This window comes from Artibeus jamaicensis, unplaced genomic scaffold, assembly GCF_021234435.1.
Source record: "Artibeus jamaicensis isolate MK-2021 breed Jamaican fruit bat unplaced genomic scaffold, CSHL_Jam_final contig_467, whole genome shotgun sequence".
Lineage (NCBI taxonomy): Eukaryota > Metazoa > Chordata > Mammalia > Chiroptera > Phyllostomidae > Artibeus > Artibeus jamaicensis.
Window position 1 is genome coordinate 3,487,332 of NW_026521845.1, and position 436,005 is coordinate 3,923,336.

Genomic DNA, 436,005 nt, shown 5'->3' on the forward strand with positions numbered 1-436,005 from the left:
GTAGGCTAAGGGGATGATAAACTACTTAAATGAGAGTCAATAATGCTGCATACATTATCAGTATCTTAGCAACCATAATGATTTCTTTTCAAGAGTGGTGATTGGTCAGGGCTCTGCTGTTTGGGACAGAGCAGCTTCTTGAGTCGGTAGCTGGAAATCTGTCTTTCTTCCACTCTCTCTCTTTCTTTCTTATTTTTCAATTGCAGTTTGCTTTCAATATTATTTTATATCAGTTTCACATGTATAGCAAAGTGGTTAGAAACTCACATACTTTACAGAGTGGTCCCCTGATCCCTCAAGCACCCACCTGGACCCATACAGAGTCGTCACGACATTACTGACCATGTTCCCGCTGCTGCAGTCTACATCTCTGTGACCACTCTGTAGCTACCCATCTGTACTGCTTCATCCCTTCACCCTTGTCACCAGCCCCCCAAAGCCCCTCCCCTCTGTCAACTGTCAGTCTGTTCTCCCTCCGTATCTGTGTATTTCGTTTGTTTTGTTCTTTAGATTCCACATATGAGTGAGATCATATGGTGTTTGTCTTTCTCTGCCTGATTTATTTCACTGAGTGTCATACCCACTAGGTCCAGGCACAGCGGGGCAGCTCCGCTTTGAGTGCAAACCTGTGCGAGCTCAGGGGGCCCGCGAGGCGAGCTCTTCTGACTGCACAGCAGAGGACCAAGAGGGCTTGCTGCATCAAGCAAATACATCTCAAGCCTCTGCTTGCATCGTGCCTGCCGATAGCCCAATAGCCAAAGAGAATCACAAGGCGAAACCCAAGGCCAGCCCAAGGAAGAGAAGCATATTTCTCCCCAAGTGGATAGCAGGGGAAGTAGAATGTTTTGAGCAATATCAAAATCCATTGCACTTTGGTAGAAAGAAACCTGTTCCTGGCCACAGCATAGCAGCTTCTGTGAGACTAAGTCTCTCACTTGGAGTTACTAGAAAACTAGAAAAATATAAAAACAGCTGTGTGGAAATATCTATAAGCAGCTAAGGCAGCCGGGACTGGAGAGGCCAAGTCCCAGAGACAGGAGCAGCACACTGAGCTGAGCACCACGCTGACCTTCACCTTCTGTCCTGGGAGCCCAAAGGAGAGCAGGCTGTGGGCCTGCCTGGCAGCGGTGCCCGGGCAGGACAGACAGTGGTCTCAGATCACTGCCTCCAAGGCCCCCAGTTCTTATGGAATCACGTCTCAGACAGAAGGAAATGGAATTTCAGATACTTGAACTTAAAATTCTGCATGCATTTCTTCCTCAAGTTTTTTGTTGATGCTTAACATGAGCATAGATGTGGAAAGGAACTCCTGGGACCTTCAGGAGCTAAGTGAAGACCTTGGCAGTATTGGGAAGACAGATGTAAGGACTGGGAGTTTGGGGTGTGCCAGGGAGAAGGGGCTTCAGTAAATACTTAAAGTCTTGAGTCCTCTGGTGAAGAAACTAGAAAATCCATAAATATTTGGAAATTAGGCAATGCATTCTAAATGACCCATGGTAGGAATTAGAAGATCAATGAGTAAGAAAATACTTGAAATGAATGGTAATAAAAAATAATATATAACTTGTGAGATGTTGATTAGCAGGGTCTACAGGAAAATATAAATGCTTATATTGAAACAGAAGAAATGTTAAAAGGAATTAATCATTAATTCATCAAATAGGCAAGGATAAGGATAGCAAATCAAACCCAAAGGAAGAATAATTAAATGATAAAGCTAATGGAAAATAGCAGTGAAATAGCAAACATAATTTAAAGAAAATCAATAAAGCCAAAAGTTGGTTCTTTGAATGACCCAATAAGATAAATAAACTACCAGAAAGATTGATATCATCAAATACCCCACAAATTACCAGCATAACCATAGATCCTACAGATATTAAGGAGGATAATAAAAAGATATATAATGAGCAACTTAGGACAAAATTTGGAGTGTTGTGGCTAAATGGACAAAATCCTGCACATAAAAAGAACAATTTACTAAAACCAAAGCAGAAAAAAAACGGAAACTCTAAATTGTGTATTACCTAATAAAAATCGAATTGGTAATTATAAACCTTTCTACATACACACAAAAAAACACAAATGTAAACCAGAAAAACAAATCTAGGCCCAGGTGTCCTCATGGTAAATTCTGCTAATATTTAAGGAAGAAATAATGCTGGCTGTTCAGAAACTTCTCCAGGGGGTAGAAAATGTGGGCACACTTCCGAACTCATTTTCAGAGGTCACCAAGACAGGAAACAAGAAAGGAAGGTGAAAACCAGTCTCTCCCATGAATAGACATGAATATACTGTCACCAAAGTAGTAAGTTGATTCCAATAACATATCAACCGGATAATAGGCCATGAATGAGTTCACTTGATTCTAGGACTAAAAGGTTGTTAAATACTTAGAAAATAATGTAATTCACCTCATTAATAGAATAAAAAGAAAAAGTCATCTCCAAGATTCAATAAAACACTTGGTTAAATTTAACATTTCTAAGCAATTAGGAATACAAATGAATATAAATGAGTCCTCTACATGTAACTGACAGAAATTTTAAAAGGCCAAAGTAAATGTAGGCATGAATCATGTCCATGTCGGGAAACCATATATTGATCCCAAATTTGTTTATAGACTGAATATAATCTCTGCAAGATCCCTGTACTTTTTTTTTTTTGGCATATATGCAAAGTGACAGACTGACTTTAAAGTTCATTCCCAAATTAAAAAAAGGGCAAGGACAGTTAAGTCAGTTTTGAAGGGAAAAACCACAACAGAAGGACGAGATACATGCCAACAGACATCAAGAACTATTTTAAAGCTACAGTAATTAAAATAGTGTGGTATTGGTAGGAACATAGAGGCCCGTGTAATAGTATAGAGAGTCCAGAAACAGATTTACTCATATGCAATTAGCTAATTTGCAAAAAGTGCCATTGCAACGCTGTAGAGAAAAACTAAATAGGTGCTGCTGAATAAATCAGATGTATATTTTATTCCTATCTTACATGATACGAAAGCCAAATCCAGGGGGATTGACCAAAGTTATAAACTTTGGTAAAAGACAAATATTTCTTGATACCAATGACTATAAGAGATTGATAACTAGAGTTTATTAAAATTTAAAACTTCTGTTCATCAACAGATACCATTAAGAAAATGTTAAGATAAGCCACAGTGTGGGGGAAGATATATGTAATGCCTATAAAGGACTCATACTCAGCCTGTACAATAAACTTTTACAAAGAAATAAGAAAACACAGACAATCGAATGGAAAAAAGATTTAAACAGCCACTTCACAAAAGAAGATAGCCACATGGATAATCTTGAAAATATTCTGACATTATTACAGACGAGGGAGAAGCAAATGGAACCAAGAAGTAAGTGAAACCTAGAGGCAATTCCACCACACACCTGTAAGAATGCTAAAATCAAACTCCTGACATCGAGCATCGGCAAGGATATTGGAACAACTGAAAATACCACAGTTGCTGAAGAGAATAGAGAGGTTATAAATGGGTGTGATCACTTTGTATCTACTAAGGCTGGACCTGTGTATATGCTAGGACCCAATCATTTCCCACCTGGGTACAAAAATGTTCACTGTGTCCTTACTTTGAATTGTTCAGAGCTAGAACAAAAACAAGAACCCATAAATTGTGTAACACTCATACAATGGAATACTATACAGCAATGAAGATACCTATGTGCCACTCACAAATGGCCAATTTGTGAATGGCACATATGTATTTGGCCAAACAAGATCACCAAGTTTACAGACAAAATATTAAGTGAAAGAAAAATTCATTTACACAAAGTTTTAAAGGAGATAAAATTGATCTAGGAAGACAGAAATAGAATGTTTACTCTTTTTCGGTAAGAGAGTAATGGCCAACTGACATGGAGGAGGTACCAGGGTTGTCGTTAATATTCTGTCTTGATCTGGGCAGTCATTTCACAAGTGTATTCACTTTTTAAAATTCACTGAGATGCACATGTGAATTGATATTTGTGCACTTTGTGTGTGTTACATTTCTATAATACTTTCATCAAAGTATGAGTGTGATATAATTTTATATATATGAAAAACTATTCTTATAAATAGTAGCCAATGACATTTTTTCTCTTATGCTACCGGTGTGATTTTTATTGCCTGGTTTGACAGCATTTTTAATTAAGAGCCAGTGCCTTAATTAAAAACACAATTCTTCCTTCAAACGTTGCATAATATGATTAATGCCATGCCTTTATAGTAACAAATATTCTCTAGAAATATTTCTTAATTATGGACTGAACATAAAAATTTGATCCTCCATTCCTAGAGGTAACTGAAGTCAGTGATGACTGTGTAATTTGCTCATCCACGTAAATGGTCCTATATACAGATCGACCACGTGTTGGTAAAGCCTGTTGTGTGGAAATAAGCTTTTAGATGGTGCCAGTAACAGTGGAGCTTGGGATGGCACCAGGAAAACAAGTCGTTCATACCTACAGTGTCACTGGAAGACAAAAGAATGACAGGAACTGTTTTTTTTATCATCAAAAAACATCACTCCCCTTTGCAATCAAAGGCATCATTGGTTGATACCTGAAGCGTTCAGTTCATTCACCTTCTTAAAAAAGCAGTCACAGTTTAATTGTCCTTTTGACAAGCCATCGGGGGACACTAAGTTTTGTAAGTGCTGATCACTCTTGCACTTTTGAAATAAGGCAGGGACAAGGAAGCCTCTCACACAAGGGACATCCGAGGCTACAATGACGTCCTTGTCTGACTTTGCAATGAGCCAAAATGGAAAAGCCTCCAGTCTCATGGTGCAGGCCCTTGGACTTCAGACCAAGTGCCTTGCACTTGGACCCTTTATACCTCTCACAATAGACTGAATTTTGACAACCTCAAGTCTATTATAATGTTTAGCTGGCACCAGGAGAAAAGACTGAAAAATGCCTCAGCTGGCTGTCAGAACAGGCACTGGAATTGGCCTGAAGGCCATGCTTTCTCCAATTTCCAGCCAAATAAAAGAAGTTTTTGGTTTTTTAATTTTGCAAGTCATTTCAGGTAACAGCTCTCCAGACCTATGAGGCTCTCCTGTAACCAGCCTTTGTCCTTGGTTTTAACTTGAGCAAGTACCAAGGAAACAGACACAGTTTGTCTGGTTGTAGTTTTCACATGAAATCTGTGCCCCCAATTCACACGTAAATCGCTGTTACGTGAGCTGTGCTGAATCTATTTGTCAATGCACACATGGTAAGCGCTCAGGCCTAGTGTCTATTCTCATGTCAAACAGCCCCGCTTGGCCAGCGTGAAAAAAAGAGATGGTGGTGTTTCTATTCGACTATTATTTAGCTATTTGGGGTAAAAAGCTTGGAGCATTGACACCCTGATGTTAAATTGGTTAAGCAGATCATTTTAGCAAATTTCCCTCTGCTTCCCAGAAACCCAGTATGTCAAGAAGAAGTCTATTAATAACAGAGATGAGGCTTCAACTATTTTATATTTTCAAGGCTTTGGCGGTTGCTATTGAATGCACAGGCTGCAAAGTCAACATCCCTTTTGTTCTGGTGTTTTGACTCATCTACATTTTTTTATCCTCACCTACTTATGGATTATTGATTTTAGAGAGGGGTAAGGGAGGGAGGGAAACTTTGATGGGAGAAACATTGATCGGGTGCCTGTCACACAGGCCCCAACCAGGGATCAAACCTGCAACCTTTCCATTTATGGGACTATGCTCCAACCCACTGAGCTACACCGGCCAGAGCTCTATATTCTGGCTTTAAATAGGGGGCATGTCATAGCAGAAAAACAGAAGAGCTATGCTGAGTAGTAAGGCAGTTACAAGCCAAGAGGTTCTTGAGGCTGTTGCTGCTTTGCATGAAATTTGCAACTAGGAAACCCTGGACCAGTGCCCCAGGCACCACACGTGTTTCCCATTTGCTGAATAAACTTGCGATACCTTTGCCTCTTGTTCACTGACTTCCTGCCTGCGATGTGCATCTCTTCCTTCTTCTCTGAACCACAGTGGTAAATCCTTGTGCTCTTTCCCCTGAGATTAGAATCTTAAAGTGCCTGGAACTTGGCCTCAAAAGCGCTTTTCTCCCCCTCCTGCCTCTGGAATGTGACCAGACACCTAGGCCACTCCCACTGGAAACTATGATTGAGAAAAGAATGTCTTAATGCCTGAGAGATGCTGTTTTGTGACAAGACGGGTGACTGACTGCCTTAGGCAAGAGACAAGAAGAGTGACACCACCACGCAATGCCTCTTAGAGATCCTAATGACTCAAACCAAAGCTACCAATAAGTAGAGATAGAAGAAAAGTGTCCAAATGCTCAAGTGCCAGTTTGCATTGACGAGCATTGGAAATTCCCCCACTTCTTGGTATGCATGTCTTCTCTCATTTTATTTACCTAGTTTTCCTTTAAGGCGAGATAGAAATAAATCATCTATCATTATTACTTCTGTAGGACACAGCTGATCACTGCCTCTCACCAATAACCTTGCCTCGCCCTACCTTCTCAAGGATTTGCAAAACTCATTTTGAAAAAAAAAAGACTCTGGTGTGTGCAGGAGTTATTAACCTGACTGTGCAAGAGGATTATATTGTCGGTGGAACTTTATGGACTGAAATCACAGTCAGGCATAGATGTGTAAGCGTATATTCCTGCGAAGAGGATGCTTTGCCTTCTTCACGTTCTCCCACACGGTCAAGAACCTCCGCAGTTGGAATCGCTTCTGTCTTCAAGCACGCCCAGTCTCCGGGTGTTAAACAAAGTATTGACGTTGCAGGCCTCTGCTTCTTGCCTAAGCCACCACCATTTCTTTTTATTTTCTAAACTATTCAGAGTAAAGGGATCGTGTGGTTTCACATTTTGTGCTTTCTATTTTATTCCTGTTCATGTCTGGGTGACTTTCACAGAAGCAGAAATCCGTGCTGGAGTCTCATCTTGCTATTTTAGGGCTGGAAGAATGGTGACCGCTCGAGCTGGTTGTCACAGGACTTTTATTTCTGTTGTTGTTGTTGTTAACTCTTATCTGTTTCTGGGAAGCTTTTAAACTCGTCGTATGTCCTCCTTTTCTCTCAAATACTATCAGCTTCTTTGGCTCGCCAGAATTCTTCATGTAAGTTGTTTGCTCTCTGGGGATTTTATACTGATAGATTCTAGGAACTTCTTATCTGTCTTCATCTCTCCATTCTCAGATACAATGATTGTTTCAGGCTTATCTTAAGGGTTTTTCTGCTGCCATAATTCACTTCCAAATCTATAGAGGATTTGACGTCCAGCTCCGAGAGGTCAGAAGTAAAACTGCTGTATTCCATTTAGTAGAGAAAGATGTAGGCCCCTTCATCTATCCTGTCTTTGCTTAGATCACTGACCACAACGCCCACGGCCTGGCAATATTTTCCAAGTTCGTGCTTGATTTAGGCAAAGATACCAGCTTAGGGCCACCCATAGCTTCCACCAGATCCCCTGGGGCAAATGATTTGTTAATAGTTGGGCCAGAAGACAATGGCCTGGGATAAAATTCAAAGTTTGAAAATTAGATTCTTCAGAGTGCTTTTAAAACATTTTCAAACACTGTTAGGGAATATCTTTTGTTGACTTGGATTTTTTTTTCTTTTTGGTTATTAGGTTCACATTTTGAAGTGGCAAAATTGATATGAATACCATTTCATCATTAGTATATGCGGGTAGATGAAAGTTGATTATTTAGTTAACACTACCCGCCTTCCTAATTAGTTAACATTTACTTGGAGGAAACCCAGAGACTTAGCCAAATGGCTCATCCAGCTAATGAGGCAGGGCAGGAAAGTGGCTTCGTGGAACGTTCTTTCTCTCTCCCAACTGGTGCCAGGACTTCAAGTAACGACGAACAACTTAACTTTGCTTCACTTAAAAATATCTTTGCGAGTGCTTTTCTCAAAACCCATTTTTCTCTATTGAGGGTTCATTCTCTGAACCCAATATCTGGAAATGCATGGGCTCAGTTTTTGATAAAACGGTTGCCCTTTTTGTGAAAATAGAAAACCAAGGTTGGTTAAGGCTAATTGCATGCAAAGGTCTGCACTGTTAAGTCAGGGACCCAGCTAGAAGCAATCCTGCTCCGTAATGAATTTTTTTTCAATAATCTTGAACTCAAGAAGTTAAAAATGTTGGATCCATTAACCTAATTTCTTACAGGCCTGATTGCATGAAAAAAAATTAACCTAAAATAACCCAAGTTTGAAATATCTGATCACAAAATAGAATGATCAGGGTCAGTACATACCAGTGATTAAAAAAAAATAAGCCAGGCTAGTGTTTGGTTAAATTACGGAAAGATGAAAAAGCAAATTTACCTTCTCGATTTTAGCACACAGAAGAAAGGATACACGTTCTCTAATAAATCGCCCAAGATAAGAGCAACTATCCCATGTCACACACGGTGTTCCTGCTGTTCACTCGAGACCCAGACCTAAACAGGTTCGCAAATGCCGACATCAGTGACAAGGCTCATGACTCACTGGCTTCCACACAGATAAATGGGCCCATTAATGTCCAGGCAGTTCTGTTTGTCTTTCTACAGAATATACGTCTGTATTTGAAATTGCATCATCCAGTTTATCCCTGGGATAAGAGTTGTTTACCTTCACAAATTCCAGGCTTCTGAGCTGAACTAAACAGGGCAAGTTTAAAGGCAGGGGCTCAGAGCAGTTCTTAGCCTTGGACTGCTCTCCCGTGGTCTGCCAAGGCCAAAGTAGTAAAATGCAGGTTTCTCTCTTGGCTCCTCCGGGCTGAGTGCTGGGGGGCCCTCAGGTCTTTGCTACTACCTGCAGCCCTGCTGAACTCTATGCAAAGCTGGTAGTTGGCAAGTTGATGAAATACATTTTCAAGCGTTGTTTGGCTTGGGATTAGCCTTTATAGATGTGGGTCCAAGGAATTGCTCAACAGCTGATGGACGCCAAGGAAGATCTGCCACAACATCCCTGCCGCGCCTTGCTGGGTCAACTCAGGCTTGGGTCCAGTTCGTTCTCTTGTTTCCAGTCGGCTGTGCTCCTGCAAAATGAAGCGTTTCTTTATCATTGAGAAGGGCAGAAAGGTGGAGGTGAACAAGGCCTCTTAAAAAAAAAATCAATGCCTCTGTTCAACCAGGCTTGGCACTGAGCTGCTGACCAAAGTCTGTGGCGTGCAGCAGCTACTTGCTGCCACCTACTGTACTCACTGTTGCTAGCAAGCCCATACCAGGCTCTCGGGGAGGGTGAAGGGATGGAAAAAGGATGGGGGCGGGGCACGGGGTAGGGAGCATCCTGCCCACCCAGGAAATCCCCACAATTTTGTAGCTGTGGGTTCACCTCAAACAAGCTTTTCCATTTACATAAGAAACACAGTGATTTTTCAGGCATTAGAATACACTTTAATTTACACTAAAATGTGGTTATTTCTTCAATATGATAATGATGGAGGGAAAAAGAAAGGGTATGTGCCAGTAAATATAGATTTGGTTCAATAAAATGTAAGGTGTCTTATATATTTAAAAATAGAATCAATGGACCATTATTAAAAGCCCTCCCATGTGAACGTCTCAATAAACGTTGAATTAAAATATGGGTTAAAGAATTACTGCTGAGGAAGATACTGGGCGTAAATCTACAAGGTGCACATCTGAAAATGATCAACACATTTGTTCTTGAAAAGGAGTTGCTTTGTTCTCCCTCCCTTCCAACAGTGCCATTGCTTAACTTTTTCTCTAAACCAGGATCCTTGAATGATTCCATCCATTTCCTGTTGCTGAATTGACTTCCAGATGCTCACTCTAATGTATCTCCTGGTACAACTCCCAAGCGAAACAGATACATTTTATCTGAATTCGCTGATGGTCTTCTTAGTACTTCACAGGAAAAATGCCCTCCTTGGCTTATTCCAAATTCAATTTCCTAAATAAACATAGTCTGCTGCTGGTCTCTGGAAAACTCTGACCTCTCCCTATTTCCTGTGATGGTCTTTTCACCTTTCTTCCCCAGCTGTCTATTAATATTATAAATTCAAAGGGAACACTCAGTTTTGCCTACTCTAACTGTAGGTAATAGGAGTGTATCTGAGCTTGGACTTGAATAGGTTGGTTTTACAACTCTGAACTTATTTTTTCTGTCCATTTATTGCTTCAATAATGATGCTTTGGCTAATTATATATAGAAAATCTCAATATCGCCATCCTCAGCATTGGGTTTCTCACTTCCTAACCTTGTTTCTTTGAGATAAAAAAAAGTCTTGTCCCATGAACGTAATAGCATAAACCATACACATTCTATAAAACATTATAGAATAAATTGAAGAGAATTAGCAGGTACTGGTAACACTTGGCTTTTGCAAAGTAATGATGTATATGATTATATTATCCAGTGATCAGTATACACCTTACTGAAATATCATCACTCTTTAAAGAACGATACCATCTTTACATGTTCAACTGAGAATGAGGAAGTTTTTTTTATTTTTACTCTTGCATAGGATGCCATAAAATATTTCTATAACTGCATGTTGCTAACAGATATATCCTCTGATCATTTATTTGGTAGCTCGTCCATATCAGGCACACTGAGGACAAGACCCCGGTAACTTGATAAGCAATCAGTCCTTTGGCAAATTGCATAGACAGTGTTATAGCAGGGAAATGAGAAAACTCTACTGCCATTGGCAGGCTGCTGTGATGTGTGATCTACAGATAAGAGATTAAGCAAAGGAAAAGAAAAACTCACAGACACAGACAGCAGCCTGGTGATTGCCAGAGGGAAAGCGGGGGTCGGGAGAGGTAGCAGAGGGTCCTGGAGGAATAAATGTTGGTGGAAGGAGATTTGACTTGAGGTGATGAACACACAATACAATATACAGATGACGTATGACAGAACTGCACACCTGAAACCTACATACTTTTATTAACCAATGTGACCCTAACAAATTCAATTTTAAAAAACACACGGGAAAAAGAAAGCTTGGGTATGCGCAATGAACCACATATCTAAATTACCCAGTAATGCATAGGGTGACTACTTATTGGGTTTTTCCCTTATAATCAAAATGCCATTAATGTTCTTACCACAAAAAGAGTGATTATGTGGTACGATGAAAATGTTTGTTAACTATGGTGATAAATCATTTTGCAATATGTAAGTGTATCTGTATACCCGCATAATGTTTAGGTCAATGACATCTCAGTTAGGCTGGGGGGGTGGTGTTAAACACTATGATAAGCACTGATGGAACTAGAATGATAAAATAAGTGCAGCATTTACTTCTCTTGTGAAAGTTACCAGTGCTACCTCAAAATAGTTTCATTCATCATCAGTGGTTAAAGGAGTGGTTGGATTGTATTCCATACAGACTTCTATTGTGGATCTACACACTTGAACTTTTGTTTATATATGTCTCTCACATATTAGACTAATTTTACGGAAGAGAGAAACTGCTTTAACTGCAATAAACTTCCAGGTTCTGTTGCCTTGCACCTAGCAGTTGTTTAATAAATTCATTGATGAAATCGATGACCAGTTTCGTATCTCAAACTAAATGGTGGAAAATGTTTAAGCACATGAATTGCAAAAGAAGAAGGCAAAGACGTGTATCAAATCCTCCTGATTAGAACTGGGAAACAATTACTATTGCAGTTTTATCTTTTTTTCTTAGAGTCCTAGATTCTGTAAGTAAGAAAGAATAATGTAGTCTAATATCTTTATTTTGCAAACAGGAAAAAAAGACCTATAAAAGGTTAAAAGACTTATTTAAGATGAACAGGTGCTTTATCTGTTTAGAATTAGTACTCAAGTCTCCTGCTCTGAAAATTCAACGTATTTTTCATGTTGCTAGGTGTGTGTTTGTAATGGGATATTTATTGGAGCTCTGCCTTGGTTCATCCTTGAAGCGTGCATTTCTGCGATGTGTGAATAGATGTGATCATTCATTAAAAGTTGTAGCTTTTATTAAATCAAATTAAATTAAAAATAGTAATAATTATTACTGTGTCATTCACTGTCATTTATGGAGACCTGAAGTTAATAACAGCAACTTACCTTTCCTGAGGGCTTGCATATTACTATGTTCCATGCACCCATCTAAATGTTATACATATATTAATTTATTAATCCTGTTAACAACCTCTTAGGTATATGAAGGTGAGGGAACAGGAATAGAATCATTGTGTGCAGTGGCCAGTAACACAGTGTAGTCAATGGCAGGAGCATTTGAACCCATCTTGCCCTAGAACCCAAACAATGAACTTGTAGAATATACTCCCTCAGATCAGACAAGGTTCTCACCATCAAATAAAGCATGTAAATTGTGAACCCCAAAGAATCCAAAAGAAGGAATAAATAGCCCTGGCTGCTGTAGCTCAGTGGATTGAGTGGGAGCCTGCGAAACAAACAACCGTGGTTTGATTCCCAGTCAGGGCACATGCCTGGGTTGCAGGCCAGCTCCCAGCAGGGGACACATGAGAGGCAACCATACATTGATGTTTCTCTGCCTCTCTCCTTCCCTTCTCCTCTAAAGATAAATAAATAAAAATCTTTTAAAAAGATTTAAAAGAAGGAATAAATAGATAATACTCATTAAGCTTTTTAATGTGGCCATAAACCAGTGGGGAGCTGCCTACCCTTTGGCATCCGCACACTTCTGCGGTGATAAGAGTTATTACTTGACTCCCTTCTCCTGGGAGCCCACTTTAGCCTCCTCGACTTCCCCTCCCCGTCCACCAGTCTTCATGTTGAGTAACCACATGGCGAGATCCTGAGGCAAACGTCACTCATCGGTGGGCGGTGCCCTTTACTAACTCTGTGTCGTAAAGAATCGTGGTCACCGGTGCAGAGTTCTGGCACTTGGAAACAAGCAAGAGGAAATTTGACCAGTTCCATTTCTTTCTGAATGTCTCCCTTTATGAGTTCCTTCATTCTTTACCCTGCCCTTTTCAAAACTGCCAACATATCCCATGTATTAAGAGGTCTTCTTGGCAAGACATCAATATTTATAGAATTTTGATTTAGAGTTTAGTGAGTTTACCATCAAAACTGATGGAGTCAAACACATATCAGAATTGCTCTGTAATATAGTTGAGGTCCTGGTAACATACTGACCATGAGTTTGCATTGAAATTCATCCCTGAATTTTCCCAATTTCTTATTTAAATTTGCCCAGTGGAAATTATAATTTCCATGGAAACTTGAAATATGTTATTGACACTATTTTGTATAACATTACTTCATCTGTTTACTATTTTTGTATTTATTTATTTTTAGAAAGGGAAAAGGAGGGAGAAAGAGGGAGAGAAACACCAAGGTACGGTTGCCTCTCAGGCACCCCCCACTGGGGACCTGGCCCATAACCCAGGCATGTGTCCAAACTGGGAATCGAATCCAGGTTTGCAGGCCAGCACTCAATCCACTGAGCCACACCAGCCAGGGCATACTTCATCTGTGTTTAAATAGTAAAGCCATAACAGGGAAAAAAGTATACTGTATGTACTTGCTTGTTCTTCTGCTGTTCTCTATTCATCCCTGACAGGAATGATGGCAGTCACAAGGCTGGGATAGAGACAACCTGGCTTGCAGAAGTGCGGTTAAGTGTGCCACAGAGTAAGGAGCTAAATAGTTAAAATGGGTGTAAGAAATCAAGTCATTCCATAGTAGACATGGTTTGCTGATTAGAAAACTCAATGTGGCACTTAACAAAACAATCAGAGGCGTTTAATTTACACCCCGAATTCTGCATTTCCTGTTACAATAGCATCATGATCCAGTGGAATGGCCATTTAAATCTTCCCTTACTTTGCCGCTAAGAAGCAATATGACTGAATACATTACTTAACCTGATTGCACATGATTCCCTCTTCTGTGAACGAAAGGGATGGGTAGTAGATGATTTTTGAAGATCTACTACCTTTAAGATTCTGCAACAAGTGACAGGAAGCATTTAATAAGAATCTTGAGATGTAGATGTATTTTTCAAGACTACAGATGTGGGTCAAACTAACCTGGATTTAAGTCCGACTCAGCCACTACCTTACTCAGTGATCTTGGATAACTTGCTTAAAATTTCTGAGTCACAGATTTTTCATCGATAAGAGAGTGAGCTCCTTACGCAACGCTATTGCTGTATATAATAACAAGGGAATGTGCACAAAGCCAATAACACAGGATCTAACATGTAATGAATTCCAAATCAATGAGGGCTTCTCCTTTCCCACAAATCCTAGGGCAAATCATTCCACTTGAAAAATCTGGGGAATTATAAAGCCAAATGAACCAAGAGTCAATATCATTAAGTTTCATTTCTATTGACTAGAAAACACATTCTCTCAAGGTTTAGTCATCCATGAATTGGGTTAAACAATTAATTCCATGACACGCGAGCCAGGCATAATCAGAAGAGGACTGAAAACTGCTGCTGATAATCAAGTACATCTTGTTAATTAGTTTGATTGAAATTCAATTTTTGATATTATGAAAGATTAAAATAGAAATATTCAAATCACTGTATAATGAATAGTCATACCCACCACCCATACTTTACCTTAAAATTTTTAAGCTATTTACTTTACCTAATTTCTTTCTTTTTTTTTCCTTTCTTGCTTTCTTTCTTCCTCTCCTCTCTCTCTCTCTTTTTTTGAGAGATGGGAAGGGAGGGAAAGAGAGAGAGAGAGTATCAATTCATTGCCTCTCCTGCACGGCCCAACCATGGATGAAACCCACAACCCAGGCATGTGCCCTGCCCAGAAATTGAACCCACAACATTAGGTTTATGAGATGATGCTCCACCAAACTGAGCCACATTGGCTGGGCACCTTTATTTCATTTCTATATATGAATTTCTCTCTCTCTCCACCCGATGGTATCTGTGGCTAAATTAAAGTAAGTTACCTTCAATAAAATCCTGAGGATAAAAATAAGAGCTAAAAAACACTTCTCCTAAAATCAGATCAAAACAAAGAGCAATGTTTCAAAACTCTTAAAAATAATGTTTCATGTTTCATCAAATTGATAGGTTAAGTTTTTTTAGCTCTAGAATGTTCATTTTAATTATTTTAAAAAGTGAGGATATTTAGAATTGTGGAACTGAAATATACAGGGTGGGGCAAAAGTAGGTTTGAAGTTGTTCATATGGAACATAATAAGATAATTAATAAATAGTAACAGGAATAAACTCTGTTTCCACATGCTCACAACTATAAACCTCCTTTGCCCAATCCTGTATTGTAAAATTAGACTTTAGCCATGACAGCAGAAGACACATATGTGCCTTATTTTTCTAATTTGGGAATGAAGCTAATTAATTACATATTCTGTATTCTATAAAAATTACCTCAAAAAAGTATTTTTGCATGCACTGAAAATACCACATTTCAAACGGCATATTTTGACAACTTGCCCCAAAGTATGCCTTTTATATGCAAACTAACGAATCCAGAACAACCCCTCGCCCCCTCCCTGCAATCTGGCCCTTACACTTCAGGCCACCACTCCCCTGCTCCAATCACCCCAGGACCAGGTACCAGACAACCCAGGGCAGTCCCTCCCGCTCAGAGTGTAATGCAGATATTCAAACGTGCCTGTCTGTAGTCAGCTCACGCTACCTAGACTGTTCCTTCCTATGGGAAAGCATAGTAAGAGGTCCCGCCACGTTTTCCTCCCACCTCCCTCTGCTTCCTCACTGACTCTGGGGACACCCGTGTGCCCTCCCTCCCCACCCCCTGCCATGATGTGCTCCTTCCTCTTAGGACCTACGAGTAACAAACTACCTTTTCAACGGAAGTCATAGCCTGAACTGTTGGCCCCACCATCCTTGACTAATAATAAAACCTACATTTCGAAACAACATGGGAACAAAAACAGCCTCTTCTTGGGAAGGTCCCGAGGAAGAAGTGGGGACCCCGGGGTGCAGTAAGGTTTCGGTTGCTGTAAGAAAGTGAAGAGGAGTCTGAGTTCATAGCAGAGTTTGGGGATATTGGGGCGATTCCCAGGGGACAAAGGAAAGCTTTGGGAAACTGGGGATCGTGGAAGATGGGGGCAGGTTAGTGAATGTTACCTACAGATGTATATAGACCGTTGGGGTGTCTATGTAATACTATATAACCTGAGTCTGAGCCTTTTGATTGGACAGAGGAGAGAGGTGGCGAGGGGTGTAATGGAGGCAGGACTGAGCCACTCGGATGCAGACAAGGGAATGACTCTTGCTCGTGGGTTGCATTCTGAGCTTGAATCTCGGTTCTCCCAGAGCTGAGGTGGTTGACTTTGGGAATGACATTTCAACTCAGTTTCCTCATTTATAAACTGTTTAATAATATCCATATTTTTACATGTCCAGGAAGGATGAGATACAATGTATATAAAAGGGGCCAGCGTAGCTTAGGTGCTCCCACCAAATTAACTGTGATTGTGATGATGACGATAATGATGTAGACTAAAACGATGGTAACAATAATGATGACAAATGATGATGGTGTGACTTCAAACATAGTCTAAAAACCTTCAATATTTACTTATTTTCGACCACATTTCTTGCTGTTATGTCCAAGTTTGTGGAACCACACTGAGTTAAGAATCGGAGACGTGGTGGCCTCAGGACACCTTTCAGGGGGAGAAGCATTCAGTGAAGCAGCGGCAGCATAGCAGGAACTCATCAATTGCACGTGAAAAGATGGCTTTTCTAAAAGATAGGGAGCCAAACGAATAGACCTAAGAAAGAACTTAGTCCAGAAGAAGAAGCAGGAACATTATCAAAGAGATAGAAGAAGTGCATGCGCACCAAACATGCAACTTCAGGCACGTTATGCCTGCAGCCCTCACCTGCTGAGATATCAAGAAGGCGGAACCAAAAGTTGTGCAGCACCAAGAGGAAGAGTTACACTCCGAGTCCCAGGGGTCTTTCCTCTCCATTTCCTTTGGCAAACGTTGCAGAGACACAGGCATAGGCCAATGTGGGAAAGGACTCAGCCTTTCGCTCCTTTGATGCTCAACCACATACGTGAGCTTATGTTAGTGTAGTGGATTTTAAGTCAAAAAATAATTTTTTCTTCAGTAAGGTATTGATATTACTTACATAGCATTTTTTTACTTATAGAAAACATTTCCTCATACGTTACCAGAATGACCATTGAGCATAATGCCGATGATGGTATAAGTCATAGTAACAGAGGGAGAAAGATATTTGGACTTCAAGGCAGAATAGCATGATGTGAATTCTGGCTCCGAGACTTGGGACGTTGCTGCTTCTGCTGGAAGTGTGTTTTAACCCATCTGTGCTCTATTTCCTGCAAGGAGCATGACCACCTGCCTCAAAGCCTGTTGCTTTTAGCAGTGGTAATGGATGAGAAGAAATCTATAAATTTCTCAGTACATAATGGGTGTGTGAAAAAGTTGATTGTTTATGCATATATAAGAATAGACCTATAAGTATATATAATATTGAAATATAAATTGATGAATGTGATAATGGACCAGTAGTCATGGGTCACCAAAGTTCAATGATTTCTAAGCAGCCTTAATAAAGGAAAAAGTTGGTATTTTCTCTTCCTGTGGTACAACTATCAGTTTATTTGAAGATATAAAGTAGCATATGGGACTGGGGTAAAAAAATAGAAAAATATTTGTATAGGCCCCCAAAGTAAAAGCCAACAAATGCATTAGTATGAAGGCAATGAAAACGGGAAGTCAAAAGCCCAGGAAATAAGGAAAGAAATAATAAAGAAGAAAATCAGTATTGTTGGAAAATTCATTGAAAAAGCAGAATATTTACGGCAGGCCAAAGGAAGACAATGCCCTCTGCATGAACGCAGACCCCAGAGCAGCCTGGCTGGAGGAGAGGACAAAGCGTGTCTAAGAAAAATGGAGCAAAGCCAGTGAAAAGGAAACTCATGAAAGAAAAACCAGTGGACTAGAATAATTGGAGAGGAGTACGGAAACCAGTGAAAACCGGGTCAGAATAGGAATTATAGATAAAAACAGTTCTTAAACCTTTTGTTGGTAACATAATGAACTGCCTTAGAAGTCAAAATTAAAAGATTAAAAACAAAAACCTCGACTGTGAAATGTTGTCTTCTTTTCAGAAGCTACCCGGAGCCGCTGGGGTACCTGGATGAAGAGTTGGCCCTAGTGTTGTCACCAGTAAACATTGTCACTCTTTGATGTAAGAGTCTTTTGAGGTCAAAGTGTCACCAATCTCTAAATTTTAGTTTGATAATTTTTTTGGATGTCATTAGGGTATTGTGAATTGGTTTGCATGCATGCTCTTATTTAACATAGTTGCCAATGATTTCAAAAGTCCTTGACTGCCAGGAGTTGTTGCTGACTAGCCTTCCCCGGGTTTATCCGTCTTCATAGACATGAAACTGGGAGGAGCCAAGCGTGCCAGCTATTTGCATCCCTTTGTTCTCTCTGTGCAATATTTACTCCACAGACTTAGTTAAACCATGAGATGAACTTGTTGCAGCCAAGATGCCCAGATGGATGGATGCTCCAAAGGACCAGTCTCTATAACTGTTTCTTATGTAATGTCAGACAGCACTTCGACTAATGGTAGATTTCTAGGAGGATATTTATTCTGAACACTTTATAGGGGCTAGCTCTTTACTTAATTCCCACTCTTCTTTCCAGTCAAGATTTAAATACCGCTTTATCCAACAAGGTTTTCTGATGCCCCTCAGCTAAGGTAGGATCACCTGATTTATGCCTTCTTACCACCCCGATTCCTCAGTAATGCACATCATTCTTACAGTGACTTATTCAGTGTACAACTTCCCAGCCCAATTATAAGATCTTGTGACTTATTCAGTGCTGAAATCCCAGCATCAAACACATCAGCCTGGAAGATGGTCATCCCTTAATAAGTATTAATGTGTGATTTAGTAAATAAAAAATGGGTAAATCCAGGAATAAAACCTAAAGTAAAATTTGATAGTCTATGAGACACGTGGAAAAATTTTCATATTCAAAAAGAATCATTGGATCTGCCTAGCAGTGCTTTGAGGCTGAGGTAGGCGATCGTATACATAAGGACATGGTTAAATTACCCCAGTTTTATGTGATCACAGACTTCGTACTTTTGAGACAAGGAAAATGTGCATCTCACAGAATTCATGTCAGGCTATTTGGACATGTTATGACTGTGAAGCTACATGTGTGCATTTTTATTTGACTTCCAACCTAAGCAAATTTCCTATCAGCTCCTCATATTTGGTTTATCACTTTCTAAATTTAGTTTGAGGTTCAGTCTGGTATGTTGTTCTCCTACCAGACCACTGAAAAATAGAAGGGCAAAGTTCCAGCCATCCCGAAGCACTTTCACAGTGGTACAAAGGGCCGAGCTGTGGCAGACCTGGACAGAACCAGAGGTCATTCAATCAAGCTTCTTTGAACACAAATGGCAAGAAAATAGATGGGATTGAGAAGAGGTGCTGTTGCTTCCCTAACTAAGCAGCCAGTTGTATGTATTGCCTATAAATCTTGGCAGATTCTGAAATTTTCAGTCACAAAATGTATCTAAAAGCTTGTGGAAATCATCTAATAGCTCCCTCATTGCCAGTAGTTCTTGGCAGAGAATACAAGATACTTCCCAGTCTCCCTAGAACTAACTTCTCTATTCTCACAACTTGCCCATCTCCTTCAAGTACTGTGTTCTGCACTCCAATCACATCAGGTCAAGATAATGTGCCTTTCTCCATTCTGGGTCTCTGCAAGAGCTCATTGTTCTCTCTCCCTAGAAGTTTCTTCTTGCAACGCTCTGCTGTTACTAGTTTGCTCAGGCTGCTGTAAAGAATAATCACAGACTGGGTGACTTAAAAAATAGAAATCTATTTTCCTACAGATCTAAAGACTAGAAGTCTGAGATCGAGGTACTGTTGAGATTGATTTCTGTTGAACTCTCGTCTTATCTTGCAGTAGGCATGTCTTCTTTCTGTGCACATGTGAAGAAAGCACGATATCTCGAATCCCACCCCTTCTCGTAAAAACTCCATTCCTGTAGAATTACCTTTGACCTTATTTAACTTCCTTAGGGACTCTATGTCAAAATAAGATCACATTGAGGGTTAGGGCTTCAAAATTTGAATTTTGAGAGGAACACAATACAGTTCATAACAACTCTTTTCCAGAGAAACTCTTTTTCATCCTGAAAGATAAACACTGAATATTCAGGTGCTCAGGAAATGATCATTTTAGGATTATTAGAGGGGAAATTCTTTAAATGGTTTATGACGTCATGAAATAAGAATCAGCAAGTATTACAAAAGAAAAGGAGAGAGATGGTGGCAGAGGGGTAGCAGTTGAGTGACGGGTCAGTGCAAAAGCATTTTGGCTTAGTGACCAGACTTCTCAACTGACAAAATGAAAGAGACTGAACCCATCAGGGAATAACATGCCCTAAATATAGATCTTTCTTGGCCTTCTGAACATTGGTTATTAAACATCTTGAGAAACCCGAGACAGCAATACAGCCTCTGGACTTTTTTTGAAAAAATTCCTGACCTTATGCCCCAGAAAGTCATTGCAACTTTCTAAGGTGGAGACAATTACTAATCATAATGAACCACCAAGTACATACACATTTGCAGATTGAAATTTAAAGATGCTAGATGACCCCTTAGAAATCCATTACAAGTTCCAAGAATAGATATCGTTCCCTCTCCTTGGCCTATTACACACACACAAAAATCCTATCTCATTCCCTCTGTGGGTTCAGGAGTCCCATTCAAGGTCAATTCTATGGGTTGAAAGTCATTGGTGAAGGCTTGACCGAGACAAGTTGACATCTGGCATGAACTGCTAACTGTCATCGCCTATACAAGCAGATTCTCTATCTCCAAGGCTAAAATGAATTACGTTCTGAAGATTAGAGAATGCCCCGAGTAAATGGTAAAGCGATTTCCAGAAGGAAGATGTTATCCAGCAGAAGGTATTTCTTCTTTTTTTGGAAGTTTCTCTACCCCTAGAACAGACATTCAAGAAAAGCTCCACTTGATGGTGTCATGAATAAAATGAACACAAAGCAGAGATGATTTTCACAAGACCAAATTTCCAGTCCATTTCTTTCCAGACAGGCTTTTACTAAAAACATTGATCACAAAGGCACCAGCCTTAGTTTTCTAAACTTCAGAATTTAAAATAAACAACGATCAGTCTCTTGTCTCTCTTTTTACCCTTCCTACTGTGGAAACTTAAATAGCACATTCTTTCCCACTAAACCAGAAGCAACATAACACAGAGATTTTACTGACAGTTTTAAAATGAATTACTGGGTAAGAAAATAACAAAAATAGTCCCACAGCTTAGTCAACCGGTCAAATGCTTTGCACGTATAAAATATGGGCGCAGCCAAATCCCAGATTTAAAAGAAATTATATTTAGATGCTATTAGAATTTCCATTTCGTAAAGTAAATCCACTGTAGTGGCTGTTATCTTCAGCAACTAAGGGTTTTCTCTCCAGCTGTTACTACCTATCTGGGCAAGGTCAGGCTCATCAATTTCATGCTTAAATTGTTGCCTTTTTATCCCATTCTGAAGTCTTGCTTCCAACCTTTCTTCACCTTCATTCTTAATCAGGTTAATCAATAGTGAACAATGACTTCCTGCTTTGAATGGCATGAACTTGGGAGGTAAAGATTCTTCATAGTCTACTCCATGCTCGTGAGCAACTTCTCTCCTTCCACCCAAGTCCCCAGACCGCGTCTCCTACACATCCCAGACACACCCTCCCACACACCGTGGTTGATGCCTTTCTCTGAACGTCCCAGGCTGTAAATAGTGCTCAGCACCGCTCTGCCTTGGCCCAGAGCCCTTCCTGAGTTGGTTCTTGTGAACCTTTTCTTTTCTCTTCTTTTATTTAGCAGTTGTTATTTAGCTTTTTCTCTTATATTTTACTCAGTGCCACTACTGTTTCCTCTCTTCCAGTCATTTTATGCTTACATGTTTTGTCATCCTAGTTAGATTTGAAGAGCCCTGTTGATTTCAAAGTAGTTCTTTCCCCTTCAGTACTACACAAACAGGGTGGGGCAAAAGCAGGTTTACAGCTACAGTATGCGAAACACAGAGTTTATTCTTGTATTATTTATTAATTATTGTATTGTTTCTATATGAACAACTGTAAACCTACTTTTGCCCCACCCTGCATAGTGTACTTTCCAAATTAAGTCAGGTTCAGCCAAGAGCTTCAAAGCCCTTGTTTTCCACTGTTCTTAAACCTCACTGAGCAGATAATAGACACTGCTTTTTTTGCACCTCTTTATCTCTAGCATTCTCCAAAAAAGTTTAATAAGACAAATCAGTTGAATAAAGAGCACAACAAGAATATTGAGGAGGAGATGAACTCTCCTGTCCCAGCAGAAATTAAACCATGAGTTCTGAGATGTAGTGAGAGCTTAGCCTTTGAATCATTTTCCATGTTGTTATCTCTTGGAGTAGAGATTCCACCTCCAATAGCTTGGAGGTGGTTTTACGATTATACATCCTCATTCCACTTTCTCTCCCTGTCATGTTCCTCATTTGCTTGGTTTCTATGACACGAGACTACGTTCATTTTTTTTGTACACTGTAGCATGCCCAGTAAATCACTGTGGACTGGCTGATGGGTACATGGTCGTCTGGTGGAGCAGAAAAGGAGGTGACCTAGTCGGAATGATGAAACACTTTATTAAAGCAAAGCCGCAACAGACGGTATCTCCTCTCTCATAATAGGTCTCCCAGAATGGAGAAGGCTTCTTCCCGGAGAAAAAGAAAAATCCTTTTAAGTCACGTAGGTCTGTGCGTGTCCTCAAGGCAAGTTGTTTCTCTGTGACTCCGAGTGGCTGACAGAGCCCTGAGCCCTCCCGTTCTGCTCTCCTCCAGGCCTTGGGCACAGGCTGGAGGAAGAGGAACAGGGCAATAGGCCTGGATCCCGCAGGGGCCGGCCACCCTCGGAGCCCGGAGCCCCCGCGGTCCCAAGTTAACAAAGCCATAGCTTCCCCCAGAACCTTTCTGTAACAGAGTTATTTACGCCTTTTTTTTACCTTTCAATATGTCTTTCTTCTCCCTGCCTCTGCCCTCCCCCACCGCCCTATTCACAGCTTTCTCCAAAGTTGGCCATAAAAGACTTTGCCTCTTGGTTTAGGGTTGGAGTCACATCAATTGCAAACACAGCAGGCAGGCTCCAAGCCTGTCTATTTCCAAGGGGAGGCTGTCAGAAGCGAGGCTGCCTCTGTGCACAGGAGACCTCCGCACGAGGGGAAGCCGCATATTTCAGGCGTGGAGGGGGAAGAGACTGGCTCCGCTGTGGCGGATGACGAGATTCCAAAGGCTGCTAAACAACGCGGAGCTGGTGAGGCCGGCACCCTGCTGCTTGGGGAAGCGGTGCTCTGCACGCTTTGACTGGACTTTGCTTCTCCCCTGCTGCAGACACTGAAGCCAGTGATTAATGGTGGGACCAGGGGATCTGCAAGTTATGCAAATGTTCTGTGGTCTCCAGGGAAACGGGTGCCGATTCCATGAAAGACCTTTCGTGAGATGAGGCGTCTATTAGAAACTTGCAACTGAGCTAGGTATTTGGGGGGAGAGAAGGCAAAAGAGGGAAATGATGTCATCTCTAATTTCCCGGATTGCAGTGCGGGTCAGAGATAGTATTTTTAAATTTCCCGACAGCAGTCACATTGTCAAAAAGAGCTTTGAGAATCTGAAAAGCATGTGTAAGTCAACTAGGCTGGGTAGAAATATCACCACGTGCCTTACAAAGTGTGTAGGTAGAAAAAAGGATAAAAGGGTAGAAAGTAAGTGTTGCTTCCAACGCATGGAGTGTGTGATCATGCATACCTTAAAGAAACACTTATTCCAGATAACCCAATGGGTAGCTGACAGGTGTATTGGGGAGGAAGTGTGACAGGCTTCCTCGCAGCCAGGTGGAATAGCTGGGATTGCCAGCTTGGGAATTAAACTGAACTTGCTTCCAGATGTGTCTGAACCACATCACTTCTTCCGGCTTAGTTTCCCAGTCTGTGAAAGGAGAAATAACTACCTCCTAGTGCGGTGGCAAGAATGTAAATGAGACAAAGGCGGCCAGGGTAGCACGTTGCAATTATCCCGGCAGCAGCCCTCCCCCACCCGGGGGGGCGTGCCGGGGGTGGGGACCCTAAGGAGAGAATAAGGCCAGTTGAAGATGTAATAAGTACCGAAATATCGAGACCTATATTCAGCAGCTCGGCAGGCCACCCGTTCACTGGGTGATTTTCGACAACTGATGTCACCTCTCTGGTGTCACTGCCTCCTGAAAATACAGGGTCAGAGCACATGGAAGCATACAGGGTTAGTGTTCCTATGTTCGTTCAGCTCCAGTGTTCTGGGAGCCTTTACATTCATGTTATGTTCCCTAGAATTCTCTCCTCTGCAAGCAGGTGTTGGAGGTACTGGAAAAATAAGTGGAAAGGTTCAAACTTTCACTCGCTCCCTGACACTAACGAGGGTTTAATTCTGTCTTCCTGAGGTGAAAAGGGGGCTAGAATCTTTCCTAATGTCACTTCTGCTGTGGACCAGGCAAGTATTGTTATTGTTCTTTGCTGTCTCTGTAGATTATTAGACAGCCGCCAAATTCAGCTTGGCATTTCGAAACCGGGATTTCAGAAACGCAGACTGCCTTTGGGAGGTGAGATTTTTATGCAAATAGAATACATTAATACATTTCAAAACGTCCAGCGCTTTGGTTTCCAGGAGAGACATCTTATTTTTGGTGCTCAGTTCAGGATTTTATACTAAGTATTTAATAGCTATGAAGCATATTCTTTAACCCCCAATAACCCCTTCCTTCCTGGGGAACAGAGAGAGATACCAGTTCTGCAATAGTCTTCTTGACACTGAGCCTTTCTACTACCTAATTGTGAGGAGTGAGTGGGCTTGCATGTCAAATGGCCTCAGGGCAGAAGTAATTAAGGACTGTGGAAGAAGAGGCCCCTAAGATCTGTGGGACTACCTGTTACCATGGCAACTCTATAGCGTCTTCTTTGCTGCTTCTTCCCCATCAACTCCATGGAAGGGTCTTTTGATTTATGTCACCCAACTAACTCCCAGGGATGTTTTTTTTTTTAAATTTATTTTTTAAAATTGATTATGCTGTTACAGTTGTTCTATTCCCCCCTTCATTCCCCTCCACCCTGCCCCCCACCATTACCCCCCTTTAGTTTATGTCCATGTGTTCCAAGTCCTTTAGGTTCTATATTTCCCATGCTATTCTTGCCCCCCCCATCTATTTTCTATCTACTGTCTATGCTACTTATTTTCTGTACCTCCTCCCCCCATCTCCTCCTCCCACTCCCCTGTTGCTAACCCTCCTTGAGATCTTCATTTCTATGTTTCCACTCCTGATCTAGCTGTTCTTTTAGTTTGCTTTCGTTTTAGGTGTGGTTGTTAATAACTGTGAGCTTGTTGTTCTTTCACTGTTCATGTTTCTTTAACTTCTTTTTCTTAGATAAGTCCCTTTAACATTTCATATAATAAGGGCTTGGTGATGATGAACTCCTTGAATTTGATCTTATCTGAGAAGCACTTTATCTGTCCTTCCATTCTAAATGAAAGTTTTGCTGGATAGAGCAATCTTGGTTGTAGGTCTTTAGATTTCATGACTTGGAATATTTCTTTCCAGCCCCTTCTTGCCTGTAAGGTCTCTTTTGAGAAATCTGCTGACAGTCTGATGGGGACTCCTTTGTAGTTGATTGTCCCCTTAGCTCTTGCTGCTTCTAGGATTCTCTCCTTCATTTTAATTTTGGCTAATGTAATTATGATATGCCTTGGTGTGTTTCTTCCTGAGTCCAACTTTTTTGGTACTCTCTGAGCTTCTTGGATTTCTTGGAAGTCTATTTCCTTTGCCAGATTGGGGAAATTTTCTTTTATTATTTGTTCAAATAATTTTTCCACTGGTGGTTGTGTCTTTCCCCCTTCTGGTACCCCTATAATTTGGATATTGGAGCGTTTAAAGATGTCCTGGAGGTTCCTAAGACTCTCCTCATTTCTTTGAATTCTTGCTCCTTGACTCTTTTCTGTTTGGCCATTATTTGCTTTCTTCTGGGCCACTTCATTGATTTGAGTTTCCTTTTCATCTCTATGGGTTTTCTGTGGAATTCCATTCATTTCCCTTAGTTTAGCCTTCATATGTTTCTCTAATTTGTGGCTATAATCAACCAGATCTGTGAGGAAGCTGATGACCAGTGTTTTAAACTGTGCGTCTGAGAGTTTTGCTATTTCTTCGTCGCTTAGATTTATCTCTGGGGCTCTGAGGTCTTTCTGCGACATTTTTGGTCTGTTCTGGCCCTTTAAATGTGAGAAGCGGCACCTTGGACTCCCAGGTCGCTGGGTTGTGACGCTGTATGTGGGGGCGTGGTCAGAGCGGGGATATGGCGGCGCCCTCTACTGCCGCAAGCCACAGGGACCGCCGGGCCCGGTCCAAGCGCCCACTCCCTCGCCTGTCCGCTCGCCCACAGACAGGCAACCGCAGTCAACACGCAGCCCCGCTTCCCCACTGTCTCCTCTGCAGTCGCTCACCCGGCGGGTTGCTCGGTCGCTCACTAGGTCCAATCCTGGGTTTGGAACCCGTGGGTCTGGATTCGCGCGTCTGGATTCCGCGCCTGGGTCCGTCCGACCGGAGTCCTGTGCAACCCCTCACGAGACGCCGGTTTCGCCCCTTACCGGTCGGGCTGAAGAATTTGTTGTTACCGGACTTCCAAAAAGTTCAATTTTCCGTGTTCTGGTTGTGTTTTCTGATGCTCATATTTAGTTGTCCCTAAACTTGGTTGTGTGAGAAGGTACGGCACATCCATCTATACCTCCATCTTGGCGGAAGTCCCAATCTTCAGGTTCTTGACATCAGTTGTCAGAGTACATTCAGTCCAGGCATTGAAAAGTGTCTTTATCCCGATGTCCCAGGGAGCCGAAACTCGTTTGCATCACTGTTCAAGTCTCTTTCATCAGTTTTCGGACACCACCTCCGGGTCTCAGCCGCAAAGCACCCAAGGGATGTTGCTGCCCTTTGCTTTCCCAAAGGTGAGTGTGTATAGTCCTCCAAATTGAGGAAAACCAATTTGTTTCTGGAGGTGAAAAGAGAAATGGACCAAAAATTAAATTAACAACAACAAAAAACCCACACACGGGTAATTTCTTGTGCCTTTGAGACCCCCCCACCCCCCACCCAAAGATCGATGCTCTTCACTTGCACATGGAGCTGGGCCCCGAGTATGTGTGTTGGGGGGGTAGGTTAGGGACCAGGCTTGGGTTGCAGGTCAGAGAATATGGGTTTGGATCACAACTAAGTCCAAATAAAAACGTACCTTGCAAGAAGTGGCAATCAGGAATGAGTGTTCACATGTAACATGGATGATTTATTTCTAAGTAACACCTATTCATATATTTAACTGCTTTCAAAATAATGTACACAAATTATAAAAAGTTTGGATAATATAGAGAAGAAAAAAGAAAAGGACACTGTAATCTCAACATCTTGAAATAACATTTTATGTTGATAGGTTTTTGATAGAATGTATACATATATTTCAGAATATAGTTAAATAACAGTTAAATAGAATGCTTATATTAATGTATATTAAAATTTACATGAGGCTTTTTTCTATTTTATATTCTGCTTTAAATTTAATAATAAATTATAACATTTCTCTGACCACCGAATATTCTACCATAACATAGCAGCAAACACTTTTATTTTTATTGTATTGATTCGACAGGGAGAGAGAGTGAGAGAGAGAGATTGAATTGTGGTTCCACTTATTTATACATTCATTGGTTGATTCTTGTATGTGCCCTGACTGGGGATCGAACCCACAACCTTGATACACCAGGCCGATGCTCCAGCCAACTGAGCTACCTGGCCATGGCAGCAAACCTTTTCTGAAGGGCACACACAGTGAATATTTCTGACTTTTTGGGCCACAAATTCTCTGCCACAAGTAGTTGGCTTGGCTGTTGTTGAGAGAAAACAGCCACAGACCATATGTAAATGAGTGATCTTGGCTGTCTTCCAATAAAACTTTATTTACAAGAAAAGGCAGCAGGCCAGGTTTAAACCCTGCTATTAGAACATGATTGTAAGCGACAACATAATTTATTCCATGAATGGGCTCAAATGAAAAGAAAATACATAATCTCCTATCTGCGCACGAGACTTTTTCAGCACAGCAGCAATGTGTATTTTTGTAAATAAATCTTTTTGTGGGTCTATAAGATTCTTTCCTTAGAAAGGGAGACTTTGGGGGCAAGAACTATGTAAAAAGTTGTGATACACACTGAAAGAGCACCGTTCAGGAAGATTCTGACAATTCCTCTTGGAAGAGAAAATAAGCTGAGTAGAGTCCTACTAGTGACAGAGGGTAAAGGCTTTTCAAGATGAAAGAGATTCACTATGACTAGATCATGCAGTTTGCAGCCAGAAGTGGCAATGAAATTCACCAACTGTCATTATTGCTGCAAATATTTATGTATGGTGTTTCTTTTTTTCTGTATGGGAAGCTTGAAACATTTCTTTATCAATTCATCAATCTATTCCTTCATTGATTCCCGTGAAGAAAGTTTTCCAGCCTCCAATATTAAAAAGAAATTCTCTTATAGCTCCAAAAATGCTCTTTAGTTTTCATTTTCATGTTGAATGCATTTGTAATTTACTTCGTGGTTGGGTATTAAAGTCAAACTGTTTCTGTCTTCTTTCTTTTTCTCTCTTCTTTTTCTCTATGCTTCTTTTTCTCTCCTTCCTTCCTTCCTTCTGGTAGTTAACCAGTAATTGCACATACTGAATAGTCTAGTTTTTTTTTTACTGATTAGAAATGCCATTTAACAATTTAAATATGCATGGGTTTGTTTCTGAGCTATCCAATATTGAGTTTTTTATAATCATGGCTTTCATATGTCTTCTAATACCAATGTTCCTCTCCAAAGTTGTCTTCATTGCCTTCAGTAATTTATTCTTTAAGAGCTCTGGGAAAATTAAATTTAAAAAGCCAATCAGAATTTTATAGTAATTGTATTACTTTATAAATTGATTACTGAAAAATCCACACATTTCCAGTATCAACTTATCCCATCTAGTACACAGTATGTTTCTTAATTTAATAAACTCACCTCTTTTGGTAATGTTTTACTTCTAAAAGTTTCACATATTTTTATTAAATTGATTCAAAAGTATTTTGACACTTTTGTACTGTCGTGAATTGTATAGTTTTCTTCGATGTATTCTATTTTTAAAGTTGTAGCAGATATAAAGAAAGCATTGAGATTTTGTATATTTTTGTAATTAGCCAGCTTACTGAACTAATATTTGTTATAATATTTTCAACTAATTTTCTTCTTTCATCTCCTAACATGTCATCTCCTTTTATATATGAATGTTTTCATTTTTCTCAGAGTATATTGTAGAGAGCTTTCAAAAAATGTTAAATTAGTAATAGTAAAAATTATATTTTTTCTCACACATTTAGATTGACTATTGTTTTTGACATTTAAGATGAGGTTGCCTATTTTTACACATATATACTTTATCATGTTAAAAAAATATCCTCTGTTCCTGGCTTTCAAAGAGATATTTTAAAATTATAAATTGATGTTAAATGCTATCAAAAGAACTTTTGCTATCTTTCAAAGTGAGTATATAGCTTGTCTGTTTTGATCTATTGATAAATATATGAATATATTTAATTTTAAACTATCAATATCATAACCATCATTGCATTTTTATTAAATACTTTCACTATTCTTTTATTATAGTATTTAATTTAGGTATTTGTATCTATGTTCATAGTAATGTATAATCCTTGAAAATTAAAATAAGTTAAAATGTCTTTTGCTTCTACTTATTAAAGGAAAAAATGCAAGTTATAGAATTATATATAATTACCTTATTTTCATTTTCAAATAGCCCTATACATGAATATATTTGCATAAATATAACATAAATATATTTAACATATATTTTAAATATAACATATAACAGAAAAGCATAGAAGGATGCATTTCGAACCACTATTTTGCTTCCATGAGGGGTAAGAGAGAAGAATTAGAAAAGAGAGTCTCTTAGGTATATTTTGTGTACTTCTACGTGGCTGGATTTGAAATTAATATGTGACATTGTGTATTACTTATGTAGTAAAAGAGCATGATATATTTCTTTAAAAAAATGAAGTTAAATAAAATACTCATGACAACTTCATTTCTCCCCAGTAAAGCCCTCGGAGGTAGTTGTAAATTGGCTCTTCTTGCCCAGTAAACATCTGCGTTATAACTTCTTCCTTTTCATCTAAACCTCAGAGATACGAGGCATTAATCTCATTTTACAGGTGAAAAAATGAGCTGTGCCCTGTGTTTCCCAAATAGATGTTCTTGTAGGGTCTTTCCATTCCAAATCCATTCTCTGCCACCCCACACCCCTCAGCAGACCTGCTGGGATTCTCTGCAATGTGTGAGCCAGAGTATTACTCCAACTTCCTACATCTCCTTTGGGTCCCACTATTCTATGATTCTTTACACTGTGGTCTAGTAGTTTTCAATCAAACGGGCATGTCAATTAAGCACTATTTTATGAATTGGGGACAGAAAATCAGTCATCTTGCTTTCAGAGCACATATAAAAGGATAGGCACCCACATAATAACGACTACATTATAAAGGTGTTTTTTGTTGTTGTTGTTTTTTAATTCCTTCTTCTTTACCTATTCCTCTTCTGAGACAGGAAGGCTAAATCTTGAATTATGTGTGATTCACGTTCTTTCCCCCCAAACACTGCTCATGGTCTCCCTCCCCTGCAACTCCCAAACCTTTCACGGTGACCCTCATTAATTGTCCTGACCCCCCAGCAGCCCTCATTTGTTCCCCAGAGTACCCCCTTCGATCTGTAAATCACTTTGATTACTTCCACATCTGGGATTTGTCACACGCTCGTGTTAACCACGGCCATGTGCAGAATTACCCAGCAGGATTTAGGAGACACTCAGTCAGAAAAAACGTCCCTACTAAGAACAACATCTGGAGAGAATTAAGAGAAGCCCTCTCCCATTGAGAATCCCTTGGAAATGCATTATGCCGTAGAGACCGTCAGACACTCGCACACAAGCAGGGTCATGTGCTGCTCTTTCTCTCCTGAGTGCTAAGGAAGAGTGCTCTTTCTTCAGAAGATTCTCGAATTAATAATGCAAATGGCTGGCAGGGCACAAATAAACAAGGGATTTTCTCACAAAGTCTTGTTTAAAATCAAGAGTTGTCTCCATCAGAAATGTCTCCACCAGCTTTTCTGATACCATGTGTGTGAACAAATAAAGATTTTATGACAGCGAGAGAGGCAGCGGGCCACATTTCCCTGAGCTGGATCACTGAACATCTCCAACGATTTTTTTCCCCCAAAGCTTTGGGGTTGGCAAAAGCCGAAATTTCCTTTGCCAAGCATTTTTCTCTTAATTTTTAAATCCATGTGCATTAAAGGAAATTTAATCCATATGTTTCTGATTCATTTACAGTTAACTCATCAAAATAGTGTTTTGTAAGAGTCGTTTTGGCCCTCGACAGGACTTAAGAGCCTCTCAGCAAAACACAAGCAGGCACTCACCGCACGTGGGTGAGACTAGCCAGACACCCAGCCTCCATGGCCTGCCCTGGAGAGTCACTGTGTCTCCCTGAACCCATATCCAAATGGCTTTCTTCTGGGAAATCATGTGCATTTATTATATTTCAGGGGGCAGACAGATGTACTCTTTGCTCTTCTGAGAGTATTTGGAATGAATTGTTTCAGGAGTATCAACTTCAGGTGTTCATCGGGCTCTCAGTGAGTGGCTTAATGTAGGGCAGGGTCTGGGTGAAGGGGTCGAAGAGGGGGTGGAAATGGGACACATCCATAATAGTCGACAATAAAAACAAGGAAGAAATCAGGACACCTTGTGTATGTGCTGCTGCCACCTCGGAGCTTGTCCTTGACACCAATTCAGGAGGTGGCGTAAGTGTTGGGGGCTGGGATAAGCCTGAAACAGGCTGATACAATCAGACCTGAGAGATACACCTGAATAACAGGATGTTGCAGTCAGGAGCCATAGAACTCCCCCTCCTGGACATGCGGGTGGCACACCAATCAGTGCCTTGATCACGCGCCGCAATGCACCCCCCGGCCAATCACAGGCTAGAGCACGCTTTGAAGCCACCTATCCACTGCACTTCCTCCACTGCCCTCCTCTATATAACTCCCTCCATTTTGAAATAAAATTTGCAGCTTGATCAGAATCCTTTGTCTTGCTGCCATTCTTCGCGCCTCCTGTCCCATCCCCCTTCATCCGTTACAGGTATATCGGCGGACCCCGTTGACTGCCTCGCGGGCCGAGGCACGTAAGTAAAAAAAAAAATTAAAAAATACTACTTTTTAATTGAAAACCAAAAGAGCTAATGGTCAGGAGCTTGGACTTTCCTATGTTTCTTTAGTGCAAATGACAATAAAAATTGTGTTAATTTTTTAAAAAGTGGATCACAGTGAGTTCAGAGGAGATCAATGCTGGTGATGAAGATTTAGGGAAAATGGATGTGAGTACCTCCATGGAGACTGGGGAGGAGGAAAGCCAAGAAATGTACATGAAGGTGTAGAATTTGGGGGGAATGTGCAAAGGTCTCGTTTTTTTTTCCCTCAATGCCTCAGCCTAAAGAAATGATTTACCTGCAGCCCTTGTTCATGACAAGCATTAGAGAAGCGTTGTTGATGTTAAGAGTTGGAAACTAACCCTCGCTGGTGTGGCTCAGTGGATTGAGTACTGGCTTGTAAACCAAAGGGTCGCCGATTCAATTCCCAGTCAGGGCACATGCCTGGGTTGCGGACCAGGTCCCCAGTAGGGGGCGCGTGAGAGGCAACCACACACTGATGTTTCTTCTAGTTCTCCCTCCCTTCCCCTCTCTCTTTAAGTAAACAAAATAAATAAACAAATTGAGTTGGAAGCTATTAGAAAGCTGTTTTACCAAAAATAATGCAATATGTGAGGCCACCTAACTACATCTCGATGCATTGCAATGAGCTCCAGGAGTCTGCAAGCTGCATCTGATAAATTTTTACTAAGCCCATTCACCTGGGGGCAGGTGGGAATTTGGGGCAGTAGTTAAGAAGGCAGAAGAGGGCTCAGCTGGTCTGCTGGATTGGAGAATGACTTCCCTGCCTTTTCCCGAGACACCCTCGAGAGATTTGGTGAGCACAGTTGCATGTTTTGCAAACCCACCCTACAAGAAACAGGTTATTTGCAAAAACACGTCTGTGACTGGCGACGGCATCCTTTACAAAGGGATCTGTCTTTTCTGTTAGTAACATGAAATCATTTGTTTTTCCCTTACTTCTTCACAACTGCTGTTTTTCTCTTCTCAGGGAAATGACTATTGTTTAATTGTATTTTTCTAGTTTGACAGTCTGTAGTCTTTCTTCTTGGACCTGGCATTTTACTATGGACAATTTTGTAAGGCTCAAACAGATTTTACTTTTTTTGATGTTTTGTAAGATTTTCTAAATATTTATTTCCAAATGAAATTATCCTTGTTTAATTTTTCTTAGGATTAAATATTATTTATATTGCTCTTCCAAAGCTATGAAACAGAGTATCACATAATGGTCTTTGTAAAGGAAATACATTTAATAGCCAATTAGATTAACTATCAAGTCTGTTTCAGGGGAAAAAAAAAAGAATCTGGCAATGGTTTGATTTTACCAAACTGCATTGTATATTTTTATTTTTAAAAAAAATAAAATCTTATTTCCTGAAGCTTAAATTCTTCAAGTTTGTTTCCCTCATTTAATTGAAACCACTATTTCCAAGGGAAATCGAATTAAAAAAAGATGACATTTTCTCACTCAGTAGAAACTTGTGTTATGTGAATAACACATTCTCTACTGACGTAATTTTACCTTTTTTATTTTGTGAATTAAAAATAAAAAACTATAGCAGTCCAGAAATCCTTCTTTTCTTGAAGCAAAGATAATAAAAAATTCTGAACATTCAAGTTTCTTTCTCCCTGACCTCCCATTTTTAGCCCCAAACCTGGGCCATTTTATTCCCTGTGTTGTATACTTTGATGCTTTCAAGCTGTGTGGCTGGGAACCCTTAGAGCTTTAATGCCTTCTGCTCCTTTTCCACCAGGAAATCTCTGCTTAGCCCACGAAAGCTGGTTCAAAGGCCATACAAGGTGTTCTTTTCTCACCTTGCAGAACAATTCACTTGTCTTCTGATCCTCAACAAGTAGAACATCGGCCACCATGAGTGCTCAGCACTGGCCGCATTTACTGCAGGGAAGGTTACTGTTCACCCTCCCATGGGCAAGCGTTTCGTGTTTGTTGAGTAAATGCAACACAGAATCATATGAGAGCGGGACTTCCTGAGATCAGGGATGGGCATGCTATGATGGTATGCCCACATGGTAACTGAGTTACATACAGTAACTGAGTTACATACGAATACAAACATTATAGCCATGAAGCTTTGAGATATTATCTTTTTGAAGTGGGATGATTCAGTCAAGGTCAGGACAGAGCAATTCCATGTCACATATCTAAGGGATAAACATTGAGTCTATTGTTGTTTCATTAAAGAATTTATTCTCATTGTTCACGGCTCAGTCATTTACTTAGTACCTACTAGCTGAGCACCTACCAGACCCTGTTGAAGGTCCTGGAGATACATAGTAGCAGAAAAATTCTTCAGCCTCCTGGACCATATGTTTCATTTGAAAGAGTCAGGCAGTAGTAATGAATAACAAATAAATTCTATACCAGATCCTGTGGAGGAAATAAGATAGTGCAAAAGCAATGCAAATGCAGGGAGTGGGTGGAGGTCAGGGGCTTGCTGTAGAGGGAAGGAAGAAGTCCCCACCTTAAGGGGATATTTAAGCAGAAGCACAAAGAGAGTATGGGTGCCGGCAGCGCCCATACCTGGGCGTTAGTGTTCCAGGCACACAACTGAGGAACAGGAAGCAGGGAAGAGGAGGTGCGGGGAGGAGGGCAGAGGTGGAAGGGGACAGTGAGGGGGTCGGGCTGTGGTGGGAGTTGAGCTCAGAGAGGATGGAGGCTGGTCGTGGAGAGATTTTAGGTGATGAGATGGGAAGCTGGGGGCTCTGACTTATCACTGAAAAGAAACCTCCTGGAATCTGTGCAGAGAAAAGGGTGAAGAGGACCAAGAAGAGAGCATGGAGACCTCATAGGAGGCTAGAGCAGGAATCCTGGTGAGAGAAGCTCGCTGGCTATATTGCAGATGATGAGACATGGTCAGATTCTGGGTATATTTTGCAATCTGAGTCAATAGGATCTAGGATATCAGCTCTCTGAGAGCAAGGGAGGAACCAAAAATGCCTCCAAGCTTTCGGGCTTGGGAAACTTGAATGCTGGTGTTGCAATTTATTGTGGTGGGGAAGATTGTGGAGGAAGGAAACGGACGGGTGGGGTGGGAATTGTCAATGTAACACACGCAAGATAAGCCAAGGCCAAGGCCTGGATTTGACGGACTCTACTGGTGAAAAGTTAGATTTCCACATAGTTACATAGATAGTGAAAGAGCAAGTCAAAGGTGCCAGTTCCTCATCCCACACACCACAGCGATGACCTGGAACAAAAAGGGGCTGCAGGATGGCGATGTGGGGGTGGGAGGGCTCTGTGCCGAGAGGCCAAATCTTTACTGTAGCAAAGCGCTTTTAGAGCCTGCAGCTCTGTTCTCAAGGAGACTGGGCAAAATGTTGCAGGTCTCCGCAGGACCTGGGAGTCAGTGAGAAACTGTCTCATCAGCCTCCCAGGGGCAATGGGGCAGCAGATAGGGAGGCCTCTCATCATCGTGTGTTCGGGGGGAATCGCGGGGCATTCTGCCAAGACCTAATCAGCTGTGGTTCAAGCCTTTGCCTACATGGCTTATTTGGCTATGTACAACGTCACCAGGGCGTCCTGACACAGCCCTTAGTCCATGGGAATCAAGAGTTTGGGCTTTGAATGTGTTTGACGTCCACATGGATGTTTGAGACTGAAGTTCAGATGGGGGACGCAGGGCCGGGGTGCTGCCATTTGGTCAAGAGAGTATACATTTGGGAGTATTGACAAATATACATTAAATGAAAGCCAGGCATCTCGGTGAGATCACCTAGCAATAAAATGAAGGCAAGAGAGGAGGTGAATTCTAAATTCAGTATAAGCTTATGCACTAACTTACATTTATCCAATGACATGGTTAGTAGGGGATGGTCACTAAGTTCACTGTAACCTTACTCGTTAATTTGCATTTACTCAGTTATATATTAACTTTTCATACTAAAGCATATAAACACAGAACTTAGATTCAGGCTACTTCGCTTCTTTTTTTTTATTATTTTTTTAAATTTATTTATTTTTTAAATTGATTATGCTGTTACAGTTGTTCTATTCCCCCCTTCATTCCCCTCCACCCTGCCCCCCATCCCCACCATTACCCCCCTTTAGTTTATGTCCATGTGTCTCAAGTCCTTTAGGTTCTATATTTCCCATGCTATTCTTGCCCCCCCATCTATTTTCTATCTACTGTCTATGCTACTTATTTTCTGTACCTTCTCCCCCCTTCTCCTCCTCCCACTCCCCTGTTGCTAACCCTCCTTGAGATCTTCATTTCTATATTTCCACTCCTGATCTAGTTGTTCTTTTAGTTTGCTTTCGTTTTAGGTGTGGTTGTTAATAACTGTGAGCTTGTTGTTCTTTCACTGTTCATGTTTCTTTAACTTCTTTTTCTTAGATAAGTCCCTTTAACATTTCATATAATAAGGGCTTGGTGATGATGAAATCCTTGAATTTGGTCTTATCTGAGAAGCACCTTATCTGTCCTTCCATTCTAAATGAAAGTTTTGCTGGATAGAGCAATCTTGGTTGTAGGTCTTTAGATTTCATGACTTGGAATACTTCTTTCCAGCCCCTTCTTGCCTGTAAGGTCTCTTTTGAGAAATCTGCTGACAGTCTGATGGGGACTCCTTTGTAGGTGATTGTCCCCTTAGCTCTTGCTGCTTCTAGGACTCTCTCCTTCATTTTAATTTTGGCTAATGTAATTATGATATGCCTTGGTGTGTTTCTTCTTGAGTCCAACTTTTTTGTACTCTCTGGGCTTCTTGGATTTCTTGGAAGTCTATTTCCTTTGCCAGATTGGGGAAATTTTCTTTTATTATTTGTTCAAATAATTTTTCCACTGGTGGTTGTGTCTTTCCCCCTTCTGGTGCCCCTATAATTTGGATATTGGAGCGTTTAGAGATGTCCTGGAGGTTCCTAAGACTCTCCTCATTTCTTTGAATTCTTGCTCCTTGACTCTTTTCTGTTTGGCCATTATTTGCTTTCTTCTGGGCCACTCCATTGATTTGAGTCCCAGTTTCCTTTTCATCTCTATGGGTTTCCTGTGGAATTCCATTCATTTCCCTTAATTTAGCCTTCATATGTTTCTCTAATTTGTGGCTATAATCAACCAGATCTGTGAGGAAGCTGATGACCAGTGTTTTAAACTGTGCATCTGAGAGTTTTGCTATTTCTTCGTCGCTTAGATTTATCTGTGGGGCTTTGAGGTCTTCCTGCGACATTTTTGGTCTGTTCTGGCCCTTTAAGTGGGAGAAGCGGCGCCTTGGAGTCCCAGGTCGCTTGGTTGTGACGCTGTATGTGGGGGGCGTGGTCAGAGCGGGGAAATGGCGGCGCCCTCTATTCCCCCGTCTATCGCCGCCGTGGCCAGTCCAACCGCCCACTCCCTCGTGTCACTCGCGCGCAAATAGGCAACCGCAGTCAACACGCTGCACCGCCTCCCCACTGTCTCCTCTGCAGTCGCTCACCCGGTGGGTTGCTCGGTCGCTCACTAGGTCCAATCCTGTGTTTGGAACCCGTGCGTCTGGATTCACGCGTCTGGATTCCGCGCCCGGTCCGACCGAGCCCTCCTTTGCAACTCCTCACCAGACGCCGGTTTCGCCCCTTACCGGTCGGGCTGAAGAATTTGTTGTTAGCGGACTTCCAAAAAGTTCAGTTTTCCGTGTTCTGGTTGTGTTTTCTGATGCTAATATTTAGTTGTCCCTAAACTTTGTTGTGTGAGAAGGCAAGGCACATCCACCTAAACCTCCATCTTGGCGGAAGTGGGCTACTTCGCTTCTAATTTAAATAATAGTTAGCAAAAATAGGGAACTGAAGGGACTTGGAAGCAGTCAAAGGAGCCTCAAAGAACCAAATCTGAAGTAAGTAACAAATGGTAAGTAAGACCCGCTGTAGGACAGAGGAGAACCAGGGGGGCGGGGCCAGAGGACACCAACGAGCCTCAGCAAAGCTGCAGGCATTCAAAGCGCAAGGTCGTTGCAAATTTAAAAAATATTGATTACACCGCAGAGGCATTTTCCATCTATCTTACCTTCTTCAAAGTCTCTTTTTTCAATAGTTATTTGAGGCACAGGCCAGGGTCAGAGGCGCGTACTTCAAGAAAGAAGGTACATCCCTGGCGCTTTGAAAGAATGAAAACCATTTTTTAAAAACACCAAGGAAGACAAGCACTTTTAGAGAAATCTATTTGATTTTTTACCCTCCCTCCTCATAAACTTTTATGAGCATGAAAGCCTTCAGGCTGTGGGGTTACCTTCCTGCTACCCCCACAGTGGGGGGGGGGGTAGATGGAATTAGAATTGAAGGCACCCGTCCCAGTGACCTGTGGCTCTGCTGCGTGAGCGCATGAACACAGAAACCTGACAGGTGGTCTGTCCTCAGACTAAGTGGTGACTTTCAATGGGCGGAAAATGGGATTACAACCCTGCCTCCCGGGCCTCAGGCATAACAGGAAGTCGCATCGACTCCTAGACTCCAATCCAAAGTGTCTGAGCTGCTCTGCTGCTGCTGCACCAATGCCTTTCTCTGTCGGAAGAGCCCCACCTTGCTGTGCTCATCTGCAAAAGCCCCGGGGACATTTCTCAGCCCAAGGGGTCAGTCGTAGATATTAGCCACTTCACCCGGCGATGCTGGTGTTTTTACTGCTGTGGCTGTTGAAAGCAGCTCCGACAGCCCAGTGCAGTCACTGGCCCCTGGGTTAGCCTGCAGGTGACCTATGATGCCGATGACATGTGTCACCCAGTGGTCCGACCGCAGCTGAAGGAATGGCCCTGGACCACGACTGTGGGGCAGCAGTCGTTTCTCAGCAGGGAGGGGGAGCAAGAAGCCCCTCTCTCTTAGCATTAAACTTAGACACCACGGCATGCTGAGCACAAGCCTGGGCTTCCAGCCCCAGAGCTTTCAGTCACGCCGCTCCGTGTGCAGAAAGGCTTCACGGTCATGTCCTAGAGGCACCGTCCCGAACTCAGGCTGCTGGCCCGTGCTCGCGGAGCCCCTCGCATGAAGCAACAGCCTGGCCTGAGACAAAAGAGAAAGCTTCTCCCTGTCCGGATCCCAGGCCTGCTAATTTCCTGTCCTGGCTAGCTTTCCAGGGCAGGCAGCCCGTTCCTAAACAACCAATGGCCGCTGTTAGCAGTGCCCGGGCAAGGGCCTAATGAGCTCCTGGCCCCCACCCCTGGGCTCTCCCGCACCCCCTGCCCCCCCCTGGGCCTCTGGCCGGTCACCACCCACTCCTCCCTTGTTATCACACTTAGGAACACGCTTGGGGCACCCAGGCAGTGTCTTTTTGGGTCCCGTTGCCCCTGGAAGCCTCTCTCGAGCTAATTTGGACTCTGACTCAGAGGAGGGATCTAGAAGGGCCCTCTGGGGCGTTCTTAGACATCATGGAGATTTAGTTCTTCCAGAAATTATAAGCTACAAACTGACCAGGGTCATAGGTCTTTTTAGAGTGACTCTAAACAGCCTGCAAAGCAGTTCGGGTCCAGCGTGCTTGTGGCCTGGGGCCCGGAATCTTTTTTTATTTTTTCTTGTTTATTTTATTTCATTTATTTTTTATTGACTGTATTGGTGTGACATTGGTTTATAAAATCATATAGGTTTTAGGTGTGCAATTCTGTAACACATTATACGTACGCTGCTGTGTGCTCACCACCCCAAGTCAAGTCTCCTTCCACCCCATTTATCTTCCCTTCACCCTCTTCTACCGCCTCCACCCCCCTTGCTCTCCGGGAATCACCACGCTGTTGTCTGTGAGTTGTTTTTTGTTGGTTTTTGCTCAATCCCATCACCTTTTCTGCCCAGTTCCCCAAGCCCCATCCCCTCCGACAGCTGTCAGTCTGTTCTCTGTGGATCTGTTTCTATTTTGTTTCCTAGTTTATTAACTTAAAAATCTTAGAGTATGTCTCCGAGCTTCTCCGGGGCTGGACGTAGAGGAGAAGAAGGCCTAGGGCCCTGTCGTAGTTAGCGAACCTGCAGCGTGGAAGGAGCTGCCCAAAGGCTTCACGAGAGCGAAGGGTCACTGTGACTTCGTGTGACAAGTAGTCTGTATCTTGAAATTTGCCTTCTGATCAGAAAGATTGGAATATGGAGGGAGTAAGGGTGTCTTTGCTTGTCCTATCTATTCTAATACGTCTCCAGATAGGAATTACAATGTCCTCTAGGAGCAAAACCCAGCAGGATCCAAGAGAGATTCACGTATAATTCTTAATGGGTGCTAACTAAACTTACTGAAGCAATATATTAAAATATTATGTTGTACAGCTAAAACTAACCCAGTGCTATATGTCAATTACAGTGCAATAAAATGCAAATAAATTAAAACATTAAAAAATAATAGACACCCACTGGCCAAACAAACAGCAAATAAAATCAAGAGGTTCTTATAGTTGCCTTCTTTACCTTATAGATAATTACTTTTAATAATATTAGTTAACAATATTATTTATAATAAATAATATAATTGTCATTTATTATTACCCCATAATTCTGCCATAATTAGAGAGGAAAAATTGCTGTTACCCCCTCCCTCTGCCTGTTAAGGTTTGCCGGGCTACCATCGCCTAAGTACTAATTAAAGGATTCAGACTCTGGCTGGTGTGGCTCAGTGGATTGAGTGCCAGCCTGTGAGCCAAAGGGTCTGCAGTTCAATTTCCATTTAGGGCACATGCCTGGGTTTTAGGCTGAGTCCCTGGTAGGGGGCGCTCAAGAGGCAACCACACATTGATGCTTCTCTCCTTTAAAAAAAAAAAAGTAAAGGATTTACATGAGCAATTTGGATCTACTAACATTTGTTGTAAGAATTTGGGCAACTCGGTAAGTCACGAAGTGTCTCAGTTTCATCAGCTTTAAGTATACTTATTTTTCAGGGTTGCGGAGGAGACTGATGCTTGAAGCCCACGGAAACTAGTTATCATTGAGATTATCATTGGAAACATGCATATTCTCCTTTCTCAGTCCCCCTTTACCTTGTGTAATTTTTAAAAAGATTTTAGTTATTTATTTTTAGAGAGAGGGGAAGAGAAGAAGAGAAACCTCACTGTGTGGGATTATGTCAATTGGTTGCCTCTCGCACACCCCCAACTGGGGGCCTGGTCTGCAACCCAGGCATGTGCCCGGACTGGCAATTGAACCAGCAACTTTTTGGTTCACAGGTGAGCGTGCAACTCACTGAGCCACATCAGTCAGGGTTGGGCTTTCCACGCCCTCACCTTTCCAACAAACACAGTTAAACCTGAACAAATCTACTTTAGCTACCTTAGAAACTACCAATTGACCACTAGATGTCAGACTTGTTAAATAGTTAAAAATATGCTCCTTTTTTTTTTTCCCACCCCTAGGATTTGGAAACCATATTTATCTTTTTCTCCTTTTTAAGACATCTTCTGTGACTTTGACAACTCTTTCACGAGGGTTACGTTTCTACCAGTTCAGAATGTTTCAATATTCAGAGCAGAGGCTGCCTCTAAAAGCAAAGATCAATACGATTAAAAATAACCAAACTGTGTGTTTTAGACATGAAGGCTCTTGGACTGACGGGTCTCTTGTTTTCATGCAGTTGCACTGGGACCCTGGAGCTGGGCCGTGAGCATGGCAGTGTGGGGTGACCAAGGGGCTGGTCAGAGAGCCCGCTCAGAGGAGAGCCCAGGCAGGAGACCTAGTTAGCAACCTCGCTGTCTAGTCTGAAATGTCACCTATACCTTGTCCGAACACAGTGATGGAAATAAGCCCTAACAGGATCGAGTAAAGAGGAACAGAAGGGGAATGAAGGACCGAAGAGAGACCTCTGGGATGAGAATAAACTTGCCAAGGCACACGAGTGGGAGAACATTATGGTTTTTTAAAAAATTATGTAAATACTTCTATTTGAACTAATACATTGCTACCAGATTCCATCAATTTTCAGTTACCGTTACATTGTGATCTTGAAAACGACAGCAAACAGCTTGACAGAGCAAGAGAACCTAGGTCTACACATAGATTTTTATTTTTTAGTGACCACATCTGCTTGTCTCAGGTATAAAATTAAAAGATCTGTTTTACACTTAGCACACTTGGCCTACCGTATCCTACCTGCGTTCTGGGCGCATTCGCCCTCAAAAGCATCATTTTTTAAAAAAGGTTTTTATTTATTTATCTTTAGAGAGGAAAGGAAGAAGAGAAGGAGAGAAACATCAATGTGTGGTTGCCTCTCATGAGTCCCCTGCCAGGAACTGGCCTGCAACCCAGGCATGTGCCCTGACTGGGAATCAAACCGCAATCGTGTGGTTCGCAGACCCGCACTCAATCCACTGAGCTATGCCAGCCAGGGCTCAAAAGCATCATTTTTAACAGCATTTTGATGTTTTATAAATCATGTAAATTCCTAGGGTCTAAAAGTGCATATATCAAAGTCTTTAATATGCATGCTGAAATTGACCTTTAGTTGGAAGTAGGAAAGAAAGGGCCAAGGTAAACGGAAACTTTTGGTAATTCAGGCTTTTTATTTCGGGTAGGACGTAAACAAGGTTTAAATCTGAAAAAATTTATAAAACTATTTGAAACCAATAAATATTAGTAATTATGTACTGTCAATCTGAGCAACTTCACTTTTACAGGAAATAGGGAAGAGAGAATATGTACATGCTGAGGGTGGACAAGAAAACTCTGCATTTCTACCTGTTGGAATTAGCCAGTGTTCACTTTCAGGCGTATTAGCTCTTGGTCTGTTTTCCTAGGTACAAAAGCTTTACCCCTTGGGAGTCATTTGAGACGAAGATGCTGACAGGATGCTCATCACCCCCAAATATTTCAGTGCATATTTCCTATAAACAGGAACATTCTACATGTGGACAACCCTACCACCAGCATTAGGAAACTGTCACTGATTTATTAGGAAGGTCTATTTCACGAAGCCAGTCCAAGCATTACCAATGGCCCACAAAGGGGCTTGAGAGCAGAAGGACCCGGACCAGAACCATGCATTGCATTTAGTTGAGTTGCTTTAGTTACCTTCAATCTGGAAGTTCCCTGGTCTTCCCTTGAGTTTTTGGACAACTTCATTGTAAGTCAGTAATTCATGTCAGTTCTTCAGTCTGAGTTTGATGTTCCCACATGATTCAATTCAGGTTGTGAGGAACGATCACTGAAGTGATACTGTAATCTCATCGCGTGCTAGAGAGTGGGGACCTGTGTACCTTGTTTCGGTGTCACCCCGCAGAACCGATTTAAACTCCGTGGTCTGTAGGCAACTATCCCAGGTACACTTTCCATCTGTGTACTACACAGCCTTACATTCCTTCAGTCTGTCTAGTACAACGTCACCTCCCAATGCCCAGCTACTACTTGAGTGACACCACTGTATGGGATGGCTCACCTGGAAAATACCCCAGCTGTTGTATCATGGAATCAGGTTACAGAGCTCCCAAGACAAACCATTCATCTTCCTACTCCATCCTCCCTCCCTGTGTCTTTCCTGGAGCCCTCTGGAAATTAGTGTGTTGGGGGAAGGAGAAGTTCCTATACTCGTGCTTTGGGGCTGAAGACACCTCCGGATGCCCTGAACTGGAAAAAACGTGTGATTTCACCCCTACTGTATTTTCTCCCTTTATCTATACTCTCTCTTTACCTATAGTTCATATTGGGTGGATTCCTGCAGGTAGTTCTGTTCTATGCACAGGTGAAGCCACAAGTGCTATTTAAAAAGCCCCATTTAGCTCTGGCTGGTGTGGCTCAGTGTATTGAGCACCAGCCTGCGAACCAAAGGGTCGCCGGTTTGATTCCCAATCAGGGCACATGCCTGGATTGTGGGCCAGGTTCCCAGTTGGGGGCACTCAAGAGGCAACCACACATTGATGTTTCTCTCCCTCTTTCTCTCCTCCCACCCCCTCTGTCTAAGAATAAATAAAATCTTTTAAAAAATGAGGAGCCCCATTTATATACTCTAGAGCTTCAGTTTTCAGAATCCACTTGTTCAGGACACCATCTGCCCGACTTACCAGTTTCACTTTTCTTTCAGCCTTTGGTCTGGATTCTCTATGGACTGTATCTGGTTGGTCCCCAACCCACCGTCAAACCTGACTGCTCTGCACGTAGATCCTTCCCCTGGGCTTTGGGATCCTGGCTGATCACTAGGCTGTGGCGGACTGAACTTCACCTCTGATTCCTGCTTGGCTGGGACGGGTATTCCGGCCTGTCTTTAATCTATTTACAAAGGTGACCTTTTGGAGGAAGAGACAGGGGAAAGGGAGAAGGTAAACATTCTTTCCTAACTGCTAATTGTGTACCAAATCCATGCTCCCTGATTCAGTACATTATCTTAATCATTTCAACCGATCCTGGAGTTAGACGTTATTAACCTTTAAAAAGACATGAAACACACTCCGATTAATTTGATTTCTGAACAAGCGTTAAATAATGAAGGCCCTATAACCTAATAAATCAAGATTAATCAATTTATTAATCCAGAGGTACTTATGTCTACCCAGGAACCAATAAGCTATTTGAAAAGAAAGTTACAAATGCTATGTGTTTCAGCTCCAGGAAAACCTCCCCAGGATACAACAGTTTGTTTTAATATTATTTAAAAATACGGTTATCTTATGTTTGCTACATCATTTGATGCCCTGTTAAAGGTTAATTTGGGTAACAAAGTTCTTACCAAGTACACGGTTGTACAACAAAATATATGAGATACCCGAGTGTGATACATGAGTTTAGTTCTCTCTCCCTCTTGTCTATTCATCAAATTCTTAACTACATCTTGCAATGACTTAGAAGATGGGTTGGTACCTTCGTTTCTCTCGTGCTAATATTGTAGAGGGTTTTACGGTATGCAAAGGGATGGTCCTAGTAAAATGCGTGGATGTTTCGATGTGCTCTCTCAGGTGGGTATTTAAGGACACAATCCCACGTGGACAGATAATTAGTGCATGGACACTGGACTAAACTTATGAAAGTAGTCAAGACTTACCTTCCTTCATACCCCAACACTATTCAAGACCCATCATAGGTATTGAAGAAGTGAGCACTCAACCAGGAGAATGGGATATGAATCTGCCAGTGTTGAGTAGCAAGACAGACGCACACATTTGCCATGAAGCGGGGAGGACTCTGCCCTCATGTGTTTCCCTGGTGTACGACAGGAGACAGCCTGGGCAAGGCCGCCATGTTTCTAGCACTGACTCAAGCGTAATATCCTCTGTAGGAAACGTAACTGTGGCATCATGAAGGGAAGCAGTGGGTGGGCTAATGCCACTTAGAGGATGAACTAAATGGTTTCACAGTGTAAGTGTGGGAAGTCCAGGCTGCTACTTTGGTGAATGACTGTTTAAATTGCTTTAAGTCTTCTTAACCAGTTGAATCATCAGAAACGTGGGAGATTTTTACCTGTGCTTTAGAGATCAAACTGTCCTGAGATGGGGTGAGAGAGAGTGGCCATGCTGGGATTAATTGCCAAAAAAGTTTAACTCCTTAACTTTTCAATGTGCTTCTCCTGAACTACTACCATTTCACAGCTGAGTTTTTGAACCATGAAACGAACTCACATCCGTCCTAGAAGCTCCTGAGTCGGGGATACTTGCCTCATAGTTTCTTTGTCCTCTGTTGCCTTCATTTCTGTATAAATCCATGATTTGAAATAGTCTGTAAGAATGGGCTTTTAAAGACTGACGATTTGTGAAAGTTGCCTCCAAACCAATCATATTTGTGCAAGGGTCATTGTTTATGAATCATATTCTTTGAGTAGGTTTTCTTCTAAGTAAAGTTTCTATCAGCTAGGATTTCAATCTCACTTCAGTGCCAGCCCAAAGCCGTCCTGAATTAGGTGTTCTTAAGAAAGGGCATGTATAAACTTTATTTGCATTTTATGTATTCCTTTTAAAAAGACCTATGGGCATACAATGAAGTCTTTCTGAAACTATTCACAGTGTTCAAATGATAGCCTATGGACAAACTTTTCCTACCAAGTTTTCCCTATTTTTCTGGCAGTTTTATAAACTAGCTAACAGACTCCACTACTGATATCCCACCAATATTGGTACACTTTTTATGAATTTAAATTTACCTGGTCATTGAGAGACATTAATCACAGACCTCTTGAAAAAAACTAATAATCAGAGTCTGCAATGCCTTGTGGCTACAAAAGCTAACCGATAAGATCCATACCCCGGAGCGGGGGGAACCTCTGGTGTCACTGATTCAACCTTGAAGGTAATCAGGTCGTCTCTCTGGGGCCCATGGATGAGTTTCAGAGGGTGCTCCTCGAAATGCCCTCAAATTCAGTGCAAATATTTCCAGTGTAACGGTGTACACGGATTTTCACCTAACTAACCAAAAGAAGTTGTGTGGTAGAAGCGGATGGGTGTCGTACGGTGGGCTCTGGGATCAGAGTGCTTGGAATTGTACCCCAACCCCCCTCCCCCCTTGGCTGGGTGAAGGTAAGAACCCCGTACCTTCTCTCCGCCTCAATATTTTCAAAATGACAGAAATGCTCCTACAGGGGTGGCTGTGAGGATTAGATGTAAGGATTCGATGGGCACTTGAAGACCCTAATACAGTGGCAGGCCCTTGGGAAGTAATCACTAAACGGCAGTCAGTACCATCGAGTTCTCAAAGGGATTTGTTACCATCAAAGAGTTAATAGCCGCCGGCCTAAGGGACTTTTAATTATACTTTAAAAAATCTGCTCTTGAGTTGGGAAATCACACTAAAACCTAATTCTAATAGAATATTCACTAGCAAAACATAGAGATGCATATTCATAATAAGACTGAAGAATCTGTAGATTGTTCTGAAAATGTGGAAGGCCGATTCATGGTGGTTTTTTTTATCCCCCTAAGAGAAAAAGGATGCACCGGGGCCTGGGTGAGCCCGAAAATGGGACACTTTCGATCTGTTCCTGGTTGTTGTACCAGCCAAGTTTGTCTTGAAACCCTGAACTAAACCTCCAGGGTGAGAGTTGTTGTTTTTCTTTAATTTAATTTAATTTTTATTGTTCGAATACCGTTGTCTCCATTTCCCCGCACCCCACCCACACCCACCTCCCACCCTCCATCCTCCCCAGCCCAGGACAGTAGTTCAAACTGCAACTCTACATTTGTTGATGCTCTCTGACCCTTTTCTTTTTCAGTCATGACAAAAGTCAAAAGTTCCAAGAGCAACGAGATTTGGCATCTTTTAATGAAAGGTAAAACAACAATATAAACATACACAAATTTACAGAGAGGGAATCAACTTTAATCCATTTGGAGTAAAAGGTGTTTCTTATTTAAATACGGTATAAAAATAAATGCAAGAAATATTAACTGAGAAAGTACAGACAGCGGACAAAGATATGAGCTTGTTTATGACTGTGAATACACCGGTGAAGTCAAACTTCCTGTGCTAATTGACTGATTGGCAAATGTGAAGCCATATGTATATATATGCTTTTTTTTTTTCCTTTCACAATTCTTCCAGTTTGTCACTGACTGAATTTTCAGTGAGCTGTGTATTTAGCAGAAGCTTTAAGAGAAAGAGAGAGAAAGTGAGGGGGCGGGAAAGTAAAAGGTTTACTTCACTTGAACTTGATAAAAAGGAAAAAACACAGATCCAGCTTAGTACCAGGAGGAAGTAAGCAGACCACATTTGGAAATGGAGGCATTGAGATGGCAGAGTCCCTTGCAGATGGTGATGCCTTACGGCACACAGAGGAAGAACAATTCAGGTCCTTTGCTCATGCGACATCTTGTTCTAAGGTCCTCTGTTCCAGGTGACAACACAGAGCTACAAAGTTATGCAACGACTCAGTCTGCTTCCATGCTACGGGACGATCCTTTTAGTAAGACTGAACAAGACTTGTTAATCTCTTTGACGTGAGGGATTTCCCCTGAGGAAAAATATAAACAAGAGTAAAAACCAGGATGATGACTGAAAAACCTACTTGTAAGTAATATCTACTTAGTACAGCTTATTTTTGTGCAAGGGTGAACATGAAACCCTTTCGGTACATCTTAGTTCAAACGTCATGACCAACTTCCCTCCCACCAACATGTCAAACAAAATGATCCTCCCTCTTCCCCCCCCCAACTGCCTCCCCCTGTAAACAGACTGATGGGTTCACAGCACAGAGTAGCAACTCATAAAACAAGTCCATAAACATTCCATTGAGGCTGAGCAATAATACAACACTTGGGCTAGCTGCTGCTAATAAACATGTTACAACAAAACTAGTAGGCTGCTCTGAAGGATAGCCATGGGAATGCGTTCTTGTTCAATTGCTGGAATTAGTGATGCTTTTATAAATATTTAGATATGCCTAGGGTGTGATTTAGTTAAATGAAATGCATTTTTGACGGTGTGATTGGTGGAAACTCAAGACTGATATTGATTCTGTCCCTTATCCTGTAGAGTCATGGAGATAAAGGCACCAATTATACATCTAAAGATAAAAATCGCTTAGCTCCTTCCTTAACACTTGAGGCATCTCCCTGGGCTTTTCCTACTTGATTTCCTCCAACCCCAAGCCCAGAAATATCCCATGAATTGTGATTCCACATATTGTGTTAATACCTAGAATGCATGTTCATTTGGGAGGGGGATCTCGGCAGCTAAAGCTGTCTCTGTTAAGTACTCTAGCGAGGTAAGACGTATACAAATTCTGATCAGAAAGCAGGCTGTCCATTTGTGTTTGTTTCATCTCTTATTGTGTATGTGCTAATACAAAATCGATAGTCCACGGACTGAATGGAATTTGTACCTCTCAGAGGTTAAAATGCTAAGAGAAAATCAGGAGATTTTTAAAAGAAATATAATATTTTAGTAATAAATTAGTCAAAGCAATAGTGCTGATTCATGACCTGATGGGGCTCTGAGTTTAATGAAGGGGTGAGGTGGTGTTGGGAGAAAAATCATCAAATTATCACACATGACCACATTTTGGAAAAAGAACAATATGTTTAAGAAATGATTAAAAATGAAAAGAATCAAACTTTCTCTGTACGGCGGAAACTCACAAGGGCCCTTTTGCTAATTTCACTAGTGAGTGTGCTTAGTTTTCAGCAAGTGAGAGCAGAAGATGCAAACTCACAGTTATTAACAACCACACCTAAAACAAAAGCAAACTAAGAGGACAGCTAGGTCAGGAGCAGAACCATAGAAATGAAGATCACATGGAGGGTTAGCAACAGGGGAGTGGGAGAGGGAGAGGGAGAAGGAGAAGGGGGGAGAAGGTACAGAAAATAAGTAGCATAGATGGTAGGTAGAAAATAGATAGGGGGGAGGGCAAGAATAGTATGGGAAATATAGAATCTAAAGAACTTGAGACACTTGGTCATAAACTAAGGGGGGGGAATGTTGGGGGAGGGGTGTGCAGGGTGGAGGGGAATGAAGGGGGAATGGGACAACTGTAATGGCATACTTAAGAAAATATATTTAAAAATAAAAAAAGAAGATGCTTATTGATTTCAGGGAAGGTTTGGGAGAGAAAGAGGTGGGGGGAGAGAGGGAGAGAGAGGGGGAGGGAGAGAGATATCAATGTGAAAGAGAAACATCAATTGGTTGCCTAATGCCTGGGCCTCTACTGGGGACTGAACTTGCAACCCAGGGATATGCCCTGACTGGGACTCGAACCTGTGACCTTTTGGTTCATGGGATTATGCTCCAAGCAACTGGGCTACAGTGGCCAGGGCTCTGACTCTACCTTTATTCTTTCTCTCCTTCAGGGCAGGTCTCTTACTTAGGTCTTAACTCTTTTCTTGCTTACTCTGATGCTTTAAGAAACACCTTTATGATTTACACGAGATAGTAATGTTCATGAGAAGAATGAACTAACGTCGGTGTGCATGCCAGTGACATCCCCAAATTAGTTATTTCTGTTCATATCTATCCTCTCATAAACTGTAAGCTTCCTAAGAGTAGTGGCTGTATCTCATGATCTACGTATTCTCAGTAAGGAGCAAAGTGCCTGACCCAGAGTAGATGCTCAACAACTGTTTTTGTTTTGCTGGACCAAAGAATCCAGTAGTTCTTGGACACAGGGGAACTCTTCAGTTATAAACTTGTTACACAGAGCCCCCAGGATGGATTCCAGCTACACACAGGAAGCTAGGGTCTCATAGCCAATGGCAGAAACCCAAGGCCTTGGGTTGGCAGAACCAGTAGTTTGGGAAATGCTATTGAAACTTCCGCCTCTGGCATAGTAGCAGTGAAGGGGAAGTTTCCCACTGGGAGATGTCTCATCAGCAATCTCCAAACATTCCTTAAAACCCCCTGGGTTGTACTGGATGCTCTCTGACCAAAAACCACTACTCAATCTGTAGCTTGTAGAACTTGAATGGCAATTTAAGACCTAAGGATGGTGCTAGGGGAAAATGAAGATATATTGTCTAAACTAAATAGGCCACATCGTCTGATACACTTCATAACAACCAATTCACAGCACACTGCAGGGACCATAAAATTGCTTTCTCAGGCAAGTTATCACCACAAGCGGCTTCAGTTTCAGTAAAACAAGATGGGTACCCATATACGTCAACAACAAAATGATAAATGAGATGAGTTACAGGTCCATGAGAGAAGGAAGAGGAGAAAGCAGTTCATCCTTGTCCAGACTCACTTTCTGTGTTTTCTGGCAATATCTGTGGTAAGGAAACCCAATGACAAGTCTACAAATTATATAGTTTACCTATATGAATATACCTGTAATCTCAAGTAATAAAATCTGCAGCTCTCAACCAGAAAAGAATATGCACAGAGTCCTCCCTAAATTGTGCAGACACAAAATCAAAACCTTCCTTTTCCCCGTTCCTGACCTGCTTGCAGATGATGATGGATGCTTATGTGAAGCAATGATTTGCTTCATTAGGAGTGATGTGTATGTAAATCAAGGATCTCACTAATTCCATGGAGGTCTGACTATACTGCAGCTGGTATAAATACAATCTAGAAAATGACCTTTTGGATTACTCTAAGGTTTGTCTCTATTTCATTGTGGAAGAAAATGATATCAAGGGACAAGAGAGCAAAGGCAGGCTGGGTAAGACTGCATAAGGACACAGTGACAGCGACTGCCATTCTCCACAGAATGAAGACCAATGGGTAAAGGAAGCCTGTTATTAATCTGTAACATTAATAAAGTGATTTTGGAAATCAGAAACACAAAGTCTGATTTCTTCTGATTTCTGATTCCTTCTACAAGAAGTTATTTTTCCCCTCTGTTGGGTTAGAGAAAAAAGTAAAGAGAGAAAAACAGGTAGATGCCTTTTATAACTTTGCATTCCATGTAAACAAGCAATTCAAGGGTTTATAAATATAAGAAAAGGTCAATATTTAGAACTATCATGGCAATAAATAAATAAGTAAATATCCACCAACAGAGGATTGAAGAAATGTATTCCAGGTGTATCCATTCAGAGGAATTTTATGGAGTCAATGTTAAAGTGACGTAGAAGAATATGACATGGTATGGAAGATAGTTACAATGTAACTTAAGTAAATAAAGCATATTTCCAAAGCATAATTACAGTACAACCTCCTTCCTTCAATATTGACATACATTTGTGCAAAGTGCTAACAGGAGCTATTTCTGGGTAGAGGGACTGCAGATGAAGGAACCAGGGTCAGCAGATTAACTGATTTTTAAAAAATTTATATGGGGAAAAAGCATGGAGCTAGGTTTCCATCCTAAATATTAACCCTTTGAGCTTGCAGGCCTGCACTCTTTTTCCCACATTTTGCTGATTCTATGAAATCTGTATAAACTGTACTAGTCAGCAACTCTGTAATGAGCTTAAAGAATTGAAGAGTTAACCAAAAAAAAAGAAATTCTAAAAGAACTTAGCATTGTTTCCTTTTCACTTTTAACGCTCCAAAGTTAAAAAGATTTATATTTCCATGTGCTCTAAACAATATGTATACTGATGAGGGACAGTTTAAAGTACAGATCTGTCCCCGGAAGATCCACTGATTTCAGAACCGGCCCAGGCCTTTCGTTGAAATTCTTTTGCAAAGCTTCCATAGCTTCTCTGGGGAACTCGCTGCAGTCTCCAGAGCTTACCTTACAGGCCCACGCGCCAGCGTAAGGATGCCAGCACAGAGGTGGCCTGCAGACCCTTTGGAAGGCTCTGTAGAGAGTTGTCTTTGCTGAGATTGGGTACATTTTTCCCCCCAAAAGAGGTTCAGTTAGGTGAGTTCCTGTGAGTTCAACATGATCACTCTTGAATTCTCATTTCCACTGTTCTAGCCCAGAGCCAGGCTGATTCAGTTTTTACTTCCCACCAGCTAAGAAGAGGGGGTAAGAGACTTGGTGCTCAATTTATGGATTTTGATTGAAGGTGTGATTGATACACCCTCAGGCCTGTTTTTATGCTTATTTCATATCTGTTCTCTCTTAAGGTTTATGTGGGCAGACAGATGCTATTATAATTTAATGGCTAGAAAATTGATGTCAGATTTGATGATGGTGATGGAGCAAGAAAACAACTATTTTAATCAGTAAAGCGTATGAACTTTGTCAAGAGAGAATGAAATCAAGTAAAGAAGAATAACATGTGAAGGCATGAGAGGACAGAGCCACCCTGGAAAGATCTTTAGAGACTTCTCTGACGACAAGGAAAGTTTTAAAAACAGTAAATCACAGGAAGAGAGATTTCTTGAGATAACAAGCCAAGGTGAAGGTGTAACAAAAATGTGTTATTCTCATCCCTCCAGTGTTGGGCATAATGAAAAGAAAATGAGTCACCTACAGAGAAATGGATTTAAAATGAGAAAAAAACTGCTTCCCATCTCAGTTCTAACACTGTGATGTCGGTGAAGTGACCTTATCTCATTATTCATGTATTTGCCCCTGGGTAAGGGGTGGTGGTGCTGAGCCAAACACCTGCCAGGGCTGCTGAGTATGTAAATGACACAAAAACACCAAAACAAACAAAAAGGAACGAGTGTCCTTGGAACACTGTAAAACGATATGCAACTGTTAGCCGTTCATTATAACTATTTCCTAAAGTAACCAAGGGTTCATTACTATCAGCAACTAACAGAAGTTCCAAGGGGACTTTCGACCAAGATGGAGGCATAAGTAGACACACTCTACCTTCTCACACAACCAAAAGGACAACAGCAATTTAAAAACAAAAAACAACCAGAACCGACAGAAAATCAAACTGTATGGAAGTCCAACAACCAAGGAGTTAAAGAAGACACAATTCATCCAAACCTGTGGGAGGGGCAGAGACGGGCAGAGAGGACTTGCAGCAAGGCAGCAGTGTGTAGACCAGGAGAGGAATGCAGACTGGGTGGTCCCACATTCACACGCAAATAAACGGGGAGCAACAAGTGGAGAGTGGGACAGACCGCTCAACTCAGGGCCCCAGCACAGGGACATAAAACCTCAAACCACTGACTGAAAACACCTGTGGGGGTTGAGGCAGTGGCAGAAACTCCCAGCCTCACCGGAGAGTTCGTTGAAGAGACCCACAGGGTCCTAGAAAGTACACACGCCCACCCACCTGGGAATCAGCACCAGAAGGGCCTAGTTTGCTTGTGAGAAGTGGGGAAAGTGACTGAAATCTGGCAGAGAACAGAGCAAGCGCCATTGCTCCCTCTCTGACCCCGCCCCCACATACAGTGTTACAACCCAGCGACTGGGTTGCCCTGCCCTGGTGAGCACCTAAGGCTCCACCCCTCATATGTAACAGGCGCATCAAGATAAAAAAAAAATGGCCCAAATGAAAGAACAGATCAAAGCTTCAGAAAAAATACAACTAACTGACGAAGTGGTAGCCCACCTATCAGATGCACAGTTCAAAACACTGGTAATCAGGATGCTCACAGAACTGGTTAAATTTGGTCACAAATTAGATGAAAAAATGAAGGATATGCTAAGTGAAATAAAGGAAAGTACACAGGGAACCAATCAATAGTGATGGGAAGAAAACTGAGACTCAAATCAGCCATTTGGAGCAGAAGGAAGAGACATCCAACCAGAAAAGAATGAAGAAACAAGAATTCAAAAAAAAATGAGGAGAGGCTTAAGAACATCCAGGACATCTTTAAACAGTCCAACATCTGAATTATAGGGGTACAAAACGGAGAAGAGGAAGAGCAACAAGTGGAAAACTTACTTGAGCAAATAATGAAGGAGAACTTCGCCAAGCTGGCAAAGAAAATAGAGTTCCAGGAAGTCCAGGAAGCTCAGAGAGTCCCCAAAAAGTTGGACCCAAGGAGGAACACACTGAGGCACATCATAATTACATTACCCAAGAATAAAGATAAGAAGAGAATCTTAAAAGCAGCAAGACAAAATGAGATAGTTACCTACAAAGGAGTGCCCATAAGACTGTCAGCTGATTTCTCAAAAGAGACCTTACAGGCAAGAAAATGCTGGAAAGAAGTATTCCAAGTCATGAAAGGCAAGGACCTACATCTAAGAATGCTCCATCCTGCAAAGCTTTCATTTAGAATGGAAGGGCAGATAAAGTGCTTTTCAGATAAGGTCGAGTTAAAGGAGTTCATCATCACCAAGTCCTTATTCTATGAAATGTTAAAGGGATTTATCTAAGAAGAGAAAATTAAAAATATGAACGGTAAAATGACAGCAAACTCACAATTATTAACAACCATACCTAAAATGAAAAGAAAAGCAAACAACTAGAACAGGAACAGAATCACAGAAATAGAGATCACATGGAGGGTTACCAACAGGGGAGTGGGAGAAGGAGAAGGGGTGGGGAGAAGGTACAGAGAATAAGTAGCATAGACGGTAGGTAGAAAATAGACAGGGGGACTTCCGCCAAGATGGAGGTTTAGGTGGATGTGCCGTGCCTCCTCACACAACCAAGTTTAGGGACAACTAAATACTAGCATCAGAAAACACAACCAGAACACGGAAAACTGAACTTTTTGGAAGTCCGCTAACAACAAATTCTTCAGCCCGACCGGTAAGGGGCGAAACCGGCGTCTGGTGAGGAGTTACAAAGGAGGGCTCGGTCGGACCGGGCGCGGAATCCAGACTCGCGAATCCAGACGCACGGGTTCCAAACCCAGGATTGGACCTAGTGAGCGACCGAGCAACCTACCGGGTGAGCGACTGCAGAGGAGACAGTGGGGAGGCGGTGCAGCGTGTTGACTGCAGTTGCCTAATTGCGCGCGAGCGAGGGAGTGGGCGGTTGGACCGGCCCCGGCGGCGATAGACGGCGGCCAAGGCGATAGAGGGCGCCGCCATTTCCCCGCTCTGACCACGCCCCCACATACAGCGTCACAACCCAGCGACCTGGGAATCCAAGGCGCCGCTTCTCCCACTTAAAGGGCCAGAACAGACCAAAAATGTTGCAGGAAGACCTCAAAGCCCCACAGATAAATCTAAGCGACGAAGAAATAGCAAAACTCTCAGATGCACAGTTTAAAACACTGGTCATCAGCTTCCTCACAGATCTGGTTGATTATAGCCACAAATTAGAGAAACATATGAAGGCTAAATTAAGGGAAATGAATGGAATTCCACAGGAAACCCATAGAGATGAAAAGGAAACTGGGACTCAAATCAATGCAGTGGACCAGAAGAAACCAAATAATGGCCAAACAGAAAAGAGTCAAGGAGCAAGAATTCAGAGAAATGAGGAGAGTCTTAGGAACCTCCAGGACATCTTTAAACGCTCCAATATCCGAATTATAGGGGAAAGACACAACCACCAGTGGAAAAACTATTTGAACAAATAATAAAAGAAAATTTCCCTAATCTGGCAAAGGAAATAGACTTCCAAGAAATCCAAGAAGCCCAGAGAGTACCAAAAAAGTTGGACTCAAGAAGAAACACACCAAGGCATATCATAATTACATTAGCCAAAATTAAAATGAAGGAGAGAATCCTAGAAGCAGCAAGAGCTAAGGGGACAGTCACCTACAAAGGAGTCCCCATCAGACTGTCAGCAGATTTCTCAAAAGAGACCTTACAGGCAAGAGGGGCTGGAAAGAAATATTCCAAGTCATGAAATCTAAAGACCTACAACCAAGATTGCTCTATCCAGCAAAACTTTCATTTAGAATGGAAGGACAGATAAGGTGCTTCTCAGATAAGACCAAATTCAAGGATTTCATCATCACCAAGCCCTTATTATATGAAATGTTAAAGGGACTTATCTAAGAAAAAGAAGTTAAAGAAACATGAACAGTGAAAGGACAACAAACTCACAGTTATTAACAACCACACCTAAAACAAAAGCAAACTAAAAGGACAGCTAGATCAGGAGTGGAAACATAGAAATGAAGATCTCAAGGAGGGTTAGCAACAGGGGAGTGGGAGGAGGAGATGGGGGGAGAAGGTACAGAAAACAAGTAGCATAGACAGTAGATAGAAAATAGATGGGGGGGGGCAAGAATAGCATGGGAAATATAGAACCTAAAGGACTTGAGACACATGTACATAAACTAAAGGGGGGTAATGGTGGGGTTGGGGGGGCAGGGTGGAGGGGAATGAAGGGGGGAATAGAACAACTGTAACAGCATAATCAATTTTAAAAAAATAAATAAATTAAAAAAAAAAGAAAATAGACAGGGGGAGAGTAAGAATAGTATGGGAAATGTAGAAGCCAAAGAACTTATATGTACGACTCATGGACATGAACTAAAGGGGGGAAATGTGGATGGGAGGGGTGTGCAGGGTGGAGGGGAATGAAGAGGGGGAAATGGGACAACTGTAATAGCATAATCAATAAAATATATTTAAAAACATTTAAGTAAACACTAAAAAAAAAGAAGTTTGAAGGGTATTGAGAAGATCTGTCCAGCAAAGCAAGTAACTCCTGTGTGAAACTCTTGTGATGCTATTTTTAGGCTGGAGCAGGTAAACAAACTTCTGCAAATAGACAGTAATAAAAAGCAGACCAAGTAGGAGTAGTTTATCATTCTATTGTACAGCATAGCAATTTGTTTATATTATCAGGTGCCCCAGCAATTAAGGTCTACACCTCTACATGTTCCCAAGACAAAGCACACATTGGGAATATAGTTGGCACTTGTACAAATTTTGATTGAAGATGTAGATGTGAGAGGGGAGGGGAAGGAGAAAGAGTGGGAGAGAAACATCAATGTGTGGTTGCCTCTCGTGTGTCCCCTACTGGGGACCTGGCCTGCAACCCAGGCATGTGCCCTGACTGGGAATCGAACCAGCGACCCTTTCCTTCACAGGCCCATGCTCAATCCACTGAGCTATACCAGCCAGGGCTCTTCCCCTTATTTCTTATTCATCTTTTCTTAAACTCTGCAGTATGTGACAGTGTGGTACTATTTTTTAAAAAGTATAGTTGCCATGAAATAGTATAATGTTTTAGGCACACAACTTAGTCATTCTGCATTTATACACCTTACAATACAATAACCACAAGGATCGAGTAACCATCTGTCACTATACAAAGTTATTATGGTCTCATGGGCTATATTCCCTGTGCTGTAAATTATGTCCCAGCAACCTACTTATTTTATAACTATAAGTTTGTACCTCTTATTCCCCCTCTTCTTTTCCACCCATCCCCCATGCACCAAAAATGAAAACACTAATTTGAAAACATATTTGCACCCCTATGCTTGTTGCAGCAATATTCACAATAGCCAAGACATGGCAGCAGTCTAGGTCCATTGGTAGATGAATAGATAAAGAAGTGGAGGATATATATATATATATATATATACACACACAATATATAGTATTTACATTATATAATACAATTTATAATAAAATATTATTCAGCAATAAAAATAATGAAACCTTGTCGTTTACATGGTTGAACCTAGGAAGTATTATGCTAAATAAAGTTGAACAGAGATGCACAAATACCACATGATTTTACTTATATGTGGAATCTTAAAGAAGTCAAACCAAATAAACCAACATAGTGCTATTTTAAGAACCGGGGAAGTTGGTCAGAATCAGGGATGGCATTGGAGGAAAAGCAACCATTTTGCTTCCCCTTTCCATCATCCTTAAATTGCATTATTGTTTTTAATTACACCACAGAAACTTCCATTGTAGTATCAAGAACAACATTCTGTCAGCATTACATTAGAAAAAGATGAATTTGGAACAATTCTGAAACAATACACCAAGCACTGTGTGACTTTCTCCACCAAAATCTTGAAGCATTTCTTTCACATCCTCTTCCCGTGGTGACTCACAAGGTATCTTTAGGAAAATTTTACATCACAGGTCATAGATTCCCATAGAGCCAGCCGAACTTTTGTCAAGTTTAGCACACAATTAATTCCCAGAGTCCTTCAATTTCCAGCCCTTTAATTTGCAATGTAATCACAGAGAATGTTCAAAGTACATACTGCTTTTTCGTCACTCAAATACTCTGTTAATGGCCGCAACGGGCAGTTCATGAATAGAACTGATTAGCATTCCCCACCACAAAAACCCTTGAAGGAAACTGAAAACAAAAACCGCATCTTTGTTGAATCCAATGGGCTTACATGCCAATACACACAACTCCACTTAACTAGCCATCAGAGCAAAAGCCACGACACACACACACACGTACACACAGCAGCGGCATGGAGCTAAACCACATGACTCAATAGACGATGCAGACAAACTGGAGTAGAAACCAAGATTGTTCTACCTCTTTTCATAACAGGTTAGTGCTGGCCCTCATTGTTGGTGTACAGTTTTTATGGCATGGGAAAATAGGGATGTTTCTGCCCTATAAAAATAAATGTGTTGAAGGCTTTAGTTTGCGTTTACACAATGGCAGAAAGTTCCAAAGGCACTGGTACAATACAAAGAAAATAAAATCAGAAAGAATCCCACACACAAATATATCACCGAAACACATGGCAAGATACTCAGAAAACAGTGGTATAAAAACTACTAATCTCCTGAGTGATTTAGGCAATGATTTTCAACAGTTTCCTGAAAAATAAAGAATAAGAGGCACATGGTAGTGGGTCTTTGGCAAATCTCATCACCGACCACCATTCATACCAAATCTTTGGCTTTAAACTGCTAACTGGGTCATTTGGTCCCTGAAGAAGTAGGAAGCAGACACCCTTGACTATTCTCCATCTTTTAAGCTTTAGGAAGAGCCGAGGGCAAGAAAAGCATGCACTATCTTTAATAAAGAAAGGGCTAGAGTGAGTACAAATAAACGGATAAAAAGTAATTATTTCTTCATTTTCTATATATAAACTTCTTTCCAAACCTTAGCTTCATACATGTAGTATTCCATGTATGACATCTCTATCTACTCTAGAAAGGGCTGAGCCAGTAGGCTCAGTAGGAACGTTCTGAATTTGAATAAAGGCAATACGTTGGGTGCTATCTCAAAGGACTCAAGGTGGGCAGTGGGGTTAGAAAGTGGGGGAACTTCTTAACTGGATGTAAGGATTTGTAATTCCTCCAAAAAGAAGACTTACCACATTCTGTGCAAATTTCTCAAAAGATGTTCTGCGATCCATTGAGCGTTCCGACTTACGTGTGGGGGGTGGGGAGGGGCAAAGGGAAATAGGGGTATAAACACACACAAAAAGAAAGCAAGGAAAACGGAGCAGAAAAAGACAGGAAGATGAAATGATGCAACGCCAATTCACGCCCTAAATCAGAGGGCCCGAGGAGATAGGAGTAGGAGAGCTGCCAAGGAAGGTCTCTTTTTCCTAAGGATTTTATTTCAAACCCCCAAATTCTTCTTCTTGCAAACACGATGGTGTGATTTCACGCAAAATTAAACTACATCAAAATGCAGTCGATATGGGAAGTTTTTACGCTGACATTTGCAAAGTCTAAATATTTGGAAATCTGGTGGCATCCCTAATAATTTTCTATCGGGACCAGACTGCTATTGATGACAGTGTTCCCTTTATAAAGCATCGCTATCCAGCAGCAATTTCTGAGAGAATGGAAATTTCATGTATGCTGTCCAATACTTCAGCAGCCTTTAGCTGTTATCACTGAGCACTTAATATTTGGCTAGAATTCTATGTAATCTTAATCGACTTTAATTTTAATTTGAACAACCCCATGCGGCTAGTGTTGGCTGTCCGGGACAGCCTGAATATGGAATATATCTCTCCAGTTGTAAAGGCTCTGGACTTTGAAAAAGTCCATTAGTCTAAATGGTGATCATGAATCACACAGAACTGCAATTTCATTTCAGAATTTCAAGAAGCTATGAACTCTTTTAATATTAAAAATAACGATGGTAGGAATCCTTTCACATTGTGTACATATATGAAATCATCACGTTGTACACTTGAAATAATGTTAATTTTATTTGTCTGTTATACCTTAATAAAGCTGGCATTTTCACCATCTCAAGTATTTACCTATTTAAATATAACCACACAAGTTCTACTCTCTTAGCAAAACTCAGTTATACAACAGAGAATATCATCAACCACAGTCCTCACGTCATCCACCAGGTCCTCAGACCTGTCTGTATCATAGACCGGAGAGTGGGCGCCTCTTTTCAGCCTCTCTGTCCGTGTTCCCCACCCCACGGCCCTGGCAACCACTTTTCTACTCTGGTTCTGTGCTCAGCTTTGTTTTTTTTAGATTCTACATAGAAGTGGTTCCATTCAGTGTTTCTCTCTGTCTGTCTGGCTTGTTTCCCTTAGCATAAGGCCCTCGAAGTTCATCTGTGTCCTTGCAGATGGCAGAATTTTCTTCTGCCCTTTCTCAGCTGAATAAGATTCCCACGTATTCATGTGTGTGTGTAAATATTCCTTAGCTGTTCATCCGTCAGTGCTCACTCGGGTGTCTGTACCTTGGGTATTGTGATAATAATGCAATAGACATTGGAGTACAGATTAAAAAAAAGAAGTGAGTGATGTCGATGCTTTTTCCCAGATTTCCCACACTCCGTTCTGTGGATGATGTAGGGTGCTAGGGACATAGGAACTTTGATTATAGACATTGACTGAACGCTGAGGCCGCTGCAACTCTTCCAAAAACGTGTGTGACTACCAAATTAGGTGTGTAAAATTCACTGTGGGGATGTCAAGTGATTCAGCTTAAATACCACATGGAAGATACTTAGAAGCAAACATTACTGTATTTGGACAGCTGTCATCAAAAAAATGACATTTTTAGTTATAGAGTATGTGGTGAAAATACATATTCTACTTCACTGAACAAAAAGACCCTGTTCAAGTTTATTACCAATGCCATTTGTCCTTTTCCTGTATTGTGATTTTTGATTTCCTACAACTAGGCATACATTAGACTAACGTGAAACACAGAAACTGCTTCTAGAAAACATTATAAAGCAAGAACATCTACAGAAACAAACAAAACAGAAAATAAGCAAACAGAGACAAAAATAACTTAAATGGCTCTTAAAAATGCAAAGGTCTGGGGGAGGGTTTTGGGGTGCGTTCACTTACCACTTGTCCAACACCCTGGGCCCAGTGGAGGTAATTACTCCAAATAATTACAACTGAGGACCAGAGTTGAAAAGGTCACAAAGAACCAGTACCTTTTTCTTTGCCTGTAGAAGCTCCTGATAGGCACTGGATCTTATAAAACGTGGGTATGAATCGCTTTTCATCAATTTGTATATGTGCTCCTAAAAAGAAATAATAGTTAAGGTACTTGTTCATTTGATTTTTTCCCAGGAAAAATCATACACGGTGATAAGAATACAACACTTGGTTCCAAAGCAAATCTGGAGGCAGCTAGAAATAATAATAAAAATGCTGTGGAGAAACCCTTATGTTCAGAGAACTTGCAGATTCTCAAATTCGTTATTTTACTCATGAGTCAGTTTTAAAACTGGTGGAGGAACTACAAAGAATGTTAATCACATCCAGTCCTTTAAAAAAATGGAATTTAGTTAATGGAATGTCATAAAGTAGGTCCAAATCAAGTTGCTGATTTATAGAGATTATTACAGAATATACCAGTAAATCAATTTCTCCCTCAAAATGACTCCAGGCCCAGAGTGAATGATGTGAAGCCAGCCTAGAAACCTATGGCATCAGATGTATTTAGAGAGTGGACTGTTCGGATGAATCATTTCTTAGTGCAAATAATATGGAAAATTGTCACCCACATCCACATTGGGCCAGAGCACAAGGAAAAGAATAAATACTGTAATACTTGTTGGCTCTATTTCCCCATTCGTATGCTCTTTTTACTCATTCAGTGCTGAGTTCAATAAATATTTAATAATTTAATTCTAATCAGCTTATAACATTCTGCTTTAACGATGAGTAATGGCAGAGAAGTGGATAAAAAATGTATCGACCCAATTCAGTGTTACTGCTCCATTTTGGGAGACTGTGCTGTGGCCTATTGCAGCTCAAGACAGTGTAGAGACTCCCTGGTCTTTCCAGTCTAGTGAAACGGCGGTTACACGCAGAGTTCCGAACCCTTTGAGTGTATCTGGATGTCCCCGTCTCTTGTGACTTGGAAAGAATATGTGGTTTTAGAAATGAATTGGTTTCCCTAGTCTCAAACACACCAGGAAAAACTTGTAATTATTCAGAATCCACTTCAAAGCACTCAGGATTAAGCCTCAACTAATTAGTCTAAGGCTCCTCTCCAGGAGTAGGGCACATTTCAAACTGTATCAGTTTGTTTTTTTATTTATTTTTTTAAATTGTTGTTCAAGTATCATAAGAGTGAAATTACGTCCTTTTGGAGTTGAGCATTTTAGAATTCAGATACTATCTTGCTCAAGGTCTAGCAGTTACGAAGTGCAAATGTAACCAGTTTATTCATATCTCTCTCAGCCTTACTTTTCTAAGGTATAATACAAAGTTGTAGGACTGAAAGAAATGACAAGTGTTTATCAGAGTATGGGGCTGTGCCTGAATATACCCTCCTAAATGCTTGCTGATGCTAATTAATGTAATCCTCACACAGCCTCAATGAGGTTGGTGGCCATTATCAAATCCACTTTAAGGTCTGGCTGGTGTGGCTCAGTGGATTGAGCTCGGGCCTGCGACCCAAACAATCACGGTTTGATTCTCAGTCAAGGCACGTGCCTGGGTTGCAGGACAGTTCTCAGCAGGGGACGCAGGAGAGGCAACCACACACTGATACTTCTCTCCCTCTCTCCTTCCCTTCCTCTCTAAAGATAAAGAAATAAAATCTTTTTAAAAATCTACTTTAAGGATGAAGAAGCAGGCATGGGGAAGTGGAGTACTGAGGAAGAGTCCAGACTAGAACCCAGGCATCTGGTTCTGGAACCTGCTTTCTTAACCATTACATTGTGCCTCTTCTCAAACAAGGACAAAGAATTCCTATTACCCTTTTGAAGATGGGGTTTAAAAACCCACAGAAAAACTGGAGTTAAACATCTGTGCTTAATTCAAGGAGAAGTCTAGTGTTTGCTGCTAATGCGTCCTGTAGAGAACCATGCCTTTCCACACTGAAGACCCATTAAGCAAAATATCTTTAAATGACACAGATAAATAAATGTTCCTTTTCAGACTTCAGGAAGGTCATCTCAAACATTTTACACATTGTTGGTTCTAGAAAAATGTTCGGAATTTTATCTTGAACTGAAATAAAAACTAATGAACAGAGAAAGATGCAAGGCCAGAATTTTTATTCTGCTCTTGGTTGCGTGTCTCTGTAGACGTCACTTTAATTACTTAGACTTTAATTATTTCCACTTAGAAGACCACAGCACAGACAGGGAGGATGGGTGTTTGGGTAGCTGTTTTAATCTGGGTCCCTTTTATACAGAGCGGCTCATTTCCTTAAACCGAAGCCAAGTAGAAATGTATTTTCTTTTCTTTTTTTTTTAGATTTTATTTATTTTTACAGAGGGAAAGGGAGAAAGAGAGGGAGAGAAATATCAATGTGTGGTTGCCTCTTGCACGCACCCTACAGGGGACCTGGCTTGCAATCCAGGCATGTGCCTTGACTGGGAATTGAACCTGCAACCCTTTGGTTCTCAGACTGGCACTCAGTCTACTGAGCCACACCAGCCAGGACCAAGGAGAAATGTAGTTTCTACTGAGAGTAAAATTAAGGAAGGACATTTGTGCATCTCATTCTTCATCTTCTGTATTTTATTTCAGTAACACTGTTATTTAAAATAGAATGTACTTTCTAGAGTTAATATCCTTTTCCAAAAATGGTTTAAGAAATTATAAAGTAGGCATGTTCTGATTAAAAGCCAGTTTCAACACATTATTAGGAAATGATGTTCAAATTGTTCTTAAGGAGACATTTATGTCCAGTATGATTTAAAAAAAAACACTAAACACTGGTCTTCAGAAGTTATTGTCTTAATATCAATTTCCTTTTATTTCTTTTTGCAGACCCCAAAATGAACTTGAAAAAGTAGTAAGTGCCTGAATCTAGTATGCCATTTTTATCATTAGTGGCAACACTGGTTTGAGTTTGACATAACATTAAGCTAATTCAGTTTAGCTCTGACTGTTTTAATCATGAATAACTAAGGGATGTCAGAATCCTGGTATCTTCACACTGATGACACCTTAAAGATGTCAACTAGAGGTTCCCGAGGTTGGGCCACTTGGGACAAATGCTTGCTCACACATTGGGTGACAAAGAAAAGAGAAAAGGAAGTAAAAGTTTTCAAAGATTTCCAATACTCCCTTTCAGAAACTGTGCATATAAAACCATACACATGTCCAAGACATCACCAGGCTTTTAAAAACAGGCCACTCTAAAGCATCTCTGTTCCCTTCTAGATCGATGAAGAGTTATTTTACATACAGTGACCTAATCTGGGCTATTCGGCATCACGGCCAATTATAATAAAATGAAACAAAAGTATCTCAACCGCCAACTTCTCGGGAGCACATCTGCGACATAAACTGAGGTGCCCCCACCCCTGCACCAACCTGAGCATCTTCGAACGTGTACCGTCCAGGCTCCTTCACGTTCTGGGTGGTTTTGTCGTAGCTCTTAGAGTCCAAGTTAATGGCACTGGGGGCTCCTGGAGCCAGGAACTCTTGCCATATCTCCTGAACGCGGGAGGGGACTTCTCGAATAGGCCTTTTCTTCAGGTCCTCCACGGCCAGCCAGAACCTGCACAGGATGTGACACCAAAAGTTGACTCCGCTACCTCATCATCTGAAAAGCCTTGTGAAACTGAGTGACCTTACAATTCACAACGATGCATAATAATGAGCTCACTTTCTGGAGGGCTTCCAATACCAGTCCTTGACTGATTTTTTTTTTAATTAGTTGCATTCAAAGGTATACAATTTTTGGAAGGAAATACAGAAAGCAATGTCTTTTATGAGCTTGCTGTTAAAAGCGGATCTGCCAGCGCCCTGATTCTGTGCAAACGTCACTTTACTAAAGCAAAGTAGCAGGGCTATGGAACCACTTATGAGAGAGGAAGAGGAGCTGGGAGGATATCAAGGGTGCAGGACACACCGCAAGCGACTGGGGGAGAAGGTCACGTGTTACTCTGTATCCCTGGGTCTTCCGTCCATTTGAGCGATGAGAGTCTGTAGGGAGAGGACTTTCTGCCCTACCTGGCAAAGGGATTACAGCAAAGCTTGGCTGGAGTTAAGGGAAGTCTGGGCCCAGATCAAAACAGGCCCTCGCTGGAGAAATCAGGGCAAGTAACTAATTTTAGGCGACTGAATTCAGAGAGTTATGGAATGACAGAAGCGGAAAGCTTTCCCATGCAGTGCTTTGAAAGGCTTTCATCTGCAGGGACATTCTCTCACTCAAGAAGCTCTGAAAAAAATAAATGCACGTTGACTTCTAGATAAATAAATGTATTTTCTCTGCTCTTTTACAGAGTGTGTGTGCTGGGAGGAAAGGACACCAGGACACGTTTTGGTTGATAAGAGGAAATAGAAAAGTCTAATAATAAGGGGGCGCATGGTATTAATGGACTCCATGTCTTTAAAGGCCGCTCCGGGTTACACAGAGCTCCACTGTATGAGGTCGCTCCATTGTCTGTAAAGCCTCCCTCAGCGCTTTTGATTTGACCTAGAAATAATGTTAAAAAGTTGAATAATTGGTTAATATAAAATACACCTGAAAGAGGAACTACTAGGTCTGTGTTATCCTCGACAGGCACTGGTGTGGCTCCGATGGTAGGTGTGACCATGAAGTGGACAAGGTGTCCGCATGGACAGAGGCCACCTCGAGTTACAGTCCTGAGAGACATACCATGCGATCAGTGGTACCTTCATAACTAAGTTTTCACTGGGGCATTAAAGAGAGGTCAGAGATAAGCTCCAGAATTAGATTATCAAGTACCACTCTCTCCAGTGCTGTTTCAGTTTCTAGACAATACTTTCCTGTAGCTATATGTAACAGTAGATCATTCAATTCAGTCAATGCTGTCAATGTGAAACTACCACTATGGCTTTGAGAAGGGACACCTCCAGGCTATTTTCCTCCTAAAACACAGATGTCAACACTGCGACCTAACAGGAATACCACATGCATGTGAGGGACAGTGTTATAGTTAACGCTCGTTCAAGTTCATTCCAGCACACTTTGACACCTAAGTTAAACGAATCTGTCCTCAAAGAAGAAATAGAGAAAAGAATAACAATTCATGTGGCCACAGCACCAGGAAGCCCACGAGAGACTCTCAAGGAGCCGCACACACTGGACAGTCTGGGAACCCAGAGCGGAGAGGCCCTTCTGCTAGGGCGAGTGCTGGGCTGGAAAAGAACGCTCTGGAAAGCTGTTATGGATGCAGTGGGACCTTACCTGGACCTGGTCGTAAGGATGAATTATCAAAAAGTTGAGAAGATAACAATAATAACACCTGCTCTAATATGTGGGTGCAGGCACCATGCTAAGGGATTAGCTATATGAACTCAGTACTTCCCCCCACTTCAGGGAATAGGAGACTGAGGATACAAAGACAGGGTCACCCGTTTAAGGCTGTCCTTTGTGAGTGTCCTACGTGGGGTTTGCCCCGGCTAATGTGCAACAGATGACATGCTCATACCCACTGCCTATGATGCCTCTTTCAGAGCTTCACTGCCCTTTTTATCCTTGGCATATTATTGTCATCGCTGTATTAATAACTTAGGACAATGCAGAGGGCACTGGTTAAAATCCCACTCTCCCCTATTACACGGCAGCTGGAATATGAGCAGGTATCTTAATGTCTTTGAGCCTCTGTTTCTTCATCGGTGAAATGGGATGGTAATGCCTACCTCCCCAGGTTTCCATTAGATTAAATGACATAAATTATGCAAAGGGCACTTTGGAACTGCTTGACACATTTTTACGTACTCAAAAATAAAAGCCATATTATGAGGTAGTTAGTACTGACTCTATGCTAAGTATTTACTTGACGTGCTTCGCCTGGAAAAGGGATGAGCAAACTAGAGACCCACGGAGAGCACAGGTCGCAGCTGAAGAATAAGTAGTTGTTGATAATCAGGATTTCTTGACTCTTCTGTCCTGATGCTTGAGGAAAATACTCATACGAGTGCCATGCTTGCATAGACGGCAGGTGCTTAGAGGTGTGTGGCTTAGGGGCACTGAGACTTATTTAAGCGCTAATGGATCATTTTGCCTCCCTCTCCTGTGGCCCCAGATACCGATGCACAAGCTGTGCGGCTCTGATGTGGGGGGCACTGGAGAGTATGGGTTTAGAGCAAGCCTAGGCTGCAATTATTAGTGATCTGACTTGGACAATACGCTTGACCTTCCTCAAACACATTTTGCTTACCTGTGACAATGGGATGAGAATATTTACATTTTATTTTTGTTGTGATGATTAGGTGTATGATAATAAAGCATGGAATACTTATAAAGGTAGTGGGCAGGAAGCATATTATGGCACAGAATAGGTGTTCAAGATTTATATCTCTATATCTATTTATCTACCTACCTACCTACCTACCTACCTGTCATCTATATGTTTAGCAGGGAAACATATAATAGGTATAAGGTATACTCTAGATATACTCATATATTTCTTCAGTATATACAGACACATATATGACATATGCAATATTTTGTATGTAATTACTTATCAGGAAAACTAGTGTGGCACAGAATTATTGAGATAAGAAATGGTTAAAGTTTGAGTTAAGGAATCAGCAGTGATTCAATTAATTCATGAAAACAAAGCTTTCACATGCCTTCCCTTTGCCCAGAAGCTTCTTCCCTATTCCTTTTCTGCCTGGTTACATCCTCAGCAGCCAGACCTCAGCCCAGAAGCCATTTGCCCAAGGTTGCCTTTGCTGACCCCCAACTCTGGGTTAACTGCCTTTTCATACTCCTCTGATCTAAACACCCATCTTTGTGTGCCGTGGTCTGTCTTCTCTGTATCTATCAGCAGGCTGCAATGTCAATGAGATGAAGAACCATGTATATTTGCTGAGGTGATTCTGGCGAGGCTCATTACCTGTTTACTTCCTCATCATGATTTTCATAATGTCAGCGTTTCTTCAAAAACTTAAGAGACTTGGAGGAAACTTCACTTTCCCATCCATTGTCATGCTAAGACTATTCTTTATTTCTGCTTTATGTTCATACACTTTTGCACTCAATAATTGATGACTTGATCTTATATAGAACATGTTATTTTGCAGGCTCAATGAATGTCCTTAGGGACTGCATATCTCATAAACTTGAGAAGGTTCTCAGAAGGTTGCAAGAAAGCAGAAGGCTGCCACCCAGCGATGCATGCCAGGCACACATCTGTGTGACTACATTCCTCTAGGGTGTATCTGCGGTCATCTTGCTTAATCCATGGGACATCTGTCAAAGTCCTACATATTTCTGACCATTTTTTTATTGTTAAATCCTCTGAAAAGAATGTGACAATTCCTGGCACTACTTAGGTCCTATGAAAAAAATATGGCTACTGAGATTTAGTAAATAAATGTCACAGAACCCCATATGTCATGGGTAAGGACTAGGGGATCGAAAGAATAATGAATAAAAGAGCTCATGGAAAACCAGTTTCATGGAGTGGAAAGTTATCACTTACTTCAATGATGTTAAACAGAGCCATTAAAGTCTATTCCAGTGTCTCACATTTAAAAATTATTTTCCAGGTGTCTTTCCAGTTAGAAAGGTTTCAAAAATCTGTAAGGATGAGGTTTACAAAAGATGGGCAGAAGCTGTAGCCCTCTCTCGCTAACAGCTTACCATGGTGCTGTCCTCACCTGCCCTGAGACTGTATTTAGTGTGCAAAAAAAAAATGAGTTGCCCCATAGTTTTGTGTCAAATTATTTGATATAAGTACACAACCTCTTTTTCTAGACCTTACTTGAGAAGCAATAGGTACAGAAGATCAATGAAGATGAATAGTTGATATTTCAACTCAATGCATAAATATTATTGGCCATTTTCTACTCTGCCCAAGATTAAGTATTACACGCTTTATGGCATCCATTTCAAATGTACTGAATTTATATAGGAAAAAGATCAAGAGACAGTGTGAAAATAAACCAATCAGAGGAACTGATAATGCGGAACAGGCTTTGCCTTGGTTACCTTTTCCTCCCCTCCATGAAGCAGCAGAAATTCGATGGGTTCCTTTCACCAACACGATGTTGGCTGGGAGAGTAACTGATCTGTTGTGTGACGTCCTAAACCACCAGACACATCACAGGTGGGTATCTCTGGCTTGTAGGGTAAGATCTAAAGAGGACATGTCTTACCTTAAGTTTTCCGAGCTGAATTCTGACTCTAGGAATTTAAGGAACTGCTCTCTCCCAACCGGGTCTTTCAGGGCTTCGTCCATGCCAAAGCCCCACCGCTTCACCCTCTGCTGGCTTGGTTCTTTGCTATGGGGGATAAAGCAAAACCAGGTACATTCCTTTCATTACGAGCCCTATTTCCTGCTGTTACATTTCCTCTCAGACTCATATATGTCTTGTCCTTCCCATCTGTAACTCTACTTTCGGGAAACAGAAAACCTCAGGTTGATGACTCTGCGTGAAATTGTCTCGAGGTGTAAGTGAGGAATTAATAATGAAGTCTAAGGTTCATTGAGCATCAAGTGCTAAGTGCGCTAGATGAATTCTTTTAGTTTTTTTATTATAATTCTCATTTTATAGATAATGAAATCGCAGCACAAAGAGAGTTATGACTTGCCAGTGTCGGCCGGGTAATAAGGGGGTAAACTGCAGACATATGACCCTGCAGCCCAGTTTCCTAGCCTATACCCAATGCAGTCTCATGGTAGTATGTTGTCTTGGGAGAAAATGCATTGGGAATCAAAAGGCCTAAGAACTAGTTTAGAGCTCCACTGTCAACTAAACGTGTGATCTAACCTTGGCAGAGTAACACATTCTGGGGTCCTAGCTTCCTCATCTATAAAATCTAGAATCTATGGATGAAGAGGTCTGTATTTCTCAAGCACTTCAGACCAACCGGATGAATATAAAAGAAAGAAAAAGTCCATAAATCCAATCTAGAGAAGTGCAGCAGAAGAGTAAATATAAAGTGATAGGCAAAGGTCTTTTTATCATTCTGTCAAAATCAATACTATAATTCTTCTCTAGCTCATGAAAGAAATCAGGGAGTCCAAAATTGTGCTTTGGTTTTCTTAAGAAGTCAGTGTCTTTTCAGCTGTTCTTACAGCATTTATGTCAAGGTCATTGGGTTTAAAAATTGAATGTATAAAGGCATACTTACAATGGGCTTAATAAGCGTAGATTTAGCATGTGTATTACTTGACTACATAGGCCTTTGTGACTATGTGGATTTTTAAGGAAGCTAAAACAATGAGCTAAGTTTAAAGAACTGGAGATCCCCACTCTGACTGGTCTATTTTAAAACCTGAATTCCTCTATTTTGTGCTGGTCTTCTAGAAATGCATACACAAATCCAAATCCCCAATTCTAAGGTTCAAAAACCATTACCTTTGTAATGAGAACTTCACGTCATGGGCTAATATAGACACAGCGTAAAATGACCTTTGCGATAGTTAGCTAGAGGGCTCTTCCTATTTCACGCAAACTCTGAAGTGAGTGAAATATTTCGAGGGAAGAGAAAGCGTCACTTACCTCGCTTCAAGTTCCCAGAAAGTGGTGTCATCGGACAGCCATGGATTGGAAGGGTCAGGTGGCACAAAAAACGGGTCATACTCTAAATACTGCTCCGTGTAACTTAGCAGACTAGAGAGAAGAAACACGTTCATCTTCCTTAGCTGTCGGGCTGAGGTTCCGTGCAGCCCAAAGTAAGGGGCAATATAAAACTGTCTGCTAAGGAATCCTTGCTCGTCTATAGAATGCATACAGTTTTCACATTCAATAACTTACATGCATCAACTTATTGTGCTTCTTGGAAGGCAAATGTGGCTAAGGATTCCACCTCTGCCTGGGCCTAAGCCATGTGGGTCACATCCCTCCATTACAATGAAGCAGAAGGCGAGAGGTCAGTGTGTGAAGGGCAGTGCTAAGGGTCTGGTCCAGTTCTGGGTCGACCAGTTCACCTGCCCCTGAACTGATGCTAGCCAACGTGGGAAAGAGGTTAAAAGGGAATTTTTGTGTACAGTATTTATAGGAATTAGGTAAAAGGGAAATCACTGACCAAACTGTTTTTAATCTGTATATAAAAATTTTTAAAAAAGAGAGGAGAGGAAGAAAGTTGAAGAGGTAGGGTTTGATAATGCACCAAAGTGAACAACAGAAATGCCATTAAGAACAGATGTAAATGAAGAAGTGGAAAATAGTTAAAATTTGAATTTAATTCAAATTCTGAAGTCATGTAATGACTGAGTGTAAATGTTAATATAAATTTTCAGAAAGGCCAAAGGCAACTTCACAAGTTCAAAGAGTCACTGCTCCCAGCAGGAAGGAAACATGCAGCACTTTGGGATTATCTTTGGTATCTGAGTCTGGCTGTCCAAGGGTTAGGCCTCTAGAGATTTTGGACAATCATTTAAAGAGTTCAGTAACTTAAACTGCAACAAAACAGTTCCCTGGAAGTTTTCTATGTTAAAAAAGGAAAAACAAAATAACATGTATTCCATGTCTCCAACTACTTATCTCGGCTCCCTTTCCGATAGTTTTTTAACCCTTTTGACCAGATTTCCATTGTCATATAAAAATTTTAAAGGCGCATGGACATCTCAGGATACTTACCTATCAGCAACTTTGGACATTTTTAACCGGTGTCTATCTAACTGTATCTGCCAATAGTTTATCTGAAAAGAGAGTTAAGGGCCAGTTATAGAAGTGGTGATGCTCTCATCATTTCTAGCTCTAATTTCTGGTGAACAGGGCAATTCTGAACAAGAATATGTTCCAAATGAGTAAAATTCCAAAACCTGTTAAAAAAAATCAAACAACAGAGCTCTGAAAGAGTTAAAAAATCAAAATTCTGTTTGCATGTAAATATAACCAATATTGCTTGAGAGCAGCAATGAATCTGAACACTCTGCCCACTTTTAAAAAATGCAACTTTCTTTTAAAAGTGTTACAGACATTTAAAATATTTATTCGTGGTGAATAGCCAAATCAGAAGCACGTGAACTCCCTAACTATTGAGTTTAGAATATAAATGCATTTGTTATTTGTTATTATAATTTCAATATGTACCCTGCTTCCTAATACTACCCCAACAAAACATCAATAACAGGTATTTTGAGAACAATTTTATCAACAGTGTAGACGAACACTCACATGGACATAATAATCACACATGGAAAACCTTAATTTAAAATTCTCTGGATTACTTTCCCTTTGCAATGATTATAAATATACTGAAAATATATTATATTATTGATAAATCATGTTATCATAAATTGTAAGAAAAAAATTCAAAAAGGAAAAAAAGCCTCAGGATGAAACCAACCAGGAGATTAATTATTATTTGACATGAAACACTGGTGTTTGCTTTGCAATATTACTTGAAGACCAAACTATTGGTCGGTTGGTAAAACAAAGAGCGATGTACACCATGACTGAGCACCAGTGTAGCTATGGGTAAACATCAACAGGCGTCTAGATACAGAGATCAGAACTGTAGAAACAAGAATGAGCACTCAAATTCTGTACAGATCACATCACATGACTGGATATGGGAAATGCAGGACCATGGAGCCAACCTCTTGCCTTCTCGTTCTATAAGATAGAGTCATGAAGTGCAAAATATCTATTGATGATGGATGCACCTGTAAATCAGTGTCCATGACTATAAAAAACTGGGTAGAGTAAAAAGGACTTGGGGAGTTAAATATTGGAGTTTTGACTATATATCTTAAAATTAGCCAATTTTGTTACTTTTTAACTGAACATCTTCTATGTGAAACAGCCGACTGTACAAGTAACCTTTCAAAATGCCTGCTATTAACATTCGCCATCTGGTTTTCATAGCTACTACTCCGTGAACCAGGAACAGGCTGTTTCATAGGTAGACCCACCTGCTGTTGTAACTCGTCTTCTGTTGGAGGTTTAGTTTCTGGCGTGGGTGTGTGGGTAGGACTGTGACTTCTGATGTCATTTTGTAAACCATAGACAGACTATATTAAATTAAAAAAGAAATATGTTAGGACAAAACATGCGTAGTCATAGATTTTTCTAAAAGGCAATTTTGTGTTATATATTTAGTAAGGTAACTTTGATACAGATTTGATTAAGCTTCTTATCAAAATTCAAATGACACTGCTACCATAAATATTGTATGAAGTGTAAAAGGGACGCACAGATCTGTAACCAAAAGTGGTTAAATTGTTAACTTTGACAGAATAACTGACTATAGGGAGAGAACATGGGAAGTGATGATCAACTCTGGGGGTGGCCTGAGGGAACTTTGTCTTTGATGCGGAGGAAGGGTGAGGACATACAAAAACTGTGTGAGGCCCGCCCACAAAATGAAAGGTACCCGGTGGGCTTAGAGCAGAGACTTATTCAATCTGCAGATTGAATGGAGCGTTCCAGCTCTGAGCCAAACAGGAGCTGAAGTAGCAGTGGTGATCATTCTCACCAGTGTCACCTCCATTACATTCAATAAAAAGGACAAAAAATGACAAACCAGCTTGTGGCTTTGAGTAAAATAACACTGTGAAGGTTCTAGCAAATTCAACACTTCCGACTGGGAGAAGCTATAAGTGTCGAGAGGTGAGAACATCGTCTTCTCCAGCTGTTAAAAATGATGGCATGCACACGACAGCTGCGGCATCCTTGGGAACACCTGTCTTGCTCTGGTCCTTCCAGCACCAAGCAGCTCCGCAGGCAGGCCCTGTAGTTCTGGCCTTACGGAGTCACAGGAAATTAGCTGCGACACAGGCAAACACTGCTCAACGATGCCCTGTTTGCGTATTTTACCTTGGATGCCTCATGTTTCCCCATCAGTTAAATGAGGGCTTGATGGAACGTACAGAGCAACACCGTCAGCTATTGCTTTTCAAACTTTCAAAGTCATAGGGATGTGAAGGACAGAGTATAGAATATAGTCAATAATATCGTAATAATATGTACAGTGTCGGGTGGGTCCAGGAAATATGGGGGGGTACTTTGTAAAGTATATGACTGTCTAAGCACAAGGCTGTATACCTGAAACTAAAGCAAAATAATATTGAATGCAAACTATCACTGAAAGATAAAATGAAAAAGAATGATGCTATGTGATGCTTTGGTAAAGTGTCAGTATTGATTATTGTGTTAAAAAGCAGTGTACGTGATGACATGATTACCTTTAAGTTCTTTCTCATTAACCCGCCCCTTTCCTCTTCCAAATTAGGGCATATCTCAGTTGGAGAACCTAACACAAAGTTAGATATGACAAAGGCCAGCCCTTCGGAATTCAGAAAGGACCGAGATGCACTTTGGGTGGCTTTGTGCACTTTGGGAGAGCAGGTTGCACTTTGAATCTTGTTTCATGAGTCCCTGGTGCACTCAAAATGGACAGTGAGCGGAGGATGAAAGGACCTGCGTGGGGCCCGTCAACCGGGGGAGTGGACCCACAGGCCTGCTTGGGTCCGGCGCTGCCTCCATCCCTCAGAGAGCCCCGGGGACAAGAGCTTTTGAGCGCTGCATCTGAATAGTTTTTGTGGCAACTCTCCCGTGGCTTCTATATCCTCGCATCAAGGCCAAATGCCTTATAGGAAAGAAAAGGTACTTGAACCGCATCGGGGCCCTTGTATCCGATGCATGTGTTTCCAGGGATGGAAGAAAAAGACAACAAAAAATAAGACTTCCCAAAAAATGTCGTGTGTCTACTTCAGGGACACAGGCCCTGGAAACCGCTGTGGCTACATAAGGAAAAAAGCACTGAGAAGGCCTTGAACTTTGTGGAGTTGCCTTAATGTAGGGCACCACCCTTGGACACTGTCTTCAGGGGGAGTGTTCCAGGCCAGAAGTGCTTATGTGCGTCAAACTTTTTCTTCTTTAACGGAATGAGTAAAAATGCCTTCTGTGTGTTACTTTAAAAAATGTAGGTATTACTACTATGTGTTTTCAAAAGATTATTTAAAATGTTAAACTCTGGCGAGTTTTTTTTTTTTTTTTTGTATGTATCCTGTTACAAAGAGACACCACACAGTCATCGTCTTAGGTCGTCTCAAAATTCTGATGTTAGATGGAGGTCCTCAAACAGTATCTGTAGTTCCGAATCTTTATAATGTCCCTTTGTCCCTCAGACTTTTTTCTAAAAGCGCCCCTCTCCCGTCAGCCCCACTTTTTCTCGGATGGTCCCCTGGCCTCTGAAAGAGGTGCTTGCCCTTGCTGAGGACTCTTCCGGCTGAGGGACAGAAGGGTCCCCAGCACCCTTGTCCCCATTCTGGCACAGACACCTGCATGCTTTGGGGAGAAACTCTTTCCTTGGGGTGAGGGACTGGCAGAGACCCAGGCGGGGATGCCAAGAATTTCTTCTAGCCAAGCAACGAGGAAGAGCAGCGGAGGCACCCGCAGGTTCCCTGTGAGGTGGGAGTGGAGACTTGCACGGTGGGTGTCCTCGAAGCTCATTACTACAATCAGCACAAAGATCGGCGATCTTACCTTCCGTGTCTTGTGTGGGTTTCTCATTCGGGATGACTTCTTGATGTCCACTTCAGTGGTATTTACACATCCAGGCTGGAAATGGGAAAAAAAGGAGAGACAAAGCAATCTGTGACTGAAGTTTTTGATCAGTGCGTCTGTGCCTGGCCCTCTGGAACCCGAGGGAAGGCTGTGACAAGTCATTGGCAGGTCTGCCCACGTGGCCACAGCCACTTGCACCCCCAGTAGCCGGTAATGAAATATGTTGCCCTCATTTACTCCTTGCGTGACCTTCAGATGCCATTCTCAATGAACCACCCCCCAACCCCAAGAAAGAGGACAGAGAAATGCATGGGCTTTGCATGTGTAAGTGTGTTGATATCAGCTGCAAACCTTCCAGACTTCCTGGTGACACAGGCATGGTGACAACCGTACCACACCACTGTAAGGAAGGAAGGGGTGCACGAGAAGTTGTTCTCCATTTGTTTCCTACTAAATTGCATGTGAAATATATATGCCACACACACACACAAACACACACACACTGTGCACTAAAACACGAAATGCATTAGGAATAGAAGTATCAATAATCAGTACAGCACAACAGTGTGCTTGGCAGTGGGGGAGGAAGGAAGAGCTCCCACCCGAGTGGGACGTATTTGCTGATCGACACTGAGCAATTTACTTAAACTCTCCCAGCATCAGATTGATCAATATCCCATGTTCTGATCTCACTTTTCTGTGGGGGCCTAGCATCAGTATTTTGTAAAAGACCTCCAGTGATTTTAATAACCAGCCAGGATTCACAACCACTGATCGCGATGGAACAGAGATAATGGTTTGAAAATATGAAAGCAACGTGTTTTCATTTCCTATTCAATTTCCATTCCCTTGCAGCCTTTCCCCTACGTCTGAGTCCATTAGCAAGCGGAGGTCTTGGCATTCTCTAAGCTCTTATCAATATATCAAGAGCCAAGCATGGGAAGGTAGATTGCGGAGCTTTTGTTCTCTATGCTGAGGGGTGGGAATAATGAGGACATAAAGTACAGAAAAGGGAAGGCGTGCCCCCTCATGACCTGGAGAAAAGGAGAAATACAAGTAAGATGTAGAGCAGCAGGTGTCCCATTGTTCTCCTGGGAGGAAAAAACCCTGAGGGGAGTGGAGGAGCGACAGAAAGGCTCACAGAGCAAGAGGGAGGCTGTGAATGAGGCCGTGGAGCAGCCGGTCCCATTCACCTGGAGGAAGGCCCACACGCCATCATACCCAACACAGGTTGTTTCATTCGGGCAGGTGTTGGCGAGAAAGATGAGCCTGAGATCATTCAAGACTCACGTGCAGCAGGTGAGGAGGCAGAATTTGCCGCATGCCTCTGTCATTAGGGACACAGAGTTTCTGATAGGAGTAGTGGGTGGAGGGGAGCCGAGCGTGGGTCAAAGGCTGCGGTGTGCAAGGATTTTGTTATTCTGGGAGCAGATGTCTGAACACACACACACACGCCAGCAGTTAAGTGCCAGAGGATGGGACAACTTCCCTGCCCCCCACACCGGGGCAGCAGTCCTGGGGACAGGCTGTACCATGTCATCCAGAGCAGAAATCAGCAAGGAGCCAGAAGCAGCCCGGTGGATGCTTAGCTCTTTGCGCCCACTGCACAAGACATGAAAACGAAAGGTTTACACCCGAACTCCTATCCCAAAACAATCTTCCAGAGCAGTAGGGAAGGTGGGAAGTGACTCAATTCTCCGACAGACGATTTATACAATTGCATCATGTGGAGCACACACCCGGAAACCCATGGGCATCTGAGGAATACAGACTAATGATAAAAATGCAGAATGGAGTGTTCTTTATACATCTGAGGACTATGAACTCATTGAACTTGAAAGCTCCTTCCATAATAAGCTGTAATTCTAAATCAATCTTCCTTCAGACCAGGTGGGCTCCAGAAATTATGTCAGCCACTTAAAGCATGAAATGGAAAGAAATTTTTTTCCACTCTTCTATACACATACCTAATTTCCCCAGAGAAAATTAGAATTTTCAACCTCAAAGTTCAAGGTTATGGCTATTTCATACACGAGATTAGCAGAGACCTAACATTGTATTTAAACCATGTATTAGCATCCTTAGCAAGCCAATTAATAAGCAAGCATTGATTCTAAAAGTAAACACTACTAGAGACTGAAACCTGAGATGATACTCTGTATCTGTTTCCACCCCAGGCAAATAAAACCTGGCAGTTCAAAATTTGCTGCTAATGGCTAAGCCGTTTAAATAATACGCTGGACCTGGGAGGCCTGTCTCGGTGGCCCATCCGCTTTCTTACACTTTTAAGAGCCCTTCACGACAGCTCATGGTTAAACAGACCCCTGATCTGTAACTCAAATAGGGGATTCCTGAAGACTGAAAAGCTGAGATGCCCAAGGCTGTCTGCCTTACACTTCTGAACAATTAAGGGCACGATCTAGTTTTCATAACCCGTGAAATAGCTGCTTTCAGAAACCAGGCATGGTAGTGAATGAAATATCACAGTCCTTTTTTGAAATTTTTATGTATTCAAGAAATATTGATGTCTGATTAAAATGTCAGATTTTGCGAAAGAGAGACGGAAACGAAGCCATGACCCATACCTCGGTAACCTCCGATCGTGAAGGAGAATGCACGTGAATCTGCACATTCACTTGGGGAGCGAGGGGGTGGGTCAGGAGTTGGGGCGGGGCAGGGGCGGGGCAGGGGGCGGGGCAAGGCCGCTTCAGCCTCTGTTCTCAAGCACATTCTTCTGGTTCTCCACGGCAGGGCAGGCAAATATTTTGACAATAATTTCTTTTCAAGCACTTTTGATCTCAATAAGATCACATCATTATTGAAAAAGGCAGTTGTCTTTGTGAAGCGTATGTGTTAAGTGCCACTAGCTGGTACCAGACCCACATGGAATGTTCTGCATAAATTGCTTTTCTGCACTGATAAATGTATCTTTCCAATAAGATGTAAATAACATTCCCATAGCCGAATAGGCACTTAACAAAATGCTGAAATATGTACTATTTGCCAGATGCAGGTACAGAGTATTGGATTTAAGGGATAATAAAGTGGCATTTTTTAGGCCAAATAACATTGGCCTAAAAAAGAATCATGTTATTTCTAGTGATTGAACAGTGAATTTATTTTCAACAGCATTAAGCTGCATCGTAGTATTGCTATAATATTATTTACTAAAAAGGAGAATTCAGTGACTTGGAACCATTCCTGAAGGAGCAGAAAGGTGCATATTATTGATAAATATCACTGCCACAGTGTTCATGCAAGGTGCCTTAATGAGTTGCGAACAAATGCGGAAGTTTTTGATTTTTATTATTGGTACTTTATATAAAGGGATTTAAATGCCATTTATTTCCTCTGGTGAACTAGTAGTACATTTGTATTGGTTGTCGCGGGAGGCCCGCGTGCTCAGGGTGAAGTGGGATAATGGGGGCTCTTCAGGGAAAAGCGGCGCCGAGAGTCCGTCCTGGAGTTAGTCACCCTCTTTAAAATCAACACCGTCGCTGATGTGCGACGGAGCAAAACAATGTTCTAAATGACGACCAAATGCAGATTTGAGGATGGGGTGGCAAACAGAGCTGGCAGTAAGACACATGCGTGTTCCAGCAAATATTTTTAGAAAGACATGATTCTGGGAAAATTAAGGTTTTGTGCAAACATAATTATTGGTTCCATACAATTCAGTTACCGAGGAAGATTTTTCCTTTTTGTAATACAGTTCATGTTTTCAAAATTCACCTTGCAGTGAATTCTACCTCAGTGGAAAAGATTCCTTACCTTCATATAAAGTGATTATAGATTTTAAAGTGTTCAACCTCGGGATTTTTTAAAGATCCAATTCGAGCTCTCTGTTCGTGAGCGCTTGCCAATTGATTTAGCCTCTGAGCCTTAGGAGCCCTGCTGACCCACCACCCACGGACTAAACACCACACACACACACACACTCACTCACACTCTCTCTCTCTCTCTCTCTGAAGGAGGTCGTTCCAGGCAACTGCCCTGAAATTCCCTCCATCTTCCCTCCTCTATACTATTGAGTCATTTGATTCCTACTCAGTCCTCTTTGCGGGCTACCTGTACTTGATTACGTAATCCCTCTCTAATGTAGGCTATGAATGAGCTGCAAATCTCAAGAGGCGGAGGGAAGGCTCAGGTGGTGGAGGGGAGGGAAATGCACCATAACAGCCCGGAGCTGTGGGAAGGGATTAGGTAGAAATTGTAAACCACGGTCAGGACTCCGGTTTCATTTGAAACATGAGTGAAAAATCATTGGAGGGAAGTGACTTGTATATTAAAAATACACGTGCTGTGTATTTTTAAAAACTCAGTATGCCCTTCACAAAATAACAAAATGGATCATAGAATTAAATATAAAATGCTATAATAGAAAAGTCTTAGAGGATAACATAACAGAAAATCTAGGTGATGTTTCGGTTTGGTGATGACTTTTTAGATACCACACCAAAGGCACAATCCATAAAAGACAACAGTCAGCGACAGCTTCTAGCTGCTGTCAAGTGGGTTTGCCAGCAACCCCTGGTCATTGGCATACACATAGTTTGGGGATTCCTGGTCCATGGGTTTGTTTACCACCCCATGCCTTCAAATGTTTGGCTTTAACTCTTCAGGTATTTGCTGAACGTGGGAAAAAAGGAATGGAATCTAGATCAACTCTCTGATGGCAATGAAGATGTCCCCAGTGTAAAAATTTAGGGCCAAAAGGAGGAAAATCAATCAGTGACTGAATTAGTGAAATGAGGGAGCCTGAGAGAGAAATAAACGTAAACAAAGACAGGGACAGATGTCAATATTTCCCGAATTCTCCAACTGCAGTGCAGCTCTTTCTGCAGCCTCGAGCGAGACTGACGACTCAGCAAATTTCCAACATCAACACTTGTACAACCGTCTGTCCCTGGCCCATGCTTCTGCATCATCATCGGTAATGTGACACATGCCACCGAACATGCGACATTAAGATCTGGTGGTCCGCTACCGGAAGCCTGGAAGTGCAGCCTCCTGCTCCTGGGAGTCTCCGCTCCACTTCCCTAAATCCTCCTTCTGCTCTGGCTGGAATCACATCACTTCTGTTCAACATCTGGAAACTGTCTGCTCACCCTGCCGTGACACGGTATTCCCTTTTAACCGGCAGGCTGTTGTCACCCAGGTACAAGTACAAAGACACTGTCCCAGTTTTCCACAAGCTACCAAGAAGACACTTTAACAAGCAAGTTGGCCCATAGCTCCTTTGTGCTCTCTGACATCGCTCATGTTTCATGCTCACCTTTAACATGCTTACAATCATCCCAGCTAGAATTACTTTGTATTAAAGATAATCACTTGGTCAAGGCTAGGCTGTCATGCTTTTCTTGAATAAAATATGAGATCCTTGAGGAAGGGACACGGCCCGGAGGCAGGTGCTTCTTTTCTATGCTCCCCGGCCTGCCATTCACAGGCGTGAACGATCTCCTTCCCTTTCTCTGATCTGTTTTCCTTGGGAAATGCTGGTTGTAACTCGAGGACACGCAAAGGGTTCTCACTGGGAGATGAAAAGACCCTTCTTGGGTTTCACGCACACACTCCGATTCGCCCTGCCCTGGGAGGTCCCGGATCTCAGCCAGCACCCTGGACATTTTCACAGCCCTCAGTGGATTGGCATTTGATTCACATCGCCTTGTTGTTCCTCCACAATCTCAATGGTGGGGGGGCTGAGGAGCAACACGGAATTGGGGTTTCCTGGCCCCCAGGCTCAATCACCATCAAATGCCTTACATTTTTTGACTTTAACTCTTAGGCGTTTGTTGAATACGGGAATGAAGGAATGAAAGCTGGGCCAGCTCTCTGATTGCAATGAAGATTTCCTCAGTGTACGAGTTGAGAGCCAAAGCATAGTCAACGATCAGCTACTGAACTGGTGAAAACAATTTTCAATTTTGTAGACATTACTATTGTTTTAGCACTGGTAATTCAATGGTATGTCGGAAGGGTAAACAGAACCAAATACAATTCCTAATAGTATAAATAACTCACAGTATGTGAAAAATAATTGTTATAATAGATAGCAATGGGACAGCTAAATAGGACTAGTAAGTTCATGGAAAACATTAATCTATTGGAATTACTTTTGAGTGACAGTAGCAGCCCTGAATTCGATTGCCTGGAGTTACAAAGTACACAGGAGGCTTCTAAGTCAGATGTTCTCAAATGGAAAACAGGTTTCCTTCCCTTTACATACCAGACGCACAGGGAAAGGCTGCCTGTAACACACACCTCAGCTTAGCAGGACCTCTCCAAAGAAAATGCAATTCAAAGACACACTCTGTTGCATGAAGCTTGATTTCCAAAAGCAGAAAAGGACAAGTACAGTACTTATCTAGTGATGTCAGAAAAGAGGGTTCACATAAAGTTATTTTCTAGATTACATATTTATCATTAACAGCCAAAACTTTATAGCCATCATTTGGAAAAATATCCCTGAATTCTTACAAAATTATTTCCATGACAATACAAACTTTTCTTGTTGATTCAAGGTTGTTATTGGGCACTACACATATTTTTGCCTCTCTTAAGACTGAAAGCAATGTCCTAACTAGATGGTCCTAGCTCTTAATGTTTTTCTGAGTTTTTGATGTTATTTTATGTCATTTTTAGCCTGCTCGTGCCTTCTTCCGGTCAGCTGTCACTTTTGCCACTCTCAGTGTCCCTGCCCCTAGCACTGCCCCATCATCCTCTGTCATTTGAGTTCGGCCAGCCGTCAGGAAAACAGACTAATAGTACCTAACACAGTGTCTCCCATTTTAGCAAATGGCCCGACCAAAGCACAGGAGTTGGCGTGTGGGAGTTTTGACTTTGCTGTAGACTTCTGGAGTTTATTTCTTGGCTGAGTTTTCAACAGAATGAGATTTTTGGATACAGGAGGCAGGACGAATAAAAACTGTGATAAAGGACATGTAGGCAAGTTCTCTTTATATCTTTTGGAAAACTTACCAGGACATAAATATTGTCCTAGTTAATTAAGTGGAACAGAGTAGATGACATCACACACTTGTGTGAAGTTCTAGTTTAAACAGGGATGGCATACGAAATGGGAACTGGAAATGCATTCTGTGTTCTGAGGGGTGGGAAGAAAGCTAACCAAAGGGAGTGACGGGCTGCATTCCAAGGCTGTATCCCCCCACAATGAGAAAAATGGACCCCTTTCATAGGAAGTGCCGTCACCCCCATCCGGATGGTCAAGCATGGCCTGGGCGTCATCATTGACTCCTCTCTTTCCCTCACTTCCTACCTCAGCAAATCTGATGAACTTGACCTCCTAACACGTCCCAACTTTATCTGCGTCTCTCCCTCCCTGCTGCAACCACCCTGGCCCCAGCTGCTACTGTCCTTGGGATGTGTCTCCATCACCCCTTTCTTGCTTTGCCCATATTGTCTCCAAGTTATTCTCTGCCCAGCAGCGGCCAGAGTGCTCTTTTAGAACGACAGCCACATCCTCACTCTCCAAACTTCAATACACTTGTCACCCCACTCAGGACAAAGGCAAGCCCTTTGCCGTGTTCTACAAGGTGGTATGTAAACAGCCTCGTCCACCTTTCCATCCCCACTTGGTACCTCTTTGCCTTTGCCCATGTCGCCGTGACCTCACTGGCCTCCTTTCTGCTTCTCATCTGTACCAGGCTCTTCCCTGTGCACCAGGAGCGTCCCTTCCCTCAGGTGTGTACGGTTAGTCCCTTGCCTTCGGGGCTACAGAGAGCCCCTATTTGACAACTTGGCCTAAAACAGTTCCCAGTCCCTCCCAACCCAATCACCTTGTTGGTGTTTTTTATCATGGAACGTACCTCCACCTGGAATGTTCTTATATATCTGTTTACAGATTCTGCCTTTCACCACCAAAAGGTAAGCTCCGTACATATAGGAACCTTGACTAGCTTTTTAAGTATTTGTGCCTGAAACTAAAATTTCCTGATACCCAGTAGGCATTTAATGAATGTGTACTAAGTGAATAAATAAAGGAGAGAAATGATAGATTTTATGTAACAGTTCTTCCTGAACCCTCATAAAAAATACAAAATGGTTTTAACACAAAATACTGTTCCTGGTGTGTGTGGTGTGCATGTACACTTGAGAACACTGGTGCGTGTAACAGCCTCCTGGCCAACTGGGCATCACCTACCACTAATATTACACATTCATTTGACACCAAACAAATGATCTAGTTCCTCAGTTAGGCTTAAAGGAAACATTTGTGGCATATAAAAATTTCACTCAAATACTTTTTACTTTGGAATATAATTAGTCCATTGGTTGATGAGTCTAAATGGCTGACAGCAAACTGCTGTCCGATTTTATGGGGATTAAAAGCAGCAGAACACCAATAAGCCCCAGAGATCTGATCCCATGTTGAGTATTTTACCACAATAAAAATTAAATGAAAGGAAAACCGAAGTAGGTGAGTTGTAGACATAGAATAAAAAAAAACAACTTAATTTCCAAAGGACTCATTGTGTTCTGCATTGCTCTGTATTATGGAATTAAAGATTTTAGAAAACCTATAAAAATCTGCATTCAAGATGTAAAGCAATAAAAATTATATAAAGATAATAGCAACAGCTTGCAAATTCTGGACTACTTGGTTGTTTTCCAACCATAGCCATTACATAATTTTTCATAAGCATTTTCTTAACTACACAGGTCAGCCAGTGTGCAGCAAACTTTTACTGGAGCATAACATCAAAGATTTCCACACTGGCAGACAGTATAAGCGCTGGGTCAAATTCAGCATCGAATTCATGATTTCTTCTGAAATTTCTATGGGATGCATCATTCAAGCTAAGCTTCTTTTCTAAAATAACTCCTGAGGCACTTCTGGAATGTAAAAAAAATCTTTGAATAATTACCTATGTACAGGATTACATCACTGTTTAACATATGCTTCGCATATAAAAAGAACAAAAACAACACAACCACAATACAGTGAAGGTCATGGACTGCATTTTCTTGAAAGAGTGAGGCACCCCATCTAGCCCTCCCCCGGCCCAGTGGAGGTAACAGTAGTGGTACCAGACTCACTGTTCTACGAAATGACGTGTGTGATGGTTAGTATTGCTTCAGACACGGAGAGTACATGGGGTGCATGTTAGCTGCTATCATTAGCAGCAATATAAGCTGACGCAAGAACAGCAATCACATGGCAAGGGACTGGGTCTTTCTTCCCATCTTTTCAGGTTTTAGTTTATCCGGATTTGAGGAAGTTGATAACTAAAAACAAGCAAGTTAAATGACACCGAATGAAAAAAAACAACAAATAAACAAACTGTAGGAACTTAAGGCCAGAGGTCATATTTAATAAATATAAGTAGCTTTTGGGGACGAATTATATGGTGGAGATGAAGGCAAGGTGCAGAACTGGGTTCAGTTTAAAATTCTTCAGATCCATCAAATCAGGCTCTCACCTAATATATTCTCGTTTCCAGTTTTCACTTCTCAAAGGGTTAACCGCTAACTTTTGAAAATATGTAATGACAAACGTCTTTACGTTGGAGTTTCCAGTAATGAAATGTAAACTGTTTAGGAAAAGCCAGTTTTTGACGGTGTGGAGGCACATAAGTGGTTGTTGAGAGGGCACGAGCTGAGTGGGGGAAATTTTTTTCCAGGACTTTCTGGGTTTGAGAGATTTATTTTGTTCTTATTAATTTAGATGGTTTGAAGTTTTAATTGAATTATTTTCTCAAGAAAGAGAAAGTTCATTTGAGGCAGATAAGCAAACACAGCATTGCTTTTCTTTTTAAAAATACAATTGGTGTATCTGGGGAAAAGCAAATGAGCAGGAAAAAAATCCCACATCATAAGTGCTCCTGATGCAATCTCGCTGGCCCTGAAAGAATACTGGCAGAATGAACCCGTTTTTCTCTGCTCGGTCATCTCCGCGTGTGTGTGTGCACATTCTTACTTTTTGACTCTGATATGATTACAAACCCATAGAAAAAAATTGCAAGGATGGTTCCACAGACTTGTGTTCCAGATTCTTCAACTGGAAACATTTTCCGTCATCTACTCTTTCTCTATATTTAAAAGATTATCTATGGACCCTGTATATGGGCAAATAGAATTTTACTTCTATTTGGAGAAGTCTCTAGCTGGAGACTGCGCTTCCCTCCTGACACCGCCCCAGCACCTGAGATTAACATTCTTCTCGGCCCACGACCCTGAGACTTGGCTGTTGGCCTTCAGGGGCCTCCTCATTCGAGCACCCCCCAGCCACTATCCACATTTTCACTATATCAGAAAAAACAGGGAAGACAGCTGGGTGCATCATTGTAAAAAGTTGCAAATCCATAAGCTATAGAAGCACCCACTTAATAACAGGGAAAGCGGTTTTATTCTCAGTCTTCCCCTGGCTCACATAAATAGCATTGGATATTACATAATAATAGGACACTATCTCCAAATGTATTCAAGGATGAAAAGAATGGGCGGCAGATGAAAGATGTAGCCTGGGAACGAGAACAATTTCACTCATTGAGGCTCATGAGTGCCACGTTATCAAAATATTTTCAATACAAAAGAACAGATCAGAATGACAGACAGGAATGCTACTCGTTTTTTTCCATAACACAAAAGGAAGATTTAAATTTGGGTGAAGACAGTTTGGATTTTCTAGAACAGCCGAAGAGATAAGTAGCAAGATCATGGACTGTCCACAGAGAAGGCGGTGCCTTCTCTGCACAGGCTGATGGTCGGTTAAAGACACAAACCAGCATCATTCTGATGACCTTCAACATGGTTTCCATGACCTTCTCATGGACGCCACAAAACCGACAATTCCAGAATGTACAATAGGAGTATTACCCAGATCTTTCAAGGAATGTATTAGAAAATATATTAATATTAAAGTCCTGCTACTATTTAAATGGATATGGATAACTGAGACTTTAATCTGGACATGATGATTTGGGAGGGTGTCTGGGAACAGCCAGGGCTCATGGGAGGAATTCTGGAACAGCCCGCAGGAAAGATTCTGTGTCTACCACCAAGCTCTGGGGTTGTAACAGCCCCTCCCCCTAACTTCCTCTTCCCCTCTGTAAGTCCCTGTCCTCTATTTTCCTCTGGTTCTGTGTGTGTACATTCTCACAGGTGGATTGAAATCCTTCCCTTTTCCTGAATAAATCCTTTTTGGTGATGGAATACCTAGTCAATTCTGTTTCTCTGGTCAACAAGCGCCACATGAGCACATAAAATCACACATGCAAATTGTACCTTCAGTATAAAATTCAAGGCACCCCGCCTTCCATCTATAGAAAACTATACCCAGTGATGCAACCAGAATCAGACCTGGGGGTTTCTAGATTCTACACCTGTGGCACTTACACAGCATCATGTTCCCTACGGGGACTCTTTCCCAGCAGCCTAGCAAGGCGGATAATAGTCAGCTCTCTGAGGTGCTGTGACAGTGGACATCTACTGCCTTTTGCTCGCCTTAGGGATCAAGCAGACGTGCAAAGCACTGCAGAGCACCTAACAGGTGAGTAGTTCGATTTACTGAGGGGGAGCAGAATACGCTGCCCCTGGAACATACAACTTTGGCAGGTGGCTTATTTAGATCTGACGGCAGAGTCCAGCAGGCTCAGCAAAGGCCTCTTCCCTCCCCCTGAACTTCCAAAAAAACTTGGATCAGGAATCTGTACCAGGAAGAAATTTATTACCCCAAATAACTTTTTATATGCAAAAGACATATGCATGGCATATTACATATCTGCCCATCAAACTTGTGCCCTTCTCGGCTCCCTGCAAATTCCCCAGATTCCTTCTTCCCTTCTCCTTGGCTCAGAATGGTATGCAAGCCCCAGTGAGCTGACTGCCCAAGAGTCTCACATTTTTATGGGACTCCTGTACGTACAGAATTTGTTTTTTTCCTCTTAACCTCCTTATGTCAATTTAATGATCAGACCAGCCAAACACCCTTAGAGGGGAAGAAGGGAAATATTTTCCACTCTAGAAAATCAATTCACTAATTCAAAATTGAAAAAAAAAATGGTGTGCACACATCTGGCCCCAATGCACTGAAATACCCTGATGTGCATTATAAATGGACACAGAAGGACTGCGTGCTGTTTAGTAGAGAGAATGAAGGGGTGGAGTCAATGGCAGGTTTTCACTCAAAGTCAGAATTTCACTTTTATCTGTATGATGGGCAACAAAACTCAACTCTTCAGAGCCTGGCTTCCTCCTGTTTACAAACTAAGGACAATTGGTGCCCACCCTACCATGTCTCTGTAAAGAATTAGTGATCTGATGAATGTAAAAACGCTTCTGTGACTAGAAACTGCGATAAAGGTTCTAATCAATGTTCTCATTGCCACCAATATTAACCGAATGTCTTGTTCTCCTGTTTTTGTAGAAAGGACTTGTGGCATGCATTTCACATATTTCATTGAAAAATCTACATCTGATCAGGGGCACAGCTTGAACAGCCAAGTGCCTGGAGTGTGGGGACAATGCCAGAAATGAACAAGCTGCATGATGGCTGACAAAGCTGTCTTGGCTTGGACCTGGTCACTGATGCTTGGTTGGTTCAAATATCACAGCCCTGTGACATAAAAACCTGTGTGCTTTTGTTTATTTTTACTGATTTTTTTCATTGCCATTTTTGTCCCCCTTATACCACCCCTGAAATAACCACACTGCTGCCCATGAGTCCTTTTTTCCTTTTTGCTCAATCCTTCCACCCCCTAAGTATCCCCCAGAGCTGTTAGCTTGCTCCATATTTATGAGTCCATCTTTATTTTGCTTGTTAGTTCAGCTTGTTCACTGGATTCCACATATGAGTGAAATCATATGGTATTCACCTTTCTCTGACTGGCTTAGTTCACTTAGCATAATGTTCTCCAGGTCCATCCATACTGTCCCAAAGGATGAAATTTTCTTCTTTATTTTATATTCCATTGTGTAAATGTCCCATAGTTGTTTTATCCACTCACCTACTGATGGGTACTTGGGCTGCTTCTGTTATCTTGGCCATTGCAAATAGCGCTGCAATGAATATAGGGGTGCTTATCTTCTTTCAAATTAGTGTTTTGGGTTTCTTTAGATAAACTCCCAGAAATGGAATTGCTGGATCATAAGGCAGACCCATTTTGAATTTTTTCAGGTATCTCCATACTGCTTTCCACAGTGGCTGCACCCGTCTGCATTCCCACCAACAGTGCAAAAGGGCTCCTCTTTCTCCACATCCTTACCAGCACTTGTTGTCTGCTGATTTATTGATGACGGCCATTCTGCCATTTGTGACGTGCTATCTCACTGTGGTTTTAATTTGCACTTCTCTGATGATTAGTGACTTCGAGCATCTTTTTGTATGTCTGCTGGCCATCTGTTTGTCCTCTTCGGAGAAGTGTCTATTCGGGTACTTTGCCCATTCTTTAATTGCACCGTTTTTTTTTTTTGCGTTGAGTTTTATAAGTTCGTTATAAATTTTGGATACTATACCCTTATCTGATGTATTGGAGAATATGTTCTGCCATTCAGTGGGTTGTCCTTTTATTTTGTTGATAGTTTCCTTTGCTGTACAAAGCTTTTTTAGTTTGCTATAGTCTTGTTTGTTTCTCTTTTGTTTCCCTTGTCTGAGGAGATATATCAGATAAAATATTGCTACGAGCAATGTCTGAGATTTATCTGCCCACGTCTCCTTCTGGGATTTTTATGTTAGACCTCCTTCAGGTCTAACATTTAAGTCTTTAATCCACTTTGAATTTATTTTTGTGAGTGGCATAAGAAGGTGGTCTAGTTTCATTTTTCTGCACATATCTGTCCAATTTTTCCTGCACCATTTATTCAAAAAACCAAGTTCCTTAAGTATAATATTTATTTCTTTAAATTATATACATGTTTTATTGTTTTGTGGCATGTCCTAAATTTTGACTACCTGTAGCTAACCATTTTTTTCAACCTGGATAGTATACATAAAATAAGGGACAGTTTTTACATTTATAGAATACATCTGTAGTTTACTTGTTCTTAATTCACAGAACAAAGTGAAAGCAAAATTTTACCTGGATATAAATGGATAGATATGCTTCCATCATCTTCCAAATGTAGCAGGATTTGGCAAATGGAAGTTTCAGCTCAGGCATTATTTTAGGCAAAGTGGTAGAAAATTTTAAATAGAAGTTCAAGAATCAGATAATTTCTAATCCTCTTACTCATCCATGACAAACTTCAGCCAGTGTTATACTTAAGGGCAGACCACAAAACTCTTTTCCCATAAGGACAAGGATAAGACAGGAATGTCTGCTCTCACCGGTTCCATCACCATTGCACTGGAGGAACAAAATGGTGCAGCGGACAATCCTTCAGTCCCTCTAGCTTTGGGGTTGAGTGGGCAGAACGCATGCATCTGGAGTGGGAGGTGAGGAGGAGATGTGGGAGAGAGGTCTCCTGAGAGCCCTGCCTCATCTCTGCCCAAGTCAGGAGAGAAGAGCTTTAAGGAGGCTCCTGGGGCTTCACCACGTGCCTCCTACCATGTGAGGGACACAGTAGACCGGTGGTGGCACCACATTCAGACAGCTGGCACAGGAGGCAGCTGAACTGGTCTGCGGCAGTGAAGTGGAGGGTTGAGGTTTCAGTGCAGTCCTAGGGTTCTCTGGGACAGAGCAGAGAGGCTTCCAGAGAGCCAGCTGTAGTCCAGATGAGAGATGGGGGTGTATCTTCAGGTTCCTGTCCAGGAGGACTTTCCTGGAAGCATGATGAGATGGCAAAGGAAAACAGCAGATATGCTGGACCCCAGGGGCTGAGGAAGAACTAGCCAGCTCCATTCACCTTAATCAAAGTTAGCTGCCAGCAAGGAATCCCTATAGACAGGGGTGTGGTCAGGGAAGGGCCTACGAAAGCACCCACAAGATACAGGGGCTTCACACAAGGTCAAGCCCAGAGAGTACCAGCACTCAATTATTGGAGTGGGCGGGTCCGCTAAAAAGGCTACTGCTCCCAACTCGTCCAGCCCCTTCCTCTCCCTCCTTGGATGTGTCAGAAACCCTGGTTACTGAGATGGGAATTAGGAGCAAAAATATTCGGTACGAAAAGGCAGAAGAAACCAACAATTGCCTCCTTCCTCCCCTGCAGAATCAGGGAAAAGGAAGCCTCAGTTTTACATTAGGTTTGCAGCTTGATGATGTCTTGGAACAGGGTATTTTAGTCAATAGCATGTGTGGGACTTACTATAACTCTACTCACGGAGGTGGGACCAGAGAAGTCAGGCCCAACACCAGTCTTTGAACCATCCAGGTTCGGGAGAGCTGGCGTCACAGAGTGGCCTTAAGGGGGAAATGGAAGCCTGCAATGAAGCTACTTTACAATCACTGGCCTTTACCACACCGTCTGCATTCAGGATGTTTAAGTCGACTCTCCCTATACTGGATAGCTTTTCATCTTTAAGAAAAAGACCTCAGTTCCCTTAAGTCTTTTCTCTCCCACCTCAGGACAATGGTAACTAACCAATTACTCGAGCCACTCCTGGAAGTCCCGGAGCACTGCATGCATCACTGTGTCATCGAGCTCACGATGGTGTTGGCTAAGTGACTATCCAGTCCAGTCTCCATCCCACTCACCCTGGACTAGGAATTCTCAACCACAGGAATAGCGTTTTACTCGCTTTGGGCCTTTTAGCCTGCAATGCATTAGGCTTCTATAAATGCTGCTTTAAAGATATACTAGTTGAATGAATCAGTGAAGGTAAACTTACTTTTTTTCAGTGAGAACCAAAGAAATTTAATGCTCTGACTTTATTCCACTTTTTCATGTCCCAAATTCTCTACTGATTATATATTTAGAAGAATAGTTTCCACAGAGACAATGAAATCTTCTGATGTACTTATTTGTTTAAGGTACACACTCGATTTAAGGTCACACCTCAACATAATGTGTCGGGTGTTCACACTGCAGTAGTATGACGGACCCTTAAGAAAAGGGATTTAGAATTTTTCTAATTTTCTGAGGATGTGTTTATTCTCACCCAAGAGAAACCACTGGCAGGATTTCCCAGCACAACGCTCATGGGGAGAAAAATATCTCTATTATGAAATATTAGCCAGATCCTTCAAAGAAATATAAAAACATTTCTGCAAGTCATTTTCATGGAACTCTACTTTTTACCACTCCGATTGTGTCAAAATGCATCCCCTATATGGGGCAAAGGAAACTGAGCTCAATGAACGAAACAGAAAACCAACGAAGAGGCTTCATTATATTCTTTTTCAAGGTCATGACTATTCAGTGTACAAAGACACTCAATCATAGAACCAGCAGATTTTCTGCAAGGATGGACCTGATGTTATGCAAATAAAATTCATTTTTATCTGCTGAAATTACCATAGGACACTGCTGTATCCTTGTGGCTGGAGATTTTGTTGGGTTCGTTACCCCAGTGAATGCCCTCTGTCTCACTTTTAAAAGTTTTATCTGAGTTTTTCTAAAAAAAAAAAAAAAAAAAAAAAAAAAAAAGACACTATTTTTGAGCAGTTTTACATTTACGGGAAAACTGAGCAATTTTTTGCTGAGCAAACTGTAGCTCAGGGGAGTGCAGGGGAGCCAGCCAGCACCGGTGAGTCCTCTCGTGTTCCCAGGAGGACACCGGCCATTGAAGCTGAAGGAGGCTGGAGATGGGCCACCAGAGGTCCAGAGTGTAAAGTGGATAAACATGCAGACGATGTGTTGACCAGCTTCCAGAGCTTGCTTGAAACAAACAAACAAGCAAAATCCTGCCTCATATCCTCGAAACACTTATGCAGGTGACCTCATAAGCCTTTTTCACTGTTGGCAGTAAAACTCAAGCTGAATTTCGAGTGGGAAAGCCAGCTAAGTCTCACTTCTAATCTGTTGCGAACTCAAAAGAAGCAAAACGCAACAGATTTTACCAACTGCATTGCCAACGGAAATGGAAATACAGGTATATAGCAACAAATTTTTGGAAGACAGGCCAACTTTGGTCAGAACCCGAAGATGCTGATAGTTGACAGGACAGTTTGAAAGTCTTCTCAATCTTGACTGGCCTGATGCTGTGAACCTGTTATTTATTCTAATAATGCTTATGTAAATATCATTCCTTAATGCCTTATCTGTATTTAAAGAAATACAGAGACGACAAAGACACAGCATCAACACAGGAATATATGGGATTAAACACGCTTTCTTACGAATCCTCATGAACATTAACTCCTTGCACAGAGTTTTCTGGTATGACTCAAGGCCATTCATTGCCTGTTACACTAAGACACATGCTTTTACATTATTAAGTAAGAAAAACAGCTAAGTTCCTGTAAGCAGGTCTAAGTCACATCACTAACGTATGAGCTGGTTTGAGTCAGCAGCCTCTAAGAAGTCCACAAAATCTGACATTCAAAGCAAGTTATTAATAGGCTTTCAAAAATGTTAGGGGAAGAATAAAACTTCGACTTATACCTTTATTATCAATCCAGAAAAATGTAAATAGTAAGCTGTGCCAAACTGGTTTGCGGCAGCCTTTTTCCTCAAATATTTAAAAGCAACGAGCAACTCAAATGCCACGACTGAGTAAGTCAGTGATGTGATAGTGGAAAGAAAGAGGCATTTCTTAAATAAATTAAATAGTACACTATTGAAGTCTGGTCACCTTACGCAGAAGTGGCGATCTTTCTAACTAACTTACGCAGACTTTGGGAGAAACGAGGGGGTTAGCACACCTCTCTTTCATTGCGCGATCGCTGTGGTTATGAACTGGAGACCACGTCAGGGCACGTTTTCTTACCACGGGCCGGTGCACGTCCCAGAATGCTCTCTCTTGGCTATCAAGGATTTTCCTTTCAATCTTGTCTCGTTTCTTGTCCACTCTGTCAACATCATAACGAAGAAGGAGACACAGTGTTAATTGTAGTGCCTCTCCCTGAACAAAAGGCCACAACTCAAACCCATCTCCCAGAAGACTCACAAGGACTCACTTTGCTTGCGCTTCCGCTTGCATGAAAATGAACTCCCACTTCCGAGCAAACGCTCTCTGCAGCCTGGCCAGGCTCTCCTGAAAAACACGGCACAGGGGAGACATCCCTGCGTTCACCTTCATTACCCCCAGCTAGTTTACCTACCAAATGTGTTTATCAAGAAGACAAATGCAGAATTCCTCTGGACTGAATGCATCCTGCCCCCTGAAGACAGCTAATCCTCGCATTAACAGTCACAGAGAAAAAGGGGGAAACCTATTACAGATATTAATTTTTATGAGTGATTGAATTTAAAGACCACAACTCCAAATGTGAAATATGACAATTAACTTCCGGACTTTTCTGCGCTTACTTTGCTGTTTCTACTACTGATCCAATCAGCCTGTCCGGTTCTTGACAACAGTGCACACCTGTGGCCGCCTACTACCCAGGTCTAGACAGCATTTCAAATCCAGCAAGTCACAACACAGCAATTACCTGAACAGATTACATCACTGATGGGGACCAATCTGAAAGTTTTGCGGAAACCACTTTCCCATTATACATGTTCTTTAATTCTCTACGTTTGCATATCATCAGTCTATATAAGTATATATCTAAAATTTCCCCACTTAAGTCAGTTTTGCAAGTAAAATACGCTTCCCCCTTCTACTCTGAGTTTGTGTGTTAAGAATTTCATGGTTTTCAATGAGAGTGAAAGCGAGCAAGCCAGTCAGAGGTTTATTAAGTCTTACGCTACGTGATCCCTTGGAAATCTGACTCTTGACACCCACGATTGGAGAAACTTAACCCAGTGCCCCAAAGTGGCCATGGGCCTTACTCCTGCCCATTTTGTCATTTCTTTGCCGGAATGTCCTCAGTACTCACAGCTTCATAGTCTGCCAGCTCCAGCCTGGCCTTGTTCTGCATCGTTCTCTTGCAGAGGTAAACCGCTGAAAGGAAAACATAAAAAGAGATCCATCACTTCCTGCCTGCTTACTAACACTCGGGTGCTAAAAACAAAAGCACAGCATTGCAAATCAAGACATACTGGTCTTTGTCATTTTTTCCAAAAGTTGGAATTTCCTTTATTTACCTTTTTTTTAGATAAAAATAATCATTTGTAACATTATCACTGGAATCAAAATATAGTGGTTTTTATAAGAAAATAAAACAAATTTGAAAACTTGGTAACCATGTCTTTATTTTTATTAAATAGTTGTCACAATTTTCGCTTCTTCAAAAAACAAGGGGAGAAAGAGAAAGTCTTTCAAATAAGACACCGGATGACCTTAAACATCTAGCTGTACAATGACACTATTTTGTAAGGAGGAATTGCATGAAGAGGGGACCACTGCTGGCACATTCCATTATCACCACATTCTGCTGAAACTGAAACGATCTATCAGTGGGAACTGAGGGCCTGGTGGCTTCTTCTTTTCATACGGGCCAACCATCAATTGTTTTGCCACTAGAGGAGGAAAGAATACATCTTATTGAACTACAGTACAACGCTCTACTATTATTAATCCATTAAGTCTCATTGGCTGCCAGAGAAAAGTCCACCTGGGCGGCAGATGTACAGAGTGGATGACGGATGGAGAAAGGATGGACACAGCAGCATAGCCACCAAGCAGTTATTTCAGGAGTACCAGTGACTCTCAAAAATATCAAGATATTCGGAGCCCTCTGGTCCAATTCCAATGATCAGATTATCTTTATCATTTTTCCTAACAGAGAATATTTGAGTCTCACAAAATTCAACAGATGCTCTATCTGTCCTAGATGCTGAATGAAGCCACTGGATGAAGACTATCAATGTTTATGTTTGGTTGGACCAGCTCTGGGGGACGCCTTATAAATACGAAGCTGTACCACATACTGTTTTTGATAAGGAAGTTTGGCTGGTATCACCGAGGAAGTATCTTACACAGAAAATGGGAGACCACTGCAAACATTCGCACTATCTGTTTATGTCCCTTCTAAGGTTTCCCGTCTGAAGGTCAAGGCAAAGAAGAGCCAGCCATGGAACAAGGCTAACATCACTGCAAACACTAGGAACCAGAGGTGGAATTTTAGAACCCATCTTTCTACAACGCACCATGGTAACCGTATCTTTCTACTAACACTGGTAGCTTTCAAACCACTGATTTCCACAATGACTGATTTTACAAATTACTAAAAGCTAAATTGCAAACACAAAAGTGACATGAGGTGTTAGTATTCTGATTGCTGCCATCTGTGCTCATGCTTAGAAAAAACTCTAATGGTAGAGGCCATTGGTGATTGAAACAAATATCTAACGTATTTTCAGCGGTTGGTAAGAGAGATTGTAGTGCACACACACTATCCCTGAGCGTATCTCTCCATGAGGAAAAGATGGAATCTACTTAAATATCTAATTGAATGATTCCGGCTTTCCTGTAGAATTACCTTTAATCAAATTTCCAGCCCCAGCTAAGTGTTCCATCAGTCAGCCTTCCTTCATTCCTCCTGCATCAGTGTCCACCTGCTTTACCGATTCTGGCCATTTAACTTAATCTTTGTTCTTTTCAATATAAGATCCCTTTTGAAAACTGTATTTCTGAACTCACTAGATACACTAATGAATAAAAGCAAAAGGGGGGTCATTTTTGTACATTACCGTTCAAGAGGAAGTTACGCATCTTTTACTACAGCCGCATGTCCTATGACACAGTTTTCTTTAATTCCCTAGGAAACAGAATGAAGGTGTGGACAGGACATACTAGGTACACAGTATGTGTTTCCCACGTGTGTGCGGCATGAGTGAATGAATAAATAAACAGGATCTTTTCCGAAGGAGTTATTTAGAGGTCAAGTTAACTCAAGTGATTTCTCCTAGTCTCTTTGGTAAGGAGACAGAAAAGAAAAGGCTGGGCCACTCGAGCAGGAAGCATTCTGGGTACTGTTGAAAGCAGAGCCAGTACGACCATGAATGCCCGGGCTCACACCTCACCAAGCTCGTCTAGACATGGCAGAGTACGCTGACAGATACAGATGACACTTCCACTGTTTTTAGTTGAGTACCAACCTTGGGCAGGATGTGGACAAGGAAGAAGGTTTATGTGGGTGAAAGAGGGCTTCATTTCCAGGAAATACCCCAATTTATCGAAGATCGAAAAACATGAAGGTAGTTAGGCATTGTCAAAGGGATAGCTCAGGCTAACTGTTTTTGTACCAATCCCTAATTATTTAGGCACCAAAGATGCTCTACATGGTGTTATGTGTGGGCCTCAGCCCAGGTACAAAGTGGAAATCATTTACAATATGACCCTTGTTTTAATTTTCTGTATTACCAAACATAGTAAAAATACCATCTACAAAAATCCATTCCTGGAGTGCTGTGTAAGATGGTTTCCATTATCAAGGGTTTCACTTCAGTTTCAAGTTTAAATGCATCTCTCTGCAGCAGGTTTCTGGAAGACTAAAATGAGACAACTTTCTGGACTTGGAGGGTGAAACGAAGAGTAATTTAATAGGATTCTACATCACTAAGAGGAAGAAAGTTTGAGAAGGCCTAATGGACCACTCTGCCTATAAAGTAGCTGTGTAGAAAGGTCATTTAGAATTTCACTTTAACATGACTTAGAATGAGAGGTGGAAAGTCAAAGCATCCGGACCACACGTCTTTTTAACTAGGAAGTAAATGTGGACATTGGTTTCTTCCTTTCAATTTCCCAAAGCTCTGTGAGGTGGTCTGTTACCTGAACGCTAATGTCCGGAACAAAGCTGTTTCACAGCGGCCACTGAAAAAATCACTAAGATCCCAGCATCCACATATGTTGAGATCTGGAACTCTGGTGGCCTTCATTAACTGTGAGTTTGGACAAGTCACTTAACCTCTCTGAGACCCCGACTGCTCACTTCTATAATGAAAATAAAAAGTACCGGGTATCTCTGTCCTCAGGACTTAGGTCAGCTCTGCCGGAGACGGGGTACTGGAGAATGCTGTGTCACCACAAAGGGAAAGTAACACATGGACTCATTAGATAGATTGTCCAGTACGTTCGCTGGAGATGTTTCTGCTTCAAAGACAATGACACGTATTTTTATAAGTGCAAAGTCCCTTCACAAGCCTTGTTGGGTATAGAATTTCATATAAAGTTATTTATTTTTTTTCCAAGTGAGACAATACAGAAAGAGCCACTGCCTGAGTTTTTAAGTGCTCTATTTGTTAGGTACCTCTTCCTCATAGAACTTCCACGAATTAGCAGTGATAAGAATTTTAAATAATAAAAATAAAAAGCATATGTCTTATTCTGGAGTACACTGCTTAATGACTTTGAAACCTTTAAAAATTTACTTCAAATATGTTTCATTTACACATATGCCTAGTTTGGTTTATAACTAACAACTTGATACTATTAAATTATATCTTTTATTTTCAATTTTGTTCTTCACTCATTATGTTCATTCTCATTATCTCTTATCATCTCAATATTGAACCCACGCACACAACCAAGAAAATGACCAATATTTTCTGTGAATAGTGGCCCCTGGCTTTCAGGGACAAAGAGAAAATTGTTATTTGTTTGTTCATTCATTTATTCAATTCAACAAATAGTTACTAAATGCCTACTATGTTCCAGGCTGTGATGTGGGTGATGGTGTACAGCTGTGAACAAAACAGGCGAGAGCTCTCGCCCCCATGAAGTTACATTGTAGAGACAGTCCGAGGAGAGACCGCCTGGAGAAGCCAGAGAAGAAAGGGCTTCCCATTTTCCCTGCACAGTGGGGTGGTCAGGAGCCTGAGATGGGCCACTGTAATTTCGTACTCTACCCATAGAGGGCGCCACCGTACCAATTACTCTTTCAGTCTGGACTGATAAAACTAAAAATGGTCCTGTTACAAGGGTTTTAATAACCTTAACGGGATGAGGGGATCTATGTAGAATAATTGCATGGAGCTTCAAAGTATCTTAGTTCCTGTAGAAGAACAGAATCTGTGCTTTTAAGGGGAGAAAATACAAGAAGAGGAAAAAGTGAGACAAGTGTGTATGGATAGTGGATGCATTCTCAAATATTCGCTGAGAGCCTACTTTTTCAAGTGCCGAGGTTTTTTTCAGTCCCAGGGATACAGGGATGAACTCAGCAAATAATCACTGCTCTTGGCTTGCTTTTTACTAGTCTAAAGTGAGACCAACAATGGATAGCACTATAAAAAATATTACAACATCTGACATTTATTGAACGCTTTGCATGTGCCAGGAATTATTTAAACATTCCACACACACACACACACACACACACACACACACACACACACTACCTTGTTTAAACTGCATGGCCACACGAACAAGCGGGGGCTTTTACTTTTCCCATTTTGTAGGTGAGGAAATATAGGTTGAATGAGACTAAGTAATTCTTAGGCAAGAGTTAAAGTCAGGCATTTGACACTAAAACCCACACAGTTAAGCACTGGGCTGTGAGAGAGGGTAGGGGGTGGAGGGGGGAGGCCGAGAGGGTCTTCAGATGGTAGGATCCAAAAAGGCCTCTGCAGAGGTGACTTGAGTTGAGACCTAAAGAGGGAAAACGGACCAACTCCAGAAAGATCTGGGGGAGGAGCTCAGCAAGGAGGACAACCTTGTGCAGGAAAGCAAGCTGTGTGTAAGGAAAAGGGCAGGATGGAGACTAGCAGGGCTGCCAGAGCTTGGGGAGGAGGGCGGGAGAGGTCAGCTGCAGGGCGCTGGCCCCAGGAGACCCGGGAGCTCTGGCACTGGGCTGGGGTGTGGTCCCTAGTGTCATGGGAACCACTGAGGCTGGGAGAAGCGTGATATGACATGATACATTTAAATGTAAATTACATTTAAAAAGTTACTCAAGCTTACACCAGGCAGATGGATGGTAGAAGAGTGCGAGCGAGCGGACTGCATAAGTTTTAATAATAACAATAATACAATAGGACACAACACAACATAGTTGCTATCTTAACGATGGTTGAATACATTCTGGTCTGCTCCACAATAGTCCTCCTGGTTTCTGTTACTTACCTAAATAAAGGGCAATCTGATACAATATAGGGCAAACCCACTCCCTCCCTTGCTTTCACCTCCCCCATGGTTTTGTCCAGGTGACCTTTATAGTGGTTCCTGAAAACCCTTCTCCCCACTGTCCCCTCCCCCCTCCCCTCTGGCTATTGGTAGATTGCTCTGAATTTCAGTGTCTCTGGTTATATTTTGTTTGCTTGTGAAATAAGCCAGATGGTGAGGGACAAATACCATATGATCTCACCTTTAACTGGAACATAATCAACAAAACAAAGAAGCAAATGAAATATAACTAGAGACACTGAAATTAAGGAAAAGCAGATTTTAAAAGCGACTTGGCTAACATATGTATATTCCCTCTCAAAGTTTCCATCCCTGATGCCTTCGTTCCTCCCATTCCCTGGCTTGCAGAATCTTGGGGCCCCTGCCCCCTCTGTCCTGTCCTTGGTGCTCCATAAAGTAGGTTTAATAAAACAAGAGTCTGTCTCCTGGCTGGCACAATGACCTCTGAGCTCTCTTCTTTTTGGAAGATAATGACAATATCAATAATAGATTTAAGATAATAACAAGGATAATAAACATAATAAGAGTAAAATAGCAATACGTTAATACTTACCTAGCACTTGCTAAGTGCCAGGCACTGTTTTACTGCTTTATAAATGAGCCAGGTAACCCTTTAAACAAGGCTGTGAGGTGGATGGATGACTATCGGTCCCAGAGATGGGGAAACCCTGGCACAGAGTGTTTGCAAAACGTTTCAAGGACACAGCAGCTGACGTGACACTTGAACCCAGTTGGAGAAATACTCAGAACAAAGTGAATCAAGGGTATATCCTAAAACGAGAAGTACCTTGGGAGCCATCTCGTACATCTCCCTGATGAAATACAAGGCCAAGGACATTCCAGGCGGTACAAGGGAAGACTATTAAAGCAGACCGACTGATGCAGAAAAATGAAAAAAAGGATTAGGGTGAGACAGAACTTGGCAAAAACATTTAGGGACCAGTTTTGTTAACTTCTACAAAGCTGACCTTCGATTTTTACCCTTCAAGTACACTCGATTATCACATTCTGTTCCTTTCCTTCTGAACTTCCCCAGAGGTTCCAAGCAGGATTGCTGGATTTCTTAAAGAATATTAGGGCAAGTGATCAGTGACCAGAGTGGCACTTCAAGTCTGCAAACAAGCTTAGCATCTGTTTGGTGAAGATTATAAAGGAATGTGAACCACATTTTTTCCACAAACCCAAGAACAACATTCAGAGGGGGAAAGTCAGAACTCGCACAGATGAACAGACAAGAAATCATTTTTCTAGTCAGTAAACCGACGCCTGCTTCTAGTTGGGTGACTTCTAGTCTGTCCTTGCTGAGCCAGATTCCTGAGAAATGAGGATTTTAATGTATTTTTTCTGGTTTCACAGGGTGGTTGTGAAAACTGAAGGGAACGATCAATGTAAAAGCCTTTTAGAAACTTATGCATATTATGCAAATGAAAGATGAAATGTATCTGCAGTGGGACTGATTATCAGCTCTTTTGTCGAGACTAATTATAATACTCAGTATTACTTTAAATTCACAAGAACATATGATGTTCTTTTGAATTATTAGAAATAAATTGGTATTTGGTTGTATAACCTTAGCATTAACTTCTCTTATGGTAACAATCAACATTTATGCTCTGAACAACAATTTACATTCAGGATCTCTCAATAATGCAGACGTTTCTTTAAGCATTAGTTAGCTAAAATATATTAAGGAAGAAATTTAAATGGATGCAGTTTCTCAAATGTAGGATGTGATTTTATATTAAGTTAAACGTGCTTATTTGTTCATTAATTTGTTCAGTGTGCCAAGGAACATTCTAAGCACTGAACACAGAGGTAAATAATGCAGTCGACATCCTTAGTCTTTCGGCTCCTTATGTTAAACTGGGAAGAGAAACTACATAAGTAAACAATAATCATTTTTAATCTTTTGCTCTACATTTCATAGATAAGTGAGTAGCCACAACTGATTATTTATGCTAATATAGTCGACAAGTGGTAGATAACTATATCTAATCTATATCTAATTTATATCTATCTCAATATCTGTATCTAATCTCCTTTGGGCCTGACAGTAATAGCCTGGGTTACAAAGCATTTATCCTTTTGTTACCTGTAGAATCTCAGGCTCAGAATGCAAATGAGTCTGACGGAAGTTCTCCGAGCCAGCCAATGAGAGAGCAAGGGCTCAACTAGAAGCTTTAGGACAAGAAATTCTGATGTTACCCCAGAGACTTGGAGAGGATCTATCATCATCCAGCAAAGTGTTGCCACCAGGCGTGTTTTTTTGTGGTGAAAACTCCTTACACCAGTTCCTTATTTAGTGTCCAGATAAGGTAATGGCATTGGACTGTGTATAAAGCATTGCATAAATAGCTATATATAAATGGTTCCCCAAACATATCCTGTCTTTCTTGCATGTACTTGGTATCATTCTCTTTGGAGACTGAGAGCCATTATGTGTCCATTTAAAATGTGAAATTAAAACAACAGTATTCTAAATTGCTTTCATCATCTGACGCATTTTGCTACATTTATAACATCTTACAACTATGTGCCTTAAAAATCTGTCTAGAAGTTCTAGGACAAGGGCCACAATTATATGCCTGGTAGACTGTGATTTTAAGCTATGGAACTAAGTGATCAACATAATTTTTCAAAGGCAAGAGCCCCACAGGAGAAGCATAGAGCTCCCCACCGAAACTCAGAGATGGGCATCTCAAATGCTGCTGCTCTCCACCCTGCGGTGTATTCTCACCACTAACTGGAGCATTGATCGCTGGCGTGCTGAGAACCAAGTACAATGCCATTGAACCACACAATAAATTCTAAGAATCAAGACTCTTCATTCATTCATTCATTCACTCAATAAATCTTCATTGAACACCCACCGAAGTACCATGCATTGCCCTAGGCACAGGCAATACAAAGTTAAATACGGTTTAGGCCTCCAAGCTTCCAGAACCTCTCGATCCAGTGAAGGAGGTAGTTCATTACCAGAGGGGAGGGGGTAGCGGGTGGTAAAGGGTGAAGGGGGTCAATACATGGTGACAGGAGAAGATCTGACTTTCGGAGGTGGGCACACAATGCAATATACAGATGCTGTATCACGAAATTGTGCCCTTGAAACCTATATAATCTAAACAATCAAAATCACACCAACAAGTTTAATTTAGAAAAGAAGAGAAGACAGCTGACTGACTGGGAGAGCAGGAGCCCCCTCTAATCTGGGTGAAGTTAAGGTTAAGGTGGGTCTCCTCAACTGCTGATCTATTCACTGAGTCTTCAAGGACAAGCTGTGTTAATCTAGCCTTGAACTTTCCCTGTGACTTCATTTTTCTTTGGTTCTCGAGCCTTCGCATTATGGGCATAAACTCATTATAGTAAACACTTACACATAAAGAAATCCTTAAGAAAAATAATCTAACTTCTAGGTAAAGCAGCAGAGAGATTTTTATATATAGGAGCTAGGAGGGATTCCTTTTCCTTTCTCTTCCTTTATTTATTTAGTGTATGTTAAGACCATGTGTATTTCTCTCATTGTATTTAAAGCAAATATTTAACCACACTTCTCTGGAAACGGTTTTGGAATAGGTCTTGAAAGCCTTCTGTCTGAAATCTGATACCTCCAACCTCGCTGCAGGCAAGTCCTTCAGAGCAGGGGGCGGGGTTGGAAGTACTTCTGCGCTCACCTCACAACGTGATAGAAAACGTATTTGAAGTGGACTCGCAAAAGGTTCAACAGAAACATTGGCAAGTCATGCAGCTCTGGAGTGTTGCAGACAAAAAAAGAAAAAGAAAACAAAGCCACATTTAAAAATAAAGTTTCTAAACCTCTCTTTAAATGGATTCAATAGGATGTAAATATCAAAGGAAATAAGTGACCAAGCTTCTCTATGGGAGAAATTGGCATTACTGTTTCTGAGTGCATGTATCAACTACACTGTCCCAACCAAAATTATCCTAAAGATAACCCATTAGTCTTTCGTGCAACAGCAATACATTTATAAATTGAAGTTTTAAAATTTCCTAAGATCATAAGACTCATAAAAATTTCTTCTGATACATTATCTTTACAATTACTATTAATGTATAGTTTAAGAAAATAATAAATATATTTCAAACCATTCTAAATAATTTTAAGAAGTAGAATCTTGTTGTGAAATCTTTTTCTTAATAGCTTAGAAAGACTATGAAAGACTACCTAAAAAACACAGTTGAAGAAAATTTCCCTGAACATCTTGCAAAGGCTACAAATACCTCCAGGGGAAAATGTAACACACCTCTCATTGTTTTGTGATTTCCATTGTGATTTCTTCCCTGAGCCTGTTATTTCCAAGTGTAATCTTAAATCACCAGACATATGAGAAGTGCAAGTTCTTCATAACTGATGTACTATTGTCTGTCATTTTACTTGCTCTTTGCTTGAACTCTAAAATGATCATTTAAAAAATTATCAGCACTTAGTTAGGCATTTATCAACTTCTTTTCTTGTCACTGCTTCTTCTATCTCATGCTTTCTTGGTCTAATTTCCAAGCTATAAACATGGGGGGAGTCGGGGTGGAGAAGAGAGAGGGATTCACTGAATTTTTGTTAGCGAAATAAGTATCTCGTTAACTAAAAAAGTGAGCAATCACAACCTTCTTCCCAAAATATGAGGCCTGTTCATGGCACAAGTTTTTGACATTCCTTAAAGCACGCTTTGCGATGTTTTTGGTGTGAACTGTAACAATTCCTCTTCGATACGCAGACATATATCCATACAGGTATGAGAAGTTGGTATAAAAATATACTTATTTTCTTCTGTAATTTTGGGGTGAGTCTGACTCTTTAGTTGCAGTCCAATTATTTTTATTGAAATACATGCTTGTCACCTGCAGCTTTACAAAAGAATATTTATTCTGCCTCCTCCTAATCCTGTCTCTCTCCCAATCCGTCACCTCCAAATTACCCAGAGAGACGAAACAATAGAAATTTTATAAAATCCACTTTAAGAGAAAATACTTTGCCTCCATTACAGGTTTGTTAGGTTAAATGAGATTGTTCTTTCTCTCCAGGGTTGGGCAAAGAAGGTTCTGGAAAAGTATATGTGTGTTGCCTACCACAAGATATTGATCAATGAGACAGGATAATGTGAGAACCCTTCTTAAACACACTGAATAAGATACAATTCAGACTCTTTCCAACTTCAGTTCATAACGCGGATTATTTGAAACGTTTCACACACTGCTAAATACACAAACATCATGAACAATATTAAGACATGGCACTGGGCCTCTTGTTAAAGACGACCAGTGGTTGATGCTTTCATGCTTTCCCTGGGGCAGAAGAACGACAGACCAGAAGGTGCTAAAGGGACTCACATCCTTATGGTAATGAGCTTTGAAACAAAGGGTGCACACCTTAAAAAACAATTTAAAATTCCCAAGGACACCAATGAAAATATCTCAAGATAAGAATAATATAATTTTCAGATCAAAATTCATTTAAGGCTGATGCTGCAGCACTGTGTTAATTGGTACTTGCCACGTTTTCTAAGCCAGAAAAAAGTCTGATGTTCATCAATATGGCGATAACTGAGACTGAGATGCTCATTTGCTTCTCTGTCTGTTCCATTAACGTGATGTATGTCAAATGTAATGAAGAATATGTACGAGTACTTGTTACAGTCGACGATTTCATAAAAATCTTCAAAAAGCCATAAAAACATCGAAATGAAGAAATTTAGCGAAGTGAATGCAAAGAGGAAGAGAGAAACTATGGCCTGAGTAACCATTTATGATTGATGCTCTGCCGGGTAGAAAATGTAACTTGAATTTGAGACCCCATTTCATTGATGAGGATACCAAAGCTCAAAAATGTTAAGTCACTGATACAAGGTCACAGCTATTAAATGCTGAGTCAGGAAATGAAGCGACTGGTCTGCAAAGCCCCTACTTCCCCCAGTGCCTTGCACACGAAGAATGTCAAGCAAAGCGCAGCGCATCCAGGGTACCGGGCAGAAGTGCTAAGGCGCAGAGTTTAAGTCCCAGGCTGATGTATGTGTGAGCAAAGAGCTGGAGTTGGGTAAAACATCATGCTGGAGATGTGCGGAAGGGTGAAGTCCCCTTTTAGGCCTCGACTGTTCCCTCTCTTTGACTGGAAAGTGCCGTGAACCAGGGATCATCTCTTGCTTACTTAAAAAAAATATTTAATTTATTGGAGGTAACACTGGTGAATAAAATTATATAGGTTTCAAGCATAGGATTCCATAATACGTCACTTGTAAATGGCACTGTGTGTCCATCATGCGAAGTCCAGTCGCCCTCTGTCACCATTCATTTGAAGCCCCTTTACCCTTCAGTTCTTCCCCTTTCTCTCTGGTAACCACCATACTGTTGTCTGCATCGACAAGTTTTGTTTATCTGGTTTGTTCATGTGTTGCTTTCACTTCTGTGTCCCACATATGAGTGAGATCATGTGGTTCTGCACTTCTCCTGCCCGACCTGGTCTCCGGCGGACCTTTGTTCCTGCTATTCCGTGTGCACAGTGCTTTGCCTACAGATGTTCAGTAAGTATCTGTGGAAGGGCATTGAAGGAATTGGTCGTGTCAGGTGGGAAATAAAATTAGTGAAGTATCAGTTGGGGCTTTGAATCTTGAGCTACTAATTTCCCAGTGTCCATCTGACACCTGGCAAGGTCCTGCTACCCATACTGTGACACAGGGCTCAGGGGGAACATCCTCTGCGCTTAGCTCACTAGAGTGGGCTGAGGGACAGAAATGCTAGATGGGGACCAGGACCCCTAATCAAATGCCTATCTAGTTCACCGCAAGGCTTCGCCCCGTCACTTTGCAAAGAGCCTGTGGAAACATTCAGTTTGATAACTCCTCCCAATTGTGTATCTGTGTTTCGGGCGGGCTGCCAGGGGCTTACTGATTAAATGCCCTCAGAGGGCACCGCCCCAGTTTAGGGACAGGATTAGTTTTGAACAGAATTTAGTCTCTAAAGTGTCCTCAACAATTGCTAAATAGTGTCCTGGTGAGTCCACTCCCACAAGTCACTCTTGGCATATTTTTGCTACAATGTCTTTCATCTGGTGGCTTGAACTGAGGATTGAAATAGTCCGCTGAGCCTAGGAATTCTAGGTCCTCCCATAACCTCGGCAAGAGACATTGTTCTGCAGCTGGCACAATATGTCTAAAACAGAAATGTGTTTAAGAAGGCTTTGCAAGCTTTGCCCTTTGCTTCCCCCTCCAGGGAATCAGCCCCGGGTACAATGCTGAAACTTGACAAACAGCGTGGTGACCCAGGAGTACAATGTGTTATCACTGTAGCTTTTTAGTGTAACAGCTTGGAGCTAGCCGAGGCTTTACAAAGAAACCAGAAAGCAACAGCAGGAGACTCCACAGGCTTAGAAACATATTTGTTGGCTTGAAGAGAAACTTCTTGAACAAGAGCCTGACACCTCAAGCTTAACATGAAAGCACAGCCCAGGTCTATCACAGAATGTACAGCTTGCCAGAATCCGTTCCTCTGCAATGACAGAAATACAATGGCATAGCACATTTGATCTCCTCAATAGCAGGTGAAAAAGTGCAATCATTTAAGAATAAGTTATTGAAAGGTTTTTTTGAATACTCTGCAAAGTAGGGATTCAAGCATCTTTCTGTTTCTCTAACTTTTTAGTGTGGTCAAAACTTGGCCAGTAATGAGAGACGTGACTTTGCTTTAGTAAGTCTCGTGAGGACAGGTGTCAGATGGACACTGGAACTCGCCTCCTGGTTGTTAGCTGGCTAATAATTTAGAGCTGGCTGTCAAACACTCTGATTATGACACATTTAGGAAATGTGAGGAAAATAACTCTATTTCTCCATTACCTTGCCCTGAGCAAGTTCTAGGTAGAAAAAAATAATGAAGCAGCACATTATAGACAAAATCGTGTGATATGACTGGAAATATATAAAGAAAATATATATCTGTTTCAGAAAAAGGAGTGTGGATACGTCATGCGTGAACTAAGTGATGACTGAACTCTAAGGTTCCTTTTGGTGCTGAAGTTCCATGACTGGAGGAAGTCGTGGTTCAGCAGTGACATTGACATTCTGGGGCACGGGAGACTTTCAGCACATGCAACTGCCATGCTCACAGAAAGTTCGAGGCCTGGCCGGGGTCCTCAAGCTTATTCTCTTGCTGCACTTTCCCCAGGGTTCTCAAAAGGGATTTTGTCTCATATGACTTAAAGCAGCATAAATTTCCCTTCTGCTAAGAGAATGTGGAAGCACACGACTAAAATCCTCACATTCCTTCTTTGCTCAAGAAACATATGAATCGGATATGCAAATCTTCCTTGAAGCAGGTTTTCATTAAAGGAACTTTTTGGTAAGTCAGTTGGGCTTAGAAGTAGCTTTGTTTCGGGGATGCGACAAGAGATCACATGTGTGCAATATTTATCATCCAGGGTGTCTCTAAGTTCCCGGATTGAGAAAACTGCAGAGTAAGACCACAGACCTTATCCTTTAATAAACCAGTGATAGTCTGTTTCCCCAGCCATTCAGTGTTGAAACCATGAAAAAATAATAGCTCTCTTGTTGATGCATTTATTACCCAACACTATCTCATCAGCTTTAATTGCTAGACTTGAGCAAATTGAGTCTTCGTGAAATAGTATTGCTAATTCACAAAGTGCATGCCAACTGGTATTTCCTTAAATTATAAATGATCTCCCTGATGCTCTTTTCTATATTTTAATTTTCCCTTTCATCTTCAAAAAGTCTCTAGAAAGAGTCAGAACATTATTTGGTTCTTATCTGCCATGTTTTTTCTTTAGTAAACTTGAAAATGAGAAGAATGCCCTTCCTGGAGTAACTCAGCCTAAACCTACACGCCAATTTAGAATGCTTTGGAATGTGTACATTAAAATTACCCTGTTAATGGAATTTACTGAGGCCTCTAATTCAGAATTTGCTAAGAAGTGTGGCCCTCACACGCTACTTGGCAAGGTGACTGAGTGTTGAACGCACACATCCATGAATAACTGGGATTTTCAGGGGGATAGCTTGTCATTTTTTTCCAGGAGGATGTTTTGCTGCTACTACATCCTCAGTGTTGTTCCGAACTGGTCATGATTTTCAGTGACTGGTATTCCTAAGTTTAAGTGAAAAAGTAACATTTATTTTATGTCCCCATCATCAATTTGGTTTGTTATCAACTGCTTAACGCCATGGTATCTATGAAGCATGTAGGTATCCATGTGTTCCCAGACCACACAATTCCAATAATTTCACAGGTAAACAACGTGCATATATCAAAGTCCACGTATGAACTTTGTTCATATGTGAACAAAGTATATCCACACTCCCTTTTCTGAAACAGACATATGGCTCCCCTCCTATCACACGATTTTGTCTAGAATGTGCCACTTTATTTTTTTTCTACCTATTCAGGGTAAAGTCATGGAGAAACTGAGTCTTTGTCCTCACCCAAATGTGCCATCACCAGAGTGTTGGACATTCGGCTCTCAGTGACAGCACAGAGGGATGGGAGAATGGTACCCCAAACAGGAAATGACGGGAGAAGCGCCAGGAAGTGGGTAGCAGAGCTTGGGACACGGTCATAAACCCACAGTGACCCACGATGGAAAGGCAACTCAAAACCTGGAACTCCCCATGAGGAGTCAAGAGTCTGAACCAAACATCTGGCACCCCAACATTCAAGACCTGCACCTGAGGAACAAACCACCAAAACAATTCACTTTGAAAACCATGGGGGCTCTCATCCACAGGACCACAGGGCTGCAGCCACTTGAGCAGTGGTTCATAGAGAGCCTGCACGTGCATTCGGACTCACCTGCCCCGAGGCCCAGCTCCGAAGTCTCACTCAAACTTTAGGTACAAGGGGCTCATTTGTATGCATGACGCCACTGTCCTAAGAGGCAGGCATCTAATGTGTCACACACACACACACACACACACACACACACACACACACACACCCCTTAAGAGCCTGCTGGAATGCCCTCTGTGGACCGAGACTGGGGGTGCCCTCTTCAGGTTCTGCCTTTGCCTTTTGTTCTCTGGAACCCTGTATCTGGCAGGCCCCATCAGCCTACCTTGCCTCTGCTTTGTTCCAGCCAGGGGTCACCATCTCTCTCTTTTCCTTTTTTCCAGTGGGTGCCATCTTCACGCTCCCCCTCTGCCATGTTCTGGAGCACCAGCATCTCCCAGAGGGGAACCTGCACACACAAGTCTGGTGCCCTGAGTTCCACATCTACTGCCAAGGAAGGTCCCTGGGTTGCTTAGCTCTGGAGGACCGGGTAGACTCCACTGCAGGGTCCCCTGGCTCTGTCATAACCGGAGGAAGACAGTTCTTGCCAGGTGCCCACCTCCAGGGCATTGCATAGGCAGCAGACTGAAACATATCCCTGGTTTTTCTGGGCAAGAGGCCTTTTTTCCTGCTCTCAGAGTTTTGTCCTGAGAGGGAGGCTTCTAGTTTGACACAAAGCTAGTGGCCCAAGACCCCGCTCTCAGGAACAGAGGCCAGTGGGTGCAATTTTTGCACTCTCCTTCTTTTGGGCTCCAGCACACTGTCAACTCCCAGAAAAACGCAGACTCCTGTCTGCAACTCCAGTTACTGCAGCTGCCGCCAGGGGGCATGCCTACGAGACCTGGCTCTGACGGCCACTGCGGCTCATGTTCCCAGATCCCACAGGTCTGTGCCTGACAGCAAAAGGGTCATAAAACAGCTGTCACCCCCAGGAGTGTCGTCTTTCTGTGAAAGAGGCTTATTACCCAGGCAAGAAGACCATCATGCATGCAGCCCGAGGGGCAAGCTTCTAATGAAACCCACAACTAAGGGTGGACTGGAGTCCTTCCCACAGGCCTCAGCGGGTGGGTGTGCCTCTGTGCTCCCCTTCCGCCATAATCCAGGGCATCAGCCCTCCCAGAGGGAAGCTCCTACATGTGTCTCTGCCCTGGTTTTGACATCTGGTGCCCTGGATTTTGCAGCTACAGCTCAGGGGATGCCCCTCGACTGCCTGCCTCTGGCGGCACTGGGTGGTGTGCTCCTGGGTCCCCCGGGACTGTGACGATCAGTGACAGTTCTTGGTAGACTACCACCTCCAGGGCGTTGCTGACCACAGTCTGAAACACACTGCAGGGCCTTCTGTAAAAGGGTCTATTTGCTTTTCTGGAGCTTCATGCAGAGGCACTGGCTGCTGGTTTGCCACAAACATAGGGGCCTGTGGGGCTGCTGGCAGGGGACCTAAGAGTGGACCCCACCTGTACTATCCCTCTGCCTTGCACCAGCTTGCTGATATCCCAGGAAAAGAGCTTAGGCATTCATCCGGAACCCCAATCTTTGTGACTGCTGCCCAGGGGACAGCTCCAGATCACCTGGCTCTGGTGGCCGGTGAGCTCTTACACTGGCAGGCACCCAGGACTGTATATATTTATGTGCCTGAAAAGCTGCTGCCTGAGGCTCTGGCTTCTAATCAGCCTGAATCTGGGGGCCCAGATCCTCTCCTTCGGGACACTGTCAGATCCTGGCATACCCTCAATTATTAGGAGGGGTTAAAAAGAAAATCAGTTGCCCTGGCTGGTGTGGCTCAGTGGACTGAGTGCTGGCCTGCAAACCAAGGGGCCATCAGTTCAATTCCAGGTCAGGGCACGTGCCTGGGTTGCAGGCCAGGTCCCTAGTAGTGGGTGTGGGAGAGGCAACCACACATCGATGTTGGTCTCTCTCTCTTTTCCTCTTCCACTCCCTGTAAAAAATAAAATCTACAAAAACATAAAATATAAAATAAGCTAAAAATAAAATAAGCAACTTGGACAATCACAAAGATTTGAGAAACAACCAAGACTTAGGGTGGGTTGAACAAAAAAATTAATCTATAGGAGGCAGTGGCCTGTGGGTTTCTAATGCACAGGAACCTACACAGAGAATCAAGGAAACAAAGGGACATGTTTCAAACAAGATAACAAGATAAAACTTCATTAAATAACCCTTAATAAAATGGAGATAAGTAATTTACCTGATATAGACCTACAGGGAGAAATAGACAGCAGTACAGTAATAGTGGGGTACTCTAATACCCCCACTTTCATCAAAGGATTTACCTAGGCAGAAAATCAGTAAGAAAACATTGGCCTTAAACAACAGGTTACAGATAGACTTAAAAGCTACGTATAGAACATTCCATCCAAAAGCAGCAGAGTACGCATTCTTCTCAAGTGCACACAGAACACTCCAGGGTAGATCATACATTAGGTCACAAAACAAGTCTTAATAAATTTAAGAAGATCAAAGTCATATCAAATATCTATTTTGACCACAATAGTATGAAACTGGAAATCAGCTGCTAGAGAAAAAAAGGAAAATTCACAAATATATGAAGATTAAACCACATACTACTGAACAATCAGTGAATCAAAGAATAAATCAAAGGAGAAATAAAACACTACCTTAGGATAAATGAAAGCAGAAATAAACATCCCAAAATTTACGGGATGTAGCACAGCAGTCCCTAGAGGAAAGTTCACAGTGATGAACGCCTATCTCGAAATATGAGAAAAATTTCTATTTGAAATTTAAACCAAACTGCATACTTCAAGGAACTAAAATAGGAAGAACAAACGAAGCCCAAAGTTAGTAGGAAATACCAAAGTAAGAGGAGAAATAAATGAAACAGAGACAAAAAAGACAATATAAACGATTAATGAAACTAAGATCTGGTTCTAGGAAAAGATGAGCAAAATTGACAAGCCTTTAGATAGACTCCCCAAGAAAAAAAGAGAAGACAAATAAAATCAGAAATGAAGAAGAAATATTACCATTGATACCACACAATTATAAAAGATCATAAGAAACTATTATGAACAGTTACATGCCAAAAGACTTGACAACAAAAAGAATGGGTACATTCCTTGAAACACACAACCTACCAAGAATGAATCATGAAGATACAGACAGTCTGAGCAGCCCAATTACTAACATAAAACCTCTCAACAAACAAAAGTCCATGATCAGATGGCTTCCCTGGGGAATTCTACCAAACGCTCAACTAGAACACTTAACTTTTTTGTTGTGTGTTTATCTTTATGAAAAATGTATTAATTTTATATGTCCTTTTAAATATTATTTTAGCATGGTTTCGACAAGTGGAAGTTAGTGTGGTCTAGTTCCTTGGGAGCCACTGAGGACGATTTCTCTGCACAGGCCTGACAGCCTGGAGAAAAGACAGGCCTCCGGCCGAATATTCTGTGAGGCACAAGTCATCACCCTATGAGACAGTGCAAAGTCCTAGACAATTTTCACAGTGCAAAGGTCTTTATGGTAAGAACACGCCTCTTTGTGTGAAGGTCTCAGGTGCATTATCACTGGGGCGAGATGAATGAGGCATTTGCCCAGGTATCAAAGGTTAAGAGAGGGCTCCAAAACTTAGAAATCAAGGAAATAATATTTTAATACAATATTGAAAAAATTAAAATTAATGCCCCAAATATAAAAGTATTACATAAACATGTTCCGACAGGGCTAAGATCTGGGGAAGGTGAGTGAGGTAAGTCACCTGGACGTAGGGCCAGCCTCTGTCTTTATCAGATATGTCCGTTTCTCGTAGTTAAGGTCCTGCTTGGACACTGAATACTCAGCTCTCAAAAGGAGCCTGTCTAAAGTCAATGTGTACTCATTTATAGGAACCTCAATGCTCAATGCACACGCCTAGAGATACCAGTAAACATCCTGTCTCTGGCTTCAGTTTCAGTTTGCTACCACTTTTACTGTCTGCACCCTTTTTGTTTAAATTTTAGAGGTGAGAGAGGAAGGAAGAGAGGGAGAAAGAGAAAGAGAGAGAAACCTTGTTTTGCTGTCCCACTTTTTACTTACGTATCCATTGGCTGATTCTTGTACATGCCCTGACCAGGGATTAAAACCACAACCTCGTTGTGTCGGGACAACGCTCTAACCAACTGAGCTAGCCAGCCAGGGCCTGATGTCCGTTCTTCTCGCCACAGTTCTCTTAAGCTTCCTTGTGTCTTGGCTGCCAGCCCTCCCTATAGGCCCTTTTTTTCTATATCACTCTTGATGCAAAGTCCATTCCTAACTCCATTTTAATTGGCTTGGATTGGAATGATTTTTGTACTTGGGTGAAAAAATGCCAACATTTTCACCCAACTTAATTTTCAAACTGACTTGTCTTTGTTTGAACACGATCAACATATTCTACTCTTCTATAAGACCAAGGTAGCCGTGAAAAGTGTTTCTCCATATAAACGGACCTGTAGAGGTTTAGGTTCTGCAGACCCTGCCTACGTAGTTCTAACTGGTGATGGAAACAGAGGTCAGGATGCTCAGAGAAGAAAAGAAACCATTTCTTTTTCTTTAAAGGTTTTATTTATTTATTTTTAGAGAGAGGGAAAGAGAGGGAGTAAGAAAGGAAGAGAAACATCAATGCGTGGTTGCCTCTCACATCGCCCCCTACTGGGGACCTGGCCCACAACCCAGACATGTGCCCTGACTGAGAACAGAACCAGCGACCCTTTGGTTCACAGGCCAGCGCTCAATCTACTGAGCCATACCAGCCAAGGATAGGAAACCATTTCTTTAACCTGCTTTGGGTGATAAACTCTGCCTTTAAGTTGTCTTAGAAAAAAAAAAGCCTAAGAAATCACTGTGCTTTGGGTCTCATGCCATACCTACATCATGCCATCAACATGTTTTTATAAGCAGGGGTGTGCTGCCTCCAAACAGTGGTGGGAAAATCAAGCAGGGGTAATGCGGACTGCGGCTGTGATTTACGTGTATCTAAAAAGAAGCAGCACCGATGAAGCTCACTGGCTGGGGAAGTGGTGTGCTGTCTGAGATCATTGCCAATCTTCCTCTTGTCCTGTTTTTCATAATCTCTTATTGAATAATTATTTTATTCTTCCCTTGTATATAACCTAAGCAAGCTAGACCCAAACAGGGATACATTTCTTCAGGGAGAAAGCCATAACATAATACAGACTATGTGTATAGTTACTTAGCACACTGCAGACGCTCCAGGTCTGGGGAGAAAGATCGGACAGTGACCCCCTCCAAAATGGACATCGGGGAGAGTTCATGGGACACTGAGTGACGTTAATCCTCTGAGATGACCCACTTGGAGGGACACTCTGCCAGTGATTCTCCCCGCCATTTCCTCAGGCTCCCCACTCAAACATAAATCTTCCGTGAAGTGGCCACTCAGGAACTGTAATGGTGAACACTAACGTATTTATGGGAAACACCAAAGATGGACAGAGAGAAACACTGAGAGTAAGCTTGCTGTCCTTCCAGAAACAGAAAGTGTACACTCTGTCAGGCAAAAACGATGGTGAGCACAAAGCAGTTCTGACTTCCTGCGTATCAGAGGAACGATACCAGTTCCCTGAAGCATATTCATTTGGATTGTGTCAACAACTTGAGAAGGTCAATATTGTTATTTCTACTTAACAAGCGAGCAAACAGGCTCACGAGCACTGCCTGCCTTGTTTAAAGTCACACAGCTGCTGTGTGACTGTGACGGGATTTTAGGTGGGGTCTGCCTGTCCCTCACATCTGGGGCTTTTTCCTTCTCCGCCAGCCAAGTGTGCCCCCGCTAGGACTTTATGTTCTTTGGCGAGACGATCCCCAGGCACCATTGCAAGTTGGACAGAGGGCTCCAGAAAGTTCTCCAACTCAGACCCACAAATCAACAGTTGCTTTTTAACGACTTCATTCTCCAACTGCCTCGGTTTTGAGAAATGTGTGGTTCTGGATGAAGAAATGAGCATGAGTATGAGTGCAAAGAAATTGCCTGTTTTCTCCATTAGTTCATCAGTATTCTGGCTTTTTAGGTTGTTTTCTATGAGGTGTATCACTTTGAATCTTTGGCTGGCCCTGACCATTCTGAGGTGAATCACACATTCCAGTTTCTGGAATGAAAGACAAAATATGTAATCCATTGGTCTTCAATAGATTTTTCTATAGTTTTCTTGCAAACTGTCTCTCCAGGAGCAATAGCTAAGAAAGCCACATTACTGAGAAGCTGCCCACTGCCTTTCTTTCATATGCTAACCCTCGGCCTCCAATGCTCTGTTTTTTCTCTTGAAAAAAATCTTCCCTTCTTTATTTTTAAAAAATTTTATGTGAAGTTTATTGGGTGACATTGGTTAACCGGATCACACAGGTTTGAAGTGCACGTTTCTGTGATACATCGTCTGTATTGCACCGTGTGTGCTCACAGCTTCCAATGAACTTGGTTCTTTTGTGAAATCCACTGAGGGACCTTCATGCGGGAATCCCCCAACTAAGGTCGATCTCTTATTCTTTAAACTTCTGAATGATTGTGCACATACCACCGTTATATTAACTCTATGGTAACGCCTTCCGTGTGTTTCCCTTTTCTCCTTTAGCCTACAAGATACCAAGCACGTAGATCAACTCCGGGTCACCTTTGGTATCCCAGCACCTACCCTTGGAATAGGAAAAGAATCCTCAGTAAATATTTGTAGAAATGAGATTTGAAGACCATGCAATCTCATCTTTGAACACTGTAGCCTTCAGGAAGATAGAGAAAGATGAATACTTTCGAGAGGTCTATTTCCTTGAAGAACTTAACTGAAATCATGATGGATGAACTGGCTTCATTCTAAGTTCATGGGAATTGAATTAAACTCTTCAACTTTCTATTGTACTGTTTCTTTGCTTATAATTGGCTTCTCCACGTGTATTACAACCTTCCACTTACAGAAACATAAACTACCTGATATAATAGTGAGAAAAGTGAAGCTTCAGAAAGTCAGTCAACTTTGCCACAATTTGCGTAGCCGATTGGGAGAGGTAGCTCTCTGGCCCTCTGAGCCGCTTTGCAACTCTTTCTTGTAGACCAATGTGCCGTGGAAGGATAATAATAGCCCTTTTTTTTAAAAAAAAGCTTGTTTATAGCTCTGTAACTGTTTCAGAAGAAAATACATTTTTCTTTAATACTCTCGGTGGACACCACACCATGAAAAGAGGTGCCACCACACTTGATAACTTTCCTGGAAAAGGCCACTCATAAATGCAATGTTAGAAATATTAGTCCCATACTGAGAACTATAGTTTCTTTTCTCAATGACAAAGCAATAAAACACAAGCACATGTTCATCCAGCCATACCGGCTGCCCAAAATAAAATGAGATAATATACTGACCATAGTCTGTGTTTTCTGGCTCCCAACAATTTGATGGCCAAAAATAGGGCGTCTGTGGAACGAAAAGAAGTAGAACGCAGGTTAGACACAAACAATAAAGAGTTCTGGGTTTATGAGCTGTGTTTATATTTAGCAACCTTGTGGAATAGTTCACCAATGGTCCATTTGTAATCCAGAAGAGGAACCCAGAGAGGCAGGCAAAGGTGTTTTTTCTGCGTTTACTTTTCTGAGCAATATGTTCTGCTCCCAAATGTGTGCAGCGTCGGCAGGTACTTAAAATGTCCTACATTTGCTGCAATTTTATGTCAACTGACATTAAGGTAAAAGGTCGGATTGCATTATTCAAGCAAAATTTTGAATCCACAAAGGCTGCGGGCAGAATATTATATTCAGTAAGATGCAGCATTAAGACATGTTTAAATATAACAAATTGTTTTCGATGATGAGTGTATCTCAGCATCTCTGTTCATTGGCCTAAAAGCTGATCCCAGAGTAAAATTCTTTCCCTAAGGTCTAGCTATCATTTGCCTGACTCTGTTAATTGTATACTGTAGCTCTTAAGTTTGCCCAAAAACAATTTCCCCTCTCACTTTAAAAATATTTCTCAATAAAGGCACTTCTTCCTGTATGTTTTTAAACTGCACAAACCAGAGATTACTTTTTAAATTAATAGTGTCTTAGTTGATGGCTGTGATTAGCAACAGGCAGAAACAGGATCCTGTCAAATTATAGAAACTGATGGACAAAAGTACAAAGGAAATGTGTGATCAGGATAATGCTATTGTCATCATTAACATTTTGTATTTTCTCAAAGGGCTTTTCTATCTCCACTAGCTGGACACGCTGGCCTCTGGACCTTGAGGACATTCAAGGACCATCCATCTGTCTATCAAACTTCTGTTTTCTCAGAGGACGGTGACTCTAGGGCCCAAAGGGACAGTGACTGTAGACATCAGCCCTGTGGAGTTACTTACAGTTTTTAGTCAATTATATTAACTACCCATGTATAATGAGCACATTTGGGTAATCTCTGATGACCTATTTGATAATTCTACTTTCTAGAAGAGGGATTCTTGAGAAGGGACAAAGGATCATTGGGAGAACAGTCTGTTTTGGGAGAGCATGCCACGCTGGTCAGAACTCCCGAGGGTTTTTGGTCCTCTCCACTCGTTCTTGGCAAGTGCTGCAGGATTACAGAGAAAGCTACGAATACCGGTTTTGTACACGTGAAAAGAATAGCAGCACAAGTTTAGGGGGGAAAGGGTTGAACCATCAGACCTGGAGGATATAGAGGCTTTACATGGGCCGCCTCCTCACCTGAGTCCCATTTGACTCTATGGGAGACGAATCTTTGAGGATTTGATTTCTTAGAAATAAGTTTGGGTAAAGATTCTAGGAGATAAAAATCAACCTGCCTTTTGACCCAACAATTCCACTGCTAGGATTATATTCTAAGAATCCTAAAACATCAATATCAAAGAACCTATGCACCATAATGTTCATAGCAGCACAATTTACAATAGCCAAGAGTTGGAAGCAACCTAGGTGCCCATCAGTAAATGAATGGATCAAAAAATTGTGGTACATATACACAATGGAATTCTATGCAGCAGAGAGAAAGAAGGAGCTACTACCCTTTGCAACAACATGGATGGAACTGGAAAGCATTATGCTGAGTGAAATAGGCCAGGTGTTGAAAGACAAATACCATATGATCTCACCTTTAACAGGAAGCTAAACAACAAAACAAACGAGCAAGCAGAAAAAAACAAACAAAAAACAAAGACACTGAAATAGAGAACAAGGGGACAGTGACCAGAGGGCAGAGGGAAGGGAAGTTAAGGGGAAAAGGGGGAGGGATTTGGAGGAACAAATAGGAAGGACACATGGACGAGAACTAAAGGGGGTGGAAATGGGAGGGAGGTGGGGAGCAAGGGGTGGGAGAGGCTAGGATGGGAGAAATAGACAAAAAAAACTGTACTTGAAAAATAACTAAATAAAATTTAAAAAATAAAATAAAAAATTTAAAAAATGAAAAAAAAAAAAGATTCTAGGGGAGCCATCGGGAAACGAAGTAATCAGAACCTTGCTCTCATGTGGACTGCCAGTTTTTCAGGTACTTCTCACAGAGTTCATTACTCCCTTCAGGTTGCTTCTTCATTTTGGGAGGAGGGTATGTGTACACACACATACCTATTTAGGTAACTTCAAAAATACCTATTATAGTCACACTGGTCAGATATATACTTTTTTCCCTTCAAACCACGAGACATGCTTGTTGCATTCTTATCATTTTCTTTATTATTTTATTATTTAGTGAGAATTTCCCAAATGTAAAAATTAAAGAATAAAACCACTGTGCCCTGTACCAGTACGTGGAAATGGCATAACACCAACATTCTTCACTAATATTGTAAGATTTTTTTTCTAGGGAAAAATATTTTTATTTACAGTGAAAGTCAATTTAATAAATAGCAAACCCTTGTAGTTTGCTGGAATTTAAAAACATATTTTGCAGTTTGCATAGACTTTGGGACATTTTAACATATGAGTGTTGGCTTCTTTAGCGGCGATAAAACGGATCCAAAACTGTGCAGCCATTTCTTAATAATCTTTGGCACATATATGAACGTGATAAAAGTTATAAAAGGGACGTGGAAAATCATGTCAGGTCACAGTTCCAATTAGCTAAGAGAGGATAATTGCAAGTTTACATTAATGCAAAATCACATGATTAAAAATGAACTGAAAATTGAGGTAAATTTACATATTGCTGCATGCCAATGAAATTAAATTAAGAGTTCTGTTTGTTTCAGACTCATGCCCCAAAGCTTTTTCAGATTCCTAATGAGGGGTGGAATCTCAATCATTCACTGCAAGAATTGTAAACATATTACAAGTTTTCCATTTTTATTCATGATTTTTAAGATCCTTCCAACGAGTTGAATTCCAGTTCAATGTAATAAAAAAACAACTTTCTGCTTCTTGGAACCAACCAAAAATTGAAGTAAACACCTTAAACAATAATGTGCATTCTATTGTTAGAGCTGTTTAAATACAGACTGATTAATGCCTTGGTAGATATTTTAGCAAAAATTCAGCCTTTCCTGAGTTTTTCATTTTTTTTGTTTTTTAAATTTTGGTTTTAAGAGTCTATTAATATTAGATTTACAGAGATGTAATATTTAGACCCCATTTCAAGTGTGGGTGGGTCATTCAAATAGTTACCATTTAATGTTTAACATAATTAGTGTCATTGAAGAGATTATCATCTGTGTAAGCAGCTAAACTTGACGACCTGCCTGTACCTGGCAGAGATGTAATTCATTCATCATTTGTACCCATTCCTTTGTTTTGTTTTAAAGTTCTTTAAAAATAGTTTTTCCTTTTCTCTAGAAAGAATGGTGATTCATTCCCAACTTGGCTCATTTTTGACCCATGAGACTAAGACATTTAAACCTTGTTTGCCCACTAATTTTAGGCTGAGAAATTAGTAATTTATGCTAAAGTTTGTAGTTAAAATCTGCAAGTTATGATAATTAAAGCTATCATCACTAACTTTGGGCCATGTCTGAACTAGTTTGATTTAAAAATAATTTTTGAATTAGATAATTCTCAAGAGAAAAACTATATTCAATACTTCCCTTATAGCGATATGTTCTTTTATACATGTATGATTTTACTTGTAACATTGTGAAGATGGAAAAGAGTTTATATTTTCACTAAAAATACAAACTCAAAACCCTCTGATTCAGAATTGTGAGAATTTATTAGGAAGTTTAGTAAAGTTTATTTATAGTCTATATCAAAATTTTATAAGAAAATAATATATGGAAAATGACATCTTGCAATAAAAAATAACTCCTTTAAGAATGTAAAAGTGTTAATAACACAAGAATAATTGGCTAATCACCAATAATTTTTATTGACTAAAATGTTAACCTTAGGAACCGAAGTTGCTCTAATTTAATAAGCTGTTTTAAGCTACCATGACTTTAAGTTTAACTGCATAAGGGATAAAATTCCATTATTTTAAAGTTCCATTAATAATTCCATTATTTTACAATTAAGTACTTTAACTAACTTAAATTGATTGAATACATAGGTCAGTATCACAATTCTAGGAGATTGCTTTCCTAATAACCCAGGACAAATGTCCCATGATGAGTTGCCACAGATAAAAGACTCAAAGGAAGGGGTACGAACGTGTTCTAATGTGGACAGTGACCTCAGGGAACAATTTTTGAAAACCTATTCTTTGTTCTCGGTTTTCCCAAGCGAGTTCTTAGGCACCCAAATGACTATTTAGTTGTTGTTTTAGATGCAGAACATCTAATAATATTCAGAACAAGTGAGAAGAATGCTCTAATGTCTGGGCAATGGGCAGAGCCCTCCTCTAACAACACCTCCAGGAACTGAGCTAGAGTTTGAACACTGCTGTCCTAATTTTAATAGGCTAGAATTTACTAGTCAGTCCTGAATGAATCATAATGTCTGATGAAATGTAGAATACGCTCCAGATAAATCACTGTGAAGTCAAGATCAAAAGCATGCTCAGTGAAATTAGAGTCCACTATCATTTCTTGACACAACGGCAGCCTGCCTGTCTCATTAGAAAAATGACCTGGAAGAACTCTTGTCCATTCACAAATTATCTGGGGTGTCCTCTTATCTCAGATGAGTGTAGACACGTAAAGCATCATGCAGGTGAGTCTTTACAGACTTGTAGAAGGGCCTCAGGTACCCACATGTAGAATGTTTGTATAATTAGCTATATCCTATCCTGGAGCTTCAGACAGTCTATAAATGTTTGCTTGCACTGAAGATGATTCTGGATCACACACAAGGGCAAAAAATTAGTAGCTAAAAATGTAACTTAAAGGTAACTTTCCTAGCTTCCTGAATTGCATTTAGTGACCCTGAAGTTCTCTCAAGACTTTTCTATACAGTATAACTTGAGTCACCATAAAATTCAGCTTCCATGAGTCATCTTAACTAAGTGCTCTCCATCTTTCTTTGTTTCTTGTTCTTACATCTTAAATTTGACCATTAGTTTTCAACTAGCGCAAGTTAAATGCCGCAATTTTCTGGAAAAAGAATCAACAAACAAAATACAGATGTCTATTTTACTGTTAAAGAATGCTTTTATTAACTTACTTGGAACCGGTAAAAGGTGCCGTCGTCCTTGAGTGTGAGGACGTGATCGGAGATGGGAAAGAAGTAGCCGTGAGCAGCCATCAGCGTCCCCAGATGGAGCGCCTCCACTGTTTCATGAGAACAAACAAGAATATAGGAAAACCTTTTTTAAATGATCCGTTTACCAAAGTGTAGGGCTTGTCACATGTTTCCTGTTGAGCATGTTATTGCATCTCCAAAGACCATGTATTGTTCTTCTTCTTTGGTCAGCTTTTACACAAGGGTCTAAGACGGCTCAGGCTGCTGGTAGTGATGGTTCAGTGCCTAACCACCCACTGTGATGACCAGCCCGGAAAACATGACATTATGGAACACTGAAACTGAAAGATTATTATTACCCTGAAATTCCAGAACCCGACCCCTTCATTCTCTAGATGGGACGTATTTCGCTGTAGGTTCATGTCCGTCCACACCTTCATAAACAATTCTATCTGGCATTTATATAGCCCACTGAACTTTTAAAAGCCTTCCCCTTCACATCACTCCCTGGCCTGTATCATAAATACCAAATATTGTCAGTGATTCTTCTCCTGGATCACCATCATCAGATGCTAACAGGCGAAGTAAAGGCACCTTGAGCCATTTATGCTTCAGTAAGTGAGCCTTACAGTCCTGTGACTGCCCAGATTGTTTTAGGTTTTACTGTTCCATACACAGTATTCGTGATGTGGACTAGGAAGAGGCTTATTTGACAAGGAGAACATGATGCTTCCCCAATAGGCTGGGCAGTAGCCAGAACACAATACTCTAATCGTCATGCTCTGTCTCCAGCAGCCAACCATTTCTTCCAACGAAGGATTAATAAAATCTGATTTAAAAAGTTGCCTCTGCACGTGGGCAGTGACAATACACGTTCACAAATCTGAAGTTTAGAAAATAGGAAACTGTGCAAAGTTATTTTTATTCTAACGTGAACATATACACATATAAAAATAAAGTCATATTTCTTTATGCTGGTGTTATCGTTGTACACAATTTATTTATAGATGATTTTGTTTCTTAGACAAGTAGCTAAAATTGTTCTTTAGGATTTTCACAGTCGTTTCAGAACTAGGAGGATTTACTTGTATCTCCAGCCATGGAGCATGGGAGCTTAGAGCTTCAGCCAGAACTAAGTCACCAAGCCAATGAACTAAGCATGAGAATCCCCTCCCTCCCCATGCCTATATTGGCTAATAAAAAAAAATTGTTACATTTATCTGTTATGGGTTATTATGATGCTCCCTTTCATAGTTATCTAATGTCTTGCAAACATGTGCATTGGTAACTTCTACCTCCAGCCTCTCACTGCATTGTTCTTATCAATAATAAAGGACAACTGTCCATCATCCTCATTGCCATGTCCCTGGAACACTGTCATTAAGAGTCCCAGTCATCTTCTCCACACCCTCATTCAAGCCCCTCCTGGCACAGAATGGTCTTTTTCTATAAGGGAGCATTTTTCATTATGTACGCACATATATTATATATATGATATGTAATATATAAATATATATTTATTATTTCCACACCCTCTTAATTCAAAGTCAACCAATGCCTTCTCACACCCTGTGTTGCCTACAACTATATACGAACATATTGTGTGAATCTTATTAAAACTCTAGAGCTAGTATGACGTTGTGGGAAGAACAAACCCACCTCTGAGAAATCCACTAACTTTAGTTACTTAAACTTTCCATGCCTCACCCATCTATTCAAGGTTAACGAAGCCTCCCTGAAGGGTTAGTATGAGAATCAAGTAAGAATCTATGTAAAGAAGTTGGAATGGTGCCTTGTGCATAGTAGGTACTCAACAGATGGTAGCTATCATGCTTCATATTTACATACGGAATGATTTTTACTTTTCACCAAAATTCTTTTGGGAAATCCACTTCCATAAATTTGCCTTCATTTGGGCTAAGTGCGGGAAGCTGGCAGTCCTAAAGGGCAATAGCCCTTTGCGTCTCCTTCCTGTGGATTATCTATAAAATTTAAATGGTAGGAGGATCTTTGAGGATTGCTGGCCCACTTGGGTGAGCAGGTTCTTGTAGCCTTGAGCTTGGTCAGAGACCCTGGATGCTCCTGTCAGGTAGCAATGGGCAAAAAAATGTATTCTATCCACTTCAGGAATTCAAAATCAGGCGGCCCACCTAGCTTGTCACAGCCATCTTTATTCATTTTATCCCCGGAAGTCTGTGGCCTAGGAAAATACGGCTATGGCTATTTTCCAGGAAGAAAAATTGAGCTCTGGCACATGAGAAAGTTTGCAGAGTATAAATGTGAGAAAGGAAAACTGAGATGCTCAGAAGGATGCACAGGAAATGCACAGGGAAGAGTGTGACTAAAAGCAAAAAGAAACAAAAGACAGTTGAAGGACAAAGTGCTGATGAAAATTAGAAAAATGTAGTGAAAGTAAATGTAGAGAAATAAAGACAAATATTACCCAGCATCTATTAGAAATTAACTACAGTAGATCACACCTCTCCTCCAGGGCAAGGTGCGTATATGTGGGTTTTCTTCAGGTGGCCCTAGGGTAATTAGACCTGCATAAGTGTTTGTTGATAAGAATAATAATGCAGACTTCCAACAAGATGGAGGCATAGGTGGAGATGCCCTGCTTTCTCACACAACCAAGTTTAGAGACAACAAAATATTAGCAACAGAAAACACAGCCAGAACACAGAAAATTGAACTTTTCGGAAGTCTGGTAACAATGAATGCTTCAGCCTGACCAGTAAGAGAGGCGAAACCAGCAGCTGGCGGAGCAGGATTGCACAGGAAAACTCGGTCAGACGGACTCAAGTGCAGGGATCCCAGGCACAGGGTTGCAAAGGGCGGACCCAGTGAGCAACTGGCAGATCTGGGGAGGGTGAAGGGTGGCGGGTTGACTGTGCTGGTGCATTCCTGCGCAGACAGACTGGCAAGGGAGTGGGCAGCGAGATGGGACCGAGCGGGTCCCAGCGATGAGAGGCAGCAGAGACGGCTGCCATTTCCCAGCTCTGACCCTGCACCCACATACAGTGTCACAACCCAGCGATCTGAGTGACCCTACCCTGGTGAACACCTAAGGCTTCGCCCCTCACCCAGTCCCTGGAAGCAGGAGAGGGGGACACCATTTCCCCACTCTAACCCCGCCCCCACATACAGTCCAGCGACCCCCGCCCTGGAGGCCCTGCCCCACTCCTAAGGCTCCGCTCCTCATATTTAATGGGCGTGAACAGACCAAAAATGGCTCAAGAAGATCTCAAAGCCCCAGAGCCATAAATCTAAGTGATGAAGAAATAGCAAAACTTTCAGATGCACAGTCAAAACACTGGTCATCAGGATGCTCACAGAACTGGTTGCTTGTAGTCACAAATTAGAGGAACATATGAAGACTAAACTAATTGAAATGAATGGCAATGCACAGGAAACAAATAGTAATAAAATAAAAACTGGGACTCAAATCAAAGGAGTGGACCAGAAGAAGGAAAAAAATGACCAACCAGAAAAGGATGAAGAAACAAGAATTCAAAAACATGAGGAGAGACTTAGGAACCTCCAGGACATCTTTAAACGCTCCAACATCAGAATTATAGGGGTACCAGCAGGGGGAAAGGAACAGCCACCAGTGAAAAACTTATTTGAACAAATAATAAAGGAGAATTTCCCCAATCTGGCAAAGGAAATAGACTTCCAAGAAATCCAGGAAGCTCAGAGAGTCCCAAAAAAGTTGGACCCAAGAAGAAACACACCAAAGCACATCATCATTACATTAGCCAAGATTAAAATGAAGGAGAGAATCCTAGAAGCAGCAAGAGATAAGGGGACAGTCACCTACAAAGGAGTTCCCATCAGACTGTCAGCGGATTTCTCAAAAGAGACCTTACAGGCAAGAAAGGGCTGGAAAGAGGTATTCCAAGTCATGAAAACCAGAGACCTACAACCAAGATTGCTCTATCCAGCAAAGCTTTCATTTAGAATGGAAGGGCAGATAAAGTACTTCTCAGGTAAGGTCAAGTTCAAGGAGTTCATCATCAAGCCCTTATTATATAAAGGCAAGGGCAAGTCCACCAAGCCCTTATTATATAAAATGTTAAAGGGACTTATCTAAGAAAAAGAAGTTAAAAAAAGATGAACAGTGAAAGGACAGCAGACTCACAGTTATTAAGAACCACACCTAAAACAAAAGCAAACTAAGAGGACAGCTAGATCAGGAGCAAAAACATAGAAATGAAGATCTCATGGAGGGTTAGCAACAGGGGAGTGGGAGGAAAAGGGGGGAGAAGGTACAGAAAATAAGTAGCATAGATGGTAGGTAGAAAATAGATAGGGGGGAGGGCAAGAATAGTATGGAAAATATAGAATCTAAAGAACTTGAGACACATGGTCATAAACTAAAGGGGGGAATGGTAGGGGTGGGGGAGTGCAGGGTGGAGGGGAATGAAGGGGGGAATAGAACAACTGTAATGGCATAATCAATAAAATAAAAATAAAAATAAAAAAAGAAGAAGAATGCACCACTTGTAACACCTGCCTCTATTTTTTATTTGAAAAGGCAATATTCTATTTTTGTTTCATTTGAAGACATAAATTCTCACTTCACTACCCTGCCAAGAGACAGTCATGCTCCATTGTTTTATTAATAGAAAAAAATGGTTTTGATCCATTTTCAAAATTCCTAGAACTCAGTAGAGGTATATTTGTGGGGGTATCAACAGAATCAAAATTTAGTTTCTATGTGCCTCACACATACCTCAGAGGCAGAGTTCAAATCAAACCATTTAACCGAGAATGTCAGAGGACTGAACTTCTAACACAGACTGTAAAATGATACCAAGGACATTGATGAAATAGTAACCAGAAGGGACCGAGATTGTAGATGGTACATGTTGTCACAGGGCCTCTGGGGACAGATAAATTCTGGGATGAAAAACGAGGGAGCTGGCATAGATTTTCTGCTTCATTTACGACTATAAGCTTAGCATAGCAACAGCAAAAGTAGCTAATGAATCCCTATTTGCTGAATGGGTGAGTAAGTAAACATATGAATAAAGGACAGAGAAAATATAAAAAATAATCTACTGTATGAAAAATACTAACCAAGTTATTTCAGGTGTAATCATGAGGAGCTTGTTCAGCTCTTCCAAGATGATGTCAATATTTAAACTCTTTTTTCAAAATAATGGTATAAGCTTTTGAGGCGGAGCTATTGTAGGTATTTGATTATGGGGAAAAGTAACAGTAATATAAAGGGCATAGCCAGCACTAAGGGAAATCGTGGCGGGCTACACTGACCCACGGCCCAGCTGCTCCTGCAGCTCAGCACAGTCTCGATCTAATAGGGATCTGGAGGGCCACTGGCAGTCTTGGAACAAAATGTTGGGAGTTTAATGAGTAATCCTCCCAATAATGGCACGCCAGATGGCTCCGCAACCCGATGCTTCTCAGCAAGATGATCACTAATTAATCTCCGCGCACTTGTGTCATTCACGTCACCCACACAGCTGAAGAAACTTCAACGACGAACCTACCAGAAGATTTCAGTTTATTTTGCATTGGGATAGTCCAGCCGCGAGGCAGCTGAGAAATAAAAATCCATTTCCAAACTATTGTTATGATGGGACTAAGGTAGTTTTGTTAAGTCTGATGTGTTCATCATGTTGCTTCAACCCCATAGCAATAGGATTATCAAGATCCTTTAAAAGCAAAAAAAAAAAAAAAAAAAAAGGAAAGAAAAAGGAAAAACAGAAATCTATGTAACATAACTTGTCTTTGGACCACAACTTCAGAAAGTTCATAGGATTAAAATCATATTATGAAAGAGGCCTATGCTATTCAGTTCTATATTTCCAGGCATAGAAGCACATACTTATATATTCAGCTCTATATTTTCAAAACTGAGCTAATAATTTTCTTGTTCTGAGGTCCCACTCCTGACACCTTCTGTCCCTTCCAAGTACAGGTCATAACTTTGAAGTGATGGAAAAATGCTTCTGAGTCAAGAAGATAGTATTTTAAAAATATCACTAAATCCTATGTTTTTATTCCTGTAATGAGTTATTTACTCTTTTTTTATGTGTTTGTATGAACAAATGTGATTGTTTTGTTGTCAGCATGCAGCCTATTATATGGGGGCAAGTATTTCCGGAGAAAATCGACTCAAAATGGGAAAAAATGATAGCTAATGATAAGGTACTAAGGAAAGAGAAAGGCTAAAAGTAGACCGAGGTAAGTGGCAACATAGTGAAATAGGCATTCATCATGATGATTCTGAGTCATAAAGATTCATTGAACTTGTTATTTTCTGTTTAAGAGGACAGGAAAACGGTCATTTTAGAAATTCTTCAGATACACTTTCTTAAGAACTGGCATTTAAAAAGGTAAGTCATGTGGAAAAAAATCACACATGCAGAACATTTTATTCTCCAAAAAGGCCAAAGTGAAAGTGAGATATTACTATACTTTGGAATTTCTGAGGTAAGCCTATTTTCTCTTTTCTCTTATTTTTAGCATCATTTCCACATAGAAAAATCAAGTACCACTTGCTTTTCAGCTATCACACATTAAGATACAGAGGTGAATAGTACGGTGATATAAAAACAGACAATACATAATAGATTTTATTAGCAAGAAATTAAAACAGAATGTAATTTAAACCAACTTTGATGATTGCACAAAGTAATTAATACGAGTAAGGAATATTTGCAAATGAAGGAGCCGGCAGGGAGGTAAGGCATCTAGGTGGTGTGGGGCCACAGCTGGGGTTGGAACCCTGACTCCCTCATTTGCTAACTGTGTGGCCTGGGCCTGTGTCCTCAGCTGTAAAATGGGGAGATGAAATCCTGACGTCAAAGGTTTGCTGTGCGAATCTGTTGAGATAATATGGGCAGTGCAGTGCAAATAAGGCCTGCCACGTGAAAATGCCCTGGCAATGAGTTACCATCAGCTAGTGGGTACGTGTACAAGGACATGCTCGGTGGCACTTAGTCTAGTCCCAAAGGCAAAGGGTGACCTAGTAGCTGGGGTCCAACTGAGCTTCCAGGTCATGCAGAACACTTCCAACTCCACACCACTTAATGTCTTCCAGGGGGGGCCAGACTGGGGTCTTTGGGTGTGCAGACCCTGAATCTGCTCCGGAATGCAGAAATACCCAAATCGATGAAGTTACTGGTGAAAATGAAAAATGCGTCTTTATGTTACAGGAAAAACCACACCAAATTTTTGGCCAGTCCCATACATCTGGAAGAGAAAATGGCTGAAACCTCTATTTATTTTTCTTCCAGAAACCGTGGAAGCTAATGTTACAAAGTCAAGTGAAACGCTCAGCCAATTAATGGTACTTGAGATAAGGCTCGTGGAAGATGACCGAAATGAACCAACGCACAGTCCCTTAACTTCACGCAGGGAAAACAATGCTGTGTTTCCTAGCAGCGAGCCGGAACTTTCCCGACAGTTATAGAGGAAACGAACCGAATCAAATTCTGCATGGACCTGCCTGTGCTGAAACAACGCAAGCACCTTTCATTCACATGAAAACATGTTATGAATGAATTTTAGTTTAAGCGCAAACATCTCTGACTGGAACCGCATATGAAGGGCAGTGATGAATCAAGGTGTGTTGAGTAATAGAACCCATTTTGATTATATTAATATTTCAGCATGTTCAGAATATAAATTTGAGTGTTAACAGAAATTCTGAAATCGGGATAAAAAAACTCAAAAGCTATGAATGACAATGGGCTGACTCCATGAATTTTTATTCAAATAACTACTGAGATAACTAATTGTTTTTTTTTTTTTTTTAAATAAAGACGCGGCCGACCCGGACGGTTGGCGGCCCCCCCCCCCAACCACCCAGCACACACACCTAACTAATTGTTTTAATTCTTCAAGTTTTGTTGATTAGTGGTGGCAATAAAGATGATATATAAAGTAGGACACATAAACATGGCAACATGAATGAAAATAGAGCAGCATTCCTGAGAAAATACTATTATGAAAGAATTCTAAAAGCCATTATTTATTTTAGTGCCCAATTATGCAATGGTTGGGGAGCGTGCTGTAGCAGAGAAATGGAAGTTTCGCGTCAATCTGTTGCCTCCTCTTTTTGTCTCCTCTGCCATCTCATTCCCTCTCCCTTTGGATACAGCCGTGATACCAATACATGGGTGCCGGGGTGTACGCACCGTATGGGTGAATAACATGATAAAAAAAACTATGATACATTGGGAGTTAATTTTATCTTTAAGTGGGGCCTTTAGAAGTTTAATATTATTATGCCCATGTGTATTTTCATTTCTAATACAAAAACCGTTCAAACTACTGGGGTGCCAATACATGTATTTTTGTTACTTGTCCCAGCACTACTGCCCTATTAAAATTTTCTCCCCTTCTGGGGGAGATCAATCCTCATAAAAAGTGGTGTTATTCATGCATGTCCCCCAGTTCTTACTTCCAACCCCTTCCTTAGCCTCCTGGACTCTGGCTCCTGTACCACAACCCCCACTGAATACGCTGTCTCAAAGAGGCCGCAGCAGATTCTTTGCACAAAAGTCCTACAGCACCTTCCTGGCCCCCCCCACTCCCCTGGTTCTCCGCCCCCCCCTTAACAGGCTTCTGATGAGTCTCTCCCCTGGAAGTGTCTTTCCCACTGGCTCCCAAACTCCCCTCCCCTGCCTTTCTCCTCCCAACCTCTACTGCTGGGAAGTCTCCTGAATCTGTCTTTGCTATGACAGGTGTTTTCCTTTACCCTTTTCTGAAGCCTTTCCTCTTTGTCAGGTTCATAGAATACCAAAGCTTTCATTACCAAATGCATATATATAACTCATTCATTCACTTAATCGGCACACTGGGAAAAGTACTAAACAAGGAGTCAGCCCTGTCTTTAGGAAGTACCGGCTCTATTTAATAGTCCAATTAGGCAAAGCAATGGTCACTCAGCCACTCGGTGTAATAAGAATTTCAGTGGGGTCAGCAGAGCATACTCTGGGACATATTAAATGGACGTCCAATCTCATCTTGAGAACTCAGAAGCTTTCCCTGGAGGAGGTGATGTGTAATTCAAGCCCGAAATAGAAAACAGAAGCTATGAAGCAAAGAGGAAGTTCAAGGAAAAGAAAGCAGCCCATGCAAATGATGGAGTTCCAGAGGACAATGTCACTTAACCAACAGGCTGGAAGGAACAGGCTGGGATAAACATTTGCGATCTGAGCGACAGACGCCATGATAAATCGGCTACATCGAGGCTTTACACTCAAGCTAAAAAGTCTGAATTTTATCCCAAGTGCGATGGGGGAATCTATTAGAGTTGTTGAAATTTAGAAGGTACGTGCTTAGATCTGATTTTTGGATAGATCATCCCAGATGCAGCAAAACGAATATTCGGTTGTGGGGTGAGGGAAGAAGCATGGCTATGAGTTGAAAGACCTCAGTAGTGTCCAGGGAGATGGGGCTGCGCCCAGTAGGAGGAGACAGGCAACAGGGATGGAGATGAGCTGGTGGATCTGAGAGGATTTAGGAGGGAAAGTGTTCAGAGACTTGGGGATAAAGTAAGAAAGGACAATTGTGGGTTTGTTGAATGTATGAGATACCTGTTGAAAATGCAAGTGGGATCTCTACTAGACAGCTCTGTTTATAGGTCAGGAGCTCAGAAGGGATTCAAGACGGGTATTTGCCAGCAGTCACCATGCCACTGGTGAAGAAGATAAAGCAAGCAGTACATGAACTTCATAAGGTCAATAAATAAGAAAGCCCATGTTTTGGTCTCAGAACCCTGACAGTTAAGAGGCAATAGAGGACTCCGTGAAGGATACGAAGTTCAAGTTCTGGTGCAAATCAGGGAATGGAGCAACAAAAGACAAGAGGAAATGAAATATGCTGCAATGAAGTTGAATTAAGGTCTGAGAAGTGATAACTGAATTCAGCAACAAGCAGAATATTACTGACCGCGGTAAATCAAGTTTCAGTTTACAAGTGCAGGAGACAAGCAAGATTCCAGTGAACCAAGAAATAAATTAGAAAAGAGAGAAATTAGAGATAGGAAGTGCAACTAAGTTTGTAAAAATAGAGATACAAAAAAAAATGAAGTCGGCCAGAGGTGGATATTGAACTGTTTTATGATGGGAGATAATTGGGGTTAAAAAAAAAAAACGATGCAGGTATGGTAGGTCATGATAGAAAAATAAATAAAGGATGCAACAAGAACTCTGAAGCTGCATGCTGAGATGGGACAATAAACACCAGGACGCCTAACACAGACAAAGGGAGGTGAGAATGGGTATAGATACTGCCATATTTGGGGGAAGCAAAAAAATCAAGCAAATTGAGAAATTTTCTCTTTGATTGATTGATTAATTTTTTTTAAGCTGTGGCCTGCTGCTGAGGATGATAGAGTAAGAGACATACTTGATGATGTGAGACTTAATGAAAACGAAGAAGGCTTTGAATAATCACTCCCACTGAGTAAATGAATAAGGAATATGACTGTGAATAAGAGAAAAACATTGCCAGAAACTCCTAAAGGCCTGATTGGGATTACACATCATGACCTGTTTTATTTATTTTTTTTTTAATTTTTCAATTACAGTTAACACTCAACCATCTTTTACATTAGTTTCAGGTGTACAGCATAGTGGTTAGACAAGCATATACTTTACAAAGTGATCCCCCCAGTATTTCAAGTCAGCACCTGGCACCCTCCACAGTTGCTACAATATTATTGGCAATATTCCCTGTGCTGTACTTTATGTCCCTGTGGCTGTTTCGTAGTTACCAATTTGGACTAGTTAATCCCTTTTCCTTTTGCATCCAGCCCCCCAACTCCCTCCCCTCTCGCAGCCATCAGCACAGTGCAGCATTATTTACAACATCCAAGATACAGAAGCAACCCAAGTGCCCGCCAACAGATGAATGGATAGACAGTGCGGTACATACATATACACAATGAAATATTACTCCGCCATAAAAAAGAACTGAATCCTGCCATTTGCGATAGTGTGGATGGACCAGGGGTATTAGGCTAAGTGAAATAAGTCAGACAGAGAAAGAGAAACACCATACATTTTACGTATACGTGGAATCCAAAGAACAAAGCGAACAAGCAAACGAAACAGAAATGGACTCACAGATGTCGAAATCACGGCCCCTTGGTGGTGACAGTCTACACACTGCGCGATTTTCGGTAGCATGTTCCCAACTTTCAATCGAGACAGAAACACAGTGAGACGGCCCAACGCAGACAACACTCTCTTGGTGGATCCATTGGAAAGACAAGTTGAGAGGGACTGAGTGTGTGTCTGAGTTGGAGCGGCTGAGTGTTTTCTGTGGACCTAATGATTTCTTCCATGTCTGTCTCTCCTGAGAGCAGGGTGGCCAAGAGCATATCAGTCACCGCCACACCCCTCGGGTCAGAGTGCACACATCTTGTGCGCACATTAAAAATGTACTAAATGCATGAACGGCCCTCTGCAGACTTGGTTTCTCTTGTTACTATGTTATCACATCATCACATGGCGGGGAGAGTTTCCAGACAATTTATAACAGACCAAAGAGGGCATTTCGCTTTAACCCAAGACAAAAATATCTCTTTATTTATCACTTGATCGTCAGAGATGAGGAAACACTGTATTTGTTTCTAAAGAGTTCTCAGAAAAAAAGCATAACCTAAGGCTGTTATTTCACTTAATGTGATATTATTTTAGGCATAGAGATAAATTTCCAAATGATGAATTTGTCTTTTTATGATATTTATGAGATTCTCGTTATGTCCTTGCTACGCCTTTGCTAGTTTTCCAGAGCACTGCAGTATTTCAACCAATAAATCATGTTTTGTTTCCAACGGGAGCTTCTATTTGCTCATAAACTCATGTTTCCATGGAACCAAAGCAAATTTCTTAGGCTGTTTCAGAACATTTGGGGCACTTTTCTGCAGCTGAATAACATCTATTATTGCCATTACTTAGAGAAAAATAAATTAATCGAAGCCTACAGATTAGTAACCCTGGGAAGTTTTACCTTCTGTCCCACAACTAAACACTCTCGGTGCCATGGAAGGTCATGGGGACCTGGGCAGGACTTCTCACCTGTGGAGGTGCATGTTATATGACATTAAATGACATGGCAAAGATGAAAACAGCCCATTTTAACTTAACAGTTTCCTCGTTAAGTATATTCAATTCAATAATATTTACTGAACACCCATATATACCAGGCACACAAAAGAAGCCACAGACCAAGCAAAGGCCACGGCAAAGTCCTCCTACTTATGAAGCTTACATTCCAATAAACACGTGCCTCTGACTTTGGGAAACGTCCTGAAGTCAGACCAGCACGTGACAGTGGAGGGACAGTCCACACCCCTGTCAGCAGGGGTGGTATTGGGTCAACAAGTCATTGAGAGGGGTCAGTCCTAAAAGAGTCAGAGATAAGAATTCGGAAATGGTGGAAAAGAGCAGGAAGAAGGAAAATGTCAGTTACCCTTTTCTCCCCGAGTGCGCTTAGACCACACTCTGAATATACCTAGAACTCCAGTGTTGGGGACGTGGGCCCCTGCCCCAGACTTGGGGAAGGCAACAGGAAAGTGGATGTCAAAGGACTCGAGAACGGATTTGGATTGTGCAAGGGGTGACAGTTGCCCTCTGTGATGTACTTTCCCGCTACTGTCCCTGAGGCTCAAAAGCGCCCTGTGAACGGTTAGTGTGGGAGATGAACGGCGAAGCCGATGGGAAGGTTCAGGCTCGGAACATTCCCGGAATGAGTGGGCCCTGGGCTACAGCCGCAGCGGTGGTAGCAGAGGGTCATTTTGCCAGCACATCTTAAAAAAAGACAGCGGAGGCTGTGTCAAGGATTAGGCACCATGGACAGGCGGGGACAGAGGGGAACATGACACTGTTCATGAGAAGCCCAGAGAAACCATCTGATACGAGGAGGGGGAGATATTACGTGGGCCACATTCCAATAACAAAGCCGGGAGCTCACGCCTTCACAGAAGATTGGGCGGACGTGCTGCTGTTTCGGCTGGGACCATCTCACAGTGGTTTCTAGGAGTGCTTGTTACTCTCCTCCTTATCGTTTCTATACTTCCCAAATTGGCTATGGTGGATTTACATTGATTATTTAATCATTCAAAGTGTTTTAAGGAACAAAAAGTGAATTTGAAGGTACTTCCTGTGACATCTGACAGCTGTCCTTAAGCAAGGTCTACTGAATCACCTGCCAAGTTGTAGGGGACATTTGAGGAAGTACCCAAGGAAGACCTGGAAGGTCATTCAATGAAGGCCAAGGGGCCACCTGTGAAGCTGCCAGAGACAGAAAAAGTGGCAGCATGCCCACCAGAGCACACAGAGAAGCCCACAGCCCCCAGGCCACGGATGTTTCAGTGGGTGAACCCAGAAGAGGAAGAATCACATGGCATGTTTGTGGGCCCCGGCTGGGTAGCTAGGCTGGTTACAGCGTCATCCCGATGCACTGAGGCTGTGGGGTCGATACCCACTCAGGATGCATGCAAGAATCAACCAATGAATGCATCAGGAAGTGGAACCACAAACGGATGTTTATTTCTCTCTCTCTCTCTCATCAATAAATACAATTTTTAGAAAATGTCACCCTTGTTGACATATACAAGTAACCCTGGACGGTCTGAACCTGAAGCTTCCTCTTTCACGGACATTCAGCAGGAAGCAAAGTATTAATGACACCTGGCAGTTCCACTTGCAAAAATTTGGTGTAGATCAAAAGGGCAGTTATTTACAGCAAGTGACACAAACCTTGATCTGAGCATGAGCCTCACGTGAAATGAGTTCAACAGAGCTCTGCACAGTCCACGTAACGTACTGTAATGGGCCTCGGAGCGCAGGCATTAGTGATCACGGCAGGAGGAGGCATTCTGGGTACTTCAAGGGGCCCCAATCACTTGAATTACAATATAAAACTGCAAACTTGACAATGCATTTCTGTTTTATTAGACATGAAGACTTCCTCGCTTGTGGGAGCCTTTTAAAAATGTAAATGTCGAGTTATTATGTCACATTGAGTTTCTTAGACTCATTATTTTTAAAAGGGAGATCTTTTTGCTGGGAAAGAGTTCATTTTTTTTTCACTGTGGAAGCAGTAATACTTATTTGTGGTTTGCAACCAAACGATAAGGGAGGTGATGGGCGCATTTGTGTCATAGCAGGGCCGTATTCGGCTCGCCAAGGTTCTATCAGCACTCACATCATGCCTTCTGAATTACTGTAGCCAGCATTCCCAATCCTGCTTAGTTGTAATAAAAGGAAAAGCTTCAGGAAAAGTAACGGAAATAGAACAAATAGCACTCTTTTCGACTCAGAGATAGAGGGGACAAATCCTAATTCATGCTTTAGATGGGAAACAGAAAATGCTATGTTATCTTTAAGAAGAGAGAAAGAGGCCTGGCTTTTCCAATGGCTTTTCCCCGACTTTCCGTGGCTCCCTGTGGATAACAGATACGATCACTTCCATTTCCCCATCCTTTGCTAAGTGGCTAATACTAATGAACAGGCGTATTTTTAGATGATACCCTATATCTCAGCCTTATTGGCCTTACCAAATACTTTCTACTTTTCTTTCCTCCTTTCTAATTTCCCCTCCCTCCCTCCCTCCCTCCCTCCCTCCCTCCCTCCCTCCCTCCCTCCCTCCCTCTCTTTCCTTCTTTCTTTCCTCCCTCCCTCCCTCCATCCCTTCCCCCCAAAATTCAAGTTGGCTTATAAAAGGAACATGTTTACACCAACAAGAGTAATAAGAGAGAAAATGAAGACCTAAAAAGCAAACAGGTTAACTAGCTACAGAAGATTTAGAGGATTCTTCGGGGCAACTGTGCTTTTGCACTTGGTCCGAGAGTCTTCACTTTTGGTTTTCCTAGTGGGTCGTATAGAAATAGCAACAAACTGCTATAGCAGGAAATGGTCCCAACTGGAGTCAAAACACTATTAAAAATATGTGGGGCTCTGGCATCCTTTTGCTATTTAAGTTTTACAGTAGAAGAGACAACAATTCCAGTTAGATTCCACCTGCTTGCTGTGCTTTCCTTAATGGTTGGCAACTCTAATAGGTAATATATAGAAATGCATCCAATCAGACAAAAGTCAGAGGGATCCCAAAACTATGGGGCTGGTATCTAGAGATGCATGTGTTGGCCACTGCAAACCAGGAGAGAAAACTGGTATCACCAGGGGGCACCTGCCGCATCCCTAACAAGCGCCCAGTGTCGGCTTCCCAGCTGACACATTGGCATGAACCCCAGGACCCTGTCTTGGCTCTGCTCTCACCTAACCTTCTGCACAGAGAAATTCACAATCCTTGAATTCATCTGAAAGTTTTCTTACTTTGACAGCAAATGTATCTGGGTTTGCATGCTGGTTTTGTCTCACAGTTTCTCATCTACCATCTACTGCATGAAGCCCCCCTCTTTTTTTTCTAAGATCTAACAAGAACACACATCAAGTTCTCAGCATCCTGCCTGACGCATAGTTGGCATCCAGTACAGGTGAGCTCTCTCATCTCCTTCCTATTTACAGGATTAAATAGGGAGAAACAAACCCACCATGATACTTGGGGGCACCCAATTAATTAATGCTCCTGCATGATAGTTCTTTTCTATTGTCATTAATAATATAGCACTGGAAGTAGGGGATGAAGGCAGCCAGAAGCCAAAACCAGAGGAAGCCTCCATCAACAGGAAAGATGGTTTGTCTGTGGCTGAAACCACAACAGACAGGCTGGGTGTAACAACCTCCACTTTATACTTTGCCAGAGTCTTCCCAGGGAGCAAGGGCCACCAAAGAAAGGTTCCTGGTGATATCCAATGCACAAGTCACCATGATTTTTACAAAACTGGGGTACAAACGTAACATATGCAAAGCAATGACTTCTCTCTTCTGAGGAGGAGCTAATCATGCCCTGAAATTAACACACAAAGAAAGCAATGGCTCTTGCTCATCTCCCAGGAAAGTAACCAAAACAACACATACTATTCCCTGCAACATAACTGCAGCTATGGTTGTAGCAGCAGGAAAATGAGTTAGGAGCAACTGCCCAAAGACATGAGGAATTTATTGGTTTTTTTCTTCCTGTAGGCATTATTTATAATGGAAAATGCACAACTGCAAGACGTATGCTTGGGTAATACCTGTTCTCTCAAACTAGGTCAAACTAATCAATCTTGTTCAAGTTTACGTGAGGGCTACAATCTGTGATTTCTTGACTATTGTCCTCAGAGTGTTAATGATGCCTTAGAAATCTGGAAAGTTTTTGGAGAATGGTCCCCCAGGCTTGTAGCAGTAAATAATAAAGGGGTCACTTTTATTTACTTCATATTGACATGATAGCTTGCAGAATGGATGATAATAATGTATTTTTATGGGCTCAGAAGGGCCTTGCTTATTGTCAAGAGTGTTTTAGATGCTTCTACCCTCCCTCCACACAAGTGAGGCTGTTGTTTCAAACAACTGGAATAGCATATACATTTTTAAACAGCTCTCTTTTTTAAACTGTAACACCTATGAGTTGAAATATGTACAAAACAGCACTAATACAGGGTACACCCGGGGCGAACGAGGTCAATATAACACCAGATCCAAGGAGATCAATCACTTCACTCCACGGGACACTAGGTGGTGGACCATGTGGCCCGGGAGACGCAGCCACCTCTCCTCATTGCCAGCCCTTTGTGGAAAAGCAGACTCTGAGCCTGAAATAATTGTGCAAAAAGGGGCAGACACACAGGGTAGAGATGGCGAGACCAAGGTTTTATTTCACTGAACAGGTTTGGTTATGACTTTGGGCATTCATAAATTTTCTCCACTGACGGTTCATATAAAATGCACAGAAGGTCTGCCTGGCCACTTACGCTGTTGTTAAGGTCATCAGAGGAAATAATCTACTTCAAAGTGGTTTTGGAAAGGCACCAGTTCTTTGCAAGTCTGAAACACTGTCAAGGATAAGACATTCTAGATTTTCTCTGCTCTGACACATCCTCATGCTCCCCAGGCTACGAATTCCCCAAAAGGTACCCCAAGGCAGGGAAACAAAGGGAATTTGTAGCAATGCTGTTACTTATCCATAAACAGAATTTAGATCACTTTCTCCACCGGCTTGGTGGCAGGACTGTGAGGCAGATGACAGAATCCATATAATGGTGAGCACAATGTGATGATTTCGTTAATTCAGTGACAATTAAGATATTCAATTCAGTTTGATGATGTTTAAGCAAAACATCTGGTTGACTTGTCTGAATCTAAATCTTCACAGGTATTTTAACAAGTATTTTTGCAATTATTCAAAACTAATTTTTTTATCCTGGGCCCACATGTATCCCTAATCTTATTCTTCTATTTTGATTTTAGGCTTTTTCTTTTTACAATGAGTTTGGTATAAATGAAAAACAAATCATTTAAAAAAGTAAAAAAAAAACAACCAAAAAACCAATTCATTTAGAATTTCTTTCTCCTCACTTCTCCCCATCTATTTAGGGAAGTACACACTGAATCATTGGTTATCATAACTTGTCCCTTCAGTGAATCCCCATATCTTAAAAACAAGTTATTATCAAAAACTGATTGATATTGTCACCAGTCAATTTATGGTACAGATGTGTGTTCTCTACCATTACGTTGTTCAGATTCCACTAATGTAACAGACCAACACTATCATCTAAATAAAAAAGAGAAGATAATAAAATTAAGCAAAAAATTGAATAGTATTAAATATAAATATTCTTGGAACTATTTAGGGTAGAGAAAAGCCAACAGGAGCTGAATTATGGAGAGAATGCTTCCTGAAATAACGTTGAGCTTGAATGCTAATATAAAAATTGCGGGCATTTAAATGTTCTGATTTTGAAAAGAGCTTGACCTGATTACAATAAAAATCAAGATTTGGCCACACCTGCATTTGACACTCACTTGAGCTTCACAAAACACAGTATTAAGAGCGTTTTACTAATGAAGAAAAAAAAAGTAGAGAAATCAAGTAACTTGCCCAATTCCCCACAGTCAGCAAGTACTTGAACCAGAATTGGAGCTTTAGTCTGTTTGCAGAGCCCATGAGTTGCTTCCAATGCCAGGATGCCTTTCAGGGAATATTGAGATCTCAAGAAGCGTGGGCTGATGGAAAGAAGAGAGGTGGAGAAAGCAGGCTGCCAATCAGGGATCCCAGAAATGCATCCTCTGATATCCAGGGGTCAGAGTGAGACTCATTTCAAATCGCAGCTATTAAGAAGACTAAGAGGATCTTAAGGTACCTCTCACCTGGGTTACCATTGCCTCAAGAGCTTCGCAAGGGTAACCCCTTTGGTGAGAGGCAGCAGGAATTACAAATGAGGAGGGTGAGGTCAAGAATTTACTGATGCCTGGCAATCATTTCGTGAAGAATGCAAACTGTATTAAAGCTTTCAAATTTACCCAAAATATCATCCATAATTAATATGGCATGGTGTCAGACATAAAACATGCTTACTAAGGAAAATAATAAACATGTTCTGGGGGATAAAATTTGCAAACCCAAGCCAAAAGATAGTAGGATATGGAATGGATGGGAAGCTTTGAAAAGCAGAAATATGGATACATATATATACACATATATACATACATATATATACATATATGTATATATAAAAGATTATGTGTGTGTATATATATGTGTGTGTGTATATATATATGTATATATATATATGTGTATATATATAAAAAATTGTTGCAGTAGTGACCCTGATTCGTCCTCAACCCTCTGCATCCACGGTCTTAGACAGTCCTTCCTTAGAGTGGCTCTGAACTTGGCCATGGTGCTTGCCTTGGCAGACAAAATACCAGTAACTGTGACACAAGCAGAAACTTGTATTGTGCTTGGAAGCCCAAACACGGTGTGGTAAGAAGCCAGGGCTCAGAGGAGGAGGGGATGGGATGTGCGTGGCCAACAGCCGACCAGGTACCACATGTGCCTCAAATCCTAGATTGTCCACCGGCCAGCTGAGAGCCCAGCATGAATCAGCCAAGAAGCCCCAAGCCAGGAAGTGATCAGCTGAGTCATAGAATCATGAGCCAAAAAAAAATTGTTGTTTATCTGAAGCCACTGTGTTGAGGGCGGTTTGTTATAAAAAATAATAACTAAATATAACAAAAATTTATTTCAAACTATAACTATTAATATTTTCTGAGCACTTATTATGTAATAGGTACATTAATAACTGCTCTATATATTATATATAAATTCTCTAATTTTCAGGAAAGCATAAGTGATAGGCGCAATTATTATATCTACTTTAGAAAACGAGGCTTAAGTAATAGAATAGGAGTTTTTTTGCAACTTAAGCAAACCTGAATCAACAGACTTCAATTATTGAACAGACAGTATAAGCACACCAAAAAAGGAGAAAAGGAAAAAAATGAATAAATCCTTTGCAATTGTGTATCTATGTTTTGAATTCAAAAAGAGAGAAGACATGTACTCTAACTTTACAATATGGTAGTTAAAAATATTAACAAAAATTAAATTTCATCAAGTAGTAATATATAAAACGAGCATATGTAAATCAATAATTTTCATATATGCAGACAATAACATTACAGACAATTAGCTATACTATAGAGGAAAACCCACAGTAACAAAATGTAAAATAACCAAGAATCTGTTTAATAAGAAACATGCAGGGGACTTCCGCCAAGATGGAGGCGTAGGTGGAAACACCTTGCGTCCGCGCACAACCAAATCTAAGAACAACTACTTTTAACAACAATAAACGCAACCAAACCACACAGAAAATCGACAATATGGAGTCCAAAAAAAAACCGAAATGCTCAGCTTAACTGGTAAGAGGGGCGAAGCCAGCAGTGCAGCGGGTTGACCAAAAAGATCCCTGACCTGGTGGTGCGCAAGCAGCCGAAGGCACGGATCCCAGGTGCGGGCTAGCTACGGGAGGACACAGGGAAGAGGGCGGCTGGCTGTCTGCGGTCGGTCGAGCATCTGCGTGCAGATAAACCAGTGAAGAGGCGAGCATTGAGACCGCAGGGCACAGGCCAGCAGGCTCACACAATTCCAATCGGATAAACAGGCCCAGTGGAGTGGTGGGATGCACTCGGCTAGCGGAGAGGACCGCCATTGCTCCCTCTCTGACCCCGCCCCCACATACGGCGTCACAAACCAGCGACCTGGGTGGCCCCGCCCTGGTAAATAACTAAGGCTCCGCTCCTCATACTTAACAGCTCAACCAGACCAAAAATGGCTCAAGAACAACTCAGAGCCCCAGAGCCAATAAATCTAAGCGATGAAGAAATAGCCAAACTTTCAGATGCACAGTTCAAAACACTGGTGATCAGGATCCTCACAGAACTGGTTGATTTTAGTCACAAATTAGAGAAACATATGAAAGCTAAACTAATTGAAATGAATGGTAATGCACAGAAAACCAATAGTAATGGAAAGGAGACTGGGACTCAAATCAAGGGAGTAGACCAGAAGGAAGGAAAAAATGACCAGACAGAAAAGAATGAAGAAACGAGAATTCAAAAAAATGAGGAGAGACTTAGGATCCTCCAGGACATCTTTAAACGTTCCAACATTCAAATTATAGGGGTACCAGAAGGGGAAGAGGAGCAGCCACGAGTGGAAACCTTATTTGAACAAATAATAAAGGAGAACTTCCCCATTCTGGCAAAGGAAATAGACTTTCAGGAAATCCAGGAAGCTCAGAGAGTCCCAAAGAAGTTGGACCCAAGAAGAAACACACCAAGGCACATCATCATTACATTAGCCAAGATTAAAATAGAGCAGAGAATCCTAGCAGCATCAAGAGATAAGGGGACAGTCACCTACAAAGAGTTCCCATCAGACTGTCAGCAGATTTCTCAAAAGAGACCTTACAGGCAAGAAGGGACTGGAAAGAGGTATTCCAAGTAATGAAATCCAAAGACCTACAACCAAGATTGCTCTATCCAGCAAAGTTTTCATTTAGAATGGAAGGACAGATAAAGTGCTTCTCAGATAAGACCAAATTCAAGGAGTTCATCATCACCAAGCCCTTATTATATGAAATGTTAAAGGAACTTACCTAAGAAAAAGAAGATAAAAAAGTTGAACAGTGAAAGGACAGCAAACTCACAGTTATCAACAACCACACCTAAAACAAAAGCAAATTAAGAGGACAGCTAGATCAAGAGTGAACCATAGAAATGAAGATCACTTGGAGGGTTAGCAACAGGGGAGTGGGAGAAGGAGAAGGGGGAAGAAGGTACAGAAAATAAGTAGCACAGACAGTAGATAGACAATAGATAGGGGGAGGGTAAGAATAGTAGGGGAAATACAGAATCTAAAGAATTTGAGACACGTGTTCATGAACTAAAGGGGGGGAATGGTGGGGGAGGGATATGCAGGGTGGAGGGGAACGGAGGGGGGGAATGGAACAAATGTAATGGCATAATCAATAAAAAAAGTTAAAAAAAAAAGAAACATGCAAAACCTACACGAGGAAACTTGAAAACACTCCTAAAAGACCACAAAGCAAGCTTGAACAAATAGAAAGACACAGCATGTTCTTGGGTAGGAGACCCAACCCTGTCACTGTGGTAGGCAAGAAGGGGCACTCTTGAGAAGGAGTAAATCAAGGTGCTTTTCGGGTCTTGTTGGGTTTGGCCCTTCAGAATGGAGGTGACAAAGGCAGCAGACAGATGAGTCAGGAGCACCGAAGAGAGGTTGGCATGAAAGCTACCAATCTGGGAGTCTTCAGCATATGCCACTTAGCAGCATGTGTGTAAGAAGAGAAAGGTACCTAGGACAGAAATCTGGACATTCCACCACTGATTGGTTAGCTGGGGGGTGGAGAGCCACTGTAGTGGACTGAGGGCCAGCTGCATGGGCAGTGAGGAGGAAGAGAAGCCGAGAGTGGGCCACCTGGAAAGCCGGGCAGTGACACCATCCAAGGAGGGTGAGCTCATCCTGTATTCCCAGTGCCTGACCCAGAGTAAGGATCCAGAAAGTATGTGTTAAGTGAACAAAAGCATCAATAAATAGTGAAGAAATTATTTTTGTAGAAAAACATAAAATGTAAAAATGGACTCGAGGTAGAAGTACACAAAAATCTTAGACTAAACCTGAGTGTGTATTATATGAATATGTGAAATATAGGTGTGTGTAAACACAGCTAAAAAACATTCCAAATTCTAATGGAAGGCCCACTTATAGCTTTATTTTAAATGAATAATACTATTTGACCAATTGTCTAATAGTACCAAACCCTCTAAGAAATATTCAGCCAAATGTGCACTGAATTGCCGCCATAGCAACAAAAACCTGTTAGCTACTCATTAATGAAATACTGAACATTAAATGTATAAATAATCTGGACTTATTGGTCTTGGATAAGAACCTGAGGATCATGCCACCCTCTCCCCTGTTTTCAAATGGGCCATCAGAACCTGCTCTGATGGCCAGCCATAGTAACCTCTTCTTCCAACTGGTCAAAAAGTCCCCTTTCAACAAGTTACTGATATATAGCACTTCGAATCATCTCCAGAGGTCTTCAAACCACCATCTGACTGCCAAATAAAACACTAGAAGTCTGGCATGAGTTTCTCTCTTATTTTTAAATATTTTCAGACAATTTATAAGATCGAAATTGGACCTGGCATGACCGTAGCTATTTAGTTTCTCTTCATGAGCAGTTCTAAATGGTATGATTGATTTTATACATGAGACCATGAAAGTAACTTTCACAATGTCGCCTATGCTCCTGAACATATTTAATTTGAACCACGCTGCCAGCTGGATTCCTTCTCTATGTGCAAAATCTGTTTTACCTTCAGGAAAATCACCGAGGGTTCTTACACTTCTTCAAATCTAGACAGAGCTTTTCACTTTGTAGAGGGTAAATCAGCTCATTAAAAAAAAAACTAAACAACCAACATAAAACCCTAATTTTTCAGCCTGTCATAAATATGACTAAAAATATATATGGTCCTTCCCAGATACGATTCACTTGATCTTTTTATATATCTTCAAATAAAGCTTTAAAACATCTTTGAACTGTTCAACAAGCAAATAAAACCAGTTTTCACGTACATTGCAGCTATAATAATATCTCATGTATGAATTAGAAGCAATAATTGTGTCTTACTAGCATATTATTTATATCTGTATATTTTCCCTGCTTCTCATGCTGTCACTGAAACACACTTTTAGTCTTAACTTACCAAACGTATTCTTTTGAATCAACTTCATCATTTGAGCAATAATAGTCTTAGCAAATTAGTAGTTTCCTCATTACCAGTGATTGTGCCAAACTGTTTTTTGGGGAGTGGGGTGGGGTGTCGTTCATCTGATGCTACAGTTTATAAAGCCAGACACACCCCTAAATTAAGGCTATCACGTAAACTTGGTAAGACGGTGGCTTCCTTTCCCAAGACCCATCCCCACTTCTCACTTCATAATAATATGATGCTGACAATAGCTGCTTCATCTTGACTGAATTGTTTTTATCCTGTTTAACCTGCTTGGATACTTGTTTTAAAAGCTCATGTGCCAAAGGAACAAGGGGTGTATACAGGCATTTAGATTTAGAGCTACATTTTATGATAGCATGGCTTTTATAAGATTAGCTCAAAACGAGGAAAAACAATAACTTTGCATCCCCCTGTACTGGTAATCGGAGGTGGGAGCAGGGCCATACAGAATTCTTTTCTATCAAAGGGAGGGGGTTGTGCAGTTAGAGGTTTGCTCTCTCTCTCTGCCAGGTCATTCTCCGTCTTTATAACCCCATTTGATTTCTTTCCACAGCATCTTCTCTAAACAAACACATCTTACCTTCATGTTAGTATGTGAGTTGTTTGCCACATGTGAAGGCTCTTACAAGGTATTTTTAAAAAGTCATTAAGCAGACCTCACACTTGCAGAGATTTGTTCTCGGCAACACAACCCTGTTCCCAGACTCTGGGAGTGAGTCCGAGCTGCAGAATAGACAGACTGCCCACTGCAGGGATGGGTCTGTGACGTAAATAACAGCATTAAGTCAATCACGTGGGCATGATGGGAAATAACATTGTTGGCAAACCTCACGCAAAAATGGAGATAAGGCAAAATTATAAATGAATGAGATTTATAGGTTTTATGAAGGGAAATTTTATTACTTCATGATCACACACTAAAAATTATTTGTTCAGTTATTTATGACCATGTATATACAGTTCATCCATCCTAACAATCGCCAAGAGCCTGAATCAAATTTTATAAAATGGAATATTAAACATATGAAAATTCTTAGTAAACATACATGAAATAAATTTTAGAGAACTATATGTTGACTGCCATAACATCTGTATAAATGCTACAAGCATAGTTAAGTGTAATTATAAATTTTCAGGTTCATATTGGCCCCGAGAAACACATTTCTTAAAATCACACAAAAAATAATTCTATCAATGGGAAAATTATTTATTTACCTGGGTCTTCTATAGTTAAGTTCTTTATTAACCATTGAACAATGTCTGACCCTAGAAAAAGAAAAAAGAAAAACACAAATATATGTGAACATTTGTCTATATATTAACTTTCAGAACTGTCGACTTTTGGTGCTCATTAGTAAGCAGATTTCTAACGATGATAGTAACAGATTAAAGATCAGCCATACATGGAACAGAGATAAAGAGTATGAGCACATTACTTTTCTTCAATGAGCCAACATGCCAACTAGTAAATTATTAAATATGCAATATTTAAACATGAAGATTTCATCTACCAGCAGTGGATAAAATGATTCATTCACTTGTTCGCCGAATATTTACTGAGTACAGACTTCGTTTCAAGCACAGTGCTTAGCATGGCCTGACCGATACCTTATGGTCCTGGCCTCATTTCCGGTCGTCCACATCCCATCCCCATCTCTATTCCTAAGCCAAGCAAATTGGTTGTCAGTTGTGAACACTGCTGTGTGTTGCAGGCCTCTCTGTCTTTACAGAACTTTTCCCTTTGGCTGAAAGGTCTTTCCACTCTTTTCAGGACACTCAAGGTTCAATGACACAGTCATACTTTTCCTGACCGTCACCTTCATCCACTGAGTTGACAACACCCTCACTGAAATCTGTGTAGTTTTGTATCATCGTTCTGACCACACAATGTTTGCACAACTATTTTCTCGCATATTGTTGTCATTTTACATAGAAACAAGACACCCAAACTTAACAGAAACGAACGTCCCAGGCACATCACTCCTCTTTCTTTCACTCCCATTTCTACTTATGTTTCATCCTTCAGCTGATGCATGGTGCCACTGGCCTGGAAACCCTGAGTTCTCACTGAATTCTCCCACAGACCGCAGTGCTGAAACACATCTCGGATTTTGTTTCCACCTATTTGCACTCTGAGCCAGTCCAGGACCTTTTCCCTTCAATCCTGGATCACGCCCAGGAGAAATGCGGGACACCCTGCCTTTTTCTACCGTCCACATACACTGCCCACTAGAGTTCTCCACACCCAGAATTTGAATGTGTGTGTATATAACATAAAATCTTTGTAAACAGGATATATGAGGACTTCGTAAGCAATGAAAATGTTACAATATACCTTCATGTCTTTTACAAAAATAAACTTGTGCAATTTCTTTTGAAGTCACTAATGAAAACTTTAGTTCTTAATTACAGTGGAAGGGGCCCAAGTGTTCCTGAGGCAAGTCATTAACCTTTGCAATATTTCCCTTTCGGAAAATGAGCAGGCTCTCTGCACTGCCCAAGTACATTTGCTAAACCCTCAGAACCACACAGACACGGTGTCAGCATTATGAATATATTTTATTTAATGAATAGCATAATCCAGGTTTTATTAAGAGGACGACTGTTCTCAAGATCGCTTGCTAAATATAAGACTCTCTATCTATCTATCTGGACAGTATTTCTTCCCAATGTTATTCTTAGATCCTTGAAATAGGCAAACAATGGTGTTTGTCATCATCATCAAGTGGTAATAATGGACAATGAACATTTATTGACTTTCCAAGGAGGTCTGTCTGCAGACTCACAGTTTTAGAGACAAGAAGGAACAATGAGAGAAAAAAATGCAAACCATATATCTAGTAAGGGGTTAATATCCAAAATATATAAGAAACTCATACAACTCAATAGCAAAAAAATGAAAAATCTGATCAAAGAAGTCCAAAGGATGTGAATAGACTTTATTTTTTAAAGAAGACATACAAATGGCCAATGAGCATATGAAAAAGTGCTTAGCATCACTAGTCGTCAGGGAAACGCAAATCAGAACCACAGTAAAACTGTCACCACACAGCTTTTAGAATTGCTATTATTATAAAGGGCTTATAAGGATGTGAAGAAAGGGGAAGCCCTGTACACTATTGGTGGGAATGTAAACTGGTATAGCCAGTAAGAAAGACAGTATGGAGATTTCTGGAGAAAATAAAAACAGAACTACCATATGATCCACCAATTCCTTTTCTGGGCACACCCCCCCCAAAATAAAACCAGTGCCTCCAAGAGACATCTACACTGTCATGCTCACTGTGGCACCATTCACAACAGCCAAGACATGGAAACAAACTCAGTGTCCCCTGACAGACAAGAAGATGTGACATCTAGAGAGAAATATTATTCAGCCCTAAAAAAGAAGGAACTTCTGCTGTCTGTGACAACATGGAAGAACTGAATGACATCATGCTAAGTGAAATAAGCCAGGCACAGAAAGACAAATGCCCCACGACTGCCCTTACAATGTGAGATCTAAATAGGTCAAATTCGTGAGAGAATAGAATAGTGGTTGCCAGGGACTGGGGGTTGGGGGCAGGAATAGAGGTCAAAGGATCCAAAGTTTTGGTACACAGGGTGAACAAATCCTGGAGCTCTAGTGCTCAGCCTGCTGGTGACTACAGTTAATAACTGCATTGTTTCATTCAAATTTGCTAAGACAGTATGTGAGACAATGAACACATTAGTTAGCTTGCTTGTGGCAATCATATCATGATGTATAAGTATCTTTAAAGATCATGTTGTACATCTTGAATATTTGCAATTTTCAATTTGTCCGTTATAACCCAATAAAGCTGAGGGGGGAAGGAAATGTAAGAACAGGCCAGAGAACTCCTCGGCCCTCTTCCTCCACGTGAACTCATCAGTCTGCAGCCTGGAAGAGGGTCCCCACCGGACCCCAACCATGCCGGCACCCCGCTTGCAGACCGCCAGCCTCCAGAACTGTGAGAAATAAACTTGAGTTGCTTATACACCACCCACTGCGTGGTGACTAAGCCTAAGCTGACTAAGAGGAAGGACATCTTAGTTGCTTCCAAGTTTGGCAGTTATGAATAAAGCTGCTATAAACATGCGTGTGCAGGTTTTTGTGTGGACTGTTTTTCACTCCCTTGAACAGATACCAAGGAGTAAAATTATTTGATGATAGGGTAAGAGTAAGTTGAGTTTCGTGAAAAACAATCAGCCTGTTTTCTGAAGTGGCTGTACCAACTTGTATCCCTTCTAGCATCACGTTCAGGCTGGCACTTGGTTTGTGGTGTCAGTATTCCAGGTGTGGGTCATCCTAACAGGTGTGTAGTGATAGCTTGTTGTTTTAATGAGCATTTCTCTGATGACGTATGGCATGGAGCGTCTTCATATGTTCATTTGGCATCTGTACATCTTCCTTGGTGATGTATGTGATAAGGTCTCTGGTTCATTTTTAAGTCAGGCTGTTTTTTTTATTGTTGAACTTTAAGAATTCTTTGTATACTTTGGATAACAGTCCTTTACCTGATGTGTCTTTTGCCACTATTTCCTCCTAGTCTGTGGCTTATCTTTTCATTCTCTTGACATTGTCTTTCACAGAACGGAAGGAAAGTTTTAATTTTAACGATGTCCAGCTTATCAATTGCCTCTCCAACTGATGGCAGCTTTGGCATTGTATCTAAAAAATCGTTGCCATACCAGTGGTCACATAGGTCTTCTTTTATGTTACGTTTAGGTCTGTGATTCATTCTAAGCTGATTTTTGTGCGGTATGTAAGGTCTGTGTCTAGACTGATTACTATATTTGCATGTGAATGGCCAGTTGTCCCAGCCCCATTTGTCGAAAAGACCATCTTTCCTCCACTGTATCGCCTTTGCTCCTTTGTCAAAGATCAGTTGCCTATATATACGTGGGTCTATTATGTTCCCAATAAATTTTCTGCTGGCTTTCTCTGACACTGCTCCTTCAAGGGAAGAAGGGGTTGCTGTTTCATGACTGTCCCATGGGTGTAAAATCTGATAGTGCCAGGGGGTGGCCTGGTTACCCCCGGGTGGTGGTGAAAACCCTGGCTCCCCATGAGGCCCCAGTCACTGACATTGTCCATGGAGAAAAGGACCTCGTTACTGGCCAGCGGCGGCAGGGAAATCACCTGAGGAGTGTAGATCAATTCTGAATGACTCATGGGGGTTTTGTGTGTGTGAGGGCCTGGGAATATCAGAGAAGGAGCAAAAGGACCACAGAAGATCCTTCGGGCTCCGTGGTGAAGCAGTCTGCACTGACTGGAATTTTAAGACTGCTCAACAGCTTCAGAGGTTGTGGTTCCAACAGAAGACATCACTCCCAGATTTTCTGAGTCATTATTGAGTTAAGAACTCGCGGCGTCACCTGGCACTCTGGGGACGGACCCACATGTGACTCAGAGATGGGAAATGGGTAGCTCTGTCCCCTTTATCACTGAACAGGCCTGTGGGAAAGCATGCAGGACATGGCTGCAAGCAGGGCCAGCGGTGCGAAATGACTGGGAAGCAGAAGAGTTGAGTCACGTGAAGGTGAAAAACTGGAGTTAAGTGAATGTTACAGGCTGAATCATGTCTCCCAATTCCTACGTTGAAGACCTAACTTTTAGTACCTGAGAATGTGGCGGTATTTGGAGATGGGTAGTTAAAAACGTAACTGAGCTTAAACAAGATCATTAAGCTTGGCCCTAATCTAACATGACTGGTGTCCTTGTAAGAAGAGAAAAGGAGGACGCAGATATAGGCAGAGGGAAGACTTGGGGAAGACACACGGAGGTGCCCGTCTCAGCCCAGGGGAGAGGCCTCACCCTAAACGAGCCCCGCTGTTCCCTTAATCTCAGTCACTCCAAGACTGCGAGACAACACAATTTTATGGTTTGAGCTGGCCAGCGTGTGGTCCTTTGTGACGGCAGCCCTAGCCAATGAGTAGAGTAAATGAGATGGCATTTGGGTCGTGGCTAGAATAAGGAGACCAGAGCTTGGGTGTGACTCTCTGGGCTTGGGCGCCCGGAGGGAACTTTGCTTTAAGTGATTACCCTGTGGGTGCTGTGATTCTCTGTCACACACCGAGGCTGGGACTGCATTTTAGGATATTTTATTCTGCTTTTCTCCCTCGAGGAGAAGGCCAAGAGGCAGAAATTAAATTAAAACTCACAGGCCAAGGGCTTGACTTCTCTTCTAGAAATGCATCCCAACGTTAGTTAACGTTCATGAGACGGGGCCCGGTGCGGTTTCCTGACTTTCGATTACTTCTTTCTCGGCCACTGCTCCAGTTTCCTGCTGAGCACATCAACGGGTCCCCTCTGGGCTCTCAGCATCCAGATGTCCTAACAGGAAACCAGGCGGAGCGGCCCCCGTGGAGAGCTGAAGAGCCCCATCAAAGGCTGGGTGTTTGCATCAGAAACACTTTCCGACCTTTCTTCCCACACCACAGGGCTCCTGTGCCTGGTAAATGCGGGTAATGAGACAGGTTTTGTGAATCATGTGTAATCAACACACAGATTGCTTTGGCATCTAGCCAGAATGATACACGTTTTTAACACTGAATGCACAGCTCTAGTGACATAAAAGGCAAATTTGTTTAATTACAAGCAAAGCCTGTACAAGAAAGCCGAGCGTGGACACCCCCTCGGAGAGCTACACCTCTCAAGTTAGTCTCAAAAACAGGAAAGGCCTGTGTTGATTTTTATCTTTTGAGTTCTTGGATTGTGAAATTCAGCATAGAGTACTGGTTGACTGCCACAGAAGGACAGAGGCCACCATCCCACAATAATGCACATGGAGCTGGGGCTTCAAAGGCAGAATGACGCCCGTGCCACTCCCCTCCCAGCACCAGGGCAGGGCCCAGCATCACAGAATGGCCAGCAGCTCAGTAGAGAAACAGTGAATTCAGCCCTGGTGTCCTGAGAGAGGTGAAGGAGAGCCGAAGAGTTCCCGAGGCCCCTCGGCGCTGGGCATGGTCACCAGGTGAGAATTAAGGATTGCGTTGCCTACGAGGGATCTCCGCAGTGTGGAATGAGGGGCCTGTGAGGAGGGTGTGCAGGTCCAGACACAATGACAGTGGTGGTGGGGGGGACGGGTTATGATGGTCGCACCAAGAGAACAGACCACAGGCTCCACCAACACTGGAAAACTGTGGGTGCAACGCGACCCAGAGACAGAGGAGGGCAAGACCCCTCGGTAAAGGCCAGCGGGAGTCCGAGCAAGGACCAGAGCCAGTGAGTGGTCCAGGGCCCCGCTAAGAACGACACCATGTCCTGTATCCTACACTCCAACACCAGAATGCCACCAGAGGAGAGGAAAGAAGGGCAGGGGACCTGGGAAGCAATTCCATCCAAGTTACACCAAGTCAGCAGGAAGTGACAGAGTAAGGAGGAAGGGATTTAGTTACGTGTGATGGGCAAGATTAGGCCCCGTATCCAGTCTCCCCCTTCCTGACTCTTCATTCATCAATAGACACAGTGTACAGAAATAAGATGTATACTCTGCCCGCCCTTCTGGTTTCGTGGTGGTTAATTTTAAAAGCTGCGATGGGAATTTGAAAGGAAAATTCCTCTGCATTTCACAGCTCGGAAGGCTTGGCGGACAATTGGCTATTCCCTGCTCCAAAAATGAGCCGCTTCCCACTTGCGCAGAGCACAGAGAAATGACCCTGGTCCATGGGTTTCAGAAGCCGTTACCTTCAAATGGAACAACGAAGACGTTACCTACAGGGTTGTGGCTCCTCAGTGTTATGCTGTAATTAAAACGTCTCCACCGCATCATTTCAGTGAAAGACAGAATGGCAAGGGCAACGAAGCAAGGTGATGTCACTTCTGAGAAGCAGCATATTAATGGAGACTTTCAGCCTGCTAATTTAACTATCGTTTTTAAGCCCCACTGTCAGTGAAATTCCAAGGAGTGACAGGCGGACAGAGAATGTCCTTCTCAGGTCCCCACGCTAGGATCCGGGCAGGAACCTGAGAGATGGCTGTGGTGGTCGGCTCTAGAAAAGGGCTTTAAAACCCCGGTCATTGCAAAAGTCTTAGTTGTCAAATACCAGATTCACATCACCAAGCCTACACGCTCTGCTCCTTTTCTTTGTGAAATAAATTCTCTTTTCTTTGACAATCTTACATTTTCTACATTTATTGAGTTTTAAGTCTTTACGTGTGAAATCTAGACCACACAACAGTACCAAAGACAGCGAATTGAAATTATTTCACTCAGTGCATGCTCTCTCTCCACATCTACCCTTCAATCTATGAAACCTGAGACTGTCCAACAATCGGAAAGCATTGTCCAGATGGCATTTAACTGTGTTTCCGATGTTCGCCTTGTATGCAGTGTGATCTAAATATCAAATTTGAAACAGGAGTGGGTCACAGAGCACTTTAACAATTTTAAATTCACTCTCTATTCCATGCACTGTCTGTTATTTGTCTACAGTTCTCTACAGAACTAAATTTTGGTAAGCTCTCTCCAGCCATTCTGGCTGTGGCCCAAATGATGTCACCGAAGACAGCCTCACTCGTCCATCCATGTGACTGTACGGTCATTTGCTAAACATGGAAACCACTCATTCATTGGCTGACTCATTAAATTCCTTGAATATTTATGATGTTTCAGGAAGTGCTGTGATATTAAGATGCTAAAGTCATATGTTTTAATTCCTTCATCGTGGCTATGGATTTGAATGGGAGCAAAATCTACGGAAATCTTGAGAAGGAGTAAACCATTCCTGGCTCTAGTGATTTAGGAAAGGCATTTCAAATGGCCCTGAGGAACGAGTAGGTTTTCATCAGATGGAAATACTACCTCCCATGTGGAGAAAAGCAGGCTCCACGGCTTGCCCAAAAGTCATGCTTTGTAATGGAAGCGACATGCAGTCCAGTCCACGTGAGGTACAGGTGTGTGATCCAGTCCAGGTGGGATATAGGTGCTACACTGAGCCAACCTACCCATTTGGTCAAAGGATTAATCTTAAAGTTCTGTGTCAAGTTCTAGATTATTCTAGAAAAACAGAGGGAGTGTTTTTTTCCCCTCTCCAATATAATAGATGCCCTGATCCAATCATCAAGGCAAGATCCTCAAGGACACATGATCAACTGTATCCACTTACAGTTTTCCCAGGAGTGGATCACACTATTTTACCCCGAGAAGAAATTTTGGACCACTCCTTTGAGTAGAGAGGAAGCAAAGGACGGTTCTGAGGCCATAATGGGGCATTAAGACAGAAGGGCAATCCAGTGGGTGTTTACAGTATAATTAGAAAGACTCATGGATGGACCTGCGGTGTTGGCAGAGCCCCTCACTGGTGCTGGCAACAGAGCTCCCACCCCAATGACCTATTTCCTTTCTCAGATTTCAGTCTAGCTCCAGAAGTTCTACTTTCCCCGCATCGGTAATAACGAGGGGTTCACGCTCAGACATGCTCCTTGGTTGCCTTCGTGTCCAGGTTTTCTGTTCTACTCCTCACTGGTTCAGTGCCCGTGCTAAGGGTGGGGTGCAGAGCTGAGTAGACAGAAAAGCAAGGAGACAACGCCATTCCCTCTCTAAACGAGCAAAAGCTGGTTTCCAATTCCAGCAGCAAGTTCCAAGCTCCTCAATTCATTTTCAGAATGTTTTCTTGCACATAATACTTTGGCTTCTCTCCTGAACATGGGCATTGCATCTGAACAGAAGGCACACCTTTGGCTGCCAATTCCAACTTAACATGCTCATTTCTACCCACTTTAACTTTTGACAAACTCTTGAGAAGAGCCACTGATTTTGCAAACTTTCAAGTGCCACGAGAGCTTCGATTCAATTGCGTCCCAGGAATTTGCCTCAGGAGCCCATTGGTTTCATTTCAGGCTCTGCTATGGGAAGCCTAAAATGCCACAAGGAAAGAGAGAATGCCTTGTCCTGGCAGAAAAAACATATTACAACTACTGAAAGGCAACGTACTTTAGGTCACGTAATATCCACTAAGAGTTGAGGATATCAGCGTTCAAGGAAAGTGGAACTGCACCAGGGTGGGACAGGGTAGACCGGTGGTTAGAGGGCAGCATTGGGCAACCTTGACCGAAGGCGTACTAAGCATCTGTGAGTGATTCAAAGGCCTTACATCTCTCTGGCATGTAATACCCATATGATCCCTTAAATACTCCCATAGTTATGCCTGGCTTTACAGCCAGAAAAAGTAAAACAGAGAAGTGCAGTCATTAGTCTAAAGTCAGACAGTAAGAAAGCTGTGATTCAAACCCACCGTCTAACACCAGGTTCATGTGTTAGTCACGTGCAGTGCCCTGGGCACCTGGCGGCAAGGAGCTTTCCCTATTCTGCATCACTAAAAGTCACTGCCACCAAGTCTGTGGGGAGGAAGGTTGTCCCTTTCTGTGTGAGCCTGGAGGACCGGAGAGAAAAAGCTGGCTAAAAATGGGGAATTATAGGGGCTTCTCCTTGGACGCAGGCCACTAGAGTTCCTAATAAGAGAGTTATTTTCACAGGGATCATTTCCAATGAACTCAGTTGCCCGAAGGAGCTTCTGGAGAGAAACACATATCCCAAATGCCCAAGTGTCCACCAGATAATGAACAAAATCAATCCTATAAATACAACTGATAGAGCATTGACTTCCTGGAAGGGAGGGCAGGCTGGTATTGAAACTGAATCACAGTGGGATGGCAAACCCCTCGGGTGAAATGCAGTCTAACTTCTTCTTGCTGTCTGCTCAGCACAGAGTGTAAATGTGATGTGGTGATGTGGGCGTACATTCTAAATACGGCAGGACTGGATGAATACTGGCAAGTCGTGTCCCTAATACAACCAATATTTTTCAACTTCATCCCACCACTCAGCAATCCGAATAATTAAAAGAGCAATTACTTGTTTAGTGTCTGCTTCCACCTTTGAATAGGAAGTTCGGCAGGGGTGTCAACCAGAGAAGCAAGGTGGTACGTACATTACAGGGAGGGAGACAGACAATTGCAATTTTGCATAAATGGAGTTATCTCGGGTACTCAATAACGTGAAGAAAATCAAAAGAATCCTGCCCTGGCTGGAGTAGGTCAGTGGATTGAGCACGGGCCTGTGAACCAAAGGATTGTGGTTTGATTCCCAGTCAGGGCACATGCCTGGGTTGCAGGCCAGTTCCCAGCAAGGGACGCACGAGAGGCAACCATACATTGATATTTCTCTCCCTCTCTCCTTCCCTTCCCCTCTAAAGATAAATAAATAAAATCTTAAAAAAAAGAAATATTAAAAAAAAAAGAGAATCCTGTGAGAGAGAGGAATCTCTAGGTGAGGGGGATATGTTAATAATCTTCCCTTTGACTAAGAAATCACCTTATTAAATTAAAAGCGTCTCAGTTGTTTGCAAGGAGAGAGTTTGAACTCATACTCAGTTTATGGAAATAAACCTGATTTGTGCATCTAGAAAGCTTTGTGTTGCAATATTCTGCCTGTGATACGGCTAGAGACGATGCGTAGTTGGAGAATAAAGAGCATAGCAGAGAATACAGCCCGGGCCTCTAGGGTCACTTCGGTATTAGATTTGGAGCCCGGAATGAAGACTGAGGATATCAGTGAGGTGGTCCCTGAGAGCATGGTACCACAAATCCAACCAAAGATTTGGCCAAAGGATGCTTAAAAGTCAGATAACATGAAGGTGAAGAAGGTGGAGACCAGCAGGAACCTAGACAGACACAGCTGGTTTTGTGGAGGATAAAAACACCTTTGGATAGGTAATGTAGGAAGGAACAGGTAAGAGGACAGTAAAGATAAAACAGCGACATTCTTATCTTCAAGGGGTGGACAATTTGCATAGTGAGATAGGACACATTTTTAACAAGGTACATCATAAAATGAAAATTGGAGTTAAGTGCCATCCGACTATGACCGGGATAAGCTGGGGCAGCCAAGCACAGTGTCAAAGGACACAACACTTGACCTGTATTGTAAAGAAAGTAGGAGTCAGACAAGTGGGGAGAGAGAGGAAGAATGTTTAGGGCAAGGGGGGGTTGACCAACATGGGCAGGGTGGAGAAATCTGTTGCTTGGTTGGGCTGCAGCAGTAGCTTTATCTTCAGAATGATGGGGAATAAGATCAAAGAGGCACAGAGACGTCCACGAGATCAAATTTCTGGAGGTGGCTCAGGGGGGCTGAAGGGCGAGGTGTTTGAGTGGGGGAACATCGAAGCAGCAAGGCGGCGCCAAGCCACCATTTTCTCACTGACAAAATCCCCATGCGAAAAACTAACAAGCCAGCAAAATAGATTGCACCCAATTCCTTTTAGCTTCAGGCGCCGACAGCAATACTTATTTTCAGTACAAACATTTAAAAACCCATGTAATTATTTTCATTCCTTTTAAATATAACCCCCGAAGCTAGCTTTTTCATTTAAAAAACAAACAAAAAAAACCCCACAGGGTTTGGAATCATGGTGTAAGACAATTTTGAGGCAAGTCAAACGTTCTGGAAATGAGTTTCCCCAATCTACTGTCGAGCCTGTTGTGGCCATTTGAGTAGGATCTTCTGAGTGCAGTGGTGTGTACAAAACAAGAAATTTAGTATCTCAGGCCTTCAAGATGAATGTTACAACATCGGAACAAGAAGAAACGCCATGATTATTCAATTACCTTGCATCCCGGGGCCTTATTTACCATCAGGTTTCCCAGCCTGCTGATCTATTTACTGCTGTATTGAATAATTCTACCTAAAGGGGATAATGTACTCTTACTGACAGATTGTCCCTAAACTACGTGGATTCACAGCATGGAGATCCAAATATACTTACAGGAACGACTGCCTATGTGCATCAGGTCGGATGCAAACAGCAGCTGCCAAAAAGACTACATTAGCCTAATCTTATTTCACTTCTTGTCGGTGGTCTTCACCTTTCTAAATGTAATTGGTTGTGGCAGTATGTGAAATTAAGAGGCACAAATAACAGAAACTTCTATTATACTGGCAATGGTTCTGCCGCTTCCTCCTGAAGGCTTTCTTGAATGATGTACAACACATTACAGCTTTCGGGTTTGCCTGAGAGCATTTGATTAAGCTATTGTGCCGGGCGCAAAGGTTGTCACTTTCTCACAGATGGAAGGTGATTTATTTAAAGGAATGAGCTGGGTGCAGTGTTTACCACCTTCTCTATCACAGCAGTGGTGAAACTGACTGGACTGTGAGGTTCAAGGGCGGTTTCTTCTCTCTTTCACATCAGCCATGGTCCGTTGAGACAGCAGGTGCATTCGATACGGATGGCCAGATGTCCCCATGAGCATCGGAATGAATTCACTTTAAGTCAGTCTAGTTTTCCACAAGCTACGTAATTTATTTAAAAAGTACACACACATGTACACACGCACACATCTCAGCAGACAGCATACCCTACGTTCTGCTGTGAAAATGCAAACCTAGAGGCGGGCTGACCTTCCCCTCTCCTCACCGCTCCCATCGTCAAAGTCTATTGGCTCGGCCAGTAAAAGAATCTCAAAATTTGACTCACTCTCCTCTCCTTTGCACTGACCTCACGGTATTTCCTGGAGTGCACCCTGGACCCCTCCCAGGGTCTCCTGGTCCCCAACCTTTCTCCTAAAGCCGGTCTCCACACGGTAGCCACAGTGACCTTTTGGAATTGTTTCTGTCTGAAAATCCTCTCGCCGCAGCACTAAAGACGGAAGCTGACACCTCAGGTTGTGATCTGGGGACGGTGGGCTCCCCGTGGGTCAGCCCAAGTCACACCCTCCCCTCCAACCATGGAGCACAGTGAGCCCCCCACAACACCCCCAGACAAACCACACTGAATGAATTCTCCTTATAGAAAAGTGGGGGTTCTGATATCTAAGAAAGAGGCAGGAATACTTCATAGGCAAAAACAATGGCTGTGCGGTATGTGTTCCTGATGAAATTCTCACCGGTTTGAAATGGAGTGAGAAAAATAAAAATGATATATTGACATAGCTATGAAGTTAAGCATATTTAATTTTTTTTAAGTTCCATGATTTTCTACTGCCCTTTCTAAACTTGGTGCAAAAACGCCCTTCCTTTTAATACATTAGAATAATATCGGATTAGTTTTCTTTCCATGTCTTGATGTGGCAATATAAGGTTAGCAATTCTATGATAGTCCCCTAATATATGACCTAATCTCGCTTGCTCACAATAGCCAGAACTCCGTGAACCCTTAATCCAGAGTATGCATTTCAAAAGTGCATTCTAAACTGCAGGTTACCTGCGGAAAAAAGAATGAGGAGTCTATTGTCAAATATACTCAGAAGTGCTGGGTTAAGAAATACGAACAAGATATCCTTCCTACAGAACTTCCCAAAACCTTAAAAATATAAATGTGCACTGTGAACTCCAAAAAAGAAGAGTTTGGTACACAGCATCTCCCACAATTATTTGGCCAAGGAATTGTCTCATGAGGAGTCATCTTAACAGGCTGGTCCTGGGAATTGTTCATCGAGAGACACAAGGAAACACTTCGCCATGCACTTGATGTTTGCTAATGAGGATGAACGCGTCATTACACCTTTTATAGAAAGAGGAAGCAAAGGGACACAAATGCAATTGAGATTTAAATTCAAACACTGCATCGTGTCCCCCTCGGCTACAACTTAAGTATTTTCAAAATGTCATTTTCTTAGCTCGGCTTGAACATTTCTGAAAAATATTCCTGATTCACATGCTTATATTTCCCCAAATGACTTTAAAATGTCAACCCACTGTATAAATTTAAAAAGCATCTTGAGATCTTTATTGGAGTTGCCAGAGTAACTTTCAAGTATCACCGGGCAGGGGAGCAGAGACAAATAGCTGCTCAGGTATCAGGCACTGAATAGAGGAAAAGGCCTGGAAACATGCACTAGAACAGGATGTGACAGCGCTATTGTGTCTGTACCTGCAAATGAGAGCTAACGAGGTCCCTTTGGTGACAAAGGGCCAGGAGACAGTTACAGCTCCTCCCGGAAAAGCACTAAATAATTTTTCAAATACCACGTTACAATATGCTTCTCGCTGTAAAATTATGCCAGTTACATAACAGGATACAAGTCATTTCATAATTAGCACTTGTTTGTAGGTATCTTATGCTGTGTCGTGCATGTTGTAGCAAAATGAGTTCTAATTTATTCGGTCCGACAGAATCTATTGAGGCCACATGGAGGAGTGAGGGAACCAATGTACTAAAGTTAAATGAACTGCACATGGGCGCATGATTAAAGCCAGCATGGTGATGGATCCATTCATAAATATCCATGTTATTGATAGAAAATGATTTAGAAAGCATGGAGCAAGGCTCACTCAGGAGGTTAGGGACATCCTTCCTATTGCCTTCTTCAAACATCCGGTTCTTCTTGAGTTTAATATTAACAGGTACTCAAGGTTAGAATGGACCCTCTTGGAAGAGAAAAAGCACTGAACAGTAGGGGCTGAGGGAAAAGTTTATGCCGTGGCCTTAGAACACAAGAGGGGCTGTAGGTCTTAAGATACAATGAGGAAAGGCGTCATCTCTTTTTAGGGTCATGTTTGGTGGCAGGGAGCCAGAAGGGCAAGAATGGGTCACAGCATATAGGCATCAGGCAGGGGGTTGTTCTGATATCAAGTGAGGTGACGTATAGGGAATGTCTAAGTTCACCCCCAGAGTTTCCAGATAAGATAATTCATGAAAATATGGAAGAAAACTGGGAAACAGAACTTCTTCATGTATGTCCATAGTGAAATATGCATCTTTAGCACCTGACCAAATAGATGCTATTTTTAAAAACCAACAAAACAAACAACAAACAAATACTCTAGGATTATTTCAAAGAGGATCTAGGAAAGAGAATATCACTTCTGGTTTGGATGATTAGGGAAAATTTTAGAACTGGGGTACAGCTCAACATTCACTCAAAATAATGAGGTAGCGTGCTTTCTCAATAATATCTCTCAGTCATGGAGAGTCCTCAGGTTGTTCTAAAATTTTTTCCTAAGCGTTTTAGCCAAATCAACTCACATAATCATCAAGACGACCATCACCACTAGTACCAGGACCACCACTGTCACCAACACCAAGGCCATCACAACAACACCTGCATCTTCTGTAGCACCACCATCACGGTTACCATCACAACAAACATCAACACCTACTATCCCATCATCATCATCAATATCATCATCGTCATCATCACTGTAATCATCTTATAACCAATGTTTCCTGAATACTTACTGTATATCATTATTCTAAACCCTTTACATGAATTATTTCAATGTAAACTTCAAAATTCTAGCTGAAATACCATTTCCCTCTGAATATGTCCTTGATTAGCCAGTTCTCCTTCCCTTCGGTGAGATTTTCACCTTCTCTGTAGGCTCAATTCTTCAGTGGAAAAGTATATCATCCCATGGTGTGATATAGATGCTGTTTACTTATTTACCTTTTCAAGGGACATGTCGTGACTGGTTCCCTATTAAGCCTCTCAAACTACCCAGCCTACTGCTCTACTAGTAATTGTGTAATAATTGATTTTTGGTCAGTGAATGTATAAAAAATTAATGCCCAGATACAATATTTTAAAGACTAACTCTCATTTGGGGGATACACACTAGTCTTTTAATATATCATTCAAAGAGGTCAATTAATTACCTTCATCTATGTCAAACTGTATGTCTTTAAAATTCTTAGAAAATACAGGAAAAATAACATATAAATCTTATGTTGTCATATCAAAGGAAGAGTTGATCATTAGCATTTGAAAGAAACACAGTATGGAGCAGTAGGCAAAAGTAAAGATAACATTAAAAGAAAAAGAATGTATTATAGAAGTGTATGCCTGAAAACTATACACTTTTACTAGCCAATGTAACCCCAGTAAATTCAATTAAAAATTTTTTAAAAATTAAACAAAAAGAAACAGAAAAATTGTGCTACTGGACACTTATACAATATATTCTTGATTTGCAAGACTTTTAACAATAAGCTATGCCACTGAAGTTGTAAAGGACAAAGACATGTCATTTACAAAATAGCATGGCTATATTTTTGGGGTGTTTGCTGTGGTGGTGGTTGTTTTTAGCAATATTCATTATACCAAAATTCTCTCTCCAAAGCCCTTATAACTAACTGTGTACTTTTATTCCAAAAAATGCCTTTGCCCAGCTCAATCTGAGCCACCAACAGAGTTTCCCTAAGGAGCCTGTCATGTGGTAAGTGATTTATTGCTTCATTTTACAATTTGGATAATGGGGAATGGGAGTCCAGTGATTCGCCTAAGTACACTGCCGTTGAGACAAGCTAACTAAATCATTCTGGACATGTAGCCCATGGATGCTCAGCTTCTGTGACAGTGGTGGCCACGTGATCGGGAACTAGCCAATGGCAGGTGAGCAGAACTTTTCAGGTCTGGACCGTAAAATCCTCCCATGTACGGACCTCTAGGCATTTTTTCTGTTTTAGTCCACAGACAAGCATGGTGATCACGGGAGTCTTGTACTTAAGTTAAAGAAAAATCGCACGATAAAAAAAGCCCGAGTCCCTCACGTACAACCTAGTAAGAAAGTTGACTCAATTTATCCAACTAGTTGTGTTGGATAAATATTCTATGGATTGCTGTTATGTTGAATCAACTAATGAATTGAGATTGGAGGGTTTACCTATTTAGAACAGCTAAGGTTACCTTAGACTAACAGAAGCCTTACATTGGTTTAGTACTCATGTAATACACGGCTCAAAGATGTGTGTCAAAAGCTAAAAAGATGGAGATCTGTGTCATTAGGTAAGTCTGTCATCTGCAGTAAGTTAGAAGACCAACTAGATGCTCAATTAGCCTGCAACTTTGGGGAAGGGAATGGAGAAAACTAGAATCTCATTGGCTGCCATTGGCAAATTTTCACCCTGTTCCCTGCCAAAAGGTGGTCTCAGGCAAGAATTGGCCAATTCTCATGCAGAGTGAGATGAAACTAGAATTTAAGTGCCTGATTGGAAAATACTGACTGTTTATGTATAGAAAATAGCAAAAGATGTGACTGAAAAGTATATTTGAGTGAAAAAGGACATTTCTGTTGAAAATATATTTGAGTAAAAAAGGGTAATTCTGATTCAGCCCAGTGGCAAAGTTCAGATTCAAGATGTTCCCTTCCCACGCAAGCCTGCACTTCCACAGAACTACAGCGCATCCGCAGTTAGGCTGAGGGGGCAGTGGGCCAAGGAAGCAAGAAAGCTGACTTACACATATATTTAGTACAAAGTCTGGGCATGATGGCTGGTGTGTGGAACTCACTGGAAGGACAAATATCAGAAACTCCTAAATTCTTGAAGTTGTGTCATCAGGAATTTCAAGCCTCAATCTTAAAGCATCTGACTGCTAGAACCTTAAGATAATGCTCAGGTCCCCAGATCTGTGCAAGTAGGAAGTGGGCCATTAAAGGTGGCCAGTGCGTAAGTGGGGAATATCCCACAATGCCCACTTCCAATGGGACCACACTAAGTAACAGACATAGGAGGCTGCCCGAAGATCAGGAGGGAGCTCGTCCACGAGCTCCACCCACTTCTAAGGTTGGGCTCTCCTGGTACTCACCCAGTGAGAATGGCTAGGTACTTCCTCTTGTGCAGGGAACACTGTGTGCCTCCCATTCTCCACTTCTCCAAGCGTGATGTGCGGTATGCTTATCCTTTCCTCACTGTTGAACAACGGGTTGAGATGGTGGTTGGCGAGGGCGAGATAACTAACAGGCCTTTCTGTTCACAGACAGACCACAGAAGAGCTGCACCCAGTTCTGATGGAAGGCTGTACAGCATTAGAGGAACCCTAGGCTTTGAATTAGACACGGTGGCAGAATGGGATTTGAGGTCACCTTACAAGCGAATGGGTTATAAGCGTGTTCCATGTGTAAGAAGAAACAAGAACAGTCATCTGGAAATGAGAAAGTAAACTGTGGGAGACATCAGTTAGCTCACCGCACAACGCATTTCTTCCTTTTGCCTTGGTGTGCAGCTAGACAAGGTTTCTCATGATCCTTGGCCATTAAGTATGGCATGCAACTGAGTTAAACTGTTGCGAGTGAGTGCAGTGATAGGTGCTGCTTTCCAGGCACAGTCGGGAAAATCTCCTACACGTGAAACTCCATGTCTGTTCCCTTTTGTGCTCCATGAAAACAAGCCAGAAAGACACCTGGTGACAATGGCAGAGCCGAGGGATGGAGAACACGGGATCCAGAATCGCCCCTCGCAGGAGAGCAGACTGCGGATCAGGAACCACCACTCTAGAGTATGATGTGCAATAAACTTCTACTGCCTTACGACACTATGATTCAGAGCCTTTGCTCTTACAGCAGGCTCTAAATAATATGATCATATCTGCATTAATAGACAATTGCACAGAAAATGATTTTAAGTGTCCCAATGCTACTTCTCTTAATATGTTACCCTAATTCATGAGGAAAGGTAGCAATCAGTCATCTGACTTTTTAAAATTTTTATTTTTTCATTACAGTTTCTTTCTGTTTCTATGTATCTCTCTGTTCCTGTCTGTCTTTGCCTCTTTGTTTCTGTTTGTCTCTTTTTGTCTGTCTCTGTCATTGTTTGTCTGTCTGTCCCTGTCTCGTCACCTCTTTTCTCTGTCTCTTTGTACCTTTCTCTCTTCCTTCTTTTTATTTTCTTCCTCCCCTCCACTCCTCCTTCTCTTGCTTAACTAGACAATCAATTTGACTGTTTAAAAAGCTCCCACACATGAGAGAACTTAACTACAAAAGCTGAATAGATTTTCTAAGTTACACAGAAAGTCAGACAACCACGATGCATGCCCTAGCTTGTTAAATAACAGGCAACAGCTAACATCTATTGAGGATTCGCTCTGACACCATACAAAGCACACTGTACATGTGCCTGTCATCTCAGTCATTCCTCATAATTTCCTTACTCAGTAGGTACTATCACTCTGAGCTCATTTTGCAGATGAGCAAGCCTAGAGAGGTTAACTAACTTGTCTGAACCACACAAACAAAAAGTGGAGAAGTCAGGCCTCATACCCAGCCTGTTGAGTCCCACACTGAACCCTCTCGGCCATTCTCGGTGGACCCTGGGCGGCTTCACCATGACCTCCTTTAGGAATCCTCATTCAGCTTCTCCAGGGGTATGAACACCCTCCACAAACATTTAATACACAGAGGGGGGCACAACCAGCTGGTCCAAATCTGTTCCACATTTCCCAAGAGCCTAACATGTACCAGGAACTGATTTAGATGCCGAGGATACAAATATGAATAAGAGATGTCAATACCCTTGAAAAACCTTATCTTTTTTTAAGGAAAAATGGAAAAACTAAAACATAGAAGGTTAAGTGCCAGGATAGAAGTACATGTGGTGCATTATGGAAGCCCAGTGGAAGGCGCTCCCTCAACAACACTGAGAAGGAGAAAGGGAACAGGCTCAGGGGAGAGGGTTCAAGTGTCCAGGTGAAGAAACCCTTGAGGTGGAGCTTCAGGAACGAGTCCAAATGAGCCAGGTGTGGAAGGCAGGCGAGCTGTTACCCGGCCGGGATAGCAGCAGCAGGACATCAAGGCCATAAATCAGGCCATAAAGCAGGACATCAAGCAGTATGGGAAGGGCTGCCTCCACACAGAGCCACATAACACTCCACCCCACTCCGAACCCTTTGTCATGCACACTGCGGAAACCCACGTGTCTTAACTGGACTTTCTCTATTCAGATAAACGGTGAACTTGCTCTTCCCTCGGATGCCTCGTGCCAACTTTGGAAAACCATTCACTTCATTTCAAAACTGGCCAAGTTGGTTGAGCCTTAGGGAATCCCGCAATAATCCAGGTGTAATTATTTTTTAAGTTTTTTATTGAATTTACTGGGGAGAAAGTGGTTAACAAAATTATATCGTTTCAAGTATACAATTCTATAATGTACCACTGGGATATAGTTTTTGTGTGTTCACCATTCCAAGCCAGGTCTCCTTCTGTCCCCATTTATCCCCCCACCCCCTTCTCCTCCGGTAAGCCTGATCTAATTCTTAGAAATTCCCCAGAAAAACTATTAAATTCATAGCTCTCCCCTGATGTGAAGCAATTCTCTTGGGAGAATTGGTTCTAAAATATTGAATTTTCCTGTACAGTGTAAATGCTTTTTTTGGGGGGTAGAAAACTAATTTCTGAAATTGAGTAGAAAGCAGTGTTGCAGCTGGGCTTAAACAGACCCTAATAATGTCATCAATCTGCCGAAACAAAGTCTTTGCGCTCTAATTCTCACCATCCTCTGTTGGATTTGAAAGGCACCAACATCTATTTTAGACGAAATTTCAACTGTTGCAAAATGCATACTGCTTCTTCCCAAAGGCACATACATGCACTTGGAAAGAGAAATCCCTTACCATAAAACAATAATGCAAAATCTCTCTGTACATTCATGTAGGCTTTCAGAAATGAAGTGAAGATTGATGTTTCACAGTCAAGTAGTTAAGAGAACTCAGAAAACGGGGCAAGTAAACAGACCAACCAAAAATAGTATCTCTTCCTTGTTCTTAGACCTGCCTTCTCATTTCTTGGCCCCGCAAAACAAAATCTCAGCTGGTATCTTGAATATCTCCAGCGGGGTATTCTGGACAGACAGACACCCTATAAGATAAGCAGACCTCTGCTTAGTTACCTACGGGATTCTCCCCAGGTGGCCTTCTAGACACTTGCTCCATTTGCTTTAGTGAATATTGCCCACACTGACTCAAGAAATGGGACACTTTCCCAGGGTTTTCCTTGGGGAGGGAGAAAAGTTATAAAGTTAATTTTAGGAATTGAAAAACAAAATTTCCCTTGTTCTTTGTCTCAAAAAAACATAGCAAATTCCAGTAATATTACAATGTACCCTTTGGCCACCTCTTAATTCAAGATTGACTGTGAATATATTTAAATAATTTTACCTTCAGGGTCTTCCCTAGCAATCAGGAGCTCACTGTAATTATAGTTTTTTTTTTTTTATGTAAAATGTATATATTAAACAGCTACTCTTCTGGGCTCAGGTCTGACCCCTATGCCCTACAGCTTTCGTGCTCGATAAATATGTATTAAATTTGTGGATATGACAGAAATAAAAAGAGGTAGAAGAGAGTCTCTGATCTCATTAGACTTCCAAGAGCAGTAGGAAGAGACTGTGTAAAACTGAGGGTTCCTAAATGATCTCCGAACGACACGAATGGCCACTAAGGGCTCAGCTGTGGTTTGGTTATGACAGTTTGGCAAATGATCAGGGTGCAACGGAAGAGATGCAGGGAGTCACACTGAGAGGAAACTTTGTCTAAAATGCCAAGCCTCTCATGCACAAGTGGCCGGACTCCTTTCTTCTGTCAGAACCAAAATGCTGGAATCTCCCAGGGTTCAGTCCTCATCCCGCCTCCCACCTCCACCTGCACGGTCTCCTTAGGGGAAAACATCCAGTTTCCATGGAGCACATGATGGGTTTCACCACTGTCTCTAACTCCAGCCATCTCGTGGAACACATGCTTCGAAGATCCAACCATCTTCTTGGCTCCCCTTCCATGTCTATCAGGCAGTTCAGATGCACAGCAGGTCACAAAGCAGAACTTCTGAACTGCAGTCCCTGACCTGATACTTTCCTATATCCCACAAACTCATTAACAATGCCCCTATCCAACCTGTTGCTTGGCCTGGAGCCTAGGAGTCATTCTTGATTCTTCTCTTTTCTTTATTGCCCACATTCAAATAATCACCTGTATCAAATTCACTCAGACCCTTCTCACCCTCTCTGATGCCCCACTTTGTCTAAGTCATCCGCCTCCTCTTCCTCCTCTTAACTGGTCTCCCTGCACCAGCTTTCGCAGGCCTACGGTCCAGCAAGCACAGCTGTCTTTTTAACAACTTAAAGCTCTACTCTCCTTAAAACATTCCAGCAGCTGTCCATTCCTAATGAAATAAAATTCAAACCTTCTTATTATGTTCTTTAAGGGCCCACTCTAGTAAATCATGAACCATTAATCATAACAGCAGCTTGGCAGATCATGACCTACAGTTAAACAAATAGAGAGAGCAGAATACAAAATACCATAGTGTATCGTATGTACTAGTGGGAATGTTTGATGAGATACCTTTAACTGTATATATGTTGGTTAAGTATTTGTTTGAAAGGAAAAACATACCATGAGCTATATCAGAACAATGTTTGCAAGCCCCTGACGTACATAATATGGCTCCCGCCCACCTCTGCAATCCATTCTCGTACCACAGTCTATCTCAGTCACTACTACAGCCTCACCAAGTTCCATTTCAATCTTCAATCAGGCAAGCGCATGGCTTCCTCAAGACCTCTGCGCACGCCCTGCTGTTTGGAATGACTTATCTTTAGAATTTAAAGGGGCTGGGTCTTTCTTATTTTTCATCTCAATTAAAGTGTCACCTCCTCAAAGTAGGTGACACCTCAAAGAGGTGTCCTCCTCACAGTAGGGGCTTCCTGCCTATGTGGCCCACCACGGCCACCCCATCAGTCTGGTTAAGCTTCGCCTTAACATCGTTGTCCACACACCTCATTTTTTCACTTGACTGTATCTTTATTTTCTGCATCTCTGTATTATAATAAAATGTAAAGCCCCACCAATTCAGGGATCACATCTGCCAGATTTACTACATTATCTTCGGTGCAGAGAATATTGTTTATCGTACAATAGATGCTCCATAAGTATTGGTTAAAGAGTTAAATGAAATGGAAGACAGTTCTCTGTGGAGTCAACAGTCTCTCCTGGGCTTCCAGGGGCTCCATTCAGAGAAGACAAAACAGTGGGATTAGTATTCGAAACTCCTCCCTCCTGGCTTTGTATTTAGTCCAAGAGGCCATTCAGTTTAGCGTGTTAAACAGTTCAATTGTGGGGTCCTGCCTGTCCTTTCTTTGTGTGGAAAGGACAAACAGTTATTACTAAATAGTTATTTAAAAGGCAGTGATTTTTAAAGGCAACCATTATTAAAATTGCATGAACACGCGCATAAAGCCATTTATTTAAAATTAGGACAAACCGATTTAATAGAGTCCACTTTTCTCTTATTCACTCTTGTGTGTACTACCTGCTCAGAATAAGAAGACACCTTTTTGGCCCTGCCCCTGTTGATTTCCTAGCTCACCCCAATATGCACACCAGGGCTATGATCGAAGGTTCTAGATTGAATCTAGAGGGCATAGTTGCAATGTTGCAACATTGTTTGCAATGTTGCAAACAATGTTGCAAACATTGTTCTGATATAGCTCATGGTATGTTTTTCCTTTCAAACAAATACTTAACCAACATATATACAGTTAAAGGTATCTCATCAAACATTCCCACTAGTACATACGATACACTATGGTATTTTGTATTCTGCTCTCTCTATTTGTTTAACTGTAGGTCATGATCTGCCAAGCTGCTGTTATGATTAATGGTTCATGATTTACTAGAGTGGGCCCTTAAAGAACATAATAAGAAGGTTTGAATTTTATTTCATTAGGAATGGACAGCTGCTGGAATGTTTTAAGGAGAGTAGAGCTTTAAGTTGTTAAAAAGACAGCTGTGCTTGCTGGACCGTAGGCCTGCGAAAGCTGGTGCAGGGAGACCAGTTAAGAGGAGGAGGAGGAGGAGGAGGAGGAGGAGGAGGAGGAGGAGGATGACTTAGACAAAGTGGGGCATCAGAGAGGGTGAGAAGGGTTTGAGTGAATTTGATACAGGTAATTATTTGAATGTGGGCAATAAAGAAAAGAGAAGAATCAAGAGCTTTAATCTAGTTATAGTGATTTATGTCCAAGACATTGAAATTGTTTTTCTGGCATTAACAATTTAGTTAACATCATTTTAGACACTAAGTGATTTTTAAGCTCATTGTGGAGAATCAGCCAAATGGATAATTTTGAATAACATGTAGTGTATAAATACTGTTTTCTCTGGACGTTCATTGAAGGGGATGGGACACAATCACTGGGAGTAGGAAGGCCAGGAAACATGAAGCCAGTTATCTCGCATCCTGGCCCCAGCTCTGATCTGAACCAGCTGGAAGACTGAGGGAAACCACTTCAACTCCTCCAGCTCCAGTTTTCTCATTTATCATCACAGGAACAACTTAGGTAAAAAGTCCTACTACTTACGGATATTTGTTACACTCCAAATGCTATTTTAAATTAATCTGCAGTTAATTCTTACAAAAACCTTCTGAAGTACTTTGTACCTTTTCTCTTACTTACATGTGACAAAAGGAGGCAGACTGAGAACAAATAACACAGAGAGTTAAGTGGTGAAGATAGTCTGAATTTACATAGCCTGACTCCAGAACGCACAGTCTTCTTCACCCGCCTCTCTATAGACCTATGTTCTGTCCATGTAGTAGAGCTAAATCTACAAGTTCTAAATCTTTAGGGCTTATGTTAGCTTCTCCGTATACTTATTTCAATCTTCCAGGAAATTGTAAACTACTTAAGTGTAGGAACTATGCCCATCTTTGAATCATCTTGGGCAGTTAGTAGTTAATAGTTACTTTAAAAATTGTCAGAAGTGGAGACGGATTCGTGTGACACTTTGGAGACAAAGGAAATAGAATCTAACGGTCCTTTCTGAGACTCTCTGACCCAGGGAGTGCGCCCTCTTCCTGAAGGAGGTGAAATCCGGGCTACTACGCCTGCCCAGGTTCACCATCGGCTTACTCCTCAACCCACTGCGACTCAGTTTTCACCCTGTGCATGCCACTGAAATGGCTCTTGCAAAGTTCAAGGACACATCTCACCATAATTTACTGCATCTGTAGAGGACAACTGAAATTGTTGACTACTCCCATTTCCTTAAAGCACTCACCTTGCTTGGGTGCGTGACCTCGTGTTCTCCCAGCTTTGCTCCCACCTCTCAGGGTGCTATGCATGGTCTTCATTTCAGGATCTGTGTTTCCTGCCTAGACCCACAACGTGGTCCTCTCCCAGGGCCTGGTCACAGGTCCTTCTCCTCTCACTTTGCACACTGTCCCCTAAACACTGTATTTGCTCCCTGGGCTTTGCTCTGCCATTTATTTATACACTACTGGTTTTAAATTTTATTCCTCCAGCCTAGATTTTCCTCATGATTTTTAAACTTCACATAATAATGAAAAGTGATAACTATAAAAATAACTCAATATAGTTAGTATAGTGTGATGATGTGTTGAGTGTATCAGTTAGCATTTGCAGCATGCAAATGAGAACTCCATATTCCAGGGATAGATAGCTAACATTTGGGGCTAATCAGGGACCCAATTCCAGAGGTGGCTTTCTAAGGGCTTCATAGTATATTATCACAGGGTTGCTCAGAGGGCTGAATGAGATAGCAATGTCAGAAATAAATTTTTGTTTGTAAAATGAGTGTGCCCAAATGGTATGTTTGGTTATATAAAGGAGGTGGTGTTAAGATCCAGCCATCCCTGGAACCCACACATTTGAAGCATCATCAAGGACTAGCCTTGATAGACCTGCTCTGCCACCTCATAAAGAACTGTCACCTGACTCTACCCTGTCGTTGATGGGGCCCACCACATGAAGTTCCAGATACATCTCATACATCTGAAACATCTATTGCACAGTACTTTGTACTTTGTTGGTCTTTGAGTATTCTTATAGGTAAAATTAGTGCATGACATTATATGTTTCAGGTGTACAACATAATAATTTGGCATTTGTATTTACTACAAAGTAATTACCACCAAAAGTCTCGTTGCCATCCTTTACCATACAATTGACTTCTTTTACCTGTTCTGCCCACCCTCTCCCTTCCCCTATGGTAACCACCAATCTGTTCTATGGATCTGTGATTTTTGTTCTGTTTTGTTTTGTTGTAAAGTCCACATATGAATGAAACCACATAGTACCTTTTTCTCTGACTTATTTCACTTAGCATAATACCTTCAAGGTCCATCTATGTTGTCACAAATGGCAAGATTTCATTCTTTTTTTTACAGTTGAGTAGTTGCTCTTGGTGACATAGCACATCCTCTCTAACCATTCATCCATCAGTGGACACTTAGGCTGTTTCCATATTTTGGCTACTATAAATAATGCAACAATGAACATAAGGGTACATGTACCTTTTTGAATTAGTGTTTTTGTATTCTAATAAATACCCAGAAGTTGAATAGCTGGGTTGATTGGTAGTACTATTTTTATCTTTTGAGGAATACTTTACACTCTATACATCAGCTAGAGTGACCCATATAAAATGGCAATCTGTATTACAATTATGTTATAACTATTTATTGTAAAGTAAGGTTGATAGTTCTAAGTAGCTAACACTGTTAATAATATAAGTGCCAACCAGTCAAAGCAAGTGACAACCTCTTTACAATGACAAATGGTCATAAACATGACTTTGAACAAGCCAGGCTATTTGTGCGATTCTATCCCCCATCAGTCTATAAACTCCAGGACAATACAGATTGTGTAAGTCAGTGTTTACCTTTGCGTCCTTAGCACTGAGCTTGACATCTAGTAGGATGTTGTTACACAAGTGAAAAAATATGATTGAGAAGAGAATTCAGTCAATCCACATGTCAATATTTTCAACCAAATTTCTAGCATCCTGGTTTCTAGCACCGATACTTAATTTAATTGTGGAGAGTAGTATGATTTTCGGAGATAGCATTCCAACACTTGAAGGTTCAACATTAAATCACACTTGCTGCTTTTCCCCTGATATTGAATCCCTTATTTACATTTGACTATTTGCCTAATTCTCTTTTATCTTTAGTTTGACAGGTGTTTATTGACAAACTCTTGAAATACTATGATGAATGAGTCATAATCTCTTTTAAAAGGTCACTGTATATTGGTTTAAATAAACATCCAAATGAGTCATTTAAGTAAAAAAGCATTATCCAAAAGGCACACTAAACTCATAGTTAGAATATCAGAACAGCAGGATACTAAGGACATTGAGAAAAAATTTTTTAAGCGTTTGATATAGTTGTATAAAAAAGAAACAATACAAGCACCAATGGAAAAATTCAGAGCCTTGTGGACTTCCTTAAACTTATATTACCATTTAATATTACTTTTATTTTGATCACAAGTAGGATTATGCAATAGCTTTGTCCCCCCAGTACAAAGGGCCTTTAAAAGTCTTAATCCACCCTAACAAGCACTAATACAGAGACATAAGTAGGATGCTTGGGAATATACAGGAAAGCAATTAAATCAGGTGCAGCTGGGTAGGGTAGGAGACAGGAAAGAAAAAGGCATTTTAGAGCAAGCGATGCTTGAGCTAGGTGCCAAGTCACAAATTAGACAGGTGAAGGCTTGAGAATCTGGGGGAGGCAGAGAATCTCTGTGGTGGGATCATTCCATCCCCCTGAATTAGATCTTTGCATCTTTCCCAATTGCCTAGACCATCATCCGTGGTCCCTCTGTTGTCTATAAAGCTGCCACACTGAGCTTTCCCTCTCTGTCTAAGGCTGAGTCTGTACCACCTGTGAGGTGTATCTTGTTCCAAACCCCATGGCTGGCTGTAACTCAACATTCAAGAACCAGGGACCATTTGCCCATCCCAGGAAGGCCAGTTTGCTCAGTTTCTATTTTTGATTTTCTTTTTAATATCAGCAGCCCTTCTGTCAGTCATTAAACAAATGTCAGCCTGAGTCATCACTATCTTCCACAACCTCATTTAAGTTATCTCCCGTAAGAAGTCTTTCACGGTGGATAAAAGCATGTGTAAAAAGGGCTTCCTCTCTTCTGATGAAAAGTGATGAATTTGTGTGTTTAGAATTGTTTATTCATAAATACATAGCCAAAGAGCATCGATATGTGTAGTCATAACTAATGTTATTTAACCAGGACTGTACCCTTACTGAATGCATGCAGTTTCTCGTTGTTGCCCAGTGTCCTGACCCCATCTCAAGCGCCCAGTAGCACCACACTGTCAGGTCCCAAAGGTCCCTCGATCCTTCACCTAGTTCTGACTTAGCCTTATTCCCTTGCAATTCTCGCCATCATTAGATTACTGTTAAATATTTGATCCGAGTGAGGTAGAAGAGGCACAAATTACTTAAATCTCTTGATGGAATTTAATAGTTTTGAAGAATTAGAGCATTTCATATGGGAGCCATATCAAAATAGATGACCTAAAACCAAAGCTGTTCTCCCCAGAATCTGCAGTTACTGAACTGTGTCCTGAGGCTGCTAATATTTTTTTCAGCAGTTTCTTAAAAGCAAAATAAACAAATGCGGTCTTATTTTTTCCTCAATCACTCTTTGCTCCCCTATGAAGAGAAAGGCAATTATTTCAACAATATTCAGGCAATGTCTAAAGGGGACACCTTAGACAGTTAGGGTTGTAAGTGTTGTGTAACAGAGCATTCTTTGGAGATATATTTGGAAAACAATGCATTATATAGCCCTGGTTCGGAGACTCGCAATGAACACTTTTATGCTAAAGACTAACATTCCAATCAAGGTCTAATTTTACTTTGTGAAAACCCTGCATGTCACAAGTATATTTGAGGACAGAATTTTTCTCCCCACAATATCCGTATCGGCAGCACTACAGGGAACATAGGACTGAGAAATGCTACAGCATCCCCTCCACTGAATCCGTACATGGACGGATGAGTGCTGCGGAGTTGGGGCATTTATTTCTACTTTATGTACGGATTGAAAGTGGTACATATCTTTCTGGTGTTGTTGTTTAGTTGCATTAAATGAGCACAGAGTAGGCATCTCTTCAACTGCAGGTCTTTACTTGTATAAATCTTCTTTGAAAGTCACTGAAGTGCGACATCACTAGAAAGTCATACACATGAGACTTGATCCATAACTTGACCCTCTCATACTATTTGAAATATAACCTTGAAGAGAAAGCATGGATTTTGGACTAAGAAAGATACACATCCATCATGTACTAGCTGAGTAAGCTTGCCGAGCTAATTAATCTGTGCCAGTCTTTTATTTTTTAATCTATAAAACTGAGGCAATAGCAGGAAACCACAATCAGGTGGTTGTTCAGATTAAAATATTTACAGATAGAAACATCGGCAAAAAAGTTGGCTCACTCTGAACAAAGGTACACTTTGACTATAAACGTCAGGTACATTCGGCAAATACATTTTGAGCGCATATTCCATACCAAGAACATTGACACTGGATATGAGGACAAATAAAACCCAACTCTTACGTCCTGTGGTCCATATTGTGGCAAAACTCCTTTGGAAAGAAGTGACTCTGAAAAACTCTGAGAAAAAGACTGTGCATTACCTAGGCTTGTTCTTGGTGCTTCTAGCACCTGGGAGGAAGAAAAGGCCACAGAAACCTAATTACAGTCAGATAATTAAGAAGTTAATGGACAATACCTTGTGGGATTGATTCACCCCTTAACATCCTTTATAAATGCCCTCTTTCTTCTTTGAATTTCTGCAACAGCAGCAAGTCAAGTAAGTCTATGTCACAGGCCTCACTGATAAAAATAGATGATTAACTGCCTTTGTATCTTAGCTTGTTTTAATTTTAGAGAAAAAAATGATTCTTTATTTTACTTTTGCAGACCAAAGAAATAAAAGCATGCAACTTTAAAAGGAAATTTTCATCCCAAAAGGGAAAATAACCAGATTTGGCGTCAGATGCAAAGAATCCCTTAGAAGTAGATGGGGGTTGGGGGTGATGAGACGAAATGTATATTTCAGAACTCATTGCCAGAAGCCCTGGTTAAACTAACAAATGGGGATTTGTTGTCTCAGTAGTTGAAAACCTTCAGGCACAGCTGGATCCAGGTGCCCAAAGGTTGTTTTCAGGACCGACTTTCACTTTATGGCTCTGCTCTCTTCTGCCCTAGTGTCATTGAGAGACAAGTTTTCCCTTCATATTTATACCAACCAGCTGAACAACATGCAGAAAGAGAAAGTTCTTTCTCGATGGTTCTAACAGAACTACCAGCCACGACTCTCTGATTTTCCAAGCTCATGTTGTATTCCTTTTTCACACCCTTGATCCAGGGTATATAGGTTGCCCCACTGAAACCACATGGACTGAGAGTAGGATGAGGTGGTTACCCCCACTACAATTCAGGTAGCAGGTGCCAAGAAAAGGCCATCAAATGTAATAGCTACTAACTGGTGTAAGGTAATTTGGTGTTGGAGTTTCGGCTGCATCACCATTTCCAACAACTCTTTAAGACCTGACACCAGCCAGACTCTTTAGCGCTGATGGGTAATTTCGACTGTAGCTATTTTTGAACTATTTAATGACCTCCCCCTGCACTGGCACCCAGCAACCGTTAAGATCCATCTCTTGCTAAAAGACCATCTGATCAGAAAGGTTAAGAGAAATATTCAATGATCTCTAGAGAAAGGTTAGAATACTTATTTTTAGCTTTCTGGTATTTGGTCATAAATGTTTTTAGCCTGGAATGACTTCAATGAGATTTTCACATCTGAATGCTGCCAACAAAGAGGGGGGAGGAAGTCAAATATCTAAGGAAACCTCTTGCTCTCGTCCAAAAGAGGATTCTTTACATTTTTAAAGAAAATGTTACTTCTATTTTCTTTACTCCCTTTGTGGATTTTCTAAGGCTTAGGCTAAGAAAAACACAGGTCTGGTAGCAAAAAGCTTTAAAGACCAAACACGTCCCACCTGTAATTCATTAACCCCTTACTGGCAAGTCCTTGATAAGAGGAACAAGGAGAGAAAGCGGGCCTTCTACGTGCCGTCCAGCCCTCTGTGACCCCCTATAATCTCACTGCTTCCCCAGCTGGGCCCTGGAAGGTCTCTAGAGTAAAATTCGTTCTGGGAGACACAGGTCCCCAGAAGCACACGACTGCGTTGAAGATGTATGGGCCATGAAAACAGTTCTTCAAAAATCCTACTAGATTAGCTTGTAATCTTCAGAGATGCCACTATCTGTGGGGTGAAAGTGACCAGCGGCCAATGATTCTTTACATCAAGTTCACATCAAGCTTTGCTGTCCAAACATTTTCAGTTTATCAGTGCAATTCCTTTCAATGGGCCCTCTGGGCTGATTCTTGGATTGATTCATCCACCACCCAAGTCTGCTCCACACTCACTGGAAGTTGTCAATGTTCGGGTTTCAACTCTCAACAGCTTACCACTCAAAATTGTCCTAGGATTATACTGAGCACAAGGCAGCTGATCTGGAAGGATACCACGGAGAGGGCACTGAGCTGTGAGCGGGAGCTGGGCCCGCCCCAATGTGTGGAACAGATGACTCTGTTGATTCAGGTTTCATGTTTCGCAGATTGAGCTCCTGCTCCGGGGCCCTTCACAGCTCTCTCTCCTTTTCCTCGAAGAGTCCCTCCCTGCCCTCCTCGGGTCCCCTTCATGGCTTTCCTCCACTTGGAACGCCCCAGACATGAAGAATTCAGCATTTAACAATAGGCTGTCTTACATTCCTCCTTAATTCTATCAAATGTGAAACTTTGCTCTCATATTTGGAAATGTTACTATGACTATAATACTTGTTGGTGTGAAACCTTACTGAGCTAATGCTGAACTATCTGAAATTTGATATATAGGCATTCTCACTATATATTTAGGTTGGAATGATTACTAAAATGTAATTCTCCAGTAGTGGACCTCAAATAACATTAAAGTGGATGGATTCATTAATTTAATCAACGTTAAATCTTTAGATTTAGTGCCTACTTATTTAGATATAGTGTGGGTATATAGCGTCTATTTAAAGGATCAACATTTTGTCCTGCACTTAATAGTCCATCGGTGGTGATTTATATTTTGATCATTCTTTGCACATTAGGTTCCTCCATGAGAATTAAGTGCTCTGAGGTAAACATCGGGGAGAATTTTGTTCTGCGAGGATCACCAATGCTGGAAATGAAAGGGTGAGGCTTTCAAAAGGGTCATTTTTTGTTCATGTGGTAAAATCTGACCTTGTGTAAATAACTCCCCAAATCTCCAGCTAACAAGAGAAGTCATGCTCTCCGATTATTCCACATCGCAGACTAGAGACAAAACTGAAAATTCAGCCTCATAACTTTCCTTTCTGACTCATCCTGGTCCAAAGGGGCAAATCAACTTTACCCTTTTCTCTATAGCATCCTGTTTACAGGGGGAAAAAATGGTTCAGAAAAGTAATTCTGTGCATGATTTCCATTAAAAAAATGTTTCAGAGAAGAAATTAAAAACAACTACCTAATTATTTCTTTTTAACAAAATGTGACCAAGGGGAGTTAGGATAAAAATCTCGTATTTACGCAGAAAGCACAACTGTTTCCCTGGAAACTGGCTGAGCAGTTACGCAAATAATAAAAGTCAGTAGAAATCTGAACCAGAGAATACACTAAAGAGGGAAGAAATGGCTAACTGGGGTGCAGATGTGTTCTGAGGTGAGGTACACCACAAACGTATGAAAATCATGGGAGGCGATAGCCACGGTATTTGGAGAGAAGAAAAGGACGTGTGGCTGTGGACCTGTGGACGTGCCCAGGTTCTGGGAACCTTCGGCTGTTTGTCCGTATGTCTGCTGCTCAGAGTCTGTGGAAGGGAGGCAGGAAAAAACAGGAGAGCGACGCCATGCACTTGGGGCTGTGACGAGTCCCCAGGGAAGTTTCCACGAGTCTAGGCAGACCTTGTTCTATTGCGCTTTGCTCTGCTCTGCTTCACAGATGTGGCTTTGGGCTTTTTTTTTTCCCCATAAATTGCGGGTAAGACCCTTTGCCAGCAGAAAGATTACAACTCGCTTTGCTGTGCTGGTTCGGGATGGAACCCGCTGAATCTCAGGCCTGCCTGCACAGTTCTGTCTTTAGCCCTTTAGCCCTTGTTCTCTCTTCAGTTTTGTGCCGATTTTGGTCTGTCTCCTTCCACCCCATGGGTGTCCTTCTGTGCAGCCCAGCATGCTGTTTCTCTTCTCTTCTTTGTCTGCTCCTACCTCCTAAATACACACGGCGCTTTCCCGCGGGCTATGGCAACAGCATCCTCAGGTGCGTGCACGGAGTCCTATAAAGTAATCGAGTCTCAAAAACAAAAAATGCCACTTGGTTACTAAGCATGTCACCTTAACTTGAGAACTTTCTTCCTAGACTGATTCCTCCATAAAGAAAGAGAGGTATTTTCCAAGCCAAATGCAGAATGAAACAAGAAAAGGATAAACAACTCAAATTATTCTGTGAAATCGTGTTATGTTATATTATATTGTACATATGCATCTATATGTTACATAATATATATCATATGTACAATACTTGAGTGTTCTGTGCTTTCTTATGATTTTATAGGATCAGATTATGAAATCTGGATTATTCTAGATTCACATGTCAGTTCTATCGCTAACTAACAGCATCACCTAGGGGAAGTTATTTAACTTCTCTGAGCTTTCCTTTACACCTCTTTGTAAGGACAATAATATATACACTTGATGTTAGCCAAAAGGCTGAGAAGCGATAGGACAGTAATATATAAAACAATACACCTAAAGGACTGACATTTGTTGAATGCCCAGCACATTGGAAGCACTGAATAAATGCCAGTAGTTGCTGCAGCTGTTACGACCCAAACACGCTCAGGTTCACGTACGCACCAGGGCCTGGGCTGCCATTTACCACCTACCATTTTCCTCTGCAACATGAGAAATTGAACTAAAACCCAGAGTTGTTTTTTTCACCACCTGCATATACTCTCTTCATAATTCCAGATAGGCTTTGAAAACTATTTACATTTGAATATGAGAATGCCCAATGTTTTAAAAATCAACTTTTAAAAAATGACATTTACTAGGGTGACTTGGTTAATTGGATAATACAGGTTTTGAGCGTATATTTCTCTGATCCATGTGCTGTGTACTGCATTGTGTGCCTGCCACCCAAAGTCACATGATCTTTCCTCAGCATACACTTGGCCCCCCTCAGGCTACTCCCCCACCCCACTTCCCTCTGGTGACCACCACGCTGTTGACGTTTCAGTGAGTGTCAGTTCCATATCTCACACGTGAGGGAGATCACATAGGCCTCAGCTTTTTCTGTCTGACTTATTCAACGTAGCATGACACTCTCAAGGTCCATTCACATTGTTGCAACGGGCAGGATTTCGTCTCTCCTTATGGCTGAGTAGTACTCCACAGTATGTGTGTACCACATCTCCTGGACCCAACCCTTTACTGAAGGACACTTCAGTTCCTTCCACGTCTTGGCCACTGTGAATAACACGGCAATGAACACAGGGGTGCATATATCTTTCCGAATAAATGTTTAAAGTAAATAATAAAACTAAAATGAGAGTGTTTTTGGACTCTGGAGAAATTTGAACATTATGTTCCATTTCCTGCTACTCCATCTTGAAACCCAGCTAAGCTAGTGATGGACAGCAAAGCAGAGCTGCCCTCTTTCTGGCGCTGCCTGCCGAGATAAAAGCATCTCCCAGCGCTGGATGCCAACAGAGCAAATGATGAGATGCGCGCTCTTTCCTCTGCCAATGAACTGGGGGGGGGGGGGGGGGGCAGGAATTTGTCGTGGATGTAACTGAAGGGCGGGGACATCAGCTGTCCTTTGAGAAGTCATTAACATTTCCTGAGTGTCTGCTATGTGCCAGACACTGTGTACTAGAGGATGCAAATTAAAATGTGAGCGTTCTCTTGGCCTCCAGGTGTGTACAGCCTTTACAGAGGACAAAATGTCAGGAAAAACAAAGTCCATGCAGAAGAACACAGTGCCAGGAAAATCCAAAAACGGGATCATGAACCCAAGCTGGCCTGGGATGAGGATGGCATAGGAGGAAGGTTGGGACCCTCCTCCATCCTAAAATCACTGGGTGGGGGTGGAAACTGGAAGTCCTTCTACAAGTGTTCCGAGAAAGAGAGGTATGAAGAGAAGAACCTGACGGTGCCATCGGACACAAAGGCCGTGCAGAATGACAGATTATACGTACATCTCGAACATGCCATGCACTCATTCATTATCTCGCAAAACCACCTCCGGACTAGCACGTCAGTCGCCAAGATTCATTCATTCCTGGGGATAATGAAGACTTGAGTGCCATCCTAAGTCAGTATCTCTCTAGGGTTAATTTTGACCTCTCAGAAGAAACCACGTTAATGTTTTAATTCAAAGAAGTAACGCTTCCCTTTGAGAGGTTTTACTTCAGCGACCTCTCAATTCTAGGATTTTAGACTCACTGCTGGACAGTAACTCACCAATGAACAAAGTTAAGTTTTCCAAGTCTATTGCTTTAAAGAGAAGTCAACAATTGTGAGAAACAATTTCCATAGTAGATTACTACAAGCACTAAAATTTAATATGTTTGCATCAGTTAAATCTCCCAGGATAAATTTGCAAAACTGCCTGTGACTTTCATTATTTTCTTCTTTCAGCAGTTGTCATAATGGCACAACCCACTGCGTACTGACTTTGCAACAACACAGAAATTATTAAGAAAGTCAAAATGGGATTTATTCAAGAAAAATAATCCATGCCAACAGGAAATGATCTTATGTTCAAACGGGAAGATACAAAAGGAACAAGGAACAAGCCTTAATCTCCCTGGAAGATTTCACTTGGGTCTGTTGTTCTTTGTGAGAAGGAATAAAAGCGAGGACATAATAAAGAGGGTTAAAAGCTGTAAGGCACCTTGAAAATGTGGGGAATGATTATTATCTCATGAACGTTACAGAGATTCAACAAATACCTTTAGAGAACTTACTAAGAAAACCAGATGTCAGATGCTACGGAACCTCCAACACAGGCAATTCCTTGGCTTTGCAACAACAGATCAAATAGCGGGGAAGGGAAGTCCAGATGTGGGCCAATCGGAGCCTGCTTGGGCGTGAACAAAAGCCATACTATTATTCACCGTAATCACTATAATAATGTTTCATTTACTTCCCATTTTCTTTGTGCCACACACAGAAATGTTGAATTGCCCAGTGACGTCAACATCAAAAAATATGAACAGAGCCCAAATACTTCATTATTTCCTCGTTTCATCTCCTGTGCATTTCTTATTTATAGTTACATAAGCCTCTTTTGACTAGTATTTGTGTTTTTAACACATGATCGGTAATGAGCTCTACCTTTTAATTAGTTAGATTATACAAATTACTAATGTCTTGTGTATGTCCCGAAGCTGCTTTTTCAAGGGCTGCCCCGTTACTGAACATTTTCAAAATCCGTTGACAGTGAATTTGGCCAAAAAGAAAGAAAAGAAGGGGGGGGGGGGGGGAAAAAAAAAAATTAAAAGTAACAAATAAAAAACAAAAAGAAAGAAAGAAAAAGAAGGCATGAGATGATTCTAATTCTGATGAGTTTATTTTCAGTTGGTTTTAAACATGGGTAGGGCAGTTTTCTGGATATTTCTATCCAATCTCCTCCCCTGTAATACTTCACACGTTACTGGATACCTCGTGTGGTCTTGGTTGATGAGCACAATAGCACAGTGACTTCAAGAACCAGACCACTGGGGACTTTCATGGGCTTTAACTATTAGTGATGAACCTGAACTCCAAAAACCCAATTTTGTGTACTTTTTTTTTATAAATCTATTACTTGCTGCGTGGCTAAATTTATCTTTCTTAATAACATATCCTGTTTTCATCTTTGAGGGGTTTTTTTTTTCCTTTCTTGGCTTAGATTTCCACTTTTTAATACAACTTGGCATCATCTGTACATCTCAGGAGTCCAGATGCCTGTAAAAATATCATTGAAATGCTAAGATAAAATTCAACACCAGCTGAGACTGCCCAGGCTTCCAGAAAGTTGTTTGTTTATGACCACACTGTCTCTTGCCTTTTATATTATTGTTGCTTAACCATGCCGAACTAGTCCCAACTCCCAATAGGGCCATCAACAGCCATTTTGCAGAAATGCAGTAGTGGTTTTTGGAAATTCTAAATAAAGTATGTGGATGGCCCCATTTCCCAAAGTCAAAAAAAGACGATACAATGTTAGTGAGGCTCACCATTTCTTCTTAGAACTTTGATGATGTGATCCTGCATTTCACTGTGGATGCTGTCAGATTCCCAGACGGGAATGAGAGAACTTGAAGTTCATCCTCAAGGCTCTTAAAATCCTCAGAGAGCTCCTTAGAGATAGAAAGGCAGTGTTCTGGAGGTACGGTGACATGTGTCCAATTAATTATGTATTCTGGCCCACTGTTAATGACTGACTCTTGAGTTCGGTTCCTATTCTTAAGGAGAACAAATCGCCTTCAGAGATTTATTGACAGCTGTCGGTCCTACAACAGTGAAACGATCCCGCTGTGTTGGGGAGAGTCTTTCCCCCAGCAGAGATGCCACAGCAAGGCGCTGCAATGTTCTGAGTGAGAGGCAGGGTAACCGGACCATCCAAAGTCGCCGGCCCAGTTGCTAGTCAGAGAGGACTCTTATTTGTAGGCTATCATGGGAATATTTATGTATTTGGACAGAATTTTCCCTCTCTGGAATACAGTCATTTGGAGGACAAAAATCAGCTCCAATCCAAATCCTATTTACTTAACATAGAAAATAGAAAATTCAGATGCTCAGAAAGCATGAAAGGAAGCGGCACCACCATCTACAGTTGCCCTGGAAGAGGGAATGGCGCCAGGGCCTATAGCCCACGTGGCTGTAGAGAAAGCTAAAGCTAAAATCAAAGCGTTAGAACAGTCCCGAGTTTTTACTGTGTCTTCTAACTTTCTGGTGAAAATACAATGAGCGAGAGCTTGTTTTTCATCTGGGTCATATCAGAGTGCTCCAACCACATTTTAAAACACACGATTTCTCTGTAAATACAGTGAGTGCCCAATAAACAGCCAACCTTAACATTCTTCAGTGGCATTTAGCTATTAAAGAAGAGATAATTGTCTAGAACCTAGGCCAGATGGTCCAAGTGGCTGAGGTCAGAATTCTTTACTAGTATTTCTAATCACTTCATGCTGCTATCTTATAATAAGAAAAGAATGACGGCCAAGAGAGGGTGAAGAATCTTTCGCAGAAAGACAACTGAAATATCTCTGCGATTATGGGATGGTTCAGTGCCTGCTCTTGTTCCTCCCCTTTGTTGACTGTGTGGTCAACAGAGTCTAAGTGTCACTTTATCAGAGAGGTCAAGAAGATGACAGAAAAAGAGGTCTTTTTTTGGTTTGTTTTTGGATAACATTCATGTCTCTTGCAGATCTAGTTAACAGTTCTTGTTTTCTCCAAGAATTTATTTTTTTCAGACTTGAACTTTAGAAACTGCCAATATAGTTAAGATATTTTTTTCCTATTTACTGCTCATAAATTTCCCCTTTGCATTCTTGAATTTTCTTTGGGGTATTATAAAAACAAAATGTAAACATAATTTCTGCCAAGATAGTTTAAAATTGTTTTCAAAAGCAATTTATGTCACTTTGAATTTCTGTAAAACCCATGATAGCCATTCCAGTGTGAGGTGGAGAATATTTCACAGTAAGATGTCAGCCTCAGAAAGAAGAATCTTAGTAGAATATGAGACTCATAAAAAGCATCTGAGAATTACCTCGCTTTAGAGTCTCCAAGGGGGGTAAAAAAGTGCCACCTTACATATCCTTATTGTCTCAAAATTGACTCCAGATATAATCAGGTTTTGCTCACTTAGGGCCTCTTGAAAGCTTCTCTGAAAAACATTTGGATGCAAAATTTGAACCTACTAAAGCTTGCACTGGCCCAGTTCACAGTACCAAGTTCACTCCTGTCATCTGTGAAGCCACCCCAAGGACAAAATTCAGGCTGCGTACAGATCGTCACTCTGAGGAAGAAGGGACAAGAGGCAGGACCCATTTAAGTTATTGCAGGAAGGGCAACTCGATTTTTAAGCTCGCATACACCGCTCAATGTTCATATTCAGGGCTGAGAACAGAGCATCACCAAGTCCACAAACTCTGCTCCTCCTACCTGGGGACCAATGTAGGTGAGGAACAGTTTGAAGTTGCAAAAGCAAAGTAGCAAATAGATCTGACTCTGTAATCACCAACATTCTTGTGATGGAGAACCTTCTCCAGGTAATAAAAGGAAACAGCAAACCGAGGAAACACAGGGATGGCCGACTGGAATTCCCTACTAATTTCTGTTTCTCCCCGGTAAATGGTGCTCAGTGATTTGGAGCGGCCTCCAGCCTATTAGGATCCTGAGAGTCAGTGGCCTAAGTTCAATCTTCAGACCCGTTCAACAACCCATTTGATTTGAGAGCTGCCACAGGCAGCCTTTTTCTGATCTCAGCGGGCTGCTTCGCAAGCATGGCACAATTCAATTTTAATGAAAACCTACACTATTTACAGGGAACCGAAAAGAGAATTCTGGTTCATTTCCTGCTGTGGCTTACATTGGAAGCACAGTAATTTCCCAGTCAGTCCACTGAAGGAAATGAAACTCACCCACCAGGTGAAGGCTACTTCACCGTGATCTAGAATAATCGGAACACTGGATGTCCAGAATACGAGAACACCCAAACACCCCAAAGAACCATGGAGTGTCGTGCCGGTAGACTTGTTTTGTTTTCCGTTAATTCACAGGGAGTGGGGCTGTGGGGGTGGGTATTTCTGGAGCCGCTACCTGAGGTTTGGGGAAGCACTGGTTTTAGGCTCCTATGTAATGAGCAGAGTGAGGGCTTCCCCTTAACACTCACCTGTAGTGCACAGGTCACCATCCATTTTGAATAACACAGATCAGTAAAGAGTTCAGACTTGTTGTGCTGATTGGTTCTCTTTGTTATCATTCAGAGAAAACCACTGGAATCTCTCTCCATGAAGCACTAGCTCTCCAGACACAGAACAATCTGATTTCCAGTCACTCACATGAGATCTCTGTGCTTCACCTTGAACTTCTCTCCCTTGCTGCTCCAAGTGACCTTAGCCAACAATCCTGCTGACCAAGACCTAAGGGCAAGCAGGCATGAAGCACATATTTATCTGCTCACTGCTAAGGGCTCTATGCCCCAGAGGTCCATCTTTGGTCCCCTGATCTTCTCTCTGCCCACACAACTCCAAAAGACATCACATCTCCTTGTTTGTTTGTTTTTTTTTTTTAAAGATTTTATTTATTTATCTTTAGAGGGGAAGGGAAAAAGAGAGTAGAGAAATATCAATGTATAATTGCCTCTCATGCATCTTCTGCTGGGAATTGGCCTACAACCCAGGAATATGCCCTGACTGGGAATTGAACTGCGATCCTTTGGTTTGCAGGTCTGTGCTCAATCCACTGAGCTACACCAGCCAGGGCTTATCTCCTTGGTTTTTAATCAACAAACTACCAAAAGTAGGTCATATGGGACATATATTAATGTCACAATGAATAATGTCATCAAGTGTCGTTAAAAACAGAATTTTTTTTACTTGAACACAATTTATAGGGCAAACATGTTTTTTGACAAAAGATTTATAAAAATCCAGATATTTGTGGACGTTGACAAAGCTGCATAATCACAATAGTTCACTACTGTCACAGTCCACAGGAATGCCAAAATGCCTCTAAAATTGCAATTATTATTTACTCATTGAATAAATATGAATGAACACCTCCTATATTAGACACTGTTTAATGCCGGGGCTACAAAAGTCTTGCAGTTTGCAGTACTGCCTGGATGAGACAGACATTTATCAATTACCACATTAGTCAGTTTATAACTACAAAAGGGAATAAAGTACTTGGAAAGAAAAAATGCAGTTTGATGAGTGTACTTAAGAAAGGAAACTGGGGTAGACCCGAGATGAGTAGGCCTGAGCCAAGCCAAGGGGAAAAGGGGCGGAAGCATCCAGAACAGAGGAAGCGGCACAGTGGCGGAAAGCACCCGAGGCTCGGAGACGGGGAGCAAGGTGAAGGGGAAACGGCTGCCGCGGCTGCAACCGAGGAAGCAAGAGTGCAGGTGCTTTGAGGCTGGGGTGAGAGTCCGGCAGGGAGTCTCATTAAAGAATTCAGTCTTAATGCTCAATTGAGAAAATATTTTTAATGGGTCAAATTTGCAACTTGAAAACACCGTGCGGCTTGCTGCCCTGTGGGGACGGGAGAACCAAGGGCTGAGGGGATGTGGAGACCAGCTGCGAGTCGATGTGGCAGCTCGGGTCAGTGGAGCTGACACTGTAGACTGGAGCAGTACCAGAGCAGGGGGTCGGAAGCCAGATGATTGGATGGCGGCTTCAGAGAAAAAACGGGTGAGATGTGTTGATGAAACTGCCATGAGAAGACAGGGCTACAGGAAGAGAGGTCACAGTGACTCTGACATTTCTGGCGTGGGCTGTCTTTCCTGAGACAGAACACAGGGAAGGGACTGAGAAAAAGGCTGTGGATTTAGTTTTAGGCATGTGGAGTTGGAGGTACCTTTGGAATAACCAACTGGAAACATCGCATCAGTTTAACATACTGGAGTTCAGGGAAAAAATCTGGACCAGAGAGATACACATGTGGAAGGGTGTGGAGAGTTTGTGATTAAAGCTGTAGACACGGAATTAGCTAAAGGAAGACATACAATGGAAGATTTCCATTGATGCTACACCACTCTAGCCATCTTGTGACTAGTCCAGTCTACTGTGTTCTCTTCCAGTAAGCCTTTTCCACACTCTCCTTTTCTGAGTTCTCTGAAATACAGAGCTTACATGGAAAGGAAACTTGGGGATCATCAGGTGTAACCTCCAGATATTGGAGGTGGAGAAACTGCAGCTGTTTTCTCAAGGCACGCATGTCCTGGGAGGAAAGACTAAGACAACAGCTCAAGTCTTTCTGAGGGGTGTTCCGGAGTTCCACCCCCAGGGGGCGATGTTGAGAGACAAACACTAGCGTCCCCAGTACTGAGAATCCCACAGATTGAGATAGACACTCATCTGTCCTGCTGAATGAACACGGGCACGTGAGAAGATGCACTTATGGAGAAATCAGTGGTAGGGAGGGAAGGAGACGCAGATTCTGTTTTTTTGTGCGATTTTATGTATTTATTTTCAGAGGGTGGGGAAAGGAGGGAGAAAGAGAGGGAGAGAAACATCCATGTGAGAGAGAAACATCAGTTGGCTGCCTCTCGCACACCCCCAATGAGGGACCTGGCCTGCAACCCAGGCATGTGCCCTGACGGGGAATGGAACTGGCGACCCTCCAGTTCGCAGGTTGGCACTCTACCCACTGAGCCACACCAGCCAGGGCAAGATTCTTGAATGAACTGATGTGGTTTCATGTTAGTAAGCTGTGCAACATTGAGGCAAAAATTTGAACTCTCTGACCGTACAATTCCTTCTCTGTGATAAAGAGATAAACAATAATTACCTTGAAGTATAGTAAGAAATAAAACAAACATATTAAAAGTCAATAACTATGTAGTAGGCTCCCAAATTACTAATATTCCCCTCAAAAATAAAATATATTTATCATATACAATATAAAAGTAGTTGTCATATATAACTAGTGCTATTCTAATATATAATATTGAAATAACAAATTCTTATTAAAATACCTTTATTATTGAAAAGAAAATCCCAATGGCTGATTCAAACTCTTAAAACATTCAATATTGAAAAAGCCATTTTTTTCTGCCATCAAGTTTTAAAGCCTATTTATTTTATGTTCATACACTTAAATTCCATAAAGCATCCATGACTGAATCAAAAATTTACTCCCAAATAATATTCAATATTTTTATAATGTATTATATTTTGTAGAAAGAAAACGTTCCCCAATTTCAACATCTTGTTAAGCAGCTGGAAAACTTTGTGGTCCATTTTAATTTATTCAAATATGCATGTAGCCGAGGTAGATGTTACAATTGTAAAATATTATCAAAGCTGGATCAAATGCCATAAAACATGTAAAATTAATCATTTACTCTTTTATCCACAAAATTTTGTGTTCCATCTGAACCTGGACCTTCTATTTTGGGTTTAAATACAATACGAAGGCTTTCCAGCTGATGTGAGGGTCATAATTTGGCTTCGCAAAGATTTTCAGATGAAAGATGAATAAATATTGTGACAGGATCTGAACTCTAGGGCCACAGCTATCATGTAGGAACAAGACATGTGGGTTTCATTCAGGGAAAATCCTCAGCAAAATCTTGAAATATTTTATCTTTAGCTTTATAGTTATTTTTCCAATCTGAGGCCACAATTGCATACAAATTGCATGAACACTTTTATAAAAGACATCATGCAGTAATGTCTGGACTTCATCTTTCATTTTATTTTGTGATGGAGAGCTTCCATTCAAAGGCAAGATAGAGCTCCACTTGAAAGGTGAGGATTCTGGGCAACACAATTCCTCAACACACAGAGAATACCTCACAGATTCTTTTTCAGATTTATCCCTTATCTACTCTAAAACATGGCTTGAAGCAATTTATAATATTAGTCCCCCCTCACCACACACACACACACACACACAATTAAAACTACAGCAATGAAAGACAAACAACCAATTAGAAGAAAAAGGAAGGTAGATATGTCAGGGATGAGTCAGGGGAGAAATATGAATGAAATGTCAAATTTAGCAATGAATTTCCTAGAAATTAGAAAAAAAATAAGAAAAGGAAAATACAAGTTATACATTTCTTATTGTTTTTTAAAAGCAAAAAGTCAAGTTTATCCACAAAGATAGTTTCCTTAGCACTTTATTATAGAACAAATGGGTTTCATGGATCCTCTCCTGGGCAACTCAGAGAACTCATGAAGTAAGTATGTTTGATTATAACTTTGCAAAGGTTAAAAACGGTGGGTAAGTAATCGTGTCTCTGCCGACTCTAAGGGCCTCTATGTCATCATACCCAAACCTCACAGAGGTATTTCTTTCGGGAGTTAAATACATGTAGTAAGTAGGGTTCTTGGTTGACGATCTGATTATAAAGTGAAAATGTTGAAACAGCTCTGCTCCCACAACGGACTTTTTTAACCTCCGGGAACAGAACTCGCCTCAGTCGATCATACCAGCGGAACATTTAGTGCTAACACATAATAATCTATTTCCCCACTAAAATGAACATTGTAGTCCTTGAAACCCGTACAGTAATTGGAACACAGTGGGTGTCCGATCAGTTCGATGAACGGAATAAAAAATCTAAAGGAACTGCAGCCAGTGTGTCTGTTAGACCAGCAGGTGCCAATCCTCTCTATTCTTTTACCAGCTTAAAAACGGCTGCATCCCAGTCCTAGTGAATTAAAGTCTCTGTGGTTAGGCTTGGCAGATGGGCATTCCTAAGAACCAGCACTGAATCTGCAGCAGATGTAGGGAAAGTCGGACATAGAACAGGGAAGTGGAGAACACAGCGGACCAAAGGGTAGAAGTTTCCGGGTGGAGATAAGGAACCCCATGGGATGTTTCTGGAGGTGGCCTCACTGTGCCCCGGAACACAGGGACAGGGGCTGCAAAGCCGCCAGGGACCCAGAACTCTGTCTTATCATCTCTGCTTCTCCTTCCTCTTGTGTTTCATTTCTCTCAATCTGCACACGGCCAATTATCCAGGCCCCAGGTTGTCTTGTCATCACCTCAGTGCCAGACAGACACACACACACACTTAAGTAACATTCAGGAAACTCAACAGAATCTCAGGGGAGAGAGCTGATGGGCCAGGCTTTGACCAGCATCTACCGCTGAGGTGCTAAAACCCCAACATCAGGGCTGCTGATTGCACTTGGTCCTAATTATCACCTTCACGCCAAGGCCACTGTCCACTGGTCTTCTTTCGATCCTGTTCATCAGGAAACATCCCAACTCTTGTTCCTGAATCCCATCAAGCACCATCCTCTCCACGCGCTCAGCCGCAGACTCCTTACCCTTGCCAGGGGTCACTCACAACAAGGCTTTGGCTGGTCTTTCCTCACCTATTCTCTTAGCCTCACTGGCCTGGGCCCCAGCCCACCTGCAGGACGGGCCTTCACCTCCTCATGGAGGCAGAGAGAGCCCAGATTTCTAACTTATCACTACCCATTTTCTCCTGGGTTTCTCTAGTCACTTCCAATCAAACTTGGGTTGCCCTCATTCTGATAACGCTTTATCTCAAAGTTCCCCAATTAAAAAATAAACACCCAAAAGAACTTGGGTCCTGTCCTCTTTTATCCTGTATACCCGGTCTTTTGCCAAATCTGCCTGCTTGTTCCTCTCTATTCCTTCCCGCCCCACACCAGAATCTCGGCATCCTAACTCTCCTTACAAGAGCCTTGTACCTATGACAGAGACAATGGACTTTACTGAGCGCCAACTCAGCTAGAACACTACATTCTCTGCAAAAATGTTCAATGTCTCTCTATTTCCCCATACATGAGAATTAGATTCTATGCGTTAGCTTTAAAAGATTCTCATAACCAGACTGAACTCTGTTTCTTTCTATCTACCTACCTGGTTTTCTGTAGTAAAGCCCCTCCCAGCTCTGTTCTCGGAGCCAATAGGACCCTGCATTTTTGAGATTCAGCTCAGATCAGCTCACTGATCTTCAGGAACCTTCCCTGCCTCCTCATGGACTTTTTTTTTTTTTACCCTCCTAACTTCTATGTAGAATTAACATTACATTTGTCCCATACATCTTTACTTAATATTGCTTTCTCCTATTTCACATATGTTTATTTTGTCTTTGTAACTAAGAGTAGGGTCATGCTTTTTGCTTTTCAGTTTTCTTTTATTACTATATCAAGTGTCAGACATGATAAATATGGCATTAGCATTTTATAAGTAGTTACTGAATAATGATTTAGAGAGTTTCAGTAGTGAAAAGTTAGAATAGATTTTAAATTGTTCTGTGACAGGTGCTGGACCAAACAGAGCTCTACTGAACGCAAACTTACCAGAGAAGACGCTAGGTATCTTGGAAAGAAAGCTTTTGACAGTTCGAATAGGAATTCCATTTTTTTCATCTTGCATGCGTGCTATGACGTCTTCCATCTAAATAACAACAACAAAATAATTAAAACCTTTCACAAGTGGAGTCTCTCAGAAAAATCCATTCTCATAACAATTCTGTAGACCAGTTTTGCCCCACTAAGAATAATGTGATTCTTAGCCTGCTAGACTTTGTTACATCAATATTTTCAGTTCAGTTAAAATGTGATAAAGAAAACAGCAAGAAAAGTGGCCATTTTAGGCTCCATTAACTGCTACGAAGAGCTCTGTGCCTTAAATACTGCTTCTCTTTTGGTTTCATATTCCTTGGTTGGAAAGGTGTAGATAAAAAGAGTGCTTACTTTTGAAGCTGTCAGAAATCCCTGGCACAGGAAAACTCACACTTCATTAATGTTATCTCTACTGAACTTATTGAGAAAGACAAGAAAAGCCCTAAAGCAACTGTTTGGATTTCCTCTTCAAGCAGGGGAGTTCTGTGTTTTTCTTTAGGATAAACTTCTGAAACCTGTCTAGAAACACAAGACTGATTGCCAGCAATCGCGGCTTCCCTTCCTCAGGCATTTGCTGAGGTGTGGCACAAAATGCACACACACACACAACATGAACGCACTCTCTCATATGCTCACGTGCACATACCTTCACGTGTACATGAAACGTGCATGTGCATGCAAACACACAGTGTACACATGTGCATGCTGGGTGCATGGCACGGAATGCACACACACAACATAAACACACTCTCATACACTCATGTGCACATACCATCACGTGTACACAAAACATGTGTGTGCATGCAAACATGCAGAGTGCATGAATGTGCATGCACACATAAAAATAAGTGTAACAGCATAGCCTTCTACCCATTTAGTGATTTCCACTGGATCCTCCTTTCAATCTAGTTAGTACATTCACTTTTGCTTTTAAAACCTGGCAGTTTCAAGGGCTGTGCTCCACAAAGTCCAATGTGGAACTTAGTTCTGAATGACATTTATTCAAAACATAGCCTCACACTTTACTTATGTGCTTCTAAACCTGTGGCCCTCATATACAAACACACACACACACACACACACACACACACACACACACGTTTTAGTATGGAACTCAACATCCATTCATTCACTTACTTATTTCCAAACAGTTACTGATCACCAACTGGAGGCCAGATTCACCACTGAGCATTATGGATATGAAAATAAATATACTACAGTCCCTACCCTCAAAAACTCAGTTAATATTGAAAACAATGGTAAAACTTGAATGAGGTTTGCAGTTTAGTTAACAATGTTAGAGCAATGTCAATTTTCCATTTTTGATAATTATGCTATAATTATATAAGATGTTAACATAAAGGAAAGCTGTGTTAAAGGCATATGGGAATTCTCTATACTAGCTTTGCATCTTTCCTAAAAGTCCAAAAAATTATTTCAAAATAAAAAGTTAAAAAATCGCAGTATACTTCCAATCAAGATGGTGGTGCAGGCAAACATGGCTCACCTCTTTACACAACCACATCAAAATCTCAACTAAAATACAGAACAACCATCACTCAGAACCATCAGAAATCAAGTTAAATGGAAGTCTGACAACTGTGTGATTAAAGAAACTACAACCTTATAGGAGGGGTGCAGGTGCAGAACAGGCTGGTCCCAACCCACTTGTGGTAAATAAAAATTCGGGAGGGATATCTTGGGAGTGAGGAGTCCCAGACACACACCAGGCCCCCCAGCTCGGGGTTTCAGTGCCAGGAAGATGACTCTCCACCACTTCTGGCAGCAAAAACCAGTGGGGATTGAGTCCGTGGAAGAAACTTCTGGACCCTCAAGCAGTTCCTCTTCAAGAACCCACACACAGACTCACCTACTCAGGCTCACTCCCTCTGAGCTCCAGTACTGGGGTAGCAGCTTAAAAAGCACCAGTGACATAAAGGGAGAAACTGAAGTGTCTGGAATCAAAGTGAGCAGAGGCATTGTCGCTCTTCTAAACCCTCCCCCAAGAAAGCCACAGGGCCAGCAGGCTGGTGCCATATCTCAGACTCCATCAACCTGGCTAACACTGTTTGACCTGCTTTGGAAATCCCCAGAGACTCAGCCTCACCCAACTTACCAGGCCACCCAAGCTGCTTTTCCATATGAATGGCTGGTCTTGGCTCATACTTCATACTTCCTAAAGCCTCAAACAAGCAACAGCTGCCCTCAATTAGCCCCAGTCCCAACACTGGCAGCAGCCAGCCTAGATTCACAGCTTGGCTTTGCCTGGGAATCTCCAAACCCAGCACAAATAGCAGCAATCCCAGATTACTTTATAGCTCAGGAAGGGTACACTGAGAACACAGGTGGGAGCTGACCTTGGTCTATACCACCTGGGAAACCCCAGGTCCAGTGCACCCAGTGGATACAGGCCACGTCGGAGCACCACCACCCTGCCCCTGCACAGCTGATCCTCCATGGAAGGCAATGGTTGATGGTAGTGGTCACAGCCAGTTCTTGCAGCAGACTGGCCTGGGTAAATCCCTCCCATTGATCTGCCAACAGCAACCAAGGTTCAACTACAACAGGAGGGTCTATACTCAGCTCACACGAAGGGCAAACCTCAAGTACCCAGTTTGGGTGATAGGGGAGGCTGTGACCCTGGACCCCATAGGACATCTACTATATTAGGCCACACTACGAAGACATGGAGTCAAAGCAGCTCTATCTAATACATAGAGCCAAACACAGGGAGGCTGCCAAACAGGGAGACAAAGACACAGGACACAATTGAAATAACAGATGAAAACTCCAGAAAAAGACCTAAACAAAATGGAGATATGCAATCTATCAGATGCAGAATTCAAAACACTTTTTATAAGGATGCTAGAGAAACTTGGAGAGAACCTCAATAGCACAAAAAAGACCCAGTCAGAAATGAAGGATATGCTAATTGAAATAAAGAACAATTTATAGACTTGGCTAGTATAGCTCAGTGGATTGAGCATGGACTACAACCCAAAGGATCACTGGTTTGATTCCCAGTCAGGGCATATGCCTGGGTTGTGGACCAGGTCCCCCAGGAGTGGGTGCATGAGAGGCAACCACACACTGATATTTCTCTCCCCCTTTCTCCTTCCCTTCCCCTCTTTCTAAAAGTAAAATAAATAAAATGTTAAAAAAAAAAACAGGGAAACAACAGTAGAGTGGATGAAGCTGAGAATCAAATCAATGATTGGGAACATAAGAAAGAAAAAGAAACCAACCAATCAGAACAAGAAAAAGAAAAAAGAATGCAAAAAATGTAGATAATATAGCAGCCTCTTTGACAACTTCAAGAGGTGCAAAATTCACATCATAGCAGTGTCAGAAGCATAAGAAAAAAAGCAGGAAATTAGAAATCTATTTTAAAAAATGAAAGAAAACTTTCCTAATTTGGTGAAGGAAGTAGACATGCAAGTCAGGAAGCATAGAGAGTACCAAACAAGATGGATGCAAAGAGGCCCACTCCAAGAAGTATCAGGATTAAAATGTCAAAGGTTAAAGATAAAGGGAGACTCTTGAAAGCAAAAAGAGAAAAGAATTTAGTTACCTACAGGGGAGCTCCCATAACACTTCCAACTGATTTCTCAAAAGAAACTCTGCAGACTAGAGGGGATTAGAAAGAAAGTCATGAAAAGTGCATGCTTCGGCGGCACATATACTAAAATTGGAACGATACAGAGAAGATTAGCATGGCCCCTGCGCAAGGATGACACGAAAATTTGTGAAGCGTTCCATATTTTCAAGACACTGAAATAGAGAACAAGGGGACAGTGATCAGAGGGGAGAGGGAAGGGAATTTAAGGGGAAAAAAGGGGAGGGATTTGGAGGAACAAGTATGAAGGACACAGGGACAAGAACTAAGGGGGGTGGAAATAGGAGGGAGGTGGGGAGCATAGGGCGGGGGAGGCTGGGATGGGAGAAATAGACAGAAAACTGTACTTGAAAAATAACTACATAAAATTTAAAAAATAAAAATTAAAAAATAAATCACCTTAACTGTGAAAAAAAAAGTCATAAAAAGCAGGGGCCTACAGCCAAGGTTGCTCTACCCAGCAAAGCTATCATTTAGAATCAAAGGACAGATAAACAATTTCCAGACAAGAAAAAAAAATAAAGTAATTCGTCATCACCAAACTATCATTACATGAAATATTAAAGGGACTTATTTAAGAAAAAGATCAAATCTACAAACAATAAAAGAGCAAAAATATATATATAGCAACAATTGAATCTAAAACACAAACTAAGCAAACACGAAGAACAGAGACAGAATCGTGGATATGGAGAGCGTTTTTTTGGTTGCCAGATGGGAGGGGGGTATGAAGGGAATGGGTGAAGAGGTGAGGGGATTAAGAAGTACACATAGGTAGTTACAGAATAGCCATGGGGAAGTAAAGTACAGTATAGGAAATGGAATAGCCAAAGAACTTACAGGCATGACCCATGGACATGAACAAGGTGTGGGGACTGCCTGAGGGCATGGGGGTTGCTGGGTGGAGAGGACAAAGGGGGAAAATCAGGACAACTGTTATAGCATAACCAATAAAATATAATTAAAAAGATAAGTCTAACATGAATATCAATTAATTACCTATCACATTCCTAACAGCACAGCTTCAGAACAGTGTTCAGTTAGGCAATCTTATTTGCCTGGATAACTCCTATCTTATTAGTTAGCATGAGAAATAACCAGGGATGTAGGAAGAATAGGTTTTAGAGGACCATAGGGTTGCATCTGACTCTCAGCTCTTCTCATTATCATCCACGTTACTTTGAGCCAGTTAAGTAAGCTCTCTAAGGCTGTTTCCTCATCTGTAAAATGGCCATGATAATATTTGTGCTAATTCCTTCACAATGTTTATGAGGTTGGGCTGGGGCTGGGATGCGCTAAGCTATTTTAAGGTTAAACAGACAATGGACATAAAGCACAGTCCATAGATAGAGCATTGAACTTCAGATGTCCATGCATACCCCTGCCACTCAGGGATGCTTAGTCTCCATTCTTCAAGTTGCTTCTCCATGTGCACGAAGCGTTGTTCAGCTGCATTCTCCTGCCCCTTTCTGCCTCTCCAGGGGAGTCGGGCTGACTTCTCGGGTGGAAGAATTGGGAATGAGAAGCTGGCCTGCAGGGTCCATCCCTTCTTCATCAGGAAGCCCACATCCAACTTTGCTGATAAGGAGAAGCCTGCCCGAGTGAGTGAGTGAGTCTGTTTAGAATGGGGTTCAGGATTAGAGCTTAGTGAACACTCTTCGATAATAGCTTTATCCACCATCTAGGTGATACCGTAACCTCCATTGGCTTGACAGTTGGTTGTGACTCTCGAATGATTCAGAATTCAGGTGGAAACAAAAAGTTGGTGAGTGTGTGTGTGTGTGTGTGTGTGTGTGTGTGTGTGTGTGTGTTAAGCCAATGCAAGACCCCAACAGTAACAAAATGCCACACTTCTTTTCATGGCATAAAGATATCTCATCTAAGTATAGAAATAGGAAAAAGATACATTCTTAGACCTTTTCATTTTTGTCACTGTTTGCCCCTCATTCACGTGACACCGTGTTTAGAAAGGAAGAATACGCTTCTCTCCCTTGCCTACTATCAGCCTGTAAACCCTCATATTATCAGCTTAACTGTTTAAACCAGGCTGCATTAGAGAGACACAGAAACCTCTCCAGCTCCCACTTTAATCGCCTAAGCACTCGGGGTGGTGCCACGATCGCCCTTGATCAGGGGCTGAATTAAGATGCATCATTATGGGAAGAGGCGTTTTCTCTGCAAAGTCACACCATGTCTCCATTCACTGAATACCAGAGAAGCAAGATCAGGGATCTGAGAACTGAAAGTTACCTCTGTGGCTGTTTTTAAAATATTCCTTTTTTTTTTTTCAGAACCATAATTCTCACAATAGTAAGAAAGATAATAAACCCCATGTAAAAACAGGATTTGTGTTCTAGGCAAAAAATGGGATCATAAAAATGCATTCAACTGTTTTTAATCTTTACTCAGATCTGATTTATCCATGAACCATACCATGGCCTCAAATGAGCAAAACAACAAAACAAAACAAAAACAAAGGCAGAGACAAAAATATCTAGTTTCCAAAAGCTAACATCCATCACAATGTCCACATATAAAAATACATCTACCCTATTTACCAAAGTTTCCTTAATCATTCACTTACTCTATTTTTCTACGAAGCATGGTTTTTATACTCTTGATTACCTGCTTTCTCATGATTAGCAGTAGAAAATTAGTTAGCAGCAGGCAAACTAACAGAGCAAGCTATACAAGCCAGAGGAATGAGAGGCTATAGCAAGTAACTTTAACGAATGTTAAAAGTCTTTGGGACAATTTAATTTAAGGCCAAAAGACTCAGTATCTAAACATTTTAAAAGAAGATGTATATAAACTATTTTTTGATAGATCTATTCATGTACCCATCTATGTATCTACCTATCATCTATGTTGATAAGGGTGCATTGAGTTGAAAAGGGTTATGAGCATGTGTTTTGACTCTTCTAAGCCTGTTTCTGACCAAGGGTAAGGAAGTTCTGAGCCTGAAGTAACAGAACATAGGACCGTGAACAGAAAGTTGGGCATGGCTTTGGTGACCGAGGCTTTCCCTGAGTCTGATTTTCTTTACCCTTCAAATTAGAAGCAGATGATCTGTAAGATTTCTTCGAGCTACAAAATTATTTAAGTCTGAAAATAATCATCAGTGTTTACAACTGGATAAGTCTCATCACTTAGCTCCAAGGACCAATTTCCCAATCAGAGACAAGGAGATGAGCTGACGAAATTGAACCGGACCTTTTACAAACGTATTTGCTTCCAATTGTTGGCACATTAATGTCAGTGCAAATAAATGTCAGTGCAAATAGTAAAGGAAGACAGGTAAGTTACTTTATTACTCTTAAGTTTTTCCATCTGTAAGATAAAAGATAATAGTCTTAACCTCCCCCTGTCCATTTCGTGTCTACCATTCATGCTTCTTACCCTCTGTACCTTTTGTATGACCCATGGATGTGAACTAAGGGGGTGGGGAATGCAGGTGTGGGGGGATGCAAAATGGAGAGGAACGCAAGGGGGGATGGGACAACTGTAATAGCATAATCAAAAAATATATTTTAAAAAAGATAAAGATAATAGTGTACATCTTATTACAGGTGAAATTAATGAAACAATGCTAATTAAATGTTACCATAACACTGTCATCATTATCATCATCATCATCAATGTAAGTTTCTTCCTTCATCACTGTATTAAAAACCCACAGAGGCTTCCTTTGTTTTATGACCCAGTTGGCAAAGGCAGCTGTGGTCAGGTGCCAAGTATTATTGAAGCAATAAACTCTCAATAACAAAGCAGACAAAGATACCTATGGGCAAGCTCACTCTCTCCTGGACTTCCTGTAGAAGACCGTGTTTTCCTCTAACAGACAGGGGATCTGATTACAGGAAATGTCAGGAAGAACAATTTCTCCATATTAGTAAAGACAAGGCAAACTATAAAAAAATAATATTTAGAAGAAAAGGGGAAATGAGATTGCATCCGCTTTTGACAAAATGCAAATGTCTCTGCGTTCCTATTTCCTTGATGAATTTGCCTCTTGCAGTTCATTAACAAACCAAAATATTAAATTGAATTGAGATGAAATACTCTTTGCCAAAGCAATCTTTTATCTATGCAAAGTAATTCTCTATTTCCTGACGAGTAAAACAATTGTCTCTTGCAATGCAATTTTTGAGACTATCTATGGTTCAGTTTGTTTTAAACATTTTTATACCTCTATGACGGAATCCTTCACATTGCTGCGACTGTTACCATCTTAGAACTATCTGTTGTCCCTTAGATGTGAACTTCTCGAGGGAAGGAACATCACCCGACCCATTTTTGCAGTAATATAGAAAGTGCTGGCCCCTAAGAGAGGCTCAAGAAAAAGGAGGAAGAAACACTGACTTTTGATTTATGGCACGTGTTTTATGTTTTGGAGATATCCCAAGCAAAAATTCAAATTAAATTGATTTCAGTTTTCATCTACAGATGTTTGAAATGCTTTTTAAATTTTTATCCAACATCTGGTTAAAACATAGGCTTCGTCAAAAAGAGTGGGACAGAAGAGTTTAAGGTACTATAAGCTAGAACATTCTTACGGTTTCTTTTTCATTTAATGCAGAGATTCCTCTGCTTGTTTAGTAGAGTATATTTTTTTTCTTTCAAAACATGAGAGTAAATCAGTGGCTGTTTATGAGGCTGTCTTTCTGCTTGTAGAGGAGACGCTCAAGCTCATGGTCATGTGTAAGCTCGAGATGAAAGGAGCGACTGAACTCCCAACATGCTGCTCTTTTCCCAGGAATTCATAATTAGCCTTTTCATTGAAACAGTTTAGATGTCATTTCGGTGCTTGTGAAGTATTTCAAATATGGCTCAGGTTAAACAGTCTCCACCCGCACACTCAGCAGCTCCGTCTTTGAGGATTACTGATTATTCAAGAGGGGCCCGCCAGACAGGGAACTCCCACATGCTGATGAAGGCAGAATCACTGCCTTGAACCCTAGCTAGTTCCCTAATGTTCTCAAGAGCGATGGGAGTTTAATTAAATTTACTTGTTGCCAGAACTTCATAGTATCAGTAATATTGCATTCATTACGCCAATAACTTCAGAGAGACACCCTGACCGTAAGCGGAACATTTGTAGGACGTTAATAGTTTCATACTCTGCAGGTCTGAAGGAAAAATGAATCAATCAAAACTTCAAAGGTTTGCCAACTTTTTCCTGCAATGTACCATTTAAGCTTAGATGTTTAGAAACAAAAGTGAGAGACTCTGTGGGTATACTGAATGAATTTTTTTTTCCTCTGGGCATAGATTTTCAAATTATTGTGTGTAACCACCATTTTATTTCCTTTTTATTGAATTTATTGGGGTGACATCGGTTAATAAAATTATATTGGTTTCAGGTGTAAAGTTTTATGATCCATCATCTGCATATTGTCCTGTGTGCTCCTCCCATCACCATTTCTTTCCCCCCTTTTCCTCTGGTAGTCACCACACTGACTGTCGTGCGTCTCCACAAGGTTTTTTCCCTTGACCCCTTCACCCTTCCCACCCAGCCCTGCTCCCCGCTACCCCCGACAGCTGTCAGTCCGTTCTCTAACTCTAGAGTTTTTTTCTATTTTGCTTGTCTGTTTATTTTGTTCACTAGATTCCATATATATGAGTGAAATTACCTGTGTGTAACCATCATTTTAAGTGCTAGCTATAAAAAATGGGAGAAATAAAAAACTAAACAAAAAAGGGGAGAAATGATGACTCAAGTGCTTCTTGAATATCTTAGACAATTAGGTGGTGGTGTGTATTACATAATTTAAAACCTGCCTGAAGTGAAAAAAAAATAATAAAACCTCTTTTTTCTCTTCGAGAAGCCTTTGTAAAGAACGTGATTTGCACTTCTGAACTCATTAGTAAACACAGGGAAGGTAGAGTTGGCCTCTAATGAAGGTTAAGTAAGAATAATGAGATTCAAATTTGCAACCAAAACTGTTTTCTGCTGCAGTAATTTAATTACAGATGCTTCTAATTTATGTAATTTTTCTCCCTGTTACAGTTGATGACATTATCTTAACTCAGAAGTACTCTTTTCCTGTGAAAAACTGTTTTTGATAAATAATTACAACCCCAAACCATAAACTTGTAGAATCTACTTGCATGTTCATCTGTTCTAGTTCGTCTTGAATACAGATTTATCTTTTCAAAAGCAATAACTCACTTGGGAACATGGAGATTTTATGCTTTTGGAATTTTAGAGAAGGCAGAAAACATTTTTTTCCTGATTTGTGGATGTTTTTGTTTGTTTTTAAAGAAAGCATTTTTCTCATCCATCTCAAGCAATATAACCTGAACTTGAAACAAACAGACAAATGAAAAACCATGCTTACCGTACTTGTTAGAACTACCCAGGTTCCAAGTGACAGAACCCCGGCTTGAACTGACACAGACAAGAAAGTGTGTTGAGAGCACAGTGGGACGTCGTTAACTCAGAGATGAGAACAGCAGAGGGTCTCCCACAGCCGCCCTTCGGCATTTGCTCTGCTTTTCCTCTTGGCTCCTGTCCACGTGTCTGCCTCCCTTCTCTCCCCAAACCTGTGCTTTCCTTGGCTCTCGACAGCACAGGACAGGAAGCATAGCTGCCCTCAGCTCCTGAGCTTTATAGTTTATAAACTATAAAGAACCCAAGGAGAAATTGCTCCTCCCTCTCATTTCTGTACCTGAATTTAGAGCCAAAACTCCGCTTTATGATGTTGGACGGGGAGGAAGAGGGAGTACTGGCAGACGAAACAGTGCTGTTCACCGTAGCTTTATTCAATCTGGAAAACCTTTTGAAAGGCGGAGAAATTGAGTTGTATAATAGGGAAAAATATAACAGAAGCAGTGTAGAGAGGAAGACAGAGAGAGAGAGAGACTGCTGCATAAGGACAGAAAGCCCCAGGAAGACAGACAGGGACACAGAGGAGAAGCACGAGACACACAAGCAAACCAACTGGACTGGGGCAAGCTTCACAGATACTAAGGGAAAAGAAAATACCATGCCCAAACAAGCTACTTTGCTGATTTACATGTAGTTTTTGGCCATGGTAGACTTTGCCCATAGAGTGGAAAATGCCAAGGGTGTTAAATGCTGGCTAATATCTATCACAGAGTTCAAGTAGGGCATCGGTCGCTGTCTCCTAATGGGTAGTGGAGGGCTTTTATTTTTCAATTTTTATAATTTGATGCTGTTTTTATGTGTGTGAGTATGTGCTTATCCATGAGCATGATTGACTTTTCTAATTACTCTTGTTATTAAAATGTTGGATTATTTGAGAATTCTCACTCTAAGGGGATTAAAGTCTTATATTTTAAGTCCTTTATTCAAAATCTGTTGCCACACATTTCATTTTGGGGTGAAATGTCCCCAAGTGTCAGTTATAACATACTGTATGTAAACAGTCTATACAGTTGCCAGTGTTCTTCAGTAACTAAACGGGTCCACCTAGAAATTACCTTTTTTCCCTTTGTTTTTTAAAAATCTAGAGCTAATAAACTAAACTGTTTATATTATTTTAAGTGAGTCTTACCTCATTATAATAATTCTAGTAGACATAACCAATAGTGTTATTATGAGCCCTCTCTCTGGGCTCATAAGTGAAAAGTGAAAAGTTTCCACTTTTCCTGATAAGTGAAAAGTCTCTCTGGTGAACTTTCTCATTGATGCAGGTGTATGATTTCCGATGAGATCTTTTATTTTGGTTTCCAAAATGAACTTGAAATTCAATAACCTCCAGGGTTTAGCAAAGACTGACAGGTCATTCTCTTAAAATAAGACTGCCCGTGAATACTTAGAAAACAAAGTATCCAAAGACAGCCAGTGCTTTGGTGAGGAAAAAGCAGACAATGCAGCCCATGCCCTGGATTTACTCACCGTCTGAGGCTGCACAGGCGGGACCACCCAGGGCCACCAGGGGCGCTGCTGAAAGTGCCATTTTAACCAAAAAAGAGGGGCATCACAAGAGTATCACAGAGCAAAACAGCTTCACAGCAGCTTGGGAATCTATGAATTGTCGTTTCAGTTCTTTTATTTCCATCTTAGCTTCTTTTCATAGCCATTTACGCATTTGTTGGTCACGGATTTATCCAAATGTGTACAGAGGCCTAACAGAATCTCTGGCACCCACATAAACTGACCGAGACCAATAGACATCACCACTGGCAGACAGAAAGCTCTCACTTCATGGTTGTTCTCGCATTGTGGTTTTGTGGTTCAGAAAATGCCACGTTTACTGAAGGTCTAGAACACTCTCCCGATTCTACAAATACCCTACAGGTTTCATTCCTGAGAACTTTTGAAATAAAAAAAAATGCTTATATTAGGTTTCTTTGGCTTTGCCCTTCACACTTTGCTTTCAGCTAATGAATCTTCACCTCTCATTACATTTGTCCCTCTTTGCTCTCAGGGATCATTGCATTTAAAAATTTCCTATTATAGTTGAAGGGCATTTATGTTTGCTGCCTGCAAAGGGGTCACATTGAAATATATTTGAGCTCTTAGGAAAAAAAATGTATCAAAATTATCAGTCATTAAAGTCATCATTTAACTACAGAAAATCTGAATGGCTTCAAAAATATTTGGATAAATCTATGAATGACAGAGACCTAATGACTACAAAGAGAAGATGGAACTTAATCTAGAGATGTTAGTCAATTATGGCTGTTACATTATGTATAATTGGGTTTACCACAGTGACCTACAAACTGTAAAAGGCACTAAGTCTCCCATCCACATATTCAGAAACACCCTGTGTGACCAGAAAGTCATGACAATGACCATACTGAAGTTAGACATTTGTGCTGAAGCAGCAAGAAAGGCAATAAAAACCCGGATTTATTTCACTCCCTCCTTGCCTAAGTAAGATGTTCTTAAATCATCAAGCCGATGTAAGTCATGTCTTTGGCCAGGGATGAGGCAGGAAGCAGTACAGAAATGAACCTAACAAAAGTGTCATAAACCTGACAATGACTCCCGTGTTTCATCTTTTGGGGAAAGAGATTGTCAACTACTCTTTCTTTGCACTGTAAGAATCTACAGAGGTTCTCAGAGAAGGGTTTACAAGTTTTTGTTACAAGGTCTTGCATCATTACAAAACTTTCCAAACAATTCTTGGCATAATGTGGACACAACAGGGAGAAGAAAGGAAGGCAAAAAGTGAGGCAAAACCGCCTGCCAGTTTCTTTGAACACACCAAGCTCCAGGGTTGGAAACGTGTGCAGGGACAATACAGATGACTTGGAGTGAACTGCATTCACCCCATGTGTGAAATAATGAAATGAAGCTAAGTTTAAGACTCAAAATTAGGTGGCATATTAGTTAAATTCTCTCGGGGAAGTCATCCACTTAAAGCCTCTGTGTCTTAATTCATTAAATGGAAATATTACTTAACTCTGTTTGATGAGGAGCAAATGGCATAAATGTACGTGGCAGCCTCCTCAGAACTACTAGCATTATGAATATTACCTTTACTACGTCACTGAGCATGTGTCCCAGGGTCTTCTAAAGTGGAACTGAACCCTGATCTCAAAAGATCAAGCATTGAGTGCTGAAGTAAAATGCAGGTAAGATAACAAGGAGCTGGTCCTTTCGATCTCATACTGGTTTAGTTTTACTTACCTTTCTGTTCTTTCTGCCTCCTTCGCCTGCTTAAAGCTGTAAATGTAAAGTTAAACACTCTGAGTCCAATCACTTTGAGAGGGTTTCAGATACAAAAAAAAAATAGTCAAGACCAGAAGGGAAGGTGTGTTGAGAAAGGAAATGGAAGAGACAAGGGTTCTCACCAAATTAGGAATGACCCCCTTTCTGAGTTCAGGAGACAGGATGTCTGTGTTTGCACTGTGATGCACTATTTGCAACCTGGAAGCACCAGGCTGCCCTTGGCCCATCAGCCTGCTCGAAGGCCTAGAATCTGAACACCCTTGGCAGGGCCAGGAGGCAGGGGTGGCAGGTCCTCCATAGAGCATTAAGCCCTTCAAAGAATATGATGTCAGTGATTGTCTTCTCAGTTCTCTCCAGGCTGGTAGAGGGCCAATGGCATTCCTAATACATCAGGAAGAGGTCATTTTATCTCATACAATGAATCTCTCCAGCAATTAGGGCTTAATATTCTCAGGAAACCCAGGCAGAGACGGACATGACCTCGCTGTGGGTGTATGGGGTGTCGTTTTCAGAGGCACAAGTGGTAGTTATCCTCTTCTTCCTTGAAAGGAGCCAGGAGGGCTGGGTTAAATGTAAGCAGGGGGGCACAAAGACATTTGTAATGAGGGGATACCAAGATAAAGTACCTAAGTAATTTACTTTATGACAAACTTCTTTTGTAAATGGAGGCTCAGACGTGTCTCTGAGATGACTTTAGTGTCATTTTACCAGGAGTGGTCAAAAGGATGACCTTCAGTTGCCACCTTCAGGCATGCTTAGCCTCGGTTCATCCAGCCTGCTGAGTCTAAGACTGAACACCATGTCTGTGGCTCTCATTTAAAAAAATTTCCCCAAAGGATTATAACCGGAAGGTAAGACGAACGCACTTTAAAAGGATGAAGGCATACTCATCCCAGTCATGAAGGCCTGTCTGGCTCAGATACGCACGCTAAGAATGTGTATGTGTTCAGTGATCTGGCTACTGGCCTTGTGTTTCACGCTGTGCGAAGTTTTAAATTGGTTTTCGCTGCTGCTGAGCCTGACCTTTTTCTCCATGCGACACTCCATGGTTTGCGTTCATAGATTGATTTTTAAATTTCAATTTTCTAGAGCTCTTTTGAGATCGATGAATAAATTTTGGGAAGACATAAGGAAACCAATGTCCCCTTTCACTGTACCTTTGCTGGTGCTGGCAACTCAAGGCGGCACTGAGTTAGAATGGATTTATTTTTCAGAAGCATTTGAACAGCTGTATTGATTGTTCCCACCCACCAAACAGTTAACTGTAAAGAGAGGGAATTTAATGTGAGTTTTCTGTGCCAAACCAACACCTTCTTGTTGACCCATCTACAAAAGAAAGCGCTCTGCACAGAGCACTGTGCAATGATCCATCCCTATTCTTTCTGCTCTACTCTCAAGAGAGAAATCAGGACGCATAGTGGACTGGTTTACACAAAATCCCTAAGCAAAGCAGGTCCAAGCCTAGACATGCAAGCGTACTACTTCTATTCCAATAACTGTTCCTTTGATGTCCCCTGTGATTTTGTTTTTCTTGTGAAGACAAAATTTCCATGCCCAGGAAATCAGAACTCTGGCTGCCATCTTCCAGATAACAGTTTTCATCTATTTCATGAGAAAATGAGAAAAAATAAATGAAATTAGCATTGCTTATTGCTGGAGAGCCTGTGTCTACTCTCTTACAGGTAAAGCATGGATGTCAGAAGCCATAACAGACTCAGCAGCACACACAAGCCACAGCTCACTCGGGAGGGTTCCGCCACGCTAAGGGGAGCTGCCGACCTAAGACCCTGATTGTGTTCTGCAGCTGCTGGGAGCAGGTGCGCTGTCCCTAAAATGTTTCAGACACAGTCATGTCACAGCAGTATGCTACTACATTATTATTACGTATGTGTGTCTACAATAATCAAGGGATATGATCACTTCTTAACTGTTTTGAAGGAACAGTCCTTATATCAGTTATATTTCTCACTCTCCAGATTCCACAAGATGCATGAGGTTTACAACTGTGAGACCCCAGAGGTCTAATTTGACCTGAAATGCATGAACTTGTGTGCATGAAGGAGCCACATTATAGTAGTATCTCACAGGCCAAAACTATCTATTTTCTATGATCTATTGAGTGCTTTCTTGAATGTTACGCATATGTATAACACCGTGTGATGCTAAAAATCAAGTCGTGTCCCTAGGAAATCATAATAGGATTGATAGAATGCATATACAAAACTTGTAATTATTATTTTTTCATTCATGTCTACTAACTTAGGTCCTAAATGCATTCCAGTAATTTCTTCCAGTAATGTGACTAACGTGTAGATGGAAAATACTGAGGAAACAGACAAATACTAATAGCATCCAATCCAAGCATACTTTTAGGCTGGATTATTTTCCAGCCTAAAAGGCTGGGAAAGAGCTCAATGTCCCTCACGCATGTTTAAACCCTTGTCAGGACACATCTTTCGTCACATAGCACTTCACCCCCGAAAGCCAACGTTCCTTATCTCAAAGCACGCACCACATGCTGCGTAATGCACAGGCTGCCAAGGCAACCACAAAGATGTGTGCCAAGCAAGGAAATTAGCTGTTAATCTCAGACAATCACCTAGCATTACACTGAGGAAGGTACAATAAGACGTAGCATAAATTATGTAATACACAGCTGTCTGAATGAATGGAAGGATTCTGGGTGACGGGAACCAGAGCAGAGGTACCATTAGGGGAGAAAGAGGCAGCTGGGATGGACTGGAACTATCGTTACAGAGGAGAGAAAAAATGTTATGTCACATTTTATACATATAGGGACTTGTATATGGATCCTTTGGGGAGGGTGACTGTTAATGGCATGTCCAGTATGCTTTTAAAACATGGTGTAAAATAATGGAAAATACTATACATACAGTTCTCTGACCTTGGTTTCTGACACAGAGTTCCTAAGTCCCTTGGAATTTCCTGGGTCATAGAGTGTCTTTTATTCTAATGGGGTGACTCTTGGTGGGCTTTCTGCCTAGGGCTGGTTACAAGAAAGACCACACCATGGCTAGAAGCTTGGACTTTTTAGTCCCACACCTTCTGATTTTCCAGAGAGGGGAGAGAGGCTGAGAATGGAGTCTATTATCAGTCACGCCCAGGTGGTGAAGCCGTCATAAAAATCCTAGCAGAGTTGGGTTCAGGGAGTTCCTAGGCTGTGAACAGATCTACCTCCCAAGTCCACGGGCACAGAAGCTCCTGCTCCTCACACCTTCCCAGCCCCCACCCTGTGTATCTCTTCATCTGGCTGTTCAGCTGCATCTTTGATTGTATATCCATTTTTATATAATAAACCACTAAGCCTAAATGTTCTCCTGGGTTCTGTGGGCTGTTCTAGCAAATAACCAAGTCCCAGGAGGAGACGGGACCTGGGAACCTCTGGTTTGCAGCCACGTGGGACAAAGTCGTGGGTAACCTGGGGACCTGCTATCTGGGATCGGCATCTGCAGTGGGCGGCAGTCTCGCGGGACTGGGCTCTTAGTGAGTGGTGTCTTCACTGACTCCAGTTAGTGCAAGGATTCAATTGTAAGACACTCAACTGGTGTCCCAGAGATATGCTTGGTGTGAGAAACACATACACACACATACCTGGTTTCAAAAGTGTTGTAAATGTTGTGAGTGTGGCAGCAGTGTGAAAGTAAAGGAGAGACACCCAGCAGTGTACAAGTTTTCTATACAAGACACCATTCTACATTCCAGGGGTGACTTAACAGTGTACCTTGTGACATGTGCGCACACACGTATATGTACGTCCACATGTATATATATGCATTTATGGGCATGGATATGTTTATGTATATACATATATGTGTGTATATGAATGTGTGTGTATATATACAATATATATCACCTCTGAGAAGCTTTTGGTGGATTTCTACCCAAATACATGAAATGGGATGATTCTCTGTTTGGCAGAAGACAACTGCTGACGAGGGGGTGCAAGATATACAAGGGAAGGAGAACAAGGCATCAGAACCCGGTCTGGGACCAAGCTCTGACATGATTGGGGGTCACTCTTCTACATGAAACTACTTTTTAAGCTCACAAAGGTGAAGGGATGGGAAGTACTACTCACATGCCACCCACACCCACACGCCAATGTTCTCTTCAAATATAATATAAATGTCCCTGGGAGACAGCCTTCTCTCAGGGAAACGTGGGGGAAAGACTTACCCCACCCTGAAAAATTTCCACCTGATGGCATGGATTTTATCAGTAGAAAGTCTTGTCGTGACTTATTCTGAAAATCTGCAAAGTTCATTTGATATTACAGCTGCAGCTTTTGAAAAGGAACATTATACCTTAACATAAACCCACAGATAACATTACCTGGCTTGACTCTCACAATGAAAGCTGTAAGTATTATTATTAATTATTTTATAAATAAGCAAAAACATACAAGGAAGTGAGATGCACACAGACAGAAGTGTGATTCAAAGTTAAAATTATGTAGCACTATGATTACAGTAGTGATACTGTTCGCCCACCTGAATCAATAGACAATATGACACTTTAGGCTTCAGCAGATCAAGCACCGACCTGTGACCGGAAAATACTTCACTTCAGCGTGAAGACTGAAGCACATGGCTCCCATTCTTTCTTTGATGGGGAAGTTAATGAGGCATTTGGTGTGAGTGGTCCCTTTGTACGGAGACAGGCTCTATGAATGACACATGAAGGACTGAGAATTTGACTTTTGAAGAGGAGAGAGCTCTCTATCTGCTCGCAAGTACTGAGAAAAAGCCCTTGAAGAGTTTAAAAGCCCCAATTTCTTTGTCTCCTCACTACCTCTTCTTGCTCTGCCTCTCCCCCTCCCACTTCCCCATTCACACCATTTCTGTTGAGTCTTTTCCTTATTTCCTTGTTTGGCTAATCACATTTCTATCGAACAAACGGTAAGATCCTTAGTGGGGATTATAACTAAAGGGATTCCAATAAAAACCATTTATAAAGTATACTCAAGAGCAGCAACCCTGAGGTTACTGAGACCCGTGGGCACTAAGAATTCTCAAATAGAGTCACTCACAGGGACAATGGGCTCGGGCCCGGTGGGGGAAGTGACTGTCTCTCACAGTGTGTTGGCATTGTACGGCTTAGAGTGGCTTCCCTTCTTCTTGCCCGGTCACTTGTTTCGGATCAGTTTCCTTTGCTAAGCATAGACATTCTTTACCCTGCATTTTAAAGGGCCACACTGAGTCTTTCTGTTGGTGTTAGGGACTGACTAGCATGGAAATCAGCAAATTTGTCACGTCTAAGAAAACTGTGCTCTTAGAAAGTGGCATCATACAAAACCAAATCTTACCTGATCTACACTTAAACCAGTCTAACATCTGCAACATACAGGGAATTTTTGAAACTTTAACTGTAGAGAAATTTAAATAGGCACAAATACACAGAATACATTGTGCCCCCACGTGTTCATCCATCCATCAGCTGTAGAGACCCTTCGTTATCACGCCAACTCGTTTTTAAAAGGAATGTGAGCTTCCTCTCCAAAAGATATTATTTAGAAACACGTATGCTGATTTTATTTTTTAATTAACATGAATTTTCCACAGAAAAAGTTACTGGGCTCATGTTTCAGGTTTGGTTGCTGGCCTCCTACTGCTGTGGATACTTTGTGCACCAGATCTGACTTTCTTTACAGAGCAAAAAAGAACGGTCCATATACTATGGAGTAAAATTTACACTCTATTTTTATGTACATTCTTTAGTTTGCTCTTAACCACCACCATGATGATGGAACTATTAGAACTAAGGACCTGAAAATGGAAGCAATAGACTCACGTTCACACAGCTGTTAGGAAGCAACCCATCCAGTGAGGCACATTTCAGAGCATAGCAGTAGAAAGTGATATTTCAGTGAAATATTCTATTGAAAGAAAGCAATGCCAATGTTCTCTTCAAATATAATATAAATGTCCCTGGGAGACAGCCTTCTCTCAGGGAAACGTGGGGGAAAGACTTACCCCACCCTGAAAAGTTTCCACCTGATGGCGTGCAGTGAAAGCAGTCCTTTGTGCTTCCTCTGTGACTTTGAAAGGCCCTCACATCAAGTTCTGGTTGTCCTCATGCATTCGCTGGGAATTGCTCCTAGAATTTATAGAATGTTTGCAACCGCGTGGAACCCACATCTTTCGATCCATATGGTGGTTGTTGAATCAAATGTTAAATGACTCTCTCTCAATGCCTCACTAAAGCGGCAGGTATTTATTGTGACTCTGCATGTCATAATGGTCAGGCACTGTTGTGGTCTGCGGGCTGTGACAGGAAGGATGTCTCCCCAGAGACAGGATCCTCAAGCTGTGCCTCAAACCCTGACTTCAAATCAGAACAACTGAGTGGAGGGACACAAGTGAAGCGGCAGCAGTGAGGAAGCTCTGGATTCACTGGGCCGGAAGAGATAGTGTTTGGAGCCCTAATTCCCAAGGTCAAGCTGAAGAGTGTTACACACAGGCTTGAGTGGGAACAGGATAGGGGTAACAGGAAACAACCACAGGAGAAATAGCTGCAATATAATTCAATTCACATCCATCTAAGGTCATAATGGAGAAGCCGACAAACACTAAAAGGACCTTGGGTAAGAAATCTGGGAAGGTAAGAAATGTCTTGGGAACAACCCAAGCTAGTGCTAGGAAGATCGAGACAGCATGAGGTCAAACCCAGGTAGAGCACAGGCTAATACAACCTCTCACCACTGGGGAGAGCGACAGAAAATTCTCTCCTGCAGAGGCTTTCAAACTTTTTACAGCAATGTACGGTAAGAAAGACGTTTTTCATTTTGACTCAGTATAAATATGCATATTCCTACATACACAGATTTAATTGAAACAAAAGTTTTATGAAACAATATTTATATTCCTATGGGTAATAAAGTCTGGCATTTCCCATCTTATTCCACTGCCTTAAAATTTAAAAAAACACATAAGGGACAACCTCCTCAGTGGGTTTCACAGCCTACCAATGGAACATGGTGTAACCGGCAGCTTACAATGCGCTACTGTGCTGGGTACATTCCATGAGAAAATAAATATAAGCGAGTAGTTTCCATCCTTAAGATCCACACAATCAAATAGTTAAACGGAAAAAAAACTCTCTGTCTCGCTCTGGCAATGATCTTATTTCATGCCATGTAATGCCAAATCTCTTGTCTTCTAGAAAGAGTTTTCCAACCCAGTACTCTTTCAAACATTTCGATCCCAGGGACCCTTCGCACTTTTACATCTATCATTACTAACCACTTTTTAAATTAAAACTGAGCAATGTAATACATATGTGTGTGCATATTTCTTTAAAATTATTATAATAAATCTATTACATGTTAACATAAATGTTTATCACAAAGATAACTATATTTCCCAAAATGTATTTAGTGAGAGGAGTGGCATTATTTTACATTTTTGCAAATCTCTGCAATGTTTGAACAAAAATAAAACAGTTAGATTCTCCTATTTATACTGCATCCAATCTGTTGCATTATGTCTTGTGGTTGAAGAAAATCTGGCCTCACAGAGAAAATACTTTGAAAAGAAAGATACTTTAATAGCCTTTTCAGACAATTGAGGATATTCTTCTTTGATACTTCACCAAAATACTACAAGTTTCTTGATGGTTAGTTGAGCTGCAGAATATGAGGCCTTCTCATTCAACTTTCCATCCCCTACGACATTAAAATCAATTGGTCTATCTTGCACTTTGAGCGGAATACAGTACTTTGGTCATTTAGCAAATAGTGGTTCATTGTGATGCAGATCTCTCAAATGCTGGCACATTTCATTATATAATATTAAAAATGACATTTGTTAACATCACCTCCAATCTCATGAGAAAAGTCTTTAATTATCAGGAAGCTGCCATGTTCTCCCTCATAAGTTTTACAAAACTCCAACTTTCACTAAAAGCCTGAACTATGTGACTGGAAATTAATACCATCAGTTGCTTTCCTTGAGGCAGCAAGAAATTTTGGGAAATGGACGTGGGGGATTAAGAGGGGCAGTGAATAAGTTAGGCATATTTTAAATAGAGTAAATCGTCCTGTTTCACACCACAGCTTAGATTTGGGGAAAAGATTAGAGGCAGGGATTCTACATACATACTTAGATCCCAGAAGAAGGCTTTAATCCTGGGAAACTATGTCTGCACTAACAGTGCTCCTTAGATTACCATCCCATGATAGATAACATTTCTTATCTCATTAAATATTCTTGCCTAGGCTCTGAGGATACCCTGGGAGCAGAACCCAGGTCATAGGTGGTGTCAGGAAAAGGGATTCAGTGGTCAAATGTTTGTGTAACACTGGGTGAGAAAGGGTATTGAACAGATGTCCCCATTGGAGGTCTTTGCTAACTGGCATCCAAGACCTGTAAGAGAGGATTATGGTATGCCAGGCTCCTGAAACAGTGAAGCTCTAGACCCTTATTTTGTAGGAGAATTTCAACAGCTAATGTTCAGTAGAAGAAATGTGCAGGGACACTGAGGGATGTATGGGTCTCAGTTAGGCTAAGAGAACAAAAGAAAAAGGAAGTAAAACAGGTCCCTAAGAAAGCGAACAGTAAAACTGTCATTTGAAAATTTGTCTGAAACTAAATCCCGTAAATGGTGCAGCCATCCATAAAGTATGACTGACAAACTACGGTCTGACTTCCTAATATAAAAATCTGGGGTGAAAAAAGTTGTTTGGAAGCTTCTAGAAGACCATGCTACTATAAATGTCTAATGATGATCAACTTGCAACGTTTGAGGTTTAGGGGTAAAAGACTAAATGCTGGCTTCCCTGGGCTGCTGTAACTGCTAATTATTTTTCTGAGGGTAATTACAGAGTTCTGTTGAGGGCTCCTTTATCACTTTTTAAAACTCACTCATGGCCTCGTGTTTGGCAAATTCTGTGTTATGCAAATACAGTTGTCAACTTCAAGGAAGCTGTTCAGTGGGTTCACGCTAAATTCAGCCACTTGGCACTTCATCTTCTTGGCAAGTTGAACAGATAAAGAGTAAAATGTTGAATGAATACATAATCTTTAGTTAGTACTGTACTGCTTATTTAGTATTCTGCTTGCTCCCTGCAATCCACATGCCTAGGATCCAGTACACATTACATGCTTGATAAAGGATTGTTAAACGAACGAATGAAAAATAAAGCCGTTACCTTTGTGAGATCCCCAAGGCCTAAACCTTTTGGGACCCAGTACGGCTGCTCTCACGAGTGCCCGTGAACCCCAGAGGACATAAACCAGGGTGGCCTCATGGGGCTTCTATGGTGACTTACCCAGTGGCCTGTCCTGTTTTGACCTTTGGCACTTAACCTCAGCAACACCCTTAGACGTGAGCCCTTAAGTCTAGTCTGGATCGAGTGCCCTCTTCTCTTCTATTTCTCCACGTCTGCTCAGCCTGCAAATTCAACCGATTCCACCTGGTCAATGGCTCTCAGAAAAAGCTGCTCCTTTCTGCCTATAAAACAACTGTGCTGGTTCAGATAGTTACAGCTGGACGAACTCAGTAGAGCGGACACGCCCTGCCCTCCACTGTAATAATCCCCAACTCCCTGGCGAGTGTACTCTCCCCCAAATCAATCTCTCAAAGGCTTAGGGACCAGATGAGAGAACACATCTTTAGGTTTCAACACTACATGGACTTGATACTTCATCCCAGAATGATGCATATTTACCCCCCCAGCCATGACGGCTCTGATCTGGGCACCCCTGGCCTCCCTGTCCCCCCGCCCCTCAAGAACAGGCTTGCCCCTGCAGTAGAAGAGGACTTGTGTCCCTGTTAGAAGAACTCTGATGCCAAGAAGAAGACTAAAGGTGGAGCTGGGTCTGGGATGCTCAGCTATTCTTCCTAAAGTTACTGACTGAACTAATCACATGAATTCATCAGGTCAAGGGTCAATGTGGGGCAGGTGATAGCGAAGGGCGTGCTTAGAGGTCAGTTCCAGAAGTGGCGAAAGGGCACCTTTCCCCACCAAGCTTTAGGAAAGCATGAGTCAACCTATGGGAACAGAGGTTTAGAGGACAGCTAGTCCTCTCTTTAGATTTGTGCCTTATTGTTATGGAAGGCAGAGGTAGGGGGTTGGAGGTGGCCTGCAAAGAAAATAATAGTAATAAAAAGCTGTCTCATTAGATCTGTAACATTAAGTAGGAACCAGCAGTAATTATTTGAAACGAACCTCAACTCCCTGTAGTGCAGTGCCAGAGAACTGTGGGGTCCGGACTGTGGCAGGAGATGCTCAGTGGGCGGGTCAGAGCCATTTGGTCCCCAGCAGAACCATGAGAGGCCGCTGGAAGCTGATATAAGCATGTGGACATACAAAACACACACCCAGGGCCTCCCACGGATGCTTGAAAAGAACTAATGGGAAAATGCAGGGAGTTGCAGGTTAGAAGCAAGAGCCAGAAAAACTAGCGATCATCACTGATTAATTTCTTTTCTCTGGGCCATTCGTTAGATGGGTGAGGCCTGAAGAGACTTGGCGTCATAAAGAGGTGGGCTGCCTTCTTCAAAGCAAAAAGCATTTGTCTTCTCCCAAGAGATTACACAAAAAATGTTTCTTAGCATCTGAAATGTGTTTGCTATGGTTTTGCCTTTTTGCTCTACAAACCATAACCTAGATGTCAGCTAGGATTCTATGTCCTTGAAGTTTATGTAGGGTTGCTTTGACCCTTCATCTGAAGAAGTCTTAAGACATCACCAGGTTTCTGTGAATTCCTTGCCTGGCTCAGGTGGGTCTATACACAGGGTCATATTCTGCACGCATATCACACTGAGCTCAAACTCAGCTCTATCTACAGGTTTCCACAAGAATGGTACTCACTTGGATTCAAGGTTTCCCAGAATTGAGTTATTATTTGAGGGGATCACAGGGAGGCAGCTACATCCCACTATGGAGGTCCAGTTTCTGCAGGTGTCTGTCCCTGCTCCTAGTCCTGCAGACACACCGGATGCACACCCCATCTGGCCCACAGGAAACCAAGGGCTCTGCTTCTGCATCCCATAGGACTGCTCCCCTGCAGGCCACTTCCAGCTTCTATCCATGCACACTCCACCAGGAACCTCCCCAACAAACTCAGTTCTCCATTTAAGGAGAATTTTCATGTCAGCTCTTTTTTTTTAAATATCAGAGGGGAAGGAAGAGAGGGAGAGAAAATAAGTTGCTTCACGACAAACGTCATGTCAGCTCTTAAAAGAACAAAGTGATCTGCCTATGTCTCAAAAGTAATTTAGACACATGGGAGATGCTTAGAATATAATAGGTATATAAATCCCATTTATTGCTCTCAGTAGGGTCCTTTTCACTGGGACCCGGCACAGACGCAGTCTGGGATTGAGGGAATTTCATATTCCTCACCTCGTTTATCAAGGACTAGGATGGACACACGTTAAATCGCCTTTACTCATAGATCTTATTCCCTCTTAGGAACCTACAATGCTTTCAGACGTCATTTCACTAGTTCTCACAGCCTCCCTTTAAAGTAAGGCGAAGATGCCCCTATGCCCGATGGGCAGATGCAGCTGAGTTATATGAGTGGGTGAAGGACCCCAAAACTTGCCCACAGGCAGCACGGGCAGAACCACCACTGGGGCCAGAGGCTCAGGAGCTTCACTCTAGGGTTACAGAAAATATTGCCTCACAAAGGGTTTCAGGTTTTGCCCCTTCTCTTCTCAAAAATGCTGTAACCTGAGCTTTCCCTATTTGTACTTATTGAGGCTGTATAGCACAAGGTTCAGACCACGAGCTCTAGAACGAGGCTTTGCAGGTGAAAATCTCAGTGTGGCTCCTCTCTAGCTTCTGAACTTGGGGAACTAGTCGACAGTTTAAGTGCCTCAATCTCAGCATCTGAAAAATGGAAATGATAAATAATAGTATCCACCTCCCAGGGCTATTTTGACGTTTACACCCTCCTACCCCCAGCCCCCCGTGCACCAACTATAGAGCTTGGGAAAGTGCCTGGAACAGAGAAACACCGCATAACTGTTAGCTATAATTATTTCTTCTTTTCACATTGTACATTCTTTATTTAGCAACCCAGAGTTGGTTTTTGTCGGGTGACAGCATTGTCTAACTATGGAAACCAACACTGCAAAATCCTAAGATATGATTAAATGTAATGTATATCCATTCTATTATTCCCTTCCTTTCTTTTTTCCTTCTTATTTCTTCTCTTCTCAGCCCCTTTGCTCCCTCCTCCCCTCTCTTCCCCTCTCCTTCCTTCCTTCCAGAAATAGCTCCTGAGTGCCTACTATAGGATATGATATAGTACTAGATTAGGTACAGTAATAAAAATAAGTTAGAAAGTAATTTTGACTTTAAGATCCCATGGTTTCAGATGAATAGGCACGTAAATGCACACATTTCAATTCAAAGTAATATTATAGCAGAAATCCGGATGAAAGAGCATCGGATTCTGCCCGAAACTATCAGAAGAGCCTTCGTGAGGAAGAAACACTACAGGTGAACCTTGATGGATGAATGCAGGTTTGCCAAATAAAGAATATTTGCAGGGGTGCAATTCTGGAGTAAATATACTTTTTAAAGTCCACAGGCAGCAACTGTGACAACAATAACCACCATTTACTAAATCGTGGGGCCTGTCCCAACACATCGAGTATTGAAACAATGCAGAAAGTATCATTCTATTAATCTAGAAATCAGGACCCAAAATGGTTAATAATTCACATAAGGTGGCCATTTACAAAATAAGAAACATCCGTGTTATTTTATCAAGTAAAATAAAAGCAGAAGTGTTTAAATACTGTAGGCTACAAACAGTAGTAATACTGTGTATCTAGGGATATAGATTTACATGTAAAAACAGTTTCAGAGATTGTTCTCTGCAAACGATTTAACATGTTTTATAAATACATAAGAATGAAAACTTTCAACTGAAAATAACAAAACTACGGAGCTTTTAAAAGTACAGCTAAAGAGATTTCAGAGGGAAACAGATTTGGAAAATAAATGTTACAAGGAAGCTCAGAAAAGATTTCACAACATCAACAAATGTAACCAATGGAGTATGTGTATATATGAATAATTTACATTTTAATGACATATTTCATAATTAGCTTTAAAGTGATTTCTCAGAACCTGATTGCCTAAATGCTATCTGAACATTCAGAATAAGGAGGAAAAAAAAACCCCAGCTCTTTAGAGGAGTAAATAGAGCATTTTATAGAAAGGGGTTTATGATTTCTCAGCCTTGGATACAGTTCTCATTTCTCTCCCATATGGATATGCCTTCATGGTGCCAAAAAGAAGGCAAATAAACAACAGTTAAACAAGTAAATAATTATACTTATGCTCCTACCCAGAAATATTAACAGAAGAACACAGCTACTATTTATATGCCAATTAGCACTGTGGAGAGGGGTAAACACGTCTTTAAAGAACTCAAAAAAAACAACTTTCAAAACAGAAGTGCCATGAAAAGAGGTGACTTTTTACCCTCCATCCGGACTCTGAAATAACACCCGAATCAACCACAGGTTTTATTTACTAAGTGTCATAAATGACTTTGTGTGTTCAAGTGTGCTTTAAAGGCTATTCACCAATAACGAAAGAGCAAATAAAAAATCGCACTCACAATGCTTTAAGCGGTTATCGGGTTTTTGTTTGTTTTGAAATCCCACAAAGTGAGAAGTTACGAGGCAGGTGCTCCCAGAATTCCTTGCAGCAGATTCCTTCCTTATTTCTGTTCTACATCACCAGTACGTGGCCTTTGCAGGCACCGGACGGATCCAGCAGCCTCACGCAACGCATTTTCACATTTTCTTTGGTCCAGAAACCAAAAAAAAGGGGGGTGGGGGAGGGCATTCACTTTTTACATTTGCTTCTTTAAATAGCAAGAAAAAAGAGTGTTCCCAGCAGCTACACAGAAGACATTCCTTTAGGTCAAATCAGCAAGAATTGGGCTGTGCGTGCTGTGTGCGGCATAAGCCAATCACGGGCAAAGAGGTTGGCTTTGATGTAATCAACCCCCAAAGGAGCCGAGTTCTCAAACTTGAGTGTGCACCAGAGTTACTTAGAGAGCTCATTCAGCGCCTAGAAATCAGTAGATCTAGGCTGGGGCTCAAGGAACCCAGGCGATGGTGGTCCTTTCCAGCGTGCCTTGCACTGCTCTGAAGCACACGAGAACATGAATGCCTACCCAATATCAGAGGTATGTTAGCAAGGGTCAGGGAGAAGAACTCCAATAATCAACCACAGTGTATCCTAGATCTCTTAATATTATTTCCAGGTTGCCTCTCAAGAATTAATATAATATCAAATTAGTGATATAACCAAGTTTTTTTCTGGTATTTCAAAATCACAAGTGTGTCATGTATATCAGCATGAATCGCTTCTGTGGACCTAGAACAAGAATACAGTCAGAAAGTTGCTACCACCACTCAGCTCAGCTTACGGTAGTCTTCAGGTTGTCAGTGTTATTATGGATGGAGCTATTAAACTTCTGTTTAGAAATGAGTATCATCGGACTGACTTTAAAAAGGAAGAACTAAGGGTAGGGAGGTTGAGGTTTTTCTAGCGCAGCAAGTACCCACTTGGCAATCACTTTTATACAAAAAGCCAAAAAAATGCGCTGCACCAGATGTTCCTTTCATTTTCCAGGGATTAATTTGAGTGTTAATTCCATTTTAAGTCACTAACAACAACGACAACAAAAAATCACTAAGTTCTGTCCTGATGCTTTTAATTGTACTGTGGACCATTGCTCATTTCCATTTTTAAGAACTGCAATCATTTTCGACACACGCAGAAAAAAAAAAGTCCTGGAATGGTTTTGCTATTCTGCTTGGCAACATCTAAGCAAGTAATTACTTCTGCAAATCATGCAGGAAGCTTTCAATTGTCCATGTCTGTTATTAAGAAAGGAGAAGATAAAAATGCAAAGATGAAATTTAGTAATGATTTCATGCCCCAAAAAATAAATTTCTTAGGAACGCTAATATCTTCTTTTTCTAATTATGTAAAAGAAATGTTAACCACAAACAGTGGAAAACATGCCCAGCTAAACCCTGGGAGGTCTGAATGTTGCAAGCCACTTAATGTCCATGAGCACTGTTTGGATTGATGTGGATGTGTTTGTTTCTTATTGTCTCTTCCAGATCTAACCGAAAGATGACCACTTCTTTCTCAGTCCCATCTCTGGAGATAGGTGTTAACAGCAGTTAAATGCAAAACAATAAAAAAAAAGATTTCATTACAAAGTGTAAGGAAACAGGAAGCCAGGATCATTTCACTTTGAAAGGAGACTGGACTGTGATGGGGACAATTTAGGAAGCAGCATCAATTGAATTACAATTTATCTAATTGCCAGTTTGAAAAATGACGTCATTATGCCAATGACATCATTTGCTTTCTTCAAATATGGAGCAAAATAGGATTTTCTCATTTAGATGTTACTCTCTGGACCTTAAGAAATAAAAACACCTTTCCGGAGTCATGCATGGGTCATAGAGATTCTCATCTATGGTAAACCCTGAACACAGGGAAAAAGCCAATCGCTTGTCTGGAAATGTAAGTGAATTTGAACTCTGCTCACTCACTTGCAACGAACCATCAAAATAAAAATGTTATTTTATTCTTTCTGGAACATAGCTCTCAAACTTAAGCCTATAGCATAATCACTTTGGAGAGCTTGTTAAACCACATGCTCCAAGTCAGCACACCTGGAGGATGGCCTGAAAATCCGCACTTTCAGGTGCCCTGGCCAGGTGGGTTCAGTTGGTTGGAGCATCTCCCAATATGCCAAGGCTGCGGGTTTGATCCCCAGCCAGGGCATATACAAGAAGCAACCAATGAATTCATGAATAAGTGAAACAACCAATAGATAGTTCTCCCTCTTTCTCCTTCTAGCTCCTTTGCTATCACTCTCTCTAAAAAAATCAATACATAAAACTTTATTTAAAAATAAGAATTTTTCAGGCTGTGCTGGCTGATGTTGCCTGGGAACCACCCTTTCAAAACTACTCTTCTAGAAGGCAGATAAAACTTGGTGACAGTGAGGAATAGACTGTCTTTTTATATTTCTGTGTGAAATTGGAGACACAGTAGACAAATATTTTAAAAGAAACAAGAAGAGACACCCAGACAGTTAAAGATCGACCAGAATTTTCTCTCATAATATCTCAGCCTTCATTTTTTTCCTTTTCAGTACTCCAACTCTAAACAGTAAAAAGGATACAAGCTGGAGCTGATAAGTGTCCAATACCCAGTGTTATTCCACTGATTTTTCTTAAAGAAAAAAAAACTACAACAAACACCTTTGGCTCCCTCTGCCAGCTTGCCCATAATAAAATTCAGAGAAAATGTCTATTCACCAAGGACAGGATAAAGTGCATTTTGCTAATGGTCTGGCTCATGGCATCAGCTTGAATCACATCACACAGACTGGTAAGAAAGCATAAATGGCGCTTAAAAATACAGCAAACTAAATGCGGAGTCATCAGCCCTCCACATGTGAGGGACTGGATTTAATAACAGGAAAGGAAGGATGGCGGTCCATTCAGTGATGTTTACCTCTCAAAGGACTGTCGCCGTTCACGAGCCAGGGATTCTATTCCCTTTTTCATTATGAGAAACTACTGCAAACACAATTTAAACTGTTTGGAAAGCCTGAAGATAATGCAGAGTATTGTACTTATTTGTATGTGTCATACACGGAGATCATTGAAAAGTAGGAACATTTGCAGGGAGCTAACATTTTTCCCACTAAACTGCAGAGAAATGGAAAAGCCAATGTCTTCGGTTTTCCTAAGGTCACCTGAGCAGTTTTCTCCAACTCAAAAAAGTAAAATTGCCTTAAGAGCCAGTGGACTTCTACAGTCCGTGTTCTCTCCCCAAACTGGAACTCTGGGTTACTGAGTATTGACCTTCCCTCCTAACAGGGAGTGAGACAAAGAGAGGGGGAGAGGTTGGCCAGGAAGGAGCAGCTATGAGGCTGTACGTACCTAGCTACCTCCCGGCTGAGCCCTGGACCAAAGGCTGAGAAGCCCCAGTGCAGAAACCGCCTCCAGTGCTAAGTGCAAATGCCGATTCCTGGACTCCTAGACCCACGGAGCTGGAATCTCTGGGAGCAAGACTGGAAATCTGCATTTCTGCAAGGCCTCAGGGAGATGACCGTGCCCTTCAGAGGTACAAACCACTGCACCCACACAGGGAGCTCTGAATGGCATCCTCAGGGTCAGCAAGGGAAGGACGCAACACCATGGAATGAACCCATTCCTTTTAGCTGGAATATTATACTGTACAGATATTACTCTCCAAGTTTGCCCTTACAATGTATAGGAAAATAAAAGCATGTTTCCCATAGACAGCTGCTGGAAGACAGACTACAACCCTGCCATGAAAAGATTCAAATTCTCATTCAAGCTGACACGCGTGCCCTGGTACACATGCTGTTTACTGTTCTTGTCGTTACACCAGCCCTTTCCTACAAACGCACCCCCCCTCCCCAGGCACACACTGTTGGCAGGACCCAGTAGCTGCTCTTCAAGGTTACAGCAGTGTCTGGCAAAAGGCAGGACTGGTAAGGATTTCTAGACACTGTTACGATTTACTGAGGCACAGACGGTGAATCACAGAGGCCGTGTTGTGAGCCTGCATACAACCCCATCCTCCTTAAGGGGCCATGAATGCAACATATCACGGGTCCTCGCCCAGGCAGGGTGTTCACCCACTGGACGACCCTCCGCAGAATCCTGGTCCCCACTGCCTTCTGGTAGCCTGGGCCTGTCCAGATAAGCGCTGTTTATGTGGTTGCATTTGTGCGACACTGGCAGAGGGATGCCAAGTGTGGTATCTGAAACCTGCTGTCCCCGCGGTAGCAGGCACCTGCAGCACAGAGCTGACGCCGGCAGGCAGCCAGCCATGCCCAGGCTGCCTGCTGGGCGCGGAGCCCTCAAACCCATCGTGGTCACGGAAGAACAACACAGTGATGACCATCGAGGTGATTTGCGAGGGAAAAACTGTCTTTATCTGTTGGCCGAAGACCAAGAGCCAACCACAGCTCTGCTCTGTAAGGGGGGATGGCGGCAGCTGCCCCCTCATCCTTCCTCAGTAACATGTCAGCATTTGGAGAAGCATGTGTAAAAACAGATCCTGTCACCATAGGTGACCCCCGACCATAAATAACTTCGGGACAAGAGTCCCAACCTGTACTCTACACCAAAGCAAGAAAATAAGAAATTCTCCTTTCCCTCCTGAGATCACTCAGGGCCTTTCCCAAGAAGGTAACGTTTTCCTTTTGCCTCACTGACAGCAAAGTTCGCCACTCTGCCGGCATGTTGATTTCACACAGGAAGCCCCCCGGCCTTGACAAGCACCGCCTCAGCCTGCCACGTGGAACTACTAACACAGACACACAAGATCCCATTGTCCATCGAGGTCTCCTCCGGAAATAAACTGCTCTCTGGCTTAGCCAGTGAGAGGTCCAGAGGTTATTATAAAGCCCAGGAGAGGAATGAACAATGCAAACAAACTCAGTGCCCCAGCTCTCTTCCTCCTCCACTCATTTGAATGACAATATGATCATTCCCTACATTAAGGTAATGTAACCTACATTAACTTAAATCTGATGTAAAGTTACGCCACCCTTACCATTTGCAGAGGTTAACAAATGTTAAACTATAAGCAGAACTATTTTTTTGTTTTGGATGATTGTACTTGTCACGTGACCTTGGGTAAGTCAGTTACCTTTCCCTGTTTTGACCACTTTCATTGAGCCTGTGGAACTCTCTAGATGGTTTCAGCCACAGCACAGTAGTAAGCTTCCATTTCTCTGACTCAGGGTAGCCAGCAATGGTGACGTAATCCCTAATGCTTTCACCAAGTAATTCCAGCTCTCCACTACCTGGAGAAATGCTGGATGCCAGCTGGAGCCCTGCGTTGAACTAAGTCATGTGGCTAGCTCTGGCCAATGAGACGTGAGCGGGAGAGATGTGCCCTTCTGCTGAGCATTCGATGCGTTTGCTGGAGGGAGACCGTGCTTCCTCCTGGCACAGCAGCCAACGGTGTTCTGCACTTGTGTCGGACATGGAATAAGAGTGATGAAGACAACTTGAAGTTGCTGAGACTGGGAAGTTGTCTGTCTCTGTATGTCACACTATTACAACTGAAACAACAACTATCTTGGTGCCTATCTCTTCACTGATATTTGCTGATCAGTTTGCTTATTCAATATGCGTAGACTGCAAGTCAGTTGCATATTTCTCTTTGTAAAGATCTATGAGTTTTATAATGAAGTTCAGAGTAATGGAGATAACATGTTTCCCACCGAAGTGCTACTCAAAATAGAAGCAACTGATCATGAGCAGTCACTGTGGAGTCACACAAAAACCCACACATGGACTGCGTTCAGGCTACAAGACAAGAATCAGACAAATCTGTCGGGCTGATAACCAAGAGGAGTAGCACTGGAGAGCACAGTGTCAGAAGTGTGACAGTCAAAATGACAGTACCGCATTCCTGCAGGAACTGTGAGACCCAATTGTTGCCTTCACACTGTGTGCAGTTCAGCTCAACCCACTTTGAAATTAAAAATAATAACTGAGTGTTGACGAGGAGCATCACATTAAAACACACATAATGAAGTACTACCGTGCAAGTTGGTAGGGAAGAGTTGTAGAAATTACATGTATAAGGTCAGATAATTTGCAAATAAAGGGGTGGCTAGATTCACTAAGGGTTTAAGGGAAAATGCATTATGGAAATATTTTGAGTTGCTCCTCCCTCCGGGAGGGGGGGGGGTGGGGGGGGAGACTCTTCCATCCACGGAGGGGCCTGGCCTGGGGTGGTGCTGTCTATGGCCATGCAGCTGAGTGATTCTGATTAGGGTGCTCAGCATGGGAGAGCATATTTGCCTGAAGCTCTAAACCACATCCCCAGGGTAGCCTTTATCAATAATAATGGGGGTCATTTGATCTACTCGGCCTTACTGCTCTGGTCTATGTCTCCATTTGTCTAGATTCTGAGCAGAGACACAGGTACTATTTACTGACCTCACATAAAGCCACAGAAAGGTTTAATGGAGAAGCCCAGTCTTCAGCTGAGTTTGGAAGGAAGGAGAAACATGATTTGGAAGCGAGAAGGGTGGCAAGTATTTCAGGGTGCATTACTGATGCACGAAGCCAAGGACAGATGTTCTCATCTGAATATATTTTAAATTCTCCAAAATGCTGCCACATGTGTGATAAAAATGTTTAATTCTATTAACATGTCTAATTTCTCAGGTGGTCAGCATAAGGACCCACGCCCTCCTCTAGGGACACGGGATAATCAGTAAAGCAGACAGATGCTGCGTCTGCTTTTGTGGTTGACATCATCTTGGGGAAGACAAAAAAAATTAAGTGTGAAGTATATAAAGTACTCTCAGCTACTGATGAGCACCATGAATAAAAATAAAGGAGGACAAGGGGAACAGAGGGTCACAGGGCTGGGATTTGGACAGGTGATCGGGGCACTCTGCTCTGTGAAAAGGGTGTCTCAGCCGAGTCCAAGTGCAGAGGAGAGGGAAAGAGGCCCAGGTGGACACTAATCTCAGAGGAAAGAACAGCTGCAGGACCCTGAGCGGAAACTCACCTGGCTCCCCAGGAGGCTGGCACTGCAAGGAGAGGACAGGCGAGCCCAGGCCATCAGTGATAAGAGGCTGGCAGCAAGTGACCTTCGGAAAAAAGCCAGTGGGAAACAGCAGCTCCCAGAGATGGGGAAGTGATTAGACTGCTCTTGAAAATGAGCCTGCTGCTCCGTCTGGGGCCTTTCTGGGAAGACCAGGAGAAGTGACCAGAGGCCATTGAGATATTTCAGGTATAAGGCAATTAGCAGCTAGCCTTAGGCAGTTATTGCAGCTGCCAAAATCCGAAAACTCTTACGAGGGTAAAGTTGGCAGAGCTTGGAGACATACTGGACTCCAAGGGCAAAGAGGAGAGGAAATGACAGTCATCCTCAGTGACGGCAGCAATCTATCAAGGGAAGAGGCAGTCAATAATGGCAGTAACTTGCAAAAAAAAGTGTTGTCCAGACAGCCATGTCTTTTTAAAGGAGAGGTGTCCAGATACAAAAAGAAAAAAGTCAAAATACAGGCAATAAAAAAATACATTAGCACAAACTCGCTAGCCTCAAAATACACTAGTCAAAGACAAGTTTCATGCTTAGTAGTAAAAGCAAATACTTTTAAGTAATTAATATTGCAATGTAATGATTTTGATTCTCTGTTTTCAAACAATGAAATGAAGATTAACATAGATCAACTTCTTAGAAGGAAAAATATGGCATCTTTTTCGAGAGTCCAAGAAATCTGAGAACTTTCAGAAAGCCCTGAGAAGCACACTGTCCAAAATTCGTGCTCCTTGGAGGAAAAATAAGGCAAATGGCTCATGCTGCCCAGTCAACTAAGAAATCAAGCACATTAAAAATAAAGTTGTTTTAAAAATGGATGATTAAAGTCAAATTGTTTCCTCAGTGTCCAAATGAGATCGCCAATAGCCTTCTCTTTTAAAAGTAAAAAAAATAAACACAAAGACATTTCATCTTATAACTGAATGCCACAGTTCATGTAGAATGATTTTTCCAATCTAATAATTGGGTATTGTCTGGTTTTTAGAAAAGGCCAAATGGACAACAGGCTTAGAATCAGAAATTCTTCCTTTTAGTCTCTTATTTTCTCTAAGCCTCAACTACTTCTTGGTCCTTCCTATATCACTAAATAAAATTAAAGTAACTACCATAGGGTTACTGGTGCCTACTCAAATGTCAATTATAGTTCATCTTTTCAGACAATTATTTCAAGTGCCAGGCACAATGCTGTGATCTATATTCCTAAACTGACATACACGCACTCACACTGCATTGATACATAAATGGGTGCGTGGGTGGGTGGGTGGGTAAATGGGATGGACAGAAAGACAGGTAAGCAGACAGACAGGTGGATCCCCTCATTGAAGGGCTGGGAGCCTGGGTCTGAGAGCAGTCAGGAGACAGACTCCAGCTGTCAGCTGCTTCAGGGACTACCTCCGCTACAGAGACGTTCTCCTGCAAGGTCAAGCCCTTTCCCACAATCTTTTTTTTCTTTTTTTTAAAATATATTTTATTAATTATGCCATTACAGTTGTTCTATTTCCCCCTTCATTCCCCTCCACCCTCACACCCCTCCCCCACCATCCCCCCTTTAGTTTATGACCATGTGTCTCAAGTTCTTTAGATTCTATATTTCCCATACTATTCTTGCCCTCCCCCCTATCTATTTTCTACCTACCATCTATGCTACTTATTTTCTGTACCTTCTCCCCCCTTCTCCTTCTCCCACTCCCCTGTTGCTAACCCTCCATGTGATCTTCATTTCTATGGTTCTGCTCCTGAGCTAGTTGTCCTCTTAGTTTGCTTTTGTTTTAGGTGTGGTTCTTAATAACTGTGAGTCTGCTGTCCTTTCACTGTTCATCTTTTTTATCTTCTTTTTCTTAGATAAGTCCCTTTGACATTTCATATAATAAGGGCTTGGTGATGATGAACTCCTTGAATTTGATCTTATCTGAGAAGCGCTTTATCTGCCCTTCCATTCTAAATGAAAGCTTTGCTGGATAGAGCAATCTTGGTTGTAGGTCTTTGGATTTCATGACTTGGAATACTTCTTTCCAGCCCCTTCTTGCCTGTGAGGTCTCTTGAGAAATCCGCTGACAGTCTGATAGGAACTCCTTTGTAGGTGACTGTCCCCTTATCTCTTGCTGCTTCTAGGATTCTCTCCTTCATTTTAATCTTGGCTAATATAATGATGATGTGCCTTGGTGTGTTCCTTTTTGGATCCAACTTCTTTAGGACTCTCTGAGCTTCCTGGATTTCCTGGAAGTCTATTTCCTTTGCCAGATTGGGGAAATTCTCCTTTATTATTTGTTCAAATACGTTTTCCACTCGTGGCTGTTCTTCTTCCACTTCTGGTACCCCTATAATTCAGATGTTGGAATGTTTAAAGATGTCCTGAAGGTTCCTAAGCCTCTCCTCCTTTTTTTTGAATTCTTGTTTCTTCATCCTTTTTTGTTTGGTCATTTTTGTCCTCCTTCTGGTCCACTCCTTTGATTTGAGGCATAGGTGAAAGCACTGAGCCTTCTCGCACAACTAAGTTTAAAAACAACAAAGTTTTAGCAACAAAAACACAGCCAAACCACAGAAAAATTGAACTACACGGAAGTCTGACAACAACAAACCCTTCAGCCAAACCGGCATGAACAGATCAAAACATGGCTCAAGAACAACTCAGAGCCCCAGAGCTGATAAATCTAAGCGATGAAGAAAGAGCCAAACTTTCAGACGCACAATTTAAAACACTGGTGATCAGGATGCTCACAGAACTGGTTGATTTTAGTCACAAATTAGAGGAACATATGAAGGCTAAACTAATTGAAATGCAGGGAAATGCAGAGGAAACCAATAGTGATGGAAAGGAAACTGGGACTCAAATCAAAGGAGTGGACCTTTCCCACAATCTGGCAGCACAATCAATGACAGGCCCTGCAGACCTGCCTAGCTTGGTGCAACTCTGTACAATTTTGAAGGCCATTCTAATTTCAGAGCTCCCCATGACGTCTCTGTCACTGGGCCTGCATTGCAGCCCCAACTATCCCCTTCCTCCCTACGGCTTCCTTCTCCTCCCCTCCAGATGTTGGTCCCAAGGAAACTCCTTAATAAGCGTCTCTTGTCCCAAACTCTGACAACAGTCTGATTCTGGCACACACACACTCATATATATACATAAGTACATATGTGTGTATACATACGTGTTTTTAAAATCCCACCCAAGGTTAGCAGTCACTCAGCGGTTAGAACTGGCGTTTCATCGGGGCAACTTGAACCCCTATGTCCCTGGCAGTTCTTGCAAAAAAAAAAGACAGCTGAAATGGAACTTGGAAAGAAATGCCACTCTGCTCCTACTGAATGTTCCTCTCCATTGCTTCTCTCTACCTCCAGGAGTCCAAGCTGACATCAGCTCCTGAAAAACCTGCCATGAGTCAGTAAAAGGGAAGAGGCACTGAAGCTGGAGAGGCTGTGAAGGTAGGCACGGGACTTCCCACACAGCCTTCCCTCCACGGCTCACCATCTGGTCCTTGCTTTGCTCCATATGCAAACCACATGCTGTAAAAAGTGGTTGATGGCTGGCGTGAGAATCACTCTCATCAATACTGAGGTTAAAGCTGGTTTCCAAGGTAGGGATGTGTCTCATCCACGCAGCTTGGAATGGATCCATCAGGCAGATCCAGATGGTCATTCTAGAAGCAGAGACGGCCATCTTTGTCTGGGTCAGCAAACACTGCCCGCGGGCCAAACCCAACTTGCCATCTGTGCTTGTACAACTCCCGGGATAGAGATATGTTTTGGCATTTCAATGATTGAAAAGAATAAAAAGCATAATATTTCATGACATGTAAAAATGATATAAAATTCAAATTTCAGCATCATAAATAATGCTGTATTAGAAGGCAGTCATGCTCACTCCATTACATATGGTGGCTTTTTGCTACTACCATGGCACAGGTAAGACATTATGACTGATATCACAAGGCTCACACAGCCAGTGACTTACACTATCTAGCTCTTCAGAGAAAACAGTGCCTGACTACCGAGCCACGTGATTTCAGGTTCCACATGCAAAAAAGCACACCTCTGCTTATGGGTAAATGCCCCTATCTGGGTATTCACGAAGACAGACTTGCTACATATACATATGTTTATAAGTGTCTAGCTTCTCACAAAACACCCAACACCTTCTACAGAAGGGCATGATGGTTTATAAACCGCAGCTCACACACAAACCTAAAGGCTCTCTTTCTCCCCATCTTTCCAGGTCGAAACATGTGCACTAAGTATAAAGCTAGAAAATAATATGTGTCAAAGAAACGAAAGTCATTTTGCTGTTGAATAGATGAATGAATGGAAGCATCTTCTAGCAATAGGAAGTACGCTGGCCACAATGATGCCTGTTTAAGCAGCATTTTAGATCTGCCTCCCACAATAAGGCAGAAAATGTCTTCTCTGGTCTTTCCCCTAACAGTTCCAGAATTCTAATTCATTCCTGGGAGTCAGTGGCTTTGAAAATATAGCACTTACTCCTCAGATACCTGAAATTACGTGATGAAGGGTATTGGAAGAGTAGAAATGATCTTTTCAATCCCAAAGGCCAACTTAAAAGTTAATTAAGTACAAAAATGTCTGAGATTCCCATATGCACTGCAAATCATAAAAACCAATTTTCTTACAAATCTACCTGTGAACCCACCCATGTGTCTCCATCCATCAATGTATTATGCAGTATTTCTCAAAAGAACACCCAAATTTATGCTTATTCGTATCTTCCAAGGTATGTTGAACTTTATGGAATCAGAGTTCACAAAGGAATGATACATTTTTTAATCTTTTATATTGTTTGTGAATACATCATCCATTTTTATTATGTCAGTTGCTTGCTTACGAAGTTATAATGCTTTTCTGCTTATTCTAGCTTTAAAAGCATTCCCTAGTTTAATCTCTCCTGGCCAGTCCAACAATGTGTTCTTACCCACCCGATTCCACTGGATCTTTAGTGAGGACTTGCCTCACTAAACACCAAAGCATTAACTCCTACCCCACCCACCACATGTTTTCAGGAACTCCTCATCCTCTGCATGCCTGCTCTATCTACCAACAATCCCCTTCTCTTTCTTCCTTTACTGACAAACATCTAACCATCCTTCCACAGTGATCCTAATGTAAGAGCTTTCCAACTACCCCAGGCAGAAATAAAATTCCTTCCATCTATCAATTCATTTATTCCGTATTCAACAAACATTGGGCATCTATTGGGTTGGCCAAAAAGTTCATTTTTTCCCATATGATGGCTCTAATAGTGCTTAGTTATCTCTAACTTAATTTGAAGCAATTTTGTTAGACTGTACTGTGACAGCTGTCATATCAGTGTGCATTTAAAAGAAATCAAAACTGGAGAGGGGAGGGAATTTTAGAAGAAAAAGGGGAAGGATTTACAGGAACTAGTATAAAGGATACATGGACAACAACTAAGGGGGGTGGAAATTGGAGAGAGGTGAGGAGCACGGGGGGGGGCTGGGATGGGAATAAAAGACAGAAAACTGTACTTGAAAAATAATTAAATTTAAAAAACTGGGGAATTTTTGTGTAGCCATTTTAATAGTGAAGATGAAAGAAAATAAGCAACATTTTTGGCATGTTATGTCTTATTATTTCAAGAAAGGTAAAAATGCAACTGAAATGCAAAAAAGGATTTGTGTAGCATATGGAGAAGATACTGTGACTGATCAAAGGTATCAAAAGTGGTTTGCCAAGTTTCATGCTGGAGATTTCTTGCTGGATGATGTTCCATGGTCAGGTAGACTACCTGAAGTTGATAGTGATCAAATCAAGACATTACCTGAGAGCAATCAACATTATACTATGTGGGGGGTAGCCAACATACTCAAAATATCCACATCAACAAAGTTATGGATGAAAATGAAAAATGTGTATTTTATTTTATGGAACAAACCAAATGGACTTTTTGGCCAACCCAATACTATGCATTCAAAAATGGACAAGAAAATAATGTATTTTTGCTTGGTTAATAGTAGCATTGAAATAGGAACAAAGCATTATGAGACCAAAGAAGAAAAACATAGAAAGTCGCCTCAGTCAGACTGAAAGACCAGTACAGAAAGTCCAGTCCATGCAGGACAAGTGTCAAGCAGCCAGGTGGATGCAGGATGGGAAGGGGACAAGGTGCTCTGGGCCAACAGCACAGCAGGTGAGAAACCGGGACACCTGTGGAAAAAGTTAAGTCAACAGGGCAGGAAGAGAAGCTCTTCCTAGGACCATTTCGTCATACTTTCAATAGACCGCTTAGAACTTCATGTGATCATTAAGTAGTATGGATCCTAGATTCCTCATTCGGCTCTTCTGTATCATTCTGGAAGGAACTTTGAAATAGCAATGTTCCGTCACCCTTGCCTTAGCATCTTGTGATATCTACAAACCATGACTCAGCTCTCAAGATCAACAAGATACTTTTATTCTAGAAAGTCCAAAGAGCTCCAGGTAAGATCTTACCCTCTTTATAAAATTCATGCCAAGTGATGACAGATACTACCTTGTTCCTCTCTGAAGCAAGAGAGAGTCAGTGGTCCATCACCTGAATGATATGTGGAACAGGTGACATAAGCAGCCACTGAGAAGTGGGATGTAGGGTGTGTGTTTGAATTTAAAATGGTGTTGTTATGACTTTCCTGCTCACAAAATCAATGTGAGTTTTTTGGATAGGCTTTTTATATATGTCATCAATGAACAGATCCATAAAATAAGAGCTATTGCATAATAGCAATGAATCAATTCAGAATTAAAATGGTGATTAGTCAACGTGATATCTAAACTGTCCAGGAATTATAAGAAAAGCTGCATGTTTTACTACAGTTCCAGCTTACAATCTCTTTGCATGGAAATTTGATTTCTCTTTTCCCGATCCCATCAAACCATCCAGGCCTCACTGTGCACAGCAGGACCTTTCAAGGTGAACACATGTTGTTTGCCGCACTTCGCTGGTTTGATTTCAGAAGGAATATGGTAGATCAAGGGTGTCGGAGTCATTTTCACCAGGGGCCACATCAGCCTTGCAGTTGCCTTCAAAGGGCCAACTGTAATTTCAACTCCTGAACCATTAGGAAGTAGTTACATTTATACGGTCCTAAAATTACTGAAGATGATACATTTGAATTTGGTTAGACAGGAATTAATACCATACAAACAGTCCATAGGAATGACGAAGAAATGTTCACAAAATAGAACACCCTCTTTCAGGAGAAGTTTCTAAATAGAAACTGCATCCCTCCATGGTTGTGTCTTCATAGGCAGGTGTATTAGAATAACTGGAAGGTAATTCCTTTTTTTAATTTTGAAAATTTTTATTTACGTATTTACTCATTTATTTTTAAATATATTTTATTGATTATGCCTTTAAAGTTGTCCCATTTCCCCCCTTCATTGCCCTCCACCCTGCACACCCCTTCCCCCACCATTCACCCCCCCTTAGTTTATGACCACGTGTCTCTAGTTCTTCAGCTTCTATAATTCCCCTACTATTCTTGCCCTCCCCCCTGTCTATTTTCTACCTACCATCTATGCTACTTATTCTCTGTGCCTGGAAGGTAATTTCCGATGGCACTCAGACACAGGAAGGGACAGCTATCAGTGTATCCATAAGCATCAATCAGAAGGACCCCGGAAGTTCTTCTAAGAACACAAGGAATCACCTGCACTGGCAGAACCGAAATCCCCATTCAGGTCCGGCCAGGTCCCTCCATCTGAACAGTGTTTGTGAGACATGATCAAAAATGTTTACACAAATGGCATGCATTATAATATGAATTATAATAACACCATTCAATGCAATGCTTATTTTAATAAATGCCGGGAAATTTGCTTAACATTGTATATGGATCATCTCATGTAATCATAACTAGCCTACTAAGCAGGCATTATCATTATTCCCATTTTACAGATGGAAAAACCGAGACCTACAGTTGAAAGTAGCCTCGCCAAGTTTACACAGCCAGTAGCTAGCACAGCAGTTATCTGAATTAAGGCAGCCTAAACTGCTTTTAAACCACAGATTCTGATCTTTTGAGAATTGTCGCCTTCCTAAAAGTCTGTCTTATATTTAGAATGTGGACCTAAAGTTGGCATATGGAAATGAGAGTATATTGGAAATTCCAAAAACTTGCAAAAGATGGAAGTTAGGTTGTCTTGCGATTGTACGATCAGAAGAGATAATGTGCAAAGTCTTGAGAGAGAGACTGGCTCCTTGGCTGGGAAAGCATAGCCACCTCGGCTTGAGCACCGCCAGCGAGATAGTAGGGGCTTAATCACAGAAAGCCAGGGAAGGAAGGAGCTTGAAGCAAGGCTTCCTAGTGAACATCCAACCCTTTCCGTGGACAAAGAGTGATGTAGCCCACCTTGTTCAGTCTGAGGGCTAAATGCGGCTTTCGGGAGGTAACTGAGTAACACCTCTCTGCCAATACAGGGTCCCCAACCAGCTTTCCATTTGTTATTTGGCTTCTTAGTGTTTTGTCTGTGGAGAGTGTTTGGACTGAATGGAGCACACAAGTTTGCAGCACTCTTGCCAATTTTCACTGCAAATTAATAAGTTCCGCTCTGCTCTATGGGGAACTGGTAACAGGTCTTTGCACGCTGAGGGATGGGGTGACTCAGCTGTGCTAACAGGGTCAGGTCTCTGGCTCTGCGGGGCCAGGCCAGCCCCCAAGTACAGCGGGTTGACCTTGATGAAATCATACTCAGCACCTTCTTGGGCACAGGACAAAGGTAAGCCCTGTCAACTGCAAGAGCTTCCTTAGTGCCTCCTGTTCAAAACTGCTACACCCTGCCCTGGCTGATATGGCTCAGTGGATTCGGCGCTGGCCCCTGAACAAAAGGGTCCCCAGTTCGATTCCCAGGCAGGGCACATGCCTGGCTTGTGGGCCAGGTTCCCAATAGGGGGCTCGTAAGAGTCAACCACACATTGCTGTTTCTCTCCCTCTCTTTCTCCTTCCCGTCCCCTCTCTCCAAAAATAAATAAGTAAATAATCTAATAAAAAAACAAACCTCCTATGCTGACATGAAATCAAATTGCACATTTTACTCCCACCCACTGGAACAGTTGTTTTGGAGGTGAATCATTTTCACCAATACTTTCTATTATCTTAGTAGATTTTGCCCAAGGTTTGTAACTAAAATGTCATTTATAAATAAAATGTCATTTTGGGGCAGGTACAAGTAACATGTGGACTGGCCAGCAGAAAATCAAAGAACACTCACGCAGCTGTAAACAAGTTGGTCAATTCTAGTCCCAACAATTCCTCCTGTGTGCTGACACCAGAGACCAAGACCTGGGAAAGGAAAAGCACTGAGAAGCACGGGGGGGGGGCTTTTAGTAACGTGTGCAGTAGGATTTTCCTACCAGATTGACATGTTCCATGTTCTCACGCACGCCAGATGACACTGTCTTTTAAAGAGATAATTCACCCGAATTGAACTCACACCTCCCTGAACATGCCAAGCACAAAATAATGCTTGGAACTCTTCCACTGTCAAGTGTCTGACTTTCAAGAAACATCTGCCATATTTTTGTGAAATTTTAAGATGACCTTTGTTCGGTTGCAGCAACCTGATAATAATATATATTTCCTTCCTTCCTGACCTTTATCAGATTAACTCTTATCACTACCTCCTTACACACCAGACAAAAAAATATTTATTTTTATAGAGAAAGAAGAGGTATAAAAGTATTATTCTTTCATTAAGAAAATGCACCGGAAGAAAGTCAAAATACCAACCAGGACAGCAGAGACGTAGAGAGGACGACATTAGTGCAGGGAGAATGGAGCACGTGTAGCCAAAGCAGGAGAAACACACAAATCCAGTGGTTGGTGCTGGGAGTCACTTTAAGAAGACCCTGAAATTCCTGGACCTAGTAATTGCACTTCATATCTTGCATCCATGTTCCTGAAAGTCCTTTGTTGGTGGACCCCACCGTATTGTTCAAGATAGTCTCCCGTGCAAAAATTGATGGACTTTAAACCTGAGAACCTCCTCTCTGTAGGTGGTGGCCCTGGAGCTATGCTCTTTCCCACCAGAAATTAACAGAGATAATCAGGGGCATAGTCCTAGGAGGTATGAAAATTCTTTTGGGCATAGGTGACAAGCAGAAACAAGCATATATACCATCAAAAATCACAGGGAGGCATTTCTCCAAGTGGGTCTATCCGGGGTGTCCAACCTGCAGTCCACTGGCCGCATGCGGCTCAGGATGGCTATGAATGTGACCCAACACAAACTCGTGAATTTATTTAAAATACTCTGAGGGTTTTTTTGTGATGACATGCCACAGTGTATTTGATATGTGACCCAAGATGACTCTTCTTCTTCCAGTGTGGCCGAGACGCCAAAAGGTTGGACACCCCTATACAATCCTACATGGAATAATACTTTGGTCATCATTACCCACGCAATTATGATGCTTCATGCATCTGGGTTTAAAATGATGATTCTGATAGAAAGTAGAACAAGTTGCTGATGAACAGTGTCTTGCAGGCCAGAGTCGGCTAAAACCAAAACAGCATTGGCCGAATGCAAAGCACACGGGTGGGCAGCGGTGCTGGTGGGAACACCTTGTTTATTTGGTTATTTTTTCTGCCAACACTCAAAAAGCAGTAATCTGCAATGAAATACTTTATCATGTGCTTGGCACCATGAAGGAAAAGAGAAACAAAGCAGATAGCCTTGTTATCCTATGACTATCAGTGACAGAGATAAGAGGAGCGTGGAATAAATGGTTTCCATAAACAAAGCAGTTACACAGAAAAAGGGAAAAACCGACTACAGAGCAAAATCCCCGTGAAAAGCATGCACTTTGCTGAGAATCATTCTGCATTATTTTTATCTTCCCCACACATATGACATCATCTGAGAAAGAACAAAAATACCTTTGTTTTCCTCTCTTGATTTTTTGCAACGATTAGCAGTAAAACTCCCGTATTCCTTGATGCCTCGCCCATGAGGGCACCTGTACTGGTGCAGTGATTTGCTTCAATGACTGTCTCCCCCACTAGACTGTGCATGGGTGGAGGGTCAGGGCCGTGGTAGTCATCTCTTCATATCCAGTTTCAGGTCCTGCTACACAGCTCATGTTCACTAATGTCTGTTAGACGGCAGCACCACAGGCTGAACCCTCAGTCATCTACAAGAGGGCCACGCAAGCAATGTAAGTGAATGAGCGCCGGGTAGTGGATGAGCAGTCAGGGGTGGTGGTCACTCTGAGGAGCCCCTGACCCATCCGCAAGGGGCAGCTGCTCAGTACATCCAGCAGTCTGTTGCCAAAGGCTTTTCTCGAGAAGCCAGACAGCAGAAGTTTGTGGAGTTTTCCACATTTAAAAAATACTGTGCAGACCCAACAAGGCACATCCACTAGGCAGATTTTGCATGTAGGCCACCCGTTTATACCTAGTCTATGTGAGCAGGACTGGGGATTGATAAATTCTAGTATCAGGGCCACTTTCTTTTTCTGGATAGGCTGACTATACAGAACTATTCTCGGAGTAGCCAACAGGGTCTTTTATCATTTTCACATCACTGGGACACAGCTAACTTAAATTACTAAAACCATAACCACAAGACTGAACTCGGCCCTTCCATCCACTAACATTAGTCTAATCTTCATTACATCCATGCAAAGAGCTTGTTCCTTCTGTATGCGAACTCTCATCATCTGATGGACTTATTTCGGTAAAGAGCTAGGGGACCCAGCTATTAACACCACAGTAGGAGGCAGGCACCAAATTTGGCTATGACTTGATTTTTGAGCACAGCAGTCTCTATTTTTAACCAGCATCCATTCTGGGAACGAAATATGTTAGATGGGTAACAAACACACATGATTTTCTTAACCTTCCAACTTAATAATCCACTCAACACATATCTAATTATTGATTGTATGCCGTGTGTCGGACTCTAGGCCGGGGGTTGAGCACTCAGTGTGGAAAAACACAATCTACCCCCACCCTCAAAAGCATGCATCCCAGGGCAGTGGTTCTCAAAGTGTGACACTCTCCTCCCCAGGCCCAGAAGCATCGGCCTCAGCTGAGAAATTGCTGAAGAAGGCAACTCTTCTTCTTCTGGTATGGCCCAGAGATGTCAAAGGTTAGACGCCCTTGGCCTAAGGGATAGGCTCAACAAGAAATGTCCACTGCTAGGGAAGGAAATTTGTGTTACCCCTGACCAGTCACACTTTATAATCACTATGGAGCAGCAGCAGCTGACCTTTGCTTCCCAATCTCTGTTTCTCTGAATGAGCGTTCTTATGAGGCTTTCCTACGCCGCTCATCCTCTGAGTACACGCTGAGCTGGGAAGGGGCAGGGCAGATAAGCTGACTTTTAGTTTGTAGGTCACCAAAATACGGGAAACACTACCAACCTGGACAAGAGCGTGAGACATAACCCAGAGATCTGGGACTTTGGTTCGGATGCAATAACTGGTTAGGACTTTGGGTTTGCCTCTTTGGGGGAGGGAGGGAGGGAGTGATGTTTGTGGAGTAAAAAAAAGCAAAGACTTCTCTACTTCCTCCAGTATCTGTTCTCCCCACCTCCCCAGGTTATAAAGACATCAACTCTCAGCTGAGCATACAGCCACCCAGTATAAACACCACACTGTCTTGCTTTCTCTGTGGTTATGTGGGACCTTGTGATCAAGTTCTGTCCCATGTGACATAACAGCAGTGTCACGTGATATTATCCTGGAACTATCCACAGAGATGATAGAGGTCACAGGTTTAGACTCTCCATTTGTCCTGTGCCTGCCTGGATTCTATGACAGGAATGTGGCCTTGAACAAAGAGAAGCAGAGCCACACCCTAGGGTGGTACAGCAGTGCTAGTGGGCAACTGAAAAAAAAGCCTTGGAGGCCTCAGGATCTTTGGGAAAGAAATAAAATGTATCAGTGAATGTGGGCTTCTGTGGTCATGCAGTACTAACCAAAACAGACGTCTGTCCCTTATAAGGAGTCCAGACTTCCCTCTGAGTGTACTGGGAAGCCATGACGGAGGTTCAAGGATGGATTACAACAGAGCCTGCTTGACATCACAAGTTCAACGCTGTGAGGAATGCTGGGAAAAACAGCTGGTGGCCTGCACAAAAATCGCAGTCATGGCGGTGGGGTCGAGGAGACAAATCTATAGGTTTAGAGATAAAAATGTAATAATCTTGATGAACTGGGTGGGGAGACTGTAGGAAAGGACAAACGCAGTTGTGTGTGTGACTCCTGGGTAATGCTAATGATGCGCATCTACACAAATTTGTTGAAGGACTGAAATTTCTCTGGGTGATATAGACATGCCCTAGGGTGGCCCTCCTGATTCTCTCCCTCAGCACCCATATCTTTGTGTGACCCTCTCCCAGTAAGTGTGGGCTGGACTTGTGATGTCCTCCTAACCAAGAGAATATGGCAAATGGCCTGGGCTATCAGTGCCGTGAATAGGCTACGTTCTATCACAAAGGTTAAGGCAATGTGGGGATGTAGTTAATGTCTTCGTTAAGTTCATCAAACAGGAGATATTCTGTCGATCGGCCCTACTCAGACCCTTTGCAAAGCATCTGGGGATCAGAGACGTGAAGCTGCAAATTCTCTTTCCGTTGCTGGCTTGGAAGAAGCGAACCGCCGTGAGTTCTACAGCTAAAAGGACACGAATTGTGCGGATAACGTAAGGGAGCTGAAAAGGGAGCTCTTCCTAGCTGAGCCTTCTGATAACAGAAGGGTGACATCCTGATTTCGGTCTGGAGAGCCCTTGAGCAGCTGTCCTCAGACTCCTGACCGTTTGACCCACAGAAGCTGTTAGATAATAAATGGATGCTGTTTGAAGTCACTAGGCAGTTTGCGGTAATTTGTTCTTCAGCTATAGAAAACTATGCACATGTACGCACATATAACACGATATATGTTCAAACAGAAATATAAAACTACATATATGGTGTATATATGTGCATATGCTCCTTAAGTTTTTGTTCCTTAGAGGTCTTTTTCATGCAAATATGTAGCATGAATATGACAATGTATGCATTTATGCATGTGTACTTCTCTCAGCATTAACAGAAAACAGTATATTATTACTTTGAGCCCAGTATATACACTGTACTGATGGCTAATGCAAGACGACTCCAATACTTCTTACTTAGTACATGAGAAATTTACCTACTAAACAGAAGCAAATTTGCATATGATATATACATGTAGTTTCTTTATAAGAAATCTTTTTCTTAGTGCATGTATGAATGTGTATTTCTAACTGACATCCTCAAGGATTAGGGTGGTCCTCAACCACCCTTTTAGCTGAGAATATACAGCAATACAGAATGGACACAAATCTCAACTGGTCTCCCGAGTGGCTTCCCTAATGAAACACTGCGATGACTCTCTTGGAAGTTGACTCTGTGCTCTCAGAAAGGCTCCTCAGCCTGGGACAATGCCTAGGGTGGCGGGTCGTCACAGACCGGGACAGCACTGTAAAATACCGGTTTCCTGGAATTCCTTCGACACGCCAGTTCTTAACCACACAGTGTGTTGGGAGTACTGTTTAGACTGCTTCGCAGAAGGCCTTTCAGTAGCCATTCAGGCTTTGCTTTCACTTAATTTCCAAAGATCTGACAGAATGAATTATTTATAGACCTTTCTTTCTCACCCCTCCCTTTTATTCATCCAATGGATAGTGTCCTTTAGAAAAAATGCCATTTTAGAAGTGAAACCTTACTGCATCATCCCTGAAGATTATAATCAGAACCAATTATCCTGTAAAACATTTTGATTCTAAGCAACTTTGCCATCAGCCTGCAAAGATACCCAGATGCCCTGTTTGGAACGACAGAGACAAAGAAAGCCAGCAAATCTCTCATGCATTTATTTCTACAAACACTCATGGTAAGTTTATTGGGTATGTGAGGCACCAGGGTAGGAGGTATAAAGTTTATGATTTCGGCCCAAGTTTAGCACTCTGTCCAGGAAGAGGCAGGCTGGTGCAGCAGTTACGCAATTATAAATACGGGCTGATGAGCAAAGAGCAGACACAGATGAGAGCAGAGGAGAGGCGAGCAGAAAGGGCCTTCCCATGCAGTAGGGAAGTTTCCGGTCCACTCTTATAGCAAAGACCACCACCCCACTTCCAGGAGTAGAAATAATTTACTTTGCCTCATAGGTAATATAAATAACAGGCTTAGATTCCTCTTTTCTCCTATAAATCTTATCCTAGCCTAGACAGAACTAAAGATCAGAAGCAACAATACCATCTTTTTAGCACAGTGAGAAGGGACGGGTGGCAGAAATAACCCAATTAGACAAGCAGAGCACTCTGGAGTCATTTAATGTAGGAGCGTCAGCCCTGCAAGTTTTAATAATCGAGAGAGAATGATTGCTTTGCAGCTCGCTTGGCAATAATAGCCATGAGTCATTAAAGCAAGGTGAAATTGTGTTCATTATTTCCTATTTAACAGAGAAAAGAGACATGTACCATGTTTTAGAAATAGTTCTCTCAAATTAGGTATTTTTTAATGCTACCTAAATAGGTGAAGGCCTTGAAATCTCATTCATCAAATATGTCATGATGTTGGAAAAATCAAATGTTACCACACTAAATAAAGCATCAGATTGCATTAGTGGTTTCCAGAGGTGTTTTTTTCTTATTTCTCACCATTACTTCATAATCCAGACATTATTGTCACTCTGCTGATGACACAGCTAAGACATAGCCACTTGATGTTAGTCATACCAATGACTCAGCTCTTTTAACTCCTATACATGTTCTTTCATCTATCCAGCTAGTCATTCACTGAACACATGTTTATTGAGCATTAATATGGCCCACTAGTCTATGAAATAAATGTCAGGAAGTTTAAATATGGATGTAACTATACAATAATCATAGAACATGATTCAGCAACTCTCCAGCACTCAGTTTTACAGTAATGAGTTCTAGAAGTGTTGAAACCACTTGCTAATACCTCTGCCATTGAGTTAGAAATGGCTTCTTTCTACACCTAATCCCTGAGTGTCAGAGGTATATGAAATGGGAAGGATTCCAGCTGTCTCTATATGTTCATCAGCTGGTTGGTTAATTTAAACAATTTTGCCATGTTTGGTTAATCATTCAGTTGAGCAGGTGAAAAAAAATCAGTTAAAGACAGTGGACAGGAAGCAAATGGATCAACTTGATGTTTTTTTTCCTCAGTGGATTTCTCTTGATACCGGGTAGAGTTGGAGTTTTTGTTTTTACGGAAGTATCCCACTTTACCCAGAAAAAAAGAACAAAAGTGGGAAATTATGGGACAAAAAGGTGGTCAACTGAGCTGATTTTGTTCAGAGGAGCCCTTAGCAAACTGCCAGGACTCAGTAGGTTCTAGAAATTGCTACTCTTGGTATTTATTTATACATTCTCGCCTGTGCTCTCAAAATATGTGTTGGTGTTTTCTTCTGTTGTCTGGCTCTGCCAAGTTATTTTTAAAAGGCAAACAAACAAACAAACAAACAAACAAAAAACACAGCTTGGGGGCCAATCTAGATTCCCAGGCTTTTCCTGCCATTACTGATTACACTTTTGGAAGAATTAACACACTAATTTAGATAAGGAAATACAAAATCTAAAGATACACTGGTAAAATGAAGTATTATATTCAGGATTTGAAATAATTACATTCACTCACCAAAAAAAAAAAAGTCTTAAGGTCCAATACTTAAGAAGAGGAGAGCAAAGAATGGAACATGGTGATTGGAATTTTACCCTTTTTAAACACACTGACTAAAATTAACGTACTACTCATAATCTCATGCTTTGTGGGCAGCAAGTTGGACTCACATTAGACAGAATGCTCCAGATTTTGAATTGGCAACCGAAGGACAAAATAAATCTGGTTGTGTGTCTAAACTTAGCCTTGATTTTGATAAGTCAGTTAGTTTGCTGGGACTTTGCAAACTTTAAATCGTCACCATCCTCAAACCTGAGCCATCTGTTCCTTCGACTAGAAAAGGACCAGATCAGCAGGCAAGTAAACCTTAATTTCAAAGATCAGAGTGAATGCAATAAATAGTGGAAATTATTTTCCAGAAACCAACTATTGTTATTTTTTTCCAGAATTCACAATACTCCTTAAAAGAACACAAGAGGTAAGCAATTTTAAGGATACGTATAGCAATTAGATCCTATTTCTGTTCATTTTTTTTTGCCATAAAAGGGACCCAAGAAACTTGCTTGGCATAACAATTTGGTCTGAGAAAGAAAAGCATAAATAAGCCATGTCAAATGTTTTCCTGAGAGGTTAGTAGACCATCTTGGTATCTTAAATCCATCTTCCAAATTATGCTCTTTGTAATAACTCATATAAGATGACTAGTATTTTCATTTTTCAGATTGATAAGCTCAAATTCAGATATCATCTGAATGATATCTGAAGTCACCACTCATACGGAACAGGCCTGGTATTTAAAACTCCACCCTGAGGACTCTACTCCAGCTTAATTCTCCCAATAAATCCCCATATTTGATTACTTGACTCTCTGGTTCCTTTCCTGTGCAAATAAATAAAGGTGCCTGCCTTACCGAGGTCACGGGCTTTTATAGATGTCAAATATCATTATGTATATGAACATATTTCAGAAACTTAATAGCCAAAACTTTTTACCTCAAAGCATATAAAAATATGGTTATTGTTCTAAGAAAAAGTAACCATTTGGCTTTAAGTTAGCTACTTTATTAGTAACGTGAAAATGATCAGTACTTGCCCCTTCTCCCACCAATCAAGCTAAAGAATCCCATAATCATCCAGTAAGACATACAACTTGAGACAATGCTGACCACAGAGGTCCGCCCTCCCTTCCTTCCAGAACACACTCAGCCACAACACCTACTCCATTTACCCTAAAGAAAGGATGAGTCATAAAATATCATTCACTTTTTGTGGGTCAGTTTTAACCGAACACCCACAGGATATTGAATTGGACCATTTAAGGATGCAAACCATCCCCAAGTGCGTGAACTTCGTATGTGCAATGGGAGTCACAGCACTGGGCACCCACCTTGAGGGCTGCTCAAAAGAAACTCAAGAAAAACCGGAGCTCATGTTTTTCATGAATATATAGAGGAGTTTCCCAACATTTGTAATGATCCTGAGAACTTAGTAAGATGGGATCCATCTTTAGATGACATGGTGACCTTGGGGCACTGCTTGAGGTACCGCATTGAGGACATTGAAAAATCTGACCCGGAAGCACTCTACAGCTTTAATTGCACAGCTTTAAAAGCATTTCCTGTGTGTCAAAATCGAAGTCAGAAGGCAAGGCAAGTTTAGAACGAAAAATCTTTACTTGGCCTAAAGCGCAAATCTGTCAGAGGTTGGTTCTTCTGTACCCAACACTAGTTAAAAAATCGATTTGTTCATCTCCCCGGGGTTGGAATGAGCCTCTAACACTGACGAAGACTCAGTGTCATGTGTGGTACATGCACAGGTCACTTTCACGTCTAAGATCTCAGACTGCCCATCCTCTTTGCCAGGTATTGGGCCAAGAGCTTGGTGTGAAGTGTTTTAATTAACCCCTAAAACCCTATTAGGTGGGACCATTACTAAGTCTCATTTTATACATCAGAAAACCTCTAGTTAGAAGTGGGTCCAAAGCCAGAACACATCACGATCTTGAGCTATTTTCAAAAAGCAAGAAAAGAAGTTGTCATTTTGGGGCAACCTCTTTCTTCTCCTTCACACCCTTGTGGCCAGTAGAAAGAATGCTGCTATCAGGGGTGCATCTGTGATCCTGGGAAAATGGAAAAGCAAATTAGGGAGCTCTTTTTCAGTGTATTTGAAGGGAAAATGTCACCTGTGTGTTTCTAGACTACAAGTCACAGAAAACACTGGAAGAAAGATGCATAAGAAGTGATTCTTATCTCCTGGTGCACAGGGGCAGTGTGTAAGTTTCTTTAATATTTTTATATCATCTCTCCAAGCAAAATATAGAAGAGGAGTGAGAGGTTGCTTCTTACAACAGAGTCACTTTGGTCATCGCCAGTTTGAGTGTCGGCTTCCTCGCTCGCTGCTCCCTGAATAATACACTTTGTCACAGGACTGCAGATGTGTGGAATAAGTCCTCTCCAGGGAAGACCGGGCTTTGGTCCAAGGTTAATGAGTTTTCACAGACCTTGAGGTGCTTACAGACTAGGAAAGACAGTGGACACCGGCGTCCATGCCAGAGCGCTAGATGAAGGGGCATAAGTACCAGGGCAGAACGGCAAAAAGAAAGAGGGGAATTCACAAAAAGGAGTATGCCAAGGCACAGGGTGGCAGAAATCCGTGACAGAGTTAAGAGAGGGCCTTACACTGTCAATGAATTTAAACATGGAAAGATCAGCTGGTAGGGGTGATAGTTAGGAAAGAAGAAAAAACAGAGCATTGCAGGAAAAAAGAACAGCCATAAACAAACACAGGGACTAAAGCAGGAACCCATTTAGCTAAGAGGAATAGATGAGTAAGAACAATGAACATATTAAGAGCAGTGAGTCCTTACCAGGAATTATAGTAAGTGATGTTCATGCAGGATCTGTTTTAGTCCATTGCCTTAAACTGGGTACTCTTGATTAAGGCAAGAACTACCTCGATAGCCCCTTTATAAATGGGACCTGAGACTCACTGTAGTTAACTGGCCAAGATGCCTATAAAGCAGCGGAGCTGAGACCTGACTTCAGCTGCTCTTTGTTGTTCTGCTGCTCTTTGTAGTGAAGATGAGGCATGAGGTTGTGAAAGGAAGTCCCATGTTGACATCAGTAGCCCGTGAGCATGGTCCTAAGAGAGGCTACTTAAGCAATAGAAAGCCTTGAAGGTTGTTATGATGGGGTCGATGGTATCAGAACTGAGTTTTGGAAACACTAAAGCTGCCCAGGACACTATTGAAGAACTTGAATTATTAGTCTGTTTACTTCTTTACACACTCATTTCAAGGATGGAGGAAGAAGTACTTGGTTATTTCTGAGTTCCATTCTGTCCTGCAATTCAGTCTTCCCATATCATGCTGTCTGAATTCTGGTAAGGGAGTGAGAAGGAGAGGTTGGATGTGGGGGGCGAGAAACACGGAAAACCACAGGAGCACCCCCCAGGAAGCACGTGGAAAAGTAGAACACTAACAACAGAGGAGCATTCTCCCTACTTCTGTATGACCTTGGCAGATGAAAGACATCACAGCACCTGGCACCCGTTAGGCCTCTTCAGACCACAGTGCATCAGTGGCATCATTGTCAGGATGGAGACAGCAGTGGTTAAAAGAAGGGATGGTGTTACCTACTGGAAGCAGATGGGTGGAGCCAAAGAAGGTGGACGTGGAGACCCACCCACTGACGACTGACCATAGGTAGCTCACCTATAGGTGCTACCAGTGAGGGTGTGGTACCTCCAGGCAAGTTCATATCAATCAACAGAAAAAGAGGGTTGTACTGCAAGAAACACTAAGAAATAATGGATGTGATTTAGTAACTGACTAGATCATCCGGGCACGCAGAGATCATAAACAGCTCTGGTTAATTATTTAGCAGAAAAGGTATTCAGAGGAGTGTTCTGCTAAGGACCCTGACTCTGAAATTATTGAGTGAGATCACAAGCCAAGGAAAACATAAATTCCCTAGCCCCTTTGTGTAAGATAACAGAAAATTCATATGCATTTATTTATCTATTTACTTTTTAAAAACCCTAAGGACAGGACTATGTGCCAGGTTGCTATAACAAGCAATGGAGAAACAGATGAGGAAGTTATTCTTGGAAAGCAGCTCACAGATCATTCAAATATTGTAGAGTTCCAGGAGCCATGATAGAGACGTGATTGGAAAGATAAGGGCGCTCAGATTAACCTACTAAGGAAAAGAGAAAAGTTCACGGAAGTTTGCCGAAAAAAGTGACCTTCGATTTGGATATTTCCAAGCAGAACACTGGAGAAAGAAAACTATGTGGAAGTGCATTTTTATAGGAAGCTGGGCTCTAAAATAAGTACATAAGAAACATAGGCAGATGGGTTCCAGTTTCTCTTTTACAGGTAGTACCACAGTCTACAGCCCTGCAGGACTTTTAACTTGGAAGGTGGAGCACCACCACACTAGTCTAAGGGAATGAATTCAAGAAGCTCTGCCCGCATAGTCTGCGTGCAAAGATGATTCTGCTTTTCTAGTTTTTTAAGGCTTTTATTTTATTTACTTTTAGGCAGAGTCATTCCTTTTTATTTACTCATTTCTAGCTTGATTCCACTAGGGTCAAAAAATATAGTCTAGGATTTCAAAAATTTGAAACAATATTTGGCCCATGATATGTTTGATTTTGGTAAATTATATTCTTGGAAATATATAGTTCCTGACTGACAAGTTCTACAGTGTCAACTAAATCAAATTTGTAAGCATGCTTTTTTTTTAATCTTTTCTTTCTTTACAGATTGTTTTCGTCATCCTTGTCTATCATTTACTGAGATACAGGTACTGAAATCTCCCACTATAATTATGAATATATATACTTATATGTGTGTATATATACACACACACATCTCCTTTCATTTCTGAAAACTTTTTGTATAACATGAGGCTATTTATGAACTGTGTACAAATTTTAAAATATTTTATCTTTCTCATAGATTAACTTTCTTATCATTGTGAAGAGCCATCTTTATCTGTAGTGATGCTTCTTACATTGTCTACTTTGAAATTAACATAGTTACTCTGATGATGATTTTTAACGCATATGTATTTCCCATTTTTAACTGTAGTATACTCCTACATTTAAGGTGGATGTCTTATAAGCCATATATATAGTATATATATATTTTTAATTATATTAATATATATTAATACATTATATTAACACCAATATAATTTAATATAATATATTAACATTTGAATTTTTGAATTAAAAATTTTTAGGCTGGAAATGATATATATACACACACATACAAGCATATGTATATATAGGTTATATAGGTATATAATTATAGGTATATACAATTTCCAGCCTGAAATTTTTGAATTCAAGCCTAGAATATTCACTTTTTCTTATACTTTAATAATATCATGCTTTTGTTCCTAATTTTCTGTTTTCTCTTTTACTCACTAAAACAGTATGTCTCCTTCAAGGCAAGCGGGAATTCCTTCATGATCCTCACAGAATAAATCACTCCTTCACTTCAGAAGCCGCGGGTTAAAAGTACACATTAGAACTTAAAAGTAAAACTCTGTGTACACTTTGCACCAGGCATTCTAATAGGCACTTTCCACACTATACTTCATTTACCGGCCATTCTTGTAGTAACCCTGTATCTTAGAGGTGAGGAACGTGGGTTCCTTTGGACTGAATGATCCTCCCCAGATCTCACCACAGCAAACAGAACAAACGGAGGAGCCAGAAACAGGATTCAGGACTTTGTGACTCCAAGCTCAACAGTTTTTTCACTTTGCAGAATAATTTCTATAGTTGGTTTTGTATACATTTTGCCCTGAGAAGATTTCAAGCTCTTAGAGAGCTGAGATTGTGAATTATTTATTTTGGTCCACTCCCTCAATTCTGCAAACACACACACACACACACTCTTACACACAAACCCTGGTTGGGTTTCTTTCATAACAATTTGACTCAGTTCTTATGACAAATAGTAATAATAAAAGAAGTATATCGCCCTGGCTGGTGTAGCTCAGTGGACTGAGCACAGGCCTGCGAACCACATGATCACAATTCGATTCCCAGTCAGGGCACATGCCTGGGTTGCAGGCCAGTTCCTGCAACCATACATTGATATTTCTCTCCTTCCCTTCCCCTCTAAAGATAAATAAATAAAATCTAAAAAAAAAGTTACTATAATTAAAAAAATATATCTATCCCTAACTCACAAATACAGAGAAGAACAACAAAATAACATTAGTTGCCATAGTTTATCATTCCAAAAATAGCTCACCTATAAGCAAACAGATTTTTTTGTTTTCTTTAATCAGGATTTATTATTCCAAAAATATTATTAATAATTACTCAAAAAGAAAAGAAAATGTTATATATAAGTACTAGAAAGGAAGAAACACACATACCTATTTTATAGATGTCATGATTGCAGATCTAGTTGATTTAAAGAAATCAACTAAAAATTACTGAAAGCAATGAGTTTGGCTACAGGGCTGACAAAAATTGTATATATGTATATGTGATACATGTATATATTATATGCATATGTATTGTATTATACACTGATATATAACAAGGAAATGCTATAAAAATTAATTCATTGCTGTCATTACAGCAAAGGCAGATTAAATACATGGAGACTGAATTACCTAGTGGTGAGGTTTATTCAGAGAAATTAGACAGGATAGTTAATATGTTGAGTGCTCTACCATACCTGCTCCTGACTATTCCAAGGTTAACATGTAGATTTATCGAAGCCTCAGCAGGTTTTCTCTTTCCCCTAATAAGAAAATAAGCCTCTCTATGAGAATAATAAGGACAACTAATTTGAGCCACAGCACCAGAAAGAGAAGGAAACTAGCCAAGAGAGGAGTCCATCCTGAAATGCTTTGTTCTGAACCCTTAGCATGTAATCTTCCTGCTTGGCAGATCCCTTGCCTGCTCACCTGTGTATTTTTCTCATTCTAAGCCCAGCCATGGTTTCCTTCCGCAAAACCTACTTCCTCTCTTCAGGGGACTTCTGCACTTCTGGTGGCCATGGCCATTTCAAGGTACTCAATTTCTGCTTCTTTGCAAGCCTTCAGTTTCCCACTGATTAAGCAGAGAGCCCTTGAACGACATCCTTCCGACAAGCTCCTTCCTGCTTAAACCAATCAAAGTGAGACCCTATGGCTTGAAGTCCAGAGTCTTGCCTGACAAAATCCCAATCTTCTGATTGGCACACACAGCGCGATCACCAAACTAGCACAATAACCCCCAACAACTCTATTTTTTTTCTGCTGAAATACAATACATTCACGATTTTTATTTATTCACTCATTCATGGCAGGTACATTTCTAAATAATAAAGATGCAGTAGGTTCAGGATAAGAATAATCTTAAACCTCACGGAGTTTAAAATTCTCGTGATATTTTGTTGTTGGGAGCCGAAGCATACAACACAAAAAGTACAGACAAGGATGCTCATTGAAAACAGAATGTCTCTTTCTAAAGCCCTAATCTAAGGGCCACGCCTTATGGGAGCTCCTGTTGCCATTTCAAATAGCCAAGAACCTAGACATAGAGTCTAAATGTCAAATATCACCAAAAGTAAGGGAGTTAAGGGGAGAAGTTAAATAGATCAGGGTTCAAGAAAAATTATAGAAAGACTAAGTCTGGAATGAAGGTAAGAACTTAGATATGTGTGGACAGGGGAAGATGGAGCCATAGAGGGTGAAATGTTCTTAGAAAAAATACAAAGAAAGGAGCTCTAGAATCAAAACCAACACACAATGAAGAGGATAATTGGTTGAAATGAAAAGGGTCCCAGCGGAAGAGAAGGTGGAGCACAGTAGGCCAAAGAGCTGTGTTTACCTACCGAGCTCTGGAACATTCTTTCTTCACGCAGGACATACAAAGGGATTGGGCATGTGAACGTTTTTAAAGAAGACAGCACCTACCACAAATTTCAGGTACGTACTGTACAATTTTCTTAGTGAATACAGGAGAAATTCATGCACCCAAAAAAAATTAAATTAAATTAAGGTAACTATAGCATCCTTTTGCTTTCCCTCTGAAAAGCAAATAATAATTGTGGTGTTTTGCCAATTCTGAGTAGAAATTAAGTTTAAAAAGAAAGTAATCAATTTAGAGAACTCTCTTTAAGAGTCAGCTATATTTATCAACAGGAGAAAAGAAACTATGATCTCTACTGTCTTTTTCTTGTTGTATTCTTTTTCCTTCTAAAAAATAAGAAACACGTTTGTATGTTTTTTCCACCACTGTGCTGGAAACACAGCATGTACTTAAAATATGTGTGTGGTTTATAGTTTGACGTCACAGAGAGGGCTACAAAATCTGATGTTCCCTTCAGTGTCTGTCTTAAGCACTTTGATAGTCCAGGCATTGGAATATGAGACAGACAAGGTCCCTGTGTTCAGGCAGCCACACTTCGCAGGAGGAGACAGATGCCAAAAAAGCAAATGAGCAAGCAAGAAAAGATTAGGTTATGATAACTGCTGGGAATAAAATTAAAATGGTAGTAACAAAGAGAGTTATATGATGGACTTACTCAAAAGGATTCATTAGCTGAACCCACCAAAACAATCAAATGTAATGTTCAAGTTACAAATGTTCTCCGAGAGAGCTTCAAAACCTATGGAAGTAAATTGTCCATAAACTGCAGTCAATGGGAGGCTCATTCAACTGCTCCCACCTGAAAAAAAAAATAATGGTTTGATGTTCAAGATTAAAACACGAACTGATTCTTTTTGCTTTACTTGTTTCGGGGTTTAGAGTCAAAGCCCTCATATCTTTGCCTTCGGCTTATTTCTTTAAATTAAAAATAGTAGTAATTCTTGCATTTGACTTAGAACATAGTTAGTCCTTCAGATTTGGCCTTTGGCCCACACCTTGCATCTCATGTCCACATCTGAGACCATCACCAGTCATTGAAGTGATTACTATGACCAGCTTAGTGATGTCCACGGACCTGGAGGCATTCTTGAACCTCACCAGGATTTGTCTGGTGGAAGATAGAAGAAGGGCACCAGTTCTGCCTGCTAAGCTGTGTGTGTATGTGTGTGTGTGTGTGTGTGTGCGTGCGCGCACGCACGCCTGTCTTACCTAGCAGACTGAATTCCTTCCGCACACCTGCCTCCATCCAGTTCACCACCTTAGTGACAGCAAGCACCTCAATGGGGTGACCCGATGTTAATCCTCTGCCCTTCGGGGTGGCCCTGCCCCTCTTCAGTTCCCTCTGCCGTGATGAAGGGGCACATCCCAGGTGAGAAGCATCCTGCAGTTTCCCTGTTCCACCCGTCTGTCCCTCCACACCCTCAGCCCAGAATCACAAACAAGATCCCAAAGATCCTCTCAACACCGCAGAAGCAATGTGTCCAGCTAGTTCTCTGGTCCTTTCCAATCTGCCTATGCAGTCTGGCCAACAAGGGAAGGGAACCTTGAGAGATTAAAAAGCATGATGAACAGACTAATACTCCAGTGAGGTAAGAAAACTCTTGACTGCTTTACCTCCATTACCAGGCACTGAAAGAACTTGCTGGAGAAATCTCGGAGCCACAGTGAGAAACTGGTGAATATTCCAGCAGCACACAAGCCCCTTCGAAGTCAGGGACCCCCCTTTCATCAACATCATGTGCCCAAATGCAGAATCTACTTCTCCTGAAATAAGGAGAAGTAGAATGGTAATAAATTCCAGTGGACTTTTTCCTGGGTTACCATTCATCCCCAGTGCAAACCAATGATTAAATCGGTGTCATCCTGGAGCGACATCTCTAGTGGTCCAAAGCAGGACACTGTTCCATCTGACACTTTTGACAGTCACTGGAAAGCCTGGGGCAGACAGATGACATGCTTCTCATATGTGACCTAACACACGGTCTAGAGGAACACAGCACCGATGGGTTGAGAGCGTCTTAGTCCAGAGAGTGTGGCATGATGGACTTTTAATAAGGTGATATGTACTAAACCCAAAACTAGCCTTAAAAATGAAAAACAAAAACCCCGCATATATGGATGGAGAGAATGTGACTGAATATCAATACATTTAAGACTTCGGAGTTTTAATTGAACATTAGTAACAGTAATAGTAGTAATCCTGGTAATAGCAGCTAGCATCTCTCAAGGGCTTCCCACGCACTGGGCACTGCCCTAATCATAGAAAATGTATCATTAACTCATTCAATGTCTACGGAACCCTTGAAGTAAATTATTGGCATCCTCATTCGACAGGTGAAGAAATGAGACATAAAGTAACTTAAAATGAATCAACAATGCAATATGATTATCAGAAGTATTCGTGGGATCTTAGGCTTTGTTCGAGAACGGTGCCCAGAGCGAGAGAATTCATAACCCTCCCCCAGGATGCCACACCACACTGCACTAAATCACTGTGTTCTGCTCCGGGAAACATGGAACTCCGATGAGGGAAGCTAGGAGGAATGCAACCCTTTTGAAAGAAGATGAGTAAATTTAAAAAGCTGGTGAATTTACACCTAAACAACGGGAAGAGGGGAGGAAGAGGGCAGCGTGCAGGGCTCCCCCAACCTGGGGCTACCCCCAAGACTGGACACTGTGCTGTTCCAGAGGCTGCCCCTGGACATAACAGCGAGCACACTTTGCAGAGTATTTACTCTGTGTTTCCCAGATTATAACAGACAAGGAACAGATGTGAAAGAGAGTAATTACAGGCTTAGTAAAAAAGCTTCCTGGTGGGACTGCTCTGTCACACGGGGTCACGCCTCACGGAGGGTGTACAGGCAGTGGACACTGGACGACGTGGAACAGGCAGCTGCTGAGGACCGTCTCTCTGTAATTGTAACAGCAATAAACTGCAGACGCTATTTTGGTAACAGAGCAAGTTCAAGGCTGAAGTTAAGTTATATAACCAAACCAAAAGTCCTCTGAGAAGACCTCGACCTGCTACCTCTGTGTACTTCAATTAAATTTAATAAATACGTATTGACTTTCATATGCCTGACTTCCCAGAGGCAGGGAGAATGCCTTATTTATAAGCTTACAGCTCATTGTCCATGAATAAAAATAAATATTAAGAAAAACTGTGTCCTTTTATTTTGGAACATTCTACAAATAGATATTCCAAGAGTGCAGTGACGTAAAGCAAAACCAGAACCATCTGATCTGAATTCGAACTTCGCCACAAATCACATTAACCTTGTTTGTTTTCAACACTTTTTAAACCCATTTTGTATCTGTCCTGATCAGAGTGCTGCTTACTCTATTCCATTCCCCATTCCTGGGGTATGTCATGAACTTGCCAACAAATCACTCTCAAAACATTTTTCAATCAACACATCACTTTACCCCATCAAAAATATTAATTATTAGTGTCTAATTTTTAGAGAGAAAACTATGTGGTTTAAGTTTCTTTTAATCAGAACAATAATCTTTTTTTTAGTCATTGCAAATATTTCCCAATATTTTAGTGGCACAGAGAAGTTCAGAAACTCGCCCAAGGTCACACAGTTAGTGATAGAACTAGAACTGGAACTCCCAACCCTGTGTATTAATCCATCAGGCTATTGTGCCCTAACCATCTACCCCCACCATGAAAAGGCACAGTGTAGATCAAGCAGAAAACAGTTCCAATATTATTTGAAAACCATGCCAACTCATTCTTAAAATAGCAACTTCTTTTCAGGTTTAGGAACCCCTGAACTTCATTACTAAGGACCCCTCATTCTCACTCAATAGCAAGAAACACAAGGTGATAATGACCAAAGCCATTCACAGGTAAGTCTCCTCTGGACTCAATAAAAGAGTCACAAAAGACCTTGCATTCAAGGCTAGTCTAGCACATGGCTGGTGCTCAGAAAGGTTTGTTGAATGGAGGCTACATTCTTACCTGCTGTACCAGTTCTGTTTACACACAACAGTCAAATCAAACTTCCACAAGGAAGTGCTCTTTCTAAATGAACTTCAACTTTCTAACTGGAAGTGTCTTTACGGTCCATCAAGCTTTTAGACCTCGGAGGTCATGCAGCGGGGTGTTGTAGTCCCAAAGGAAGGACACTGGACCAAAGGTTTAAAAATGCAGCTTTGAATCATTGTTCTGTCTCAATGCCTCACTTTCTTAATCTGGAAAAGAACTATATTTGTCACAGGATTTTAATATAATGAGGTTTGGTGAAAAGCATTCTGTGCATGGTAACACGCTGTACAAGGATAAAAGCTCCACTATCGGTATAAAACCCCTAGAATATAACAAAGGAGAAAATCTAGATGACCTTTGGTCTGGCCATGACTTTAGGTAAAACACCAAAAGCAAATCTATGAACAAGAAAATTGATAAGCTGAACTTCATTAAAATTATTTAAAATGTTCCACTCTGCACCAAACAACATCAAGATAATGGCAAGAAAAGCCACAGACAAGGACAAAATAATTGCAAAAGAAACATTGGATAAAGGGCTATTATCCAAAGTAAAGAAACTTGCCTTAAAGCTCAACAACAATAACTCAGTTGAAACAAATAAAGGGCCCAGGACCTGAACAAACACATCACCAAAGAAGATTTGCAGGTGGTCAAATAAGCATATGAGAAAATGTTCCCCAATATATGTCATCAGGGAAATGCAAATTAAAACAACAAAAAGATATCACTACACACCTATCACAATGACCAAAATCAAGGAAACGGACCACACCACATGCAGGTGGGAGTGGGGGTCAACAGCAACTCTCATTCATTGCTGACAAGCATGCAAAGCGGCATGGATGCTTCAGAAGACAGCTCGGTGGTTCCTTAAAAAATTAAACATACTCTTATCATATAACCCAGCAATCAAATTCCTTGGTATTTACCCAGAGGAATTTCAAACTCATGTCCATATCATACCCTAAACACTGATCTGTATAATTTTAATTTGCCAAAGCTTGGAAGCAACCAAGACGTCCTTCCATGAGTGACAGTATAGATAAAACTGTGGTACATCCAGACAATGAGATACAATTCAGTACCAAAAAAGAAATAAGCTATCCAGTCATGAGAAGACATGTAAGATATTTACATGCATATTAGTAGGTGAAAAAAGCCAACCTGAAAAGGCACATGCTGCGTGACTACAGCCAAGTGACGCTCTGGGAAAGACTACATGGCCACGCAGATGGTAAACAGCAGTGGCTGCCAGGGACTCTGAAGGGAGGGACCGCTGTGTGGAGCACAGAGGATTTGGGGTCACTGAAACTGCTCCGTCTGATACTGTAATGGTGGATACATGTCCTAAACTTGCCTCAACCCATAAAATATACACCACCAAGAGTGAAGACCAGCATAATGATGATGATGTGTCAACGTCATGTCACAACGTCACATGTGGGCTCATCAGCTGTAATAAATGTCCCGCTCTGGGGGGCTGGGGTGGTGTTGATCGTGGGTAAGGCTTTGTGTGTGGGAGTGAGGGGTATACGGGAACCTCTGTATCTTCCATGCAATTTTGCTATATGCCCAAAACTGTTCTTAAAAATCAAGTCTATTAGAAAATCAATATTATTACTAGCAATTAAGTTAACTCAGTCCATGCAAATTATGGTTAACCATTATCACCATATCCCTAACATCATGTCAGATATCAAATTTGTGCTATAAACAGGTAGGTATATGCAATTATGGTTTATAAATATCCCAACATCAACATCACATACGCAGTATTTGCATCTTTTCCATTTGGGAAAATCTGTATCCCTACTACGTGTTCATACGCAAAGTCCAGGGAGCAGAGACGACTTCATGGACATGTGACCTGGGCAGTCACAGGGGACCCCACTCTTGGAAGGGCCCTGGGCTTGGGTCAATCCTCTGCTGTCTTGATTCTGTCTTGAAATTCTAATTAGCATTTCAACAAGGGGCCTTGCATATTTTTTGTACTAGATTTCAAAAAGTATGCAGCCAGTCCTGCCAGCGAGGATATAAGCTGAATTTGAAGCTACCAGGCATGGGGGAGTTTGAGAAAAAGGTGGGCTTAGAGAAGCAAGCTCCTGGTGGTCCACACGGGAGGAGGGGCTTTATGGTAGCTGACTGCTGCACAGTCAGGATCTTAGGAGCCTTGAGTACCACTCAGACCCACTCCTTCATTTCACTAAAAGCAATTGAGGCCCCCATAGTTTCTGCACCTTGCCAAGGCCCCCTCCGCCCATTGGCCGCGTGTTCTCTGCATTCTTCTGAATGAATGACTTGCCCTGGAATATAAGCAGATGTGGCAGAACTAGCTTTGTGGTCTGAACCACAAATGTCTCTTTCATCACAAACTCCTACTGATCCGTGGGTCAGAGCTCCATGTCTTTGGTCTTTTGCCTTTTCTCAAAGCCCCTGAAATCGGCACCTGAGAAAATCGGCTGAACTTCACATTCATCTGAGTGTTACTGGGGTTCTTGCCTGAGAATAAACCTCAGGCAAACGCTGTGGGCTCTGCACCAGGGTTGCCAACTTGGAACACGCGTGGGGTGCTGCATTGTTTCTCTACTAAAGCGCTTTGGAGAAAGAGGTCCCATTGATAGATAATGTCTTGTTTACAAGCTTGTCCTTGGACATCAGATGCTCCAGTCATTACTGACTGAAAATCTCACTTGCAACGGCGAAGTATTGAAATGCCTTCTGCTGCATTCATTACTCTGTGTTCGTTGCATACAGATCAGAATGAATCCTGAATGAGAACAAAGTTATGTGAACCAGGCTGTTGAGATTCATGTAAAAATGAATGCGTATGTTGGGGGTGCAAGTTAGTCACAAACGGAAGTAGGACAATTTAAGTTTGTATGAGAACTACCCAACTTCCATCTCAGCATCACTGTTGAATTTTGTGGTACGCCTCACTCACTAGTCTTTTAGCTTCTGCCATAATGAACAGTGTATGTATTTTTAACTTATTGTCATTTAATATATCAATTAATATATTGATATATTAATATTAACATTGCATATCGAGTGGTCTAATTAATATTAGACCACTTGATATATAAAGTAAGAACCTCTCAAAAGTATAATTCCATTTAAAGGCCTCCCAACCCTTTTGCTCTTGTTTAAAGAATACTTACCCATTTCATAAATGACAAGGCATCGGCATTAATTTAAGCATACACATTCAGTTGACTTTATATAATTTTTCTAAAAAATTTAAATAGAATATAGTTATTTACATAGCAACAATGTTCTGATAGCTTTTGAATGTATAGTGATATTGGGAATATTTCATTTTAAAATTTTACAATGTGTTCTATTGCTTTTTTGTTCATTTCTGAAATTATGTTTCATTCATTTCAGTATAATAAAAATGGTAAACAGCAACTAATTTGTCACTTTACACAATAATTTTCACACAAAACGTTTAACCTTATTTTGCCCACAATTTTTACTGCATATAGCCTAAAAAAGAACATTAGAAATCCATGGGATATATTTTATAAGTAAACAAGGTAAGAACACAAACACTTAAAGTCTGGTAGAGGAGTTAATTCTGCATTAAAGGGGCTCGAGTTACTAGTAATAAAACAGAAACTAAAAATTCCCTTGATGAGAGGTAAAAAAAAATAAGATTTTTTTAAGATGAAAATATACTGACTGAGGTCTCTCATTTCTTCCTCCAGATATGCAAGGAATACATCTAAATACTTACTAGAGCAAAATCTATCTCAAAAGTATAGGACATTAATTTTTCTCCTTTTTGTTAATAACGATAAGAAACAACATTTAGAGTAAAACTTTTTCCATGAAGAAGAAATAGTAATATTCACCTTCAGTCTGAGTTAGCTCCAAACTCAATCCACACTCCAAATAACAGATTAAGAAGCTCACTATTGGAATTATCTGGCATCAATTTAAAGAGAAGCCTTGCTAAAAGCATACATTACTAACGGCATGTCCTGACTCGAGTACACCTTTCAGGAGACAGCTTCATCAATGTAGTTGATTTGGGAATGACCATATGGCCCAATTAAACTGAAAGAGACACAAGCCTGGGAATCTGAACAAAAAAACAACGGGTAAGGTGAAGCCTTCTCTCACTGAGACAGCCGGTGGGATTCGAATTCCCAGCGGGTGGTGGCCATCCTGCAGCCTCTGGGCGAGACTCTGCCTGAGGGGGAATATCCACACTGAGAAACAGATCAGGGCAGAATCCCATAACTCCATAACTCCGATAGATGTCTAAACTTTCAGTGACTTGAACCTTTCGATCGCCCTTCTGTTGAGTTGGTGGCACGGACTGAATGTTTGTTTCCCCTAAACTCGTATGTTGAAGCCCTAACCCCCAGTGTGGCTCTGTTTGGACACAGAGCCTGTGAGGATGTAATTAAGGTTAAATGAGGTCATATAATTGGAACCTTGATCCAATAGGATTGGTGTCCTTAAAAGAACAGACACCAGAAAATACTGTCTCCCTCCCATTCCCCCTTTTCTCCTCTCCCCTTCCCACTTGTGAGCACACATCAAGGAAAGACCATTCAGGACACATTGAAAAGACAGTTGTCTCTAAGCCAGTCAGTTGTCACCAAACACTGAATGTGCTGAGACCTTGACCATGGACTTCTGGTTTAAGCCACCCAGTTTTCTCCACGACAAGCTTCCCCAGACAGGCCCACTACATTTTGAGGTCCCCCGCTGTGTACAGCAGAGTGACTGAACATAATATGTTTTTAATAAAAATTTAGGTTTTGAAAACGACCTACACCACCATGGCTGGTGTGGCTCTGTGGATCAAGTGATGGCCTGGACCTGCAAACTGAAAGGTCACTGGTCAGATTCCTGGTCAGGACACATGCCCACATTGTGGACCAGGACCCTAGCTGGGGGGGGTGTGCAACCAATCAATGTTTCTCTCACACATCAGTATTTCTCTCCCTCCTTCCCTCCTTCCCTCCCCACTCTCTAAAAATAATTAAAATATTTTTTTAAAAAGAAAATAACCTAGACCAAAGAGGGGAAAAAAAAGATGTTTATGGTCCTGAACTCAGAGCCCAGTGGAGAACAGAGGAAAATGTGCAATTTGGGAAAAATCCATTTTAGACAGGTCCCTATAATTTAAGGAAAAATAAAAAGAATTGGGCTTAAATTACCTAAATCATTCATGCAATTCTCCAAAATGACATAGTAGAAAATATACCAACTGTCTTTGGGTATAACACATCTGACCTCATCGCTGGCATTATAAAACTTCCACACACAGATGGCAAATGCAAGGCCTGAGGGCCAAATCCAGCCCTCCGCCTTGTTTTATCCAGCCCGGCACCTTGTTTCTTGCCAAGTTCATTGCCCCTAGTAAGGAGTAGTTACATTTATCCAGTCCTAAAATTACATTTGGCCTTCTGAAGGCAACCACAAGGCTGATGTGGTCCCCGGTGAAAATGAGCCTGACATTGAAGATCTGCTCACGCCCGCCTTCCTCTGCCATCAATGGCGCAGGTTACCTGAAGGCAGGAGGCTTCCTCTCACGTTCAATGCTGTATCCCCAGCACCCGGCACACTGTATCTGCTCCACAAATCCTGGCTCAGTGAACAAATGAAGGAAGGAAGCAAGGAAGGAGAAGGCTTTGAATGTAAATGTTTGATGTGCCTTTTAGAAAGATATTACAGACCTTCAAGTGACTGTGACATTTCTACCGAGCTTCTCTTTGAGCATATGACTTATTTAGCATCTTAAAGTTCATGTTGACGGAGAGGGTGAACGTACGGATTCTTTCTTCAGCTCAGTTATTTCTGACTTGTTAGGTACAGATATCAACAGTGATAACAGTCCAGCCCGAGCAAGACGTAAACAAGAGCTGTGTGCCAACTTCCCCATGGCAGTTTCCATGTTAAGTCGGCCCTGTTTTCTGCCACTGAGAAAAGAATGCCATTTAAGGAGGGGAAGAGTAGGGAAGAGCGGATGCATTGGGCTAAATATTTGAAGCCTCCTCGGAGGTGCTAACATTTGCAACAGCACTTGAAACTGGGGCTGGGGGGTGACAGCCAGTTTTTAACTGACCCAGTAGGCGCTGTTTTGTCCACGAGGGCCATCCAGGGGCTCAGTGTCAAACCAAGAGTGACGGAAGGGAGAGCAAGCCAAGTCCCTTAAAATGTTCTAACAGACTCGTTTGTCAAAGAAGAGAATGGTCTTTGGTAGGTGACCGGATAAAAGAGGTGGTACACATATACAATGGAATGCTACTCAGCCATCAAAAAGGACGAAATACTGACATTTGGAATAACATGCATGGATCTGGAGAATATCACGCTAAGAGAAATAAGTCAGACAGAGAAAGCTAACAACCATATGATTTCACTCATATGTGGGATATAAAGCTGCAAGCAACAAATAAACAAGACAAACGAACAAACACAAACTCATAGACACAGACGACAGTACGGCGGTGACCAGAGGGAAGGGTTGGGGGAAGGGAGGTAGCAGAGAGTAAAGAGGGTCAAATACACATGGGACAGAAGGTGATTCGACTTTGGGTGGTGAACGCACAATGCAATATACACATGATGTATTATGGAATTGTACGCCTCAAATCTGTATAATTTTAGTAACCAATGTCACCCCAATAAGTTTAATTAAAAAATTTAAAAATAAACGTGTTATACCATAAAAAAGAAGACAGTGGCATTAGCCAAATAAAGAAGCTCCCTCAGAAAGAGGAAGAGAGAACAAGAACATCCATTTTCTACCCTAGGTGAGAAACACAAATAAAATGTTTTGCAGGGATTTTAAATGCTCCTCCGAAACGTGTGAAACAAGAAGCTTGCTACACCCCAGTGTGCAGGCACCCTTGCAGGGGGTGGGGCACTGGAGGAGGCTGGCATCCTTTTCTGGGATCACGTGATCCACTGCCTCAATCCAAAAGCGTGAGGATGCTTCCCTGTCTTTATTCCCACAGCGCATCTTTCCTGAAGGCCTGTTAGGGGCCAGCCAGCATGCTGGGGATTAAACCACCATGGAGCTGATACAAAAGTAAAATATAATCAGCCACAAGTTACTCAATTACAACTGTGGCAAGTGTTACGAAAGGTAAGAAAAGGGTACCAAAAACTTATATAACAGGGAAATGTGACCTAGTTACTTGTGTAAGAAGGTAACGTTTGAGTTAACACGGAAGAATAAGCAGGAATTGGCCAGAAAAAGCCATCATTACCACCCTAAGTAAACAGAGCAAATAATTCTTTTTTGAAATTCCTTATATTAACAATTTACTATGCAGGTAGTGTTTGATTTTTTTTTAATTCCGAGATTTGGAAAGTTTTAGAAAGCACACTGTAATTAAAATAGGTTTTGTTTGTCCAGATGACTTTATAAAAAGTTGTCACCTGCTTTTGTCTCTTGTGAGGACCTTCCAAGGACCTGTGTGGCTTTTGCTATGAGAAGGCAGGCTGCACTCTGAGGATGGCAATGACTGTGAACTGACAGCACAGGGGTCAGCGCTGGAGAGGAATTCCAAGGGTGTCAAAATTCTCTTACATCAGCCGGGAGAAGTAATCTCTGGAGGGGTCTACCTCAGCAAAACCTACATGAGGAGACACAGCTGTGAGCACATTTGCAGTGACAGGCGATGAGAGCTGTAGGGACCGGTAGGGACTATCGACCTTGAACTCCTCTCGCACCAGAGGGGGGTTGCAGAGGTGAAGCAGATTGCTCGGGCTGCCCAGCCAGTGGGGGACGCACTGAGAGGGCTGAACATTGGATGTCCAGGGCAAAGACTATCTGTCGGTAGAGGGACCAGGTTAAGTCTGCTAGGCAGCAGGACGTGGACACGAAGCCTGAGAGCCGGGGACAAAGTTTTATTTCATTACGGAAAAGGCCAGGCTTTGGGGTCACTAAATGACCCACGCCACAGTACAGCTACAGGCCATTCTTAGCTCTTTAACCAGTAATGGTGATCTGATTAACCAGGTACCCCAAGGAAATCTTCCACTTAGCTTAGAACTCTTGGGTATTATTATTTTAGTCGATGTCATGGCAGACTGTATTTTCAGAAGATGTCCCCCACAGCATCTCCCAGCCCACACGGTCTTCTGTGGTGGGACCTTGCTATTCCCCCATCAGGAGGTGAAGTCTAATTAGCCACCCCTTGAACCTGGGCTTCCTTATGACTTGCACGTAGCCAACAGAATCTGGTGGAAGCAACACTGAGTACCTCCCGCCTGATTCTCTTGGGATCTTGGGATCCTTCCTCTGCAGAGGCCCGCCCATCGTGGGAGGGACCAGACCACCTTCAAGAGGCACACTAGAAAGCTTTCGTGTCGATGGATGCTCGCCAGTCAGCATTCCCAGGTGAGCCCAGCCTCCTCCATCCCTGCCAAGATGCTAAACAATGAGAATCAAGGAGCCGTTTTAGATGTGATCCCCCGGGCAGTTGGGCTTTTCACCTGAAATATCAGGAAGCAGATAAAAAACGGCCCCCTGTGTCCTGACTCACAGAAACCATAAGCACAATAAAAGTGTGAATATAAATAAAAGCCACAAGTCGTAGAGGGGTTTGCTACCCAGAAATAAACTGCTGGAACCAATGTTCTGTTTTCTTTCTATAAGGGTTATTATTGGCACTCAGCCCATTGAACAGATGAGGCTCCCAAGGTGCAGGGAGATTAAGCCCATTAGATCATAGAATCATAAATAGAATTATACAGTCATAGCAATCAAATGATTATCTAAAGTTCTTTTGAGGACACTGAGACCTAGAGGGAAAAAAATGACTTGAATCAAGATATGTAGTTACAGGTAGATCTGGGAACAGAGTTCAGGTTTCCTGAAGATTCCCAGAGTCCAGACAGAGCTCGTCCCAAAAAAACAGAGCAAGTGTGATGGACTGAAACAATCACAGGTGGCTGAATCAGACCTGGGTGGATTATATCCTTCGGTAAATTTACTTAACGCCTCAATATCCTTACACTTAAAATAGAAAAATATACAGAGAAAGGAAAAACCACTGTGATTTGAGAGAGACCAAACAGAATTGTACTAGTGTTAATTTCCTGGTCTTAACCATTAAGCTATGAGTATAGACAAGATACTGGTATTGAGTAGGCTGTGTGAGCGGTAAATGGGGATTTTCTGTCCTATTTTTGCAATGTTCTTTGTTAAATCTAAAATTGGATCTCAATAAAAAGTTTAAAAAGATAAAAAGATGAAGGAGTAAAAAGTTTTAAAAGATAAAAAGAAAACCTACTTAGTAAGGATTTTGAAGACGGTGTTTGGAAAACGCTGTGCGTGGTAATTACGAAGCATTCCAACACCACTTCCCTTTGCTACTCACATTTCAACTTGCTGATGAAGCCAGAGCAGATGGTCTGCCCTGTCCCCATCCAGGCCCTGCTCTCTGCGGCTGTGCGCTCACATCCTGCAGCCAGAGTGTTTGGTAGAAAATTCACTTAAGCAGACGATGGGAAGCTTCCCACAGCAGTGACATCTCTCGACCTCTTCTCTGACCTTTGAATTCCTGGCAGCCGCAAGCTCTGTTCCAGCCAATAATCCTCAGGCAGGCAGCTCCCCAGCCCTCGTTTAGAGGACAGGCGTCCTCTGCACGACAGCCATCCATGCCATCTGTCCGTGGCCATGAGCTAGCTTGAAAGCTCTCAGAAACCACCTTCCAGAGCTAATTGAGCTGCTCTAAATATTTGAAGAGACAGAAATGGGATTCTGCTAAAGATGGTTTAATAAAATATTTAGAGCTTTTTTTTTTTTCCTAACAGTGTAGCAGGCCACTTCCTTCTTTCCTCCTCCACCGGGGAAGGTCCATCTTGGCAGTTTACGATCAGAATGGAACCTGACTGGCCTCTGAACCCTGCCATTGCCGTAATGGGTGAGGGTGGAGGAAATTTCTGGAAAATCATCCCAATCACTTAAGAACAATTTTGCCAATGCAAATCTTCAAATCCTGGAAAGAGTCGTGAAACTTATGCATGAAAATACAGATAACAAACAAACTGAACAGCACTGGGTTTGGCCTCCTATCTCGAAACCCTAGGCATTAATTGTTCTGGAATATATCGTGGGTCTGTAACCGGAAACAGGTAACTTCTACAGTTCAGTGGGGAGGGCTGCTGCTCGGGACCCAGCATGTTGGCTACAAGATGATCAGTCTTCGTCAGCTGATGAAACCAGTGACCTCCAGCCATCCATGTTCAAGGTTCTTTTCACTGTATCGTATTCTCTCTCTCTAACGTTAGGCTGAATTTCTACCCAGAATCCTTGCCTTACCAATATTCAAAATTCCTACCTGATGTGAGTCCACGTAGCGAGCAAACACACCTAATTTGGGGGCCTAGAAACTCATTTTTCTAGAAACATTTCTGGACATGTCATGGAGCCATCACAAACTATGGACCCATCTTTGACCCTCGCCCTGTACTCTGAGCGAGCACCGGCGACCTCAGTCCACTCCAGGCCTGCGCACATTCTGAATCATTAAGTCAAGCTAGGTTATGTTTAATAAAGCTGGAGGGTCAAATAGCATCTGTTTTATTCTGTTCCTTGAAATTAGTTGTCCTTGGGTTTCAATGGAAATCTTTCCATCAAAGTCACATATAATTAGAATTTACTGTTTTCCACCCATACCATATCAAATGGCTTGTGACATAAATAGTATCTATTCTTGCTAATTTTCACTCCTTTATATTATGGGAGGAGTTATTTCTCCTTTCTTCAATCACTTTATTATTTATGAAATTAGATCCCATTTTATGATTTCCTTAAGGTGTCCCCTCCTTGGTTGACTATGGTCACCTGGACAGACTGCTTTGCTTTTGTCCCAAGGCATCTCCCAGAGTCAGTATGGAGCAAAATGTGATTCTATCACTAGAGTTCTAGAAAATCACTCAGAGAAAGACATATCGATAAAGGTATTGTGATAGTAAATGAACTTCATTAGAACTAAAGGGAGCACTATTAACGTTCATCAAAAACACAATAGCTTTATGTCGTCAAAAGGGATAAATACATAGATGCTTTTTTGCTTTGTAAAATGCAAACACACTGGTAGAGTCTTCCCTGTCTGGCTGAAGGGCCAGAAAAAATTAGTAAATTATTAGAATAATAAATTAGTAGAATAATTAATAAAATAGAAGGCATTTCAGATTGAGTTCCATGAAAGACGACTGGAGAAAGTTTTGATCCTTCAAGGAAAAAAAAGAAAAATGTAGAAAATTTAAGGAGTAGTGACGTCTAGACTAGTCACTAGGGAAAACAGGAAAGAGTACTAAAAATAAGTAGAAATATTAAAGATCAGAGGTAAAATTTGAAAATATAAGGAAGTTAGAATTTATTGCTTAATGTTCACCACTATGGGGTCCTCTGGGACCCCAAACTTCCTATCTCCTCCCAAGAGCACAGCGAGGTAACCAGACCCAACGTGGGGACAGCTAAAGGGCTCATTTCTGTCATCAGACACCCCCTCCCTCCCCACTTACAGGCGCACCTACCACTACACCCAAACTAGCGTTTCTATGGTCGCCGTGGCTAAGGCGTGCCGGGTCCCTTCTGCCCGCCCACTTCTCTCCTGCATCCTCTTGATCCCTTGTCCTATTGAATATTCCTTCACTCTTACAAAGTCGTAATTACCACTTTCTCCTTATCATCCAAATCTACATTTCTGATCCTTGGCATTTCCCAAGCTGCTGCTAAGAATAAATAATCAAAATAATAATTGCAAATACTTACACAGGGCTCCATGCCAAGAGCAGTTCAAAGCACATTACATAACCTCGTTTAATCCTCATGACATTACCAATGCTTCCAACAACTCCGTGAAGTAAGGTCTAATAAAATGTTTGACTATCCCCATTTTCTATATTAGAAAACAGGCACATCAGCCCCTCCCGATTTGAGACCATATCATTCTTTTTTTTCCCAAACAAGCGAAGCTTCTAAAACGTCTCTGCCTTGCCAGCAAATCTTCCTCAAATCTGCCATTCACTAAATTGCCATAGTTCTGTATCTAAAACTAACTGTAACTCTGGCCCTCAGCCAACTAAAAGTCCTATATTAGCATCTAAGACACACATCAGAGTCACCTGGGAGCATTTTTATAAGACAAATGCCTACCACCCCACTCCAAATAGGGAATCAGAACCCCCGTGGTCGGGGGAGGGGTAAGCCTAGACATGCGTATTCATTCATAAGTCTTCCCAGGGTTGTGGATTCATGTCTAAGTCAGACTGCAGACTGCTGCACCTCAGACAATCGTGTTTTGTTTTGAGGGTGGTATTGAGGTATAATTTTACATACCACAAAATTCACCCATTTCAAGTGTTCAAGTCAATGACCTTCAGTAAATTTACAAAGTTGGACAACCCTAACCACTATCCAGCTTTAGAACATTTCTACAACCCCTCAAAAGTTCTTTGCGTCCATGTTCGGTGAAGCCCACTCCCCACTCCCAGCCCCAGGAAACCTCTCTGCTTTCTACTGGGTTGGCCACAAACATCTGTATGGTTTTTTTCTGTAAAATAAAAGACACATTTTTCACTTTCACCAATAACTTTATTGATTTGGATAGTTTGAGTACATCAGCTATCTCCTGCTACTGGCTTCTAGAGGCTAGAGGCCAAGGGTGCTGCTAGACACCTTCCAATGCAGAAGACAGCCCCACGGCAAAGAATTATTTAGCCAAAAGGTCAATACTACCAGGAAACTTCACAAACCACAGTTGACATGTTCAATCAATTATAGCACCTTCTCCATATACTGCACAAATCTTGCTTTTACATTTCAGTTGCATTTTTATTTTTCTTCAAATAATGAAGCACAATATGCTGAAAATGAAGCATACATTCTTCCATCTTCACTATTAAAATGGCTACACAAAAATTCACCAATTTGAATCAGTTTTTTAAAAAATGCATGCTGATATGTCAGCTGTCACATTACAATCTAACAAAATTGTTTCAAATGAAGTTAAAGAATAAGCACTACTAGAGCCATCTTATGGAAAAAACTAAAGAAACTTCTTGGCCAACCCACTACCTCTATAGATTTTGCCTGTTCTGGCCATTGCACACTAATGTAATCTATTCAGTCTGGCTTCTTTTATTCAATTATGTTTCTGAGGTTCCTACATGCTGTAACTTGTACTGGTAGTTTTGTCCATTTTATTGCTGTGAATTTCCAACTGTACGCATATACTCCACCATTTGGTCACCCACCAAACGGTTAGTCACCCACCATTTGATAATGATGGGGACTGCCTGTACCTTTGGCTACTATGAATCATTCTGCTGTGAGAGTATGGGTACATATTTTCGTGTGGACATATATTTTCCATTCACTTGGGTGAATAAGTGTAAAACTAGTTGCATTGTGGTTCACATTTGATGTTTCAAGAAAATGCCAAACTTTCCCAAAGTGGTTGCATCATTTGCCATCCCCCCTAGGAACGCAGTGTGAGGTTTTCATTCTCTCCACCTCCTCACTAACACTGGTAGTCGTCGGCCCTTTTGGTAATGGCCACCCTAGTGGGTGAGAAGTGGTACCCCATTGGGGTTTTAGTTTAGGACTCCCTGACACGAAATGATGTTGAGCATCTTTCCATGTCTTGAATGGCTATTCATGTCATGCGTGGTCTTTTGGGAAATTTCTCTTCAGCTCTTTTCCCACTTGTTCAATGAAGTGCCTTATTACTGACTTGCAGGGCTTCTCCGTACATTCTGAATATGTGTCTTTATCGGACAAATGATTTGCAAATTGTTTCTCTCAGACTCTCGCTTGCCTTTTCAGCTTCTTAATGGCCTCCTTTGAAGAAGAAAAGGTTTTTGATTTTTACAAAATCCAATGGATCAATTTGTCTCTCAGGGATTGTGCTTTCGGTGTCGTTATCTAAGGACTCATTGCCAAACCCAAGGTCCCAAAGACTTTTTACTGTTTTCTTTAGAAGTTTTATCATTTCAGCTCTTAGATTTAATTCTATGACCCATTTGATGTTCATTTTTATGCGACAGAAGGCAAAGATCTAGAACCTCCACTTTACATATGATGGATATCTAATTGTCTCAGCACTATTTGTTTAAAAAAAAAATCCCTGGCATCTGTGTTGAAAAATCCATTGACCATAACTATAAGAATTTATTTTCAGATCTCTTAATTATATTCCACTGACCTATATGTGTATTCTTAAATGAACACCAGATTACCTAATTAATATAGGCTTCTAATAAGGTTTAAATTGAATTGTATAAGTCCTCCAACCTTCTTTCTAAATTGTTTGAAATATTCTGGGTCCTTTGAATTTCCATATACATTGTTGGATTATCTCATCAACTTCTGAAAAAAGGTTGTGGGAACTTAGATAGAGATTGTATTGAATCTAGAGACCAACTGGAAAATTGCCACCTTGACTATACTGACTATACTTGACTATACTCACTGAACATAATTTCTTTCCATTCACTTAGATCTTTAATATCTCTTGCTCACGTTTTCTAGTTTTTACTATATATATTTTGTAGTTTTTCTGTTTCATCTACTCCTAGGTGTTTTGGGTTTTTTTTTACACATTGTGTATGAAGTTGCATTATTTTCACTGTTGAAATGTTCTTTGCTAATATACAGAAACACAGTTAGTTTGGTGGACCACCAGTTTTTATAAATGAAGTCTTAGGATCTTTTTACAGGATTTGTATGATGGTCTGACGAGATTCCCATCACAGAACCTCTGCCTGCTGCTGAACATCATTTCCCATCATCCAACACTCCTTTGTTTTATTAACACCAAACTTTTAATAGCACCCCACAATCCTATGATGTTTCTAACTTCAATTTCACTTATATCTCAAGTCTACTTTATATATTACCCTATCCTGGAAACCCTTCCAGATTGTTCTTTACCACTGCCTTACCACTCTAAAATTCTAAAAATAAGGTCTATTATTGTTTTTCTATATTATATTTCAGTTAAACACTTATATGCACATCTTGAGAAACTGAGTCACTGTATAGCAAAGTCTGGTAGTTGTTCATCAATATTCATCTTCTCCTTCCACAGTCATAGTATCCCTAAGTTTTCATAAGGCACATAACAAAAAACTCAAGGCTCTACCTCCCAGGCTCCCTTGCAGTTTGATGTAGTGGTGTGACTATGTTGTGGCCAGTAAGCAGCGTTTCACGAGGCAGCTTCCAGAAACCTTCCCTAAAACACAGCCAGTGTGCCTCTTATCTCTTTTTCTTATTTATCTCTTTCTTCTTGTTGTTAAGTAGAATCACACTGACTGTGGAAGCTATTCTGGAGCAGCCCTCCTAACCGTGAAGTGGCCTTGGGGATGGAGACCCACACACACAGCAAAGCAGAGCCGAGGCCTCCATATGCCAACGGGGTTGCTTACCTCTGAGCTTCCCATGAAAAAGACACACAGTCCCCCCTGATTTAGATGTTCTTTCTCTGGGTCTGTTACTTATTGACAAACTTAATTCAAACATATATATCACAGTTCACTGTATCCCCAGGAACTGGTACAGTGCCTGGTGTTTGCAGAGTTGCTGCAAAAAAGTAGCTAAAATGGAAAGAAAAAACACTTCGTGGGATTTCAATTTCTAATTCCATGCTGCACCATATAGTTACCAAATCTATTCCCAGGGTAGTAAAATACTAATATTTTAGGTATACTATTTGGCCTTCAGAAGCCTTTCAGATTTTTTAATCTAATTTCTATTCTAATGTATTCATCATGATACTAATAAGCTGTTTGTTTTTCATGTAGCAGAAGTAAGCAAATTTATTCAATGATTTCATGGATATTCAAGAGACAGAAGGCCCATAATTGAATATAATAATAGATCTCACAAAATCAGAACTGTTGGTGACAATAGCATGCAAGCTGTTAAACAAGCTGATTCCCCAGATGAAAAGCTAGGGTTCAGCGAGGCAGCGTGACTAATTCCAAGTCACAGAAACCCTGAGTGACAGAGCTAATGTCAGAACCCAGATACTCTGACTCCAAACTTAGTGTTCTTTGAATCAGCAAGAGTTCCTTCGATTATCAAGTGCAAACTGGCGAGCATACGCAAAGAGAAGTATATTTTAAAACTGGGAATTTGCAAGATCACAAACCTGGAACAGACAGGAGCCAGGCAGCTCTATAAGGTTTCCATGGCAATGTCTGCTACAGGGCTCATGATGACGTGACCAATGGAATGAATGAATCAACTCCAGCAATGTTTACTGCTCTTTATTCCTCTCACTGTGGAAGATCACAAACATACTTTGCCCATTCCTCTCTTCCTCTCTTTGCTGATTGAATCTGCTTCCAGGATAGTGGCCAAGAATACCATATATCCACCATCCCCATTTCCCTTAAACTGGCGGAGGAGAATAAGACATAATGAGGAGTGTCATGGGTGCTCTGAAGTACTTGTTCTCTGAAAGAGTTTTCTGCCTTCCTGGCTCACCCTCCCTTTCTGTATGTGCTTCCTGTGTGCCTGTGGGAATATACAGTGATTATGTATAGTGTGCCTTTACGGACCATGAGATGATAAGCTAGAGAACGAAGAGCCAACCCTCCGAGGCTAGCTGAAGGGAAATGAACAGTGTCCTCTATGATATCAGGAAGCAAATGAGCCCTCCCCCCACCGCACCGTCTCCCTCCGGATCTCTGTGCGAGATCTGTTTAAACAGCTGTGTGCTGGCTCACTTCTTGCTTTCGGCCCCAAAACATCCCAACTCAGGACTTTGAGTCCATGGACAAAGGGTCCAGTGGGCCAGCTGTGGCCCTGTGCCCGCCTCTGAGTTGAAGTGGGACAATGAGAGGAAGAGTAAAGTGGCAGGAACCCCTGGGACCCTCCAGCTTCTTTAGAATGAAGCCAAGCACCTTCCCATTGAGATGCTGTGCGAAAGGGGAGAAGGAGACAGAACACCCCAAAGCCACGAAGGTCCCTAACTTATGTATTTTATATTGGTGCTTTTTCAGAAGCATAAATGAATAACCGAATGAATGACTACCACAAAGCCTATTGGCTAGAGCAGGAATAGACACACGTAAACATTTAAGAAGAAATCAGTCACCTCGTCTTTTCATGTGGAAATTAATAAAAAGTGAAATGTATTCAGAAATATTACATAACATGCAATTTCACAGTTCAAGGTTTTTATTGTTCCTCTGTGTGCAGAGTTAGCCATGAAGCAAATTTATGGATTCCAAATGACTCAGTTCAACCTCTCACTCAATTTCTCTTGTGAATAGCTTGTCATCTGACCCTGAATAAGGACACCCATCACCTTATAAAGCGTGATGTTTATTCTTTTGATTTTTTATTTCTAGTTTATAAACACACTGGTGATGGACAAGAAAGACCTTCCATCTTATTAAACTATGCATATCATCTGCACAGGCTAAGTCGAGGTTGGTCTGAGCATGGTTTGATTTAACAGAATATCAGCAAATACGGGTGGAAGGTTCCAGCAATGTTATCATGCCCAAGTTCCAGTCACCGAAGAAGTGACATGATTTTGGTTTGAATTTAAACCTCATACAGGTGAAAACTTAAAAATAGGGCTGAGCAGAAAAGCTACAGGAAGGAAATTTTCCACTTACATCAAGGGCTCAACCTAACTCTGGGATCTAAAAAAACATTTATCTTGTCTTCAACGCATACAAATTCCAGGAGTAAGACCTGTGCCCTATTCATATTACAAAGAAAAACTCTCTTCTTTCTTTCCAAAAGCTCAGCTTTGCCCGATTTAGTCCATTACCCAGCATGCCTCATGCAGAGCAAGACAAGGACATCAGCACTTACTGATGGGCTTTTGAGAAAGAGATTTAAGAATACAGATGGGTCAAAGCTGATGGTGCAAAACAGGAAGAAAATAAAATATGCAAAAAAGCCAGCCAATAACCCAACTACAATGACAACAAAATTGAAAAAGATATTGTGGCCATATTCCTAAAACATTCAAGAATTAACAGTACTTCTAGACTCCAGAATTCTTAATCCCGGGTCAAAATATTTCATTTCAAAGTAATTTATATTCAGAGAGTATAATTTAGGAAAACAATTAAACTAGAGGTTTCACCAGGAGAACCACGGGGGGCAGGAGCATGGGGGGTGTCCAGCTGACCAGGGCAGCTCTCCTTGTATCTGGTTTACTTATTGTCTCTAAAGATTTTTCTCTGAGTGAAGAATAATATAGAATAAAGCCCACGGACTCCAATGCTCAAGTACAATTTAGGCTAAAAAATATGTTGTGCAGCTTTTTATTCTGTTCTAGAATCCCCTGGAAAAGAAAGGCTTTTCTTGGGCCCCTCTGAGCATTCCGACCAGCGTGGGCAAGACAGGCATATCAATCAAGTGCTTTGAGGCTATCCTGCAATAAACGGCTCCCTGCCTGAGCTTGAAACTCCAGCCACCAAGACAGTCCCCAAGACTAAGCCTGGAAGGCATGGCTCATTCACTCATGCACTTCCTCTGCTCCCCATTCAGAACAGTTCCTTCCCTGGAGGGAACAAGAGTGCAGGGGAAGCAACTGCCCAGATAAAAATGGGGTGCAGGATGCTGGGGGAGCAGGTTGAGGGGGGCCCACCTGGAGCCAGCCGACCTGGTCAGTCTTTTACACTGTGTGAGCATCAATGTGTGTGTGCATGTATGTATCTGTCTGTGGTATGGGGGGGGGGAAGGAGGCAGAGGCTACAGCCTCTATCTGAAGATACGATGCCCTCGTCTCTGGCACAGGATTTTGTGTATGTCACAAAGTCTTGCTTCAAACATAGCATTTGGGACCAGCTACTTTGAGACCAGCTACTTTGTGCCATGAAAAGAGACCTCACCGATAGCTTTATTACTTATCTGTTGCCCCAAAATTTGGAATAAATACTACTTTTCCTTACGGCAACTTTACCAACCCTCTCTTTAAGAAATAGTATGAGAAAAGAAACTTAAGAATTTCATAAAATGAACATATACATCATGTGTAGAAATATTAAAGGTAGAAAGATAAAGCGATAATGAAGTACTAAAAAAACCTGAATTTTTTGAGATTTGTTGCAAAACACTTTTTTAACCTATTTTCCATATTTAATTGGTCACTAAGTCTTCAAATAGCTCTTAAGTCTCTGTCACTCTCAATTTTTCTTCATTGCCACTAGGTTGGTCCTGTGACATTAACCTCTCTTGCTCTCATCTAGACAACAGCATCTGCTGGTTGGCCTCCTTGCTTCCCCCGGTCGATCCCATGCATTACGTACTCCATCCAGCAGGCAGAACGGTCTCCGTTAACTCCAAATCCAATGATGATCCTCGCCTGTCTAAAACCCTTCAATATATTCTCAGAAGAGCCTTCCAGGGAAAAGGCCACACTTTTTAGTCCCTTCCTGATGGCCCTCCATAAGCCTTTTCTGGTCACTTGCTCCAGACACATGAACCACCCATTATACCCATTCACATGCCGCAGACTTGGCTGTCAACATTTCCTATTACAACCACTCCTCTTGCCGAGGATGAAATGCCCCTGGCCTTACTCTAGATCAGTGGTTTCCAAGGGAGTATCAGCCGAATTAACATGAAAAACTTGTAGGAAATGCAAAAATATCAGGCTTCACACAGACCTTGTGAATTAGAAATTCTGGGAGTGCGGCCAGCAATCTGTAGAGAAGCACTGTATTCTTACACCTGCAGCTGTTGTGCTTCTCTCAGAGAAGACAGAAGGTGCAAAAGTGTGCAAAGAACCAGCAGTGAGCCATCACTCATTACACTGCCGGCACCTTGGCACTCATGTGGCAGAAGTGAAGACCGCAAGGCCCTGTGTTCAAGCTAAAAGGCTCGAGGAAAACAAATGGATAATGAGCTGGAGGCTCGACGCGTCAGATAAACATTATAGAAATGGAAATGCTCAGCATCTCAAGGGTGTTAGGAGGTCAAATTGTTCAGTCTCATTTCACAGATGAGCCCGAGGCCCAGGAAGGTGAGCTGGAGCACTCAGGGGCAGGCAGACGGTCAGGGGAGACGGAACTGAAGTGTCGTGGGAAGAAAAAGCTGCGTGGCCAGACCCTGGAGTCACCTCATGGCCACTGACACAGGCAGGTGCCCTGGGTGGACACAGGGGCAGAATGACCAGTGCGACAAGTGCTGCTCTTAATAATTCAGCGAACTGACCCTGCGGTTCAGACACCCTGCTACCAGGCGGGAGGGAGGCCCCAGTGAGGCGAACATCACTCCGAGCAGGGCCAGAGGTGAGCAGCAGAAGGGTGTGAGGGAGCCACGGGGTCTGTTCTTTAGAGACAGTCGCAAATGTTACACGTATAAAGCTGTGTGTGTAAACAGTACTTGTGAGAACACACACCCTGTTCAATACAAATCGGGCTGCTGTTTCCAAGGTGCTGACATGTAAAAGAGTGAACCTCACAGCAACATGGGTCTGTTACATGCAGATCACTTATACATATATGTTACATAAAAATGTGTGTCATCTTGATATGTATTGTAAATAAATATAAATTATAACAAGTGTATAATTATAACACATAAATATATGTAACTATACAATACATAACTATATATTATGTAGGTAGGATTTATATATATTTGTATGTCCTATGTGATATATTATATTCCTATTATATATTTAGGAATTGTGTATGTTTAGGAATATAATTATAACATTGAAATATAATAAAATTATAACACAATTGTATAATAAAAGTATAACAAAATTCTAGTATGTTACTACTAACATTATAATTTTAAATTAATAGCATGAAAATATAGATAAATGCTGTCATCTGGGGGCAAATATCAAAGTTAGGAAACCACCGCTCTGCTCCTTCGCCCTTCTTGTTGGCACTGAGCTCTCTTCTGAGGACTGGCTCAGACTGGTCTGGTGGCTGCAGGAAAACCTCACCTCAAAACGCCTCCGGGTTCCTTTCCACAGGTGCCACTGTTTCTTCGTCTTCATCAGACAGGTGGTCCATTTGCCCCCCTCAGTGTGCGGGTCGGATGGGACGTACCCATGTACTTTGTGAAGTGGTAGACATGATATTTTCACCTACAACAACTGTGTTTACATCTATAGCTGTGTTTTAGCACAGGCTATGCCCTTCTAAATGATATGTCTGTGTTTTTAAAGCTAAATCACAACCTACTGTGTTCTATTTGCATTAGGCAAATATCTGATATATGAGTCTGTATGTATTGAGCACTGAAATTTATAAAGCTTTTCACATATTATTTCATATGATACTCATAATAATCTCATTAAATAGAGTAAGCCTGCTCTAATGTATATACACACACACACAAGACTAAAAGTGTGGATGGATAGTTGGATGGGCAAAAATGGGAGAACCTGGTCAATCATAACTTTTGCCTACATATTGCACAGTATGCATGCATAGACCATAATTTATTAACTGCTTCTCAATGAATGGGCATTTAGGTTGTATCTAAAACTTTACTAATGTAAATAATACCATGGTAAATATATTTTGATAAGTGTGTAATTATTTTCTAAATGTAACACTGTCAGGTCCAAAACACAGAGTTAGTATACACAGTTAGCCCCCTGCCTTCTGCAAAGGTTGTAGAATACACCATCGAAAGTACTTGAGATTGCTGTTTTGTTTTACATAGAATGTGGCCATTATTTTTTGCAAACCTAGCAAATGAAATATATTGAGCCACTTTATTTGCATCTGTAGTTATTAATAGGGTCAAATATGCATATATTAATTTAATGCCCATTTTGTATTTTGTTGTAGTTAACTGTGTATTCACTTTTTATATTATGGTATTCTTTTTCACTACTGAGTCATAAGCACTCTTCTTTTAGAAATATATTAAAATTGGACTGTTAAAAACAAGGCAGACTTTTCCTCTATATTTAATACAGCCTAGGTACAAGAGATTTTGTGGACACATCCTTTGAGAAGCATTTTTCCCAGCGTGTAGCTAATCTCTTCATCTTCTTCACAGGATCTTTCACAGAGCAAACAGTTTCATCTTTAACAAAATCTAATTTATTGACTTGTGGTTTTTGTGCTGCATGCAAGATAACTTTTTCAAATTTAAGGATGATTAGATTTTCTTCTATTAAGTTTTAAATTTTTATTTTTTTTAGTATATGACCCTATGTAGCCAATTTTTATGGATGGTACAAAGAGTCAAGTTTCACTTTTTTTGTTTTGTTTTGCACATGACCACCTAATTGTTGCAGCACAGATTTGTTGTAAAAGATTGCCCTTTCCCCGTTAAACTGGCCTAGCACTTCTGTCAAAAATCATTGACTCTGTGCGTGGTCTGTCTGTTTCTAAACTCCCATTCTGAAACCCCTTGTTGTTCTAATTGTTCTGGCAATTCTCAGCCTTTTGCACATCCATATAAATGTCAGTATCAATTTGTGACCTTCTACCTAAAAAGTTTGCTAGGATTTTATTGAAATTACATTAAATCCATAGATCTTTGGGAGAGAATTGAGATACTAAAAATATTGTGTCTTCTAGATAGATCTATATCTTATGGTCCAGCAATGCCTCCCAAGGCACATATGTTAAAAACCCCTGGACAAGTGCGCCAGGAGACACGTACAAGGATGTTCCTAATCCTTGCACCTGTTCCTAGCACTGCTACTCATAATAGAAAGACAATAAAAACATATTTTCACTAGTTGAGAAAATAAATACATGATTATGTATCTGTACATAAATAAATGAAACATTATATGGCAGCTATCTATGGATTAATTCATAAACAAATGGTAAATTTTTAAAGAGTACATACAGTATGATTCTATTAATACTACAATAGGAGACATACAAAGCCATTGACATTGTTTCAGAATGCAAGTATATGTGGTGAAACTGTAAAGAAGTGCTGGAGAAAAAGAAATACAAAAATGAGGATAAGGACAGCTTTTTAATAAAACAAGAAAGTGATAAACTTAGAAGGACTTCAAAGGGTTTTTTCTTAATCTTGATTGCAAGTTCATGAGTATTTACTGAAACGCTATTCTATGCGGCATATGTGTATTTTACACTATCCTTTTCTATTTCATATTCAATAAGAATTCACTTTTTAAAGAAAAGAGTCAACCATTTTGCTGGAGGGGGAAATCAGGGTAAATTAAATCTTAACACTAGGACAATGAGCCAAAGTATTGTCCTAGTTTGTTTGGGTTGCAGAACACTATGGGCTTATAAACAACAGATATGTATTTCTCACAGTTCTGGCTGCTGGGAAGTCCAAGATCAAGGCACCAGCAGATTCAGTGTCAACTGACAACCACTTCTTGGTTCTCTCCTCCCTGTGTCCTCACCTGGTAGAAAAGGTGAGGGAACTCTGTGGGGTCTCCTTCATAAGGACACAAATCCTGTTCATGAGGACCCCACTCTCATGACCTAATCACCCAAAGGTTCCACCCTCATGACCTAATCACCCAAAGGTTTCAGCTCCCGACACCATCACCTTGGGGGTTAGGATTACACCATTTGAACTTGGGGGGAAACAAACCTTCAGTCCATAACAAACACGTACAGTTCTTCTTTTAAAATTGTGTAGTTTATTCTTTATTTATACCTTTCTACTTTGATCTAGTAGAAAGGTATGATGTACTTTGATCTGCAAAACAATGTCCTAAATAATACCTAAACGGTCCCTAGTAGTAAACATGTTAATAATGTCTGACACCCACCTCCTACAAAGCAACTGAAGCACTTTAAAACTCGAGAGGAGCTGTAGTTTGGAAAAACACACCGTGGAAGATGAAGCAGGCAGGGCCCGAGGGAACGGTCTCGGAGGAAGCCCTGCGCCTTTAGAGAAATAGTCACGTTGACAAATGGCCTTTCCACAGTATTTGTACATCTGTCAAATGGTGTCTGTCATTTGTCAAGTCATAAATAGAAAACTCTATAACTCCAGAGGAAAAATAACTTGTGCACACCAAGAAATACTGGGAGCATGAGAAAGTTCAACAATGAGGAGGCTGAACCTGCCGGGATCTGGAAGGTCCTTTGCATAATGAGTAATTATGCTGCTGTTTTTGTATTTTCATGTCTGTCTCCTCTGTTCTTCTCAAAGGCAGGGCCCAGCCTTGCTCATCTTTGAATCCCTAACACTGAGTGATAGCTCTCAATGTCTCCTGGATTGGGAGTCTAATATCCATGCACCAATCTTCCTTTAAAATAATGTTAAATAAATATAAATACTATCAAAACCATCTTTTATGATACCTTTTCAAACCTGGTTTTTGTGCCGAATCATGAATCCTTTGACAGTTTCACAACATTTTGGAGATATTATTCAAATAACTATTTGATACTAAGAATACACTACCAGTAGCACAGATAAAAATCAATCCCTGGCTGCTCTGAATTAATTTTTACAATGGATGTTAATGAAAAAGTACTTGAAGCAAGAGGCTTTTATCATTGTACTTCAGCAAGACAAGAACCTCTGCCAAAATGTTTTACTAGGAAGCCCTGACTGCCGAGAACACGTGACTCTGAGGACAAAAGGAGAGAAAGGAAGTAGTTTGAGGATGAAGTCAGACCAGAGGGAGGGAGGCTTTCCCAGGCAAGGGATTCTCAAGTTAGCAGGAGGCCCTTGATTTTCCAAGAACGTATACTCAGGGTTCACACATTTAGATCCTCTGGAGGCAACCCTTTTGCCACTTGGAGAGGCAAATTATTTGGGGGCTCTGTTAAGAACAAAAGAACCCTCACCACACACACCCGGACTTGCATGGCAAGCTACAGAGCATGGGCTGAGAACAGACCTTCTATCTTTTTTTTTTAATTGTTATTTTTTTCTTTATTTTTATTGTGGACACTATTATAGACGTGCCCATTTGCCCACCTCTACCCAGCCCCTGTCCCCCTTTCCTCTGGCCGTCCCCACACTGTTGTCTGAGTCCATGGGTTATGCATCTATGTTCTTTGGCTAATCCTTCACCTTCTTTCATTGGGAACAGACCTTGCTTCCTGATGACGTTGGAAGCAACTGGAACAGGTGATGGCGTGCTTACAACCATGAAGCAGAGCCCGCACTTCTCAGGACCTCCACTTGCCCGGAGCCAACACCCCCCTGAACAATGAATGTGTTGTGGTTTTCTTTCCTTGACAAACTTCACTTTGTGATGTTTTAATACTTGGGCAACATGTTCCACGTAGTGTATTCACACTTCATTTAGAAGCTCTTTTCCAGAAAGCTGTAAAGAAATTCTGTGACGTGCTCTGGCTGGTGTGGGACCGTTAGTTGGGTGTCATCCCACAAGCTGAAAGGTCATGGGTTCAAATTCCAGTACATGTCTGGGTTGTGGGTTTGGTGCCAGGTCGGGGTGCGTACAAAAAGGCAACCGATCGATGTTTCTCACATTGATGTTTCTCTCCCTCTCTGTCTTCCTCCCTTCCCCTTTCTCGCTCTCAAAACAAAAACAAAAACAAAAACACACAAATAAGCATGTCCTCAGGTGAGGATAAAAAAATTTTAAAAATAAAAAGTAAATTTAGAAAGAAATTCTGAATACGATGCTCCTTTCCATGAGGAAAACAGAATTCGGAGGAAGAGGAAACTTCGAGGCTGTAGCTAATTGTCACTGGCCTCATTTTGACTAAGCCTTACCACTCCCCCCCATACACATATCCACAGTTAGTTCCACAAATAAACTGTCGATCCTTCAAGGGTACGCAGAATGGCCATCCTCCTTCTCTGGACAGGAGCCTGGACTGTACATTCTTAGGGAAGATGCAGGTTCTCCTGCGTGGGGCTTGGGAGAGGAGGTCACATGTGCGGTGCCTCCCCAGAGCGCCACCTGTCCTACCCTCGGGATTTACTGCTGGGATGAGAAATCCCAGCAGTGCCCGCTCTCTGAAACTCTAGACTTTCCAGAAACGTGGGGGAAGCCTCTGTGGCTGTGGTACTCCACTGTGGTACTCCCCAACAGCAACAAGCTTTAAGACAGGATTCTACAGTGACTAATTTTTCTTCCTAGTCTCAGCATCCAATCAGTTTCTCCCCAGTCTTGTCTCTATTTTTTAACGCAGTTTAACTGCAGAACTTATGAAGACACGCAACACTGTGGATAACAACTCTGGCTGGGACCCAAGTCTGTGCTGAACCCGCCCCCCCCAGCATGGTGTCCTAGCATTTCTGGGCCGGAAAGTTGTCTGCCCCCTGATCTCATCACCATTCCTGTCGAAGGTAAAGAAACGAGGCTGCACGGAGAACAGAAGGTGACTGTGTCAATCCTGTCGAAACCTGAGGGTGTAGAATCTGAAACCCAGCTGGTGACGGTTCTTGCTATTCTTCTAAATGAGTGATCAGTGGCTTCCCTTGACCCTTTCTGTACAATTACCAGCCGCGACTCTGCTCCAGCTCATGTGGGTAACAAATGTGAGGCACAGAAGCCGAGCAGCCCTGGTCTGCACCCGTCGTGCCCAGGTTTACGAGGTATAGATACATGTGTCCGGATCGTCACCTGGCAACGAGAATACATCTCTGCCCTTTCACCCCGGAACTCTCCCACGGGTCACAGAGAGGCGCACTTCGTGGTGCCCACGACTTCTGCACTGTGGTGGCCACCCCAAACACAGCCGAGTTCCAGGACCTAACTGTCCCCAAACACTACTGCCAGAGGCACTTTTGGGCAGACAGAAACACAAACAGGCGCTGATGGTGAGGAAACAACAGCACAGCAGGAATCCTACGTCCACACCGAATGTGGGGAGTGACAAGAAACTGCCACCAGCACTTGGGAGCTGGGTGTCCAAACGGGAAGGTTGAGGGACACGGTCAGTCAGTCTGCAGTGAGGACACTCTCACACTCCCCCACGGGCTGAGGCCCCCATTATTTTTAAACCACTACTAGAACAACCTACCTGTCCATGGCTGTTGTAAGACTATGGTCTCCCCAGGAAAACTCTGAAAGTCTTTCCGAAAAAGCTACAACGCCCAGCTGAGACGGTGCCAAAATAAACAGATCGATGAAATAAAAATCTGCTATTTTTGAGGCTGCCCTGCACGGCCTTGGGGGAAGGTCCAAGTTCCTGTCTTCAGAGGACTTACAATCCAATTCAAGGGAAGACAACACATGTCGCTCTGGGAAAGGAAGTTCTATCGAAGTGTAAGTAAAACGCCCATTCTGAACTCGGCCAACCGCGAGGAAACCCCACCCACCTTGTCCTCTCCCGTCCCTGTGCAGGGCACGCAGACGGGAGGGAAGCAAAGCCACCGTGCCCCAGCTCAAGGGGAGCAACCAGAGGCGCAGAGAGGGGAGACGCCTCACCAGGTTTCATGCAGAAACACAGGTTTCACCAGTGTTTGCCAGAATGAGAGGCAGCTTCTACTTTACTAGGCTGACCATTAAATACGTAGAGAGAACCTGTTTCTTTTACTGTCATTGAAAATTCAGCCTTTAAAGTCACCATGCAGGTAGAATGACTTATCTAGTATATGTAAAGATGTTATCATTATGGATCCCAACCTCCTAAACGTGTGGTTCTGCGGAAAACTTCAGATGTAGCTAAAGAAAAATGTACTGGCTGTCTCTGAGAATCCTCACGCACTGGACCGGCCAGAGGCGCAGTCCTGGTTTTCACGCCGTCCCAGGCGTTCTGACTGGCGGAAGCCAAAAGGCCGCCCTTCCCTTCTGGGGTGGAGGTAACTGCAGCATTTCAATGATCTCAGCGAAAAGGCTAGAAAAGCCTGAGACGCACAGTAGAGAAAATGAATTGACAGGGAATGTTGGGTGCAAGGAAAGTGAGAAAATTCTTCTGTAATTAAAAGTCTTCCATGTTTCAGACGCAAGGAGTCACGGGAAGAATTCAGGGGCAGAATTTAGATTCGTTGAATATCATCATTTGTGATAGTTAAAGCATCTATCTAGTGACCTTTTCCAAGGTGATTAATTTCCTTCAATATGAGTGGGAGCCGCAGCAGGCCACGTCTCTTCGGGGACAGAATTCAGTAGATAAAACGAGGCGGTCATACACCGAATCTCTCCCAGGCACCCCACCCACGCCTACACTAAGTCACACAAGTCAGACCACCTACACCCTAACAAGGAAGAGACAAGGCGGGCAGGTTCTAATCTGACCTGGGCTAGAAACTGTGAACATCACAGAAGCCTGCGTTTTAACCGACCAACATTTGGTGGGACTCAACCGATCCATGGCAGGCGAGATACAAGGCAAATTTCCCACATCAACAACTCAGCCTAGGAACACGGCAACTCCCACCCCACAGTGCTATCCTGCAGGGCTTCAAGGAAAAGAATCTGTGTAAATCTACTCCATCAATCCTTTAGTTCCACATGTAAATAGGGACAGTGATTCTCCAAGATCACAGCCAATGTCACTTGCAGCAGGGGACCACGTCTCGGAGCAGAAAATTACAGCGAGGCAGAAGTATGAACCCCAATTCTCCTTCCCTTGTTCGGGGCCCACATAACGAGGTCACTTTCCCCTTCTTTACTCTCCTCCCTCCTCTCAGTTTCTAGCGTTGATTCTAAGGACTACTGCAACTTTTCTCGTGTCTCAAAAAGTTGAAAAGCACTTTAAATACTGTGTCATCCCACACAGTAAATAATTATTGCGCAGCAACAACGTGGCGGGCACTGTGGCAGGCAAGTGTTAACTAGACATGGCCCGGGTATCCAGGGGCTCACCAGGTAATTGGCCTGCAAGGGCGATGCGCCAAAGTGCGATTAGGTGAATATAAGGACTGAAAACAAACCACAAAGAATCAAGTGGACAACAAACCACACATCACTGAAATATTAACCTCAGAGCAACAGCAACCACGTTTGGTGCCCAAGAGTGAGAGTGTCTGAGGCACGGCAGGTGGGGCACCGGGTCCTTGGGCCACTCCCACCTATCTGCACACTGCACCCCATAACCAAGTGGCCCAGCCCCGACTGGGCAAGTTTAAAATTGTAAAGTATAAGCCCTGGAAGGAACCTTAGGGATCATCTAGTTTTATTCCCTCATTTTAGGATTTAGCTGAGAGATTACGATATCGGTTCACAACCCCAGGATTAATTTGTTGAATAGTGAAGACCAGTGGATGCAAGTCCTCGGCCCCCAGTCCTACGGTCTTTCGGCTCCACCTGTGCTGTCTCCCCTTCATGGAGGATTCATCCTTTGCCTCCCCAAGTTCTCACTGTCGGGTTCCCTGAAAGCCCACCTTCACCATGGAGTCCTTCAGACCAGCATGGCGCTGTGGTCACACTCTTCTCTGAGCTCCTTCAACACTCAACTGGTTGTCCCAACACACACGCTAAGCCACACAGCTGTCCTACCGAACATTCTCTTGTTCCTTGTAGGAAACTCTCACAAGACCACTGTGGGCTACTGGAGGGCAGGGAACAATGACTTGGTACAAACAAGGTGGTTCTAAATGCCAGCCAATGGCTGAGTCGTCACTTAACCTGGCCTCACGGATCCTGCCCACGCAGGTTGGGTGTATCAATGACCTGTGCTGCCTGAAAAGCCGTACTTCTCTTCAAGGTGTCACCCCTCCTTTCCCACAGGGCACCCGGTCCGAGAATCTGTGTCTCAAAATTCAAAGGACATTCAACATAGGTTTAGATAAAGCAAAAGGGTAAAGTGAGGGTAGAGTTCATTTTGGCGGGATTTGTACATTTTGCTCCATTTGTGTGCAGATCTCGAATAAAATACTTAGCCTCTCTGAATATTCTGCGTGTCTCTAATACAGAGATAATAGTATCTGCCTTGAAGATAAATAATATTGATGGGATTAAAGGGAGTTCCAAAAGTCAGCAACAAGTCATTCTAATGCCATTCCTTCAGCCTGCTCCCCTAAAAGCAGCTTTATCCCATGCCCCATTCTGCTAATTCCTTATAGGACTTCAGCAAATACATCAACAATGGGCTAAAACGGGCTGAAGATGGGACTCCTCCCTGAGACATCTGTTTCAACAGAAGACTTCTCATGCAACACTTCTGCAGGCCTCCAAGTGCTGACGCTGATGTTCTCAGGAAGAGGGCGGGCAGTGCAGGCGGGGCTGGGGAAGAGCTCCCGCCTGGCCCTGCTCCAGTCTACGCCAGGTGAGCAGCAGCCTCGACACGTCTCGGAAATGCACAGACCTGGGGCTCCCGACTCTATGTCCTCCTTTCAGTTCACGTCACGCCTCTCAGACCTGCGGACAGCAGCAGAGATGGTCGCGGCTCTAGAATTGAATTCCATTCCTTTACACCCAAGAGATGGATGCTGAACCTGGACCGGCAGTTGTGATGTTAATTGGAATCAAGGAGAGAGAGGACAATGCTCACCGAGTGGTACTAGACGTGTAGGGAAGTATTTTGATTAGGAAAGAGGAATCAAAAATGCCACTTCTGATTCTTTACGGTGTGGGAAGATGAGAGTAACTTTCTGATGTAAATGAAAATAATAAATGTGAACTGCATATATATACTAGGTGGTGGGCCAGAGAAAATAACAATTATCTTTTAAAAAAACAACAGCTGGAAACAGGATTTTTCAATAAGAAACAAGATTACTTAGCAACATTAGGACATATTCTATAGAACCTCAAAGTCTGCATTTCAGACCCTCACACACAAGGTTAGAGCCCCCCACCCTACCCAATTCTGCATTCCCCCTTGCGCTGTGTGGGTAACTCACAGTATGTCTGGCAAGAAAGAGAAAGAAGACCCCTCCAGATGGGTCCCAAGAACAGGTGAGCCTTCAGGGGAGATACCTGTGTCTACCGCTGATGACATTGTTCTAATTCTGAAAATATCTAGAGTCCCTTTTCAGGTGGCGGGGACATAGGCATTCTCTGGCCGTTGGATGAAAATCGCAAAGTAAGCTCTCTGTCAATCAAATAAATGAATAGTTTATCCTAATAAAAACATAGCCAAGGCAACAACACCATTCAACAACAACAAAAAAGCTGCCAGAAGTTCATGGGCGCCATCTATAACCTCACTGAGCCTCATGAGAGCGGTTGTTTTAGCTGTCCTTAATGCACAGCCCTGTGGGAACAGGAATTCTTTTGTCAGCTCTGTGGCAAAACAGCACTAAACAAAACAAAAGGAGCTTAACCTCTGAATGGATAGCTCAGAATTGTGGCCACCTTTTACGTTGTTACTGTTGTTACTTACAACAGGAATATTACAAAACCCTAGAGTTCAGGGTGCTACCTCCCAGAGTCTTCAACGTTTCCATTTCTAAACAGAAACTATACTTCTTCAAGAGGCTCGTGACTAAAGGCAGCCTCCACTTTGGGTGTTTCTATTCACATTTCACGAAGAAAACCAACACATCACAATATTTATCTCATTTATTTAAAATATCAACATCTGGTAATGAGGACCCTTCCTGCGATTCCTCCAACCTGCTTCTAGGCAACAGCCTGTGTCTGGGAGACAGGCAGTGACCAAACGTGAACTTCTAATTTGCCCTGGAATGGCCCCGCAGAGACGGGTAGAGCAGAGAGGGTACCGCAGCTGGTCCCTGGCACTTCTCTGTCTCGTTTTGTAAGAGCACGGGCGGGCGTCACTGGCCATCTGTCAGCGCCGTTCGAGGGCATGATGGACAGATGAGACCTTACAGATCTGAACCAGGCGGGCGCTGCCCTCCCTAGCCCAGGTGGTAACTTGTGGAAGCAGGCGGACCTGTGCAGAAAACAGTGCTCAAATCACTCATTACTCAGCATGCCTTGACAGGGTGCCTGGCGTGTGCCAAGGTACTGAGCATGCGGCAAAAAAAAAAGAGTCCCAAATGCCTGCACCTCGAGCTTATTGAAATGTTGCAAATTGTTGCAAATGTTGAGGTTGCGAACTCTGGGGTCAGAAAGGGGGAAACCGGCTTGGAAGTCCTAATGTCCATGAAAACACGCAGCAGGGACAAGACAGAAGTCCCCAGGCTTCACATCAAGGACTCAAACAAGTGCTGAGTCTGTGCTTTTAAATAGGGAATAGGAGAATCACTGGTTTCTCCAAATTTCAGGAAATAATAGATAACCCTAAACTTGAACATGTTACTTATTGATAGCCATCGTACCCCACCCTAAATTTGCAAAGGTCCTGGAGTTTATCCGATAGCATTATTGCTTAGCTATTACCACTTTCACTTGTATTTGAGTATTTTTTAAATTTCCATAGACGATAGACAGTTTTTCACAAGCACATGTCCTTTTAAAATATTATGACATCAATTCTATTTATTGATAGAGAAACTTCAAAATCTCCCAGTCGCCTTTTGAGACTATCCAGGACGTAACTAGAATACATGACTATAGTCCCAGCACGCCACGGCTTCAGTCCCCTCGGCGATGACATGACGTGATTCCAGGAGACACTGTTGAAGTCTCTCCATCAATCTGCAGTACCTGACAGTCTCAGGTAGCTCAGTGTAGCGAGTGGGGACTGACTTCTCCCCATGATGCCACAAAAGGTGGAGACCGAGTGGTGGGGACAGGAAAGAATGGAGTAGATGCAAGCACACAAACGGCGAAAGGATGTGAAAATTCAGCTCCGCATTATGTGTGTGTTGACGGCTGAGGAAAACAAGCGTCTGAAACGGCCAAACGCAGCTCCCCTCCCCGCGGCGCTGCCTCAGGTGAGGTCCCCTAGTAGAGCTCTCCTTAAGACGAGGGAACAGGATGGTGCCTGCTTATCCCCGAGTGTAGTGGGCCTCAGTCCCCTGCCAGCCCATGGGATTATTCCAACAAGCCAATCACATCCTCCCGTAAGAACCAGGGGTCTTGCTACAACCCTAACCTCTCGCTACAGCCAAGGCTGCCTACATGTCCCCTCCCCCTCCATTCTGTTCCCTAGCACAGCCTCCACCTGGCTGTGCGTGGTTCAACGTTCTCCCCCAGGCCGTGTGTGCGTGTGCTTGATGAACTGCTTCGGACCTCATCCACCCAGTGTCATATGCTAGGGGTTCTGCCATCCCTATAACCGAAGACAGGACTGTTCCCTCACCAGTGGGGTGAACAGAGGGCAACCCAAACAGATCCCTGACGGGCACCGTGAAGGCGCATAGCTGATTCCATGTGCCCAGAAGGTAGTGTCTGAATTACAGGGCGTCCAGGAGGGTGGAAGGCGTCAGAAGATGCAGAGAGGTTTCCAGTCGGCAGGAGGGCAGCTGCCACGGGAGGCGTGGGCAGAGGTGGCCTTATGGGGTCCCCATCTATTCTGCAGGAGGGCTCCAAGGTGCGGCTGTGCGGGTTGGATGAGCAAAAGGAAGAATGGCCTTGAACCAGTTACAAGACAAGGACTGAGGCCAGGAAAGCAAGTAGAAACAAGCCAGTGGTAGAGTTGGGATGGACACTCAGTCTCAGGAAAATAAACCAGAACTCCGCCTACTTGGACTGAATCGTGAGAGGAAATACGCGCACCGCAGTCACCCTGATCTCCAGTTTTCTGGGTAGTAACCCCAAGCATTATATGTTAATTTGGCTCCCTCTTTTCCCTGCCTGTCCTGCACTGTACAAGACATACTGGTTTGAACACACATGCAAAGACAGACAGTTTCAGATCTGAAATAGTCCATCTGTAGGAGAGTTTGCAGAGAGATCCAGAAGAAGCGTGAGTCGTGACAAAATCCAGGACTCCCTAGTTGGGATTTGAGAGCGTTGGCGCCACCTGTCATTCTTCTGCCCCTCCCTCATTTTAATCGTGTTATTTAATCGTATTCTGGGGCTTGACACCACATTTTCAGGACTGTTAGTCTCCGATTTTAAATATTATTTTGCAGCCTTGGAGCTCCGGTATGATCTCGGGTCTCCATGACTTTCAAATAGCTGGAGGTAGCTCATTAAGTCTCTTAGCCAAAGCCCTAGGACTGGGGAACTGGGTTTCATCAGGATCACACGCTGACTCCCTTACCTGATTTCTGGATGTGGCTTTTACAGGGGCCACTGTGTCTCCGTGATTGGGTGAGTCTTTCCATTTCCTTTACTTTCATTTAAAAGCTGTATCCGGTCCTCCGTCACTGCTGAACACTCACTCATTTCTTAAGCTTTCTCATATGGAGTCCTGGCCATTTTGCTGTTTTACCTGCAAGTGGTCTTCCCTCAGCACAGAACGCAGAGCTTCTGTGCCACCTTCTGTTTTCTCCCACAGTTGGTGGGCCAAAGTCCACGTCTGAATCATTCATTCATTCAACTGATACTTACCCGGGATGCACCTCATATTTCCTAAGCACTCGGGAGAAACCTCAGAAACATAGAGAGGAACACAGTTTTGTATCAAAGCATGTATGCATGTCATTTGAACATAAAAATCTGACAACAAAACCAACACACATCCTTCCTTTCCCTAAAACCCTCTCAAATCCTGGATCCGAGACTGTACCTATGAGAACAGTCTCATCACTCAGACCCTTGCTGTCTGCATTGCCTACCATTAAGCAAGTCACATCTCAGCCTGCAGGCATTAAAACCCGAGCTTGACTAATCCAACAAATCAGGAAATCATCTGGTCCCATTTTTCCCCCTAGAAACCCGCTCAGGGGCCTCTGCCTGAGCTCCCGGGCCAGCCTGGGGGGTCACCAGCACAGCTGTTCCGCACCTGCCCCCGGCACTCCCAGAGGCTGAAACCTTGCTGCCAGGGTCCGGTGTCCATCTCTCTGTCCCCCGCTTTTCCAGTATCTTCCTCAAAAAAAAAAAAAGGATACACAGAAGGTAGATTTGGGGGCCCCTCCCTATCTGAAAATACCTATTCCATCCTCACCTGTCATGGAGGGTCTGACCGAGTGGCAAAATCTGGTTTAAATGACTGAAACCAGATTAAGCCATGGGTCTCCAGGACCCAGAGGGAGAGTTCCATTAACTCCCAGTGAAGCAGGGTGTTGCTAAGGAGCGTGGTGGTCCCACGCCTGATCCAAATCCTCTGTCTGCACCTATACCTCTCTCTTTGGTGTTCTAAAAACTCACAAAGACCCGCTTTGATTTTTTGTCTTTCAATTTCCGGCACTGTCTACTTGGCAAGCCTTTCCCCCTGGAGACGCCTATTGCTTGGCTGGGGGATTATTCTCACAGTACTGTTGTCACTCATTTGCCTGCCCTGACGATTCCCCCTCTCGCTTTCCAGCGCTGCCAGCAGTCACGTGTCAGAGTCCCCGGTTTCTGTACCCTGCTCTCCTACTGCCAGTGTCTCTGACCCCTCAGGAGAGCTCTTCCTCCTGTAACTCTCATTCCAGCACACGTATTCCCAATTTCACAAAGCTCTTTCCAATTCTCTGATTCCTCTACCTAGCGCAAAATACAATGAATCCTCTATTACCTCTTTGAGGAGATTACTTGTAGTATTTTTGAAGGGATTTTTTCCTGTACTTTTTTAGTTTCCTGTTTACACGTTTTAAAAATCCAATTTCAGTTTACCATCCTGCTGCCTTTCCTTTGGGCGCTCGTCTACACTGGCAGCCTCTGCAATGCTCCTTCCACTGCTTCCTGACATTCACGTTTGCAGCTGAGGTGTTGTTAACAAGCGGATTGGACCTTTGCACGCACCTGGTGGTCTCGCCAGGTGGTGGGCCCCACCGTTGGATGGTTGACAGTGGCAGGCTTTTAGACTGGCATGTCCCCAAAGCCACTATTTGGTGGCCTTTCCTTCTGTCTTCGGAAAATGAATCAGCAGAGCTCCCGCCTGCCATTCACGGGCACTGGGACTCCCAGTGTCCAATATGCAGACTCCAGCTCCCTTCCTGCACTCAGCCCTGCTCCCCTCACTCGTGACTGACAGCCTCCCGCTAGTGACATCATCAGCTAGATAATGCTCTGCTGTGGGAGCCCGTCCTGTGAGGTGGAGGATGTTGAACACACTGCTGGCCTCTCACCACTAGGTGCCAGAAGCATCCCCGAGTAGAGGGAGAAACAAAATTTCCCCAGACAGGGACACATATTCCCTGGGGGCAGATGGGGCACAAAATAGTCCCTGCTTGAGAACCACAGGCCTGCAGTGCCCCTGGGCTCCCCGAGGCCACAGTGTCTCCACTAACTGAAGCAAGGGCAGAGGTGGCTGCCTGGCGCCCTGGGGGATGGTAGGCAAAGTGAAAGTGCATAGGCTGCGTGGATGTATAGATTCTCCCATAATCCTGCCTCCTGCGCTCTCCTCTCGGTCTGTCGTACTTGAGCCTCACGTGCATCCCTGTGCGGTGCTGCTGAGGAGCACCTGATTCGGCTGCCTGTGCTACTTCTTGCTAAACCACTCTTCCCACATTCTGACAATGTGTGGGCACCTCTGGCCACTCCCGACCCCTGCCTCTTTGCTGATGACCTTGTCCATTATGCCTTTTACTAGTGTTTACATGGGCATTTTGGAAGGGAGCTGAGATGAACCACCTGTTCAATGCATCGTGTTCAGCTAGGACCCTGGACCATCACTATACAAAGTTGCTTCACGCTTTGTGTGTTTCGCTCATTATATAAGGAATTTCTTCAGTAATTATGGTAGAAATCTCGCTAAGTATACAGAAGGATGCTGATCTTCCATGCCATTATTCCCCAACCGAAATCAACTATCTCGTGTTCTCAGGAGATTACTATTAAGAGTTTAAGGAGAATGGAAGAATTGATAAAAAGACTCTTCTTTGGAACCAGCCCAACACCCCTGGATGACCGCGGCAGGCCCATGGTGGTGACTCTCTAGGGTGACACTCTAGTCAGATGCTGCCTTCTGTGAAGGCCTGGGAGACACACCTGGGGGCACACATGGCAGTGTTGGTGGCGGCCAGCAAGTAGAACTAAACCTGCAGGAGGCCTGGGGTCCACCGTGCGTCCATTCCAGGGGACCCTCCGGCAAGGCCTTCTGTCAAACTGCGTAGTTTTATCACGCTAGGTGTTGCTAGCCACCTGAAGCAGTAATACAATTATCTCATAATTTTCTAAACTGTGAGCAACAATTAAAAGAAAATGTTTTCAAAAAGAAAAATTTTCCAAACTGTTTTTTCAAGAACAATTGCCAGAAATGTGCCTTTAGCTCATGTGCCCATGTGCTTCTGGTGAGATTTAGAAAAGAAAAAGGGAGGGGAGAGGAGGGGCGGAGGGAAGGGGAAAAAGAAAAAGAAGAAGGAGAAGGAGAAGGAGAAAAAGAAAAAGAAAGAATAGAGATGAGGTCAGGAAAATTCAAAAGAAATGGGAAAAAAAGACGACAAGAAAGGACACATGCCAGTCTTTGAACCATAAATACACCCCTGTCTCTAAGTGCATCATAGGGACCCAAATCAGACCTGCCATGCTTTCACAACTTCATCGATGGGTTTTCCTGTGGAATTTTACTGCCTGAACAATAAATACAAGTTTAAATCCTGCTTTACACATCATCATCCTAGACATGTAGGGCTCTGGACTTAGAAATCGGTGGGCAAACTTAGGACTTTATGAAGCTGAATTAAGTACAGCTCATTCTTCCTGAACATCACGACTTTTGACAGTACTTCTCAGCAAGAGAAACGAGTTGGGTAGCACACAGGAGCAGGCACATGTTTTTAAAGCGAAGTCAGGAACCTTGAGTAATATGAAGTCTCAGTTAATGCCCCTCGCTTCCTCGGGGGCCCGCTGAGCCAGGGCTGCCTGGCTCCCCAGGACCCGGACGGACGGACGGATGCCTGCTGCCGCCTCCCTGCCTCCTCCCACCAATCCTAGCCTCACAGTGGTGCTCCCTCCCCCGTGGGCCCGGTTCCCATTGAACTTCCTCACTCTGGTGGGCAGGGTGGAGTGCGGCTAAGGGGAGCCTATGCTACAAGCACGCCCATGTTCTTGGAACGGCGGGCACCACGTCTTCAACTGGACACACGGAGCAAGAGAAACGCTTCCCTTCCCCCATCTCAGGTGCAGAAATACTCCTCTTTTCATGATCCTGGAGTCATTTTGGTTTGGGCATTGCAAAGTCTACTAGGATAAAACTTCACCTAAACTTACTTAAACTTATTTTTTAACAGGAAATTTAAACCATACCCCTGTGGCTTACAGAAAACCTCAGACAATTTTTTTCCATTCTGATGGCCTTGAAAATTGTGCTTATCACTCAGATACGAAATGCAAGTCTTAGTTTAAAGGAAACTATCACCAATTGGTGCTCTCGCGTGTCTTGCTTTTTCTGTGTTCAGGGGAGGTCATTGCTCTAGGTCATGAAAATACAGCGAACCTAACACTCATGGAAGTAAAACTCACTGCTTGAACATAAAACATCTCTTCTGACTTCGGCCTAACTCCTATTTTATTCTATTTTTTTTAAATACATATTTTATCTACCTTTAGAGGGGAAGGTAAGGAGAGAGGGAGAGAAACATCAATGTATGGTTGCCTTTCGTGCGCCCCCTGCTGGGAACTGGCCTGCAGGGAACCTGCCTGCAACCCTGGCATGTGCCCTGACTGGGAATCAAACCGCGATTGTCTGGTTCTCGGGCCCGTGCTCAATCCACTGAGCTACACCAGCCAGGGCTCTGGCTCCTATTTTAAATGTCACCACCACGGTTGAAACCTTCCTCATCTTACTGCTGACCTATGTAAAAGGTGAACCTGTGTATTTTCTGCTGGTGGGAACTTACCTGACTAAAATATCTCTTTTACGATATTAATTTAAAAAGTTCAAAATTGTACAAAAATTTTATAACCTTTAAAAGCATTATGAGCCCTGGCTGGTGTAGCTCAGTGGATTAAGCACAGGTCTGCGAACCAGAGGATCGTAGTTCGATTCCCAATCAGGGCACATGCCTGGGTTGCATGCTGGTTCCCTGCAGGCCAGTTCCCAGCAGGGGATGCACAAAAGGCAACCATACATTGATGTTTCTTTCCCTCTCTCCTTCCCCTCTAAAGATAAATAAATTTAAAAAAAAAAAAAAGCATTATGAGCCTCATCTGAAGACAACCTCACAGCTTCCTGATGTACTTGACTTAGAGCAGCAAAAAACCTTTCCTCAATAATTTTATGTCTCAAAAAGGAAATCAGATGTGAAATCTGTCTCCTTGTTCCCATAGTCCAAAGGGTTCCCATGCAGCTCATTACGATTCTCAGGTGGCTTCCCATAGCAGGATGTGACCAGCACGTCTCGCAACAGCTTACTCAGGATCGCACGTGATCTTACTCCTGATGACTTTAACAAATGGTGTCTTATAGCTCCCCCATCGATGGGCTTCCTACTGTCCTCAAACACACCAGGATGACTACCAATCTGTGAATTTGGAATTTGTTTTCTTCACTCTCAAGTGCTTTCAACGATATTGCACTGGGGCTTATCATTTCCACCCAGTCTGAAAGGTTCTCAACCGCATCCACAGCCAGCCTCTTTCTAGTTCTTCTTCCCAGGTAGGAGTCTTTGATCTGTTCTGAAAAATTCTACGCCACTGTCTCATCATACACGTCTTTTTCCCTCTCCTCTCTTTCCCCTTTCCTTCCAGAAGCTCCAATTACTCAGAATTAGACCATTTGATATTTTCCCCAGGTTTAAGGTAGCCTGCTTCATTTTCTCACTCTTTTTCTCTTTGTTTCAAAGTTGGATAACTTCTATTCACTCGTTCAAGTTCGCTGATCCTTTTCTCTGCCGTGTGTTGTCTTGATTGTGCAGTTTGCATTTTCCAGCATGGTCACTTGGTTCCATGTTACAGTCTCTATCTCTCTGCTGAGAGTTCCTGTATGTTTGCACACATGGTCCTCTTTTCCACTGACCCTTTGACATACACATCAAAGGTGTTTCACAGGTCACCTGATTAATTTCATCCCCTGGTCTACCCCTTGTCTACTTCTATTGACTATGTTCTCTCTTGACTTGGAGTCATATTGCCTACCTCTCTGTGCACTTCACGAATTTTTATTGTGGTTCAGACACTGTAGGTAAAATAGTATTAGACACTAAAGTAAATAGTAGTGATTTCCATAAAAGAATACACTTGTCTGTTGGGGCTGAATTAGGCTGATCCACAGTTGAGATGAGTTTCAGCTAAGTTTACCTGGAGCTAGATTCAGTTACCCACAAGCTTCAAAAGTTGAAGCACATGACCAGGACTTCACCTTCGGCGAGAATGGGCCACTGCCAAGTCTCTGGAAGAATTATTCCACCTGACAGCGCAGCTGCCAAATTTCTAAGCTCTGAGCCATCTCTACTTTTCATCCAATCTAGCTTTGTGTGTGTGTGTATGTAAGGAGTTCTCTTTTTTTCTTCCAGTTCCGCTTCAAGCCTTGGGCTAAGATCTCTCTTTCGGCACTCCTGCCTGACTCCATAGCCTCTGGGAGGCCCGTAAGTGTATTCCATGAAGCCCCAGCTTTCTTGCCCCCCTCCCAGCCTTAGGGGGGCTTCTGCTGTGTCCCTGGTAAAGGCCTAAAATGCCTGAGAGAGATTTGCCTCTTTCTGTGTTCAGCATCTGGACCAATGCTGGTTCTTGGTAGCAGATCAATCAAATATTTGTTAAAGGTGTAAAAAGAGAAGAGTGGTTTCCCTAACGAGTGTGGCTCAGTTGGTTGGGGGTCGTCCCATAATCTCAGTTTGATTCCTGGTGAGGGCACATGACCGGGTTACGAGGTTCGGCCCCTGGTCAGGGTGCCTGTGAGAGGCACCTGATTGATGTTTCTCTCTCACACTGATGTTTCTCCTCCTTTCTTTCTCCCTCCCCCCACCCCGTGTAAAAATAAATAAATAAAATATATTTTTTTAAAGGAGTGATATTACTTAGGTATCAAATGGTTGGCTTATCCAGACACATAAACGAGTAAGACCAATTAAACTAAACTTGCCCTCTTTCTTTTTAAGGGGCAAAAACTATACAATTAACAAAACTATTTTAAGTCATTTTTAGAAATTCTGACATTCTAAGGCAACTTTGTATTTGAAACTAATATTATGATTTTAACATGGATATCTGCATAGATTTTTGCAGATAAAGTTAATGTAATCTTTGCTGATATGATTATGACATTAATTGAGAAGGGAAAGTTCAACTCTAATGTATTCAATGAAAAACATAGAAATGAAGTTAGAATTTTTTTCATGGAAGGGTTGAACTAGTTTATCACTCATAACTCTTCCCGGTTTAAAATGAATACAGTTCTATTGCTAGCAAAACCTCATTACTGCCCACAGAAATGTCCTGTGGTTCCCCTCAGTATTTCCTCCCAGGCTCATGACTGACTGTGGAAAACGGCACATCTGGGTCTCCCCTGGTTCATAGGAAGCTGAGAAATTATACCGAATTACCTATATCATCCTCCTTATAAATGGGCGCCTTCGGATCATATTCCAGCCAGAGCAATGAGGAGACATTTCCTTACACAGGAGAGACCGACTATTCAAATAGCGCTGGCAGATCAGATGTGCACCTATATTATCTGGGTCACTGCTTGGTTTTACTGACAGAAATGGCTCACGAGGGTCGGAACCAGCTGTGGTGCTGGAGTGCACTTACGGCATTAAATACCCCAGACGAGCCAGGGCCATCTCAGCAGAACGGTTTTTCAAACCCCCCTCCCCACAGAGACTGAATACAGCTGACCTCCATTCAGCTCCTGTGGGGAACCAGTAGATTATTAGGAAAAACTTCCCCTGTGGCCACAGCCCCACACTAATGGCCACAGTCCAGCAATGATGCTTTGACACAGGACCAATGAGAGACGTTTCTCAGTACCTACCCATTCAGACTATGAGGAAAGCTGTCTCATTCTTCAAAGTGAGGAAAGGTAATATTTAGTAAGAACAGTTTGTGTCATGAGTCATTTGCTTCTGTAAAAATGCGTGTTATGACACAGCCCCAACAGGATACTTGTGCAGACACTTTTAGACTTGGTTGCCCCGGAAGTATGCTGACTTCCTATTTGCATCCCACAGGGGTTTAAAATGTTGACTTGTTTCGCCAAAACCTTCTCTTGTGGCAAATATTGGCCACCCTGGAGAGCATCGTTATGGTCAAGCGGTAGATCTTTACCACTGGCCCGGATAGAGAAACAGAGTTAAGAACAGGCAGGATATTTATCCTTCAAAGCTTAGCAGGGAAGTCCTTCCATGACCTCACAGAGCCCCACGTGACAACACCTGGCAAATAGCACGCATGTGCACCTTTACTTGGCCACTGCCCAAGCACTGCCGTTCCAGGTGGCATTTTTTTTAGCTACAACTTGTTACTTCTTTCTAACCATCACTTTCTCAAAAAATCACAGTAGAAAGCAAAATCAAATCAGTAGGGCAGACACCTGTTTGTTTAGTAGAAGAACCAATAATTCAAATGGAGACCATCATTTGAAACTCATGATAAATCTAGGTGAGTGCTTTATATAGACTGATGTGGGTCAAATTATGACCCATGCTCATGGCTGAGAAATAGTGATGAGATCGTAGGTGAGACGCTGAGAGGGTCCAATGACATTTATGGTCTCCCCCCACTTAGAGCCCTTTGTTGTATCATAACTTTGTGTTGGTGGTAGGAACACAGAGGTTACAGAGTGATTTCTCTTAGGAACCTGGAAATGATGGAAGGAAATGACTTTAAGATCATCTCAGAATGAATCAGAGCATAGAAGACTCTGGGGACCTAAAAATATTCGATGAAAAGGTTTAGTCTAAACACAATTAACTCGGGGAAACTCCTGCCATCAGTACATTTAATGCTTGACAAAGCCTGAAAGGTTAATAGGAGTCTATTCACAGGCACAGATACATCTTTCTGGCCAAAATGAAAAACACAGTTCTTAAAATAGAGTAAGAAATGGCTTTCAAGTGCTAATTTTATTTCCAGTTCTCAATTCCCTGTTCCACTGGGCTAAGTGGGTTTAAGGAACAATTCTGATAATTAGGTAGATCTGCATACTCAAGTGATGATATAAAGCATCTTAAGCATTATCTTTTGTTGCTTCATTTTAGCATACCAAAGGTCCGGACAATCAGCGTTTATCGAACATCTTCTCTGACAAAATTATTTTGAAGAAAAACGAATTGTAATAGTACCTGTCCCAAGGGACACAATTTCCTACCTAGCCTATGAATATTTGCATCTTGAAATGGAAGGCCGTGATAAAAATACATCTAATGCTGAATGTTCAGGCTCCAGCAGAAAAGTCATTTGAATAAACAAGTCTGTCTCCTTCTCAGATCCTTATCTGAATAGTTTGTACAGACAGTGAGAGAGAGACAGAGAAAGAGAGAGGGAGGCAGGGAGGGGAAAGAGAAAGAGAGAGATCTCTTACCTCTGCCCAGGGACAATCTCTAGTATCAGTTTTTAAAAGTATATCCTAAAATGTATAGACAATGTACCATCTCACTTTGGTTTTTTGTTTGTTTGTTTTGTTTTGCCTAAAATATATCTTGGAAGTCACTGCATATCATTATTGTCAGAATTGCTGTATTAGCAGCTATGTAATGTCAGATTGTATGCATAGACTATAATTTAATATTATAACTTATTGAAACGGTTCCCTATTGATAGACATGTAGATCGTTTTTGACAGTGTAGGACATTGCTCCAATTTCTCCTATTGCTTCTGTAGGTAACTTCGTAGAACCTCCTAAAGCTGAGGTCAGCTTTTTCATCTTGTTATACCCAACGAGTTATTTTTTTCAATTTTAAGATGTAGCAAATTTACCAGGCTATAGATCCACTTTGACTACTACACATCAGTATTTCTTAGCACTTAAATACGGGTTATAAAGTTTGGGGTCGTAAAAAGTTTTCTTGACTTGCATCTTTAGGTCATTTTTCCACTTAACTTTGACCCGCTTCTTCGGGAATAGCAACTGTGTTTAAGTGAATTCTCTGTGTTTGTCTTCTGCATTTATTTTTTTTAATGATTTTAACCCTTGTCTCATGTCTTCATTTTGTTTGCCTTTCTCAAGGCAGCCACACTTACATTTCTAACCATAGTTTTAAGCCACTGCATTAAGTTATGACTGATGTACGAATAGCTGTGCACATGCCGTGTGTACCGCCTGTGAGTTTGGAGATAAGGATACACTCGTGAAAGCATCAGTACAATCTATGCTATAAACATATGCATCGCCTCCCGAAGTTTGCCACTGCCCTCTTGTTATAATATTATATTTCATAATAAAAAGCACTTCAGATCTATTCTCTTGGCAAAGTTTTCACCACAGCATTGTGACCTATAGCCACTATGCCGTACCGATCTCTAAGACTTGTTCTTCTAGTACCTACCATACGTCCAATAATCTCTCATTTTCTTTGTGTTACTTCCGAGCAGGACTTTGTAGGTGATGATTTTACTTTTTCTTCTTTTACTTACTTCCTGACTTTGACCAGCTCATGTTTCACTTTGTTCCACTGCTTCGCTGCATCTTCCACGACCCTTTATACCCCTGATAGACATGGTTTACTTCCTTATTTTATAGAAGCTATTGCCTTCTTTTTACGTTAAATGTATTGGGGTGGCATTGGTTAATGAGATTACACAGGTTACATGCATGCATGCATGTGTCATCTGTCCACTGCATACTGGTTTCTTGAAAAACCACAAAGAGCTTAGTGTTTAGGGGACGTTGTTCGGGCGCACCTTCTCCATCTGACATTTGCATCTGTTTCCCTCCAGTGTAGCACATGCCTTCTGCTTCTATTGACAATGGATCTTATATTTCCTCATGGCAATCTCCTTATTTTCTGAAAAAAAAAAGTAGGAGCGGCACTCCCTCCCCTCCACCATAAAGGAAGGACATACCCACCGCTATTCACCTGGTGGCCTCCACCAACATACACAGCTTCCTGATAGTGGGGACACCTGCTCTAGGGGGGCCTTCCCCAGTGCAGCCCACAGAGACCACAGGACCCTGGCAGGCTGGGGGACCTTAAAACTTCTCTACTGTGTAGCTGAGCACAGAAGTACACTAGAGAACATGGAAGAGAATTAAGACAAAGACGTTACTTCCTTCAGTGTATGAGGAAGCTCAGAGAGCCCCGCTTAGGGCTCAGGAGGGAACGCAGTCACAGTGAAGAATGGTGTTGGTTCCCATGGATTTTCTTCCTATTTCTATATTCATTCACATAAAAACCAAATGTATTCCGTGTAAACACACTTGGTGAAACTAGGACTGGAACCCAGACTCCCCAGCCAGCCCTCTTCTCCCTCGTCACCCTGACTGTCTTTGTCAGCTTTCATAAAGAAGAGTGACCCTGTTTCCTGTTATTTCATATGTGTCACTTCCTGTCCTTCCATCCAAACCTAACTCAGAAACGCCAGCAAGACAGACAGAAGGGAAATTCAAACCACTATGTTGTACACTTGACACTAACACGATATTCCAGGCTAATTCCACTTTAATAAACATTTTTCAAAACCACCACCACCAGGAAGAAATAAAAATTAAACAAGGGGAGGGTGGGTTACGGTGTCACGCCAAGTGTAAGCGAAGAGACCCTGAGCTGGTTCCATCATGGAGAGATACCAAACCTGCCTCACCCACAATCAGACTGATGTCACCTCCAAGCTGTTTCTCTTTGTCTCCATCCAGCCCAAACAGACAGCAGCTTGCAGGTCTTCTCAGCTTTCCCAGTAAGAGCTGGTGCCCTGTGGCTTGTGTTACCAGCCTGACTGTCTTCAAGTTCCAGAAGTCTCTAGTCACTCCATATGGCTCAAGGAAGAGCAATAACATTAAAGTGACTTTGCAGTCCCATAAACATGTCACTTGCATCTCTTTATTCGGTTTCAAGACCTATACCGCCCACCGCCACCAGCAAGGGACATCCAGATGTTGGTGCCGCAGCCTTACCAAGACTCCAAACATCCGAACATGCTTTTCTGAAAAGTCTGAACAATACAGACTTCTGTTCGTCATGATGAAACCGCCTGGCTTAAAGCTCCCAGTACAGCTGATTACAATTTTTTTAAGCCAGTGGACGCTGACACTGGTCGACATCACAAAATGATTTTTAAACTGATCGATGCTGAGAAAAGTCAGATGCATCCAAGAGTCTCCACACACACAGAGTGGTCTCTACCCATGAACGTGACGGATGACCCTGAAGGTAACGCCCTCCTCTCAGGGCACAGAGGCCAACAGTACAGTGTACGGCCGGTAAGTCCCTGCCTCCGGTGCTCCCAGTTGTATTTCTCTAATAACCCAGAAGGGTTCTGCCTCATCTCGCGAACTTAAGAACGGGAAGATCCTTCCGGTTACCCTTATATCTACAGATGCCTACTGCATACACACACAACCGATGAACGTCTCCTGTGTAAATACCATACGTTCCAGTAATTAGTGTCCAGCCCTGTTCTAAAGAAAATAGTTGTCCTTCCTCTGAATAGCCTGTCCATGCTTCTATCGTAATACCTGTCATGCTTTTTAGTGACGGCTAATGAATTGACCTACCCTTCACAGCAACGAGATTCTATGAAACTTGGAGAAGTTTTCTCATTCCATGTTACAGTTTCAGATTCTCTAACACAGTAGTAGTTAAGTAAGTGCTTAATGAAAAGGTACACCCAAGTCACTCCCCAACTGAACAAGTATTAACGGAGAAACCACAAGGCATATTTACAAAGCACCTGGGTTCCTGAGCACAGGTTGTAAGGTGAGGAGGCCTGCATCTCCTCTCTCCCTTCCTTAGGTGCATGAGGTCGAACAGCAGGGAGGAGGACCGAGCACAGGTATGAGTGTGCCTGCTGCTACCTAAGTGGATGAGGAGCCATGGAGGTGAGGTGGAGCGGAGGGGCGCTTTCCCAGCACCCCCCAGTGCACTCGCCTTGAAGAAGCCCCAACCCAGTCTGTTATTCTAGCTCAGTGGGACTCTTCTATTGTGGAACTTCCTATCTCTCCAGGGGCGATACCATGAGAATCTAAACATTCCCCATCTCAGTACTGTTACAGTCTAGTTAGTGGCGTAGATGCATGCAATTTTAGCCTTGAATGCTGGATTAGAAAGTAGGTGTCCTATGTACACGTGTTTGCAAATGAAAAGTGTGTACTGTAGGGAGTGCATACGAAACGCCCCACCAAGCACGGGTACAGGCAAAAGCATCAAGGGGGAAAAGAGCAGCAGCTGATGCGAAATGCATGAGTCAGAGAACCTGAACGTGGAGGAGCATTGCAAAGAACACGTGCAGATTTCTCACAGACACTAGCTAACACTTTGAATTTTTAAGAGGTAGGAATAACTTTTCTGACAAAAGCTTGCCCAATTATGGTGCTGGCTTAGAAAATCAGCCTGGTGACATGAGATCCAGAGCTCTCTCTCATCCCAGTGTGTCAGAGTGCAAAGTCAGAATCATCTGCTTCATTTGTACTTGTGCTAAGCAGGAAGGGCACTGTGGCCTGGTCTCGTTCCAAGCTAGGTTGCTTGATTGATTTAAAAAGAGAATGAACTTGCCTTGAATAACAAACACTCTACTCAATTGCACATTAACTGAACAGTCTCAGCCTAAGTTTCCAAAAAAGTAGGGGTGTGGGATGATGGCAAAGAGGCTTTACAATTGGTGTGATCTGAATTTGAATACCAGCTTTGTCCCTTTTAGCTGTGGGAATCTGGGTGAACTACACAAACAGGCTCTACGAAGCTCAGCTTTCTCAGGGGTCAGTGGGAATGATGAAGTGGACATGCATCGACTGGCAAGACGGATTATGAACTTGGCATTGACAAGCATCAGCATATGTAAATTCTACTTTTTAAATGTGTTATCAGAACTTTAAGAGAGAGTTGCGTGCATGCCAGAGTATAATGGCAGAGTAAAATGGCACAAAGTATCGTGCCCATGACCTAGTGCACAGTGAACACTCATGTTTTTGTTTCCACTTGCCCCACCTTTCCAGAGTTTTCTACTGGGAAACTTACCCTGGCCAAGGGGGAAAGCTGTACACAGACGGTGCCAAACGAGATCTGCACGTTAAGAGCAGAGCAATCCGAATGCCATAAGAACAGAAGGGAAAAAGACGGTGTGACACAAGGCGTGGATGTCAGCATCAGCTTCACAAATAAGCTTTTACATGGACCTTGTGGAATTGGAGGGACCTTCTTGATGTGTCTGTAGTTCACGTGTGCTCGTAGTTTTGGATTAAGTCTCATGACTGCAGCATACGGGCTAACACAGAAAAAGACAGGGGTTAAGGTACACTTCCTCTGATGAAGAGCCCTGGAGGAATTTCCACTGGTCACCAAGTTGTGAAGCTGAGCTGAGGGTCACAACAGGGCAGCACTGCCGACTGAGGGGAGGTCAGGACACACTGTGCTCCCCTTCTGACTCAGGGAGTTGCCCACGTCCCCACTGAAGCATGAGGAGCTGCCTCTCGGCGGCGGTACAACCACTAAGAGAGTCAGAAAGTCGGCCTCTACAGCCCACAGCTTTGCACAGACACTAACTTCCAAAAACAAAATAGGAGGCTGCAAAGAGGATCACCTAGGAAACAGTCTACCCTTTGGAAGAGGGCGGGTCCCGCAAAGCAAAGCGCAATAGGGCAGCTTGGGGAGTGGACTTTGGAGCAGTGCCCTCTAGCAGCCACGGATGCGGGTGTTCCTGGACTTGGACCATCGAGATCACCAGAGAGACCAATGGAAACAGAGGAGGGTCCCATCAACCTAACAGAACAGAGCAGGGTTAGGGCGAGAACGGCTCACAGCTCCGCCAGCCCAGGCTGTGGCTCTGAGGACACATCAGAACTCAAGCCAAGAGGGGATGAGTCCGTGGACACGCCACCCACCCTCTACCGAACACTAACCATCTGTGTTTGTAACCCTCCGCTCCCCAAAGGAAAAGACAAGGAAGAGAGAAAGGAAGGGAGAATGGGAGGGAGGGGAAAAGGAAGGAACTATGTGTCCTTAAAAAAAAATAGTATAGGGATAATCATTCTAAAAACTTGGAGAAAAAGTATAGCTCTCTAAAATAATTTACTACACAAGCCAGTAGATTTTGAATAGATTACAATACATCCATCTGCTACACTATTTTTGCAGATATTAGCACACATGTCCTCAAGAAACATTTAATGCTTCAGAAAGACATACAATGAAATATTATTCAGTGAGAAGAGCTGACTTAAAGCCTGTCTGTGCAGTGTGCATCGAGATTACAAAAGTTTGCATAGGTCGTACATATGTCCATTAAAATAAGCTTAAATGATGTGCCATATTTTGCTGTGTATAATGTGCACCCATGATTTTATGTGCATTATATATGGGATTATCATACCCACTATTATACCCATGGTATGTAATCATTATACCCATGGATAATGTGCATCCTTATTTTTCCCTCAAATATTTGGGCAAAGAAGTGCATATTATACAAGGCAAAATACGGTAATAGTTCTCACATCTGAGTGACTATGTTATCAATGGTATTAGGCAAGAATTTTTGTTCCTTCCTAATATTTATCTATCACCTTCCAACATTTCAGTGAGAAGGCTACTTGCATGATTTAAAGCTTGTTATATGTTCAGAAAAATAGGTAAGCTTACATGTGTGAAGAAAACAGAAGGTGAAAGAGTCTTCAAAGCAAAGAGGACATGCCAGCAAAGACCAGTGAGCAAGAAACGCAACCATGGCCTGAGCGACGCTGGAGCTGGGTGTGTGAGTGTAGCCGGAGGTGGTGGAGCTGGGTGTGTGAGCACAGATGGAGGTGGGGGAGCTGGGTGTGTGAGCACAGAGGAGGTGGTGGAGCTGGGTGTGTGAGCACAGATGGAGGTGGTGGAGCTGGGTGTGTGAGCACAGAGGAGGTGGGGGAGCTGGGTGTGTGAGCGCAGTCGGAGGCGGTGAGGCTGGAAGTGAAGACGAGTGTACCGCCCAGGGCCTTGAATGCCGCACTTAGGAACAGAGATTTTTCTTCTGGGCACAGCACATGTTTTGAACATCAGGAAGGACTGTGTCAAAGCCGTGTTTTTAGAGATTACTCCAGCAACTAGTGTCTTAAATCGATTAGAAATGACAGACTATCTAAAGGTCCAAGTGCAAGGCAGCAACAGCTGGAATGAGCGGCCGCAGTGGCAAGGGGGAGGATGTGGTAGATATGAGCGGCAGTCACAAAATTCAACTAATGGCTCAGTGCAGACGACCTGGGCGAGAGGAGGAATGAAGATGGTACTGAAGACTCGATTCTGGGTGACCAGTGCAAGATCTGTATCAGTTCCAGAAATTGAGGGAGGAAGATGAGTTGATTTTGGACATGTTGGGCCTAAAGCATTCATGGAGTATCTTAAGGAGATTCTAACTGGGAGTAAGCAATGTGAACTGGCATCGTGAGAGAGAAGCCTAGTGTAGGGATGTGGATTCGGGAACCACCTCTGCAGACATGAGAGCTGGTAATAGTGGAAGAGATATAGAAGATGAGGAACAGGAAGGGGGGGGGAAGGGAACAAGGAGAAGCCTCAAAAGGGAGATAAGCAACAACATGAAAGGACCACGTTTTGGGAGAGAAGAAGCAAAGCCGGGGCTCGCAGAACCAGAAGAAGCAATTAGAAAGGCAAGCCCTCATTTCAGCCCCACAGAAAAGCAGTTGAGAAATTCAGGGTCACCTTCAGTGGTAAACACCATATGAAGTTCAAAGACTTCGCGCACTGAGAAATACCTGTGGGAAATGGTGATTACATCAAGCGACAGAAACATGTTTTAAAATAAAAGCTAAAATTGACTTGTCTTATATAACTGCAATAGGCATTTCTCCGCAGACACTGCCATGTTGAAAAGCCACCTGGTGTCCCACACTCTGGGCGTCCCACCAGCTCTGTCCCATCCAGGTTCTCTCTGGAGGGCTGCCAGTCTGAGGACTGTTGGGAACCTTACACCTGGCTTCTAGCTAAAAACATTGCATTGATTACAGGAACCTGTGCACTCCACAAGCCAATCGGCTACAGGCACATGAGGTGTGCATGAGCTCCCCAAGCCAATCAGCTACAGGCACATGAGGTGTCCACGAGTACCAGTTGCACCCAAGTAATCAATAAGCGGGCCCTTCTTTGTCTCAAGCTAGCCAATAGCAAGCAACCTAATCTCCTTCCTCTCCCTCCCCCCCTATATAATACCCAGTTCGGAAAAATAAAGTTTGCAGCTTGATCAGAATCTTTTGTCTTGCTGCCATTCTTCACGCCTCTTGTCCCCCCAACTCATTTGTTCTAGGTAGGTGGTCGAGCCCCAGTTGATTGCTCCGCGGGCCGGAGCAGAGGACATGGCCACAGCCACCAGCCACCAGCCGGCTGACTGTTGTATTTCCACTCTGCCCCTCGCTGACTACTTCCCAGCCTGTGGCCTGCGAGGACACGGGGCTGATCCTGCAGACGCTGCTGCCTGACACTCGGCCCGGTTGCAGGTGTTGCTGGACGCCACCTAATTGGGGGCGTTTTCTATAATTACTGCAATGCTGAAATCTGTCATGCGAGGTTAGGGAGCAGGCAAGAAGAGGAAAATTAATTCTTTGCTTCCTAGACTGAAAATGTGTATATTTATCAAGTCCTATTGGCTTTATTCTAATTTGCTGTTTTTTAAGTGACAGTTTGAGTAACTTTTCCATCAAAGTGACTCTTAACCTTAATATTAAGAAAGAGAGTTTTCATGCCTAAAATATCCTCGCCAAAGCACACCGGCTAGGCCTTCCTTGTCTCATAACCGGCCCCAAAGGGCCAGCTTGGGGTAAGGACAAGAATCCGCTGTTTCGCCCACTCTCTTTTTCACATAGATTGATTCTTTTATTCATTTCTATGAGCCGAGGTTCATAATACTTAAAATTATGTGAGTCTGTGCTACCAACAAGCTAATATCTATTCATAATAACACTAAAACAACACAGAAAACCTGCTTGAGGAGATCCATATATTGTGTTTCTTGCAATTATTAGAAAGATTCCATAGTAACACACCATCAATGCACTGCGGGACTCTCCTAAATCTCAACCGTCTGAACATGACCTTGTGGTACGCAGAATCTTCCGTCCTCAACATACACGTGACGGACTGGACGACCACCGGGCAGAGGTACAGAAGAACATTTCCAAGTATTAGCTGTACGTTTAAATTAAAATCATGTTCCCCAAACTCACACTCACATCCCAACCTTAACCATTTTTGCTATTACCCTCTTGAACTAATTTTTGCTGTGACCCCCTTGTACTATTATTTATTTAAATTTTTCTCAAATCAACGTTTTTAATGGATGCTCCCTCAGAGTAATAGCAATCGACCTGGTAGTATAAAATGAGTAATCACGACCAGATAAAAGGACGTTTACCAAATCACTGACATGCTAATCCTCTGAGAGCTCTGAATGGTAGAGATTTATTCCATTCACAGCTTGAAGATCTCGTACCACCACACTTCGTTGTTATTGTTCAACTAGCTCACGTGCCCGCATCCCAGTGAACCCTTTCCCAGCAAACCCCAGTCTCAACATGACATGCTTACATGAAGGAAACTGAATTGCAAGTGGCAGGCTGCTGTGTTATAACCGGAAAAGGTTTTAAGGCAGAAGTCCTGTCATAGAATCTGAGCCTCATTCATTCAGCAAATTCGGCAGGTACTTCTCTTGGTACTAAGGGTGCAGCAGTGAACAAGCACATAAGGCCCCGCCCCAACAGGCCTGGGAGCAAGGCATCAACCCAGCCAGGAGGGGTCCCAGAGGTGAGGGACGGCGTAAGGGAATTAAGCAATGTGAAACCCCAGAGGGGAGGCTTCTACTTGGAGATCTCAACTGTGACATCAAAAAGGAAAATACCTACCCATACACCAGAACAGCTATAGCTAAAGTTTTTTATTTCATTCCTTGTGATATTACATTACTTTAAAATGAAGCATGAGTTGTTACATGATGCACATTTTTCTTCAAGTCCCTGGCCCTCCAGGACTTCATCTGAAATTCAAAGGTTAAAAATGCAGCTCTCTGTCTACGCATATCCTCACTACCCACCCCACCCTCCAGCTCCTGTGTCCAGTACTGAATGAGACTCTAGCTACCAGGAACCTGCGAGCTATTTTCAGCAGGGAATGAGGCAGCATGTCAGCGTGTCTGTCTGCATGTCTCTGCACAGACCTGAGAACAGCCTTAGTTCTTGACAAAGGGAGGAATAAGGAAGCCTTTGGTCTCAAACCTCGGATCTGCTACCAAACCTGCCCTCGCCGAGTCTTCCCCATCTTTCTTTACACTTCCAGCTGTTGGGCCAAAAACTCTAGGTCATCCTTGACTTGTTACGATCTTTCACATCCAGCATCCAATGTATGGACAAATTCTATTAGATCTACCTTCCAAATGCACCCAGGCCCTTGTCCTCCTTACCACCTCCACTCTGATCCAAACCACACCCCACCTCGTATGGATTAATGCCACAGCCTCCGCCCCACAGGTCTCCCTGCTGCCGACCACGCCCCTTCCAGTCTACTCTCCACACAAGAGCCAGGCTAATTCTGCTCATGTGAATCAGGTCCTGCTGTTCCTCTCCTCACAACTCCAGGGGCGTTCCGTCTCCCTCACAGTAAAAGTCAAAGTGTCCTCAGGCAGCCCCCAGAGCACTGCGTGGCCCTGGCACAGATTTGACCTTGCCCTCTTTTCCTCTACCTGCTGGTCCTTCCACTGAGGCCCCTCTGGTGTCTTTGTCTCCTGGTGTGTTGGGCATCCCTTCTCCTCTGGACAGTTCCCTCTTGCTGCTCTTGCTGTGTGGACACTTGCCCCTAGGACAGTGCCTTCTCACCTCCTTGATCCCTGCACTCAAAGGTTAACCTCCCAGTAGCTCTATCCTTGGCCACTTGATTTAAAATCTCAATGTGCCCATCAACACTCCATGTTTTGCCTGCATTTTCCCCTGTGGCACTCATTATATTTTCCCTATATCTCTTATCCATCGTCTCGCCCTTTAGAAGGTGAACTCCACCAAGAAAGTGATTGTTGCCTCTTCAACTGACTGCTGTACCCTCAGAACCTAATTCAGTGTCTGGCACATAGAATGTGCTCAATGGGTGCTTGTGGATTAATTTGTAGAGGAGAGATGGAAAGGACACAGAATTTATAAGATATAATCCTCAGAAGGCTAGCAGCACTGCTTTAGACCTAAATTAAAGTGAGTAGATTAAATCCAGAGGTGATATAAGAATGCCTTACCAATGTAGAGAGTAAACGTGAACCATTTTAATGAGGGAAAGGGATATATAACCAATCAGCTTTCTTAAAATCTAGCTTTGATTATGCAGCATGACTGGGAGAAAAATCAATAACTCTGCGAGCCTAAAAACCTCATTTCAGAAAGTTAGGAATCCATTAGCCAATGAGTGTCCCAGGAGCATTCCTGCCAGGTGAAACTCCAACAGTGTAATTGGCTGGTACGAGGAAAGACTACGTAATAAGCCTGAGCTGGCGTGAGGCCTACAAGAGGTGTGGCTGAATTCCTGATCCAGAAACAATGAAAGCTCTGAACTATCAGCAGCTTGACTTCAAGTACATCTTCAAGTCCCCCAGTCATATGGACTTTAGCAACCAGCTGACTTAAGGAGTTACGACATGTTAAAAGTGTCCTGATCCTGAGAGGTAAGTGTACAAGGCAATGGCAGTTTTTCTGAATGAACAGTGACAAAGAAAGTAAAGCCGGGGGCCAGAAGGGGCACCTAACGCAGTGTGAAGGTTCCCAACGACATGGGGAAGACACGACTAGAACACGCTGCCGAGCTGAATTACTGCTAGACCCAAACCAAACAGTGGGTGTGCTCCCACTGTAAATGGCAAAGCAAGATGTTAACAGTTTTTTGAGAAAGGTCAATGAGAAAACCACCAAAATCATTTATGAGAGGAACTCAACCAGCACAGAGGATCTTCCAAGTCAAGTCTCCTTTGTTTCCCACTGAATCTGCTGGAAGCGTGTTAGTTCACTCCTCAAAGGAGGAGTCGGCTGGACAGCATCTAATGGGACAGAGAAGAGCAATCCCAGAATAGTTCAAAATTATGCAAATCCAGATGAAAAAAATCTAACCTCCTGATTGCGGACCACTAGGGAAGACTGATATTATTGTAAACTTCTAATCACAAAAAGAATTAATTACAATCTTGGAGAGGGTCAGCATGCCAAGCCACATGGGCTTTTTCAAAAGCCAGGGAATTTACGTTCCACTTGCAGCGTTGAAATAAGGTCAGTGAGTCCACGCAGGATTTGTCTGATTGACACCTGCTAGTTCTTTTGGTCCCGGAATAAATGTCACCACTGTGGGGACACTGCCCCTATCTCATTCCTCCAACTAAATCAGGTTTTTTCATACAATTCCCCGATGGAATCTTCTACTGTTTCTTCATAGCAATCGGCACAGTGGTCCGTGCCCATGTGCGTTATTAAAGAAAGGCTTAGCTTAAGTGGAAACCAAGACCCAACTTTTAAGAAAATCCTGGAGCCTACAAGGAGTAGACCAGAGAAGCATCTCACAACGATTCTCCGCAAATAAAGCTAAGTCCCTTCCATGTATGTCAGACATTAAGCACACACTTGGGCGACACCAGCCCACAGGGGGCCATGTTATTGGTGGTAGCAATATCATAATGGTCGAGCTCTTTCAAAGTCTCCAGGATTCTCACTATGGATTCTGCCAAGAAGATCATATACTGGAGTTCAGCGTCCACTGTTTTGATTCCTTTTATGGTTGTGAGTACACAAAGCAGAGTTTATTCTCATATTGTTATTTATGAATTATTATGTTATTTTTCCATACAAACAACTATGAACCTACTTTTGCCCCACCATGTGTTTTGGTGACCTTAGGATAATCTTTTGGAAAATACAACAACAAATGTTAATAAGGTCAACTGAGCTGTGCCCAAGTCTGGGGACATGTTTGCCATCACATCACACAGCAGAGGAAGGATGAAAGGCTGCTGGACTTCATCTCCAGGGGAGTCCGGAGTTGGCACAGTGATCTGTGCAGACAGGAAGGCAGGTCTCTCTCACCCCACTTTGACTTGATCCCACTGGGTGCCAGCTTAAACACAGGATCAGTCCTTGAGAAATGACAGCATGTTTACGGAGAAATCAAGGATCACTAACCTGAGCTAACACAGTTCTAAAGACTCCTGAGCTTCCCCTTCTAACCTCTGACACTTCCAGGCTTGTTAATACTTTCCGAGAAATATTTCCCAAGAAAGTCAGTGCTTCAATTGTTCTCTCCAGTTGCCACCGTGACCACATCCTGTGTGTCACTTAAGTGATGAGTACATATTTTGAGCTTAGAAAAATACTACTATCTTAGCGACAAGGATAAATGCACATCACTTATAAGCCCAGGAAATTTTGAAGGTGAGCTACGAAAAAGCCAACTATCTGAAGACTTTCTGGCAAATCTCTTTTCTGAGAGCTTTGTATATAAATTCCATCATCAGCTCTTGCTGCCATGGCAACTGGAATATCTCGGAAATCATCTGAAGTGAGTATCACTACACACCCAGCATCTTTTTTGCAGGAAACGGAAACGATTATGAGAGCTAATCCACTCTAAACGTCAAAATCCAGCTTCCATCTGATGCTCACAGTTGCAAATCAATAGCCAGTAGCCCAGGAGAATGACACATTAGCATCTGGGAGGTGCCTTTCTTCTCATTCCTTAACTAGTCACAGGAAGGCCTCACGTAGGCACTCGCCTCTCAGCTTTATTAACCCTTTACTTCTTTTTTAATGAAGTTTATTTTACGGCAGTTTTAGGTCCACAGCAAGAAGCAGCTGAAAGCACAGAGAGTTCCCATATCCTTCCGCCTCCTACACAAACGGCCTTCCATTAGCAACACCCCCACCCGAGGGGCACATTTGTTCCAAAGGAAGAACCTACACTGACACATCATCGCGGCCCAAGTACCTATTGATGTCCAGGCTCATCTTGGCGTGGTACAGTCTATGGGTCTGGATAAGTGTATAATGACGTACCCATCAGTTTAGTATCATACAGAGTAGTTTTCGCTGCCCTAAGCACCCTCTGTGCTCCATCTATTCCTCCCTCCCTCTCTGAGCTCCTAGCAACCACTGATCTTTTCACTGCCTCCATCATTTCACCGTTGGAATCATACAGGGGGTAACCTTTTCAGGTTGACTTCTTTCACTTAGTAATAGGCATTAAGCTTTTTCCATGTCTTTTCATGGCTGGAGAGCTCATTTCTTTTTAGAGCTAATATTCCGTGGCCTGGATGTGCCACCATTTACCCATCTTCCTGCAGAGAGACATTCTGGTTGCCTCCAAGTGTTGGCTATTATAAACGAAGCTGCTGTAAGTACCTGTGCATGAGTTGCTGTGTGGACAGAAGTTCTCCGTCCATTTGGTATTAGTGTTTTGGATTTTGGTCATTGTAATAGGTGTGAATGGTATCTTGCTGTTTTCATTTGCATTTCCCTAAGGACATACGATGCTGAGCATCTTTTCATCACATGATTCTTTTCTAAGCCTTTCCCCTTGGTCATTTCATATGCCAAGGCCTGAATACCCACTGAATGATGTGTCACAGAATGAAAACATGTCGTTTGGTGATCAGTCAGCTGTGATGCAAGCAAAGAACCAACCACGATGCTCCTGTTACTGAGCCACTAAAATAGCTCATTGTTTGTTTCAGCAAAGAAAGCCGTGTGGACATTAAAAATAATGCGAAGGCAGGACAATTTACTACAGCATTTAAGCCCATGTGTCCTCCCGACATTCATGGGGAAAAATGTCAACTTCTCAAACTGGCTGCTTAGGTCGTGACATTAGGGAGTTCATTGAGAATCGTCAGCGTTTGCTCCAAAGTCCAAAAAGAAGGAGTTTTGTTTTTCTTTGAAGTTCTCACAGGGCGCTGCCCTGAATATTAGGATGATGGTTAGGGAGTATGAAATTTAACCTACTCACAGGAACTTGTAGAGAAAGAAGCATGTTATGTTATCTACATTTATGCTGCAGGATAAATGGTGAAGGGAGGGTCATTCTGATGTAAGAACTATGCTAGAACAAAGGACCAACATCCTATCTAAAAATGGTGAACTTAAAATAATGGCTAAGACATTTTGGAAGTAATCTAATCTGTCACTCTTTTTCCTCTTTGAGTTTATTGATTTTACTTTTAAGATACTTATAATATTATAGTCTCTTGCAAGGTTTGTACTTCTGCATCTCTGGTGTAGAAACGAGCTTCTGCTGACATAGTTAAAAGGAATCTGGCACAATTCACACTATTTTTATCAGTATCAAAAAGTGTTTCCAGCAACTCAGCCTTTCAAAATTACATTAAGGAACTTGGAGTCAGTGTGGGTAATGTATCAGAAGCAAAGGAGAAGAAAAATTCTGTGATATCCATGGACCTCACTTCCATCAATGTATTCACTCTATAAAAAAAAACTGTTTTGAGTCATCATGGCATGGCAGGCATTGTTTTAAGTACAAAAACATGTAGTTTATGTTGACTTAAATCTGTAAATAATAGGAAATGCTAGAAGATGGGAAGAGCTAAGGACCAGGAGTGTTGGGCTACGGCTGGGGGCAGAGTGGAACATTGAATGGGCCCCTTACTGGGAAGATCCTCAGAGCAAAGGCTGGAAGCAAGTGTGGGAGTGATCTCTGAGGGAGTTGGGGAAAGTATTCCGGGCAGAGGTGGCAGCCAGGGCAGAGGCTGTAAGGAAGGCACAGGCGTAGCCCACGGAGAGACCAGTAAAGAGGCCCAAGTAAGTGGGGCAGAGTGAAAGGAGGGGTCAAGTGTAGGTCTTCTGGGTCACAGTCAGGACTTTGGTTTCTACCCAGGTAGGAGGCCACTGGGAAACTTTCAGGAGAAGACATGAATTACTTTGTAAATCTTTTCTCCTTTATAAAACTTAAAACGTGTGAAGTAGAGGAAAATGTCTGAGAAACCCCAGTATATCTATGACACGGTCTACAATACTGCTTCATTTAACTCCCTACCTCACCTCAACCCAGATAAATTCAAAGAAAACATCATTTGACTATAAACATTCTAGTGGGGATCTCCAAAAGACAGATGCTATTTTTTTTTAACATCAATGAAATATCATAATCACCCCACCCTGGAGGAGCCCACATTGGTGTGACCCACAAACACCTGTGTGTACATGTCTTCCCACCCAGGGAAGACATGGTGATCCCACCTGACTTCAAGTTGACAACCCGAAATTGGCCATGAGTGGGGGTTGGGGAGGGATCACCACAGAATACGTAGGCATCAACCAACACCAAGTTCAGGGTGCTTATTTCTGAAGATCCTATGATCAAACATTTCCCATCACACCTCAGATTCATGATTCAAAAACTAACAATGCTTTGTAAATATCATCAGATGTCTAGTCAGTGGTCATGGTTCCTTGCTAAACTTATAATTCTTAAGCTTGTAAGCTTGTATAAGAATCAAAATAAGATCTAGACTTTGTGATCCGACACTATCTCTTTAGTTTCCTTTAATCCACAAGGTCTCAAATGTCTCTCTCTCTTTCTCCCTTGCATTCGTTTTCCTTGTTATAGAAAAAATGGGCTTGTCTGCCCTGGGGAGTTCTCCAGTAGCTGGCTTCCCTTAAAATGTCCTTCTGTCTCCTAGAAAGTGGCAGAGAGATCATGTAGCCTGCTCAGACTTAGGGTCAGTTTTTTGGACAAAAGTCCTTCACAGATGTAGGAAGAGTACTTTCATCAGGAGAATAATAATGCAGGCTAGGTTTTATTTGGGAGCTGTGACAGACTTTCGATGAGCATTTAAAAATGATAATATTTTGCATTCTATCACTTACTCTTCATTTATCATTTGGAATTCACCAATCAGAGAAATTCCCATTCATCAGTCATTTGGTGAATTTACATTTTAATGGGATCACTCTGATTGCTATGCAGAAAAAAAGACTGCGGAGGCCAGTGTGGAAGGGGAGAGATGAGTTAGGTATTTCACAGACCCAGGAGAGCCAAGGTCACAGGGAAGACCAGGGCCTAACCCCTCATCTGATGCTTCTGATGAGAAGCATCAGATCCTAGATGTGTCTTGCCGTATATCCAAAAAAAGTTTTCAGTGGGCTGGAGTTGTGGGCTTGGCTTCTTGTAAGTGGTCCAGGAGGTGCCTAGTGGTTAAAGTCTGTAAGGTGGCTGAGGCAGGAATTTGAGTTCTGGGCACTATTAGCTGGGTATGAAAGCAAATCAGTCAGCAGGATGGTGAGGGAGGGCTGGCAGCGAGGGGCGTGGGGACAACGGACCACCCAGGTTTCCTATCTTAACAAAGCTCTGGACTGTGTACTTACCATTAAATGTGCATTTAGCATAACAATACACTTATTTACTTTTGAAGGACCGAAGAGAACATTGAAGAAAGTATGGCAGCCTGACAACAAAGAAGTGAAGTCTAAGAAAACCATCTATTTGCAAATATATGAGGTTGGATGAGGTCTTGGGAATGCAGTGTCAAAGATTTCCCTCCTCAACTGCACACTTTGTTATTATCTACAATTAGGTATGTCATGAATTAAAACACAATGACTAATTGTAGTAATTATAGTCTGTTGTAATGCGCTTGATCTGTCAAAAAGAGTTGTTCCATTATCTAACAGCCAAATTTTACAACAAGCCTCATCTATTATATTAGATAAAGGTTTTAAAATTTCCAAACCTTCTGTTTATACGTGATAAAATTGCCCAATCTCTCTGAAGACATTTCATGTTTCCTGCCGTTGATTCTTTTACAAGTTTTTAACTTTTCACTGGAAGTTTCCAAGTTATAATGAAATAATTTACAAGTGTACAGTATACATTTTTTCCAGTATTTCTAACCCCACTGACTAGTTTTTGCTTATTTAAAAAAAACATATAACAGGAGAAACAAGCACTACTGTAAAACTCATGGTCAGCTGCGTTATTTTCAGTCTTGGGCTTCCAGATACAGCTGAAGCCCAGCCATCCACCTGCTTTCACAGGCTGAGACAGGGCTGCCGGCATGAGTGAGCATGTTCGGATGTTGGACAGCGCATGCAGTGAACCTGGGTAGACATTTTCCCTGAAGCACTTAAAAAAAGGATGACATAGTCTTAGAAGTGGATGGACTTCAAAGGTCTTCGGACAACCTTCACTCTGTCCATTCTTTTTTATAAATGGAGCAACAGGTAAAGAGTGACTAACCTGTGTAAATAAGGTTGAACATGGTTTATGGGTCTTGGAGCATGGAGTTCAGAAGAGAAAAATGAGAAGGTCAATTAACATATTTTTAAGTAACTATAATAAAACATGATTCTCTCTCTCTTTCTCTCCCTCCTTCCCTCCCTCTCTCTTCCTCACACACACCTAGACACCTAGTTTAGAACAGAAGAGGTTAGCCAGCAGAAGAGTGACTGGTCATCCCACACACCCTTTTAAAGCACATTAACAACAAGGGAATGAAATGCTTTCTAAAGGAGAAAGGCCAGAAAAATGAAATTAAAGCCCTCGGCAGGAAAACCAGTATTTGCTCACCTGTTGAGTGTGGTATTTTGCTTGAATGGGTTTTTATTGAAAGACTCTCATGGTTTAGACAGTATTTTTTAAGCTTTGTTATAAATGTGACCATAGAAAACGTTCTTGTTCCTATCCAATCTCTATTTGCAATTTGCAGAATAAGTTATTAAGAGAGGATCTTGAGAACATCCAAAATACCATGAGTGGACCCTACAAGTACACTCTTTCTACTCCACCCTAATGAATTTAAAAGTGGTTAAAGGAAAACTTATTAAATTCATTGACCTATTAATAATGCCACACCAAAGAAGAGTCTAATGGAAATTCAGTGTAACCAACTGCCAAGGGAGATAAATAACAAATGCACATTGTCTAAAAATAAGCATCAGCCTGTTCTGAGTGCATCAATCATCTCGATACTTCCTACCGAGCAAAGGCAGACAAGAGGCCTTTCAAATATATTTCTATTAACTCACCAATAGATCTCAACAAATTGCTAAAAGGGCTTTAGTTATTCATTCAAACGAACTAAAAGACATAGGTGTTCTTTGAGAAAAAAACTTTAGAAAAAAGAGACGATAAGAACAAAGAACGAGTCATTTACCGGCCATTCCACGGTGGGACTTTTGCTGGGCCTATCATGAGTTATGTCCAGATATGAATGTCTCTATGTGGGAACAGAAATTCCTCAGAGGCAGAATCCTTAGTTGGTTCATGTCTCTGCCATGTCTCCCAGGACCTGCACACTGTCTGACACTCACCAGTGGCCAGTCAAAATTCTTGAATGAACCACTGAATGAACCGGACGTCCTTCCAGAAGATGGGCTGATGTAAAACTCCAGGGCCTGCAGTGGGCAATCCTGGGTGGAAGTCACACTTGCCCTGGGCCTCAGGGTATAGATACAGGCAGCAGTAGGGAAATGTGTTCAATGAGCACTTCAGCTGTGTGTTTACACTCAGCTTTCCACTTCATGCCAACTATGGATTTCATACATCTTTGCCTGAGGGGAATTAGGAAGAACTTAGAACACAGTGAATTTGATTCTTTTTCAAGGTCTGTTGCAGACAATGCTGCCAATAGAAGCAGTGTGTCTGCAGTTGCCAGGGAGATGCAGAGAAAGGGTGCGGAGGCGCTGGGTGCTTTCTTTAGCCTGCAGCCCAGGGCGGAGTGACCAGGATGAAGAAGCAAAGCCAGCCCGGCCTCCCCATCCAACCGCTCACAGTTCACCGAGGGCAAAAGTATCTGCAATTCCATTTTGGTATTTAAAATAGAACCATCAGTCCTGGCTGGTGTGGCTCAGTGGACTGAGTGCTGACCCGCGAACCAAAGGGTCCCAGGTTTGATTCCCAGTCAGGGCGCATGCCTGGGTTGTGGGGCAGGTCTCCAGTAGGGGGAGTGCGAGAGGCACCCACATGTTGATGGTTCTCACCCTCTCATTCTCCCTCCTTTCTCCTCTAAAAATAAAGAAAATCTTTTTAAAAATAAATAAAATAGAACCATCAAAATATCAGCTTAAACTTCAGCTATACTCTGATATTTCAGTTTTGTCTAACTTGCCAATTGCTAAGGAAAATGGGGGTGGGCAAAGCAGCTTTTTTTTTAACACTAAAGTGTATTAAGCCCCTGGATGAAGCAGACATCTGCCCTGTGCGATGACGGAAGCAAGCCCGACAGAGAGACAGAGCCAGTTGCCTCTACCGGCTGGTCTATCTCCCAGGAGACCCAGACCAGACGTGCTCCGTTGTGTACTTCTGAGGGCTCGTGCTATACACTTGCTAAGTATTCTTTAACACGGCCTGGATGCAAGTACCCCTGATCTAGCAGATCTGGTCGTGACTCTGGGCTGCTTTATACAACATGCTCTCCAGGCCTGTGTGTGGGTTCACACCACAGACACTCAGAGCGAGTCCTCTGTGTGCGGGTCCTCTGAACCCAATGCACACAGGAGAAAACAATCCATTCCAGCAAGGGGAAGAAAGAACGATTTATTCAGGGAAAGCCAGCTGATGCTGATTTGGAATTATTTAAGTTGCACAGACTGATTCTTATAAGGTCAGGCCTCCTTGGTCCTTTTAGCCTCCACTGGCCTCTCGAATCCGAGGCCAGACGCCACTGACGTCAGCATTAATGGGTGAGTGAGCACATGGACAAACACGGGGCTCAGGATGTGTGCATTTGACTTTGTTTGCTTATCTTTCTGCAGCCTCTTCTGTACCACTCAGGGCGTGCAAGCACTGGATAGAAAATGACAAGAGTAAACCACCCGAGGAGACCTCATGGAAGGAAAATCATTCAATCAACCCTGGTCACACCATTGGCTAGAGCAAAGAAATGTCTGTGAGCAAGAGAAATTATTTAAGTGCCATGGAGTCTGGCACTAAAATTGTAGGTGTCTGACATTCGCCACCGGACACAGATGATTCAGACAATAAACTCACCCTTTAAAACCTTACTAGAATGTGACACGTGGTCGAGTCAGTATAATACCAAAGACCCCAGGAGTACAGTCATAATATTATGCTTCACAGAGCCTTTCCCTATAAAGGAGGAATGGTTCTGTGGAAATTCAGGAAAAGGACACATATTGTGACATTGTTTTCTGGCACAGGTGGCAAAGCAAAATGCAAATGTTCGAATTAACCTCCTATTACAACAGTGCACTGAACGTGGGGATTTAAATAGCACAGATTCACGATCACCACGGTTGCCTTCCTTTAACAGCTCAGAGTCGAAGGAACTTAAAAGGATCCATTTGCCACACCTGCAGAAGTATCCTTAAGACCTTCGGTGAGTGGGGTGGTAAAGCAATGGTTGGTGGACGTTATACACAAAAATATGTTCGTCCAAAGCAACATAACAAATGTGTCAGCCCAAAAGTGGCATTAATGTTGACCTGTGAGTAATGCCACTGAGTTACTAAAGCCACGCCAGGCAACACGCTGTCTTCGTCCTGGTGTCTAAAAGGTAGACCATTTTCAAACAAAGGAGTAACTTTGGTTTTAACGACAACAAGAAACCAACACTTGAGATCATTTTTCCCTTTATGAAAAAAGTCGAGAACTTGAGAAATTGGCTCCTGGTAGCAAAGCCATCTTATAATACAATCAAGTTAACCATTTTCCATTAACTATATTTATCTTTGGAAACAGTATACGTTAAGACCTGGATGAAGAAGGGGTGTGTGTGTGTGTGTGTGTGTGTGTGTAAGAGCCATACAGCACAGGAAGCCAAGAATGTGTCCTTTTTTTTACCACTACAGTCAAGGTTACCCAAATCCAGGACAAAATCAATGCATCATAAAATTCCCAGGGAGCCAATGACTGCCCATGGAAAGAGCTCATAGGAGCGGCTGACAGGTGATTCATCCTCCCTTAGCCTTTAAATGCTTCCTTCGCCCAACTCAAAATTGTCCTCTTTCCTATTCAACCTGTTGTTAAACCTGCAATTTAAATATCCTTCATCTAAGATATTTCTGTGGCTTCTTTAAATTGACTGCCTAATCAAAGGTGCTCATTTGGCTGTCAGAAATAATTTCCCCACAGAGAAATACAGCATACACTGTAGCCAGGCAGTGATCAGATAAATGAGCTGGCACCCCTCCCATATCGGTCCTTGCAGTAGGTGGGGCACAAGAACCAGCCCGGGAGGCACAGGCTTGCGAGTGACTGCAGTGCTGACGATGGCTGGTCGTTGATCCCCGACAAGGTTCTTCCAGGTTCTTAACCTTCTTTTAGGTTTTGATCCCCCACTTTTGATCATCTTCCTTGAGGAATAGTTATAAAGAATTTTTAAATGAGATAAACATGTAAATTACAGGTTGCAAAGCATAAGACAATTGTAAGGTACTATTTATAGTAGATATTTTGCTGGTCCCTTTTGAAAACGCAGCTCGTTCTGCTATAACATAATTTAGATATTCCTAAAAATTATGCATTAGGTAAAATTGTGCAGTAAGAATCACAGAATTGATGGGGAAAAGACGTAGTGAAGGACACAACACTCAAGAACTTCATCTATATAACATGAGAAACAAAGATTCAAACCTAATAAAAACAAGAACAAAAGTTTTTCCCATGTCCATTTCTTAAGAAATACATGATCTCCATCCTTTAACAAATCTGCTGTTGGCTCATGGAGGTGGGCACGGTATGGGCTACAAGTTGGAGTTACCGGGAAGTGGCAGAGAAAGGGTTTTTGAAACCGGAGTCATTAACACCGGAAGGAGGTGGGTGTGGCTCGTGACACAGGCCTGCGCCCTGAGGGAGACGTAAAGGTTGGGAAGTGTGCACCCGGGTGGGGTATTCGTGTGTGGCTCAGTTCAGCCTGGCACAGTGCTCTTCATGCCTTCACAGGTGAGCTCGTGCACAAATAAGTGTGAAATCTGTACCATCTATAAAGTTGCTCCCCAATATGTCAATTCTGTTGAAACACATGTGTGACTTCAAACAAGCACTAGAGCAGAATTTTCATGAAATGCACCCCCATAACGGAATATAAGACCCCAGAACACCTAAGAGAAGGCCAGCTGGCTCTTTGCCCTGACAGTTGTGAGGGGCAGATACTCAGCAGCAGCAAACTGATCGCTGCTCTGAGCCTCTCTTCTCACCAGCAAATAGATGAACATTGGATATTTCCAAAAATTAAATGCTTCAGTAGTGAACTTCACCACAATCAGGACTTTCTTTTATTATTAACTCTAAGCCTCACAAAGAACATTTGATTAGGGCATTAGGATCCCTAGATTACTGATTATGGGGAGATTTTTTTTTTCATTCTCTAATCACTCAACAAATTTTCCTTCTTGATCTTAATTTATGCAAAAGCTATTCAGTGAGTACCTACTGTGCGCCAGTCTAGGCACTGGGGATATACCCATGAATAATCCAAAGGTACCTGCCCTCATGGGGGGAAAGAGAATAGGAATAGCAGTCTAGATAGTTAATAAAACAATCAAGCAAGCACTAATTTGTAGAGTTTGCAGAATTCCACGGTGTAAATACTCCTAACAGGACTGATTTCAAGCTTCCGATGTAGGATATGGAGCCCAGAGTTGAGAAGACATGGGTTTATTCACAAGACATAAGTAATCTTAAGGGCCAAGATAAAAATGAAATACAGGAAAATAACTACAAAACAGTGCGTTTTGAGTATTTATTACCTACTTTTAATATAAACTATTGAACTGTAAGCTTATATTTAATATTAATAATGACTGTGTTCAACAACCAACACAGCAGTTTTATTAGAATTTAACAACTGTCTGTTGTGAAATGCCCCAAGTCAGCTCCAGAACACCACTGAGGCTTGGTCTCCAGGATGCAACTTGTTAGGATGAACCAGAGCCAGATGTGGGGGGAAGACCTGCTTTCTGTATATCTCAATGTGCCCGAGGGAAGCTGCCTTCGACCCTTCAGCTGAATCAGACCCTGGACCCTGAGAACTCACCACTCCAAGGGCCACACTCCCAGCCACCCAGGTTCCAAGGACGGGTTTGTGGGGGACAGACCGCCACTGGCTAGCCGCATACCAAAGTACACACCCTCTATAAAGTACTGTGGAAAAAATGTCTTGGTTGTTGACATTATTGGTGTACCTTCTTGGATCATCAAGGTTGCAGACTTTTGCATCTCTGCAGTTGTTGGATATATTTTTAGGTTCTGAGCGCAACTTACAAGGACAATAATATCATCATATCCTTTGCCAGACAGTATTTGGCAGTCAACATTGATTCGGATGCCATTCCAGTCCTTCTGAGATTCCCTTTCAAGGCCTCAGCTTCTGGATATAAACTAAATCCTTTTCTCTGTATTCCACATAAAAACTATCTCCTGCCTTCGGGATACACAAACTCATTTCTCCTTCTCAACTTGCAGCCTGAGCATGGTGTTTATTCCTTGTATAATATATTTGCCTATGTATTACAGACATATGTCCTGCCACTAAGAGTTTATAACCAAAGAGTAATAATTCTGATAGAAAAGGGCAAATAAAGACATACACACATATATAGACAATATGTTACGATTATTAAGTCAGTATTGGAATCCAATGTCACACCCAAATGGCAGTATCCCAGTTTTGACAATGAAATTACGATCGAGTTAAACACATCTATAACCTTTCACATTTAAGTATAAACTAAGACTTGATTGGGATGTATCGCATGGCTGGCCTCAAAGAGCTCTCTACCTTAAAAAGTCATATCTTATATTTGGTGGCATTTCGAAGTCGTTTTACTTTCATTTGCCAACATTTATGTGTTTCTATCATGAGGACTTTCAATATGGAAGTGTTGTGATAAAAACAAAAATAATCAAAATTTGTATTATTTTTCAATGACTATAAAGCAATAAGTATTTGGTTATTCAATTATCTGCTTGATTTATAAAAGACTGCATAGGTTTAACCCTTTAACAATGGATGGCATTTGACTTTTGAACATAGACATTGAAACAGATGATCAAAGGAAGGGCATTTGGGTCATCCGTGATTTTTTTCTGAATGGTTCATCACATTGTTAAAATGATTAAGTGAACAGCCAGAGCTGCAACAAGAAACCTATGTGGACATGGCAGCACCCGTAGGCATTTTTATCTTCTAGAAATTGTAGTCTGAATCACTCCGGCAATTTTAACTTAGTTGACTAATCATGCTTGACAAAAAATCTAGTAGGTTTTCAAAAAATTGAAAATTTACTGAAAATAAATTTTCTTCTCCTTTTCTAAAATAAGAGGAACCTAATGAACAAAACAAACAAATGAGCAAAATAGAACCTAAGGCATGGAAAAGAGGAACAGACTGAGAGTGACCAGGGGGGCGGTGGGATAAGGGAGAAAAGGGGGGCAAGGGTCCAGTCAAGGGGAAGGTATAAATGTCCCATGGACATGGACCACAGAGTGGGGACTGACCGTTGGAGTGGGGGTTGCATGGGGCGAGGAAGAGCAACTGGGGGGAAACTGGGACAACTGTCATAGAACAATACAAAAATATAGATAAATATTTAAAATTCCCTTAAAAAGTTGTTTAATGATGATTTATTACTTTCGCTATTTGATTTGGATTTTTTCATGTTCTATATCCATAAAATGTAGATATGAGATACTGACATAAAAGAAAAAACATACAAGAAGACATCAAAATATGACTATTAATGGTACCTGTTAAATGTTGGTATCTTAAAAAATCTATAAGAAAATACACCAAAGTATTAATGTCAGTAGTATCTCTAACTGGAGGGATTGTAAGTGGTGTTTTGTTTGATTTTGTCTATGTTGCCCAGGTTCCCATAATGATCCTTTATTACTACTGGGTTGGAGAAAGAAAGTGCTGTGTTTAATTAGGATAAATGAAAAGAAACAAAAATAATTGTATGTCCTTTCACTTGTTGAATATCTTTAAAATTTTTTCATAATTTAATTTCTGCACTCACTGAAGCATCAAGTTGACTCCACCTCTGTGCCCTTGTTGGTGCCCATCCTGGTATCTTCCGCCCCTGCTCATACTACACCCCGCCCCGCACCCTCCTCCCTCAGCCCCCAGACGATGTTTCTCTCCCTCTCTCCTTCCCTTCCCCTCTAAAGATAAATAAATAAAATATTTAAAAAAAAAAAAAAAGAATCCTTCCTTATGCTCTTCAAGGAACTAATGCCTAGCTTCCTTCAAAACTTAGCATCATCTTCTCCAGGAAGACTCCTGGGGCTCCCCAGTGCAATAGGAATGTTCATTCTGGGGACAAAAGTCCTCTGCATTTACAGTAAGCACTTGTCACACTGTAATAACTAAAGAGAGTGTGTCATTCCCAAGTGACTTCAACCCTTAATGAAGAGGTGAATGCAGCAACAAACAACTTTGACATTTCCATAATTTAGACAAATAGTTGACCTTTGTTCTTTCTCTTGCATCAGTGATTGGCTCTTTCACTGGAGTAGTTAAACCAAGGGGGTGTTTTGACATTTTAAAAAGGGTCACAGTTATTTACATAAACTCAATCCATTAATTTATTAATAGTACTTCATCGATAAACATTCATTGATGGCATAGTAAGTTCCAGGTTTTGTGTTAGGTGCTGGAACATAGAACAAAGAGATAATTCTCTTCTCTCAATAAACTTAGAGACCAAAGGAGATGTGGGTGAATGTACAGAGTAGAGGGTCATGAGTGTGGTACTGAGACAGCAGCCCCCAGGGTGGTGTGCTGTGGGGGCAAGCTTGCTTTCTTCCATCAATGTATAAGAGTATTACTTCCTTTGTGTCTACAACACAAAGGAAAACAGACACTGGGCTACACAATTATTCGAATAACATAACCAAGGTAAACAGCCAATGTTCCATCACTTGAACAGAGAGAGGAAACCAAAGCCCATGATTATTAACTAGCACCGGCTCACAGTGGAGGATGGGGAGACTTCACTGCAGGAAGTCTAGATCTGGAAAAAGAAATTTTATGCAGATTTCATAGACATTTAAACCTGGCATCAACTTATTATTTCCCAAATCCAATCCCTAGGTCTAATACTGGGGAGAGGGGGAGGATAATAAAGTTCTCCTTAAATTGTACCGCCAAAGGGAAGAACTCTTCGGGATCAAATTGTTGCTGAATAATAGAGTCACCTTTTCCACTCTTGACTTTGGACATCACTGCCCTTCCTGTCTCCCAAAGAATGAACAGGTCTCTGCATTAAAAGCCTGGTGAGCACGAGGAGCCCTTTCCTGCCCACAGCTTTCCGCTTCTGAGCAGTTCAGAGCCCCCAGATGAATCTGAGGTCAGTCACTCTTTCACCACAGCCAAGCAGTCCATCCACCACTGTGCCCCCCCACGGCAGGAAGCTAGAGGCGCGTCACATTCACTTTCCAAAGGCACAATGGAAAGTCGATGTTCTGCTCCAGAACCCCAAGTCAGTTTTAACTACTTTACCTTCAGACTCTTTCCAACTTTTCTTCCTAAAACTGTTACCTCAAACCAAAGAATATTGGAACGGATACGTAACATGAATACAGGAGGCTGTGGTTGCTTCATTGCCTCACGTCTAAGAATTGCCACATATATCAGATATCTACCATCAACCTTAAAGAATCAAGTGTGCCTAGAAGTAATAATACCCTAAACCTAGATAACATTTTCTAGTATAATCCACACATCAGAGCCAGATTAGACATTTTAAAACATAGCTCAAAGATGTGTCCCCGCTTGAAAGTCGGGGTTCTCTCTCTCATTGTTGGTGGAATAAAGTCCCAGCCTCTGGACGGGGCTCCAATGTGCCTGATAACACAGATGAGCTGCATGTCCCTTGCAAGCTCTGTCCTCCATCCCCGTGAGCCTGCAGGTTGCTCTCTGAGCCTTCAGAGCCCCTCCCCCACCTCCGAGTTGTGGTTTCACTGGTGTTCCAACTGGACTGACCGTCCTCCCATTTCACCTATGTAAACCCAACTCATTCAAAACCCTCCACGAGGGAGCCGGCCCGGCTTCCTGCCACTGGAGGGTAATGTGTTTGTCCTCTACACGCTCTTCTGGTTTTTCTCTCTCTGGCTACCTCTACCACGTGTTCCTCATTTGAAAGCCTTGCATAGTAGTTAGCACATAGTAGGTGTACAACTAAAGAATGATACGTGAGTGACGGGATGTTTGGAAATAATTACTCAGAAGGCACTCGAGGATTATTTCATGTCTCCACATAATCCCACGTATCCACTACCATCATTTGTAGCTTCAGATGCTATCAGATGATGGTCGACTCTAGACTTGCCCTATAAGTACTATCAGAAGTTGTTTTATGCACACAGAGAGTGGTTAACCTGCCACTTATTTTTTTGTATAAAACATGATAATAAAAGAAATTCCAGTGTTTGAATATCCTACTTGTATAAATCCAAGTTCAACACTTTGTGATTATCAGCCACCCTGAGTTTAATCCTCAGCTGCACACCTCGCCCTTGATGGGTGAACTGAGCCATGGTGTTAAGCAACCCCTCAGATATTCTTTCCGTTCCAAACGCAAAGAAACATTAAGGCCCTCACGGCATTAAATGGTGACCCCAACATGATTACTATTGAAGGTGCTAGGCGCTTACATCATAGAGCAGTTAAGTATTAGGGCTATATGGACATATTGTCAATAGTTTTCCTTCATTCTCGAAAAATATTCTATAAAATGTAAGATAAAGGTATTATAACCCATGAATTCCCGGAGGAGGAACAAATAAATACTGAATCACAAACACTGCACAGACTACATCCTTCTGCTACTTACAGTCTCAGAATACTCTGAAAGATAGAAATCAATTTGGTAGGGCTGGGAAATAAAATAATTTCTAAATTCTTCTGACAGCAAGGAAAATATATGTGGATCTTATCACATTAGCTAACAAAGCCATGGGATTTGGGATAATTTAATCATTTAAATATCATATTTATCCTCATGTAGTACTGTACAAACCTCAAACTACTCTGACATTTTACTTAGAAATAAAAAACACTTAAAAAGTAAACCATCTGATTCTGCGATAAAATTTCTTGATGTTTCTGTGGCTATATTAAGTGCCAATGAATACACCAGGTATTGACTAAAGCACAATATTTTAAACAGCAACTGATTTTGTGATCATTTTAAATACCAACTGATATTGTGATAATTTATTTCCTTTAAGTGGCCATGCATTTTCAAAACATAATTTACCTCCTCTAAACCAAAAAGGTAGCTGTCAGACCCTACATCCTCCACACCCTTGCTGAAGGGGCGGGCCTGGGGGATCAGATTCAATGCCTTCTCCTTGTCCTTCGATCCACCTGTAAGAATGAAACCTGGGCCCTCATTCACTCAAGGATGGCCAAAGCACATAGGAGGCAGTACAGGGAGAAGACCAATCATTTGAGAGAGGGGGAGAGAAAGAGAGAGAGAGAAAGAGAGCAAGCGCAAGCGCGTGCCTGACTTTATGTGGAGACCAGGGCTGAGAGCTGTCCAAGGTCCTGATACCCTGAGCGTCTCATTACTTGCAACTATCCTGAAAAAGAACTGAAATTCCAATACAACAATCACAACATGCCCAAATAATTTGGGCAGATTCCAGGAGTTCATAATAATATAACTTAAACTATTCTTGATAGGCCCGTGTAGCAAATACACACAGGTAAACCGTATAATATTAAAAGCCCAGGCTGCCCAAGTCCAAAGCCCAGCTCTACTCATATACTACTCCATTTACTACTCATATAGCCTTAAGCAAGCAAGATATTAATCTCTGTAGGCCTCATACACCTCAGTGTAAAATGGGTATAATAAGAGAGCCTCAAAGCGTTATTATGAGCAATAAGTGAAATGATGATTACATAGTGGTTAGCACAGAGAGCCTTCAATGTGGTTAGATGAGGAACATAATCTTGATGGTGATGACGACGATGACGATGATGATGATGATGGCCCAATAATGATGTTGTTATCCACACTGGCATAATGGCTCAATAGAGGGATAAATGAGCTTTAAGTTTAAACTAACTCTCTAGCTATTTATCACCAGCTTGTTCACTGAAAACAGGTAGATTATTATTGTTACTATTTTAAACATAGAATGCACTGCTTTGGAGACAACTTGTTATGGAAGAGAATAAATATGGAAGCAGGAAACCAGAACACTTTCTTTTCCTTATAACTTAAATTCTTCAGTTGCCTCTTGAACACATTGATTCTAGATGTCTTCTGGAGCCTATACTCTTTCTCCCATTTTTCTCTTCAAATACTGTAACTGATGCACTCATTACCCTCAGGGGGATTTTATGGGGGCCTCATCATTAAACCTCCTGCCTTCTCACACGTGCACCTTTTGATTGCTTTAGAAAATTCTCTTAAAAGTCATAGTCATTTTGAATTGAACACTCTTCGAGAGAGCAGCATTGTCTGATGGATGGAGGCAAACTTCTGTTACAATGATCAGTACAACCATTCATCATCTGACATCAGTTCCTGGCATCACCCCCACTATTGCCCACCAACTGTCCATGACCCTTCCCTGGACCTATGCATTTTCTCAGGCTATTTTCCCCTACTTCAAATTCTCTTGTAACAAATACATCTAGATCAAAATACGACCTATTGAGGTTCAGCTCAAAATCCCTTAATGAAATATATCTTACCCCTGTATTCATAATTAATAATTTCCTGTGGTCACACAGTAATTTTATTACTCTTATAATACATCACATTCCACTGTAAAGCCACAGCTATATTTTTAAAGCTACAGCTACATTTTAAATAAACAGTAATTGAAAACTGATCATAAAGCTCATAAACAAGGTACCTCTAATATGGGGAAAATGTTGATAAACATACCTGAAATTGTTCTACATCATATACTTTAATGTCAAATGTCCCATCAATAACCTGTCAGTGAGGTTATTGATGGTCATGACACACCATCAATAAGCACACCAAGCACACCAGAGTGACAGTGGAGGGAAATGGGGCCCTTTCTAATTAATTCTTAGTGAGTGATCATGGCTATTGTAACTAGCAGGGGATCCTCATACCTGCTACTTGCACAGAAGCTACACAACACTGACCAGGCATATTTTGCACAGAAGATATTCAGGTGGCCAGCTGGTGAATGGAAGGGGGCTTGGCATCGCTGGTTATTAGGATGATGTAGATCAGGGCTACAGTGAGACGTTAGCTCCTATCTGTTGGAATGGATGTCACCAGGGGGATGCGCGGTGGCAAGTGCTGCACCTCAGGGGTGCAGGTGTCTGTGCACTTTGGGTGAAAAGGTGGGTTGATGCGACCAGTGTGGAGTGTTCTCAGAGAACCAGAGGTGGAGCTGCCATGTGGTCCAGTGGTCCCACTTTTGGCTGTGTGTCTACAGGAAGCAGGATCACTGTCCCAAAGGGATGTCTGCACCCCTGTGTTCACTGTGGCACTGCTGACAGTGCCCAGGACATGCAGGTACCTGCATGTCTATTGGCAGATGGATGGATGGATGGATGGTGAGGGTGTGTGTGTGTGTGTGTGTGTGTGTGTGTGTGTGCACATCATCAAACAATGTTCAATCACAGTGAGGAAGAAAGCTCTGCCATTTGTGATGACACAAACGGACCGTGAGGGGACTGCACCAGGTGGAGCAGATCACTTGTAAAGAGATACTCGTACACACTTACATGGTCTCACTTATACATGGAATCTGGAACAAACAGACTCATAGGAGCAGAGATTGGATTTGTGGTTGCTGGAGATGGGGGAGAGGTTTCTGGGGGAATTGGGTACAGGTGGTCAAAAGGAACAGGCTTTTAATTATAAGATAAATTCTGGGGATGTCACGTACAATATGATGCCAGTTAACACTACTGCATTTATATTTGAAATTGCTAAGAAAGTAGATTTTAAACGTTCTCATCGCAAGGAAGAAAAATGTGTAATTCCGTGAGGCGATGCATGTTATCTAAACTTAACGTGGTGATCATGTTGCAATGTGTACAACGTACCCAATCCTTATGTTGTACACCTTAAATTTATAGAGTGTTCTGTGTCAATTATACTCAATAAAACTGACAGAAAGGGAACAGAATTCATACAGTAAGTACTGTTTGGCCGATTAAAGTCCAGAGTATATCTCTCCACAGTTACTCGCACAGAGCTGCAAATACAAAATTGAAAGATGGCCATGGCATGGGAAAGGGGGTCATTTATGTTGTTCCTATGAGACCTGGAAACAGGAGAAAATTAAAGGACCTGGACAACATTGAGACACCCTCCACGTATGCACAGGCCACTGCCAGACTTGGTGCACACACTTGAATCTGCTTCCAAATGAATCCTCTTCAGCGTTCACTCCGTTGCTAAAGGAAAGTACCAAGAGGACCTCTTTACACCTAGGTCACCAGCAACCTTTAAACAGAGACCATTTTGCAGATGCCGAGCCTCATGCACAGATTTTAGATTTGATATTTTTGATGCATGTGAGAGTCTCTTATGTAGGGCAGCATCCTGCTCACAAGCTATTACCTTTTTCCCCCTAAATTACCACAAGCATTGAGAGAGAGACACACATACACACACACAGAGACTGAGAATATATAATATATAAAAGTCAATCATCACAGGACCATACATATTGTCACATTTGTCTGGAAAATAGGATGACTGGAAACAACCATTCCTTTTTTGTCGTTGTGTTTTAGTGTTCCATGTGCCCTCTACTGTTAACTACCTACCTAAAGGTCAGGATAACAAGGATATGCTGATACAACAAAGTCCTTCCTTTGCCTCCTCCACCAGCCAAGGTCAGCTTCCCCAAGAGCTACTAGCTACCTCGGTTTCCCCCTGAAGATCTGTACCCAGACAGAAGGTTCTAGAGGACTCTCGTCTTCAGTTTCACCACCAGTTGGAGAAGACGGAGGGAAAGAAGAGACCCCTCAGCGATGTGATTACATCAGCTCCTCAGTGAGGAGCAAAGAGAAGCCATTTGAGTGTGCTTTCTTCGCAGGACCTTCCAGAAAGAATTAGAAAAAGCACGGTCTGCCTCCCAGGCATCTCTGGTTCTTCCTCATTTGCGCACCAGTTTCCCAAACGCGCAGCCCGCTCTGGCTGCTTTCTGCCTCTTCTCTGCACTTTGGAGCGTTTCTCCACGTCTTCCTGCAGAAGCTCTGCCAAAGTCCGCATGTATTTATTGTCTGTATCCATTCCATCGTGGTCTTTAAAAACATATATTTGAAGTTTATCTCAACTACCACATGATAAAGAGAGAAAAACCCCCCGCTCAATCCACTGAGCTACGCCAGCCAGGGCTCCACATGGTTTATTTTTAAAAAACATAAGGTTGCTTACAGAGATACATTACATGTTAATAATCAGAAATTCCCAGGGAAGCAAAAACAATAGTAGGATCAACCTGTAGGTACAGTCAGGTCCTTATAGTACCTGCCAGGGAGTCCCTCACCCTCCATTTAAGGCGGGCCAGGGATATGGCTGCCAGACATCCTAGGGTGTGAGGAAAAGGCGACAGATTCTAGGACATGCAACATCAGAAACAAATGCCCTAAGACTTGATCTTCTTGTATATTTGTATTACAAGGATGGAGGAGATGGACAAAAGAGCCTGAAGAGCAAAAACATATTTGTTGTCGAGTCCCTTATTAAATAATACATAATAGGCAAGAAGCAAACACTACAGCATCCGTTTTCAAAATTAAACCAAGTAGATGGACAGCAATTGTGACACGAGTTCCATTATGTTAGTCATTATGGTAATGACAGAGCGTGCGGGATCATGAGCCAGATCCCCAAAGCACATCTGCCTGAGAGGCTGTGTCAGTCAGGGGCGAACATGACAGGAATGTGCAAACCGGCAGTGCTGTTGTTGGTGCAAAGCATGATGGGCACTGCTCTGGAGCGAAAGTTTAAAGTAACCCTGGACAAACTTGCTTACGCGTGTCTAGGTTTCACAGCTATACATTTACAGGTGTTTTTGCAGCCCTTAGGATTGAAATTATGAGAGGGAAAAATAACTGCATGGTAGGGACCTGAAACTCTTCAATATCTCTTTTCCTGTGACTATTTTCATAATTCAGGTTTTTGATAGAAAAGGCTTTCTTCGGGTACAGTTATCACATTATAGCACAGACTGTAAAGCTAAAGTGACCATATTTTTCAAATCAGAAATAAAAACGTATGGCTTGAAAAATTATATTTGAATTATATATTTGGAGATATGTTCATATAAAAGATTACAACTTGTGTATGTATTCAATTTAATATTATATTGATAGCCCTTTTGAAAATTTTTCTGAAGCCAGGACTGCCACAAAAAATGTAAAGTGTGTGTTTGGCTAAAAGTGGACTCACTTAGAGGCCATTAAAAATAAATACAAGAGCCCACCCTCATTTTTCATAGTGACCTATTCATATTCACATCTGTTCCTACATGGTGGGTGGCTGTGCTCAGAGCCTTGGCTTTGCAACTAGCTAGCAACCTTGGACTCATCACTTAGCATCTAGGAGGTTTTCTTTCCCCACATGTAAAGTAGAAGTACTGTACGGCAGGTCCATTGTATCCCCAACTGTGTAGGCTTCTAAAAAGACCACTATTCACTGACCAACTCCAAGTCAGGGTGCACGTGCTTAACTACCAGGAAATCCAGGCCCGGGTCCTTTCTCACTGGCCAACTTTGGGGCTGTCTTTTACTCCCTAATGTTTCCAGGGCTTGACTGAGACCTGTGTCTACACCAAAACCTTTCATACCCACGGTCCACTAGTGAGTTACACATGTAATTAACAGCTATCAAGGGAATCACGGAATCATTTTCAAATTTACCTTGACAGGATACAAAGGTTATCTCATTAGAAAAAAAGAGAAAAGCGTGTTTGAGAAGAAAGACAGAATTCTGTCAGTGAAGATGGGAAGCTGTGCAAAGTGCACTTGGTTACAAAAGGGGCTTTAAGTGTCCAAAGGCTCCAGGACCCAGGTACAGCTGCCCAGACGTATGGGATGCCCGCCACTGATGGCAGAAGACCTGTCTCCTTCAGCATCACCGTGCACATCACTCAACGGGGGCCCCGACAGTCGTGATAACGCAATGAAGGGTTAATCTTCTACTCCGGGCTTGGTGATGCCAGCACACCGTATGTTTCCTTCAATGTTGTTCCATCTGAGCACAAAGGAGCTAACAATCATCAATAACCACTCAGAAAGCTGGTCTCCATGGGTCCTTAATTGCTGGACAACATGGTGCTGTCCTTGGTATTAGACAAACAAAAGACCCTCTTTAGGTCCAGGAACTTCCAGGAAGTCTTGGGAAGCATCTGACCCAGTCTCCTGTGTGTTCCTGATGAACGAGATGTAGATACAAAGGATACATGACATTTTAAAGTTTCACAGTGGTACACCAGAAAACACTGGTTACAAAGTCGCTGAAAACTTGGTGACCCGTGTCTGACTAGAGTGAGCCCTCATGCCTCATGGCTCTGTCCTCTGGTGTGAAGAGCTTTAAGTCACATGCCACAGACCTGAGAGGGAGAAGGGAAACTGGAAGGTTACTGCTAGGGTGCCCCACACCACAGAGCAAAATGAAAGCCTGTTCCTAGTCCTATGTGCACATCTTTGCCATTGGTTCATCATTTCATCTTGGACTCGTTTGGCTATTTCGGGATTCCTATATTAAATGTGCTCTTTCTCAGTAGATCTTTCCTTGTATTTTTTAAACAGTTTTCTCCAGCAGAGAAACAAAGGTGACTAAAAAGGCATTATAAACTATAAGTATTATCGGTTGCCAACGTCACATACTCTCTATTTAAAATAAGAGGGAAAAGCCTAAAGGAGGGTAGTATGCTGGGCTCCCATGCACTCGCCCATTGTGAATGTGTGGACTGAACTGAAAGCCACCACTAAGACAGCAAAACCTCTTAGCTTTATTTTGAGGGTGAAAAAATGCTAATGAAACTTGATTGAGAACCTATTGAATATATTGCATCATAATAAAGTGCTTGAGAGAACAAGCTGCAAGAAAGACCCAGGTTTAAAACCCTGGCACTGCCACATACAGCTTAGCCTTGGCATGTTCCCTAACTTCCCCAAATCTGCAATAAAGATTCAACTATACAGTGTGTGTAAAGTACTCAGCACAAATGCCTCCCGTATGGTTAAGACGCAAGACAGTGTTACTATTATGGTGTTGTTATTAATATTCTGATTACTGCTGTTATTATTACCCTTGCCTATTGACTTTTACATATTTGTAAGACTAAGTTTTCGATCTGGGATCTAGGAATTATTCCTGCTGTTTTAAGTCTACATTTACTTTTTAGTTTTGCTTAATCCATAGTCTTTCTAGCAGGAGAAAGAGACATAAATGATGCATGGGTAGAGCTCCGGGCGATGTCAGTAGCCAGCTGGAAGCCTGACCAGCAACACTTTACAAAGACATGGAATGAGCGGTACAGCTCCTATCCAGATCCCTGAAGTGAAGGAGTCATAAAGTGGTTATAAGCTCATCACACACCACACAGAGATGTAGGTAATGCACAGAGCACAAAGAATCAGTGTTCCCAAGAAACATCAGTAAAATGCAGGGAGTTCTGCAGATGGAGGAGGAGTTTTGTTGGCCCAGGAACTCCCCCAGGAAGTAACGGACCGAGATTCCAGCCTCGTTTCTGAAGTTGTTCTTCCGTTACTTTCACGCCGACCCTCCCCCCACCCACTGCATCCCCAGCCTCCAGGCCAGGCCTTACATTTTTATGGGACTGATTTTTCAATATCTATAGAGTACCCTGCAGTTTTAAAAAGTACTAATATGAGGCACAGTGATGGAAATTGTGAAGCACAAGACTGGAGTTAAGTGAGGCGTCAGCCTGTTAAGAGTTTGTCCAGAGAAGGCTGACAAGCAGGAAGATGAATCTTCCAGCCACATCTTTGGAGACAGAGCTAAATGAAATAGGGACGTTAATCCTGGAACGAGAAGGCTTGGGGAGGCCGTGACTGATGTTTTCGTGCAGGTGAAGTGTTCTATAAATGAGGGTTTAGACAGGCTCTATGTAAATCTAGAAATATGAATTAGAACCACTGGAAAGAGAGCCAGAAAAATAGATTCTATATGAATGTAAGGAACTAATTTATCATGCTTTGAGGTGTCTGACCATGAATGTCTCCTGAGGATGTGAGCTCCTTCCAGTTAAGACAGGTCACGCAGGGAGGGAAATTCTGGCAGTAGCTAGGGAGGGAGACGTGAATTAGGCAATTTCCACAGCCCCTTCACACTCTGCTTATGAAGTATCTAAAACAATGAAACCCCTCCCTTTCAGAGAAAACCTAATTAATTGTGCAAACTGTTTTGAAAACTTAATAGCGGTGTACATCTCTTACTTCCAAATCCGCAAGCAAACAGGAAGCAGAAACCTATTGTTGGCTTGCCTTCTTTGAAGAGTTTATTGTATTGCCAACAAAACAAAGCCTCTGAATCCTCCCCACAAATCGACATAAACAGGAGTAAGGAAAAAAATACTTCAACTTCTGAACCCTATAGTACAAGTCTCACATTTCAGGGAAAAAAAATACTTCAACTTCTGAACCCTATAGAACAAGTCTCACATTGCAGGGTCTCGATCAATAGCTCCATTTCCCCTCCAGCCTTTGCTTTCACTGCTTCCTGCCAGGGGCAGAGTGTGCTATTCCCAGACCGGGAACACAGATGCCTGAGGCTGTGCCCTCCAGTCTGTCTCAATTCACTTCATGCCCAGAGGCGGAAAGAATAACAAGGTTTTGTTTTTCAAGGGTCTTTCTCAGAGAGGAAGTTTAGTAGTTGAAGTTTGGCAAGAACCTCAGGAGCGGATGCACAAAGAGGCAGACCCAGGGGCTCTGTAAAGGCATCCACTAACTACATTATTGTCATCGTGGTCATCGGCCTCTCTTGGCTTTGGCCAGCCCTTGCCTCAGGAGGCCTGCCAGACTGTGGTTTGGAGAGAGAAAAGCCCTGCGTTGGTGAGATGAGGTTGCAGAGGTGAGAGTGACTTCACCAAACCTGTTTCTTTACCTGTAAAAAGTCGAGGTTGGTCATGTAGTGGTAACTGGAGGAGTCTCCTCTGGGCTGTCAGATGTAGTCAGAATAACATCTACGTGGCTGGGCTAGGAGAGGAGACAGGGATTGGGAGAAGGAAATCCCAGTTCACGTGTCTCCATCCATACCCTCGGCTGCGTCTGAGACAGGTTTCTGATCCGCCTTCCAGAGTAAAGACAGTAATGCCCACAGGAGAATGCTGAGGACTAAACGAAAATGATGTCTGCAAAGGCACTTTTCTAAATTTGCAAACACTGCTTAAATGTTAGACTGTGGCCATCTTTTACTATGCCTACTAGTCATGATTTGACTCCTTAAATCTTGACAATTTAACAATCATTTAAAGCATGCACCATATTTTTTTTATTTTTTAAGATATCAAAACCACAATTGACCCTTGAACAATGTAGGGGTTGGGGCACCCATTCTGCACAGTTCCAGATCCCTATATAACTTGACTCCCCCAAAACTGTGTTAGGACGATGTGTAAGGTTTTATGGGGGGCGGGAATCAGACCCAAATCCTGTTCTTAAAGAGCTCAAAAGATTTAAAAAAAAATAAACTCACCCACGTATACGAGTGATGCGCTGATACATGCTTAACAATCAGTTTTCTGGGGGAAAGCGGGTGACAGAGACCTGATTTATAGCATCTGCCCATTCCTGTGGTATAAATACTCCTACGATGGCTGATGTCAATCTGACAAGAGGCTGTTACTGAACCTGGGCTTGGGGAGAGATGTACAAGCCTGTCTGAGCTGGCTTATGTTTATATATTTATATTTATACACATGTACATAAAATAACTAACCACATTTTTAAAAAATTTTTTATTGATTATGCTGTTACAGTTGTTCTATTCCCCCCTTCATTCCCCTCCACCCTACCCCCCCATCCCCACCATTACCCTCCCTTTAGTTTATGACCATGTGTCTCAAGTCCTTTAGATTCTATATTTCCCATGCTATTCTTGTCCCCCCCCCATCTATTTTCTATCTACTGTCTATGCTACTTATTTTCTGTACCTTCTCCCCCCTTCTCCTCCTCCCACTCCCCTGTTGCTAACCCTCCTTGAGATCTTCATTTCTATGTTTCCACTCCTGATCTAGCTCCCTTTTAGTTTGCTTTCGTTTTAGATGTGGTTGTTATTAACTGTGAGTTTGCTGTCCTTTTACTGTTCATGTTTCTTTCACTTCTTTTTCTTAGATAAGTCCCTTTAACATTTCATATAATAAGGGGTTGTTGATGATGAACTCCTTGAATTTGGTCTTATCTTAGAAGCACCTTATCTGTCCTTCCATTCTAAATGAAAGTTTTGCTGGATAGAGCAATCTTGGTTGTAGGTCTTTGGATTTCATGACTTGGAATACCTCTTTCCAGCCCCTTCTTGCCTGTAAGGTCTCTTTTGAGAAATCTGCTGACAGTCTGATGGGGAACCACATTTTTTATATCTGTTATCCCAGAATGGTAGAAGTATGGTTGATTTTTTTCTCCTTTGCATTCTTTTTAGCATCCAATCTTTTCCATAAATAGAAAAATACTTCACTAGTACAACTTATCCCAGACCAGTTTTTCTAGGTAATCTTGGCATTTCCAGAATTGCAAATCAGAGGAGCAAACAGACTGAAACATTTTGAAGGCACAATAAATTAGCTTTCAAGCCACTTATCCTCATAGAACTAAGAAAGGAAATGTCATAGAATGTGCTTAACTTCTCAGTGAACCTTCTGGAGCCCCACCTTCATAACCATATGACTCTCTGTTCTGAGGTCTGTCCACAAAAAGTCCAGCCATTATTAACATGACAAGAATGGCTTGCCCAACATCGAAGTACCCTGACGGTCTAGGACAGTGGACTGGAATGCACATACTTAAACAATGACGACTTCACTGTACTTCTGGGAGCGGTAGATGCCGTTGAGTGAGCATGTGCACTGTGTGGCCATCACATTCAAAATGACTGAGTGAGTAGGGAATGAACCTGCATCAAATTTTGCATTAAGCTCAAACATTCCTCCGCGGAGACTATACAGTTGCTTCAGAAGGTCACAGCTATGGGCAACTGGTGATCAGCTGCTTCATCTCACCAACACACCATTCATGCATCACATCTTGTGCAGAGTTTTTTGATGCAACACCAAATCACCCAGGTGACTCAGTCCCTCTACAGCCCAGATTTGGAGCCCTGAGACTTCTGGCTTTTTGCAAAACTAAAGTCCCCTCTGAAAGGAAAAGAGATTTCAAACCATTGTTGATGAGATTCGGGAAAATATGACAGGGCAGCTGATAGCAATTGGGAGAACTGTGTGAGGTCCCAAGGTGCCTACTTGGGAAGTGACTGAGGCGTCACTGTCCCATGTACAATGTTTCTTGTATCTTGCAACTTCTTCAATAAATTCCTCTATTCCTCAGAGGATGTGGCAAGATACTTTCTGGACATATCTCAAATCTTATGAAATATGTATATTTACAGACCCCACTTCACCTCTCAGTCTCAATTATCTTAAATATTTACTCCTAGAAAGTCTCCACGTGGGAGAAGAGGAGGAATGACTGCGGGAACAAAGACAAAGCTGGTCTGGAATGCAGGAGTCCCTGCAAGAACATTATTGCTTCTGCCAAACCCCTGGGGACAGGGGTCAATGAGATGCCAACTGGGCAGTTCTGAAGTCACTGTTCCCAGTCTCTGCAGCTGGAACCAATGGCCCCTCCTTCAGCTTTCTGAACATACAGATGCATTTGACTTTGAAACCAAACCGCTTTGCCTCATCCAGAAACCCTCCTCTTTTTCTCTTTGTACTTATGACTGTATAAACTATTAAGCTTGTAATCTTAAAAAAAATAGATACCTATCATCATTTTTGATGTAAAGAGCTAGACATCTTGTGGTGAGAAAATAAAATACCTTGTTGCCTGCCTAACATTTTTGACATTGGCGATGCCTTTCCCCATGTTATCCTGCATAATTGTCACCACAATCCCCTGAAGTAGCTGTTCTAGCTCATCTCTCTGTGAGAATAAAGAGCTTTAGGGAGCCTGAAGATACCCTCAAATTTGCAAAGCAACAGAGGGGAGCCCACTGCCTATAACACGTGGGCTTCAGATTCTATATTCCAATCCAGGAGTGAGGACTACAGGCATGGTTTGAACTTGGAGTTACACAGACTGGATTTCAAATCCTGACACCACCTATTTTCCACCGGTGTGGTCTTAAGCAGAATTCTCTTCTTCCCTGGGCTTCATTTTCTTCACCTGCAGAATGGAGGGCCAGTACTCACCTCGCAGGACATTATGGAAATGAACTTGGCAGAAAGTGGGTTCCCAAAACACCTACATCCCCATTTTCTGGGTTCTCTAGTCCAGTCTTTATTTCCTCTGCTTCCTCTCCTTGCACCACCCTTATTCCCCAGGAATTTTGTTTCTTGCCCTGAGTTGCAGGCCTCCTCAATGCATCAATGAGAAGTTTAATAACCATTTGATGAACAGGGTGTTATACACACTGTATTTATGCAGCAAGAATTAGCCACAGACGACGGGTAAGTCAGGGAGTTATGTCAGTCCAACATGGAAGCTCCACTGGTTCATACGCCATTTTTCTTAGTACATTACATGTTGTGGCATCACAATGCAACAACCAAACACAAAGTACACACACACGTGGGTGTGGCAAGCTGTGCAGGAATGTAGCATTGACCTTGTGGCCCGTTCTTCCTCTTCGCTCAGTCTGACTAAATGTTAGGTTTCAAAAGGGACAATGTGTACTGGAAATTACTTGTGAATCTGTCGATCCTCCATTCTTGGGACTATAAAGTGCACTGATAAAGGACAGAGTATGATGATCGCTGATTCTTTATTCCCGGATGTTTGTAATAAATTACCTTGTACATAAGAATTGCTCAATAAAAATATTAAAATTAAATTGAACTGCATGCAGAATTAATTGAAGTCAGAATTTCTTAAGTTGTTTAAAAGAAACTATATTCCTAGAGAGCAAATAGGTTGTGTTGAAAATAAAACAAGAAACATATTTGAAATAAAATTTGAGAACTCTTACTACCTCAGCCCTGAAAAATAAAAGGTATAGGATATAGTGGTTAAATTGGTTAGCATGCAATTTAGTTTTAAGTGACAGAAAGCCGAAATTTGAATATCTTAATGGCACATGGAGGACAGTGAAAATACCCTGTATGATACAATGATGGATATATGTCATTATATACGTGTAGAAACCCATAGTATATACAACACTAAGAGTAAACCCTAAAATAAACCCTGGACTTAGGTGACTATATGTGTCAATACAGGTTCCTCCTCGGTAAAAGTACGCCACTCTGATGAGTCACGTTGATCATGGGGACACCTATGTAGAAGTAGGAAGTATCTGGAAAACCTCTGTCCCTTCCTCTCCATCTGGTTGTAAACCTAACACTGCTCTGAAAAATAAAATTTAAAAAAAATGAGGTCATCTTTCTCGAACATAAAACTTTATGCGGGCAGGTCAGGTCAGAATGCTGACTCTGTAACTGTCAGGACCACGGGTCTTTCCCTTCAGTGGAAACTCTCAGCCTCCACCACCTGGTCCGGGCGGCTGTGTTCCAACCAATGAGAATGAGAAAAAGAAAGAAGGAAAGGACTGGCCCCTGTTTTTTAAAGGGCACTTTCCAGATACCACCCACACCTCTGCAGTGTTTACATCTCTTCGACCAGAATACATCCTACGGTCAGGCCTGGGTCCCTGTGCCTAGCTGCAAATGCAGAATGCTATTATCACAAAAAAATGGGGAAAAGAAATACCAAGGACAGAGAGGTTTACCACAGTTTTATAAAGTGACAATGAACTTTGAGTCAAACAAATGAATATGGCACCAGGAAATTAGTTCCTTTGTGATAAACCCGCAGAGAAAGAACAGCACCTGAGTTGAAGGCTGTAACAATGACAGCCAATGAGGAGAGCTGGCCTCCATTCCCAACAGGGACGCTGCTTCCGACTTTGAACCCGCCAACACTTCCCTTGCACTTGGTCTTAACGCTAAGGCATCTTCACGCCGGTCGAAAGAAATAGGAAAAGAATAAATTACTGCATAAAACCAAGACTTAAGAGGGAAGGAGAGATTCATTTGAAATTCTCTTTCTACACTAATCTAAATGAATAGTAACTTTGCTGGTTATAATCAAATATACCTCTTTTCTACATTCGGGATAGAGAGGACACTCTCTATTCACTGATACTGCCCAAACTTAAGCACAGTGGGAACAAAAAGGAGGACACTAAATAAAAGTCAAAGAGGACATTGAATATTCATACTTGGAAAGCCTGGGATTTTTTTTAAAGAATTTACAAAATTCTTAGCCTGGCTGGTGTAGCTCAGTGGATTGAGCGTGGGCCTGCGAACCACACGATCACAGTTTGATTCCCAGTCAGGGCACATGCCTGGGTTGCAGGCCAGTTCCCAGCAGGGGACACATGAGAAGCAACCATACACTGATATTTCTCTCCATCTTGCCTTCCCTTCCCCTCTAAAGATAAATAAATAAAATCTTTAAAAAAAAAAGAATTTACAAGATTCTTTAAGAGATGCAGGACCCCTGTCCTATCCCAAGTGCCCCAAAAGCAGCAATTTCATAAAATCAAAACAATAAAACTGAATTTATTTTTAAATGTGCTATTATTTCAAAGTTTTTATTAATAAGCTTCAGCACTATTATCACCCCAAAGAGTCAATTATTGAAATTTCAGTTGAACTAAAAACCTGAATGCTAAGAATAGAAAGGACATTAATAATCTCCCATTACTAAGAAGCCAGCTCAGAAGCCCAAACAATAACAACAGAATTTTGGTTAGACAGAAATGTCAGTGCTCACAGCATCCACAGGCCAAAGCCGGTCCTCAGGAAAATCTAATCTGTATTCTAGAAGCTCTGGATTCTCCAAAGAAAATATGCAAATAAGTACATGAGAGGATGCTCAATCATTAGAGAAATGAAAATCAAAACCACATAAGACACTACTGACTATAAACAAAAATAACAACTGTTTGATGAGGGTATGAACCTTTGTGCACTGCTGGCGGGAATGTAAAATGCTACAGCCACTGTAGAGCATGGTATGGCATTCCCGCTAATAATGAAACATATAATTATCACATGATCTGATCATTCCAATTCTGGAAGTTGAAAGTACGGACTCAAACAGATATTTGAACACCTGTGTACATAGAAACATTGCTCACAATAGCCAAGGGATAAGGGGCCCAAGTGCCCATTAATCGATGGAGTGATATACAAATGGGGTCCATACATACAATGGAATATTACTCAGCCTTCAAAAAGGAGGAAATGCTGACACATGCAATAACGCGGATGAGCCTTGAGGAGATTATTGTAAGTAAAATAAGCCAATCGCAAAAAGGCAAATGTAGTATGATCCCACTTACAGGAGGTACCCAGAGGAGTGAAATTTATAGAGACAAAGTGGAATGCTGGCTGCCAGGGGTGCTGGGAAGAAGAATGGGGAGTTGTTAGATGGATGCAGAGTTTCACTTTGGGAAGATTGGAAAGTTCTAGTGATAGTTTCACAACAATGGAAATGTACTGTATGCCATTAAACGATACTCCTAAAAATGGGTAAAATGGCAAGTTTTATGTTATCCGTGTTTTTTCTAATCTAAACCTGGGATATGTTTATCGATTTGGGGGGGGGGGCATTGATCAGTTTCCTCAGTATATGTCCCTACTGGGGATCAAACCTGCAGCCTACGTGTGTGCCCTGACTGGGAATCAAACCTGCAATCTTTTGGTGTATGGGATGATGCCCCAACCAACTGAGCTACCTGGCCAGAGCTGCTATCTATGTTTTACCACAATGAAACCTCTCCTTCTCTCCTTCCCTTCCCCTCTAAAGATAAATAAATAAAATCTTAAAAAAAAAGAAAGAATGATACACCATCCACTTGAGCAAATATGAAGAAAATTTAAAAGCTCATGGGGTATAATGAGCCATTATTTTCAGGACCCAAGACAAATAATAGAGTCATCATCATTTCATCTGCCTTTATCTTCATAAAAGAACCGGATCTACTGAATACATACGAAAGAATTTATATCTCAGCGATCGACTTTCTGATACTTGCTTCAAAATAATAAATATCAGAAGTGGGGCATATAAATGAAATAACATTTACCCACCGTTAATAACTGTTGACACTATGTGATGGGTGGAGGAGATTCTATCTTCTCTACTCTTCTATTTGTTTGAATTGTACCATAATTAAACATTTTGAAGTACTACTTATTGTACATTACCATGTGAAACAGTGTTAAACAAAGTTATTGAGAACCGATATTACTGAGAACAGCAAATTCTGAAGAACAGTACAGGAAATGGGGAAGCCGAAGAACTCACAGGCATGACCCATGGACATGAACTCAGCGGGAGAATTGCCGCAGGGAAGAGAAGGCCAGGGGGAGGGGGACAAAGGGGGAAAGTGGGACAATTGTAATCACATAAGCAAGAAAATACACTTTTAAAAATAAGATACATTAAACTATAATCAAAAAAATTTTTAAAAGAAACATTTCAAAGTTCTCCTTAGATGTCATCACTTCCATTCATAGGGAAATCCAGTTCCTGTGTTCTGGGCTTTTACACTTGGGTTACACGTGTTGAATGTCTTCCTACCTACCCAGGCTTTACAGGCACTGCTTATGTAATCCTTACAGTAACGCACAGGTTGCGAACAGAAAGCCCACAGGCTGAATCCAGCCCTCCACCTTGTTTTATCTCGCCGGGCACCTTGTTCCTACCCAGCGTCATCACTGAGCTCGTGCTTAGCTATGTAGTTACATTTATACAGCCCTAAAGTTACATTCGGCCCTTTGAAGGCAACCTCGAGGCTGATGCGGCCCCAGTGAAAATGAATCTGACACCCCTTCAATAACCTGTTATTATTCTTATCCCCATTTTACAGGTGAAGAAACTAAGAATGAAAGAGGCAAAATAATTTGATCCAAGTTCACATGCTTTGTGTCAACTGTAGCCAAGGAGTCTGACGGCGAAGCCTTGAGTTTCACAAGTACTTTTCTCTAACTGCAGGCATATCTCTTTCCTTTTCCTGCTAACTCAGGACAGGCTCTTCAGTCCCGAGTTGCCACAACTGGGGCTACCTGCCTGAGATCCTAGGGAAGGAGATACTTGCTATTCTAAGGGACAAGATCAACGCCTCTGCCTCATCTGTCTCAGTGAAGCCTGAGGATTTTCAACATCAGCTTATCTCCATTTCGTCCATTCACTGAGCACTTACCAAGGGGTCAGCGACTGTAAGACTTTGGGCACTGAGCGAGGCACTCAGAACTACAAATGGAAGACACAGATCAACATAATGTCTATCTTAGAAACCAGGTGACCCCAGAATAAACACATTTCTCTATCACCCAGGTTTTCCCCTTGCATGGCATTAGCCACCCTATGATGAGTTGCTTGACACCTGGCTGCCGCTGTGAAATGAGCTGAGGAGGGCTCAGACGCTGTCTGTCTTGTCCACACAGCGCCCACCACAATGCTCAGTCAGAACCAAGCACACGTCATAAGCAGAATCGAATTCGGAGTGACTCAACCATTCACTAATTTCACTGGAAGCAACACAGTGAGGAGGCAAGGGTAGGGACTAAGCTTTCATGGACTCATTTGTTCACTCATTCATCCATTTATTCACTTGTACCTTTCTGCAATCACTATTCAAGGACACCTACTATGTGCTGGGAACACAAAGGTGAGAGAGAGATGTCTCCTCATTTATGGAGTTCACCAGTTCTGCCACTGGCAGTCAGTCAGTCGGCTTGAGTCATAGGCTTCGACTTTCTTATTATAGGAATAGGGTACTAATAACTGACGTGCAACATTATTTTAAGAAAACATGCAATATACGAAAAGGACCTGATGCACGCAATACATGGCAACTATTCTAATTCATAAGAAACCAAAAGTCAAAACACAAAATACTAAGTATAAAAGTCGGAGCAACTGCCAAAAGGCACTAGTGTCCAGAGGAAATGCATGTAGAAAAGTTTAGCAGGAGAAAATATTAAGAATGTGTTCTCCCTCCACGGTACTTAATTGTCTTCAAAATCCTTGCTTATACCACATCACCTTAAATACTGAGAGTGAAAATTGTCCCAGGTTTCTGTACTAGAGAGACACTGGTTTGCCCAACATTCAAAAGCTTAGTGTGGTCAAAAAAGAAAAATCATGTAGGTTTAGAGTGTTCTTGACATCTCCCGGGAATGACCAAACAGGACATCATGCCTCCGGAACTTCTGAATGACCCACAGTGCCAAGGATGCTGAGCAAAAGCAGGGGAAGACTTCTCAGGAAGACTCTTGCCAAGCTTATTCTTACAGGGAGTCTTGGCTGTGTCCACAATTCCCAAAAAAGATTCCATAAGTATTATTTGCCAGTCTCTCTTAGTTGGGCATTTTCCCTTGGGTCTCACCATCTTCTCTGTGACTCTGGAAAGCAGGCTGTTAGAGAAATGAAGAACCCTGCCCAAGCTGGCACAACAAATCAGGCGAAGTCGGAATCCGCATCCGGCTCTTTTTGCTCCTATGCCCTGCCCTGCCATCCATCCCTACCACTTCCCTGTGGACGCCGTTCCTCCCTTGTGACACTCTGAGACACAGAAAGAGAAATGAGCTTTAAAAAAAATGAACTCCTTATACCCCAACTTTAAATTCTCAACAAGGATGCCAACTACTTGAAATCCTTTTTACCGAGAAGCTTCTGGTTTTCCTCTGGTCTTCTTGGGAAATGGAATAATACAGCTAAGCTGCATGTCTGAGATGCCACAGGGCAGAGATGAACTGAAATGCTTTCACCACCAGGTGGCAATTTGAATGGAGCTGGAGTCAAGTTCATGATGGCCTGTTAGAGTTCCAATGTCCTGGGCCCTCTGTTAATTGAATAAGACACACGGCTAAAGGGAATTGAAAAAGAATAAGTTAAATTTGTATATTGCCTTGGCCAAATGGCAGCGAGTAGCAGGGTTTTTTTCCCCTGAGGATCTGGGAACCCACTTTATCATTTACAAATATCTCACAATTAGATTGATATTTTGTAAGACAGAAGTCCATAACCCTGATCTTTAAATGCCTGCTGCATGCTGCTATAAAAGAAGAAGCAAAGACCCATTATTTGTGTTGCTTGTTTTCCAAAATCCTGTTTTCAAGGAGATTAACATTTATTAAGTCACTAACCCATCCAAAACCAAAATGTTTCCCTGTTCTCTGCTGTGATCACATTCTATCACCCAGTCTGACTAAAAATATCCGATTTCCATCGCTCCGCAGAACCGCAAAGGCTATTAGAAGGCCATAAAATCCCTAGATGGCTCGCTTCTCTTTTGTACATCTGCCTCTGCCTCTGATCAACTTGAGAAGGTGGGAGGTGAAAAACGAAGGACATGAAAATCGGGCCACAGACCCTCATCTCTCCCACAAACGGCACAGGCCAGCAGCAACCAGGGACGAAGACACTCAACCAGGGAAGGCTTTTCCGCTCTGAACTCAAGTTAATTATTAGCCCGAATTCATCATTAAACTCCTGCTCATAAAATGTCTCGGCCTGCTTCTCAGTGGGAATATCACAGATGATCAACCTATTCCGGCTCAAAACACAAGTCAGTGTGTCTGTCACTGAGGGGAACACAGGTCTGCCCTTGACTCACATTAAGTTCAGACTGACAGCAGAGAACGACCCTTGGCCCACAAAGGTGCTTTATTATTTTTAAGCAGTTTATTTCTGATTTTCTTTTGTACTGGCTTCATAAGTAGAGCTTAGTGGTTAGATAGTCATGTACTTTACATAGTATTCCCCTCGATATTTCCAGTACCCCAACTGGCACAGAGGGGTGCTTTTAAACTAATCTAAAGTATACAAGGTCCTCCGCTTTGGAATTCTTCAGAAGTGCTAAGACATTTCTCCTCCTCCCATCGCCTGCCTCCCAGCCCAGACCCTAATTCCGAAATCTGAAGGCGAGTGGCTCGGGCCTTTCAGATAATCTATTCGCAAACATCCCTTCTTTGTCTAACGGGACGCCCTCTTGTTACCACCTATAAATATTGTTCATTCTACTAATACCCTAAACCCAGACAGATCAAAATAACTAAGGTTCAGAACGTCAAAGGTTGTCTTTATAGTGGTGTTTTAATGGGGGGACTACTGACCCCCTCAAGGTTGACCAGATCGGACCATACCAAAGAAACCAATGCACTGAATTCACGCAGAAAACGTCAGCTAACGCCCCTCCCACAGAGTGGTACTGTCTGCCACGTGTGCCACTCGAGCTCTTCCAAAGAAGAAACAAGTCACTCCCCTTTCCTGCAGGGGTGTCTATTTTTACAGAACACACTGAGTTGGGAAATAGCCTTTGGATACAATGGCCAGGTCAAGCCAGTCAGCGTAGGTGGTCTTCTCACGGGGGTGAGAACCCTCATCACGCGCCCTTGTAAGAAAGGCCAGCCATCCCTTCTTGCTCTTTGAGAACAGAGCAGTCTTAATCCTCAAAGACTAACCTTTGCCACTGGACTCGGTGGCCCTTAGGACAGCAAGTTTAAAGGCACTGGTCAGTGACCAGACATGACAGATGCTCCAACAAGGCTGGTGGTGTCCACTCCCTTCTCCAAAAGACACTGTTTTTCCTTTTACAACTAAAATGAGAGGCATCTTAGGGGAAAATCATACTTCACTCTTGGGTCTTTTTCTTCTTTTAATCCTCACAGGAGTATATGCTTATTGGTTTTAGAGAGAGGGCAAGGGAGGGAAAGAGAGCAGGAAAGAAACATCGATCGGTTGGTTGACTCTTACACATGACGTGAGCAGGGACCAAACTCGTTACCTAGGTATGTGCCCTGACCAGGAATCAAACCCGAGACCTTCCAGTCTATAGGACAACACTCCAACCAACTGAGCTACATGGGCCAGAGCCACTCTTGACTCTGTTTTGATAAGAAAAAGATAAAAAGGAAGAAACAAATGGAAGGAGAATGACTCAATGGTGAAAGAGGAGAGCAAAATGAAAGGAGAATGGGGGGGGAGGGGAGGGGAGGGCAGGGGCATAGTGAAGTTCACAGGTTTGCTATTCCCAAACACACGTTCATTCCACTCATGCACAGTAAGGAAAACATTTTCATTTTCTTTTCTGTCAGCCGGAGCATAAGCGATTGCTGCAATAATATCAGAAGTTATTGGTCACTGCAAACATCCTTGCTAGTAAAAAGCCAGCACGCCAGCAGTGTAAAATATTGGCCTCAAGGTGCTCTAAAAAATTTGTTTTCAGATGCAGGAATGTCAGCTTCTGGACTAAAAGTGATGTATGCTGTCTGGTGGGCAGCAGGGGGGTCTGATGCCAAATCTGGAATGTGTCTGCCCGGACCGGGGGTCCTTTAGAACAGACGCCAGCCCCAGACATGAGAATTTTGCCCAAAGCAGGTCAGGAACGAGAGTAGTGTTTGAGGCCATAACCCCAAACAAATCTTAGCCCTGAATTGTCACGTTCACAAATGTTTCAGGAAGCTAGTCCGAATCTAAGACAAGTCAGGGCCAGGTGGGCCTCTGATTAAGTTAATTACATCTAATTTCATTCCCATCGAGGCCCATGTAAAGGAACCGTGGAAGCCCTAGGAATAAAAGTAGCCAAGCATCATATTTTATAAGCTTTTAAATAAGGTGTTCTCAAGTACATAAAAATGGCATAACTACTCTAAGTTGATCACTTGCTTATGAGAAAAGTAGTATTATAAATTTTAAAAAACAGGTAAGGCAAATATTTGGTCCATATGGATTTTTTTAAATGCCCCTTTGACTTCAAATGAAGCCTACAGAGATTTTTCACATGAAGTCAAAAAGCTACTAGCAAGCACCTGAGACCAACTCCCAGGTACCAGCCCTGATCACACGGTAGCATCACTACTGCCTGTATCTGTCATTCACTCTGGGGGCAAGATCACAGAGCTCAGCCAACTGTACATTTTACTCCGTAACATGACTAAGGAATTCTTCATAAAACAAAATCCCTGGAATTTTCCTGTGACTTGGAGGAACTCCTGTCATGCATAGGATGATGACCAAAATAGGAAGAACAAAACAAAACGAAGCATCCGAAGCTCTTTCCTCTGAATTCCACTTTGGTAACCACGTACTCACTGTTCCCTCGCCCTCACAGGAATATTCTTAAGAGTCCTTCACAGCCTACCTGGATAAATGGAAACAGCATTTACTTATCTTTAGCGTGTCAGTAAGTCATCAGAATCGGGCGGTCAACAAGAGGTTCCTGGGAGTTGGGGGGAGGGGAGGCGGCGTTAGTTCAGAATCCACTTGCAAGAGCTATTTTGAACAGTGAAGCAGGGGTGGGGAATTGGCATGAATCAATAAAGCAACTCTCTATTTAGTCCCTCCGTTGTGGTTGAGCAACGTAGCGGGGGGCTGAAGTTCTTTTCTAAACCCATGATGGTGCTCATGATTAATAAGCATGTGTAACGCTGTGCTTATTCTTTCAGAAGGAGCAGATGAACTACGCTAATGCATCTGTTCCACCTATACCCCTCTCCAAATTAAAATTTGGCATCTACTGAGAAAATATATTAAATGTAAAGACCCCATAAGATAGAAAAAAAGAGACAAAACGATCACATGCACTCCATGTCATATTCCATGTGCATGTAAACAGGGACCATTTGACTTGGTCACTAGCAAATGACAACCAAGGATACTGTGTTTCTTTATATAAATTATCTGACATTTCTTTATACTGAACTAAGATATTTTTTCTAATAACTTCTTATCGGGGAAATCTTTTCTAAAAATAAACTATCTGTGGCATTAACCCTAAACACATAGCTAATAAAAGGAGGTCAGAATAAATAGCACAAACAGGTCTCAGCTTAGCCAGCAAGATGACAACACTTACAAGAACAAGGTATTGTACTCTCTCCCCGAAGCCATCAGAGTCTATTCGTTTACAAGTAGCACTAACGCAACACAATTTATACAGTAAATTCAAAATTAGTAACATGCAGCGCAGATACACTAAATAACCTAATCACTATTTCTAAATGTCATAGCCTCGTTTTAATGTATTTCCATGATAACTGACTAAATAAGACCCATGGATTGATGTCATATTATGGCTATCTCTAATCAAGCTGACTTAACTGTCAATTCAGCCCCAATCTTTTATGAGGAAACAGAGAGAAAAATGTAATGTTTGACCTCGCTAAATACAGTCATTTTGCATGCAAAAATCCAACTCTCTACATGACACACACCCACAAGATAGAATTAATAATGCTCATGTCTTGTACATTATAAAATATAAACTCATACCAAACAATAAAAATACTATAAATCATCTTAAAACACAAAACTGCCCCCAAATACTTCTCAGAACCAATTCTATACACAATGGGCCAATATCTGGTTATTCCAATCACCAGAGAAATAAGACAGTCATAATTTAGGTTCAGGTTTATTATTTTCTTGCTTTATCCAGATGGGATGCTTTAGGCTAAATAGGCAACTAATCTCTATGTTTTTCTCTTCTATCATGCTATATTGACCCAGACACATAAAACTGTATTCACAGGTATACAATATAGGACTGTGCATAAGGCTAGAGGAAAAAAAAAACAGCTAGCATTGGGTCCACATGCCCATGCATCCTCACAAAAGCAGTAATAATATTCCCTCAAACATATATTCATCACCTCTGACTGACCCTGGGCTGCCAGAAGGAAAGTTTTGACCTCCTACAGGTCAAAGAAGCACATAGCCTTGCATCTTAATTCATGACTAGTCCTGATCCTGTAGCCGAAAGATCAATGCAGCGCATCCTGACTTTTCAATGAGCTCATGCTCATCAAAGTCTTTAAAATTTTCTCGGTTTCAAGGTATGATGTCCTTGTAACCATTGCTGATGTTAACTAAAGAAATCCCTCCCAATAAGCAGTATGGCTAATAGGCTAAAGAAAAAAAGCAATCCCAGCATAAACTGCAACAGAAATGACTGGTACAAAAGTTGAATAAAGAATACTGCCTCCTTAATTTCGGTAATATTGCTGATTAGCACTAGAGTGAAGTTACCTAAGCAACCACTCTGCATCATGCATGACATTCAAATACATCTTTATGACAGTGGCTCAACAGCTACAATTTGGTTGCAGATAACATTCTCGTCAAATGCATAAAACCAGCAGATCTGTTTGTGGCAACAAAAAAACCCCACACAATCTCTGGAATATAAAGATTTATGTATTAGGCATATGGCACTATAACACAAATATCCATAAGCAAAATTATAAAACTAACAGAAAGTACAAAATAACTTGGGCTAAAAACAAAGAAAAAATTACAACCAGAATTGTTTCCTTAGGAGTACAACCATTAGACCATCCATACACTCACAGACACATTCACACTTGCAGCAGAACCGGAACCACAAAGTGGTCTATTCTCATTTCTAATGCTTTATAACCCAAAGGCTTAGCGATAGTATAAGGAAAAGCTTCCAAAAGTTATTAAGGATGCTATGAAATCCTGTGTGGGGTGCTCCAATTTTCTGTTATTGCTGACCACTAATTAAACTCTGCAGAAGCAACCAGGAGAAGTGTGAGGACAGAGTTGACTGTATCTCTACACACTTGAGAACATCAGATCACCCTCAAGGACAGTCCTTAGTGATTTGGAAATTCATCAGGCCAGAAAGTTGACATCCAAGGAAACATTTCAAGGGAGCCGGAAGTTCCCCCTTCGTCCAAGGAAATGAAGAAATTCTTACCTTTCTGTACACCAGCATGTTGGGTGATTCGTCCGCCACCCCGTTGCTGGTCTGCCCGTAACTATTCCCTTGGGCCATTTCACCCACACTTGGCTCGCGCGGGGATACAGGAATTACCGGTCCGTGCTGCAAAGGGTTAGAGGGACTTCAGTGAGATCCGATGGTGGTGCTCAAGGGGGCTGAGGCTCTGGATGCGCCTACACCATCCACAGCCCCCACCCCAAAGGGAGCAGCTGGGGCTCACCGGAGGAAGTAGCACACCAGCAGTTGTTTGGGTTTTGGTTTGGTTTGTTTTTTTTTTAGCTGAAGCTGTATCTACAGTAACCCCAGGGAACTGTAAGAAATGACCGTCTCTTAGCTAAAGTCGTCATTTGGCGATGGCTTTACATTGAAGTGATTTTCTGGACACTTACTTTAAAAAGGGTTTGGCGCTCATTTGAAAAAAAAAAAAATCCCACGGTCACCATTTCCAGACTACAGAGACTTTTCTCTCCCAATACCTGCACGTCCACTTAATATTTTCCCAAAAGGGCGGAAAGGCGACACCGGCTGCAGCACATTTTGTCCCAGGTGTATGTCTCCTTCCCCCACATGCAGGCGCCTGGCGATGCCCTTCCCCGGCACAGGTGTTCTCCTCGTCCCCCTGTGTCTCCCACCCACAGCCTGGGTAGCCTCAGCTACTTTCACCTGCCTGCGCTGCCAGCCACTGGTTCCTCTCCTCTCACGTCGCTGTGCTTAGGCAGTCAGGACGTAATCGTGCCCAATCTCTGCAAGAAGGCATCAGGATCTACCCCGGCAACAAGAACTGGTGGGAGTTCAACCCCACCAGAAGGCAATTAGCGCGCTCCCCAAGGGAAGCCGCCGAACGGAGAAGCCTCAGAGCAACCACCCCACAGGAGCCCACTAGCAAGCCCCGGCCCCTGGGCTCGGCTCTCTGGGAAGCACAAATGGCAGGCGAGCCTGTGCCCCGCGCCAGCCGCGGCCGCAGGAACCGGGAGGCAGTTTCAGCACCCGGGACCGCGGCGAGCGCGGGGACCCCGGGGGCGGCCGCGCGGCGCCGGGCGAGAGGTGGGTGCGGGGCGGGGCGGGGGCCTGGGTGGCTGGGGTGGCGCCGCCTCCTCCCCTCTCAGGTCCCCTATTTACCTCCTCGGCCAAGGTCACGGCCCCGCCGCTTCTCCCTTCCCGGGCAGGCTGGAGTGCAGGCGGTGTCAGCTGGCTGCGAGCAGAGAAGCGAAGCAGGGCAGCTTCATCACACTGAGCGGCTGCAAAATCCGCGCCGTCCCGGCTCCCGCCGCTTAGGCGACCGCCACCCTGGCCGCCGCCGTGCACAGGCGGTCCTGCAGCCGCCGCTCGCGTCCGCTCCCCGCGGCGGCCGGGCTGGCTGCCTCCCTCCTCCGCTTCTCCGCCAGGGCGCTGGGACCAGCGGAGCGCGCGCGGGAGTCGAGACGCCCGGCCCGTGCGCGCGACTAGGAGGCTGGGGGAGGGGCGGTCACGTGTGCCCCGGCGTCTGAAGGTGCGGGCTCCCGGGGGCTCTGCTCCGCCTGGCCACACCGCCAGGGGCACCCCGGCCTCCCCACCCTCTCCCCTGGGGAGATCAGCTCGGGTTCTCGCACACCCCGCCCGCCTCAATGTACGTGCCTCTGAAGGCCTGTAGATCCGCGCTTAACGCCCAATGGCAGCCGGGAGGGAGCAAAGGCGATGGGTGGGGGGTGGGGGGGGCGGTGAATGGATGGATGGATGGAGCCCCGTGCAGCCAGCTGGCTGCATTCATCACGTGCCAGGTGACTCCGCTGACAGTATGAGGGAAGCAGTTGACCTATTATCCTTAGAGTTAAATAACCAGAATGGACAGATAGTGAGAAGTCCTAGGAGTGAAAGACTTGGTCCCAGGACCAAATGAGTCGTTCAGCCCTTTTGCCCTCAGCTTCCACAGTTTCCTCCCAAGTCGGAGAAGTGGGCTGCCAGCTTCAGGTGAAAATCTTGCCACCTGCGGAAGTGAAGGACCACCCGCAATGCCTGGTCTCTCCCTTTGACAGCAGGAGCTCCGAGGAATGTCCTCACACCCACTACTTTCATCCACCAGCAATTTCAAAGAGGGCCTGGGCGCTGACCCCCGGAAGTACCCTCCGGGTTGCTCTTCCCTAAGGAGTAGAAGGACGTGAAGGAGAAACATCCGTTTTGCCTCGATTATAGTAAAGAAGCTTGTGTCTGGCTCTCAGTGTTCCTTCCTCAGCTGTGGGGACAAGACAGACAGAAGTCAGTCAAGTCAACCCCATCTTAACTGCCTGGGTCTAAACAGAAGAGAACTTACCCATGGGCAGGTCATCCGTTCCCACCAAACAAGCCAGCCCTGGCGGATGCATTTCCCCAGCCCCACCCAGGCCTTGCCAGGGTTCACTCTTGGAACAAATATTTGTCCCAGCATTTTCTGTTCTAATACCACGGTGAAAAGATTTACACCCCAAACTACTGTACATTCCCCCTGCTCTGACCCATCTCCCAGTTCCCAAAGTGTTTCCAGTGCCCTCTCTGGAAATGTCGATCATTTTCAGAAAAATTGCCATGTTTTCCAACTTCTCTGAATATTTCCTTAACATTCTTGCTCTAGCTAAAACCTTCTTCTTCCCCTTCAGCCCCTTTCTTCCCTTTTGCCCAGTCTACTCCTGTGAAATTGATGTGAATTGGATTAAGAAATTTGGAAAAAATAACTGGGCATGCTCATTGAGTTTCACTGTTTCCTCTTAAAGAGGAACTGTTAAAGGACGCAGGCTTTCCTCTTCCCAGCTGTAGATAAAGGTTCTGTCCCATAGGGATCCTACCATAGCCCTGAGAGATCATTCCCATCAATAAGTTAAAAAAAAAAAAGAGTAAAACCAACTTTGTATATTTTTAGGCATGGCCTGTAAAGAAATGCCCTGCCCCGTCCATCTGTCATATAAATATGATATTATATCTATGTGTGTATATATATATATATATAATTTTACTTACACGTGGACTCTAAAGAATAGAACAAACAAATAATACAGAAATAGACTCACAGATGCAAGGAACAGACTGATGGTTGCCAGAGGGGCGGGGGGATGGGAGACTGGGGGAAAAAGGTGAAGGGATTGAGAAGTGCAGATTGGCAGTTCCAAAACAGTCACGGGGATGCAGAGTACAGCATGGGGAAATAGTCGATAATATTGTCGTGACTGTGCATGATGCCAGGTGGATGCTGGGGGCAGTGTATTGGTGTGGGGGACACTTTCTCAAGTACGCGATTGTCTAACCACTATGCTGTACACCCAAAGCTAATACTAAATAATATTGAATGTAAACAGTGACGGGAAAATAACATTTAAAAAATCCCCTAAAGATACCCTGTCCGTCAAAGTAAAAGAAACCTACGAAACGCCTCTGAGACCGTCACCATCTGGCACCGCGTTACCTCTTCTGTGCTGCTCTCCCTCTTACTCTCCCTGTTCCAGCCACACTGCTCTCATTATTCTTTCAAACACCCAGACGTGATGCCACCACAGGGCATTTGCACAGGCTGTTCCCCCCCACCACGATGCTCTTCCCTTACATTTCACTTCCATTCTTTCTTCCATTTTTTACTCACATGGCACCTTCTCAAGGCAGCCTTCTCTATACCTTGTTTAAAATTATGTAACCCTCCCCTCACTCCTATTCTGCTTTCCTTCCTTGGATTTATCTGCTCATCAGAGCATTTATTGTCTTCTAATATACCGAACAACGGACTTACTGACTATGTATATATCGTCTGCCTCCTCTGGGAGAAATTAAGTTTTGGGAGCTGAGTGTTATTTTCTCCGCTGTTCACTGCCCTATCCCCAGGGTCTAAAACAAGATCTGACATATAGTTGGCACCCCATCGTTGTTTGCTGATTTCTTGAGTAAATACGTCCATGAACACGACTCTGTTTGAAAAACTGGGTGGAGTAGAATAATGCAGTCAACAACTTTGAACAAAACTGAATTAGCATCAAGTTTCACTGTGGGTGGAAATGATCCACTCTTGCTCTGGCTGCTGTGGCTCAGTGGATGGTGTACAGGCCTGCAATCCGCAGGGTCACCAGATTGATTCCCAATCTAGGGCACGTGCCTGGTTGTAGGCCAGGTCCCCAGAAGGGGGCGCATGAGAGGCAACCACACACTGATGTTTCTCTTCCTTTCTCCCTCCCTTCCCCTCTCTAAAATAAATAAATAACATCTTTTTAAACGAGAAAAAGAAAATGATCTACTCTTCAAATCTGCTTCCTCTGTGTCATAAAGGGGAAGCATAATTTCTTTTCCCACCACACGCCCACTCTGCACAGGAATGCTTTGAGAATTAATGAAATGGTAACACGGAGAAAGAATCTGAATTTCAAAGAGAAAGCATTTTATTAATTTGAGGCTTTTATTGTGTGAAAGAATCGTAAGTGATACAGGGGCGAGTACAAAGATGAGAACAATTTAAAGGCGTTGCATTGTTCACAATACTAAGTTGGCATTTTATGACATAATTGATTTGAGATTGATATAAGCAGCGTAAAAAAAAAAACCACCCAAAGTGACTTGAGAAATCTTACCCTGAATGAGAGATTTTTAAGAAATACTCAATTCACAATTATTTCTAGTGCCATATGCCCATTAATGAATTATTTTCCGCTTCTACCATCCTTTTGTGCATTTTATGACAATTTTCCTGCTAATTAGAACTCCCATACCCGTGTCAAAGGCCTGCCCCCCCCCCCAAAATGGAAAAACTAAAATTCTCCTCACCAGGAGTTTATTCCTTTCTTTTTCCTGTTGAAATGTTTAAATTCTGATCTAGATTATTCCCAAACTGACACAATTTCTCAATGGTACACACTTTCCAATTAATTGGAGAATTGGTTGAGCAGATTAGGAGTGAGACGCTACATAATGTGGGGAAGGAATACACAAGGCGCTAGGACTGTTCTTGTCCTTTTGTTGTGGTGGACCAGGACTAGAGAAAGCACTGTGGCCTCTGACTTTTAGCCCTGACTGCGCTGCTTAAAATCTAAGTCACACTGTGCAGTGACTCGGCCACTCTAAGCCTCAGTTTCCATACTATAAAACTCATATGATCTGCTGTGTCTTCCTCTACAGGGCAAATCTTTTCATTTTAAGGCAAGTGACGTATTTGGTATTTGGAAAGACAGTGGCACTCATAGTGACCGCATCAGGAGAAGCAGTACCCCTGCTGGTCAGGTACCAGCAGCAGCGATCGCCACAGTGATAGAAACAGTCTCTCCAACAGGCAGAGTGTGGTGTCTGCAATGTAGTCAACACACCAGGTGACAGCATCAGAAGAACGCGACAAGAGATGAAAGGTAGCGCCCCTGCAGGAGGGCTAAGCCTGGCAACAGCAGGTCACATCAGGACCTTTCGGCAGATGGCAGAACTGACGTCAGGGTGGATGGGGGCGGAGTTCCAGCAGCCGGACAGGCGTCAATTTGGTCGTGACCTCAGAAGGTGGAAAAACACAAGCAACTCGCTTCTCACTTGGTCTCTAAATCATTATCCATGAATAGTCTTCAAACCGGAAATGAGGGAAGACATGATTAGAAGAATAAAGTAAAAAAAAAAAAAAAGGAAAGAAGAAATAGCCCTCAAAATAACAAGTGAAGAAACTGGGCTTCAATGAAATAAACTTATCTTCTCAAGTCCACACAGCTCGGCAGAGTTAGGAGCCAGGACTTCCCCCCTCATCTTTAGATCCCAGATCTGATGCTTCTCACATTATGTGATGGTGCTTTTAAGAGCCAGTGGAGACTTGGGGTAAGGGAAGAGAGAGTGAAAGGGCACTCGATTGTGTTAAAGAGCTTACCTCCAGAGTAGGGGCACTTTCAGTCACTGGCACTGAGAGAATTTGGAAATGAAATTATCAGGAACATTTAAAGCATAGTAGAGAAAAGCATACTGGCTCTATTCTGGCAGCAGAACAGAACCAGTTCGTGGAAACAAGGGAGAAGATAGATGCAAAAACGGAATTGGTACCCAGAGCCTGTCCATGGGAAAGTTCTGCAATAGTTCAACCCATGTTTAATGAGCTTGTACAACGTACCAGGCATCATGCTACCTCTGAGGAATGGACCTTTGCCAAGACAGAGTCTGGTAGAAGAGAGGTTCAGGAAATGCACTATAGTGTCGTGTGTTCAGTGCGTGTGAATACAGTGCGTTAGGAGAGCACAGAGATGAGACTCAAGGACATTTTACCAGGGTCTTTAAAACTCCTAACACTCTCCCAGATGGACGCAGAGAAGGCACAGCCCAGCAGCATTTCAGGTGGGCGGAAGAACGTGTGCTAAACCGCAGAAATGTGAACGAAGTCAAATGTCTGATGAACAGCAAAGAGTTTGGTGTGGCCGGTTTCAGTGAGAAGGAGAGACTTTGGTGGAAAGAAGCTGGTGTAGAAATAAGTTGGGGCCAGACCGTGAAGAACCTACAGCTCCTGCTGGGAAGTTTGGGCTTTAAGCAATCAGAAAGTCAATGATTTTGAAAACTTAAAGAGAAATGTGGTTTTTTTGTTTGTTTCTTTCTTTCTTTGAATTTACCGCGGTGGCACTGGTTTGCAAAACCATACAGGTTGCTAGTGTGCAACTCAACAAAGCACCATCGGCACACTGCACCGTGAGCCCCTTGCCCTGAGCCGGTTCCCCCTCCGTCCCCATTTCCGCCCCTGCCCACCTCCATCTGCCCCCACCCCCACCGCCATCACCACACTCTTCTCTGTGTCTGTCTGTTACATAATGTGTTAATCCCTTCACCTCCTTCATCCAGTCCCCCAAACCCTCTCCCCTGGGACAGCCATCAGCCTGTGATCACACGAAGCCACCCACATGTCACACAAGCCTTAGCCTCATTTCCTCTGTGAACATGGTCTCTGTGATGCCAAGTGAGGGCCACACGAAGGCAATATGTATTCCTCAACAAGGCGTCGACAGTTTCTTTTGTGGCAGGTTTATAGACGTGATGGTAAGATGGGGGTTCCAACTGGATTCAAAACAGACTGAAGTTCAGAGAAGAAAGAGCCCTGATCAGCTGGCCAGGGCTCACGGAAGCGAGGACGACAGAGGAACAGGCAGAGTTCTGACCTTACAGCCTCCCCGGTCCCACCGAGCTTGTGCACCAAGAGTCCACTTCTCCAACTTATGGCCCAAACCATGGGAAATGGCTAACGCCCTGGACAGTGTCAGGGGGACCTAAGGAGACCGAGGCAGGCTGAAAAGGTGGACCGAACCAAGTAAGGTGAACTTCAGCAAGGATAAAAGTTAAGCCTTATCTCTCGGTGAGAAGGTTGGATTAGCACCAAGTACAGGATGAATAAAATACGACCGAACATCAGTTCAAAAAAGAGACATTTGGTTTTTGTTTATTTGTGGTTGAAAGCAATCTCAGTATTGTTCAAAAAAAGCACACCTCTGCCAGAAAACGGTGATGCAATCGCAAATTGCTTTGCTAGAAAGATGGTGATGAAGAAAGGTGGATCCAATGGATGGGAGTGCAGAAACTGGGCCCGTCAGAACGCTGCTCTGTGCAGACACTTCTAGAATGTTCTGGATGCTACCTACCAAGGACACAGACCTCCAGAATCAACCCTCTCTTTATGTTCTGCTTTCAGGTCCATAAGCACGGGGATCTTGTCCTGTTTTCACTCCTTACCCTATTGTATACCCGGTGCCTAGGAGAGGGCCAAGCACTGACATATTCTTTGAAGGACTAAATAAACCTGGAGGAGAACAGTAAGGGTTATAAAGCCGCTCAAAGCCACTCTGATGCCTGGAAGAAATAGACATTTTGACCATGAAGGAAAAGGCTTGGGTGATTTGTGATAGTTACCTTAAAATGTTAAATGATTCTCAGGTGGGAAGAGAATCAAACATAATCTTTCAAGCCCAGACAAATTTAAATTGAATAGATAGAAGTTTCAGGCAGGTAGATCTTGGCTCAGTACAAGGATGTGCTTTCTAACAGTTGGGCTTTTCAGAACAGCCATGATGAGAAGGCAAATGCTAGCCTGTGGCCGTGTCTAAGGCCATGACCATGACCCTGGTCTGAAAGGACATTGAAGAGACGTTGTTACGTTGAGGATGCTGGTGGAGGTAAGTCCAAAATTAGACGGCCTGGGAGGAAGCGCTTTGACATCTGAAGGCTACCATTCGCCTGTGAAGATTTTAAATGATTTTAATCTAAATGGAGACAAGTTGACATGAAATAATAAAAAAGACAGATGAGTAAATACCAATGACCAGTTCTTTTGTTGGGTTCACGTGGGGCTTCTGGGGTGCCAGGTGAGACCCAAAGCAGAAGAGAGGTTGCACTTAGCTTTGAACCTTGGGCAGAGAGAAAGGGGGCAGACTACTTGTTGCCGAAGTGTAACTATGAGAAGAGCTGAACACCCAGAAATATTTATTATCTATTGTCATGAGGCTGGTCTTCACCCAACAGTTGTCCTCAGTGTAGCTGCCCATCAGCAGCTTATAGAGCCTGGGAGATGCTAATTTGATCATGTCCAGGCAAAGAAGGTACCTGCTCACCCCAAGTCAGTATCTCACTTGGTAATTCTCTCATTCTCCTTTTCTTTGCTTCTTCATCATCTCTACTTAGGAATATTTTCTAGCTTTTCTAACAAACCAAGCATTAGCACTGCTGAATTTCTGCCAACCCAACTTGTTTTATAAAAAAAAAAGAAATGGTCAAAGAAAAACAAAAGTTGAAGAAACTAAAAGTCTTACTTAAATTATTTAGTGCACTTTTGTAATGTGTAAGAAAACATTTTGGAACTTAGCCTTACGATGGTTATGTCCACCAGCTTTGAATATGATAAAAAGAGTAGGATGCTGTCATTGAAGGGGTTACACAGCAGGCTACAGTGAGAATTTAGCCACCTGGATCACATTTTCCTCTGAGTCATTAAGCTTTCCTCCTCTGGTAATTTAACCACTTCCTCTGCCACTGTTAATCCACTTGACACAGGGCGTTTCCAATTCTCCTTAAACACTTAGAAAAAAAGTTATTTTTCTTTCTTCTCATGGCTTATTCCAGGGATCACTTCTCAAGGCATGAAAATGAATGTTATGTACCTTTGACAAGTAGAGCCTATTAACTTAGATATTTGGAAAACAAGCATTTTCCAAGTTTCCCAGTGTAGCCTTGGCCATCCAGGAGCCCCACCCTGCCCCCCAGAGCAGCAGGCCAAGGCACTCAAGCACCCAAGGCACCCAGGCCGTCTCAGGTTCTGATCCTTTTCGGCTCCCCAAACACCATCGTTCTCATCATATATTTCTGCAAAACTTCCTGGGGTTCCTGCCATCTGTCATGAGATGAGTACGCCCAGAGAGCTCCTGCCCCCTCGCCGAGGGGCCCAGAATAAGAGACACGGGGGGGGGGGGGCGCACCTGGTTCAAACCCAGCCACGTCCAGCCAGACCCAGGAAAGCCGCAGGTGACCCACAGACCCATAGGCAAAAACTTTCTTGGTATGAACCACTGCCATCTGGGAGCTGTGTGCGGTCACAGTAAAAGCTGCTACCAAAAGAAAAGAAGGAGGTAAAAAATATAAAGTTTATTTCCTTGCATATACATAAAATGTATTTGCAAGAAGATACAAGAATCTAATAACACAGGCTGACCACGGGGAGGTGAATTGGGTGGCTGAGTGAGGAGCCGTGTGGAGGTCAGCAGGCTACCCATTCTTCATTGTAAACTATGAGAATGAATTGCACATTCAGAGCATTACATTAAAAACCAGTCGTTTTCAGGAATTCTGCTGAGGAAAATAGGTTTTATCCATTTGAATTAGACGCCGCATATGGCAGAATTAATCCAAGAAGATAACATAAGGAAAAAGCAATTGGCAAGTATGATAAGTGGAGATCTATGTAGCTATCGTGTAAGACACCTGTAACAGGCCTTTTGATGGGGTAGAAAGATACTGGAATAGCTCCTTTTTTTGTTTCCAGCCTCTCCACCAATCACAAGCCAGGTATGTATCTTTTGTTAAGTCACTTAACTGCTTTGGGACTAGTATCTTTATCTGCTACATGAACAGGAGTTTTAGATGATTCCTAAGACAGTAATTGGCCAGCTTTTTAAAATTATTCTATTGGTGAGTAAATGATTGGAAGAAAATTACTACAAAATCCATTTAAAATGAGAAGCTTAAGTCAACCTGTAAACATTTTTAAATATTTATCCTATTGTCTAGTTTCAGGAAGAAACTTGCACACGATAAAAACATTGTATTTTCCTTAGATTAGGAATCGATTTGTGTCACATTTTTTCCTGCAAATTTCTCAGAACTCATTATCTCAAAGTTACCAACCAACCAATGGAAACTGTGCATTCGATATACCACGTAACAGCTGATAATGAATTTTAACATGCAGGTTCTTTCTAAGTAACTTTTAGCTTTAGACACTTAGCAACAACAAAAAAGGTTAAAATCACAAAGGGAAGGAAATCTTTCTGAGTCTTTCTTCCTTTCCAGGAGCTCTCCCATTTATTTGTAGACTCCCATAACTCCAAAGCTGAAAACTCTTTTTTCACGGCAATAGTATTACAAGCAGACATTAACCTTAAGCCAAGAGCTGTTTTCATCTCTTGCAAGTCTGCTTTCTCCTAATGAAAGAAACCAGAGAAGAGTGTTTCCGTGAGTTAAATCAGTGGCCCAGGGACGGAAGCGAAGCCAGGAACAATAAATTCACTTCTTTTTACTGAGGGAAAGTCAAATTGGGTCTTGTGCCAGGCATTGCCCTAGACCCATCCCCCAGATCAAGGAGCAGAGCTAGCCTCACCTGTACTTAGAGAAATTTGAAGAATTACAGAACACTAGGAATATTGTCATTTCAGAGCTTTTCCTTTGCATCATCACCTTCAAAAGTTTCTGTAAGATAAATACCTCTAGGAGGAGTTACCTATGGAGAAATAGGAAACCTTGTGCAGCTCTCTAACAGAAGGTTTGCTTCTCTAGGTTGAGTCTGGTCCCTTCTCCAAAGTACCATTTATCACTACCTTCAAAGTCCCCCAAAATTCACTAAGATCAGGTCATTAGTATTTACTCCTAATCTTTGACACTTTATCTTCTGGTACCCATCCCAGATCCAGACCAAAACAACATTATTATTATAGTTTGAGGGTATTTCATAACATAAGCTAAAAGAATGGGGTATTGTACCTTTTATAGTCCGTCATTCATTTTGTGTGATGGAATTTTTAATTAATTTAAAATGTATTGCATGCTTTACCTATTTCATTCTTTTTTCATTCATGACGGTTTTTGTTAAACTCAATCTGGGATTGCGTTCCCTTCTTCTGAAGTCAGCCATTTCCACATTCATGCTAAGTTAAAATATCTCCGTGCTCTCTGCTTCTTAGGAAAAGCAGAGGTCTTCTTGAAGACATCCCTCGTCAGTCTTTTCCATCTCAAGAAAGGGCAGCTCACGTGTCTGTTGCCAGGTGGAATAGAGTAGCTTGTAGCAGACCAAGAGTCCCTATGAAAATGACAGAAAAATCCAATCATTTTTTAAAACATGTTAACAGCACGATAATACAAATACAGTTGCCAAAGGAGAAAGGATGAGAGAAGCCAAAATTCTGGAAAGAGTGAAAAACTGCAGAAAGAAAAGCTAATGTTTGGTACTTTATAACTGAGGGCATATGTCAATTCTAGTTGCAAGCCAAAAGGCTAATAATTCGGGCTTTTCCCTAGCAAATGGCCACAGCTGGAAGACAGAGTCCGGAAAAAATGATGTAAGTCTCACAGGATTAGAGACGACACTGGAAAGCTGAGGAGTCAACATTTCCGTGAGTAGCAAAGAGTGGAAACCGAATCTGGTGAAGAGACACTTTTTCCTCGAGGAGTTTGCTGATTTCTAAAGCGGATCTCTGGGGAGGCTACCAGCTTGAGCAGAAATATCCTGAAAGCACTATTTCCTGAAATAGTGCTTTTTGTCTTACTGCAATGTTAACATAAGAATTAGAGTTCAACATTTGCTGGGGGGAGGCAGGGGGGGAGGCCCCCAGGAACATTATCAGCATCTCAAAAGGAAGCACTGAAAATCTGCATCTTAGGATTTGGGATGAGCCAGATGTGAACAGAGCCCAAGACTAAATAGCCCAAGACGAAACAGAGACTTGGCTCCGCATGATCTCCAATTGGAGTAAAATTACAAGTCCCTTCTCTATCGGCCCAGCAGAGGAAACATAAAGGCTCACTGGAAATATATTAACCAGAGCCTCTCAATTTTTTATGTACAATGTCTACCATTTCAATAAAAAATTCTTAAATATGCCAAGACAGAGAAACATATTTTTGTAAGTCAAGAGATAAAAAAGGACAGTAAACAGACCCAAAGTGATCAAGTAATTAAAGATTTCTTGAGTAATTACTTGAGTAATCCTTAAGTAATTAAGGATTTCAAAGTAATTATGATGAGCATGTTTAAGAATATAAAGTCAAAAATGAAGAAAAAAGATTAAACGATGAAGACCTTCATCAGAGTTGCAATTCATTTCAAATATAAATTCTATAGTTATAAAAATATAACTGAACTTAAAAATCAAATAGACATTTTAGCAGCACTTCCGACAAAGCAGAAGGCAGGATTGGTGAACTGGAAGATATGTTAGCAGGAAATAATTTAAAAGAAACATGCCCTGGCTGGTGTGGCTCAGTGAATTGAGAGCGGGCTTGTGAAGAAAAGGGTTGCCGATTCGCTCCCCAGTTGGGGCACATGCCTGGGTTGCGGGCTGGGTTCCCAGTGGGGGACAAGTGGGAGGCGGCCACACATTGATGGTTCCCTCTCACTCTTTCTCCTTCCCTTCCCGTCTATGTAAAAATAAATAAATAAAATATTTTAAAAAACAAATAAAAGAAAAGAAACATGTGAATAAAAATGAATAGAAAATACATAAAACAGTGAAAGATACCATGGGGTAAAATGAAGAGTTGCAATGTACAAATAAAAAAAGGAAAAAAGTGGAAGAAATATTCACATTTAAAATGGGAAGATAATTTTCCAAAATTAATCAAAGACATCAACCACAGATCAACCACTAACCTAGAATTCTGTCTCTAACAAAGATGTTTTTTAATGTGAAGGAGAAATAAAGACTTTCTCATATAAATGATAATTGAAGAAATTTATCATCTGTAGCCTTGCCTTGCAAGAGATGTTCAATGAAGTTCCCCAGAGAGAAGAAAAATTACATCAAAGAAGCACTGCAAACCACAAGCTAAATAAATCAAATAAGATATAAGCACATAAGAGTAAAGCTGTTCAGTACAAAAAATAAAGATAAAAGCTTAAAATCCACAAAAAAATGACCCATCATTTTAAAATGACAACTGAATTTTCAACAAAAACGATGGAACCAGCAGGTAACCAAATGATACTTTTAAGGTGCTAAAGAAAATAACTGCCAACTTAGAATTCTTTAACCACTGGGAATATTCATTAAAAATATTAAAGACATTTCCAGAAAAAAAACAACCTAAAGAATTTGTTGCCAGGGAAGTTGCAAATAAAAAAAGCAAAGAGCACGAAAAAGGACAAAAATGTGTATAAAAATGAATATTTACTTTAAAAAAATCTTCTGATATTTAAAATATATGTAGAATTAAAATGCCTGCAAAAAGTAACTAAAATGTTGAATGGGAGTCACAATGTTCTGAAGTTCTAACATTGTTGGGTAAGTGCTAAAAACAATCATTTTATTGGACTACGATAAATCAAGGATACATGATGTAATGCTATTAATTAATTAATTAATCATCGATAACTAATGAGCAAGCCAAGAAACTCAGCCACACTTGCACTCAGATCCTATTTCAGCAGAGCAGCCCCTGAGGCTGCAGAGGACAGGAGTCTTTAAATGCCACAGAGGGTCCCTGACCTGTGTTCATAAGCTGGCAGTTAACGACCCTGGACTTGCTGTTTATATAGTTTTGGCAAGATCTGAAGTCCTCTCCAAATTACTTCATAGCACAACTTGTATAATTATCCCTGCCCTCGTGACACTCTCGCACAGCATCTATTTGATCTCCTTTCTCCTTTTTTTCACCAGCACCTTGTGCAAATTAAATGCACGTCAACTAGTTAGCATTTGTTGCGTTCCACATGCCAAAGAGGTTTGACCATCACGCTTCCTGCAGGTGGGAAAGCCATGGTCAAAACTGCATGTTGAGCATCTGATGTCTAGACCCACTTCTTGGACCAATTGTTATAACAACACTCAACAGGAAAAGAGAACCGAAGTTAAAGCTGGCAAGCTAGTGCTTTATTCAGGTAGGTGGCGTAGCCAAGAAATCAAGAATAAGGGGGAAAGAAAAAGGGAAAAGAAATACAAAGCACTGCATGGTCAAGTTGCTACACATCTGAGAAAACTCTGGCCTTTTGCTTGTCCATGTGAGGCATCTCCAGACAGGCTGCTGGAACCATTGTGCTGTGGAATAGTCAATTGAAGAAAAGATGAGATATCTGCTGGCTCTCTCCATCTTTGGCCTCATATTAGTCAAATTTCACCACATGGAATGTTGACTCACTGTAGTTCCAAGCTATGGGAAGCTACAGGGGAAACCAACATCCCAGTATCGTACTTCATCCGCATCCAAAGTGGTGGGAGAAGCCAGCATCTCTGGATCCATTCAGGCCAGGCTTGGAGGCCAGAGAGACCCTGGGGACAGTGGAGGCTGCCAGAACTTCGGTTGTCCCCAGCAGTGTCTGATACTGCCAGCAGTGTTGATGGTCATGGTGACAGCAGTATGGGTTTTCCATTAAGCTAGAGGCCACATGCTTGGGAGAAGCCAAGCAAATCTGGAGAGATGTAAAAATTGGCATCAACACATATACCAGTTAGACAGCTGTCTACTAAACATCTCATACGTTTGGCTTGTCCAATGGTGAAGTCATTCTGTGTTATCAAGCTTATTTCTTTTCCTCCTCTGCTCCCTGCCTGAGTGAATAGCATCACCATTCACTCACTTACCAAGATGCAAACCTAGTTGTCATAGATGACACTCTCTCTCTCAAAAGTCAATCCTCATGTCTATCCAACTTCTGCTTTTTTAATATTGCAATCTGCTCTTTCTACCGTATCGCTCCTACCTTAATTCAAGGGTGTATCATGTCTTGCCTGGAACATTACAACAGTCTCTTAACTGGTCTCATTGTCTTTGATCTAATCCATTCCCCACATCATGGTATGAAGTGGTGAATGTACAGTATGGATTAAGAGCACACAGTCCAGAATCTGGCTAAGGTTGAAACTGGCTCAGTCTCCTGTTGCTTTTAGCTCAGCCTTGCGCATTGAAGCAGGATCTCTCAAGTGAAGGAGTACTTTCTGTGTCTAGATCTAGTTGGGGGACTGTGGAGACGACTTCTCCAAGAGTCCCCCCGGTGCCACAGACATGCGTGAATGAGTAAATATGGCCGAGAGAAGATGAGATCTGTTTGGGGAGGAGGAGTGGGCTGTGGCCAGTTTCTCAGGGGAGACAAAGGCCAGCAGCAGCCAGTTTCTCCAAGGAGAAAAAGGACCCGAGCACCCTCTTCCATAGCCTTTTATTGGGTTCTAATACACAGGAATACAGGATGGCAAGGATCAAACAGTAGATAACATTTCAAAGAGATCTGAGGGCTTCAGAGTCTGAGTCAGTGTCTGTCAGGAAGAGAGTTGCAGATTGGGAGACATACTCATTTCCTCTCGGACCCTTATCATATGAATGAAAGCACTCTTAGCAGAGCAGGTTTCACAGGTTTATCAGGAAGTCTTTGTGATGCCAGATTTTTCCCCAGGACTCTCTCTAGCAAGGCAAGGAGCTGCACCCCTCCCCAACAGGTATTCAGGCTTAAGGGGATTAGAGCCAGGAAGCACTTCTCCCAGAGAACATGGGGACTTGGGCTTTGACAAAGCCAGGGGGCGAGAGTCCAGTGCTCTTTGTTGCAGAGGCCCCCCCGCCAGTCCTTCCATGAAGGCCTCCCATGTGATTGAGTCTGGCTTAGGTTGCCCCCCCGCCCCCGCGGCTATGAGGGGTCTTACCCGTCATTCACTTCCAACCAAGCTTTGGGGGCAGGGAGAGGAACTGAGGCAGCATTTGCTACCAGAGACAAGCTTTGTCTCCTGCAACTCGCATTCCAAAGGTCATCTCTTGCCCTTAGCCACAAGGGGTGGAGATACAATTCCTAAAATCAGGCAGAGCGGTCTACAACAGGGGACTACTGAGGAGTGAAGTGTTTTAGAGGTAGGATCTTTCATGTTGTTGGAATTTCATTGCCTCCAAGACAAGGAGGTGTTGGTCACAGTCTTTTCTTGCCAAAAGTTTAAAACATACCATCCATGCAGGCACTATATGTAATATAAAAAGTCCTGCCTTTGATAGCCTTCAGCTTTTCTTTTTAGGTCACTGACGTGACTGCCGGTTTCTGACTCAGGCTCCCTCCAGCACCTAGAGATTACTGACAGCCCATTGAAAAGTGAGAAATTCAGGCAAATTCAAATGCTTGCCATAATTTAAGCTGTTGTCTTTTGTGCTGTAAGTGCCCGTTTTGGAGGTGAAGAGATGGCAAGAACAAATAAAGTATTTCCAAAACCGACATCATTTTAGGAGATTCGTAAGAGAAAAGCCAGTTGAGAGTCATGTTGAAGGAGCCCAGTGAGCATGCCCAGGCGCTGGACCCGACAAAGGCAGCAGAAAGAATGGCTATCGCAAAGGTCTTGTAAGGCAAGAACATGATTTAGGATCCTACAGAGACAAGGATGAAGGGGTCCAGAAGTCATTTAGATGAAACTCCTCAAGTTATAGAATAAATTAGCCCAGAGAACAAGAAGCTGGGGCCAATGGTTCCCAGTTTAGCCCAATTTTGGTTACACCATGCATGAGTTCCCTGAACCACCATAACAAATCACCAGGAATTTGCTGGATTAAGATCACGAACATTTATTCTTGTACCCAGAAGTCTAAAGTCAAACTATCAGCAGGACCACACTTTCTCTGAAGATTCTGAAGAAGAATCCTTCTTTGCCTCTTGCAGCTTGTGGTAGTCCCAGCCATTCCAAGGCCTGTTCCCACACCAATCCAACCCCTGTCTCTGTCTTCACACGGCCTTTTTTTCTGTGTGTCCCTCTGTGTCCTCTACTTGTCATCTGCCAATGACACCAGTCATTGCATTTGGGACTCACCCCAAAGCCAGGATGTGTTCAGCTTGATCTCCTTAACTAATTAGCACTGCCTCAGGATGTGAAGTTCCCATTAGGCGTGAACTTGGGTGGAAACACTCATCCGCCCACTATACTCCAGAGCCCCTCCAGGACACAAAGGGTCATCTGTGGGTCTGAGGGAGCAAGTTCTAGACCTCACACCCCCACCCATGCCTTAGGATACAATTTCTGCACAGATGTCAGGAGTCCGTCTGCTTAGATTCAGAGCGCATTGACCTTAGACAAGTGCATTCTTTCTAAGCCTTAGTCTTCTCAGGTACAAAATGGAGAAGCTAACGCTCCGCTCCTTATGGGAACTTCACAGGGTTGCAGTGAGGATTACATGAGAAAATCCCCATGGAGCATTTAGCCCAGCATCTGACCCCACAGCTAGGGCTCAATAAATATTAGGAGTCATTAATCAAACTCAGTCCTGATGCTTTGGAAGATGTCACATAATATACAAAATAATACTCAACGGCCCCCGCAGTGGTGTGCGGAGTGCCATCTGGCAGCTTGCTTGTTTTCCCCCCACTGGGTTATTCATTCTTCTGACCCTATTATGGAGAAAGGCCTGACCTCCATGCAAATATTTTCAATGGGCTTGTTCATTGACTCCCACCTGACTGTCTGGATAGTGTCTGGCTTTTGGCAGTTTTCTATGCTAGATAGACCTTTGCGCCAGATTCACATTTTGACAGCTTTAACACCTGGATCAAAGCAGAGATGAGCAGAAATGTGCAAAGACCCTTGAAGTAAACAGCCCCAGGGCCTGGGCTGGAGAAGCTGATAGCTCTTAGGAAGCTCTCAGAAATAATGCCTGAATTGAGTGGCTGGGTATTTGCTCCGGCCCGCGGAGCAATCAACTGGGGCTCGACCACCTACCTAGAACAAATGAGTTGGGGGGACAAGAGGCGCGAAGAATGGCAGCAAGACAAAAGATTCTGATCAAGCTGCAAACTTTATTTTTCCGAACTGGGTATATATATATAGGGGGGAGGGAGAGGAAGGAGATTAGGTTGCTTGCTATTGGCTAGCTTGAGACAAAGAAGGGCCCGCTTATTGATTACTTGGGTGCAACTGGTACTCGTGGACACCTCATGTGCCTGTAGCTGATTGGCTTGGGGAGCGCATGCACACCTCATGTACCTGTAGCCAATTGGCTTTGTGGAGCGCATGGGTTCCTGTAATCAATGCAATGTTTTTAGCTAGAAGCCAGGTGTAAGGTTCCCAACAGGTATTAACAGGCATGCATTCTGTAACCTTGGGAAATGATGTCAGGGAAGGAAGCTAGAACTGGGGCCAGGAAGACAGAGGAACTGTACAGTGGAGCCCAATGGTGGCAGCTATACTGTGTCTTACGGAAAAACCTGGTGAGACTCTGGGAAGAGAAGTTGAGCTGAACAGCATTCACTGGATCCTGACATTGTGGCCGAACCCACTCTGGTCAACATTGCCAGGCAATATCTCATCCTCCTTTACAAGTGAAGTACTCATTCCAGACCGTGGGTGTATCAGCTCTCAGGGAATCTGCTGAAGCTGAAGAGTCACCCAGCTCAGGTCATATGCCCTCTTCTGGAAACAACCCATGCCCAATGTCTGCTCCTTGGGGAAGAGGTTAAAAAAAAGCCAGGCCCTTTGCAGCAGGCAGGACAACTCTGGAGGGCCATCCCAGCTCCAGAGGTCCTACAAGATCAGCTGAGGTTTCCATGGCAACTGCGCAGCAGGTCTGCTTCTTGCTCAGCCCAATCTCGCTTCCTTCCCTCCTCCACAGTGGTGTTCATGAGAACAGCCCAATAAAACTCTTGCATGCAAATTAACATTTTATCGTGTTTGCCAAGGAACCAATTTCAGACACTTGCCTTCACAAAATCCCAGAAAAGCAGGTTTTTTTCAGTCTCATTTTACAGATGAGAAAATGAAGCCTAAGAGATCAAGCAACTGCCCCAAAGTTGGTAAGTGGCAAAGTCCTGGTATTAAACCCAAGTATGTGCAGCCCCAAAGCCTATGGTCCTTTCTCTCCAATCTCTGCCTTCAGTGAGTCCCAGTAATAAACCAGAGATGAAAAATTTTCCGGGTGGGCTAATAGGAAGCTAACCATGCTGTTCTACGGGTAAGATGCTCTTCTTGCCTTGCCTAAAGTCCTACTATCATGGCTGTGGTTCTTTTTCTTATCTCATTCAACGCTGGTTAGTAAATGTTTGTTTTCTTTTATTAGCCCATGGTTTGCTTAGGAACAGGCTCTGGTTTCCTAGCTGTGTTTGCCTAGTTTCTTATGAACTTCAGCCACCTGTTCCTCTTGAGGTAAATGACTCATTTCTCCAGAGATTTCCCTAGTTTTTATTTTATAAGGAAAGCCAGACAAGGCGATTCATTGTCGTCATCCTCATCTTTATCCTCTTCCTCCTCCTTATCAATATGAAACACAGAGAAGTCTTAACAAACAATCTTCATAGGCTTGAAGTTTTTTCACGTGATATCAGCAGCAAATTTATCATGTTTGAATTTAGAGCTACAATCAAAGTGAAGCAGTGATTGCAATTAATCAAACAGGATTTTGAACCAAAAGGATCTGGCTTTGATTTTCTGTTTCAGCATACATTAGCACTGCAATCTTGATTAAGTTGCTAAATTGCTATCACAATCTTCTCATCTGTAATACAGAGCTAATAATAGTAATGTGTGTGTATGTGTGTGTGTGTGGATTTGCTGATATACATACAAAGGGCTTAGCACAATGTTGTAGATACAGCAAATGCACACTCACACCTACTGTTGGTGGGTGGAGTTTAGAAGTGAGTAAATTTGATCTGTTCATAAAAATATTATATGTTATTTAGAGACATTCAAAACAGAGGTAGGCTGACTTTGAGACGAAAAGAGCTCTAAGAAAGTCTTGGAAGAGTGCTGTTAATTTTAGAGTTTAAGGAGGAATTACTGAGTTGGCCTCTGATATAAAAAAGTGGTTGTTCAATTCAATGGGACCAGCTGAATAAACATATAATCTGCTTTCAGGATGTTTGACCAATTTGAAGTAAACAGGAAAAACATTGATCAACCAACTCTTGTCCTCAGTGGTCAAAATTTTACCCTCAATGGTGGCAACTCCAGGTTGCATGTGCATGGGCACTTCATGGCCCCAAGGCAAGTTCTGGGTCTGGATGTATGAAGAACCACCAATTGTTACCGAACAAGAGGTCCGAGGGAGGGGCAATACAATATTTGGCCCACCTAGGGATGCCCAAAACTGCTATACAACAGGGGCCCCTCCCAAAAACAAAATACTAATATCTACTGGGCTCTTCTGTCCACCGCCAATTGGAAAGACATCTCTCAATGCCAGAGATTTGTGAAAAGGAAACAAAATGTTTATTTAATGCTATTCAGGCCTAATGCCTCCACTAAAATATCAAAGTCCTTTAGGTTGTACACCTACACCCACACAGCACTCCCTTCTCCCACTGTCCCAACTCCGGGTACCGTAAATCAGGAAAAGAGCACACGTCTGTGTTGCAGGCCGCTGGCACCATCAGCTGTATCACTGTTCAGGATCTCGAGTTAATCCAAAGTACTGTGGTACCCTCTCACGGTCCACTGGCAAGAGTTCTTTGTACCCAGTTCCAGTCAAAGTCTCTCTTGCTTTTCAGGCCCCGCAGCCAAAGGGGGCACTCCAAAGCCGCATGGGCCTCTTCTACCAAAGCTGCAGGGGTTCGCACTCCACAGAAAGCATGTAGCTTTCTTCTTCACCTGGCTGCAGGGACCTCCATTCTGGCAAAGCTGCGTGGTTTTCTCTTTCATTTGGGCAGTTATTGCCACATGTCCTGGAGCCCATCTTTTCCAAGCTCTCTCGCAGGCCTCTCACTCAGGAGCGCAGCCCCTCGTTACATCCTCAGTCCCAGCTACTCCCTTCTCCCTGGCTCCAAACTTGGCCACTGCTATTTAACATATCTAGGAAACCAGTTAAAGGTTATAGATATGTTAAATAATCATTCCAGAGGTTAGCTGCAAAACTGTTGCTATGAAAAACAGCTCTCAATGGCCCTGGTTCTATTTGTCTCTTCCCCCTGGGGAGGGCGGTGAGGACATCCTATATGTCTCTCCAATATTCCTATACACTTTGAATTCTGGACACCATTCCAAATCTTTTTTTGGGCCCCCTCCCCAGCTGCACCCTGTATCACAATGAGTATGGCGACATCAGAGGACTCTACAGAAAACTGGGTGGAATCAATCAATGGTCAGTAAACTCACAAAACATGTTCATAATTGTCAGGCATCATGGAAATGGAAATTTGAAAAAAGCATGAAGAGATATGACTACACAGCCTCCAGAATGACCAACATTGAAAAACTGCAACAGCCCAGCTGGTGCGGATGCAGGAGCTGGAGTTCTCCTGCACTGGTGGTAGGAATGGAAACCGGTCAAGTCCATTTGGAAAACTGTTTGGTCGGATAGTCTAAAGCTGAACATGTGCCTACTCTGTTACCCAATAATTCCATTTTTAAGTATTTACCAAGAGAAACATACGTATAAATTCACCAAAAGACACACACAACAGAGTCTGTACTTGTATTCCTGCAATAATTCCAATCCAGACTTTCACTACCTCCACACAATTGACAGGCCAGATTAGATCATTCTTTACCGAGGGGACTTTCCTGTGCTTTGTAGAATGGCTTGCAGCATCTTTGGCCCATATCCCCAGGCCTACCCAGTCGTATCAACCAAAAATGATTCCTTACATTGCCAAATGTCCCCTTGGGCTGGTGGGGCAGGTGGGGTGTGTGCAAAGTTACCTCCTGCTGAAAACCGCTGTCCTAAGATTAAGGCAACCTAAATTTCTATCAGAAGTGGTACAAATAAGTAACTGGGAACATACTAGTTTATAACAACATTTCACATCAGTGAAAATAAATAAACTACCATTATACTGAGCAGCGTGGATGAAATCACAGAGAATATTGGACAAAAGGTTCTAGACACAGTAAGTTTCACATCATAACATTCTCTGTACATAAAGTTCAAGCAGAGATAAAACTAACCCATATTTATAGAAATCAGAATAATGTGAACTTGGGAGGCAATAAGACAGGCTTCTAAGATGCTGATGATGTTCTTGATCTCATTGGTATTCCATTCAATATGCCAATTGTAAAAATTGCAAAGGTACAGATTGATGATTTTTGTATTTTTGATATATATTTATTATTTCAATACAAATCTTTTCCTAAAACAGATGTTTTATATACTTTTATTGGTTTGCTGTTAGAATTTTTTAAAAGATATTTATCCCTGACTGGTGTAGCTTAATGGGTTTAGGTATCATCCTGCAAAATGAAAGGTCGTTGGTTCAATTCCCAGTCAGGACACATGCTAGGTTGGGGTGTGTGAGAGGCAATCAATTGATGTTTCTCTCCCTCTCTTCTTCCCTCCCATCCTCTCTCTCTAAATAAAGAAATAAAATCTTAAAAAAAATTTAAAAAGCATTTAGTCTAATACATTACCCTAAGGGGAAAACCTACAGACACCTTTTTAAATATAATATATAAATTGCTGCCCTGGCTGGTGTAGCTCAGTGGACTGAGCATGGGCCTGTAAAGCAAGGGGTTGCTGGTTCGATACCCAGTCAGGGCACATGCCTGGGTTGCAGTCCAGGTCCCCAGTAGGAGACACATGAAAGGCAACCACACGTTGATGTTTCTCTCCCACTCTTTCTCCTTCCCTTCCCCCTCTCTAAAAATAAATTAATTAATAAAATAATGATTTTATATATATTGTTTTCTCCACTCTCCAAAATAGTGTCTCATGTCTTTCACTGAATCTGACCTCAGTCTTAGGCCCCATATGTTATAGGAATTTAGAGCATCGTGGAATTCTATTACAGCAGCCCACCTACAGTTTTCTCTTCTGAAAAGCATTTACCTCGCAGTCTATATTTTTCAAGTTAAAATGAATATTTTGGTGAAAATTTACACTTTGAAGTAATTAGTACCTTCCTGGGTTGCCAGTCACTGCACTAAAGTAACCAATAAAGTACCTCAATTAGGTCAAGCAGTGGTTGAATTGCGCTGATGTCCTAGGACTTTATATAGATCTGTTTACTTAGGACTTAATTCCCATATTTCAATCCACTTATACATAGTCAGTTACAGAAGCCGAGTGATCTCATGCCCAGCAAATGCCTTGTCTTCTCGAAAACATATCTTCACAAAGCATCGTTCTTGAAAATCAAGCTATTCAAGCAATGCTTTCGGTCCTGAAAGCCCTCCTTAAATAAAAATATTTTTCTTGAGAAAAACAATACAGTTGCAAGTTCGCTGAATGAGTTAAAAATCAGTTCATTTATCAGCTTAGTGAGGAATGGAGAACAAAGGAAATAAATTATGGAACGCCAATGAGGAGGTAAGGGGAGGGGAGAAGGCATAAAACTGAACGGGAAAGGTCATGTGGAAGTTTCGCACTGGTCCGTGAATTTATTGACGTTCCTCCCATCAAGAGGCAGAGCCTGCCTGTTCTTACCTTGAATCTGGAATGGCCTTAGTAACTTAGTTGTACCAACAAAACGAAGCAGAAGTGACTCCCCAGGCTGTGTGACTTCCAGTGTTAGGTTAGAAGAGGCCATGCCGTTTCCAGCTGGTTCTATTGGCATACTGCTTGGCAGAAATCAGCCCCCACGGATGAAGGCTGAAGGCTGACTACCTGGAGTTCACCAGGCTGGAGAAGAGGAGGCAGTCATCTGGGAGTCATAGCTGAGCTCCCACCCATTCTACATCCAGAATCAACAGCCAGCCACCTGGGAGCACCATCCCGGATTGCTGGCCCCGTCAAACCATCACACAGCCATAGCCAACATCTGACTACAGCTACATAAGAAATCCCAAACAAGACTAACCTAGGCAAACTCTTCCAGAATTAGTAACCCACAATAGAAGGAAAAAGGAATGGCCATTTTAAGTTCCTACTTTAGGGAACAATTTGTTATATAGCAAATGCAATCAAAACAAAACTATCACAATTTCCTTCTGAAAACAGTGGTTCCATTCAGTTGAGCTCAATAAGCAAGTACTGAATTCCCACTATGTATCATGCACTATATCAGGATCTGGAGATTCCCAGACTAAAGTCATAGTCCCAGCCAAGCAGGAGAGTCAGCCACGCTGTGAACAATTGCAGCCAAGTGCCCGAATCGAGGTAGTAAGAGCAGAACATACAAGGAACAGAGGTGTGCAAATGAAGAAGTGGTTAGCTATTCCCTACAGGCACTAGGGTGTACTGTGGTGTTGAAGCTGTTTGGCCAGGTTCAAGTTCCAGTATTAATACTTAATGCTGTGATCCTGGACACATTATTTTATCCCCTTTGAGCCCGTTGTCTCCTTCCCTGTGGAAAGCATTCCCTCTGTGCAACATACAATCCTCCCCAGACAAGGAGAAGTAATTGAACCTAACTGCTGAGTTTGGGACGTAAAGCAGGCGTGTGTGCCAGCTTCTCCCCCTTTCTTTGTTCCTCAGTTGTGGCTTCTTGCAGACCTTGAAATGTGCTCTTTACCTTGCCACATACTGGTAGGGATCCGCCTTTTCAAGTTCAGGGATGGGGACTGCCATGGACCAGCATGGCCTATATGTCTTAGAAAACACATATTACAAATGTATGCCTTATTGTAATGATAGCTTTATCCATAACAAAACTGGGATGCGTTTCCCATATGCCCTGTCTTAGTCCATTTGGGTTGCTCCAGTAAAACACCAGAGAGTGGGGAGCTTATAAACAACAACAAAAATATAGTTCTCACAGTTGGAAGGCTGAGAAGTCCAACATCAAGGTGTCGGCAGAATTCAGAGTCTGGTAAGAGCTGCTTCTTGATTTATGGATTTATAGGCTGTCCTCTCTTTTGTGTCCTCAGTTGGCAGAATGAGCAAGGAGATCCCTGGCTCTCTTTTACAATATAAGGGCACCAATCTCATCATAAAGCCCACCCTCCTGGCCTAATCCCCTCCCCAAGGCCTGACCCCCTAATACCACCACAATGGGGGCTAGGTTTCAACACACGGGTTTTGGGGGAACATGAACAGTCTATAGCATGCCCTATTTTTCTTTTTTCTCAATTGATTTCATATTTGGGTGGGGGGAGGGGCCACACACTGTGTACAACATCTATTGTGTGGGCCAGAAATCCGAGAACTAGACCCAAATGACAGGTGGTGAGACTTGAGTTGAGGTCAGGGCATAAGCATTTAGGTGCAGACTTCAGTGAGCACACAGCTTTGACCCTGGCAATTTGGAGAGGTTGTTCTGAGTTGTGTAGCAGCTTCTTATAACTATGCATTTATTTGGGTTGTTACCAAGACATGTGGCTTTAGGCCTGAGGCACAGCCATATGGGATTCTTCACCCTAGTGGTCCAAAGGAGCTTACGGCTACTCTTTCTATAGAGAGAACTTCATGCACTAGAGCTTTGGAAAACAGCGCAAAAGCCTCAGCAAAGGGACAGGGTACAGTGGCGTGCCTGTCTCTATAGCTTGACCTTGAACCAGAAAGCATAATTTTTCTAAGCAATTGTAGCTGAGCTAAACATACAACTTTACATCAAAGAGAATCCCTCCACATACAGGTTTTTAAGGTATTGCTGGGCAGAAAAAAATTGTTACTTTTAAATTTCAGGGCAGCTACATTTCAGGTATGCTCAAGACACTAGGGAGGATTTCACTTTAAATTATTAATGCCAAGCTTAGTTGGAAAGAGCTAGAATCACCGCCCAAATTCCATTATGCTTTTCAGAGGGAGGGAGCAGATGGTGAATGGATAGCCTTGACTATATTGCAGTTTGTCCAAAAACTGAAAGTTGTTTTTTTTAAACATACTTCAAGAGTAACTAAATAAACTTCAAATAGGAGTTACCTATGCGAAGAGGGGCCCGACAATTTTAGAGGAAAAAAGAAATGGATAAGCGCAGCAAGAAAACGGCTTAAAACAGAGCTGAGTGGTTCCAAAAAGAAGAAAAAGAGCAGAGAGTATCTGACTCCTGCAGAGCAAGGTGGGGGCCAGGGCGAAGGAAATGTACTGAGTCTGGGATATTTCCGCAACAGCAGGAGGTTTGCTTCTCACGCTCCAAGTCCTTCACCAACATCCACAGAAGCTGCTGAGTGAATCTCCAGCTGAGACCAAATGGGAATGAGGAAATATGATGCCATGGGAGGTTCCACAGGTTGAAACAACTTCACAGAGAGAGGCGTGGCAGGAGTCACGTGACATGCCACTGAGCGACACCCCCAAGAGACAGGCAGGGTTGGGGCAGAGCCCACTCTCAGGTCAACACTCGGTCCAGAACCAGGGGCTTCCAAAAGGAAGTTACAATGAAGACAGGTGGCGTGTACTGAATAGTATGAAAGCACCTCAGTTAAGACCTGCCACTTGGCGGTCAGCCTGGCAAATGGCTCACTTTGCATAATGTAGCAATGCCTCAGATGCCGCTCTCTCGGAGAGAAAACCATGGTATTCACAGGGCGGGTGGGGGTGTCTTTTCCCGACCCCAGTCACACGTTGTAAACACAATTAACCACTCGATGGGTAATTTCTTCCCACTAGGTTCAGGTTCACAAATTTGGGTTCTAACTAACCTATACCTGTTTTTCAAAAAAGGCTAAGTCTAAAATTATCTCCTTCACATACCTTCTTTCCCTTACAAACCACTGAGTTTTAAAACACCCTGGTCTTTGGCAAAATTGCAAAAGGGGCCACCAGAAAATAACATTGCCTGGTTTAACTCTTCTCCAAGCTGGAAATTGGTTTGTTTCTAAATCTGATAGGTGTCAGGCAGAATAATGACGTCTTCAGCAATTTGGGATGCGGCTTCCAGCAGGAACCATGTCTTCCTCCCTGTGTTTTGCCCAAACACAGCAGAAAGGACAATTCTGGTGGTTTGACCAGAGCCTGTGTTTGAGCAAAGAGGTCTCCTGGGGCCCCGGCCATGACATCACATTGCAGGCTGGACCCAAAGCCTTCGAAAGCCCTGCATGGATGAACAGCAACCCCCAGGGCCTTGCCAGGTCCTTCTTTGACAGACTGGGGACTGTCTTGTTTTCTCACTCTTGTGGTGAGGGCTTCCATGCTGGACAAAGTGAAAAGAGAGGCAGAACTGGTGGCTATCACTTCTCTTCCTCAGACCACAGGGAATATCCTTTGTACTCTGAAGCAAGGACATTGGAGTGAAAATATGTTTAAAGAAGAGAGTTTTCACCATTCTCACTGAGGCAATGAACAGTCACCAGCAAGTCTGTGAATGAGTGGGTGGGTGAATGTGCGTGTCCAGCTGGCCCAGCAGACTGAACGCTTGTCTCATTCTGAGAGAGACCGCTGGGGAAGATCTGACCCCCTCTCCGTGTGTGATGGAGCAAATGAAGAAACTGTAACCCCCAAAAGTACGTTGGTCTTCTCAGGGTCGTACAATGAATACTAGCTACTTAAGACTACACACTGCTTTACAAAACAGAATTTCCATTTCAAAGAAAGCTACCTGTTTAAATGACCAAGTACGTGTTGTATCTGCTGCCTGATGCTTTGGAGATTGGAAGATTTTCCCTGAAGATTAAATACTTACATGATCGTTTGGTGAAACAGAGCAAACATTTTATCTCGATTGTGTTGCCACCTGGACATTTTTTTCCTATTTTACTTATTTTGGTGACAGAAATTTTTGTATCTCCAGACATAGCATCTTTTTTGTAAATCACAATGTATACATATATATTTAAAGAAAATTTAAAAATACATATTTTATTTGAGTATATATACTCTTTATACTATATATAAAATATATGTCTATAAAGTTTTAAATTATACACATGTGTATATATATTTAATGTTAAAGGATATATGTTTTCAATTTTCCTTGTCTTTCAGCATACATACCACAATGCTTATATACTATTATCTCTTTTAGGTATCGCATCATTAATCAGTTTTCAATTTATCTTCCATTAGTCATTGTTAATGCTGATAAATAACACTCAATTCAATTAATTTTTTCTGAGCTCCTGTACCTTGGCACATTAAGAAGAGTGGACGTTTCAGGAGACTTTGTGTTTTCTGCTTTTTGATAAATGTGTCAGAGATTTTTTTCCTGCCTTTGGTGAGTTTTTCAAAGCTTTCATAATCTTTGTGTTTGGCTACTACTACAGAGTTATCTGCTTAATTTATATTAACTTTGCAGACATTGTATCCAAAGAGTAGAAGTTAAGACGGTTCAGGGCTTCATGATCTGTAGAGACTGTCAAGAGAAAGAAACCAATCTGCCTTTGGCTCTAACCATTGTCCCAAAACAAGTATCTTAATAAGGTCTGTGCGTGCACTGTCTCAAAGGTCCCATTACAGGCAATTTTATCTCCATAGGATGCGGGGAATGCAAAATAGTCCAAAACTGTTGCTCATTCTCTCTATTCCTGATGAGATTTCAGATGGGCAAAGCCAGAATTATCACTGGCTGCTTCCACTGAGTACACGCCTTTGACGGGAGGAGTTCGTCCCTGTCTTCTCTAGACAGAGCACATCAGTTTCACAGTGTGAGACCTCGTTGCCACTCCGAGCACAGCACCGCATTATGTCTCTGCTGGACATCACCTGAGGGGGTAATTACTTCTTCCAGAACCCAATTATCTTACCACATTGCGAAGCATTCTACTTTAGCAATTAGATGTTTTGAATGGTGGGGGTAAAAACTCCACTGTCAATAACAAACCTCTATTATCTAGAGATAAAATATGGGAAAGGAAGTTCTCTGGAGGGAGATAGAGAATAGAATGTTTCCAAATTTATACTCTTGACAATAATCAAAGTTTGGTTTGGGGAAGTAAAAACACCAACTTGAAAAACAATGATATAATGAAGCATCAAAACAAAACCCTACACACAGCCGATGTTCAGTCAAAATTGGCTCAATTAAATTGACTTGAGTCAAGTAATGATGAAGTTATCTGAGCACCTTCACTTCAGCCCAACACTCCAGGACCCAGAACAGAGTTCACTGCGTTGACCCAGGAAGAGACGTCTGTCCTAACTTAGCATATGGGACGGATTGCCAAAGTCATGGTAGGTGCACTGGGAGAGCCACAAAGTTAACGAGCCAAAAGAAAATGACCTTTGGAGAATTCGTTTGCAGGGGGCAGCTGTTGTTTTGGCTCAGTTTTTAAACCACTAGAAGTGGCTCGCTCAGGGCTGCCATTTTGGGTGTGGAGGACCCAGAAGGCTCGTCAAGAGATGTCCCTACACGTGTCCCTACTTGCTCCTGGGCCCCCCTTGTCACCAAGCATCTTATTCATTTCCTATCACTTTTTATTGGCCATCCTCTTAGGAGAATTTCCAGAGCAAATAAGTGTGGCCTTGACTTTTAAATCAGTGGGTACCAAACTGTGTGACAGACACCATGTTGGGCATTTAACAGACATTGCTTCATGTAGCCCTCATTACACCCTACATGCCCTAAACTGATGCTCTTCCTCTATGCTCAGGTGTTTGCCCAAAGGCACTAGGGAGCCAACGACAAGGACCACCCAACCTCAGATCTGCGTCAGCCCGAAGCCTGCACTGAGGACAGGACAGTGGGCTAAGGGGAGGACTGTCTAGCCAGTGCCCTTGAATGTGTCCAATGCTCTGCCTTTTCCACATCCAATTCCAGCTTTACACACGCACCACTGTAGGCTTAGTTGTTCCTTTCTTTCTTTCTTTTTTCTTTTGAATTAGGTTTCTGCACAATCGGGTCTTTCCTAGGGCTGCCCTCTTGTCGGAGGAGACTTACTCTGCGGATCCTGAACGCCCTATCAGTCTGTGCTAAGTCCTGGAAGTTCTCCCCAACCATTGGAATGAGCCACGACAACCTGGTTTAACATGTAATCTCTCCCACATAATCTCTCTGTCATTTGAGAGGAGCCTTTATGAACAGTTCAAAAGAATGAGTTTTGAAAGCACAGCACTGTCCAAAGTCCGTGCGACACAAACAAGGTGGGTGCTACCAGCGCAGGCTTTTCACTTCTCATGAGTTTTCCTGTCTTACTCAGGGGGTCCTGTCCCCTCTGATGGCAGGTGGGGGGGAAGCCCGGAATAGGCCTGCATCAGGTAACTATATTTTTTATGGTTGGAACCTATATCATATCTAACAACTTAATGTTCAATTTCCTAACCAGGATATCTCTTTCTTCCAGAATCTGTTTTCTTCCTCATCTTTCTTCACAGGCATGAGAGCCCATGGGAGTGTGTGAGAAGCCCTGGGCACTGGCGGGTGGACCTGGCTGTGGCTCGCTGGTCCCAGGTCCCCCCAGTTTGGGGTGTACTTCCTGAGGGTGGGAGGCCCTGAGGGATGCAGGGAGCATCCTACCCGTTGGGTCATTACCTCCAGATCTTTTCTTTTTGCCATATAACCCTGTCTTAGAGGAACATCTCCAGTCACATTCTCCTCTCCTGTCCTACAGCCTTGGGCTGCAGTCACCGCCTTTCACTAGGACAATAAATCTCACTAATTTGTTTTAATGGTAGAAAAGGCTCCCAAGTAAAAAAAAAAAAGAAAAGAAAAGGAAGGAAGAAAAGAAGGAGGTGAAAGAAGGAAGGAAGAAAGGAAGGTTGCGAAGAGGCTTTGCCAGATTTTTATCATCCCATGTATATGGCCAATGGGTGGTTCAACTACACTGATGTTTCAATTATTTAGCATCTTCTCAGCCCTGTTTTTAGCCCAGTCCTCATCACAGGCTGATGGTACTAGCCCACTGTAGACTACAAAGAGCTGGATTCGAATTGAAGTCCCAGTGCTCTCTGCAGTGTGGCCCTTGACAAGTGACTCAGTCTCTTTGGGTCCCAGGTAAATTTTGTAAACTGGCATCTACATCATCAGTGTTACCATATGCTATCAAGTATTTCATATGAAGCACGTCTGCCAGGGCGGGAACACAATACGTCTCAATATATGTTTGTTTCTTTTCCCCACCATTTCCCTTTATGAGGATGAGGTAAGAAATTATATGACCTCTGGGAAATGGCTGTCTGCCAACCCTGGAGGTGTTCTACTTTCTGGATACACTGCCTTCCGCCTGGCAAACTATACAGATTCAAAGTGCCAACAGAGGAAGAAAAAAAAGTGCATTTTGAAGAGGCAATCGAGAGTCTTCACAGGCCAAAAGGGATGATTTCCCAGCTGTGCAAAGAACCAATAAGCCTCCGTCCTGAGGACACAGGGGATCTGATGAAACCACGTGGCTTCTCCGGAGGGGGGAATCTCACAGAGCCGGTGACCATGGCTGCGATGGGAGCTGGCCACCCCGGTTCTGGGCCATCGAAGAGGAGAATTGCAGGGTTTTCTGCTAAAGAAACATCATCCTACTTAAGCTCTTAAAATATGTATGCACGAAATACCCATAGTCCCTAAAGTCACTGTAGGTGATTTGAACCAGACAATGGCTTCTTCCTCCTATCACAGCACCTAAAATTTAGGATCCTTGCCCTCTTCTGCTTTATTCATTTCTTTACTGCAGCCATTTTCCACCTGAGCACTGCAAGAATTTTTAAAACATACAATATTTGACTATTCAGTCAGCTGCACTGACCTCTTTGCCTGTAGACTGTTTAAAAAAAAAAAATGACAGCAGCCAACACAACAATACCTGCCTGGTGTGAATGAATCAAAACCAAACCTTTTATTTTTTTCTCAGATTGGTAAAAAATATTTTTTGAGTGCCACAGACTTGTAATAATGAGTTTATCTGTGCCATGAGATGAAAAAGGTTGAAAATCGCCGTGCTACCAGGTCTCATGTCCTCCTGTTTTATCCCCGTATTTTACTAGGTGTTTTTCCCCACTTTTCATTCTTTTCTCTACCTTCGTCAGCAAATTTTCTTTCCTTGTGAATATTATACTTTGTTTCCCCTCCCTGTGATGATGTTACTGTTACCACCAGAACAGTGAATCCTTTTCCCAAATGGGTTTGTGTTCGCTAACCACTCCTCGGGGTGTCCTTCTGTCCCCAGTGCCTTAAGTCACAAGGTGGCTTCTCAAGGTTCTGAGTGTAACCAGGTATTCGAGAGCCAAGTCGGATTTCTCTCTCTCTGAGAAATTGGGTAGCTTGTCTGAGGTTCCAGTTGTAATTGCCAATTTGAGAGTCACAGTAGGATACAGATAAACAAGTAGGCATGTGTACATGTCAGAAATATTTGCTGGCACACAGCCACTAAGAGAAACCACCCAAACACAGGCCCCACCATGGAGCAGACCCCAGCACAATGCGTAGCACAGAGGATCCAGCTTTACCCCTGGCTCATGGACTGCAACAAATCGGGCACTTTGCCCATTGGCAGCAAGGAAAGCTGACCCAAAATAGTCTTTCTCCAATGATTTGAATGAGGAAAAGGAGAATCAGGCAGGTAACTGTAACAGTGGGGAACTGTAATCCACCCACCATTCTTTTTAACACTGTTTCTATAAGTGCCGACTCTGATCAGTAAATAGCTTAGAGATAAACTGCATGTTTGTGTAAGAATTCTAGGAACTAACTTCAATAGGTACAGAGTTTGACATTCGATAATCCTGGCTCTGGGAGATTTGCCGTCCTTCAACTCAAAAGCCAGGATGATGTAAAACCAGAATGACAAAACCAAGGTGACAAAACCCAGACCACCACTTGGCCAATTCTGAGGTCCTCGTTGGAACGGACTGTGCTCATTTGCACGTAGAGACCTTTTCAACCCCCTCCCTTGAGCTCCTGTTCTCCCTCCCTCTCCCTCCTATGGAGACCTCTGCTTGCACTGAGATGGGAAGATGGGCTTTGAGACGTGACTCTCTCATCTTCTCACGTGACTGGTACTTGACTAATCCACTTTCCTGTTCACCAGCACCTGTCTCTTAAGTTTGGCTTTTGTTGCAGTAGCAACCAGACCCACATTCGGTTACATGACCATGGGAGATAAAAAACGAATGGAGTTTTGAAAATAGAAGTAAAACCAAAATCTCCCAGCCCAGAAATTCTGTTCACGAAGATGGTAGAAAAAGAAAACACTTTTGTTATTGAATAAGCATTAAGCCAGAATGTGATATGCGCCATAGGCAATCAGTTCAGAGATTGAAAACTCAGAGACCTTACCTTTTCACACAGCCAAGTAGATACAGCCTGTCCCGTACATGTTCCCAGATAAACTACAACTAGTCTTTATCTGTCACTCACGCTTCCTCCTACCTTTCCCTGGCAGTTGGGTGAGCATCTTTATGGCAGGGACAGTTTTGCAACTTGGAGCAAGAAACTCACTGCAGTTCAACATCTGCCCTGCTACAAACACTAGGGGACTCGGGCATCAGCTCCTCTGACATTTGCATTCTAAGCAGATGGCTCTCAGGTCCTTGAGAAAGATGTTGCTGGTCAGACAAGGCTTACCTGGTCTTCAAAATGACGTATATATATATTTTTAGAGAAGAGAAAGCACTTACAGTTAGAAGCTTTCTAAAGTATATGCTCAGAGAAAAAGGAGGGGAGGAAAATCTCTTTCCTTATTTTCAACAGGAAGAATCAAGCTTTTACTTTAATTTGTGAGGACCCTTCAAAGTTCCTGATGTAGAGAGAAGTGGGGGAGGGGTCACGTTGAGCCCGTGTGAGCTGACGAGATGTAGGAGCAGAAACTGATGAGTAAGCAGAGGCTGCAAGGTAGAAGACATCTCTCTCAATATTCACATTTTATTGATGTTTGTAATGATGAGTTAGTAGAGGTAAGAGAGAGACACAGGTCTGCAGCAGGTAGCTACACGACCTGCAGGGGCCCGCCGGTGTTGGCTGTTACAGTTGTCTTCCTTCTAGAAGCACCAGTTTTTAAGGGCTAGCATCCAGATTTCACTACATCCCCTGTGTATATGTCTTTATAGCCCCTCTTCCATATACCCACCATTAGCTAAAGTGGCAAAGGGAGTCTGTGTTTCTTGGCTAAAAAATACGCTTCCTTGAAACAGGATGAAAGGACTTCTTTCCTGAGGGGCTCTCAGAAAACTGGGTCCCTCATGCCCGCAACACCCTGGATAAAATGGAGCCCCCATGGGAAGCCTTGGCCTCTGGAATACGTGACAGTCATTCTACAAATTCTGAGTCACTCAGACAACTCTAGTGAAGGGTCTACATGAGTTGACAGACATGAAAATATCCTCAAATGAATGAAGAATTTCCAATACAGGAGCTCTGGTTTGTGAAAGGCAATCTTTGGTTTCCTTGAATGTCTCAGCTTCCTTCTTGGTAAGAAGTTAAAAGAATTAGCCTTTCTGCAAGCTATTCACAGAGGAAGATAGACAGCTGTTAGTTCCTTTGCTCATTCATGCAGCCAACCTAGTGCTGGGCAAGACAGGGCTCTGTGTCCTGGGGATGCAGCGGATGAGCCAGGCCAGGGCCCTGCTGTGGAGGCAGCTACACCCTCACAGGGGCATCAGACCACAGCACTGAAGGACATAAAAGATAGCATACGTCACCAGCATAGTTGAAGGAGAAATAAGGAATGAAGGGTGGGCGCTGGATTAGATAGGTGGTCAGGGAATCACGGATTTTACATCTCTTAGCTCTCTGGTGTGGTTTAAGCTCACAGAATGAGCTAAAACATGGCAAATCACACTTCCCAAGGGCCGATGAGAAAGAACTGTAAATGACTCAAGTTAGATGCTCTAACAGAATAAATATTAAAATTCCCCAGACACAGAACAGCATGGTGGTACCAGAGGGAAGTGGGGTGGGGGGTAGCAAAGGGTAAAGGGGGTCAAATAGATGGTGATAGAAGGAGATGCTGAGTGGTGGGTACACAACGCAAATACAGAGCCCATGTCATAGAAATGGGCACTTCAAACCTACATGATGTCATTAACCAACATTACCCCCAAAAATTTCATAAAAAATAATAAAATAAATAAGTGAAAAAAATTTAGAGACCTTATTTATTTTTTAGAGAGAGGGGAAGGGAGGGAGAAAGAAAGGGAGAGAAATATCAATGTGTGGTTGCCTCCTGAGCGCCCCCTACTGGGGACCTAGCTCACAACCCAGGCACGTGCCCTGACTGGAAATTGAACCTGCGACCCTTTGGTTAGCAGGCCAGTGCTCAATGCACTGAGCCACACCAGTCAGGGCTAAATCAATAAAATTTAAAAGGAATTTTTAATTTCCTCTCTGGGCCACGAAGGTGAGCCAGGTCTTAAAGGCCCCCTCTCTTGCTTCCCTTAGAAAGCACTTGAAGAAGCCAAGACAGGGGTCTAGTCATTGTCATTGCTGTTGGATAAGGGACCCATGACTGAAGCACCCTGACCCATCTTTCACCAGTGACATGAAAAAAGAAGTCTGCAGGAGGGCAGTGTGCAAATTGGGCAGGTACCAGTCTGGTTACCCAGACACCCCAGTCTTAACCCAGAGCACCCACAGGAATCTATCGTTGTCACCCTAGGAGGAAGCGCCCAGCCCACCGGAAATCTCAGTAGCATAGAAATGAATGAGCTAAAGGGAATTAAACAAATGCTGCGCATTGTATGAACGTCCACACAGTATCACCTGAGCACGCCCCTCCTCCATTACACCTCACTTGTCACATTGTAAAGCAGCTCAGCATGTGCTCATTTTCTCTCCTTTCCCAAGCCACAGGCTCCTGAAGGACAGGGACCCGGTCTGCTCCTTGTTTTATACTCTCCGGCACACGGCATGGTGCTGGGCCTATGGCGGAAACTTAACACACTTTCGCAGAACAGGTGATATCAAATCAAATGATTTGCAGATGTACCAACTTCCTTGCCCTTGATAAACTACTCTTTGAAGCAAACAGAAAGTAAAAACATAAGGATATCATTTGTTGCTATCTGCCTTGGACACTATTTGGTAAAAATAACAATAAATGGCTAGAGCTGGGGAATCTTGAAATGATTCTTAGAGGTCAAGGCTTGGAGTCCTTTGCATGAGAAGCGTGATAAAGCACTTGCTCCCCTTGGTGGCTTTCCAAGTCCCGACCCCCAGGATCCCTCTCCCGGCTCCTGTGTTGGGACAGCAGTCCCTTGCGGGCTCTTGCGGAGAAGACCTGGTGACGAGCCACAGCTCGTTAGGGCTCGTCCTCCCTCCTGGGGCAGAAATGATGCCAGGTTCGCATCTCGATGCCCAGCATGCCTGGGGCTGATGCACCCTCAGGCCCCTGCTCTGAGGGCCCCACAGAACAAACCCTGTGGGCCCAGCACACCTGCAGTGTCAGCACAGGGACGTGGTTTTGAACGTGTAGACAGCTAAAGCGACCATTTCTGTTGTTCATGGTCAAGTGAACTCACAGGGTCACTGGAATTGAGCAAAACAACTCAATGTGAGAAATACTACATTGGGGAGTGCTCAGCCCCCAAATAACAGTACAGTCGAATACAAGCTCTACTCCCCCAATTAAAGAAGTAAATCTGTATTGAGCCGGGCTCAACAGGCAGCCCTCTATAGGATCAATAGTGGGGAGAGCTTAGCAATTACCCAGTGAAAGCAGGGGACATTCTCTGCTGAGAGAAACTGGGCTCGAAGTGGCTTTGGGGCTGACTCATTCATACCACTATAATAGATAGAGAACTGAAGTCTCCTACACTTCAGAAAGCCTGGGGGTGGGAATGTAACTCAGGGACAGAAGGTTGTTTATGTCCAGGGAGGGGACGGTAGGCCTCCAGATGATCATAGGACACAATGTCAGGGGCAGAGGCAGATCAAGGGGAAGAAGGGTAGACAGGGAAAGAACCTGAAGTTCAAAGAGGAGTGTGTGGGATGCCATTGAATCTTTTACTGATTGTGCGACTGTACACGAGTTATTAAAGATCCCATGGAGGTATTTGGGGGGGGGGGAGAAAAGATCCAATGGGCTTTGGTTTGATCATCCACACAGTCCCTAAAGGGACTAATCATGGTCAAGTTTATGAGGTGTACAAGGTAGTCTATCAGGGAGTTAGGAGGAACTATTAGAACTGCTATTTGCATTTATTTTTTTTTTACCATATTTTCTTTTCAAATTTCTATTTTGTATATGTTTCAGTGCACATGCTGGTACAATAGTACACAGACAATTTAAAAATTAGGCAGCCAAAACACGTGACGATCACAGGTTTAGAGCACTGACTTAGAAGAACACAGCGTTCAAAAAGGGAGCTCAAATCTCCGCTCTTCCTTGCCCTCGTTGCCTGACCCTAGACAGGTTCCTTCGCTTTTCTAAGTGTAACTTTCACTCTGCGTTCCAGGATAATAATAGGCCACACGTCATGAGACTGTTGTGAGGACTGAATGAATGCTCAGCGTGGGGCCCGGTGGGAACTAAGTGTGAAATAGATAATAGCTCTTATTTTCTTACTCATCAACAAAACGGAGACATCATTTGTTCCTTGCCAAATTGTGAAATTTAATGACAAGGTATTTTAAAAGCACTTTGTAAAGTATGAATTCCAGACAAGTATAAGACACATTTATTTTTTTTTCACTGCTTCTTGAAAAAGTAATTCTTCTCAAGTGCCATTTCAGGAGGCCATTTCAGCTCAACACTTTCTGGCACCACCTGACTTGCCTCTATATCTTAGGGTTATCATGGGTGGCCAGGGAGAAGATGTTCACAGCACTGGTACCCAGAGATTTGCCTCTGTCCACAGAGAATTTGGATGTAAGCTGAGGGGCTGGGTGTGGTCTCTCTTAGGCCCATTCTCCCACATCCATGCTTCAAATAGTACCTCCTAGTCGAGGCCAATATATTCTTAGTATTCCCAAAAGTTCTTATTCTTTAAAATTTACAGTAAGAACTTGAGTCAGTTTGTTCATATAAAGTGGTACTTTAGAAAATGCAAGACTTATGTATCTAATAAGATTTACAGCATCCCGGGAGTCAGTGCAAAGCTAAGTATAGGAAACAGGGCTTGCACCCTGAGCAAGCTATTCGAGGGGAAGAAAACATAACCAACCTCATTTCAACTTTCTTTTGAGACAGAAACTGATGCCTGACTTGTGTTAGCTGTAGCACTGTTATTACTAGAATGAAATAATATATACATTCTGCCTTTCCCCATCAGATCGCCATTGCAAGGAGGGGGGCAAAAACCCCAGAATTACCATCTGGAGGGCGAGCCCCTTGTAGTACATACAGGCTTCCCCCACTAGGTAAGTGTTCTAGAAACCCATCTGGATCAGTGTACCAGCTGGCATTGTTGTGAGAGGCTGTGTTTGATATTGAGCAAAATACAAAGAAATTACCTTTGAGCAAGAAGGTGGCATGAGGAAAGGCATTTGTATTCCTTTTCCCAAATTCCTATTTCAATAACCAGTAAAATAGACAAATATAACTTTTAAGCTGCTGAAAACTAGAGATTCATATCTACACCCTACACATTTTGATTTGGCAGACAGCTATCGCAATTGCCTACTTTTGAGAAATCAGAGATGGAAGAAAGAAATAAATCCTAGAAAGTTGGCAAGCTGTCAAGTTCAAGAACTAGAGGCATAACAGACCCTGGGGCTTTAACTCCCTCTGGCTTTTCTCACAAGCAGGATTTGGATACCACTAATAAACTCAGGGGTCCTCACGTTCATTCCTTTTTCATGGGCTCCAGAAAGTAGAGCAAGAAATAGATATTGCGCCCTGGCTGGTGTGGCTCAGTGGATTGAGCATGGGCCTGCAAACCAAAGGGTCGAGGTTCGATTCCCAGTCAGGGCACATGCTTCAGTTGCAGGCCAGTTTCCAGCAGGGGATATGCAAGAGGCAACCATACACTGATATTTCTCTCCCTCTCTCCTTCCCTTCCCTTCCAAAGACGAATAAATAAAATCTTTAAAAAAATAGATATTGCTAAATGGTGCTTCTTACGCTTTAGAGAGTGTGTGGGGGAAAAATGGCAAAAACTTCTCTCTCAGGAACTGGCAATTATCTATGATTTATGTTTCCTGTCCATGCCCCAGGCTGTTGGATCATAAAAATGGTTTGTATTTGTAGACTTTTCTGGAAAAGCTGTGGACCGGGACCAAAAGTGTTCATCCTAATTCTTGTTTGACTCAAAACTTCACTGTGAGGGAAAACATATTTGCCAGTGATACCTCAGACAAGGGTTTGATCTCCAAAATATATAAAGAACTCACATGACTCCACTCCAGGAAGACAAACAACCCAATTAAAAAATGTGCCAAAGACTTGAACAGACACTTCTCCAAGGAGGACATACAGAGGGCCCAGAGACATATGAAAAGTGTCCAGCATCACTAGCCATCAGAGAGATGCAAATTACAACCACAGTGAGACACCACTTCACACCGGAGGTAGTGGCCATCATAAACAAATCAACAAACACCAAGTGTTGCGGAGGATGTGGGTAAAGGGAACCCTAGTGCACTGTTGGTGGGATTGCAGACCGATGCAGCCACTGTGGAAAACAGTATGGAATTTCCTCAGAAAACTAAAAATGAAACTGCCTTTTGACCCAGCAATTCCACTGCAGGGATTATATCCTAAGAACCCTGAAACACCAATCCAAAAGAACCTATGCACCCCAATGTTTGTAGCAGTACTATTTACAATAGCCAAGTGCTAGAAGCAACCTAGGTGCCCATCAGTAAATGAATGGATCAGGAAACTCTGGTACATTTCCACAATGGAATTCTATGCAGCAGAAAGGAAGAAGGAGCTCCTACCCTTTGCAACAGCATGAATGGATGGATGATCATTATACTGTGTTTACACAAAATAGAAAGTAGTTAGGACTACTGCCTCTTCTGGAATAGATTTTCTTCCTGATAAGAAGAAAACTTTATCTCCTATAAGAATCATGAGTCTATTGCATGATTTTACAATAGGTGTTTGTGAAGACAATTTTGGGACAGGAAGTTTACATGGAAATAAAAAAAATAAGCATAGAAGACCAAACAATAGCTAGGTGAGGACACAGAGTAAGTAACAACAAAATACTGATTTATGAATTGTAAATTGTTGGGGGGAGAAATCAAGTTGGTCTTCCACCCCTGATATGAGAATTAGAGAAAACTGCAGAACACCTGAGAGGAGTGTAAGTTTTCCAAAGAAAGAGAGAGAAGGAAGGGAGGGAGGGAAGAAGAAAAAAGGGAACAGGAAGGAAAGAAGCCTGATAAAGTTTAATCGAGTTCTGTTAGCAACAATTTTCCAGACAGTCAGTGGAGACTCATAGTTCAGCTAACCACCGATGAGCCAAAGGATGAGAACTTGGCAGGTCTGTGCCTGGTCTTGTCACAGGTACAGGAGAAGGCCATCTTTTTAGTCCTGTCGAAGTCACACAGGGTAAGGGAGCCACTTCTCTGTAGCCAGCCATTGCCCAGCACATGGAAGGGGGCACTTCTTGCCTGTGCCTGCTTTCAGGGTGCAGGGCGCCAGGGTCAAGTTCTACATGGGTAACCCGCAGGAACTTGGTCACGGCAGGGTTGATTCCCAACTTCGTGATTGGAGGAGCATCACTGAGGTAGCCGCTTCTTTCACCACGAATGCGGCCCACGAGGGACTTGACAGAGAGAAGTCATCCTGACTAGTCACTGTCCATGCTAAGTCCCCGCTGTCTCTGTCGCCATCCAGCACACAGACACTTGAATCTCACTTTGCCATCCCCCCTCAGTCATCGAGAGAGGTTATAAGGGGGGACCCTATAACCCGGATTTATTTTACAGATAAAATGTTTATTTATAAAAATTGTGTATTTGTTCGTACATGTTTAAACTTCAGTCACCTTCAAAGACTCTCCATTTGATGCAATACACTTATCCAGACGTTTTTTCCACTGCTCAAAACAGTTTTTGAACTCATCCACTTTGATCCTTCTAGTGCTGCTGTTTTTTGTTTCACCTCTTCCACATCAGCAAAACATTCCCCTTTGAGGACTTTTTTTTACCCAAGGAAACAAAAAAAAGTCACTCAGGGTGAGATAGGGTTGAATAGGGGGCGTGAGACACAGGGGTCATGCCATTTTTTTGGTCAAAAATTGCTCAACACTCCGCACAGTGTAGGCAGATGCACTCGTAAATCACCCATCATGAAACGGGCAAATGCCCTCAAAGAGTCTTTGAGTGGAAATTCACTGAAGCAGTTCCTCTGTATGGTGTGATTGAAAAACTAGTACACGGTTTTAAACACTGGAGACAGAAAACCTATCTGTGCTTTCTTACCAGCCCTTGAGAACAGACACACGATTTGCCTTCTTCTTCAGCTTATTAGTATTTATCAGAAATCTCAAATGTATTGGTATCTTGCTTGGTATTGAAAGAATAATAGATATTGAGGAGAGACATTGTTTCTACCTTTGGATCTCACCACACCTTCTGGGCTCTTGACAGTTTAAGCTAAATTAAAAAATGACCACTCCCTTCCTCCTAACTTCCCTCTTCTCTATCACCAGGTCCAGATCAATGACTACTTCCTTGGATTTAGATAATTATAGATTATATGATACTCATGACATGGTATTTGTAAGTTCACAACAATCAAGATTGATTTTGTAACAGCATTCCACAAGTAAGCTGAGCCCCAATTAGTAAAATGGCTCCCAGAATCATTTCTCAGATTTGTCCTGAAATGCTCACTATTTTATATGGATACCTCTGGCCATTTAATGAAAAGAATTAGGCAAGACTAAAGGCTGGAGTAATGCCCTTGCGGGAGTTAATTTGAAGGAACAATAGTTCATCACCATAATAAAGCCCATGATTATCATTAACAAATAATGCAATTATGCTATTATCAGCATGCTCATTCAAGCAAGTAGAAGAGATTAGCAGCTTTTCTGGGTTTGTTAATTTGCTTGCAATTCACAACCTTAAGACGTGAAACCCAGGGTTTTGTACTGGACTCTGAAGGAGGCCTGCTGGTTTAAGAGATTAAAGATGCGGGGTGGGGGGGGGACTGCTCACATGCCTGCTTGGAGGAGGGTTTGAGGGGAAGGAGTTCCCATTCCAACACGACTCTAGGCGGCAAAGGCAGTTTGCAGAGCGTAGACGTGTGTGCAGAAACTGGAGCATGGGGACTGCCTGGAGGAGGGGCGGAGGGAACAGTGAGGGCTAGGAAGGAAGAAGGGGTTGGGAAAGCAGGGGTGGGGGGGACAAGTGGGCAGATGGAGAGACTTACATAGAGACTGAGCTGGTTCCCCCTTCTGTCTTGGTGTAATTCACAGGCAAATCAAATGAAACATTTGATTTTCAAAAATGAAAAAGCCTTTCATTTCTATTCATGTGGAAGTCCGAGGTGGTGCCAAACATATAAAATGTGTCATCGCATGTACCCTGAGTCCTGCGATTCTGCTGCTATTTCCTCACTGAGCTTGGCTAGGACATTTGTTGCTCATAATTACTAAAGCCGCATTTTCCATTTGGAAACAGCCCAGAGGCTTCAGGGGGAGAGGAAAGAGCAATTTAATTGAACTTGTATTACCCTGGCAGCCCCCCTGTTCTGTTCTACAAAGCGGCCTAGATTCAAATGTTGAGCTAGCAGGAACCTTAAGGATCTCTTAACACCTGCCACTTTACAGGTGATGAAGCCAGGGATCGGAAATATTAATGGGTGTGGCTAAAACCAACCCCTTGTTCATGATAAAGATAAGACTAGGACCTGGTCTCCACGACCCTGGACTAGTTCTCTGGAAGCCAGGAAAGCCAGTCCTCCTTTCCGAGACAACAAAGTAGCTACACTATTTCTTTGACTTTCAAGGTATCATGAATTTTATGTACCACCAGGAAAAAGAAAGATTGCTAATGATAAAATGCCACTCATTGTAAGATGCATCTAATTTCAGAGAGGCAAATGCACGTATGTTTATTTAGCTTCTCTAATATAATATGTACTATAATTGATGAAATATGCTAATAGAAATCGCCAGTGTTCCCAAGTACATTGGAAGTTCACGCAGGTAGGATTTCTTATTCTTCCTTCCAGGTGAAACCAGACACAGTGCCACATCCACAGCATCGACCACCTGTCCACCTCAGCTTGCTGCTTATTCTACTGTAAGCTCAGTCTACATTTGGTGACTCTGCAGCATTCGCTTTGTGAGAGTCCATTAATACAAACTATTTCTATTTTGTACCCCTTTTGCATATTGTTAATTTTAATCAACAGACTTTTTAGAGCAGTTTTAGGTTAACAGAAAGTACAAAGAGCTCCCGCATCGCCCCTCTCCCCGGCCCTCAGTTTCTCTCCCTATAGTTGTCCCCCCTTATCCGAGGTTTCACGTTCTGTGGTTTCAGGTACCTGCAGCGAAATGAGGTCCCAAGTCAGTAAATAGAGAATTTCAGAAATATACATTCATAAGTTTTCAATTAGGCACCATTCAGAGTAAGACGTTTCTTGATATTTTTCAAGCACTGACAAAAACTTCTGACCATGTTAAATTATGTTAAATGAAATGTTAAATGATCTTAATCACTAATGATTAAGATAATTTTCCTCCTTCCAACTTCAAATAAGTCAAAGATTCACTGATTGAGACTTCCGCCAAGATGGAGGCGTAGGTGGAAACACCTTGCATCCACGCACAACCAAATCTAAAAACAATAAAGTTTTAACAACAATAAACGAAATCAAACCACACAGAAAATCGACAATACGGAGTCCGAAAACAACAAAATGCTCAGCTAAACCGGTAAGAGGGATGAAGCCAGCAGCGGAGCGGGTTGGCCAAAAAGATCCCCGACCGGGTGGTGCGCAAGCAGCCGAGGGCACGGATCCCAGGTGCGGGCTAGCTGCGGGTGGACACAGGGAAGAGGCGCGGCTGGCTGTCTGCAGTCGGTCGAGCATTTGTGTACAGATAAACCAGTGAAGAGGCGAGCATTGAGAGCGCACGGGCACAGGGCAGCGGCCTTTCAAATTTCTGCTCAGATAAACAGGCGGGGGCCAGCGGTGGGATGGACTGGGCAAGCGGAGAGGACCACTATTGTACCTCTCTGACCCTGCCCCCACATACAGCGTCACAAACCAGTGACCTGGGTGGCCCTGCCCTGGTAAATAACTAAGGCTCTGCTCCTCATACGTAACAGGCACCAACAGATCAAAACATGGCTCAAGAACAACTCAGAGCCCCAGAGCCGATAAATCTAAGCAATGAAGAAATAGCCAAACTTTCAGATGCACAGTTCAAAACACTGGTGATCAGGATGCTCACAGAACTGGTTGATTTTAGTCACAAATTAGAGGAACATATGAAGGCTAAACTAATTGAAATGAATGGTAATGCACAGGAAACCAATAGTAATGGAAAGGATACTGGGGACTCAAACCAAGAGAGTAGACCAGAAGGAAGGAAAAAATGACCAAACAGAAAAATATGAAGAAACAAGAATTCAAAAAAATGAGGAGAGGCTTAGGAACCTCCAGGACATCTTTAAACGTTCCAACACTCGAATTATAGGGGTACCAGAAGGTGAAGAGGAACATTCACGAGTGGAAACCTTATTTGAACAAATAATAAAGGAGAACTTCCCCATTCTGGCAAAGGAAATAGACTTCCAGGAAATCCAGGAAGCTCAGTCCCAAAGAAGTTGGACCCAAGAAGGAACATACCAAGGCACATCATCATTATATTAGCCAAGATTAAAATGAAGGAGAGAATCCTAGAAGCAGCAAGAGATAAGGGGACAGTCACATACAAAGGAGTTCCCATCAGACTGTCAGCGGATTTCTCAAAAGAGACCTTACAGGCAAGAAGGGGCTGGAAAGAAGTATTCCAAGTCATGAAAACCAAAGACCTACAACCAAGATTGCTCTATCCAGCAAAGTTTTCATTTAGAATGGAAGGACAGATAAAGCGCTTCTCAGATAAGACCAAATTCAAGGAGTTCATCATCAACAAGCCCTTATTATATGAAATGTTAAAGGGACTTACCTAAGAAAAAGAAGATAAAAAAGATGAACAGTGAAAGGACAGGCAACTCACAGTTATCAACAACCACACCTAAAACAAAAGCAAATTAAGAGGACAGCTAGATCAGGAGTGAACCATAGAAATGAAGATCTCATGGAGGGTTAGCAACAGGGAAGTGGGAGGAGAAGGGGGGAGAAGGTACAGAAAATAAGTAGCATAGACAGTAAGTAGATAGAAAGTAGATAGGGGGGAGGGTAAGAATAGTAGGGGAAATACAGAAGCTAAAGAACTTGAGACACATGTTCATGAATTAAAGGGAGGGGAATGGTGGGGGAGGGGTGTGCAGGGTGGATAGGAACGGAGGGGGTGAAAATAGAACAAATTTAATGGCATAATTAATTTTTAAAAAGCCTGAAAGAAAAAAGAAAAAAAAATCACTGATTGATAGTCAGAACTGAGTAAACTAATATTTGCTCACCAATTTCCATACCCCCCAAAAGAAAGAATTTAGGGAAGTGTGTGTGGATAATCAGGTAGAAAACCTTATCTTATGCATCATCATTATAGCTACAAAAGGCTAAAGCAATGGGCGGGGTCAGTAAATTTCTTGAAACACAATTACAACTGATTTGCAAGGACTACACAGTCCTTTCCATGGATTTCATGGCTGGCTCTTTCTAGACGGCCTGTCTTCGGGTTCTTCTCAATCTCTCTGTGCAATTTATGTAAAATAGGACTGACAGGAGTTTTTATGGGGCTTCTGGGAGAACTTACTTTGTTTCTAAAGCTCTTTCGTAATTAAAAATGTTGGTTAATTATGATGTAAGTCCTAAGTCCATTCCGGAAGAATAGAGGCTATACTTCTTAATCCACTTAAAACTAAAATGTTATGAGAAAAATAATACAACAAATAAGGTTATTTCCAAGCTCAAAGTAGTGTTCACCTAGCCACCGGACCCAGCCACTGCACGGATACGAGGAGGGGGAAGTGGGTCTTCTGCACAGAAAGTGAAGCCCTGCCAGGCACAGCTTCTCCTTCCCACCACCACACGCATGAAGGTCGGGGTGGAAAGTGAGGTTTAGCTTCAGACATATTTTTTGGTTATAAGACTACAGGCTTAGTTTTATTTCTCAGGCTGCTTCATGCGCAACAAATTGTTATGTGTCGAATACAGGTGCATATTAGCCATTCTGTTTGATAGAACAACAACGACAGTTTTTAATGAACTAAAAGTGAGTTAGGTATTTGGGGAGAGGTGAAAGAACAGAAATCGTAGTTGGTGTCCACCCCTCTCCCTCCTATGAAAGGGGAGCCTCGTTTCGTCCTTCACAAGGGGATGCATATCGTCAGGTAAGCTTTAGCTGTGTTCCAACCTCACGCTTCTGCCTCTCAGGACCCACATTCAACGACTAGACTTAGTCTCTCTGGCAGATAACCCTCCCAAACCCCATTCATCACACTGGAGAAAAAAACATTGAAATATAAAGTTGTAGCATCTAAACTGCATATCCCAGAAAGCTAAGGTTTTGTGCACTTGGGGATAGCATGGTAATAGGACAGCTGAGCACTGGTAGCTTTGGAAATCTACTTTAAAATCAACTTGCTTCTAAAATGTGGGTAATAATGCAACTTTAAGTTTAATCCAGGTTCTTCGCATTGTTTAGATTTCTTCCCATATCCTGCTCCCCGCCCCCTGCCACAGTAATGGTTTTGTGACTAAGTCTGGTGTCACCAGAATGTTTTTGGGACAGAATGATAGTCCTATGACTCATCAGGCACTAGAAAGGAAAAATATTCAAGAAATTTAACATCACTGACATTTGAAATATTTCAATGCTGTGAATCTTCTCCTAAAAATAAGGACAATGAAACAACTTTGTTCACTGATAAAAGCCACAAATCAAAAGAATGGTGACAGCACAGAACAAATTATAATTACTTAGAGACTCATCATGATTACTCACAAAAACACTAACATTCACCAGCCAATGGTTTTTGTTAAAATGCATAGCTCCTTCTGGGGTTCATTTTGCCCAACTACTGCCTAACTATTCTCCCTAAATATTCCCTTTGGTGGTGAGACACATAGCAGTGTTTAGAATCCAGACTTCTTTCTGTAGGAACACCATTTGAAAAACAGTATCTTTCAAAGGCAATTGTAGTTGAGATTGTGGGTGAAAATGATAGGGAAAAAAGTTACCTGAAGACTCTGGCCTTTGCCAAGAAATCACTGAGGAGCACAGGCGTATACACAGCCCAGGTAACAGTGGCACACAGCTTTCAGCAAGCCTGGCCTCCCCTTTCTCTCCCCCTCCCCACCCTGCCTGATTTTATCCAGCTTCTTCCCTTCACTGCATCCTTGCGCCTGGCACTTCTTTCCCCAGCTCCCTCCCTCCTTCCTCTGTCCTCCTTTTTCTGTGATGCTCTGTACACACTGGCCCTCTGAGGTCTACAGAGGGCGAAACTGGCTTGTGGGACCTTCAAAAACAGACGTCTATCTCTTCATGATTCTAACTCGAAGAAATACTATCCAGGCTCCAGGTATGTTTGTTTTCATTGTATCTTATCCCCAGGAAGATACTCAAGCACATTCAAAGTTGTTATAGGCACAGAACTTATCCCCTGGAAGTTTGATGATGGGAAGATTTTAATCTAATCCTTCAGTCGAGAGAGAGAAAGAAATAGAAAAGTTCCGTGATTTAACAAAAGTAACCTAGACAAAAGTAACAAAGATCCTGGTTTTCAGCCAGTTTAACTACTACTGTGCTATGCCAGGGAGAGTTATATACATTGGGAAAATATTCTGTGATATAGTTACTATGTTGTCTTTGTACCTGTAAAGTTAGGATGATTTTCTGAAATGCATGATCATTTATGAGTTGGGGAGTATTCAAAGGGATAGTTTTGAAATTCTATCTAACAATTAAGTAAATATAAAGCCAAATATTCCTCAACTTACAATTATAATACCAATAGACAATACACGCCAAGTGCGAGTGTGTGGGCGTGCTTTAATGAGTGAAAGCACCACACAATTCCAAGAGAACTATTAGAGGATGATGTACCACAAGTCTATTAGTAATTTTACCATTTTGCCATTCTCACAAGGCTATTAGTAATGCAGAAAAATTGCTTTTGAAAAATGTTTGATCATTAAGATAAAATGGAACAAAATCTGCTCGAAAAGAAACTAAATTCATTTTAGTTTACCCATTTTCATCTTATCTTCATAATCTTTTATGAAAATACAAAACTTGTCTCTCCAAGATTTCTTGCTGCTGTAGCGACAGACCAAAAGGACAGCTGGAGACAGAACCTAGTCATATTCAAGAACGCGACCTTTAACATGTTTGAGATGAAATAGTCTCATAAATTTTTGCTTAGTTTAGTTTGGTTTTTACATCAACCTAACTAAACAGCTCAATGAGTAGCTTTGGCTCAGGGCTTTCCCCGAACTTCCCTGTTGCTTCTGTCTGTCAAGCTGGGGCGGTTCCGGACTGGACGTCCCTCCTCTGAAATCCGTTTGCTCCAGAAGGCCCCTCGTCACTCTGCGTGTTTGCTCATAGGTCCTGTCCCCATCTTCAACGCATTTGCCTGACATTGTTGCAAATCCCTGACCCTCGTCATGTTTATCATCAATCACAAAACTTGGGACACGTTGCTGGAAGTATGTCATTCCGAGGCGAGAGCACCATGATCACTTAGTGTCCCGTGGACCCTTTTCTGCTCATGCTCACATCTAAGACACCTCAAGCTTTCAATGAATAGTCACGGCACCCCCAGGACACACACACACAAGCAGAAAAGCCTGTCTAAATGGTGAGCATCCCCAGAGATGCTTTTGGGGTTGAAGTTCCTGTCTTGTTACTATTGACATCTTGGGCTGGAAAATTCGATGCTGTGGGGCCTGCCACGTGCCCAATGGACTGTCTGGTGGTGTCTCTGGCCTCCACCCACTAGAGGTCAGGCCCACTTCTTCCTCCATTGTCATAACCAAAACTCTCCATGCACTGCCAAATGTCCCCTGTGAGACAAAATTGCTCTCAGTGCACCTGAAGGTGACCCTCAGTCAACCCACTGACAGGAAACTCTAAAAAACTCTCTTTAGGAAGGAATGCATCAAAAAGTTAGTTTCCTTCACTAACATGACGCAGAGATGGCTGTCAGCTCATGGGATTCACCGACGGCTGAGAATGTGCTAGAAGAATGTAGATGGTTGTGCAAAACCCGAGGCTGGGCACTGGATCTCAGTTATGTTTCCTAGATGAGCAGTTCTGTCTCTAGTCGAGCCCTTGAGTAACAACAGCCTGTTTAGACCAAGAATGGTAGCGGCTAAGGCTAAACAGCCAAAGTCAAGTTCTACAACAATAGAACAGTTGCCAGTTTGGTTGAGGAGTTCCAGGCACTGATAAACTGATTTTATAATTTTTTTCCAATAAAAATTTAAAAAAACACACAAAATAGACTAAGGGAAAGTGTGCTTTGCTTTACAGCAAACTGCACAAACATCACATCATCACCAAGAAGAATACGCTGGCAGAAAGAATATCGCGTGAGCTGAAAAGTCTACCTTGTGGACTCCACAGTCCCTTTAAAAAAGAGCTGAAACACCGTGACAGTAAAAAGAATGTCCACTCAGACTCGAGAGATTAGTTGTAAGAACACAGTTTCCTCTTTCGTCACGATGTTTCTATATAATATAATGTGTATAATTAACACATTATATTAGGGTTTTTATTTTAATTATGCTTTTAAAATCTATATATGCTACCTTCTCGGTACCACGGGGGAGTGGGTGTTGATGGGACTTTTCCAAGAACATCAGGGGTGAGAACCTCGTGGGGTTTTTTAAATATACTTCCTAGAGAACTAGGTGAGATGCTTTAGTTGGTGGGACTCACTCTCTTCATGATCCTGTTGGCTCCTGGGTTGGCCAAAAGTTCTACCCTATATACTTATGCCCACGTGGGTGTACACACACTCACACCCCCACTCACAAGGGCAAATGCTGGTCAACTTTGGCTCTCAAATGATGGAAAATAAAAGATTTCTGAAGGCAAGATTGGGGAATGAGGTAACAAGTAGTTTCCACTACCAGGGAATATCTTTAAAGCGCCAATAACCAAAAAAATTAAAACTCCCTAAAAACTGATATGGCTCTTTTATAAAACATATGAAGTGATAAACACACATAAATACCAGATTCAACTACCACACACAAGTCATTTAACATAAAACAGTCTGTTTTCCTCTTGGTTTTAAACCATTATTTTAATTTACCCTTTTAAACTTTGCTTTGTACCTTGCACATCCTGGAGTTTTATATATTGTTGGAACTGCTCTGCTATAGACAGTCAAGGTCAGTAGTGGTTTCCTGCTGCATTCACCCATTTTTGTTTAAAAACCAGAAGTCTGTTCCACGTGACAGTTTATCCAGCACGTTTTTATTATGAAGGCATTGCGATCACTTTGGACCCAGCATGTCCTGGGGCTTCACCCACTCATCGAACTGCTCTGCTGTGAGATAGCCGAGCTCGACCGCGGTGGCCTTCAAGGTGGACCCCTTTTTGTGTGCGGTCTTGGCGATCTTCGCTGCCTTGTCGTAGCCTGAAGGAAGAGGCGACAGGGGAGTGAGCAGTGAGGGCTGGCTTGCTAAAGGAAACGCTGGTCGTTTATTCACTTGATAGTGAAGTCACTGAGTTCTTTGGCAATATTTTTTCACTTAAAAATACTTAACAGTGATTATCTTATTGTCATTTCTAACAGTGATTATCTTAATAGTTGCCATCTCTTAAAGAGAATAAAATCTTTACTTTTCTTGTGTAATACACACTTACACACACTTTCAACAACGGATTTGTTCCTAAACTGAAATTGCCCACTCACTCGGATATCTTCGCAGAGGAAAAAAAGAACAACAATAAAGCAACAAGACATAAAAAATACATCTGAATAGTCTAACTGTGCTGTTTCAAACGTGTTTACCCAGAAATGATTCTCTTCACAGGCAGCATCACGGAGCTAACGGCGGCAGCACCACAGCCCAGGCACCGTGGGGTCCACTCTGCCAGTGGAGACGGAGGCGCAGCCCGGGCCCACAGGAGACGCCCTCCAGAGCTGCCTCCGAGCTCTTTGCTGCTGGGCACCCCACACCCACCCTCTCCCCACACTAGAGGGATGGGGGGTGCGGCAGGTTTTAGTTAAATCTATTCTTCTACTGTTCACTGCAGGGTTACTAGCTTTAAAAATTAACAAAGGTAGGGGCAGGACAATTCTACAAGTTGTTCTGACTTAACATAATTTTACAAAGTCAGAAGGCAAAAGTTAGTAAGAACAGAAAAAATGAAAATGCAACCAATAAAGAACAAAGGGAAAAAACTACCAAGATCAGAGAACTATGACCAAAGAGAAGCCTGCTGAGATATCTGACCATCACCCAGGCAAGATGTTACGTGTCTGCACACAATTACTCGCCATCAATACAATAAATTATGGGCATGGTTAATTTCACTAGTTCACTGAGTTTGCGAAGGCTAACGGTGCTGAAGAGGACATTTACTAATCAGAGTAATTTGGACAGAGAATTCTCCCGTTAAACGTTAGGGGGCGATATTCGCCCTTCTGTACTTTCACGTGACCGCAGACATGGAAGTCCCAGCGGCGCACTCACCACCCTCGGCTCTCTGCCATCCCACGGACACAGGCACACAGAGCCCACGACGCGGAGACGGCAGGCTCCTGCTCCGCCGCCAGTCACGCGCGGTTTGCCCGCTTTTCCTTGCACGACCTTCACCTCCCAGTACACTGACTGATTCCCATGAAGACCCCTCAATGCCACAGCTCTCGAAGGACATGGAATGTAACTGTGTTGGCAGCACGTTCTGAAGTGCAGACGTGTAAGGCACTTCTCACAGGAGCCTGGGAGGGCCCATCTGTCACCAGTTGAATGCTGAGGTACAATAATTTTAAAAGGATCGAAATGTCATTACGACATTGGGCTCAGAGCCACCTGACACAGTCAGATGAGCCCTCCCTTCAGAAGACTGCAAGTGGAGCCTGGTGTGAGGCCAGGAATATAAAGTCAGTCCCGAAGGGTAAGGATTATAGGAGAATGTTTTAAAGCAGTGGCCATATGCCAATGACTTCAGCATAACCTGTTCTGAAATGGAAAACCGAGGGCTATGTTCCTGTCAGCTCGGCAGAGGGGGGAGGTGGGAAAAGGCTGCTAACCCGTCATCACATACAGCAGGGGATGCCTCAAAACCTACAAGTCAGTGAATTTAATGAGGTTACTACAGTCAGTCCCTAATAAAGTCTATGCCTGAGTCCACAGAATGAAATATTGACCATTCTGGAAAAGGCTTGCAATACAAAAGCCATGGTTCTTGACAAAATATTTGCATTCTCCCCCTTTCCCTATAAGCAGTGGGTTACCCTGCTTATTATAATCGAACAGAACGAAAACCCAGTGCAGCCGAGCATCTAGAGAAGGTAGAAGCAGGGACTCATCCCCTGTTGCTAATCAGCCAGTGCCACCTAGTGACACTCCCGACGACAGGGTCCTCCCAGCGTCCCAGAGTATGAAGTGCCTGAATTCCAACAAGGTTCAAACACTTTGAACTACTACTTCTGAATTTACCACACTTTCAAATGAAATGAAGCATCATCGATCAAGTTTTTGAAATAACTGTGATGTTCCTAAGGTACATATAGCGTCTTACAGCTCAATTTCAAACGTTTTTATAAAGATTTCACTTCGACAGTGTCCAGAAGGAAACTGTCGTCTCTGACTGCGATGCTGCAGTCTCTTCAGCCTTTAGCTGTGCGCGCCCCTCCCACGCTCACCTATGTGCGGGTTGAGGGCCGTCACCAGCATCAGCGACTCGTTCATCAGCCTGTCAATCCGCTCCTTGTTGGCCTGGATGCCCACCACGCAGTTTTCCGTGAAAGAGACGGACGCATCGCCCAGCAGCCTGGCCGAGTGCAACACGTTTTTAATCTAACAGAGGGGGAGAGACTTGTTAGGCCTAACTTTTTTTTTTGTCTAATAACATACAGTATTATTTACTGGATCAAAAGTGATACACATACAGCACACCTACAACTTCTGAGGCACCTGACTCAAGACAACAAATACGAAAAAAATCACAAACATTTGAGGGCACACAAATCTAAGGGGAATAAATAATAAACATAAATGACTAACACACAAGACAGCCTGCGGTGTCATAACACACAGGTATGGAATGTGAGAGCACAGAGAAAGGGAAGTGAGTCCTGTGGCAGGAAGTGGAGAAGCCCCCTAGGATGGGGAAGCCCCCTTGGAAGGGGAGGTGTTAGACGGCCGGGGGTGGGCTGGGGTGGGGGGACGAGTCTTCCCGGCAGGAGGCACAGGTGCACAGACGACGAGGTGAAACCGGTGGGCTCAGGGCTTCCCGGTTTTTAACAATCACCACACTTTCTTATATTTAAAAAAACACATATTCCACAGTCGCTTTAAAATAACCTTTCATACGATATGTGAATAGCATAAAATCAATTCATCTGTTTTAGCGTTTTCTTTCTTTTTGGTAACTTTTCAACATGGGTTAAAAGAAATATCCGCATCCTAATTTCTTTCGGTCTAAACCCCAGAGTCTGAAAACTAAACTCCCAACAATGGACTCCAGTAGAATTCACAGAACTTCAAGATTCATTCATTTACTAATAATGACTATTATTACTAATGTTGATTACCTACCTTTATTTTCTATTAAAGACAAAAGAGGTTGTTTTTTTTTAAAGATTAGCAGACATTTCTTGTCACACACTTGCATTTGCTAGGCAGGGGGTGTAACTGTTTGCAAAGTGACCGGTAAGCAGAAGCTTGTAGGTCTGAGCTCTGCACTGGCCTGTCTTCTATTTTCCACCAGAAGGTACAACCCGGAGGGCAAACCATCTGTTTTGTCCATTGTTCTGATATCAGCAAGCAGTACAGTGCCTGATACGGACTAGTACTCAGTCAACCTGTGTTCATTTCATGAACACACTGAGTGAATAGACTCACTTTTGTCCTGTGTGTTCTCATCAAATTAAAATCAGACTTTACACCAGATACAAACTGGAAGTGGGCTTCTCTATTTTAGACATAACAGTTTACACAAATGCAGGACTCTTATGATGACAGCTGGGGAAAGGAATGATGGGAGGACACCACCTTGTTCCAGCTTCCTAAAGAGGGAGGAAAAGGGAGTTTTAGCGACCCCAATAATGTTTTCAAGGTATGGGGAAGAGGTGAAACCAGTGAAAGAAAGCCTGAGAGACAGGAAAGGAATGTGGGAAAACGCTGAAGAAGCCGAGGGCGAAGAGCATTTCACACAGGCGACAGTCAAGGCCGGACGCTGCGAGACAGCGGTGGCACACCTAGTGGACTGAGGTCACGAGTGACCGCAAGGGCAATTCAGGCACAAGTAGTGAGCGCGGCGTGGATGACTGAGTATGCGTTACTCTTTTTTCCTTTTTTAATTTTTGTTTTAACCTTACCCGAGGACATATTTTTTTCGTTGCTTTTTTTAGAGAGAGAGAGAGAAAAACATCAATTGGTTGCCTTCTCGTATGTACCCTGACCAGGGATCGAACCCACAACTGGGGTATGTGCCCTGATGGGGACTCAAACCTGTGACCTTTGTGACCTTTCGGTCAATGGACAATGTTCCAATCAGCTGAGCCGCACCTGCCAGGACCCGTTCCTCTTTTAAGACGGAATTTGAGGGGAAGAAAGAAGCAGCGGGAGGAGACGGGACTGAGGCAGGGCTGTTTTTCTTTGTCTTTTTTTAAACCGAGGGGGCTTACACTTATTTCTTTCTACCCACTAGTATCTCCGCTGGTGAAGGGCAAGGAAGAAATCTGCACCCTCCCTACCTTCCAGACTTTTTCTTCCTATTAAAAAAAGCAAACGGTCAAGTTACTTGAGCTAAAAGTCACCTAACTGAACATCCGGGATGAATCCTCTACCTTAATATATGCTTGACTTCCAACTGCTGATTATATATATCATCGCGTACCCAATGTGAGATCTACAGAAACCTTTATGAAAGACAAAAACCAAGACGATTAGCCTTCCACCAAAAGCATTAAGAGTCAAATCTAAAGCTTACCATCATCGGCTTGAAAACATTCAACTCGAAATGTCCGTTGCTGCCCCCGACGGTGACAGCGACGTGATTCCCCATGACCTGGGCGGCAACCATGGTCATCGCTTCACACTGGGTAGGGTTCACCTTGCCTTCAAGAGAAACCACCGGGAAAAGACTCCACATCAGACACACTCACGGCTTCGAGCATCAGTTACGACTGGGTTTCATGGCAAATAATCAAGAACAGAAGGAAATCTAACTTCACTACATAAAGACGTACACTAAAGCAGGCCCCCGACCACCAGTGCTGATTTAATGAAACGAACCAAAGACAGGGAAACAGGTGGCCACAAACTGAATGATCTGATGGCTAATAAATACTGAGTAAGGAGTACCCGCAGCCACCTGTTAAACATAGTTCTCTCCACCTTCATGGCTTTCATTCATTCTAGCAACATTCGTGGAGCCAGGCACTGGCTAAACAATGTAAGTAAGAAAGATGCAGAGCTTAGAGGCCAGGGAGAGTGTGTGGCAACTATACCAGGTAAGGGGTAAAGGCAGAGAGGGCCAGCCTGCCACGGGAGCACTTGTGAAAGAGGGACCTGACCCACCCTTGGGAAGCTTCTCAGAAGACGATGACACTACACTGGAATTTTCCTATCCACCGTATGAATCTCCAGAACCCCGTCATTCTGGCGACATGCTCAAGTCTGGCAAGCTCAAGTTGGAACCGAATACCCCAGATTCCTCTGACCGATACAAGGCAACACAGTGGGAAGATTATCTGCTTTTCTGCAACTCTGCATTTCTCTTTTTTAGGCAATCACCTTGACGCTGCAGTCAGCTAAATAAACTCACATCATTTTTCAACATGAAATGCTTTAAAATCAGATCTCTTCTCCTTCTTCACATGCGTAGAGTTAAAAGAATCTACAGGCAGGTCTTTCTTTTTCACCATCAAAGTGACTATCAAAAGTCACTTTGTCGGTTCCAGTCCAATCCACAGAAGCCATTGTGAACCTGGCTCCGTCACCTGACGTACTGCTGTCTCAGCTAAGTCATCTGCTAGTACGATCCGCACCTCCCTCATTCACCAGTCGGTGCGCTACCAAGATATCCCTGCAGTCTGAAGTCGACTCCTTAGTCACTCCTTAAACATCACTGCGCACCCGGCTACATTCACCTAACGGCACTGCCCACACCACTCCCCTGGCATCGATGGACCTCACGTGAGCCTGCCCAGTGACCTGCTGGAGTTCAGGTGTCCACTGCCTGTGTCACTTCTCCAAAGCAAAAATGGAAATGAGAAGTTTGGTATCATTCATTTTTACTCAACCCATGTTGATCACTTCAGTAGCCTGTTCTAAAACTCTCCTGGCTTTGAATTGTGAAAGACAGAACTATTACCCATTTTTCCAGTGTGGAAATCAAAACGCACACTACTAATGAAAAGTCTTTCCTCCTATATTGTTGAGGGAGGCTCCTGAAGTTCGGATCAAAGGGGGCTCCACAGGACCTTCTGAAACAAGGGCACCACACGTGTGCCCACCCATCTTTGGGACCATGGAAACTGAGCCAAAGGAGACATGCTGTACAGGCAAGAAGTCTGGGTTTTCTCGAGTACCAGGTCTAACATCTACCAGCTCTGTAATTAATTACCTGGCATGATACTGCTTCCTGGTTCATTTTCAGGCAAAATCAGCTCCCCCAGACCTGAGCGAGGACCCGAACCCAGAAAACGAATATCATTTGCTATCTTCATCAGACTGCAAGCGGTAGTGTTCATGGCTCCGCTGAGTTCAACCAAAGCATCATGGGCCGCCAGAGCTTCAAATTTATTTGGAGCTGTAACGAAAGGTAAGCCTGAAAAAAAGAAAATAATAACCTATATAAGTTAACAGGTAAAATTAAATGGTTTTTTAATATTAGCGAGTTAAATAGAAAGTTCAGTGTGTGAAAACCAAAAACAACGGAAAAAATGTACTTCAGGAAAAAACTCTATTTCAAGACTAAAGTCTGTCTACACTTCTTTAAAATGTACTAAAGGAGTAGAAAGAATCAACAACACTAGCACATGCAATGGACAAGTAAACAAGTCCCATAAACATTTGGAAACAGGGAAGCACCGCCCTCCTGCAAACACCTGTTAGCGTAGCCCGACCACTCAAATAAAGATGAAAAGTAGGTCAAATTCACTTCGCGCCTTTCCTAGGACAAGTCCTCCTCCGACTCAGGCTGTTCCGCTCTCTCCTCCCTCCAGGGGCCACGAATCCCTGAGAAACTTAGGATCCAAGATGAGCAGCCCATCTCCGTCAGCCTCTCCCACGGTCAAAATTTTGAAGAGCTACGTATTTTAAAACCTCCCATAAATTTCTTCTTGATTAAAAAGCAAATTTCTCAGTCAAAGCATACTGTCCCCAAAAGACATCAAAACACCCAGAGAGACAGCAGGGTAAGAAAGAACAGTGAATCTTCAAAATAACAGAAAACAAGTAACAAATGGCAATGGTAAAGCCCTTACCTATCAATAATTACTTTAAATGTAAATGGGTGAAGTTCTCCAATTAAAGGACACAGAATGGCCGAATGGATAAAAAAACAGGATCCAACACTATGTGATCTACAAAAGACTTGCTTTATCCCCAAAGAAACATATAGACCAACAGTGACGGGATGGAAAAAGACATTCCGAGGAAATGGAAAACAGACAAAAAAAGCAGAGGTAAGGTAGATTTTAATTAAAAATGGTGAAAAGAGACAAATGGAGGTCATTATATAATGGTATGGGGTCAAGAAGATGTAACACTTATAAAATTTATGCACCCAACACCAAGGCACCTAAATATGTAAGGCAAAAACTAACAGATCCAGAAGGAAAAGTAAACAATACTACAGTAATGGATGAGGGCTTTCAATCCACCTTTCAACAATGGACGCAGGTCGTCCAGACGGAATCAGTAAGGAAGAGCTGATTTGAACAACACTCTAGATCCAACAGACCGAGCAGATACAACGTACAGGACGTTCTACCCAATAGCAGCGGAATTCACATTCTTCTCAAGTGCACACGGAACGGTTTCTAGGACAGACCATGTCAGGCCACAAGACAAGTCTTGGCAAATTCAACAGACTGAAAGCATACCAAGTATCTTTTCCAACCACAATGGTAGGAAGCAGAAAAAACACTCCTAAAATAAAACGTGTTTGATGGCAAAATATCATTTCTAACTTTAAACTCACAAAACGTTTAAAGCAGATACACCCCGAAAATATACAAACTAGTGTAATAAAGTAATAATTCACTTTATCACTGACCTGTGAGCGCGGCCACTTTGGCTGCAACCTTCTCTGCAAAGCCAATTCTGGTGTTTAAACCAGTGCCGACCGCAGTGCCTCCGGCCGCAAGCTCGTAGATCCTTGGCATGGCGGCTTTCACCCTCGTCATCGCGTACTTCAGCTGTTGGACGTACCCACTAAACTCCTGAACAGAGAAGGCAGTTCGGGTGAGAAAATATAATTGCCTAATGACCTAGAAATTAGTCCAACCACGTTACATAGATGTTTCTTATCTATGTTTCAGACACTAAATGTTAAGTTACTCAGGAGGTATTCATGCTACTTTAATTCACAGGACGAGCAAAGCATAGGAAAAAATGAGGTTTTATAATCCTCTGCGGTAAGACAACGTCACTGCTAACACGCCACCTGTTTATAATCTAGTCTTACGAGAAAGCAAAGAACACAGGAAACTTTAAAAAGAATGACTTTATTACATTATTTGTTATTTGTAAGCTATTTCTAATATTTTGGTGTATCCCAGATAACTTCGAGAAAGAAGAAAAAACCACACTGAATCCTTTCAAGAAAAATATAAACCTAGAAATACTTTCCAGACAATTTCAGTTTAAAATCCTAATAGGGACTATGAGGATGTTTTAACTCTGCTTCTAATGTCACGCCGCTTTCTACAATACGACCTGCTTTACACAAGGTGACCGCAGTCATTTACTGGGTTCTGGACACAGCAAGGGCCTCATCCATTAAGAAACATACGGGGGCTAAAGGCATACACTGGAACTCAACTGAACAAGCCAGGATATATGGTTCCACTGAATCAATCGATCTTTTTCTTCCCCCCTGTCTAAAAACACTGAAAAACCACAAATGCTTTTGACTAGTTAGAAGGTATCACTGGTCTTGATGAGTTTTAGAAGACACAGCTCCTTTCAAGTAGACCTGATCCATCTGACCTCGTATCACCTACAAACGCACCGAGTGCATTCACTCAGGAAATAGATTTTTATTGGGGAAAAAAAATCACACGAACTAATAAGACAATTCAATAAAAGCAAGGATGAAGGCTTCTGATAAGATAAAGTCGAACTGTCAAACATAACTTTCTGTCATAATAGGTGGAATGACGATTTTACGTAGGAGGGTGTGTCACCGCTCAAATGGTCTTGAGCACAGCGGCTTTCCAACATGTGACTCATACACACACACGAGAGAAAAAATCTGGAAGAGAGTGGGGTACTGGGAAGTTTCAAAGACAGACACTACATCTCCTTAAAAATTCAGCATGGTACCAGAACCAGTGATGCTGGGAGACAGACACGGCTTTAAAAGGTGTCTTAACTGAGTGGGCTTGATTCAGTCATATCCTCTGTATCTCAGTCACTTCGTTTCCCTCGTTCCTTCATGGATACAGTTAAGCTCAATAGTCAAGCTTTTTCCAATGTTTGCTATCATCTGAACAAGACTATGAATGGTAGCCCTGGCTGGTGTGGCTCAGTGGATGGAGCGCAGCCTGCGAACCAGAGGATCATGGTTCAATTCCCAGTTGGGGCGCATGCCTGGGCTGCAGGCCAGTTCCCAGCGGGGATGCACGAGAGGCAACCTCACATCAGTGTTTCTCTCCCTCTCTCCTTCCCTTCCCCTCTAAAGATAAATAAATTTAAAATCTTAAAAAAAAAAAAAAAGACTATGAATGGTAGGAAGTCAGCAGCAGCCACACTCTCACCCTCACCTCAATTTCTACAAAACTGTCATTTGTAGAAATTTGTGTCATTTGATACTCGGCATATGCAAGCATTTCTTGGTATATATTTTGTTTATGACCTAGCTCCCAAACTGGACTGAGCTCATTAAGACAAAAACAACCCTGTTCCCTGCATTTACTGTATTCCTCTGTGATACCTACTACCAGACCACACTAAGCTGGTGATAAAACACACAAACCCTTCCCGGTAACTTGTGGAAGAGAGTAATGTCACTTTCAAACGTGGCCAAAACAGTTTTAGAGTAAGATACGCCTATTTAAGCACTTCGATGTAAGCATTTAAAAAGCATTCTGATTTAGAGTAAGAGAGACAAGGAAGGAAGAAGACGATGCTGACAACTGCTAACACCAGCACGTGCTCACTGTCAACAGGGATCCTTCCCGCTCTGCACTGATCCGCTTACCAACCCTCACAGCTACCCTACGAAAAAGACGTTGTGTTCCTCATTTTACAGCTGAGAAAGCTGAGGCACAGAAAGGCTAAATAATCTTCCTAAAGTCCACTGGCTTGCGCACAGCGAAGGTAACACGTGAAACTGAGCAGGCCGACTCGGAGCCTGGCTCATGGCTAGTACGCTCTGCCCCTCCCCTAAGTGGATGTCAGTAAACAGTATGCACTGATGAATGCAGAACAATCTCTCGTCACTGAACTGAGCCCTTATCAAATCGCCTTTCTAAAGCAGTGTGATTCAGCAGGTAATATGCTGGCCATGGGTACCAACCCCTGACTTGAATCAAATCTGATCACTCCCGTATACCTGCCCCAGAGTGAGCGGGACGGCGTCCTGTGTGTGAGTTCGCCCGATTTTGATGATGTGGGCGAACTCTTTGGACTTCGCCTCGAGAGCATCGTGCAGCTTCTGCAGCCCTGGCAGCAGCACCTCGTGGACTTCCATCGCAGCGGCTATGTGCATTGCGGTGGGGAACGTATCGTTCGAGCTCTGTGGGAAAATTTTCAAAAGAAACGTAAAATGTTCAGTCAGAGGCAACAGAAAATAAACTTAAATGTCTCGGTGAAAAATCTCAATAAATGACTACTCAACACTCAGCATAGTTTGTGTACTCAGTCACGTGTGTGTGGCAAGTCTGAGGTCACTCAGGATCGAACGGGAAGCAACCTGCTTTCCTTGACAGAATGTCTTTGGGGCTGCATTGTACATACCACCTACAGTGAACATGTTCAGTATTATTCCACCTGCCTGCTCCTACAGTGACAGCAAGGAAGAGTGTTAACACGTGCCTGCAAGGACAGAGTAACACCTTAGAGTTACACAGTGCGCACCATCTCTAACAAACATTTCTCCATTGATGGGACTTAAGGAAAATGCTGAGGTAGGTCACCACTTGAAACACAGGAAAGCCCATCTGTCATTATTTGACTTGCCAAAATATTTAGGACCAGCAAGCTGGGCCGTGACAAAGAAGTCAAAACTCTGTGCTCTTTCCTTACATGTTTTCACTTTTTATTATGGAAAATACCAAACTGCTTATAAGAGTAGGATTAATGACATAATGAACAATCACGTACCTATCATCTAAATTCAAATAACTGTCAACACCTTATTTCATCTACAACACCGATACAATTTCTCCCCCTGACCACACACACTGGCTCAATTCTGAAGCCAATTTTAGATTTCAGTGTATATAAAAGATAAATTCATATTTAAAGGCAAGCCCTGGGTTTGAAAATCCTTCACACAATGAATGTAGGTAACAAAACTTCCCGCATTATTGAGTAGTACACTGGAGACCTGTATGATTTTATAAACCAATGTCACTCTAATAAATTCAATAAAAAGAGAAAAACTTCCCCCTTAGTACGTAAGTATCCCTACATTTAATCACACCTAGCAACCAGATCTTAGTTTCTAAATATCATTTTCCAATAAGGTCCTCTGAGAGATCCCTGGAAAAACGGGTGCTTATGGAGCTAAGTCCTGGAAAATGCAAGATGATGAGCCAGGAGCACCTTTTAGTCCAAGCAAGTAAACATGTGGCTTTTCTAACAGGACGGTGGCAAGCCCAAAGTACAGAAGAGCCAACTGAGTGGACTCCCAAAGCTGGAACAAGCTAAGCAACTATATAAATAACAAAAGTATTAGGGGGAAGAGCATTACATTATACCCCTAAGAATAGAACAAATATTCATGACACCATACCAAATATATTAATGACTGAATAAATAAATTAATGTGGTGAGGAAAAAGACAGCAAATCTTTACAGCAAAATTTTAATTAATAAATGTAGAAGGCATGAGAATCCTAGAAAACCGCAACCAAAAGACTGTAACGGTGATTGCTATAGGCAAGATCCACTGACCAATGCTGAAATTCCTGGGCAAAGTTTAAGGAGGTGGAGGAGATCCTCATAGTCTCAAGTGCTCTGGTAATTCTGTGGCGACTTTAGCCCCCATCCAAAACTTCCCTGAAACGCCTTCCTCTCAGGAGGGAGGCTTGCGTGCGGTTCCTGGAGTGCAGGCAGGACGTGCTGACTCACAGCTAACAGGGCGTGGAAGTGGGACAGACCTGGCAGCCGCCCTCTGAACCCAGCGATGCCTGTTACCCTTGCAGGACCAACAGCCACGTGGCTGTCATGCACAGCCGCCTCGATGCAACGAGAAGAGCCCTCGTTTCTCTAACTCTCAGTGCAAAATCCAGTCTCGGTCTGGTCATGGCAGACCGAGGGACACAACGCCCAACCACTACTTTCAAAAGTGCCAGAAGACACACTGTCACAGTGGAGGAGACCACGGGGATATGAGGACTAAACGTGATGTGTAGTCTGGACTGGATCCTGAAGACAAAAAGGACATCAGCAGAAGACTAGAGAAATCCTAACATGGTCAGTTTGGTTAAGAGCATTGTACCAATGTTCACTTTCCAGAGTGGTAAATGTACCCGGTTTATAGTAAACGTTTAACATTAAGGGAAGTTGGGTAGAGGGTATACAGAAACCCTTTGAAGTATCTTTGCAATTCTTTATAAAATTAAGCTACTTCCAAATAGTTTTTAAAAACCCAAAACAATAAAAATATACATATATACTAAATTCGGGCATCCTAAAAGTCATTTTTCCCTAAAAGTGACTTTTCTGAAGTTTAAGATATTAGACCCAAGATTCCTGAAAGAAGTAAGAACATCTAAGAAGCCCTTTCCATTAAAAAAAAAAAAACAACAACAAAAAAAACAAGCAGAATGAATCTCCCTGCCAAAAAGCCAACGCCTGTCTGGGAAGACAGACCTCGGATGTTCTTCACAACGTCCAGTGAAGGGGAGAAGAGACAAAAACGCTGACCTGGCTTTTATTCACATGGTCGTTGGGGTGCACCGGCTTCTTGCTGCCGAGTTCGCCTCCCAGCATTTCGATCGCTCTGTTGCTGATGACTTCGTTTACATTCATGTTTGTCTGGGTTCCTGACCCAGTCTGCCACACCACCAGAGGAAAATGGTCATTTAATTTACCTTCGGCTACCTGCAGGACAGAGTGTTAGACATGGGATTTTTTGAAAATAAGAAAGGCAACATTCATTTGGCTATGTTAATCACCTATGCTGAAGTAGGTGCCATTTATCACACTATGTTAAAGATGTGTTTTACCGATGGCGCCACACAATTTGTGGTTGTCCAGCAAGCCTCCACTTCCGCAGCATCCCCTGTTCCACTTTGAAAAGTGAGTAATGAACTGCTGTGAGTCAACTGAACTGAACCAAAGCCTGTTTCTCCAACCGCCTCCCCTGCTAGTATGCAGATAGGGCCACATGTTAGGGCTGCCAAATTGTTAAGTCTTTAGCTACATTTCACTGTTGGTGCTCAGCAGGAATATCCCACAGATGTGACAGTTGGAGTCAGTATGAGAATGAACTGGTGACATGAAAATGAATACATTAACAGCTACTTCATCGCGCAGATGCCCAGCGAGTAGCAATTGCCAAATGCAGACACGCAGTCCAAATTTCTTCCTATTTTTGTCATATTTTTACACTTTCCATTGCTGTGCTAGTTTTTGGACTGTAAGCTTTCTAAGAGGGTGCTTAACCATCTTCTGGAATAATTTTAGCTTAAAAATATCAGCATGCACTTTGGAAATAAATTACCTTTAACAATTGGTTCACTTTTAAACTTTCTTCCTAGTTATATGGAAATATCAGGTGATCGGTGTAGAAAATTTGGAGAACTAAGAAAAGTCCAGTAGGGACCACATCGCCAGTCCTCAGAAACAATGGCAACCAGCACTTTGGCATCTCTTTTTAGTTTCCACTCCACACAGTGGGAGTGTATATGCACACATTAAAAAAAGCACGTTTTTGCCCTGGCTGGTGTAGCTCAGTGGATTGAGTGCGGGCCTGCGATCCAAAGGATTGAGATTCGATTCCCAGTCAGGGCACATGCCTGGCTTGTGGCCAGTTCCCAGCAGGGGACGCACGAGAGGCAACCATACATTGATATTTCTCTCCCTCTCTCCTTCCCTTCCCCTCCAAAGATAAATAAATAAAGTCTTAAAAAAAAGGCACGTTTTCTGTTCATTTTTTCTCAACAGAATTAGGGTCATAAAATACATATATTTTGCTACCTTCCCTCCACTACTTCTTACATGGTACGCTTTGTTCCATGACATTCTTCAGAAAACTAATTCTCTATGGCATCATAATGTAACTTACATATGTAGCTGTTACGGACGGATACTTTCTAATTTGTTGTCATTATAAATGACACTGCAGTGAACAACATTATGTGTAGAGTTTTAAAACTGTTATGTTTCATTGCTGCCTTCAGCTTATGATATCAGAGAATTAATGAAATAACTTTCCCCATACATATTATCGAATAACCAACTAGTCTTTAAATGAATCACTTATATATAAACTAAGAAATAAAATATATAAATTTAAAGAATGTTTCACCATAGAGTTTTCCTTAAACCATGTAAAGGAAAGGAAAGGTCAAGAGAATCAATAAAAGGGTATACAGCCATCCACAAATTTTGCCACAATATTTGAAGCCCCAAATTGATAACCTTACTTGACAATAACGCTGCCCCCTACTGTTAGGGACCACTCTGTGTGGTGTTGGAGACTGTAGCCCCGCACAAGCGAGGCCTTAAAAGAGGCCTCTAAGTCTCGACCCCAATGCTGGGAATGTAGGTGGCAGCCATGACCCGATGTTAACACCTGCTAACACAGAGGGTTCCTGTGTAGAATGGGTGCCTGAAGTATACACTGTATCCTTTGAAGCTTGTTTTGCTTTATATGGCACTGCTGATATAAACTGGATGTTTAAGTTCAAGGCATGAGGAGTGAACTCCTTAACTCATGAAACACGACTTAAAGACCCTCTAAGCGTTGGCATGTCTAACAGACCCTGACCTGAGGCAGATCTCTGTGTTCCTTCAACTGTTATCTATAGATGATACCTGTTTTTGTTTGACATCAGCCTTCTGACACTGACTGATGTGCCTGATGTATATATACCCCTACGCAATCCCAATAAAAGGTGTTTTGGAGGAGGGTTCGGGGCATTCTCCATTAGGGGAATTGCCACCCCCTTTCTCACCGGAACAAAGCAATTGTGTCCAGGAAGACTCATTTCATCTGTGACCGAGAACTCCATGGGACGGGGTTCCCCTCACCCTACCTTGAACTTCACTAACTCCAAGATTCGCAGTGCCCCCCTTCTCCTGCGGGAGCCTGCTATCACCCAGCGGATGACACAAGACTGCTGCCACTGAGGATAAGCCTGCTGGTCGCTCCTACCTCGTCTGCAGCCTTCATGATTGCGCCAGCAATCTTCGGGTCCAGACCATAATCCTGGTTTACTTCCGCGGCTGCTCGCTTCAAAATGCCAAAAGCTTTGATAACGGGGATCTAGAATCAATCGGAAACATATCTCAGATTTGCAATTTTAGGTAAGTATGAAAATTTAAGATTACTATTTTATGCAGATGCAAAAGTTGTACATAAAATAACTCAAGTAACACTGTGACCCTAAAATGTTTAGGATATAGGGAAAGGGTATAGATAGGTATATAATGAGCCAAGAATCACCATGTGTCTCTTTGTTCAGGGAACCAAACAAAAGCAAGTGCACTGACCCTCCACATTGGTACGTGTGTGTCTCATATACACACATATTCACACACAGACAATGCGCCATTTATCCTATTTTCACAATATAATACACACGTGCTGATTTCAGACATGTGCTCAATCATATTACCAGCAATCAGCATGATTTTCTCCCACTGGATCCCAATCTACATGGTCATTTTTCCTGTCCTTCTCCATCAGCAAAATAAAAAGGCAAACTACTGAATGGAAAAAATATTGACAAACCCTTTTAGTTTACAGATCTTTTCACTTTCTCCTGCAAATCGCCTTGCCAAATTTAAAAGGATAAGCGGAGTAACTTTTGACGAGGTTGCAAAGAAATGAAACCTTGTTTTCAAAAGATGAGAAAATGGTGTGTTCTTGTCAAAATCAGTAATACAGACTGTGATGTACACCCCCTACCAGGCTTGGAGATGGGAAGGCTGAGGAAGCGAGTGACAAATACATAAAGGAGATGCTACAATCCGCATAGGAAACAGTGGAAAAACAAAACAACAACAAAAAACAACAAAGAAAAAGACATGTTATATCTGAGCCAAAGAGGATAAACCTAGGGGCAAGATGAAAAGGAAATAAAAAACAAATTTTCATCTTGAATTTTTAAGAAAACTAAGTAAAACATGGTAAGTGTTTTACTCAAACCATAGGGACACGAATGGCACCCAGGATTAGAAACTTAAGACTGTGAAGACGGACACAAACAGGAACTTCAGTTTCGACAGCAAGTGGGTGGGTCATAAGCTGGCGCCAGTCACATTTGGCCGTCTGCCTAGAGGGACTGATCTGCGCATGTGTGGACTCACAAAGGAAAAAAGGTCACAGCGGAGGGGTTCACTGACCACTATTAAAACAAAATGTAAAATGTATCATTGGAGAGAAAAGAAGGTGGCGGTTCTTCTTAATTTACTCATATTAGAAATTCACAACCACTTTTAATGTTGTTTTCCTTTGCACTTCAGGTACAAAGGGGTTGGGTTGCATCATACCATTCAGCTCAATGGACAGTCTGCTTCATATTTGATCAAGTTCAGGAAGTTAATGCGAACAAAGGCACCTGTGACAAAACTGGTATTCCCTGGGCCCATTTGTCTCAGCTGTGTAACCCAAACAGCTGCCCTGCATCTGCAGCAGCGGCTGCAGCAATTCTGCGAAGCAACCAGAACCACACACTCGCTGGTGGCAGTGGGAACATGGAACAGTGACCTGTGCTCACTCCTGTCACATGGGTTAGGACTGACCTCTTTGATCCCAAGAGGTGAACTGAGAATTTTTCAGGATCAGCTGCTGACCTTTGTCACCCAACGATGCCATGTCATCTGACCCTGTGTGTGTTGACCTCACCAAGCTGCAGGCAACAATAACAAAGACTTTCTTCCGAGAAGATTCAGCTGCCTGTTGTATAACTGAATGAACCTGTCAAGATTCAGTCCCAAATTAAGAATAAGCTAAAATATGGAAGCTAAAATGATTGTAAAGTAAAGAGCAGAGTTAGAAGATAACTGTTCAACATCCCTTCACCAGATGAACCCTGGCTACTTCTAGACTACGAGGCTATCCTGCAGTCCTACAGTGACGACTTTTCACTCTCCAGGTGGGCTCCCGAGGGACAGGTAATATACTTAGTCGATTCTTTTCACACTTGAACGTCTGTGAAATCGAGATGCATCTGACAATTGACGACATGCCACAACTTTAATCGGCAGCCCTTTTCCTTCTTAGTGGTACATCCCAGTGCATCTTCTAACTGACGTCACCTCGGCTTTAATGAAATATGACAGAAAGTGTTCTAGTCATTAAACCATTTGTATGGTGGTGAACAAATACATACATATTATCCACTATATGCCAGATATGGAAAAGAATAACATTATTAGGTATGTGTGTACACTTTTCTGGAAACTGACACCAAGGTGGATAGAAAGTATAATATTAAAGAAATCTCTGTCTCTTTTAAATCAGTTTTCTGAAACTTGGTGTTAACTGGTAAAATAAATAAATAAAATTTAAGAATTAGCTTCAACACAACCTGGCCTAGCCAGTACAACAAATTAAAACAGGTGGTGGACACAGAGACCAGCTGTGGGAAGGACCCACAAAAAAAAGACCCCAAAACAACCAAAAACCAACTTAAACAACAGCCCAAGACAAGTGAGCTTGGGAGATCAAGGAGATTACACCACCAAAGCTCACAGGTATTATACCACAGAAGTTCACACCATAAACCCAAGAAGCCAGAACAAATCATTTTAAGAAACTGAAGCTAACAAGAAGAGTCTCACAAACAATGGGAAGACAAAGAAACAATCTTCAAATGAAAGGAAAGAAGGAAGCTTCAGAAAGAATGCTAGATGAAATAGAGGCAAGTCAGCTATCAGATATTGAATTCAAAGCACTGGTTATCAGGAAGTTCAAAAAGCTCACAGTGCTGCCAGAAACTACAGGGGAATTACAGTGAACTCACTGCAAATTATATCAACATGAAAAAGGAAATAGAAACTATCAGCAAGGGCCAAGAGAAAATAAAGAATACAATTTCTGAACTGAAGAACACAGTGGAAGGAATCAAAAACAGGTTTGATGAAGCAGAAGACTGGATCAGTGAGTTGGAGGACAAAGTAGAAAAAACACCCAGAAAGAGCAAGAAAAGGAGAAGAGACTCAGAAAGAATGAAGAGGGATTAAGAGAAATGCAAGACAATATGAAACGTAATAATATCTGAATAATAGGGATACCAGGAGGAGAAGAAGAAGAACAAGAGATAGAAAACGTATTTGAAGAAGTAATGAGGGAAAATTTGCCTAATTTGATGAGAAAAATTCACACAAATCCAGGAATCACAGAGAATCCCAATCAAGAGGAACCCGAAGAGGCCCACTTCAAGACACATCATCATTAAAATGGCAAAATTCCAAGATAAAGAGAGAATCTTAAAGGCAGCAAGGGAGAAAAAAGAAATAACATACAAGGGAGTCCCAATAAGGTTAGCCACTGACTTCTCAGTGGAAACACTCTAAGCAAGAAGAGAATCGCAAGACATATTCCAAGTAATGAGAACTAGAGGCCTGCAACCAAGGCTACACTACCCAGCAAGACTCTCAATTAAGATAGAATGCCAAATAAAGACCTTCCAAGACAAAAGAAGTCTAAAAGAATATGCCTCCACCAAACCAGCTCTGCAGGAGACGCTAAAAGGACTGGTTTACGGAAAGGAAGGAAAAGAGAGAGACAGGGAGGAACACAGGTACAAAAATGGCAATGAATAAGTACCTATCAATAATAAGCTTAAACATAAATGGATTAAATGCTCCAATCAAAAGACATAGAATAGCTGAATGGATAAGAAAGCATGACCCTCACATATGCTACCCACAAGAGACCCAACTCAGGACAAAAGACCATCACAGACTAAAAGTGAAAGGCTGGAAACAAATTTTCCAAGCAAACGGACAGGAAAAGAAGCCGGGGTAGGGGTAACAATACTAATATCAGACAAAATAGACTTCAAAAAAAGGGCCATAAAGACGGACCCAGAAGGTCACTTCATAATACTCAAGGGAAGAATCCACCAAGAAGACATTAAGATTGTAAATATATATGTACCCAACACAGGAGCACCCAAATATATAAAGAAAATCTTAGACGACATCAAGAAAGATATAGACAGCAACACAATTATAGTAGGGGATTTTAACACCCCAACTGTAAAAAATGGTCAGATCTTCCAAACAAAATATCAACAAAGACATTGTGGTACTGAACAATGCCCTAGATGAAATGGACTTAACTGATATATATATAGAGCCCTTCATCCCAAAGAAGTTAAATACACATTCTTTTCAAATGCACATGGAACATTTTCAAAGATAGACCACATGATAGGACACAAAACAAGCCTAAACAAATTCAAGAAAATTGAAATAATACCAAGCACTGTCTCCAACTACAAGGGACTGAAACTAGAAACCAACCCCAAAGGAAAAAACTCAAAACACCCCATTGAATAGCATGCTATTAAACAACGAATGGGTCAAGAATGAAATTAGAGAAGAAATCGAAAAGTTTCTGGAAACAAATGAAAACGAACTCACGACAACCCAAAACTTATGGGGCATAGCAAAGGCAGTCCTGAGAGGGAAGTTCATAGCAATACAGGCCTACCTAAAGAAGACAGAAACATTTCAAACAAACAACCTAACCCCACACCTACAAGAACTCAAGGAACAACAACAAAAAGACAGCCCAGAGCAAGTAGAAGGAAGGAAATAACCACAATCAGAGCAGAATTAAATGACACAGAGACTAAAAGCACAATTCTAAGGATCAATGAATCCAGGAGATGGTTTTTGAAAAGATAAACAAAATTGACAAGCCCTTAAGTAGGCTCATCAAGAAAAGAAGAGAGAGGACCCAAATGAACACAATCAGAAATGAAAAAGGGAAGATTACAACTGACCCCACAGAAATAGAAAGGATTGTAAGAAATTACTACGAAGACCTGCATGCCAAAAAATGTGAAAACCTAGATGAAATGGACAAATTTCTAGAAAAATATAATCTTCCAAAACTCAGTGAAGAAGCAGAAAGCCTGAACAAACCAATAACAGCAGATGAAACTGAAGCAATAATCAAAAAACTCCCGTCACACAAAAGCCCTGGACCAGATGATTGCACAGGAGAATTCTACAAAGCATTTAAAGAAGAGCTAACCCCTATTCTTCACAGACTATTCCAAAAAATGCAAAAAGATGGAACACTCCCAAACTCTTTTTATGAAGCCAGCAGAATCCTAATTCCAAAACCAGATAGAGACACAACAAAGAAAACTTCAGGCCAATATCATTGATGAACATAGATGCTAAAATCCTCAACAAAATATTGGCAAATCACATCCAACAATATATCAAAAAGATCATACACCATGACCAAGTGGGATTCATCCCAGGGATGCAAGGATGGTTCAATATTCACAAATCAGTAAATGTAATACACCACACAAACAAAAGCAAAGACGAAAATCACATGATCATATCAAGAGATGTGGAAAAAGCTTTTGATAAGGTACAACACCCATTTATGATAAAAAACACTCAGCAAAGTGGGAATTGAGGAAGCATTCCTCAATATAATAAAGGCCATGTATGAGAGATCTACAGCCAACATCACACTCAATGGGAAAAAACTAAAATCTTTTCCGCTAAGATCAGGAACAAGACAAAGTTGTCCACTTTCACTACTTTTATTCAATTTAGTATTGGAAGTTTTAGCCACAGCGATCAGACAAGAAAAAGAAATAAAAGGCATCCAAATTGGAAAGGAGGAAACAAAAGTGTCATTGTTTGCAGATGACATGATAGCATACATGGAAAATTCTATAAATTTTACCCCCAAACTGCTCAACCTAATAAATGAATTTGGCTAATAAGTGGGATACAAAGTCAATATCCAGAAATCAAAGGCATTTTTGTATACTAACAATGAAACAGCAGAAGCAGAAATCAAGAAAAAATATCCCATTCAATATAGCAAAAAGAAAAATAAAATACCTAGGAATAAACCTAACCAAGGAGGTAAATGACCTGTATACAGAACACAACACTGATGAAAGAAATCAAGGAAAACACAAACAAATGGAAACATATACCTTGTTCATGGATTGGAAGAATTAACATCATCAAAATGACCATACTACCCAAAGCAATTTACAGATTCAATGCAATACCTATTAAAGTACCAATAACATATTTCACAGACATAGAACAAAGAATTCAAAAATTTATATGGAACCATAAATGACCCCAAATAGCAGCTGCAATTTTGAGAAAGAAAAACAAAGTCTGAGGGGTCACAATATCTGATACCAAACTGTATTGCAAGGCCACTGTAATCAAAACAGCCTGGTACTGGCATAAAAACAGGCACATAGACCAATGGAACAGAAGAGAGAGCCCAGAAATAAACCCAAGTCTCTACGGGCAATTAATATTTGACAAAGAGGGCAGTAACATAAAATGGAGTAAAAATAGCCTCTTTAACAAGTGGTGTTAGGAGAACTGGACAGATATGTGCAAAAAAAATGAAACTCAAGCACCAACTTACACATACACCAAAATAAATTCAAGGTGGATAAAAGACTTAAATATAAGCTGTGACACCATTAAAGTCCTAAAGGAGAACACTGGCAGGAAAATCTCAGATATTTCACGCAGCAACATTTTTATTGATATGTCCCCTAGAGCAAGGGACATAAAGGAAAGAATTAACAAATGGGACCTCATCAAAATAAAAAACTTCTGCACAGCTAAAGAAAACAGTATTAAAATAAAAAGAGAACCAACTGTATGGGAAAACATATTTGCCAATGATATCTCAGACAACAGTTTAATTTCCAAAATATACAAAGAACTTACATGACAACTCTAAGAAGATAAGCAACCCAATGAAAAAATGGGCAAAGGACTTGAACAGATACTTCTCTGAGGAGGACATACAGAGGATCCAGAGACACATGAAAAGATGCTCAATATCGCTAGCCATCAGAGAGATGCAAATTAAAGCCACAATGAGCTGCCACTTTACACCGGTCAGAATGGCCATCATCAACAAAGCAACAAACAAGTGTTGGAGAGATTGTGGGGAAAAGGGGACCCTAGTTCACTAGTGGTAGGATTGCAGACTGGTACAACCACTATGGAAAACAGTATGGAATTTTCTAAGAAAACTAAAAATGGACCTGCCTTTTGACCCAGCAATTCCACTGCTGGGATTATATCCTAAGAACCCTGAAACACTAATCCGAAAGAACCTATGCACCACAATGTTCACAGCAGCACAATTTACAATAGCCAAGAGCTGGAAGCAAACTAGGTGTCTGTCAGTAAATGAATGGATCAAAAAACTATGGTACATTTACACAATGGAATTCTATGCAGCAGAAAGAAAGAAGCAGCTACTACCCTTTGCAACAACATGGATGGAACTGGAAAGCATTATGCTGAGTGAAATAAGCCGGGCAGTGAAAGACAAATACCATATGATCTCACCTTTAACAGGAACCTAAACAACAAAACAAACAAGCAAGCAAAATATAACCAAAGACACTGAAATAGAAAACAAGGGGACAGTGACCAGAGGGGAGAGGGGAGGGAATTCCAAGGAGAAAGGGGAAGGATTTAAAGGAACAAGTATAAAGGACACATGGACAACAACTAAGGGGGGTGGAAATGGGAGGGAGGTGGGGGGCACTGGGGGGATGGGAGTAAAAAACAGAAAACTGTTCTTGAATAACAACTAAATTTAAAAAATAGCCAAAAAAAAAAAGAGTCAAATTGCTTTGTTCTATCAAATACAAATTCAAAATAGTCAAAGTCACAGCTCAAAATAATAGTATTTAAAAAGTTCTCTGACATTTTAATGAAAGAAACATCTTATTGCTCACAAAAATCTCTAATAACTACATTTTAGCTCTGTAAAATTTTATTTACCAAATACAATGGCTCATTAGAACGACTCCCAGTTCATCCAAAAGAAACCACCTACCGGCATGCGTTCCGTCACACCGCCAATCTTAAAGTTCATCGTGGATCTCACAGTCTGGGCGCCATAGTACTTGTCACTTGGGACCTTGAGTTCCCCGAAAGTGTCGTATTCTATCCGAAAGGAATTCTGGCTGGCCTGAAAAGAGAGACAAGACACTGTTATAATTTGAAAAGAAATCCAGTATCAAAAGCACATCAACTGTAAGGGGCAAGAAACTTCAGAAAGTACCACAAAGATAAAATATTCCATTTTCACGCTCATTCCACTCTCCTCTTCCAGCTCTTTGAGGAATGACTGTCACCCAAATGTATTAATACAGATGTTACGACAGATTACAGAAGTCACACACTACACGGATGTAAACACAAAGACAGGTTTTGAAGTAAAAATAATCTCTTCCAATTCAGAAGCATGCCTATTATTGGTCAAGCTTTGGCCAATTCAATGTACTTAGGGCAATGCTTATCTTGCTGGGAACTTTAGAAAATGGTCTAAGAATCGTACTTTAAAGTGTGAAAATACTATACACTGAAACAGAGCTGGACTTTGGTCTACAAACGCTGCGCGTGAGAGAGCGTAGTTCAATGCAGGTCACCCAGACTCCGCGGTCACCTTCAGGCGGTCAGCTTTTCTCCTCCATAAACGAAAGTAAATGTACAAAGGGGGATGGACCAGGTCAGTTCTTAAGCTTTTTGGGGCGACAGAACCCTTTGGGAATATGAGGGAAGCAATGGATCCTCTCTCTAGAAAAACTAAAACAAAGACATATATATAAAATCTTACATATGATTTTAGGGAGTTTATGTCTTGAAGCCAATCGACCATCGAGAATAAGAACCCATGACCCAAAGTCCCTTTTATGGAAAAACTAGGATTCTACCAAGTACATCAATTTATACTAATAAAAAAAATTAACAGCTGCTCAAAAAATATTTTGACACTAAAAAATGTATTGTAAACCACTAATAATTTGGAATTACACATGGCACTTGATGGTAAGGAAACTTCAGAGATACTTAGAGCTTTAATTCATGGTCACCTAGCATGAATTATGAAATTAGCATAGTCAAAGAATTCGAAAGATTTAAAAATCCCTAGCCAAGTAACTGGCTAGTGCCTAAGGACACCTCATACATGAGGCCACCCTACCCAGCCTGGCAAACATAGCAGATGTAACCAATATACAGAAACAAGTATAAAGATGAAACCCTCATTTTGGTACCAAAGAAACATGCCCCAAATGAAAGAACAAAGGAAATCCCCAGGAAAAGAACTAAATGAAATGGGGGCAAACAATCTACCAGGTAGACTGTTCCAAACAATGGTTATAAAGATTCTGAAGAAACTTAGGGCAAGAATGGACAAACTCAATGAGAACTTAAACAAAGACTTTGTTAAGCATAAAAGAGGCCATAGAAAACATTTAAAAAAAAAACCAGTGAAAAAGGAAGAACACACCATATGAAATAAAGAATGTACTAAAAGAAATCAAAAGGAGATTAAATGAAGCAGAGGATTGAATCAGCAATTTGAAAGAAAAGGTTGGCAGAAAACACCCAACTGGAACAAGAAAAAAAAAACACAAAAGAATGAGAACAGTTTAAGGGACCTCTGGAACAACATAAAGCGTAATGTCATCTGCATCATAGGGGTACCACCAGAAGAAGAAAGACAGTAAGGGATAGAGAATCTATTTTAGAACCCCCGGGCGCAACCCATCCCCCCCCCCCTCTCTCGAAAAATAAATAAAGAAAATATTAAAAAAAAAAAAAAGAAATGGCTGAAGACTTCTCTAATGTGGTATAGGAAGAAGACCTAGAAGTCCAGGAAGCATAGAGAGTCCCAAACAAGAAGAATCCAAAGAGGCCCACACCAAGACACATAATTAACATGGCAATGGTTAAAGGCAAAGAGTCAATCTTAAAGGCAGAAAGAAAAAGACAATTACCTACAAGAGAGATCCCATAAAACTGTGAACTGATTTCTCAACAGAAACATTTGAGGCCAGAAGGGACTGGAATGAAATATTCAAGGTGATGAAAAGCAAGGACCTGCAACCAAGACTATTCTAGATAGCAGAGCTATTACTTAAAATTGAAGGAGAAATAAAAAATTTCCCAGACAAAAAAAAAAAGCTAAAGCTAAATCAGTACTACAAGAAATGTTAAACAGACTTCTTTGACATGAAGAAAAAAAGAGGAACATGGTTATAAAAAAATAAAATGGCCATATAAATACATACCTATCAATAATCACTTCAAACGTAAATGCATTAAATGTTCCAATCAAAAGACAAAAGGTAGTTGAATGAGTAAGAAAACGAGCCCCACCTCAGAATGAAAGATACACACAGACTAAAAGTAAGGAATGGAAAAAAGATTTTTCAGGCAAACAAAATGAAAAAAAAAAAAAACCCTGGGGTAGCAATACCTAGATCAAAGAAAATACTTTAAAACAAAGGCTGTAATAAGAGACAAAGAAGGACATTGCATAACGATAAAGCGATCAATCCAAAAAGAGGATATAAACCCTGTAAACAATTATGCGCCGAACATAGGAGCACCTAAATATGTAAAGCAAATCTCAATGGACATAAAGGGAGAGACGGACAGAAATACAGTCATAATATGGGATCTTAACACCCACTGACATCAACGGGCAGATCTTCTAGACAGGAAATCAACAAGAAAACAGCGGCCTCAAGTGACACACTATACCAGATGAATTTACTGAATATTTTTCAGAGTATTTCATCCCAAAGCAGGAGAATATACATTCTTTTCAAGTAACAGCACCCCCCTACAGCCCAGATTTGGCACACTGTGACCTTTGGCTTTTCCCAAAACTACAATCACTTTTGAAAGGGAAGAGATTTCAGACAATTGATGAGATTCAGGAAAATATGACGGGGCTGATGATAGAGACTGGGAAAACTATGTGAGTTCCCAAGGTGTCTACTTTAAAGGGGACCGAGGCATCATTGTCCTGTGTACACTGTTTCTTGTAACCTCTATCTTCTTCATTAAATGTCTCTATTTTTCATTAAAAAAACATATATATATATATATATATATATATGGCTGGATACTTTCTGGACAGGCCTCATTCCTTATATTTCAGAAAGTCAAATAGAAACAATAAGCCATCTAAATTTATCACCCATGAGAGTAAATTCTTAATTACTGAGAGTAACTGAAGAACTGAACTAGTATTATATAAATAATTAGTTCTATTCTAAAATTTATTTGTATTTCCTCTAATCTTAGATAATTACCTGAGCTCCTCTGTGACTTTGATGTCTGTATCTACACTAGTCTTTGGTTTAAAGTTAACTTCATATATCATAATTTCTTTTACATTTTCTTTTAGGATTTAGAAGAATGCCACTTATTTATGGACAGTTCTAATACTTGCTTTCTATGGTATTATAGTCATGTAAGTAATGCAATATTGAATGCAAAGGTTATTCATACTTTTAAAGTTTAGGTTCTAATTAACAAAATTCTCAAGTGGATTATCTATATTATAGATTCCATATAAGCCTTCATCCCCCAATCAAGATATCCTCAACTATACTGCTAAATTATATTGAAGAACAAACAATAAAAACAATACCAACCACTATTTGAACATATACTGCTTTTGCTTTATGTAAATTGTCTCTCAATTTGTCATAATAACCACACCAATGTATTATTATCTTTATTTTATCAATGTGAAAATGTAAGCTTGGATAGATGAAGAAATTTGGACAAAAATACACAGCCACTAAAAGACAGCATTGGGATTTGACTCTTATTTTTCAGACTACAAAGCTCATTTATTTCTGTTAGCTACATTATATTCCAAAAAAACTCTATCCTGGATAGCTCTTCAAACCCACTGTAACATGAGAGTGAATATAACTAAGAAAGGGAAACTGGTACAAGGAAGAATAACTGCATTATCAAATCATTCATTAAGTAAAAAGCATCAATAAATCAGAATATCTTTTGGTATCATCGTCAAGACCATCTGAGCCCGAAAGCACTGCAGGTAGCGTGGTGACTCTAGAAGCCAGAGTTCCGGGGCGACCAAATTAGCACTCGGCCAGTGTCTGGCCATCCAGGCCCTACCGAGGGGCAGGAACGGGAGCTTTCCCTCTCCCCACACTCTCTCCCACCCTGATCTGTCCCAAGAGCTGGGGACTCCCGCACCCGCAGCGGCCGAGGAGGGCTATCCCAAAATGCAGAGGCCTAGCCCGCTCGTGGAGAGTCCCAGCAGCGGGACTCTCATCGCCAGCAGCCGCCCCTATCCAAGCGCTCACCCTGGGGTGGAGACTCCGACCCCGCTCCGGAGGCGGTGCCCCGGGCAGAGAAGGCAGCCAAGCCGCGCGGGAGCACAGCATAGTGTCGGACTTGGGGGACCCCTGGGTAATCCTTCCCCCCGGCCCGCAGGCACCCTGCCCGCGAGCCGTAGGGCTGAAGGTCACCGCGGGGACGCGGGAGGACCGGAGCCCGCGCTCACCATTCCAGCGGCGTTCGGGGGCCGGAATGGGAGGGCGGCCACGCCACCTGGGCCTGGAGCCAAGGCTGAGGCTGTGGGTGGAACTCGCACAAGGCGACGCGACCGCGCGAGGAGCCGGAGTGCGTGGTACATGGTGCAGCAGGAGCCTGGGTAAAATTTCTGTGCGGCGGAGGCCACGCCTCCTCGCAAGCTGTCATTGCCCGTCCAGCCCACCGGACTCCGCTCTTATCCAATCAACATCCGGTAACTGATTGTGGGGGGCGGAACCAACCGTGAATGGCCAGTAAAGAGTGAGGGGGCAGACTTCTTCGTAAAGCGGATGTTTGAAGCTCTCAGATTCACCGGAAACTAATTAGAAGGGAATTATGGGAAAGGAAGTTCAGGGTGTTCTTTTTAATCAGGTTGATTGATGTGTGTGGCTGCTGGAGAGCGAGAGTATTAGCTAACGGACATTCCGTTAGTGTTTAGTTGGTGGAACATCCTGGAAAGAAATATTGATGGATTCATTTAGTTATCATATAATCTCTCATTAGCTGTTCATTGTACAGGATTAAAAAAAATTTCCTCCAGATTACAGATTCCATGTAAAAATTTGGGGGAAGCCCAGCGAAGTATAGAGAATGAAATAATAATTATCCATGATCCCAACACTTAAGATAATGACTCATTTCTTTTAACTTGTCACTTTGAAGTCTTTTTAATTTCCATTCTGTGCTTAATGTGTGCTGTCAGAACTCTGTTAAAATGTAGTGTGGGTGTTAATTGTTATAGGCAATTTGGGAATTTACTATTTGCACATAGGGTTTCTAAGTTTTTGCATTGAAAGTCCTATTGTTTGAATATAATAGGTGATAAAATGCAGGAACTGATATAAAATTGCATCTAAACCACAATTTTATCTCTTTTGGCTCCATAAAACCCACCTGAATTCTTTACATTTCATTATTTCCTCCCTTTGTCAACTGATGATTCAGAAATCACTAAAATATTTGATGAAAAAGTGAAACCGAGGATTATTTAGAAGTTAAAGGTTAAGAATAAGAGAGAAACAATTAAGAATTGAAAGATAATGCAACGGTTTAAGAAAACAATGAACCATTTCTCCCATTATTTACATTTATTAGTTCCACCAATAAAAGCAAACAATGTTAACACTAAAGCTTAACATGAAAATAATGTTGCTCGGTGTTTTCACTGGTTTGACAGAAAACTACAGAAACAGACATCCACTAACAATTGCTATCATTTCCTAGGAAATGTTAAAATTTTGAGGTATTTCCTTAATACCCTTTAAAAATAAAAGAAATAGCCCTTGCTGGTGTAGCTCAGTGGATTGAGCGTGGGCCTGCAAACCGAAGGATCGCAGTTCGATTCCCACCCAGTCAGGGCACATGCCTGGGTTGCAGGCCAGTTCCCAGCAGGGGACACATGAAAGGCAACCATACATTGATATTTCTCTCCCTCTCTCCTTCCCTTCCCCTCTAAAGATAAATAAATAAAGTCTTTAAAGAATAAAAATAAAAGAAATAACAAATTACTAATAATGAAGTGGCATTTTCTTCACCTTTATCAATTACAATGATTTTCCATCTGCAAAAGCAATATATAGTTCCAATTTTATTTAAATGAAATGTACAGTCATTTGAAACAATATTATCAGTATGTAGTTATGGGCTATGCAAATGATTGAAATTTGGCCAATATTGGCTTAGTTCAGTATTTTCATTACTTAATAAGGAAAATGTAATGTGTCTTAATAAAGAAATAATTACTGTTAAAATAAATTTCTAAACCCAATATGAAACTACTCCTGGACAGAGTGTCATGTCAGCACATAAACTCCAGTGACTTTTGTGTCCTTGTAAGTGGACTTGACCAGAAATGCAGTATATTCAGTTGGCCAGTGTCCAAACTCCAAACCAGTTCTGGGCATCTCACACCAAATAAAGATGACTACATGGCCCCAGCCAATCAGATGTTTCTATTTCTCTCTTCTTTGTTTTTTATTCTTTATCTTCTGAAAGTTTCCTGCTTCTTTCCCCATGTGGCAGTTCTCCAAAAGAAGGCAGTCCATTTCATGAAGTGTTACATAAAGTTTGTTCGTATCACCTAAATTGTTCTTCATTCATCATTTTTTAATAATCATTACTTCATAATGAATATGTAATGTAAATGCTTTTAAATCAATGGTTGAGGCCAGCCATCTTCATTTTGAGATGCAACGTTTCGCTATGGAAAATAACATTTGCATTTTGCTTAGAGGTTTGTGGGGGTTTTCTACTTTGAACTTTGCCTGGCAACAGTATTGGCCTGCTTTCTTCTTGTCGATTTTTGTGTGGTGTGTCCATGTGTCTCTTTCACGTTGCTTTCTGTCCACGCTGTGGGACTTGATGTCCTGCCATGAGGGCCAGTGAAAAATGCAATGATTTTCTCTTTCCTTTGTTCTAAATCTCAACCCCTTGTTGACGAAATTGGCAGTAAGTTTCCATTCTTATCAGTCAAAATATTCTCATTATTCTAAAGACTTTGAAGAGTCTAATTTAGGATACCTCCAGGTCTGAGAGACTACTAGGGGATTTCTTAGAGGAAATTATATTAATAAGATATTTAGATAATTGGGGGAGAGTTTGGGACTGAATTTATGGTGTTCAGATAATTCAGCAGTAAAAAAGGCAATTATTAAATTGAGAAATAAAAATAGTTGTATTTTGGCCCTGGCTGGTGTGGCCTGTGAACCAAAGGGTCTCCAGTTTGAGTCCCAGTCAGGGTACATGTCTGGGGTGTGGGCCAGGTCCCCAGTTGGGGGCATGTGAGAGACAATCACACATTGATGTTCCTCTCCCTCTCTCCCTTCCTTTCACTCTCTCTAGAAATAAATATAAGCTTTTAAAAAGAGTTGTATATTGCAAGAAAGGGAAAAAGCATAATTAAATTTGGCCATAGTTATACTAAGTCAAATATGAAATTTAGTTCTAACTGAAATTATGATGTAATTATATAAAAAGAATGGAGAGATAAAAAGACATTAATCCTCAGTGTCAGTAGTGAGAAATCATGACTTAAACCCACAAACTAAAATAAAACAAGAAGTACTCATATTGGCATGCTAATCGGAGATTTTGGGCATGTACTCCCTGCAGTTAGAAATGATGGTTCTGTTCAGGGACAAATGGCAGAGAGGTAGACAGAGCAATTACTGTTTATGTTGAATGTTTTACAGAACTTTTTGACTCTTATAAACATATACAATGTACAAAAACTTTTAAAAACACCAAAATTAACAGCAACAAGAAAGCTGACCAACTCCCCATTCCTCTAGGAAAGAATAAACAAATCAAATCTTCAAGTAATATGTTATATTCCATATTTTCCCAAGGTCATGCTCCCTGTACTTGTCCACCCTTTTCCCTTCATTATCAGTTTACTTCTCTTTATTGGACCATTGCCGGAAGTCATTCTGTAGCTTTGCTGTATTATCTCCCATGTTTAAAACAAAACCAACCAACCAAACAAACAACAGCCATGACTTTGGGTACCATTTCAGCTACTTCTGTATTTCTGTGACATATTAGCTCACCACCTTCACCTCACTCCTGGATTACTGCAATCTGTCACATGAGTCCACTGATACTGCTCGTCAGATTCACCAGTGATCTCCCAGATGCAAACCCAACAGACAGTTCTCTACAGTTTTGGCCACACGGATGCAATGGACACTTCTTTCCCTTGGCAAAATCTCCTTCGTGATCTTTGCAATCTGAGCTCTCTCTCCCACTTTTTATTGGCTATTCCTTGGTAGTCTTCCAGCTCTTCACTCAATCCTAGATCGTCTTTTCTTATTCTTCTTTAACCTAAAAACAAGCTTTTTAGCAAACCTCAGGTTTGAGTTAACCAGAATCCTAACTATATGCCACGTTAAAAGATCCATTCTTGTTTTACTTAAATATTTACTTCTTTTTCTATTCATCCCCTACACCTGTTCTCCTTTCAGACCCCCAGGAAACCATTATAGTATGTTTATTTTGTATCATTTTTATTCATGTGTATTCTTATAAAGTAGATACTCTTGTTTTGTGTATTTGTAAAATTTCACATAAATAATCTTAAAATACACATACTATTCTCTTTCTCATCCTGTATCCATTTTCTAGGTCAATTTTCTCTCCCTAGGTGAGTTATTCATTCATAGTTTTTGGTAAAATTTTAATGCTGGTGTTCTGATGAGTCCAGACTTACTTTTCTAGCCCTGACTCCTCCTCTGTGTTTCAAATTCAAATATCCAATTGGATACTTAACATTTATATTTTAATTATCGATCTCAATACTCACATCTCAAACGCAATATACCCAAAGGATAAGACTCAATTACTACCATTATTTAATATGCAGCATACCATTATTTAATATGCATTATTAAATATGCAGCAGTATTTACTACCATTATTTAATATGTAGCATATGGTACCATCAGTTACTCAGGCTAGAAACATGGGAGCCTTTGCTTCTTGAATTCTGCCCCTGTTCCCCAACACGTGCATACACTACACCCAATTTCCCAGCAAATTCTGGCCATTCTACCTCAAAATTATATCTTGAGTTCATCTACTTTTCTCCCCTTCATTTCCACTAATATTTCTTTGTTCATCAAATAAGTAAATAAATAAACCAGGTTTCATAAGAGTAAATTTTATATAATGGCAAATGCAGTAAAAAATAAACAGGATCATATTTAGAGAATAATGGGATAAGTATGTCTTTTCAATAGAGTGATCAAACTAAGGACGGTGTGACGCATGCACTGGCTGGCAGTGCCCGCGGCGTCATGGATGACACAGGAGACGAGTTCACACGGACTACCGAGCCCTGTGGAGGAAAAGGGACGGCATGGCTACTCCCTCAAGGGGGGAGCGCCTCAGAGCGGCCTGGAAACTCTCTCAAGGGGAGAGTGCGCTGACCCTTGCCTAGACAGGTTTTTGTTGGTTTTTTTGCACAGGAGTTCGGGTATAACTTATTAATCATTGTCAGGCAGTAAACAGTAGGTAGCACACAAAGAACTATTAGGGCTTCTTCTAAGTCAGGGTCTATCAGCTAAAAGGCTACAAAACTTTGGGAGAACAAACTCACTTTCTGCCCGGGGCCTTTATCATTTAACTCAGAGCATTCTTAGCAAAACAGGCTTCACAGGATTTTACGTATCCTTACTCAGCCCTGATCACCTGGGGAGCCCTCCATTCCCAGCACAAGGCTGTACCACCCTCTGTCATTGTTTTCAGGCTTAAGTCAGGCAGAGGAGGCAGATAGCCAAGGAATTCTGGGAGACTTCTTGCAGACAGACTGAGGACTCAGGCTTCATCAAAGCCAGGGGGTGAGGGTCCATCACCCCCTTTTTCCATAGCTCCCCAAGTCCTTCCCTGGAGCCTCCACGTGATCACGTCTGTCTTAGGTCGTTCCCCCCTTGGGGAATCTTACCCGTCATTGGCTAACTGATCAAGCATTGGGGGCCAGTAATGGAAAAAGGAGCAGAAGCAGTGCTCTGCCAGGGAGATAAGCTTTGCTTCCTTAGTGGCTTATGGTGTGAAGGTCGCTCGCTTAGCCTTATCCATGGGGGGGTGGTTACAACTCCCGAAACCAGGCAGGGCAGTTCCCAACAATGGTGTATTTGACCAGAGACCTAAACACCAAGAGAAAAGGTGGAAGGAGAATATTCAGGCAGTGAGCAAAGAGCCTAGAGAAATGAATAAACATTTATTGAGCAAGTTGCGTTCATTGAACAGAGTAAGGCAATATTCTGTTAATGTCAAAAGAATAAGCATGACGAAAACAACAGAGAAAATATTGCATCCATTAGTCTCTGCTAGTAATGCTGATTTGTTGGATTTATGAACGTGTAAAGAGAAGTGGAAATACTCAGAGTTTCCTGTAACACTGTAAAGGATGCTCCACTTGCATTTTTAAACTATTCAACTGAACGTTTAAAAAGGCCACATTTAAAACTTAAGCATACAAGACAGGTGAAATCAAATGGTTGAAAAAGATATAATATGTAAATGCTAACTAAATATGGAAAGGTAATATTGACATCAGAGAGTTAAACTTCAAGGCCAAAATCACTCCTTGAGATAAAGAGATGGCTTCATAATAATAAAAGCTTTATTTTGCCAGTAACATAGCAATTTTAAATGTGGTTTGGTCCATAGGGTGAGAAACTCTGAGAAAATAAGTACCAATCACACTACGGATTTTTTTACACATACAGTGTATTCTCTGA

General features: G+C 42.2%; 2 protein-coding genes and 1 non-coding gene across 6 annotated transcripts; 1 reads left to right on the top strand and 2 right to left on the bottom strand.

The window, feature by feature from the left end:
* Window positions 1–47,468: 47,468 nt before the first annotated feature.
* RGS7 (regulator of G protein signaling 7) lies at window positions 47,469–352,814 on the bottom strand. Of its 3 annotated transcripts, XM_053667353.1 has the most exons (19): window positions 352,515–352,814; window positions 351,372–351,497; window positions 192,298–192,394; window positions 146,890–146,940; window positions 122,450–122,556; window positions 117,293–117,344; window positions 94,961–95,025; window positions 94,094–94,170; window positions 93,904–93,985; window positions 76,119–76,193; window positions 73,544–73,642; window positions 72,264–72,325; window positions 71,184–71,294; window positions 69,834–69,959; window positions 65,070–65,256; window positions 61,721–61,810; window positions 59,664–59,717; window positions 58,871–58,951; window positions 48,085–48,147 (listed from the first exon to the last, which is right to left on the bottom strand). In XM_053667353.1, the coding sequence occupies exons 2-18, from the start codon at window positions 351,447–351,449 to the stop codon at window positions 58,877–58,879; spliced, it is 1,488 nt and encodes a 495-aa protein (XP_053523328.1). In that variant the 5' UTR covers window positions 351,450–351,497; window positions 352,515–352,814; the 3' UTR covers window positions 48,085–48,147; window positions 58,871–58,876. The 3 variants fall into 3 exon arrangements, with proteins under 3 accessions (XP_053523326.1, XP_053523327.1, XP_053523328.1); XM_053667351.1 differs by lacking the exons at window positions 58,871–58,951; window positions 59,664–59,717 and having other exon boundaries at window positions 47,469–48,147; window positions 352,515–352,812; XM_053667352.1 differs by lacking the exons at window positions 58,871–58,951; window positions 59,664–59,717; window positions 352,515–352,814 and adding an exon at window positions 352,059–352,390 and having other exon boundaries at window positions 47,469–48,147.
* On the top strand, window positions 196,001–196,107 carry LOC128627774 (U6 spliceosomal RNA). Its single transcript, XR_008392074.1, has one exon. It is a non-coding gene; the product is annotated as a U6 spliceosomal RNA (small nuclear RNA).
* Window positions 352,815–401,836: 49,022 nt separating the features above from the next.
* Window positions 401,837–429,915, bottom strand: FH (fumarate hydratase). 2 transcript variants are annotated; one of them, XM_037127483.2, is made up of 10 exons: window positions 429,738–429,915; window positions 425,232–425,366; window positions 417,342–417,452; window positions 414,887–415,063; window positions 412,347–412,529; window positions 409,845–410,010; window positions 408,189–408,392; window positions 406,551–406,678; window positions 404,260–404,413; window positions 401,837–402,021 (listed from the first exon to the last, which is right to left on the bottom strand). In XM_037127483.2, the coding sequence occupies exons 1-10, from the start codon at window positions 429,867–429,869 to the stop codon at window positions 401,879–401,881; spliced, it is 1,533 nt and encodes a 510-aa protein (XP_036983378.1). In that variant the 5' UTR covers window positions 429,870–429,915; the 3' UTR covers window positions 401,837–401,878. The 2 variants fall into 2 exon arrangements, with proteins under 2 accessions (XP_036983378.1, XP_036983379.2); XM_037127484.2 differs by lacking the exon at window positions 429,738–429,915 and adding an exon at window positions 429,538–429,706.
* Between the last annotated feature and the right edge of the window lie 6,090 nt (window positions 429,916–436,005).

What these genes read in the sequence shown, in the direction of transcription:
- RGS7 (XM_053667353.1), bottom strand. Translation starts at nt 351,449, where the DNA reads ATGGCCCAAGGGAATAGTTACGGGCAGACCAGCAACGGGGTGGCGGAC. An exon ending in TTCTACAGGCAAAGAAAAAG is followed by an intron (nt 59,718 to 61,720) that starts GTACTGGTTCTT and finishes CCCACACGTAAG; the next exon opens with TCGGAACGCTCAATGGATCG. An exon ending in AGAAATTTGCACAGAATGTG is followed by an intron (nt 58,952 to 59,663) that starts GTAAGTCTTCTT and finishes TTATTTTTATAG; the next exon opens with GGCAGAAACATCCCTATTTT.
- FH (XM_037127483.2), bottom strand. Translation starts at nt 429,869, where the DNA reads ATGTACCACGCACTCCGGCTCCTCGCGCGGTCGCGTCGCCTTGTGCGA. An exon ending in GTGTGACGGAACGCATGCCG is followed by an intron (nt 417,453 to 425,231) that starts GTAGGTGGTTTC and finishes GATTGATTCTAG; the next exon opens with ATCCCCGTTATCAAAGCTTT. An exon ending in ATGTTTTCAAGCCGATGATG is followed by an intron (nt 404,414 to 406,550) that starts GTAAGCTTTAGA and finishes CCCCTCTGTTAG; the next exon opens with ATTAAAAACGTGTTGCACTC.